Source organism: Camelus dromedarius, chromosome 1, assembly GCF_036321535.1.
Source record: "Camelus dromedarius isolate mCamDro1 chromosome 1, mCamDro1.pat, whole genome shotgun sequence".
NCBI lineage: Eukaryota > Metazoa > Chordata > Mammalia > Artiodactyla > Camelidae > Camelus > Camelus dromedarius.
Window position 1 is genome coordinate 93,452,448 of NC_087436.1, and position 479,746 is coordinate 93,932,193.

General features: G+C 40.6%; 2 protein-coding genes across 15 annotated transcripts; one reads left to right on the forward strand and one right to left on the reverse strand.

Moving 5' to 3' along the window:
- Positions 1-29,721: 29,721 nt before the first annotated feature.
- Positions 29,722-363,119, forward strand: APBB2 (amyloid beta precursor protein binding family B member 2). 14 transcript variants are annotated; one of them, XM_064487170.1, is made up of 21 exons: positions 29,722-29,917; positions 57,327-57,476; positions 80,221-80,288; positions 88,049-88,204; positions 98,217-98,293; positions 118,736-118,841; positions 147,679-147,795; positions 183,751-183,819; positions 196,170-196,982; positions 255,781-255,989; positions 264,436-264,498; positions 264,838-264,923; positions 265,015-265,075; positions 295,816-295,962; positions 297,483-297,610; positions 348,577-348,691; positions 351,235-351,322; positions 351,920-352,003; positions 353,664-353,779; positions 355,249-355,428; positions 359,209-363,119. In XM_064487170.1, the coding sequence occupies exons 8-21, from the start codon at positions 183,801-183,803 to the stop codon at positions 359,374-359,376; spliced, it is 2,277 nt and encodes a 758-aa protein (XP_064343240.1). In that variant the 5' UTR covers positions 29,722-29,917; positions 57,327-57,476; positions 80,221-80,288; positions 88,049-88,204; positions 98,217-98,293; positions 118,736-118,841; positions 147,679-147,795; positions 183,751-183,800; the 3' UTR covers positions 359,377-363,119. The 14 variants fall into 14 exon arrangements, with proteins under 14 accessions (XP_064343240.1, XP_064343244.1, XP_064343207.1 ...); XM_064487174.1 differs by lacking the exon at positions 98,217-98,293 and adding an exon at positions 119,749-119,827; XM_064487137.1 differs by lacking the exon at positions 98,217-98,293.
- On the reverse strand, positions 360,546-398,405 carry NSUN7 (NOP2/Sun RNA methyltransferase family member 7). The gene is made up of 12 exons (XM_031435556.2): positions 398,015-398,405; positions 397,065-397,468; positions 390,475-390,533; positions 389,964-390,094; positions 382,176-382,328; positions 381,665-381,848; positions 380,357-380,567; positions 376,756-376,899; positions 373,714-373,815; positions 372,035-372,152; positions 367,016-367,139; positions 360,546-366,508 (listed from the first exon to the last, which is right to left on the reverse strand). The coding sequence occupies exons 2-12, from the start codon at positions 397,375-397,377 to the stop codon at positions 365,870-365,872; spliced, it is 2,178 nt and encodes a 725-aa protein (XP_031291416.1). The 5' UTR covers positions 397,378-397,468; positions 398,015-398,405; the 3' UTR covers positions 360,546-365,869.
- Between the last annotated feature and the right edge of the window lie 81,341 nt (positions 398,406-479,746).

Genomic DNA, 479,746 nt, shown 5'->3' on the forward strand with positions numbered 1-479,746 from the left:
CATGGGACTGGTTGGTCTCCATAGGGAATGGCGCCATGTCAAGGGCTCGCCAGATCTTTCAGTGTGCTAACACCTCATGCTCATCTGACCTGATTAGCATAATATTGTCACTGTAATGGGCCAGTGTGATATCCTCTGGGATGTCCAGAAAGTCTAGACCTCTTTACACTATATTATGATGGAAGATGAGAAAGATAGCCCTAGGGATGAACCATAAGTGTGTATTGTTGCCAAATTGTATGTGAATGCAAACTGTTTCTGCCCTTCTTTTTGAAATGGAATAGAAAAAATACACATTTGTCGAATCAATTACTGCACACCATTTTGATTTGTTCCGGCAAAGATTCCACATCTAACAGGCAGCCATGGTAAAGCTGCTACTTGTGGGCTACAGTCATCTTCCAGGGTTCATCTTCCAGGATTCATCTACTTTGTGCAGGGGCTGGAGCAGTGAATTGGAGATATGATGGGGACCACCACGTCTGCAATCTTTGGATCCTGAGGGGTAGTACTAATCTCCACTACCCACCACTCCCAGGATATGATATTTTTTTGATTTACTATCTTGGCCAAGGAATGATGGTTTCAGTGCTCTTAGTCCACAGGCCAAGGACCCAGTGAGGGAGTTGCACTAACAGCCAAATATGTAAGTTCCTGTTTTACATTTGAGAATCAGAGAAATGGCCACTGGGTAGGTTTGCAAACCTAGTGGACCCACTGTAAGTCAGGCTGTGGCCAGATCTCCTTTTATTACTCTCACAGAGGCTGTGATGAGGTAGCAAGTCAATTCAGACCCTGTATCCAATAGTCCTTGAAATGCCTGGATATTATCTTTTCCCCAGTGTACATTTATGTGAGTAAATATCCACAGGTCCCCTTTGAGAGAGACTCAGGGTATTATTACCATGCATACTCACCACTATGCTGCAGGATCCTTATTCTTGGTGACTCAATCAATGAGTCCAGGTCCTAAAACACAGCAAGGAATGATAACTTCTTATTGGGAATTGTAACTTCTTTTAGTTTCATGGTCTCCTATCCTTGATTTCTTCTACTAATAAGTGGTATCCTGGTCAATCATACTCCCCCACTGCAGATTGGTAATTTTCTTCACCCTCCCCTAACCAAACCCTAAGTTCCAGGAACACTGAACTTTCATCATTCTTTAAAGATGCAATGAATTCCCCTGCAGGTTTCCAGATACCAAATATATTCTCAGTATTGGATAGCTATTCCTTGTCTCCTCCTAGTAAGTTTCTACTCTTCCTTGGAGACAGAGATAAAATATCTCCTCTGTGAAGCCCGTCCCTCATTCCCTTCCATGGTGCTCCTATAACCCTCTTTTATTCCTTGATCATGTATTTATTACACTGTGTGAGAATTACCTGCTTATGTGTGACGGCTAAGTGGCAAGGTCTGCCTTACTTCTCTTCCTATCCCTGCATCTTGGCATGCTTCAGTGCATGAGGTGGAGCTCGATAAATCTGTGCTAAATTAATGAAGCTTCCTTCTTAACCAGTTGTCTTCAAAGTGGCTGCGATTAGTGCAGGGCAGTGTAAGTGATCTTAACCAGCCCTTATTTGCATAATTAATCCTCTCGATTTTCTTCGTCTCACATGTTAATTTTATACTTGCATTTATTCCATGTTTTATAGATGTTACTTGGGAGTGAGATCTCTGCCATCCCTATTTCCACAAAGATTTCAAAATAAAATTTTACCTGGTATTTAAACAAGAAAAAATCCACACATAATGGATGTAATTCAACTCATGTTTGGAGAAAGGCCAAGATGTTGTCTGTAAATGTGTGAATGAGGAATGGGTTTGCCCAAAACTTCAGTTTAGGTGGCCAACAGGTCAAATGAAGGAGGTAGGACTGAAATTTGACTATAATTGATATGCACCTTGTATTCAAAAATAATCAATCTGAGAAAGCTTAGCCTAGCATAAACCCAGAAGCCCCAAGAGTGAGCGCTCCTAGCCCTGCGCATGCATACAACCCAACCCCTACACTGGAGTCCACCAGTGTGCAGGAGTTCTCCATTGCGCAGGGGTCCTACTCTGCCATCAGATACACACAGAAGCTGTCGGAACCTCAGGTGGTTAAGTGTTCACTTCACACCCTTCTCACCCCTTCTTCTGATTCCACTGGACCTAGGAAATGACCTTCTGGTTGTAATTTGGAATCTACCACACCATACTGGATGTGATAGTTGCAGATCTTACTATAAATTAAGTAATCTGTGAGCGTGGTGAATACAAAGTATTAACTGTAAAGTATTCTGACCAAACTAAGTCTCTGAGACTAAAAGCTAAAGCTCTGATCCAGTTTTGGCAGCCAGCCTGCCTCGGCCCTGGGAATCTTACCTCCTCCTGTACCTTCTCTCAAACCACTGCTTGTGTGATGGTTTCCTAAGCAGTGGTATCTCCTTCTCTGTGTTACTTCCTTTTTGGGTATCTATCTTGTCTCTTCTTTTAGATCAGTGTTCTTCCAGCATTTTTGGCTAGTGTGGACCATAAACAATGTAACCCCCTTCTGCATTTTTAAACTGACATGTAAAAAATTTTGTCTCACATTTAAATCAATGCAAAGAATATAATTTCTGGTGCATTAGATATATTGATAGAGTGTTATTCTTTTAAATATTTCCAACAGAATTAAATGCCACAGCAATCTGATACTCACTATCATGTATTTTTGAAATACTTAAGCCAGCTGTTCATTAATAGTCGGAAGTTTTACATTGTCCTTTTTTGCTCTTTATCTCTTATTTCCATTCCATTTATCCTGGAAAATTTTATCCTAATGTAACATATTTTTGTGCCTAACAGTATTTATTTATCATTTCTAGCATAAGTCTCTGAATATAGAAATTAAATTTTATTTTTATTTCTTATGCCTTAAGTCTTTAAATATTTTTTTATTGAAGTATAGTTGATGTACAATGTTGTGTTAATTTCTGGTATACAGCATAATGATTCAGTTATTCATATATATTCTTTTTTATATTCTTTTTCATTTTAGGCTATTACAAGATGCTGAATATAGTTCTCTGTGCTATACAGTAGGACCTTGTTGTTTATCTGTTTTATATATAGTAGTTTGTAGCTGCTAATCCCAAACTCCTAATTTATCCTTCTCCCTCCTTTCCTTTTTGGTAACCATAAGTTTGTGTTCTATGTCTGTAAGTCTATGAGTCTATTTCTGTTTTGTAAATAAATTCATTTGTATCATATTTTTATATTCCACATATAAATGACATCATGTGGTATTTGTCTTTCTCTGTCTGACTTAGTTCACTTAGTATGATAATCTCTAGGTCCATCCATGTTGCTGCAAATGGCATTACTTCATTCTCTTTTATGGCTGAGTAACATATATATATATATACTACATATATATATATATACACACACTACATATATATATATAAAACAACTTTTTTATTCAACCATCTGTTGATGGATATTTAGGTTGCTTCCATGTCTTGGCTATTGTAAATAGTGCTGCTGTGAACATTGGAGTGCATGTATCTTTTTGAATTAGAGTTTTCTCTGGATATATGCCCAGGAGTGGGATTGCTGGATCATATGGTAAATCTATTTTTAGTTTTTTAAGGAGTTTCCATACAGTTTTCCATAACAGCTGCATTAAATAACATTCCCACCAACAGTGTAGGAGGACTCCCTTTTCTCCACATCCTCTCCAACTTTTATCATTTGTAGACTTTATAATATTGGCCATTCTAACTGGTGTGAGGTAATACGTCCTTGTAGTTTTGATTTGCATTTCTCTAATAGCAATATCGAGCATCTTTTTCATGTGCCTATTGGCTATCTGTATGTCTTCATTGGAAAAATATCTATTTAGGTCTTCTGTCCATTTTTTGATTGGGTTATTTGTTTGTTTTTTGTTGTTGTTATAGAGTTGTACGAGCTGTTTGTATATTCTGGAAATTAAGCCCTTGTCAGTCACATCATTTGCACATATTTTCTCCTATGCCATGGGCTGTCTTTCTGTTTTGCTAATGGTTTCCTTTGCTGTGCAAAAGCTTATAAGTTTAATTAGGTCCCATTTGTTAATTTTTGCTTTTATTTCTACTGCCTTGGTGGACTGACCTAGGAAAACATTGCTGCAATTTATGTTAGAGAATATTTTGCCTATGTTCTCTTCTAGATTTATGGAGTCCTATCTTATGTTTAAGTCTTTAAGCCATTTTGAGTTTATTTTAGTGTACGGTGTGAGGAAGTAGTCTAACGTCATTGATTTACATGCAGCTGTCCAGATTTCCCAACACCACTTGCTGAAGAGACTCTTTTCTCCATTGTGTATTCTTGCCTCCTTTGTCAAGGATTAATTGACCGTAGGTATATGGGTTTATTTCTGGCCTCTCTGTTCTGTTCCATTGATCCATATGTCTGTTTTTGTGCCAATACCACACTGTTTTGATTACTGTCTAAGTCTTTAAATATTTTAGAATATCTTCTAGTTTGAGTTACTATTGTTACCAGCAGATTATTAATCAAAGTATCATAAATGTTACAAATTTTATGGATAATTATTAAACATAAAAAGTAAAAAAAAAGTTTGATGCATATCTCAATGGGATGAATGAGGCTATATTTTTAAAAAATTAGTTTATGTATTTGCAGATGAATAAAGGTACTACTATTTCTAGGAGGCTTAATCATATTAAATATAAATCTTCTACTATTGAGACAGGGCTTAACGTCAATTTCATTCCTGTTTTTCACTGTTACAGACATAGCTCAGAGAAACCTTGTTCACATAAAAAGGACAGATAGAAGTGGAAGGAATTTTGTTGTATCAATACCACTACATCTTTTGCACTTCATCTAGGTTATATGCCAAAATCATCTAAAAATTATGTTCAGTCATCTATTAGCTGATGACTTCATTCCTTCTACCTTCAATTTTGTTAATGGCAAAAAATCAGAATCACAGGACTTGTACAGCAACACAGCCTTTGTGGTCTATAGCTACCGCAGCACTGCTGGCAGCATGTTGAACTGCACCTTTGCTTAGTTTTACACATGAGGCACCACACCAGAGTTAAGAGCCAGGTTGGGACAGAGACGTGCCTTTCTTCTGTAAAGAAGATGAAGAGTGACCGTGAAAGGGAGGACGGAGGACCAGCCTGACACAGACACCTTCCCAGGCAGGCTTTTAGGAGAGCTCTTTCCCTTGTTGAAGCGGTTGTGAGGATTAGGGAATGAAAGCTCCTGTGCTCATCACAGAGCTTCTTAGCTACTTTGTGTACAGAATCTGGTAAAACAACTTACCTACTTGGATTTTCTTTTCTTTTTTTTACCTTTTCGGCTAATTTTCCCTAATTTCTGTGTTTTCTCCAGTCTAAAAGAATTGGACATATCTGGAGATAATTATAACCAGCTAGGGAGACATTTAGTAGCTTGAGGTTATAGAGGCTTTTTCTGTGTGTTTAACAAATGTAATTATCTGACATTACTTTTAAAGAACATTCAACTGGTTCATGTAGTGGGACATCTGTTGTTTCTGCCTACTCAGCATTCATTCCCCTTTTATTAACAAAACAGCCCTTTTAGGGGGAGGGGAAGGGCACCCTCACTAGTTCTCAGCCGTTTGCTTTGGTGTGGCTGGACTCCCTCACTCCCCTAATGTTTCTGGCTTTAATATGAGCAGGAGTCTCAGTCTAGGCTCTCAATTCCAGGACTTTGGCCAGAGCTGGTGGAATTACTGGCCAGGAGAGTGCAGTCTGGAGCTGCTGGAGGCCACGATGGAGAAAGGCTTTAGGGAAGAGTGATTCAACCCAGACAGAAATAGGGAGGCAGGATATATAGCTGGAGGTGATAATATCCTCTGAATCCGCTGGTCCCAGTCACCACCAGCCTACACCTGGACTCTCTAGCTATACGTGTCAGTGCAGTCTTTCTTTTGCCCCAGTCTGCTCTGGCCCTATAACTCAAAGTACCCTGACTAATATGGTGTGTAGTCATCTTTAATAAGATTCTTTCTACTCCCCAACACTAATGAAGAAGTGGAGATTATTTTGTAAATATAGATTACTGTATGAGGTATGTGTCTATGTTCTCAAATGCAGGTAAAAAAAGCTTGCTTTCTTTCTTTCTTTCTTTATTTCTTTATTTATTTATTTATTTATTTATTTATTTTCAGTGTACTTACTTAAATTTTTTTTTAATTGTGGTAAAATACATATAATATGAAATTTTCCTTCTTACCCATTTTAAATTGCATAGTTCCGTGGCATTAAGTACATTCACATTGTGTGCACCCATCACCACTCTCGATCTCTAGAACTCTTTTCATCTTGCAAAACTGAAACTGAAAATATAACTCCTTATTTCCCCCTCCCCCCAGCCCCTGGCAGCAGCTTCAGTTGTACTGTAGATATAGAAGACTGCGTGAGGCTAATACCTGAGGGAAATTGTCCTCTAAAATGTGAGACATTTATTGTGCCTCTCTTGTTACTGCAAATGACATTTGGGGGATCCATTTATCAGATTTGCTGTTCGTTCTACACATTGTTGCTAAATTAATACTGAAATAAAATGGAAGTAAAGTAACTCTGAACCTAGGGAGATTTTGTTTTTCTTTTTAGTTTGTCGTCAATGACAATTCCACAGAAAAGGACGGTAACATTTCACAAGAACTTTTTAGACTTTATTTTGTCCTTGATACCTTTGACAATCTCTAAAGTGTAGAGATATTAGTTTATCTTAGCAGAAATTTTTCAGTAGATGTTTATTTATCTATAAATGTCTTTATTTGGAGTGGACGGGTGTATTGGTTTCCTAGGGCTGCCGTAATGAGACACCACAAACTAGATGGCTCCAAACAACAGGAATTTATTCCCTCACAGTTCTGGAAGGTGGGAATCCAAAATCAAGGTGCCAGCAGAGTTGGTTCATTCTGAGGGCTCTGAGGGACAGTCTGTTCTGTGCTCCTCTCCTCATTTGTGTAGACGGGCAGCAATTCCTGGCGTCCTGGGCTTGTGGCTGCAGCTCTCTGATCTTTGTCATGCGTATTTGTTTTCCACTTTGTTGTTTTTTAAACGGTGAAAACAGGAGCCAATGTGTTTGTTTTCTGATGACCATAATCCAAAAGAAACTTTACCACTCTAACGTATTTAATACTTAGTGTTGGTTTTCTTCACTCAATGTAAGCTCTGCTGTCTTTGGGTGGTTTATGTTCCAGGTCAACTGACACAGGGCAGGAGACTCTTAAATGCTAACGAGCTCTCTTTCAGGAACAAGGATGGCTTCAGTTCCAGGGATGCAACAGGCCAGTTTATGAACAGCAAATGCTAGCTGTAGGTACCTTTGGAAAATACCTTATAAACTAGTAATGGAGTCCAATAAAACATTTTCTGCACTAAGGTTTCGTAGATGTCACAATTCTTTTTTTTTTTTTTTTAACATTTTTTATTGATTTATAATCATTTTACAATGTTGTGTCAAATTCCAGTGTTCAGCACAATTTTTCAGTTATTCATGGACATATACACACTCATTGTCACATTTTTTTCTCTGTGAGTTATCATAACATTTTGTGTATATTTCCCTGTGCTATACAGTGTAGTCTATTTTACAATTTTGAAATCCCAGTCTATCCCTTCCCACCCTCCACCCCCCTGGTAACCACAAGTCTGTATTCTCTGTCTGTGAGTCTATTTCTGTCCTTTATTTACGCTTTGTTTTTGTTTGTTTGTTTTTGTTTTTTAGATTCCACATATGAGCGATCTCATATGGTATTTTTCTTTCTCTTTCTGGCTTACTTCACTTAGAATGACATTCTCCAGGAGCATCCATGTTGCTGCAAATGGCATTATGTTGTCGGTTTTTATGGCTGAGTAGTATTCCATTGTATAAATATACCACCTCTTCTTTATCCAGTCACCTGTTGATGGACATTTAGGCTGTTTCCATGTCTTGGCTATTGTGAATAGTGCTGCTATGAACATTGGGGTGCAGGTGTCATCCTGAAGTAGATTTCCTTCTGGATACAAGCCCAGGAGTGGGATTCCTGGGTCATACGGTAAGTCTATTCCTAGTCTTTTGAGGAATCTCCACACTGTTTTCCATAGTGGCTGCACCAAACTGCATTCCCACCAGCAGTGTAGGAGGGTTCCCCTTTCTCCACAGCCTCTCCAGCATTTGTCATTTGTGGATTTTTGAATGACGGCCATTCTGACTGGTGTGAGGTGATACCTGATTGTAGTTTTGATTTGCATTTCTCTGATAATTAGTGATATTGAGCATTTTTTCATGTGCTTTTTGATCATTTGTATGTCTTCCTTGGAGAATTGCTTGTTTAGATCTTCTGCCCATTTTTGGATTGGGTTGTTTATTTTTTTCTTATTAAGTTGTATGAGCTGCTTATATATTCTGGAGATCAAGCCTTTGTCGGTTTCACTTGCAAAAATTTTCTCCCATTCCGTAGGTTTTCTTCTTGTTTTACTTCTGGTTTCCTTTGCTGTGCAGAAGCTTGTAAGTTTCATTAGGTCCCATTTGTTTATTCTTGCTTTTATTTCTTCTAGGAGAAAATTTTTTAAATGTATGTCAGATAGTGTTTTGCCTATGTTTTCCTCTAGGAGGTTTATTGTATCTTGTCTTATGTTTAAGTCTTTAATCCATTTTGAGTTGATTTTTGTATATGGTGTAAGGGAGTGTTCTAGCTTCATTGTTTTACATGCTGCTGTCCAGTTTTCCCAACACCATTTGCTGAAGAGACTGTCTTTATTCCAATGTATATTCTTGCCTCCTTTGTCAAAGATGAGTTGACCAAAAGTTTGTGGGTTCATTTCTGGGCTCTCTATTCTGTTCCATTGGTCTATATGTCTGTTTTGGTACCAATACCATGCTGTCTTGATGACTGTAGCTCTATAGTATTGTCTGAAGTCTGGGAGAGTTATTCCTCCAGCCTCTTTCTTTCTCTTCATTAATGCTTTGGCAATTCTAGGTCTTTGATGGTTCCATATGAATTTTATTATGATTTTTTCTAGTTCTGTGAAATATGTCCTGGGTAACTGGATAGGGATTGCATTAAATCTGTAGATTGCCTTGGGCAGTGTGACCATTTTAACAATATTGATTCTTCCAATCCAAGAGCATGGAATATCTTTCCATTTTTTAAAGTCTTTAATTTCCTTCATCAATGGTTTATAGTTTTCTGTGTATAATTCTTTCACCTCCTTGGTTAGATTTATTCCCAGATATTTTATTACTTTGGGTGCTATTTTAAAGGGGATTGTTTCTTTACTTTCTTCTTCTGTTGATTTATCGTTAGTGTAAAGAAATGCAACTGATTTTTGAACGTTAATTTTGTAACCTGCTACCTTGCTGAATTCTTCAATCAGCTCTAGTAGCTTTTGTGTGGACCTTTTAGGGTTTTCTATATATAGTAACATGTCATCAGCATATAATGACACTTTTACCTATTCTTTTCCAATTTGGATCCCTTTTATTTCTTTCTCTTGCCTGACTGCGGTGGCTAGGACTTCCAGGACTATGTTGAATAGGAGTGGTGATAGTGGGCATCCTTGTCTTGTGCCAGATTTTAGTGGGAAGATTTTGAGTTTTTCACTGTTGAGTACTATGCTGGCTCTAGGTTTGTCATATATAGCTTTTATTATGTTGAGATATGTTCCTTCTATACCCACTTTGGCGAGAGTTTTTATCATAAATGGGTGTTGAATTTTATCAAATGCTTTTTCTGCATCGATTGAGATGATCATGTGGTTTTTGTCCTTTCTCTTGTTGATGTGATGTATTACACTGATTGATTTGCGTATGTTGAACCAGCCTTGTGTCCCTGGTATGAACCCCACTTGGTCATGATGTATAATCTTTTTTATGTGTTGTTGGATTCTATTTGCTAAAATTTTGGTGAGGATTTTGGCGTCTATGTTCATCAGTGATATTGGCCTATAATTTTCTTTTTTTGTAGTGTCTTTGCCTGGTTTTGGTATCAGGGTGATGGTGGCTTCATAGAATGAGTTTGGGAGTATTCCCTCCTTTTCAATCGTCTGGAAGAGTTTGAGAAGGACTGGTATGAGTTCTTCTTTGTATGTTTGGTAGAATTCCCCGGTGAAGCCGTCCGGTCCTGGACTTTTATTTGTAGGGAGGTTTTTAATTGCTATTTCTATTTCCTTTCTAGTGATTGGATTGTTCAAGTGTTCAGATTCTTCTTGATTCAGTTTTGGTGGACAGTATGTTTCCAGAAACTTGTCCATCTCCTCTAGGTTATCCAGTTTGGTTCCATATAGTTTTTCATAATATTCTCGTATGATATTCTGTATTTCTATTTTGTTTGTTGTAATTTCTCCATTTTCCTTTCTTATTTTGCTAATTTGTGCTCTCTCTTTTTTCTTCTTTGTGAGTTTGGCCAGAGGTTTGTCGATTTTATTTACTTTTTCAAAAAACCAGCTTTTGGTTTGGTTGATTTTTTCTATGGTCTTGTTAATCTCTATTGTATTTAATTCCCCTCTGATCTTTATTATTTCCTTCCTTCTGCTGCTTTTTGGGGCTTTTTGTTCTTCTTTTTCTAATTCATTCAGGTGGTGGGTTAAATTGTTTATTTGAGATTGTTCTTCTTTTTTGAGGAAGGCCTGTATCGCAATAAACTTCCCTCTTAGCACTGCCTTTGCTGTGTCCCATAGGTTTTGAGTGGTTGTGCTTTCATTATCATTTGTCTCAAGGTATTTTTTAATTTCAGCTTTGATTCCCTCATTGATCCATTGTTTTTTCAATAACATATTGTTTAATCTCCATGCTTTCCTTTTTTTCTCCTTTGTTTCTCTGTTGTTGATTTCCAGTTTCATGGCATTGTGGTCAGTAAAGATGCTTGAGATAATTTCTATCTTCTTAAAATTGTTGAGGTTTCTTTTGTGCCCAAGTACATGATCGATCCTGGAAAATGTTCCATGTGCACTTGAAAAGAATGTATATCCTATTTTTGGGGGGTGTAATGCTCTGAAAATATCCAGCAAATCTAGTTTTTCTATTGTAGTATTTAATTTCTCTGTTGCCTTGTTTATTTTCTGTGTGGAAGATCTGTCTAGTGATGTTAATGCAGTGTTAAAATCTCCAACTATGATTGTATTCCCATCAATATCCCCCTTTATCTCTGTTAGTAATTCTTGTATGTACTTAGGTGCTCCTATATTGGGTGCATATATATTAACGAGTGTAATATCCTCATCTTGTATCACTCTTTTAATCATTATAAAATGTCCTTCTTTATCTTTCTTTATGGCCTTTGTTTTAAAGTCTATTTTGTCTGAAATCAGTACTGCAACACCTGCTTTTTTGGCTTTTCCATTTGCATGGAATATCCTTTTCCATCCTTTCACCCTCAATCTATATGTGTCCTTCTCCCTAAAGTGGGTCTCTTGTATGCAGCATATTGAAGGTTCTTGCTTTATTATCCAGTCTGCCACTCTGTGTCTTTTGACTGGAGCATTTAGTCCATTAACATTTACAGTAATTAATGATAGATGTGTGTTTATTGCCATTTTGAACTTATCTTTGCAGTTTAATTGGTATATCCTCTTTGTTCCTTTCTTCTTCCTTTTGTGGTTTGGTAATTTTCCTTTGTATTATCATGGATTTTATTTAATTTTTGTGACTCCTTTGTAAATTTTTGGCTTGTGGTTACCCTTTTTTGTAAACCTATCAACCCATTACTATAACTGTTTTTATTAAACTGATAGTAACATGATCTCAAACCCATCCTACTGTTAAAAAAATTTAAAAAAGAAAGAAAAAATATTCTATATTTCCCTGCCTCCCTCTCCCACTCTCAGTGATTTGTATGTCTTCTTTTATAATTTCATGTTTACTTTATTTGTAATTCATGAGTTATCACCTTTCCAGTTGTGCGTTTCTCATTTCTGTAGCATCCTGCTGCTTTTCTATTTAGAATAGCCCTTTCAATATTTCTTTTAGCATGGGCTTAGTGTTGCTAAACTCCTGCAGCTTTTTTTTGTCTGTGAAACTCTTTATTTCTCCTTCTATCCTCAAGGATAGCCTTGCTGGATAAAGGACCCTAGGCTGCATCTTTTTTTCATCCAGGGCTTTGAATATATCTTGCCACTCCCTTCTGGCCTGTAGTGTTTGTGTAGAGAAATCAGCTGAGAGCCTTATGGGGGTTCCCTTGTAACTTACTCTTTGCTTTTCTCTTGCTGCCTTTAGAATCATTTCTTTATCCTTGACTCTGGCCATCTTGATTATGATATGTCTTGGTGTGGGTCTATTTGGGTTCTTCCTGTTTGGGACCCTCTGAGCTTCCTGTACTTGGATATCTGATTCCTTCTTTAAGTTTGGGAAGTTTTCAGTCATGATTTCTTCAAAAACCTTTTCAATCCCCTTTGATCTTTCTTCTCCTTCTGGGACCCCTATTATGTGAAGATTGGGATGCTTTATATTATCCCATAGGTCCCTTATGCTATTTTCATTATTTTTTATTTGCTTCTCTTGTAGTTCTTCTGAATGGGTGCTTTCTATTGCCCTGTCTTCTAGATCACTAATTCGTTCCTCTGCATTATCTAGTCGGCTTTGCACAGCTATTAGATCATTCCTCATCTCTGTCAATGAGTTTAGCCATTCTACTTGGCTCTTCTTTATAGCTTCAATTTCACTTTTGACATATTTTATATCTCTAAACACTATCTCTTTTAATTCCTTCAGCAATTCGATCACTCCTTTTTTGAAATCTTGATCTAGTAGGCTATCGATGTCTATTTCGTTGATCTTTCTTTCAGGGGATTTCTCTTGTTCTTTTAATTGGGAAAGGTTTTTCTGCTTCTTCATCTTGCTCATACCTCTTTGGCACTGTGGTTTATGGAGTATCAGTTGTTTATTTTGGTCCTTAAGGATTTTATCTATCTGATGCCTATTTAGGAATAGAACTTAGGAAAAAAAGAAAAAAAAAATAAGAGAGAGAGAAAAAATTTTAAAAGAAGGGAGAAAGAGGGTTTGAAAACAGTGTATAATGAATAATAGAAGAGCGAGTTGAAGCAGAGTATTAATCAGGTTGAGACGTCCTTTTAAAACCTTTACAAAAAAGGGGGGGGGAGATGAATAGATGTATTTGAAACCTGTGTCTAATCAATAGCAGGACATCAAAACCCAAGAGAAATAGAAATGAATTAGGAAGTAAAGATTAAGAGAGTAATAGAAAATAGAACAGGTAAAAACAGATTTAAAAAAAAAGGGGGGGTGGGGTGGGTTTGTCGGTGTTCTCCTGGAGTCTGTGTGCTTTTAATGTGAAGTCTTTCTGTCTTCGTCCTGTTTTGGAAGCTCAGCTTGCTGTTTTCAGAGGCCCTCCGTTGGCGCCCTCTTCTGTGCTGCTCCCAGCACCTGTTGGCAAGCAGATCGCGCCTCCTAACACTGGGTCAGGTGCAGCTCTCCTCTGCTGTGGGTGGGTGGGTCACTGCCCCTCCGGATGCCGCAGTCAGATGTTGCAGACTGGTCGGGTAGGAAGGCGGGTCGTGCCCCCTCCCAGCACCTCGGTCAGGGGCTGTGTTCCTGCCCGAAAGGCGGGGGGGGGGGGGGCACTCTCCCTCTACCTGCGCCGCCGGTAGTTTCGCTCTCTGTGCGGCTGCGCGCTCCGCCCTGGTCGGCGCTCTGCAGGTGGGATCGGGGAAGACCGAGGGACAGCCCTGTCCCTGCTCCGAGCCAAAACCCAGCTCCTTGTTTGTCTTTGTGGAGCAAGTTCTCTGAGGGACCAGGATGGAAGGATCCTATCTGCCCCGGGCTACAGGCCAGTCTCAGTCTGGTCTTTGAGGCTGCTAAGCCCTTCGGTGCGGATGCAGGTTTCGCCCCCGCCCCCGCCTGAGTGCTAAGCGCGGAGGATATGGCGGCTGTGCCTGAGCCCCGCCTCTCTTCCCCCGAAAACTTTCCGCGGGTTTTCAGAGATGGGGGTGTGCACCCTTCCCCCGAGAGCACATCAACCTTGCTGTTTTATGGAGGGCCCAGGTTGTTCTGCCCTGTGCACCCACAGCCACGGCGCGCAGCCCCTTGCGTTCCCCCGGGGCTGCCTCCGTGCAGCCACTTCCGTCCTCCGCCCGGCTTGTGCAGCCTGGCCCTGCCCGTCGCTGCCGGCCCGCATCTCAGGCTGGGTGTCGGGGGGACGCTCTGTTCCCGTTTAACTTAGTTCTGTTAGTCAAGGGCTGCTCTGTACAGATCCGAGCCTCGGAGGCTCCTCCTCCGTCCCGCTGGCCTCTCAGTTGGAGAGGGGAGACCCAGCGAGCGAGCGCCAGTCCTCCTTTGCCGCTCCCTCCCCGTGGGACCCGTCCCGCGCTGCTTTGCCTTTTGTTCTTTCTTTTTTCCTTCTCTCCTACCAGATTTTTGGCGTCTTTATCTTTTGAAGAGGGCGATGTTCTGTCGGAGTTCCACAGGTGCTCTGGTTGGCTGAGTGGGTCTGTAAATGTGGGTCTTGGTGTATTTGTGGGAGAGGGTGACCTGCGAGCGTCCTTCTACTCCGCCATCTTCTCCCAGATGTCACAATTCTTAAAAAGAAGATTTTGAAACTGTGCATAATCATCCCAGAACAGATGGATTATCCTGGAGTGACAAACAACTCCCAAATCTCAGTGGCTTTAAATGGCAGTGGTTTCCTAGCTGCTCATATTTCATGTCCAAAGAAGGTCAAGGGGAGGCTCTGCGCACTGTATTCCTTCAAGGATCCAGGCTGAAGGAGATACCACTTGAACAGGAGCAAAAGGTATATTGGTTCTTAAAGTTTCCACTTGGTACTGACACACATCATTTCCACTCATATTTCACTGGACAAAGCAAGCCGTATGGCCATGCTTGATTTAAAAGGAGGATGGGAAATGCAGTTCCACCATGTTCCCAGGAAGAGGATAACTGAATATTTGTGGACAGGTCTAATGTCCATCATACCCTGAGTGGCAGGTAGGTAGCTAGAAGCAAAAGCAATTCTGGCTATTGAAAACATTCCAACTTAGTACCATAGAAGAGGGACTCCAATGGCAGTTAGACTTCTGAGATGGGTAGCAGGTTTTCAAACGTCTTTCTTCCACTTCACTATTCTCTTGCCAGATTATCTGCTCTCTGATATTTTATGTTCACTTTTCCTGTAAGAACTATGTGGTCATTTGGACAACTAGGTACTAGAAAGAAAGAAAATTTCTTCTATTTCAATATTCTTTTAAAATAACTTCCAAACAATTATAGTTGCTAGTGAGTTCTCTGATCTAGATTCTATCTTCACTTTTGATCTCTCTCCACCCCAATCTGGGACTTTTAATTTTTTTTCAGTAACCTCTGGCCAAAGAATTGCATAGAACTCAGTTCTGCCACTCATTCATGTACATTTAGATGAATTACTTAACTTACATCTCCAAGGCTCAACTGCTTTTCCTATGGGGTCAAATAATAATTGTTCTTACCCCCTAGGGTATTCTGAGTATTAAATGAGAAGACATTTGTAAATGCTACCTAACATGGATATTAGCTAAATCTTACAAAATGCTTCTTAGATGCCAGCCCCTTAGTGATCCATGTATTGTGACCCACTTAATTTTCATAACAACTCTATGAGGTGAATATTATTATTACCTCCATTTTACAGATGAGGAAACTGAGGCACCGAGAGTTTAAGAACTTGCCCAGAGGAACATAACCAGTAAGTGGTGGGTCAGAAAGGCAACAGCAGTCAGTCTGTGCCAAAGACCATGCTCTTAACATGTGTGCAGTGGAGTGCCTGGGACATAGTAAGTGCTCGGAACATTTCACTTATTTTTATTTTATTAATAGTATTATCATCATTTATTTAAAATGAAGCCCTATAGTTTTCTCATGGAAAAATTTAAAACCTCTTCTTTCATGAAAAAATGTGACATTTGATAAAAAGTTGTGAATTCTTTTAATATTATTTACACAGAAATGAAAAATAAACCCTAGGAGACACCATGGCATCAGTCTGTCCTGGTCTGTCCTGGTCTGTCTTGTGCCGTCTCTCTCACCCTCCCCTTATCTTGGGTCACTTGCTCTAGGGGATTCCAGCCAAATTGTGAAGACACTCAGGCTGCTCATAGGAGGAGGAACTGAGGTGTCTGGCTAACAGCCAGTTAGAAACTGAGGATTGCCTAAAATCACATGAGCAAGTGTGGGTGAAGATTTTCCCTCGTCCAGCCTTCAGATGACTGCAGTCCCAGCTAACAGCTTGACTGTAATCTCATGAGAGACCTTGAGAGACTCCAGCTAAGATGCTTCCAGATGTTTGCCCCATAGAAATGGTGAGACAATAAATGTTTGTGCTTCTCAGCTGTAAGGAGTAATTTATTATACAGCAATTCGTAACTAAAACTGATATTGGTACCTGGAAATGAGGTGCTGCTATAATAAAAACCTAAAATGTGGGAGCGGCTTTTTTAAAAAATTATTTTAAGTCCTTTGCCTTTCTATATAAATTTTAAAATTTACTTTTCAACTCCTTTGCACAAGTACGCAAGGATTTTGGCTGGGATTGCATTGACTCTACAGAACAACATAGGGGCCATTGCCACCTTACTAATATTGATTCCTCCAATCCACAAACATTTAATTAGGTTTTTTTTTAAACATTTCATTTAATTAGGTTTTCTTTAAGATTTCTCAGCAATATTTTGGAGATTTAGGTATAAAGCTTTTACACATCTTTCATTTTTATTCCTGATATTTTTATGCTATTATGTTTTTAAAATTTTCTGTCATTACTAGTAAATAGAAATACAATGTTTTGATGCTATCTTAATTAAAACAACTGTTTTAGTTGTTCATTGCTTGTAAATAGAAATTGAGTTTTTGTGTGTGCGAGTGTTGGCCTTGTACCCTGTGACCTTTTTACATTTCCTTTTTGGTTCTGATAGGTTTATTATAGATTCAGTTGGATTATCTATATAAAACATCATGTAACATTTGCAAATAAAGGCAGTTTTACTTCTTTCTTTCTAATCTGAATTCTTTTAACATGTTTAACACACACACACACACACACACTTGTACAACAGTATGTGTATGTGTAGTTGGATGCAATTTGCTAAAGTTTTTTTGAGATTTTACATCTACATTCTCTGTATTTCTCTTTCCTTATCAGTGTTTGTCTGGTATCAGGGTGATTCTGGCTTCAATAAAATGAGGAAATTTTTCCTCCTTTTCTATTTTATGAAAAAGTTTATTTAGAAGTTTTATTATTTCTTCTTTTAAAGTTTCATAAAATTCACTTGTGGCTTGAACTTTTCAATTTCTGTAATGTACATAGCACTCTTCAAGTTTTCTTTCCCCTCTTGGGTCACTTTTGGCAATTTTTGTTTTTTAAGGAATTTGTGCATTTCACCCAGGACATCAGATTTATTAGGATAAAGTTAATATTGTTTTATTAACGTGGTATTGGTAATTTGTAAATTTTATTTTTCCTTTATCAGTCTAACTAGAGGCTTCCCAATTTTATTGGTTTGTTTTAAGGAACCAGCATTTATTTTCATTGATTTTTTTTCTATTATTTTTTCTAGTATTTAATACTCTGTTATTTCCTTTGTACTACTTACTTTGGGCTTAATTTCCTCTTTTTTTGTTTGTTTGTTTTATTTTGTTTAGCATGAAAGTTTAGACTATTGATTTGAGTCCTTTCCTTTTAAAAAATGTATTTAATGCTATAAACATTCCTCTAAACACTTAGCTACATTCCACAAATTTTGATATTTTGTATTTGCATTCAAACAGTTTTCTAATTTTCCCTGAGATTTCTCCTTTGACTAATGGATTACTTAGGAGTGCATTGTTTAATTTTCAAGTATTTGGGGATTTTCCAGATATCATTCTATTATTGATTTCTAGTTTAATTCTGTTATGAGCAGAGAAAAATCTTAGAATGATTTCATTTTTTTCCTGTGTACCTGAAACAATTGTGTATTCTGCTGTTGTTAGCCAGAATGTTCTATAAATGTCAATTAAGTCAAGTTGGTGGCTGGAGTATTCAGATCTTCTATATCCTTGTTGTTTTTTTAATCTGCTGTTTTATTCACTACTGAGAGTGGAATGTTGAAGACTCCATGTATAATTTGTGTATTTGCACTTCTATCAGTTTTTGCTTTGTGTGTTTTTGACCTCTGATTTTTAGGTGCACACACATCAAGATTGTTGTGAGTTATTGATGAATCAATCCATTTTTCATTATATAATGTCTGTCTTTAACTCTAGTAATTTTCCTTGTTCTGAAGCCTACTTTATCTGATACAAATACAACTAGTCCAGCTTCTTTTGATGTTATGGACTGAATTATGCCCCTACTCTCCAAATTTATATGTTAAAGCAGAAACCTCTCCTACTTCAAACTGTGACTGTATTTGGAGATAGGGTCTCTATAGAGGTAATTAAAGTTAAATGGAGTCATGTGGATGGGCCCTAATCTAATGTGACTGGTGTCCTTAAAAGAAAAGGAAGAGACACTAGGCAGGTACTTGCTCAGAGGAAAGGTCATGTGAGGACCCAGGGAGAAGGAAGTGATCTGCAAGCCACAGAGAGAGACCTCACGAGAAATCAGTCCTGCCAGCACTTTGATCTTGGGCTTCCAGTCTCCAGCACGGTGAGGAAAATAAACTTCTGTTGTTTAAGTCACCCAGGCTGTTATATTTTGTTATGGCAGCCCTAGCAAAATAATAACATTTGATTGTATTTTCATCATATATTTTTCCTGATCTTTTAATTTATCTATATAATTATATTTAAATTGCTTTCTTGTAGATAGCATATAATTGAGGCTTCTATCTTTATAGCTAATCTGAGAATCATAGTCTTTTAATTAGAGGGTTTAGACTATTTACATTTAATGTAATTATTAATATGTCTGGATAGGTCCACAATTTTACTATTTTTCTGTTTGTTTCCTATGTTTTGCTCTTTTCTTCTTCCTTTCCTGTATTCTTTTGCATTATTTAAATACTTTCAGTATTCTATTTTACCTTATGTATTGCATTTTTTAGCTATGTTTCTCTCTCTTTTAGTGGTTGCTCTAGGGACTCTAGTGTGTTTAGACTGCTCTATTAAATGTAAGCAATCCAAATATACTGGTTAAAGGAGAGAAATCTGTTTATTTTTTTTCTTTGTGACTTTCCTTGTAAATCTGACATTAATTTAAATGAGGCATTGCCATCTTAAACCTCATTGGAATTGAGGCTGATAATCCTAACTACACTGGATTTATACAAACATCAGTCATTTTGACAAAGGCAATGTGCTTGACTGACTTTCTTCATATCATTGACTTTTTTGAAGATCCGATCCAGTAAAAATTAACTGAGAACAATAGACTTCTGTACAGGAATTTTGTCTCAGCCAAAGTAGCAGCGGATTTAGGACAATATACAGAGTAAAGTCCTCTTACTAATACTATTCTCAAGCTTGAAAAGTTATGTGGGTTTTGATGGGCTCAGAGTTTAGTAGATGTAGAGATTATTTGTTAAATTAAAGATTTTTAAATAAATGGAAAAATATAATACACTTATGTGATTATTCAATAGAGCAAAAATGTCAGTTCTCCTCAAATTAATCTAATACAAATTAAAATTCTAAACATATTTATCAAAGTGATATATTTATTATAAATTTTGTAAGGAAGAGATATTGTGAGTGAAGGTCTAAGGTAGTCAATAAAGCAGAAGAAAAAATAGAGGCCCATCTACCAGATATCAAGGTATATTGCAAAGGTATATAAATGAAAATAGTGCAATATTAGCACAAGAATAGAAATATCAATTAGTGGAAGGGAATAGAGAACCTAGGAACAGGCCAGTGAGAGGTTGGTATTTGACAGAAGTGGCATTATAGACAAGAAGGACTGTTCAACACATGGCATTAAAACAGTTGGCTTTCTACTTGTAAAAGTATGCTCATATCTCATACCACATTAGAAAACAAATTAAAGATTTAAATATAAAAACAAAATAAAATATACAAAACTTGAAATCTTCAGAAAATAATAGCGGAAAATATCTTTATGATCTAGGGATTAAAAAGTATTAATCAAGACTATTTTTTTCAATCATATTTTTATTCACAGAAAAGCAATAACATTTATCAAAGTATGTAGATAGCTCTGCTTTGAAAATCACTATAAATGTAAGGAGAAACAGGTATACCTCCTGTTTCACTTAGTGTTTTCTCTTCTTTTCTTAAGCAAAATGTTCCCTAAGAAAATTAAAAGGCATGACGCAAATTTTTTTCTAGTGTATATCTAATTTAGCTCTTTTCTTACAATAAATAACATGTATATGATGATATGGCCCCCTATCTCCTCAGAACTATTACCTGATTCAATAATACAAAATTTGACATCATTTCAATGGAACCTAAATGTTTTTCTCTCAGTCATAACTTTCTAGACAGGGTAAGAATCTAGAATGAAAAGGTAAAAACTGCTAGAATATTTAGAATATTTGCCTGCTCCAACTCTCCTGTTTTGGGAGTGCAGCCTATTCCTTCATTTCTTGGGATTTTTCCCCAAGACTACTACTAGCGCACAATGAAAGAAAACATATTGGAATTTATCATGTTTACCAATGCTGTGACTTTGATTTTTCCCCCCTTTTTATTGAAATATAGCTGACATACAATATTATGTTAGCTTTAGGTATCTGTAACTTTGCCTTTTAACTTTCATAATCTAAATAACAATAATTTCTTGCAAAGTCACTGTCTTGGAAACCATATTCATGAGAAATCATAACTCATTTCATTAAAATAAAAACCGAAAATTCATCCTCAAAGAAAACTCTTCTAAGAATAGCATTTCAGAGATTCAAAGAAATTAGAGGTGGAAAAACCAATTAGAGCTAATCTACCAGCTTGTCAGAAAGGATTCCTTTCTACAAAATATATTCTAGTTCTTTGTCCAGGTTAATATTTAATGTCTCAAGGGATGGTGCATTTATTATATCCCTTTGAAGTCTTTCCTTTTATTTAATTGACTTTACCAAGAATCTTTTTTTTTTCTGATATCTAACCTCCATGTTCATTATTAATTCTGTGCTATTGCTTTTAATCACACTTCTTTTTCCTATACTGATGCCTCTTCTTCTCCCAAATTCTACTTTTTCACTCATATATTTGTAAGGGGCTAGGCTTCATTTAGCTGAATGACATAAGTTTATTTATAATAATAATCTCTTAAATCAAAGAGCTCTTTAGATCTTTTTCTCCATTTTCCCTTTCTGTCCGTCTGTCTCTCTCTCTGCCACTCTCCCCTGCCTCATTCCCTTCCTTTCTCTCTTTCTTCCTTCCTTCCTTTACTTACTTTATTTCTGTGGACCTTGCAATGAGGTGCTTAAAAGTGGAAGTTACTTGGCAGGAACAAGTAGAGAAAGGAGATGATTCATTCTTTGCTTGACAAGGAGACGATCAATTCCTTTGCCAATTAGCAATATAGTTCTTGTCTCTCTGGTATGAGTGAAGCATTTTTCTCTTGTTAATGATTTCTGTTTCTTTTATAACCTCTTTGGTCTTTCAACATTCTTTATTTCAGACTTCCCCTTTCTATTTAATTATGTTTATATGAATTTAAAATTGGATGGTATTTTTGTTGTACGCTTTGAACATGAAAGTGATGGTCTTCCTCCATTTACAATATTTAAATTCTTGCCCTTATCTGTGCAGATAATTAAGGGAGACATCAGGTACACTGGTACTCAGGACTCAAATTTCTACTCTCTGAAGATAAGCAAAACAAGGATTTTAAAGAGGTGAGAGGATATCATACAACTAGGGAGGAAGACTGCCCTGACCATAAGAACATAAATTTTTTGTAGCCAGAGCCAGTTCAATAAAATGTCAGTGTCTGCAGTAACAACTCTTGGTAACCTGGGGGAAATGCAGAGACAAAGAATGTGATGAACTTTATTGTATGCTTTCGTGCTTGTAAATTGCGTTTCTATGAATCCCTGAAAAGAATCCATGCATTATCATTGTTTAAGAACCAAGGAATAAGTATTTATAAAATTTACTAAAAATTTTTAATAGTTAAAATTTATAGAGAAATTTAATTAGCTTTCTCTTCTTACTAGGAAGCTGTCAGGGTTTAAAAAAAAAAAACATGGTGGAATTCCCTAGAAAAAGGATCTTTCACAGAGTCATAACATCTCATTAGGTAAGAACCTAAGCTCTGAATCGAGACTGCCTTGCTCAAATTCTGCCTCTGTCTTTTAATAGCTGTGTGACCTTGGAAAAGTAACTCAACTCCTCTGTGCCTGTTTCCTGTTTTAAAATGGTGATACAGCCCAAGGAAAAATTGAGTTATATGTTGAGAATAAATTGAGTTAAAATTGTAAAGTGCTTAGTACAGTACATTAATAAAAACGAATTTTCCCTTTCTCTTTGTTCATTCATTAAACAGATATTATCAAGTGTCTTTTGTGTGATAAAGCTGAAAATAGGGGTTCACAATATAGCATTAAAGAATGATACATTTAACTGCACATATGGGGGGCTACAAAAACATATACTCTGAAATCAAAAAGTGAGCAATTAATTGTTGTTACCGAACCAAACTTGGGGCTGCTCACCCACTAAACAAAAAGCCAGTTTACTGACTTTGGATTGTGGTGAAGGAAAGCATAGTGTTTATTTGCAGGGCACCAAGCAAGGAGTAGCCGTGGCTTATGCTTTAAGACCTGAACTCCACGATGCCTTTCAGGTTGGGGTTTTTAAAGGCAATGTTTGAGGTGAGGGCTGCAGGGTGCATTGGTTGATGAGGTAACAGGGTGAGGTTCTAGGAATCTTAATCGTGAACCTTCTGGTTCCAACCATTCTGGGGTCTACATGCTTGTGGACAGCATCCTCCACCTGGGTGGGGATGTGTCTTAGTTCCTGCAGAACAACTTAAAGATTGTCAGATTGTAATGTGTATCCCTTGAGGAGGAACTAGGTTGTCATTGCTAAATTATTGTCATTACTTTTCTTGTTTTAACTGCTTTTCCTTTGTTTCTGCATTCCTTCACTTCCCTAATCAGTAACTGCTTCTTCCTGCTCTTTGGAACAAGGAAGGCCTAGGAGACTAAAGACTTTTTCTACAAGCAAGAAATGGGGGATACAGAGGGGCTTTTGTATCTAAGAGGGCCCCACTGGGTCCTGCTTGGTTTCATAGCCTGTGCAGTAGATTCAAGAAGCAATTTTGGCCTTTGAAGAGTGACTATGATTTTGAAAAGTGGACAAGGTGAAGGAGGTTGGAGTGGGTCAACATGTGAAGCAGGGAGTATATTCCAGGCAAAGTGAACAGCATAAGCAAAGGCACAAAAATACGGAAGTACATATTTGCCAGTGAGTGATCAAGTATGAGTAAAGCATCACAGGGTGGAAGAGTCGGGGAGGGGTAAAGACCCTCTTTCCATTTTTGGTGAATTCCTCTATTGTATGAGTTTGGCTTGTGGGAGAGCCCCACTTCCCAACAGGGAATCTGAAGGGAGGCAAACATTCCGTCTCTTTGCCTTCTAGTTGCTGAGGGATGGGCATGTGACCTTGGGTAGTTCCACCTGTGAACTTGAATAGGGAGAATGTGATGCTAAGTTGCAAAGGTCCAGGAATAGTGGCCACAGCAAGCGGCCCAGTGGAGTGAGGCCAATGGCAACACAGTGTGCCATAGTCTGGTCTGTGTTGTTTGCTGCCAGTCTTCTATAGATCTGGATCCTTTTCTGAACCAAGTCTCCATCTATATGTTGATGCAGTGGGTTACTTGACAACCCTCCTGTAATATCTTTCTGGATAAATTAACTAGAGAGGGAGGGTTCGCTTTGTTTGCAACCAAGAAGTGTCTCAAACAATACAGAATTTCATCTTTTTCATTTGTTATCATTGTTTCCTAAATTTTGTTCAATGATTATCAATTACTTCTGTAATAAAACCTTTTTTAACTTAATGTAAAGTTAAATATAAATGTGAACTGTAAAATTTTTTCAATTATAATGTAAAAAAAGCCACATAGAGACAAAAAGATAAAATAGATAAATACTAACCATAACAGTAATAATTTTAAGGCACTATATGTTGAATGCTTACCTCTGAGACAGGCAAATTATTATGAGCTTTATGTGCATTATCTCAGTATATACTGTCAACAGTACAAAGTTGTACATGCTATGATTATCAGCTTTTTCAGATGAGGAAAGTGAGGTTGGGAGAGGGTAAGTCACTTTCCCAAAACCACCAGTGGGATTGTGGTGCAACCAGTATTTAAACCCAGGTAGCCCAAATACAGCATCTACACTCTTTAATCTGTGGCATCACGGATGAGCTAGTCACCACATTTTCCTAGGGGAGTTGACTAAGCTTTTATAGAGGATGTAATAAGAAAGAATACAAAGGATTTTGCCAGGTAAAGAAGACATGAAAGGGTCAGTTCAGCCTGAGAAGGGTGTGTGCAAGGGCAGAGACAAGAAAGGACATTACCTGTTCCAGGAATGCTTCAGGAAGCATTGGTTTTTGGTGCAGGGGGTGTAGTGGTGGGGGTGTGGAGGTGGGGGGAGGGGTAGCCGAAAAGGAGATTGGTGGTAGAGTCCAAATGTAGGTTTGAAATGGAACGGGTGTTGGGGGTGGTTCTGTGAGTCCTTAGGTTTAGTAGTTTTTATTATCCTTAAGCAACTGGAAGTCATCAATGCTTTTAATGAGAGGAGTGACATCATCGGCATCTTTTTTTAGAAGGATCACTGGCAGAAGGAAGGAAGTGCTTGCACTTTGAGTGATGAGTGTCACTGAGGTCAGTTAGCAGGATACTGAAATAGTGCATGAGAAGCCAGTGAGGACAGTGGGAGTGGAACAGAGGGGAGGGCCCAGATTTGAGAAACATCCCCAAGATGGAAGCTACAGAGCTTGATGACTAATTTGATGAGGGTGTTTGAAGAGGAAGGAAGAAATGCAGATAACTGAGATTTCTAGTTTGGCAACCTGAGTAATTGGTGATGTCAATAACTGAAATAGGAATAGAAGGAAGGAAAGCTCTGTGAGGCTTACCAGATGATTTACATGTGTTATTTCACTTAACCCTAAACAAACTGATGATAAAAAGATTAAGATGTTCATTTTCTAGATAAGAAAATCAAGGTTCAGTGAAGTTGAGTAACTTGCCCAAGGTCACAGAAATGGTAAATAAAAGAGCTGGGATTGAGATAAGATCTTACTGCAAAGCCCGTATCTTTCCATGATAGTATTCAACATAATAGTTTTAATTTGGAAAAATAAGACTCAAGCTCAGGGAAAAACTAGACAGAGCTAGAAACATGGTTCCTCTCAGAGGAGGAATGGTGAAGTATGAGGAGAGATTAAAGTCTTGACACTGTTGGGATAAAGGATGAGAGCAGCACTGTCCAATAACATTTTCTGTAGTGTTGGAAGTATTTTATACTTGCACTGTCCAGGACTGCAGCCATTAGCCCATGTAGCTGTTGAACACTTGGGGCTAATGTGACTGAGGAACTGAAATTTTAATTCTAGTTTTAATTAATATAAATTAAATAACCATATGTGGCTAGTGCCATGTTGGATACCATATTGGATAGTTTAGGACTAGAGGAACCAGCTAGACATGGAGACAGTCCATCAGAGGGGAGGCCTTGTTGGCACCCCCCATCCCCAAGTCACTAGGTATTTGATTATCTGCCTTATATCTGTGGGTAAGATTGGTCTAAGTTTGGGGACTATAATTCATTACTTAGGAACAAGTTCTTTCCTACTGTAGACAACAAAGTAATCTTATGAGGTCCTATCTTTGGAAGGAGAGTAAGTACAATACCTTTTTTATGTGAGACAAAAATCGCAATCCTTTTCTCTGTATTTACATTTTTCTGTATAAAATGTTATTTAAGAGTTCAAGCTCCAGGCAAACACCATGGTTCAAATCCCAGTTCTGCCACTGAATGGGTTTGTGGTGCCTTGAGTTAGTGACTCCACATTCTCAAACTTCACTTCTATTACCTAATAACATAGGGATAACAATAGTACCTAACTCATACGGTAATTGTGAGATTAAGTTAAATAACCTATGTAAAACCCTTAGCCAGTGTCTGGCACAGGCTGAGCACTCAATAAAGGTTAGCTAGTCTGTAACTAGTACCTGATTGTGATGAATTTGTACTTTACACCTCGGCATTTTGACATTCATTTGACTCTATTTTTGTTTAAGTAAAGGTATTATCCAGATCTCTAAATGTCAGAACATTCCAAAAGAGAAATACACATTCATCAAGATAAAAAAGTAGATAGGGTTCTGAAAAGTTCTTATTGTAGGTATGAGTTTTGCAGTTATTTTTGTATCTCACTTTGATTTCCATTTTGTTAAAGTATTTTTAACCAGTACAGTGGCAGATCATAATCCTAGCATTTTGTTGTGATCATTAAAATTCCCTTGGTTTAACCTCGAACAGTTCATACACCACATGATCAAGCGAAAACACTAGACGCTCTAAATGTTGACTTAAAAGATTTCTTCATGTCTGGAATTTCTGAAGAATTCCATTCCACTGTAATTGAAATATTTAATGTCTTGCCTCTGGTTATCTTAGAAATAGCTGGATAGATTGTATAGTGGTTGGATACATCAAGGACTATTTAAAGACCAATGATTTCAGAAGTAGGCATAAGTAATAGGATCTCTTTTTGTTGCCCCCATTTTGTACTTTGTAATCTTTGGACTGAAGAAATAAAAACAGCATTGTAATACAGTCTTCCACTTTGTATAGTGTTTGTGCAAATAACAAATATATTTTTTCATTAGACTGAGATGTCAAATCCGTATTCAAGGGTCAGTTCTGCTGATTGGTCTGTTAAGTAAGGAAAAGTTACAGAGAGGTCCTCTGTAACATCTAAGAGTTGATCCAGACTTGATTCTAGAATGATCTAAGTATCCTTTCAACTAAAATTCCTAGAATCTGCCTTTTCTTTCCCTCTTTGGTCCTAAAGGACTTACAGAGTTAATTTTTGCTTCCATGCTTTTTATAAACATTCTTTTGGAATATTTCATTTCCTTGGAAAACAATTCATGGGTGAGTCAGCATGGAAAGAAAAAAAATCCACTCACAATAGATATCAAAATTGCATGAGGTGGTGAAACGAGAAATGACTTTCTTTGTAAACTGAAATGAGGTATAGAGAAACCAATTACTTATTTATAAAATGAGTGCTTGGTGGAACGCTTTATGTAGCAGAGATAACGTGCTGTTACAAATGAAGCAAGACGGGGGGAGGTGGGGGGCGCAACACGGGAAGGGGTGGCATCAGGGAGTCTTCCCCACACTGCCTTAAAACGGCTACTACTATAAACGTCCCTTTCCGTAAGGAAGAAAGAAGCTGTGTCTCGGGAGGAGGACGAAGGAGGAAGCAAGAAAGCAAAGGAAGGTTAAAAGCTCCCCCACCCGAGCCCATCCTTTCTGGAAATACATAATTAAGGGAATTTCCTCCTGCAGCCATGGAACATTCGCTGGCCGTTTCCACGTCACTATTAGGGCAGCCAAGGATTTCGCTTTTTCTGGCGGTGACTTCCCGACTCTTCCTGCGGGTTCCCAGTGGGATGCCGAACGTCGCCCTCCGCCCCGGGCGAAGCCGGGCGGCGAGGAGGCTCGGAAGCCAGGCGGAGGCCGCAGCGGCCGGGGGAGGGCGCAGAAGCGCTTCCTGCGTGAGCGCGGCCGCCGGGCCCGTTTCCGGAAGGCTGATTGCATCAGGTGTGGAGCCGGGCGCCTCCTCGGCCCAACCTGGCGGCCACTGCGCCTGCGCGCGTCGCCCCGCCCCGCCCCGCCAGCCGAGGACTCCACCGCGGGTTTTCCTCCGGGTCCAGAGGAGACCCAGCCGGGAGGGAAGGGCGCTGTTTACCGCCCCGGGACCCTAAGAGCGGGGGTGGCCAGGCCGGACTTCTGGGGAGACCCGAGGAGCTGTGGGGTCCGAGGGAATAGAGTACCTGCGGAAAGAGGACCTGCCTGAAAGGCTGGTGGCCGGTCCCGTCCTTCTTGCTGAGGGATGGGGTAGTCTTGAGCTAATTTCCTCGCCTCTGTTGGCGGTAAGGACATAGGCTAGAACTAGAAGGCTTTTAAATTCAGAGTGCATTTTCCAAAAGTGGATTAAACTGCGGCCTCCGACTGTATGTGGTACACGGGCTCCATAGGTGGATCTTGGGGTGCAGAGACAGCCCCAAGGATGAGCACTTTCGTGTATTTATAGGGATATCTCAGTGGCAATATTGTTTTTGTGTTGCCGGAAGGAGCGATATGAAGAGCGATATGACAGTTGGCCTCCAGATGGGTCTGAGGGAAATTGCTCACGGGAGCGGTTTTGGAGTGCAAATGCAGAAACCCCTCCTTCTATGAGGCATCTTCCCCCAACACTCCTTCCAACCCTACTCGAGTCTGCGTCAGGGTCCCATTGTACACCCTTTTATATACACTTAGTAGATTTCCCTCCTGGCGCTTTTCATGTTTGAAATGACATTTTTGAGTGATTGTTTAGTGGATGTCTGCTCCACCTCGTTGGACTAAGCTCTGTGAAGGCAGGGGTCTGGGCTTTTTTATTCACTGTTACCCCTAGGCTAACTATAAGACTTTGTGGGTCCTCAATAAATTTATGATGTTTGAAGGAAAAAAGTAACACCGGCCCCAACCTCATAGAGTACTCTCATGAAGAATAGAGACGGGCGAGGTGTGAGTTTGCTGTTTGGAGAAGGAGTGTATTCTGGAGGTTTGGGGAAGAGGATGAGTGAGGAGGAGCCATTACTTTGCAGTTACTATAAATTTACTTTTAGCATAATCCTCCTGAAGGACATCCTAGGTGTGGCTGTGTGCATATGTAGAACAGTGATTCTCGAAGGTGTAGTTCCCAGACCAGCATCACCAGCATCACCTGGGAAGTTGGATGTACAGATGCTTGGGCCACACCACAGACCTTCTCGTTCAGAGACTCTGGGAGTGGGACCCAGGAATCCGTGTTTACAGAAACCCTCTGGACGATTCTGACGCAGGTTCAAGTTCCAAAACCACTGCATTGGTGAAGAACAACCCTAAGGATGCTTTGGGGATGTCATTCCCAGGATCTGGGGCAGAGCACTGATTACTACTTACTGAGTATTCTCTTATCAGGACCTTGCTTGTCTGTTTAAATTTGAGTTACAGTTAAATGTTCCTGGAGGTGAAAAGGAAATGATGCCTTTCCTTTCCTGCAGGTGTGTTTCTCCCTTGAGGTGATCTTGCTGTGATTTTTAAATCAAGGAATGGTGTGTGTGTGTGATTTGCCTGGGCTTCTAGATAGGGAGGCAGAAGAAAGGACAACTCGCCTACAAGTTGCAGCTCGGTAGGCGTGGGCAGTTCTCATCTGAGGACATTTTCCCATTATAAGGGAGTGCAGACGTGTGGGAGAAAAGACTAGCCAGAGATAAGGTTACCCAACTGCCTTTTGGTGCAGACAGACGCCGGGCCACATGGAGGGGATGCCGGGCTGCATCGCGTTGGGGCTCAGCTCCCTGGCCCGCGTTGCCTCCCTGTCATCTTCTCAGATGAGGGAACCTTAGTCCGAGAGGCTCCGAAGCCTCTGCCTGCAGGGGTCGCACTAGGAGCGCGGCCCGCCCCCTCCTCCCCTGCTCCCGCCCCCGGCCCCGCCTTTCTCGGGATCGGCCCCCGCCCGGTCGGGCCCCTCCAGCCTCTACGCGCAGCCGCCGCCAAAGCCTGGAGAAGTGGAATCTCGCCGGCGCCGCTCCCTGCGCGGGACTCGCGGAGCGGCACTGGGCATGCTCAGTCTCCGGAGCCCGTCCAGGTCTCAAGTAGGAAGCTCGTGCGCTGCACCCGCAGCTGATTCTGGCGCTCCTGGCTGGGCGAGACTGGAGCAGAGCTGACGGGCGCCGGAGCCGAGGCGGACGCCGCGCGCACCGCCGGTGAGCCCTGCTTTCTCCCTTGCTTTTGCCCTGGACCCCGGGGCTGCCCGGGAGTGCTGGTGAGAGACCCGGGCTGCGGCATCGGCATCGGCGAGTGGCTGCGCGTAGCACTGGCGGCTGCTCCTCTCCTCCCGGCCCCGAGGGCTGCGCGGCCACTGCCGCCCGCCCAGCCGCAGCCACAGCTGCAGCAGCTGCCACCGCATCTGCAGCGGGCATCCGCTGCGGAGTCCCGTGCGCCCCGCGCCCGCGCCGCAGGGCCGGTGGCACGGCGACTGCGGGCTCACTCCTTGACTCCATCCCTCCGGCTTCTCGGCGCCGTCTTTTCCTCGGCAGCCGGGGGTCGACAGGGCCTGGGGCTGGGGAGACAGGGTTGGAGGGGGTGCGCCGGGATAGGGGCTGCGGAAGGGAAAAGTGAGGGTGGGCGCCGCGGGGAAGAGCGCACACCCCCTTGCCCTGGCACCGGCCTCCGCTGTGCGGCTGGGGCGGTAGCGCGCTCTTGTCGGGGAGTTGAAGACCCGGCTGGCTTCTCGGGGGTTCAGAGCCTAGACGCCGCGAGATCAAACGGGGAAAAGTTCATTTCTCCCTCGGAGGCGGGGAGCGTTTTAACTAGAAAATGGCTGTGCGAAGGGGACCGAATCAGGGAAGCTGGTCTTGAAAGCCACTCTGCTGCCCGCCGGGCGGAATGGAGGGTTGAACGCTAGAAATGACATTTGTGCTAGGAAAACATTGCTGGACGGGGATAGGGAAGCGGGGTCCCATAGGAACAATGAAAGGTGATCTTGACGTAGGCGAAGGGATCTAGAACTGAGGGATCAGGGGCGAAAGGCCGAAAGAGCGTGGGGCTTGAATTAAAAAATTAATGAGAAATTGGAGAAATCAGATTTCGAGTTGTGGTCGTTTTGTAGTCAAGCTCTGCTCAGTTTAAGCCACGACTGTCACAGACTGTAGTGGATGGACTGAGTGGTTGGGGAGGGCCAGCATTAAGGTCAGTGTCCGAAGCTCAGACAAGACTGGACCCAGTTTTAAGAAGTCCCTCAGTCACCCGCTTTATGTTGCGCCTGATGACTTAGGTAAAATATTTAAAGGGTTGTCATAAAATGCTGCCAGCAGTGGTGTTTGAATTCCAAGAAATGAGGAAACTTTGTGAGGTTGGCCTTGGTTTGACATTTGTTTTAACATTTCACTGATTTAAAAAGCAAACAGTGGCTTTCCTGATCCATTGTTCTGGTTTTTGTCCCTTAAGTCTTTGACTACCCCCCCACCATGGTTTTAAAATCTTGTCCTCAAATGGCTATGACAATTAAGAATATCTGAATTCGTGTAGCAGACCTTTCAGGAAGGGGGATTTCTTTATGAACTTAGGTAGCCGCTTTGTTGTGTTTTTAGTTTGCTTGAAAGCAGTATTTACTCAGCAGTTGTTTATTGTAACTTGCAGAGTCCTGGAAATGGCACTGTTTTGAAAACAAGGCATTGGTGGAGAGGATGGGGAACCTCCACGCTGGGGGATATGCTGAGAACACAGGTGGCGGTAGAATACAATGGGCTTGTAGTTGGAACTCCAGGGAGAAAACAGATGCAAAATTTCTGTAGCTGTCCCTTGGTCGTGAACTTATTGGATGACCCCGAAAAATCATTCAGGGTCTTTATAAGCTGGGTTTGGTCTAGATGCTTGCTCAGAACTTTTGAGAAAGGACTCTAAAGTTGAGATCCTTTTCCAGGGAAGGTGTTTTTAACATACTTTCATTCTCTCTTCAAAAGGATACTTTTAATTAATAATTCACCTGCAAGGAGTCAGCACAGTCCCACTTTCTAAAACTTTTATAAAGTGGTAGTAGAAAACTCAGTGCGCTGAAGTGTAAAATACTGGCGTTTTATAGATAACTGGAGTAACCAGAATACTGACTGAAAAATTATTTAGGGAAAGACTACTAAATGGTGTAAGAATCCACATGTACAAAGACAGAATACTGTAAGCTGTTAACTCTTTTTTATGTCATGTTTCAACTTTTTAATGACTATTTTCTTTCCCTGCCAACAGAGAAACAAACATTGAATTCCACCCCCTTTTTCTTTTTTATTAATCATGAATCAATCAGGAATTAATACTTGAAAGGCTTACCATTATACTAAAACAGTGTTACGCTGATTACCCTGATTTCACAGTATCTAAATTTATCTTTTAAGAGAAATGGAATGTTGTGTTTCTATACCTTCTTCAGTTATGCTATTAAAATAGCCAATACCCTGCTGATATAACACCTGAAGTTTTCCAGGGGCATAGGACAGACTTTTAGGAGAGTATTGTAAGAAAGTATTACTAGTTATGGAGGTGATACTTATTTTTTTGTTCCATGTTAAGGAAACTAGCGTTTGTTCAATACTTACTGTGTGTCAAGTCTGATACTCAGCTTCTTACATATATTATCTTATGTGTCCGTATCTTTGACATAAATTTCAGCTTCCCAAGAAAAATCCCTCTGAGGAGGGGGGCAGTCCTCTGCTTGCACAGCAATAGAACTTGAAAGTTTCATCTCATATGAGACTAACTTCAACTGGTTTCATTATTATTCAGTAAACATTCGCTTCTAAAACATATTTGGTTTGTTATTTAGAATTAGATTTGATTGGAACAGCATGTCTCAAATGATTTGAATGTTTTTTAGAAGCTTCTGTGCAGACTTAAAAAACTGTTTTATGTTCATTTGTCTTCAGCAGTGTTGTACTACCAACAAATAAACTTAAGGAAGTTAAGCCCAGATTACCCATTTTAATTGTACGTATTAGTGCATATTCTGCGTGTTGACATGTGTTGATGGTGTTTCTTTTGGTTGAAATGTTTTGTCACAGGCAGAGGGACAGACTCTCCACTTTAGATAAAGAGTCAGGTGGGATTTGGTGGAAAGATCTCCAGCCAGGGACTCCCAAGACTTATTTCTGGGCCAGGGGTCATCTGCTACTTAAATTTACTCTGTAGCCTTGAGAAAGTCAGTCCACCTCTTTGGGTCTCAGTTTTCCCATCTGTAAAATGAAGGAGTTGCAGTAGAATGCACCCTCTGGGCTTCTGTTGGGCCTTCTTGTCTCAGTAAAAGGATCTGTGATGCAGCCATTTGAAAAGATGGGACTAAGTCTGGCCTGTCGTGCTTTGTGGAATACCTTTCCTTTTTGGCCAGTTCCTACATCCCTTTTAGTTTTTAATTTGTCAAAGAATGGTTGGCATAAAATTAACTCTGTGATGCTGCCAAGTTTAGGTAGGAGATAAGTTAATGCTTGATTTGGGTAAAGCTGTTTAGATACTTGAAACAGTTTTATAGCATCTTCTGAGGGGAGATTCTGCTCTTGGGCATTTAGATCATCTGAGAAAGAAGCTTCCTCTGGGGCTGCAGAGGAGTGTCCTGTGCCTTGGTTGCTAGGGCCCACCCACGTAAAATTTTGGCAAGCTTTTCCCCATGTCCGTGTGCTGTCTCTTCAGCTCTTGACCAGAAATGCAGCCCTTGGCCTCTGGAATAAAATTAACATTATTTCATGTTAGTGTCATTACTCTTTTGAGCAGGTGCCCATGGTTGGCTGCTGCTATAGCAGGAGTGATAGCTGTTGGAATGCACCTACGTGAACTTTTTTGGGGGTGCTGGGGCAAGCTATGATGATGGGGCAGAGAGCCAAGGAAACCTATCCTATTTGGTATTTGCAGTGTATTTTGCTTTTTTGTTTTTCTTTTTTGTATTTTGCTTTTAAGATGCTCACAAAACTCAGCCTCATTAACCTTTGAGGCAGGTGATGAGAAGCCAGAGTTATCAGCATTTAAATAAGTGATAATAAGTAGACAGTGAATCTACTGCTTCTGATCATAACCGGGCTCTGAGATTGCTGGGCCCCTGGTAGGAGTCGGGCAGTAACTCCCAACACCAGATGAGAGCTGGAAGAGAGGAGGCACACGGAGGGTGGAAGATCAAGTCATCACAATTTGACAAGAAGAAAGAAGCCCTGACGGGTTTGAAGGTATTAGAGGCCATTGCGTGTAGTTACAGGAGACATTTATTTTCTACACAATCTTATTTCCATAATATTTGAATCTTAGCTAGTCTTCTAAGCATTGAACAAATGCTCAGACAGGCATCATTTTTATAATCAGGAAAAAAGTGACAGTGTATCATTGATTGGTATATAAAATGTGCAGGTTCATATGGACAATGATGGAAACAATGAATGGTTTGGAATTACGGATTAGAGTTTTTCTTCATTGTTTGTTAATGATTTGATAGTGGTTATAAATAAAGCAAACCATTCTGTCCTTTGTCTCTTGGGGAAATCGTGCAAAATTTTGTCCGCTAGGTAATAATAGGTTTTTGAAGTGTAACTCGACTGGAAAGTATGCTTCAGGAATGCTTGGAGTGGGAGGAAGCGTGGTTTTTTTTTTTTTTTTTTTTTTTTTCCTTTTCAAGTTGACTAAAAAGAATGCACTTTTGGAAGTGAGCTAGGAGAAGTGTGCTTTTAGAAGGATGAGGTTGAGGAGAACCTGCAGAACTCCAGAGAGTGATGGGGAATGCTGTTGTTGAAAAAAGAAGGCTTGGCATTACTAGTGGTGTGGAATGTAGCATTTCCCAAATCGCTGCCCTATGAATCAGATCTCAGCTTCTACACAATTTATAAGTAACTGAGTGTCTAATACACGCACATCACAGTGCTAGGACTGCTGTCTGTTGGTGATGTTTCCTCCATCCTTATCCAAGTGATAATGATGACCATGTAGTGAATATTTCATAAGTGTGTTCCAATAAAAAGATGTGTTGTTTTCTCTGGGATTATACCATTCTGTTAGGGGGTAAGATTTCAGATATGAATTGATGGGAATATTTTTATTTGGCAGCTTAATGGTCCATGAAATTGATCAGTCTGGGAATCTGGGCCTGAGATGGAGAGAGCTCTACCCTCAGGATGAAGCTGAGTCGTGGAGACTGGGCCAGACTGGAGCTTGTGGGTGGGCTGATGGGGCCTCTGGGCCTTCCAGGAATGTCAAGTCACTGGAACAGACCCAAGGTCTCAGGAGCTGAGAAGCAGCTAATTTTGAAAGTGCTCTGGGAACCAGCAACTATTTTTGAATTATAGCCCAAGAATGACAAGGAAAGCATCAAGATGAAAGATGAGTTTCTGAGAGAGCAGAAAGGACAAGTGACTGAAATGTCAATTTTAGCAAGCAGGGCCTCAAAATGACAGATCTTGGTGTTTGTTTCATTGCGTGCAGGCCTCTTTCTGCCAAAATAGCACGCTTTAGCAATTCAGGGTTGGTGATTCTAGGAAATGCTGATGGAGTTAAAGCCACAGAACTAAGATTTGTGTTATAGCCAGTTTGGTTTGGACCTCTGCTGTATCATGCCCTCCAGGATGGGCCTTGATAAAGCACTAGAGGAAGTTTATGAATAATTTACTCATGGAATTCGTATTATTCACCTTTAGTCTGAGTTGCTGTTAGGGGGTGGGGGGTGAGTAAAACAAAACAAAACAAAACAAAACAAAACCAAAAACCCTGCAAATTATTTCTGGGTTTTAAAGAGTAGCTTAAGGAAATAGGTAGTAATGTATTTTCAGATAATACTTTAAATATCTGTGCTTAGTACTATTTGGATCTCATTGGTCATAATAATAATGTATGATTAATATTGTGGAACTCTTACTTTGTGCTAGAGCTTTGTAGCTTTTACCCTATTTAATTCTTACAAACCACTGTGGTGCTGTTCCCATTTTACAGATAAGGAAACTGAAGTCCTTTTCACTAAAGGCTACACAGTGAACACTGATGCTTGACCTGGAACTGTAATCAATACAGAGGAGTCCATGAGTTGTTGAGGAACTGACAGGGAGAAGTAACATATATTAATTAAGGGCAAGCTCTGCCTGCTGCTGTAGAGGGAACATTTCACTTAGTCTTTTGGGGTACCTCCTTTCTTCTCCTTTTATAGGTGAGGAAACTATGGTTCAGAAACATTAAAGGACTTGCCCAGGCTCTAAACAAAGCCTGTATTCTTCTTCTTCACATCACAGCATGAAACTTTCCTAAATTCAGCCTTTGGGGAAAAAGGTGAAATTTTCATCTTTCCTCCATTTTCAAAATGGACATTAATCTAAATCTGCATACTGAGTGGTGGAGCTGTTGCCTCTCGGTTATGGCTCCAATGTGCATTTCTTTCCTCTGAACACAAATTGAGTAGTAGGAAAATCCAGATATAATTTCTAAATATGTTTGAAACTAAGGGTGGCTGTGTTGAATCTTTCTGGGCAGATGCCAGTCTAGGATATTTCTGCTATAAATAAAATGCACCAGAATCTGATTGGTTGTCACATGCCAATCAGGAGGCAGCACTGGGGTGACAGAGGCCTCTGGTGACTGGAGAAAGTTGATGTGAGGATTTCAGAGCTTCTCCAGCAGCCCTGAGGCCGACTTGAGGCTTCTGGCTACTCGAGTGATGGGTCTGGAGTGAGGGTGGTGGGTGCCTCTTCCTGGGAGCATTCTGCATGCTCCTGGTTAATGGCTCTGTTCTTACCTTCTGATCTTCATTTGGTTTCCCAAGTAGACCTTTGTCCTGGGCAAGAGTCAGTCAGCACACCCGCCACACTGAGGATCTCGATTTGCTGGGCAGTACTGTGTGTCAGTGGAAGTTATGAATAAATAGAATTTCCTTAGCATGAGTTAGGTTTCTTGAGCTGATTCACTATTGGGTGAATGAATATAATTGGAATTTCTGAGCAGGGCTGAAGCATGGTCTGGACTCACAGTGAGCTTCAGAGGGGTATAGATACTTCAGGAAACACTGATTCAACCTCAGATTCTGACCAGAGGCTCTTATCCTCCCCGCTAACCAAGCTTTATTTATTGATAGCTTTTCCAGATCACTAGTGAAGACAGACATGCATTCAGTTGGGGTCGCCCAGAAAGCTTGGCTTCATTTGCCCATGCCTTTGTTCAGCAAATGGTTCCTGAGCAATGCTTTGTGCCAGGTACGGTGTGAAGTTCAGGAAGATGGAGAGGAGTGTACCAGAGCATCTTCATCAGGTGCTGCAGTAGGGGCACGCGGGTGAGGCTCTGAGGGGATGGAGAGTCGGGAGCCGTACAGAACAGGAGTGGTGGCAAAGGACTGCTGTAAGCCCCACTGCAGAAAACCCTTCAGCTGTCTCCTTTTCCATGTTTCTCTGACTCAGTGGAACTGGTGTAGCCTGCCATCCGACACCTAGGATTTGCTGCTGCTTCTAGAAAGGACCTAGAGATTTGGCCTTGAAATGTCTATGGCTGTGGTTCTCAGAGGGGGCAGTTTTGCCCCCCACCCCGGGAACACTTGGCAATACTCTCTGGAGACATTTTTGATTGCCATCATGGTGGCATCAAGTGGGTGGGGGCCAAGGATGCTGCTAACTCGTCCAAGCGCAGGACGGGCCTAGGGGGTACCTAGAGGTTCGGTGGTCACAAGCCAGACTCTCAGGATTCCAGTACTGCTCTGCAATTCCATAGCCACGTGGTCGTGGATGTCACAGTTACATTTGGGCAACAGAATTACACGGCCCAAGTTTCCTCACAGTGTGGTTGTTATGAGGATTTCATGGGTGAATGAATGATAAGGGCTCACAGCAAAACTTGGCATAAGGTAAGACCTTAACAGTTATTATTATTTTTAGTTTCAAGCAAAAACTTTAGCTTTTGACTCTGAAGAGCTGGAATTTAGTTTGGAGAATCCAGGATAGCCGAGCAAACCTGTGGCACCACCTCTCAGTTTGCTTTGCTGTAAGAATTGCGCATTGTTTTTGTTTCTCTGGTTCCTTTTTGTCCATGGCCTTTATTTCCCACTGTTTCCATCTCTTGATTCTAGGACTTTTGATAGCTTTGCCTTTCATCCTTTTTTTTCCCCCCAGGGATCCAAATTTATGCCTTTAATGAACCTTCCCCCTAGAGGACTGGGAAATATATTTATGATTTTCCTTAGCTCTGTCTATTTTGGGAATGGTGAGAAGACGGGAAGCAGGTCAGGGGAGACGTTGCATTACTTCCTGATCATCACAGCTCCCTTCTCTATAAAACTCCGTGCAGGGTTGAGAGGCAGGTGGTACTGCCTGCTGAGTAACTCTTCCCTCTGCGCCCACCAACTCCACCCCCAAGTTAGGTGCCTGCTGTTTCCAAAATACCCTGTAATTAGGTCACAACATTATCTGCCTGTTTGAAATCATTTCTAAAAATCAAAGCAAAGACTCTGACTGTCTCAGTGGGATTTGCAATGTCTCTGTCCTCTACTTAGGGGCTTTGCAGAGTTGTTCTGAAAACAAAAGGAAGCAAACTTGTTATCTCAATTAGGTGGCAGTCTCTAGGCAGTCTGTGGCCTAGAACTGTGTTGTATTTTCACTTGCAAATATGCTCAAACCATGATCCTTTCTGACTTTCGGCAAGGAGACGAGCTTGTGGACTCCACTCTACTCAACAGATCAGATTTACTTTTGAATTTTCATAACATGATTTACTTTTAAATGTTTTTTTTTTCATTTGGTGTTTTGAATGGTATTAGCAGACTAGAGAAAAATTAAATTCAGTTGATAATAGCTATCTAATTCTTTCCCCACGACACAGTCCTCTCTCCCCCGAATGAGAGCAGTGGCCTCTCCGTGGCCTCCTGGCTTGTCCAGCTCCATTCATTCAGTTTGGCTTCCCAGGCTCTGGGCGCTGTACCAAAGGATGTACGTGGAAACTGACCAGGACAGCCACTGCCTCTGCCTGCTCGACGCTGTCGGTCTGTAGGGAAAGACTGAAGCTAAACAACTAACTACGGTAAATGTGATGTGTACTACCGGAAGCATTCATTGCTTCCCAGACCAGCACCTGCCCTGGCTGGGTGTGGGGTGTGCGTCAGGCAAGGCTTCCCAGGAGAAGGGATGCTCAGTCTGTCCCACTGCACCCCTGGTGCCTCCGTCTCTACAGCTGCCTGGGACGCCCTGACTGCCAGCCATTTCTGATAGGGTGCCTCCACTTTCCTTCCCATCATATCGCCTCTCACCTAGGAGTCTGCAGCTCCTTCTTCGTGGCCTCTCCTTGTTCTCAACACTGCCTCCGAGGTGATCTTTTGAAATGTAGGGGTCTGGGCACGTCCCAACCCTCAGGGCTCCTTGCTGCCCTCTGGAGGAGCTCAGCTCCTTGGCGCTGCACCTGACCCCTTTCATGATCTGCTGAGCTCTCTGTCTTGTGCTGAGCTCCAGCCTCACTGTTCTTACAAGGTGCCAGGTTTTCTTGGGCCTTTTATCCTGTTCCCCTTGCCTGCAACCATTCTTACCATCTGCCTCTTCTTTACCTGCTTGACTTTTTTGCTCCTCCTTCAGGAAGTAGCTTAATCATCATCCACCTCAGTGTGTGTCAGGATGACCCGAGGGCTTATTAAAACACACATTGCTGGCCCCACCCCAGAGTTTCTGATCCCACAGGTCTTTGGTGTGGCCTGATGCAAGTTTGCACTTCTAACAACTTCCCAGGTGATTTTGATGCTGCTGGTCTGGGGACCTCACTTGGAAGACCACTGGGGTACATAGTCACCCGGGACAGGGTGACTGGCTCGTCTCGCTCCCCCAGTAGACTCCTTACGCCCACTTACAGCCCGCCTTTGTTGTCACACAGGGTTGTAACCATTTACTTCCCTGGCTCCCCTCCTCAGCTGCTAAGTTCTCGAGGGATATACTGTGACTTCCTGATCGTTGTGTTCCCAGTGCTTAGGAAGTCCTGGGTGCTTGATAAACATTTGTCAAAGAATGAGTATATGAATGGAAAAGAATTTTATCATTGGAGGCTTTGATAAATATGCCCCAGGATATTTTCAGCATCTAGTTTTCCTGAGAGTTTATCCCCGATTATGATGATGTTAATGGGTTGGTATGAGTTAATGTAAGAGCTGGTTAACTTTGTGGTTTTATGTTCAAATTCTAGAGAAGTCTAAGGGAGGGGCTCACTTTAAACCCATTATTGTTTCCGGAAGGACTCAGAAATACATAGTCTTCTTATAGTGGCTCAGTATGAAAATATGTGTCCACAGGAAATGCAGATGTCATTTAATTTAGCAACCACAGCATAAGCATGGCCTCTTTATTTGAAATAATAAATCATATTGAACCCAAATTAAATATAAACAGATGTGTAAGTAATCATTTCTCCAAACCAGAGGGAGGGATAGCCAGAATACCTCATTTACTTACTCATTCTGCAAAAGTTTATTAAGCTCTTACTATGTGCCAGTGGGCCCTGAGGGTATGGCACTGAGTACCACGCTCTGCTGTCTTCGTGCGAGAGGTTATGAAGAACATGGAGACGGGGATGTGATGCAAAGTGCCTAGCAGGTATTTGGTCCTAGTAGGTGACTACTGAGCTGTTTCCTGAGTGGCAGTAATTGGTGGCCATGTCGAGATCATGACATGGAGAGGAGCAATTTCAGGCCAAGAGAATGGTGCAGGGCCTCACTTCAAAGCATCTCTTTGAAGGCAGGGATAAAGTAGGAGTTTGCGATTCACAGATACACACTACTACATATAAAATAGATAACAGAGACCTACTGTATTACACAGGGAACCGTATTCAGTATCTTGTAATAACCTATGATGGAAAAAGAATACATGTATGTATGTATGTATAACTGAATCACTTTGCTGTGCACCTGAGACTAACACAACATTGTAGATCGACTATACTTCAATTAAAAAACAAGGATAGTCAAGGAATACATTAGAAAAAAATCTTTTCAAGGAGCCCTGATGTTCCTGTAGTCCCAAAAACTGGATTGATGTCGCCTTGTTATTGTGCCTGCTCTTCTAGGCCTCGGCTTCTAACCTTCCTCCCATGTCCTCGAAAGCACTGTTCCCCAAAGTGATTGGAAACTCAAGTGATTGGGAATACATTGTGAATAAAGGTTTCTGCCGTTAAATTCAGAAAGCTGCATCTACCCACTCTCCCCAGCAACATATTCAAGACGTCCTGCTGGAAAGAGGCTGATTAACTTCATTTAATCTAGCATTGGCCTGTGGGTCCATTTTGCTCAGTTTCTTCTGAACTAGTGTTTCTCCGTGCGCGCCGTGGACAGCCAACTGTAAAGGTCCTGCTTTGCGTGCACCTAGAAGAACAACTCACGTGAGGCAGACTGCTCTTTGTTCACCCCCCAGCAGCTTTCTCATCTTTGTAGAGGCCGTAGCATCTTTGGTGGGGACAGGATTTCTCATACTGGTTTTGCTCATGCCTCGTGCTCAGTTGAACAGTGCCACAACTTGAGGCCAGAGATCAATTGTGTTTAGAGCCCGAGAGGTCATTGCTCATTCAGTGCATTCAGGGGAGGAGCTGGCTATAATGCCCTCGAGACTCAAGCCATTTCTGCACTGCTTTTGCCTCAGTGAGTGAATGGAGAGTGGTTTTTGACCTGAATTGTTCAAATTATGACTGCATTCTGTCTTCTTTTGGGTATCTAAACAGTGCCTAGGAGGTCAGCTGACTCTAGGTGGAAGGCGGGAGAGAGGAGTGACCTGCTGGAGTGGCTGAGGGTGAGCATTAGGGACGAGAAAAATAAACCTGGGGGTCAGGCTTGGTTAACACTGGACTGGGGTTTTCCTGACATTTTAGACTCTGAATCCCAATGTAAAATACACACACACACACACACACACACACACACACACACACACACATACATTGGCTTTTAGATTTCCTTTGTGTTGAGATGTGTTTAGTTTTGGTTCTTCCTGAAGTCAGAGCAGGTGGGCTAGGTCTGTATCTTTGAAGAGTCTTATTCTCTGACCAGTCTGGTTCTTGTTTGGCACAGAGCCAGGAAAGGGTCTAGGTGGGGTGAGCTCACTGAAAATTTTCATTTGAGGAAGAGCCTGGGATGAGTCTTTTTGAGAGAATATTTATGTGGGTAGAATAATCAGAGTAAAAGGGTGTTTGGTTCAGTTGTCAGGGATGGGAAGAAGCTCCTCTCCTGTGCTGCTGATTTTTTGTGCTTGGGGCAGTTTCTAGAAAGTTGAAGCAGCACTTCACTAAACAGAGGGTTAAAAGAAGCTGCAGATGTAGATGGAACAGCCCCCTAAACCCTCCACCCAGGGAAGAGCCAGGAGTGGAGCACTGGGGAGAATTAGGGCTTGGAGTCCCTTGGGGGTTCCTTCTGGTTCTGGGAACTTACACTTTGAATTTGCAGTGATTAGTCTTTTTTGGTCCCCCTTGTCAGTGTCCTCTTTTCATGGCATCGGCACTTTCCCTGAATGAGACAGGAGATTTAACGTGAAAGCAGATAAGTTGGATACCACGAATGTGGTCAGGACTTCCATGTCTTCAACCGTCTATTACCTCGAAATTCAGGGGTGAAAGTCTCCGGCATTCGAATTAAATATATTCCCATGATTTGAGCAGAAAGTGTATGAGCAGCGGTGCAACAGAAGTAACGCTCCCCGCTCTTATTCATGAGACTATGCAACTGGGTCAGTGTCGTTTTCTAAAAATGTCTCTTTTTCCAGGACTTGGGGTTATTTGTGCTAAAATAAATAAAGGAAGTCTTGCATTCCATCAACTTATGTATAATGGTCTCCCGATCAAAGTCATCTCCTGCTGACTCGAGTTTTATTTTAGCTTAAATCATTTTCCTTTACTGGTATTAGATCCTGCTGTTATGTGTATATTTTACAAGCTCCAAGTAGAAACAAGAAACAAAAATAAGATGTGGCGTTTTATTGAATTTTATCTTTTCCACCCTTTTGTTCTGAGAACGTGTGGCTTACAAGAGAAGCCAATAAAAATAGACAACTGGGGAGAGTGTTGATTTTTGGCATTATTAGCTTTATTTCTTGTAAAGAAAATGGGATTTTCATTAGATGCTGTTGTGTGGTTTTCCACTGAGAATAGTGGGATGGATGGCCACAGTCATAGACGATATACATTTTTGCTTAACATTTAAATGATTGTTGTATGAATGTTTGTAAAGGTGTTACTTTCTGCAGCACCAACAATTCAACAGTGTGGTACCATTTTGCCGAAAAAAATTTCCTTGTATTAGAGTGAAACTTAAGGCAATTTAAACTTACTTCTATCATAGGAGAGCTCGGTGGATACAAGTTTTTTTTGGGGGGGTGGTTGGGGAGGTAATTAGGTTTATCTATCTATCTATCTATCTATCTATCTATCTATCTATCTATCTATCTATCATCTATTTATTTATTTATTTATTTATTTATTTTTTGGAGGAGGTGCTGGGGATTGAACCCAGGACCTCATGCATGCTAAGCATGCACTCCACCACTTGAGCTATACCCTCCCCCACTGGTGGATACTAGTTTTCATGAAAGCACATTTACTTTTCCTTAGTGTTGACCTTGAAAGTTAACTTCTGAAATACTTGCAGATATATCGTTTTGATAGATGGTTTAGCTAAAAGAAGAGGGTGCCCAACGTGCACTGCAGTTATAAAGTTTTGTTTGCATAAAGCAAAAGATGATGAGAGAATGGGTAGAAATGAACAAACATTTCATGGTGATGTTGTGGGTGACTTTGTTGGCTTTCTCTCTCTTCTTCCCCAGCCATCCTCAGTGTTTTTATATCCTTTTAGCAGTGAGAAAAAGGGAAAATCGTAATTCTTCTGTATTCATTTTTAATTCATCTAAAGGATATGCATTTCAGGGGTGTTTCTTCGAGGAGACTAACTGGGAACAGAGAGAACTGCTTGCTATGCTTAGTGACACAAGCCAGTCACCAAAGGGAAAGTATTGTATGAAGGTACTTAGCTGTGATGCCTGGAGAAGACAGAGTCATAGAGACAGAGAGTGGAAGGGTGGCTGCCAGGGTCTGGAGGGAAGAGGTGGTGGGGAGTTAGTGTTTAATGGGTCCAGAGTGTCAGGTGGGGAAGATGAAAAAGTTCTGGAGATGGATGGTGGTAATGGTTACACAACAGTGTGAATGAATTTAATTCCACATAACTATACACTTAAAAATGCCTAAAATGATAAATTTTGTTATGTATATCTTACCACAAAAAACCCAAAAGTTTAACAACAACAAAAATCAATAAATTAAAAAACAAAAAACAAAAAACAAAAAACAAAAAACAAAACCAGTCCTGGGTCTTCACCAGCCCAGGTACTGTGACTCAAGGAGTCTCGACTGATTGTCATTTGGAACCTGGAGGAGGAATTAATTTGCTTTGGATTGAAGCACCTCAGGGCCTGTCCTAACCTCTGTGCAATCTGCCACCGGGGCTGAGGCTCTAAGGGACGGGAGGGCAAGGACCCCAGGAGCTGGGGAAGGTGGAGGTGCCACTCACCTGAACCTGACCCTGAAAGCTTTCAAAAGCTTTCTTTAGTGTGGAACTAACACTGACCCAGATGCAAATTGTGAACTGGGTATGCTCTATGTGGGCCATGTTTTTGACTGTGTGTGTTACTGACTTCTACTTGGGGATGAAGTGATTTGGTAAAAATTAATCTTCATTGGGATGTCCTCAAAAACCGTGGCACCTTTCACATTTATACTGCTGAGTGTGCCCTTATAGCCAAATGACCAGGTGGCAGAACCCTTCTTTTGCTTGTCTGTGTTGTTCTAAAGAGAGCATAGACTTTAGATCTGGACAGAATCCACTTCCAATTTGGGCCCTGCCCTGGAATAGGTGGGTAAAAGCAGGTACCCTGCTGGAGCCACAGTTTCTCCATCTATAGAATATCTAGAATGAATGATACCTACCTGGGTGGGTGGGGGTTTTCTGTGATAATGTGAAAATGTGTGCTATAAAGTGAACAAGATACTTACTTTCTTGATTTCCTGTTGTAGAAATGATCAGTAGGTTGACCAGACATTCTAGATTAACTCCACATATTTTACTGTGCTATGGAAGATGGTCCTTGATCAAAAACTTACATACTATTTAGGATTAAAATATTTAAAAAGTTAATTCTTTAAAAAAAAAAAAGGCTGATGGGGAGACATTTGTTATTGGTAATAGGTTTTTAATGCTTTATATTCAACTCCATGGTCTTGGTGATATTTGTTACCTCACTCCTCCCCTTTTAGTGTCTTCAGAGAACGTGGTGGCAGTTCCTCAGTGTGTTTGATGCCTCATATTGTAGTTGGATAGGTTTGGAAGACCTACGGTTTGGGATTTGATCCTGGATCAGTGTCTTATCAGTAGAAGTGACCTACTTTTTCTCACCTGAAGGAGGACCTAGAGAAATGATAAGGCTTCATGTTTATTGAGCACTTACTGTGACACAACAGTCACTGTGATGAACGCGTTACATGGAATCACTGGGCGCCTCACCTGTATGAGATAACTGTTGCAGTTATCTGCAAAGACAGGTGGGGAAGCCAGGTTGTCCAAGGGCACCCAGCTCGAACAGGTGGTAGGCTGACGGTAGATTATGAGGACAGAACTTGGCTCGGTAAATGTGAATGCAGGTGCTTGAGTGCATACACACAACCTTAAATCAATATTTCCCTGAGACTACAAGAGCTACCGGATAGCAAAAGCAGGAATTTCCCAAGAAGAGAGAGTCTAAGGACCAACCAGCATGAGAAAGCTCATGTCAGAGACACCAACTGCATTGGTTGTAATTGTAGCTGCTTTGCATTTTTTTCTAACTGCTGTTTAAACAAAGACAATGTCTACACCCTGTAGGGTGATATATACTTTTAAAGGATGTAACTGGGATTGTGATTTTTTCTTTAGGAAAAAAAAAATCAGTTATTTCTCTAATCACTGAGCATTCTGTCCTGCGAATGCCCTCAGTGTAATTAGGAAGGATAAGCTCCAGCCGCCAGGGGTGAGCGACTGGCGGTCTCGAAATGTTCTGTAAATATATTAGTCTGAAAATTGCATTTTAATGTGGTGTACTAGCAAAATTGAATTTTACTTGCTAAATTATTCCCTGTTAATAGTGGTCTTTTCCTACAGGAAGTCTGTTACTTTATTTTAAAAATAGGTCATTTGTTTCTTCCAAAATAATTGAACCATCCTTTAGAATAAGCCGTTACTACTTCCATTTCTGTTTGAATCAAGACAATGATGGAATACAAGAAAGTAATGGAATTTCAGGTCCAGAATTTGATTTTGGGAATTACCATTTTCCCTACGAAATTTGCTTGGACTAGCTTTGGTATACTGTGCATCCTGACTTAAATGCTGTATTTTGATATTTAAAATGAGTTAAGGCAACTTTGTGGTCCTTTTTTGCCATCTAGGTGAGATGTATTCATGTAATTAGTTATCAATGATGTCATCTAAGAAAAACATTTCAAAGAATAATTGTTGAGTAGTGAGTTGGTTAATAATTACTTATGCTTGAAAATTTCCCTAAGTCTATTTAAAGGGCCAAATTCTGAATTAGCCTGTTTTGGAAATTTCTGGTTGTTTCCTTAGCACACAGAGAAAGTCAGGTTTCCAGTGTGTGGCAAATGTGTTTCACATGATTAACAGCTGAACAAAGCATAGTTGGTGTAGGGTGAACCCACAAGTCTGACGGAAGACTCTGGAAGGATAGGGAAGCTATCAATGGGAGAAACTTGAAACACATGTGTTTACTTGCATAGCTGTGTACTTCATTTACATGTTTCCTTGAGGGCTGATTTTTGTTAATAAAAATTTTCAGGCTGCATGTAATCTTAATCTGTTAGCTATAAACCCCAAAGAATCAAAAGAAATGGACACTTCTATTAATTTTAAAAGAAAATATCAAATGATTATAGGTCACTGTTATAGAATATTGTTGAATTACTGTTCATTGGTCAGAACTCGAAAGTATTGCCTTAATGGAAGAAATGGAGGTGTATGCTTAATTAAAAGAGTGGGAAGGTAAGCAGATTATAAGTATTTTATTTTGAATTTTTCTGGTATGCTGCTGGCTTCCATTCTAGGGAAATACATGCTTTTTTTAATGATAAACAAAGCTTCTCATTTACTTAAAATATGTTTATATTTTGATTGTGTTCTGTTTACCTTGTATGTAAAGAAACCCTTGAATCTCAAACATCTTACCACCACTCTGTATTCAGAGGAGTGATTTGAGAACAAGCAAATCTTGCACCAATCAAGAGGATTAACTAGTTAGAAAAACTGAGTCATTTTTCTGCATCTCTGGAGTCAGTTGCATATCAGGTATCTGTTACTGGTAGAATTGTGTCTCTCTCCACACACACACACACACACACGCGCACACACACCCCACCCCCAAAATACCTTAAAGTTCTAACCCCTGGTACTTGTGAATGTAACCTTATTTGAAAAATGGTCTTTAAAGATGTCATCAAGTTAAGATGAGGTTGTACTGGAGGAGGGTGGGACCTTACCATTGTAACTGGTATCCTTATAAGAAGAGAAATTTGGACACAGACACAGATAGGGAGAACACCATGTGAAGACAGATACACAGACAGAGAAGAAAGATGGCTCTGTGAAGATGAAGGCAGAGGTCAGAGTTACTCTGCTACAAACCATGGCCTCCCTGGGGCTACTAGAGGCTTGAAGAGGCTAGGAAGGACCCTATCCTGGATGCTTAGGCGGGAGCATGGTCCTTACAGCATCTTGGTATCAGAATTCAAGCCTCGGGAACTGTAAGAGTACATTTCTGTTGTGTTAAGCCACACAGTTTGTGTTTGTTACAGCAGCCACAGGAAATGTCAGGACTTTAGAGTCAGACTGCTCGACTTTGAATCCTGGCTTCACATTCTGATGTTGTGATCTTGAACCTCAAGTTATAAGGCGAGTTATTGAAACTCGTGGTGCCTCTGTTTCCTCATCTGTAAAATAGGGCTAAGAAGTACCGTCGCCATATTTCTCTTCCTCATATAGTCGTTTTGAAGATAAAGTATGTTTAATACTTTGAACAGTGCCTGGTACTATTACATGTTAAAAAAAAATCCATCATTTTAAAGCTATATAGAAATGATTTTTGGTCATTCAACAGTTATCGTTGAGCTTCCTTTTCAATGACAAGCCTCTTGCTTGACAGTGAGTTTTCAGGGTGAACCCTCATAGATCCTTCAGGTGATCATTCCCTCCAGTAGTGTGAAGAGGGAAGAAAAGTAGATTCCACGTGGCGTGTTTACGGGCAAGAACTGGGTCTGGCCTTTCCTCTGGACCTTGGAGAGTCCAGTAAAGAATCTATGTACTGGGAAGGCAATGAGTGTGGAGCCAAACTGCCTGGGGTCCACTTTTGGTTCTTAACTAGCTTTGACCTCGGGTAATGATAGAATCTTTAACATTCATTATACTTATATTTTTGTGACAATAATTACACTTTTGTTAATGGGGTTGTTATAGGACGATTAAGTGAATTAAAATACATAATGTGCCTAGAATAGTAAACACTTAATAAATGTTGTATTATAAGATAGATCCAGAAAGGTTTAACATTTATAAATTAATTCATTCTTTTGATATTTATTAAGTGTGGACAATTCAGATATGTATCAGATACAGTTTCCTTTCACATAGAATGAATAGGTAAATCAGGGAAGATTAATTATTTACATTTTAGTGAAATAGAATATGAACAAAGAAAATGGTGGTAGAAAATAGAGCATGATTAATTTTCAGTATATTAGAATATCAGGGAAGGTTTCCCAAAGATGGATTTTGGAGGCTAAATAGGAGTTTTCTAGACAGCAAAAGAAGGAAAGAATATTAGGTGAAATGGGAGTAGTATATCCAAAGTCTTACCACCGTGGCATGCACAGGAGATACACCCGGTGGTCACTCACAGTGGTATGAGAAGTATAGGTCCTAGAGCCAGGATTCAAGTTCTGCCACTTACTCTGTGTCACCTTAAGGTAATTTCTTGACCTCTCTATGCCTCTATATTTTCATCTTTTAAAAAGGGATAACAGACTTTGCAAGGATTAAATGGGTATATTAATTTGAAGTGCTTTGATCAGTACCTTCCAAAGTAAGTGTTTAAAAAGCATTGTCTTTAATTTATGATATTATTACTCTTGTATTTGCTAAGAGAAGACAAAAGTTGAGAAGGCTCACTTAACATTCTTAATTGAATTCAGTGATTCCTGTGGGCTTGGATAAATGCTACACCTTTGAGTCCATATACTCTCTGGAAAAAACAACTTTCACCATTTGAACATTGAAATTAGGAGGTTAAAAAAAATACATTGTTTAAACAAAGTGCATATTGTTAAAATAGAGGGAGAAAAATGATTAAAATAGGCCAGACATTGGCACAAAGCTTTGTGCAGATTGCTGATTAGGCAAAATAAAAAAAATAAACCAGCATGTTGAGCCAACATGGTTTTGTTTTTAAATCTGGTGAACCACCTGTATCTTTAAGCAGTAAATTTAAAGATGGTTTGGTTTGTCATTAATTGTCTCCAAATTATTCAGTGACATCAGTCTGTGTCCTGAACCAGTGTAAGTTTAAAAAAACCACCACCGGAACACAGCCTGTGGGTGGTGCCTCTCAGTTGGCAGGTGTTCAGGGGTGAAAGGAGGCGTGTGGCCTCGGGATTTCTCTGGCTACACTTCTCAGTGCAGTAATGGCAAATGCATGAGTGATTTCAGCTGTGGTCCAATCTGCTTTTATTTTTAGATTTTAAAGCCAGGGCAGGGTTGGGGGAGGTCATTTCCAATTGTGATTTTCTTTGATCATGAGAGTCAAGTGTATTCATTATGACAAGACTTAGGCAGAAAGAAAGTAAGAAGTAAACATTGCCAGAAATGTCAACATTTGAAGATAATAATTGTTAACATTTGGGGTAGAGCCTTCTAAACCTCCTCTTACTTGCAAAAAAAAAAAATTAGGCCTTTCTTGACTACATTGGACACAGGGCAGGCTGATAAGTGACACTTTTGGGGAGACGTTAGATTTGAAAATTCGGGACAGAAACAGCATACTGGTCATCATAGGATTGTTTTACACTAAGTTGTTTAAAAATGGTGAGAGTAAGTGGCTGAACAAAGGTGCATCTGTTTATTCATCTAGCATATTTATCGAGTGCAGTGAGGTGCTAAGGGTGCAGCGGTGAGCACAGCAGATAAAAACCTGAGCCTTTGTGGACTTGCATCCATGGTCAGGATTATAGACAGTAACTAAATAAAATAAGTCATCGACATGATCAGTTGTATAAGTACTGTGCAGAAAAACGAACCAGACCAGAGGGGTGGGAAGATAAGGGGAGGGGATGTGATTTTAAATGGGGGCAGTCAGGGAAGACTTTACAGAGAAGTCGTTTGAGTCAACACTTGAAAGAGGTGAGGGAGGATGGCCTGTACTGTGCATATTTGGGAAAGGAGTGTTCCAGGCATTGGTGTTCGAGGGGTGAGAGGATATGAGGGTGTGGTTGGAATGAGGTGAGAAAGGGTGGGTTGGATCAGATCAATAAAAAAGGTGGGGTGAAGGTGGTGAAACATCCTGGGGGGCTTCTTAGGCCATTGAAACAGGCTTGACTTTGATGCCAATTAAGGTGTGAAGCCACTGGAGGGTTCCCAGCCAAGGGTAGCTCTCTGACTTACATTACACAAGGGTTGTCTGGTAGCTGTGTGAGAATTGATTTCAGGAGTGCTGGGGGAACTCAGGGAAATCAGTCCAAAGACGGTTGTGGAAATCTGATGTGTGAGGTGGTGGAGAGTCGGACAAGGCTGGTAGCAGTGGAAGTGACTGGATTCTTGATGTATTTTCAGAGTGGAGCCAGTAGGATTTATTGATGGGTTGAATGTGAGGTGCCATCAAAAGGGAGGAGTTAAGGATGATTCCAAGGATTGCAGTCTGAGCAGCTGGAAGTCTGAGGCAGCTCTGAATGAGATGGAGAAGACTGTGATCCAGTGGAGCAGGTTTTGTTGGGGGAGTGTCATGTTTGTATCCCCCACTCCCCTGACAAGTTCATATGTTGGAAACCTTACCCTCTAATGTGATGCTGTTAGGAGGTGGGGCCTTGGGAGGTTTAGATAAGGTCACGAGGGTGGATCCCTCATGTGGGATTAGTGCCCTTATAAGGGTCACGAGAGAGTTTGCCAATCCTCTCTACTTTTCACCATGTGAAGATTTGAGAAGTTGGGAGTCTGCATCCTGAAAGAGGATTCTCACTAGACACCGAATCTGCTGGTGCCTTGATCTTGCACTTCCCAACCTCCAGAACTGTGAGAAATAAAATTCTGTTGTTTTTAAGCCTTCAGTCTATGGTATTTTGTTATAGCCACCCAAACGGATGAAGACAGGGTGGAACAGGAGTTCGGCTTTGAATATGATAATTTGGGGAGTTTAATAGACAGAGTCTGGAGATACAGGCCCAGCAGTTGGATCTAGGAGGCTGGAGCTCAGGGGAGAGGTCTGGGCTGGAGTTACAGGTTTGGGAGTGTGAGGATCATCCAGGGAGAGAGTGAAGAGGGAGAAGGTTTGCACTGATAGGTTAGGGTTGGAGAGATGAGGGGAAGCGGAAGCAAAGGAGACTGAGGAGTGGCCACTGATGGGGGAGTGTGGTGTCTTAGAGGCCAAGGGAAGATGTACTTCAAGGGAGAGGTGTGATCAGCTAGGTCAGATCTACAAGTAAATTGCATCTCTGTGTAAAAATGTAGTAATTATTGAAAACTCATGCTCGTTCATTAGATTTTGTCTTATTTACTTCTCTAGATATACAGAATTAGCTATAAATGCCCCATTCTTTCTTCCTGCTCCCTGTAGGTAGCATTGGCAATAGTTACTAATCTGGGTAACCTTTCCAGATGTGTGCATCTGTGTATATGTATCATGTTGATATCTGTGTATCTCTATCTGTAAATTTTTGTCTTAACAAAATATTTCAAATATACAAATTTTGCATTAAGTAGAGACTAATATGTTAGATCCTGATATACTTACTACCCATATTAAAGAAATGTGGCCATGGTTCTGGATGACTTAAAAATTTATCTTTACATCCTTATTATTACAGTTCTACTATTTTTATTTTTGTACCCACACATACACCTTCTCTTTTGTGTGCACACATGCGTGTCTTCTCTCTCTCTCTCCCTTCTCAAGCTCTTCCACCCTGCCCGAGACTGTGCTGTTTTTCAGACAGCTGCTGTGACAGCAGCATCGGTGGTCCTGTTCCCAGCTGGGTCCTGGGAGAGCTGCAGAAGTAATGATGCAGAAAACGGCAGCCTCTGCAAGGAACGTGTGAAGCTTGCTGATCAAAGTAGCCTTGGGGAGTCCCAGGTTTCCATTTGGGGAGCTCTGGGATGTCAGTGGGAGGATCGTCATTCCCGGGAAGGTCTGAGGCTTGGGTGTCCTTCCGTCTTTGCCCCAAATCCTAGCTCTGCCACTAACTCTGATCATGGACAAGTCACACCTCAGTTTTCTTCTACTGTGGACTGGAGATAACAGTTCCCACTTTAAAAGGCTGTGAGGTTTATAGGCGGTAACGTATATAAGTAAGATGCCTACGAGGGCCTGTCACATATTAGGTACCAGTTACATTCATTCTTTTCCGCAGGTCTTTTTCATCTTTTCACTGTTTTACTGCTAAGGTAATTGGTGGATGAAAAAAGGTTTGAAAGTATATTATTTAAGTAAATGTATTCTGGGTATCTAGAAAGAAATACTGAGGTGAAAGAATTTTAGTACATAAAATAGTTGAACTGAGACTAGAATTCTGCCAGGTTTTTTTGTTTTTGTTTTTGTTCTTCTTTAAATTCAGTTTCTTAGCCAGTAAGGTTTCAAGTTTCACTGTGAGCAGGTTCACTGTCAAGCTCACTTCCAGAGGTCTGGTGGTCTTCCAGAAAAGACCACCTGGTAATCTGGCCTCTCTTACCACGACTGTGCCCTACTTGTGCCATCCTCCTGCCTCAGGAAAGGATAACACTTCAGAAGATCCATCTCAGCATCCGATGGTGTGGTCTCCATGGTCAAAAACATCACTTGACTAGATGCCGCCAACTATGGTTTGTGAAAACTGTGGTTGGCTAAATGAAGGAGTTGAAAATGAACAAATGGGAAAAACAACTTCATTTATTTTGTCGTTGCTGACAAGTGATGAGTCCTGAAAATGTTCAGTGTTGGTCAAATATTCACTGTGATCCCTGGGCCGCTGCGCTGGAGAATGAGTCGGGACTGCCCAGTACAACAGAGGCATGGGAAGTGGTGTTCCCACCTGTAGTTCTCAGACTCCTCACCCCACCTGGTGAGGGGGTTGCATTGGTAATCTTGGCAATTCTTTGACACTTGGGTTTACTAGGGAGTGTTGGGGGGTGGGGAATAAATAAGTGAGTGCATAGAAATACACTTTAAAAATAATTTGGTAGTTATAGACATTTTCAGTGGACCCTAAGTTAAGCATTGAGTTAAGTAGAGTGTTGCTGATTGTTCATAACTGTGCTTTGATCATGTTAATCACACAGGCATTAGTAAGGGGAAGAGGAGGCTGTTCATTGGCCAGAGTGGACAAAGGAGGAAAATATTTGGGGTTTTCCATCCCCTAGTCCTTTGGTCCCATGAATGACATATTTTCACAGTCTGGTTCTGTCAGGGTGATGTTTGTGACGTCTTAGATGTGACCTGACTCCCTTGGGTCCCTGCTGAGCTCTTCCCCGGGGAGAGTTAAATTGACCCTGTTAGATCTTCATGCATCATCCACATAGGAAATGGTGGGCCAACTGCAGCTATTTCATAGCTGTCCTAGGGTCTCCTTCCCCCAGCCTTTTGCTGCTTCTGTCCGTTAGAAAGAGACCACCAGCTCCTTCTTCATTTCTCCTTAATCAGGAATGGGAGATTAGCTTTCATTGGCTTTCTTCTCAGATCTTAGAGAAGTCTTTTTGTCGGTTCAACTGCTTTCTCTTACTTAGGAGTTAAAGTTTAGTTAACTCCAGGAGTGAAGCCATATTTCAATGGCCAGGTACACAAGACTAGTTACAAAACTAGTATGCAATTGTCTCTGAGGTGTAATCTGTACAACAAAACATTGGAAACCAAAGCATAGTCAATAGCCAAACCTGATTATATAAAGGAGGACTTGTCTCCTTCTTTTCATGACTGATACTTGCTCTTCTTATCCCACTTCCAGATGAGATGATCACAGGCAGAACTGTAAGAAATAGCCCTTCTCAGGGAATTCTTTTGATACAATACATTTTCGAAAGCAAAAACACTGCAGTGAAATTGGGCTAAGCAATACATGAAGCTCTGGGACATTTTTATTTCTTCAAGGGTGATAATACTGGGGGATTAAGTCAACTTTTTAATGAAAAAATAATGACAGATATTGCATTGCATCTACTTGGATGGTTATAAAAGAAGATGGGACACTTGATCTTTAGCCATGAAGTTTTAAGGGAATGTTACTGAAAGTGTGTTGAATTATTCAAAACCAAGCACACATTTACTGCCCTGTGCTAGGGCAGTGTGTAAGGTGCTTAGGTGACAAAAATGAGTGAGCCTCCAGCCTGTCTCCCTGGGACTCACAGATAAGCAGTGTTAGCATACAGAGACCTGTTCCTCTAACACAGAAGAGGGGTCAGTACATTATTTCTGGGGGCTTGAGAGAAAGTCGGGGAGAGGGGGTGACTTACTATGTCAGGTCCATTGTTCTACATCTGAAGACTCTGAGCCGTGTTCAGACCATTTAGTTAACGACTTCCTCAGGAAAGCTCAACGGCATGTACGTTACACACGAGTGTACACAAGTGTGCACTTACTTGTACTGAGGACTTCAGTTTGTTCAGATGCTTTTATTGCTTGAATTTTGAAGTGAGCCTGTTTTGTATCACGTAGTTGTTTTGGGGAGGAAATTTGCTATCACTATAAAGCTCCAGGGCTAGGAGAATTTAATTTACTCATGAAATTCTAAACTTAAGGTATGGCTTCTATATAGGGATGTGCAGGATCTTAAGTGTACAGCTTGCTGAGTTTTTCCATATGTATGTGGAAGGGTAGCCATTAGCCAGCTCAAGACAGAGAGCATTTCCATCCTTCCTACAGCTTTCCTCTTGTCCCCTTCCGGAGAGTACCCCTCCCATCATACCTCTGTCACTATCCCTGAGTTTTCCCTGTTTTGAACTTCACGTCCGTGGAGTCATACAGGATGTGCTCTTTCATGTTGGTCGTCTTCTGCTCAGCCACCATGTTGTTATGAGTAGGAGTAGTTCATTCTTTTCTGCTGTGTGTAGCCATCCATTATGTGGATATACTTCCACTTGGCTACATTACTGTTAACACACATCTGGTTTCCTAGTTTTGGGCCATTGAGAATAATGGTGCCATGAACATTGCTGTGTATGCCATTGGTGGACATGTACCATGCATTTCTGCTAGGTGTATTCTCAGGCATGGCATTGCTGGGTTGTGAGGCGTACATATGTTGTCCAGCCTTAATGGAGCCTGTCAGAGTGGTTGTTCAGGTTTACATCCCTGCCAGCTACGTATGATGCCACCACTTTTTAACCCTGTTAGGACTTGCTGTGTTCCCCGCTGTAGTTAACAGCATCCCCACCCCCACAGGCACCAAAGCTGGAAACCTTCCTGTCTCTTTAAGATTCTTTTCTTTTGCCTTATCCAGGTAGGTCTTCAACAGGATTGGCCAGTCTTCTGATTGTCCCAGGAATCTGTTCTCTGTTTTCAGTCCTCAAATGAAGTGGAGAGCTGAGCCACAGCAGTGATAATAATGAAGGTCTCATTAGGACTGCGCAGAGTCTTCATTTTTTGCATAGTGCGACTGTTGGCATAGTAGTTCGGGATGGCACATTGTACTGTGTAACTTCTTGGATTCTGCTTAATGGCAAACGTTAAGGTAGCAGAGAACTGAAGCTCGAAGTTGCCAAGTGAGCATGCACACACAGCCCACAAAGTTAGGTGCATACCAGACGAATGAATAACATGCTAATTATTATCCTACCTTGGAGAGAGTCTGGTAGAATCGTAGCTGCAGGCATTACATAAGACCTAGCTTTTTAAGCTGGCAAAACAGTGATTACTGTTTTTAGTTCAATTTCTCCCCTTTAAAGAAAGGTAGTGTGCTCCTTGCTCCTCCTGGATGGTTTTATGTATTTTAATTAATGTTATCTTATTGTGTTTGTTCCCCGAGGATGCTTTAGTGAAAGATGTCATTTCAGAAGGCTGATGAAATTAGATAGGTCTGACTGGGAAGACTCTGTTATTCATATTTATGGTCATAAAATATTTCAGGTACATCTATGTTTGACATTTTCTGGCTATCAACACACAGTATTCTGAATCTATTTGTCTTAGAGTGGTTCAGACCAGTAAGTCAATAGTAGCTCTAGTTTAGGGGGTGATTTTGTTGTTTTTGGTGTTAAACATGTCTTTACATTTTTCCCTTAGAATCTCATCATACAATGATAAGTAAAGAAATGAAAGTGATTCTATAAACCAAGCACACACCACCCTCCCAGCTTTATTACTTTATAGTCAGACCTCACATATTCTTGATTGAATTGGCATGAGGTATGTGACCAGGTAAAAATCAGCTTTATTTGGGGCTGAACGAGTAGCCAACTATGGAGCTTGGAAAATATATTTAAAATCATTGGCCAGAGCTGAATGCAGTTAGTCTTGGAATAAAGTGAAAGGCAATTCTCTGAGAAAGAAAAGTCGTATTTTGAATGAGGCTTGAAATAAGACAGTCAATAAGGAGAAAGGCTGTACTAAAATAAACTATTTGTTGTGATCGGATGCTGAGCAGAGTTTCTCGTTAGTGGGTGTTAAGAATTAACATATAAGATGCCACAAAGCTATTGAACAGTAATTATACAGTATCTTTCCTACCTTAGTTTAGGGTCCTGAAACCCTCTTGGTGGTAGAACTTGAGGTTGCTAAATTTAAAATCCTAGAGGAAGGGAAGAGTCGGGAGTATCAAGATAGTAAGCGAATCTTAGGAACTTTGTACACATTGTTTAAAGTTTCTCTAAAACGAAACAGCAGTGTGGGCTTTAGAAACCTCATGCACAGTTTCACTGTAATAGTGTATTCTTCTTGATTTATGAGAATGACCATATTAAGAAGCTTTTGTTTTATCCAGGGGCTAGTCTCCTATCCAAATAGTTAGCCTTTCCTTCCTGCCCTCCTTCCTTTCCTTTCCTTTCCTTCATTTCTGTATTCCCATTCAGTCTTTTCTTGTTTTGTACCAGGTACTATTTTAGGCTTTGGGGATATAACAAAACAAAATCCCTGCCCTCAGTAAGATTACATTCCGGTTGTGGGGTTAGATTAAGTGTCTGAGGGTTGGGTTCTCTCGAAGCAGATGCTGAGATGGAGTTTGGGGAACACGATGTTTATTTGGGATCGACAGGGTGAGCAGAAGGGGGCGGAAGCAGGATTGGGCAGAGGAAGAAGTTGAACCGTGATGCAGATTTTACAGAGCTTCCACCAACATGCCAGAGTGCTTTGGAGCGAGCATGGATTACCTGGCAGAGGTTCCCGCACTGAGTGGTGACTTGACTCCTTTCAGGTGTGTTACCAGGTGCAGCTGCCTCGGAAGGGCGTGGCCTCCGGCAGGGCGTGGCCTCCGGCAGGAAGCTCTCCGCAGCTAAGGCCGACCTGGGGCGGGTCCACCTGCAGCTGCGCAGCAAGTCTTAGCAGTGGATCTGCTGGCCTAACAGTAAGTGTTTAATTATCTGGAGGTGACACAATGATGGGGAAAGATAAAGGTGGGTAGGGCAGTGGAGCGTGTCTAAGGGAGGAGAAGGTCTTAGGGAGGTATTTAAACAGATCTAACGGAATTGAAGGCCCCCGGGCAGCGCAGACTGGGCTGCGGGAAGAGCCAGAGCAAAGGCCCTGCGGAGGAGTGTGCCTGGCCTCTTGAGGGGATGATGGGGTGGGGGGCGGGCAGCGTGTGAGTCTGGGTACAGTCATGTGGGGCCTTTGGGCCACTGCAGGGAGTTCACCTTTTATTCTGCGTGAGGTGGTGTACTCTTTGCTAGGGCTCCCATAGCAGAGGACCCCAAACTGGGTGGCAAAACAGCAGAAATACATTGTGTCACAGTTCTGGATGTTATAAGCCTGTGGTCGGGGTATTGGTAGGGTTGGTTCTTTCTAATGGTTGTGAGAGAGACTCTGTTCCATCTCTCTCTCCTAGCTTTTGGTGCTTGGCGGGCAATATTTGGTGGTCATTGGCTTGCAGGTCTCAGCATTCATTTTCACATGGTGTTCTCCCTGTGTGTGTGTGTGTGTCCAAATTTCCCCTTCTTATAAGGACACCAGTCATACTGGATTAGGGCTCACCCTAATGACCTCATCTTTACTGACTACATCTGCAACGACCCCATTTCCAAATAAGGTCACATTCTGAGGTACTAGGGGTTAGGACTCCAACATATGAATTCTCGGGGGACACAGTTTGACCCATGACAGGTGGGAAGCCGTTAGAAGGTTTTGAACAGATTAATAATATAATCTGGTCGATGTTTTACAACAGACCATTCTGTTTTGTGGAGATTAGAATGCAGGGAGAGCCATTGCTGTAATCTAGGCGGGAGATGATGGTTGCTGTGCCAGGGCACTAGGGGTGGGCAGTAGTGAGTGGTCACGTTCCAGATAGAAGATAGAGCTGATTTCCTATTAGATTAGGGGTGTGTGTGTGTGTGTGTGTGTGTGTGAGTGAGAAAGAGAGAGAGAGAGAACATGAGAATGTATGCAAGGCACGAGCGAGCATGAATGCAGAGGCAAGGATGGCTCCTGAGCAGCTGGAAGAATGGATTTGCCATTTCCTGAGATGGGGCAAGGTTTTGGGAGGAGCTGGTTAGGAGGTAAAGTAGGAATCTGATTTAGGAATTTGGTTTTAGTACATCATGATACCTGTTAGACACTCATGTGGACATACTGAGCAGGCAAATTGGATATATGAGAAATTCTGAACTCCAGAGTTCAAATGTGAGAAGGGACCAGCTAAGAAAACCCAAGAAGGGGGAGTCAGTGAGGTAGGAAGTGAACCCAAAGAAGCGGGGTGGGGGGGGCAGTTCAGAAGGCATGTATGTAATGAATGTGTTTTAAGACAGAGTAATCATCCAGTAGAGTGAGGATTCAGTCTGACCACTGGCTTCAGCAACATGGAGGTCATTGGTGACTTTGACAAGAGCAGTTTGATAGAATGACAGGGATGTAAAAGCCTGATTGGAGTGAATCAATGGGAAGAGAGAAAGTAGAGACTACAGATGTAGGCAGCTCTTCATTGTATTACTAGCTTGCTGAGGGTGGGACCCATGTTTGTCCCAGAGAGGTAGAATAGCTAGATAGCTAGAGGTGGGAAACTTTTATATGACCTCGAATGGAGGTCAGGTGCGTCTCAGACTCCCTCCCCTTTTCTTTTACTGGGTAATTTAACTTTAAACCGGCCCAATAGTAACAACTTGATGCCAAAGTCTGTAATGTTAGCTCCCTCAGACAGGTTTTAGCTCCTTTCCTCCTAACAGGATAATATAGTAATACTGAGTTCTTGAGGGGTGAGTAAGGCAGTTGTTAGGGGTATATAGGATTAGTCATAAAGTTACAAGGGAAGAAAAATTCGACCTGAAAGGAAATTTATCTGGGATTCACTTGCTTGAATAAAGAAAATGAAGGAATTGTACATAATTAGCCCTCAGGATAATTTACATCCTAAAACAATATTAGTAGCATCTCCATTTCCTCCTTCCCATATCTTAAAATCAAGAGTTATGAGCAAAGTGTAATGAACAGACTTGAGTTTGATCTCCTGGCATTTTCCCAGTCTACCAAGGTGAGGGAGCGGAAGACCCAGAAGGGCAACTGAAAGAGTGGAGGGAAACAGAAGGGCCGTGGGTTGTGTCTGCATCCCTTCAGTGGCTCAGTGAGACCATCAGGAAAAGTGCTGTACACCTGTTGGGGATGAATACAGGTGAAACTTTCAGGGAGACCTGTACAATTTCAGAACCAAAAGAGATATTAAATGTTTTGTTTCTACGAGGCCGTATTAGGTCTGAATCTTTTAAATATAAATGATAGAATTCAATTTGATCACAGATGTCCTCCCTCCTTTGAAGGACACACCTATTCTGTTAACTCACAGAATTCACAAATGGGATTGTTTCTGTGAGATGAAAGGGATTTTTTTCTTTCAGGGATTTACTCCCTTCCACTGGTTCACAGAGAAAAAAAAAAAAAAAGGAAGTGGAATTAAACTGCACAATGGAAGATTTAATAAAAGGGAAGTTCTTCCTAATGAGGCTCCTTGAGGCTGGTTGTGGCTTCTCTGCAGGATTTTGGAATCACTGCCTCGTAGATGATCAAGGTGTGGGAAAGGCAGAGTGATCGGGAAAGGAGGGTGGGGAGGCCTTTCGGTCTGTTGAAAGGTAGAAGAAAACACCTGGGTGAGTTTCACTCTTACTTTTAGAGACCCTCCGGCAAGCAGACAAGCACAACCCCCCCATCCTGCAGGTTTATTTAGGCCTGTTTGAGACCCATGGGACCGCAGTGAAAGCAGTTGTGTTCCTGTAGGAGATGGTGAGGTGGAGGCAGATGTGCAGCTTTCTGCTGAGGGAAGTTCTTCACGGACCCAGACCTTGGCCCTGGAGGCCAATGATTTCTCAGGTTTTTGCCCATTCCACTCTTATTTTTTTGTTCTTGCAGCTTGCCTTTTTGTCTTATCTGAGATTGGCCTCTTAAATTCAGCAACGAAATTTAGGTGGGAAAGAAAGCGGAGTATCGTTTCTATTAAATCCTGTAATGAGTTAACATGTGGGACACTGTTTTGTATGCTTTTCCCCTGAGGCTGTAAAGTATTGTCATTTCCAAGATAAGGAAGCTTCCCAGGCTGCTGTCTTCCTTCTGAATTCACATATAATCTAGCATTGTTAACCCTTTGTAGCTCTTTTCCATGCCAGCGTATGTCTGCTAGGGGAAATTTTAAATAAAGCCAGCTGTGTTAAATATTCATAGAATTGATTTTCACTTGTTTAAAGTCTTTGGTGATTTATCTTTGGGGAGTGTTAATACGGCAGTAATTCTGCATTACATTTCTTGCACCAACATTTAATTGATACTATATTTCATGAGGATTATTGCAGGTTTATTGCTGCAGTATTTAGAGTTGTGGTCCTGTGCTAGTAATTCAGAGGAATAGGATTCCAGAATCTGTTGTTTCCATTTTAATTATGTGTGCTTTTGAGCCAACAAGTTTGAGAAGGGCCATTAACTATTTAACAGACCTGATGGACACAAGTCATTTTGGTGGGGTAGGCCTGGGAGTGCTCGCTTGTGGATGGTATTGTGTGGATCTCTTTTCAAAAAATAATGGTAGATACATTTGACCTATATTCTCTTTTAAAATGATATAAAAATTGATGAAGGCTTTATTATTTTGGTGGGTATTAGTGGTTGCTTTACTTCCTAATTAAGGTACCTGGGACATCTCAGGCTGTCTGAACGACAGCAATTATATTGCTTTTTTTTTTTTAAACTTTATTGCAGTATAATTTCTGTACAGTAAACTACACATATTTCAGATGCACAATTTGATGAATTTTGATAGATGTATACACTATGAAACCACTGCCACAATCAAGATACATAAAATTTCCATCACTCCCCAAAAGGTGCAAATTTCAAACTCCCAATTTATCCCTTCCCAATCCCTTTACCCCTGGTAACCATTAGTCTGTTCTCTATGTCTGTGAGTCTGTTTCTGTTTTGTAAATAAGTTCATTTGTGTCTTTTTTTTTTTTTAATATTCCACATATGAGTGATATCATATGGTATTTTTTTCTCTTTCTGGCTTACTTCACTTAGAATGATGATCTCCAGGTCTATCCATGTTGCTGCAAATGGCATTTTATTTTTTTATGGCTGAGTAGTATTCCATTGTGTATGTATGTATATATATGTATATATATGTGTGTGTGTGTATATATATATATATACACACACCACATCGTCTTTATCCAGTCACCTGTCGATGGACATTTAGGTTGTTTCTGTGTCTTGGCTACTGTAAATAGTGCTGCTGTGAACCTTGGGGTACATGTGCCTTTTCGAATTATATTTTTCTCTGGATGTATACCCAGGAGTGGGATTGCTGGATCATATGGTAAGTTTATTTTTAGCTTTTTAAGGAACCCCCATACTGTCCTCCATAGTGGCTTTATGTTGCTTTTTAAGGGAGGCTGATCTACATCGTTATTCTCTTCTAGAAACTTCAGTAGTTTTTCAAACCACTAAGACACCAGTATTCTAACTGTGTGGTTCTCATTGGAACCTCACACAGTATGACACTTAATAGGTGCTCACTATTACATTGAAAAAACAAATAAATGTCTATATGGTGAAAACCTTTTTGTTGAGTAAATACACAGCTGTTCACTCAGAACATAGAAGTGGCATATATATGACACAGTAGTGGGCCCTAAAGAAAGGAGGAGGGTTTGCCCGTCAATCCCAGTCCTTAATAAATATTTGTTTAATGAATGAGAAGCAAAAAAAGGTAGTGGGTAGTTCTAGGTGGGTAGAAGAGTAAAAAGTGCAGAGGCTGGGAAATCACGGCCAGGCCAAAGCCTTAGTATGCTGTATTGGGTTTAACTCAGGCAGGAGAATGTTCTGGAAGGAACCCCAGACTAGAAGTCAACACACTTTGGTTCTTTGCCACTTACTCAAAATATGATCTTGGGTAGCTGTGAATTTTTAGGCCTTGGTTTTCTCATTTGCTTTGCCTTTTCTGAAGGCTTACTGTGAGGCTCAGATGAGGAAATTTATACAAGTGTTTTGCAGACTGTGAAGGGTCACACCTGTGAGGTGTTTCTGTGAACCTTGATGGATGATGAGGGTTATTCATCCATCAAATACTTACTGAACACCTGCAGTAGGCCATGCCTGTGATAGTGGTGGGTTCAGTGCAGGCCTTACCTCCTGGGCTTTCGTTGTAGTGGTGAGAAAGGTATTAACCAAACAACCACTCAGGTATGTAATTACAAACTGTTATAAGTACCTCGAAGTACAGTGTGCTAGTGGCTCATTTAGTCCGGTTCTGGGGCTTGGGGGTTACCCTGTACTATGTGGAGTCATTAAGGTTTTTGTAGGGAGTGACTTAAACCCAACATTGCTTTTAGGAAGTTTAATCTAGTGGATAGGATGGATTGATGAAGGATTGGAGTCTGGGAAGATAGTTAAATGAAGCTACTGCCATCTATATCATTTATGTGTCCTAGGACATACGTATGTCCTTATATTCTTGGAATTATTTTAATATTTTAAGTGTTTAATGTTGATGCTTGTATGTGAGGTTTTCTAGGGTCTTGATGTTTATTTGGTTTTCATTTGGTATATTACTGAGCATTGATTTTTATTCAAACACGAAGTTACCATAAAATATTAGTGAACACTTACATAGGTTCTTCCATGTGCCAGAGACACTGCGCTTAGTGCCTTATACACAGTAACGTCTGTTAACTCTCAGCCACCACATGAGGTGCTGAGACCATGTTATCCTCATTTTACAGATGAGGAAGCTGAAACTTGCTCAAGGGTATACAGCTGGTAAGTGGGACTTGGCCCCAGGCCACATACTTCCAAGTGTATGTTCTTAATCACTTCATTATCACCTTTTCACTTAAAAAGAAAGAATTAATTTAACATTCTGTGAGAGAAGATAAAGATACCAGTAAAGCAACCTTTAAATAACCACTGTGAATCCCTTGTCTCTATATATTTCCGTCTTGTTTTTTTTTTTTAAAGTAAATTTTTGCTAATTACAAAATTAGGAAGAAAACCTATTTTAATGCAAAAATCTTTTACAAATTTATACTGTGGTTTTATTCATTTTGCCAGGAGGAATTATAAAAGTTTGGTAGTCCTTGACATTGCTTTCTGGGCTGCATGTCTCCCCATCTTTCCTTTCGTTTCATAATCAGAATAACTCAGCCAAGTGGATGAGCGTTCAGACCTGTCACTGTAGTAGATCTGATGTTTGCCTCTTGCCTTTCATTGCCCATAAGAACTTCAGTCAGTGTCATTTGTGTGTTTAGTTTCAGCACAACAGAATCTTAGTGTGAGTAGCACCTGTAGTGTGTGCATAGCTGACTCCCTGAGTTCACAGATGGGGACCCCCAAATTAAGGCAGACAGGGTCATGGTGCTGATTACTGCCTGAGCCAGAATTGGAGGGCAGGACGCATCAGCCTAGTGTCCCCCACAGCCTGGTTAGGCTTTGCATGTGCAGGGTAGCAGCATATGCCACCCCTAGCTTCAACTGTAGGAGTTCAGGACATGTCACCTCAGAATATGCCACTTTGATATGTTGATTATTTTGAGCTGTAAGCACTTGAAAAATAACAAATTCAGGAAGAGGCTTTGTTTGAACTCCCCTTATGTGCCTGAAGACAGGTCCCCCAGAAAGAACTCAGTTGTCATAGATCCCCACCCGGGAGTTTTATCAACCAGGGAAGATTGACTCCCATCAGGAGAGGAGACTAGGAGCCGACACCACCCCCACACAGACTTTGTTACAAACTGTCATGTCTCATTGGTTCTTCTAAGGGCCCATTCATCTTTCCTAAAAATCATTTACTTTCTGCTAAAAGGTAGACATCCGTTCCCTTCCCCTGCCCTATTATGATGGTATTTGAGTCTGAATTCTAAGCCACCTCTTTGAGTTACTCATTTTCCCCTGGGTGTCTTCCATGTATACAAGGTATACATGTTAATAAGCTTCTGTTGTTTTTTCTCTTGTTGATCTGTCTTTTATTACAAGGGTTTCAGCTAAGAACTCAGAAGGGTAGAGGGAAAGTTATTTTTTCCTCCCATACATGTTTCTGTGGTCCTTCTTTCTTTCTTTTTTAATATTATTTACATTCTATTTCATTTGTGTAATATAATTGACAGTGGAATTTTGTATAAATTCAGCCATGTCCCATTGCTTTGAAGTGAGGGTAGGACTATTCAAAGTGAGTTTGTGTTCAGATTATTTCAATTTAGGTAATACTTCAATCTTAAAATCTTTTTTTTCCTGTAATTTTAGTTTTTGTCAACCCAGAATGCTTTATTAACAGAGACTTCTGATGTTAATTTCCCTCATCACACTGTTGTAGTTTTCATTTGTTTTTCTTATTTTTCCTAACACTAAATAAAAACTTTAATCCTGAGCTGTGGGCCAAGATGGATATGCTACAAAAAGTCTGAATTCAGAATTAAACTAATGGGGGAGGGTATAGCTCATTGGTAGAGTGCACGCTTAGCATGCGCAAGGTCCTGGTTTAATCCCCAGTACCTCCATCATAAATAAATAAATAAATAAATAAACAAACAAACAAACCTTAATACCCCCCCCCCCAAATAAAGAAAAAATACAAACAGAATGAAACTAAACCATTGACTTTGAATTGGTTTGGTTTATGGCTCAAAACAATTTTTTGTACTGATAGTAAGAGAAAATGTTTTGTACTGTCTCATAAATGACTTTTTATAATTACTTTTTGATTCTGCATTTGTTCTTGACCTTCGGGAAAAAGTCCCCCGAGGACTCTGCTTTTGTTTGGTTAATGCTGTTAACTGCTAAAAAGCACATTCTCTGTAGGAATTGGGTGTGGATATGTTTCTAAAAAAGAGACATATGCTTTGCAGTTTCACAAATTGTTTCACTTTCTTATTATATGGTTAGAAGCTCTTTTTGGATTCCTTATGCTTTTTGTGATTGGTGTTAGTCTTTCTATAACAGGTCTTTTGTCCCTGTTTTATCATCTACCAGTTATATCTCAGTAAGAGAGCCAGGAGGCCAGAATCTCTTGAATATTCTGTGCAGAATTTTGTGTTTATAGGATAAGCTCTCTTATCTGGGATTATCATGACCAGCAGCTGCTCAGTTGAAGTGGAGAAGTATAAAAAAATGTTACTTTCTATCTTAAACATTTTATTTTAAAATCAAACATGGAAATGTACATCCACTTGCTAATTTCTGAGCCAGGGCCTGGTAAGTGTTTTCCATGATGTTTTTTGCACATAAACCGTAACCTGTGATGCCTGGTCTACCTGGTTTTCAGTTTGGGTTGCTTTAAAGGGTTATAGGAACTAAGTGTCGAATCCTTCTAGATTTTTCTGATTTGCCTCCCCATCCTTTGCCATTTCCTCTTCATCCCTAATATAATAGCAGTTATTTTAGTTTTTCTCTTTTATTAAGTTATTCCATAGTATTCAGATATTCAACTTGATTTTCATAGAAACATTTTTTTCTGAACTCATATTTTATGTGTTTATATATAATTTACTATGTGTTTATATACAATTAAATTAAATTGTGAGAATAACTGGCATAAATAGAAGTAAATACATCTAACCCTAGAGAAGGATACAGCTTCATTGGTGGGAGCAGATCACTGTTTATTAACCTGTGTCTGGTGAAGGTCTAGTCTTTTTATTTTCAATCTGTCATGGACCTGTACTTTTATTTAAAAAAGAAGAAGAAAAGAAATAAAAAAGACATGTAATATTGCAAGCCTTAATTTTTTTTTAACATTTTAGAAACAACATAAATAAAATTACATTTTCACTACCTATAAACAACAAATATAAGGAAAAAAATTACAAAATCTATACATGTTCTTTAAAAGCTTGCATATAGGCAGTTCACGTAAAGAATCACTATTACTCTTGTTAATTTGTTAACCCAGTTATAGCTAAAGAAAAACTTATGAGTAAAATGGAGATTATCCATATTAAATATCCTATGTGTAATTTTAACAAACTCTATGTATGTCAATGTCTAAGATTTTTGGTGTCACAAATGAACTTGCTTCTTGCTTGTTAACCTATCTACTCTAGGCTGGGTTAGTGACAGCTACTCCCAAGGTTAATGTTTAATGTATATCTAAACTGGTTATGGTTTTGTTTTAATAACACTCTTGGTAGAAGAACTGGCCTTGTAGAGGGATGTTGATGAGTACGGAAAAAGAGGAAGCAATTTCAGCAAGCTCAAGATCTTCTTTTTTTTTTTTTTTTTTTTTACTTTTCTCCAAAATGAAGCAAGTGATTCTCTAGTGTCAAAATTTACCTTCAGTTCTTCCTCAGTAGCCAATTCCAACTTGTCCTTTAAATTTATGGTCAAATTTAAATGATCTTTTGATGAAAAAAAAGAGAATTCAGATTTTAATGCATGTGCATTACAGTTGACAAAGTAACCTTAAACTATTGCTTGTGATCACCTGGTTCCATAGCCCTTAACCGGCAGGCAGCTGGTACCACATATGGCTCACCTCACAAGATGAACACTAACTACCAGAACTGGTCACTGAGATGAGTCTGCTGTTCATGCTCTTGGTTGTGACAGCCGTGTCTGATGGCTACCGATGTTTCTAAATGCTCACTCTCCATTTCCTGGACAGCTGGTAACAAATGGTTTGCAGGCTGGCATCTATATCTCTGGACCACACTTGGAGGAGCCCTGGGCCCAGGTAGCGTCTCCTACTAGTTGTGAGCTGCTGGTGTTCTGAAACATTAGTTATTATGCTCTATAGACGGAATGGGATGTGCTGGTTAATCTGGCAAGTTGGTTAAAGGGGAGATCAGTTAAGAGAGCTTCTTCTGTATAAACGTTTTTCCCTCTGGGAAGATTCTTAGCTTTCATGAGATTCAAAGTATCAGACGTATGTGTGTGCCATGAATCTGTTTATCGCATGACTGAACATAGGGCTCATGCTTTCATCTGAAGGACTTGTAGACATGCCACCTATGCTATTTTGATTGTTTTAAACGTAAGGCTCTTGAAAAGCAGCAAATGCAGTAAGAGGCTTTCTCCAAACTCCCCTTATCTACCTAAAGACAAATCCTTCAAAAGGAACTCAATTGTCATAAATCCCCTTCCGGGAAGTTTCAGCAGCCAGGGAAGATGCCTCTTCACGCATGCAAGCCACACCCAGACAGACTCCATAACAAACTGTCATATCTCCCATCTATTCTTCTAAGGGTCCATTCTTCTTTCTTAAAAATCATTTACTCTCCCCTGAGAGGCTGACATCCCTCCCTCCCCTTCCCGTATTAAGATGGTATATAAGCTCTCAAATCTCACTGCTTTTTTGGGAACTGTATTTTTCCTCTGATCTCCCTATGTGTATAATATTAAAAATTAATAAATTTGTATACCTTTTCTCCTGTTAATCTGCCTGTTCCCAGTTTATGTCATATTTATTATTAAATATGTATTTATTAAACCTAGGAGGGTAGAAGGAAAGTCTTTCCTCCCCTCCACATCTTTGCCTATCTTTGAATAACCGAGTGGGCTTTGCATGCAGCTGCTGGGTATTACTGCGTATAGTCTGATATGGAAAGTAGCCATTTCAGTGGAGACATTTTCTAGAGCCAAGTTCTTTAAAGTGTAGTTTTCCTCTAAGGAAACAACATGCTCTTGAATTCTCGTTTCTCTTCTGGTGAATGGGAATCTGTCCAGTTATCCCCTAGAAATCCCAGTGTTTGTTCCTTCTGTCCTTTACCTGAGTATATTGCTTGGGCCCAGGAGAATTTAGCTGTTATTATAGTGAAACATCTCTTGAAAAAATGATCACTTTGGGTGTTTCTATCCCCCATTTTTATCTTTTCATTCAACTACAATTGTAAATGATTTTAAATCCTCCTATGAACAAGGACTGCTTCGGGATAGCTGTGATTTATCCTACTTTTATTATAGTTGAGATGGAAGCAAGTTTTTTGTGTTTTTAAAGCAAACGAAATTTTGGCCATAGTTAAAACTCACTTTCATGAAAGTTATCAGTAGAGTCCTTGGTGTCTGAAAAGGGAGTGAGTGTCTTTGTAATAGTAATCACCAGGATTTTGAAAGAGAAGGCAACAATGAAGGCTGCAGAGGGGAGTGAGAATATACTGATGATGAGTGTAGATTTATCTCAGAGTGAAAAAAGGTGTAGTGTGTTAATTTTAGAAGCATTTCCTTTCTTCACATTATACCTTGCAATTTGATGTTTTTCAGTATCCTAAAATGAGCTGACTTGACAAAGTATCATTAAAAAAACGACAACTTGGCATCTTTTGCAAGGCTTTTTTTCCCACCACCAGAAAAACCAGTGGTAAATTTGAAACACATTTAGAGGAAAGGCATTTTGATGTAATTCTAATAGCTGTCACCTACTCAGTGCTTATGGTATCCACATGCTTGACACACTGTTCTTCATTTAATCCCTGAAAGAAGCCGAGGGCTTAGGCAGGATCATTTACCCCAGTGTCTGAAGTGCAGAGTCTGTGCTAGACATTGGCAAGTGGTGGTTTGCAAACTAGACTTCATCCCTGCCCTCTGGATGCTCCTCATCTAATCAGGAGAGACTTATAAATATATAATTAGAAATGGTGGTAGGTTCTAAGAGGAGAAACCATAGGGTGCTGTGAGAACACTCTGAAACAGGGCACTCACCTAGTCCTCAAGGCTGATAAGGGAAAGCCTTCCTGATTAAGTGATATTTAAGCTGAAAACTGAATAATATTGAGGAGTGGAAGTTAGCTAGGGTGAATGTGTGTGTGTGTGTGTGTGTGTGTGGTGTGTGTGTGTTGGGGTGAGGGGTGGGAGGACATTCTAGACAAAGAGCACAATTTGCAAATTTGCAGTGTGTCTTTGGAGTGACGATGAAGGCTGACTCAAGGACTGTCACATGCAAGGGGGAGGGGCCTTGAGGGTTGGAGCTGCAGATGGGGTACAGGACACGAGGCTACCACCAGAATTTTGGTCCTTATTTTAAGTGCAATGGAAAACTATGTAAGAGTTGTAGGTTGGGGAAAGATGTGGATAGAATTACTTTTCCCAAGGATCATTCTGGGCCACTGTGGGTGTAAGTCCTAAGGGAGCCTTATAAAAGGGCTATTCAGTTCAAACAGTCTGCTAAACCTTTGCTGAGTTGTGTATGATGAGTTTGGTTCTCAGCCCTTGGCTATTTTTGTCCTTTATAACCCTATTTATTCAACAGGATTCAAAGTTTGCTGTTGACACCTTCCTCTGCTTTACAAGGTGACTGTACCTCGAGTACATTCTTTTTGTTGGGAACTCTGCATCTTTGCAAGAAACTGTAAAACAGCAATAATCTTTGAGTGTTACAGGCTTGCAGAATGGTTGTCAGGCACCGCCCACAGGGCAGATAGCTCTTTATCACCATAGTCTGGAGGCTGGTTTTCAGCTTTGATAGACTGGAAAATCAGTTCTTTTCTCAGCACACCTATAAAGTATTGGACTCTAGATGTCAGGTTCTTGTCAACCCAAATCACAAGAGATTCATGTAAACTAAAATATCAGATGTTAATGTTAGAGTGAAGACTAGAGCTAGAAGTGGGTCTAGACCTGAGTTCTGGAGGGAAACCTACCCAAGAAGCCAAATGGGAATCTGATGTCATGCATTGGTCATATCCCCATGAGGGCCGTCTCCAGAGGAGACCAGATCCTGTAGTCCACTGGACGTTAATAGACATTGTGTTTGCTGTTTGGATTTCTTTTTGTGAGTTCAAACCCTTCCTTGTCTATTTAATATATTTTTTAAACATTTTTAACTTTGAAATAATTTAAGGTTTTCAAAAAGAATAGCAAAAAGTACAAAGAATTCCTTTACATTCTTCATCTTGATTTTCTAAATGTTAATATCTTACACAATCACTGTATAGTGATCAAAATCAGGGTATAAACATTGATTTAATACTGTAATGTAAGGACCTTATTTAAATTATGCCTGTTAATGTCCCATTAATGTTCTTTTTCTAGTCTAGGATCCAGTCCAGGATTACATGTTACATTCAGTGTCATAGTGCCTTAGTCATCTTAATACGGAACAGTGCTTCAGCCTTTCTTTGTCTTTCATAACCTTCACACTCTGAAGAGTACTGACCAGCTCTTTTGTAGAGTGCCCCTCAGCGTGGGTTTGTTCATTGTTTCCTCGTGACTGAATGAAGGTTATGCATTTTTGTTAAGAATATTATGGAAGTGATCTTGTGTGCTTCTCAGGACTTCACATTATTCCTCTTTGTTTTTAACTGTAAAATTTATTCAGTCTTCCTTCCAAGTGGATATGATAGAATTAACTAGCTCGAGTTTCTCAAAGTTGGGATAATGTTGACCCCTGAGACTATGTCTATGGGCACCACAGCTTGAGAAATGCTAAAGAGAGTTAAATGATCTCATTTTAAGTGATCTTGATACCAGCATGCTTACAAATGCCATTTAGAAATTCAGATTACTGGGCTGTAAGAAGGTTGGCATTTGACTGACCTAAAATATTCTTGTATTATTAATTTTTAGAAATATAAAAAAGTAGAAAAAAATAAAAAGTTTCTAAATCTTAGAGTCCTGGGGAAAATGTCTTTGGAGCCACAGTTAAGGAAGCTTTGGAGGAGGCTGTGACTCTCTCCTCCCTAACTGTCTCACTCCAGGGACTATGCCATCTTGTTAAGGGATCTGGGACTTCCCTGGCCTTGAACCGATTATGGGGGTGAGTACTTCCCCCATAACCTGCTCACCTCACCTATTATACATGGACTTTTGACTTAGAGAAACTTCATTCTGTTTTAGGATTGTTTGAGATTAGTGAAACTAAAGCTAAACTAAAACTAGTCAACATTTTTCTTAAAGTTCATTCTTCATTCTTTCTTTAATTCCTTCCATTTCTAGTTTTATCTTTATTTTTTTAAACCTCCAGTAATATTTTCTTTTCCACCCCCCCCCCATTCATTTTTGGCTTTTCACCCTGGTAAAATACTATAAAAATAAATCAGCTAAATTTTAGCATAAGTACAATGAAAGCCAGTGGTTGAAATGATTGTAACTTGGAAAATGTTAGATGGAGGCACTTTAGAAGAAGGATTTCACCGTATCACAGGCTGCTGCTTTGAAATAACTCGTGTTTCTTTCCCACCTCTAAATTGTCATTTTTCCAATTCTCCTTTTTGGAAGCTTCAGTATGCAAAGCTTTGACAACAGTTTAGGAAAATGAAATCACTCCCCACTGTGTGTGACATTTGCTTAAAGATAATTCATTTGGCTCAAAATTAGCAGTTGCTGAAATGGGTGACACAATGAAATGTTTGCATGGGTTCACTGTTTAAAGGAAGGAAACCCATCCAGGTGGCCATTTAATTGCAGGGCTGTGGAAGCCTTTATCCAGTTATACATCTTTGAATGGGTATTTTCTTCTTTAGTTTCATGCAGAGTTTTATGTAATGATTTGAATTCTCCGTACCTTTATCTTCACTGTGTCTTACCTCCATCTTGTCCTTGCTTCGGGTTGATAATCATTTTCCAGTATCAGGTGTAGAGTAGTTTCCATTGTAATGGCAGAAAATTCAGCTCAAACCGGCTTAGGCAACAGAGAGTATCCATTGGGTCACCTAACTGAAATGTAGAGGTGAGCCTCCGGCTTAGCTGTGGTTTGATAAAGGCTGTGATTTCACTGCTTAGATCTTTAGGCCAGTGCTTCTCCAGGCTATCTGAGGAAAAGAACTTGGAAAAAAAAAATCTAACCCAATGCAGATTAATACTTTCATAAAATAGGATACAAATACAAATGAATTACTAGAACAATGAAATTAAGTCCGTACTTTTAAAATTAAATTCAACAGATGTAAAATTTTTCTGCCAAGTTGCCATAAATGTTTCTAAACATGCTTGTTTCCGTCCTGACCTCACTGTAGACTGTTACAGGCTATTGAGAAACACTACTTTGGTACCGGTCTCTTCTGCCAGCTGCTTTTTTTTACTGTGGTTTTTCCTCCGGTTGGTAAAATGGCTGCCTGTAGCTTCCAGAACGATGTGTGTCCTTGTTCACAAGTAGGGAAAGAGTTTTCCAAACTGTTATTCAAAAGTGTTGAGCTTCATACTGCTTAGGTGAACTCAGAGCCCTTCACTGCGGTCTGGAGAATGCCCTTGGCTCCTCGTTTACGGTGTTTGTCCGTTCTTGAACCACTGACTGTTGGAAGGAAGAAAGGAACATGGGGATGGGGGCGAGCAGTCTCACTTAAACCATTTGTCTGCCATGCAGTCCTGGGGAGGCACCTGCAGTGCTGCAGTCCTGTTTTGTATTAATAAAAACACCTATAGTCACTTTTTATTTACATTTAGTATGTGGTGTAACAGAAAAATGTTTGGTCTTTGTCCCAGGTTCTTGGCACAGAGCTTCTAAAACCATTGGAATCCCTGAGTGATAAGAGTATCTTTTGTGTACTAATGAGATGACTCCTGCCTTGGGGCTGAGAAGGCATTGCTAAAGTAGCTTCAGGATTAGGGCTCATCACCAGAGACACCAAGTCAGGATTAAGTGGTTGGAGCTTTCAGCCTTACCCTGGGCTTGGGGTTGGGGAGTTTGGAGACTGAATTCAGTTACCAGTGGCCAATGATTTGATCAATCATGTTTAGGTAATGAAACCTGCATAAAACCTCCAAACAACTGGGTTGGTGAACACTGTGTGATGCCAGGAGGGTGGCACCCAGACAGGATGTGGAAGCTCTGTGCACCTCCGCCCCACACACCTTGCCCTGTGCAGCTCTTCTGTATGGCTGTTCCTGAGTTGTGTCCTTTGTGATAAACCCTTAATGGTAGATAAAGTGCTTTCCTGAGTTCTGTGAGCTGTTGTTCTAGTGAACCTAAGAGGGTGGGGGTTGTGGGAACCCCTGAATGTGGAGCTAAGTCAGACAGAAATACAGGTAACCTGGGGACCTGGTACCTGTGACTGGTGTCTGAAGTGGGATGGTTGTGTAGGACTGAACCCTTATACCTGTGGGTCGGATGCTCCCTCCAGGTAGTTGGTATCCAAACTGAATTGTAGGACACTCACTTGGTGTTGGAGGATCAGAGAACCGGATATAGTTCTGACAGCATTCCCGAGGGGCAGGTACTAATATGACCCTAGTGTACAGTGAGGAAGTAGGTAAGCAATTTGCCCAGTGTTACACAGCTAGAACCCGCACATCTGGGGTTCTTTGGATTCTAAATCTCAAACTGTCTTCCCCTACATGGGTGTGTTGCAGACATCTCAAATGGTCAAGTAAAATACAAAATACTTGATATTTTCATGAGGGAAGTATGTGAGATTTAATGGTTTAAGGAAATGGTTTATTATTCTGATGGGGGAACTTTTTTGAAAAAGGGACTGAAGGGAAAATGTATCCACTTAAAATCCTTTGTAAAATAAAACTCAAAAAGAAAAATGAAAATACAGAATTACGCCCAGAAGGTGAGTATTGTGTTAACCTTGATGTGTACTTAAACACCTGGATTTAATCTCGTTCTCTAAAAAAATTACACATGTTTTAAGGGATCGTTAGGAATATCCCTAAGTGAAAAGAATCAACCCCTAAGTTAGAACTTTCTCTTGGTTCTAAAAACATCTGGAGTTTACTCTCTGTGTTTACATTAAACCTTATAAATTATAGGTTTTTTTGGTTTGTTTTTTACAAGGAATTTATCCTCACAGAAAATATCTATTAAGCACTTGATTGGGTTTATGCTGTCTGGTACAAGGAGAAATTATTGTGTTCTCTAATTAGATAAAGGGAAATTATATGTCTTGAGATCATCTCTAAATCAAAGGAGGCTTCTCTTGTGCCCTGTGTCAGTGTCTTGGCAATTTGTAGCCCTAAAGTACTGATTATAATTTGTGTGTACATTCAAAATCGGTTGTGAATTCAGAGATTGAAGTTGTGACTTAAACACTTGCTTACATTTTATCGCTAGAAAGATATAAATACAGAGCCCTTTAGGACTTGACTTTAGAGTAAATTTTCTTCCTCCTTTGATCCCTGTCTTTGAAACATTAGAGAATATATTCAGTACACAGAGCAGGCAGGATTGCCCGGGAGCTGATGATCTCTGAAGCTGGGTAATGGGTGTTTGGGGCTCCATTCATTCTTTCTAGTTTTTTATGTGTTTGAAAGCTTCCATAATAAAAGGTATGAAATAAAACAACAGATAAGACATGAATCTTGTTTTTCAAGAATTGACACAAAACTGACATGTGGGAGGCTCAGGTTTCTGGTCTGGCTCACTCTCCAAGTCCCTGTATGACCTGGAGTCACCCATTCAATGCTTCTGGGCTTCCCAGACTCTCCTGAGTAAAGGAGTTCACTGGGTGGGTCCTCATTGCCTCTGGTCACCTGGAATGCTGCTCTTTTGAGAGAGACTTGGGGCCTGCGCTCAGGGAGAAAGAGTCTGGAATCAAGGAGCCATGTCTGTGAAGGTCCTGGTTTAACTTCATTGTGTATTTGCCAGATCCTCCTTCCAAACTTGTCGCCTCCTTTTCCCCAGGGAAACTGGCAGTATCCTGTAATATGCGTTGTCAGTTTGAGTTGATTGAATTTCAGGCAAAGAGCAAAGAGGCATCCTGTCATTAGCTGGGAAGTCTTAATCCCTGGAGCCACATCTGGAATCCGGTCACCTGGTGGCTGGTTGTTTCTGTGGCCATGCTCCACTTCCGAGGTCTGCTTTGGCATCCTCATTGATGACCAGGGTACAGTGTGGAGAGAGTTCTCCCTGTCTCTCTGGGTCCATCGAGTATTAAAGATCTTCGCCTCTGTTGGGAAGGGAAGGCTGGTAAGGCCCTAGCATTTGCAGGGAGGGGAGATGGAGGAAGCATGGTGTTACTCGGCTCTCTGACTAACTGCTTAAGCAGCAGGACTTCATCATTTCCTTTCTAAGGCCTGGTGAGCTCAGCCCTCGTCCTCCGATCCAGGCCAGCAGCACCTGGGAGGCCCCATCTGTTCCTTATGGCCAGCTTGCTCAGGGCCTGGGGTCCTTGTCTCCCAGTCGCCTGAGTCACCTCCCTCTACTGATGTTTCCTCATAAACAGCATTGTTTCTCCTGCGCCCACAAAGCAGCATCCTGTGGTTTCTTTTTTTTCCGTCTTCGCTCTTAGGCCTGTGGCTCTCCTCCTTCGTGTTGTTTCTTGATTGCCTTCGTGTTCTTTGGATGCTTCTATTTATTTCTGTTCATTAGGCTGAAAATAGGTTTACAAGCTTCTCTTATTTATTCCAGGGATGAGATTCCAGTTTATAGATTATCCACATCCCTTTGCTTTCTCTGCAGCTTTGAGTCACTTTACAGCTCATGGAAATTTTCTAAATGACAAGGAAAGTAATATCTCTATAAGACTTGGCAGATCACATAGCGATTTAATAGAGAAAATAACACACTAGACCTAGGAGTTGAGAAGGCCAAATTTTATCCTGGGTTTGAATTTCTGTTCACAAACTGGGGGTCTTTGGACAAGTTATTTTTACCTTTTCTTACTTCAGTTTTCTCATCTGAAAAAATGGAAATCCCTAGGGGTTGTCGGGAGGTGATGTGTTCTTGGTACTGATTAAATTTAACAAATATTAGCTAATATTACTGTGGTAATTGTGATCTTATTTAAGCTTCATAGTGTAGTAGTTTTTTTTTTAGGTATATTAAGTCATTTTCTCCACTTTTATCCATTTATTTCCATTAATTTATCTGTTCTTTCCTTTCGTCTAGAAAAAAAAGAGAAAGAGAGGGAGAAATTTAAGGCTAATACATTTCTGTTGTATAGATATAACATTAAGGCTTGGTGGGTTTGAGATTAGCCCTAACATCCTCTCCTGGAGGAGGAGGTGAGGGGGAATGGAGGAATCCTTTCTGCATCTTTAAACTCCACTCATTCTTGGTTCAGTACCACCTGAGAAGACCTGAGGGTGGGGTGGCATGTGTGTCTGGAGCTCCTCCCTCAGTCCAATTTCATTGTCCTTGATTTAGAACCATGTCTGGGGCTCCTGAGTGCAGGTGGTAGGCCAGGAGACAGTGTGGTGCAGTGGGCAGTCATCCCCGCTCTACTGCATAACCTTCTTGGCTCTGCCCCAGAACCTCTCTGCCCCTCAGTTTCCTCCCTTGTGTAGGAGCTGTGCCGTGAGATGATCTTGAGGAGCAGGACATTTATACAAAGGGCCTGACCTGCTGTAGATGCTCAACTCAGGTTCATTCCTTTTTTAGTTTAAAATATGTTTTGATTTGTGCAGTGGGAAGCTTCTGCTAAAGGAATTTCAGGCAGCAGCACACAGATTGCAGAGGCATTTTTGTGGGCATCGGTACCCTTGAAACACCCTGAACCATGCCCACCCTGCCAAGAAAGGCTGGTCTGGTGGAGTTGGGACTTGCTTTCAGTCAATGTGTCTTGCCTCCAGGTGGGCGTGAGAGCGACATCGCTTTGTCAAAATACACTTTCTGGGCTCTAAGCCAGACCTACTGCCCAGACATGTACCTTTTGGAAAAGCTTCCTAGGTGCTCCTGATGCCACCCTGGCTTAGAGCCACCGCTTTAGAAAAACCAGAGTGACTTTCTCGTGTGTCTAAAACACAATTCAATTTAAAGAACTTTAGTTTGGGCCTCGCCTCTTAGGGATTCAGCAGTCCTCTAATCTGTTAATGAGAATTGAGTGAATGCTTCGTGGTAATAACCGCTAACCAACAGTGCTTTTACATGTATCAGTCCATTCAGTTCTCTCAATAGCCCTGTGAGTTACGTGCTGTCATTATGTCCCTTCAACATGACATGTCCAAGGTCACACAGCTAGTATGGGATGAGGCCAGGTGTTGAGCCCAGGTGATCTGGTTTTGGAGTCAGTGCCCTTGTCCCTTGTGTGACCCTCTTCTCATAATCACAGTTAGAATAACCTTGGAAATGGGCTCGGAGTATGTAGCGCTTACCTGTGGGCCATGAATTTGCTAAGAACTAGCAGCTTCTTTCTCTACTGTGTTACTTCTTGGCACATCCTGGCTGGGTCCAGATATCAAGAGGACTCCTACTTGGAGCAGTTGTGTGTCCTGGCAGGTGGGGATGAGGGCAGTGGAGCAGATTTACAAGCCCGCCTCTTGCATTTGCTCCGTCCACACCCCTACTCATTATGCAAGGGTTAGCTTGCTCCAGGGGTGGCAATTTGGGGGTCATTTCTTTGGCTGCTTTCACTATAGCTAAAATGCTAGACTTAGCGCTTCAAGGGTGCCTGGTCCTTTGAGAAGGCCTGGGGGGAGCGGCTTTCATTTCGTCTGTACTCTGGGGTGGGGGGTGGGAGCAGAACACAGTTCCCAAGGGCTGTTGGGCTCGCAGCTTTAACAAGCCTGGTGCTAGTTTGGTGGTCATTTGAGGGGGGCTTTCTTGCGGGAGCTCTTGCAGCACGGAACAGACCGCTTCATGGTCTGGGAAATACTCGCTTTAGACCAGCTTGCCCAAACAGAACATTGTGGAGCCCTCAGGCAAATGCCTCAGGTGTGAAAGAACAATGAAAACAGCCACTCGCTGAGTGCTGGGCACTGTGCTGCGGTTCTTGAGCACACAGTCCCTAGTCCCCACATCCTTCCAGAAGGTAGGCGTCATGGCCCCTATTTTACAGAGGAGGAAGTGGACTCAAAGTTAAATGATGAGTCAGTCTCAAGGTCACTTATCAAGATAATAAGTGATGCAATCAGGATTGGAACCCATTTCTCTCAACCCCAGATCCTTTGAAGTTTCTTAATACTTTCCTAAAACTGTGCACTCAGCTAGCTTCACAGCAGACATTTATTTTCACAGAAAAGTTTTCTTTCCTAATGTAGCAGCAGGTTTTTCTTTTGGATAAAAGGAATAAAATAAACACTGCTAATATCCTGAAATGAGAAAAGTAAAAAGAAATGGATGGCTGGATGGATGTAGCTGAACTGGTGATGGGTTAGCGAGCACAGGGAGATTTCTTTTCCCTGTGCCCTCAGGAGCTCTGATAGTGTCCCCCACAATGTCTGTTGGAGATATTTAACCTCTTTTGTTAAAAATGATATGTTACAATATCTGGACTATGAAGTAGCGGTTTTTGTTTTTAGTTCCATTTAATTCCTGACTTCTTTACTTTTGGATTTTTTTTCCCAATTAATTGTATCTCCATTTCCTCCCCTTTTCTTTTCTCCCCACTCATCCTCTCTAGCGGGTTTTGCTTGCCAGTGTTACTCGGTTTAAGGTGGATAATGTATGTAATTTTATGAGTTCAGATTTCTTTGAAAAAGCCTGAGAAGAGTTAATAAAGCCATATCCATCAATATAGGAGCTATGAAAATATAGGATGAGCTTTCCAACAAATGTTATTATAGTACTTATGGTTCCATTTCCAATTCATCCATTACAGATGCCCTGAGGAAACAAACATAGGGGCAAAATAAGATGTGATCATATTAATTATTATTTCACTTCTGTGGTTAAATAGATTTCCAGCTCGAACTTGAGTTGGTTCTTAATTAAACAAATATTTCTCGAGAGCCTGAAATATGCCAAACCCTGTACTAGTCTGTGATTTCACCTGTTCTTTGGGTAATAGCGCCATTTCTGCTTTGAGCTGGTTTTTAGAATTCTTAGCAACCACTTTCAACATAGTTTACTAGGCCAGAGTTTAGGAATGTTATTTCATGAAAGCTACTTTTCCACATGCCTGAAGGGTAACACCATGTCTGTCTGTCTGTCTGTGTAGTGTGTCATTTGGATTCTCTCTTACTTTCTTCCCTTCTCCATCTTACTTTCTTCCTTTCTCCATCTTACTTTCTTAACTAGGTAGAAATAGTACCAAGATTAGTTTCACTAAAAAAAAATTTGAATAGATCAGTGTCTCCCATTCAGACCATCAGTGTTATAATACTTCTTGTTAAGAATGCGTGTTTGTGTCCCCTGCCCCAGATCTGAATCTGAGAGTTACTGAATTCGAGTTACACGTGGTTACTGTGTTATTTTTAAACTATCAGTAGAATGTTCTATTTTTCTCTTTGAATAAAAAGGTAATCTCATTCTCTCCCACCTGGAGTTAATGTATTCTGATTAAGAAACAAAAATGAAAACAGCAACAAAAAAATACTTCCAAATAAAGATCCTGGAATTAGAGTTCAGAATTTGAGAAACTTCGTTAGATTTTTATTGAAACACGAGCTGTTTCATACACTGTGGATGTCCTCAAATTATAACAAACAAAACATCAAATTACTTGACTTACAAAAAAAGTTTAATGATGACCAAAGGCATCGATTTCAGGTCCTAGTTCAAATATTTACGATTTAAAATGAATCAGATAACTCATAGACTTGGATTGAGTGGCAGGACTGGGTAGAACTGGTTTCTGCCCAGCAGCCATGTGACCCTCAGTAAGCCTTTTCAACATCCTGGGCCCCAGTGTGCTCCTCTGTCCAGTAACAGGTTTCATGGATATGCTGTGACCTCTCTTCTGGCTCTGATTAAGTTAGACTCTGGGAAAAGAAAGACAAGATGTTGACACATGGGTCAGTAGTTTAGAAGGAGAAAGTTTTTTCTCAGTAGGGGGACTTTAAAAATGAAATATCTGAAGGTTGAAGGAACCACAGTCCATCAATCCATAAAGAATAAGTTAACAAGACATGATTGGGAATTTCTCATACTCTTTCAGAACAACAATGCTGTGCTCACCCAAATTCCCGGTTGTTGAAACCCAACCAGGAAAGGGACTTCCTTAAGGTAAGGCCTAGCCTTTGCTTAACATATTTCGTTTGCTTTACTGTTGCCAAGTACATTTGTGCCAGTTTACAAATTCTAGTGGAAGTGGGTGATGGTAGGACCTGAGCAGAGCAGTGTGTCTGCATATTAGAAACACGTTTCTTATCTGTTGGAAAATGCCACTGTTGGAGGAAAGAAAGCATGCTGCCTTAAAGGATTAATCGGTATTGAGCTGATTCAAACGGCTGGAGAACTCGGGGAGAAACTGGAGTTGAGTAAATGATTTCTCGCTGGTGCTGTTGTGTCCATTTCTCTCTGTTCATTTATGGAGACAATGATAAATGTATCAAAGTTGGCGAAGTATAGAAAGACCAGTGTTCCTTGAATCTCAGTAATTTATGGACCTCTTTATTTAAAGGAAAAAAATCCTCACAAATTCCCAGTACTGACATAAATATTTTTATTATGGACTAGCTTAAATATGCCTGAACATAAAACTAGGCATAAACTCCTTATGCTTCCAGCTCTTATATAACTGTAAAACAATGACAAATTTATAGAGTAAACTCAAGCAAAACCAATAACATCCAAATTACCATTAATTTATCACAGCAGATAATTTTTTTTGGACCAAAACCTCTCCTTGGAGATGTGATTGTGGTTCTTTTGAAGCCAGCGTCCTGGTTCTTTTGAGGTCTGTGTGAAACTAGTTCTTCCACTTTCCTGTATTCAAACCTTCCTTCATATAAAGCACTTTTATATGCATAACAGGGATGCATGGTTTTGGTTTTAATTTAGCTTCATTTACTTTTCTTCCTTGTCCTTGAATTGAATTGAATTGAAATTATCCTGTTAGGTGCCATGATGATTAGAAACATAAAAGCAAACCCACTTTTGGTCAAGCAAGAAGTTGGGCCTTGTGCCTCGTTGTTCTGGGGTAGTGGAGGAAAGGGGGAAGGGTCATTGGTCCTTGCTCTACTGGGTTTCAGATTTGGGTGAGAGTGCATGATGACATCCAGAAAAACAAAGGGAGAAAAGTCGGTTTTGAGAGAAGACAATTAGTTTGAGGTTTAGGTCTCTTGCAGTGCAGTGGACTGGATACTCAGACACACTTCCCTACTAAAGCATTGGAATCTGGATAAAACATTTTTTTTTATGCACTTCTGGGATCATAGGGACTAAGACATCTCCAAAGTCTCAACCAACCATCACTTGGTGAGGTTAAACCAAAGCTGGGAGCTTTCTGTGTAAACAGACACAGAAGACGGGTTGCCCGAGGGCAATAGTTGATACCACAGATGTGGTTGGAGACTAAGCCTTGGGTGACTGGCAGTGTTAGAAGAGCCTACATTCCATTAGGACCTGTGAAAGAAGCTCTTTACAGTTCATGTAAGATGCCATTGTTTTTGTAAGAGCCACCATTATAGTATCAAAATTTTTGACAATGTTTTTCTTAAAATCTTATACACATACTATTTTTTTTATAAGATACATCCTGTGTGAAAATGTGAAGAAGTGTGCCTCTTAGAATGGATGCACTATGGGGTTAGAACATCAATGAACGAGAAGTTGTAATCCAATACCTTGGACACAGAACAGTCAGAGAGGTCTGGCCTGAAGAGAAGGCATTGTGCATACTTAACATATGGTGTATCTCAGTAAATGTTTGGTGAATGAATGGGTGATGTACTGGGTGGGGAGATGGGAGTCATCAGACTATCCTGGTAGCTGGGCTTAGCACATGGTTGAAGTCACCCAGAAAGTTTGTATGAAGTGTGAGGAGAGACGGGATAAAACCTTTGTGAACACCGGTGTTATCCTAGTGGTCATGTAGAAAGGAGCCGAAGAAGGAGCTGGGGAAAGAACTTTCCAAGAGGTGGGGAAGAACCAGAAAGAACTCAGGCGACCAGAGAACAAAGGGTGAGGAGGTGAGATGTTGCAAGGACTCTGTCAAGATAAGGCACACATATTTTGAGTAAGCCTCAGCCTGCCCTATGTGATAGGAGAAGCACTGAAAATCACAAAGGCGTCAGTGATCATTTCTGCCAGGACATCACAGGAGGCTACCTGAGGAAGGTAAATTTGGGCTGGGCCTCAAAGGGTGAATAATTGGCACATCAGAGTAGTAGGGTTGGGCAGTCTAGGAAGATGGAATGACACTAACAGAAGCATAACATTGTGAGAAGGTGTGAAGCCCTTGGCAGTAATTCCTATTGAGCCTGGCTTCACCGTGTCCAGCTTTTTTCCAGGTAAATGTCTTGTGTTGGTGAAGGAGTCTATGTTCACTGAGATCAGAATTGTACTTTACTGATCTTTAGTTGGAATGGAAGGTGATTAAAATTACTGCTGACTTGACCAGATACCTCCCGAATACTCTGAATAGACCACACTTTATATACGATTTTCATGACATTATCTCAAATCACACAATTTATTACTGAATTTTGGGATTTAAGCTCTATATTAATGCCTGTGGTATATTATTAAGATGATTAGTCATATGACATCCTCAGACTAGAGAGTAGGAAACAGACTTGCTGAAGTTCACCCGATCAGAGTGCTAAGAAAATACAGGGCAGATAAGACTTGGGCAAAAATCCCAAGTTCCTGACTTAAAAGCTGTGTGACACCAGTCAAGTTATTTGACCTCTTCATGCCGCAAGTTTCCCTATTCAAAAATAGATGTAATAATAGTTCCTACTTTAGGATGGATGTGAGGATTAGTGGAGAGCACTTAGCAAAACAGTTACTCATTATTATAATAAAAACATTCCAATACTTCTTTTCAATAAGGAAATACAGTGAATCGGTGGTTCCCAGCCATGGGAACGATGTGCATCAGGATCGTGGGGCCATTTAAGAAAATACAGATTAGTGGACACTACCCCAGCTCTAGTGCATCGGAGCACCTGGGCTTTGGAGTTTGTATTTTTGAAGGAATGCCAGGTTTAGGAACCCTCGCTCTTGGGCTGAGTAGCATTTTGGTCCGTTTTTCACCTGGGCATTTCCTTTCTTCCTTGCTGTGCTGTATTTTGAACATGAGCTCTTGATAGTGTGGAGTATGCGAGCTTTCAGGTTTTTACTCCTGGAGATCACTCCTGCACCTTTCTTCCTTTCTCTTTTCCCCCTTTTCCTCATCCCCTTCCCTTCCATCCCATACTGAATTTTTAGACAGTTTGGTTGACTGTATTCTGGATAACCTAGTTCTCAGGCCCCAACCCCCACCCCTTTTAAAATAGATTTTTAAAAGCTTTGTGAAGGCAGACATTTGGCATGTTAAAATTGAACTTCAGTTTAGTTTCTAAAATAAATAATTCAACTTTTTTTTTATCCTTAAAAAAAATGTCTGCAGGAAATGCTTCTAAAATAACTGATATTCCCCTTGTTAACTGATGTTGTGTTTGGATGGATTCCAACATAAGTTCTTTTTCCTTGGGGTGGGGGGAAAGATGTGGGTGGGGGCCGTCTTCTCCATGCCAGAACACACAGAGATTGTAATCCCTCATACCTAAGAGTGCCTTTCATATGATGGTATACTGCCATATATTTGGTTTCATTGGTTGACAGTCTCATGATGTTGGCTTATACTATCACCCCCATGTTACAAATGATGGAACAAAGGTTAATGAGCATAAATTAGTTACCCCAGAAAGCCTCGGGTGGTAAATAACAGAGCCCGGACCACAACCTCTGAATCCACTGATTTCTTTGTCTCTTGTTCTTTCCAGAACAGCCTTAAAACATTAGTAAGCATAAATTCCCTTTCTTCCCCTGCAGCTGTTGAAACCCTCTTTACTTGAGAACATGACAGGGGACGTTACAATCGAAATCTTTTCCAAATAGTCATCATGTTTCCACAGCCTATGTTGGGTGCTTGTTTAGGTTGTTCATAATAGATTCTTTTTAGTTGCGGGTGATGAGTAATTAAAAAAAAATCCTCATTATTTCAAACAATTTATACTCTCCTCTCCCAAACATTTTAAGATGTGAATTTATCAATACTCTGAAATTAAGTTTTCAAAATCAAATTTCCAACACCACGAGAGGAATGTTCTCTGATGTATTCTTGTCTGGTCCTCCTGATCATTTTGAGAGAGAAATTTCAGAAGTATTGATTTGGTTTGGCTAATATTTCTGGAGTCAGGCTCAAGAAAGGGAAACTTTACCTGTGACTTTAAAATAGGGGGAAAAAAATGCTGGCCACACCTTTAAGATTCTCAGATGGTGGCAGTATCTGAGGGCACATTGTACCGAAGGCATTCACTGACACTAAAAACCAAACAACACACAGCCAAGGTTCCAAGTAAGAAAGGACTTCAAAAATCAATGAATCTGATCTAATTCTAATTTCTGTTTAGTCTCTGTTGAGAAAGATAATTTGGTGACTGTAGCAAGATTGTGCCCAATTTGATTAGCAGGTCAGAGTTCATTCTACCAGATTGCTCAGTTTAAACTCACTGTCATTACCTTACAAATGCCTTTAAAGAGTTACTTGAATAATACTCACCAGCCAGCTCTGATTTCATTGTGAGCTAGTGACAAGAATCTGATTCCTTTTGCCCTCTGTGGACATTAGCCTCTAGCATTAGATTTGAGGCACAGAAAGGAATGAATAAACTTTCAGTATTGTCTTTCCTCCAGGGTCCAGCCATGGAAGTAGATGGTGGGGATTTTAGGAATGGTTTGGGGTGGAAAAAACACGTTTTCTCCTTTCATTGGGTGCCTGACTCCTGAGTCGAGGCGGGACAGAGCCATTGTGTTTGTCCTGGCAATCCTAAAGTGAGGTCACATCATCCCTTGTTGCAGCTTCACACTTCGTGCCTTTGTGGTCCTGCTTCCTGCTCGAGAGGCAAAGGCAGGTGAGAAGGGAGCTCAGTGAAGGCTTTTCCGGGAGCGTGTCTGAGTTTGTGGCTGCCATCTGTCCTCTTCACTCCCTTGCTCTTAAGGCTGCTGTCGTTCTCTGGGACTCTCAGGCTTCTGACTGGTGTGGTGTGCGCGCTGTAGGTAGATGCTGAGAAAGAAGTGGAGGTGAGCAGGGTTTCCCATGCATCATTTAGAGGAAAAGAGCAAAATGCTGCTTACCCCTAGGGTTGCATCAGGCATAAGATATGAAGCAGTAGGATTATTTTATTTTAGTTCTTAGTGATGCTTTTTTTTGTTTTGTTTTAAACAGTGTTGTATTGAAGTATAATTGACCTATGTTTGTTCCAGGTGCTATTATTGCATATTACAAAATGATCCCTGCTCTGTTTTCTAAATTTTTGAAATCACTAATGTCTCTTCCCTAATACTTCAGTCGTATTGAGAGGAAGAGGCCCAGATGTGATGCCACGGATCACATGCTCCAGCACTGGGGTGAGCACACATCCCTCTTGTCTCTTGCAGGTGGCTCACAGGTGGAGGTCTAGCTTTCTCTTGTTGAAAACCTCTTGTCCTGCTTTGAGCAGTGGGTCTGTGCTGTTATCAACAGGGCAAGTGCTAGGACCAGAAAGCTTTCGGTGTGACAGGCAGTTTCTGTTCAGGACACCTGCTGCCTGAGCACACTGCCACCATTGTTTCTCTGACAGAACGTGTTCTGGGCAGAGCCACGTCTATTTTCGCCAGCCTTTGAGTCTCCGCTTTTTCTCCTGCATGCATTTCATTTTTGATGGAATACACTTCTGTCTTGTTCTACTGGTTTTGCTGATAAGAATTTAACATGTGCTTGTGGTTCATACAAACTTGTATTTCGGGGAGTGCATGCTGAGCTGTTGTAGTGGTGGAAAGAGCACTTGGTCACAGTGGAGCCAGGCTCTCTGGACTCTCATCCCTGCCTCACCAGCTGTGTGGCTTTGGGAGAGAGACATTTCATTTCTCTGGTGACAGTGTCCTCATTTATAAACTGAGGAGGTTGGGCTTCTTAGAGTGATGGATTGCCAAGTACCCCAGCGTTAATATTCCACCATTGTGTTTTGTGTTTTCTGAGATGCCAAGAGTATCAGAAATGGAGTGTGACAGTGTTCACTGAGGGCTGTGCTCCTGTAAAAATGTAAGTGACACCAGGAGGTGCTCTTTTAAATTAAGTGACAGCTGTATGGCATGGCCAGTGGTAAGAGAAGTTTGGATGCGTTAGTTAAGGGAGGGGAATGACAGTGATTTTCTTGTCTCTTTGTGGCAAGTTTTCAAAATAATAAGTAAAGATTTTTTGTTTTTAGGAAATCACTTCTTGTTCAGCCCTGGAAGTGTTATTGGACACTTGGGTTTTGAACTTCTAAGTTAAGGATTACGGAATACAGATAAATGAAGATTTTAAAATTTTACCTCTTATTCTCTTATTCAGATAAGAGGAAACCCGCTGATCAGGCTAATATAGATATGCCAATTCTGATTTGTATTCCCATACTGTTTAATAATAAAAACCTTGCTTAAAAATATTCTAACTCTGCAAACAATACATATTAATTTTAGAAAACTTGGAAAACACTAAGACATTAATACATAAATTTCTAATTCCATAACCCAGAAATAGCTATTTTTGTTCATACTTGGTGTCTTTAGATTATATGCACTCAGTTTGTAGAACAAAACTGGGATTATACCACACATGTGTAATTTGATATCTTGCTTTTTCCCTGCTATGTTCCTTTTGAAATGATTTTTGGGACAGAGTTTCTAAATGAAGGTGACGTTTAATGTAATACGCTTGGCACACTTGTGACAGGGTCTGCTTTGATGTACAGAAATAGAATTGTGGACCCAGTATCAGAACATAACATAGATCTCATTCCTTCTTGAGTAGGCTTTCAATATTTGGTATATATCGATGTTGTCATAACTCTTACTATAATTAACAAAGACTTCTTCTTCACCCATTAGTTCTTAATTGTTCACTAATTGCTTTTATAAGATTCCCTCATTTGAGTTTTCTGTTTCCGAATTGCTGGCTGCAATATCAGTGAGCCTATGTTATTTTAGCACTGTTTTTCTGGATGCTTTGACTCTTACTAAAGCATAGTAGCTAGTGTGGGCTAGGCCACAGGTTTGGCATGAAGTAGGTTAGTTAAGTGATTCCTTTTGCCCGGATATATTATACATTTGATAACATTTATGACTTGCTTGAATATTGGTTTTGTATATCATTCTTCTCTATTAGGAAATGAAAGATGATTAGCTTCCCCTTTAGATTACGCAACCTATAAATTTTTCTGTTACACCACTCACTTTGCATTGAAAATACATTCTAAATCCTGAACCACACTGGAATTTTTTTATGACCTTTCCCTTATGTGTCTTTTGGTGGTGCCTTTGAAGTCCTGAAATGTTTTTATATTTGATAGAGATTAAATCTGGGTTTCATTTTACTTTTTTAAACATATTGAGCAAGTTAATTTTCTGTTCGAGTTCCTAAGGGGAATGATTCCAGCCCTCTGTGTCCCAAGAATTCAGACTGAGCCTTGCCAGGACATTCCTGTGGTTTTCCACAGGGCAGATCAGGGTGTTCATGAAACTTTAGTTGTAGCTCATGCTTTCTGTGGTTAATTAAAACATCTGGCTTTTAAATTTTCCACAAACAGAGCCTAACTGTTTGGTCAAACCTTTTCAGTAATAGTTAAATACCTCAACCCTCCCCTCAGAATAGCCCAAGCTTGTCTTTGGGACACCTTATAAACCGTTGTCTCTGTTCACTAATGATGTTAAATGTTTGGCAGACAGTAGGGTTATCCTGCCAAACATACAATCTTGAGAGAGAGAGAGTTTGTGAGTGTGAACCCGTCTAATGGCTCCCGGCCTTTCCCCTCCAGGTTGGAGCTGCACTGAGTGAGCTGTTGCCGTCCGGGGCCAAGCATGCTGTGGTTGGACCTGCCCAGCCGTGGAACAGAAATGTTTGCTGGATGGAAAATCCATAAAAGAAAGCTCCTGTGAAAGCCTGAGACAGACAGTGACTTAAGCAAAATCAGGTTGGTGTAAGATAAGAGAGGCTGGATAAAATGGATTGGGTCAGATGGGGAAAGTTGTTTGGTTCATTCCATAAAGCGATTTTGAGACAACCTCAAATAATCATTCCCGGTTACATGGGAGATTCCTAGTGTCGTACAGGTGGCAAATGGATCCAGGTGAGCTTGTGTGTACAGTGTATGGTTGTCTTCTTTTCTTTCTCTTCCTTCTCCCTCTCCTCTGTCCCATTCTCTCTGAGAAAAGAGAGGAAGGTCTTAAGCTTAACAAATGTATAAGAAGCCACAGCCAGAGGTCACCCATAGCAGCCTCCATGATCTTGGCTTGATTTTGGAGACAAAGCCATGTCCTTGAGAAAGCTTGGACCTGTACTGGTACTTTTCAGAGACTTGCCCTCATTTCTGTTTCACACTGTGAAGGGTGGATTTTGGAGCCCTGCCTTTTTTGTTGTCTTTTTTTTTTTGCAGGGGTTGGGGATGCTTCTGTCTGTGCTCCTTTGGTGTGCTTGGCAAGTTTCTATTTACTCTTATCTACCCCCAACAAAAGCTAGCCATACATTCATTTTCAGCAATATGTGCACTTGCCATTAAGATACTCATACAGGACAAATGAGAAGAAATGTCCTAAAAATAATAGGAATATAACTAAATGCAAAATAGCCTCACTGTGGACCAGGAGAAGGAAACTGTATTAACCACACATGAAAGAGAAAGAATATCATACTGGGATGGGCACTGCAAACACTTTCTACTGGATATTGGTAACTCAGAATGACATCATAAGCAGTGAATAAATACTAGAAAGGAGTGAGCCGGCAGTCTTGAAAGCCTGGAAAGCAGTGAATGTCTGTTGGCTTTGCCCACCCAGCATCCTTTTCCTCCTGCTTTCAGTAAATCTCCCAGACTTCCCCTGGGCACCTGTCACCCTTGCTTTGTTCTCAGCCCGTGTCGTTAGAGGAGGTGACTGCGCTGCCTCTGTCTTGGGCACGTGACATCAGCCTGGCTAGTCAGGATCCCAGGGCTCTGTTACTGAGGTATTTTCACTGAATCGGTTGCAAAGAGGTTTTTCCTTTCTGTGAGTCTGTTAAGCTGGAGATGCTGTGACCCTCTTTGTACCATGTAGGGAGAGCCTTTCTGAGAACGAAGTCAATACAGAGAGAAAATCAGAGCAGGGAGATAGATGGAAGCAAAGAGATGGGGGTGAGGGGGACACATGGACACATATACCTGCCCTTCACCCAAAACTTACAGCCCCAGATTCAGCAGCCCTTAGAGCCAGGAACTAGTCTCACTTTCCTGGCAGGTGAGCCACTTGGTTTGAATTAGATGTCCATCACTTACATCCAGAAACACCCCGATTGGTAATGCCTTTCAGGTGTGAGGTCTTAGCATGCTATGACTGTGGTACAGTCCCAGTCCTCAGGGGCTCACGGTGTAGGGGATAGGCCCGATCAGTACTGGGCCAGCTGATCTGCAGTGTGAAAAATACATCTCTAGAGGTAAGCGCCAGGTTCTGCGGGAGTAGAAGAGATGTTGAGTTCTGCTGGTGGGGGAGAGATGAGCAGAGAGAGCTGCTATTTGACGGGAGAAACAGGATTTAATCTTCAGGAACGTTTTTAGAAGTCTATTTAATTCAGTTACTTGCTTTTTGAGTCTGAAAGAAAGGGAGGCTTTCCAGAGCCTATAGTTAATTGCAGATAAGGAAGATAATTTCAGAGCTTCACCAGTAGTAGATCTTGGTATTTACTGTAAACACAATTGTTTCAGGAGCAGCCAAATGAGAGGTTATCAAAAAGTTGTCCAGAGTTTATTTTAACACCACAGGGGAACAGCTGCTCTTCTCACCAGAACATCAGCTGGCTTTCTGGTGTGAGCAGAATTCTGAGTGCGTCATGAGCTTTAAAGATTTGTTTCTTCTTCTTAATGTTAGGCTTTAGGATTATTATTATATATTTTTTTTTATAATTGACATTGTTTGACTTTGGAAGAATTCATAGTCTTTATTTTGGGGAAGCAGTTTTAGGTTACAGGAAAACTGAGCAGAAAGTAGAATTTCCATAGCCCCCTCACCCTCAGGTTTCCTGTTATGAACGTCTTGCATTCGTGGGGTATATTTGTTACAGCTGATTAGCCAATATTGATATATTACTACTAACTAAAGCCTCTAGTCTACACCAGGATTCAGTCTTTGTGTTGTACATGGTATGGGCCTTTTGAACCAGCCTTCTGACAGGGATTGTGTTGAATCTCCAGATCAGTTTGAGAAATATTGCTGTCTTGCCAACATTAAGAATTCTGATCCATGAACATGGGATGTGTTTCCATTGATTTAGGTCTTTAATTTCTTCCAGCAGTGTTTTGTTGTCCTCAGAGAACAGAGCTTACACTAATTGGTTAAATCTATTCTTGTGTATTTTTTTCCTTCTTGATTCTTTTATAAATGGAATCATTTTTACAATTTCACTTTCAGAGTAGTCATTGCCAGTGTACAGAGGTGCAACTTTTTGTTTGTTTGTTTGTTTTTTGAGGGGGGTAATTAGGTTGTGTTTATTTATTTATTAAATGGAGGTACTGGGGATTGAACCCAGGACCTTGTGCTTGCGAGGCATGCACTCTGCCACTGAGCTGTACCTTTCCCACCCCCCACCCCTGAGATACAACTTTTTTTTTTTTTTTGGTATATTGCTCTTGTTTTCTTCTACCTTGTTGGACTTGTTTACCAGTCCTGATAGTTTTTTTACTGTGTATATGAATTCCTTAGGATTGTCTGTATACCAGATTATGTCATCTGTGACTAGAGAGAGTTTTATTTCTTGCCCAGTATGGATGTTATTAGCATTATTTTTTACAGTGATTTGAAAACTTTACTGTGATACGAGAAATACAAAGTAGCATGTTATGGTGCTTCTAATAAAATCATCCTATTATGTAGATTTTTGAAAAGGATAAAAGATAGTATTTATGAAATTTTATCCCCTCGTAATTGAGCTAGATATTCAGTCAGTGAGCTTCTTAGCCGTTCCTGTGTCTTTTTGGGGGGATAAACCTATTCAAACTCTGCATATTTTTATATTGGGTTGTTTGTCTGTAAGTCCCTTATTGGATATATGATTTGCACATATTTTCTCCCAGTCTCTGGCTTGTCTTTGTGCTTTCTTAATGGTGTCTTTTGAAGCGCAAACATTTTTAATTGTGGTAAAGTTAAATTTATCGGGTTTTTTTTCTTCCAAAGTTCCTGATTTTTGATGTTTTCAAATATCTTTGCCTAACCAAAAATTGCTAAGATTTTCTTGTATATTTCTTTCTGAGACTTCCGTTGTTTTAGCCCTTACATTTAGGTCTATGATCCGTTTTGAGTTAAGTTTTGTGTATGATATGAGGTTCAGGTATATGTTCAATTTCTTTTTTCTCTTTTCTTCTTTTTTTTCTATTTTTTTTCAAACATATGACTATCCAGTTGTCCCATTTGCTGAAAAGGTTATCCTTTACCTATTGACTTATTTTGGCATCTTTGTAGAAAATTAATTGGCCATAAATGTAAGGGTCTTTTTCTGTACTCTTCGGTTCTATTCCTTATGTCAGTACCATGCTTCACTTAGATCTTTGCAATGCAGGGTTTTTTTTTTTTTTTAAATGTAAACGGTTTGTTCAGGAAATGGACTTATGCTGCATTATAGCTCTTTTTAATTTTATTATACTACTGTACCTTTGCTGCTCTCCCCCTCCATTCTTGTTTGAGTCACTCTGTTAAAAGTATTAGTCTCTGGGTATTTCTCTTTGGGATAACGATGGAAATCTGAAAGTGGTAGGAGAGAATGCAAATCAATCTAGATGCATTTTCTGGGTTACCATGTACCTTACTTTAAGTCAAAAAAGTACTCTGTTTTTCATAAAAGTGGTAAGCATTTTTATGCACATTACCATTTGAATAAAAAAGATTAAATTTTTTTTCATTACCTCTGTCTTAATTATTACCACTAACTACTGACTGAAGGATTTACACGTTTGGTATATTATTTCAAGAATTTTCTTTAATGGTTACATGAATTGGGTCTTTTATACAGAAAAAGATAAATCTCACAGGTTATTTTACTAAGTGGAAAAATCTATGAATTAAAGTGTCTTGGGTTTTGGATTATAGTATGGTTTTATGTTTTATGGAAATTGGACATTTTTTGTAATATTAAAATCCTAGCTGCATTTTTATATTTGCCTGTGCTGTTTTTGTCTTTTTGTTGGTGTGGTTCTCAATGGACTGTTGTGCAGACATTAAAATAATTAGAAACATGAAGACTGCAAATTTATATCTCTTCTTTAGTTATAACTTTGTAAAAATTATGAATGCATAAAGATTAAAAAGGAAAAAATAGTCGTGCTTTATTGTGATGTTCGGAGTCTAGTTGGCCATTTTCTTTTATTTTGTTTTTTAGTAAAGTTATCCTTTTGTTTGGGGAACTACTTTTATTTGTAATGTAAAAAAACATAAATTTAGTGTTGGCGAAATTCAGAGACAATTCTCTTCCATACAGCTAAAAAGCTGACTTCTGCCCTTGGACTTGAATCAGGTAATGAAATGACGCGATTAGATTTAGAACATGTTTTCTGCAGTTCCATTAGTAGGTCAAGCCATGCCTCCCAGTTCCCGGAGGGCTCAGTTCTCCAGGATGGCTTATCTGCTTCCTGCTCTTTCTTTGTAATCTTCTCATTTCCACCTGGGTAGACCAGCTTGATGGAACTGACGTGCTTGTTACCTGGCCTTTGCTTTCCTTGCACTCCTTTTGCTGATAATGTCACTTCAGAAAAATGCATCCATGGGGCAACATGGCATACTCTTATTTTCCTTTAAAAGAACAGTAGGTAAGCTTTCGTGTCTTCCTCTAGGATCCTGGAAGTGCACATCATGAGTTGTTGTTTTTTTTTTTTTTTAACCCAGTCACTCCTTTCAATCTTTTCTTTCTCTTTGGTGCCCTTTTAAAAATCTTTGTGACCTATTTGCAGAATGATGAATGACCCTATGTGGAGTGTTGTATGATTCTCTGGGAGGATATGGTCCTGTTGGTCTTAGTTTGCTTCAGCTCCGTAAGACAAATGTGGCTGGGTGAGAGTAGCTTCTTGACTGCCCTTTACTTTGAACAGAGAGCCCTGTGCTGACTGAAGTTAGGGGTTTGGAATGATTGAGCCACTGCAGTTTGAGCTGTGGTACAATTACATTTGTGAGGGCTGCAGCCTATTTATAATCATTTGGGTGCAGATGAAGCAAAATCAGATCAACTTAGCACATTCGGTGAGCCCACTGCAAGAACAGAGTGTGTCTGCAACTTGCTTCCATTAGAAGAAACCACATTCTTGTGTAAACCTCTAATGAGGATGTTTATGATAAATATACATATTAATAGAGTTTGGAATATTACACCTTTTGATTTTTTGCCTGTCTTTATTTTTTTTATATTAAATGCTCTGTGAGGTATTGGGTTTCCTTTAAAAGCCTTCAAAGGTACTATACTCAAGTGACATACAGTCATTGTTTATTTTTGTGTAATTACTGATAGAAGAACAAGCGTAGTTTCTCAGTCCCATAGTCGCCTGTAGTGAATAAAACATTTGATTTGATTATACTGTCCGAATAAGATCTATATGCATGACATGATAACTGTTCAGAACTTCTGAAATTTCCAAGTAGATTATTATCTGCTCAAATAAGAATTGATCTTCAGTTCCCTTTATAAACAAAAATGGTCTATTGGATATTTTTGCATAGACAGTATCCAGGCCAGTAATTTGTTTAGAAAATGAATAGCAACATCAGTCTAGCTTACATTGTGAAATGGCTCTGTGCAATTTGCTAGTGTGCCCTTTGTAAGAGTTAAAGAAAATACTTTTTCCTGCATTCCTTCTGCTGCTGAGGCCCTTTGAGGGCAGATCTTAGCATCTCGGTGACTACTTCATGCTTGGTTTCACAAGGGTGATTTTCCTGAAGATTCTAGGTTGCAGATAGTTTGTGAGTGCTGTGGCTCTTTCTGATGTCTGGTTAAAGCATGACGGTGGCAGTGCCTAGGAAAGGAAGTGGGTAATTAGTGACTTTACCAAAGACGTATCTCAGAAATAAGAAGTCGGGAGTTCCAACCATGACTTTAGGTCCTCGATGATTCTAAAATTGGATTAGAAATGACCACTGATCTCCAGGAGACATTCATTTATGAGTGATAAGAGATGCTGAATTAATTTTCTAGGTCAGTGCAATTTAGTTAAATTCCAAATGAGCTTGTTAACGGTATTAGGGAAGTCTACTGTGGTAGTTGCTAGAGGGAATAAAATGAAATATCCGGGGGGAGAGATAGTCAGAATACAAGCCCTCCTGGGAGAGCTAACATTTTATTGAGCTTGTCGGGGTGCTAAGGACTTAAGCACTTCCTCAGCGTTTGATGGGATCGGGGAGGGGTGGGGAGAATCCTCAGAGCAGTCCTATGAACGACTTATTAGTTGTTTATATTACAGACGAAGAAGCTCAGGAGCTGAGAGATCAAATGGTTTTATCTAAGTCTCACATCTACTAATTTAAATCTGAATCTAAACTTTTTTCTCAAACTTCTTGGTATAATTGTATCAATAAAGCACAGCCTGTAAAGTGGTTGGCCTGTAGGAAGGTCTCTATGCCTCTCTTTGTGTATCTTTCATTGTTATTGTAACTAATGAGATAATAGAGGCCAGAAGTACTACATGAATAGGATGCCTTGGAATCTCCAAGCAGAGAGTGGTTAATATGGACGTAGATTAATCTGGAGAAGTGGCATTTTGTTATTTTATTTTATTTTATTTTTTCCCTTTTTCAGTTTTATTAGGTTTTTGATAAGTAAGTAGGAGGTAGGAGGTTGTCCGTGGATGGGGGTTTTCAAGCTTTTTTACCTGAGGAAAATACCTAATCAGATCCCCAGAGGCAGAAAGAAAAATGCACGGCATATTTAGGAGTCTGTCCAAGATTTTATAGCCAAAGTATGTGGCCCAGCCATGCACTCCATCAACTTGCTGTGAGTTTCCTGGAGGTATCTGGTTGCTGAGGGAATCAGACACCCCCAAGCAGCTACTTAGAGAAGGAAGGTAGAAGGTAAGCCTTGGACTTTCCCAACTGTCCTCCACCCTTACTCTGTACTCCCTATTTGAGGAGCTTCGAGCTTCTGTGCACTGCCTGCCATGGGAGCCCTGAAGCATTTGACAGTGGGAGGGACCAAGGTGTTCATCCCCAGGATGGTTTGAGACTCCCGTCTATCTACTGCTTTTCTAGTACTTTCACCTGGTAGTATTCGTAGTTAAGTACTGCTGTGGTCTGAATGAATGTCCCCCACCCCACCCCCTAATTCAGATGGTGGAAATCTTAACCCCCAAAGATGATGGTCTGAGGAGGTGGTGACTTTGGGAGGTGCTTAAGTAATGAGGGTGGAGCTCTCATGAATGGGATTACGGCCTTATAAAAGAGCCTCCAGCCGTGTGAGGACATAGCGAGGACGAGGACACCGGCGATGAACCAGGTGTTCACCAAAAGGTGACTGTGCCGGCACCTCGGTCTCGATGTCCAGCCTCCAGAACTGTGAGAAGCCAGTTTCTGTTGTTGATAAGCCACCTGGCCCGTGGTGTTTTGTAACAGCATCCCGAATGAACAAGGGTAAATACCCAGCAGATGATCATCTCCCCACTCTTTTCCTGCAGTTGTCTTAGACAAGGAATGTAGAAAACAGTAAAAGGTCAGCTGCAGAGAGCCCTTTGCAAAGCTGTGATTGCCGGTCTCCAGCTTTGCTATGTGACGCTTCTGGTCTGGTTCAGAGTCTGTATTGTCTGGAAGAGCTTGACCTGGTCTGCAGTGGGCTGGCGGGCTGGCTGCCTGGCAGTTTTCTGGGGCAGTTTGAGACAAAGCAGGTCAGTTGTGATCCTTATATTACATGTAGAAAAAGGACTCCTGTCTGAGATGGAATTATCTTAAAGTAGATGCCACTGGAGAGCTATTTGGCAGTATATTTCAGAATTTAAAATCATCAGCAGTTTCATAAATTGATTCACTTAAAACTATGCCAAGATATTTGTACAAGTTATAGCATATTTGTAAAGAATGAAGGAGCTCTATATGTGTGCTGATTTGGAATTACATTATTTATACATACACACATATACACTTATATGTGCATGTATATGTATAAAATGAAAAAGTGTTTTGCAGAATCATGTGACTACCATTCCCTTTTGTATAAAATTTTTTAAAGATACATATGCTGGTATATATACTTTTTTCCCATAAGAAGATATGAACTGTTACTACAGTGAAAAATTTTTATTTTTCTTTTCTGTATTTGAGTTTTCTAACCATGTTCATTCATTTTCTTTCCTTTTAAATAAGAATCAAGAGCTTTCTGGGCAGTGTATGATCATGGACCATTTTACTTCATCATGTTTTAATGCAGTTTATAAAACCCTACTAAATATTTCTAAAAACACTGCAAATTTTTTTCTCCTGTTCATTTGTCAGTCTTTCTTGCCTCTTTGCATGCTGAGGAAGTAGGTAATTTTTATGAGAAGAGTGGTAAAGTATGTGCTAAGCCAGCAAACGTTCCCTTGAAAGCTTATTAGATAAAACTGAGTGGAGAAAGAGAAAGGAGAAAGACAGGTATTTACCAAATGTGATTTAAAGGACAAAGAATCCCATCTTACTGAAGTGTGTCTGAAAGTGTACCCTTATGCTCAGTTTGTTTACTTTAAATATGAGCTTTGGACTGAACTGTATTTGCTTTTCAGACCACAAGGCTGGAGGTGGCCATGAAAGTCTCCAAAATCTGATTGCTAATCAGGAAAGCTGTTTGCTAAGAAAGGCCTGCCTGTTTGGACTAGAAGTAATGACTGATGCACAGATAAAGCCAGTGTGCTTTTAAATATCTTCTGACTTCTGTGTCCAGATTGTGCTTTTCTCTTAATTAAAACCCCTTGACACGAGTCATAGGTCAAAGGACATGACTCCCTTTCACTCTTGCAGTAACAGCAACTGCTTAGCTCTTGCTGGGCTTCTCTGGAAACTGCTGTCTTTGTTTCTTCGTGGTTTGCTTTACCTCCTTTGGTCTTAGTTCAAATGCTTAAATTTAAGAATAGGAAGATGACATTTTGTCTTTAGAATGGTGAGCAGTTGTGATCTGGAGAATAAGCCCATTGTAGCATCCCTTATCTGTACATGTTTCATTTTTCTTTTTTTAAAATCAACAAAGCCATATAATTTTTCTAGTTTCAAAAGAATTTTAGTAATTTTTTCCCCCTAAATTGGTTTGGTACATAGCTCATTACTCATCAGTAATATTTATTTTTGCCTTGTCTTCCTTCCTTTCTGTGTAGCTTCTGTACTGGTATCTGACCCTCTTATACTTAGTCATGGCAAGAATTATAAGCTCCGTATTTTGAGGTATTTGAAGCCACAGAGTAGGGATTGTAATCTATTAGGGACGTTAAAGAGACAGTTTTCAAAATACATATATGTGTATATATTGGTGTATGTACGTATATAATTAATTACTTAGATTTATAATATAGTAAAGTCTGAAACATGTCTGTCACTCTGTATCATGAGTGAGAAAAACTGATATTACCGTCAATAAATAATCAGTTCCCAAAAGAACTTGATACTTTAAAAATTCATGATAACCAGTGTCTACTATGGGGCTTGCAAACTCAAATGCCTTCCAGGACCTAACAGAAAGGTAAAGAAGTGAACTGGGGCATGAAGGGGGAAAAATGGCACAGTTACCGCTCGGCTGTTCAGGAATGACGGCCAGTGTTGCCTGATCTTCTAGTATTTCAAGAGAAGACAGAAATTTTTACTTTTATGTGACTTCTCCTAGTTTTCAAGTGTTGGCAGTACATTTAAAATTATTCGAATATTGTTCTCTTGGATTCTTCCCTGTGATGTTCTTTGTCAGCAAGTGTTACGATTGCTTCCTGTAGAGTAGGTGACATGAGGCCTGAAAGTGTATGTTATGGCTCTCCTTTCTAGGGACACACAGTCTGGTTGGACCAGTGTGAGGTGGAACGGTCGGGATGTGTGGGAAAGGCCACAGGAACCCTGAGGAGGTAGGCATCCATCTGTGTGAGCCAGACCACCCTGGGAAGACATCCTCAGGGAGGTGAGATCTGCAGTGAACCTTAAAGGACATAAGGGCCTTAAGATGTAGTGCAATGGAGAGAAGGTGAGAGGGCGATGGGGATCAAGGTAGGGCAATGGGAAGGTGTTTGAGGTGTCGGGGCAGGGCTGGGCACCCTGGGAGACGTGCCAAAGTGGAGCGCTTTGGAGCAAGGCTGTGCCCTGAGGAGAGATCCACTGTGAGCAGGTGGCGCTGTGATGGGGGCAGCATTCTGTTACTGAGTTGGATGAGCTGTTTATATATTCTGGAAATTAAGCCCTTGTCAGTCCTGTCGTTTGCAGATATTTTCTCCCATTCTGTAGGTTTTCTCCTTGTTTTGTTGGTGGTTTCCTTTGCTGTGCAAAAGCTTGTAAGTTTAAGTCCCATTTGTTTATTTTGGCTTTCATTTCTGTTGCCTGGGTAGACTGCCCTAGGAGAACATTGTTAGGATTTATGTCAGAGAATGTCTTGCCTATGCTTTCTTTTAGGAGGTTTATACTGTCTTGTCTTATGTTTAAGTCTTTAAGCCCTTTTGAGTTTATGTTTGTGTATGGTGTGAGGGAGTGTGCTAACTTCATTGATTTACAGGAAGCTGTCCAGCTTTCCCAGCACCACTTGTTGAAGAGACTGTCTTTTCTCCATTGTATATTCTTGCCTTCATTGTCTAAGATTAATTGACCATATGTGTGTGGGTTTATTTCTGAGCTCAAAGTGTATGGACGTAGTACAGTGTGTCAAGAATTCTGTGCACACACGAGTAATTGTCGGATGCAAAGATGAGCAGATCACTGTTCCTGCTTCATAGGTTTCACATTCTAGAGAGAATGTGATGTAAATTGAGAAGAAAAATGACCAGGATTATGGTGGTGGGAATGGAGAGACTGGAAGAGCCTGGGGAGGGATTCCCAGTGTGGGATTGGTAAGATTTGGTGAATGATGAGGAGTGCAGGGTAGGGAGTAGGGTCATCTGATTGGGCTGATGGCTGGGGCTCGTGGGGCCTGTGTGCTGCTAAGATTTTCTGTATCAGAAAAGGCAGGTGGAAGAGGCAGGGTTGGAAATAGTCACCAGAGACCCCAGGAGGGATGTGATGGAGAATGAAAATAGCTCGTAAAAATAGCTGGTAAGTTTTGCCTTTGGGAAGTTAGGAGGCTAGAGATTCCAGTGCCCAAGTCAGGGAAGTTGGGAGGGGAAATGTGTTTGCAGGACGGTAGGGAAAGTGATGTGTGTATCTTACCAGACTGTCAGTTCCACGAGGGCAGGGATTTTGTTTGTTTAATGATGTGTCTCTAGCACCTTGCCTGTGCCTGCCACATGGTACAATCTCAGTACATGTTTATGGGAGTAATGAATAACGTAGTCAATTTGGAGGATGTAAGTGGTTACGAGGTCATAAATTGTTAAAGGCTTAAATTGAGATTAAACTCATTTAATATTGGTTTTAGTATTTCTTTTAAAAAGGGCTTTGCTGATCACTTAGATATAGGACTTTATATATGATATTGCTGGTCACACACCTGGTTTGAATAGAAGTCTTTTTTTTAATTGAAGTGTAATCCGATTTAGAATATTCTGTTAGTTGCTGGAGTACAGCATGGTGATTCAGTTACACACACATACACATATTCTTTTTCATATTCTTTTTCATTGTAGTTAATACAGGATATTGAATATAGTTCCCTGTGCTACACAGTAGGACCTTGTTGTCATCTGCTTTATGTATAGTTGTTAGTATCTGCAAATCCCAAACTCCCAATTTGTATCCCCCCACTTTCCCCACTGGTAACCATAAGTTTGTTTTGAATAGAAGTCTTGATTTCAGTATGGTTGTGTGTTTTATTGAAATATAGTTTTTAAAAAATATTATATTAGTTTCAGGTGTATAATACTCAGTATTATTTTTTAAACCCGTTTTGATATCCGGAGCAGGCAGTACCCATTAACACAGCAGTAAGTAATCCTGCATTCAAAGACATGAATGTCTACATGAAAAGGCACACAGGAAATAAGTGAGAATGTGTTTTTTCACACTTGTCTTCCATTATGATAAATGTCAAGTGAATATCCTGATTTTCCCTTGTGTGGGATCTTTGTTACAGAACAAATTGCTTATTTAAAAAAATGTGGGCTGACAGCTGGTGCTTAGAAATCTTTTGAGTGGATCCCCATCCCCAAAGACTTTTCTTTATGATTGGATTTGGTATATAACAAAGTAATTTTATAAAGGCAGTGAAAATGGTATATTGCTTTTTATTTGTTATCAAAATCATAATGGTGTTGGGACATTGTTGAATATAATGTCCTTTCATTCTAAAAGAAAGGTATTTAACTTTCAGAATAGTGCAAAGTGAGTGATTGGTTTATTTTCTAGCCTCTGGCACTGCTGAGTATAAACAGAAACAGAGTGTTGCCATGGCCATGGTCCCAGCAGGTTAAAGGGCTGAATTGTGTCCCCTTAAAACTCGTATGTCGAAGCCCTAACACTCAGTGCCTTGGAATGTGACTATATTTGGAGATAGGGTCTTTAAAGAGGTGTTAACTTTTAAGTTAAAATGAGGTCATTAAAGTGGCTTTAATCTGGTATGACTGGTGCTCTTACAAGACAAGGAAATTTGCGCACAGACATGTATAGCGGAAAGACCATGTCAGGACCCCGCAGGAAGGCGGCATCTGCAAGCTGGGGAGAGACACCTCAGAGTGAAACAACTCTGTCAACACCTTGACACTGACGCCTCCGTCTTGGGCTCATGGGTCTCTGCTGTGTAAGCCACACGGTCTGTGGTCGCTTCTTAGGGCGGCCCGTGCAAATTCATACAAACAGAAGCCAGGGTGGCTCAGGGAAACTTCTTCCCAGTGGCTTTCTCCATCACCTGGCTTTAGCATCCCAGGCCCCCTGAATGTCTGGAGGAGGGTGATTCCCCGGTGCCCTGGGTATCCCTGTTTGAAGGCTGGCAGGATTGCCAGGCAGCAGCAGTGATGATTCCTTGGTATCTTCATTCACTGGTGATGATTTTTGTCTGCGGCTGCGTGCCTTGTCAGCATTTCTATTTCCCTCAAACTCAATTAAGAGTGTGAGATGAAGCGGAGGCCCTTATCTCACAACTTTCCATATTTAATGTCTCAACTTTCATTGATGTGTATAGTCCAAGCTCAGAACAGAATGGAGGAGATGCCTGGCAAGACAGGGCGGCTTTGTGGACGGCTGTCTTTGGTGTGAATTGGACCGTGTGTGTGAGATATCAGGGTTTCAAGCCAAGTCTGCTTTCTCAGGAGACTGTCTCTGGCATCTTGAAATTTAAGTAAAGCTTAATTTAATCCCTGGTTTTCACAGTAAATCTGTAGGCTGTGTTACTTACGGTAGAAGTTGGAAAACCATGGACTTCCTTTGGCCTGCTTATTTGAATTTGATTTACTGGGAAATTCAAGCAGTAGAGCACCAGAGGTGTTTCAAAAAAACTTTCAAACGTTTCATTTCATGTTCTAGTAGATCTGCTTTCTCAGTGGGCAGGACAAGTGGAGTCTGTAATTAATTAGATTATAATAAATTGTGGTTTTGTTCCATGTCTCCTAGGCTTAGAGAACATGGAGGGCGTGAATGTTGGAACTTTTCTCTTGGATTCTGTTTGATCGAGTTTCTGGGACACCCAGCATCAGGATGTTGAGAGTGTCCGGAGACCTATAGTGAAGTGTTTCTGTTCTCTGCTGTGTGTCCAGCGTCAAATAAGTGTGTGTGATGTTAATGCACCTCTTGCCTGTGTTTGGTTGACTTTCCTGAGTGATACCATGAAGGGTGCTTCTTCAGATTCCTTATTTTCAGGTATTGCTATTGTGTAAGAGAGATGAGACTATCATCATAATTGAGAGAAAGTTACAATCTTCTGCTTTACATTATGAAATAAAATGTTGAGGCTGTGCCATCTCCCAGCCTGGTTTTTCCAGCAGATTTCTGTGGCTCATGGGGACAGATGACCCTGAGTTCCAGCAGCACCTGCAATCAAAATAGTTCTCATTCCAAGGCCCATAAACAGGGTGTGTTTGAAAGTACTTGAAAGCAAAGTGTAAGCAACACAGTGTACATTTAATCATAAAACATTGTCCTGGAATCCGCTGTGCTGCAAAGCCTGGGAAGCTACCCTCCCCGCTATCCTGATGTTTTATTACAGTTCCCCTTGCTGTAAAGGAAGGAAGACTAGACTGAAATTTCTTCACTAGGTTGGAAAAAGCTAAAATACCTGGGTGAGGAAAAAAATGATAACAGAGCTTATGTCTGAAGATGACCAAAGTCTGGCTGGGGAGACAGTCCTGGAAGAGTGAATTAGTAATGTTTATTTACCTAAATAAACTGTTTATCCAGCTTATTATTCTTTAACAAAAGCAGTTATTCCATGCTTAATTAATTATGGACTGTCCGACAGATTCATGGACCAGAATGTATTTCATCCAAGAAAAAAAAACACACTTAGAAAGGATTTAAATCAGGGGTCAGAAAACTGCAGCTCAGAGGCAGAATCTAGCCTACTGCCTGTTTTTATATGGCTCACCAACCTAGAATGGTTTCCACATTTTTAAATGATTGAAAAAAAATTAAAAGAATAGTAATATTTTGTGACACTTGAAAACTATACGTATTGCAGTGTCCACCAGTAAAGCTTTGTTGGAACACAGCTACACGCATTCACTGCTGTATCGTGTCTGGCGGTTCCTGTCCTGCAGCAGCAGGGCTGAGTGGTTGTGACAGAGGTTCTATGATCTGCAGAGTGTAAGTTACTTACTCTCTGGTGCTTGACATAAAATCTTTGCCTCCTGGTTTAAACAGTCTTTTACATTTATTCATTTTAAAATTATCATTCACTGTCTACTCTGCAGCTTTTGATGTGCAGTATGGAAAATCCTTGGGTAGGATGGCAGGTTATTCCATGAACTCATCATTTAATTTACAGAATCCCTTTCTATAGCATCTCTAAAGATGGCCACTGAACATCTTCTTGATCACTGGAAATTTAGCTTCAGTTATTAAGAATGCAGGCCGGCAGTTCTTTTTATTTTTCCCCTGACCAAATCATTTATTCAGCAAAGATTTAGTGAGTGCTGACTGTATGCCTTCCACTGTTCTAGGCAGTGGAGATGAGGGATGTCCCTAACAGATGAGGTCCCTGCTCTTGGGACCGTGCATTCTTGTGGGAGGAGGTGGGCCATAAACAAATAACTATAACATATTTTGGGGCAATAAGCACTATGAAGAAAAATTAAGGGGAGGGAGAGAGCTAGAGACAAGAGAGGGCTGCTTAAGAGATGGTGGTGGGCAAAGGCTGCCTGGAGCAGTTACAGTTGAGCAGGACTCAGTCGTGCGAAGACCCAGGAGGTGGCATTTCAGGTGAAGGAAACTGCAGGAGCAAAGGCCCTCAGGTGGGAGTGAACTTGGCATGTTTGAGAAACAGCAAAGATGCCCCTGAGGCTAGAGCGGAGCAAACACAGAGAAGAGTGATGCAGAATGAAGCCAAAATATATGGGAGTGGAGTGAGAGACAGGTTGCATAGGGTACTGCAGGGCAGAAAAAGGACCTAAAATACTCATTTCTGAGAGAATGACAGGGTTTTGAGCAGAGATGACTTGATCTGACTTACATTTTTAAAAGGATTCCATCGAACTAAGAAGCTTCTCCACAGCAAAGGAAACCGTCAACAAAATGAAAAGGCATCCCACTGAATGGGAGGAAATATTTGCAAATCATATATCGGGTGGTAGGGGCTTGGCTGCCACAAGCCCCAGGGCAAGGCAGCATCCCAGGTAGCTCCCCTACACCCTGTCCAAGGTCCGGGTTTGAATAAGCCACCCGTTTTCTGATCAGACTCGGTTGATCACAGACCTAAAACCCTTGAAATCTCACCTAACAAGACAGTGCCCTGTCGTTGCTATTGTTTTGATCCCACTTTTATGGCTGCCTCACATCAGTTGTGTCAAAGAAGAGTCACCCTACAATACTTCAGGACCTTTTAAAGCTAGCTGTTTCAGCTGGGGTACTGACATGGTTTTGGTTTTTGTTGTTGTTGTTTAACCCACAAAATGCCACCATCTGCAATAAACTACACAGAAGGGGAAATATAGCTCCTTCCTTCTGCTCTCCTGTGGACCTTCCCTATTGATCAAACCCAGCCAGGAGCCAGAGGGTAAGGGAGCCTGTGTTTTTGTTTTTACTGAAGTTTGATTGATTTACAGTACTGTATTAGTTCTAGGTGTGTAGCAAAATGATTCAGTGATTCAGATTATTTGCCATTATAGGTTATTACAAGATACTGAATATTGTTCCCTGCATACTACAGTAAACCCTTGTTGCTTATCTATTTTATATATAGTTGTGTGTCTGTTAATCCCAAACTCCTAATTCATCCCTCCCCCCACTCCCCTTTCTCCTTTGGTAACCATGAGTTTGTTTTCTATGTCTGTGAGTCTGTTTCTGTTTTGTAAATGGATTCATTTGTATTATTTTTTAGATACCATGTATAAGTGATATCATATAATATTTGTCTTTCTCTGACTTAGTATAGTATTCTTTGAGTCCACCCATGTTGCTACAACTGGCAATATTCTTTTTATGGCTGAGTAATATTCCATTCTATGTTTGTATATATGTATATATATCACATTTTCTTAAGTCAATTATCTATTGATGGACACTTGGATTGTTTCCATGTCTTGGCTGTTGTAAATAGTGCTGGATGAACATTGGGGTGCATGTATCTTTTCTAATTAGGGTTTTAGTCTTTTCCAGATGTATGCCCAGGAGTGGGATTGCTGGATCATAGGGTAGCTCTATTTTCAGTTTTTTAAAAAACCGCCATACTGTTCTCCATAGTGGCCACACCAGTTTACATTCCCACCAGCAGTGTAGGAGGGCTCCCTTTTCTCCACAGCCTCTGCAGCATTGATTATTTGTGATGATAGCCATTCTGACTGGTGTGAAGTGATAATACCTCATTGTGGGTTTGATTTGCACTTCTCTGATAATTAATGGTGTTGAGCATCTTTTCGTGTGTCTCTTGGCCATCTGTATGTCTTCTTTGGAGAAATGTCTATTTAGGTCTTCTGCCCATTTTTTGATTGGATTGTTTGCTTCTTTGATATTGAGTTGTATTATGTGTTTGCATAGTTTGGATGTTAACTTCTTGTTGGTCACATTGTAAATATTTTCTCTGAGTCTGTAGGTTGTCTTTTTTGTTTTGTTGGTAGTTTCCTTTGTAGTGCAAAAGCTTTTGATTAGATTCCATTTGTTTATTTTTGCTTTTATTTATTTTGCCTTGGGAGACTGATCTAAGAAAATACTGCTACAATTTATGTCTGAAAATGTTTTGTCTATATTCTCTTCTAGGAGTTTCATGGTGTCGTGTCTTATATTTAGATCTTTAAACCATTTTGAGTTTATTTTTGTGTAAGGTCTGAGGGAATGTTCTAATTGCATTGATTTACATGTGGCTGTCCAGCTTTCCCAACACTGCTTGCTGAAGAGACTGTCTTTTCTTCATTGTATATTCTTGCTTCCTTTGTCAAAGATTAATTGACCATAGGTATATGGGTTTATTTCTGGGCTCTCCATTCTGTTCCGTTGATCTATATATCTGTTTTTGTGCCAATACCAGACCGTTTTGATTACTGAAATTCTGTAGTATTGTCTGAAGTCTGGGAGGGTTAAGCCTCCAGCTTTGTTCTTTTTCCTCAGGATTGCTTTGAGGGAGCCTGTTGTTAAATGGGTCAGCTTCCTGGAGCAAAGAATGGAGTGGAAAAGTGGAGCGGTGAGTGGAATCCTAGATCTTAGGAGACACCTATGACACTTGGGAGTTCCAGCTCTCTGTTGCTTGCCCTCCCTGACCCTAACCCCACCCGCAGACCCACCACAGATGAGCACACATGCATGTATACACACACCCGCCCCTCTCTAAGTTCCCTCTGGTATTCTGAGATCACTTTTCTCATGATTGCAGAGGAGCAGTCCTGCAACATATGCCATTGGATACACAAGGAAGGGTTTGGATAGCCCCACACAATCCGTCTTTCATTCCTGACAGATTCAAAGCACATGTGTAACCAATGGTAGAATTGAACATTTTATTATTTTTAAAAAAGTCTCTTGTGTAGTTGGACATGGGAGAAAAAATACAGTGAGACTGAAATTTAAAACCTTGGTGAACTATATTCAGTTTTGGTTATTCTGGTTAAAAACAAACAAAGCAACCATTGATTTTTAGCCTCTTTGATCCAAATGGTTTTAGTTTTCCACTGTTGGACATATTAAAACTTTGAAGACACAGAAGTACCATTCAGTAAACTGCTTCTCTCAACAACTTCTGCGGTGTCCTGGTGCACTGGAAACCGCTGGTTTCCTTTCAAGGCAGGAGCAGTGAACTCTGAATCAGTCACTCTCTGTGTGAAGTCAGGAGCTTTATATTTCATACCAGGGAGCAGAGAAAAATTTGTTTTTTTAATAATTTGATATTTTAAAAATATTTGACTTTTCATCTGGCTTAGATTCTGAGAATCCAGTGTTCTAGTAACAGAATGGTCAACCTGGCCAACAAGTCTATGGAAGGAGGAATATGGACAAGCTGATTTTAGGTGTTATTTTGGAGAAAGCGGTTCCTATAAAAGGAACTCAAGCTATATTGATGGTGAAACTCATTTTCCTCTCCCTTTTTTCTGGAATCTGGATGAAAACCAAGACCTGTGACATGTTCTCTGAATGTTTTTGGCACCCTAGTTGGAGGCCTAGCTGAGGACTCATGGGGAAAACAAAACTCTCTCTTTTCTATTTATGTTGTAAAACTTAAACATGGTTTATGTTGCTTTAAGTTCAGGGGAAAAAAGTCGTCTTGAACTTCATGTTAGTTTTTGAGCCCCAGAACAGGGTCTGTTTTGTTTCACGGCTTTTGCCTGTGAGTAGGCTTTGCAGAGCAGCATCATTCGTGTGGTCCTGGGGCCTTGGGTTGGGGAGCCCCCGCTGTGTGAGGCGTTGTATTAACGTGTGGCAGCTGAAGCTGTGTGAAGCCATGCTCTCCTCCTGAGTTGCTTCCTATAATTCTTCTCAGGAGATTGGAGACAGGAACAGACACAAGGCCTACAGAAAAAGAGCACCTCCAGAAACCGAGGGGAGTCCTGTCTGTGTGACTGGAGAGAGCAAAAACGCAGCTGGCTTTGAGCCAGGCCTTGAAGGGTCCGCAGTGGCACAAAGTCACGCAGTGGTGTGTTTGAATGAGTTCTGATTTCAATTGTAAGCCTCAGTTTTCCTCATCTATAAAATGACAATGGTATCTTTACTGCCCGTATCACAGTACTTTTAAGAGACTAACTTGCAAAATGCACCACAAGCAGTGAATTATTCTCAATGCTGTTACTTATTATCCTGGCTAATATTATCAAATGGTGTCTGTTAAGTATTTACATTTCTTTGACGGTCTGTGTCCTTCCTGGCTCATCTTGTAGTTTTCCAGGAGTTCGATCTAAAAAAAGAGTTACTGTTACTCATGGTGATTTATTAGGCTAACTCCACACAGAAGGGTTTTTATGTGTGGAAGTGTAGCTGATCTCACAGATGCAGTGGAGAGAGTCATTTATTAAAGTGGAGAGAAGTCCCTGCACGGTATCTGGAAAGCAGAGTTCCTTTCTTTAGGGAAGAGTCAAACATAGGGTGGTTGAGTATGTGAATGTGTAGATGCCTAAAGCTCTGGGTTTGTGATGGCTGTAGAGCTTGGGACTTGGAACTCTGTGATTTTTTTAAGGAAAAAAAAAACCCAACACTTAAAAAAAAAAATTGAACTTCATAGAGTCTTTCTGAGACTTACTTGAGTTGACTTAGAGAAGTGGAGATGTGGTAATTTCCTTCCGGGGTGTGTTGATTAAAACATGATGAATTAACCAGGATAACCTGGAGCCGGAAGCTTCTTAGTGTTGCCTGAGGGGAAGGATATACGTGCATGAGATTAGGTTTAAAAAACTTGTGCTACACATTCAGCTGTAGAGCCTAGTTAGAATTCATTCCCCAAATGGGCCGAGTTCAAACGTTTCATCGCCATGCCTTTTGCTAAAATGACTGGGCCACTCTTCTTTGGAATTGGTGTTACAGGTAGTTTATGAGCCAGTCAGGAAAACTGACTCATGGTCACACTTTTTTCTTTTTTTAAAATAGACTTTTTTTTTTTAAAGAACAGTTTTAGATTTACAGAAAGATTGAGAAGATAGTCCAGAGTGCTCATAAACTCTCACCCAGTTTTCCCCTATTATTAACGTCTTACAATAATATGGTACGTTTGTTACAATTAAAGGACCAATACTGATACATTATTATTAACTAAAGTCCATAGTTTGTTCAGATTTCCTTAGTTTTTACCTAGGTCAGAAACTACCCTTTTCACTTACTACTTTACCCCATCACATTGGGCAGTTGTTTTCTGATAATAGTGGCTTTTCAACAGTTATTGATGGAGTGAATAAATGAACAAGATGCTCTGCCTGCCCTTAGATTGTTAAAATGTAGTAAGAAAGGATCAGGCCACCTTGCAAATGACACTCACACTAGTGCTATAGAGTTTGGAAGCAGAAGCGCTATGTTTGCATGAATCCTGGTACTGCTATTTACGACCCTTGTGATTGGGCAAGTCATCCGACCTCTCAAAGCCTGCTTCCTCACCAGTGAAGAGAGGGTAATGGCAGTGCCCACCTCAGTAGGGGAGGCATGAAATGAGTGAAGGCAAGAAGCCCTGCGAGGGACCAGGGCCCCACACGTGGGAAGCGCTCAGTAAATGTCAGCTGCAGTTTTTACCCCGTGGGGTAGAAGGTGGTAAGTGTCAGGAGAGGTACAGTGTGTCATGGGGAGTCAGAAGAGGGGAGGTGCATGACCTCCCTCTTTGGGGAGGAGGTTAGGAAAGTCCTCCTAGAGAAGGTGGCATTTGAGATTGACCTAAAAGAATGTCAGCTTTCACCAGAGAGGTGATGACTGGACAGAGGAAATACCAGGTTGAGAAAATATCATACACAAAGGTATGGAGGTGGGAAGGCTTGATGAGAGAACGTTTTCAGGAGGAAAGAAATTATCTACGTAGATGGACTGTGTTCTAATATAGCAAGACAGTAGGACAAGGGCCGTAAAACTACAGGGTCATAGATGTTTTTTACCTCATATAATTTTAAACCTTAAATTCTGAAAGTTTTCACATACAGAAAAAAGAAAGGATATTGTAATGAACATCCATAGAGCCCCATCTGATTTGAATAATTATTAACATTTTTTCCTATTTACTTCATCTGTATAAATTTACATATTATTTTTTGCTGAAGCATTTGAAAATAAATTTTAGACGTCATGGCACTTTACCCCTAACTACTTTAGCATCCACCTCCAAGAAATGAAGAAGCTGCCCCATTAAATGCAATACTATCACCATGCCCAACAAAAGTAACAATAGTCCCTAAATATCATTTATTATCAGCCCATAATCATATTTCCCAAATACTTAGTCCTCTAAGTCTTTAGCATTAAAAAAATTTTTTTTAACCAGAATCCAAGCAAATGACCATGTATTGCATTTTATTTGATTGTCATGCCTTTTAAGTCTCTTTAAATCTAAAATTCCAATTAAGATGTTAAGACTTCTAGGTTTTGGAGTACAGAGATTATGGTTCTTTCCCCCTCCCCCACCCCATCTACATCCATATAATTCAAAATAAAAACAGTATTGAATCTGAATAAGATAAATGTAAGCAAGTCTGTGTAGATTCAGATTTTTTTCTCCCATCAGGATGATGACTGATGCTAGTTTTGAAATTTCAGCCGATCGCATTTAGCACCTCAGCATACAGTTGCCTTGAGTGGTCAAGCTCTAGACTCACAGAATTCAGTCAAGATACAGGGACTCACTGTTTTCAGTTGAGCTGAATGTCTGGCATGTCTGAAACTTCACAGACAAGAAGCCACATCCTTAGTAATACTGTGTAGACACGCAGAAGAAATTTTTAGTCCTGTTGGATATATAAGCCTTCCAGATTCTGAATTCCAGTCCTTCCAGGTCATTTCATGGTGAGTTTCACAATATTTCTTCAAGGCAAAAAGTCACTTAGTACTGTGGGTTAGAAAACAGAGGATGCAGAACCTTGCTTGTCCTACTTCAACCAGGAACACTCTGGTCACGCCATTGGCTGGTTGGGCGCCTCTTTGTTGTTGGCCCTTCTTGAGTCACAGACATCTGTGGCCAGGCAAGTGTCTGGAGTTGCTGCAGGTACGGGAGTGGGCATGAGATGCCCACCTGCCAGGGCTGCAACTTCTACAATTCACAGGATAAGCCTGGCATCACTTGGAACTCCAGAGAAGAGGAGTCAGGTATTTGGGGAGTGCTTTCCTGCAAACACACTCCCTCTAATTGCCTTTTCCTAATGATCTCGCCTTGTTATGCTTTGGAAGGGGGCTCCTCTGAGGCTCATTTCTTTCCACCTCGCTTGCAGGTGCACAGTGAGTGGTGCTTTAATTTCTTCTACTTAGCCTTGTTGGGGGACCCAGCCCACCCCGCCTCTGCTCAGAGAAAGGCATTTCCACCTCCGTTTCAACTTTCATGCAGTTGTATTGACTCACTTGGAAGAGGTTCAGCGTCACTCCTTGTTTTTTCTTCTGTCCTTAATTTGGTTTGCCTTGTATTGTCTTCCAACTGAATGGATTCCTTCTCTTTCTTTTAAGGGAAAGGAACCTGAGAAAAACAATGCTTGTGGTGGTGACTGCTTGTTAAGGGTAATTACTGTTTTATGTTAATCTACATGTTAAGATGAGCAGACAGGGAATTGCTAAATTCACCATCTTGTTATTTCCCAAGTCTGGTCCTTTTAAGTATACGTGTTGCTTAAATAAAGATATAGCCATGCAGCGTAGAAATGTCCAAATGTACAGTTTTTTTATGCATGTGTACGTATAGCATTTAAAATTTTAATTTCCATCAGCAAGAATCATTATCGAATACTTGGAAATTATAGAAAAGCAGAAAGAAGAAACCCAGAGATAAGTAGCATTAACACTCTGTGGATTCACATCTGGCCATTTAGTCTACGTGTTATATCTCTGTAAATGGGCACAGTTTCGCTCATGCTGTCCAGGATGTTTTGTTACTCAAAAGTGTGGTCCATACATCAGCAGCACTGATGTCTCTTGGGAGCTTATTAGAAATGCGGAAACTCGGGCTCCACCGCAAACATTCTGAATCATGATTTGTAGTGAATGATATTACATATACGTTAAAATTTGGAAGCACTTCTCCAGAACACAGTACCCCCAGGGCAGCAGGTGAAGCAGGTAGGACCCAAAGGCCAAGACTCTCCGTTTCTCTCCATTTCCCATCTGTCACTCTTTCTTAAAATAATTTCCTCGCTATGTGATAAAGATAAAAATAAGGGCAATTTTTTAGTGAGACATAGCAGCCCTGATGAGGAACCCAACTGTCTCATGCATAAACATTTCATTCAGTGAACATTCATTAAGTGCCTACTGTGTTCCAGGCACATATGCGGCAGGCCCGGACCCTGCAGTGAAGACTTGCATATTCTGCAGTGGAAGCATGCAGAGGGCAAGGAGGAGGGGGTGGTTGGTTCTGCAAGGATGGGGGGCTGGAAGTCAGAAAGGAAAAATGGTCTCTGGGCTGAGTCTTGAAACATAATTCTGTGAACATGAGTTATGAGTAGTACTTGGTTCTGGAGAGAGCACGAAGTTGGATAAAATGGATCCGTTCCTTCAGGGATTCTGTGCTTGATTTAAGGACAGAGGACAGTGTTTAAAATGATAAATACAATCTGAAGCCCGTTGGTGTTAGGGTAGAACCAGATCAGGGTCTTAATATCAGCTTTACAACTCTGTGACCTCACTTGTCTGAGTATCCATTTCTTCTGTAGATGAAAATGAAATAAACTACTTCAGAGAATTAGTGATTTTTAAATAAGGTAACATTGCAAAGCACTTGCCTACAGTGGGTGCAAATTCAGTGCTGTGTGGCAAAGATATTTAAAAAGTGCCAAGTGAGTGCTGTAGACAGAAATATTGAGAAGAAACAGAAAGAAGAGAGGCTGTTTCTACCTGGACTATGAGAGCCCTCATGGCCAATATGGCCTTGAAGATGTGGACGAGGAAGAGACGGTGGAAAGAGTGGGCCAGTGGGAACCGAAGTGAAAGACAAAGCTGCACTTTTGAGACTACGTAGACCAAGAAAAGAGGTAACAGAAACAAGGGATCAGGTTTGGAGGAGGAGAACGCTGTTTCAGACACTCAGTTTGAAGCAGTTGCCAAGAGCTTCAGGTCTGGGATGCAGGTTTGCCTACATGGATCGTTATTCAGATGCACCCTGCTACCCCTCACCCCCCGCCCCTGCAACTTGGTCAGGGGCAGGCATGAAATCGAATGCTCAGCTTTCCTGGTCACCGTGTTTGGTCAGTGTAAATCTTGCAGAGGGACCCTTTTGGCTCACTGGAAGTGTCCACATCTACCCCGGATTTCTTACCCAGATGGAAGACAAGGCAGAAGGTTTTAAACCTTGAGGCTTCCGTCTTCTTCGAAATGTGTGGAGGAGAACTGAACTTCTGTTGCTAGTTTTTATGCATTGTTATCCTTTTCCTTGGGTTTTTTTTTTTTTCTCAATCTTCTTCCCCCCAACTAATGACAGAAGAGAAATGAATTGGATAAAAGTTTTTTGAAAAATGGACAAAATGGTGTATCACCCAGTGGTCCATATTTGTATTTGTGTCAGTTTCCTTTCAACCATGAGCTCCTTTATATGGAATAGACACAGCCTGCAAGTAACCACAGTTACTGGCTTTTATAGGGTACGGCCAGCCCACCATATAAAATACTAACATTTTGCCAAATTTGTTTTATCTGTCTCTCTGTTTCTGTCTCTCTTTGTCTCTGAGTATGCAAACTTTAAAGCATTTTTGCTGAACCGTTTGAGTTAGTTGTAGAGATCATGACCCTTTACCCAGAATACTTTACCATGTATCTCCCAAGCACAAGAATATTCTCCCCTTAACCCAAAATACCTATTCAAATTTCCCCAGTTATTCCCATAATGTCTTTTATAACCCCTCTCCTCATCCACAATTCATCAACAGTCATTCATTGCATTTGTCTCCTTTCCTTTAATCCAGAACAGTCACCCTGGTTTTGTTTTATTTTTGTCATTCATGGCACTGATATCTTGGAAAATTCCAAGACAGTTGCCTTGTAGAAAGCACCATAATCTGGCTTTGTTAGATTGTTACTTTATGAGGAGATACAGTTTAAGCCTTTTGACAAACACACTACATAGTGGTTGTGGAGACATGTGATGTTCGATTATCCTATAATTGATTATGCCAACCATCACTTGGGTAAGGTGGTCTGCCAGAACTCTCCATTATAAAGATACCTTTCCCCCTCAGTAAGTGGTAAGTAATCAGCGGGGTGATACTCTGAGACTGTGTGAGTATCCTGTTCCACAGCATCCCTTTCCCTAATGGTTTTAGCAGCCATTAATGACTGTCGACTGAATCAATCATTGCCTTGGTGGTTGCAAAGTGGGATTTTCTATTTCTGCTCTTCCTTTAGTGTTTATTAGGTGGCTTTCTTTGCAAAGAAGAATGTTCCACTATCCCCCTTCTCATGAGTATCTATGGATTTATGGTTCCTTTTTTAATTCAGTGTGTTCTAATTCATCGATATCATTCTTTCTGTTGTTTGAACTGTCCCACATTTGGCCAGAGGGAGACCCTTCAAGGCAGCTCCTATGTTCTTTTGTCATGTCTGCGTTAATATTTTAGCACTTCTTCGCTCTCTGGCATAGCAAAATGTTCTGGGCTTATCTTGTACTTTCCTGAAGCCCAGGCTGGACCCAAACACTTCTCCTATGAGCTAAGGTATTTAGAAAACAAGATCTGGGTACTCAAGCTTTCCTTTACAAATGCATATAATCCAGAGGAAGTTTAAAGTCATTAATCATTTGTTAAAGATCCCCCATCCCCCAGCTTCTGCTAAAGTATTCCCATGAAGTAGTTGGGAGTTTAGAAGTTGGAAGGAAATGACCACTGAGAGAAAGAGGCCATCAAAAGTGAAGGTCATTGGGCTTTAGATTCAAGGCGGCACAGTGATGCAAAAAGGGGAAGGAGACAGTGCCAAAGACCAGTTTAGATTATGCTGGAATTCTGCCCACGGAGTGACTGGAGAGCCTGAGAAAATAATTTCTACTTGTTTTCCAGGTAGACTCTGAAAATTGCTTGCCCTTTTTAATATCTGGTAATACTAAGAGAATATATTCCCCCGAGCTACACATATGCTAATTCTTAGAGCAATTTAAGAAATATAGTTTCCGTACTGAGAATTTCTAAGTGCTCTGTATTTTCAGAGTCAGTGTGAAGTATGTATAGATGGATGTATATTTCAGCATGTTGTCCTTTAAAAATTAAAATTCATAGTTTTTATTTTGAACAGTCGTAATTGAAAATAGTATCTGAATTTACTTGCTGATTGTATTTGGTTGCAAATTATTAAAGGTAAATGTGTGCAGCGTTTTAGGCTGCAACTTGTGAGACACAGAAGCCAAGAATTTCAAGGTTATTTTCCAAAGTAATCAATATGCATTTAATAAAATGATAGGGTCTCTGTTCTTGAACAGACTGATTTTTCTGGAATGCAGTATCTCCTCTGTGATCTCTTTTTGTATATAATAGCATAATTAAAAGGTTCATTTGCCTTTTCTATTCTTTAAAACAAAACAAACAAGACATGAAGCCAGTAGCTTTGTTTCCATTTGATAGGGAACTTATGAAAATGCTTAAAAATACAAAAGCAAATTTGAAACAGAAGGGTTTTGTTTTTGTTTGTTTTTCATTGAAGTCAGCATTTTTGAAAGTAAGAAAAAAAAACCAAAAAACAAAAAATAGAGACCAGTACATCTGTACTTTGTACAGCAGGAATATGGTTGTTATTCAGATGTATACGCTGAATGTTACAGATGCTTTGTAATTTTGTGAAACAACCCCCCCCACACACACACGTACACAATCACTGATTTTTAATCCTCAGTGTATTCATGAGAGTGGAGAGCCGTATTACAGCAATTGCTCTACATCAAATCGTTACTGAATATTTAGTGTGCCAGTAAGGTTACACTGAAAATGGAAAGGGATCCATCATTTGAATGTACTGCTGGCAAGCACAGGTAAGTGATCTCAGGTGTGTGGTGGCCAGGTTGTTCCAAATTGGCCTTGACTCCTGAGTGTTCTCACCATTCAGTTCTTAGGTGATGTCACTGTGTGGGGTTAAACTAAGCAGACTTATGACTAAGGAGTCACCATTTTTGGCAAATGGATTATTTTCAAAGCCCAGTTCTATGGTTATTGGGAAAATTTTAATATAACTGAGTTCTTTTGGAGGTTGTAAAGATCAGTCTCTCTTTTCTTGCTTTCTGTTTAAAACTCCCAGAGAGAGGCACTCATCCCCCCACCCAAATCCATCGCTCTTTGTATTTCTTTAATCTCAATCTTGTTTGAAAGGAGCTTTATCCAGAGCACAATTTCTTCATTCATAACTAAATTTCTTTCAGGCATTAAAACAGCTTATATGCAATTATATAATTAAAAATCCTCCTTCATCTGGATTTACTAAATCCATGACTGTTTTAGCCAGTACAAGCAAACTATATTTTGGCCTCTGTAATGGATTTATATACTTTGAACATCTCTGTTGGGACTGTATATGTCCTTGAATTGTGAGGTAGCAAATACCTTCAGGGATTCAGTCATGTGACTGGATCTCTTAATACTTGCGGAGGGAGCATCTGGTGTCCTTGTTCTTGGACTAGTGTTCATTCTACTGACTGGATTCACATGTGAAATTAACATGTGCATAAAAAGAGGTTTGTCCCACCAAATGCCTTAATCCTATTTTTATGTAGAATATTGTTATTTTTAGTTGTGAAAGTAGATGTAAGCACTGTGGAAAATATGAGTATCACAGGAAAATGCAAAGAAAGTAAAAATTATTTGACCCTAATTCTATAATCTCTAATTAGCAAGTATACAAATGTTGACTTTTTCTTTCATTCCAGTCATTTTTCCAGGTACAGATAACTTTTAAACAAAATTGGAATTGTGTTGAACATATCATCTTATAGTCTGCATTTCCAGTGAACACTGCTTAAAAGCATTTTCTCATTTTATGAAATATCTTACAGATTAAAAAAAAACCCTGTTTATCCATTGCTAAAGATTTATATTTTTTAATTGCTTGAAGTGTTATTACCTATAATAGAAAACTTCTTTGTACATATCTTTATGCATATCTTGGACCTTTTTTTAGGATGAATTCAATCTTTTAAAAATTTATTGGTTTCAAGGAATGACAAGTAATTTATTCAGTTTGTCCTTTTCAGCAAGTCCAGTTAAGCCCTCTTGTCTGCAAGAATCTATCTTTATAACACGATCATGTTGGTCTGTCCAGAGTGGTGCAGTAACACCTCATTTATTTAACACCTTTAGGGAACTTCTCATAAATAAATTTTTCACATAACTGAAACTGACCCTTAGAAGTGTCTCTATTAGGTTATTGTAAACCCAATATGTGAGTGAAGATCTTTTTTAAATGGTATTACATATGTTACTATCCTCTTTAATATAATACAAATATATGAAAATCATAATTTAACCCCTCTGGTTTAAATCACAAGCATCCTTATAAACACTGTTTATAAGGTTATTGTGTCTGTTCTGCTAAAATGCAGTATGTGTGTTTCTAAAAACCACCATGCTATGCAAAATCATGCCGTAAAACCCACAGTAATTCTGGGGAAAATGATCGGGGACGTAATGCTCAACACCTTTATCAGTGACAGGTTAAAAAATAAAGCTAGGAACCGAATCAAAACTGGAGCACAATTTTACACATATTAGTTGGTTAAGAAATAAAGAAATGTGTAATAGCTATGGCACTTTACCTTTAAGTCCGGATGTTTGCCTGTGGACTGAGGCCTTGGAAGGGTTGCAGCTTCTGAGTCACTGTGAAGTGTTGGAAGGAGGGTTACCTGAGATCAGAGGGAAAGTTGGGGCACCCAGTGTGGAGGGGCGGGACTCAGCACACTGAGGGGAACCGAGATCGCTGGCAGATACTTGAGGGTGGGCTTTGGGCATTCTCTGTGTCCTCAGGCAGCTGGGTTCCGCCCTGCGCAATCTTCTGTTATTACCTAGTGTTTCTTGCAATGAAATCATGCCTAAACAAATGTGAAATTCGAGTTGTGCTCAAGTTCTCCCTACTCTATCAATCTTGGAACACACACAGTGATATTGGAGCTCTGAGTGTGCTGTGTGGTACCATGGTGATTCTAGGGGATATTCTGCTTGTCTCTGTCCTAAATGGAGTTAATAGATGTGAGAGCACCTAGAAAAGAATCTGGCATAATAGTCAACACTGTGTAACAGCAATAGTAACAATGTAATAGTAACTGTAACCTAGAACAGTGACAATGACTGTAGGAATAAATGATGCATACTGATGTCTGTGAGATTCTGCCTGCCTTTTGTAGCAGTGCTTCCTGCCTCCTCCTAATCAATCTATTTCTTAGTCTCTTATGGCTTTTAAATAATTGTATCATACTTCTTAGAATTACATCTAATGTGAGGCCCAGAATGGGAGAGCCTGATAGGTGCACAAACATTAGGTTATGGTTTACCTGTGGCGTCTGCTACACCTACTTAAACTCTTTTATCTTATGAATGAGTTATTACCTATATATTCATTCTCAGGATTGTTGGGGAAGTAACTTATGTTTTTAGTGAGATTATCATCAGGTAGAATTTTTGGATTTTCAGTTTTATTAGAAAAAAGTTAACACGACTGTCTTCTCATTACCACTTGCAAAAGTGAAGTGTGCTTAAATGGATACGTCTGAAGGGCATTTAAAAGTTGTTGATGGATCTCATTAAGTTGTTATTGTTCACTTCTATTTACAACTGCTTCTGTGTTTGTGAGATGAGCTCATCTTTGGAAAGTGGGGCAGGCAAGTGTGATTTCCGAAGACCTTTCCTCCCAAGTCGCAGTATAATTAGAAGTCCAAACCCTCCCTCAGTTGCCTTTTATGACTCCCTGAGAAGGGCATTTTTACCATGAACGGTTGCCAAGAAACCTTGTTGGTTCCTACTTTAGTAACTTTAATAAGATGACAGATCAAAACACCATCTAGATTTAGCAAGTCTTGTTAGTATTATTCTGCAAGAAAAGTAGCTAACATAGTTCATCATGTGGATATTCCGGTGAAATCTGTATTTTAATTATGTGGAGACTGGATAGCAATGGGGTGTTTTGGTTTTTAATTTCTGACTTTGAATTTTAACTTTTCGTGTCTACACAATTTCTAGATATATTTGGGCTGCCTGACCTCACTGAGTGATTGCTATTAATTAACAAGACTTTGTGGGAAAAGGGAACTTGCCTTCTGAGCTTTGTACCAAAGACCTGGGAAAAGTAAGTACTTTCTAACTTGCTTTTTAAAAATTCTGTTATGCTTCTCTCAGAAAGTTAACAGTGGGTCTGTGGCTTTTTTACTTTCTTTTTTTCCATGGCTTTGTAAGTTTCATATGCTCTTATGGACTTAAAAACGTGGGAAGGGGCTCAGGAGACCTTTAAAAAAAACCTTTCAAGAGATTAGCATGACTTTCAACATTGTTCCACTTCTTTGGGGTTTCATCAACTGAGTCCTCAAGGTTGTGATAAAACCTTTTATCAGGTATTCAGTAGATGAATTAAACTTTAAAGGTAAGACAGTTCAATATGGTATGACTGGAAAATGAGTCTAGTTTTCTGAGCTTCAGGTGTTTTAGACTTTTATATAAGCTCTTTGGTTCTGAATTTAGAATAAGAATGAAATCCATTTGGTTCTTTCCTTGCCTGGAAAGGAAAACAGAATGTGGAATCACTTGTTCAGTAAGTCCCTCATGTAGCTTGGTGTTGGAAGAATTGATACAGCTGTTAGTTTTATTGTTTTATAACTTTTTTGAGATATTCTTTAGTTAGTTGAATTGAGACACCTGTATGAATGGCTTGACTATCTTGTAGAAAAAATTACTTTGGGCCATAAAGTTCAGTTTTATTCCCTGAGCTTTTTGAAAAGGTAAAATAGGACTTAAAAATAATTAAGTCAATCTACTTTTTTGTACATACTACTTGGAAATATGAGTGGCCCATAAAAATGTGAGCAAAACAGTATACACACACGCAGTCTCACACGTGCTCACTCACACATCTCTTTTCTGGTATCTTCCACAAATAATATCATTGACAATAGGAAGTTTGCTCATTAAATTACTAGATAGTTTCCTAAACTTTGTACTCCTTGTGTATTAACAGCTCTTCTACATTTCTGTCTGTACAGATGAGCTAGGTGAAACATTTCTAAAACAATGCAAGACAGAAAAGAACTTTGCTCTAGAAGTTCCATAGAAGCATTAAACGTAAGATCAGATTTTGTTGTTATATTGTTTGTAGTGTTAATTTATTTGTAAGTAAATTGTGTATTACTTGGAAGCAATTTTAATTTAGTTAAAGGTCTTTAATTATGAAGCTGTTTGGAAGTTAAATAAGATATTTATGCTGAAAATATATTATGTACACACACACAGAGTATACACACGTCACAAAAACAACCCCTGAGGGTCATCAAGTCTCTCCTAAAATATAAATGCATTGAAAGCAAGGACTTTGAAAATTGTCTTCGAAAACATTTTTTTTGTTACAGTGAAATATTTCCAATAGTGAAATACGTTTGTTAATGGAATTTAAAAAAATGATAGCAGTATATTTAGTTGGATTTTTTTTAGCCTTGTATTCACATATTAAGCTTAAAATAAAGGAAATCTTATGTGGTGTAGTTATTATTCCATCCTGGAAGGATATTTGAAAGAGGATTATGTTGGAAGTCACCCATCTGTCCACAGAAGTGGGACGAAAGAGCAAAAGATTAATTCTCTGGGCTTTAGGATCCAGATATTTGCAGTGGTATTTAGATTGGAAATATAACTTAGCCCCAGAAAGTAAGCTACTTAAACTACCTTTCAAATAATTTAGCAGTTTAAAGTTTAAATAATTTAAAGTTTAATATAGTCTCTGGTGAAATATTTTCCTTCCATTACACCAAAATATTCCCTTTGTGGAATTGCTGTAAAAGTTACCTTTCTGTTTTGTGGAAGCAGGGCATCTGTAGGGCTTTCGATCACCCTAATAAGCTAAAAACAGCCCCTGTGTTACCAGAGGGAGCATGGCAGAAAGATCCGTGCTTACTAAAACTGATGTCATGAAAATTTATATGCACAGAAGGATGTATACAATTGACCTTTAAGTTAAAAAAAAAAGGCAGTTATAATGCATAGAAATGCTCCACATAAATCTAGTCCTGAAGAACTAGCTATGTGGAAGTAAATGTTAAGGGAGAAGGCGGGGTTGGGGGAGAAGAAAGGAAGTTCTTTCTGAAATTTAGAAAAGTCATGAGAGAATGTTCTGACACTACTTTGAGAACTGTAAGGGGTACTTAAATGAGTTGGTCATTTCTTTTGGGGGAGGTAAGCACACAGTTTTAGGGAAAATTCAGAACCCTACCACACTTCCTTTTAACTCTCTTTTGTCCTGTACTTTTATTTTTTTCTTAATCACAGATATGTTTTCAAAGTCTTCCTTATTTCAAGTATTTTATTATTGAGGTAGACTTCTGGAAACTTGAGTCTATAAGACTGACAAAATGTAGACGCACTTTTGAAAAACTAGCCATGGAATATTTTAAAAGAAGTAGAAATAGCTTCTATTGATTGTTCTGTTTAATACACGTATGTGCTGATATATGTTAATACTACAAGAGTAGTATGTGCTGCAAATTAGTATCCTTCCTTTTCCACTGCACAATAAATAATGAATTCCTATGCCAATAAATATCTACAATACCATTTTTAGTGATAGAGGAACAATTTGATCTTAGATTCTTGTTTAATTTAAGTCGATCCTGGCTTTCAGTTAGAAGGGAGTATAAATATGTGAACTATATGGTGTGGGTTTTTCATCTGCAAATAGGGTAGGCTAGGCTTCGTCTTCTACGGTCTCTGCAGTGTTTACTGTAACCAGACATGTTCTGAATAGGAGGCTTTTGGGACTAGATATGTGTTCGAAATGGAAAATGTCACTGTTTGACAGGTGCCGTGTATAAAGCGTTGTGTCTTCTTTGGTCCCCTTGTTGTATTACCAGAGCGCAGGTGACATGTTCCTCCTGTATAGCTGTCTTCATCAATATTTCTGTGCCTAAGGAAGGAGTCTACGTACATTTCCCTCCCTCCCAAGAAGCTCTAAATATCTCAGATGAAGATATGGGTACAGAAGGAACATTTCCTAGACTTTGTAATATAATTATTGGAGCAGATTGAAATCCAGATTAATTAGAGATGCAAAATGTATTATAGACCTTTGCATGCCTTCTCAATTTTAGGTTCATTTATTAAGCCAACATCTTTTGCACAACTACTGTGTGCCAGGCCTTGTGTTAGGAGCTCATTATTCAAAGATGAATGAGATGTGCCCTTGCTTTCAAGGAATTTAATTTGAGTTTCAAAATCAGATTCAAATAACATTTATTCAGTATCTAACATGCGACAAGCAGTGGGCTGGATATTCTTAAATGAGGTGTTTGACCACTAACATTCAGTAATGGTATTTATTGACCCATCTCTTCCAAAATAAATCATGAATAGAATTTTCTAATCTTTAAGTTTTTTTCTTCCATTATATTTTCCTAAACTTTGGTACCTGCTACTACTTGTTGAGTTAAATTAGCAAATGAAAAAAAAAGTTAATAAATAACAAGCATTGAATTGATAAACTTAGAACAATGATTTTAAAAACATGTATGTATATATTTATACACACATACGTGTGCACACACACATATATTTGGGAACCTGTATGCATGTAATGTAGTCATAATTTCTCCTAGTAGAATAGTTATTGGTTCATGTGATACAATTAAGTACACCAAGATTTCTTGGTATTCTGCCCTTAGATTGGCTCCCCTGTCTGAACAAGTGTGGAAGTCATAGCAGTGAGTCTCTAGATTGTCACAGTAATTCTTAGGATAAGGATTATTGAAACCCAGTGGGGGAAGTAACTTGCTCACATTCACACAGCTAGAAAATGTTTGAGTTAGGATTCCAACTCCAATCCATCCAACTGGACAGCCCGTGCGATGTCCATCTGACTTCTGTGAGCTCTGGAGGAAGCTAGACCCACAAATGCCATGGGCCTGCTGACGAAGGGGCAGTCATTTCCTGAGGAACCATGACATGTGTTCACTGCACTGAAGAGCCGACATTGAAATAAGTCTGGAGGGCTGTGTTAGAAGACAGGAAAGGGGAGAGTAGTGGGGCTGAAGGGAAAGCACGTGCCAAGGCACAGAGGAATGGAGGCTCACGGCATGTTCAGAGAGTGGCCAGAATTCTGCTGTGACGGGTGGGGGCATGTTGAGAGCGGAGCAGGCTCTGAGACTGAAAAGACTTGGTGCCAGAGTGGTGAGGCCTACGTGTGCCACCCCGGAGACTTGTTTTTTTTTTTTAAAAGCAATATATAGCTGTTAGAGTTTTAAGGTAGAAGAAATTTCATAATTAGATAGAAGTTTTATGAGGATCACTTGGGGGGCAGTGTGGATTATGGACTGAAAAAGAGAATACTGGAGACTGGAGATCCAGGGTGGCTGTGTGAGGTTGTGTGGGTTGTTCACTGCACAAGGGTATGTGTGAGTGTTGGGTAGTGGGGACTGATAACTATCCAACATGTTACTCACAAGCTGTATGCTGTTGGGGCTGGGCCTACCTAGAGAGGGCACTGTTAAAAATTTGTACCATAAGATGCTCCTACATGCCTTTTAATTGCTTATAAGATAATAGGAAAGATTAGACAAAGAAATAACCGTGTACTCTAGGGCCTAAAAGAGGTGGGTATGGTGTTCTGTTTACTAACTGTATGACGCTGGGCATGTTTCCCATCTTCTCAAAGTCCATTTCCTCATCTTTAAAGGGGAGTTGGTAGTAGGATCTAGTAGGGCCCTGGACAGAGCAGTTAAGGGACATTGGTCAGAGAAGTACCTAGACGTGGGGGGTGGAGAAATAAGACGTCTCAGACTGGAAGCCACTGCTAGCAGTTGTGTGCTGGGAACTGCATTAAGAATCTTAGGCATCTTATTTAGTCCTATATCAGTTCTGAGAGGTAGATGTTATCTCCTTATCGAACAGATTTTGCAACTGAGGCCTAAGGAGGTGAAATAATTTGTCTAATGTCACACAGCTTGGGAGTGGTGAGGTCAAGACTTGAACCTAGGTCTACATGAGTCCCATGTATATGCTCTTAACCACTGTGCTTAGAAGTAATCATTTGTATGTGTCGAACTCCCTTAATACTCTACTTGAATCTCTCTGTAACATATTCTAATTTTATCTTTTATTGTTCTTAACTTGAATTGAGTAATAGTTGTTCACAGAATGTTCAGTTTAATAGATTGTAAGGTCTTGAGGCCTGGGATCCAGGCTCTCACTTTTTTTTCTTTGTCTTTCATAAGTCTTTGCTCAATAAAATGGGCATTGATAAGATGAATAATCTCTAAGATGTTTTCTGTCTCCTAAAATTCAGTATTTTAAAATTATATATGTGAAGCTTCTGTAGCAGTTATTGTCAAGTGGAACTTAAAAGGGGGTCATTGGATTTTAGTTTAATATTTAGTTTTTTTTTTGTGTTTATATTATAGTTTGCTATCTAGATCGATCCTGAAGTTTCAGGAAATTCCTGATTGCTGTTTTGTCTGAAAAATAATTTGTGACTTGCCATCCAAAACTGAAGCCAAGGCTGCAGTGTGCTGCTTTTCTGCCCTGTCGGGGGCTGTAGAGCTGTGCTTGCTGCTTCATTGCTATGGCAGGTATAAAACTATCTTAAATGATATTTTTGAGTCCATAAAAAGTACTACACTATCATTCAGGCAAGTAAGGACTTCAGTTTGTAAAAATATGTGGAACCCTTGTGCTGATGGTCATTCCTGTTTGGTCCTGGCTGGACTCAGATTTAGACAAGACACAGAAGTGCCTTCCTGGTTCAGAGCAGATTATCGGAGGCCCTTGGGGTCAGGCTGCCTGGATTTGCAGCTTAGTTTGCTTGTGAACTCTGTGACTGTTGGCAAGAAGGCATCTGTCAAATGAGGATGGATAAGAAAAAAGATTGTGATGGTAGATGCGTGTGCCTGGCTGATTGGGAATTTAGGGTAAAAACATCTGTATCCAAAGGGGGCCACTTTTGCTCAGATACTCTTTGAAGGAGGCCAGAATTGTGAGCTTGTAGAACTGAATTTGACGGTTCAGTATTATAGCCCGTGTTTATCCCAGGATGACCCTTTGCAGTTTTTAAACCAGAGTTCATCTTCTTTTGTAATGTCTACTGTTACTTTCGTGCACCCTGAGGAGGCCGTTTGGGCTTTGCTTCCCGTTCTGTGTGCCGGAGGAGAGGAGGAAATGATGGCTTTTAAGAAAACGGAAAATGTTATTTGAGATCAGCACTGCCTCTGGGCTTTGAAAAACTCTGGGGTTTCTTTCATCTTCCAGGAGAGTAAGCACAGGTGAGCTGCGGGGAAGGAAAGCAAACCCTGGGGAAGTTTCCTAGCTTGTCTGTGCCGCAGTTACTGGAAAAGAAGAAGGTGAGGGCCCAGAAATAGCTCTCGTGGCCTCAGGAGAGGGCAGGTTCAGGTGTGCTGGAAACAGAGCCTAGGGAGCTGCTCCTTCCCGTGGCTGCTGCTCAGGCCGGAGAAGTGGGGAAGCAGCAGAAGGGAACTCAGACCTCGGCTCTGCTGCAGAAACTGACATCTGCCTGGCCGTCACAGGCACGCGTTTCATAAATTTAAAGTTGCACAAAGATATGTGATGTTATTCCCTTTTGAAGTTTTTATCTTAGATTGCTGGAAGAGCAAGCAGGTTGGATAAAAGAGCTCGTCAACCTCAGTCTTACTCTTGTGGTTTTTGACTGCTTAGTTTTGCACTTTGAAGTAAGGGCAGGCATGGCCTGTACATTCTTGACGGTGAAAAGCAGGAGCTATCAATAAATGCTGAATTTAAAAACCGTTTCCTGGGTTACCTTCCCCAGCTTGTGACCCCTGCAAGAAACCTTCGGTCTGCTGTAAGCTGGTAATCCCTCAATACATGGTGATGGTGGTGGGAAAGATGAAATTAGGTTGCACACCTTTCCTTTTTACTTGTGGACTAATTGTTGTTTTCCTGCATTTAAGAGCAGATGTTAAACTCTTCCTTTGATGTTCCGTAGCAGACAGACTCCAGTTGTGTGTTACAACTCTTGATGCATATCTATTGTTAAATGACAAATTACACTTTGATGGTTACACTTTGATGTGGAGCCACAGAACAGAATGGCAATTTATTCTTTCATCCAGCACATATTTATTGGGTTCCTGCCTGGCCCTTTACATAAATTGTTTCCAAATCTCACAAATACCACAGAAACCTTGCACACTTGATAGTGCTATCTCTCTTCTATAGATAAGAAAAATAAGGCACAGAGAATGATTAGAAAACTCGTTCGTGGTTACATTGCTATTTAGTGGCTGGTATTTGATCCAGGGTTTTGGGCTGACTTCAAAGCTGTTACTGTCAGGGGGAAAGGAAGGAGTGGGCTGCCTTTTGAGGGGAGATAATCAACACAGCAAAGATCCTGAGGCATTGGAATCAAGAAAAAAAGTCGCTAACCACGAGCCCCTTGTTCATTCATTTACTCAGTACGTACTTATTAGGCGTCTATTTTGTGCTAGGCACTCTGCAAGGTGCTGGAAATGCAGCGGTGGGCAAGACATAATCCTCCATCATCGTCAAGGAGGAAATTGGGCTATAAGAAAGAGCGTTTGTCCCCTCACCCCTGCCCTGCCCCGCGAAGCTGCAGTGTCTTGGTTGGGCGAATGGGAGCTTTTATAAGGTTTTAAGATGCAGAAACTTCGACGCCTTAAACAAAAGTTGCTCAGTTTATTCTTATTTTATTTCAGTGTATATACTGAACTATCTACAAATCAGCAGGGAGGTGGCTTCACTGGGAACCTTGGCCACTGTCCTCCTTGATTAGTTTGCTTAGAAATGGAGGTTGGAGTGAAACTGTGTTGTTTTAAAAAGTGTGGCAAGCAAAAATCTGAACAGTTACGTGGCAAGGACTGCATTTAATTCAGTGTGGGAACCCCCATTTTATGTAGGAGGACTCAGCACAGTGCCTGGTATGTATGTAGCAAGTGCCCAGTAACTCTAGTTTATTGGCTCAGAGATGGGACATAAAATAAGGAAGAGAGGGGAAAGGAAGCTCTTGGGGGGTGGGGGGTTGGGGGTGGGATAAGTTAAGGTAGTATCAAGGAGGACTGTGAGAGTAGCAATAAAATAAACTGTTAAGTAAGCAAGGAGAGCACATGATGTACGACAGACTTGACTCATATGTATGGACTGTTAATATCCAAGGTGGGGAGGAGCTGTGCTTAGGGAACCTGGAAATGCCACTGGGTGTGGGTGCTTGAGCTTTCTTTTGATCTTTTATCTGGACTTTTCTGACTTTCTGTTCTCACATGACCCACTGTGTCCCCCTTTCCCACTGTGAGCTTTATTTTGCTTTTTTGAGGCTTTCAGCTTTTAAGTGTAGCATTTGATTCCTTAATAAGTAGGGTGGCCATACGTGTCAGTTTTCTGGGACAATCTTGGCTATGCCTGTTGCCTGTTATTATTTTTAATAATGCCCCCTTTAAATATCAAGTATTTTGTTTTTGTTTTGTTTTTAAAAAATAATTGTTTATTTACTGAACCTGGGGCAGATTAGATACACAACAAATTTTTAATTTACATCTTTTAATTCAATTCTGAAGTATTCTCTCTCTCTCTCACACACACACACACACACACACACACACAAATTGGCATGCAACACTTGTCCTAAGGTAAAACACAGTCACTTTAACCTGTTGCAAGTATTTTCACCCAAGGTTGAAAAATTGTTTGTCCTGAACACGAAAACCAGTAACAAATTTAAATAGCCATCCTACTAATAAGGAAATCTGATGTCATTCTACATCTTAAAAAAAAAGAAATCTTTGAAGCATTCAGACTACTTTGATAAATTAACTTAATGTGGATGTAGTACCAGAAAAATTACATATTAGACTAGTGTCTGGATCTCTTATAATAAGTAGAAAGAAGAGAAAAGAATCAGATGTAGCAAGAAATAAGCCAATTTCAACAGAAAGAACTTTAATTACAACTAGTGGCTGGCAGAGCCCTGTGCGAAAGGGCATTTAAAGGTTGTCCTGATGGTGGGTAGTGTTTGGGGCCTCTAGCATCCTTTGAGAAAATCTGGTCATGATCATCAGCTTTTGTTTAGAGTTTCATTGTTGCCACAGCAGTGCTGATTTAATTCAGATGCATTTTCATTTGTTTTCTAAGTAGAAAGTAAAGGAAATAATTTCTTACCAGAGAGGTTTTTGTCAGAGGTTTAAATAAATGACTGAAGGAGAAATTGTTAAATTCAAGTTTTTTCACTAAATCTTCTGTTCAATTGTGTCTTTTTTGGAAAACGGTAGTAATATTTTAATCAAATGAGTCATTCACATAGGGGCTGCCAGTGCGTTAATAGAATATGTGTGGGGGGTTTTCTCTTAATAAATAGGGGTAAATTGGCTTTATAGTTCATATGCATGGATTTGAGGACACAGACTAGTGTTTTGTCATACAGATATATGTAAAAGCTTTTTAGGTATTCAGATAACGCTTGACAATAATTGCAGTACGAGAGTTGGGTAGGATTAAAATGATACTTATTAGGACCAATCTTTTCTGTATTAATATTCTGTGAAATAGTGATATATTTACCTTCCAGTCCCAGAAGTTCTTGTTCCCTGCACTGTCTTTCATCAGAGGCTAGATTTCCAGAGCAGAGGGACTATACAATTCTAAAATTCTTTTTGTTTTGGAATTAAATTCTGGTTCTGCCTTAGGCAATCTATGGGTGGATTCTTTCTCTGAACCTCAATTTTCTAGCCTAGAAAGTGGGAATAGTAATATGTATTGCTTAGTGTTTATTATTAGGGTATGTATTCATTGCTGAATCTGGGATAAGTGCTAAGTGTATAACACAAAGGTTGGTGTTCTCCCAGGCTTAGGGGTCAATAGCAGAAACTGAGATGGAGAGACATGTGTTACTGTTGGGAGGGTGAGACTCAAAATAGTTGACAGCCAAATTCCAGCCAGTCAGAATGGGTGCTGATGTAAACCTTCTGCACGATCATCACAGTGCTCACCCACTGAATGTCATCCTGTGTTATTGGTATCAAGAAATCTGTGTTTAACCTGGGGTGATGTGCAAGGAAACCCATTGCATCTCCTAGTTATAAATTAATGCCTCCTCTTCTGTGCTGATCAGGAAAGCACACCATCTTTGTATGATAAGGTGAGCCTAGCTTACATGCCTGGATTCCTGTCCCTGAGGTTCCCTGTTTCTTTGGGGACTGTGCTAATCAGTGCTGCCAGCACTGTGGTAGCTCTTTGGGACTCTGCTTTCCCACTTTCCACTCCATCCCTAGCCTGAAAACATGTTCTTAACTCTCCACAGTAGATAAAAGTCAGATTTATGACTTTTAACAAAACACCGAGAATCTCTTAAAATTGGCTCCTAGATATGGCAGGCCAAGACCCATTCTCATCAGGCTCAACCCCCTCCCCCAGAAGTGACTGTCAGTATGTTTAGATGTAGAGGCCAGGCATCAAAGAGATTAAGGCCCTAGTAGAAGAGGGAAGGTTTCCCTCTTCCTTCTGCCAGATCTTTCCTTGCTAGTTCCCATTTCTTACCTCTGGCTCTGCCTCTTCCAGAATAATTGGGAAGTCCACCTCTCACAGGGCAGACCCTAACCCCTTTCCCCAGGGACAAGAGGACAATAACCACAGCTATCAGAATCAGTACAGAGGCTTCCATGTAATCCTAGGACATTCCTTTCCTAAGGCAGGCGTGAGTTTGTTTAGTCATACTGGGTATATACTGATGTGGTAAGAATCTTCAAGAAATTGTTTTGTTATCATCTTGTACCTGTTAGAATGACTGTCATCAAAAATACAAGAGATAAAAAATCTTGGCGAGGATATAGAGAAAAGGGGCTCTTGGGCGCTATTGGTGGGATTATAGAATTGTGCAGCCACCATGGAAAACAGTATGGAGGGTCTTCAAAAAATTAAAAATTAAAAATAGAACTACTATAAGATCCAGCAATTCTACTTGTGGGTAAACATCTGAAGGTGATGAAATCACTGTTTAGAAGGGATATTTGCATCCCATGTTCATTGCAGCATTATTTACAATAGCCAAGACATGAAAGTGTCCATCAACAGCTGAATGGATAAAGAAACTGTGGTATATATATCCAAGGGACTATTATTTGGCCATCAAAAGGAAGCAAATCCTGCAATTTGCGACAACATGGATGGACCTTGAAGGCATTACGTTAAGTGAAATAAGTCAGACAGAGAAAGACAAATACCGTACGATCTCATTTAATATGTAGAATCTAAAAAATCCCAAACTTAGAGAAACGGAAAACAAATTGGTGGTTGTCTGAGGTGAGGGGTTTAGGGGTGGGAAGATGTAGTCAGAAGATACAAACTTCCAGTTATAAGATAAATAAGTTCTGGGATATAGTGTGCAGCATGTGACTATAGTTAACAATACTATATTGTATATTTGAAAGTGGCTAAGAAAATAGATCTTTAAAATTCTCATTACAAGAAAAAAATTTTTAGCTATGGCATGGTGATGGTTGTTAACTAACCTTATTGTGGTGATCATTTTGTTATATATATGTATTTCAAATCAGATATTGCACACCTTAAAGTAACACAATGTTATATATCAATTATAGCTCAGTAAAACTGGAAAGAAAAAGAAATCATTTTGTGTGGAGACTTTTTCTGCCAAAAGACTGATGTTGTTCTCTCAACCTTAAGCTCAGGAGTTTGATTAGGGAAGATGGAGGAGTACCAGAAACCTAGATTCTAGTCCAGGTTTTGCTAACTGCAAGTTATATGACCTTGAGCGACATAGGCACCTTTTCCTGGGGTCCTCATTTTCTTATCCATAAAATGATTTTCACATGTAATTTGATTTTAAAGGTCCTTGTCAATCAGAAATTCTGTTGTGTCTATAATAACTCCTGAAAGTACAGAGTCCAGTTTTTAAACAGATTGAGCCTCTCTGTATCTGATGATGGTCTTTACCTGTCTTGATACTGCCCTGGTTTGTGACTGTTGCTGGAGACCCAGGCATCTGTTGCTGGACTATTCCTCCCATTATCTGATATTATACTATTCTGCTGATAAGCTTTTCAGGTGCAATGGTAGGCAGGCTCACCAAATCTCGCCTGTGATTATCCCATGCAAAAAGTTGTGAATTTAGTCCATTGTCAGTCTGAATGGTAGTGATGATGCCACCCTATTTTAAATGTTGGATCCTCTGTGTATCTGAATGGTAGCTTCCAGTTTACTGTGTTCAATATATTAGTTCACAGGTTAATTATTTAATTATTATTGATTTTTTTTGATAACTTGGAGTGATTCACCCTTAAAATTTATTAAAAGAGAATATTATGTAGATTTCACTTTCTGCAAAAAATTCATTGGCGTTTTAATAAGGATACCATTGAATCTTCATCACTTTGGGCAGTACTGACATCCTAACAATATTAAGTCTTTCAGTATATGAACGCAGGATGTCCTTCCATTTATTTGACTCTTCTTGAATTTCTTTCACTTTCTTTTTGTAATTTTAAGTGTATTAAGCCTTTTGCCTTCTTGGATAAGTTTATTCCTAAATATTTTATTCTTTTTTGATACTGTTACAAATAGGATTGTCTTTAATTTTCATTTTGGATTGTTCATTGTTAGTGTATAGAAATACAACTGATTTTGTGTGTTGATTTTATATCCTGTAACTTTGCTGAATTTGCTTATTAGTTCTACCTTTGTGTGTGTGTGTGTGTGTGTGTGTGTGTGTGTGTGTGGAATCTTTAGTGTTTGTTACATCTGTGATGGGTTTTCATGTCATCTGTGAACAGAGATCATTTTACTTCTTCTTTTCCAATTTGGATGCTTTTTATTTCTTTTTCTTATCTAATTGCTCTGGCTAGAGCTTCCAGTACTGTATTGAACAGAAGTGGCAAGAGTGGGCATTCTTGTCTTGTTCTGGATCTTAATGGAAAAGCTTTCAGCCTTTTACCATTGAGTATGTTGTTCGCTGTGGGCCCTTCATATAAGGCCTTTGTTTTATTGAAGTCATTTCCTTCTGTTCCTAATTTGTTGAGTGTTTTTACATGAAAGGGTGTTGAATTTTGCCAGATTTTTTTCTGCATCAATTGAGATGATCATGTGTTTCTTTCCTTAATTTTTAATGTGTTGTATTATATTGATTGATTTTCATATGTTGAACCATCCTTGTATTCCAGCAATAAATCCCACTTTTAATATTCTGTTTAATTTAATATTCTGCTAATATTTTGTTGAGGATTTTTCCATCAATATTCATAAGGGATAATGTTCTGTAGTTTTTGGTGTAGTGCTGGATTCATAGGATGAGTTTGGAAGTGTTCCCCCCTCTTTAATTTTTTTAGAAGGCTTGAGAAGAATTGATGTTAGTTAATTCTTCTTTAAATGTTTGATGGAATTTACCAGTGAAGCCATCTGGTCCTAGACTTTTCTTATCTAAGATTACTGATCAATGTTGTTATTAGTTAGAGGTCTGATTTGCTTTCTTCATAATGCCATCTTGGTGTTTTTAGAAATGTGCTCATTTCATCTAGGTTATCAAATTTGTTGGCATACAGTTGTTCACAGTACTCTTTTATAATCTTTTGTATTTCTGTAAAATTGATAGTGTTCTCTTTTTCATTTCCGATTTTAGTTATATGAATATTCTTTTTTTTTTTCTTAGTCTAACTAAAGGTTTGTCAGTTTTGTTGGTCTTTTTAAAGAGCCAACTCTTGGTTTTGTTGATTTTCCTCAGAAGTTGGCTTTTATGACTTTTACTTACAAGTCATTCTTATACTAAGCAAATTGGTATTTGTATCAGTTTAATATTAGACTTCTGTATTTTATTTTTGTCATTTGGCAATGAATGAGACCCCTTTGCCTTACCCTTGTATGAAGAGTTTAAATAATCAGTGCTTTTAAAATAATGAATTTTTTTACAATGACTTTTCTTCTTCTTAGGTGATATTTTTGTCTCACTGCCTATTATAATTTGCTCTTATAATTTGTTGCACTGTTGTGGTTATTCTCTCAGGGATAGTTAAGGTAGCGTTCCATGATTTGGTTTCCAACTGGGAAATTCTTTATATTTTCGTCATGCTAAACTGCTGAAAGTTTAGGTGAGATTAATTAATTTTCATAATTATTTTACATAAATAAAAGCCAATTTTTTTTTTGTAAAAGTAGGTGAACTTAGGGAGGAAAGCTTAGAGGACTAGTAGGTGGAAAATTACACATTTTAGTTGTTTTTGTGAACCATGATGTTTCACTCACTGATGTGGACTTACTGCCTCTTCCCACTTTACTCCCCCATGCAAAAATTTTGATGTTACCAAAATTCAATCAGTGGCCCTCTCAGTAATTAATATAAACCAATAAGAAGTTTCAGCATTACTTTCAAGGGATTACCATTCAAAGCAATTCATTTCACAGCTCCCACTCCCTACCCTCCACTCTTTTCCCCCTGCAATAGAAGCTAAAAATGTCCAGGCCTGTTGGCCTACTTTTATTACTTCTTGATAATCCATTTACTCAATCTATTTGGACCAGATGTATTTAATCTAAGAGGCATTATGAATACTTGCCTTCTGTTGTGTGATGTCCTTGTTTTTTTCATCATCCCAATCCTTATATAAAACCACTTGTGAATCAAATAATTTATTTTGTGAAGTAATTTCTATCAATTCCCCCATAGATTTGTTAGTTTCTTATTATCTAATTGCTTTTATTTTACCAATAAAGTAGTTTCTTATACAGTTTCTTTATTCTGTTTATTCTTTATTCTGTTTCATTGATTGTAAGACATCTTTTAACATTTTTGAAATTTGGTGTATCTTGCATTGCTGACATTTTACGACTATTATTGGCAGCACCTTTGTTTTTATTCTTGGTACATAAAATAGTGGTATATCTTCCAATAGCACTTGGATTTGATGAAATAAGTTACTATTAATAATCATTGTAACAATTACTGTTAGACACATAATGTTGAAGTGCTTCTTTTACAAGGATCTGTAAATGGCAGTATAACAGTTTTACCAAAGGATCTATAAATGACAATATAAAGATCAAGTTTTACAGAAAGTTTAGGGTGGAAAATCACTTATAAGCTCCATATCTATGGACTTAAACAAGTATTTTGTATATTTCATTTCAGTCTTCTTTTACATATGTGTATGTTTTTATTTGGTTGTAGTTATAGTATACATCTTATTTTAATTCTTATTTTTTATTACTGTTAAATCTTAATTTCCCTTTGTTGCAGGACTTCATATTTGTCATATTTAGTAGTTCCACAGTCTATCCAGTGGTTGACCATAATAAAACAGTACATTCCCCGGCTGTTAAAAATTCAGAATATTGCCATTTTCCTATGATGAATAATGCTTAGTGAATACCTCTCTTGCATATTTTTTGATTATTAATTTTGACCATTTTCTTAATGAAGTATAACTTTGTAGAAGCCTCCTGAACTTTGTTTTATTATCAAGAATCAATCTTTTTATTTAGATAAGTGACCAAATAGCCACTAGTGTAGTGTGATTCGTTCGTTCATTCATCGTCAACAATATACTGGAGTCTTATGTGTTCAGTAATGCCAAGAGCTGAGTATTACAAGTTCAGTGGGGCACACCTCTGACCTCTAGTATCTCATAGTCCAGTGGGAGACAGAGACTGTCAAAAATAAATACAGCCATAAGATGAGTGATGTTGGAAAGATATGATTAAGTTTCCTAGTTGCATGTAATTGACTTTGACAGCACTTTTGATTGGTATCCTTTGTAATATAAGAGATGTGAACATATTCTTGTCACATACAAATTTTAAAAAGCGTGTGTAATAGGCTTAATCATATGACAGAAAATGGTCCCATTTGACCTATCCAACCTATTTTCCTTCAGGACTAAATCTTTTTGGGAGGTCTCTGAGCCAGTGTTCATCCAGTGTTCCGTGTGTCATGTTTCCCCAATATGGGACGTTCCCTGTAGCCAGTCAGTGTGCCACATGCCTCATTCCCAGTACAGAATGCTGCGTTTGTAGTAAATGTTGAAGGATTGGTGTTCATTTGACTTGCTTTCAGTTACTTCTTTTTCAAGTGAGCAGTAATACTTCACCATTTTATACTTTCCTTAGAGCTTCATTGGCTATCAGTTTACATTGTGTGATATTGGTGAAATCAGTGCCATTTTAATTATACTTTGTTGTATTCGTTTAGTCAAAAATTTTTAGATTAAGGTGTTTGAGAGATTATATGATTTAATAGAGATTCTTAAAAGTTAAAAAAGAAATCTGCTACTTATGATGATAGGAAGCAGAACCTACACAGGATGAAATAAAACTCCTCAGTGTAAATTTCTAGACAATCTCTGAAGCCATTGGAGAGGGGGGTAAAACAAAGAAATATTTCTGTATATCTAAATATTAATTCAGGCTTTGGACACAATGAGTCTATTTTGGAAACAGCTATTTAGGGTTTCACCATTTTGAAATTCATTAGCAAGCTAGAATTTGCCTTTTGTATGCTTGTGTACCAGAAACTGATGCTTATTTTAAAATTCTCGAAAAAGTAGTCTTGGGAAAGCTTTTGAGTCTGATTTCTTGGAATCACCCCCCTCCCGTTCATTTCTGAAACCTGCGTAGCAGAATTGTACTTTGTTCTCTACAGAGTTTTGGTGATTTGATTGTGTATTTACTTTAATACACATATTGCTGTGCAGAATCAATGTCCATTGTAATCCTCAAATGAAATTGGGCGGGGGAAGGGATCTGGGATTGACTGAGATGAATTTTTCCCAGCTTTTTAAAACACTGTGTGAACACAGTATAATTCACTTGGACAACTCTGGAATGAAACTCTTGTTTTAGGGGCCATTAAATATTTCATGGGAGCTGACTGCACAGGAGAAGAATATATGGTAAAGATGCTTTGGCAGTTGATAGAATTTGAAGTAGCATTTACATCACCAACTGAAATACAATTAATTTTTTTCCAAGGTGATTTATAGCCTGACTTCTGTGACTGAGGGATTGATCTCTTGGCAAGTCTTTATGAAATAACACTTCAGGAGAGGAAATTACACGCATGCATCAGCCTTTGCATTTATTTTGTTTATTTTGTAAGTCGTCTTTACAGGGTGTGTATAATCTTGTTCTGTCCAACTAACAAAAACTGTAGCTGTACTTTGTTGTGAAAGACTTCCTCAGTTTCGAGAAACAATGAGCACCTCAGAAAGAAGCTTGCTTTCTTTGTGTCTACATTTCTATTAATGTCATTCCTGCATTTGACTCTTTTATGAAGCCCTTTTGGTCCCATCAACAGTTTGTTCTAAGCTATCTATCTTAACTTCTAGCTTTGTCTGCAAATGTGTGGGTTAGCCTGAGACATATGCAGATAAATTGCCCAGGGTTAAGCTTTCTCAGTCTTGGAACTAAATATGCTGCAGTAGGCTGAGCTGATGGATGCAGCTTTGCAGCAATATTGATGTTTCTGCAGTTGAATATAAATCTTTGAGTGCCTTGGTTTGCATTTTCATATTTGTGTGCAGTTCTTGACCACTGGCTTCCAAATGGCTTCATCTCTCAGAAAGCTCTGTGTTAAGTAGAAAGACAAAGAAAATTGTTCTTTCTCACCCACTGCTCCCCTGCCCACTCAAAACAACAAGAATCGTGAGCATGAGGCTTTTGCCAAACGTAAGTAATGACAACTCTCAATTCATAAACAGATTACATTCTCATGGCTTGTCATAAAGTCAGTTAGTGGTTTTGAACTTGGAATGTGTTTTCTAACGGGAGACAACAATTCAAATAATAGATAAGCCTATTGAAACTTCTTTAACCCATAACATTCCAGCAGTATAGTTTCACTTGTACCTTAAAACCCAATCTTCCTACATGCTTCCCTGTGAAAAATGTCCTTGTTTCTGCTTTGATGTCATAAAACACATAAACATTTCATTCTTAACTTCGGTAGGCAGCTGCCTATCTCTATGTGTCTATCCTGGAGCAGTATATCAGGCAGTTCTTAGACAGAAGCAATGGGGACTAGCTGAATGGTGTAAGCAGAGAAGTAATTTATAGAGAAGATATTGGGTAGTTTCTCAAAATCCTAGAAGTTGGAAAAAGAGAAGGAGCAATTAGAAACTACACAGCCAGATTCATAGCCAAGATCATATGCCGTGATTAGTTCTATGCAGGGTGAACTCTGTCACTTAACACTGGACCATGGTAGTTCACACTGACCACGCCACTGGGACCAGACACTTGCTACCAGCTCTGTCACCTCAGCCTTTGCTGCTTCCAGGCACTAGCTATTACCCACTATCGTTTCCTCCTGCCTCTGCCTCTGCCTGTTTGTGTCTCCAGCTCTGGATGCAGGGCTGACCAAGACTAAGTCATGTGCCCATGCCTTAGCTGCCGTGGAGTCTGGGAAGGTGAGTGTCTGGCCATTTTTGCCTCTGTGTTGAAAGATGTGGCTCTCATCAACACTCATGAGAAATTTCCCAAATATAGGAAGAAGGTACGGAGGCTGAATCTTTTCCGTCCTTCCGCCTTCTACATGGGTAAATCTTCACTATAAGAAACCAAAATTAGGGCTCTGGTAGACGGGGAGTGGCCAACATGTTTATCTATTTGACGCTGTAGTTAATGACCCTGTGATAACAAAGGTGGCTGATTCCCCTTGTGCACTGGTATCCATTGACCCTTCCACCACGTGTTAACTAAACCTGGAGGTGTCCCCTGACGATTTAGGTATATTTGACCTCTCACAATGTGTTCCTTATCACTTTAAGATAAAATGCATTAAATTAAATTTTAACGATTTGATTAACTAGGAGGAGCAGATTAAGATTTGTCTTTTTTTTAGATTTATAGTATATTATCAGTCTGTCTTAGATGGTTAGGTAGTTTATATTTTATTGATCAATTTCTACCCTTTTAAAAATACATTTTTTATTCACAATGATACATATGTATAGCTTAAAAATTCCTGCCTGCTTATTTGCATTGTCATTTCCCATTTCTACTATCAATTCAGTTAGCTCTTCTCATTATTTACTTCCATGTAGCTAATTAATACCTTTCTATTGATATTTCTTGAATTTTTTTTTTCATTTTTTGATACTCAGTATTGAATTTCTATTAAGGAAGGTAAGGGGTTAGCTCTCTTTTGTAATCCCTCGCTTACATACCTTCCTTTCTCTCTCCAAGATAGTTATGTCTCCATTTGTTTCCACTGTAAATATTTTTCATAGCTGAGTTATGCAGTGTACTGCAATTTTATTTCCTTTCTTTTTCAGCATATTAAAGAATTCTATTTTTTTTTTTGGCTTCCTATTCTATTTATGTACTACTTATCCTCAAATTCTCAAGTGAGGTCAAACACAATGGCTTATCTCTCAGTTCTTTGGTGTGTGTGTGTGTGTGTGAGTGTGTGATGTTTTTCTGGGAGCCTTCTGCTTGCCTACTCCCTCCTGGACTGTTGACTCCTGTGGCCTCACGCACAGCTGTTGACCTGGAATTTTCCTTTACTAGCATGTTGGGAGTTCTTGATTGACCTATTTACTGAATAGCATCTCTCCTGCTTTTGTCTCTCTTCTGGTGGAGGCACATTGCGCAGTTGCTTCTTGAGAAGGAAGAGTGTATATGATGTAATTTTTTTGAGATCTGGCAGGTGTGAAAATGCCACTTAGTCTCTCCTCACATATGACTGATACAGGATTTAAAGTTGGAAATTATTTTCCCTGAGAGTTTTGGAGTCCTTCCTTCATTTTCTTCCACTTCTAATTTTGTTATTGAATTGTTGGATGCTTTTCTGATTCTGGTTAATTATATGTGGCTTTTTTTTGGCGGTTGGGGGTAAGCTTTTAGAGTCTTTCATTTTTAATCCCCTAATGTTCTGAGGTTTCATCATAATGTGCCTTGGTGCATAACTTTTTTCACTCATTGTGAAGGTCTTTGTGGGAGGTGGTGGAGAATGATTTTCTCCCTACTGTTTTCTGTATCTCTTTTCTGGGACTCTTATTTGTCAGATGCTGAAACTTCTGTATTATTCCTCCAATTTATTGTTTAAAAAAAAGTTTCCTGATTGCTAGCCTGCTATTTTTTTGTTCTACCCCTGGGGAACATTTATCTCTACCATCTTCTAACCTTTCTATGGATTAAAAAAGTTGTGTGTGTGTGTGTGAGGGGGTAATTAGGTTTTTATTTATTTGTAACAGAGGTACTGGGAATTGAGCCCATGACCTCATGCGTGCTAAGCATGTACTCTACCACTGAGCTATACCCTCTCCCACCTATGGATTTTTAATTTCTATGATCATAATATTAACTTCTAGAAATTCTTTCTTGTTCTCAAATATTTCTATTTTATAGCATCCTATTCTTTTTTTGCTTTATAGATGCAGATATCTTTTCATAATGTGTATATGAAGTTTTTTCCTGCTCCCAGCATTAACTCTGGTTTCTCCTAGAGACCCTGTCTGTCCTGTAGCCTCTTCATCACATGTCTGCTGATCATTTGCTATCCACTTGTATTTATGTGGAGGCACTGGAAGCTCTCTGTGCAGAGCAAGTTGACAGGCTTTCTCTCTTCTCAACTGGTGACCTTACCATAGGGTGATTTTCTGTATTTCAGAAGCGCCCTTTCTCCCTAGTTATGGTAACTTTAGATCTCTTTTCTTGGGCTGGTTAGAAGCCCAGCAAAGGAAGGGGCTGTGGGTCCCTCCATTCAGAGGGTACACTTTGACTCAGTCCTTTTTTTCGAAATGGTACCTCCACCCAGTCACTACTCCTAGTGTCCCTGAGTACAGACCTTCTCAGGTGGAAGGAGAGACAGTTGACAAGCTTCATGGCTGGGGAAGGGTCTGGAGGTTTACTTCTTAAAACGTCTTGCAAGCAGTTCTCCAGTTTTCAGTGCCACCTCCATGCCACCCTCTCCATCCACCCCCACTGGATGTCACTGTGCCTGAACTTGTACTTTCCTGCATTTCTGTGCCCCATATTGGCTTGTTTCTTCCAGACAGTTCTGCCTGCAGGCATTTAAGTTTTCTCTGTCTCTGCTTTGAAAACTCACTCATTATTAGCCCATCTGCTTTCCATTTTCCATAAATTTTTTCCATCAGTTTTCTCCTCTTCCATTTTCTTTCTTCTTGTGAGTTTATCTCTGCCTTTTGTTTAGTGTCATTTAGTGAAGTTTGGAGGGAATGCAGTTAAGCACATGATTGTAATCTACCACATGATCCTGAAAAGTCCCTATTCATGAACTTTTGAAACTTAGTCTTTCAATTTGGATACATGGTTGTCTGGTCCATTAAAAAAGTTTATTTGGTTACTCTTGGTTGGATGCTGTTTACTGTACTTTACAGTTTCATTCAAGGATTGTTACTCTCACTGTCAAAATGAACTAGGTGTCACCCTTTCTTAATTTGAGTACATAATAGGAAAAAGTCTCAGTTATTTCTTAGGTATAAATTCCAAGTCTGACCTCAAACACAGTCACAAGAATAACATACAATTTACACCATTAGAAAGAAATGACTTCCATCCCCTGGGGTTTTCCACGGTCATAATCCCAGTTGGGCCAATCTTTCTTAGATTCCCAAGTAATTTGACTTGAGTTGTGTCCAAGATGGGAAAACATTCTTTTCTCAGAACCATTTTACACAGCCGTCACAGTTGTATTCTTCAGGACACTGAGTTTCCATGAGACATCTCTGTAGATTATATAGAAGAATGTCAGACCATGTCCTCCATTCCTAGGATAAAAATCACTCAGCATATCTCTTGCAAAATGCAGAAGATTTTGTAATGTGCCAAAGGCTTACATTATTGAACATGTAAATGCCACAGCAGAATCAGGACCAAATATGATCTCTCTTTCAACTTTTTCCTTAAATTCTATTAGTACTCCAATTTTAACATTAAAATTGCTTTTAAAAATAATGTTTCATATGTTGTTAAAGTATGTCAAGAATTACTATAAAATTGCTATGGGCCATATTCAGCCATCGTGGAGCAAAAAGGAAGCCAATTCAAATTTTACAAGTTTTTATGACGTGTAGAATTTGAATGAATACAGGGGAGTCTGATCTGATTCCTAGTTTGGAGTTTATAGAATCCTTTTAAAAAATGTTTACCTTCACATGGTAGAATTAATATTTTTGTCTCAGACATCCTGTGTTATTTGTTGATAAATCAAGATTGAGAGTATGTGGAGGTTCTGAGAGGAAACATTTCTGTTTGAAAGTTCCTGTTTTCATCATGATAGGTAAAGAGTGCCAGGCATCTGTTTTGTGCTGAAGCTTACTAGAAGTGTCGCTGCCTCTGAGCAACAAGCGGGGAGTACTTCTGTCCTTAAAACCGAAAATAGATGCTCTTTCTCATTATCATAACTCAAAAGATCATCTTTTTTAATGAGATGGGTGCATCCCTTGTGGCTTTCACTGATTTAATGATCAGATTATTTAATGCAGAGCTTGGAGAAAAATAGGTCTGGTGAGATAGATAATGGAATTTTTACTGAAAGCTGAAACAGCCTCAACTTTGTTTTTTTCTTTTTCCTTCTGTAAATCTGTTTACTTCTTTCTTTTATTTTTTTGTTTACTATTTTTGATGATTCTTAAAGAGATTTTTCTGTCTTATTTTAACATATTAATACATTTACATGCTTATCACTGTATTTTAACTTCAAAAGATCATCACCACGGGAGAAAAAAAATTATTTGCAAGACAAACTGGATGTGTCAGGATTTAGGTATACTATGTATAGTCTAACTTGCTTTAGACAACTCTGCAAAGTATTGTGTATCAATGTGTTTACAGTTGGAGGGAGAAAAATTGCTTCTTTGCTGATTTTAGGAAGTTCTGTCTGTGTTTTGGAAAGTGCAAGAGAAAATAAAGAAAGTAGAAGTCATTTAAGGGAAATAAGATAATGTGTATGGAAGTGTCTTGTAAACTGCAAAATAACATAAAGATGTTAGTTACTATTGTTGCATGGATTTAACTTAAAGTGAGAAAGCAAAGATTCAATAAAGAAAAATGAGAAAAAGAGACAAGAAACCGTTTGAATAAGAAAAAGTTAAGGAAGAAACAAAGTGGGAATATAATGGCGGGATTTTAGCATTCTAGTTTTTTTAACCTGAAAATGCAGTAATACTTGTACCTCCTATTTAAACAGTTAAGCTAAAAACAATTTTATTTATTAACTAAAAGGGAAGCTGTCAAAAATAATTGCAAAGAGGATTTTATCACATGAGGTGGTGAGAGTTGGATAGAAACCACGAAGCGGATGACTTTCTCAGCTCTAAATAAAGATCTGTGTGTCATAGGGGTTTATGTACCATGTTTCCACTTAGTTAAGTTTTAATTTACATTTGTTGCTATTGTCCGAGCCTTTCATTTGTTCTTCTTCATACATTTGCAAAGTAGGTATCATTAACCCATTTTACAGATGGGCATGGTGGGCTAATGGACTCACAGCCACTTACTTACGCAGTGACAAAGCCCTCCCTTCTCTGGGCTGTGAGTTTATGCCCACGTTTCCAGAGATACTTCACATCAGAGCAGTTGATTCTATTGTGTTCCTGGATATTCAGCTTATTGAATTTCTCTAAAAGAAGTCCTTGTTAAATAACCGTGGTCACTTATAAGTAACACCCCAGGGCATGTTTTAGATTTGGCTGTATTTGTGCTAGATGACTTAATACTGTGTCCATTCTATAAGAACCAAGGAATAAACAAAAAAGACACCCCGACTGCTCCAGTATGGGTTCAGAGTCTGTGTACTGTGTCTTTCAGACCTTATCTGGAGCTTGGTATTTTAAGTTTTAGTTCTTTTATGTTTTTAAATTTTATTTGGTTTCCAAAATCATAGCTGAGCTTGAAAAAAGGAAAGGTTGATACTCTGACGGCAGTGAGACTCAACTTTTAACAGAAAAGGAGAGAAGGTAACCAAACTATGAAAGGTGGGCAAAATATCTCCCAAAACAAAGCAGTCAGCAGCCTTTGAGGGGAGGAGCAAGCAGCTCGCTGTGCCTCAAAAGGTTATCTTGCCACTGGGTTTTCTAGGCAGGGTCAGTCTGGGTACCAGCCGCACACACATAGAGCCAGTCTTACACGCTCTCCCTCTATTCTATCCATTTTCCACTCCATCTTTCACTCAGATCCTGACTCTACTTGGCTCTTGACCTGGCTCTGTGACTCAGGTTTCACCTTTGGCTCTCCAAAGTGTATTTATATCTGTGTTTTTCTTGGTGTTTGAATTTCAGCAGTCTCTTCGTTTTGATTTTGATTGTCCTGTTGCTCTGGCAGGATTCCCACCAAGTTCTCTTCATGGTGGTAGAAACTCAACATCTGCCTCATATCCCCTGGGCCAGCTTGTTTTCCTCAGAACTTGTGTTCTTAGGTTCCAGCAGAACAAGATAATTGATACTTATATTGACTATCCATGTCTCCAGAGATTAATCATATTCTGGATTCTCTGAGAAGGCATTACCTTTTAGAAAAAAAAATGCAGGATAGTTGAAATTAAACCCATTTTATTACTTAAATGGATCATCCTTCAACTATAATGAAAATCTTCATCATCCTCAATGTCTTACTCCTTGAGGTTTCTAAAAAAGCAGAAAATACACGATACTATAACTGCAAAGTGTGCAGAGAGTCATAGTTTAATAAGTTATAGAATATATTATTTAGAGCATAAACCACCTTTTTTTAGTAGCACAGACCAGCTTTCATACCAGAAAAGATGTTACATTAAACAAAGCCCTTTAAATTTTTTTTTGTTTACAAATTTATCTTTTGTGTCAATAGTAGCAAATACTTAAGTAGAGATAGTATGTTATCATAAAACAATTAGAAAGGGAGATGGTGGAACAAGTGGCTGTTGACATAAAATGTTTATTTTGGAGAGAATTCTTAGCATTTTTGCTCCGTATCAGCATAATAAGAATTTGGAGGAGAGGAGGGAAGCATTAATGTATTTGTTGAGGATTAATGTCCTTGTGGAGCATTTGTGTTAGTGAATATATTATGGATAGTACCAGAGATATAGTAATTAAAAAGTTGCACACTAAACACTTTACGCACCAGCATAAATATTCCTTTCCTCCCCTTGGTGGCTTGCATTCAAGTGAATAGCATACTGTTTATCTTGCTCTCTTAGCTTCTTAATCAAGAGTAGAAAAAAGTGTGGTGGTCTCAAAGATTTGTTTCCTCCTCAGGATATTGCTGTTCAGATGGGTAGAAAGAGATTTTATGTTTCAGGACCAAGTTATTTTTTAAGAGTTTAGAAAAATGTCACACAGTACATGCTAATAAACCAAACAGCAACAACCCACTATTCCTCACTTTTGGAAACTTTATCATTAAAGTTGTTTCCAGACAACACTACAATGTGCTTCTTGTAAAATGTGTTCAGTGTGATTGGTGATACCTCACAGATAATGTTCTATAAAAGAAGTGAAATGATGAATGGTATAAATACATGTTAGGATCAGAATTTTTAAGGAAGTGAGACTTGATTATCTCAATAGGATCTCCTGTGCCAGTGGTTTGGAGCTGAGCAGATTGCTGTGTGGTGAGTGGCTGGGAGGAGAGGCCCCATGCTGTTAAAGTAATGATGTTCTGTCCTTCACACTGAAGGATGACAAAGAAGGCAGACAGATATAAAGGGGCAATTTCTGTTTCTTTGTATGCCCAGAATGTTCACACCTACTTATTTTCCCATTTAAGAGGCATCATGTTTTTCGTAATTTCATGATTTTTGAATTTTCTTAGTTGACACACACTATTTATTTATGAATTCATAAAGACTTTTTTCTGTGAAGAGGAAAGTAAATGTAATTGAATGTGATTTGCAGCTTGGCTGTGAGTCAGCGTGGAAAAGGAAGGAATAGAAAGACTAATTCTGTTCTCACCATTTAATTGGCCTCTTTACCTCCTGGTTATGAGGACTCTTCACTTATGTATTGCTTTATTGATTTATTCCATATTTATAGACTGCCTGCTTCATCTCCCATGCCCCCGGAATACAAAGATGAATGGCCCAGTCAGTAGGCATCTGATGGCTCTGGAACCACCTCAGTCCTGGCTGACTTCAGTGGTGATAATGTGTTTATCTAGAATTCTAAAATGCTGTCATCTTCCAGAGATGGCCTGGAGATGTTCACGTGAATAGACAAAACCTGCAGCCACCTCAGAGTTCGTGAGATCACAGAGGCTGCCTGGAGAACATAAAATCGACTTTTCAAGGTGTTTTTCATCATGTTAGTTTTTCTCGTGGACCTTGCTACTTTGGGTATTATTGGAGTGCCTTCCAAAAACTAGATCACTCCACCCACTTCCAGATTCACCAAAACCTGAGGTGGAAGAGTGGGGCGGAGAGTGAGTGGAGATGCCATCCTTGCTGTCTGAAGGGGCATCACGCCAGGAAGTCTCAGGCAAACGTTATGGCCGGCTCCACTCTCCTCCTTTTCTTGCCTTTAAGATGACTGACTCCTCATTTTCATTAGGTTAGTCATGCTAGAAGGGGTCTTTGAATTGAAGCATCTTAAGAAGCCTTGTAGGATAGTGGGTAGTGGTTTCATTTAATGACGTGATGTGTAAACCTTTGGAAGGGTGGGCACCTGAGACCAAGGATCATTTTAAGAACATTCTTCTGAATCTCGTGCTTCTGCGGTATTCTTTGGTGCTAATAAGTTCTACTGTGGGCGTGTGTACCTTCCAGATGCCCCTTTCCTGTGTGTTTATTTACCTTAAAACAAGGTTAGACTACTTTCATTGTAGACAGTAGCATGATGGAAACCAAGATTTTCAGGATCGCTGTCATCAAACCTTTTGCACGTCAGCTCCTTCTCAGTGAAGAGCCCTGGCAGCTGTTTTACCTGCAATATTGATGTCGTTTGCTCTGTTGTCGCCAGCATCCCAATTTTCACCTGCAAACTTACTATAACAAGATTGATCTTTATTCTTCTAATCCTGATTTTCTTCTAATATCAGATGGTTATAGGGATCTTACTCCATCCTCACCTCCTCCCTCTTTTACTCTCAACCTTTCTCTACTGACTCCATCCTATCCGTATGGACTTCCATTAGCACTTATCCCTTCTAACATCTGGTCATTCTCCTTCCTCTTCTCTTTCACTTGTCCCATTATTTCTGCCTCCACCACTTTAGTGAAGCCACCTTCAATCAAGGTGGCCAGTGACTGTTTACGTGTCCAATCCAAAGGTAGACTTTTCATTTCTTTGTTCATCTCATTGGCTGCCATGGTACCTCTCTGCCTTTCTTCCTTGGTGTTTTAAGACCTTTTTCCTCTGTCTGTTCTATCATTGTTCATGTTCCCTAGGGCTCTGCTTTTGGCAGTGACCCTCTAATCTTCTGACTCTACCCATATTCCTTCAGGAATATCACCCACTAATCTAATTTCTGCTGCTTTCCATGTCATGACCATTTGCTTTTATGTTTTGCTCAGGTTTCTTCCCCAGACTTCACACTCAGGACCATCTGGGTGTCCCCACCTGAATCTTCTACCTCTCAATTTCTAATGCATCAAACTAAACCCCTTGACTTCCTTATTAAAACTTGTCTGTTCACCAGTGTTCTGTACCTCAGTTGTCACTGCCATCTACCCACATGTCAGTTACCATGTTGTTCTGCTTTTAGTGTCTGGATGTGTCCCAAGTACTAATTCTTGTCTCCTTTTCCCTTCCCCACCTCCTTCCACTGCCCTGATCTTCACCCTTCCTCTCCTTCCTAACGGCCAAACTGGCCTAACTGGTCTCCCTGCCTCTACTCTGCCCTCTTTGAGTCCACCCAGAGAGAGTAACGGATCCGAAACCCAGTAAACCCAGTAAATCTGTAACCAGTCTGAAGCTCTTGAATACGTGTACAAGATTACAGTCTGGCTCCAGGCTTCTTTCCTGGCCTTACCCTGGAGAGTCCAGCAAAACTGAATGACACCGTGCACTTTCTTCCTTCTTCCTTTTCCATTATCTTGTCTCCCATTCCCAGCTTGGCTGAGTCCTACTCAGCCTGAGGACATGCCCACCATCCCTTTTGCTTGGAAGTCTTCTCTGACTTCTCCATTTCTGGGCTGCTTGCCATGAATCTCAGTCATTGCACTCATCCTACTGCCCTTTGGGGTCAGTTTTGTGTATTTCTTGGTCCCACTAGACTTTGCTTTCTTTAAAGACAGAGACAATGTCTTACTCGTCTTTGTAGCTCCAGTGCCGAGCACAGTACTTCGCATATAGTAGGTGTTAAATGTTTTTTTTTTTTAAATGAAAACTTAATAAGGACAGTGAGTCAATTTGATGTCTACAAAAATGGGCAAAGATAATTTATGCCTCGTAGTTACGTTTAGGAGGGGGCACAAAGAGGGTTTCTAGGATGCTGATAGTGTTCTGGGTTTTAGTCTGGTGTGTTTAGTTTAGGAAAATTCACTGTCCACACATGGTATGTGTACTTTTCTATATTTATGTTATACCTCATTGAAAAGTTAAACAAAATCAATTTGATGTCTTCTCTACCCAACACCAAGAATTTCATTTTTCCTTTCAAGCTTTTAGAGTTTTTATAAGATGTTAGTTCAGATGTCACCACAGAGAACCAGGCTAGTGCTTTTCCTTAGTTAAGGAAGAGTGAGATGGCAGAGCATCAGCAAAGTACGGGTGGGGTTGTCTGGTCTTCGAAAGAGGGTCAGTGGGGCCAGCCCTGATGGGTGGACTTGCAGTGACCTGCGCTTCTGTCACATTTAGTGCAGGGGCCACATGCTAATCATCAGCCAAGCTCTGTGCCTGCCGGCAGTGACAGGGAGACTTCATCTCTGATGTGACTATGAATAATTCATAAACCTGGTTATCTGGAAATTTGTGGTCATCATTATCATTTTAATGAAAAATGCAATCATTATCCCGAATCTGTTTTATTTCTCCTTTTTTTTTTTTTTTTTTTTTGTCTCCCCTCCACTACAGCTTAACCATCTCAGTCTTTCCTGAGTACTTGGAAACTGCTGGGGCCCCTGCTAATGTGCTGACTGGTCACTATGGGCAGACGGTACCCGGAGGCTCACTGTCATCCGGGCAGCTCATGTACGTATGGGATTTATCTCTTTCTTTTTTCCCTTTAATTTCCATCATAGAGCATTGCAGGGTACAGAACTGGTGAAGGCTTATAAGATATACATGAGAGTGTTTAGAAATGCAGGAGAATGGATTGCTCTAGGGTGAGGTTTTAATATTGAATGACGAGAAATGTTATCTAAATTTGGATTTTTATAATCCAGTGGCCCTGGAAGACCAGAAGTGTATATCAACCATCTCCCTTTTCTGTTTCAGTGCATCTACTCACACACTATATAACGTTTGAAACAATAGCGATGCCACAAATTAGAAACATTTCCCAGTGATTTGTTAAAATTCTCTTGATCTAAAAAAATTCTTGGACCCAGAAGAGAGGTCCTCAGGGCACGTCATTGTCAAATACGTGTCGGGGAGGGTGTCCCCGACTCTTACTGGTTAACGTTCTCCAACAGAGGAAACTGGTTCCCTCAATGGTGACTTTCTATGTATCACAACAGTTAAGTTTTCCCAGTAATGGTCTTTGGGGAATGGCTACAAACGCAGCCTTCTTCTATTCGTCTCTACCCTGGTTAACTTAGGAGAAAGATGGTTATTGCCCATTTAATGATCTCTTTTACTTCTGTAGAGGATAGTCTGTCTCAAACGTTAATTTTTGCTCCCTTTAGTCTTTCAGCCTTGGGCCAGCTGTTTAGATGTTTACTTGCTTTCGTTGCTTCCCTTTGGACCCTTGGGATTTTTGGCTTCAAATCAGGGGCGTGTTTGGGGCAGTTCCTCAGAGTGCCTCTGCTCCCCTTTCCTTTCTGCGGTTAGGTTTACTTAAATTCACCCGTAAGTCCCATTTCCTTGTACATTTCCAGTTTTTCCTTCTTAGAAAAGAGAACCACCCTCAAACCCTCCCACAGACAATGGCTTCTAAAATAAGCCAGGTGCTTAGAAGCAGCCCCAGAAGGGAGAGCTGACAAGAGTGTTCAGAAGGACCGCCAGTGTTAGAGCCGGCGGGGGTGGGATCTGCGGCTTTTGCTCACATGCTGTAGTGTCCCCCAAGGGTATTACGGTATTACTCAAAAACTGGCAGTTTTCATCTATTTCATCCCATAAAACAGAGGTTGGCAAAGGATGGCCCATGGGCCGAATTCAGCCCATGCCTGTTCTTGTAGGAGCAAACAGTAGTTTTCATATTTCTAACTGGTTACCTACATAATCTGTTTTGCCTCTTGGTTCTCAGAGCCTCAAATATCTGCAGCCTGGCATGTTAAGAAAAAAAATCGGCCCATTTCTGCTGTAGAAGAAAGTTGGAAGGCAGGTTTTACCATTAAACCATATGAAATAGTTAATATTTGACTGTTTTTGACCTACAAGAATGCTGGTTGCTTATGGTGCAATCTAATATATTCTGAGGAAATTCTTTCAAAATGGTTAAAATATTAAAGTTTGTGTTCTTGGAGTGAAAGGAGTACATTTCCTTGGAAAATTCACAGATGTGGTCCTGCTCATTTTTAACCACCGTGGTGAACGATTCATCGTCTGTCTCCTCTCCAGAGCTTTCTAAAGCGCTCTGAGCTGCAAAGCCTTGTGCTATCACGTTGTTGAGAGGAAGCACTTCTTTTTCACTTGACTTAATTCTTACTAAGAGTCTCTAGGAGAAAACTGTCTTCTTGTCTTACCCTTCCTGGGGGCTAGAAACGAGCTAGCCATCCCCAGAACAGAGATGGCTGCTGTCACTATGCCAGGGCCTCTGCTGAGTGGGTCACTCGGGCCTTTTTCTGGCGGCAAGGAGGGTGAGTGGCTGCCCTGTCCGGTGGGCCTGTGCAGTGGTCCCTCGGCCTGCAGCGTGTCTGCATAATGCATTGCTTGAACGTCCTTCCCTGCACCTGGAACGTGGTTCACCCCCTCTGTGCTTTCCGTCTCTTTCCAGTATTGCTGATCACCTTATCCAGAGCATCAACACCATCATTTATTTTATGCGGTTTGTTTTCTGTTCTCCCTGCCTCCCCTTCATACTTCCCTTTTCCTGGTTATTAAATAAGATTTGCTCGTTGAAACCTCCAGCTGACATTCTTTTGTGGCCACTCTCAGTGGTAGGAAACATTAACCTCAACTGCTCTGTCTCCTGTCACCTAAAGCCAGAAACCTTAGATGACCGGGGCCTCCAGGCCAGACTAGGTCTGAATAGGAAGTTCAGACATGAATAGTTCCCTGGAGAAAGGGAACTATTTCACGGGAAAAGCGTTCTCTGGAGTTTATGATTTTGTCATTAAGTGTGATCAGAACCCTCAGTCTTGAGTTGGAAGTACATACTGCTCTGAATTGTTTTTGAAGCTTGCATGGCAAATGGGATTTTCTGGATTTTCTTTCTTTATGTTTTGGGACCATTGTTCTGCCTTTCAAGGCTGTCTTTTTTCAGGACAGGATGCTGTTCTTTGGTGAAATGTGGAGTAGCATCCAATTGAGCACCAAAATACGAAGTCAGTAAGGGGGAGGGTATAGCTCAGTGGTAGAGCACATGCTCAGCACGCATGCAGTCCTGGGTTCAATTCCCAGTACATCCTTTAAAAAAAAAAAAGTCAATAGCTAGAGCTGACCTCTCCTGACTTCATACAGATCTTTGTGCTTGCGCTAAGACTAGGGTTAAACTACCCTGGAAATTGCTAGTAAGACTGCATCCGTATTTATTTTTGTTTGCACTTAGTAGTTCCCTTGTGCGAGTGCAGCTGCTGTTGTAACCCCGGCCGTCAGGGTCTGGACTGTTGGAATAATCTCCTGCCCTCTGGCCTGAAGTCTCTCTCCCTGCAAGTTTGACTTGTGTGTAGTGGTCAAATGAATCTCACAGAAGCGCAGCTCTGAGCATATGATTTCCCTGCTGAGAATGTTCAGTGCATCCCCACTAGTCCAGAAGGTCACCCTGACGTTTAGTCCTCCACATTTTCTTTCACGGCTCTTTATCAGACCCCTGACTACTGATAGGTTAATGATCCTGCCTGTTGTTGGTAGTAGCCTCACTCTCAGTAGGTGTCCTATCCTTGCCCAGGCATCCGCTCCTGCGGAGACACACCCTTTGCCTTTGAGTCACTGCGCGGTGCTCTGCTCGTGCTGTGCCCTCTCTGGAACGTGGCTCCACCAAAGGATGTGGACAACCTGCTGAAACCCTCCCCTGGCTTTAGGGTGCATCAGAGTTGCCGTCTTTCCCAGAAAGCTTCCCTGGATTCTCAGCAGGAAGCCCATGTTCCTGTAGCTCTTAGTCTCCCTCCTGAAGCTTGTGTCTCAAATTCCTCGTTGTGTCTTGGCGTGTGCGTGCATGTGTATGTGTGTGTGTACTCTGTCTGAACTTTGACACTAAGCTCTGTTTCGTTTTCCTCCTCTCCTCTGTGTGTGAGGACAGTGCTTCATCAGTGGTAGAAGCTCAAATGTTTGTGGAATCCCTTCGGGCTTGGGGGGGACTGGATAATAACTGTTCTCAGGAAGCCCCTGTAAGGCATTTCTCAGAGCACTTGGCAGGGCCTTTGCAGGCCAAGGCCAAGGCCGAGAGGGCGTAATCAAGGCCTGTGGGGCCGACCACGCGCTGGGCCCCACACTGCTCGCCTGTCCCTGGCTCTCCTACCTTCCCGCCCGCTCAGAGGGTGGGCATTTCCTTCCTTTCTTAAGAAATTGCCATTTAGAAAGTTTACTCAGTAACAGGCGCACATGAGTATTTCTTTTGGCCTTCCCTCCTTGACTTCCCCTGGTCTCAGTGATGGAAGACGGTTTTGTTGGTGGTTCTACAGCATGCCTCTCACTGTGTCCTGAATTTACCAGAAGTTCTTCACTGCAGACTGGACAGACTTTGGAAAGACTTTGGAAGATTTGTCTCACCATCCCCATTTCACAGATGAGAAAACTGAGGCTTGAAACAACAAAGTAACTTGTCAGAGCAAAGTTGTGGTTTGAGCCTAAGTTTATCTGCCTTCTATCTGTGTTCTTTCCTCCCACAGCCTTTCAAATGACCTAGTGATCACTTGAGTGACAACTTGTTTAGATGTCATCCACTCTCCTGTTCTCCACATCATAGCTTTTAGTAATACGTTCTTAATGGCCTAAAAGATTTGAGCATCAAAGGATGCTGACGTCCTATGTCGTCTTTTATCCATTATTTAAACCTGGTAACTATAGGTACCATGAAGTGTTCTACACATTAAGAGATAACTGTTTTTTCAGTATTACATTATCTTTTATAAAATTCAATTCTGTGATTAGTGCTGTGTGACACATATTTAAAAAATACCCATGATTGTTTTTGGCTTAAGTAGCAAACTGTAATAAAATACCTTTATTGCACTATCTCGAAAAATATTTCTAAATAAAAAATCTTGAACAACTCAATAAAATATTTTATTATTGAGAGAAATCTGGAAGGTCATGTTAATCCAGACAGTGAGAAAAATGCAAATCTAACGATGTTTGTAAAGAAAGTCCAAGTGACAGCCTAAGAAGAATAAGGAAGAATAAAGAAAAAAGTGAGTTTATAAGAAACAGCCTGTCATGTTAAAACTTCTGTAACATTTTCCTGTCAATATCTATTTTTAATTGCAATATTAAGCTCTAAGAACATTGATTTAAATCTGTATTTGTTTGTCTAGCTGATTAACAAAGCCTCGGGTTTGTGTTTCTGGGACTTGTTTGTCTTTATTGGTTTCTAGAACTACCTCTGGATATTTATAAATTTTTTTGTTCAAAAAAAAAAAGATAACTGTTTTTAACACTGTTTAATGCTTTTCTATACTTGCAATATTGTCTCTTAGTAAATTTATTTGTTCTGTTTATTTACAGAAATAGGATAATGTTATACATTGTATTTACTCAACAAAGTGTCATAAATATCTTTGTAGAACCAGTAGCAACTCAAAAGTAGCTGCAGCCTGTGGTGGACTGATTTATGCGGCATTCCAGAGGGCAGCAGTGAGGCAGGTGAATGCAGGGAGGCTGATTCCCCTTGGTATGAGGAGGAAATTTTTATCGTGCTTCAAAGATGCTGGCCAGGACACATTGAATTGATTTTCTCCATCCATTAACAGATCTCAGCTCTCAGTCTGAAAAACACTGGCCTAGAGGTTGTGAAATACTGGAGGGTGTGCCTGGGCAGAACTGGAGTTTCCAGAAGTCGGAGGTGGTTTCTGAACTCAGCTGGGTTTGAGGAAACACTGGGAATTTGAGTTAAGCCCAGGAGCCTGAGACCAGTGCCCAAGCTCACGTACATCCAAGTGGGTCTCACTGCCCAGAACAGTCAGGCTGTGATGTGGCATCCCGGGAGAGGGGCTTTTTGCTCTGGGTTTAATTGGTTTTCCTCGTGTGGGAGGAAGTCCTGCAGTATTGTCCAGATGCGGTGATCACACAGAGGAGACCCTGGGGAGTCTCACCATTGTAGTAATAAGATTCCATGAATGAAATGTGGATGTAGGAGTTGGGGAAGGTTAAAGGGAACAAGATTTTAAAAATACACTGATAAGCTGTTTTCTGTCCAAGAAAAAAAAAAAGGATCCATACATTTTAGAAAATGTAAATATGAAAAAGCACAAGGAAAAGAAACCATCCTTAACGTTTTGCATGTCTTTGTAATCTGTGTGTGTCTATGCAAGTGTCTCTACTTTTATGTTAAGCATTATTGTGATCATCATCTCATTTTATGACCTACTTTTTGTCACATAATTCATGGAAATTTCTGATATTAAGTATTCTAGTATGTGATTTTTAATGGTCTTATACGTTATTACATTGCTTGGATGTATCATAATTAACAATCACCCACTGTTGAACATTTAGGTTATTTCCAGTCTAGATTAATCATTGCTCATAATTCTTTTTTTCTCCTTAAAAATATGTATAGATGTGAAGTTGCTCCGTTGAAGGGTTGCTTGCACATTTTAAAGACATTGCTATACACGTCCAAATTACTCTCTGGAGAAGTTTTATGTACTTCCATTCTATCATTCTTGTGTGAGGGCTTTAGAAAAAAACACTTTCCAATATGATAGATGAAATAGGCTAGATCTTCATTGTTGTAGTATGCACTTTCTTACTTTTTCTTAATATTGGGGCTTAATTAAAATAATTAATTTGGTTTATTTAAACTAAAAAAACACACACAGAGTTTTTTTTTTTAAATCTGTTCAGAAGCTGAAAATCAGCCACATTAAATATGTGTAATGCAGTATAAAAAAAGTTAATTTGACTTGTGTTGATAATGTGGCTTGTTTTAATTATATGTAGTTTGTATTCTGATTCTTTAAAGTCTGATTCTTTAAATTGATAAGTTTGCCAGGTTTCTTATATGACAGTAGCTTGGGAATTTAATTAAAATATAAGACCAAGTCCTTGGACTTAGAACTCAGGATTTAAACATGGGCAGCCTTGTGGGAGAATCCCCAAACTGGGAGATGGGAGGGTGTGGATTCTGCCTGGCCCTGCCACTCCTGGCTGACAGCATAGACAAGTCATCAGAACCAACTGAGCTTCACTTCTGACTTCTATAAATTGGGGAGTTGGACTGGATGATGTTAAGACAACCTCTAGTTCAAAAATTCTACAGTATTTGCTTTCCAGAAAAAGAACTGCAAGTGAGACTTGGCTCTAGGGAGAACCAAGTCAAATGCAGAGCAAATATATTCAAAACATAAAACTCAAAAAATTAATGAATAGTAAAGTAGTGTTTGATCTTCGATTTTAACTGCTTAAAATATCTGCAAATAGGCCAAGACAAAGAGCATTGAAATGAGAGTGATCAGAGCCAAGTAAATAAAGGTAATCCGCTTTACTACATAACTGCAGTGACAACAACACAAGTGCTTTTTTGCATGATAGTGTTTTGGTTTATTTAGTTAGTTTAGACAGGTGTGTTTGTACCTGTTTTCTGGTGTAATTGTGTAAATGATTCTGATAGAGTTCTGAGAACCATATAATGTAATTAGGTACAGGACCTACATGTATTAAATGCTCAATACATACATACATATTATATATATATAAAATACATAAAACATATGTAAATGAATGAATAAATGAACGCTTACTTGAAAACTTAACTCAGCATTGATGGGGAGTAGGGGGTATTCCTCGCACGTTGCACTTTCTCTAACGCACATGGTTCTACTGCTCTAGTTGTGTTCAGGGTAGCCTCTCTCTGAACATGATAGGCCCTCTTATCTGCAGCCACCTGACTTCATCAGCCCTTTCACCCAAGTCTCCTTAGTGTTCTCCTCTGCAAGCTGGGAAGCAGTTCTTTCTAATGCCCTGCTGTGTTTTGGTGTCAGTTTCCTTTATTTCTGTCAAGGCTGAATTATGAACTACTCCTATTCTTCTACTTACCTCCTGTATTAGTTTCCTGTTGCTGCTGTAATGAATTACTGCTAAGTTGTTGACTTAAAACAACACAAACTTACTCTCTTAACAATTTTGGAAGCGAGAAGTCTGAAAGGAGCCTTAGGGGGTTACCTAGGTGTAACCAAGGTGTCGTCAGGGCTGGTTCCTCTTGAAGGCTCTAGGGGAGAATCTGTATTCCTGACTTTTTCAGCTTTCAGTGACTGCCTTGTGGCCCCTTTCTCCACCTTCAAAGTGGATCACTCCCATCTCTGCTCACATCGCCTTCTCCTCTTTTGCAGTCAGATCTGCCTCTGCTTCCTCTTGCAAAGACAATTGTGATTGCATTTAGGATCCACCCAGAACATCTGGCACCTCTCCCCATCTCAAGATTTCAACCTGATTATAGCTGCAGAGTTTGTTTTTTGCCCATATAAGGTAGCATCCACAGTTTCCAAGAATTAGGATGGAGATATCTTTTGAGGGGAGGGGATGACATTTTTCAGCCTACCACAACTCCCTTCTCTCTTTCCATCCTGAACTTTTTCCTTTTCTATTTACTACCAACTATTTGCTGTTATAGGAACACACACACACACACACACATGCACACACACAGCAGTTATTGCATTTATCTAGAGAAATGTTAGATTCCTCTCAAAGCAGAGAAACAACTTCATGTCTCAATTGCTATGCCAGATACTCTAACCCAAAGGGTAGGGCTGCTTATTACCTAATAGAGCTAGGAGGCAAGGTATAAAACAGAGGAAAATATAAAGAAGCCCCAAATTCCAATCACTGTTTTGTTGACAATCTCCAACATCTATTAGAACAAACCCTGCTTATTAGCTGAATCATAGTTTCTACCCAAACTATCTTTCAATTCATGAATTCCCTCTTTGGCTATATCTAATCTGTCTCTGAACTTACCCATGAGGATTTTTGCCCCACCCTGACCCCAAGTGAGATGTAATTCACACACTATAAAATCCCCCCTTTTAAAGTTTAAAATTCAGCAGCATTTAGTATATTCATGAAGGTGTACAGCCATCATCACTGTCTCATTCTAGAATGTTTTTCTTACCCTGGAAAGAAGCCCTGTACCCATCATTAACTGTCACTCCACATTGTTGCCCTTCCTTCTAGGAAACCATGACTCTACTTTCTGTCTCTATTAATTTGCCTATTCTGGACACTTCATATGACTGGAATCACATAATATATAGTTGGCCCTCTGTATCCCCAGGTTCCACATCCATGATTCAACAAACTGCTGATTGAAAATATTTGGAAAAAACTTTCCAGAAAGTTCCAAAAAGCAAAACTTGAATTTGCCACATGCTGGCAAGCATTTTCATAGCATTTACATTACATTAAGTATTAGGAGTAATCTAGGGATGATTTAAAGTAAACAGGGTATGGGTATGGGTATCCACTAAGGGTCCTGGAACCAATCCCCTGTGGATACCAAGGGATGACTATATGGCCTTTTGTCACTTAATATAATGTTTTCAAGGTTCATTTATGTTATAGTACTTACCAGTACTTGATTTTTAAAAAATTAACGTATAGTTGATTTACAATGTTGTGCTAATTTCAGGTCTACATCAAAGTGATTCAGTTATACATACATGTTTATGTCTATTCTTTTCCAGATTCTTTTCCATTATAGGTTATTACAAAATATTGAATATAATTCCCTGTGCTATGCAGTAGGTCCTAGTTGTTTATCTATTTTATAATGTATATCTGTTAATCCCAAACTCCTAATTTATCCTCCCTCCCCCAGCTTTCCCCTTTGAGTACTTCATTCTTTTCTATTGCTGTATAATGTTCCATTATGTAGATATGCCACATTTGGTTTATACATTCATCAGTTTATGGACATTTGAGTTGTTTCCACTTTTTGCTATTATGAATAATATTGCTATGAACAATCATGTACAAGTTTTTGGGTGAACAAATGCTTTCATTTCTCTTGAGAGTGTGTGTGTACATTTATATATATATGTATGATTTATACGCATATATGAGTGGAATTGCTGGGTTGTAAGGTAGCTATGTCTTTAACTTTCTGAGGAGCTGCCAGTGTTTTACAAAGTAGCTGAACCCTTTTACAACCCCACCAGTAATTATATGAGGCTTCCAGTTTCTTGACATCCTTAGCAAACTTATTATTGTCAATCTCTTGGATTATAGCTATCCTAGTGGGTGAGAAGTGGTATCTTACTGTGGGTTTGATTTACACTTACCTAATGACTAATGTTGCTGAACATCTTTTCAAATCCCTTGTTCATTTTTAAATTGGGTTATTTACCTTTTTTTCCTTAAATTGTAAGAATTCTTTCTATATTTTGAATACTACACCCATAACAGATTTATGAATTTTTGGCCTATTCTATGGATTGTATTTTTCTTTCTTAATAGTGTCCTTCAAAGCACAAAAGTTTTATACTTTGAAGAAGTCCAATTTATCTGGGTTTTTTTTTTTTTTGTAATTTTGATGTCATATCTAAGAAACCATTGCCTAATCCAAGATGTTGAAGATTTACTCCTATTAAAAACATTTTTTTCTTTGTTTGCTTGTTTGTTTTTAATGGAGGTACTGGGGATTGAACCCAGGACCTTGTGCATGCTAAACACATAGTCTACCACTGAGCTATACCTTCCCCCCAACTCCTGTTTTTTTCCTAAGAATTTTATGGGTTTAGTGCTTACCTTAGGTGTTTGATTAATGTTGGTGTGTGGTCTAACTTTATTCTCTTGCATGTGCATATCCACTTGTACCAACACTGTTTGTCAAAAGGCTGTTCTCTCTCATGTTAGGATGGGCTTTTCATGTTCTACAGTGAAACCAGATGGGTTTTGATAGGGATTGTGTTTAATCTTTAGATTATTTTGGGAAGTTGTGTCATGTTAATAGTCTTCCAAGTCTGTGTACATGGATAGCTTTCCATTTATTCAGGTCTCCTTTAATTTCTTTCAATGATGTTTTGTAGTTTTAGTGTACAAGTCTTGCACTTCTCTGTCAAATTTATTCCTAAATATTTTATTCTTTTTCATGCTATTATAAATGGAATTTTTATTGATTTCATTTTCAGATTGTTGCTGATGCATGGAAATAGAACTGATTTCTCTCTCTCTCTCTCGATAGAACAATGTATCTAAGGATATATATATATAGAGAGAGAGAGATCTTGTTTCCTTTCCCCTCCTTCTCACACTCTTGGAATTCTAGTAGATTTTTCAAATTCACCTACTGTCCTTCCATATTATCCCATTTTTACTTTATCAGTTGTTTAAATATATTTTTAAAGTCCTTTCAGACTGTTGCACTATTTTTAGCTCTGGGGGTGCAGATTTTGCCATTTGCATTAGCTATTTCTTATGGCGGGTTTTTTTTTTTCTTGTTTGGTCTCAAACTTTGACTCCGAGGGCCTCTTCGGTGGGGGCTGCTGAACATGGGAGTTCCATGTGACTAGGACTGTGGGAACCCAGAGGAGTTTCTCATTTGCCTCAGTCAGTATCCATGGGTCTCACTGCTTTGGGACCAGTGTTTGTGTTATTTTCTTGGCCTGCGGCCCTGACACTCCATGGAGATTAGGTAGTTGGATACTATACCTCCATGTGGGAGCAGTCTTAGAATTTTGATTTCCTGTTGGTGAGGTTTAAAAAGTTTGTTTTTATTTATTTATTTTTACCCCATCCCCAAATAAAAGCTTCCTTGCAAAGCCTGGGGATGGGGGGCATGAATGTTTTCGACGTCTTGTTTTACTGAAGGGGCAGCCCTGTATGACTGCCAGCATTGAGCTCATAGGTCAGCTCTAGCTGGCCAGCTTTGTGGGCCCTGTGATCTGTTCGTCCCTTTCTTCCCTGTGGGTCATCAGTCTTAGCCCCTAGATATTAAGGCTCTGTCATGTTCTATAAGCCTTTAAGTCTTCAAAATGTCACCTTTCTTCACTGACTTTGATTTCCGTCTTCAGTTCTGCCCAGGGATTTATTTCTCATGGTTTTGACTTTTTTTTGTATTCAAAAAGTTGTTAGTTAGTTACATCTTTTTCAGTTTTTCCATGTATTTGAAACAGGCAGCCTTCCTTTGTCATTTTGGCTCATTGTTATCGACTGGAAACTTTACCCCTGCAGTCTGATTAAAGGATTTTTAAAACCTTGGAATCCCCAGATTGCGATCCCTGATTTCCTCAGAACTTTAAACATAAATGAGTGTTAAGTGAATGGTAGTTCAGTGGATGGGTGTTCTGCAGATCCTTTTACTGGGTTGCCTCGTACCTGATTAACCACAGTTGTGTAGGGCAGTGAGGTGCAATCTCTTCGATGTTCACCTCATTCCTTGTAGAACACCGCTTGCTGCGTGTGTCTCAGAATCAGTAGGTTAGTTCTAGATTTTTACGTGGCGTGTGAACCCAAGCTGTGTATTTTTAGGTGTTAATAAATATGGAGCTTATTTCATGCCCTAGGAAATAAGGTTCTATCTTGATATTAACAGTAATAAAAAGAAGGTTACTTCTATATATTCTTCTGTCTCTGGAGACAGAAATTAAAGTTCAGTAGTCCCAATTAAAATCCCTTCTTTGTAAATTTTTGCTTTTTTTAAAAAAATCTTACCTATAATCTGCTGCTTCTGAGCTAGAGATTGGAAATATTGTTTTGTTGTGATTAAAAAAAAAAAAACCAAACTCCTTTTCACATGGATGCTCTGGATCTGCAGGAACAGAAAGGGAGAGCAGAACTAAGAAGCCTGTGTCAGAGCTTCAAGAGTAGGGATCAACATTCTGGAAAGGCGCCTGCCTGGTGTCTGTATTGCTTGTGGAATGAGCCTCTGGAAAGAGTCTTGTCTCTTGTCATAGACTAGCTTTCTGGCTCCAGGGGAGCCTGTTTGTCGAGTGTGGTGACTCCCTGCAGACCTCACACCCAGCATTCTTGGGATAACTGTAGGGTGTTCTGAGCAGCCTTTTCCCCACACTCATGTGAAGAGGATTGCGATGGTGGGGCTGGGTTAGCCTTCAATATATGCAGACAGGCTTTGACTCAGGGAGAGATGAGAAGGATGTGTTGTCCTCAGGGAGGTGGCCACACACTTGCTGCTAATGGAGTAACTGGGAAGAACTGCCCCTGCCATTGGGAGCTTAAGACCCCTCTTCTGGGAGTAGCCTCTGGAAAGGAAGAGTCAACTTTATGGGACAGTTTTGAAACCAAAGCAAATAGAGTTACTTTTCCAGTTTTCCTGGACACTTGCTCCGGTGTACAAACCTGAAATTGTACTCAGGGGAAGTGAACTCTGATGACTTGAATGAAGACCACAGAAACCCTTGCACAATGAAACCCATAGAATTCTGAAAAAAGGGACTTGGTATGTTTCAGAGTTGCAAGATATGTCATTTTATTGTACCTTCTTTTTTGAGTATGAGTCTGTGTGTGTGTGTGTGTGTGTGTGTATAGAGTTTATAGAAATAGGAAATAGCAACCTTGCACTATTGAATATTCTGTTGAGAATGTTTTGTTAAAGATGCATCTGGACTTTTTAGTTATTCTCTTTCTTTCAGTTTTAAGGAAGATACTTAAATCCATGGGATTAAATTTGATTTGTCCTTTGAATTCTTTCCGAGGAGTGTCCAATTATGGGAAAAGTGGATCCTCATCTCGTCGGGTGTAAGAACATTCCTCAAAGAGCTTAAGTTGCATATTGCTTATTTGGAACTTGATGCCAATAAATCCACCCTGACTTGGCTAAATCATGCATGCCTGCTACCATCATATCCTTGTGACTGGGGCTTGGTCAAGGGTAAAGACGATTTGCTGAACATCAGGAGAGAGAAGCTTTTTGTTTTTTGAAATCACTGTTCCTCACACGGAAGGGTCCAGTCTAAGTAAATCTTGAAAGAGGCACCCCTTTTTTCTGGTTGAGGAACACCGTAGAGTTAAGGCCGGAGGGGTGACCAGAGCCAATAGATGGATTGATATTGTACCTGCTATACTGGTAATGCTTTGCTGGCTTCTCTGGAGGATTGAGAAGAGTTACATATTGTCCTCAAAGAGTGTATGTTTTCCTATGTAGACATGACCAAAGGTAGTAACTGCATCAGTTAGCATCAAATTATATGACATAGCAGTTTAGAGGAGAGGAAGGCCAGTAAAGACATATGTGATCAGTGAAATTCAAGGACTGAAAAAACAAATTTAGAGAGCATCTTCATCCAATAGGACACAAAGGTCTGGGAATGAGTTTGATTCTGATTACGTGGTTGGCAGAGCGGCTATGGGATTGCCGGTGCCTTGGGTGGTATTGGAAGGGCACGTGAAATGGGATGTCGTGGAGGGACCTGATGAAGTAGGGTCACATGGGAAATGTCCAAGGGAGTGCATATCCTGATGAGAACAAAGCGTGTTCAAAATAGGACCTATTTATATTATTAATGACTAACACTTGCATAGCCAGACACTGTTCTAAGTACTTCATGTGCATTTTTTTTAATGCTGCCAGCAATTCTCTGTGACAGGTGCTTCTCTCGCCACTCAGTTATAGATGAGGACACTGAGGCACAGAGGAGATAGGTAACTTACTTAAGGCTGTGCAGTAAGTGGTGTAGTTGGGATTTGAAGCCAGGCTGTCTGGCTCCAGGGTGTGTGCTCCTAACTACTGTGCTGCTTGCTTCAGTCAACATGAGAAGAGTAGGAAGGGGTTTCAGGCAAGAGAAGTTGTTGGGGGAGAGGAAGTTCCCAGATCAGGATTGCAGGGGGCAGGTCCCAGGAATGCGGTGTCTATTTGGTGGCCACACTGAAGTGTTGGTGATACAGAGGGGAGTTAGTGGTTCACTCCATCAAGCCCGTCCTGGAAGCAGGGTGGCAGAACTAACTGTCTGGCTTCTGTGTGCTGGGCCCTGGGAATAGAGCAGCGAATAAGGTAGGTAAGGTCGCTGCTCCCTTGGAACTTGCATCCATTCTGGTGATGGAGACAAACCACAGGAAAGATACTCAGCAAGGAAGATGATTATGGGCTGTGGTATGTGCTGTGGAGGAATAAGTTCTGTGATGGAGAGTTACTGAGCAGGGCTCACGTGACACAGGGTGACATAGAGAAGATGTCTCTGAAGAGCTGATGTTTGATCTGTGATCTAAAGGATGGAAAAAGCCCAGCCACGTGAAGAATTGAGGAAAGCTCATCCCAGGCTGTGGGAATAAGGACAGTTCAAGGGATGAAAAGGAGGCCAGGGTAGCCTCAGCATAACGGGCTTGGTGGGGCTTGGTGGGGCTTGGTGGGGCTTGGTGGGGCTTGGTGGGAGGTGAGGTTAGAGAAGGAGGTGGGGCTAAATCAGACCTGAGGGCCTTGGTAAGGAGTTTAGATCGTTCCCTGAGAGTGGTGAGAAGCCACTGAACGATATGTAGGTGGGTGGCATGGTCCCATGGAAGACCCAGGGTGCTAAATAGATACACTTGTTTGAGCAGGCAGGGGCAGGGAGGAGGCTGAGAGCAGAGGGGAAGCAAGATGGGGAAAGAACATTTTGGATGTTTCTACCCCATCTGGTATCTTGAAATTTTGAATCGCAGCTAACGTGGCCTTTCTGCCTGAGGAAAGATGAGCCTCATGCCATCTAAAGCTTCTTAGAACTCAGGTTGTAATGAGAACTCACAGTGGTAAGACTTGATATCCACCTTTTAGCCATTTAACCGTCAATTTATACCTATTTATATGTAGAGAGAAAAATCAAAGCATATGACCCTAAAGATGAAACATTTTTTGTTTATTTGCTTTTTATAGACATTGGAATTTATCAAGTATCACTTTATATGTGTATGTATATGATGTGAGGAGCAGAAGACACCTTGGAAATACTGTAATTAATTATCTTCTCTATTTAATGAATGACTTATTTCCAAGATAGAGACTCAAAATGGAGACACAATTAATTGTTAATCACTCAGTACCCATATCCTGCTCCATTTTTGCTGATAGAACTTGGATTTAATTCAGGGTGGCATGGCAATCTGCCTCAGACAGTAGGTTGTAATGGTCTAAGCCAACACGCAGGTCCTGACCCATGTCTTTGGAGCATTCCTTATGGCTAGTGTGGCCATGTTGCCTAGCCCTGGCTGGTGAGATCTGAGAATAAGTCCACTGCGGTGGCGGTAGAGTTTCTGAGAAAGCATTTATTGTCCTGATAAAACCTGAGAAATGAGTCTGTCAGTGCCCTTCATTGCTTTCTCCTACTTTCTGCCTTGAATGCTGATGAGATGTATGAGTGCCCAGCAGCCCTCATGGCACCATGAGGTGACAAGCAGAAAGGAAAAGCCAAGAGCATCATGGAGATACCTTCCCTGACATTGTTCCTGTCAAACCAACACGAGCAGCCCTGAGCCTTCCCACTCGTTCCTATTTGTTGAGTCCACTGTTTGTTCTGGTTTCTGAGATTGAGAGGTGAGTGCAATGCTAACTGAGACAAATTCGAAGAGCCGGCGTTACGAGCCTTGTCCTGTGTGCTGCGATGGCCTTCTAAATGTTCCTTGGTATTCGGTATGACCTTTAACCTGTGTGAAAACAGTTTCTGAAAAGGAAATTCTAACTTGTATTAAAAGTTGTTCACAGTTGAAAGTGATGAGTTGTGGACTTAGAAATATAATTTTCGAAATAAATGAACTCGTCTGTGTGAACCTGCTGTAGCAAGTACCGTGGAGCCATACTTCATGGCCAGTATCTTTCTTATGGCCTTTTTTATGATAGCCTTAGTCAGTGTTCTGGTGAACTACATTGTGTATATTTATGGCTTTATAGGAAACTGTAACAGTACCAAAGGTAATGGCATAAATAGTCTGACTTCTTAAAAATGTGAAGCTCCAACAGACTTTATTGGATTTCAGGGTAATGGTATTATTAAATTTTCTGCTTCTTTTCAAACTTTTTTTATGGCTGAGTTCCACCCTGGCAGTTTTGAGAAATTTGGGGGATGGTTCTGTATTTCTTTGGAAAAAAAAATTATCCTGGAATTCTCGATTGCTGAATTGAGGGAGAGGGGAAATAATTTGGATTTTTTTTTTTTTTAACTATCTTGGCTTTGGGTGTAGCACTCAGTACATTGTTTTCTATGTGGAAAGTAGAAATGGCTCTGTGGTAAGCACTATGGGGATAATATAAGGTATAAAATAAAATTGTCTTTTTTTTTAAATTGAGCTATAGTCAGTTTACAATGTTGTGTCAAATTCCAGTGTAGAGCACAATTTTTCAGTCATACATGAGCATACATACATTCATTGTCACATTCTTTTTCACTATGAGCTACCACAAGATCTTGTATATATTTCCCTGTGCTATACAGTATAATCTTGTTTATCTGTTCTATGTATGCCTGTCAGTATCTACAAATTTTGAACTCACAATCTGTCCCTTCCCACCCCTCTCCCCCTGGCAACCACAAGTTTGTATTCTATGTCTATGAGTCTGTTTCTGTTTTGTATTTATGTTCATTTGTCCCTTTCTCCCTTTCTCCCTTCCTCCTTCCCTCCCTCCCTCCCTCCCTTCCTCCCTCTCTCTCTCTCTCTCTCTTTCTTTCTTTCTTTCTTTCTTTCTTTCTTGATTCCATATATGAGCGATCTCATATGGTATTTTTCTTTCTCTTTCTGGCTTACTTCACTTAGAATGACATTCTCCAGGGACATCCATGTTGCTGCAAATGATGTTATGTTGTCGTTTCTATGGCTGAATAGTATTCCACTGTATAAATATACCACATCTTCTTTATCCAGTCACCTGTTGATGGCCATTTAGGCTGTTTCCATGTCTTGGCTATTGTAAATAGTGCTGCTATGAACATTGGGGTGCAGGTGTCTTTTTGAAGTAGGGTTCCTTCTGGATATATTTCCAGGAGTGGGATTATTGGATCATATGGTAAGTCTGTTCCTAGTCTTTTGAGGAATCTCCATACTGTTTTCCACAGTGGCTGCACCAAACTGCATCCCACCAGCAGTGTAGGAGGGTTCCCTTTTCTCTACAACCTCTCCAGCATTTGTCATTTGTGGATTTTTGAATGATGGCCATTCTGACTGGTGTGAGGTGATACCTCACCAGTGGTGGTTTTGATTTGCATTTCTCTGATAATTAGTGATATTGAGCATTTTTTTCATGTGCCTATTGATCATTTAAGCTGTTAGGAAAAAAAGGCACTGTAAGTCACAGGATCATCAAATTATAAAGAGAAAGGAATTTTAGACATCATCTAGTAACATCTCACTTTTTTCATAACCATAGAACTTGAGACCTAGAACAATTAGTCATTCATTAAAATATAAAAATACATGTGGTTACCCTATGCACCCTCTTCTTTAATGAAAGATTTTTCCAAAGGAACAAGGAAACATTGTTTATATAACTCAAGGGCCCTCACAAGAAAGCTTTATAAGCCATCTGTTCTGACTGCTTCATTTTACAAATAGGAAACTGAAGCCCAGAGAGGACAAAGGTTATTTCTTTGATGTGGGCCAGAAAGTAGCTCTTGAGCAGGTAAAGTCAGCACCAAAAAACCTAGACACGTTAACATCTTCAGTGCTGTCCACTGGAATCCAGATGGCAGATGGATGACCTTGGGCAGGTCAGTATTTGAGCTCATCCTTGAACACTGGTTTGGCAGGCACTGGCAGGAGGCAGGTATCCCAGGCAGAGCCACTGGTAGGAGCCTGGGAGTAGGCAGTTTCAGACAGTTCAGGAGAGAGTGCAGAGCCTAGTCTGGTGCCCCTTTGGGATCAGGTGGTAGAGGAAGGGCTTATGTCCATAGAGATTAGGGACAAGTTCAGGTCTGTTTGGGCCAGTGCATGGAGGGCCTTGAAAGCCCATCAGTGGAGTAGGGATTTTATTTGGCAGCCAACAGGGTGCTCTTGAAAGAACAATGATGACGATGACAGCTAACATGCAGCACTGACTGCACTACCACCGCCACCATTCTAAGTGTCTCATGTGTGCTCACCTGTTTAATTTCCATGACAAGTCTTTCTCTGATACAGGTATTCTCACCTCATTTTACAGTTGAGGGAACAGGCACAGAGAGGTTAGATGACTTAGCTGAGAAGACATAGGAAGTTATGGAGACAGGATTCAAACCCAGGTCTGGCCCTAGAGTCCCACTTTCAATGGTCCAGAGTGTGGCATGGAGGTGATGAAGGTGATGGGTTCTCTTAGGAAACTGAATCTGTAGGAGGGTGCAGGAGGATGGGAGTGAGGGCAGAAGGGCAATCAGGAGGTGATTAAAGACCTCCAGGAGAGTAATAAGAGCTTGGCCTAAGTGACGGCCGTGGAAGTGAAGGGAGAATACAGATGGGTTAGTGGTGCCAGGTCCCCAATTGCATATGGGGACCGGGAAGGGACACAGTCAGGAATAACTGAGACGTCACTTGAATGCCTGCCTAACTGGATTAGGGAAGTTTGATGGGAAGGTGGTGATTTATTTTGACAGAGCCCTCTTTTTTCACTAGCTTTTAATCTGAGAAAGCTATCTGGGAAAAAGATCCACGCAAGTGCGTCCTAACAGATTTCTGAGTTGGTGGACCCTTTCCAGCTCATCTGTCTTGGCGTGGTGTTGGGCCACAGTAGATCTGAACAATTTTTTTTTAAGACATTTTGTGGCTTTCACAATTCTAAGACCGCTGTCCTCTTGCCAGCTTAAGAATACTGAGTGTGAGAGCAGGAGAGGTGGTGGGTGTGGTTCTGCATCTGGGAGTCGCCTTTGTTTCAGCTTCCCTGGCTGTGACTCTTGCCTTCCGCTTCCTCCTGCCCGCCCTTGGGTTTGGACAAGGAGGGCTGATTGTGGCTGGAGATAGAGGAGGATGTGGTGTTCCTTTGTGAGTGGACATCCTGTGTTGAGAGGAACGCCCTCTTCCGATGGCCTCCGCCTGCCCGCGGGTCAGGGCTGAGAGCAGTGTTCTTCTCTCCTGCTGCCTCTTAGAAAGGCAATCTTGGCTGGGCAGGTCTTCCCTGAGACCTCTAACTGCAGGTCCAGATCAAGGCCCAAGAAGGGACAGCAACTGTTGCAAGATTGGTAGCTGATACCTTGTGGGAAAAAAAATCTTGAAGCAGATGAGAGAACTTGGAAATGACTACTTGGGTTTATGTTTCATTGCCATCCTGCAGTCTGGGGTGTTTCCTTCTCCCTCTCCTCTTCTTCCTCTCCTCCCTCCCTCTCTTCCTTCTCCCATCCTTCCTTCCATCATTTCTTTTTCCTCTGTCCCTCTTTTTTTTTCCCCTCCTTAATCAGCAAAGTTGTTAATTGTGCAGGGTCAGTAAATGTAGTTGCACACATTTTTGTCTTTGATTTTGATTTTCCGTCTTGATTTCTAAGGAAAAGTAACAAGGCAAGTCTCATAAGCATTGGTTGCATGTGGAATTTGTACAGCTCACACTGTTCTAGGTGGGGCTACATGGGGAAGATGAAGGGACTAGAAGACTGGGCCAGCCCCATCCTCAAGCCCCTTAAAAGCCATTGGAAAGACAGTGTGCACATACGGCTTCGAATTCTGGTCCAGTCCCTAGCAGAAGGTCCATGCATGAGTTCTCTTGTCTGTCATCAGTGAGATGAAGGAGGTGATATTTGCTTCGGTGGGGTGTTGTGACACACAGATGAGACAGCATGTCTGGAAGAATACTGAGCACTTATCTGCCTGTTATGATCTAATTAACAATTTCTGTACCTTAGGATGATCCCAGAAATACTAGAGGGAAAAAGGGGGAATCGGAATAGTGTGTTAAATTGCTTTATGCCTTGTAACCATGTTATTATTATTTAAATTAAAATTATTGTTAAAATAATACCCTTTTTATTTTTGAAGATGAGAACTGAAGTTCAGAGAGGTTGAAAACAAAATAGTATCACCACCTGCTGGATGTGTGACTGGGGCAATTAATCAGTATCTGACTTTCTGTTACCTCATCTATAAAATGGGAATAGTAGTAATTCCTTCCTCATAGGGTGGTTATCAGGATTGAAATGGTTTATGTATAAAGCCTTGAGGCAACACCCGGCAAACAGTTGATGTGATAGAAGTATTAGAAATTACTCCTATTCAGACAATTTCCAAACCTCTTTGAAGCCACTATATGGTGGAATCAGGATTGATTCATATGCATTATGTGTTGAAATGGGAGTTAACTGCAGTTTTTGAGATGTAGAGTGGATTTGGTTTTCAAGGAGAAGGATTGGGAGAAGTCCAAAGTGGGGAGGGGAAAGGATTTCAGGAACGTGGGGAGACTGGGAGAGCTGCAGAGATAATTAGGAGGCAGATCAGAGGGAAGGTTCTGTGTTGCTCTTGTTAGGCGGCTGAAGAGAAGCCCTTTCCTGACTGCCTGGTTGTGACCCTCACCTTCTCCTGGAAACAGTAGGTGATGGATTGCTAAGCTCTGCACATGGATCTTTGGAGTGGCTGTTTCATCACCTCCTCCCTCTTTCCACTCCCTGGAAGAGGCAGTTGAGTAGAATATAAACTAAGTATTCTTCAATCAGTAGACCAAGTTTGAAGCCTGGGCCCTGCAAGTTAACAGCTGCCTGATGTTTCGCAAGTTTCTTAGCCTCACTCTCGCTGCTCTGTGTCCTGCTTGTGAAACGAGGAACGTAATGGTGCCCACATCCCTGGGCTTATGAGACCTAAGAAAGCTTGTGCACACCGTATATACTTAGCTTTCAACAGTTGTTCGTTAGTAAATGTTATCCAGGGCTTAATATTATCCCTTGAGCTTTGGTTAGAAAATTAGGCTCTGTAGGCAAGCTGTACGTGGTGACATTTGGGGCAGAGCTTGTTTGGACGAATCTCAGCTGAATCATAGAAGACCCTTGACTCTTATCACTGCCTCTGTCTGATACGGAATCTTGAGTTGCTTTTGAGGTATATCTTTATCTGCCCCTCTTTTCCCTCAAGAAAGTGTCTTAGAGCTCAGAGGAGAACAGAAATGGACAGAGTCCCTTTCTTCTCTTGGGTTCAGAATACTTGAGCCCTCATTTCCGTTCCTCCAGTTTTTAATTCACCACACACAGCACGACGGGAGTTTTGTATCTATTAATGAAACAAAATTCCATTGTAAACTAATAATTTTGCACTTGTAGTCTTTGTTAGGGATTTTTCTCATTACCTCCTTTGTTCTCACTACCAAGATAGAATAGGGGAAGCATAATGGGTTTCTCAAAGAAAAATTAACAGGGGAACTAGATTACTCAGAATCACACATGTCACATCCCATGTGTCCTGACTCCCTGTTCCAGTGCTGTTTTCACGAGACCGTAGTCCCCCCGTCCTTCCCTCCTGACTCTGTAACAGGGCCGGGCGGGGTGTTCCACGCTGTTGAGGGGGCGGTTACCCTCAGGATGCCCCACCGCCTTCTGATGCAGGCGTTACCAAATGACCTGTATCAGCTCCTTGGGGAAACTTGAAATCCTTTCTTAAAAACTCATGCCGTCTACTTCAGATGAAATCATTTTCCTTGGCCAATTTAACAAGATCCTTGGTCTTTCATTTCCTTTAATTATCTTGTTTAAAAAAAAGAAAGAACTGGAGAAGACCATCTGCTTTATGAGGCAGTTCATCTCTTGTGTTTTCTCTAATAGATATATGAAGGCCCAGTTAAGCAAATTAAGGCTTCATCTCATTCTTGTTTGGGATTGTTGTGCTTGGTGCTTTGCTGTCACTGCCATCGGCATTTCTCGGGTATATATTTGGGATGTCTTGGACTGTAGATTTATGGGAAGATGTTATCTTTGTTGCAGGCGCTGTGAGCCATTTCCCATATAGTGCCAAATGATCACAACAGGGTTCTTTGCTTTTTTAATCCCTTCCTCTCACCACAAGAAGTCCTATTAACATGTTTTCTGAGCTGCAGAGTAAAATCTGTCAAATATAGCATGGAAAGCAGATGGGTGGTGACTATCTTCCTTTTCACAAACTAAACGCATCTCCTTTAGTAAAACTTAGCCTTAGCCCAGTTTTAACTTTTGCTTTCAGTATGAAAATGCTTCATACTCATTATAAAAATTTACACAAATCAGCAACATGTGAGACATGAGAAGACACTTTTCTAAATCCTGCCACGCAGAGATTGCTGCTGTTAACATTTTGATGAATTTGTCTATTCATTCCTTTATGAACTGTTTATTCACTTTGCCAGTGTTCTGTACTTGCATGAAAGTTTATAAAGGTACAGAACACTAACAAGATTAAATCCCACACAGACTTAGTATTAAAAAGAAAAAAAGGAACACAGTAATATCCTTATAGACAATGAAAACATGCCAAAAGGAGATGCTTAAAAAAATAAAGCTGTAATATATTATTTCAAAAGAAACTAAAAGAGAATATTAAAGAATTATACGAGACATGAAAGAGCAGCACACGTCTGAGACAAGGTGACAGAACAATTAGAAGTTTTTAAAAAGTCATTTTAGAAATTCTAAGTTAGATGGAACACAAAATCAAATAATTACCACAAACACTGCCTTAAGAGAACTAGAGGGTGAAAAGGAGAAAAAAGTTAAAAACGGAAAGGAAATGAAGAAAGAAACTTTGGGAAAAGGTGACAAATATTGAAAATATGAAAAGAAGATGGAATATACCATGATAGGAAAAGAAAACCAAAGCAAGGAAACAGTACAAATACTATATTTCCAGAAAATTTTCCTGGAAAGAAAAAAGATTTGAAACTACATTTTTAAGTGGACAAATTTTATATTTTAGTATATTAACCTAGAACAACTAATGCCAAGATATTCCAGTAAAATTACTGGATAAAAAAGAAAAAGGGGAGAAGGGGAAGGAGAAGGATCCTCCTTTGGACCTCTAGACAAAAAGAAAAACAGCAACAAAAGAATTAGATTGTTCTCAGACTTTCTGACAGAAATTCTTTATGTCAGAGGAAAATGGAATAACATATTTAAAGTCCTCAAAGAAAAGAAAATGTGAGCCTCTACTTTTTATGTCTTAGCAAAATTGATCCAGAATATAAAGAACACCAACTATTATTAACATGCAAGAAGTGAGAGGAGGAAATATTGTTCCTATGAACTCTTCCTAAGGAATCTTCTAACGAGTGAGCTTTAAACTACAAAAACAGCTGGAGAGATCAAAGATGAGCCTGGATATCTCAAGATAATAGCTTGCAAGGGAGCGATCAAAGACTGTCAAAAGGACTCAGGAGCCAACTTGAAGAGGCTTCTACTGGCATGGGACAATTAGAGCTTCAAAAATAAGAATTGCAAATATATTTAAATCCATGAGGGTTGATGATAAGAAAAAAAAATTACTGATTACCTGAGATTAATGGAAAACCAATTTCATTGTCTTGAATGTAGTCAGGAAGGGACCAAATGTTTATCCTGCCTTTCTTACATGAACTGATCACTGGTTAACCAAGTAGTAGATGAAGGGAGGTACCTCCTAAAATTTTTTCCACTCAGTCAATGAAATGAAATGAGAGAATTAGATGATCATTATTTTGCAACTTCAGTTGATTTAATGGATCCAAGCACTGAGCGACAATGCCTTCTAACATTACAAACTGATGAAAACCAGATATCATATGCTTCCTGATGAAAGATCACACCACCAAATGGATTGAATCTACGTTTTTTCAAGCTTCTGAATCCAGCTGCCAATTTGCAGGAAATTTGGCGAGTAGAGGAACGTGTCCACCTGCACCGTGAATATGCAGGCAGTGAAATTCATACTGTGGAAACTCCATAGCTCAGATGGTCTAGATTCTTTAAGGATTAAACTGTAAGATAAAGAAAAGGATGAAGGGGGACATAGAGTAAGTGTAACTTAAAATATATATCACGTTTTTAAAAATAGATAAGCATTAACTGTATTGACCAGGGTTGTACACTTGGGTAATGATATTATAAAGAAACATAAGGAAGTAAATCCTGTAGGTTTAAGGCAGTTTGTTTACTTTCAGGGGAAAGGAGGGCATTCATAGAGGGCATTCTGAGATGCTCTGGGTGGTAGTTATAACAGTGTTTTCTTTATAATAATTAATAAGCTATTTGTTTTGTGTGATTTCCTAAATTTTATTTTACCATAAAAATATTTTAAAATGTATGAATGACACTATGCATACTGCCTTTATTCCAACTTTTTATTATGATTTTCAAACATACAGAAAAGTTTGGAAGCACTGTGTATGAAATGCCAATATACTCATCATATTGTTTTATTGCTGGTTTTTCATTCAATATTTAGTAGAGATTTTTTTTTGTAACTAAATGTAGGAACATCCTCACTTTTAAATGATGCATAGTATTCCATTGTATAAATGTGATACTTCATTTAAATCATTTTCCTGTTTGTTGATGGACATTTAACTTGTTCCCAGTAGAAATAGTGGTGCTCATATGTCCTTATGACAAATTCCTAAAATTTAGTGTCACAGAGTATTCTGATATGCAAAGTGTAAATGGATGTGTGCTGTGAATGAACAATTGTGGAGACAAAGTTGCAGTCTATATTGATCAAGACAGCCCTGTGTGACTGAGGGAGGACATAAATCTCCAAGAAAGAACTTGATTCCTGGAAGCAGGATCCTCACATAGCATCATATCTCTCCTGGATCAATTCAGGTTTAATCCCAATGGCTCTTCTGTTATCCCATTTTGGTTGTTGTGGGTATGGTTAGTATAATTATTTATCTGTTGCCACAGTAATACTGTGTAATGATGAACCACCCAAAAATTTAGTAGCTTAAACGACAGCCATTAGTTTCTATGGGATGGCTGAGTGATTCTTACTGTCTCTGCTGGGCTCACTCATGTGCTTACAGTCAGCCGCAGGTATAGCGTGCAGATCTTTGCAGGGCTCTCCCACATGTCTGACGGTTGGCTGGCTTAGGCTGGTTTAAGTGGCTTTGGCCAGGAGGACTCAGCTATTCTACCCAAGTCTCCAACATCCTTCCAGCAGGCCAGCCTGGGCATGCTCTTGTGGCAGCAGAGTGGTACAGATCATATCTTTTTCAGGGCGCTGGAAATGGGCCATGCTTTTTGAGCTTCTCTACCATCCCATTTGCTAACCTCCTGTTGACCAAAGCAAGTGGCATAGCTAGGCCAGTGTCAGTGAGAAGGGACTCAATGCAAAGTTAGAGCAGAAGGCAAGCATACAGAGTGGTTGATGGAGTTCATTCTCCGCAGCTATCCAGAAGCATGTTTTAAACTGGCACGTCTTAGAAGCATTAACCATTGCTGTTATTTCTAAACTGCAAATACTGTGCCTTTGAAATATGAAAAATGGGAATCAAGTATATTTGTGGAGGAAGCATAAAGCTTTTGCTTCATTTAAAAAGTTTCTTGGTACACCAGAAATTGACACATTGTAATTGTACTTCAATTGAAAAAAAAAGTTTTTTGTTAAGAGTTATAAAGTTAACTCATAAATGGAAAAAAATCTATATTTATTGTTTTGTCTTGAAAAATTTATTTCTGTTCTAGTTGTTTTTTTCCCCTGGGATATATTTCAGGAAACAGATTTTTCCATGTCTGTGCTTGTTTTTCTTTGTTCTTGGAGTTGGTTTTGAAATCTAGCTTTGAGAACATTGAATGAAGTAAAACAAAAAGCTAGAATCACAAATCAACCTCTTTTAAGTGTTTTTGCTTAAGATACAGACTTTAGAGATAGGATTAGTCCCTACACCTTTATTGCTGCAAATTTTTTGCCTCTGTTTTAAGTTGTAGAAGTGGTAACTTTAGGCTCTTCCGGAACAGTGATTCTTAACAATAGATACGCCGCATCCAGGTATGTGGATGGCAGGAAATTGTTACTAGTAATTATATCTAAAAATTTTTCTATTTATTTATTTTTTAAATGTTTTAGAATTTTTATACAATTTTTAAAAGTTATGTTCTACTTACAGTTATTACAAAATATTGGCTGTGTTCCCCGTGTTGTACAGTACATCCTTGAGCCTATCTCATACCCAGTAGTTTGTGCCTCCCCCTCCTCCACCCCTATATTGTCCTTCCCCTCCATTGGTCACCACTAGTTTGTTCTTTACATCTGTGAGTTTGCTTCTTTTTTGTTGCATTCATCAGTTTGTTGTATTTTTTAGATTCCATATAAAGTGATATCATACAGTACTTGTCTTTCTGTCTGACTTCTTTCACTTAACATAATGCCCTCCAAGTCCATCTCTGTTGTTGCAGGTGGCAAAATTTTATTCTTTTTTATGGCTCAGTAGTATTCCATTGTGTATAGATACCACATCTTCTTTATCCATTCATGTGTTGATGGACACGTAAGTTGCTACCATATCTTGGCAATTGTAAATAATGCTGCTATGCATATTGGGGTGCATGTATCTTTTCTAATTAGGGGAGGGGTTTGGATATGTACCCAGGAGTGGAATTGCTGAGTCATGGTATTTCTATTTTTAGTTTTTTAAGAAACCTCCATACAGTTTTCCACAGTGGCCAAACCAGTTTACATTCTACCAGCAGTGAAGGGGGACTCCCTTTTCTCTGCATTCTCACCAACATTTGTTATTTGTGTTCTTTTTGATGATAGCCATTCTGACCTGTGTGAGGTAATATCTCATTGTGTTTTTGATTTGCATTTCCCTGATAATTTTATGATGTTGAGCATCTTTTCATGTGCCTATTGACTACCTGTATTTCCTCTTTGGAAAAGTGTCTTTTCAGTTCTTCTGCCCATTTTTTAATCAGGTTTTTTTTTTTTTTGATGTTGAGTTATATGAGCTGTTTATATATGTTGGCTATTAATCCCTTATCAGTCATATCATTTGCAGATATTTTTCTCCCATTCAGTAGGTTATCTTTTCATTTTTTTTGATGGTTTCCTTTGCTATGCAGAAGCTTTTAACTTTAGTTAGGTCCCAATTGTTTACTTTTGCTTTTATTTTATTTACTTTAGAAGACAGATCCTCCAAAATATTGCTGTGATTTATGTCAAAGAGTGTTCTGTATTTTCCTCTAGGAATTTTATAGTATCCAAGTTTACATTTAGGTCTTTAATCTATTTTGAGTTTATTTTTGTATGTCTTGTTAGAGAATGTTCTAATTTCATTCTTTTACATGTAGCTGTCCAGTTTTCCCAGCACTATTTGTTGAAGAGATTGTCTTTTCTCCACTATATATTCTTGTCTCCTGTGTCATTAGATTAATGGACTACACGTGCTTGGGTTTATTTCTGGGCTCTCTGTCCTGTTCCATTGATCTGTGTGTCTCTGTTTGTGCCAGTATCATGCTGTTTTGATTATTGTAGCTTTGTAATATAGTGTGAAGCCAGGGAGCATGATTCCTCCAACTCTGTTCGTTCTTAAGATTGTTTTGGCAGTGATTCTTAACAGCAGATATGTAGCACCCAGGTATGTGGATGTCAAGAAATTGTTACTAGTAATTATATCTAAAAAATTTTTTTAATCAAGTTTATTCTCATAGAGTATTATATGTCATACCTCTCTACTCTCTTCTCTACAGAAAAACAAAATACTGGAATAAAAATTTGCATGTACATACACTTAGTAAATACTCTTTATTATGTGTGCATTATAAAATTGCACACACTTTAATTGTTTAATGGAAAGCATTACACTAAGTCAACTTAAAAGATTTTTCAAAGTAAGTTTGAGTGTTGTCGAATTTTACATCATTTTCTGATTTTAGAACCTACCCGCAGATTGAGAAACAGTTTTACACACTTCTTTTTATTTTTTTTTTATTTTTATTTTTGGGGTTTTTTTAGGGGGTGGTAAGTAGGTTTATTTATTTTTTTAATAGAGGTACTGGGGATTGAACCCAGGATCTCGTGCATGCTAGACATACACTCTACTACTGAGCTATACCCTCCCTTACACACAGTTATTCTTAATTGTACTCTATTTTGCTCTTTTGAGCTGTAAGGAAAAAGAGGACTCAGGTTTTGCTTGCCAGCAGCTGAGAGTCCTCTTTGTCTTTTGTTTGTTTGCTTTCTGAGAGTCTGTTTGTTTGTTTGTTTGTTTGTTTCCTGAGAGTGCCCTTTGTTTTCAGTTTACCTGGATGTCAGGATGTTGGACATAAACTTCAGAAGAATAATAATGTGGCAAGAATTATCTTGCAGAATTAGTTAATTCTGGTGATTTGAGTCAACTTCAAGAGAAAGCATCTTGAGTCTTGAGGCTCATCATGGTCATGATCCTGGTCTTTGGAAGCAAATAGATGTGGATCCTGATACCAGCCAGCTCTGTCCCTTGCCTCTCCTGTGACCTGGGACCAGTTACCTAACCCTCCATGCCTCGGTTTCTCCATCAGTAAAATTGATGTAATAGTATTCCCTTTCTCGTAAGATTGTTAGAAGTGGTAAATGAGAAAGAACCCTTATAAAGTACCCACTTAGCACAATGCCTGGCACGTAGTAAAGCGCTCGGTAAGTGTTACGTAGTGTTGTTATTGAAAGGAACCCTGAGCGTCTGATGCAGCTCCTCCATTGTATAGATCTGGAAACAGAGGTGAAATTCTTCAGGAAAAAAATGATTAAAACCTTTAAGATTGAATCAGTATGAATTTGGAGATAGGTCTAACCCTGGAATGCAATGCCTACTTTAAAAGTATTTATCAACTAATAAAACCTGTAGATTTTCAACATCAAGGGTAAGAGGACTGGTTTTTGACAGGTTTTACCTGTACTTGGCAGATTACAGAAATGATTTCAGTAATGGCAGAAAGAAGCTTTCCATTGTAATTACAGTTCTTAGCTCCATTCTTGGACTCAGCTTATTATTTGTGAACATTTTTACAAGAGGGCAAGACAGGGCAAGGAGAGAAGACAAGAGGATGTGGGCCACCAGAGTTTCCTGAGTACTTTGATGGATGTGCAAAGATTTCCAAGACACTTTGCTTTTCTTCAGAAAGCTTACAACCTCATTGAGAAAGAAGATCATATGTGTAAGAAAAAAATAAATAATACTAACAATAGTAAAAGCAGTGAGCATTTATTGAATGTTTAGTATCTGCCAGACATTAGGCAAAATGAGCAAGCAACCTATATCTCTCCTTTGATCCTCATAGTAACTGTCAGATTGGTGGTAACTGCAGTTTGCAGTTGAATAACATATGCCTTCAGACATTAAGTATTGGTTCAGGATTGTGTAGGACTTAAGTGTTGAATGAGTTAAGAAGAGGAAGAGAGAACTCTGGACTGAGGTTCTAATTTTCAAAGTGAGGCGATGTCTAGAGCACCCCTAGGCCCGCTATTTGTATTTTTGAGGTGGAGAGGGGGGTGATAAATGTCTGGCAGTACCCAGGACAACCCTGTACAATAAAGAACGTCTTCACTCTGCAGAGCTTACACATTTCCTACCCAGTATACATGTAGGTGAACACCATGCTTGTGATGACCTGAGCCTAGAAGTTCTAGCAAAGTATTTTTTTATGGCCTTAAGATACACTATGTATTCTAGAAGTGGGAATTCCTTCTAACTGAAAGATAATTGTATTTAATGTTTTTTGGAAATTTCATAGAATTGTTCAACATTTTGAAATTGATGTTATTAACAGGTATGCAAATCACATCTGGGTTGACAGCACAGCACACGCTTCTGTCAGTTTGCATTCAGAGCTGTCACACTCACCATGATTCTTCCCAGAGAAGCAAGCATCTGATGGCTGTTTCTTATGACCACAAGTGTAGCCAGGCCCCGAGAATTTGCCTACTGACACGTCTCTCTCCCCTTTCATTTCTGTTGTTCTGGAATTTAAGTGGGTACGTGGGTTATATTATGTATGAATTTCACTTCAAGATAGTCAAGAGGACATTATAAAATACTCATTATAGCCAGAGAGTGTTATTGCAAGGATCGTGTTGGATTAGAGTTTTCAGGAAGGTGGTTGTTTGAATGAAGGTAATGAAAGATTTGAGTAAATGAGAGGTTCTAGAATCAGTTGGGTATTAGATTGTCAATGGCTGAAAGAGCTTTATCCTGAAGGTCTTTGTATAGAAAGGGATTGTGAACGGAGTGGTGTTTATGTGGCGCTGTGGAGCTGGGATGGATCTGGGAGATGTCAGAGGATTGGACTGAGGCCAGGGCAGGAGGTATGGAACTGTGGGAAGTTCTGAGGGTCTGAAGTGGGAGCAGACAGGACAGAGAGCTGGCTAAATTGAGAGGAATTTGTCAGATTTTTTTGGACTGTGTTTGGGGAAGACAGGGAAAGTGAAATTCTTTGTCTGACTTTTATTTTATATCTTTTGTTTCTCTTTGGCATCATTTAAAAGTACATAGGAAGTTCTCATCAGAAGAAAAAAGTTTTGTAATTACGTATGGCAGTAGTTGTTAACTGGACTTAGTGTGGTGATCATTTTATAATATGTACAAATACTAAATCATTACACTATATGCCTAAAAATATAATTTTATGTCAATTATACCTCAGTAAAAAAATAAAAATAAGGCAGTCCTTTCTTCAAGGTATTTACCCTCTATAGGGAAAAAAGATAAAAATAAAAATTTAATGTTGTATGTTAGTATAATAATAGATGTATGTAGAAAGTTTAGTGGTAGAATGATAGTGATTAAACAAGTTGGTAATTCAAAGAAAATTTTTATCAAGGATGCAATACTTGAGCTGGATCTGAGTGGATGAACACTTGTTGAGTTTTCATTTATTCCTTGAAAAAAGAGGAGTTACATATGACTTTAGCTTAATGAGGAATAATTTCTCATCCTTATAGCCAAGGGAGGGATCAGGTGATGAGAACAGGAGAAAATACCAGTTTTGTACAGGGTTGCTGAAAGTTGGCTGTGAACGTCCAGGGAAGATGGTGGTGGTGTTGGGCAGTGCACCCCCTGCACACAGCTCTCTCCTCCTTCAGATGGTAACTTGCTCTTACCTGTCCTGGGGTCTGCATTATCCCTTGGGATTTTCCTACCCTGGCACTTTTTTTTTTTTTAATTAGTCCCTTAATTATGTCCTCAAAATATTTGATTTGATTGTCCCATCTGTTTCCTATTTGAAGCCTGTTGGGTACAGTGTGTGATTACACACTGAAAAAAAGGTAAAAGACACAAAAAAAGAAGGGAAAAATTCTTTTTATTCTAAATCTACAATATCACAAATAAAAAGAAAAGTCAAGCAAATGGAACAGGTAAGGGCATGATTGTAGTGAGATAATTTACTGTAGCATCCTTGGTCGAGGGCATCATGTTGACAAAAATAAAGACATTGGGGATTGGATTGTTGTAATAAAAAATTGAATTAAGATATATGTATATAATTTTGAATTTATATGTTTATGTCCAATGGCAGGGGGGAAATATGTAGCATCTTACACTGAAACAAAATACAAGTGGGCACTTAATTTACTTGTTCGCTTCTTTGTTTACTAGTGCTTTTGTGATTTCTGCTGCTCTCCTGTGGTCCTGTTGGACATTTTTTGAGCTCCAGTGGCATTGTCACAAGGCACATAAGCATTATGAATTTTCTTTAGTGGGACACATGAAAACGTTGCTGGAAGGGAAACCTGTTGCTAGATTGTTTTGCTTATTTTATTTTTCACTTTGAAATAACTACATATTTTTTTTTTCAATGGAGGTACTGGGGATTGAACCCAAGAACTTGTGCATGCTAAGCAGGTACTCTACCACTGAGCTATAGCCAAACCCCCACCCCCTCCTCAACTATATTCTTAATATGAAGCTTGTGGTGGTCTACTGTGAGTCTTGGGTGTCTTTGAAACTCACTGTGATTTTTGTGGAAACAAAGGCACTTGCTGGTAAACCTTTAGCTTTACAGCTGAGCGACCATTTCTGCCTATATTTGCTTTTTATGGGAGAAGTAGATAACATTTTGAATAGGGTAAAGTTTCAGAACCCATCTGCATTTCCTAAATCAGTGCTCCTCCAATAGAAATATAATTTGAGCCACATACATAATTTGAAATTTTCTAGTAACCACATTTAAAAAAAATGAGTGAAAATAATTTTAACAGTGTTTTATTTAACTCATTAAATTCAAAGTGTTATCATTTCAATGTGTAACATTTTAAAATTATTGAGATATTTTACATTTTATTTCATGCAAAGTCTCCAAAATCAGCATATGTTTTAACACTAAACTCAGATGCAGAATTTTCATTGGAAACACTTGATCTTTATTTAGATTTCGTAAAACTTATGGTTGAAAAAGTAGATTTACCTACCCAAGAAGTTCCAAACTTACTTAAATGTTTCTCCAAAAGAGTCAAGTATCAGTTTATAAATTTATATTTAAATTAATTACAGTGGACCCTTGAACAATATGGGGATTAAGTTCCTACACATCCTGGGGTTCAGCCAGCCACGGATAATGCAGTACTTAAGTATTCACTGTTGAAAAATATCCAAGTATAAGTGGATCAGCACAGTTCAGGCCTACATTGTTTAAGGGTCAAATGTATAGTGAAATAACGTTTAAAATTCAGTGCCTCAGTTGCCTTCCAAGTGTTAGTAGCTCCATGTTGTTTCTCATGGCTACCAGCTATAGATTATTCTTAAAACCATACTTGAGTGCTTTTGTATTTTCTTGGGTTATTATTTATGTAGGACTTATTCACGCCACATAGTCCTCAGAAACTGTTTTACAACATTAGTTTATACATCAGGGATGTCAGTGCCTAGGGAGAAATAGTTCTGCATATTTGTGCTTCATTCCTAGGGCTTAGGAGTGCCTTGCACATAGTAGGTGTTAAATAACTGTTTACCCATTTAAATCCTATTTAGTCCACTAAAAGTCCATCAACAAATGACTGGATAAAGAAGCTGTGGTATATTTACACAATTGAATACTACTCAGCCATAAAAATAATAAAATAATGCCACTTGAAGCAACATGAGTTGGACCTGAAAAATGCCATTCTAAATGAAGTAAGCCAGAAAGAGAAAGAAAAATACCATATGATATCACCTATATGTGGAATCTTAAAAAAAAAAAAAGACAAACAAACTTACTTACAAAACAGAAACAGACTCACAGACATAGAAAACAAAGCTATGGTTATCAGAGGGGGAAGGGGGTGGGAAGGGGTAAGTTGGAAGTTCAAGATTTGCAGATACTAAGATATAAAAAACAGATAAACACTAAGTTCATACTGTATAGCACAGGGAGCTATATTCAGTATCTTATAGTAACTTATGGTGAAAGAGAATATGAAAATGAATGTATGTTCCTATATGACTGAAGCATTGTGCTGTACACCAGAAATTGATGCAAACATTGTAAACTGACTACACTTCAATAAAATTTATATATCCTATTTAGTCCTCAAATTGAGGTATAAATTTCACTTTCTCAGGAGAGTGTTTCCTGACTCTCCAGTCTATCACATGTTCCTTCATTTTATTTTCTCATAGAACTGAATTTCTTTCCTCCAGAATATAAGTACTTTCTTACAAACTGATTTCAGTAATTTTGTGATTAATCTCCCTGACTTCTCTATAAGTTCCACAAGAGGGAAGATTGTGTTTTTATTCACTGAAGTGTTTCCTTCTCTCAGCCTAGTTCATGCACATATGGATTAAACATTGGTCAGATAGTAATAGCACAGGGCCATTTAAAATGTGAAGTGATTTAGCAGAAAGCCGAGTCCTTAACTTTATAGAGCTTAGAGTCTGTTTCATATTGGGGAAAATCCTTATTTTAAGGATTATACACACTAAAAGGATGCAGATTTTTATTATTATTGTTATTGCTCAAGCCTTTTCAAAATACTCCTGTAAATAAGCCTTTTATTAGCTTTCTTTCTACTTTGTTGGTAGTCATTTTCTTTAAATAGCTATCAACTCACATTTGTCTCTGCTTATAAATGAAGTTGTACTAAAGACAAAAAATAAAAAGGAAAAGTGAGTTGTGAAATCTTTCTAAGGAGCTGAAAAGATACAGGGCAGAAGCAAAGGTGCATTGAGGAAGCATCTCTTGCTGTTTCAGGGCAATTTAAAATAAGCCCACCCTTTTAATTATACCAGAGTAATGAGCCTTATCCTTAATATGTGAAAATATAATTTAAAAATGTGTGGTGGGCCAGTAGACCAGTTGTCAGGTGATTACCTGAATCATAAAGTTGGAAGTAATGCCCATTAAAGGTTACTAGTTTGGAAAGGTTAGATTAGAATTTAGTCTGCAAATATGAAGTTTCTCAACTTGAATAATGCTTTAGAAAACCACTAACATTTGACTTTTTTTTAACATCTCATAGAAATGTAGTAAGCATACAGAAATGTGCACATCAGGGTACATCTTAATGAATTTTCATATCTGGATCAGGAAAGTGTGTTACCATCACAACATCCCAAAGGCTACTGTCTTGCTTCTCCCCTTTCCTACCCTCCAGAGCAAACCACTATCTGGACATAGATATGTTTTTCCTGTTTTTGTACTTTATATAAATGGAATCATGCGGTATTGGCATTTGAATTAATATAATAATTATTCTAAGTGACAGTCCTGATAGCAGCTCACTGAAAACAAGGTCTGTTTTCAGTTTCCTTATGATGTATCTAATTTGGTAAACTGACAGTTTACCATTGTTACCTAGTTCCTTGTTATTGCATTAAGACATTTTTTGTGTAAATGCATGTACGTGTGTGTATGCATACACACACATATAATATATGCTTTTAAGAATGTTACACACATTTGATCATGCATATTATTCACCTCTTTGGGATGTGTCTTAAAGCCCTTTTCGTATCAGCTCATGAGGATTCGGTTCATTTTTCCTAATGGCAGCACGCTACTCCATCATATGACTGTATTGTAGTTTAATGAACTGATTATTCACTGATGAACAGTTAGGTTGTTATTGATCTTTTGCTTTTAGAACAATAGAGTCCATGCAAGTTTATCTATAAAATAAATTCTCAGGAAAGGAATTGCTAAGCAATAGGGTCCATGCATTTTAAATTTGCTCATATATTTCTAAATGGCCCTCCAGAGAGTTTTGCCAGTTTTTACTCCCACCAGCAGCATTTGAAAATTCCCTATTTCTGATGTCCTTGCTTTAGATTATGTATTACCAGCCTTACAGTCAGCTATGGGAAAACCAGTAAATCGTCATTATTTAAATTTGCATTTTCTTCAGTTTTGAATGATGTTAGTTGTTCATGTTTATTAGACATTTGTATTTCTCTTAGGACTTGTTTCTGTCCTTTGCCCATTTTCCTATAGTTTTTTTTTTTATAGTTGTCTTAATAATTTCAAAGAATTCTTTCTATATAAAGGAAACTTACTCTTTTATGTTACCTATGGTGTGAATTTTTTTTTCAGTTTGTTATTTGTCTTTGTTGTGTTTATAGCCATTTCCCCCCCCTAAACAGAAGGTTTAATATGTGGTGAGATTTACCAGTTTTTTCTTTATTGGCTTCTGAATTGTGTGTTCTTAATGAAAAAAAAGCATTGGAAACTTGAGATAGATAACTTAAACCTGGCATGGAAAAAAATCTCAAGAGATGTTTGTGGGAAATGTGTTTAAGCAGGAATTTGAATTTCAGTCAAGTGATTCGATCAAGTATACATAAACAAAAATTTGAACATTATCTGCCAAGATTTGTTTAATATTTTAGCAGCTTTTAGAAGAACTTCCAATGCTCTGCTTTTTTCCTTTCATGCTTTGTTGTTTGGAGTTTTAATTTCTTCAAATGATCCCTCTTTTCAGATTTCAGATTATAACCTATATCCTGCACCACTGCTGACGTCCAGTGATCCATGTCAGAAGTACTTCCAGGTCAGATACACTTTCATATTTTTCAATGCAGTATAATAGTCGACTATTAAAACTTTAACAAATATACGCTAGATAATTATTTTGATGTTAAACTTATGATTTGCTGCAATGACATGTTTTTGTTTTTCATTGTTCCTCACTGATGTAGTAGAAAGGTAGATCTTTAAAATAAGATAGAAGAATTAATTGAGCTTAACTCTATTCATGTAATAATTGCATGACTCTGCTAATATCATAATGTGAAAATATTTTAGTTGACCATAACAGAAAATTAAAACTATGTCATAGTTTGCCCTTTTAGCATTACATGTTATAGCCTGTGAACTGTTAAATGTGAACAAAGGAGGTGAGGCTGGTGAGGCTCCAGAAACAGCATCTTGGCCATGGTGGGGTTTGTCTAGAATAGAGCTCCGAATTCAGTATTCTCCCTGGATCTAATGCTGATTAATTTCAGGCCTTATGAAAACCAACTTAATTGTGTTGTATATGTCCCTTTCTTTGCGTCATGATGGATGCTAGTCTACATACAACGTGGTGTAGGATTTAATTCTTAGTCTTCTAATAATATAATAAGGAAAAAGCAATTGTGATGACATTTTGAATTAAACATAATATAGGACTGTAAGTGACAGGTAGCTCTGGGTAGACTCTGTATTTGTTAGGACGCATACCACTCAGGAAATTCTGAGTTTTTAAATAAGTAGGTTTAAACCATGGGCAAATAGATATTAATATCTCTAAATTCTAAAATTAAACTTCATGAGTATGTCCAAGTCCTTTCCCCCTTTTTATAACACTGCATGTTACATCTCAACAGAGAACTAAAATAAAACATAATAAAATAAACACTAAGCTCAGTAGACATAGATGAGTGACAGGAAATAACCTTTTTATTAAAAACGTTACAAACCTAAGTTCACACAGGAAAATTAGGAACTTAAAGGCAATTCTTAGAGGCAAATTTAGGGGCAGGGAGTAGATTTTCTTTGTAAATATATATTTGAATAAATATGTTAACTTTGCAAAATCAAAGCAAATACATATGTGCTCTAAAAATATATTTTAAGTGTTTAGAATAATTCCTTTTAGGAATTCCTTAGCATTTAAAGTCTTTTATTACATTGTGAGATAGTTTCAGTATGGAAAAATTGTAAGAATAAAGCTGGCAAATGCATAAATAATGTGGTTTCCTCTAAATAGAGGTGAACTAATCAAATAACTTCTAGAAATTTCTTGTTGACACTACATTTTGTTTTACCAGTTATTCTTTTTTCCTGTTGTTACTCAATTGGCTTTATTTGTTGGTTATATAAGAGATAATGAAACCATTATCCAGCTTGGTTTTTAATGACTGCTCCTACTATCATGCGTTGGTATAGGATGGAACACATTTTACAAGGAACGCAGTATTCTTATTTCAGTAGAGTGTCATTCCAGCCATGCTTTACCTGAAAATCCAGTGAAGGAGAGTCTGGACCAATAACTGGGATAAGATTTGCTTTCAATCCCATTTTCCAATGCTCAGGAGCTCTGACTGCAGGGCGCTTTTTAAAAAACAGACATACCAGAGTATATAACCTTATATGCCTGGAAAATTCCTGTTGAACCTTCAAGATTCAACACAGGAATCCCTTCCGAGTAGGTCTCAGCCTGTGACATAGTTGAGTAATTACCCTATTTCAAGGACTCTGCCAGTTTTATCTTTTTTCTCTTTTGGAGTTGACTTGAGGCCAGCTTGTCAGATATTCAAGAAAATTTGTATCGTTACTTTGACTTTACCTACTCTTTTTTCACCTAAAGCAGCTTGATTACTGACCATATTCATCAAACTTGGCCATAAAACTCTAGAGCCATATTTTTTCAAAATACTGTCATCTTCAGAAGACACCATTTAGAAGAAGATGAAATGATGAAAACAGCTTAGAAACTGAACAAAGAACATACCCTTAGGATAAGCACATTATATCCCCAGGTGACTACCTCTGCCAGGTGTGACGTTGCAATGCCAGATTTTCCCCCATCTGGAGTGCCTTTTTTCTTCCTTTTCCACTGGTGGACTCCTCCCTACCTGTCCTTCAGGACCCAGCTCAGCTGTTCCTTTTGTGGGACCCTTCCCTGAACCTCTCTCCTCATCCCTAATACCTTCTTCTCATAAGGCCCTCTGCCTACTTTAACCATTGGGAGTTTGGTTAATAATTTTTTCTTGCACTGCCCTGTATAATTGAGTTTTTAAAGAAAAGCATTTGGTACATCTTTCTTGGCTTTCCTCAGACCCACTTGGGATGTTGAACAGAGTGAGCCCTCAGGCAGTTTAGTTGAATGGGGCATGGGAAACCCTTAGGTGGGTTAGACCTAGCAGCTGAAATCACCCCTTTGTCTTAGAACCCGGGGAAGTTACCCTGTGAACCAGCTGTGTGAGATTGTTCTCCAGGTTTAAAAACTTCTGAGGTTCTAATCCTGGGATCACTCTAACCCAGGGACCAAAGCTGACTCCTTAATAACCTTTGGCTCCTTTGTTCATAGAGAAGTTCTTATCATTTTTGTCACATTGAAAGTTTACTTTCATGAATAATTTCAGGAAACCAGCTTTATTTTGCCTCTCCTTCCTAAAAGAAAAAAAAACTGAGTTTATTTCATTTCCTTAATACTTTGAGGTCAAGTTCAAAAGGCAACATTCCTTGGAGTAGAAGTTTTGCTGTTAACGCCTAAGTGGAAATAAAATTGTATAGCAGAAGAATAAAAATGAAGAAAGCGTGAAGTCTCATTTAAGAGCGACGCCGACACGGGGCTTCCCTGGGCCCATGTGTCAGTTTCTAGTTTGGTTAGCATGCCACGGGAGCAGAGTGGGAGCGGCAGGTCACTGAAGAGAGGGGTTTGCTGTCACTACTGGCAAGCTTTGTCTTTGACAGAAGGCTAGGAGTCTCAGAGAAGAGAAACAGGGAGGGCAGGTTTAAGTATCGGCTCCAGAACGGGTTTGTATTAGGTTGTCATCTGAGTTAGGGGGGACAGCTCAGCGCAGGGACCCTTATGACCCAGGGTTTGAGGAAAGCTTTGTTAGCCATGGCATTAAAATGACCCTGGCTTGCCTAATTTTGTTTAGGCTTCATAAGAAATAGGCTGTGTATTATATTAACTGAAGCTCGTTTAGTTGCTGAAAAATCTATTGACTTCAATACCCTGGAGGTCCCAGTGCCTCGTTTCAGGCATGACTTGTTCCTGGGATCCCGTGTCACCAGAGCCTGCTCCCTTTCTCTCTGTCTCCTGGCTTGGCTTGCCCATTTGTTAGGTTTTCCCTGTGCAGGTGTTTCTTCATGGTGACACCTTAAAGCTCTAAGCTTATGTCTTCTAGTTCAAGAAAAAGAGAAAACACTTTTTTTCTGATCATTCTGGCAAAGGTCTTAGAATTGGTCACATGCTTTCCCTTGAACCAGTCACCGTAGCCATGGAAATTTGCTGCTCTGATTGGCTGGGCCTGGACCGTGGACCTCATGAATAAGGGGTAGAATCATCTCTGCCTAAGCTCAAGGGCTGAATCCCCAGAGTGTCAGCTTTGGGAGAGCAGGTATTTTAATTGTGTCCGCTTTGTTCACTGCTGTACTCTCACCAGTGAGAACTGTATCTGTCACATAGTACTGCACAGAAAACTGTCTGTCAGATGAATGAATGAGTATGGAGGAAGGCTGATTCTCAAGAAAAAGTGTGGGGGTTTTACCAGAAAAGTAGGAAATACATGCCAGGCCATGACAAATGTTGTCCTTCGTGCATGCAGGAGGGTGACGGCAGCAGTAATCTGAGCTCTTGTCACACTCTTAGCTCTGAACATATATGGAGCTCTGAAATAGGAATTGATCCTCCTGAATTGATGCTGGATTTTTGTAATTTATGCTCAAAATAGCATGATGAATAGATGTGGAAGTGATGGCAAAGTCACGGGTCCCGTCACCTTCCAGACATCCAGGCACAGAACCACCTTTGTATTGACAACTGGCCTTCAGAGCTCCTGGCGTTTGCTTACTCGTTCCTCATTCGTTTTACTTATTTTGTGCACTGTTATGTGCTTGGCCTTGAGCAATTGGCACATAGTAGATGCTCAAAAAATACTTAGTTAATGAATGAGTGGATGATTAATGAACCATACATTTATTGAGTGCTCTTAATAGCGAGGCTTTGTAAAAGGAACTGAAAATTCTGGGAATATAAAAATGGAGGGGAAGTGTAAATCAAAATGAAATCACCCTCGTTTGGATAGCTATATAAAAAAAGAGACAATAACAAATGTTGACAAGAATGTGAAGAGATTAGAATCTTCATGCATTGCTAGTGGGAATGTAAAATGGTACAACTGCTTTGTAAAACAGTTTGGCAGTTCCTCAAAAGGATATATATATGTGTGTGTATATACATGTATATATATGTATAGATGTGTGTGTGTGTGTATATATATATAGTAAATATGTATATACATCTGTATAATCACAAAATTATAATCAGCAGTTCCAATCTTGAGTATACATCCAAGAGAATTAAAAACATATGTCCACACAAAAACTTGCACACAAATATTCACAGCAGCACTATTCATAATAGCTGAAAAGTATAAACAACCTAAATGTCCATTAAGTGATGAAGAGATCAACACAATGTGGTATGTCCATACAGTAGAATATGATCTGACCGTAAAAAGGAATGAAGTACTGATGCACACTGCAACATGGCCGAACCTTCAAGATCCACACCAACTGGAGGAAGCTAATCGCAAAGACCACATGCTGTATGAGACTGTTTTATGGAATGTCCAGAAGGGGCCAGCCCATAAAGACAGGAAGTAGGTTAGTGGGCTAAAGAGTACAGGATTTCCTTCCAGGTTGATGAAAGTGCTCTGCAATTAGGTTGTAGTGATGGGTGCACAATTCTGTGCATATGCTAAACACCCCCAAATTGTACTTTTAAAAGGTGTACTTTATGGTATGTGAATTATATTTCAATAAAACTGTCTTAGAAAGTGAAGAAAACAGTCACTTCCCTCAGGGAGCTTGCAGTGGAGAAGTGGAGACAGATACCTCAGTTGATATTATAGTGTAGTAAGTACAGAAGTCCTGATGTGAACTGCATGGTACATACCTAGCACAGAGGATGGGAAGCCACCACTGTGTACAGGAATCAGAGAAGTCCTCAGGGAGGATATGATGCTTGAGCTGGGTTTTGAAGGATTTATAGGAGTTTTCAGGCAGGAAATAGGGCAAGGGTAGAGGAGATGAGGGCCTTCCTGGGCAGAGGACACAGACTCTATGTGCAGAGGCAAAGAGTTGTGAAGAGGCTTGGCATCCTCAGGGAAGCTGACTGTGGCTGGTACCATGGTGGGAGGGCAGGTGCAGTGACAGGAGGTGTGATTGGAAGGGTAGACTGAGGCTAGCATGAGCAGAGAATTTGAAGGGCCTTGTGTACTGAGCTGAGTTTGGACAACAGAGAGTGAGCAGATGTTTTTAAATGAGAACTACACAATCCGTTTGTTTTTGGAATTGCACAGGGCAAACTGTCAGGGTAGGCTGCAGTTTGGGAGAGCCATTATGCTTGGGAGACTTAAAGTGGTGAGGGCCTGAAAGCAGGCATGGAGAAGGAGAGAAGGAAGGACTCAATTTATTGGAGAAACATTTTCTAGTAGAATTGACAGAATTCAGTAGGATAAGAAACTCATGAAGCACTACTCCCAGGTTCCTAGGCAGGGAATCAGTTAACATCCAGCCCGCGTGTAGGTGGACTTAACTTCCTCTCTCCCCCCAGTTTAGAGGGAGGATCAGACCAAGTGGTCTTTGATCTAGAACTACAATAAAATCATGTGAAGCAAAGAAAAATGGAACTGGCTTAAATGCACCCACTTTTGATTAGAGTCTCAATAGAGTTTCTTTCATTCTGTATCCTTTCATTTCTGTATTTATAGAGCATTCATTTTTCATCGTAATTTGTTACATTTGTATAGTTGTGATGTTGCTGTTTCCCATGCTACTGAATTCTCTTCTGCTTCGTATTATTAATGATGGAGACGGCAAACCAGGAGGAGGTAAGGGACAGAGGAGGGTCCAGAACTGGATGGGGGAGCACCTCTGCAGTGTGCATGGCCCCTCTGCTGGGCCTCCAGTTTTCTTCAGACCAAAGCATGGAGAGCTTTGCACTGATGGGATAATAGCTGCTGAGAAATCACGTTTGGCAGAGGGGTACACCAATCTACTCTGGGTCAAAGAAAAAAACAAGAGAGAGGCTGACTCTAAATAGTCTTTTCTTCTTTAGGGAGTTATGACAGAATTGAGCTGGAATTTTCTTGAGCTGAGACCGAGGAGCAAAATAAATTGGTCTAGACAGTGTATTGAAGGGTTTTACTTTAACTCTTGCCCAGATGCTACGTGCACAGGGTGAAAGCTGAGGTAACTGACCACTGATCACCTTTTCCCATTTCTGAGGGCATCAGTCTTTTCAAGGAAAGGGAAAATGAATTTGCTGTTGACTATTTAGGCAATAATGGTGGTTTCCTTTCAATCTTTAATAAGGAACTCAAAAATTCTACATAGACTTTTGTGGTAAACCTTTCTTGAGATGTTAATGAAACACTTATCTTTCTCACTTTATTCGATAGTTTATTCTATGAACATTATTGAGGGCCTACCACGTACTAGTCCGCTGTGCTGGTTGCTGGTGGTCACAACTTAGTGGGAAACTCAAATAGGTTAAAAATACAACAGTGTGAGATATGCTGTTATGTTTATGCAGAAGTGAAGATAGATTTATGAAGTGGCTGGTACCATGGTGGGAGGGCAGGTGCAGTGACAGGAGGTATGATTGGAAGGGTAGACTGAGGTTATGAAGGTTGGGTGTGTAGAAGGAGGGAACCCTGGAGTCTGCCTGGGGTGGGGGTGGAGGGTCAAGGGAAGGCTTCCCAAAGAGGTGACATCTACTCTGAATCTTAAAGGAGAAGTAGAAATTTGCCAGGAAGGAGAGAGGGATGCTAAGAACGTGTGCACATGTTAGACACGCGTGACCAGAGTATTCCAAGAGCCTCTGAAATCACACTTCACGTAAATATCATCATATTCTTCCAAATTCCTCTCTTCCTTATTGCAATGCTTCTCAGCCTTGGCCACACACTGGAATCACCCAAAGGACATTTTAATACCCTGACTGGGACCAATCTAACACTAGTTGAATCAGAATTTGGAAGTGTCTTTGGGGGCAGGGCCTAGGCTTCTGTACTTTCTAAAAGCTCCCCAAGGTACGCATGCAGCTAGGGTTGAAAACAATTTCTTGTTCCTGTCACACCTGTGCGCTCCCTTTCAGAGACCTCTGACCCTGTGGCCTTTCCTTTCCCCCAGCCAGAGGAGGAACCCCCCAACCCTCCTTCCGGCTCCGTCTCCTGCCCTCTCCGGGCCGATCCCGAAGTGCCTTCCTCACTGTTCCTACCCGTACACCTGCTACCTGGATCATGTCCCACTCTGTGCCCATTCCTTTTTTTTTTTTTAAATTTTCATTGCGAAAGTTGTCCTTTCATTATCTTGATAGTTTCTTTTGCTGAGCAAAAGCTTTTTTTGATGCATTCTCACTTGTTTATTTTTGCTTTTGGTGTCAAATGCGTAATATCATTGCCAAGACCTGTGTCAAGAAGCTTACCTGCTGTGTTTTTTGTTTGTTTGTGTTTTTTTTTTTTCGGAGGTTTATGATTTCATGTCTTACCTTCAAGTCTTTAATTCATTTTCAGTTAATTTTTGTGTGTAGTGTGAGGTAATGGTCCAGTTTTATTCTTTCGCATGTAGCTGTCCACTTTTCCCAACACCATTTATTGAAGAGATTGTCATTTCCTTGTTGTATATTCTTGGCTCCTTTGTTATAAATTAATTGATCATATATATGTGGGCTTTTTTTTTGGGCTCTCTATTCTGTTCCATCGATCTATGTGTCTGTTTTTATGCCATCAAGCTTCAATTTTTTTTTTTTAAGTCACTAACTCTGTGTTTCTCCTTTGTCATTCTTTCTAAATTTTGTCCCTCTCCTCACGTTCCTGTAGACTGCTCTTCCCCTTGGGGAAGACTTTATCTTCAAAGAGAAAGTGGAAGCTACCACTTTTATTTTTCCTTGGTTTTGTGTCAGTACAGTGACGAATGTGCCTGTCCCCATCCTTACTTCCTGTCCTCCCTTCTCACGTCTTGGGCAAGGCTGACTCTTCCACATCTGCTGTGGTCCTTCCTCTCTCCATATCATCAGGTCTCTCTCTCTTTTGTGTTTTTGTTTCCCCTGCTCTGTTGGCCTCTGCTTTCCCCCTCTCTGTTGGCCTCTGCTTTTCCAGCCTATAAAAAATAAAACATGGCTTGGACTTTCACTTTAGAAAACAAAAATTCCTTCCCGTAACCTCAGATCTTCCTCCAGGGGCTCTTCTCTCCCAATGTCCTTTTCATAGTAAAGTTCCTTAAGGGTCCCTCTCTGCCCACCTCTGCCATCCTCCCGAAGCTGTTGGAACAGAAGCCACCTCTGTCCTTGTAATCACTCAGTGCACTTGACTCTGTTCAGTCCTTGCCTCTAAGTCCAGGTGGCTGATGGAGACCTCATCTTATGCCCTGGTCAAGAGATGAATGACCAGAGCTGGTACTATAGCAGTGAAAGAGGAAGGCTTTCTTTCCAAGTCTCTCATGCGCACCTCCTCCTCTCCCTGCTGTCTTGACTGGACTATTGCAGTAGTCTTGCAGCTGGTCTCCATGCCTGGGCTTTGCTCTCCTTTGGTCAACAGCAGAGTCGGGCTCTAACAGCAGATAGAAGAGCATGAAGATGGAGCCAGCCTTCCTCTCTCATTAGGGAGACACCCTCTACCTACCTTATTCTGCCCTTTCCCTGACAACCACTGATGCTTTAGTTGCCTAATTTACATTGCCTGTATTGCCTTTTATCAGAATCATCTCCTTCTTGGAGAATATGTTGGAGGAAAGATGCCCTTTCCCCCCACCACATAAAGGGATACAGCACACACATTCAGCCTCAGGTTCATTCTTCATGCTGCTGTTGAAGTGCTTGGTCTTCTCTACCTCAGGGTCAAGTCCATAGTCTTGGAGCAGGTCTTACTGTCCTCTCTGCCCCGTCCCTCCCCCACCTCTCTTCGCCACCTCTCCTCTCATGTCTTGATGTGCTCAGACTCCCCAGATGGTAATCCACCCTCCCTCACCTCCAGGTCCTCTCCAGCCTGACGTGGGAAGACCAGTTACTCCTTTGCACCTCGCGCGCCCCCACCCTGGTTGACTTCTGTCACTTTATTGCACGTCTGAGGCTGAAAGCACTTAGCTGTCGGGGCCGTGTGTCTCGGTTTCCGCGCAGTGACGGCTAGAGGTGTGGCGGTTGGAGACAGTGTGCGAGGCAGGTGGGAGCTGTAAGGTGATGATAAGCCCTAACCTGTACTGAGCTCCTGCGATACGCCAGGCACTAGGTTCAGTGCTTGACAGCTGCCTCTCTTAGTCCTCAGCAAAGCTCAGTGAAGTGTGCATACTATGATTATCCTCATTTCATGGTAAAGAAATGAGGAGTTTAAGTAACTTGTCTGTTATATCAAGGAGTTTGGATGTAGGCTTTTTTGACTCTAAGGAAAATAGCTAAATATAAGAAGGTTTAAAGAGACATAAGATTTTCTTCCCTTTAAAAAAGAACCACATACCTCCTTCCTCTTAAGTGTGGGGATCCTTTTTTTCAAAACTGAACCTCTCCAGACCCAGTGTCTGTATCACTTGTTAGTCTGCTTACTCTCCGTGTGGCTCTGCATCGAGACCATTTCTGTGGCTCAGAGCAAATAGCTGGTTAATTTGGGGGCACAGGCAGACAGCCTCTTGCTCTGTCACTTGAATCAAAAGGCTGAGGGTTGCTCACATTTATAGTTATGCACTGTGCTAACCTCTTAGCAGGCATTTCTCATTTTAATCCTCCTAACAGCGGTACTCCTGTTATCCCACTTTTCAGACAAGGAGACTCGGGGGCTGGTGTCCTACATCACTCAGCTAGGGAGCAGCACGGACAGGACTTGCGCCTTGTCTTTCTGACCTAAGTTCTGTGCTCTTATCCTGGTGGGCACTGCCTCCCCGCTTTCAGGGCCTTCCTTCGTCTTTCTAGGAATTTGCTAACCTCTGCCTGCTTCATGGCCTTTTTGAGCCCAAAGAACTGCCTGGTGGATGTATGAACTCCTGGAGACGACTGTGTACTTCAGATACATGAGACCATCATTTAATATCTCAAGACACACTCAGATTGTGTTCAGGCTTTGATCTGTAAAACAGCATATACAGAGCTATTTTGTATGGGTGGTCCTGTTGTTCTAACTTCACTCTCCCAAACCTCCCCTTTATGATTTCTGGGAAGCAGAATAGTTACATAGGGAATAGGAAGGTGGTGGGATCCAAAAGGCTGTTGAAGACATGATTCAGAGTTTTCATCTGTCACAGTCAGGATATAAAAGCTACTTAAATATTAAATCACCTAGAAATTTTGATGGTATTCTTTCTGAAAATGTTATGGTTATAAACAAAGTAAATAAAAATTTCTCCCTAAAACATTGCTAGAATATAGTACCTAACATCATAAAACAGCCTCACAGAAATTTTTTGCCACGCCTTCTAAAAAGCCAGCAGGTTGCCAACTTTCTTATAATGATATCACTCTAAATATCCAAGAGTCTGAATACAGTTCTCTCCTGTGTGCCTGTGTTATGGATATAGGTCTCAGGGAAAACATCTCGTGGGGTCAGGGCAGACTCTTTTCACATCAGATGCTGCTCTTGAGTGAGGCTGAATTATACATTGAAGCATGTTTTCTGTAAAATGGTGGTAGTAGCCAAACAGTATGAAGTTTTTTAAAAAAATTTAGTCGTCAGAGTATTATTTAAAACAGAGAAACACACTAGATTTTTAATGAAGCCCAAGTGCTGAGGTAGATGCTGGGTAGGCAGGAATCCTTATAAATAATAATTCTAAAGAATGGGGTCCAAGGTCTAACCACTTTGGGTTACAGCCCTTAATTATCTCTGTGGAGCACCTGGTCATTCTGTGGTCAGTATGGACATTGCCTGGCATTTTAGGATGTTGCCTAGCCTCCCAGAAGCACACAGACTCCAGGATGAGTGAGTGACTCTTTCCTAAAATAGCCCATCCTGAGTATTTCATGATAGAAGGGGACACCTCTAAGCTCCCGGACAGGAGACCATTCTTACCTTCCTCCTCTGTGGAGGTCCCTGTTTTGCCTGGTGGAGGAAGAGGAAGTTGTCACTATACAATTTTAGGAATGTTAGGAGCTGTGCTTTGGGTCCATCTAGTGCTGGTTTAAAGAGCCCAGGGAGGTTTCTCTGGAGGGCGCAGGATCAGACAAGAAAGAAGTCATTCTTCATAGACTGAGAAATCTGAAACCTCAGGAATTCTTGCTGATGAATTTTATTCCCATCTAGTCTGACAAACCTTTCTTTCTTCCTCGCAAGAGACACATAGGATAGATCACTGATGGTGTGAACGATATATGAGGTAAATGCGACTGTCAGATAGTTTCCTAGGAGTCCTGCAGGGGCACGTGGTGACTGCAAACAGCTGAGTCTGTGTTTTAATTCAGTGGAATATATTCAGACTGCTTTGGGGGCCTCTAACACATCTGTAGCCAAGGGCTCAATGCTACATTATTAGTAATAGTTTTACCCACACCTCTGTGTTCCTGAGCAATTAAGTAAGCCATTTCTCCCAAGTTTCTGTTTAGTACAAACACCAAGCCCAGGTCAGAAATGTTCGCAAAGACATTATCAAACTCTAACGGAGGTTTGATTTTTCTTGGCATCAGAACAGTTTCTAGATGTGGTTGAGAAAAATTACCTTGGATGTCTGGTGCATCATAGAACAGTGACCTTTCAGGTTAATTAAGGAAGCTGTCGCCCAGAGGGCTTTTGAGCAACTACTTTGTTGCCTGAGGGAACGACAGGATAGAAATGTGGTGTGGATGTTTAGAAAGGGGATGATTTCCAAGGCTGTGGAGAATGAAGACCAGCTGCTGGAAGAAAATGCTTTTATATGAATTCAAAAGAGAGTTTTTTTTATTCCAAGTAAAATTTTGGACCCTTGGACCTGTTAGCTTTTGTATAAATTGGCTTTTGTGTATCCACGTTAAGCCTTTTATTTGCTCCTGTTTAATGGGTTAGCAAATGGTGATAAGAAAGAGGAAAATGGGTCAGTTTTACAAGAACTGCAACAGAAACATTAGTTCTTTCCATTTTCTGTATAAAAATGTTCACTCTGTATGCTAAGTAGTTTAATCACAGCAGGCATCTAATGACTAGTTTTCTTTCTTTTTTTTTTTTCCAGCTGACTCAGGTGTAGACACTTTGGCAGTGTTTATGGCCAGCAGCGGAACCACAGACATCACGAATCGGAACAGCCCGGCCACACCACCAAATACCCTTAATCTCCGTTCTTCCCACAATGAACTGTTGAACGCTGAAATAAAACACACAGAAACCAAGAACAGCACACCCCCCAAATGCAGGAAGAAATATGCACTGACTAACATCCAGGCGGCAATGGGCCTCTCGGATCCAGCTGCACAGCCCCTGCTGGGAAATGGCTCTGCCAACATCAAGCTGGTGAAAAATGGGGAGAACCAGCTCCGGAAGGCAGCCGAACAGGGGCAGCAGGACCCCAACAAGAACGTCAGCCCCACCGCGGTCAACGTAACTTCCGAGAAGTTAGAAGGGAAGGAGCCCCAACCGCCCGACTCCTTGGGCTGTGAAATTTTGCCCTCCCAACCCAGGAGAACCAAGAGCTTCCTGAATTACTATGCAGACCTGGAAACCTCAACCAGGGAACTCGAGCAGAACTTGGGCAACCAACACGGGATTGCGGAGGAGAAGACCCCGCCAGGCCAGGGCCAGGCCTCCACCGTCACTGGGAATGGCGATTTGCTGCTGCAGAAACCAAGCAAACCCCAGTTCAGCCCTGAGGACGGCCAGATCGCCACAGTGTCTTCCAGCCCGGAGACCAAGAAGGATCATCCTAAAACGGGGGCCAAAACCGATTGCGCACTACACCGGATCCAGAACCTGGCACCAAGTGATGAGGAATCCAGCTGGACCACCCTGTCCCAAGACAGCGCTTCCCCCAGTTCACCAGACGAAACAGGTACCCCGGGAGAGGTGTAACCTAAGGCGGCGCTTTCTTTTGGTGTTTTCTCTTATTGATGCAATTAGTCTCTAGACTGACTGCCCACTCCCTGCCCCCCCCCAAATTTCATTTGCAGGTAGAGAAGAACATGGGCCTCTTAGGGTAAAATTGGGCAATTTGTGTGGGAAATATCATTAGATTCCTCAAAGGTTTCATTTTGATTCATACATAAGTTGTTTGTTCTGGGAAGCATTTTTGAAAAAGAAGTCCCTGGGGTTAAGTCCAATGAAACATCATCTATTTAGAAGTTATGCTGCCAGTGGTTAGGTGAACTATTTCTACACACTGTCTAGAAATACTGGATTTTGTTAAGCAAAGTAATAAAAGAAAGTTGCTGGGGGCAGGATGTAACCTGAAAGAGAGCACTAATTTGAAGTTCTCTGAGAAAGTTATTTAGGTTTAAACTAATGAAAAGTTAAAAGTTTTAAAAATTGAAAGTCTATTCATTAAAGACATTTCCCTTTTGACCTTTACTGGGGAGCATTTTATTACCCTTGTTCAAGGGGTATTTGAAAGTGAGAAAATGGTGTTTCTTTTAAAATATATACAGAAGTTTTGGATTTTAACTACTCTAGTCAAGACTAGTCTTGACTTTTGTCTATGTTTGTAACATCTTTGGATTTTTCAGTGGAGTGAAAATTGTGACAGAAATGAGCAGGGTCCTAAAATTCAGCTACTATTAACCTCATCATCTCATGGCTCCCATTATACTGATTATAAGATTAAAAGATGTGGAAAAGTGTATAGTGTCTGAAATCACTGTAAGTAAGCACTCACAAAGGCTGATTTCTTTAACCTAACCCTGCGCCGAGTGGGTCCCAGGGCTGTTAATGGGATGCAGGTGTAACAGATGGAATCGCCAGGGAAGGAAATGACATTTTCCAAACCTATAAGGCAGAGAAATTATAAGGACTATAGATACGGAAAAGAGAAGGAGAAAGTAAGACATTACCTTGTTTAAAAAAACAAGAAGAAGAAAAGAAGTGTTTTTCAAGTGCCCTTTAAAATCGCCGTACTGTAAATGATAGATTTCGTCAGCCTCCTGTAGTTCGATGTGGCAGTAAGGGAGGCTGAAATGAGCCCATTTTCATCTCGTAAATGTCTGGACCTGCACATTATTGGAATCGTAATTATGTTTGGTAATGTCATTGAGTTCACAACTCTCTATTACTTTTTACATTTAGAGAATCCATACCCTGTAGCTGATGGACACGATCACCTGCTAGTGTTTGACTCTGTATTAAGGACTCCCTGAGTGTGTCACTCACACCCCAGTCTACCTCCTGTTTTCTGCACCCCCTCCAGGCTGTGCCCGCCTTCCTGCTGCTCTTCCAGGCCCTGTGCTTCCTCTTGTAGCTACATTTTAAGTTTTACTGAAAGGTTTTAAATAAAGGAAAGTCTCTCCTGCTCCTCACTCTACTTCCCTTTTTTCCAGTGATGATTACTACTTTTTTTTTTTTCCCAGTATTTTGTTTTCCCAGAAACTGTTTTAGGTGTATACTCACATTCATAATGAATTTTAAAATTTACCCAAATTTTATAATGATATTTTTAAAGAGTGCTTGTCTTTTAGAGATACATGCTGAAATATAGTAGCATAATATCTAACAGACTATAATATAATACATACAAATATAAATAATACTGTGTATGGGATAGGCTGGTCCTTGTTAAAGGTGGATACCTAGGGCTTATTATTCTGCAGTCTCTAATTTCGTATGTTTAAAATTTTCCACAATTAAAATTAAAGCAAGAAAGAATGACTCACATTACATTGTTTTTATGAATGCTTTCCGTTTTCCACTGAAGTATGTATTTTGTAGAGTGGTCCATATCAGGATATAGTATTTTTCTACCTTGGGCTTTTTAAGTATTAGGCATGCTGTTCAACCCTCTGCAAGCACCATGATTGAGTTAATGATTCCCTGGCTGCTGAGTGTTATAGGGTATTTCTGTCCATGGCCCATTCACTTACTCAGTGCTGGTGTCAGCAGGGGCCAGCGGAGAGCCACAAGTGAAACCGACCTGTGCTCTCGCTCCATCCACTGCCACTCTCTCCAGGGAATCTTTGCAGGGTCCCTTCGGCTCACCACTCACTTTCTCAGCTTCTGGGTGTTACTTTCCGCTGGGTTTCTCTACAGAGCCCATTCCAGTGCTTGGCATCTGGTATGGACTGGATTAGAGTTTTCTGACATGTTGAGAGGATACATTCATGTTTGATTCTTAAGGTCGGTGTTGAAGACCTTTGAATTTTAAAGTAAGGATGACAGTATGGTGATGGCCCTTAATGGGTTACTAAGAATAGACGTTTTGAATCAGATATACTTGGAAGAATGTGTGAGCCATGACCCAGCTCTCTCAAGCTGTGAAGTTGGGTTTTTTAAAAATGCTAGAAGCCAAACCTTCAAAATGGTCACTTTGGGATCTCTACCTATTTGACCATAATACAGTGTCTCAAAATATTAATGTTAATAATATTTGGGAATTCTTTCACAATTTCCTCAGAGCCAGTTGAGAACGCCTACTGAAAAAACACCTCTTTACTTCATGATCACACTTCAGAGTTTCAGGTAGTGACCACTACACAGATTAACGAGTGAAGTAAAATAATTGAGTATTCAACATTGGTTTTTCTTTTGATTTCATCTTTCCAGTGAAACATACTGTTAGTGTTTACAATGATCAGATCAATTTAAATTAAACATTATGTTTCCCTTCTAATGGTGAAATCAGTGTTTATTATAAAGTCTTATATAGTATATGCATGTTTATATATATAAAATAAACACAAATACTAACTGTTGAAAGAAAGAAAGACATAAGAGCAAATATTTTCTAAGATACTAGTATGCAGTGCCATGGTACACATATAAGAAGTGTATATATTTGCTTCCTCACAGTGTTAAGCAAATACTCACCACAGTGATGTATGTTTTATGACTAAATCATGACACAGTTGTCTCTGGATTTTAGACTGTGCTTTGGGGAGCCTAGAAAAATAGAACAGACTCATTTCTATCTTAGGGACATCCTTTCCAAGTTAGAATGCTATTTAAAAAATAAAATGCACCATCTAACCCAGAGATTGACCACTTTCTATTTCCCTTTCTTACTGAATTGCCTGCTCCAACATGTTAGTAACTTTTTTTTGTACAGTCATGTGTACAGTATGTTCCTCCTCTTTTCTGCCTATGTCGCCTGTCCTTTGAGAAACAAGAGGTTATTAGAAGGGAGAAAAAAAAAAACACCAGTGAAATTACTGAGTTTCATAGGAATATAGAAAAGTTCAAAAGAATGCCTTGACCTTGATTCTAAAAGAAAGGGTGGCATCATTTCGGTAGTTGGAAGTGGGGACTTTTAGTCTGTTCAGGTTTTGCCAGAAATGCAGTTCCCTCGGTGGCCCCAGGTGAGCAGGATGGCTCAGGTGAGCATAGGTTGGGCAGATTGTGTGTAGTCTCCCCATTAATCACCTGGTGTTTTATGTTTGCTTCATAAAAACTTTTGAAAGACGCATTTTGGTGCTACCTGGGTACAGGTTTCAGTACCTAATTTATACCAACAGGTAACTTAGGTTTCATTTGAGGCTTCATAAAATTGAAGATACAGAGTATGAAACTGGGTGGGTCTTGTGGAATAGCCATTTCAAAATTAGGTTCAGTACTAAAGTGCACAAAGGCAGCATATACACAGAGAAAACCAAATCTGGATGGTGTGGCAGTGGGCCTAATGCTTCATTAACTTACCATCAAAAGCACAGGCTCTGGACTCAACTTCCTGCCTTCAAATCTCAGCTCTGTTCTATGTGGGCAGTTCACATAGTCTCTCACCTGTAAGATAGGGGTGCTAGTAGGGTTTTAGCATACATCTATTGTGAACATTAAGTGAGAGCATCTCTGAGGCACTCTTAGAACAGTGGCTGGCATATAGCAAGGGTTTAATCAGTATTAGTGCCTATTATTTGTGATCTTAATTATAAGTACAGCCATGGGACATGAAAGTTTATCTCTCTCTTAATTATAAATTGCCTATATTTTGCAGTCTGATTTTAGTTAAGACTTTCTGTATCCTGAGGGCAAGGATTGGTTTGTCTTCATCTTTGTGTTGTCAGTTCCTGAAATGAAGCAGGTGAACTTAGTAAATAAATAATGATTAATTGAATAAAAATGGAGGTCATCTACAAATCCCCAAATGGTCCTGATGTATTAAGTAAATCATCTGATGTTAAGTTTTAACCAATGTCTGATTTTGGGTACATATTATGTAACTTACTTGATGATGTGGCCCCATATTAGGGGGATGCTGATTAACCAGTGATTGAGGAAGTCACAGTGAGATTCTGTGTGCCAAATATTGTTTGTGGTACTTTTCTCGCAGTCAGGCGGCCATGCTTGGACTTGAACCAAGGTCTTCGGACACAGCATCCTGTGGTTTTCCACCGTGTCATAGTTCTGAGACCTAGGCTTGTGTCACCAGTGGCTGAGTACATCAGACTTCATCCACCTCAACTAGATATGTGTGGTAGATATCTTGATAATCTGGAAAATGAAAAATTATATTTTAGAGGATCTTTCCATTCCCTAAAGCAGTTGAATTTTAGCTCAAATGTTAGCTCCTCTGTGAAACCTTTCTAGACACTCTGAACTATTGAAAGTTCTTTTTCTGTACCTCACGAAAGTATTTCCAAGTCTCTGTTAGCACATTCCTCTCAGCAGTTTGTAACCTAACTGGAAAGTTTTCATTTAGACTTGGAGTTCCATGAAAGCAGAAGCTAAGTCTTCATTATGTGTTGATGTGAAGTTCTTCACAGAGCAGGTGACACATAGTAACAGACTCCATAAATGTTATATGTTTGCTGGTTGGACAAATGTTACATGGTTGCTGGACCACAATCCTGCATGCCCTGTGAGGTCTGCTCCAGCAGTACACCTATAGAGGCAGAAAAAGTATGCACAGCTTATGTAAAGTAATTGTTCAGAACACCTAGATAGGGTGATTCTTATTTATATTCTAAGCTTGGGAGGGATGAAGAATTTGGGCCAGTAATTCAGTCTACCACAAACATTCCTTGTCTTTGAATCTATAGGTCTACGAGTCAGAAAAGCCAGGGTCAAGGGAAGGGACCATTTTGGTTTCACTTGCCCTCATGCTTTGCCTTGCATTGTGAGTTGACCCGTGTTACTCAAGAGGTTGAATCCTTTGATGTCTTAAATTGGTTTCCAGTCTTGAGGCAAGCAAAAGTGGAACTCTTTTTTGCAAGCTAGATAGCTGGTGAGGGCAAAAGCCAAGGCACAAACCTAATTATGTCAACACAGTTAGCAACACTAATTATTTCTGGCCTTAGCTAGCTTGAGAGTGTTAGAGCTTTGGATAAATCTGTGTTATTAACACTTTTAGAAACTTCTTCTAAATGTTCATTTTGTGTCAAATGGTTTTTGGTAATTTCAACCATAAATTACTTTTAAAAGCTACCATCTCTTAAAAAAAAAAATCCAGGATATAGGAAAGGCCCAGTGTTCAGCTGGATTGTCCTGTTGAATTAATTTTAATCTTTTAAACACCCTTTAGTGATTCACTAGCCTCCCTGTCTTGTCCCCTCAGTTGAGAGTTCTGTGATGTGACAGGAGGAATTCAAGAAGACAGATGTGAGATGTTTCCAAAATAGCTCGGACACACTGTGTTCTAGGGTAGGTGACGTGCTTTCCAGATTAGACTTAGTACCTTGGGGGTAAGATGTATAAAAAGATGTTTTTATCTCACCCCACGAACCTAAGGAAGAAAATGATTTTGCTCAATTAATTATTTTTGAAGGTTCAGGACAAAAAATATATTTAATTGAATGATCAAGGTAGTTTGGTTGCCTTCCATTCATTATACAGTATTATACTAGGTACCTCAGGGAACAAGAAGAATACAACGAAATGAGGGGCAACAAAAGTCTAACAGTCTAGTAGTGAACACAAGACAGGCCGTGTGATCAAGATGGAACCAGGAAGGAGCTATGAGACCCCGGATTGCTGTGGGGCAGAGGGCGCTCAGAGGAGGGAGCGACTGTAATGGACTGAGATGTGGAAGTTCAGGCACTGAAGTTATCTGTGCTGGAAATTGAATCGACTTTCAACAGATGAAGATCTGGGGAGATCATTGCCCCTCAGAGCTGTTACAAAGTAAGGAATCCTTTTCCTTTTTTTTTTTTTTTAAATTATTCACTAAAGAAGTGTAATTCATGATTTCTACTCCCCCTCCACCCCGTGTTTATGTCTACTTTCCTGGTATTTTGAAAATAAAAATTTTAGTTCCCAGTTTGGCAAGTTGTTTAGCTCGTGGGAGAGAGTAGTGTGGACAGCGGAAGTGACTGGTTGGGGTCCTCTAGTAGTCCTGCGTGAGGGCACGTCACCTCTCAGATTGTGACTCGGTGAGGTCCTAGAGACAGTAACACTACGTCCACTTTCAGAAATTTTCTGGTCAAATTTCTTCATGAGTGTTCTGCCCTGACCCATTGTCCTCATGAAAGACTCTTAAGTTAAATACATAGAGAGATTTATGGTTTTAAAAGCCAAGAGGCTATAGAAACATCCAGGTAGTCAGCAAGCTTGGATTTATCTAAATCTATGGAGAATTGAAATGGATCTGTAACTTTACCATGATTTTCACTGAGCCGTGTTATCCATGGAAGTTAACAACCATTCACGTGTTTGTAGATTTGTTCACCATTGCTTTCTTTTAATTCATCCATTCATTTTTTTACTCAAATATACATGTACACACCAATCACTTTTTTTAAAGTCTACTCAGTGGATGGTGCTAGGTGCCTGAGACATAGAAATAAATTAGAACTGGTCTGTGACCTCAGATAACTCACATGTAGTTTCCTGTCTCCATGGATGAAGCCCCCACCGCATGTGGTTGCCTTCTAAAATGTGTGCCTAGGTTCTTTGTTCACGTTCACATGTCTTGCCTCAGGAAGTACAAGCAGGTAACACCCCCCGCCACAGCCTGGGCAGCATAAGTTTCCAAACAAAGAAGAGAAGATGTTTAGATGTTTTAATAGTTTCTCAGGGCTGCTGCCACAAATTACCGTACATTTGGTAGCTTAAAACAACAGAAATTTATTCTCTCACAGTTCTGGAGGCTGGAAGTTTGAAATCAAGGTGTCAGCAGGGTCATGCCCCTTCTGAAGCTCTTTCCTTGCCCTTTCCAGACTTCTGGCGGGTGCTGGCAACACTTGGCATTCCTTGGCTTGTAGTTGCATCACTGTGATCTCTCCCTGAGTCTTCCCATGGCCTTAGAAGGACACCAGTCATTGGATTTAGGGCCCACGCTAATCCAGGATGGCCTCAGCCTAACTGATTATATCTGCAGAGGGCGTATTTCCAAATAAGATCACATCCTGAGGTTCTCAGTAAATATGAATATTAGGAGAATAGTATTCAACCCAGTACAGATACCTTCCCAGATAATTCCTTAATATACGCGACACAGAGGAGCTGTGAAAGGATATTTGCAGGAATTATTGTGTTCAAATTTTTCAAGAAGAAAAGTTAATACTTGCTGATATGGTCAGAATTGATAAGTGAACAGAACAGGCTGCAGAGGACCTCAAGATAGTTTGGGGCTGCATTCATCCAGATTCTTCAGTGAAGAAACTTAATTGTGGACCTGATGCTGGTGAATCTGAAACCATAAACCCAACTGAGATTGCGGCTAAGTGTGGAAAGGGCAGGAAAGCATGATAAAGACATAGTAAAGCTTCACATTGAGCAGTTTGGCTCAGTTCTGAACAGGGTAGTTCAGGGAACTTGGTGATATGGAAATGGTGTTAGCCTTTGGATTAAAGCTTAAGAACAGACAGGCAGGGATATCAGTAATAGGCATGCTTTCTTACCTCTGTTGAAGAGACATTGCTTACTAAACGTACAGGATTTTCTGAGGAGCTATGTAGAATATATTAAAGCATATACATACATGACCCTATCTTTAGGGCAATGCGAAGGCAGCATGATGCCGTGGAAGTTTCTGAAATCACAAACGGGCCTGCTGGGGAGTGCACAGGAAACCTGCAGACAGGGTTTGTCTAGCAGATGATGTTTTGAATTAGCCCAATGCTTAGAAATTGGGAGCTTTTACATAAAAATATGAGTTTCTTGTTTCTATTGTAAATCCAGAAATCTCACAACACTGGGCTCAAATGCCATAGAGGCCCCAGTCAGTGGCAGCCCTTCGAATGGGTCCTGTCTCCTGGAGCTCAAGACACTGGGCCTGTGATCGAGGCTCTGTCAGTGGACTCAGCCATCATACATACACGCAACTATTATAGTGGAAAGAACTAGGCTAGTGTTGGTCTTGCCTGGGACAGCTGCGTGCAGCTCTAATGCTATGGTAGCAGCACGCCTGCATCTACAGCCTTCTTCTAATCATAGTCATCCTAGTCTCAGTCCCATGCCTTCTGGTAGATTTATAAAGTGTGACATGAACTGTTAAGCAAAACATGCTCGAAATTTCCAAAGACATCTTTAGATGACTTCTCAGAGTTCTCCATCTGTTAATCTGGTTAGAGGAGGGAAAACATTAGCTTTTCAAAAGCTAGGATGTGGGTGGTTCATAAATTTTGTGCTTCAGGTCTGGCTCCGTTAATATACCCGGTTTGCTTTCATAAATGTGAAGGTAGTTACTAGTTACCCTTATAATTTATATATTGTGTTTCCCTTTCAGATCCCTTCGGTGCAAAATAGTGAAATAAAAACTTCCTATTCAGGACAAAAATGTGAAAATGAATATAGGAATGTATATCCATGACAGGGACATTGTGCTGTACACCAGAGATAGACACGTTGTAATTGACTGAAGTTCAATTAAAAAAAAAAAAAAGCTTCCTATTCAGACAGATTTGGCTAGAAAATTGAATCATCTAACTATTAGAAAATCATATGTGGTCAGCATTCCATGTGTAAGGGTCAGAAAGTAAGAGGATCAGGTGACTCCAACTCTAAAACATTGTTGTGAGTGTCTAAGAGGGGAGATGATACTGTTACATGAGCTTTCCCTTTTTTTTTTTTTTTTTTTGTCCTCCATAGATTTACTCTGAATATGATTGAGTTTAATCTTTGCAAGGATTCTTCCTTGTTAGGTGATTTATCTTTCTTCTTCAGTGTAATTTGAAGAAATCTTCATTTAGAGCTGCGCTGAGTTGGTGCATTGAGGATATTATAAAAGTAGGTCTCCAGCGTATAAATGGCTTGTTTAGGAAGCTGATTTTGGTCTGTTATTTGTTTGTTACCAGGACTCTTTTCTATACACATTACGGTAGTATGTATATGCGATGGTTAGGTATTCAGGATGGCTGGCCCTTGACAGCCTTAGTCCCTAATCGACATGTAGGGTAGTGTTAATAGAGCTGTGGAACTCTTCTCAGAATGTTCTAGACGAAAAGGTGGTTACAGTTCCATGTGGCGTTGTCAGAAAGTGAGAGAATGGAGATGACTCCCAACTGTTGGGAAAGGACTCTTGGGAGGTGGAGCAAAGGAAGTTCAAGGGCTGAGGGTGCTGAGGTACTGGTGATGGAAGATCTTCAAGAATGCATCTCTGTAAGGAGCTAACTCCTCAGTTCCCACTTCTCTTTTCTGTTTCTTCTCCAGGCATGTCTCCTTTGGGGGACCTTTCACCAACATTTCCTTTCATCCTTTGCTCACTATGGACAAGGACGGCGTTTCATGACCTCTTGCCCTTCCCTTCTTTCCCCAGAATAGGCCTTGCTTCTTACAGGATTCCCAAGTGGCTGTCACCTTCCAATTGACGTCTTGTCCTTCTGTCTCCTGTTTATGTTTCTTCCATGTGCTGTGGAGTAAAAGCCCTGAGTCAGAGAATGGACTCTATGTATAATATATCAGAGAGAAGCGTTTTCACCTCAGGAGTGTAGTTCAGTGTAGTTAAGGATTATTAGACTGGTAAAATCTAGACTGTTTATTTTTAGGACACTTTTTAGTAAGGATAATAGGTTAACTGCAGTCTGCTCACATATTTTCAATTGGTGAATGTCTACTGAGCTCCTGATGTGTGTAAGGAACTGAGCTAGTTCTCTGGGTGATTCCAAGATTGAGGCATAGTCTTTCCTTCAAGGGACTCACAGGCTCCTTCCTCAAGAGTCTTTTAAATCTCTCTCTTACAGCGTTTACCACTTTCAGGGTTTTAGAGCCAGATCTGACTCATCCCAGTTCCATCACTTTCTTAACCTCTGAGCCCCAAATTTCTTATCTCTAAAGTTGGAAATAACAATAAAATTGTTACCTAAAGCCCCTGGCACAATACCTGGCCCACAGAAAGCATTTTTTGAAATGTTAATTATCATTATAATTTTTGTCTTATCGTTGCTGTGAGATTGAAGCCTTCTTTAGGGTATAATATAAGCTGTTTTGCCTTTGTGAGTGTTGTCTTTAATCCCCAGAAATGAGTCCATATAATGAGTACTCATGTTGGAGTGAATGATGAGCGTAATAAGTAAGTTGTATTATTTACACTAGCAGTCCAGCAAATTAAAGGCAATAGTTTACCTCCAAGAAGTTCACAATCATTAGAAGGATGCATAAATCTTCTGCTTCTCAAATGTTACTGTACAGGAAAATCTCCTGGAGATCTTGTTGAAATGCAGATTCTGATTCAGTAGGTCTGGGCTGGGGCCTGAGATTCTGCATTGAAAATTTAAAAAACAATTTTTTTTTTTTAGTTGTGGAGATTCTGCATTTTTAGCAGGCTCTCAGGTGATGTTGATACGTAGCTCTGGTGCTTGGCCACACTTTGGGCGGGCACGCTGGACTGGAAGCTGCAGGAGGAAGCGGTCTAGTCTGTTTTATTCACTGCTATATCCTGAGATATATACACAGAATAAACAGTGCCCAGGATACGCTTGTGTTAGAAAAATGATGTGGAATGAATACATTTACCTCAGAACCTAAGTAGTTGATACTGGGTAGATTTTTGCTAAATATGTAGAACAGATAAGGGTCATAAAATTCCAGATAAGGTATTTCTTGACCTGGAGGGCCCTTGTGATGCAGGAAGAGGACAGACTTGAAAGACAAATAGAGTTTGGAGAAGTAAAGAAGTAATGGGCACACAGTAAAAAGAAGAAATCAAAAGAAGTGCTGGCTCTCAGGCACTGTTCTCAAACTTCTTGATCTGGGGGACCTCTTTACACTTCAGAAACTATTGAGAACCCCAGAGCTTTGTGGTTTGTATGGATGGTATCTATCAGTATGTATTGTATTAAAAATTAAAACAGATCTGTAAAGTCACTCACTAAAAAAAATAAGAAACTGAACAGTATGCTGTATACCAGAAATTGATACAACATTGTAAACTGACTATACTACAATTAAAAAAAAAACAACTACATAATAAAAAAAAATCAAATGGGATTATCCCTAAAGAAAGGCATATATAAACTACAGAATGCATTTTATTATGCAGTATTAATCATCAAAAAGATTGATAAGTCATGTTATAAAATGCAAACAAAAAAATAAGAAACCCATTAATGTTAACAAAATAGGATGTTTTATGAAACACAGCCCTTTTTTTCCCCCAAAGCCAGTAACAGTTTATGAGAAACATGATATTTTGTTTATCTGAAAATCTAATGTATGGCTTAATTAAAGGCATCTGGATTCTCTCGTCAGCTTCTACCTTCAGTGTATATCAGTAAATTGTTTTGGTTGAAGTAGATGAGGAAAATCCTGCCAGCCTCTTACACATATATAGGTGGAAATAGCCTTTTCAGGCAATTGTGGAGGTTTTTTTTTTGATGTTATACCAAAACTTGATAATTGGTAGTTCCTTAAAGGTTAGTTACAATGTAGAATCTGAAACCACAGTAGTAAACTTTTTTTGCACTCTGTTATATTAAAATCTATTGGTCTGTCGTATATAATTTTGTAACATCATGCAGTCGTGATTTGGAAAATGTTGGTTCAATGAGTTATGAAGATCTTCCAAATGTTGACATATTTCATTATACAATATGAAAACATTACATTTGTTAATCTCACCACCCATTGCACAGAAGAGTCATTAATTATTAGGAAGCTATCAAGCTCTCAGTAGTGAATACAAGTTTTCCAAAATTCTAATTTTTGCTTCAAAGCTCACATTTTATCATTGGCAACAAATACCATCAGTTGTTTTCCTTGAAGTGACAGGCTCACCTCATTCGTTTTTGAGAAAATGTCTACCTGATACCCAAATGTGAGTAACCATAGTTGGTCTGTCATTCTGTCAAGTAAAAAGCGTGCCATGTGCTTTTCCTGGAAACAGCAGACTTCTGTCTGCAGCAGAAATGCTTTCTGCATACTTACATGAAAAAGGCATATACAAGGGCTGAGATTTAATAAAATAATTTTTACTGCTTCAACAAGGACGTTCTTATGCAAAACTGCTGTTGCTTTTAGTAGGAATATGTAATATTGAGTAATACAATGATTACTGGTATGGTTTGTGCCATTGTCTTGCTTCGTGCTGAGATACCAGCAATTTTATCCATATTTTGCGCCTATCAGTTAAATGTCAACATGGTGAAAAAAGCTGTAAATATCATCTCAGTATTATGAAAATAATTTCGACCTCAGAGACCTCCTGAAATCCTTTCTGGGAACTTTTGTGCTCCGTGTGAGTTAATGCTTCCAGCAGTTTTGTTGGAGAGGAGAGTCTATGAAGAATAATTGTGAGCGAGGTCAGATAGGTGGAGGCCAGACTGGAAGATGCTAATGCTTAATTGTGAACTTGCTTTTGTTAGTGAGAAATGATTGATGATTATGAGAAAAGGAGTGCTGTTTGCAAGGTGGAGTTTGAAAAGGGAATATCTGACATTGGTGCCTAGAATATGTTGGCAGGAGAGTTTCACAGTAATTCACTTGAGATCATGAGGACTGGAGACTAGTAGCTTTAAAAATAGAGCAGAGATGGAAGAAAGGAATCTCTGGGATTTAGTGATTGATTGGATATAGGTGGTGAGGGAGAGGGTAGAATCAAAAATGTCAGATTTTCAGTCTGAAGACTACGAAAATGATGGTTTTCAGAGACAGTGAGATTGGGAGAAGGAATTAGTTTTTGGAGAAGGATGTTTCTGATTTTAGATGTATGAGTTTGTGACACTGTGGGAAGAGCCGGGAGTAATGCCCTGAAGTTAGAGTTGTGGCTCTGCTTGGCCACAGTTCTTCCACTATGTCTGAGACTTTTATATGTTCTTTCGGTGTGTTGTTGTAACATGTGATGGGATAAGGATGGAGTGGGCACTTAAGCAGGTAGTATGAGGGGGCTGCCTCCAGAAAACACACTGGAATAGTTGCAGTGGTTTGAACCAGTCTGCTCTTTTTTCCCATTTTAAATATTGAACTTGATTTAGCCTTACTTCTACAATAATGCTAGACAGTGATTGAGCTATTGAACGCAGAGATGACACGTTCCATTTCTCTTCTTTTTCCTTCTCTACAGTAAAGTGAAGGGGCCACGTGTAGAAAGGCTGGCACACTTTCTCCTCACAAGTTGACATCGAAGGTCTCTGCCAGGAAAGACACCGAGCAAATTTACCAAGTGACGTTTGTGACCTTGGCCAAGGCTCTAGCTGACAGGCTCTAAAACCAGGCTCTAACAGCACATCTGTCTCTTAGGGATGGACTCATTCATCAAGTTCATGAGATTGAAGCACTACAGCAAAAATGTCAGTTTATTAATTGCTGCTGAGAATGATCATTCTTTTGGGCACTGAATTTCTTGACGTTACACAATCAGTGTGCACTTTCAGTGCAAGTGTATTATTTCCCAATTAGAAATAATTATCGTATGACCTGATTTGCCCTAAACTACTTGACTGGGTATTCTTCCTCTCTAGACAACCATATGGAAACCTAGGCATAAGCGGGAGGTTGCTTGGCAAACATGGTCTTCGCCATCAGGGAATCTGATGAATCTCAAGTTTAAATGGTATCAAACCAGAAGAGCCTGATGTGTCTGGGATGATGCTGCCAGGGACCTAGAATCCTTGAATTGGCTAAGGTTCTCTCTTCTTTGGAATTTGAGCTTATGATCTGCTTTTTCTAGGCTGCCTGGGTTTCTGACTGACACAATCTTTCTTAAGATGTAGTAATATTTTCTACTGAGTTCGAGATAAGTTATTCCAACCACTATGATGTGTTTTGTTTTGTTTTGTTTAACCTACACAGAACACTTCTGACACCAAATGTGTAGATTTTCCATACCAAGCAATTCTCAAATTCTCTGCAGATACCAACTGGGCATCCTACAGTTTAATTCAGTTCTGACACTTGACTACCCAGCATTAGCACAGACCCTGCAGGGTAAGGGCTTAGTCCCATAAGGCTACCTCCCACTTCAGATGCTAATCACCAGTAATGGGTCCCCAGGTTACCACCATTCTGTCCTACTTGCTACAGATTGGGAGTTCCCATGACCCTCTCAGACTGGGAGTTCGCATGACACTCTCTTCAGGTTTGATAATTGACTATAGTGGCTCTCCGAATTCAGGGAAACTTACGTTTACCAGTTTATTATAAAGGATATTATAAAGGATACAGATGAACAGCCAAGTAAAGAGATACATACTGTGAGGTTCAAAAGGGTCCCAGGTATAGGAGTTTCTGTCCCTGTGGGGTTGGGGCACACCACCCCCCAAGCATGCGGATATGTTCACCAACCTGCAAACTCTCCAACCCTCTTCGTTGAGGCTCTTTATGGAGGTTCTCTTACCCACCCCCTGGTGGGGGGAGGGCTGGTTGATTAAATCATTGGCCGCTGGTGATTAGCTCAATCTGCAAGTCACAATATCACTCTTATAGTATGTTTGGGAGCCTTCCTATCTCATTCTCATCCCGTTTCTTGGCTTTGAACCATCAGCTGAGTCAACTGTTGTACCGTAACTCCAAGAATAGTCTCATTTCCTTCATTTTCAAGTCTTGGAGGCAATCTTATCGCAGTCTGTTAAGTCACTGTTTCCTTCAGGTTTGGCCTCTGGTCTACCTGCATCAAAACCTCCTAGGCAGGTCTTACAGCGTAGGTGCCTGGGCCCTGCCTGCGCCTTACAGAATCAGACCTGGTAGGTGGGTCTCAGGAACCTGCATGCTCTTCAGGGGATTCCTCTGCCCACGGGGCTTGAGAAGCGCAGCCCCCGTCCTGACACAGGTCTGCTCTGGTCCGGGCTTGCCCTTGTGTTAAAGTGCCGTGTTCCTTTGAGAGTCAATACAATCTGGGCAAAATTTAACAAGAGTTATAATTCTAATGAAAAACATGTGTAAAAACACACTCCATTTTGAAAAACAATGCTTTGTTTTATTTTTGGTCGAAGCAGGAAGCCTTCTTAATTGCTGTAGACTCCAGAAATCAAACCCCTGGAAGCCTTTTCTCTGGTTCTTGACCCTAAAATGGGATCTGCGGCATAAGCTTTGATGGGACATAACGACTGAGTATTTGAAATCCCAGCTCTGTCTTTACTTAGTGAATGATCGTGGCTGAGTCACATCACACATTTCCCCCTCTCTAAGATGGGGTTAATAGTAGTACCTGCCTCATGGGTGGTTGTGAGGATCAAATGAACACTTAGCATAGTGCTGGATGTGCCGGGCAAGAGGTACTAGGGTTGTGTACACAACCAGAATGCTTTCAGATAAGCAGTGGAGTAGACTGAAATGTGCAGACAAGGGTGGAGTCCTTGCAAATGGAAGGCTGGCCTGCTTTCCATCAGGCCCTACAGAGTTCGGTTTGTAGGTCACTGCCCACGGGGATCAGCCTTAATTGGAAGGCAGGGAGGCTGGGTGGGTCCTGAGGGTGGTGTGTCCTCCGAGTCTGGGCATCAGGGAGTCTAGGTGCTCTTGACGCTCCTAGCCACGTGCCAGGCTTATTTGCAGAGATTCCCAGTGTTTCTCCTCAGCTGTTGACCAAGCTTCCAAGTATCTGTCTGCTCTTTTCCTCACTACATATTTATAAGGCATCCAAGAATACTGTCCAGGAGATATCTGAAATGTTTAATTGTGTCAGAAGCAGAGTCTGTAGCTGCTAAAACGAACTGAAAAGCTGTGTTGCTAACCAGTCAAATGACTTACCATAGTTTTCATTCTCAAAAAGTTGTTCTGAGTGTTGGCTGCAGACAGTGTTAGCAAAGATGCTTTATTTTTAGACTCTTTTGCCTTAATTGACAGTTTTCACTCCATTATTCTCAATATGAATTTATGGTATGTGTGTGTGAGAGAGAGAAAGACCAAGGTAGGCAGAGAGACAGGAGAAAGCAAGTGTTCTCCTGGTTGTAAAGCTCTTGTCACTGGTAGGATTTATAACTTAATAGTTCAGACTGTCCTGAACATTCTCATAAAAGATTCTTAAAGAGAAACCTCAGCCCACCTCAGGAAAGAGTCAGATGAGTAAAATCCTCAGCTAAAATATCCTCTATTTTTCTGCGGATTCTAAAAGAAACCTAGAAAACCAGGGGGTGAGGTAAGTTAGGGAAGGAGAATTTTCAAAGCTGTAAGTTAAAAAGCGTTGTCTGTTTTGGCACATGGGGTTAAAAAGTCTAGCGCTTGTCTGCACTTTTTGCTGCTTTTCTGTGCTTGTTTGCCAAAAACGAACAAACAAAATCCTCTTGCTCCAAACTCAGAAACCAAGAAGCAGGAAAAAATGGCTATAGTTAGAACTCTATGTGTATTTTTTTCTGTGTTCTTTTGCATGTGTTTTTAAAAAAATAAACAGGATCATTTAGTGTAAGTTATTCTGGCTCACCATAATTTCAACTGGAGTGTTTTAAAGGTTATATTCTTACTCTTAAGAAAAGAACAAGTTAATGTCAAAAGGGATATGAACGTTTTAAACTGCATGACATTCTCCAGGGGACTTTTTGTCAATACCGGGAAGCAAAATAAGAAATTTAAAAATCAAAACCTAATTTAAAATGACCAAAAATCTGTGTAGTCAGCAGACTAAATCTTCCACCCACCACTCACTACTCAGAAGTCTGCCTGCTTTTTTCTCTTTTCCTCCACTTGCCTCTATAAGAGCATATAAATCCTTTTAAAATCTTTATGAGCTGAATCTCAGCCTTTGCTTTCCTTGGCAGAAGTGGAAGAGAAGAATGCCATATACAGTTTAGAGTAATGTGGCGAAACGTAGTTTTTAAATGATGGATGTAGTTTGGGATGAAATGAATCACTGTTTCACCTGTATTACTTTGCCCACATGAATGCACCTGGACCCACCATGCGTTTCCTGTATGATGGCATATTTGGTCTGGGTTCCATTGAGGTAAAACATTTCCCTCAAGAGTGTGTCATAGTTCTGTCAAGAGCCTTCTGGAAGTCTGGAGGGTTTGGAATGGGAGGCTGATGAAATGCTGAGCAGTTTGCTGAGTTGGGGTTTTTTTTTTTTTTTTTTTTTTTTTGATATAAAATGTGGTTATGGCACAAGTGCTTTCATGAGAGATGATCAACTTTGGATGAGTATCACCGCTTGTTCCTGGCACTTTTGTAAGAAGAACGCTTTTTCTCGGGTTAGATACCTGATACAGCGGCAATGTTCCCGTGATGCCGGGCAACAAACTAGCCATCATCTGTCAGTTTTAGCTTAAGTGTTATTTTATAAAAGAGTTTTTACAGTTGGATAAATACATGTGTATTTACTGGATCATGATGAAAAAATGTATTTCTTACTCTCACCGCATTCTAGGCATCCTGGAAAAAGAGTGGTATTTGGAGTCAGATATATCCATCTAGGCTTCAAATCCCAGATCTGCTTCATTGCACTGTGTCCCTGGGCAAGTCACTAAGTGTCTTTAAGCCTCAGTTTCTTCTCTTTAAAATTGAGTCATATCATCTACTCATAAAATTCCTGTGATGGCTGAATGAGCTAATAATATGTGGAAAGTGTCTGTGCCATCATATGTGCAAAGTATGTATATAAGTATGTGTGTCAAGTAGATTCCTGGCACATGGAAGGAGTCAGTAGTCTTTCCCTGTTTTCACGTATTTGGTTTCCTAAAAAACTTAGTGATGCTGTTGGTGATTCCTTTAATTTGGTGTTAACATTATTATTTTAGAGCCAGCAGAATGGAACTTGCACTAAAATGTATACTTTATGGATCTGAATCCTAGTGCTTGCTTTGCCAAATGAATGTGTTATATTGGTCGAGTTGCCTTTGTTCTGCAAGCTCCTCCTCCCTTGCTTGCCCTCCCCCGTCCCAGTCTGTAAACTTTCTCTGTATAATGATGACGTGTTTCAGGCTTGCCTTCTAAGATGGCTTTAGGATCCACATTTCTTTCTAGGATATCTAGTATTTTGAAGACTTTTTTCGTTGTCCATCCTGATCATACATATATGTGTTTATAAATCCCAGGCATTTGCAACACACCTGTGTAATAGGTAGATAAGATAACAAGTATAAATAGAAGATATCCTTTCTTCATAATCCCAGTGGGCTATCTTGCACTACTCCCATTAAAACTGTGATCAAATACACATAACACAAAATTTGCCATCGTAACGATTTTTAAGCATACTGTTCACTTATATTAAGTACATTCATATTGTTATGCGACTGTCACTACCTCCCATCCATAGAACTCTTTTCATCTTGCAAAACTGAAACTATATCCATTAAGTAGTAACTCTCCTATCTCCCCTCCCCCCAGCCCCTCACAACCACTGTTCTACTTTCTGTTTCTATGATTTTGACTTCTCTGGGTACCTCATATAACTGGAAACATACAGGGTTTGTCTTTTTGTGGCTAGCTTATTTTACTTAGCATAATGTCCTCAAGGTTGAATCATGTGTAGCAAGTGTCAGAACGGCCTTCCTTTTGAAGGCTGAATAATGTTCCATCGTATATGTATGCCACATTTTGCTTACCCATTCATCTATTAATGGGCACTTGGGTTGCTTCCACATTGTACCACCCCCGCTATTGGTGTAGCACGTGGGCCAAAGACCTATAGTATATAAGCATATGATGGGTAAAGAAAAATGTGTGGGGTTTTCCTGGGTAAGGATTCAACCCTGTGATTCTCACTCTGACTGTACGTTAAAATCTCTTAGAGAGCTTTACCAAATTATCTCTGCCGGGGTGTTCCCACCACGACTCTGATTTGACTGGTATGTGATGGGGACAGTATTTATTTAAAGCTCTGGTATCAGTATTTTTTAAAGCTCTCCAGATCATCCCACTGTGCAGCCAGTGTTGAGAATCACTGATTAACCTTTCAGAAATTCACTCTTTTCATTTACAAAACGCCATTGACAATACTCACGTTATGGGAGTGATAATTGCCACCTTTTTGTGAATGCCTACTGTGTGTTAGTCTCTATCCAAGCCTGAGGGAATTTAACCTTCACCATAGTCCTGCTGGGGAGATGCCACCCCTCCCTCCCTTCCTCCTTCCCTTCCTCTTTTCCTCCCTCTGGGGCTCAGAAAACTGTAAGAATCATGACTATAGTTACATAGCTAAGCAACCAGTAAGATCAGGAGTCACACCAAGGTTTGTCTCTTCAGAGTGCCTTCCCCTCCCCTCCCCTCCCGCCCTCCCCTCCCCTCCTTCCTGAAAATGTGACTGAAAGCCAGATGTGTGAACAGGGAACAGTAAGGGGAAAGGATTCTGTTTCCGGAGCCCTAATAAGATTCTCAGGTTCATCTTTTGAACCTCTTCTTTGATGACTGACATAGTTTTAGCATTTTATATATGTTCTTTCATTTTCTTCTTTTCTTTCCCACTTGAACAGACAATCCACTGAAGATCTCTTTGAGGCCTGGATTTGCTCTTCCTGAAAAGCCCATGATTGTTATCTTTGTTGCCATTGGATTAGAAAGTCTGGCTGCATGATATCTAATCCGTGAATGCGGCGTCTGTGACAGCATCCCCTGGAGCAAACACACCCCCCTTTAGCTGAGGCTCTCGTGACACAGCAATCACTCTGAAGTGCAGTGTAGCAGAGACCAGGATGCAGGGGGAGGTTTTATAATGTCTGTGTGATGCATGCACATCTGTAAGTCACTCTGAATTTTTTATTAGAGTAATTAGAGGATAAATAAACAAACAAGCACATTAGCAAACAAAGTAAATATGTAGCTAGTTTGAAAAACTGACATACTTGGAATGGCTTTGGGAAAAAAATGTACTTTCTAGTCGACTCAAGGGAAATTAAAAACTCTTGCATTTTATTGATTTCCACTAAGCTCATCTGCACATTGTTTTTATGAAAGCTAAGCAATGAAGGAAAAGCCATAATTTTTGGAAGCATAGATTTTAGATGCAGAGAGTTGGTTTTGCTTCCAGGAAATGAACCCTTTCTGCAGAGAAATGTCCACTTCTGGAAGGCATTTTTCATGTCCGTTCTTGTGTGCATCCATGAGTAGGCGAAGGGAGAAAGCATCTTGTTTGGGCTGAGTGTGGCCTTTTTTCTGCCTCAGAGCCCTGAAAAGTGTAGGAAGGGGCAAGGCATCGTGGGATAGCTGCCTCCTTTGAGAGTCCAAGCAGGTAATAATGATCACCTGCCTGTCAATCCCATGCATCAGTAACTGAAATAGAGGAGGAGGCTGCATTATCAACCTCCTCTCTTTTCTGCATTCCACCGAAAAACCACTTGTTTCTCACCCACTGTATAAACACTGAAAAATCCAGGAAGACTTAGGACAGCAGAAGAAAACTTTATTTATTTATTTGGCATTCACTGCAGTAATATTGTGTGTGTACCCTGGCCTGGCATTTGTAAACAAAAGGGTGGGTTTTTGGGAGGCATTAAGCTTTAATCATTTGCATTTAAGTAGAGTGGGTATCAAAATAAGGGCTTTCAGCACAAGTGCAATGGGAATGACACACTTGGGTCAAGTCTGGTTCTGCAGCTCTTGGGATTGTGTGTGCAGCTATAATACGGCTTTGAAATTCTTGTCAAAATTGGCTTTGAATCATCCTTGGGGCACATTCACTTAGTCATGGTGACCATTTGTTTCTCGCCCACTGTATGAACAATCTGTTCGCATCCATTATCTCATTCAGTTCACAAAATATTCCTGGATATGATTATTTCCATTTTTCAGACATGGAAACTGTGGTTTAGTGAGATTGACTTTTTCTGATGAATGCTAGTATTTGGATGTAAAATCTCATTTTAATGTGAAGGAAGGCCGCAGAATCTTGGAATTTGAAGGTACTTTAGATTTTATGCACTCTAATTCCCTTCCGTTTCATCCTAGAGGGATGGTCAGTAAGCACATGCTTAGGATAAATCCACTAGGTTCTTGGAGAGATGCTCACAGAATCATTGTTGGTAAGGAGTTCTAGGGGCAGTCACGAACATGGGGATATATACCTACATGCCAGAGTTCTTCAGCTTTCTCCATTTTGTTATCCCCAGCCAGAAACACCATGGAAGATTTCATGCCCTAGTTATCAATTGTACACACAGGGATGAGGTTCAACCTTTCATTTTGAGACATGATGGCTATCTAATTTTAAATATATTTCCAAGAATGAGTCATTGGATTGGGATGTCAAATCTAAAAAAAAAAGTCTTATGAAATATTAAATAGACCTTCTTCTCCCTTAGGGTACAAATCATTACCTAAAGAGAACAAAGAACATTAAAATAAATAGCTGGTTCAGTGTAATTTGTAATCAAGCCATCGGAGCTTCCTGCTGATTATTTTATAACTTTAGATTAAGAAATTTGCTGAACTGAAGGAGAAAACAACTTTTTACAATTATGTTGCCAAGTTCTGAAGTATGTTTTATGCCTGTCAAATTCCAAATCGGCCTTTTAAACTTTGACAGCAAATCAAATGTTTGTGTAATGAAAAGGATAATTTTTTTTATTCTTCTGACACATATACTTGATATATTATTGTTTAACATTAAGCTTTTCAAGTCAGTGTATTGGGAAGCTGTGGAAAAGAGTTAAAATTTTCACCTAATAATTCTCTCAGTAGTAGTCTCTTAACACTCATTTAATTTTACTCCTACACTGTGCAAAAAAAGTTTTCTTGGTCACTTTGGCTGATGTGATTTTTGGCTTTGCTTTAAATTATTGATTATGGTTAAAAGGGGGAGGGACTTGCTGATGAGAACAGCACTCTCTTTAATAGCTTTTCACAGAAATCAGTTTATACATTCCTGGCTTGCTCGTGTGAAGTATTGAAGGTTAAGAACCTTGGGAAGAATTGTGTGTTCTAAATTTGTCTTTATAATTTTTTGTCGTATCCTCCCTTTTTTCCCCCTCCATGTTTATGCAGACAATTTGCAGTGAAGATCTTCCTTTTATGCTTGTAAGAGGGGTGTGTATATGAGAACTTTTGCTCTTTAAGTGGCTACTTAGTATCAATCACGGGTGATGGAGAAATACAGTAGATTCATGGTCCAAATGCCCTGTTTCTTGCTCTCGTGTCTTGAAGGGAGTAAGTCAGATCATGCATGAGTGTCTTTCAAGCTGGAAGCAGCGCAGTGGTGAATGCACCTTTCCTAGCTGCCTTGTTCCCAGCCCATCCAGACAAGGAGGCATTGATGCTCTTTGCATGTGGAGCTTCAACAATGTGATGCGCAGGCAAAGGTGCATGGAAGAGGTGATTTCATTCTTCCATACAAAATCTGATTCTGCTTGGGCTAATTCACTAAACTCTTATTGGCACACAAAACTGTTTGCTTTGCTTGGAATGAGGAGAATTTAGAGGCATGTGAAGGAGGATAGGAAATTACTGAGAAATGTAGCTCAAAAACCTAAAGGATGCTGGTAGCAGATCAGCTGAGAGTGGGTTCCGCTCTCACAGTGAGAGGTTATAAGTAATTTCTTATTACCTACAGTGTTTCATTGGTTAAAGCTTGCTTCTGCAATGCTCTGGAACTTAATTTTTAGCCTACTGTTTTGTTAGGCTGGTGAGGGGATCATAAAGAGAAGAAATGGGCAATTTTGAATTGATGGAGTAACTTGAAAACAGTGGTCTCAAATTAAAGTTCTTGGCTTTCTGATAGTCCGAGTGGTGGGATTTGAAAATTGTGATCCATGAAACTTGAAGGTTTTCAAGGAGAATTAGAATCTGTTACAAAACTTCTTTTTTTCTCCCTCCTGTATCACTGATTTCTTCTCTGAGATAGCCTACTAAATCATCCAAGTAGGAAAAGTCTGTACTCAGGATGATATGAATCAGCAAGTTCATCCCAGCCCAATGCTAATTTCGTGTAAGACAAAGTAACGTTTTACTACCGTGAAATATAAACTGGATCTGAAGGATTCTGAGTCTTACCAGTGATGCTTTTCTCACACAGTTTGATATACATCTACAAGTGCTCCTTTGTTCAACTTCCCAGAAATTACTGATATTCATCATTTTACCCAATTTCACTCTAACTCAAATTAATTTATCTTGGGGCATTATCTCTTTATTGTTGTAATACTTAAGAGATTTTGTGTGGTTAAACTGTTGCATATTGAAAAAATATTACTATAGTTTCAGAATATCGAGTAAATCTGTCTTTAATAGTGACTGAAATTGCTGTGATTTTTATCTTCTCCTTTATTACAGTTTGTAGATTAGTCAATATATTGAATGTGAAGTTTAATATAACTAAAGCGGATTTTACAAGATAATGAAATCAATACGAACCTGAAAAGACCTGTCCTGGTCATAGGTTCTTCCCCATGGACATTGCTGACTGACAGGTGTATACGTAGGTCCTGCAGGCCTTTATGTTGCCTCCTGAAAAGTTCTGCTTATCTCCTAAGATGAAGCTCGCTGAAATAGACCTTAGTTAACTCAACAAAACATAGCTTACCAACTATGAGTTGTTTAATTATTGTTAAAAATAATTAACTTAAGCAGATAGTTTGAAATTTCAATAGTTTATTGACTGCATAAATCAATGCATGTTCATTGAAGCCTAGGTTAGAAAACATAGATGGGCATAAGCTTGCAATTTAACGTCTCCTCTAACTCTGCTACCCACAGGTAAGGACTGTTACGTATTTTATGAATATCTTTTCAGATTTTGTTCTGTGGCACTCTGTCTTTTCATATGTTTATTTATCTAGTTTTTTCCTCCTTTTTAAAAAAGTTTAAGTATGATTGATTTACAATGTTGTGTCAGTTTCTGGTGTACAGCATAGTGATTCAGTTATACATAATATATGTGTATATGTATCTTTCATTATGGGTTATTACAAGATATTGAATGTAGCTCCTTGTGCTATACAGTAGGACCTTGTTATTTATCTATTTTATATATAGTAGTTTGTTATCTATTAATCCCAAATTCCTAATTTATCCCTCCCTGACCTCTTCTTTGGTAACCATAAGTTTGTTTTCATGTCTTCAAGTCCATTTCTGTTTTGTAAATAAGTTCAGTTGTGTTTTTTTTTTATATTCCACATATACATGATATCATGTGATATTTGTCTTTCTCTGTCTGACTTACTTCACTTAATATGATAACCTCTAGGTCCATTCATATTGCTGCAAATGGCATTATTTCATTCTTTTTTATGGCTGAGTAGTATTTCATTGTGTGTGTGTGTGTGTGAATATAGATAGATATATATCTCGCAACTTCTTTATCCAATTATCTGTCAATGGACTTTTAGATTGCTTCCATGTCTTGGCTATTGTAAATAGTGCTGCTGTGAACATTGGGATTGCATGCATCTTTTCAGATTAGAGTTTTCTCTGGATATATACCCAGGAGTGGGATTGCTGGATCATATGGTAACTTTGTTTTTAGTTTTTTAAGCAATCGCTATACTGCTTTCCATTTTTCCTGTTTAATAAAAATGAAATTGCTGGATGTTTACTTGGCAACTTGCCCTTTTTATTTATGTTACATTAAATATTAGATGCATTGATAACTTTTCATGTCAGCAAATATACTTTTACTATATGATTTTTAATGGCTGTCCAGTAATGCCAGAATTTAATTACTTTCATCATTGGATTTTTAGGTTGATCTTTTTCTACCACTCATTCACTTGACAAATGTTAACTGACTTTCTAGCTTGAGTCAGCAGTAGAATAGATCCAAAGCACTCATGGGTCCTGCCTCATGGAACTGATAGCTCCACAGAGGAGAATTAATTACTAGTCATGAAAAGTGCTATGAGGAGAAAGTTCTGGTAGCCCTGAGAGTGTAAAGCCAAGGGAAGGGATGACCTTGGGGTTCCAGGAGGGCCTCCCTGAGGAGGTGATGTTGACAGTAGGGTCTAAAGATTAGGAAAGAGTTACCTGTGTCCACAGGTGGAGGTAGGGATGAGTGGGCACAGAGGAGCATGAGCAACATCCCTGGGGCAGACGGAGGATGGCAAGCTTGAGTTGCTGCAAGGTGACCATCCGGTGTGGCTCCAACCTAGGGAACAAGGGGTCACTGGTGCCAGGTGAGGTTGGAGAGGTGGGCAGGGGCTATATTATTGAGTACTTTGGTCTCTATTAGCAAGACACTGGGAATCCAGGTGATATCAACCACATGAGGGTGACTTCAGATTTGTGTTTAGAGAAAATAAGTGACTGTGATGTGAAAGATTAGCAGGAGTTCTTAACCTTTATTATAATATTAACCTCTTTGTCTGTCTGATGAAGCTCAGGGACATGTTATAAGAATAACGTTTTCAAATCTATAAAGTAAAACAAATGGGGTTTCAAAGGAGACCAATTGTATTGAAATACAGTTGTCAAAATATTAAACACACATATGTGAGGTAGTGGCATACGTGCTTCTTAACACATTAAATAGTAAGATTTAGTGGGGAGTCTAATAGCTCCCTACTAATGAAAGTAGTGATGACCGTTAACGCCGTATCTAACAACTGTCGTGTGATATCAAAGTACCTGATTCCTGTTGGTGGCAAAGTCTCAGCAGTATTTGGAGTATGGTATTTTCCTAATACTAAACTAATATGGTTTGTTGCTGACATTCATGATTGACTGAAATGCTGAATTTGAGTCTGAGATTAATGAACAGAAAGATGTAATACTTCCCCCATCCAAGCTCTTGGGCCACCTGAATTCTATCCATAGACTCCTTGGGAGTCCATGGACCCTGGGTAAGAACCTCTGGAAGGAAGACGAGAGTAAAAGCTGCAAGCCAATTAGGAGGCAGTTGCAGTATCTCAGGTGAGAGATTGTTTTAGCTCGAAGAAGGTCACAGTCAAAATGGAAGAAGGGAAGGAGAGGGATGGAAAAGAGTTACAGTAACTATTCTAGGGTAAGACTTAGGGGTGCAAGGAAGAGGGATCTGTCTGGAGGAGCCCTAAGTATGTGGCTTCCATAACTGCATAACTGGGTGGTTGAGATAGGAGTGATGGAAGCCAGAGGACCAGGCCTTGACATGGTAAGTTTAAAGTATCCAAATGACCAAGCCTCCTGTGCAGCCGGTGTTGTCGGGAACTCGGGAAGGGTCTGCAGTGGGGGTGTAAGTGTGAGAGGGATGTTCCTAGACATAAGACTGGAGCCCTGGGCACTGAGGAGGTTGCCTAGAAATTGAACCAAGTATACAGCGAACCAGGAATCAGCCTTCAACACTGAAGGCCCACGTGGTGGGGCGCGAGGATATCGGGGAGGCTGAGAGGAGGGAGGGGCAGCAGATCAGCCAGCCGTGACAGGCGGGAAGGTGTGGTTTCCTGGAAGCCGTTTTAGAAAGAGTGTTGAAAGACCTAAAGAAGGGAAATGAAATGAGAATTGAAAAATATGTTTTGAATTTACCAGCAAGGGGTTATTAATGACTAGGTGAGAGTAATTTTGGAGATGTGCTATGAGTGGAGTGCAGTTTGATGTAGCGATAAATGTGTGTGGGAGGTCAGAACTTGGAGAAAGCCAGGGTAGGTGATTCAGGTTCCAAAGGATTCAGAGAGTTCCGAAGTCTAGGCTTGTACGTCAAAATTCCCTCTTATACCCATTCCCCATTCCACCTTCTCTCTTCCCCAGCGAGAAGCTGTGTGGGTGTGTATGTGTGTGTATGTGAGAGAGACAGACAGACAGACAGACAGAGAGAAACAGGGAGACAGAGAGAAACAGGGAGACAGAAGGGCTGGGGCGGGTGGGGGAGAGCTATCAATGTGGCTTATTGGCTTCATTTTATATAAATAGGATGGTCTGTAAGTGTTCTTCTCCCCCGCACACCCTCGGATACCTGACATGCATCAGGGCTACTGCTACTAACAGCTAACACTTTATGGTTCTTATTCTATGCCAGGCAGGGTTCTAAGCACTTTACTTATAAACCTCCATGAACCCTATAAGAAGACTACTATTATTATTTGCATTTTACATGATCAGGAAATTGAGTCCCAGAGAGGTTACAGAATTTCCCTAAGGTCATATAGCGAGAACCTTAAACAGGGAAACAGTGCTCCCTGGACCACTGTTTGTCACAGCCTTGTTCATAGTAGTAAACCTTGTAAGAGGCTCTGTCAATTGAATGGTGGAGCTGGGACTAGAATACAGGAAGCCTAGTTCAGGATTCCAAGTGCGGTACAGAGACCTCCTCATTCTACTGCATCATCACCTCAAATTTAGGTACAGTCCATTTATTTTATTGTTTCTTATCGCCAGGCTTTAGGGACTTTTTTCTTATTTTCCTCATAACAAACTAGCCGTCTGTGAATGGCCTTATGCATCTCATGAATATGTGCAAGTGTTTTTCTATAGGAGTTGTTCGGATAAAGAATTTTTGACAGATACCACTGCCAAGAAAGTTTGCTATTGTAAACAAAGCTGTGACAAACAGTGGGTTCGTGAATCTGTTTCCTTGTGTATGGGTCTCAGTGAGAATATTAAATATAGTATTCCTCAAGAGGATATAGTCTTTTTTAAAAACCTATTAAAATGTATTTTATTATTAATTTCTTACACTCCCCATAATATGAATACTGCAGTATGTCAGCATCTTTACTGGAAGCTACTCTTCCTATCAAAAAAATAAAGAAACAGCAGCTGCACACTAAATTCTCAGCTTCCTCTGGGCTTATCTGCCTCTGCTAGCTGTCATTTCACCTCTTGAGGCCCTAGAGGACTGCACGGTACAGAACTCATCCCTCTTCAGTGAACTGAATGACAGGCTGGCCTGGACTGTTTCTGCAGAGCAAGGTGCCCTTGTGAGGGGGATGTCCGGGAATGCTACCTCCCTGATCCTCACCTGTTGCTCAGCCCTTGGCTTCCTTGGTTCATCTGGCCAGCAACCACATACCCTCTTTTAGAACCCTTAAGTCCATACTTTTTTACCTAGTCAACTTTTGTCCTCCATTTTCTCAGAAATTAGGTCCTTTAAGATCCCTGAAAGGAAGAAAGACAGTTGTGAACTCTCTCAAAGTTACCTGAACTTTTATAAGACAGCACAAATGCTGAAGGTCTTGAATTGAGCCGACTTCCCAGGAGGTCGGCACCCTGTGGGTTCATGCTTGACCGAGGTCCTAGGATGACCGAGAAAGGCTGCTTGCGTGTCTGTGATTTACGCAGCCATGGGCTTTTCAGCCTCACCCTGCAATCCCTTGCCCTGGTCGTTGTGCACTGCTGCCTTCTTTTGCCTCCAAGGATCAAGACCAGGTTACAAATCTGTGGAACAGCCCACCCCCAGCATTTTAACCAGATGGTTGCTGAGCCAGGGTTTTCTTTGGGTCATTTCATTAACTGGGGCATTCACCAGCAGTGCTGCGAATAAGAATGCATTTTTTTCTTCTCTCACAAGAGACTTCATGATTCAGGGATCAAAAAAAAATCAGCGTAAACAGGACTCTGGATTTAGGGATTTGGACTTGCAGTGACATTGTACTAAGTCAGCTTTAGCCGTTTTGTTTATTACTGAGACAAATAATACTTACCTACCTCCTGGAATGGTAGGGGAGAGAGTATCTGTGAAATGTTTGCTAGTCCCTGATGTTTTACACTTAAATTATAGAAATGTGTGTTTCATTCTTTTTTCCAGAAACAGTACTCTTTGTAGCATCGGTGGGATGGTAGATTCCTGAAAGAATGTGTTCTACATCATCTTTGCTTTAGTATCAGCTCTTAGGGGAGAGCAAACAATGTAATGGTTAAGAGCAAGGGCTGGGGAACAGGACGGCCTGGGTTTGAATCCCAGCACCACCATGACTCTGTGACTTCAGGCAGGCTGCTTAGCCTCCCTGGGCCTCATTTTCCTGGTCCATGAAATGGGAAATTTTGCAAATTAAATGTACACAAAGTGCTTACAACAGTGTCTGGTTCATAAGTGCTCAATAATGTCAGCCACTGTTATTATAAATGTGGGTAATGTGTCTCCCTTGTCTGCTTCCATCCTGACCCTCCCTCAGCCCATGGAGTGGATCCGGCTAGGAAGGCGTGACATGGGGCAGTTCCAGCTCCCTCGAGAGAGCAAAGTGTACAAAGCCAGGTGTGTGTCAGGGATCTGTCACCTGTTTGCTGCTTGTATACTTGCTGCATTTAAGTGGGAGGACTTTTGGGACTTTATTTCATCTCTGGGGAAGTAGAGGACACCTGCAATGGTCTGTGTCCTGGTAGGAGTCCAGGCGGGAAGGAACTCTGCCCATGTGGTTTTGCTCCCTCTTTGTATTTGTTTATGTGAGTTATTGAAGTTCATTCTGGGGGATGGGGAGAGTGGCTTTGCTTTTTTCTCCATTGAATTGATCCCTTGTGTGTATATTTAGATTTAATTATTAAAAATTAAGATTTATTTTTAAGCGATGGATAAGGAATCATCAATATGCATCGTTTTTGTGACCCTTCCTTTACTTCATGATCAAAGAAATACTCACATTTGAACACTTGCAGGGGAAGATATGGGGTGTTTTTAATTCACTGAATAGATGAATATGTCCTTATCTTAGGGGAGAAGGGGGGTTGCTATAATCAGAAAACTGATCAGTCTCATCTGAAGAGAAGGATGGCTAAAATGCAGTCTCAAACATGTTCCTGCTTAATTCTGGTTATCAAGCAGGAGGTTTTTATTTAGTGAGAACAGTTACTGTAGATAGGTGGATTTAGTTTGCTAGGGCTGCCGTAACAGAATACCACAGACTGGGTGGCTTAAACAGCAGAAATTAATTTTCTCACAGTTCTGCAGTCTGGGAGTCCAAGGTCAAGATGGCGGTAGGGTTGGTCTCCTCTGAGGCCTCTCTCCTTGGCTGTGAATAGCCACCGTCTTGCTTCCTTCTCACAGTCTTTTCCCCCTTACACGCATCTCTGGTGTCCCTCCTTTTCGTATAAGGACACCAGTCCTGTTGGACGAGGGCCCAACCTAATAACACCCTCATGTAACCCTAATTGCCTCTTGAAAGGCCCCACCTCCAAATGTAGTCACATTCTAAGGACCTGGGAGTTAGGATTTCAACCTGATGTTGAAGTGATACCCTAACAAAGGGATACATTTTAGCCTGCAACAATAGCTGTTTGTTGGGAATTGAGTGAAACTGAGGGTTATTTTAAGGCAGATTCTACTTTGCTCTGCACATAAGAGAGGCACAGTCCCAAACAAGAGCATGTCTGCTTCAGTGGAAGAGCTACGGGGCTGCACCTGGAGAGAGCAGGGACAGCCTGCGCGTGTCATCACGGGACCCTCGCTGTCTACAGGGAGCAGAGACCGCGCCTGCAACCAGAATGGACAGTCGTTGTGTGAAGCTGGTCAGTGGTTGTGAACTGATGTTCAATGAAGAACCTTCCTCGCAAGCCGTAGCAGTGACATCTCAGTGCACTGTCAAGTCTCGCACAAGCCATAAAATGCTAGCTAATCACGGAGCTTGGTGAAATGGAATTTTCTTTTCCCCTATGTGTTTACATATTTCTGTCACTACAAAGTCATTTTATCTTCAATGCTTAATTATCTCTACTAATGAGGGAGAATGTTAGTGTGGAAAATGCAGACACTTTCGCTTTTCCAGCTTCCTGATCTGTGTTAGTAAATTTTACATTCTCAATTCTACTTCTAGCTCTCTTTCTTGCTAACCATGTCTCTATAAACAAGTTGCTTAGCCTCATGCTCCTCATCCATTGAAAGGATGGGGTTAGCCAAGTTAGACTGTTGGTTTGCAAAGTTAGTGTGCAAAAGACTCCATGTGTTAAAGTGCACATACCCTGGGCTCCTCTTCACAGAGATTCCAGTTCAGTAGGGTCTTAAGTGGGGCCCAGCAATCTCCACTGTTGGCAGGTATCCCAGCGTGAATCTGACACAGGGGGTCCTCCCATCCCACTTCAAGAACCTGAGATTTCTCCTAGTCATGAGAAGAGACTGGGAGCTGAAAGAGACGTGAGAAAAAGCCTGAGCTTGGGAAATAGTAAGTTTTGGATACTTCTTACTGCTTTTTTTGGACCTTATCCCCAAAGCTACACAGTTTAAATTTTATTATATGCCCATATGCAGCTATCAAGCTATGAGACCATAAACACTGTCTGCTGTTTGCATAAAATGGAGAAAGGATCTAAATTTAGGGCTGTAATTTTTGTTTTTGATAGTGTCCCAAACTTTCCCCTCTGTGGTATTGCATATCTTTAAGCTAAAAGGTCAAACCTCTATTGAACACTCATTGGTTCTATTCTGACCCTTCATGGACCATATGTGGACATTCTTTCTCTTATCTCATGCCCACAATAGAATGGCCACCACTCTCTCAGGCCAGGGTTGGAGAAGAGTAAATGAATCCAAAATGGATGCAGAAGAAAAAATCATGAAGAGGCAGAGAGTGCTTGCCAGGTCACTGTGGGCTGGAGAAGACTGAGAAAGGTCCAGCTGGTGGGAAGATGGAGGAACAACACCTTGTTTTGTTTCCCAAAAATCTAGGTTTCCTTTGTCAGTTTTCTTTGCTGAATAACAAATGCCCACAAACATCCATAGTTTCTGTGCACCTGGATTATGAGTACAAGTTAGCTGGGTCCTCTGCTAAGAGCCTCACAGGCTGAAGTCAAGGTATCAGCCAGGGCTGTAGTCTTATCTGAGGCTCAAGGTCCTCTTCCAAGCTCACTGTTGTTGGCAGAGTTCATTTCCTTGTAGTTGTGTGACCAACATCCTTATTTGCCTGCTAGCTCTTGGCCAGGATCACCCTCAGCTCTAGAGGCTGTCCTTGCCATATAGTCCTCTCCTTTTACACATGGCGGCTCACTTCTTCAAGGCCAGTCTGCTGCTGCTTACCTTTTTAAGGGCTCACCTAGTTAGGCAGGACTCATCTAGGATCATCTCCCTTTCAAATAGCTCGAAGTTAACTGATGAGGGATCTTAATAAAATCTGCAAAATTCTTCACCGTGCAAGGTAATGTAATCACAGAGGTGATAAGCCATCCTATTCCTAGGCTTGTCCACTCTCAGGAGAGGACTGTTCAGAGCATGCATATCAGGAGGCAGGAACCTTGGAACTGTCTTAGAATTCTGCCTACCACACATCCAATGATTGTTTATTGTATATTGGGCACCAAATCGTGACTGTTAGTTGGCTAGAAACTATGAAAGGATTAATTTCTAGGAATCTCTAATTAAGTGTACAAATTCTAATCTGCAACTTTTTAAGAAATGTTGTTAAGCAGAATAAAGGATCTGGCCTTTCCTGTCAGAATTTAAAATCAGAGAGTGCTGGAAAACCCCAGAGCTCGTCCAGTTACCTGCATTCCTCGTGCAGATGAGAAGCGACTCAGTGGGAACGACTTCCAGGATCAGGGCTGAGAGGAAGACTGGGAGTCTGCTGGCCCTTTCTGCAGCTTCTTTTGCTATGTGTCTCTAATTTTTTCTAAAAGATGAGCCTCAAGTACTCTTATTAATCAGGAACTCATTGACTTTATTGAATAGTTTTTCTTGTTTCCCAATATTGTCTTGAATTGGAACGTTTTTCTTCTAATGTGTTTATGAATTAGTTACTAAATGAGTTGGAATCTTGGATAAAATGAGCTTTTGGTTGTTTGTTTGTATTTGTATAATCTTCATAATTTTCTTGATGACTTACAGTCCAGGAATCGTAGACCCGAGGGTGGGGAAAGGAACAAGAGAAAGCTTTCATGATTCAACTACCTCACCAAAAAAGCCTTATTTTGTGTGGTAGATAATTGGATTGACATTCATTAAGTAATTTTCCATGCCCCCCCTACCCTGATTCAGTGATATTTGCTAGTTAAAAAAAAATACCTATGTAAGTATGAAGATGATTGAATATTTTCTCCATTTCTTCTTCTAGAATTAGATCTTACCATTGACAAGGCAGTGTTTTTCTATAGCAGTTTGTATTCAAGCTTCCTCTTCAAATCACGCATCGCGAAGTGACCTCACAGGTGAATAGACTTACCCTTAGATTGAAAAGTGACTGTTACCAAATAAGAAGGTAATTTTTGTCCCAGCATGGAGACTGTGGATGTGTCAAGTAGGAGCAGAATGTCCTTAGCTAGCATGCATGGCTGAATAGTGTGCGGCTTAGCCCAGCGTCACAGTTGCCTGATTTGGGGTGAAACAATGGACCAGTTGCCAGTTTGGGGCTGAGCACACGTCTTTGGCAGTTGTCAAGGCATATTTGTGGGCGAAGTCCCTCAAACTGAGGAAACAATGCAGCCATCGCTTGCATCTTCTTATATTATCAGCGCTTGGTTATGAGTGCAAACAAGGGCGTCTCTTACCTTCATGTGAGAATGGTTGAACCATTTTGCCACTGCCTCTGCCATGAAACCTCTTACCATCGGCCGCATCACTGTATCACATCCTCCCGGGCCCTGGAACGTGGGGTTTGTGTTTTACCTGCCAGTTGATAGGAAACTCAATTGTGCATTAGTTCTGAGACTTGTTGAATCTCCATTGGAGAGAAGGTTCCTTGTGGTCAGGGACAGCGTCTCCAGTGTCTTCCTGGCTATCATCTTTATATCTATCACATATGGTAGTAATTCCTAGTCTGTGAGCCTCAGACCTCTGGGAAAAAGGAGATATTTCACAGTCTGTATATCTGCATGTGCACCCAGCGTTTTATATGTGTGACTCTTTTTCAAATGTATTTATATACTGTTGAGACAAACATAACACAAGTTTTTTTTAAAGATAACACTGACTTATTATAGTTTGGGTCTTTTCCCAGTCATTACTTATGAAGAATACAGTAAAAGACACCCTCAAGCTTGCATTTTGAAAGCCACTGTCCCTCAGCATTTAGCAAGTGTGTTGCATTTTGAGATATTTGGAATATTTCCCTATCTCAAGGCATCTGGTATGTTTTCTTCTGTGATATATGTTAAGAAAATGGACAGGGCTTCTCCTTTGTAGCACTAGTAACTTTTTCAGTTCTTTAATTCTTTGAATGAATATCTGATTAATATTCATCCCCACCCTTAGACTAGAAGCTCCTGATCCCTAGACTGCATCTGTCTATGGCCCACTGCCTAGTAGAGTGACCCCCACATGGTAGGTTCAGTACATATGTTAGTAGTCAAAGGCTTTGTGATTACGACTGGTAAGTGGTTTTAGGACCACTCTTTAATATGTAGACACTTCTTCTTTTTAGGATTTGAGACTTCCTATAGTAATTAATGTGATCCCCAAAAGTCTACAGTCTCTGAATCAGAGGATTTAGAGAAATATCTTAGCTAGTTTTAATGTTAAAGCAAAATGTCTGCCACCTGGTGTCAGATTAAGAATTAGCATCTTGGCTAATTCTTTCACCCAGTGAGTTCTATTAATGTACCATTTAGTTGTTACAGTAAATTATACATTTCACATAAAATTAAAATAAGCACCAGTATGAAATTGCTCCTAATTTGCTACTATGAAGCTAGAATTTGTGGATTTGTATTCAACATTGTTGGGTTTTTCTAGATCTAAAAAGTAATTTGGAATTAAAGTCTAGTTTTAGTAAACTTTCTATATACTGTTAACTCTGTAGCACTGAGTTTTATAGAGGAGAGAAATAATAACTGTCTTATGTGAAACAAAAATAACCTTAAACATTATTAATATTTTATGAGTTTGCATCAATCTTATTACTGCTGATAGTTTTCCTAATAATTTTGGCTAAAAAGGAGGGATAAAAACTTCATTTAAACAAACAAACAAACAAAAAAACCTTTGAGTAACTTAAATTTACTGATTTGGATTAAATGAGAAAGCAGGTATTCATGAGATTCCTTAGAATTAGATTCAGTCCAAGTCATGGGTTAAGAAATAAGAAAAGAGTTTTGTAAAGAATGAGGTTTACGTAGGGGAAAGTACTTACTGCATTCAAATCCATACTTACCTGAAAGCTGTTTATATGCACTGTCCAGGAGGCATTGTGGTGTGCTGTACTCCCTTCTAGGCCAATCCTGAGACAGTCTCTTCAATAAGTGGTGCTGGGAAAACTGGACAGCTACCTGTAGAAGACTGAAATTAGAACATTCTCTAACACAATGTACAAAAATAAACTCAAAATGGATTAAAGACCTAAATGTAAGACCAGATACTATAAAACTCCTAGAGGAAAACACAGGCAGAATACTCACAGAATAAATCTTAAGTGCTCAAAGAGCATATCAGATGGCAGTGGTAGTGTTGAGTGTCTCTCATTGTAGCAGGTGATATTTGGGGTAATGGCCTTGAGTCACCAAAAAGAAGTAAAGGTATGCTTGGGCACTTGAAGAAAGCAGAGAAATGTGCAGTGAGCACGAGGCCCCTCAGCATTTGTATGCAGTCGTTTTGGCTCCTTGGAATGTATGTTCCTTGAAGGCAGTGACTGTATCTTATTCATACCTGTTTGAGAATTTATCTCGGAGTCCAGCCCAGAGCAGGGAGTTGTTCAGTATGTTCCCTGATTGTGTTAGATTAAAGAGAATTACTTCTCTAGACTGATCTTCATGAAGATACTGGAATTAGAAAATTACATGTGCAGGCAAACTGTAAGTTCGGCATTCCTCCTTACAATTCCATAACAGAGAGGAAATAATGAGGCAGCTTCTGTTCTTTTAGACTCTATTAACATGAGATTTTAAATTATAATAAAACTGCAAATCTTTTTTTAATAGCTGTACATCCCATTCATTTACCGATTTACCGATTTGTTGGGTCTGTTCAAGCACACATTTATTGCACCTTCTGTGTACTTGGCTCTGGGCTAGATCCTGTGGGGCAGATGGGTGAGGATTGCTTCCTGCCCTCAAACAATTATGGATACGGAAGGTGTCGCTAATACGTTAGCTATTGTTATGGGTTGAATTGTGTTCTCCAAAAAGATAAGTTGAAATCCTAACACTTTGTACCTTTGGGAGTAGGGTCATTGCAAATGTCATCAAATTAAGATGAGGTCATTAGGGACGACTGCCACCCTTATAGGAGGAGGGAAATTTGGACACAGGCACACAGGGAGAACACCACGTGAAGATGGAGATACACAGACGCAGAAGGAAGGTGGCCGTGTGAAGATGGAAGCAAATGTTGGAGTGATGCTGCTGCAAACCAGGGAGCATCTGGGCCGGTTAGAAGCTGAATGAGCCAGAGAAGGATCCTCCCCTAGAGTCTTGGGAGCATGGCTCCCTCAACACGTTGATTTTAGATTTCCAGGCTCCGGGACTGTGAAACAAATTTCTGTTGTTATAAACCACCCAGTTTGTGGTACTTTGTTACAGCAGCCCCAAGAAAGGACTGCAACTAATAATACATTTCTGTATGAATCAGGGTTCCAGGGGGACATAGATGATCACTCCAATGGGGTCACCAAGGAGAGTTCAAAGAAGGTGCTGTGTATAGAGGTTTGGGCAAGATTAAGAATTTCCAAGGGGTGAGGAAGCCTTCTGGTGTTGGCAATAGTAGGTTCCCATCAGCATGCCAAGCAGATCTAGATTTTGTTTTGTCTTGTTTGGGATTGGGGGTGGGGGATTAGGTTTATTTATTTATTTTTAATGGAGCGACTGGGAGTTGAACCCAGGATCTTGTGCGTGCTAAGCATACACTCTACCACTGAGCTATACCCTCCCCGCCAGGCAGAGCTAGATTTGCAGCTGTGAGTGTAAGAGAGGGCTGGTCTGACTGTGCTCTTGCAGAGAGGGAGCTGGGGAATTCGCACTCAGACCTCTTTTTCTTCCTGTCCCTCCTATCGCCTGCTTCTCACTGGCCAAGCCTGCCAAGGGTTTCTACCGTCCAGGGCAGGGTAGAAAGGGTGGAGAGTAGATCTATCAGGGGAACTGGAGAGTATCTCACACATTTATAAGGGGTACGTGTCATTCAGAGGTATCTATTATCTGTGAGAAGGTAAGAATCTAATGCCTAAGATAGTGTTATACATACCACTGGTTCTCAGTAAATACTGTGATTGCTGTTATAGGTCACCCAGAATTGTTTATTTTGGAGTACAAGATTTAAGGTGGTGGGATTCATCCAACAAATTCTTATTAAGCACCTACTGTAGTGCTGGATACGAGATAGCCCTGGGGATAAGCATTGAGCAAGTGAGACTGTCCTTACCCTCAAAGAATTTATAGTCTAGTGGCAGCAGCTGTATTAACAAGGGTTAAAACTCCCTTAGAACTCTACTTTCCTCATAATACTCAGTATAATTTGAAATTACAAACTAAATGCCACTCTATCCCTGTAGATTGCAAGCTCCGTGAGGCCACTGATGGGGCCTCTCATGTTTACTGTCAGGTCCCAGTGCCTGGCTCCTGGCAAATATTCACTGAATGAATTGATGAATGAATGAATGCCTCATATTTGCCAGAGAGGAAAAACTTTTTCTCTGCCCTCTCAGATTCAATGCTTGGGGTCTGCAAATTAAACTGACATAAGCCACATTAGCAAGAGAGAAAAGATTTAATTATGTAATTAATGAGAAGTCACAAAGAAATGTGACTCAAGGAGGCTGTTAGAATTTGGGGCTTATATACAGTCTTAATAGAGGATGGGGACAGGCAGAGGACACTTGTGGGAGAAAAGCTGACTTAGGAGCGGGGAGAAAGGGCACTCTGGAAAAACAAATGATTTTTGAAAGAGAAGTGGCTCTTAGGAGAATACGTAGGTGATGTGATAGTTTGATGACAGCCTGTTTGGGCATGGATTTCTCATCTCCCAAAAGAGATTAGAGTTGCTCTGAGGGAAGGGGTTTATGACAACTGAGTTCTTTTGGGAGATCTGCTTCTAGGCAGATCAGGGATTTCAAGAATTCAAATACCTTCAGCTCAAAATAATTTCTGTGCCACCTTGGCTTATTCTAGACTCTGTAATTTCACTATATAAGTTTCTGAAAATTAGTAGGTGGCTTAAAATATATAAAATTGGACAAAATAAATGTATTAAGGAATATTTGAAAGGATTGTTTGAATGAATCCTTTACAAAACAAGCATGCTAAAACAAAGGAGTCTACACTTTATCCTTTTTTCTGCATTAATTTTTTTTATTGATTTATAATCATTTTACAATACACTTTACCTATTTTATAACTCTAGATTTCATTTTTGGAAGTTTTATTTTTTTTGTTGAGCGGACTTTTGTTCATTTTAAAGATTGAAACCAAGTATTGTCTTTTTGTTTTCTTCGGTCACTGTTCTGGTTCAGACTGTTTGGACTGATTGGTCCATAAGAATATATACACTGAAGTTAAATTAAAGCTTGAATATGAGTATGAAAAGATTTGTTATACAGTATAGCCTTTTCACAGCTAAGGCAGTGATTTAAATCTAAACCAAGAATTGGAGGTGGCATGGTAGAGCTCCCGCCTAGCATGCACCAGGTCCTGTGTTCAATCCCCAGTACCTCCTTTAAATAAACAAATAAACCAGTTACACCCACCCACATGCAGACACACACCCTCGCATGTGCGCGCGCGCGCACACACACACACACACACACACACACACACACACAAAGAATTGAGGGAATGTTACCTGAAAATCTGCTTTTGCCTCTTGGTGGGTGTTGAGCCAAAAGACACAACCAAGCCAAAGAACTGGAGAAGGAAGGATTTATCTGTGGCAAGTAAGAATACCAGGGATCTTTCTCAAAGCAGTGTCTCTCCAGACAGCAAAATTGGGGAAGTTTTAAACTAAAGGAATAGTGCATATTCATGAGGGGCCTTGAGCAGAGGAGAACTCAGCATAGAATTGGGGCAAAGGTTGACAGAGCCCAGACTTTAGTGGACTGAAGTCATGAGGGTCAGAAAAGGTCAACACCGTCATTCCATCCTCCACCCAAGCGGGGGCTTTAGTTCCTGCAGAGCTCAAAGGTATGTATCAGATTGTTATGTATTTGCCATGAGGAGAAACTAGGACTCTGTTTTATGGTGAGCTATTGTTTCTTGACTGCTTTTCCTTTGTTCCTGCATCGCCTCACTTTCCTTAAGAGCATTAATTACTGAGACCTGTTCAAGGGCAAGCATTGTGGTCAGGCTTAGATCACAAAATGGCTTAGGCCAAAAATGGCTTTTCTTATGTCAAGAAAGCCATCCCTGGTTCTCTTTCTCCGGGGACCCCCTACCCTATCCGCTTATACCTTTACTAATTTTAATGCAAAATATCTGCCACCTGGTGTCAGATTAAGAACCAGAAGCTATCAAAGGGAAGTTATGTGATAGACTTTCTTTCCCAGCTATTAACAAATTTCTGGCATTAAAATTAGGAATTTTAACCCCTTTAGGCCTCCAAAGTACCACTGCTAAACAGAAACCAGCACTCTTTGATGACCATATAAGGGAAACGTTTCTAGGAAAAATGTTATAGAATCCTTGAGCAGCTATGCTATCTAATAGCCTCAGGATGAGGAAATTTAAAGAGAATGAAAAGTGGCTGACTTAACCATTTTTCCACAGAGAGTGTCTGCTATTTCTGCATAAAGATGTATAATGTTATCCCTAGAGATTCTCACCCCAATTATTGCATCCTTTATTTGAATGAGTAGGTAGAGGACCTAGTTCTTATAGTTGTCAGTGGTATAATATGCTCTCTTAGCATAAGAGTAATTGAAGAAATTACTTGTAAAAAAAATTAATGAAGGAAACCAAAGATAAGAGAAGGCAGGTTCAAAAAGCCACTGGTCTGTTTCTCAATATGTAGTTTGAATTTTAGAATTAGAATGTTTCCTTCCTCCTAGAATTTAAGTCTCCTAAAGAAGAATTGTGCTAATAGCTCCCCTTTGTTAGGTCTTGCTGGAGTTTCTCTGTCAATAGAAATATACTGAGCAATAAGAAGACGTTTCATAGCCTCGATGTAGAAATTACTCTCACAAAAACTGGCTTGAGGGTTTACCCCTGTGAGGAACTAGTCAGTTACAGAACCATAGAGAATTCTTAGAAAACAGAGGGGCAAATGTATATTTACTATCTATGAGAGAGGAAGCCCTCCTGTGTTTGGCAGGGACAATCTTTTATTTGTACTGGACTTAAGGAAAAATGTTCCTTAAAATCAGGAAAGTTCCAGGAAAACCAGGGCAGTTGGTTACCCTCGCTAGACTGCCCTGCTCATTGCAGGCTGGTTAGCATCCCTGGCTCCCAGCCACCAGTGGTGAGAACCCCACCCATTGTGAGAACCCCAAACATCCCCAGACATTTCTGAATGCCACCTAGGGGTAGGAACCACTCTAGTCCATAGTATTGGGGCACTCTGGTCCTCTTGTTGAGGCCATTACTGAAGTAAGGTGGATGCGGGAGTTTACCTTCAGTCTTCAAACAAACAAAAATCCAAATGCAATTAGTTTAAATGCCTCTGGCACAAAGAAGGAGGAGGTGGGGAGAGATGGCAATGTTAATCAAAAATCCAATACATGTTAAAAAATAAGAAAATCGATCCTGTTTATAAACTTACAGTCAATGTTTCATCATTTATGGTTCTTATTCACAAATAATTACTGGGTCTCACAGAATTTTCAAATTAATATATATAGTCATGCAAGATATCCAACATTTAGGTAATTTGAAAGCATAGAAGAGATAATGGACCTCCATTTCTCTCTCCCCCTCCACCCCCATCCTGTCTCCTTGGAATCAAAGAATCAGTTCCTAATGAGAGTACCTCCTTCAGAACGGATGAGACAGATAGGTGGCCTCTGACTTAGGAAGGCTAAGGATAATATCGTATGTGTAAGGGCAGGATATATTTTGAAAAATTCCTCACTAATTATAGGGCTGGTATGTCGAACTTCTGTTCATGTTATTATATGTAAAAAATACAGATGCTACAGCATGATTATTGACTTAGAAAGCCCAGCCTGGTTCTATTATGTAAAGGAATTTAAAGAGATTTTGTTGGGTAACCTTGGTTGAAATACATTTTCTTACATTTCAGAATTGGTCAGTATATTCTTTATTTAACCTGACTGATCCTTGTCCTCTCCTTTTAAACATAAGCTTGTTCACAGAGATACAGCCAGAAGTCATGTTGTCATGACAACAGTTACACGCTGGGAAGAAAGACTCTTTTCAAATGGCCAGTGACTGCTTTTTTAATCACTGATTTATATTGATAGCAAAATTAAATAGGGATGGAGAATTTGTAATTATATGTTATTTTGGCTCAGTATTTTCATTTCTGTCACTGATGTGTCGTTTTTAACCACACATTATAATACATGAACTTTACACTAATACACGCAGTACCATCTCATCTGTTTTCTCTCTTGTCAATAACGTAATTCTCAAAACATATGGAGTCTCCTGCTCAAAACTTTCGGTAGCATTTTGTTGCCTGTGGAATAAATTCTATGGTTGTGTAGGGGGCCCCATGGAAGGTAGCAATGTTCTGTCTCAACAGCATCCGTCAGGGACCTCACACAGCTGTGGTCCTTGACTCTGGTCTTCAGGAGCCGAGGGAGAGGGGGGTCTCACACAGGGAACTATAGTACTGATGTCAATTGAAAGAAAGTATACAGTGTAAGAGCTGTGAGCTGAATTTTATTCAGGGTCTTACTGAATAATAGCCCAAGAGACAGCCTCTCAGATAGCTCTAAGGAGATGAGGGCAGCCAGTGTGTATATGTACGGTTTTGGCCAGGGGACATGTACAGCCCAGCATCCATCTCAGTAAAAGGTCACTGCTAGTCATAAGGATCAGGTTTCTCAGTAAGTGATTTTAGTGCTTTTCTATGTATGGGGAGATGAAAGAATCTAGGTTCATTAATTTTTTTTTCCCTGAGATATCTCTAACCATCTAAAGGGCCTATTTTTCCAAAACAGTGCCATATCCTGTTTTCCATCCTGAAATCCTTTCAGGGTGTACTGTTTCGGTCAGTGGCTGCAGTGGCTAATGACTTGATCCTTGTAGAAGTCGATGGTGGGCAACATTCTTTGTTTGTATACTGAGTAGAAAATTGCCCTAAATAATGTGGGTATTGATGAAATGTGGAGACATTGCTGAGTATTTGGCACTTTTTCATCGTGTTCTCAAGTAATCTCAAGAAAATAAGTTATCTAACTCTGTTCTTCTCCAAACCTCTCAGTCTGCTGCTCCAGAAGCACTGACTTCTGGTTAATTTGATGGGTAATCGTTGACCCTCTGTTATGTGCTAAACATCGCACTCAGTGCTAGGGACACAAGGGTGAAAATGCAAGACTTGTGCCATAAAGGAGCCTAGAGGCCGTTAGTAGGTGGCTGGATGCAGGAAGAATAGTCCACAAGGACCACGTGTGTCAGAGAGAGAACAAGCAAGGGGCGGGAAATTACTGAATACTGTGGGGCCAACTGGCATCCTTCAAAGTCCAAGGACCTCCATTCCTGGGCTCTCAGATGTCTGCCTTCGATCCCTCCACAGATAAAGTACATTCTTTACTGGGCATGTTTCCCCTAACAAACTAATAGCCCTCAGTAATGCCTAATCTCACCGTAGCTCAGGCTGTTTTGTTTCAGCCATGCCTCCGCCTTATCAGAGTCATGAATCCCACTGCCCTTCACGGATCCTAAACTTCTTACCTCACCTACAGCCAATCAAAAACTTGTGCACGAGCTGATCACACAGCCCCCAACACATTGCGTTCACCAACTCCTCCCCCCAGTAATAGACCCTGCACTTTCATCCTGGGCTCACACAGGCACCGCCTGTCTGTGTGGCCCGCCGTTGACTGGGCAGTGCAACCCAACAGGCTTTCTTTCTATTCTCATCCTTTGCCTTTGGTAAATTCTTCTACCACCCACAGACCAGCCTGCCATGTTCCCCGTCAAATACGTAATCTCTAAATTGTTACTGCCAAGGTCATTTTGATTTTAAAAGCGCCACCCAAGAGTGGATGCTTAAATCATATATTTGTGTAACTGTGTTGATAAATCATATCAGGGTTTTCCAGCTATATCTCATTATTTTAAATCATGGCTTCAGAATGAGTTGTAGTAGAATTTTTCTTTTCCTTTAGTCTAGTTTCAAGGGCTGGGCTTGCATTTCTGAAGAGCAGCATTATTCCTAAAGAAGTTTTACAGTGAGAGCAAGGCAAGGTTGTGAGCAGTGCAAAACTGTTGGCAAGTCCTGACTTAGAATTTTAAAATTTAATCCTGAACCACTTCTAATATCCTTCCAGTCATGGGGCCACAGTATGTTTTTTTCAGGATCTTCCAATTTGAGTCTCCAAAGGAATTTTTATCGAAAGGATCCCTTGTTGTACCCCTGGCCTCCTGGAAGCCTCCAGATCAGTGCCATCCATTAGAAATAAAATGTGACTGCTGTGTATAAAATAGATAAACAACAAGGACCTACTGTATAGCACAGGGAACTATACTCAATTTCTTGTAATAACATATATTGGAAAAGAATCTGAAAGATTATATATGTTTTTATAACTGAATCCCTTTTCTGTTCACCTGAAACTAACATTGTAAATCAACTACACTTCATTAAAAAATGAAATTTAAATTAAAAAAATACAATGTGAGCCACATATGTAATATTGACTATTCTAATAGCCACATTAAAATAAGTTTTTAGAAGGTGAAATTAATTTTAATCATGTATCTTATTTTTAACCCAATATATCTAAAATACTATCATTTTGACATATAATCCATATACAAATTATTAATAAAATATTTGTATTCTTTTTACCGTAGTGAATTTTAAAAATTCAGTGTGTGTGTCACACTGGCACCACATCTCCACTCAGACTAACCACGCTTCATGTGCTCAGTAGCCCCAGGTGGCTAATAGCTACCACATTGGACATCACAGTTCTGGAACTTTGGGCTTCTTAGAGCCCTGGGCTGCCTCAGTAACTACCTAAACAGTGGCTGTTATCTTTGGTGGTTTTTCAAAGTTAGTGTTTTTATTATTAAGGAAAATATGTAACTGTAAAAAAAAAAAGTGAGTTTGATTTGGACCTCAGTTGCGGAAGTTAAGTTAATCATAGATCACAATTCATGATGCGTTTGCATCACTGGTCCATATAAAACATCTTGTTTTATGTTATCCTGTCTTATTCCGTTACCCCACTCCCGGTCTCTCCACCCATGGGCAGCCATCCTAATGTGTAGAATATGTAACTTTTTGTTCAAAAGTATACTTGCAGTGTACATTGTTGTTTTGTGTGTGTGTGTGTGTGTGTGTGTGTGTATGTTCTTAATTTATTTAAAGAGTATTTTTTTCCCCATGTGATGTGTTTTAAAGATCTATCCATGAAGCTGGGCAGATTTTTAACGCACTGTTTCTATCTGCTGCATGGCACACTGTGGTGTTTTACTTTTCCCCTTGTGGAACGGAGGACTCCCAAGGTGTCCTGAGCACTGCAGATAACCTCGCAGGGAACACTCTGGCTCGTATCCGCCAGTGGAGCTGTATTCGGAGGTGTGTGAGCACTACACTTAGTATTGCTGGGTCCTAGGCTGTACATTATTTACTTGTTTTGGAGAAAAAATGGTATCTTTATCTCGTTTCTATTGATGAATACACTTTTATATAATTTTGTTCAGTGAAAAATAACAGCGTTGTAGTTGTTGGTTGAATTAGCTCCTTTTAACCGGTAGATAGAATCAAATTATAGTTTGTTTTGTTTTGTTTTTTAGGAGTCGCTAACCAATTCAATTCTTGTAGATATCTTTCTCAGACAGACCCAATGGCCATGGAAGAGGTCAGCTTTCCCAGAGTGACCAGTTGGAATCTGGGCCAAGTGCTAGTGTAGCCTTTATTCACAGAAGGAAAATGTGCAATTCTTGCTCCATCAGCAGATAGAATATATTTTTTAAATGAGGTAGTCATTAGAGCAGAAAGTGGAAGAAAAAAAGTTATTACCCTTAAAGATAAAGGTTCATGGAAAGTGTATGCTGAAAATGCGCACTTGCTTTTTATAAGTAATTTATATTGTTTGTTTCTCCAAGAGAATTAAAAACAAAAGCAGAAACACACAATGTTTTCTTTCAGTCAACTCCTTTCTGTTCCTGGCTCCATGGTTAGGTACTTTCCACTGTAATATTTTCTAAGGGTAAGGGTTTGGGGAGTGGGGTGGGGGCGGTAAGTTCTCTCAGTTCATTCATCAAAGCACGTCTGTGACACAGGAAGACACACAAGTTTGTTTCTATAAGGAAGGAAGCACAAACAACTGTCTAGGGTGAAGTTCTCCACATAGTCATACACTTGTCCCTACTGGTTTCTGCCTATTTGCGTGCAACAGGGAAGACTTTGACATGGCATCTGATTCATTCACTTCAAAAGAGTGTTACTTCTGAGATCTAAGGATCATTTTTTTGTGATGAGCAGAGTCTTCTCTCAAAAGGGCTTTAGGTTATAGTAATTTCTTCCAGAAAGCAATTGGAAGAGTTGAGGAGGAAGATACTTAGAGCATACCAGAATTCAAGAACAGAGAGACCATCATTTGCAAATGGACAGTAATTACAGTAGATCTGGAAAGAAGGAAATGGAGCTAACCCAGAACAAATACTTTGTATGAATCAGACTTTTCACAAGGGAGAGGCTTGGATTTTGAGATGGAGGGGGGGAACTATTTCTGTAGCATAATAAGTGTGGACTCCTTCCCAGACACCCTGCAGATAAGAAATCTCTAATGCCTCAAGAACATTTTTCTAGTAGGAAAAAGGTTTTAACATACTGCCTGGGATTCGAGGCTTGATGGGTTAACCAGTACATTTGTGGGTGAATAAAAACTAGCAAAGTGTGATTCTACTTTCTTTTTGCATGTTATAGCAAAGTAGAACTCACCTGGGACCCAGGAGGCAGGCAGTTTAGTGGTACATGCCACACGCCCATTTTCCCTTCCCTCCCTCCCTCCTTCCTCTTTCCTCTTTTGCTGTCCTGTAGCTCTCATTTATAGAGGTATCACCTAGGCATCCTCTACAGTTTCAGAGAATGAGATGTGAAAACAGGGAGTCACTCCCAGCTACATCCACTTACCTTCAGAAAACTTACATTGCACATCTGTGTGTGACATGTTTGTGGTATGTTGGTTGATTAAAATAAAAAGAAGAACAAACCTGAGTCTTGGCTTTAAGGAACTACAGTCTGTTTGATTTGTGATGAATAACATCTCTATGACACTGTTTCTGAACTTTTTGTTACTGAGAACCCACAGCTTAAACACCAAACAGTTCCATATCCTAATCTTTAAAGAAAGGAAGTCCTTCTAAACTTTGAACACTAATTTATTGTTTGAGATTTTTGAGAATAATTCTTCTGTTTACTTGTCCTTTCCTGGAATTTTGGCTCAATTACCTAATAGTGTCTTATGCTAGATTCTATTTTGAGAAGCATAAAAAAATGACACTTTCTACACGTGCATCCCTGGCAGATGGGATCCACAAATACCCCTGCCTCTTTTCTGCCAGTAGGTGCAGCATCTTTGAAAACCTCAGAGCTCTGCATTTCACTCTTTCATTGCTGGAGAAGAAAGACCAAGCTTTTGCGCAGGTGTGCATCAGCTAATTGGTTTTGCCATTTTGTTTTCCCTGGAAGAATCTGTGCTTTTCTCTCCTGACCTAGGAGTCGGGGAGGAGGATGGTATAGATCAAAAAATCAAAAGCTTTGAATCAAATGAATGGCTGGATGTCATGGTTGGTTGAATCCCGACAGATTCCTTTTTTTGAAGTTTGTGAAAAATTAGGCCCAACACAATATCTGCATTTGGTATTTTGTATTTTTTTACAGTAATTGGAGATGAGATTAAGGTGCTTGACTTGGTGGGTGGTGAAAATGAATGAATGATAACCAATGAAGTCATATTCCAACAATATGCTGTTTTGGAAAGTGTTGGAGGAGTTGGGAGTCAGAAGCCTGGGCTTCTCGACTCAGCTTTATAATTCAGATCCCTGTAGTTTGGTATTGAATATAGGGTTGCAAAGCTAATCTATTAAAAGCTGTTTCTTTCCCAGTTACTGGGTCTGGAATTCAGTTTCCTGCCATTAGATGAATGAGTTAGGATCAACTTCAATGGCTAGGAACACAGGACTCTAAAATAACAGTGGTTTATTACAGTAGAAATTTATTTCCCTTTCACATGGAAGCTGGCAATAGCAGTCCACTGATATGGTGGCTCTGTTCCACAAAGACCTCAGGAACCCAAATTCCTTGGCCTTACTACTCCTGCATCCCTAGGGTATAGTGTGTGTACTCATGGTCCAAGAAGACTTGTCTGTCCCACACAGCAAGAAAAAAAATGTGCCTACCAGCTATTTTATAAGGAAGGTTCTTAGAAGCTTCCATACAATCCTTATACTTACATCCCAATAGTCAGAATGTTACCTGCATTGCCACACCTAGCTGCAAGGGAGGCTGGGAAATGTATTCTGTATTCTGCATGGCCATGTGTCCAATAAAAAGGAAGAAGACACTGGATATTGATGAACACCTTGCAATGTCTCCTATCTTTTTTATGAGCCCCTAGCACAGGCTTCTCATAGACAAAAGGAAAAGTACAGAATGGTTTTCCTGGTAAACTTTATTATTCAGGGGGAAAAAAAAAGTTTACACATAATTACCTATCGTACAACATGATTACAATTTAGAGCAAGATTACAGTATAAAACCACCTAGATGCAGTGTGAAGCCTTCATCAGTCACCGCCTTCTACCTCCAGGGCCGTTTACCGCAGGCTAAGTTCCTCTTAGATTTGGTGCTTAGGAAGAAGTTTCCTTTTTTGATAAACTTCTTTTATCAGATGACTAAAACTTTGTACATTTTAGGGGCAAGAAATTAAATTTCTTCTCAACTCCATGGCTCTATTTTCTTGTATTATTTTATTGGTTCAAATACATTTATATCTTTTATATAAGCTGCTTCAAATTCTCTTTTAATTTAGGTGTCAAATAAATATCTCAGAGGAGTAATAAAAAATAGCTTTTACCCTGATCCTTATAAGTGTGTTTTTCAAAGTTAATCTCAGAAAAATATTTCTCTCTGAACTCCTCCACCCCATTTATAGTCTAAAAATCCTATCTTACATTTTGCATCAAATATTAAAGCTTATCCACTAACCACTCTGGCAGTCCGAACAAATTACTTCAGTTATGCTGATTTTTTTATGGACACTTAACCTTTAAGAATGCACTTAACAAAAAGAATGGTCCCCAAAGAAAAACACACTGAGATTCCTCCACAGGCGATGATAACCAGTTTCCCAACCTTGATCAAGTTATGTAACATTGCTGAAACCTGTTTCTTCGCCTGCAAAATGGAAATATCTCCTATACCTGTGTTGTAAGATCTCAGATGTGACTGAACTAGTTACAGCACTTTGAAAATTGTGTAGTGCTCTAGAGGTACAGGCTCCTGTTCTTGTATCAGAAACAAATATATACACTTTAATCTATGGGAGTATAGTTCTACGTGCTCCCACACAGAGATTTTGATTCTAGAGAAGATGGCACCTACTTCAACCTGCCCTTTTAATGTGCTGGTAAAAGGCCTAATTGTAATTTGTCGTCAAATACTTTGTCGATTTCCTAGACTCTCAACAACCATCTTTTGTCTAATACTTAACTTAGGTGGGAAGTCAAGTCCTGGCACACCACCACTGAGAATAATAATGACCTTGAAGTTGGTTGAGGCAACCCCCAAAATAGCTTCCACTTTGTCATCATTGCTGCTGTGTCCTAGCCTGAGGAGGACCGCAGCTCTAAGAGAAAAGTGTATTGAAGACCCTGCCAAAACAGTGGGAGAGAAAATTGGCTCTATTTAATATACTCTCAAACCTGTCTACTTTGAAAGAGTATGGTGTGGATAGTAATCATATGTGTCTAATTGTATGGAAGCCAAAGAAGGATTCATGCCTGAGGTGGTATTTTTGTCTTCTCTTCTCTAAATGCTCACTGTGAAATAACAATCAGATGAGGAAGATGTGTGATTGGGTTGACTGCAGGTACGGCAGCTGGACCCGTTCTCTGAATAATGTTGTGCAGTTACCCTTTCCTGAATCTCTGTGTGATCATAGATCTTCCTGTTACACTGTGTTTAGGCACTAAATACTTAAACTGGAAAGCAGAGAATATTGGGGCTGACTTGTTGATCTTACAGCCACATCTGAATAATCCTTTCTGGTTTTGAATAGGATGTACTGCTGCCATTCAGTAGGTGAGTGGCACAGTCAGACTACTGCAGGGAGAAGTAATAAACCTGCCTGGCAATTTTATATACATATGTTGTGATCTTTACTTTTTTTAACTGAAGTGTAAGTTGATTTACAATGTTGTGTTCATTTCTGTGATCTTTACTCCTTCAAATCACCAGGTTGCTGATTGCAAGAGCATGCCCACCTGTGCCCCTTCTCCATTTTTTATTATGATTATGGCTTTTGAATTTCAGAGATTTGTTGGTTCCAACAAAGGTGTTTCCCAGCACTTCTTAGAAAAACAAAATTGAAGTTATAGAAATGGCCTGTAGCTTTCTTAAAGTAAAATATGAATGTCCATTCTAGTTTTAAGGTTTTATTTTTACTTTTTTTTTGGCAGATTGACACTTAAGCCTGTGGCTTCTAAGTAGTGGATTGTAAATTTTGCTACTTTGTACTTTGTGCACATTATAAGGAAATAGTGTTCTTAGGTAATATTTCATATCATCTTAAGATTTTAATATCTCCTTTCGTGACTTGTAAGAAAAGCCAGGTTTTATTGTGTGTTTCAAATGAGACCTTCTGATGATATTTAAAACATAGCCAGGTCATAGGAGTAGCTTCAATTAAATGTATGTAAGGGGATGGGTGGATAGATGGATATTTACAGTAGATACCAATTTTCCCTCTAGATAATTTTTATCCACTTACATCTCACACTCTTTAGTTTTCAGATTTGTCTTTGCAGAGTCTCTGTGACTTTGTGTTTTGATTTTGGTTAACAGTCTGTGAACAGAGAGGCATAATCCGTTTATTTTCCACCATCATCTTGTCGGTTCCTATGTACATATTTTCCTGAGGACATGACTTATAGAGCAGAAGCAGTCTCAAAAGAAGGATGTCTTAAATAATAAAGCAGACTTAATAAGTGTTTTGTTCTGATTTCATTTCTGCTACTTTAATTGTTCAGCTCTAAGACATAAAGTAGCCACTTACTGATTAAAGAGAGGCCACCTACTCAAACCAGGGTGTTCTCATGTGATACATTGTTTCTGAACTGACATGTGAGTGGCTAATTTTATCATCTAGTTTTTTTTTTATTTCATCTAGTTTTTTTATTTTTAATTTTTTTTATAAGTCTAATACCTAATACCTCTTTGCGAAGACTGCCCTATCTCCAGGAAGTATCATTTAGTTTTCTTGATCTTAATAAAAACTACCTTTTTTGTAAAAATATGTTTAGCTTAGAAATCTTAGTTTTTCAATGAGATGCACTGTGGTTGATGCCATTTAAAAATATTTTGTATTACAGCGCATTTTTCCCCAAAGCCACATTAGAATGAAGTAATTAATAGCAAATAATAAAAGACATTTACTGAGTGATTTTTATGTGCCTGGCTTTGCACTGGGCACTCAGTTCCATATCAACTGTATGGTGTAGGAGCTGTCATCAATTCTGTCACCGTCAGCAGACAGGCCATTCATTAGAAATTGAGCTGTTTGTCTGAGGTCACACAGCTCGCCAGCATTGGAGCTGAGATTCAAGGCCGTCGGCTCACTCCAGAGCTCCTGTCTGTGATGGCCCTGGAACAAATTCAGCGCAGTAAGCTCAGCAAAGACTATGTCCCCGGTGAATTTAAATTAAGAAATATTGTGTTGATCTTATGCCAAAATACTTGATAAAAATACACAAAGTGTGTAGTATGACGAGGCCCAAATCTAAGAACCATTTAAGTAGTGAGTTCTTGGAATATTTAGTCAAGAATCTTTAACAGAAAAATCCTTATCTATAAATAAATCCCTATTTCAAGGTCACTTAAAAAATCTTAATTTTTTTTAAAAGGAAAATATAGGGGAAGGTGTTAGGAAATTGTTAAGAGTTTTGTTACAACTGTAAAAAGAATGCAACCACAGGAAAGGTCAGCTGAGTACAGTGTGTAATTTTTCTGAGGCTGTGACAGACACTTCAGGGTCTCAAATAGGCCCTGCAAATAAATATGAAGAAATAGCAGAGGCCCTGAAACTTATTTTGGTGAGCTTTCCTCCCCTCTGTCTGGCAGGCGGTGGGTCAGGATTCTGAGAGCTCACAGGTTTTGGACATTTGGGGCTCATTCCCTTGTTTCTGTAGTCATTGTTTTTGCCAGTTCCCTTGGCTAAGGACGGTTTCACACTAGGTTCTGAGCAGCCTCCGTGTGCTGCCTGGAGCCCTTAGCAAACCTGTAAAAAATGGTCTGGACCTGGGGTCCTGGCTTCATGCTCTTGTCTTGAGAAGCTGATGACAAAGCTGAAGGGAATGAAGAGCCTTCTTGCTGTCTGTCTTCTAACAGTGAAGTTCTGGGTCCAGAAAAGGTAAAGGGACCAGGAGGTGAGTTAGAGAAGAAGAGAGGCAACAGAAGCAGATCACCAGTGCTCACAGAAAGTGTTTTAAAGCTAGTCTTAAAGCGTTTTAAATTCAGCTAGTTTGGATTAAGGCGTCTGCCTCCCTCAGGAATAATACTGCTCAAAAGAGTAGCCAGCAGCAGCTGCAGCTAAGACTTCGGAAGAGGTTTTTCTTCTTGAAGAATGGGAGCATTGTGCAGATTCCTCTTCTGATTTTGAAAACACAGACCTCACAAGAGCTTCAAGAGTTTTCCCTTGCAGAGGGGGTGAATCCTGAGCCCTTGTGGCCCTAAATCTTATCCGAGACCACTCACCTCTCATTCAGGTGACTTCCTGTTGTAATGACATGACAGGCTCTTTCCTACCACTTGGCCTCTGCACATGCTGTTCCAGGAATGCTGTTCCCTTGTCTCTTCCCAAAGGCAGCCCCTTCTAGTTCAAGGTGACATTGCTTCTGCCTCAGACCAGCCTATCCAAATAGCCCACCGCCTCCCCAGACACAATTGATCCCACCACCTAAAATGCCTCTTTTATTCATTACTGTGTTCTCAGCTTCTAAAATGGTACTTGGCACTCATAGGAGGCCCTCAGTACTAAAGAATGGATGAGTAAGTGGATGAATGATTGAATATAATTCACATTTTTTATTCTGCAGAGCCAATAGTTAGATGGTGTCTGGTGGGAAAGAATGATGACCTTTTCTGTTTCCCTAGGCCAGTGGTTCTTAAAAGTATGGTCCTAAAACCAGCAGCATGAAATCAGCAACACCTGGGAACTGTTTGTTAGAAATGCAGCTTCTCAGGCCCCACCCCAGACCAACTGAGTCAGAAGCTCTGGGGGTGGTGCCCAGCGATTTGTGTTCTAGCAGGTTCTGCAGGTGACTGTGACGCTTGAGAACCACAGCCCCGGGGAAGTGGGGTGGGTCACGGATGCAGGGTCCAAGTCTATCTGATGACCTCTGCACCCCAAGCCCTAGAACAACGCCTGGCACAGAGTAGACAGGAAATATTTGTTGAATGAGCTGATCTGTGTCCTCTTCCCCGCAGCTCCTCGTCCCGTGCCTCGCACACGGAAGGCACTGGGCGCACAAAAGTCGGGGAAGGAGCGAGTGCCGTTTGGAGTACCAGAGGGAGACCTTTTGTGCTCTGCACTGCAGACGCAGACGTTGCCAAATTTAGAATCGCAGCTCAGCCATTCCTCCTTCCTGTGGCCTCCAGAGCAGGAAGGGAATTTCCAGCTGCTGTTAGATGCTGATTTGTTTTCATTTGACGCTTTGGTTCCTGCAAGTGAGCGCAGGGGAGAGGGTGATTGGAGGCAGGCTTCCCTCATGCAGACCCCACCCGGGAGGAGAGCAGAGTGAACTTGCAGGGGTGCAGCCAGGCCAGTGGCACTGGGCCTGAGGCGCTGGAAGGGGCGGGTCCTTGCTGCTCACAGATGGTCTCCTTGTTCCTCCGCCAAGTATTGCTCTTGGCCCAAGAGGCTCCCAGCATAAGAGGGACTTTCTGGGGCTCTCAGCCTTGCTATTTTTACACTCTGACTTCCAGGCCCTGCTTCCAGAACAAAACTGCAAACAACGAAGGGCCACAGAGCCACTTAGAAAGGATACCTATAGCTTTCTGCTCCTCCTGCTGATCCGTGTCCCCTCTCCCCACCGTGACAGCGGCTTTGGTAGGATGATCATAAAGCTCCTTAAGTGTGAGATTCTATAGGGAAGGGAGGAGGGAGAATTAGGTACATCTTAGTCTCCTCAGTGTGCCTGGGGGTAGAATTTGATCCTCAGGCTTCTAATCGGAGGGGCTGCAGGTATGTGGACCCACTGCAGTGGCTGCCTGGGTTACTGGATGCAGATTTAGGGAGGGAGGCACAGAAAGAAGGACCCTGTGCAAAGCCCACATTGGAAGTGTCCTTGCATTGATGTACCCAGATAGAGCTCAGGGTGAATCTTGGTGCCCACACCTACCAGCTTTCCACCTTGGTTAGGTCAACTGGCTGGTCTCATCGCCTCAGACTTGAAGCCATTGTGTTCTTTCTTTTGTTTCTACCCTTATTTATTCACCTTCTAAATTCCCCCAAACTGTCCATACTGATTTTCCTCAGGTCTCTGAAAAAGTAACACCCATTTCTACGTAGGGATATAGTTTACTCCCTTGGCTTTAAACCAAATGGCTGTCCTCTCCGAGCCTGAGAAACGGAATGACACTAGTATGTCCTTCACAGGGCAGCAGTGGCCACTCCACGAGCTCCTGCGATAAAGAAGCAATAAGGACAAAAAACTGGCCACCAAACTGGCTGGGTGTACGCTGTTGAGTTTTCTGTACATAAAAGTAATTTTAAAATTCTTCAAAAACTAACTAAATAAAAAAGAAACAATAAGGAGCTAGGTAATTCAGCCCACAGTCAGCGCCAGCATCCCTGTTACTTTTACTGTTACCACCAGTATCATTGTTACCCTCCTGAGAAACACATGGCTGCATTAATGGAACCTGGGTGTGAGCCTTGAAAGGCCCAGATTCTTGTCCCGACTTGTTAATATTTCCTCCCCACCCCTTGCCTTCTGGCTGGGATTGATGTGAGCCGCTGATGTGGTGGTGGATGTGAAGACATGCTATACTTTTTTTTTTTCCCTGATGAAGGCCCCAGACCCACAGTGGGGGGAAAAACTCAAGAATCATTACAGATACAACTGTATTCATTTGGGGATGTCTTGTGTTTGAGAGAAACCTCAGAAACCTTTAGCAAATGTGCTTCAAAATAGACGATAGGAGACATCTTTATTTTAAAAATTATGAAATATTTATTTTTTTACTTCCACATTCATGGAGAGACAGACAGACATAACATACACTTGGAGAAAGAGAAGGCTTCTGTGAAACAGAGGCACGGGATTCAGGGCATGGTGCTTGACTGGAAGAAGCCCAGCAAGGCATGTAGAATCTGGTCTTGTCTGGCCTCCTCAGGTTCTTGGAGTCCAGCCCTGCTCAGGGAGTCTGGTTGACCTTCTTCTCCAGGGACAGAGTCACCGTCAGATTAGCTTCTTTTATCCTCATTCTTTCAGCCATGGTGATCAGTTACTCCCATACGTTCTGTAGTGAGCATTTTCCTTTGGACGTATGACAATATTTTCTTTTGGGTGGCTTTAGTGACCTTAATATATCATTATATTTTTGGCTTTGGAGACCTGTAATATGTAGTAATAATGATAATAGCAAAAGCAGTGACAGTGAACATTTGTGTAGTGAACATGCCTGTTACATGCCAGCCTTTATTCTGAGTGTTGTACACACTCCTCAGCCAGGTAGTTACTGTTTTGATCCCTCTTTTACCGATAAGCATCTGAAGCCCAAAGAGGCTGAGTAACTTGTTCAAGGCCATTTACTTAGTGAGTGGCTCAGTCAAGATGGGACGGCCCCGCACAGAGTTGACCCTCCCGGTTTCTGTGCCCGGCTGCATGATGCCATCTCTAGCATCTTTGCTGACTCCCCTCATTTCTACTCTCACTGGACTATTCAAACATCTTCTGCAGCCTTTCTGCAGATTTCTCCGCTTTAACTCTTCTGTAACCCCACAGTTGGTCTGAGTTCCAGTCCTTAGGTTGGGCGACTCTGAGATGGAATACTGTGGTTTGCTTTACGCTCTCCAGTGCCGAATGGAACCGCCCCAGGTTACTGTGGCAAAGTGACTCACCCAGAAAGAAAGGAGTTCTGCGGTGTGGAATATCAGGCTATTCCCGCTGAAATCTCAGAACACCATGTTGTGATTTCAGGACACTGAGCAGATCTGACAAGGAGGGGTGCATGATAGACACTCAGTTTGAGAAAACTGCTGAGAATCAGGAGGACAGTGAAACTGCCAGCCCCCCTTTCCTTTCCGTAGCCTCAGCTCCGACGTTTCCAGCAAAGCTTCCCTAAGTAATTTTCTGAGGATCAAAGGGAGTTGGAACTTTCTCCTCTAATCACCTGGTGTTGACAGAGTTCCCTGAGCGTGTCACAGTCTGCATGTCCTCCTTCATGCCTTGTCCGCTCTGGTCCCCATTTGAGGGCAACCATTTTAAGCTGCTCTGCAACATTTTGAACAATCCCTATGGCAGAAGCAGCTTCTTGGCGTTTAGATGTCTTGGTCCTGCTATGCTCTTGCCTTAGCTATGGTTCCAAATCGTTATTTTAAGCAAAATTTTAAAAACAAAAAACAACGGATCTCTGTTTTCAAGGAGAATCATACACACAAGATCAATATTTAAAACAGGTAAAAGTAGTACCACTATGGATAAGAGGCTCTGGATGGGCCTGGAATTCCACCTGTCTTTGTCCCCAATTTGAAAACATTTGAAAACCACTGACCTGTTGAGTAAAGTCCAGGGTACTTATTACGTACACTTAAATAGTGTGCACATAGTTTCATTTAGGAAAAGAAAGCAAATTGGGGCTATAAAGATGAAACAAAATGAAGTGTAATGACACTGAGACACCTCAGAAGGCATATTTCTTACTATTCCATGGAACCTATCAATAAAAAAAAAAGAAACAAAATCTCAACTCCAGCCCAGGATCCTTTGGAATTTATCATATTATATTAGTGTTTCTTTTTGTCCATAAGAACATTCACATACACCTACAGGGGAAATAGACACTGCTCTTAACTAGAAGCTAGTATTCCTGGGTGTGGTGAGGTTGCTCTGTTTTATGAAACTGCACAGAGCTGATTTCTTCAGAATTCCTCTTTCACTGAGTGCCAAGTTTAATTGTCATCATTCAGGACTTCATTCGCTTATTTCTTCCTCCTCTTTGTCTGTTCTTCCTTCCTATCTTCTTTTCTTGCACCTACGTTATCTGTCTGTCCATCCAGATCTACCATCTGTCCACCATTCACCCAGCTCACTGTTACTGAATACCTGCCATGCTTGGTGTTGGGACTGTGATGGTGAACAAGACAGACATGATGTCTGCTCGCGCTCACGAGGCTTACGTCCCTTACAACCCGTGTAGGGTGCTGTGGAAGGGATTCTACAAGTGATTCTGAACGGTTAATAATATTGTAGATGTGCCCACCTCACTTCCTCCATCATCATCATCATCATCAATTTCTAGCAATGGAATAACCCCCCTTTTAATTTTTATTCCAACAAAATCTCAGCAGAAACTAGAATATAAACCAAATATAAGTGACTGTCTGGGTTTGGTTGAAGGCAGAACAACCCAGCTCCTGCCATGCAGCCCAAGGCCCGTCTCAACCACTTCAGACAGCTGACCTCAAAGGCTGCTGACCGTGGTCTCTGCCCTCGGTCTGCCGTGATTTCCTGTCCTCATGGTGGGATGTGCTCTTCATGTAGGCTAATGTCCCAGCTGTAGAGGCAACTGGAATAAATGTGTCAATTCAGGCCCTCAGGCCTTAAAAAGCACAGAAGTGGTAACGAGCAGCCTCTTTACATGCTTTTCGTTTCTTGCCCAAGCTCATGGTCTGTGAGCCACTGGAACAGGACAAGGGAACACCCTTGGTAGGGTTCTCTCCAGCTTAATCCTGAGAACTGTGTATTTTGCCTTTTTTACCCCAGTGGAAATACTGAAAACAAAATAACAGCAGGAACAACCCTCAGCCCCTAAAAAGGAGAGGGGACAGAGGAGTATATTCACGTGTTTGTTTCAAGTTGTTTCTGAAAATTTTGGGTATCTTGAAATTATTTAATCATGCTTAATCTCCTCTTGGGGGAGGGGAAATTTCCATCATAATTTGAGGCAAGTGGCAGTTTTGCTTCTGGCAGATTTAAATGAGAAAAGTGAATGCTGGGATGCCAAACGACCGCATGAATGCACATCTGTGCCCATAGTCTTAATCAACTTCTTTGTTTGGTTTCTTTTTTTCTTGCTGCGGCTGTAATAGCCTTGGTGACGCCTGCCCATGTGATGCAGTGACATTTGCACAGAGCAAGATCCACATACTTTCTCATGTGAATTGCTGTAAGGGCTCCAGCCTCTGGTGAATGACCACATAGAAAAGGGCCTAATCTTTAGAATTAAGTGATCCCCAGATTTAAAGCACAAGTTTACCAAATTTTCCTACCACAGGTATGTCGATGCAGCTGTCTGAGTCCTCCATTCTGCCTCCCTCTCTATGGATTTCTTACTTTCTCTTCTCTCTCCTCTTGTCTCTAGCATTTTAACCCATTTCATATTCAATCAAAGAAGACCCAAAATGAGATTTTTTTTAAAGCAAATAGTTATCCAGTAAACTAATAAAATATTGATATAGACCAGGGATGGCTGAAATTGCCCAGCAGATGTATTTTATTTGCACCCCTCACACAGTGCTTAAAAAAAATTATTTTTTTAATTTAAATGCCTTTGGATTTTGCATGTGCTTACCAGTTTGCCACAGTCCCCACCATTCTCTTCTGTATTCCACACCTACCTTCCTTCATGTATTTTCATCATTGGCCTGTTTCTAGAGTCTTGAATTCCAAGACTTTTCAACCTGCTTTTCTTGGAAATCTTCTGTGTGCAATTTAGAATTCTAGAGTATTACAAAAGACATGACTACTTTGTAGATGTTTATTGTCAAGTGGGAGGGAATCCAGTACTCACTTATAGAAAGCAGTTAAAAAAAATCAGAGTTGTACCCATTGTGGGAATGGTATATGATACCAACCAGTAAATCTTACTAATTTACAAAGGAATACAGTAGATTTTGTGTGTAATCTTACAAATACTTGATTCTGACTAAGGGATCTTAGCCTATTCATAGGGTTCTTGGAGCTGTAAGATGACTTGATAGTGGGTCCTTTATATCCATATTCTCAGGTGTCAACCTTCCAGTTCTTCCCTTGTTTCTTTCCACATTGTCCCTCTTACCGTACTTTGTACCTGTAGGGTGACTCGAGTTCTCATTTGGGCTGTGGACACATCTGCCTACAAAATTCTCTTGATGTTTGGTACTGAAATTGGAAGACTGTAATTGTTTTCTCTTTTAATAAAACCCTCTCTCTTTTTTTTCCTTTTGTTTTCCATTTTCCAGTAGATGTATGGAGTGATCACTCCTTTCAGACCGATCCGGATTTGCCACCTGGCTGGAAAAGAGTCAATGACATTGCTGGGACCTACTACTGGCACATACCAACAGGGACGACTCAGTGGGAACGCCCTGTCTCCATCCCAGCAGACCTTCAGGGTTCTAGGAAAGGGTCACTTAGTTCTGTAACGCCGTCTCCCACCCCGGAGAACGAGGTAAAATGGAGTATCTTTTTAATGGCTTAGTAGAGTGGATGTAACTTGTGATTTCTCTTTAGACTCATTGCTTCTGCCCCAACAGGTCATCAAGGTAAGCTTTTTGATTATCATGCATGTTGCATTTGAAACCTCCAAAATGCTTCCTCTTAGTGAATAGTGTTAATACCACCTTTCAGGGATGTTTTCATTTTTTAATGGCTTTTGGTCTCTTGAAGTACCCTTTCAGGTACAGAAAGTAAGAGAGGCTGATTAATGAGAAGTGGTTAAGATTCCCTGGGGCTCCCTGGGGCACTACTTTCCTCTGTGGGTGCCACTGCACGGTGCTGGTTCCATAAAATATTTACACACAGAAGAACGTCTCTTGGCCAGGCGTGTTATAATTACTGCATATCTTATTAATATTCTTGAGCTCATTTGATTGCATGGAGAGACTATCTGCAGAATAACCCTTGAGAGCCCTTAAATACTTAATTTCTAATTTTAAAAAATCTGTTTATTTAGCAGAAGTGAGATTATTTTAGAAATAATGAGCAGCATACATTTGTGCTATCCCTGAGGAAGAAATCTGATGTTTAAACAAAGAATTTTGAGGTATTAAAATTTTTCATCATGGTACTTATTAATAGAGATTCCTGCAGCAAACCTTTGTGAATCCTGATAACAAAATATTCAAGAGAATTACAGTTGGGAAAGGTCACGGTTAAGTAATGGCTTTTTTGGAGAAAAGAGATTTGATCCCTGACACACAGGCATTTCTGCCCTTTTCTGGTCATGCTGTTTTCTTCTTTAAGCAACTCATTTTCTTTTTCTGGGAGGACATGGTAGGAGTTTGAACTGTATCTCTTACCCCAAAGCTTCTCTACATGTTTGTAGCCATTATTGCCCTTCCTGTCTTTAAAAGTAGACAGCACCTTCGATTAATTGACTTGCTCTTCTCTGGGAGGCAGGAAGACCTACATTCCAGCCACATCCTTGTTGTTCCTGAGCTTTGGCATCTCACCCTGCCTGGGCCTCAAATCCTCCATCTTTCAAGTGATGGGTTGGGGCTGGCTTTACCCCCATTGACAGACCAGGGCCTTGGTTTGTTGGTACTTGGCCCTGATGATCAGACATGCGCTTCAGTTCCACTGAACTACACAGGACTTTGCTTATCACTGGGCAATTTTGATAACTCCCTATTAATATAATATTCCTACTCCTTGAGGAAATCCCTTCCACTCATTTATTCACCTTGTGTTAGGTGTGCTGGAGGCTAAAAGTGAACAACACAGCCCTGCTCCTCGTGGAGCTTAGTGTTAAGTGCAGACCTCTTCCATCCCGGCCCAGTTGCCTCTTGGCATTTCTCCCTGGACCGCAGAGTGGTCTCCCGGTAGCCGAGCTGGCCAGGAAGCCCCTGTGCTCTCCTCAGTAAGGCCCAGAGATCCTCTCTCTTCCTCACCTGTACAGCTTGGCTCCTGGCGTCTCTGTTGGAATCCTTCTCTGTTCCAGAGCTTCATCCCCCTATTGCACCCCTTTACCGTCTTCACCCCCAGGAGTGCCCTACGACCAGAGAATGCCAGGGTGGAAGGGAGCATCGGGTACCAGTGTCCATCCCTCACAGACAGGGAGTCCGAGGCACAGAGGCCAGCGTCTGGCAGCCACACTGCGTCTAGAACTCACAGTTCCCGCATCCTCCTGAATTCTAGGCCAGAGTTCTTCTCACTCAGCTCCGCTGGCTTTGGGATCTCAGTCTGCCTGTTTTCTTTTTGTCCAGAGATGAGGAGATCTGAGATACTATTTCTGTTCAGTGAACTTCTTATCTCTTGTATGTGGAAGAAATGAAGTTCATCTCAAAGCCCACCTCTTGAGGCTGAGGTGTGGGTGGGGTAACATCCAAAGAAGGCATCCCTGGGCTTTGATTAACATGGTAGGCTTTTGTTTTATGTTTTATGCAAGAAGTCTTGGGAAGAACACAGCACAGGTGGGCTGCTGCCCTGCGGGGAATCAGGTAGCAGAGCCCGCTTCAAATCCCTGAGCCTTCCCCTGATGCCCATCATCGCCTGTTCGGCCCCCATCTGTGCCTGCGTCCACCCCCTCCCACTCACTGCCCAGGCCCCATTCCCAGGCTCAGACTGTGTCCCACCACCCACCCGTCCCACTTCCTCTCCTGGAGTTCAGTGTCTCCCTCACACATCTCCACCGCTCAGCCTCCCAGCAGGCCCTTCATGCCTTACTGTGGCTTTCAGGGTATTTTCGTAAATGTCACTTCCCATGCTCCCTTCAAGACTCCTCATGTGGCAGGGAGGACAGCTGTTATATTTCCCATTTAGGAGAAGAGGTGACTGGGCTCAGTGCGTTGAGTCAGCACGCACGTGGTGTCGGGTGGGCGTGCATCCAGGGCTCCAGCTCCGGCTCCTGCCCTCTGCCCCCACACTGGCTGACTTTGCACCTTGTGTTGTTCCGTTCCCCTGTTGTGTTGCTAACTGAGCCGTTGTGCTGGACACAGCCTCATCTCTCCAAGAACCTTGTTAACGGATGTGTCATTTTTGGAGTTTCAGAGCGAGAGTGACTCCTATCCAAGCACTTTAATAAACCAGTGGGTTCCTCAGATCAACCTTTCAGTTATTTGCTTCCCTGTACATAAGGCCATACACTAAGTCAAAGAACTAAGCGGATTTAAAAGGAAATAAGTTAAAATTATAGGAGCAGCGGGATGGGCAGGTGGGTAGAGAGGAGAGGAAAGAGAGAGGTGGGGCTTGAAAGACAGCCTGCCGCATTCCCGGTCGTGCAGGTGCTGACACAGGTATTAAAGCAGAGGCACTAAGGGTAACGGAGTGCCTACAGGGCCAGCTTCATGCCTTCCCTCCTTACTCATAAAACCCTGTGCGCCTGTGCGAAAGTTCTCATTCCCATCTTGCATTTGATGACACTGAGACACAGAGTGTCCCTGGGAGTCGAGCTTGAATGGAGGTCTGCTGACCCCCACCCCTAGCCCAAGCTTCACTACGTGTGTATTGGGGGCTTGGAGGGCCTCCAGTCTCTTCATCTCACTCCAGGGGAGGGCTGTGTCATACTCAGAGCCTTCTACAAAATGACTTCTCTTAATAACCTTGTCTCAAGTGCTAATAACAGTTGAAGAGAAATGATTATTAATCTGATGCCATTTCTCTGATCCCTGAACAGAATATATTTCGACTAGTTTGGAAACATGAGAGAAAGCAAAACGTTAAGGGCGAGAATAAACTTGTAATATGTCGTGTAAACGCATATTTTGTTTAGCCTTATCCTGAGCTGGCTTTAAAAAAAAAAATCAAATAAAAAAGTGCCAAATCTGTTGACTCAGCTGCACAAAAGTTTGAGACTGCAGGCTTCCTTACAGTTTGAAGATTTTATATCGCACATTCCAAAGTTCACCAGGGAAGTGTTAAGCACGACGCGTGATGTTTCCTCTGTGTACGCCAGCAGTATTTTTGAAAGTTTATAAACTGGCCGGGAAGCATTTGCTGCTAAAATTTGGCACGTGATGGTCTCCCCCAGCCCATCAATTTGTTCCAAATTATTTGGACGTTGAATTTTAGAGAGAAGAGGGAGCTACACAAAATGTTTTAATGGATAACTGTTGGCTCATAGACAAGTCTTACTTGGAATTTTTCCAGCTGAAGGCGTTTCCAGGTTCCTTAAGAGAGTTTGGGTGTCGGAGTGGGGAGTGGGTCAAAGCAAGGGAGGGTCTTTTTCTCAGGACTGTGGTCTCTTCTTGATCACGGTTTACTCTGTTCTTGCTGCATTGTTCCTAGAGTCTGGGAGGGAGGGACCTGAGCAGCTCTCTCCTTAGGAGGGGCAAAATCCCATGGATTACATTAGATTCTGTGGATTTTCATATACATGTAGAGATAAGATGACAGCATAAAGGGACCCATCTGTCATCAATTTTCTGAATTTCTTGACCTAATCAAGTAATCATGACATTTTAGAGCTGGCAAGAACCTTTGAGAAGCCTTTCTGTACTGATCATTGACCATTGATCATTGAATGGTATTTCTCAGCCCATGAGCCAAGGACTGTGGCCAGGATGACTTCTGAGGCTTGTAGAACATGCTGATTCCTTGGTCCCACCCCAGGCCACTGAGCTAGACTCTCTAAGGGTGGGGCCTGGGAATCTGCCTTTATTGTCATAAGCCTTGCAGGTGATTCTGTGTTGAGTTAGTACAAGAGCTGGCCTTCTAGTGAGTGTAGTCTCCCTGTAATTTATATGCCACCTTTTCTTAAATTCTTTGGCCTCATCCTAGCATCTCCTGGGAATTACTATTCTCGCCCCTCTGCTTTGAAAGCCCGTCAGTCTTTATTCCATAGAATCTCTTTGTAGTATTCTTACTTGTAGCATACCAGTCTCCCTCCTGGGTGGGGCAGGACCTGTCCCCCTCATCTTGTGTCCTCAGCACCTGGCGCAGTGCCTGGTATGTGGCGAAGTTCATTAAATGTTTGCTGAATGAAGGACTAGACCAGCTTCGTAGCTGAGGGAGCTCTGAGTTGACTTGGTGTAGCAGCAGAGCCGGCACAGGGCCCCAGGGCCCCGGATTCTCCTCTAGGTTACAGTTTCTAAGTCGTACTGCTGCTCACAGAGACCGATTTAATCGCACAAACATTTGTCAGTCTGTTTTCTAGTTAGTTTTTTTTTTTAATTTCTCTGAATTGTGTTTGATTGATAAACCGTAACTCTGTCCTGATCGTGTTGCAGCCAACAAAACACAGAAAGCAATTTTAAAAGAAGGAAGAAATACACATACATATGAGTTCAGTGCTCATTAACACTGGCCTCTTCCTTGGAATTCCAGAATTCCAGGTGCTCTGCCATTTATCATCACGGCCACACATTCCAAGGCTTAAGTCTGGACAAAAGAGGATTAAGAAGCATAATTCATAACCCTTTTGTTGTCCGTAGGCCCTCAAACTTTTTATGCTTACGAATGCCCTTGTTTGTTTTCTCCTTGGAAAGAGCAGCGGATGAGGACCCTGCCATTCCCGGGACCCCCTCGGGCTTCCAGTCCCTGGGCTGCGTTCTTGACCTCACTCAGTCCACGCTCAGGGAAGCCTTCTTAGCCCTGTCTGATATATCAGGAAGTGAGTTCACAGAGCAGATGAGCACAGAGGCAGGATTTGAACCCGAGCCTCCCCGCGGGCTGTTAGCTTGAGAACCTCGGAGGAGCCCACAGAGGTGATGTGATCACAGCTTCCGTCGACACCCCTGAGGAATGTTCCTGGGCTTCCTCTCTGCCCAGCTCTCAGCACATTCAATCGTCCACTCTTGCTCTCCAGTTTGCATTTTGGTACCACTTCTTAGAGACTCCCTTGCGCCTCTAGGGACCTTCTCACCCCCTCAGACCCCATCCTCCAAAGAACACCCTGTTGGCATTGTCAAAGGAGCAACTCTAGTATTAGCTTTGTTCCAGCAGAAGGACAGTACGTCGTTTTTGTTTGATTTGTGGAATTGCTTTCCAAGATCCCAGAAGAGAAATATGGAAGAAGACAACTCAGTAGTCAAGGTCATAGAGTCAGATTCCCTTTGTGGGTCCACCCGTGTGATCATGGAGGGTGCCGTGCTCCAGGCTGGGTCTGTCCCCAGTGTCTCTGAGGAGCTGAGGCTCCAGGGCTCTCCCGGACCTGAGCGCGATCACTGCCATCGGGGTAAGGGGTGCTGCAGCCCGGCCAAGGTCAAGACAGGCACCAGCTGTCAGTCTGACACCAGCAGCCCTCGACTGTGCAAGGCTTCAGCTGCGCTGCCTGAGAGATTCCCACTCGGGGGGTTGTTGCTCATGGAAGATGCGCTCTGTGCTTCCTTTACTGCCCTTTCTCTCTCTCTGTCTGTCTTCTCTGAGGCACGTTGCTCCACCTGCCTTCTCCCCTTTTATTGTCTTCCTTTTGTCTCTTTGTTCATTGCTCACTCCCGCCAAGCAGACTACAGACTTTCTGTAGAACCAAAGCATCTCTGTTGGTTTCTTTTTTTAAAAAAAGTTATTAGCTAAAATGTTGTATTCTCTTTTCTTAAATTAAAAAAAAAACAGAGATGAAGAGAATATATTGTTCTTAAAATTTAAAACAAATAGTTCTTGTCCTTGATTGCCCTTGATTTTTAAAAAGAAAAATTATGGTCATTCATATGGAGGAGAAAGTTCTTCATCCCTGATGTCAAGGAAAATTTTAAATATAGGAGGGAGAAAAAGGTCTTTGGCCTGGTCAGAGCATGTAATGCTAGTTTCCCTTTTTCCTTGCTCGAGTTTTATGCTAAAGGAGTTTTATGCTAAAGGGTTTCCTTAGGAATACTCTTGTTACGTTAAAGTTTCGCAAAATCACTGCATAGGGCGCTTTGTTTATTTAAATCTGTAACGTGATTGTTGGAGGTTTGCCAGCTGACCCATGTCTCCATAGAGTGAGAGCCTAGGTTCTTAGAAATGTAATCAGTGGTGACTTCACAGGGACCTCTATGTCCAAAGAGTAAATACATAAAAAAAATTAAAACACACACATACAGAGAAGTGTTTCATTAAATGCCAAAACCTTTTCTGAATATTCGTTTTAAAAAAGGCTTTTCTTTCCCTCTCTGTAATCCCAACACAGTGTCTTTTGGGTAGCTGTTCTGATTTCAGATTCCTTTTGTCAAACATGCACACTTTTAAAAAAATTTCTCCGTGAGAACACAATTGTCTTGAGTCTTCCTAATTCAGATTACATTTTCAAAGTAAAACCTAAACGAAAACCAAGTATCGCTCACGTGTTAACAGTGATGACAGTTTGGGGCCAAGCAGGCTTGTTTTCTTTTTCAAGAAGAAATTTTAGCTTAAAATTTGATTGTGTACTTGGTGTTTCAGGTCCTTAGCATGAGCGCTTATTAATCCCCCTACGATGATGACTCTAAACCTTTTTTGGTCACTGGCCCTCCTGAAAATATGAGAAGAGCTGGGGACCATCTCCCCAGGAAGAGACACGCACACACACAAAGCCCACACCCGTTTCACGGGGCTCACAGGCCCCTCAGCCGACAGGTTAGGTTCTCCGGTGATACTGATTTTCTCCGCAGTGAAAACTGAACACTGCGTTTGGGCTTTGAGGAGAGAGGTGAGGGGCTGGGCAGCTTTCCTGCTCTTGTGCACAGTAAAAGAGACTGAAAAAAAATAATAAACACAGTGGTCTAAATTCTATTTTCTTTGGAAAAAACTGCAGGTTGGGTCCCGACTCCAAAAAGGAAAGCAGCAGTGGCACCAACTGTGCAGTAGTGACAGTGGGTCCAAATTTGCAGTGACTCTGCCCACAGAGGGTCCTACAGAGCCAAAGAAACCCATGTTTCAGCACCTGGGACATTTGAACTTAGCTGCCTCTGCTTTGAGGGCCTTTACAACTGTCTTAGTTGTGTGCAGAGGTTATGGGTCAGTACTCCCTTCTCATTTTCAAAGAATTTTACTTGAAAAGTTCCTTAGTTCAAAAGTTTCCCTTGTTGATCATCCAAGCAAAGAGATTAGCCTGACAAATCAGTGGGACAGAATCATAGGATGTGGCTGAGTGTTTTATTAGTATCATTTATTTCCCCAAATGTCACATGAATAATATTTGAATATTCGGTCAATATAATGGAAAGAAAAAAAATGTTTCCATGTTGTCCCAGGTGAAGAGAGGGAGGGAGTTTAGATTCAGAAGTCTAGTGCAAGAGGTCTCCCAGCGAGGCACGGAGTCGTGCTTTGCTCTGTAACCATGTTTAGAAGAACATTTTGGTGATCGAATATTAATCTGTGAGGATGCTTGGGTGGCAAGGAAGTAAAGCATTTTATGAACGAGAGGAATTTACATTTGATTGTCGAGAGCTATTTTTTATTTAATTAAGTCTCGGCAAGATGTCGAGGTCCGACTGGGTTCTTTACCCTCTTTCTCCTTCATTGTCCTTTTCTCTTATAAGTGAAAAAAATTTGGCCCCCAGTTTTTTTATACCCTTCACCACAGACGTTCTCTAGTTTCCAACCAGCACGTGAACAAGCATCATCCCTAGTTCCATCTCCACCTCAATGGGAATTCCATTCTTTTTGGTTAATGGAAGAGAAAATGTTCCTATGGAATTAGGTATGCTGGGCATTTAACACATGGACACGTACTATATGCTTTAAGTCCACATTTAGAAAGTAACTTCACTGTCTGGTAATAACGTTCAGCCATTTGTTTTGGTAAGTAATTAAAGGGCCCTCTCTTTCCTCCTGCCCTAGTCCTCAGTGATAATCTAGGTCTAGGAAGAGGGAGCCCGCACGTTGCCGTTAGCGTGAACTTGTTCCCTAACCCATCCTGTGAATATCAATGCTAACAACAGTGTCTTGTGTGTGTTTTTTTCTTTTTTCCTTTCCTTTCCTATCCTTTTATTATTTTCTTTCTTTTTTTTTTTTTTTTAAATCAATGTGCTTTTTTCCTATGTGAATAATTGTATGTCTAGAAACAGCCATGGAGTGATTTTGCTGTTCTGAATGGGGGAAAGATTAATAGTGACATTTGGAAGGCAAGTATATTGTTGGATTCTAGCACATTTACTATTTGGTCCTTTTTGCATGGCTGTGGCTGCATCTCCTTCTTTGTGAATACCATGCGTCCTGCAGGGACGGAGTGACGGGGCTTCTGGCTCGGGCTGTGGGGCTCACACATGTCACCTGTTTTGATGTCTCCCATTGTGAATGACTTCAGTGCACCGAGCCAGCATCAGCAGCCCACGCATGCCTTTTTCTGCCTAAGCTCACATACACTCTGCCTCGTGCCGGGAGGACTGCTCTCCCCTTTGATATTTGAGCCCATGTAATGGGCCCTCCCCCTTTGTACATTAACAGGGTCTCTTTTCCTCTAGGATTTGCATGCAGCCACAGTCAACCCGGACCCCAGTTTAAAAGAATTTGAAGGAGCAACACTACGCTATGCGTCCTTGAAACTCAGGTAGGACATTGGAAGGACCTGCCGTAACGTGTGGCTTTGTGCAGCTGGAGTTTGCAGAATTCTAAGTCCAATTTTCTGTTTTTCTTTCTAGAAATGCCCCACATGCTGACGACGATGATTCTTGTAGTATCAACAGTGACCCAGAAGCCAAGGTTTGTAAGAAATTTGCTTTCAGTGACCAGGTTATGTTCTTGCATTAAAATAATGACTTTGGATGACAGCCCTGTTTTTACAAACCATCAACCCAGAGCCGCTTAATAAGGAATTACCCCTTAGTCCTCTCTTGTTGCTAATCTCCCCAGCACTTAAAGTAAATTTCTCAGCCAAGTTAGGTTTGGGAAGATTTCTGTAATCATCACAGCTCTGCCTGTCTCTCACTACGTCAGATCTTTGTAGTGTGGTAAGTTGAAATTATTGTTCGAGGTGGGCTTCAGAAGCCTTTGAAGATAAGCCAGGCTCTGCCTTGCAAGGCTGAGGGAGGGGTGGTTGAACAGGTGGTCCAGACCCCTCACTCCCACCTCCTCCAGGGCAGCCTCACACCTGTGCAAAGTGGAAGCTCCTTGCCATCCGTGTTATAAACACAGGCCTGTTTTCTGATGGAAAGTGAGAGTGGCTTTTGCTCTGGACTTCTGGTGGGGAAGCAGCAGGGCCAGCGTGACGGGTGTGCGGCCAGTACAGGCGCACAGAGCCCCGCGCTGAGAATCGGGTCCCGGCGTTAACGCTGTGCTGTTGCTCTCTGGATGTTCTTAACAATTTTATCTTTGACTTTGTGTTCTGTGAGTGAAGTCCAGTGGGGCATGGAGTGTGCTCAGGGGTTGGAGCCTTGGCTTGTGCACAGTCCTGTCACCTCACCACCTCCCCAGGGTGTCTGTTCCCCTGCTCCTTGGCACCTCAGGCCCTGCCAATCTCCCCGTCCCTGCCCTGACCCAGCAATGAGTGTTGCCTTCCACCCTTCTAGGGGCCCAGGTGCTGGCCTGGGGAGAGTTGGTGGCAGGCACACAAACTCCATGGTGTCTTGGGAAGGGGCAGAGTGGTGGCCTGCCCCGCTTGGCTACTGTACAGCGCTGTGTTCAGTGGGTGACTCAGTGGGGCCTTGTGCACTCCCAGTCCAGGTCCCTAGTGTGTCCTGGCACAGGTGTTACAGTACACTCGAGGGTCCCCCGTTTGCTGTGGGCTGGGGGAGTGGGTCCGGGGAAAGTGAGGGGGATTCCTGGCTCAGTCTCTCCACCCCTGGCCAGGGCATGGTGTGTCGGCCCAGCAGGTGATGGCCTGTGAGGGTGGGCAGCCTGTGACGGCCCGCGCTCACCCTACAAGTAACCCCACGCCCGAGGTAGCACGACATTAAATAACAAACAGAAAGCACCGTGAGAAGCTGAGAGAGTGCAGAAGGGAGGAAAAACTTCATGTCTGAATACTTTTTACAACTTTTACTCCTCACCTCGGCCCCCGCCTTTTGAACAGGGGGCCCAGCATTTTCATTTTGCATGTTTCATTTTCATTTGCGATTTATGTAGCTGGACCTAGATGCTTTTCTGGATCCCAAAGCAGTTCTGTGTCTATGAGTAAGACAGCAAACAGGTTCCTGGAGCAGTGGTTAAGTGGGGAGTACTGTGCAGGTTCAAAACCTCGGCTCCTTGGCTGGAAGCTGCCATCTCGCCATGGGTTCTGCAGGAATCCGGGGCTGCTGCTAGTCTCCTCGGCTTCATTCTGAGCACAGCTTGAGCGGGTGACGAGCCAGCGATGTTCTAAACAAGTTCCTGGGCTGCTGCTGACACGCTGGCCTTTAAAGATAAATTTTACGGCAGGAAAAGGAAGGGATGCAGTAAAACAGGAAGGCAGGCTGTGAATAATCGGCTTTGCTACCAGGTGTTTTACAAGGGCTACCAGCAAAGGCTGCAGGAGGAGGGGTGAGTAGCCCCGCCGTCCTTCTCCACCTGTAAGGGCTGAGTGCGCACGCGTCTGTAAAGCCCAGTGTGGAACTGACGGGTGATGCCTGGCGTGGAGATGGAATTGGGGGCAGGAAGAGGAGGCCTGGTTGAGCTGTCACCTAAGATGGCACTTTCTCTCTTTTCCTCCCAGTTGTCTTGCTTACTGAACTCTTGATCTGCCACTGTTCTGTTACCAGCCTGTCTGTTCCAGCACCTGTTAGGAACTTGTTCCTGTTAATAAGGAAGCTCAGCTTTCTCCTAAGTTACTGAAGTTGTACTTAGTTCTAAACAAAAAAGCACATGTATTGTATTATGTCTTTTATATCCTACTTTGGTCCATAAAAGATCTGAGGAGACGTATAAGAAAGAACAAATACTTTCTTTAAAAGGCACAGTAAGTGTAAGGGAATAAGCAGTGCATCTGTCTGTACTGGGACAGTAGACTGAGTTAGGACTGAGTGGACTGGGGGAAAGGGACAAACATAGCTTTTTAGATCACAGGACTCATCACAGTTACGAAAACCAACCTTTGGGTTTATTTTTGTGCCTCCTGGTGATTATTTACATTGAGAATTCTTACGGTGAATGGCACAAATCCCCGTAAAGGTATCTTCAGATCTTAAAAGGACTTACCCAAACCACATGTGCTTTTTACTACCCTCGCCCCACCCTAGATTCTGAAGGTCCCCCATGCTACGGAAAGTCACTGTCACCCTTGAGGAGCCCACGTCTGTCGGGAGGGGAAAGGACTTCAGGACCCTGCTTTTTGTGAATCACTCTGTGCGTAAGGCAAAAGCATCTCAGTTCCTCGTGGGACGTAACGGTTTTGCTAGTGCCCCATTATAAAATCACGATAATAATGAGTATTTATGGAGTGCTAACTTTTTGCCAAGCATGCTCCTAAAGACTTCATTGCTGTTGACCTTTATCCTCATGAAAATTCAGGGGGCTGAGTATCATTATCTCCATACTGCAGATGAGGAAACTGAGGCATGGAGACTTCAACACTTCAACACTTCTCTAGTTAAACAGTAGAGTCAGGATTTGAATCTAGGCTGTTTGGCTCCAGAGCCTCTGCTCATTAGACTGTCCAAAGAAAAGTCTCACTTGGAGCTTCGTTAAAGGACTGCCATCCAATAATGTGATCAGCGTCCTCAACAGTACTCTAAGTATATATAGATACATAGAAACTTGGATTTTGCCAGCTGGCATTTCATAGCATTATTTACTGGAAGCAAAGGACAAACCCATTTCAAGTAAAGTGGTGGAGGACTGTGACAATGTGGACCAGCTTTCTGGTCTGGCTTGAGGCAGAGATGAACTCTGGACTCTAGGAGTGGAGTGGATGGGCCGCAGGTTTTTTCAGACCATCCCTCAGTGGTGTAATTTCCACCAGGCTTACAATAACAGCTGGGTCAGAGCAGGAGGAGGTTGGGGCTGGAGTGGAGCTCATCCGTGTGGCTGGTGATCAGCAGAGCCGCACGGTATAGGTGCTCCACGCAGAGGGCATCCCTTTGAGGAATTTGAGGCGTCTCACTGTGCTTCTCTGGATGCAGGGTGTCTCCTCCCACCCCTCCAATGGAAGAGAGCCAAGGGAAACCCTGCAGGAAAGGCCAGGATGATCCTGCCAAATGATAGCTGTTTCAAAATCCAGCGACACTAAACGAATTATGTTTTACAAATTTGGAGGAAGTCCATTGGTTTAGAGCTGACTTGGATGAGGCCACTTTGGAGGGGTGCCCCATCACCACCGCCCTCTGGCCCCTCCCATCTACCCCCTTAGTCACTCCTCACCTGTTAAATGCTGCCTGGGGCACCCAAAGAGGGAGAACAGGCAAGATCTAGATTCCCAGATGTGCAAGCTTCACACAGATCTAAGGAGCTAAAGGTTATCTTTAGTTAACCCTTTCCATTCTGTTATTTTGCGAAGGACCTGGGAACTGAGTGCCACCCATACAAGCAGAGATATCCTTTTTTTAGGAAAGTAATATTTAGTTTCATGTACGATGGAATTCTAAATATTGTCCCTGAGGAATGATTATTAGAAAGATTGTTATGGAAAATGTCTTCCTTGCTCCCTAAATGAAACTTACATGCTGAACAGATGAAAGTCATCTTTTAGACTCTCAGGATGTGGATACAGGAATCCTCTATGGACACTCTGAGTCGGAGCATCTTGATTATCAGTCATTCAGTGAAACATCTAAGTAGACGCATAAATGAGCAAAGAGCAAGATATTTTTATAATTCTGACAGTGTTTTTTGAGCCTGCCTAATTTTTATACAGTAAATATTTTTTATTTGATTGCAGTATGTACATTTGAGTTTGTACATAATGCTGAGAGCTCTTTAACTTTTTATTTTAAAATAATTATAGATTTATAGAAAAGTCACAAAGATTGAATTCCCACATACCCTTCACCTATCTTTCAGTTATAATGTCTTCATAATCGTGGACAAATATCCAAATTAAGAAGTTAGTGTTGATACCATATTATTAACTACTAAAACAGGCTTCATTCACATTTTTCCACTGATGTCCTTTTTCTGTTCCAGAACCCAACCTAGGATACTACATTGCATATACTGAACTCTTTAAAAAGTTGTTTTACGTGTTCCTTTCCACAATGCTCAGATTTGCCATTCTTCATTCCATTATAGTAGTCCACTTAATTAATAGCACCATAATCTGTCTAGACACCCAGTGACCATAGGAACAATTTCTGGTACTGCAGAGCAGAGCTACAACTTCATAAAAGTAGATGGCTTTTTTTTTTCTTTTAAATTATTGCTTTGGTACAGGTTGCTAAAACTGGAATTACCAGGTCAAGGGCTATCGGCTTATGGCTTCTGTCACTTATTGCAAAATTGCTTTCCAGAAGGGCTCCGGCTGTACATAATTCCGTCAGTAATATCCTAGGGCACACCTTTGTCCCCTGCCCACTGCTCTCTAGGCTTTTTCATTCTTGTTCATTCACCTTAGTTTTATTGCATGTGAGCTACTACCTCCTACTTTAAAACATTCTCCTCTTAAATTATCATCAAGACAGGACATTTGGTGTGTTAGTTACAAAACCCTGTGTTTATTATGAAACTCTGTGTTTCTATCCTTTCTGGGCTGGTTTCTTCCTCTTTATTTTCCTATGCATTTTTAAAATAAAAATTTTATTTTGGAATAATGTTAGATTTACAGAAAAGTTGCAAAGATAGCACAGAGAGTTCCTGTATACCTGTTACCCGTTAGACTCTTACTATGCTTCTCCCAGGGTCCTGTCTTACATAACCACAGTGCCTTTGTCAAAACTGAAAAATTAACAGTGCTACGAAACTGTTAACACTTTATTCTGATTTTACCAGTTGTTCTTCCAGGTCCTTTTTCTGTTCCAGGATCTAATTCAGGACACCCAATTGTGTTTAGTCCCTCTGCATCTTTTAATTCAAAACAAAATATTTTTCTAAGTAATTTTTTTCTCTTTGTCTATTTTATGTCACTTTTCCACGTGAAAATGTTTTTAAAATGTACATCCAAACCTTTTGTAGATCATTGCCATGTGTGCTTTACTTGTCAAGAAGGCAGTTTCTTGTCACGGGTGGGCACTTCCAAATTCCTAGGATTTTGCAGTCTGCCCTCTGCACTCATTCTTAACATCCTAACTCAGCTCTTTAAAACTTTCCTTTCCTCATGGCATGTGGCTTATTGCTGGCCAAATGCTTGATTTGAATGATAAACACTACAATAAAAGCCAGTTATAATTAAATTGCGGAAAACATAATGCTTTGATAAATATGTACTAATTCCTAAGAGTTCTTTCCTTTGTGTCACTGTGCTCCAACTTCCGTAAAGGAGGCGTTCTGCCATCTTGTGGACAATATTAAAATTACATCTTTAAAGAAATGGGTATTTCATTTGGAATCATTGAATTGCTTATAGCTAGAGGTGACATTAAAGATGACTAATAGGCCTCCTTTACAGGTGAAAAAGTGACTCTCAGAAAAATCTGACTATACAGCTTTCCTAGGGCCACACAATTAGTGGTGGAGGTGTTATTCAAAGGTGGATCTCCTGGATCACTGACCACCCACCCCATCCTCCTGTCTTCTCTGAGTGCATAACAAATCATTTTGAGGATATTTGTGAGGAGAAGTAATTAGAACTGCTTTTAGAACACTGTTCTTTGAAACCCACCATAAAGGAATGGGGCAAGGAAGATTATATTGTCCCAAAGCATTAAATTCTCTGGATTGCAGCTTCCTCCTCTGTAAAATGAATGTGCTGTCATCTCAGAAGTTACTTCTGGTTCTGAGAAATTTTCAGATCTGAAATGAAAGTAATAGTCCTGATCTGTGGCATCTGGAGATGAAATAGTTCAGTCTCATCTGCCTCCAAATCTGGAGAAGGAAAGAAAGAGTAGTTGGAGGCAGGGCTGGAGAGAGAGAGCTGGCTCCCTTTCCTAAACACACACTCTGCCTGTGCCCTGCACTGCCAGGCACTTACATGCAGTTTTCCTGCAAAAACAAGGCACTGTGGTTATTTCTGCCATATTACAGATAAGAAATTGGTGCTTTGAGCAGGTTAAATAATTCATTTTATCACCCAGCCAGTAGCTGGTGGAACAGGGACTCGAACTTAGGTGTATTTGGCTTCAAAGTGTAAGATAGTTCATGCCCACCCCCTCCCAGCGATCACTTCCCTGTGCTTTATGGTCACTGGCTGCCGGGGGAGTGGGGGGCGGCTTAGGGTGGAGGGAACAGAGATGCTGGAGGTGGGCAGGGTGAGGGGACTGGAGAGTCACTGCTTGAGGACAGACTCCCCCTTGCTTTCCACCATCCCCCAGACTCACGTGGTCCAGTCCTTCCCAGTGCTTTGGGACTTTCCTGCCCTTGTTGGGAAATTCAGATTCCATTGTTCTGGAGCCGGACAAGGTCCTGCAATTCTGTTAAGCTCTCTGGAGCTGCTGATGCTGCTGGTCTGTACATAGCAGGCTGAGCAGCAACAGTAAAAAGTTTGAAACCCGATAAATAGGGCATCGTTTCCATGCATGCTCTGCGGGAAAGGAGACACAGCCTTTCTACACAGTACCTCCCAGTTCTGTTATGGCCACTTGCAATCAGTTCTCAGCTGCTTCGGGATTTTCTTCCCAGGCACTGTTTTTGTGAAAGCTTTGCTTGTCTCCTTAATCTTCTGTTGTAACCTGACCCCAGGTGGAGAGAAAAGGGGAGGGGATGATGCAAATCAGTTGTCAGTAGGTTTGGTGGAGGAGCTTTCTGGAATGAATGGTCAATGAATCTGACATTCTAACATTCTTCTGTAAGCTTTATATATTTATCTGTGCCCTCCCTGGGTTCCTATTAGCATAGATTTTCCCGAAGTAATTATATTAGTGGCTACTGACTAGATTAACACTAATAAATAAACAGGAAGGGGTAGGAAGTATCTTTTCTCATTCAGATTTATTTCTGGTCTGTGTAGCAAATTCATTATCATTACTTAGCATTTATATGGGATTTTATGTCTGCATGTCGTACTTATAATTGATTTTTCTTCACATGGCACAGGTTTTTTTTTTTCTTTCAGAAATACTGATGTGTGTGAGAAGTTTGGATTTGATTTCTGTTGTCGATTTATTAATTGAGACAAAAACGTTTATTGACTGTTTAATGTTAAAGGAGAAGCTATGTGTTTCAATGGCTAAGAGTGTGGACTCTGGGCCCAGACTGCCTTGGTTCAAAGCCAGTCTCTACTACTTACTTAGCTGGGTGACCTTGGGCAAGTAACTTAGCCTCTCTGTGCCTCAGTTTCCTCATCTGTAGAGTGGGTATAATAGTACCTACCCCACATGGCTACTGTAAACATTAAGGGAGTTGATGTATACATAAGATACATGTCAAGTGCAGAGAACCATCCTTGTCATACTTTGTGCATTGGCCATATGACTATTCTGTTACCAGGAGGAATGGCTATGTCCCCTGCCTTTAGGGGGCAGACAACAAACAGGCAAATTCAATGCATTGTTCGAAGTGCTGAGTTATCCTGTCATGAATGGATGCTGTGCCAGGGACATCTTCCCTGGCTGGGAGTGAGGGGTGGTTTATGTGGTTTTCCAGAAGGATATAATCCCTAAACTGAGTATACTTGCACTGCAGCAGGATTTAGTGATTCTCTCCCAAAATGTAAATGTAAGTGCAGAAGATTAAAAAATAATTTTATATGTAATTTTATGTTTGTTTTCAGCAAATGCTTTTAGGAACAGATCTATTAAGATGAGGCCCATACATATTTGTCCAGTACTGTAGATAACATTGTTTCTGTTGTCTATTCCTATGTACACATGTAATAAACTGTGCCAAAACTCGGTAGTTTAAAACAGCCATTTATTTCGCTCATGAAATAAATGTTGTGGGTTGAGGAATCTGGGGAGGGTTCAGTGGTGCAGTTCCTTTATGGTCCACATGGGGGCAGCCGGGGGCAGGCAGGGCTGGAGGATCCACTTCCAAGATGGCTTCCTCACTCACGTGCCCACTGGCTCAGTGTTCCTTGGCCTCTGTCTTCACGTGGCGTCTCATCCTCCAGGGCCTCTCCGTGTAGCTTGGGGGTTCTCACAGTGGTGATCTCTAGGTAGGCAGGTGTACTTCTCACATGGTGTCTGATTTCCAAGAAGCAGGAAGCTGAAGCCACCAGATGCGACAAGGCTGTCCCTGGAGGTGGCACCACACCACGTCCACCAGTTGTGTTGATGCGCGCAGTCACTGCCCAGACCCAGGGTGGAGACAGGACTTCACCGCTGGAGGGAGAGCGTCAAGGGCACACGGCAGAGAGCTTGTAGGACGGGGGGGTCTTTATTGCTTCTATCTTTGGGGCACACAGTCTATGACAGATGTCATTCCCACATTTCAGTCATTCAGCGAAAATGTCCTGAGTGAAGGGCATGACTGTCAACACAGTTGAATCAAGAAACCAAAGCACAGAGCCAGTGACGGACAGACTAAGTCCCGGCAGAATGAGGTTCATCCTCTCACACATGGCTTTTAGGCTGACATTCGCAAAGAGAAGTTCAGGACCATCTCATTCAAGCTTTAGGAGAGGTGGGGGAGCAGAGAGGCAGTCACACAGCTGGGCTGGGATGAGAAGGACTCAGGCCAGGCTCCTGACCCTCGTCCAGAATGGTTTTCTACTGAGTAGAGCGACACTCACTGCCTCTTGGACACCGAGCCGTGGGCCTTCGATACTCGTTTTGTCTCTCGGCCCAGAGGACAGCTTTTGTGTTTCTAAAACTGTTTTCCTCCCTTTATTTGCCAACATGGCCACGGCCTGATGCTGTGTTGCTGGCAGGACCACGGCTCCCTTTCCTTTATTAACTTCTGGTCACTACACTTGCCTGAATGAGCAGTCGAGGAATTGGCAGCCAGGCCAGCCCCCGGGTTTTGAAAGGCGCTGTTGAAACGAGCTGCATTGTTGTCCGACCGTTGGCAGCTGTACCGTGTGGCTGGCCGATGCCTGGCAGGGCTGATTCAGGAGGGGCGGACCTCCCTCTCCCCCCGAAGGAGGGCAGCAGGAGACGGGTGGGGTGATGGGTGGCGGCCAGCGGTAGGGGTGGAGACGGTTGTCCTGAGAGTGCAGGGGAGTGGCAGGTGCATGAACCCTGCCCCTGGGATCCTGGCAGAGGATTCCAGGCCATGGCAGTGTGGTTTCACCAGCCCTGGGGCACGCCACCTTGTTAATAAGTGAAGATGGTCCCAGATCTGAAGAGCCTTAGGCAGGAGCGGCAGCGTTGCCTTCATCCGGCAGGGCTGGGTCCTCCAGGAAGAGGCTCTGGTGTCCTGAAGCTGCCGTTCCAAGGCTGCCTGGAGGACGGCCAGCACATACCAGTCCTCCTTCTCTTGATGCTGGTGCAGTATTGAGGTAGTCCTGTGAATATTTCTTATTTATTTGCAGTTACTAAACTTGATAGAGAAATGATGGTTCTTCCCATGGGACTGTTAGCATAATTCAGACCCTGAGCCATTTTAGGTCAGCCACACTGTCCCCTCACTCCTACGACTCCTATGTAAAATCTCATCAAAGTGTGAAGCCACAAAGATCAGAGCCTGAGTTCTTCCTCTGCTCCAGGCTCTGCTGCTTCCAAGGAAAACATTTCAGTCATCAGGCTTGCCCGTTTTCAGTCTCTAAACTGACACGAGGAGTGACTGCTCTCAGCGAGCATCTGCAACCAAGTCATCTGTCCATCCGTCCTGCGTATGTGTGCAACATGGCTTAAATTCAACCAGACCGGGGAGGGGAGCAAAAGAAAATAATACAGCAGAGAAAATGGTGATCTCACTTAAGAATGACAGTTACCATGTTACTGGGATTGAAGGAGGAGACAACTTGCAGCTGTCTGTGGAATTTCAGTTGCCTCCTGTTGAAGGAGACATTTTAGATAACCCATAAATAATTTAAATTGACAATCTAAGTGTCCATCAACAGGTGGGTGGATAAAGAAGATGTGATATGTATATACAAAGGAATATGACTCTGCCACAAGAAAGAAATCTTGGCATTTGTGACAACATGGATGGATCTTGAGGGTGTTATGCTAAATGAGATAAGTCAGACAAAGACAAATAACGTATGATTTCTCTTATATGTGGAATCTAAAAAAGCCCAACTCAGGAATGGAGGTTACCAGGGGCCGGGGAATGGGGGAAACTGGGAGATGTTAAGGGTATACACCTGCAACTAGTAGGTAAATACATCGTGGAGACCTGCATGGTGTAGTGATTATGGTCAACAGTGCTGTGCTGTGAACGTCAAAGTTGCCGAGACTAGACCTTGATTGTTCCACCACAAGAAAGAAATGATTTTGTGGTGTGATAGAGGTGTTAACGAACGCTATGGTGGTGGTCATACTGCAGTAGATAAATGTGTCAAATCAGCAACGTTGTACACCCTAGACTTACACCATGTTATTTACCAACTATATCTCAATTTTTTAATTAACTAATTTCAAAAATGACTCAGTCGGGCACTGCTGGGTGCTTTACTTGCAGCAGCAGGTCATCTGATTCTCAGAACAACCCTGCGAGGGAGGGGATGTTACCATTCCCATTTTACAGATGAGGAAATTGAGATTCAAAGAACCCAAGTCTCTTTTCTAAAATCACCAACCTGTTATATGGAGGAACTGAAATTTGAGCATGAAGCAGACTCTAAAGCCTGTGTTCTGACAATAAAATCACAATGATGATTGCTAACAGCCCTTGAGCATTTCGTAGTTTGGGGCACAGGCACCACAGGGTGGCTTGGGGCCCTTGTCGGTAAGCTCTGTTTCTGTCTTTCAGGCTCATTGGCGCCTCTGTAAAAGGCAATCGGCAGACACCCACTGCTGCCACCACTGTCCTGCTTTCCCACAAGCCCTGTGAGCTTTGTTCTCTTATTTCTCCCATTTTTAGTTGAAACTTAGGTGACCTGCCCACAGTTCCACAGCTGATAAATGGCAGAGCTGAGATTTGAACCCAGGCAGCCTGGGTTCAGAGACCAAGCGCTTAATCTCTGGGCTGTCTCATCTGAAGACATGCAACTGTGTTAAAGATTGAGAGGAAATAAAATACGGCTTTTCGTGCGTGTGCGTGTATGTGTGTGTGTGTGTGTGTATGTGTTAGTGGACAATAGAGGAAAAACAAGCCAGAGTCTTCATCCCTAAGGCAGGGCCGTGTTCCAAGGGGAAAGGGTATGAAGTAGGAGCTGGAAAGGCTAGATTCTGGCCCCAGTACCGTGGGTGATGAGCTGTGTGACTTTATTAACCGCTCTGAACATCACTTTTCTCTTCTGTAAAACGGATGGCGTTAATGTGTGGTCTGGGAAACGCACAGTATTATTGTGAGGACACAGTAAGATGCGATAGATAGAAATGCTTTGCTGTACAGCCCTAACTAAACATAACGCCTGATTTTGGTCTTTCAAAAGTTTCTTTAAAACATTCTGATGTATTCGTTCTCAGGAGTCCCATCAGTCATGATGAGTTACCCGTTTTTGCTGCTGTGTGGATCGAGCCCGCTGCAGGCGGTGTGGGGTGCAGCCCTGTCCCAGGGGTGCCGTCCACCCTACCCCTTTCTCTCTATTCAGTAAGTCTGGGAATCATTTCAGCAGCGGCATATTACAATGTGTCATAGCTCAAGTTAAGCAGCAGTGCTTTTTTCCTAGACTTCAGAAAAAAATTAAAATGGGAAATGTCTGGCAACACACTGGTGATTAATGAAAATGCAGATAATACCAGCTTATATAAGTTATATGAGGAGTTTTAATCTAATTTTCAGAAAGCATTAGTGATGATATGAAGAAAGAGTTTTAATCTAATTTTTGGAAAGGAGATAGTGATGGTCTGTGTCAATGCGGCTGAGTGTTTTTTGGCCTCATGTTATAGACAAAACCGTGAAACGATTTTTTTGACTGGTTGCGATGTTTGTGTGCGTGTGTGTGTGTGTGAGAGAGATTTCTTATTTCACACAGAACATATTACTCTCCCCTTTTTCTGTATGTTAAGGCACGTTTATGTTAAGCCTTCATCAGTTCAGAATTCCTTGGCGGCCCAGCCGGAATGGCAGTGAAGCACTTGAGTTCAGTAAAGCAAGCCTTCTCTTCCTAGTGCTTGCCTACAAGCCCAGGCCAGGCTCAGCCCCAGAGTTCTGGCTAAAAAGATTTGGGCTTCAGCCACCAGGGGCTTTATACTAGCCTTTAAAAAAAAAAAAAAACAAAAACAAAACAAACAAAAAAAAAAACTTATTCCAAAGTTCTGTGTGCATATTATTGGCATTGAGGTTGCCCCCCTTTTACAGGAAATGAGATTCCTCCTTCCTTGGTTGGCCACTTCTCCCCAGTGTTTGCAGTGATTTTAAAGATTACAAAGATTGCTCAAAAGTGGGGGATTGCAACAAATTCTGGCCTCCTGCTGTTAACAGCATTAAAATACTTACTGTCCACAAGATAAGGCTGTTGATAATGTAGCATCTATAAAACATTTTACCAAAACTCTTTTTTTAAAAAAACTTATTAAAAAGTTAACATGAGTTGTGAGGGGCGGAATTTGACACAGGAAGCTGAGAAATCTTTGCAGACCCCTCTGGAAGATTTAAGTCTGCTGAGGTGAGCATGTGCCCGCGCTAACTGTATGCTAGCGGGACGGTGATGTGCGAGGTGGTGCTGGCCCCGTTCCCACCAGGGGAAGCTGTGTAGAGTTAAGGCAATGTGGTTTCGCCAGCCCTGGGGCACGCCACCTTGTTAATAAGTGAAGATATTCTCGAGACAGAAAAATACATTTTATTTTGTGTCCTCTTTTATGTACTTAAATAGGACTGCCATCTTCTTCTTCAAGATGTAAAGACTCTTCCCAAAGCAGTTTGAAAAACGGGATGGTTGAGGGTCTCCTATATTGTCATGGAATAAGTGTCCCAGAGGTTGCATTTTGCATGCAGAATCGGAACCTAGATACAGAATAAACTTCGTGCCTCTAGTCTGGTCATCTCTGTTGAAAGAGGAAGGTCCCTGGGGACAATTAACTCATCATCCAGATTTTTAAGCTTTGCCCCAGGGGTAAAGAGCCCACAGCCCCCTTGTTTTAACATCTTTTTTCCTTAAGAAGTTCACCGTCAGCACTTTCCGTTTCTCCTTGCCGTTCCAGAGCCCCCGCCTCTTGCTTGATACTCTGTGTAGAAGGACAACTTCGGGCTGCATTTTCCCCACATTTATTCGAATACTTCACAATAATCTTATTGTTCTCTGCGAAAATTAATCGAGACGTTCTCTGTCTTTCTTTATAAATCACAGGATTCATATCGCTTTGGTTAGTTTTGGTGATTTTTCTCAGGATACCTTGCGTCTTCTCATTAGAGGAAAAGCGAACTAACAGGTGCTAAGTGCTGATGATGTAAGTGGCAGTTACTCAGGCAATGTGGGAGGAGGAGGAAAAAGCACACATGAGGGGTCTGTGGCCTCCAGTGGCTACTGGGGGAGGTCGCAAGGGGTAGTGGAAGGGGTACGGTGTTGAGAGTCAGGAGACCCCATGGCTCACCTGTACCTGCCGCTCACGGGCCGGGAGACCCTGGGCAGGTCACTGCCCTCCCGATGGGCTGCATCAGTCAAGCAAAGGCGACAAGCAGAGCTTTGAGTTCAGCTCTGAAAGCAAGTCTCAGAAGCTAATGGGGAAAGCGGCATTAATTCAAAGAATAGCAGAGCATGAAAGAGATGAGAGGCTGAGTTTCTCCAGCAGGAGTCCAGGAAGAGGGGAGATAAGTTTGGAAATGTGGCTTCTCCTTGCCCTTGGACCAGCAGTCTCTGGCCCAAATAGATAGACCCCATCCCAGGTCCTTTCAGGGGCAGAGTTGCTGTTGTCCTGCAAGCAGCAGTAATGAGCAGCACTGCTCTGGCTTCTGCCGGGAAGCCTGCCTGCAGGAGCCAGGCTGTGTACCCTAAATAATGCAGAGTTCTCCCTCCCTCCCTCCCCTGCCTCCTCCCAGCACGAACTCCTCTCCACCCCTGTCTTCGAGTCAGGCCTCCCGCAAAGCTTGCCTCCACTGACTGCTTCCTTCCTTCCTTCCTTCCTACCATCTCAAGGCTCTGTGACAGGATCTGATCTGCAGTCGCTTCTCCTCGTGGAATTCTGGGAACCCCTGGCCTTGCAGCGTTCTCTGGGCCCCTCCTTCTCCATGGTTCTTTTGTGTGATCACCGGGGTTGATCTTAGAGTAGTTTCCAGGTAACAGAGCTCCTGGGCTCCGTGTTCCCTTGTGTGCACACACAGGGTAAAACCTGAGTACGTTTGAGACACAGGTGTGTCATCTGTCTGTGACGAGGGGTCACACAGAGGCTCTTCAATCTGTTTGTCTTCAGGTGGAGCCAAATACGTCTAATCCTCAGACATGTTGTCATCTCTGGGAGCAGGTTTTTAGCCTTTATTCTAGTCTCCTGAAAATGTCCTCCTGGGGGGAAGGTATAGCTCAGTGGTAGAGTGTGTGCTTAGCATACACAGGGTCCTTGGGTTCAATCCCCAGCACCTCCATTTAAGTAAATAAATAACCTAATTACCTCCCCCCAAAATTAAAAAAAATAATAATAAATACATTTTTAAAAGAATGATACTATTTAAAAAGTCCTCCTTTTCTTAACCTTTTTTATTGATTTATAATCATTTTACAATGTTGTGTCAAATTCCAGTGTAGAGCACAATTTTTCAGTTATACATGAATACATACATATTCATTATCACATTTTTTTCTCTGTGAGCTACTATAGTATCTTGTGTATATATTCCCTGTGAAAAGTCCTCCTTTATAATATCTCAGTTCTGTGTGCATACATTCCCACCCTGTGAATTCAGTGTATCTAATTTAAAGCCAATTCTTTAAAACAACTACGTAACATTTTCTTCTTGAATTGCCATAAACATCTTGGAAGAGCGTCTGTTCATACTCACTTCCTTTTTGTGTTACACAGCGAGTCCAGTTGGTTGGGGACCATGTCAGTAAGTGGCGGTGGCTAAGGGAACCCCTTCAGGACAGCCTTCCGCTCCCGCTCCTCCCCCTGCAGGGTAGGTGCTCGTTCTTGGCGGCAGCGGCTCTGAGCAGCGGCTCGGGACTCGGGTTCACTCGTCTGTGGAGTGAGGCGCTCGGGTTCTAGGTCCTCGGAGCCCTTGTGCCCTGGGTCCTGTGTCCTGAGTGTGCCGTGCAGACTTCTAGGAGCCATCTTCAGAGCGAGATCGTGAGTGCTCCCTCAGGGCTGCTCAGTCAGCAGCCGTGCTGTCAGTTGAGGTCTTCGGAGGTCTTCGTAGGTCTTCGCACTTTTTGAGTTCACTGCATCATCTCAGACACTTAAGTTGCAGGGGTTTTTGTTTCGTGGTGAGCAGTACAATAAAACCTTTCTGATAAGCCAGCAGTAGGAACTCCTGTCAGTCCCAGTGATGGTAACGGTAGTAGCTTTTACCAGGCACCAAATAGGTTCAAAGCCTGCTCCACTTGTGTGAGCTCGTTCAGCCCTCACAGCTCTCAGATTCTGTGCTCAGGGGTGGAGGTGACTGCAGACCAGGCGCCTGCCTTCATGTAATCTGTGTTCCAGTGTGACGAGAGGGAGCACAGCAAAACACAGAAGTGGAATACATGTACATCAGGTGAAAATATTTGCTATGGAGAAAAATTAAGTAGGGAAGAGAGCTAGGCAGCGCCCAGAAGGAATACAGGTTTAAATAGTCTTGGAAGGCCTTTCGAGAAGGTGACATTGAGTAAGATGTGAGGGAGGGAACTAGGGAGATGAGGAGACAAGCCCAAGGTAAGCCCATGCCTGGGGGAGGAGGGGTTTGCCTGGGGGCCAGTGACAAGAACCCAGGGCTTCGTGGTTCCTGGTCCCACCTACACCTGATGATACCAGGATCCAGAAAGCTTAGAGTGACCAAGTCCTGCGCCCCTCCATCCTTGCTCTAGGAGGGAGGGCAGGTATAATTGATTCCTGCTACGATAGTGGGTCTATAAAGTTCTTTAAAAGCACTGCCAACATTGAATTAGCAAATACTGAAATACAGCATTCCTAGCGAACATTCAGGGTTAGGTTCCTGCCAGCCTCTGGTCACATTTCCGTCAGCCTGTCGATACATAACCTTATTTTATGTGTGTTTGTGTTTAAAGACACCTCATTTGATAGATATTGATTAATATGTATGATTCATTAACCTTGTGCTCACAGCCAGCAGCACAGTGGCTCACACCTGGACAGAGCTTATCTAACACACAGATTTTCCCCGTGAAGCACATCACAGCCTTCTTGTGCTTGGGAACATGAGACAGTAAGCACTTCAGCACTACCCCCTGGGCCATTTTAAACAGCAAAATCACCAAGAGAAAGTACAAAGATCCAAAATGAGAGATGCTAAATAGACGATGGGAAGGACACTTGTTTGCAGCAAGAGAGGTTGTGTGGGCTGTGCAGCCTCAGCTGGGACGTGCACGTCACGCGGCTTAGGTTTTTTTGCCACTCTTTGCATGCCTGTGAGAGAGCACAGAAGCGCCACGTGTATTCATCTGCAGGTTGCAGATAAATTTTGGTGAGTAGGTAAATGTGCAGATACGGAATCTGCAAATAATGAGGATCAGCTGTGTTTGCACTTGAGCTGCTCAAAGGAAGAATTTGTTCAAGACCCAAGTAGCATCATTATTAGTGAGGTCATCTACTGGGCACATGTTAGAAGAGGATCAGATTCTGAATTGCCTCAGGTACAGCCTGTAGAGTATTTGGCTAAGTGTTAAGAATGATACTCTGTTCAGGTTTTGCGTTTTCCATGTCACCACTAGACTCATTAGGAGTCGAGATTGGATCTGTAACCTCCCGGTCTGCCCAGTGTCCCAGCCCCAACTGTCCCCCGGTCCCTGGTCCCCAGCCCCCAGCCGGGAGGGTGCAGCCTGTCTCTTGACCGCAGGCCCTCTCTGCTCCTTTCTTTGGATCAGTGTCTCCTCTTAGAGCCCACGTGGCCGCCTTGCTTTCCCCGGCGAGATGAAATCTCCAGCTTTCCGTGCAGCACTTGGGTATCCATTATGGTTTCACTCTATGCTTACTCCGCAAATAACATTTCTCAACTTTACGATGGCAGAAATACAATCTACAGTGTGAATCAGCCATGTGGACCATACAGCTTGTCTCTCAGTCTTTTCCAAGACGTCCGTGGGGGAAAACTAAAATACCATTCACACTTCCAGGGGGTACGGATCGCTGTTCCCAGCAGTGGAGACATCTGCTGCTTGTCGGCAGGAGCAGACGCGGGATCCTGCCAGCCTAGCTGCCTGGCCTGGCTGCGCATGGGCCCTTCCTCAGGCTCTGAGGGTGTGGGCCGGGAAGCAGACGTCTCCTGCCACGGACTAAGCTTTTGCTGGCATTCGAGTTGTCTCCAGCAGCAGAAGTTCCTTCTGTGTAACGTGTTCACTGTCCCACCAGGAGAAGTTTCTGTGGTTACTGTCAGAGCATGACTCTTGGGGATGCTCCATGGTGACTCTGAGCTCTCCTGGTTCTCAGGCGGTAGCGATTTGGGGCTGTCTGGTGGGGGGGGGGCTAGGATGGGGTGTTTGGCTAGTGGGCTTTGACAGACGCCCTCGTTGGACATGTCAGGCATCAGGTTTAAGAAGTGTCTCTTCTGCTCCGTCCCTTTGGAAGAAAGCCACCATTTCACCCTATATAAGAAATCATTGTTTATGGAAGCTTTTGAATTTTTGAACAGTTGAACAAAATGCTGAGTTCTGTACTTGTCCGGCATTGCTTAGATGCGTGCAGGAATCGTCCAGATCAGGCTCACCGAAGGTCAGCAGGCCTGCTCAGTGTCCAGGGGATCCCATCTAATGAGCTGGCCCCCACAGCACAAGCATCTCAGTGATCTTTAGCTCAGAGTCAGGGTTGGTCTGGAGGGACAGCATGCTAATAAGTCATCTGGACCCCACGGGCACCCAGACAGGCCTGGCTCTGCTGGGGCTCAGCTCCAGGGCAGGACTCTTGAGCCCAGGGTGTCAGTCAGGAACCACCTGGAAGCTGAGCTGGAAGGACTGCAGACATGGAAGGGGCTCCGGATGTTCCTCAGTCTGTGTGTCCCAGGACCCTTGGATGTGGGCTCCCGTATACAGGGCTGTGTCAGGGCCCCACCTGCTAGTGAAGACATAGTGAGGACGGGGCTCCTGATAAGCTGATAAGAACTAGACTGGACACTGGGCAGGGCTTAGCCCTCCAGAAGGACTGGCCCTCTGGTCTTACACTGGAGGCCCCTGGAGGCACATGGTACTTGACCTGAGCGCCCATTACTGGCTAAATGGATGTTTTTATATGACTTTTATATCACTAGGCATGGCCTAGATCAGGAATTGTTGATAATTTAGAGCTAACATCATAAAACACTGAACACTCATCTCATACCATTCTAAGCACATCAGATGGACAATATCATTCATGGCCCCTGACGTTCCTGAGGACATACATCCTACCATTGTCTCCGTTTTACGGGTTAGAAAGCTGCATCACTCAGGCATTAAGTAGGGAGCTGGGATTCAAACCTGGGTACTTTGGCTTCAGAGTCCAGGCTGTATACGTTTTACGGCAGCAGAAATGTCTGTGCCGGGCTCTGCCAGCGCACGCACCCCCTGAGTCCTCACCGGCACCTACGGAGTTCTCCCTCCAAGGATGCAGAAACTAAGGACAGTCATGTTGCCGAGGGCACAGCCAGAGAGTGGTGGTCCAGGACTCCCGGTCAGATCTGGTCCTCTCTTGCCACCGCACCTCTGTCTGTCTCCATTTCTTTCTTCCTTTCTTCCTTCCTTCCTTCCTTCCTTTCTTTTGGTGGAGGGAGGTAATTAGGTTATTTAGTTATTCTTGGAGGAGGTACTGGGGATTGAACCCAGGGCCTTATGCATGCTAAGCATGTGCTCTGCCACTAAGCTATATACACCCTGCCCCAACTCCCCACCAGCTTGAGTGTCTTCATTTGACACGTGCTTATTGGGCACATAGCGTGTGCCAGACTGTCTTTCGGGAGGTAGGCGTTCAGAGGTCCACAGAACAGGCCTGTTCTCAAGGTGCCTCCTTTGGATTGAGCTTCCCCACTTATGGAACAGTGGGATCACGACGAGCCAGGGAGCCAGGCGACGCACAGCCATGTCACTTTGCTGCACTTCATGGAGCTGGTTCCCTCTTCTGTAAAAGCAAGACAACGGTCCGCCTGGAAGACCAAGCCTCGGATCAGGTTCTCGCTGCTGTGTATCGACTGTGACCTTGGGCGGTTCAGCTCAGCGCTCCAGACCTCCAGTTCTCACACATAAAGTAAACAAGGAGCCCCGGCTTGGCCGGGCGGAGAGAACACGTTGGGCCACGTGCTCTAAATCATGAAGCATTTGGAAAGTGATCTGTCAATGTCAGTGCCGCCCCGCCTTCCCCGGCAGGTCCAGACTCTTAATTCTGTGTGCAAATGATACAGCACAGAGTCAGCACTGGAGAAATGGTCACTGCTGGAAGGAGGATGACGATTAGATGCGGAGATGCCTGATGCACTGTACCTCCGAGGTTATGTTTAGACACGCGCACGTCTCATTTGCTCTGTGACCTGTGGAAACGTTGGGCTAAGTCTCTTGGTTGAACCCACCTCTGCCCAACTTTTCCATTGATAGAAATAGGCCTCATAATGCCAGCCTGGTTCCTGGGCAGGAAGTGACTAATACAGTCAGCTGTGTGTGTGTTAGATCACAGCCCGGAGGCCTGTCTCTTGCACTCCCGATGGATGAATCTCTGAGGGTTCTGCTGTGAAGATGTTGACGCGGGCTCGCCTCTGTGCTCCACAGCCTGCAGTGGGCTGGTGGTTAAAGCTGGAGTGGCTCTCCTCCAGAGGACAAATCCTCTTGTTAGCCAACCTGAGCATCTGGCCAGACTTACATTCCTCTCTGTAAATGAATCAATTGGCATGCTAGTGTTTATTTTTTTTTAAGTGTGTGTAAATCCCTCATCATGTAGTAGATGAGCAACCGTAACTGTGGGCATTGCCACGGGACACCGGCCTTACTTTAACTGAAGAGAGCCTTTCACATGAGAGAAAGAGCGGGAGCCCCAGAGGCCTCAGCCCCACACTGGGCTGCCCCTGGGCCCCTCCCACAGGGTGTCCCTGAGTCTCACAGCCCCAGGTCTCCCCAGAACGTGGTGGGAACGGTGGTGCTGTGACCTGGACGGATGAGAACACAGGTACCAGGCAGCCGATTACATTTTATTTCCTCTGCCTCCACAGAGACTCCTTACCTCCAAGGATCTGTTACTAGGAGTTGGGGGTTGGGAGGGAGAAGGGAGGGAGGGAGGAAGGGAGAAGGGTGATAGTGCCCCCTGGTGGACAGTGTGCACAAGAGCATCCGGACGACCTCGGGGCTAATTAGTGCCTCATGGTGGGAGCTCTGGGTAGACCTGAGAGGTCTCAGGGCCAGCCTGAAGCAGTAAGTCTAAACCTGAGGGGGGTTTTGGAGTACTCATTTCATGTTCAGCAGATATTTCCTTCTCAGTGTGTTCCTGCCCTTGAATTCTCTGGGGCTTCTTTAGAGCTGGACCAGGCCTCCCGATGTGGCGTCAGCCTGGTGTGGCAGTTGAGCACTCAGGACTGTGGTGAGGGCGTGCACACATGTGCGTGCAGGTGGGCCCTCTCTGAGGTCCGGGTGTGGATGAGCCACACCCCGTGGGGAGGGCGTGCACACACGTGCGTGCAGACAGACCCTCTCTGAGGTCCAGGTGTGGGTGAGCCAAACCCCGAGCCCAGCCTTAGAAGAACCTGCACTGTGGCCGCTCCTAGGAGGCAGCGTGGCGTGGTGACAGGAATTTGTTAGCACGTAAACTTGGGTTTGAGTGCCAACTCTGTCGTATGCTAGCTGGTTACCTTAAGTTTATACACCACTGCGTTAATCTATTAATAGTGTTAATCTGCTCGGGCTCCCACCACAAAATACCACACAGACTGGGTGGCTTGAACAACAGGAGTTTATTTTCTCCCAGCTCTGAAGGCTAGATGTCCAACATCACGGTGGCAGCAGGTGTGGTTTCTCCCAAAGCCTCTTCTCCTTGGCTTGCAGGTGCCACCTTCTCACGGTGCCCTCATTTGACCTCTTCTCTGTGTGCTCACATTCCTGGCATCTCTTCCTCTTTTTATAAGGACACGGTCCTCCTGGATTAGGCCCACTTTATGACCTCTTTTAACCTTAATTACCTCTTTAAAGGCACTCTGTCCAAAATGCAGTCACACTGGGGGTGAGCACTTCAATATATGAATTCTGAGGGGACACAGTTCAGTCCATAGCAACCACCCTGTGCCTCAGTTTCTTCATCAGTAGAATAGGAATAATAATAATATCTATCTCATATGTTGCCATGTGAATTAAGTTGATTAAATATGTAAGACAAAGTATCTGGCATATATATGTATATATATACACACACACATACATACATACACATGCGTGTGCACGCACACAGGTCTCTGCCCCTCGTTCCTGGCACAGCGCTCCTAAAACCCATGTAATTTCCTGAGTAGTAAGAGCACTAGGAGCATCTTTTGTTCTGATGATTGGTCTTTGGCCCCCATTCCTGACACAGAGTTCCTAAATCCTTTGGAATTTCCTGGATGATAGCAGTGTCTTTTGTCCTAAGGGATGACTTGTGGTGGCTCCTGGATGGGAACTGGTCACTAGAAAAAATCAAGCCGTGATTAGAAGCTTGGAATTTTCAGCCTGCCCTCATTCCCCAGAGAGGGGAGAGGAGCTCAAAATGGAGTTAATGGTCGATCGTGCCTACGTGATGAAGCCTCCATAGAAACCACTAAAGTACGGGGCTCAGAGAGCTTCCAAGCTGGTGAACACTTGGAGGTGCTGGGAGGGTGGCAGGCTCGGAGGGAGCTTGGAAGCTCCACACCCTTTCCCACATCCCGTGTCCTCTTCTGTCTGGATGTTCCTGAGTTATATCCTTTTATAATAAACCGGTAATCTAGTGAGTGAACTTTCCCTGAGTTTTGTGACCCACTCCAGCAAATTAATCAAACCTGAGGAGGGGTCATGGGAGCCTCCTGTTTATAGCTGGCTGGTCAGAAGTGCAGATCACAGCCTGGACTTGCAACTGGCATCTAAAGTGAGGGTGGGGTGGGCAAGCAGCCTTGTGGGTCTCAGTCCTTAACCTGAAAGACTGGACTCTCTCTCCAAGTAGATAGTGTCAGAATTTGAGTTAAATTCTAGCACACCCAGCTGGTGTTGCAGGGAGTTGCTTGGTGTGGGGACCTCCCCTCAATTTAGTGACCAGAGGTGTCAGAAGTGAAGTTCTGTGTGAGTAGTCAAGGAGACGTGGATTTTTCCCACTCAGTATGTAACACACACACACACTCGTAGCAAAGCTGTGTGTGACACTCCTGTCCGCCACCTCAGTCTCCCCCGCCCCAACCCCTCCTCACCACCATGTTCACAGTGTTAGGATTAAGTATGACGACCTCACTGTCCCAGCGTCGGATTTGCCAGAAAGTTTTACGAAACCTTAAACTTGACAGGCTTCCTTTAGGAATCAGCTTCCTCTTCTCAAAAATGGGTGGAATGCCTCGCTCACTTGATTGGGAAAATTTAAATGGAGTTAGATAGCTAATAAAGAGCCTCTGGCATAGGAGCGCAATAAATGGAAATTCCCTCTCCCCTCATTCTCAGCCTGAAATCCCCTCACTGAAGCCCTGGTGAGAATATTGCTTTTAAGATAATAATAAATACTTAGGCATATGGATGTCAGGATTTCATTGCTGTGCAAAAATCACATCTTAAATTAAAAGCAAGTTGTGTTGGTGTCATGATTTCAGTGCTGCTCAAATGTGTATCTTGGAAATCAAAATCTAGTGCAGTGTATGTACCACCCCCAACTTGAGGGACAGGCTGAGCCCAGGCTGCAGCCCCACTGCTCTGCCCAGGTGGACTGGCTCATCTACCAAAGAGCTCACTCAGTGAGGAGCAATGAGGGGATTTTTGCTTCCTCTGAATAAGAGTAAGGAAGCAAAGACACCCCGGCGACAGTGAAATATTTAAAGTCCGTGTGGAATCAGAGCTCAGTCCGCCCCTGTGTGTGCTTCGCAGCACATCAAACCTCAGTTCCTGTAAATCTCGAAATGATGGCTTTTCTTGATGTGGTGGAGCGGTGAGTCAGCAAGCACTTTTCATAAAGCAGAGGGAACAACTGTGGAGTAGTCATCGCGGGCAGGGGCTGACTTGGGGCCTGGCACAGAGTGGGGGAAGTCAAGACGCAGACTTCGGGAGAATCTTTACGTTTTCATTTAAAGATTTAAAGTCCCTGAAGCTTTCAGTCCCAGAAGCCTGCTTGGCTCCACGTTGTGCGTGAGCGAGGACCGAAGGCGCTACTTCTTAGCTGCCTTCATCTTTTCCCTTCTTATGTTTGATAACTTAGTGTATGCTCTGAGAGGTTCCCAAATGCAGGGAATGTGGCTGGTGTTCCTGCCTTCGGACTTTTGCAGGTTTCCAGAGTGTTTAATAGGGACGGAGCCTATCATTTACTAGAGACAGAGGTGACCCTGGCTGGGAACCACCCTCCATGAACCGACCAGCCAGCAGTGGGCCAAGCAGGCAGGCAAGGAGGTGGATGTTGTAGATGATATTTCAATTATAGATCAGCCCTTGGTGCCTGGCACGCCAGAAGCACTGCATGGACGTTATTTTACTGTCCTCTTTGTAGCAGAAGCTGTCAGCATAGGCTGTTAGCATAGGATGTGTTTTTCCAGTAGGGTGATCTTGTTCTGAAAAATAGGGCAGAGGGAGAGTAAAGTAAATGGCATGAGCGGGTCCAGCACCCCAAAGGGCCAGGTGTCTTGTTTTCTGCCCAAATGCTCACCACGTTGCAGACAGTCTGGGGAGAAACATCAGGAACAGCTAAACTGCTCACTGGGGTCAGCGTAGAATACCGTCTGGGTCCTCCCTGGCTGCCGAGGTCATTGCTGTGCTGAATAATTAATCAGGCTGATTCCTTGCTTCAGCCAGATGGAGGATGGAGAACTGGGTCACGCTCCACTCCAGAGTCCCCAGGTACCTCTCCGGGAGAGCCCACTAAGATGCTGGATTTGGAAAGCATCTCTGTGTTTCAGAGAAAAGCAATAGCAAACAAAACCTAATTTTATTTCAAACTGTGTCCATAACAACAACGATCTATGTGTAATGATCACAGACTCTGATTTGCTAAAGACTTCCCTATTACGGAAGCCATGCCCAAGGAAGATATTTTGAACCTTGAAAAACCTATGCATTTTTAGAACAGACTCCGAAAGTCATTTGAGGTCACAGCCCTTTGTTTACTGGCTGCCTTATTTCTTGGCAAAGTCTGGATGGTCAGACAATTGGGCTGTGGGCAGAAATCGGGTCCATGCTGCCTCTGATGCTTGCAGTACCTGGGAAACGGGAGGGCAGAGGGCTGTTCCAAATTCTTAGGATGATGTCCCAGGATGTAGGCTATCACATGTGATGTACATACCCTAAATGGTTACATTATTCTGACAACCAGTATGAATTTTTTGCGGGGGAGGAGAGAGATAATTAGGTTCATGTATTTAATTATGTATTTAAAGTAGGTACTGGGGACTGAGCCCAGGACCTCATGCATGCCAAGCATGTGCTCTGCCACTTGCGCTATACCCTCCCTGCCTCTGGCCACCAGGATGAAATTTAAAAACATGCTCTCATGCTCACATGTGGGCTGTGCAATTATTCAAAAGGTCCTTCCTCAGAGTCACATACAGCAAGATTATGTGTCTTTTTTTCCCACCTGACCCCAAAAGCAAGAGATAAAAAGTCTTCGCAGAGCAGCTCTGCGTAGTGCAGGCCGCAGCAGGATCACCATGCTCTCAGAATCCAGGTGAGACGGGCTTGAATCCCAGCCTCATATCCTCTGGAAGTCCCTGCTCTTCCCCAAAGTTCTGCCCGCTCCCTGGGCTTACGTTTGCCTTGTGTCGACTCCCTGTTCCCCATTCTGAGGCCTTGGCCAGTACTTCTCCGCTCGCTGCCAAGTGCCTCCCCAGGGAGGAGTGTACCTTCCTCTTTTCCCGTCCCATTGTAACGGACTCCTGCCGTTACAGAGCATCGAGGGTCACGTTGAGGGACTCGCATTGCATCAAAAACAGATACTGGTTTTCAAAACTGGCTGTTGAATTTCCCTCGTCTTTCTCAGCTGTTCAGGTCTGCCTGCCACTTCAGAGGTTGTGCTTCCCCAGAGGCTGTGCGGCCCTTTCTCCTGCCCCCTGTTTTCCTTTCGCTGCTTCTGCTCGCCCCTGAACTCCCTATCAGTTCTTATGGAGAGCCATTTAACCACCTTCCCCATCCACTGCTCAGAAAAGAACTGTGGTATCAGCTAGTCAGCTTTTCCCCTTAATTGATGTCTTGATGAGTGAGTACTCCCGTATCCAAACTCCTGAGGATTCTTTTAAAGTATTTTATATTCCCAGAGCCTTTGGAAAGCTTTGGATCCTCTTTCCATACTATGCAAATACATGCATAATTTTGGGTATATTTTCAGGATATTTAGAACCTCCTGAAGCCTATCCATGGATCTCCAAGGTCCGTGGACTCTTAGGTGGGCTGATAAGAAGGACGCAGCCTGAAGACAGAGCATCCGTCCTCACCAGGCCCCAGGGCCTCTCCTCACCCCCAGCCACCCACGATGTTTGATCATTAGCTGGAGAAACAAAACAGGATTGACTGGCTGACTGTTGGTGGTGTTCCCCAATCCAGACACTTATGACAGAGATCAGAGACCTTGCGAAAATAGTAACCACCTTTTCCTGACTGTCCTCCAGGTCAGTGACTTGAAAACCTGGGCCCTGAATCAGTGTGCTCGTGCTCCCCCGCCCACATCCCACTGTGCCTCACTCGTGGTTCATGTCAGTGGAGCTGTGTGACCTCTGGTGTCACAGACAAATGAATACGCCCTTCCAGCTTTTTGAAATACTACTCAGAGCTGAGCGTTTGGACTGTCTGGTTCATTGCTGTGCCTCCAGAACCTAGCATATAGCAGGTGTCGGTAAATCTTTGTTAAATGAATGAACCCACCCATCCTACAAGGCTCGGCTCAGTGCCACACCCTTCAGGAAGCTGTCCATAGCTCCCTTTCTCCGAGTGAAAAGACTGCTCCTTGCTGGAGCCACTAGCACATCTGTGTGCCTCTGTGTCCCCTTATTTCTCGTTGCTGTGTCATAGATTCCCGCTTTGTGTCTTCTCCGTGTCAGGCTCATTTCTGTCTCCAGGAACGAATAGGTGCTCAATAAATGTTTGTTGACATGAATACACAGGTGTTATTGTGCTGTAGGGTAAGTAGGCTTGAATGGTAAGCAAGTCTATAAATGCATGTTCAGCAGGGTTACATTTATAGTGCTAGACTGGATTGTAGCTTTTCTCTGTGACCTTTCTTAGTTTCTTAATATCTATAGTTTAGTGTTGCCATAAATTCTGGTGTCATTTCCTTTTTGTCCTCATCCCTCAGTGGTTACACAGAGCACTGGCCGTGTCTGGGCACCTAAATGCCCGTGGTAACTCGTGGTGGCAAACTCTGCCCGGTTAATCCTCACAGCACATGACAGACTGTTGTGAGGCAGATATTTTTAATGTCCATATTTTACAGATGAGGAAACTGAGGTACAGAGAAGTTAACTAACTTGCCCTGGATCACAAATAGTAAGTGGCAGTCCTGGGATTTGAACCCAGATTTTCCTTTCAGGACCGATCGTAGGAATAGCGTGACTTTGAGTAAGGAAGGGGTCATTCTGTCTACAGCAGTGGTCCCCAAGGTGTGGTCCCCGGGCCTGCAATTTCAGCATCACCTGGGAGACTGTTAGGCATGCAGATTTGGAGGCCCTGCCCAGACCTGCTGAATCAGAAACTATGGGAATGGTGTCCAGTTTTCTGTGTTTTAACAAAGCTCTCTGGGTGTTTTAGCTTTGTCTGAGATCCATTAAACTGGAGGAATCTTTAAAATCCACACATAGAAAAAAGTTAAAATTTATCAAAATAGCATAATAAATGTTTATTGAGTTATTATTTGCCAGGCGCTATGCTAAACATTTTAACCTGCGTCATCTCAGTCCCAATGACAGTGCTGTGAAGTGCAGGGTAAGAACATTATTCCCATTTTACAGATGAAGAAACGGACCCTTAGAGACCTGAAGTGACTTCCCCAAAGTCATAAGCTAGTAGGTAGCGAACTCGTGATTTGAACTGAAATCCATCTGATGCACAGTCCGTACCCTGAACCATTTGTTACTCATTTTTGCACTTTCGGAAAAGAGCTGTTGAAGAATAAGCATCAAAGTGTAAATGTTGACTTTTTTTTTTCAAAACTTGAAAAAAATATTTTAAAAGGCAGATTGATTAAATATTTGATTACATATTTTCATTGAATACTTTGAGTTCCTCCCATTCTCTGGCGTGAGTGTTCATTCCCAGAGCTATTCTGCTTGGTGTTATTTCCCCAATTTAAGGAAAAGTAATGGTGGTCATAAACCTTCCTGGCCGCACGGGGGCAGCACCAAATAGCACAGGTTACTCTATGCCACTTGGTTCTTTGACAGAAAATGGATCTCACTCTTGGTCAAGCTCGATTCTCCCCCCACCTCCCCTACCGCCTTCATACACCTGTTTCCTCTTTCTTTGGCCACAGGGACTGGTGGTGAAGCTTTTCAGATCAGAAACTAAATTACAACAGTAGAATTACATACGGAAATTTGCATAAATTCATTATATCGGGAGGGCTCTTGTTTCCTTTTTATCAGCATGAGGAAACAGTACACTTAATGTGCTGTCGTGGAGTTAGCCATTGGCATTTCTCCGCCGACAGAAATACCATTGATTTTACTGAGCTTGTTTAGATTGAAACCCAGGTGCTCTTGGACTCAAGGGACAAAAAGCAACCAGTATTCTTTTTCACCTTCCTTATTGTTAATAAATTCATTTAGTATTTACAGGCTGTAGGGTTCTGTGGTAGGCAGTTAGAGAAAGTGGGGGGATGTGTCCCTGGCTTCTAGTTTTAGGGCGTAGGACCACCCCACAGTAATACTGGTGTCTTTGGGCTCACCCACCCCCCAGGGTCACCAGGATGCCATACTGACAGCAGCTTCTGCTGATCCTGAACCCACCTGGTTCCACCTGGTTTCCACTTGGGCATTTCTCAGTATCCCATCCAAGCCTTGGTTTCCATGCCAGAAATTATTATGCAAATGAGGACACTTTTGAGAGTAAAAGGAGCTGCTTTTAATACTTTTGCCAGAACAGCAAACATAAACCAGAACCATCCAATGGACAATTGGAACACGGGGTCACGCTAATGACAAATCTCCTTTCATTCCCCACTTTGACGACTCCAGTTAAGATGTACATGGCACCGTATTTGTTGGCTCTTTCACGTGGCAAATGTTCATTGAGTGTTTTCTAGGTGCTAGGTTCTCTACTTGTGTTATATTGTTTTATCCTCATGAGAACCCTCTGAGGTAACTGTTAACTGTTATTTCCATTTTTGCAAATTAAAAAAAAAAATTAAGACTTTGTTAGTTACTTGGCCAAGATCACAGTACCTGTAAGTCAGGGCTAAGACTTTAATTTAGGCTGTCCCTGCTCTTGGGCTGCATACACTCAAACTGTATTGACATCACTGGCTGTGTTCTTGAGCCTGGCCCCATCGGATGCTGTTCCCCCAAGGAGGTCACAGACGTATGGTAGGGTCGTTAAGAGAGGTCAGACCCAGAGGTCAGACTGCTTGGGTTTGAATCCTGGGTCCACCACTTATCAACCTTGTGCTTCACTCACTTTCGTTATCTATAAAATGGGTACAGTAACTTAGTATTGAGCTCTTAGGATTGAGGTGAGAAGTAAATGAATTCATGCCTTTGGACATTTGAACAATGCCTTCTTGTCTGTATCAGATGGTACAGATGTGCTGTGATTATTTTCTGCTTTCCAGGGGGGTCAGGATAGAATAAATGTTCTCAAATAAAGGGAGTTTGCTGGTATGGAGGAAAACCTCCACATATTTGGTGAAGGTGGAAAAGTTGAATTTTCCCATTATAAGATGGGTAACACGATCAAAATTGCAGGTCAAGGTAGGTTGTGGCATGGTGATTTTACCCACTAGGGACTATGCTGGGAACCAGCAAGGAAGGGAGATTCCTTAGCTGCACGGTGCCCCCTGGAGGGAGCAGAAAATGAGTGCTTCTGGGCGGAGGCCTGTGCGGTTGTGCTGTGCTGTGCACCGGTGGCATTTCTGACATGTCCCCCCGGAGGAGCAGTTTGGTCACAGGGCTAAGGGAGCAGAACTGCAGAGGGGGCAGCCGTTGTACCTGTGGACATCCTCTTCCCTTTGAGCAGCTTCTCTGCAGCAGATGCACACGCGCAGTTGAAATGTGAGGGTGTCTCCCAGGACCTTTCCCCGGGATGCAGGGTCCTGCCTAGCTTCTGCAGTTGCTGCAGGGATGACCCTCTCTTCATGGCTTATTTGTAAAGGGCATCATGTGCCCGTCGGCGCACGGGAGCTGCTCCGCTCCAGGCAGTTACCGAGGTTCTGTTGTTCCCCCCAGGATGGGAGGATCCACGTTCTGTTAGCATAACTAGGTTGTCTTTGGTATTTTGGTAGTTCCCCCCCCCCCCAGAAGGTGTGATTAGCAATTCAGGAAGGAGGCACCTAGTCTGGGTGTGGGGGCTGAGATGTGGAAGGTTGAATTAGGTTGAATGTGGTCACTTTGGGACCGTTTGCTGCATTTCTTCACTTTTTATGAAGTTCACTTGTGGAAACTTTAGAAGATGCTATTTGAGACCCAGCCTCCTGGCTCCACAGAAGTGTGGCACCTTGTCTGCCTCTCCTGTCCTGGGGAAGGTGATCTCTTCAATTGATGTGCAGCCTTGGGGAGGCCCCAGACCACAGGTTGCGATGAGAGACCCCACTTCCAGGCACCTGGCAGCCCTGGAGATTAACAGCTAGGCAGATGTGGTTGCCAGATCGCCCTCTCATGTCCCATGAATTTCTTTGTACAATTTTGGATTTTTTCACTTGTTACAATACGCATATGATACTTAATTTTTTTAAAAAAAATGAATACTTGAACTTTTAAAAGGAGGATAAGGAGCATGATCTCAACTCAGTATCTCTAAATGACAAAAGAATGAATGGAACATGTGTGCTAAGGTATCTCACAGGTTGGTCCACTCTGCAGGCTTTTCAGGATTTGGTGCTAATGACAAGCTCCGAGACCAATTCTCATGAAAGCACGTTTTTAATAGCAAAAAATAGCCACAATTTCATTTTCCAACAATCGAGGGCTAATTACTAAATTAGATGATTGGACATTTTGTAGTAATTGAGGGCACAGTCAGCACACTTTGTAGAGGGTTTTAGTGTAAGTTGACCGGTGGCCAAGACTAACCTCCTGTTCTCTGGCTTTTCTCCTAGTGTTTTGCTGTGCGCTCTCTGGGGTGGGTGGAGATGGCAGAGGAGGACCTCGCCCCTGGCAAGAGTAGCGTTGCCGTCAACAACTGCATCAGGCAGCTTTCCTACTGCAAAAATGACATCCGAGACACAGTCGGCATCTGGGGAGAGGTAAGTAACGGGTGGGAATAATTCACGGCAGACTGTTCACAGAGTTCCGTGAGACGTGGTACTGGGGGCACTGAAGGTGTGGGGGGTGCACTTTCCTGTGAAGGCAGGCAGTGTAGGCGCGGAGCACCTGTGATGACCTGTGGTCCCGGGGAGGACGGGGCCCTGGGAAAGGGCATTTCTCAGTGCCTCAGTGACAGAGTCTACCCTGGTATCCCAAGTCCCCAGGGAGCCACGGACGGACTTCAGGGCCCAGAAACCCCCTAGGCCTCCATGCAGAGTTGGGTCTGCCAGTCTCCAGAAGCTGCCTTCTGGGAGGAAGACCCACGCCTCCCCCTTTCTTCTTTATTTACAGTCTGAAAATCCATGTCGTTCCTGAGTTATGGAACTGATAACTATATAGTCTTTCTCACTGGGAACAAAGTAATTCCCCTTTGAAATGTTAGTTGAGATTGTTTCAGAGAGGAAAGTAATGAGTAAAAGTTCCAAACTTGCTATAAGAATCACATGAAATCAGCAGGCAAGCCTTTACAGTGGTCAGCTAGGAGTTGCTGAGTGCTCATGGGAAAACGGAAAGGGCGCATATGGGAAGACATAAGCGTGCTCAATCAACTCAGCAGAAGCCACGATGCATTTTCACTCAGGGAGACTCCACACTCAGCCAGCCGTTCTCACTTCAGATCACCAGCTGGAAACTGTCACTGGTTCTGTCCAATAACACGAAGTTTGTCGGTGGAGTTAACTGATGAACATGGCCCCTCTTGTCTTTGTGAAGACCAGTTGTGGTTTGTGAGCTGAATCAATCCTAAGGAAATTCATCACCCAGCTCAGTGAGGGGGCACTTGACCTCGCTATGGGTCATATCCTACCAAGCAAGTTTAATGTATCAGGTGATGTCAGTCAAAACAAAGCCTTTCAGAGTCTGTTAGCCAGGAAAACAGCTGCCTGGCAAAGGGGTGGGGTCATCAGGTGACAGTTGCGTTGGGGGCCATGCCCCAGTGAGTCTGAGATGCCGTAAAGTCATGTGAACATTAGCTGTTGTAGTACCGAGAAGTGTCACAAAGCCGAGAAGAGACAGACATTGTGAGCCTGGGAAGGCCGTGCAGGGGCTGCCTGGTAGGTCTGGCCAGAGCGGAAGGAGTAGGGAGAGAGGGGTTATGAGAGGATGACAGATTTGGAGTTAGTAAGAGACCAGATTCTCCAGGGAACCCGCCATTAGCCTTTTTCCTTAGAGTTAAGATTCAAAGTGTAAATAATTAAAAATAAGAGCCCAATAGAAAGCAGGCTAGGGACACATTTCAGAGGCTCTGGAGGAGAGAGAAATTGAGCACGTGAGGGGAAGATGAAAGATTTATGAGTATTTTAATCAGGAGGGGCTGTTGTTCTCTTAGGAAAACAAGTTACAGACCCCAGGGGTGGCTTTTTAATGGTTGAAATGACGTCCCGGTATAGCCAGGAACATCCTGAGGACGAGGACATGTAGCTTTGTGAAGAAGGTAACCTGTCTTCTCGTCGCACCCCAGGGGAAGGACATGTACCTGGTCCTGGAGAACGACACGTTGAGCCTGGTGGACCCCATGGACCGCAGCGTGCTCCACGCACAGCCCATCGTGAGCATCCGTGTGTGGGGCGTGGGCCGCGACAACGGCCGGTGAGTGCCCCAGGCTGGCGCCGTCCTGTGTCACGTCATCAGGTGCCCCAGTTTTAGCTTTGCCCCCAGGTGTGGCCTCGCTACTACTGCAGCCATTGAATATGAACCTTGACAGTACACTCTCTGCAGAAATGTAAAAAATTAAAGCACATCTCTGTACCCTGCCTCATAAACCCTCCAAGCTACTTCCGTGCCTGGTTTCTGTACCTCGGACCTTTTGTCAGCTCTGGATCCTGCCGCTGGTTCTGCATCTTTTCTCTCCCTGCTCATCCTCATTCACCTGAGTTCCCAATCACCCAAGTTCCCTGAACTCCCACCTTTCTTTTTTTCCCCTCTTCTCTGCAATCTGTTTTAAAGTTGAGTCTCAGCCATTTCAGATGCCCTGGTGTTGATATTTTCTTCGTAGAGGGCCAGTTGGAAGGGAGAGGTTGCACAGCCTTTAATCACAAGCTTTAGATCATGATGCTCGGGAACTTCTGGGGTTTGGAGTTGACTGAAGTTTTTTAACATTTGAAATGTCTAGTCATACCAAAATTCCATTCAAGTGTGTGTTTTTCTGAAATTCTACAGAACATTTATTTCCAGCAAATGCTTCTTACTTAGATGTGTTGTGAATTTTTTTGTTCTCCAGAATGACTGGAAACAAGGAAGTTCTGAGTTTTAAGTACATATTCTAACTAATAAAGTGGTAGTTATCACAGACATCATACTCAGGTACCATTATTAAATAATTGGGCTACATGAAATGCATTTAACTCTTGAATTGTAGTTAATCTTTAGCAATTCTCAAGGTACCAAGGATCTCCTAGCATTTAGGGGCGAGCTATAGCATTATTTATTGCTTTGTTGAAAATGCACAAGAGCACTGCAGAAGCTGGTGAAAATCTCAGACGACAGAGAGATGGCTCTCCTGGGCGTTCTGGTTTATTGGGTTGTGTGGTCCTCCAGGGAGCTCTGCTTTAGCTTCCCAAGGCTGAGCAGTAGCACATTTGACAGTCTTTTGATTCAGTTCCAAGTCCTAAGCCTGAAAGGAAAATGGTTAAGCATTCATCAAAGAACAAGCATGTTTGCTGTGACCACACGTGAGAAATGTCTGCAAAAGAGAGAGCTGAAGTGTCCTCTGATGGTTGATTGGATAAACCTTCCTGGGAGCACAGTTGTGTCTTTGAGCTTCTGTAACAGTGATGAACAGTGACAGCTGGACCAGGTGCTTTGGGGGGAATGGGTGGGTCAATTATTCGTACACACCTGTCACTCACTTGAAGTTGATACGTTGGCATGAATTGATTAATTTTATGAGGAAAATACCTGATGATGTTTGTGCATCATTAAAAACATTTAGCCTTGATGGAAGAGTATAAGATGCCTGATCCTTCTCTGCTTCCTGTCCTCTAAGTTTGTTTTTAAGGCGGGAGCAAAGGTGAAGATCATTATATACATGTACAACTGGATGGAGGTTGTGTTTTCTTAAGATTAGCTTTTGAGAGAATTTTATTGATAAGGTTTTCAGTTCACCCCAACTCTTTATAAGGCCAAATGTTACATGTTCGGGGAGAAAAAAAAAATGATTCAAACTCCAGTTGATAAAATTATTCAAGCCCCGAGCCTCAGTTTCTCTTATCTGTGAAGTGGGGATGATAATAAGGATCACAAAGCGTATGTACATCTGTGCCTGTATGTGGGTATAGTAGTTGCAACAGTGATGGAGGACATGGAAGATGCTTAATGAATGTTAGCTCTTAATTTGTTAAGGCAGCATCCACTGTCAGTTACAGCTAAGTACATGACTTCCTTTCAAAGACAGGGAGGGGTAAGGGAGGGGTAAAGAAGGTGTCAGACCTCAGAGAGGTTTCAAGGACAGTTTATCATTTGGTAACAGAGAGTGAGAGACTGTTCCAGATACTGTAAGTTCAGTTGTCCTACAAAGCAGAGAGAGCCCCCCCACCAACCTTCTGTTCCCCCAGTGACATCAGTGTAAATTAGGGTTACATTGCCTTGGCTGTGTTTTTGAAATCTGGGCTGGATTACTCATGTTTTTTAAAATCACTTCTTATTCTTACTCAATGTTAGCAGATAAATGTAATTTAGAAATACACTCAGGGTTCCGCATCAGCTGTCAGGATCTCAGAAAGCTCCTAAAGTGGTTGGGGGCCCTTGAACTGGATTGCTTTTGGAAGCAGTAAATAAAAAAGTACGTTTGTCAGTGAAAGGTTCTATATCTCCCTATTGGTCCTCTGAGTTTTCATTCTTTGCAAGAAGGGGCCTTTGTATTCCTGCTATTTTTTTTCAATACTTCCTTTTGCTTTTGATTCTTTTTTTTTTACAGCAATTTACAAGAGCAAATTCAATTTGTAATGCTGCAAAGGAAAGGGGTTTTACACTTTGCATGAATAAAACATAAAAGTGTTTCATTTTGCTTGCGAAAATGAGCCCATTTCGCATTCTCTTTTGTAACTTCCCTTGCTGAGAAAATGGAATCTCTTAGGGGATTTCTTGATGTGGTTAAAATGAATATGAGAAGTATGTATACCAGAGGCTTGAAGGGCGCAGTCTGTCTTGAAATTCAGAGTGCTTCACTGAGCCGTGTAATTTCAGAATTTATAAAGTTATTTCGGGTTTAGCATTTTCTTAAGGCTTTCAAGTGGATTTGCTTTGCTCTCAAGAAATTCCTTATGGATAAGTTTACTCTGAGAGGAGGCGATCCAGCTGGGGTGCCCCCTCCCCACTGCTCCCCCAGGTTGATTTGCAGAAACCTTTTATTATGAGTGGCTAAGGAGTCACCGTCACATCCGATGTTGGTTCTTTGTGGGGCGTTGGTGGTTGCAGGACTGGGCTGAAGTTTTTGTCTTGTTCCTTGGAGTAACGCCTGCCTTTTTTAGGGCTTTTCTTGGAGCCCATTTGCATTACTGCCAGGCAAGGGGAGGGCTACCTCCCTCTCTCTTGGCTATTCTGTACTTTGGCTCTTTTTGATCACAGTGAGATAAATGTCAAGGCTCCCAGAGATGGGGATTGGTGAAAGGGGTTTCATGAGCCTTGTATTTCCTATCCAGGGTGGCTGCAGGGAACGTCCAGCTTGACCTGCTGTGCTTCCGTCCTCATGTGTGAGAATGGCCTGGGTTATAGAGCTGGCATTTGCCCCCAGGGACTGGGGCAAATGACCACAGTGCCACCTCTCACCTTGTCTCTAAGGAACTGCAGGCTGCTGCTCCAAGGATGGGGGACTTCAAGACAACTTCAGGGGCCCTGCCAATCTGGCCACAGCTCTCCTGTTTACTCATTCGACCCTGGGAAGCAGCACTGTCCTTATTCTTTTAAGGAGGTAGCAACAGCAAGCAGACACAACGTCTGAACAAAGGAGACTTTAAACAGACACTTTCCTTGCCTCTTGTGGCAGATATGGGAAGGGGCACACGGGTCCTTCTGTCCGTTGCCAGCAGGCACTACAGTCCGCTCATCCCACCTGTTTCCCAAGAGAAAGGAAAGTGGGTGGATGGTATAGTCACAGGGTTTCAGACCTGCTAAGTGGCATTTTCCAGGTCAGTGTACCATGGAGCACTTATCAGGTCAGATGTTCATAGACTTTCCTTGAGAGTAAAAGAAAAAAAGGGTTCTAGGGTCAGCTGGGAGAGTGGGTTAAACCCAGGGCAACAGGCCCCTCTGCTCTGGACCCTCCCGGAACTTCTCCTGTGCTGATGTGTGCTGCAACCCTTCTCCTCACGGAAATGCAGTCGCATGGAACACACTGTGGGAAATGGTGCTCTGGTCAGCAAACCCATTAAATTAGTGGCAACACTAGGTTGCTGTTTTTGCCTTTAAATTGGAATTACTTTTAGTAAATAACCACTATAAGTGAAGCTGGCTTCTAATAAGGAAGATAAAACTCCTTCGTAATTGGTAGCAGCCGTCATAGCCACTGTGCTCCAGTGCTTTTTTCAGCTGAAGTATTGGTGATTTACAATGTTGTGTTTTTAAAAAACACTTTACTGTGCAGGTTAAATGTTGAACCTGTGATAGTGTTTGTGCTTAGAGCTTATAAAGCAAAACTTCTCTGAGAAGGTGTTTTATGCATCTCTTTTTTGTTTTTGATGAGCAGTTTTTAATAAAATCTTACCATATAATAGATTATTTATAAATTTCCAAATGTTGATCTTTGACTTAACTGTTTTATCTGGTTAAGATCTCAGGGAACTTTTATCCAAATAATACATTGTCTCAAGTACCCTGAATATTTTTTTCACCTCTTCTCTTGGGATATTCCCAACTGGCTTTATTCACATAGTCCCTGGTTAAGTTGTTGCAGAAGTTTATTTCCACACATAGTTCATGTTCCCATTTCCCTACTAGTGTTGTTTTGTTGTTTTGTTTTGATTTCTTTTGGAAAACAGTGCTTAATTTTGGGACAGATGAGGGTGGGATATGCATGGAACATCCTGATTGCAGCACAAAGGTTAATTAGTTATAGGCTTTTAAATGTAAAATGTGGTTTAGTAACCAGTCTCTTTCAACTTCTTTATTTTTTTTCAGGATTTTATTTTATTAATTTTTCTTTTATTTATTTATTTATTGAAGTATAGTTGTTTTAAAATACTGTGTTAATTTCTGGTGTACAGCACAGTGATTCAGTTATACATAAATATATATTCCTTTTCCAGTTACACACATACACACAAACAACTTCTTTATCCACAACTTCTTTATCAACAACTTCTTAATTTAGGTTTCATGTCTTGGCTATTGTAAATAGTGCTGCTGTGGACACTAGGATGCATGTATCTTTTCGAATTAGAGTTCCCTCTGGATACAGGGGGATTGCTGGATCATATGGTAAGTCTATTTTTAGTTTTTTAAAGAATCTCCATACTGTTCTCCATAATAGCTGCACCAAACTACATTCCCACCAACAGTGTAGGAGGGCTGCCTTCTCTCCACACCCTCTCCAACATTTATCATGGGCTTTTTAACGATGGCCATTCTGACTAGTGTAGAGGAGAAACCTCACTGTAGTTTTGATTTGCATTTCTCTGATATTTAGCGATATTGAGCATTTTTTCATGTGCTTATTGGCCCTTTGTATGTTTTCACTGGAGAAATATTTGTTTAGATCTTGTTTAGGTCATATCGTTAATATTTTCTCCCACTCCATAGGTTGTCTTTTTGTTTTATTTGTAGTTTCCTTTATTGTGCAAAAGCTTTAAGTTAATTAGGTTCCATTTGTCTGGTTTTGCTTTTATTTCTGTTGCCTGTGTAGACCGCCCTAGGAGAACATTGCTGAGACTTGTGTCAGAGAATGTTTTGCCTATGTTCTCTTCCAGGAGTCAACCTCTTTATTTTCGAGATTAACTGAGGACAGAAGGGTGTAATTTACCTTAGGTGACCCGTCTAGTTGTAACAAGGCAAAGACAGCCTCCTGGAATTAACCTCTGTCCAAATAGGAGCTCCTCTGTTAATTCTGACAAGAGATAACGGATGGTCTAAAATAATCTGGGGTCAGCAGAGGGGCTGAGAACTCTACACTCTAAGGCCTGGTCCCTTTCCTTAAGAAGATAAAGCCACAGGTGTGAATTAAAAGCAGAGATTGAAAACTATAGCCCCAAGCTAAAAATGTTTTTTCCATCTTTAGTGGGTTGTTTAAAAAAAAAAAAAAAGAAAAGGAAAAAAGTAACACAGGACCCAAAGTGGAGGACCCCATATGGCCTGGTTCTTTACAGAAAGAACGTTATGAATAGTGATGCATTGAGAGTATAATCGGGCAATCATTGTGGGTTCTGTGGGAAGTCGTTGGGAAAAAGGCAAGTCCCTTTTGACTGTCTCTCCCCTTTCCTACCTGTGTCTCAGTTCTGCCAATGTTACCCAGGGTGCCTGTAAGCATTGCTCAGCCCTGCTGCTGTTCCTAGAGCACGGGCCAGGCTGCTACACCAAGTCCTCAAAAGTCCATGGGCTAAAATCCTGGAGATGAGTCCTCCCGCAGGAGTCTGCAGCAAGCTGTGCCATCAGGGGAGTGGGGGTGAGGTGGAGGGGGCTCTGTGTTAGCCGGACTCAGAAGCCTTCTAGGTGTCTCTTCTGCCGTCCCTCCAGAGTCTTCCTCGTCTGACCGGCCAAGGGACTTCTCTCTAAGTTGAAGGCAACCTGGAGCTTGCACATATCACATTATGCCCACATTCTGGTCACATCCTGTTGGCCACATGCAGCTGCAAGGGATTCTGGGAAATGGGCCAACAATTACCAAATGGGCCAACTATCAAAAGAGAAGAGGTGAAACCACTAGAACTCAGACACAGTCTGAAAACGAATCACCTCAGTGTTTCCAGCCTGTGACCTATTGCTTCCTAGGCCAGTTATTAAGCTGCTGTCCCTCAGCTCTGAGCTCCCCCTTCTCTGCTCTGCTTTGTGAGGCTGGAGCTGGGACTCTGCCAAACACATTTCTGCTTCTCTAGTTGGCTGACTGTTAGGCTCCAACTAGAAGGGGCTGCCAGGCTGGAGGAGGAAGGAGGGACTTGCTTCCTGTGTCTGTGAGCTTCATCCTAGAAAAGCTTCCTCTTGCTGCATCAGTTTTGAGCCCACCTTCCAGTCTTCCCAACACTCACAGAAATGCAGGACCATTTATCACACCCTTTCTTCATAGCCACCCGCACCACTGGCTGGTGGGCCCTCTTTAAAGGTCTGGGTCCCTGGCCCTTGGGGCCCCTGCCTTAAGTCTGGAGGCACCATCTAGCAGCACCCTCCTCAGTGTCAGAGGTTTTGCTCCCCGGGGCTTCTCCAAGCTTTTATGCTTTAATAATTCCAACCTCTGCCCTTTGTTCTCTCAACCCTCCCGGTCACAGCCCGGTCTTAACAGCTGCTGCCTCCATGATACCTTCTTCCTGTTCCCTTTTGAGTTTTGTAGTTACAGCTCTTTATGTGATCTCTCTGTTCCAGTCACTGGTGTGGTTCCTGTCTCCTGCCTGTCCTCTCCCGGGGGACCTCTACACTGGGTTAGCACTGACTAAAGGGGACAGCGTGGAGGGCGTGTCTGCTGTGAGGGGGGCACTGGAGAGAGCGGCTTTTTTTGAACAAGCCAGTGAGGGTGGCTATTCTGTCTGTTCAGCCACCGCACACTGTGGGTGACACCACAGCCCTTGTGCCAGGGAGACGTCCTTTCTAAAGTAGTGGGGGCTGTCAGTGATAGAGGCAGTTCTGTTTTAGGTGACAGGGACTTAGAAATAGTGAGCCTCTTGGTTTTTGAGCTAATCTGAAAGTCATCTCTATTTCCCCTTTGCCACGGTTTCTTTTCCTCGGAGTGATGGAGGGAGGCGGGGCCTCACAGGGAGGACGGAGAGCTTCCTGATGATGTCTTGTCAGAGGGTCCTCTGAGCCAGGCGGCAGTGAAAGATTGATGGAATTCCAAGATCTCCTGATAAAAGTTTAATCTAGGGTATATATTGTCTTGCCTCAGGGAGAAAAGTCTTTGGGGAGAGAACAGTAATTCTCTCCCTACACTCCAAAATTATCTTAACCTCAAGAGTTAATTTCTTTTTAATAGAGACACCTGAGAAGCAGGGGCATCAGGATTTAGTTGGCCATTCTGCTGACTTACATTGTAGTTTCGCTGTATCTCTTTGGAAGTAGCATCCTTGTCTTCTGTTAATCATGCTGGGATGCTTGCTAATATTTTCAATTTAGAATAACCTTTAAGGAAAGACATTGAAAGTCATTATCCAAGAAAAGTGTTTCTCAGAGGAATATGTTGAAGGCATTTTCAAGCAGATCCTTCCTGGTGGTGCTGTCCCTGTTGGTGGGTACATAAAAACAACAGTTTCTTCTGAGGAACATGTCGTATGTTTTGGTAACTGGTTCAGTGCATAATCCAGTGTTTCTCATAAGCCTGTTTCAGCACCAGCTGGTGAAGTGTGGGAGCTTCAGGTTGTCATGTCAAGAGAAGCAAAAAACTTTGATGATGATCCCTGAGCAGCTTCCACTTGTGCTCCCCCTGAATCCCACGCCAGATGACGACTGGCCCTTTCTGGATGCAGCCTGGGGGTGCTCCGTCATGCTGGGCTCCAGTGGGTCTCATCAGTCTGGAAAGTCCCATGATCTTTGGGAGCACTTGGAGCATTCCGAAACCAGAGGGGAGAGTAGTGTTGGTGGAGGAGTAGCCCCACAACCCGTGCAAACACAGATTAGTGTCTTAGAGCGCAGGAAAAGTCGTAACCCTTGAAACCCAGAGCATCACTTGGTCGCTGGCCTGTTGTAATTCCACAAATGATTAAGTGTTTGATAAATCGCTAAAAGCCTTATGTTGTTGCAGGCAAATGGGCCACTGCTTTCATACACAAATTGTCACCTTGAACTCTTTCACTTAAATGTAATCGCCTGAGGTTTTTGGCTTCATGATGAATCCAATGATTGAGTCAGTTCCTGTGATTCATTTCTACTCACCGAGTGCTTCTAAAGAACTCCTAAGTATAAATTTATTGGAAATGAAGCCAGAAAAATCTAAGTCTCAGTCTTTAGCCCAGTGGAACCAAGTGTTTCTGAGGGCACTGAAACTCGGTCCCAGGAGACTCAGTAGGGAGTGACAGCCTATGGGATAGGTTTGCAGGAATTTTACATACAGCAACGGTAGAGGCACCAGTATCGTTTTTTTGATTACCAAATTTGTGAAATAGATACTTAGTTCAGATTGAAAGTGTCCAGTTCTCTCTGGCCCGAGCCCCTCAGCAGCCCTCCCACCCCCTCTGCCTTTGGACAGAACTGGAATGGGGCTCGGGGCAAGGGTAAGAGGGCACCAGTCATTCCTAGATCTATAAGCTTCTGTCTGAACTCCAGTGAACTGAGCTGCCTCATGAAAGAAGCTTTGCTCCTTGCTGCAAACCTTGAGGCCACAGATAGTTGTGTGTGTTGCACCTACTCACTTACTTACGGCCGGGTCACCTTTGCTCTTAGTCCCCTGTGGTTAATGGCTCTGCATAGTTAACAACTTGGGGATCCTTCCAGCCCCCACATGCAGGCAGTGGTCAGGCCCTAGTGATTCTGCCTCCTTAGTACTTAGGTCAGAGCATAAGCTTCATAAAATTAGAAACAGGCTCTGATACATGCAGTTGGAAATAAGCAAGGCTAGGAACAATTCAGATATCCCTCACCAGGTGAACAGATAAATTTGGGTACAGCCATACGACAGATATCCACTCAGCAATAAAAGGGAGTCAACTACTGACACACTGGTCCCTCGGTATCCACAGGGGAATGGTTCCAGGGCCCCCTCGGATACCAGAATCCACAGATGCTCAAGTTTCTTACGTAAAATGGCACAGTATGGTTGGCCCTTCCTGTCTGCGGATGTGAAACCCACGGATACAGAGGGCCAACTGTACACGGCAACGTGGCTGAATCTTCAAAGAACTGAGTTGACTGAAGCAAGCCAGACCAAAAAAAAGTACACGCTGTGTGATTTCATTTATGTAAAATTCTAGAAGAAGCAAGGTTAGCTAATCTATAGGAATGGAAAGCAGATTGGTGGTTACCTGAGGATGGACAGACAGCAGGGGTTATGACGAGCAAGAGGAGTCTTTGGGGGTTACAGGCATATTTACTATCTTGATTGTGGGGACAGTTTCACAAGTGTATACACATCAGAACTTACCAGATCGTGTGTATTCAACTTATGCGGTCTATTGTATGTCATTTTCCCTCAATAAGTCTGTTTAAACTGTGATTTTTAAAATGTGTCAAAGATTTATTTGACATAAATAACTTCTGATGGAGGAAACCAGCAGGATATCAAAGTCAATTCAAAGGAATATAGGAAATACTGAGACTCTTCCAGAACTGTAATCAAGCACCGGGAAGCACGTGTGCTTTCAAGAATCACGAAGACCCTCCAGCAGGAAGAATTAAACACACACATACAGAGCCCTCTTCCTGAGTACATCCTAGTCAAATGGCTGAAACCAAAGGCTTAAAGAAAATCTTAACAACAGCCAGCAGAAAAGAGAAAATGTTAAAATAGATACAAAACTGGTTAATGTTTTACTGGCAATAAATTCGTCACCTTTGGGGTTATCACTCATTTTCTTCCTCTCTCTCTCAGTAGAAAGTTGCAGAAATTATTTGCAGTTTTATTAATCTTCTGCAAATTAACAACTGACTTCACAGAGTCTGAATCATAATCTAGTAAAAAGGAAGTCAGGCAAAGACACTTTTCCCTAGAGCTGGGCTGGGCTGGTACACTGGCCGCTAGTCATGGGTGGCTTTTGAGCCCTTGAAATGTGGCTGGTCTGAATTGAGGTGTTCGGTGAAGTGTAAAATGTAAGGATGTGAAGTATCTCATGACAATATTTTATACTGATCACATGTTGAGTGATAATATGGGTATTAAGTTAAGTAAAATGTATTATTAAAATTAATTTCACTTCTTTTTCCCTTTTTTTCCTAATGTGACTACCAGAACATTTAAAATTACCTATGTGGCTTGTGTTGTGTTCCTGTTGGATAATGCAACAACACTAAGAACTGAGCAATCCTTAGGGAGGGCCTGTTAAATATTGCTCCCCAATAACACTGAAAAAGCACACAGCCCTCCTTTTGCTTTATTTGCAAGTTGGGGCTAATTTTTCTTACCACTTCTTGCGCCTGTCTCTCCGCCCCAAATCCTAACCCCCATCCTTCTCTCTACATCCCCTGCTGCTTCCCTCCAAATAACCCACCAACTGAAACCCAAGTAATCTTTCTGACAGGTAGAGACATGTTGTTCCTTGCTGCTTACAGGATGGAGTCCAGACTCCATGATCTGGGTCATCTCACCCCTGCCTGCCGCTCCAGCTGCCCCTCCCCACCACTCCAGCTGCCCCTCCCCGGGCTCCCCCACCTCCCATCCAGTGTGGCGGCCAAGTGCATGGGCCCAGCTGCACTGAAATGTGCCCTCCCCCTGCACTCGCCTTGCTCTGGGCTGCCCTTTCCTGCCTGCTCATTTGCTGAAGCCTCCTCATGACACGTATGGAAGCTTACATCCCAGCACCTCTGAAAGAAGCTTGATTAACTTGATGATTGTGTGTGTATTTACCCACATGAGAATAAATTTTGCAAGGACAGTTACTAGATTTTTATAAAATTGTGGTATGAACCCCCACATTCTTTATAGTCATCTGTTTTTCTGTATCACTGGCTTTCAAACTCTTTGTCTTAACTCATAAGAAATATAGTTTATGGCATGATCTAGTTCTCCCCCCCACCCCCGTTTCCTTTACACACACAAAAATTTCATACAACAGTACTTACCTTCACGATGTACTCTGTTCTTTGGTTTTTTTCTTTGCTACACTCTGTTCTATGTATTTAACTTTTAATGTGCTGTTTGTTACTACTAATTGATTATAGTTTGAATAATACTGATCTTGGTTAATTTTTCCAAAGTCTTTGAACTGAATACTACCAGCTTAATAACTGACATTTAAATTTAAAAAGATTCCATGGACAAATAATTTGGGGAGACTTCCTCCTCTCAGGGAGCTCTAAATACACAGCTTAGCTGCTGAAGGCTCTGCGCCGTCCTGCACTGAACACTTTGTGAGTGTGTAACACATTATTTGCTTCCTAGCAGTGAACTGCACAGGATCAGTGTCTGTGGGGCCCGGCAGATTAGAGAACACTGAAGTACACTGATCTAGGGGTCCTGGATGATGACTCTGTATCACATTCTGTTATCACAAATCTCTAGTTTTAGATTTTCATTTGCCTAGCACTGAGAAGTGTGGTATTCTCACAAGCATAGCTGTCAGTGCAGTCAGTGAATTCTGTCTTAAAGAATTTGGTTTATGGTGAAAATTTCGGTTTGTCATGTTCCCCTTTTTGCCAGGAAGTTTCGAGTTAAATCAAATCCTCAGTTGCAGTAATAAGATTAGACTGAACCATACGTGGATCAAAAATGGTTGAGTGTGGTTCCAATTAATATTTAGCCTAACTGATTTATAGAAACGTTTCTTGTTTCAATTTGGTTTTAAAGTTTACTTTTCTAATTTAAGAGCGTGATAGAATGTGTGCCTTTCATTGTAAATCACTTAATTCTTTGGGGAAGCAAATGGGATATAAATTTTAATAAACAGACGGAGTCCAGCATTACATCTGGACTGTACCATTAACCAACAGGGTGTTTAAAATACAGATTTTTTTTCTGACATGCATTCTGCAGCAAGGAATATTTTCAGGGTTCTCATCCCTGTAAAAAATCCCTGGGTGGCTTAAAAAAAAAAAGCAAAGTTAAAAATATATCTCTGCAGACAATTAATATTTATTGACCAATCCAAATGACATTTGTGGCTTTCTACATGAATTAAATAACAGTGTCACAGAAACCACCCAGCCCTCAAGGTTCTTTCTTGCCAGACTCGTTTTCTCCACCACCAAGGATCTTATTAGAAAGATAAGCAGCAATTACTACAAGCATTATGTCTAATGGACGGTGTGGAATTTCTTATTATATTTCCCCTACAAGTTCAGTGGCCTAGGGTAATTTGTGCCTCTTTATTGCCTAGAGGAAATATTTTGATTTATCTCTCTGTAGCTTCTAGCTTAAGAGTTGCTTTGTGTTTTCTATTGACATAGGAGAAACTCTAGAAGATATTTATTAAGAAAGATAAAACCTAATCCTGTTCATTAAATTCACTAAGTCAAGGGTTGAAATAGAAGGGAGGGAATTTTTTTTAAGTGAAAGATAATGTTTTAATATGTCTGCACTGAATGAATTATAGAGTACTTCTTTTTTAGAAAAAAAAAAGAGAAGATGTATATATCTTAAGTCTTTAAATCTTGGGTCACTTTTAATCATAATGTTGTTAATCATTCTCTAAGGCCTTGAAACCATGCTATTAGAACAGATTACACCAAAGAAATATGTTAATCAGGGCAGAAGGAGAATAGAAATGGCTGTCATCATCCAGAAGGAACACCATCTTTTTTTTTTTTAACTTTATAATTTAACCATAATTGTACCTGTATATTTTCAAATGATCTGTCAAGTTGGCTTCCTTTGTGCCCAAGGCCACCTCGTCCTTATTCCTACCTTGAGGTGTCGAGCTGTGGGATCTCTTTTCTCCCTCCTGCTTCTTCTGTTGTAAGGTGCCATCAACCTCTCCAGAAATGTATTAGACACCTGTGTATTAAGTCCCCAATATGCATCAGCCACTATGCTTGGCACCAAGGATACAGCTATGAACAAGAACTTCAAGCTTCCTGCGTTCATAGGAGGTACCGAGTGGCATAGTAATAGTAAATAAATGAGTTGTTAAGTCTCATAACTTTGTAATATAACTAGCAAGCCCTATGCAAGTGTTACATGACATTGTTGTCTTTATGGCTTAGCCCAGGTCCCACCTCTTTTGTTAGCTTTTCTATCACCATTTGTATCAGCCAGCACTGGCTAGGTTATGCTTCAGTAACAGCTAAAAGACTCAGCAGCTTAAAACAGCTCTCTTTCTACTAAATGTCTGTGGCAGGTTGGCTGAAGGCACTGCTCCTTGTCATATTGTCCTCATTCTGTGTCCAAGGTGGATGATATAGTTACATTTAGACTAGATTATTGCCAGCCAAGGTAGCAGGAGGAAAGATGCACTGACTTTTTTTTTAATTGAAGTGTTGCAATGATTTACACCATTGTGTTAGTTTCTGGTGTACTGAATCTGGTGATTCATTTTATATATATGTGTGTGTGTGTGTGTGTGTGTGTATTCCTTTTCATATTCTTTTCTGTTATAGTTTATTGCAGGATGTTGAGTATAGTTCCCTGTGCTATACAGTAGGACTTTATTGTTTATCTTTTCTACATATAGTAGATTGTACCTGCTAATCCCAAACTCCTAATATGTCCCTGCCCCTTCCTTCCCCTCTGTTTCCCCTTTGATAACTATAAGTTTGTTTTCTGTTATCTGTGCATCTGTTTCTGTTTTGTAAGTAAGTTCATTTGTACCATATTTTAGATTCCACATATAAGTGATACTCTATGGTATTTGTCTTTGTCTGTCTAACTTACTTAGTATGATCATCACTAGGTCCATCCATGTTGCTACAAATGACATTCTTTTTCGTGGCTGAGTAGTATTCCGTTGTATATATGTACCACTTCTTCATCCAGTCATCTGTTGATGGACATTTAAGTTGCTTCCATGTCTTGGTTATTATAAGTAGTAGGATGCACTAACTCTTAAAACTTCTGCCTAGAAACAACACTTACACTTTTACGCACATTTTATTGTGAGTTGCATGACCAAGCCTGGCTTCATGGGGTGAGGAGATAACTCCCCTGGGAAGGGGACTGAGTATTCCCACCACTGCAGTGCCCTGTGATCTCTTTTATCTCTGTAGTCGTGTAGATCTTACTGGCACTTCATCTTTTCAACCTTAATGTTGTTACTTAATGTTTTAGATGTGTATGTCTCCCCAGTCAGACTGCAAATTCCTTGATGGCCATCACCATGTTTTCTGCTCCCTTGTATGTAACTCAGCATGATATTGTTCTTATATTAGGTGCTTAAAAATGCTTCTAATTGTATGAAGGAGAGAATGAAGGGAGAATAATTAGAATTTTTTCCATGCTTTATATCCAGTGCTTTATAATTTGCTCAAGGTCTGTGTACACTGTCTCCTTTAATCTTTTCAGGAACTGGAGGACATATTTTTATGCCTTTTACAGATCAGGAAAGTGAGACCCAGAACTTTCACATGACTTGCTCAGTGTTACTCACACAAAAAAATGATTGAGCTATGTCTGAAACCATGAATGCTAAATCCTAGACCAGTGCGTTTTCTGTTCTGTTATTCATGTGAATACCCCATTTGTTTACTTGTGCTGAGGATCACACAGGGGAAGGGAGAAGGAAGCTTCAGAAAAAGAGTTGAAGACCTCTGCCCAGGATGGGATAAGTCTCCTGGTATTTGGGTCCCAGCAAAGCTGAGAGGAGAGGGCACACAGCAAACCTCCCAGCTTGAATTCAGCAGGTCAGTGTGTTAGTTGTCTGGCTGCCGTAACAAACAATCACAAACTTGCTGGCTTAAAAACAACAGAAATGTGTTCTCTCATAGTCTGGAGGCCCACAGTTCAACATCAGTTTCACTGGGCCAAAATCAAGGTGTTGGAGGGGCCTCACTCCCTCCAGAAGTCCTGAGGGAGACTCCGTTCCTTGCCTCTTCCAGCTTCTGGTTGCTCCTGAAATTCATTGGCTGTGGCTATCACTCCAGTCTCTGCATCCTGTTTACACAGCCTTGTCTTCTATGTGTGTGATCTCCGTCTGCCTCTCCCTTACAGGGTCATGTGTGATTAGACTGAGAACCCACTGGGATAATCCAGGAAAATATCCCCATGTCAAGATCATCAACTTAATCTTATCTACAAAGACCCTTTTTCCTTATTAGGGAACATTTACAGATTCCAGAGATGAGGACCTAATACCTTTGGGACCATTATTCAACCTACTATGGTTAGGATGGTGGGAACCCCCTCTGCAACCCCTGCTCTGCCCCTTCGTCTTCCTCCCCCAGCTCTCTCTCCCCTCTGGGTGGTACAGATTAGATGGTGTCTTGGAAGGCTCTTTGGAGTCTGACATAACCGCCAGTGGATTCCTGGGTCAGCCTCTCCTTGGCTGTGTGACTATGGGCAAGTTGCTCACTCTGAGCCTCCCATGCAGAGATGGAGGCTTTAAAACCTATGTGCAGCTTGGTATGAGATGACAACTGAGAGAGGGCCTGGCATGGGCACCTGGACCCCAGCGGGCACCTGCCCAGAGCCCCACCCCTCCCACTGCACTGTCCCTCACTCAGGCCCTTCCTCTGCACCCACAGGGGTGGGCGCAGTAGGCTGGGAGGCAGAGGATGCCTAGAGCACCTCCTCCCACTTACTTTTCTCAGCGAAGTTAAAAACACATCATGTTTATTAAATAATTAATCATCCTTTCCTAGAAGGGCTATTTCATTTCACGGGTGAGCAGTTTATTGCCAGAGAACTATGTCTTCCTCCAAGATGATGTATAACATGATTTGGTGTCTACATTTTTAGACACTTGAATGTTTTTTTCTCTCTTCCAGTTAAACTGGAAGGTAGGGTGGTGCCTATTCATTTGTACTGTGTTCCTTTCAAGAGACACATGTGCATAGCGGGGTGACCTCGTATTTTTCCATTTCTAAAGTAGTATGTAGAACTTGCTATGTTCGTGCACATGCATTCCAGTAAATTTTAGTATTTACTAAATCCTGAGTATTTAGTAATAAATACCATAGGTAATAAACCTTCACAGCATTAAGCCTATGAAGAAAAATAAGCAGTTATATAATTGGCAAAGAAATGAATGCAGATATAACAAAAGAAATATCAAAGCCAAAGCCGTTTTTTTCCCTTCAGGTGTTTTTGTGGTTTCACATACTTCATTGTCTGCCTTCAGAACCTAAAATTCTGGTCTAGTTTGTTTCTAAAGCAGTCCCTTCGGACATTTGCCTTACTTTTAGGAAATGGTTATCCTAATGCTAGGTTAGTGAGTAGCGGTTACTCGCCACCTCGGCCCTAGTGACACTAGGGGCCTAAAGTGCCAGGTGGAGAAGAGTCAGGAGACCAAACCCAGACTTGGAGAGGGGTTCTGTGATCTATTAGCCATGTCTGCCATAGTCACAGCGTGACTATTGAACAAGTAATTATTGGAATATACTTCATCTATGCTCTTACACAGTTAGCTTGTCCCAGAGTCATCAGCTAACAGTAACTGTTACAGAGGAAAGATAAAATCTTGAAGAAAAAAGAAAGGGGGGAGAGGATCAAATATTGAATCTCTTAGTACTTACCCATCATATCTGAAATTTGGTAATTTCTTGGTAAATACCTGTTGAAGGAAAAAAAAAAAAGGAAGAGAATTGTTTGAGTACTGTGACCATGCATTGCAATGGGAAAACTTGTTTTCAGGACCTGATTGTGAATCAGGAGGGCTCTGAGCCAGTAGTGGCTCCTGGCACGGAGTGGTTTACAGCGTTCAGAATGACCAAGAACACCCCGTACGTTTGTCTGTGGGTAAACAGCACAAATGCAGTGTTGGAATATGAAATCTTTAAAACATTTGCATTGTCCAACAGCAGACACATAGTGCTTGCAACAATGTGGCCTTTTGTTTTTGTTTGCCACACCGCTGGAAGGAATAAAATGGATTTTTTAGGTTTGAACCCCAGCCCTGCCGTTTACCATTTATGTGTTCTTGGGCAAGTTACATAACCCTCTCAGTTCCTCTGTGTCCTTATCAGATAATAACATTGCCTACCGCCTAGGAGTCAGTGGTTTGGTGTAAGAGGTGAGAACAGTGTCTGGCACACACACATGGTGAGAGCACTGGTCCTTTTGCCCTCAGTTCCATCCCTGTCCTCTCCTGCTGGCCTCTGATCCTGTGGGCTGTGTTTCCAGGCTCCGCCTGAGTTCAGCCACTGGGAAGCAGTCAAGGCTGGAGGAAGGAGAAGCCATGGTTCATTCTTCCCCCCTGTTTGCCTCCTGGCTATGTCTCCTGGTGGCTCCAACTGCCTCTGCATAGGCCACCAGGGCTGTGGCTCCAATGGGTAGCCTTGACCCTTGGGCCCTGGTTCTTCCACCTCCTCCCTTGGGCCCTTCAGCTTCCACCTTTGCAAATCACTAAGTGCCTGACCCCAAAAGCAATCACTGGCTGTCAGGATGGCTGTTCCTCAGCACATGTCAAGTAGACACATCTTCCAATACGTGGAAGTCCAAAAAGGAAGGGGGTCCTTAGACAATACATACATTGTAAATTCAGACTAATTAGAATCAAAGATACCAGCCTATCCAAAGGCTGGCAGAAGGAGAGATTTAGTGAAAAGGGTTTTGTGCTGGAGACTGTCGCCCACCAGGTGTGGGATCCTGGTTAATTCACTTCGCCTCCTGAGTCTCAGTTTCCTTCAGAGTTTCCTCTGAAGTATATGAGACAATGACGACCGTAGCAACAATCATAAAAATGACACCAGTAAATGTTTACACAGTCCATCAGTCAGGGCACAATGAGGAAAACAGAAACTGCTCTAAATATCTGAAAAGGAGGGAACTTAATGGAACATGGGTGATGGAAAAGTTGAAAAGCAAACAGGAGACCCCGTACCTTTCTTTTCCAGCCAGTCTCAGAGTGTAGTGTCTTGATTACAAATTCCAGAGGGAAGAGGCTCACACCCGGCATGGACCGGGCGCCCATCCTGGTCTAACTGACCGGCCAGGTTCACTTCACACGAGATGTTAGCTGGGGGCCTGCTGCCGCCTCATAGGCCAGGGTGTTTGTGGTAACTCCCAGAAAAGGGCGTCACAGGTATGCGGCACAGAGCTCGTTTCAAGATTTCTAACAGCCTAATTTCTACTCATAGGAAGAGCAACTGCCGTATCTGTGTGCCCACCATCTGCCAGACGTGGTACTAGCCACTTTATATCTGCTTTGTTTTGTTTTGTTTTTTTTTAATTTTAATTCTTATGACAGCCTTAGGAGGAAGGTTTTATTATTCACATTTTACAGATGAGGAGAGGACAAGGGGAAGATTATGTATGTGTACAGTACAGGCTGCACAGGCCAACTCAGATGTTAAAGGTCTTTGCTTCTGGAGGGAATTAAAATACATCAACCCGGAGCAGCGACACTGGTTAGCTAATGCTGATCAGAAGTTATGATTAGTGGCTAAGGATACCTTGATTAACAGAGAAGAGTGGCATGGGGACAAATCAAAGTAGCTTGTTATCTGTACAAGAAATATATTTTAAAATAAGAAGTCCTTGGTGGTTAATATAATAAAATGGCTTCTTGGTGGCTAAAAGGACCAATGTGGTCCACCTGTCACTCTTTAAAAATAAGGAATGGTGCTTGAGGTAAGTAATTTAGCTCCTTTGTGGGAGTTCCTTCAACTTCTAAGATGATTCAGAGTTTGGAATTACTGATTCAGCCTTCTGACTATATCAAGAATGTTTAAATACACATTTTTGCACTCAGTTAATAAGTCAGGAATTCATTTAAATTTCTCATCAGTGCACTCAGAAGTCATGAAAGGAGACTTTGAGCTGTGAGCATTTGCTTCTCTCCTCCTGGTTCATCCTAGCACATCTCACGCGTCATAGTTTTCCAAAATTCTAAAAACAGGATTACTTACTGTTAAAATTGGTCATTAGATTGTTATGTTCTTAAAGAGAAATCGTAAACTTGCCTAAATGATGTAGACTCCCCTCTTTTCCTCAAAACATTTTCTACATGAGTGGAGACAGTGGAATCTATGGCCAAGTAGCCAGTGATGCTCAAACTGGAGCACTCGCCAGAATCAGCGGGAGGTCTTTATCAACCCCTAAACAGCCGAGTGTCCCACCCTCGAAAGTTGCTGATTCAGTAGGTCTGGGGTAAGGCCTGAGAAGTTGCATTTCGAACAAGTTCCCAAGTGAAGCACACTTTATCTGTGGACCATCCTTGGAAAACTGCTGCTCTAGGCTGAAGAGAGAATTTGCTGAGAACAGGCATGAATGCTTTCAGTCTTGTAGCTTTAAGAGAAAACGATGGGGGTGGCAGATTTAAGTAATTAGTCTGCTCAGTGAGAAGGAGCCACTCTTTGCTAGGAACTCAGTTTACAATATATGAGTTTCCTTTTTTAATGGGGGAAGATAATACACAGAGGAGGATTCACCATTGTGATAATGAAGCATAAAATTTAGGGCCCCTTCCAAGGCCCTGGAGAGGGGGCCTAGCAATGAGTTCACACGTGTTTTGTAAAATTTGCAAAAGGAAGGTATTTTTGTATTCTTTTTCTTAAAGAGGTCTCCAGAAGTTGTCTAAGCTTTATGTCCCATAAAACCTGAATTAACTCTCTGATAATTAATGAATTAGCATAATTAATGAATACATATGAAAGGAATACTGTTTGTAACAAACAGCAGTTTTTTTGTAGGTTAAGCAATCTCTAATAAAAGTGTCAGAAATAAGGGTGAGTGGAGACATCATCTCAGAGGACAAGAGCCTCATATGTGAACTTCGTGTGGAACTTACTTTAATTGAATGAGTTCAGTGGAGCATTCAAGCAGATGAAACTACAAGTTAATCATAGCTTGCCTGCTAAGTGATCAGCTTGCTGTGTGTGCAGTATTTTATATTTTTAATTTTGGATTTTATTTATTTAATTTTATTTGTGATGAGAGCAGAAGATTTGGAGAATGAGATGGGTTCAAATTCTGGCTTCACCTCCAATAAATAAATACAGTCATTCTCTCTGAGCCTATTTTGTCTGTTGCGAGGTGGGGTTTGGTATTAATAATAATTGCTGACTTATCAGGGCTAATGGGGTGCTGTAATAAAATGATAGGTAATGAATAAATGCTTGTTCGTATCTGAAGATATAAAATGCTACACAAATGCTAGTAATTAGTAGCTATACAATGCAATACAGATAGTACACTAATAGTTCATATTAATTGAATGACTGCAGGGCTGTTTTCACTAGATCGAGTCAGCAAGCGTTTTCTATAAAAGGCCAGACTATAAATATTTTTGGCTTTATGGATCATTCTTTCTCTGTCTTAACTACTCACCTGTGCCACGGTTAGGCAAAAGCAGCCATAGACAAGATATACATGAATGGGTGTGGCTGTGTTCCAGTAAAGCTTTTTATATATATGTATATGTATGTATGTGTATATATGTATGTATATATATGTACATACATATATATAAACAAGTGCAGCGATGCTAGATGATATACCAAAGTTGACCCAGAATGCAACAGTCCTTTAAAATTAGAAACTTTCAGTTGAGCATGAGGATAAAAGGAAATATTAGCAATTGTAAATGATGTTTTTGTTTAAACTCAACATTGAAGGATCAAAATGCTGACACATTTTATCTGCTTTACTTTCCATAGTCCCATGATGTAGCTGATACCTCCTTGGGGGATGAGCAAAGTGGGGAGAAGGAGGGAGTCAAGGTTAAGAACAGTTAGGGGTCAGAATACCATCTTGTTTCTCTGTAAGCTTCCTGGCTCTGGATGTGGTGATAACAGGGTGAGCTCCTGCTTAAACTCTCCTCTGGGATTCAGACTCAACAGCAAGCTTCTAAGAATGGAGTTTTTTGACCACCAGGAAATTAGTTGGTTCTATTTTTTGATCTCCTGATTACCTTTTTTGAAGATCACTGATATGCCCAGGCCTGTGAACACTGGATAAGTGAAACAAACCAAAGGAGTTGTAGGAAGCCCATTAAAAGACAGTTGTCTATACATATTAAAAGGGAAATTAATCATGAACCATGAATAAAGTTGCTATAAACATTCATATACAGGTTTTTGTGAGAAGATAAATTTTCATTTCTTTTGGGTAAATACCTAGGAGTGGGATTGCTGGGTTGCATGGTAATGGTATGCTTAACTTTATAAGAAACTGCCAAACTGCTTTGTTGAAGTAGCTGTACCATTTTGCATCCCCATCAGCAGTATAAGAGAGTTCCAGTTTCTCAGTATCCCCACCAGCACTTGGGATTGCCAAGTTTTTGTTTGTTTCTTTGTGAGTTTCTGTTGTTATTTTAGCATTCTAAAACGTGTGAAGTGGTAACTCGTTGTTTTAATCTGCATTTTCCTAATGAGTAATGATATTGAGCATCTTTTGCATACTTATGAAAACCGTATGTCTTCTTTGGTGAAGTGTCTGTCTAAATTTTTTGCCCATTTCAAAAATTGGATTATTTATTTTCTTACTGTTATCCTTATGCATAATTGCCCCAAACAGGAAACAACACAAATCTCTTATCAACTGGTAAATGAATAAACAACTATGGTATATCCATACATGAAATTCTCAACAATAAAAAAGGAGTGAACAACTGATGTACTCAACAATTATGCTAAGTCCAGCATCACCCTAATACCAAAACCAGAAAAAGTTATCACTAAAGAAGAAAGTTACAGGGCAAATCACTTATAAACATAGATGTAAAAATCCTCAACAAAATATTAGCAAACCAAATTCAACAGTATATTAAAAAGATCATATACCATGAGCAAGAGGGATTTATTCCAGGAATACAAGGATGGTTAAATACCTGCAAGTCAATCTGTGATGCTCCACATGAACAAACAGAAGAATAAAAATTATACAATCATCTCAACCAATACAGAAAAAGCTTTTGACAAAATTCAACATCCATTTATGATTTTTTTAAAACCTCTCAATATAGTGAGTATAGAGAGAACATACCTCAGCGTAATAAAGGCTACAAATGACAGGCCCACAGCTGACATCAGTGAAAAGCTGAAAGCATTTCCTCTAAGATCATAAACAAGACAGGATGCCCACTCTCGCCACTTTTTTTCAACATAATATTAGAACTCCTAACCATAGCAATGAGACAAGAAAAAGAAATAAAAGTAATCCATGTTGAAAGGAAGAAGTAAAACTGTAGCTGTTTCCAGATGACATGATACTATATGTTAAAAATCCTAAAGACGCCATTAAGAAACTACTAGAACTCGTCAGTGAATTCAATGAAGTTGCAAGATACAAAATTAGTATACAGAAATCTGTTGTGTTTCTATACACAATAACATACTATCAGAAAGAGGAAATTAAGAAAACAATCCTCTTTCTAATTGCATCAAAAAGAATAAAATACCTAGGAATAAACTTGACTAACGAGGTAAAAGAACTGTACTCAGAAAACTATAAGACACTGAGGAAGAAAACTGAAGATGACACAAGCAGATGGAAAGATATATGATGTTCATGGATTGGAAAAGCTAATATTGTTAAAATGACCATACTTCCCAAGGCAATCTACAGATTCAGTGCAATCCATATCAAAATACAAATGGCATTTTTCACAGGAATAGAACAAATAATTCTAAAATATGTACGGAAACACAAAAAATCTCAAATAGCCAGAACAATCTTGAGGAAGAAGAACAAAGCTGGAGATAACACACTCCCTGATTTCAAACTATACTACAAAGCTACAGTAATAAAAACATTTCTGGCACAAAAACAGACAGATCAATGGAACAGAATAGAGAGCACAGAAATGAACACTTATATGAGCAATTAACTTGTGACAAAGGAGGCAAGAATATACAATTAAGGAAAGACAGCCTCTTCTGTAAACAGTGTTGGGAAAACTGAACAGCTACTTGCAAAAGAATCATACTGAACTATTGTCTCACACCACATACAAAAATAAATTCAAAATGGATTAAGGACTTAAATGTAAGACTTTAAACCGTAAGACTTCTGGAAGAAAGATAGGCAATAAGCTCTTTGACATCCATCTTAGTAATAGTCTTTTGGATACGTCTTCTCAGGCCAGGGAAACAAAAGCAAAAATAAATAAATGGGACTATATCAAACTAAAAAGCTTTTGCACAGTGAAGGAAACTATCAACAAAATGAAAAGGCTATCTGGTGAATGGGAGAAGACATTTGCAAATGATATATCAGATAAGGGGTTAATATCCAAAATATACAAAGAATTTATACAACTCAACATCAAAAAAGCAACCCATTTAAAAAATGGGCAGAGATTCTGAATAGACATTTTCCCAAAGACGTACAGATGGACAACAGGCACATGAAAAGGTGCTCAACATCACTGATCATCAGGGAAATGCAAATCAAAACCACAGTAAGATATCACTTCACACCTGCCAGAATGGCTAACAGAAAACACACACACACACACACACACACACACACACACACACACACACAGAACTAACATATGGTACAGCAGTTGCACTCCTGGATATTATCCAAAGAAAATGAAAACACTAATTAGAAAAGAGAAATAAACCCCTATGTTTATTGAAGCATTATTTATAGTAGTTAAGATATAAAAGCAACCTAAGTGCCCATATCAATAGGTGAATGGATAAAGAAGATGTAGAACATATAAATACATACAATGCAATAGTAGTCATAAAAAAGAATGAAATCTTACCATCTGCGACCTGTACCTAGAGGGTATGATGCTAAGTGAGATAAGTCAGACAGAGAAAGACAAATACTGTATGATTTTACTTACATATGGAATCTAAAAAGCAAAACAAATGAACAAACATAATAAACAGAGTTACAGATACAGAGAACAAACAGGCGGTTGCCAGAGGAGAAAGGGGCCAGGAGAGGAAAGAAATAGGTGAGGGAGAGTGAAAGGTACAAACTTCCATTTGCAAAATAAATGTCACAAGTATGAAATACACTGTGTAGGAAATACAGTCAATAACTAAGTAATACCTTTGTATGGTGACGTACCATAACTAGACTTACGGTGATCATTTTGCAAGATACAGAAATATCAAATCACTATGTTGTATAACAGGAACTAACAGTGTTGTAGTCAGTTATACTTCAAAACAAACAAACTCATAGAAAGAGAGATCAGATTTGTGGTACCAGACGTGAGGGAGTCAGGAGGGAAACTGATGAAGACAGTCAAAAGGTACAAACTTCAAGTTATAAATAAGTACTAGGGATATAATGTACAACATGATCATTATAATTAGCACTGCTGTGTGTCATATGTGAAAGTTGTTAAGAGAATTAATCCTGAGTTCACATTACAAGAAAAAAAATTTTTTCTATCTCTTTAATTTTGTATCTATATGAGGTGATGAATAGTCACTAAACTTAATGTGATAATCATTTCATGATGCATGTAATCAAATCATTATGCTATACACCTTAAACTTATACAGTACTGTATGTCAGTTATATCTTAATAAAACTGGAAGAAAAAAGGCTGGGCCTTATAATAAAATTTAGCCATTCTAAAAAAAACTTACGCTAAGTGAAAGGAGCAAGATTCAAAAGCTATGTATGATATGATTTCCACTTGTATGACATTTGGGAAAAGACAAAATTACACAGATAGAAACCAGACCAGTGGTGGGCTCAAGGTGAAGGGAAATAAAATTTATTTCAAGAACTTCTCTTGGCTTCACTCTACTGACCTGTACCCTCTTACCTCTGCCCCCACCTTCCCAACTGTGGGATTTAGTATCAATTTAAGGTTGAGTTTCTAATGCAGAAACACAAACATGATTTTTCCCTAATTTTAATCTTGGAAATTGCCAGAAAGCAGGCATTTCCCTTGGCCTTCCAGTTTCTCTCCTGAGTGAGCATGAAGACAGCCTGGCTGTGTCTTCATCCTCATGCTCTCTGTGCCCTTGTACTGCCTTGCAGTTCTGTGTCCCAGAAGAGAGCAAGTCATGGGGCTGAGCAGGGAGATGGCTGAGCAGATGCATTTTAAGAATTGAGTGCTATGCTGGTTCTATTAGGATCCTGAATCATCGAGGGTAACGACTGATTTGTGCTCACCTCCCACCACCTAGCAGTGGGGGACGTGAGAACTCTCCGGCGAGCTGGGGGAAGAAGGGGTACATCGGGTCTCTTTATAGTACATTGAGTGCCAGGGAGTTGCCCACTGTCTTCGGTCTGGTGGGAGGTTCTGTCTGCTGAATATTGCATAAAGAAAATGAGCTGCGCTCCCTACCGAGGCCTTGGAAATGTCTTCCACTTACAAAGATTTTTGTTGTGCACTTTTATTATAAATAGCCTTTGCATTTTATAGAGCAGAACAGGAAGACTCCAGGCCATTGAGCAGGAGAATTTTTTCCCCCTAAAATTTTCATTAGAGCTGAGTTAAAAGAGATACTATAGTAAAACCTGGAGGTCTTTTAGAATAAAGGTCTCACCTTTATGTGAGTGCAAGCAAAGCTGCTGCTGTATCCGATGTTTTGTGGGGCAGTGGAGGTTTTCTTTTACAAATGCATATTATGGATTCCTCCAAGAGCAGCCATCAAGTACACATTCTTTAAAAATAAGTTGAGAAGGATTGCTCTTGGTCCACAATTCCCTGGCTTTCATTCCCCAGGTTCATTGTAGGTCTGAGCTTTCATCCTTTTTTGCTGTTTATTTGTCATTGTGGTCATTGTTTGGCTAATTTACATGTGAGTTCTTGCCACTCAGAGTGGAGTCTTTGGACTAGAGCATCAGCGTCACTCAGGAGCTTCTCAGAAATGCAGGCCCCACCCCAAACCTACTGAATCAGAATCAGCATTTTCACAGCTCCTCAGCAGTGTATTTGCACATTGAAGTTTGAAAGGCACTGATCTAGGTTAAGGTCCTCCCCAGACATCCCACCTGCTCTGTTGATAACCTTGTGAGGATCATGTGTGACCCTCCGAAATGCACCCCTGGTGAATTTGCTTGCTGTCCACGTCGGTGAGAGTGGGTACATGCCACTTCACTACAAATAAACGGAACTCAGTAAGTGCTCGGTGCTGACCTGGGCACGAGAGACACAAACCTGAAACCAGCATGACTGAGCTCCCAGGAGCTCAGTCTAGCGGGGACACAGAATGAGTTACAGCATCACATTGTCCATTGTCTTTGTGTCTCTTGACTTCCTTCACCCACACAGTGTTCCAATCCCCTACTCTTGAAAAAGTTTCTCAATGTACAGCCCATGGGCCACCTGCCTCTGAATCCTTTGGGTGCCTAAGAGCAAGGGGTCACTCCAGACCCTGTGAGTCATACTTTTCGAGTGAGCCCAGGCATCTTCATTTCAACAATTCTTATGCACATTGTAATGTGAGAACCACTGACTGAGGTGCTGCTTTGATATCCTTGGTGATTATGCGTTGTGATATGAAGGGATATTTAAATACAGTCTCAAATGTCCAGGGAGTCATTTGGAGCTTTCCTCATACTAAACTCAGGGAAGAGTTCCACGTGGACCCCAAGTTCAAAGCTGCTTTTATCTTTGGGTGACGCGATGTAAGGATCTTTGTGGATGGTATTTAAGGATTGTTCAAATCCATATTTATATGTTTTCTAGCTGCATGGTGTCTAGGAGGAAATTAAAATGCCTTGTTCTATAATGAGTTAACAGTCTGAACGTTGTTATGACAATCCCGTGACTTTTTTGTTTAATGTTGATACTCATCTAATCAAACAAATTGAAATTGGATTATAGCTGTTGCACATTATAGCAGTTATTATCCAGTTTAAATGCAGGTCTGAAGGAAATAAAATTGATTTTTCTATGCTACTTGCAGACACCATAACTTATTGGTGTGCTCTTTGAATTTTCAATTAGGTTTGTACAGAGGAGAGTAAGATTAATGGTTGGATTTTTTTAAATTTTCTTAATGTATTATGTAAATAAACTGTAATATTTCATTCTAATTAGGGAGTCAGATGACTTTTAAAAGTTTGGTGATCTGCTTCCATATTTTTATTTAAGGCATGTCAGGTTTTTAATATGGATACTAATTTTGAGGAACATTTTTATTTTTAGAAAGGAAAAAAGAAAATAATAGAGTAGAACACCATTATAAACTCAGTTACTACAGTAATAGCTACTTTATTTTTCAGGGAATGAGCTGAAATATGCACCATAATTTCAGATAACTGAACCTATCCTTCAATAAACCAAACCCTTTTTTAAAAATTGCCTTCATTCTACAAACACCTTTTGTATACCTGCTCTGGGTAAGCACCATGCCCAATGCTAGGGATTCAGAGTTGATCTAACATAAGTCCTTCACAAAAATAGACATTTCGGTACCACTGATTGCTCTTAAGGAAGAGAGAGGTCAGAAAACACAGAGGCAAGAATGGTGGGCCCTGGGGAATAGGGAGAGGCTTCAGGGAAGAGGTGACTTTTGATCTGGACCTTGACTCCAAAGTAGGAGTTGGCAAAATGGACATTTATGCCTTAAATTATAAAGGCATTACATGCCAATTACATGCTCATTTTAAAAGTACCCATAAAAATATTGATTTATTAAATTTGATTACTATTAAAGGTATTTAGCACTTACTGTGTGTCAGGGAATGTGCTTGCTGCTGAACATACAGTGGGGAACAAAATCACTCTTAGATTTCATAATCTGCTGCAAGGATTCACAGGAAATCACTGCAAGTTATATACTCACAGTTATGGGGTTTGCTTTGCTTTGTTTTGTTGGTTTTTTTTTTTTTTTTAACAGCCAAAGGATACAGATTAAACTTAGCCAAGAGAAGAGGTACATAGGGCAGAGTCCTGGAGAGATCCATACACAGAGCTTCTATGGTCCTCTCCCCGTGGAGTCTGGACCGCATAGCTTTCCCAGCACTGATATGTGACAGTGCGCATAGAGTGTCTCCAACCAGGGAAGCCCATCCAAGCCTTGGTGTCCAGAATTTTTATTGGGGCTCCATCACATAGACATGGCTGACCACCCTCCTGGCTGAGCTCCTTCAGAGGTGGAATTGATGCTGAATGACCCAAAGCCCCTACCCTAAATCACATTGTTAGATTGTCTGGTGTGACCCAAGACCCCCAGGAAAACAAAAACACTCACATCAGGTGTGACATTCCATGCCCTTACGGATTTCCTCCCAGAAGCCAAGGGCAAAGGCAAGACCTCTCTTTGGCCAAAGCTGAATTCTTTACAGGAACAAAACCAGACACTACTATAAGTTTATAAAACTCACCATAAAGTGAAGAAGATGAGGACTATGCAGAAAGAGTCCAGATGCTTAGGGTTGTGAGGTGGGCAGTTCTGTCAGTGGGGAAGTTTTTCCCAAGGCAGTGGCCTGGAACCTGAAGGATGAGAGAGATTAGCCCAGTGAGTGGTGCAGTGAAGAGCATTCCAGGAGGAGGAGGCAGTTGGTGCAAAGGCCTTGAGTTGGGAAGTAGCTGAATGTGGTCCAGAAATTGGGAGGAGATGAGACTGGAGCAGACAGAAAAAGGAGGGATGTGGTTGCAGCATTAACTAGAGAGAAAATAGGGACCAGATCCCAGGTGGCCTCAGACACCCTGCGAATGATTATAGACTTTGTCTTCAATCAGTGGGATACCATTGTAGAGGTTTAAAGCAGGATCGTGGATGCTTGGATTTGTGATTTATTTTTAAAAGGGTCACTTGTGTGGCTGCTGTGAGAATAGCCAGTTGGGTACAAGAGTAAACACTCAGAGACTGTTAGAAGACTACTGTGACCATCCCGATGGGAGAAGATGGTGGCTGGAGCTAGGTGGTAGCAGGGGAGCAGGCGAGAGGGGGCACGTTTGGAGAGCAGTAGGAGGTAGAGTTGGCAGGTCTTGTCAGGCATGACTTTCCTGCCAGCAGACCCTTGGCTGTGGGCATCTGGCAGCCCCATCTGATTTGTTGCTTCCACTTGGCTATAGGCAGAGACTCAGATAACCAGACTACTAGAAATTACGTGTAAGGAAGGAAGGGCAGCCTTTGAAGGAGTGACAGGTGCAATCCTGGGAAGTCGGTTCATGTCTCCAGAGTTGGTAATACCTATTCTGACTGCTGAACCCCAAGACTCAAACCCACTCTCACTTCTAGTTGAAGGTGTCTGCCAAACAATTGTGGTTGCCAAGCACTTCACTGTAAACAACTCTTCTAAATAACTGAGGTATTACCGGTCATAGATTAAGTACACCATGAATTAAATCACGCCTCCCTCGAAAGACAATCGTTAACCAGAAAAGCCCAATATGGAGTTGTCAGCACAGAGCCTGGCACTTAGGAGGAGCTTAATAAATGTTGAATGAGTGAGATATTTAAGCCTCTTTTAAAACAGGAACATTAAAAAGAGCTTCCAGGACACCTGTGGTGTGTTTTACTAAACCCAGACAAGGCCTTTTAGTAGTTACCTAGTCCCTTGATTTTGCATGTGTATTTTGTATTTTCTGTTCCTTCCTCTATGAAAGGAGTGTACTGAACTTCGATTTTGGCAGAAAACATGTCTGATGTCCCCTGCCTGTTTCATTTTGTAATCACTCAATCATATTAACTTATTCTTGCCCAGAAACAATTAGAAATAGGAAATACTTTCAGTATACACAGGATATAGTCAGTAAGAGACTGGATTTTACTTTCAAAACTATTGTGGCCAGTGGCTGGCCAGCACTCTTGTTTGAAATGCTGTCACTTAGCTAGCGGGACGCTCTTGTGCTTCCATGTATATGGTGGGGCAGGGGACGGGCTCTTAGCTAGAGATGACAACGTTGTGGTGCCAGTGTCATCTTGGCTAAGTCAGCAGTAAATAAAAGGTGACTTAAGAGAGACGGGGATGGGGAAGGTGTGGAAGAGTGAGCCAGTATTAAGTGTTCCGTGTAAATTGGTAGGGAATCTGTAAAAAATACATTTCAGCTTAGTTCAAAACTTGATGCCTGACTGAGCAAGCTACAGTTTGTTTCTGCTTTGTTGTGGTATCGGGGAGGCGTTCTGGCTGTGGGTTGCAGTACGCCCCCTCTCTCACCCCATCTCCCTGGCACAGATCAGGCAGGTCGTGTGAGAAACCAGAACCCCAGGCCAGGGATGTTAACTTTTTAGAGGTTCATTGGGATTAGAATGAATTTTCCAGGTCCTGGGAGTCCAAAAAGGGAAATATTAGTCCTAGAATGGGAGTATGCTGGGATGGGGGTACTCCGCCCCTCTCTACAGGTTCTGAGGCCGGTCCCGGTGGCTGGGAGCACCTGGCGGGGGCACCTGGCGGGCGGCGGGCGGGGCGGCGGCCCACGTGCCTCCCCGGCAGCCAATGGACGGCGGCGGGCGGGCCGGGCGCGGGGAGGCGCGGATTGCACCCGCTTCAACTTGAGACGGAAGGGACGCACCGCTGCTGGTGTGAGCGACTCCTCCGGGGTGGCTGGTGCCCGCACTCCGGCCTCGGCCCCGAGCGCGAGCGGCATCCTCACCCAGGGCCGCCCGGAGGCCGAGGTGAGGGACGTGGGGAGGAGGCGGCGCGCCTTTGTCTGCAGGTGCGCGCGGAGGTAACCAGCGGGGTCGGCGGCCGAGCTCGCGCCCGGGGGGCCCGTGGGACAAAGGCTGCGCCCTCCCTTCCTCAGAGTCCGCGCTTAGCTGGGGGCGGCCAGGAGGGCTGAGGAGGGGTCTTTCGATTTTGCTGGAGGGAAGGGTGAGGATTGTATGAAATGCGGGGAAGGTAGAGGAGTCTTTTGATCCAGTTTACCAGCGTGGCAGGAAGCTGTTCAGTGGATGGTCTGCGCTGGTCATTTCTGTTGAGCCCAGTGTTATGATTGAGTCAGTGAGTGCATTCATCGCACGTGCCCTATGATGAATCCCCATGTATGTCTTTTTGTCGGTATTAGGAGTGAAAAATATCGCAGGATTTGGTAATTGATTTTTGAATTAAAAGCAGTATGTTTGGTGTAGAAAGACTGCAGTTCCAAAAATTTTGGTTATAGGACAACAACATTGGTGTGACTTCCATTTGAGAAAATGTCTCAAATTCTCAAAATGTAGAAAAGCAGCCAACTTATCACGTGCTTGCTCTTGGCCCTGAAGTAGGTTTTTGTTTTGTTTTTTAAGAAAAATATGATTTAAATATTGCACACAACACTTGACTGGATCTTCAGGCTATCCGTGTCTTTTCTATCTATTATCTGTTTTCCTGTACCAATACTGTATCTGAGCACGTCTATTGATTCCCTAGTTAATATGTTAGCTGTGAATCTTCATTACTGTGTTGGGTAGGAGGAGGCGGGGGAGGAGGAAATCCTATTAGTCTTTTCTTTCTTTTTATAACATCAGCTGCAGCCTGGCTTTGACTTGTGTCATGAATGGTGGATTTCGCCTGCTTTCCTCGTGTTCTCTTTCCAGTTTTCTTAGACCATTGAGTGATCAGTCCTTCCTCCAACCTTACTTTGACACAAAAACAGTTTTTAAGTTTTCTCCCTAAAGTTCAGATCTTTGCTACTGCTTTTGAGTTATTATTTGCTTTATGAAGCTTTTCAGGACAAAGGTGTCCTGAGGCCTTTCCCAAGAAGTTAGAAGCATAATGTATTGTGAGAACAGCCCTAAATCTGTATTTGTAAATTTCACCTATAATTTTGGAAGTTATCTGTGGCTGTGTTGTCCAAAGTGAAATTTGCATAAAAAGTGTAATAGGGGAAAGACTTTCCACAAGGCATCAGGCATTATTGTCAAAGAAGCTGCTGTTGCTCTTGGCTCAGAGTGAAGGTGTGGGGTATGTGCTGGTCTGGTCAGGAACCTCACCCTTCTGAGAGCTGCTGGTTTGTTTATGAGTTTTTCTGTCATTCTAGCAAGTCCTGGCTTTTGAGCAATGGGGATAGTTTATTTAACAAGCATTTATTGAACACTGCTGTGTGCTTGGCGTTGGCACTAATGATGAAGTGGTAAATACAAGTAACTTCTTGCTTTCTTAGAGCTCACACTGTGCTGGCATAGGGCCCATTTCAGGTCTTCTGAACGGGAGCATTCCTGGGAAGCAGTGCGGATGACCCTGAGCTGAGCCAAGAGGGTGTGGCTGCTGGCTGCTGCCCTGGAGGTCAGCTGCACCCAGGGCTGTAGGTACCAGACCAGCGGGGCACTGCGCTGGGCTCAGTCTTCTCGAATCTGCTTGCCTTGATCATGGATACCTCTCAGAGGAGTCTGGGACTGCAAGGAGGGCCAGAAGCTGAGTTCTAAAAGAGCTTGAACAGTGGCATTGTTTTTTGGATTCCGGTCTGTTTCAAAAACTATCATTCCTGCCATCTCCTAGGCTCATCTCCATGGCTTTCATCTTGAATAGCCCCTCAGGGAAATGAATTTCATTCTCTTCCACCGACTGAGCAAAACTTTACATCTGTCCCCAGTCTCCCAGGTGTCAAGAGGTGACCTCTAGGTTGAGAGACCTGGAACACAGTTGGAAAACCCCTGTTGTGCACTCTCTACTTCTCATGGATTGGGGGTAGTCAACTGATGATGTGTCATTTCTTACTTGTTGGGTTTTCAGACTTTTCCACAAATCCCTAGGGTCACGTGAAAACATACTAAATAGTAGTGTAATTTGTTCTTTTCAAGTGCTCGAATGTAACATTTTAAAGAAAGTTTTAGCCCTTTGAATTCCTCTATACTTAACATAGTACCTGGCATAGGATGCTCTCCATAAATAATTGAATTGTTGGATGGGCAGATGAATGAGTGTAGGTGAAATATTTCATTTTCTGTTTTTAGGGTTTAACTATGATTATCACGTTACTTGGCATTTATAGTCTACAGATTAATTTTCTGTTCAGCAGATGTAGAACATCTGTGTGTCAGGCATCTCGTGAGGTACATGCAGGAATGAGACAGGGTTCAGAGAGGCAGGAGATAAACTGGAAAACTGATTCAGGAAGCAGGATACGATAGATTATGATAAATCCTGTGAGGTCAACAGCACCATGCAGCAGAGAGAGTACCTCTGGGGAAAGGGGACACCAAGAGGCGGCCAATCCTAGGAGGTGTCATTTGAGCTGAGCTTGAAGGCTGAGGAGAAGCCAGGAGGAACAGGGAAGGTCGGGGGATGAGGGGTGCTCAGCATGTTCAAGGATGCAAGGCAAAGGCCAGCGTGGCTGGAGCTGGGAGCAAGGAGGCCAATGATGTGTGCTGGGGTGGAAGAGGAAGTTGGGGACCGGGGTGGTGGAGGGAAACGAGATCATGCAGGGCTTTTGGTTATGGTGGAAGGTTCAGGTTTTCTTTTTAATTCCGTGAGAAGTCTCTGAAGGGTGGTAACCAGAGGCGTGCCATGATCTAAGTTATTTCATAAAGCAAGATCTTAGTGAATGCTGTTAAGGGACATTGATGTCGGGAGCTGAGGTGGAAACTGGGGGACCAGTTAGCAAGTCCTGGTCCAGAAAAGATCAAGTAGTGGCAGAGGGGATGAGGGGAAGTTGATTGTGGAGATTGAACTGGAAGGGTTGACTGTAGAAGATTCAGAAGGGGTCATTATCTAGGACCATACCTGGGTTTTTAGATTCATTGTTTATTTCTGTTGGAAATACATATTAATAAAAAGAATGTATAAAGACAGTTAAGCAGTGGAGCAACTCACTTTCCATGTGTGTTTTACCAAGACCTTGACTTAGTTTTGTTTTATCCTCCAGTGAACTGCTGTGCATTTGGCCATCTTTCCGGGATGTTTTCACCCTTCAGTGCCCTGACTGTCCTTCTCAACTGTTATCAGACCTTTGAGCATTTTCTGTGTTCTGTCATAAAAATAAAGGATCAAAGTAAGAAAGAAGACAGGTTTAAGCTTTAATCCACATGGAGTTACTCTACCTTTGCTTCCAGATTTATAAGAAACCATTGATAACTGCATTTGAAGTTGTTTATTTCAGAGACAACATCCAGCATCGTTCCAACAACTGGTAGTCTGTTGTAAATAAAACTTGTTCCATATCTATTTCAAATCAGAAAGAGTAAAATTCCTTAGTAACTTTGCAGGAAATTCACTGTGCATTTTGCAAGCTAGAAAAGCCATGTCCTTGTATCTAACAAGTAGAGAAATGAAATATTTGGTCTCTGATGGGATTTTTTGGCCCCACCTTCTAGCCTCAGATTTGTAAACATGAAAGCTTACAATGTCTTTGCCAGTCAACTTTGGTTTTGAAACCAACTTTGGTTTGGGCTTGCAAAAAAACAAAAATAGAAACACAAGTAGAAAATATCCCTTCTGCAGTCAGAATTTTAGGCAGACGAGAAGGGGCAGAAGTCACTGGGGCTGCCATCCCCTGTGACCTGGAAGCCTGGAGTGGTTACTCTAGAACATGTAAGCATGTCTGGGGATGAATAAATTATGACAGTTGAAATAATTATGATAGAGGAGAAGCAGCTGCAGAGAGCATGGTTGACAATTCGGGCTGATTTGGCCTGATTCTGTCATGTCAAAGCATGCATCTGTTTGCCAGGTTACATGAAAATGCTGTTTTCAAGGAGTCTAATGTGTTTTGCTTTTTATTGCCACCCCCCCTCCAAAAAAGAAAAGAAAAGAAAAACATTCTAAGAAGAGTCATAGTCTGCTAGTGACTCTTTTAAAATAAAACGGCTAGCATAGAGATCCATGTTGATCTGACCCAGGCTGGGCATCCGTGTAAGATTTTAGTTGAGCAAAAGATATTTTCATTCTAAAGCAGCTGCAAACTGGAAGAGCTCTTACTCTTGCATCTGGGTGGAATAGCTTCCAGCTGGCCCTGGAGTTTGTCGCCTGTAACAAGGATTATTCCACCACCTCCGCCAGTCGCATGGGTTTAATGCACGCTTGGTTTACTGCTCTGCTGGTACCATCTTGAAATTTGTAATAATTTTTCATGTAGGCCTTGCATTTTCATTTTGCTCTGGGCTCCACATGTTTTTCAGCTGGTCCTAATCTCAGTGTCTGTCCGTGTTGTATGTTGCACCCTTGAATCACGTTGTCACTAGAGTGGGGTTCCACACTTTTTCTGTAAAAGGCCAGATGTTCAGTATTTGGGGCTCTGTGGTCTCTGTTGCGGCTCTCAGCGCTGTCGTGGTAGCACAGAAGCAGCCGCAGGCACCAGCACGTGAAGGGGTGCGGCCGTGTTCCTGAGACGCTCTATTTGTTAAAACAGGCAGCGGGCGGATGGACTGCGATCCTGGGGCCATCATTTGCCACCCCTGAGTTACAGGACTTGAGTGGAAACCACAGTGACCAGTAAAACAGAGACCTTGTCCTTTGGAAGGAAGAAGGCTCAGACACCTTTGGGCAGCTTTATGGTTTCCCGAAAACTGGTCTCCAGAGAGTGTTCCTGACGAAAGTCAGGCTGTTAGGGGTACTTCGGTGGCAGGCCATTATTCGAACATCCCCAAGCCCACGCTTGAGCTTCTTCAAGATGGCATGTTAATTCTGTTTGTCGAATATGAAGACATATAGACAATAAAAGATAAACTCAGACAGGAAAAACATGCTACTACCATGATAGAATTGCGGTTTTGTTTTGTACAGATTTATCATATTTGATGGAAAAGAAAAAAAGATGCTGGAATAAGAAGGCTAGCTGTGTGTAAAGAGTAGCCTTACTGAATGGGAAAGATGTGTCTTTCAAACTGAATCAAGAAGTTAACCCCTGCGGAGGTAGCGTAGCCCCTCTGGGGGTGCAGGGGTGCTCTGTGCTGCCTTATATTTAGCCCAGCTCTCCATACTTCCTCTGCCTCTGTATGCATGGAAATGTGTTGTCTGGGGTCTTTTCTCTAAATGATAAAAGTTTATTTCTCTTAGAGTACAAATATAAAGAAAATTATCTGGGGAGTCGGTATATCTTGATAGAAATCAATATACAAGGGAAATTTATATATTGATTTCTTCAGGAGCAGAGGAGCCGTTTTTCATTTAGACAGATCCTATGAAGAAGGAATCTAGTTAGGGGTTCTGGAAACGTTGTTTCTGCTAGAGATGATCAGAGTATAGATTTGCTTTGCTTTCAAATCAAGTCACAAGAGATTAATAATCTTCTCAGAACTCGCCTCCTGTCCATTCAGATAAAATATGTTTTATTAACGTTGTTTCAGATGACATGAAAACAAAATGTGAACTAAAGTCATTTTTAAAGTGCCGACTGTGATAAACAATAACAAGAGAAAAAGAAACCCAGCTACCTGCCTGTTACTAACAGTGCTGTTCCCTTACCAAGATGATCAGTCAGGAGGAGCGGGGAGTCCTTTTTTACATCACATAGTTTTTATTCAGAAATATTTATTGATTACCTACTATGTGCCAGACAGTGCTGGGTGAACACTTACCCACAGTGGGGAGTGAACAAGGCAGAAATGTTCCTGATCACATGGATTTTCCTTTTTTGTTGGGGAGAAGGAAGGACAGACAGCAAACAAATAAGCAGGCTGGTTTTAGATGCCTTGAGTGTTGGCAGTGACTGGGTGGTCCGGAAGGGTCTTTTGGAGGTGATGATGGCAAGGAGGAGTCCTTCATGGGCGATCTGGGGGACTAAGCATCCAGACAGCAGAAACAGTGAGCACAGAGGCTCCAAGGCAGAAACAGGTGTGCGTGTTTGTGAACAGAGTGGAGCCTAGCAGGTGTGGGTGAGGCAGGAAGTGAGGTCAGAGAGAGAGATGGACGGCGGGGCAGGTCATAAGCAGGAGAGCAACAGCATAAGCAGCTGCTGTGTGAAGGATGAACTCCTCGGCCTTTGCCCTGGAAAGTTATCTAGATCAAGCACAGCACTTCGTTTTTGGCACTTCATCCCATCTTGCTGTGGTGGAACCAAAGACCCGACACAGACAGAGACAGGAGCTGAGAAGGGAGGAGAGCCTGTCCGCTGGGAGGGAGGCAGTGCCAGGTGCCCCCAGAACACAGCAAAGACAAGTCCGGCCAGGCCAGCCTGTCTTCCTTTTGTGGATCCACCACTTTCTGGCGGTGGAGATTTTGAGCAAGTTCAATGCCCTGAACTTTAGATTCACATTTATAAAGTGAGAGTCATGAGGCTCCCCTGCAGGGTTACTGTGTGGCTTGGCATTAATGTGCACCAAGAACAGAGCCTGGCTGGGTGGCAGATTGAATAAAATAGGAACCGCTACTGTTGTTTTGTTATTAGCGCTCAGTCATCCTCGTGTTGACGTCTATGGTTGTGTGGCCATTATTGAGTTTACAGAGTATCAGAAATACTTGTGTCTACATATAAGTTCCCAAAATTCAAATGAAGGCCAAATGTCTTGGCTTTTTGTGCTAATCTACACTAGTATTCCTTCTGTCTGCACAACGGAATGGGGATTGGCTATATAGGGAGAGCCCTAAAGCCTCTTGAAAATTTAGAAACGGATTTAAGAATGTGCCTTGCCCACATGAGGCCTCCGTGAGGCTGGGTGCATGGAGCTGAAGGGACTTCACCCACAGGCTTGCTGTGGTTTTCCCTCGGACCTGCCAGTGGCTGGTGAGCTCACGGCCCTTCTTCGCATGGAAACCACTTTCCCAGCGTGCGGAGCTGTCATCTTCCCTCCTCTGTCTTTGAACGTTCACTTGTTCGTATACCTTGTCAGATGGGGCCTTCTGAGTATCAAGTGTTTTGTTTCGGTTTTACCATCTCTGCTTTCAGGAAGGAAGCCAGCCCATGGTTTCACAATTCAGGAATATTTTACATAATTTATCCTTTGATTGTACCCTGAACTTTATACCCTGAAACCGTAACAAGGCATAAGTTAACTCTCACTTGAAAACTAAATGTAAATTGTGTGTGCATATTCTCTTTCTGCTCAGCTATTCAGAGAAGCAAGGTTTTTTTTTCTTTTTCTTTTTTTTAAACTGTAATACAGCGCAGATGAAAGCAGACTCTCGTTAATTCTTGCTATCTTCAAAGATGGACTTTCAAAAAATCCTCATTTCCTGTTGCTCTCAAATATCCTTTTTCCCTCATTAGTAAGCTGGCTGGTAACTCTTGTGTCTTCTCTCCCAGTGGCATGAGAAAGTCCTTTGTTTAGAAAAATGTGCCTTGAATTTCAATAACCTTAAACCACTTTAGGTCCTCAGTTTCACACTTACTCCATTTGGAACTCCAGCTCCTATGTCTAACAGTTAATAGGTTTCGTCGTGCCAGCGGGGGGCTGTGGGAAGAGGCTGCAGGAGCAATGAGGTGGGAAGGGAACTCACTTTGCAAAGTCAGGTGCACTTGTCAGAGTAGGGGTTTTCTGTCTCCGTTTGGTCCTGGGAAGGACAGGCCCTTCCCCTAAGCTGAATTTTCTGAAATTCACTGGACACCAGACGGTAATTGGCATAAACTCAGAATTCAGTTCAGAAGTTTTTCACCTACAGGGTGTCTGTGAATGAGTTTCAGGGATTATTGGACTTTCTCCTCCACCCCTTGAGATGGTGTATAAAGTTGGGTGTCTGTGCACATCTCTTCCTGGAGTGTTTTCATCAGAGTCCAAAAGGCTCCCTGACCCTGAACAGGTTAGAAACATCTTCTCGGCAGACCTCCCTTTTCGCACCCTCAGATGGTTACCACACTGCTGATCGTACACATCAGGTCCACACTGAATACACCTCTGCTGTGAGTCTCACAGAGATTCATGGACGTGATCCTCACAGCACCCTTAGGAGGTGAGTACCAGTGTCGCTCCCATTTCACAGTTGAGGAAGCTGGAGAACAGAGGGCCTAAGGGCCTTGAGACAGGGCAAACAGTGAAGAAATGTCACAGACCAAAGAACTTGAAGCTGCGGAAAAAGATGAACCGTAAGGTTCAGGAGTTGGTGTGAGAGTTTTCATGATGTGAAGTTTTATGTTTTTACTTCATTGCCATGTGGATAATGCCGGTCTGTGTTGGTGCTCGGAAGGGTTAAAAGACTCTCAGTGACGAAAGACAAGCATCGAAAAGTAGCACAAAGCAGAGAGTTCTGCAAAAATGGAGTGAGAAGTACCCTGGCAAGTCTTTGCTTTATGTGCTCAGTTTGTGAAAAGTAGATGGTGTGCATTGCATAAGAAGTAGGTGGCTGTGCTGGGGAATTGGACATGCGTCCTCTTCCAAAAAGCTGGACTAGACATTGTCATTCTAGTATGCTTTTTTTTTTTTTTTTGAGGAATTTCCTATTCATTTGGATGCAGTTACGTACGCCAAGTAGTTGTTATTTCAGGCTTATCTTAATGAAAACATTGCCAATTACCCCTCCATTCATTTTCCCAATTAACAGCTTCCAAGAGCATGCTGACCAGGCAGCCTTGGGGCCTGCAGCTGGTATGGAATTAATCGAGGGGTTGGAGTCTTCCGACTGGCATCGTGAACAGTGAGAAGGGAGTAAGCTTGTGCCTGACTCTAAATTTAGCTCTCCCCACCCTCAGAATGGCGTGGCCTTTGCCGAAGCCCAGCTTCGGGCTGCTGTTTTTTCCCCCTGCACATTACAAGGTGTTGGATTGGTTGAACAGCTGTCACTGTGACTCTTCTGCATTTTTTGAATGACATTTCAAAAATCACTCTGAAGTCCCTACTCATGGCTGGTTTTTACTTCAACACTTAAATCAAGCAGTGTCTATTAACTCCAAAGAATTAACCTTGTTAAAAGTTCACAGTGTTATTTTCTGAGTACTGCCTTCAGGAAAAAAACATAGTAGTATTGCACTGTATTGTATTCTATGTATTGATGTTATTTTCTTAAGTGAATCACTAGTAATAGGTCTGATTTAAAATATCCAAGGCTCCAATAATAAACACAAAAGAAACAAATGGTATCCTCCAATGTCTAGGTTTAAGTTTACTTAAATATACTACGTGTGCTAGGTATGGCCTTTTTAGTAAGAATTAAAAATTAAAATCATCTGGCATAAATCAAAAACTAATCAAAGAAATGCTGCCCGTTCGTCTTTGTAGTAAGAGTCAAAGCACTTGAATCCTTTTCTGATAAAAATCTGAGCATTGGGAGATTCCTAGAGCAAATGATCTGAGATGAAAAACCCAGGACTCAGGTGAAGTGATTTGCAGAGTGTTTGCTCAAACTGAGACTAGAATCCAGGACTTTGGATCCTTTACTGATAATCTAAATTGCCTCCAAAGACTGGCTTTTTACTAGTGGGGCACTGCAGAGGGACAGGTGCCAGAGGTGACCTCATGCTATGAAAAGTGGTACCCAGCAAATCTGAGGGGAGGGCCACAGACACTCCCCCAAGTGCCCTCCCTTCCATGGGAGACATTTCATCTCACGCTCTGCCCAGCATGACCCAGCTGACATGACACCATCAAGTGACCTGGTGATGATCGCTACAGTGATGCAGTCTGTTGCACTTTGTGACACACCAGACGTTCTCTGCACACACCGTCTCACTTAATTTAGTTCCTATAATTACCCTGAGCTGGAGTCCTTGTCCCTTTTTTCCTGACAAGGAAGCAGGTTCTGAGGGGCACACCATCCCACACGGTGTGCCTGGCACAGAGAGGGAGCCCAGGGGAAAGAGAGAGTCAGTAGTAGACCCAAAAGGGCACGGCCACCAACAGGATTTGAACACAGCTCTGCCTGCTCAACCAAAGGGCCTTGCTTGGGAACTTTCAGCCACCTTCTCCCCCTAAAAAAGTTCACAGGCCACAGAGAGGGAGGGGGGTTCCCCTGTTCATCTGAAACCCCAGTTGCAAACCCTTTGCCCCATCTTGAACACCAGTGCATAGCAACCTGCTGGCTCATTTGGGAGATAAGCATGAGGTGGTTCTGCAGGGCTGTGAGGAAGCATGAGGTCCCCATTCTCAGAAGACCAGAACTAGAGTCCCGCAGGCCTACAGTGAAATGCTGGCTTCACCGGGTACCGCTGTGTGACCTTGGTTAAATCCCTCAGTCTCTCTGAGCTTGTTTCCGTTTCTATCAGTGAGAACAGTAGTATTTACCTTATCAGGTTGCTGTTTTGGCGACACAGAACCAGAATTCAGGAAACAGTAGTTAGTAGTCGCTGGGAGTGACTGTGGTGGTCACATACACTGCCGCGTGGTCACCTCTGCCTTGGGGCATGCGTATCACAGTGGTTTCCCTCAAGTATTGAGGTAGATACTGACATATTTGTATTACAGAAGTCATGTGTGCTTATTGTTTAATATTCAAATAAACATATTAAATACAATCTTCTGTAATCCCCCCTCCAGATAAGAGGTGACGCTTTGGATGTTAAATTGTTCCAGATTTTTTACCATGCATTTATTAAAATACACACTTAAACTTTTATGTTGGTTTTCCTCTAAGACCATACATCTTCAGCTTAGGTCGTTTGCTTCCCCCCATTTAATAATCTGTCACGGCCGCTGTTCTGTATGAGGAGGGACAGCTCCGCCTTTCTGCCCAGTGACTGCAGATCGCTGGGGCTGCTGGCTCTTCACTCTGATTTCAGCTCTCATCTCCGCGGGGCTCTGCTGGCCGCTCTGTGACCCAGGCCACAGGGCGCCTAACAGAGCGGGCTTCTGCCTTTCCTCCTTGTGTTGGTGCTCCCACCTCCTCAGCCTGGCACAAGTAATGCATGCCTGAGGCTTTGTCCTTGGGCCCCTTCACATGGGCTGTGCTGAGACCAGAAGCCGGTGGGGAGCACCTTGGCTCGGGAGGTTTGGTGACTTCATTAGCAGAGCAGCTCTGGGGATGGACTCAAAGCCTTTGGCCCCAAATCCCAGACTGCTTTCAGCTCCTCTCCAAGGAGGGCAAAGTCTGTGTCCTCCTCACCTTAATGCTCCCATTTACTGGCCCTGCCTCGTCCCACCTCTGCCTCTCTGTCTCTGCTCCCTCCTGCTCTGTTGCTCTCTCTCGATGCACTTCCATGAAAGTACCTGGATTATAAAGTTGTAGCTCTATGAATAGGATGTCAGAAGTGTTATAAAGCAGGTAAGGCTGTTTCCATATCATTGTTTCCAAATGTTTTTTTACTGGGAACAGGAGGAGTGGAAGACGAGGATAAGTACTCCGCCGGTGTTCACCGCAGTTTCCTGTATTTCACTGTGATATTTTAGGCTTGATTACCTCCCCCGGTTGATATGTTGCCTCTCTAAACTCAGCTGGCGTCTCTTGGCTTCATCGTAATGTGGCTCAAAATACACACTTCTGTGTGAGGGAGTTCAGCTAAAATAAGCACCGAAAGGCTATTAATTGCAGCAAAGTTGGGAAATAAGATGGGACGTCCGTGCTCAGAGTTGCTGTTATCGGGATGGTGTTATTTCCCAGATGCCGGCTGAATGCTAACGTGTTGTTTCTGCTCTGTTCCCTCATGCCTTCCCGGATTCAGAGAGAGGTAACCAACCGATGTTCACTTCTCCCCCTTCGTGCTGTCTTAAGTGTCTGGCAAAGCTCATGTGCTTTCTTCATGCCCTCTCTTCATGCCCTGTTGCCATCCTCAGAGCCATCGCTGTCTTTGTTGTGTTTAACATTTTCTCATCCTCATTGTTGTGTGTCTTGCACTTAAAACAGTGTGAAATTGCCTCTGGGTCCCCGATCCTCTGCTGCTTGACCCTGTCTGGGGCAGGTGATGGGCAGGGTGGTTAAGAGGAACAGGAACTTGGTCACTCGTGCTCACGGCTGGGCAGAGTCCAATCAGTGTGTTAGGTACTAGGCGTGATAGGAATAGGGTTCAAGTGTGAGGAGACCTTTCGTGCTTCTAGAAGAACTCATATTAGGACTTGCTTGTTATGACTTCTCTATAGTTTCCCAGGTAAGGTTGGCTCTAGGCCAGTAGCCAGAAGGACCAACTCACTTTCAATCTTGATTATTAGCCAAACTGTATGGAATTCCCCTCCCTTCCCACATCCAGAAGAACGTAACCACAGAAAGGCCATGACTCTGAAATGGAAGACGTTTATTCCTCAGGTGTGTGTGTTTCCTGTGCTCAGAACCTCAGCCTGACCATTTGGTTGATTGGGGGCTTTTAAGTTCCGTGATTCCACAGCTCTGTCACTTAATAAAAAGCTCCATTTCTGATGGAAGGAGACAGTTTTGGAATTTTTCTCCTTGGGAGAATGACTGTGATTACTGCTCTTTGTGCCAGAGTCCGTCTCAGGTGACCCTCCGGCTGGGGCTGAGCTCCGACTGGTGGCCGCCTTTCTCCCGAGGATGAGCTGCCGTCACGACTTGGTGGCCGGAGGGGACGGAGACCGTAGGCTGGATGGGCAACAGTACTGAGGTCGGCCTTCCACAGGGTGTGATTAGGAGAATTTGGGAGCATGACTGACTTTTTAATTGCTTTTGAGGAGGCTCTGGCCCCAGAGGTAGGGGAAGGTTCTGGAGGATGAAGACTGTGGGTTTGAACGTGAGCTTCTTCATGTAAAGTAACCACAAGGCTTGTCGGAGCCAGTGGTGAGGGTGTTTTCAGATATTTGCTGGTTCCACCCTCTGTGTTTATTCAGGTCTCACAGGGAGCCAGCTGCTCTGAATATTAACAGCAAGACTGTTCTAGAGAGGACTACAAATTCTGGTTCGCCCAAGCCACCTGGATTATTTGCAGGTGGTAGAATTGGAAATCTGCCGTGTACACAGTCTGTACCTCTCATGAACGTGCCTGGTGAAGGATTCCCTGCGGAGAATGTGTGTTTACCCAGGTGATGAGTTGCTCAAATGCCCCTATCAGAGTTTACAAACTTAGCCTCTTTTAAGCTTGCAAAGAAGGGAAAAGAAAGATGAGTTTACCAAACTAGAGCCTGAGCTTTGGGAAATTAGTGATGCCTGTGTGTGGTGCATGTGCCACTGGGTAAGATTAAAAAAACTAAAGTCATGTGCGTGCCCATGTGTGTGTGCATAGCCTTCTGGATAAGCCATTTAGGAAGAGGACATTTCTCAACTCCCTCCCCCCACTTTCTTCCTACCCCTCCTCCCCAACAGGATTTTTCCAAGTGCAATTAGAAGATAAGGGCAGTCAGGCAAAGACGAGCAGGCAGTCTTGAAAATAGGACCCTTCCATGTAGGCCCTGTGCAGGCAAGACAAAGAAGAGAGATGGCCCTTTATCGAGAAGGGGCTAGAAATGGAATGTTTGGATCAAATCTCTTTGATGCTCTTTTGTCCGTCCTTGCAGGTGGGACCTGTCCTCTGAGGTGGTAATGACTCTGTTCGCTTATCGCTTCTACAGAAGGATAAGCTGGGAGGAAAGGGTCTTCAGGTACATTTCAGCAAGTCTTCTTATATTCATATCAGTGCAAAGATTTATGAAAACATCCCTTGTGGTTGAGGAGACCGTATTTCAAAGTGGGCTTTTTCTTTGACTTCTTTTCCCTGGTTTATAATAACAGCTAACATTAATCAATGGCCTATCATGTGCCAGCCTTCAAATATTCCCCGCATCAAACATGTATTTGCTCAGAGCAAATGCAGGTTATGTAAAAGATGTTACCAAATTGTGGAGAGACTGAATGGAGGGACTCTAGCAGAAGAGGGGAGAGAGCCACTGCCAGACACATCCGGGTTGTCACGTGGCTGACAAGGGTGGCTCGTTCTGGGCTGCTCCGGAAAGTGGAGCCTGATCCCATAGGCAAAAGTTGCAGGGAGGCAAGTTTCCATTCATCATTAAGAAAAGATATATTTTGATTCACAGGGAGCGTTCCAGCAAGGGAGGAGGCTGCTCCATTAAGTAAATGAGAGTTTGTACGACTGAGAGAGTCTGGGCACCCCTGTCTGGGTTGCTGTGGAAGGAGGGACTTTGAAATGTTAGCCTGCGTGACTGCTAAGAGGCCTGTAGATGCCTCTTAAATTCCTTTTGAGGAGGGATATACACATAAATTTCATTTATCTGAGAGTTGCTGCAGGGGAGGCAGGGGGAGATTTAGGGAAAGGGTGAGCCGTTCTGTCTTGGCCACTTGTTAATAGAACATGTTTGAATAAAGACTCGTTTATTCATTCATTCCAGCAAGATGGATTAACCCCCTGCAGGGCAATTAAAATGCTGTTCAGCTGAGAACAATAACAGCAAATCTTTTGTTCTTTTTCTTTGCCATTAAGAAATTTGAGGCTGTCATGTAAGATGTCTTAGCACTGACATTTTTCCCTGGCAGAACTTGAGGCCTGTCCTCTGGGGGAATAATTACTGGGGAGAACAGCAAAAGGAGAGGAACAAAAAGAGTTAGAAATGCAAAGGCTCAGCCAGCAAATGGTGAAAGGTAGTTGATCCCTGGTCCTCACTTCTGTTACAGTTTAAGGAAGAGACACAGCTATAAATGTTGCACGTACTGGTTTATAAAGGGAGTACAGGGATCCCCCAACTGCACAAAATAAATGGGGTGGCACCTCTTTTAGCAAATGGCTTCTCACTCGGGGAGTAAGCAGAGGACAAAAATGGTCCTTGCTGCTCAGTGTCAGACAGAATGTCTCCAACTGATGGGCATCTAGAATAATCTGTTGGAAAAGACAGTGCCTGTTCTGACTGGACCTTGTGGGACATCTGGGCCAGCTCTGTGGTCTTATAGATGCCCACGCCAAGGTGCTGTAGGAGGCATGACCATGGGGTGCCTGGTCCATGGCGTGCCTGATCCATGGCGTGGGGTGGCGTGGAAGCCCATCCCAACCTGGCTCAGCTCTGAGATCCAACACTTGCCAGGGAGCTGCAGCCCAAGTACCACTGGCAGCTCTGAGGAGAGAAGTGGGGGCAGAGAGCCACTGAGGCTCCCCAAGGAAGGCTCCTGAAATGCCCTCATCATGATGTCAGAGACCCTGCGGGCCCTGCCTGGCTGGGTGACCCCCCTAACCCCGCGCCCAGATCCCCACACGGGGCACTGGGCTGGTCTGACAGCTTTGGTTTGTACTTTCTGTCAGGAATACTGTCGCTGTGGAGGATGGTTATTAAGGCAATTTCTTGTCCCTCTCAGTATACAGGAAAAGCTCTAGAAAGCATTAAATTACTCTTACAAATGGGCATAAGATCTTTCAGGATGATTGGAAAAAAGTCTGAAAGGCTGAGTTGGGCCACGTCTGGGTTACCGTGAAGCTAGATGATGGGACACTGTTGTTCACTGGAGGTCCTCTCTCTCCTCTCATGGATGTTTGAGAAGTTCTGGAATGAGAGGTATAAGAAGGGGGAGCAGGGAGGCAGGTGCACTGTGCTCCTGTAACTCCTGCACCCCGCAGTCTCCTGAAACTGAGACCCAAACTCCATTCTCCAGTGAGGCCCAGGTCCCTGCACACCTCCATGTCACTGAGACCCAGTGACCTGTCTCCCGCCACCCAGCCCCTGCAGCCATGGGGACCTCTCCTGAAATCCCTTCATTTGATGTTTTGGAACCAGCCTCTCCTGGGCTTTCTTTCTCAGGGTCCAGGCCTTGTTTTGTCTCTTCTCATTCTCCACACTCTCATCTGCTCCCCTGACTGCAGCTGCCCCCTCAAGCCGGGGTCTCCAGCCCAGACCATAGGACTGGGCTCAGGGACTGAGTGTCTACCTGCTTGGTGGGCGTGGCCACCAGGTGCCCCCCAAGCACCTCACACCCATCATCCAGCCTGGAGCTAATCCGCTTCCTCCACCAAATCACTCCCCCACCTTCCCCCAGTGTGAGAGCGCTTAGTTGTCCAAGCGGGGACCCCACAGCTACTCTGGATTCTCCCTCTCATCTCCCACACCCCCCTCAACCCTGCCAGTCTGCCTCCACCCCCCCGACTCCCCCCCCCCCCCCGTCTTCATGGATGCTCATGGAGCCTTCCCTGTTCCTCTTCTCTCACCCCAACCATAGCAGCAGCCCCGGGGCCTCCTTCCTTTGTCCCACTTTGTTCTACCAGAAGGAACTTTTCAAAACACTTGTCAGATAGGGTTACGTGTCACATTACAGACTCGATGATTCAGAGTAAGGCCCAGGCTCTTGGCAGGACAGGAGTACAACCTCCCTGCAGCCATGGCCCCTCACCCTAGTGCCGGAAGTCATGCACAGGACTGGAGTTCTTCCGAATCCTCTGTGGGCTTGCTTACCTCCGTGCCTTTGCTCATGCGCATGTGAGCGTGCTTTGAGCCATCGCTGCCCTCTCACCCTGCTGAGGTCCTTATCCTTACTGACGCAGCTCAGACCTCACTGAGCAGCTCTGTCATTGGACAGCGGGCTTCCTAGGCTGGAGCCTCGTCTGTTTGTGTTTGCTTCCCTGTTGCCTGGGGCATAATAGTGGCTCAGAAGGTATTTGTGGAAGTGAATTGAATATTTTTTTAAAGTATAAGTCTTTATACCGAATCATAATTTGACTAGTATCGTAATACTGGCAGCGGTGTTACTTTCATATTGCTTCTGTAACAAATTAACCACAAACTTAGTGGCTTAAAGCCACGCAAATTTATTCTCTTACAGTTCTGGAGGTCAGAAATCTAAAATGGGTCTTTCAGGCTAAGACCATTGTGTCAGCAGGGCTGTGTTCCTCCTAGAGACACCAACAGAAAACCCCTTTCCTTGCCTTTTCCAGCCTTTAGGTGCTGCCTGCCTTCCTTTCACCTCTAGGGAAAGTGCCTCCTCCCTTCCCTTGTAGTTGTGTTGGGCCTTCCCAGATAATCCAGGACAATAGCCCCACCTCGAGATCCTTCACTTCATCCCATCCGCAAAGCCCCTTTTGCCCTTTAAGGTAACCTATTAACAGCTTCTGGGAATTAAGACAGGGACGTCTTGGGAGGGTCATCATTCTGTCTACCAAAGCAGCCTTATTCAGAAACCAGGTGCTGAGAAGCCAGGCTTTTAAAATAACCGGTTTGGACTCCATTCTGAGTAATAATGAGAGTAGCTAAGCCACATATTTCACTGCACACAAAGGAAGTTGTCTGGCTTGTCTGTGCTCCAGATCGGAAAGAGAGGTCTGAAAAATCCCCATGTTCGGGACTTCCCGCTGTTTTAGGGTGACTTGGGGTCTGTTTCATGGGAATAAACGTGCACATCTCCTGACCCCCACAGTGAGGAGGAGGAACTTGTGTTCTCCTGGGAGGTTAGTTACCAGACTCTCAGCTATTAGGGACCAGACTCTCAGCTATTAGATTTCTGCCTCCCTGATCTGTCAGCCTGGTACCTGGGAGGGAACAGGAAAAGACAAAACTGTAGGGAAAACAAAAGTGTCAGAACCTCCCGAACAGGCCCTGCGGCTACTGCGCTGCCCCTGTGGGAAGACGTGGATTCTAGATGGTCTCCTCAGGCATTAATCACTTTCTCCTGAGCCAGAAGGAAAATGAAGATTGATAAGAGTAATCTTAAAAAATTACTCCTAAGGGGTTGCATCTGAAAGAACAGAGGGCACAGAGCTGAAGTTTGATGGGAGTGATCCATCGCTTTTTGATCAGGGCCTGTTTGGTCCTCCCCGACGGTGTCTTCGCACTTGCTGCACTTGGAGACCAGCCAGCAGTCTCGGGGAGCAGGGTGGATCTTGGAGGCTTACATTATAGAACATCAGAGCCAGAAAGGGACCTTGGAAATCATGTTGCATGACTTAGAGATGAGGTCCAACTCCATGCCCGAGGTGGTATAGCTCAGTGGAATCAGAAATGGGACTAGAGATTGGGTTGCCCGAATCCTGATCCATTGCCCTCTCAGGGAGGACAGTTGCAGGTGGGAACATTACAGGAACTACTTAAGGTAGGGCATCACTGGCTCTAATCCACTGTGGTACAGAACGCAGATCCTGTCGGCATTTAGACACCAGCAAGGTGCTGGGGGCCGGCTTTTGGGCTGGACGGTACCGAGTAGATGGGTTAGTGAGCTCCAGAAGGGCAGGGGGGCCAGGGTCGCCAGGTGGGAAGACCCCCCTTTCTGGATCAGAGGGGAGAGCTCCTTGGTTGGAGGAAGGATGCTGGAAGAGTTGGTGGGACCAGTTTTGGAACTCCAGAAATGCAGACAAAAGTTTTTAGATTTTCCATGGGTGACCACAGGAACTTCAAAGAGATTTGACCTCAGAAAAATGGCAACTGAATGTGGAATTTTTAAAGAAGAGAGTTGTGTGTGACAAGACACTGTGTGTATTACTTTGGGACCCACCCAGGAAAGAAAAGTAGCCAGAAGGAGGGGGACCACAGCAGGACTTCCCTTGAGCATGGTCTCCAAAAGTGATGCCCTCTCTTCACTTCCTTTTTAAGTAATGTGCTGTCTTGGTCGGGCTGAGACTAGGATGGAAGGGCCTCAGGAGCACAGCGTGGAGCGAGGCCGTGCGCCACCTCTGAGCACAGGCTGACTTTCTAGATGGGCGGTGGGGGTGCCGCAGGGCCCGTGTGTGAGAGGAAGGGGCACTCGGTACCAGCTGTGGCCAGGCCCCGGCTGGGTCCTGGGGATGAAGAAGGCACAGATCATCTTCACGGAGCTCCGAGGGGAGTGGGGAAGACAGCGCATAAGCAGACGCTCACGGTACCCAGGGCTGAGCGCCATGTGTCCCAGGGGCGCGGCGGCTCCGAGAAGGCACTCGCCCAGCCTCAGGTGAGGCTGAGACCGTGGCCCGGGCGTGGAGACGGCGGGGCGAACGCAAGAACCCACTTAGGATGCTTGAGTGGTAGCAGCGCTGGCAAGGACGGGGTGGCTTCAAGACATTTTCAAGAGGTCAAGCAGGCCGAACACGGGGTTTGGGTACGGAGTGTGGGGCATGAGGAAGGCCCCGGGTCCTGGCATGGACGACGCCAACTGAGAGAGAACGGGAGGACACAGGGGAGGGCGGAGGCAAGCAGACTTGAGGGCAGTTGTGCACGGTTGGAGGTTCAAGGGCCTGTGGGCAGCCAGATAAAGATACCCCTGGCCTGGAGTCACCGCAGGGCTCCCTGGGGCAGGCAACAGGGAGGGCTTTTCTGGCCAGACCTTCACGATGGCCGGTTGCCTCCAGCAAGTAGACCCCTCTGCCTTCCCAAAGAAGCCAAGTCTGTCTTGGGGAAAATCTGTCACAGTCTGTGAGAACACTGCCAGCTCCTACATTAAGGGAAGTAATACATTCATCTGTGATTATATCTACAGACAAGGATCCTGGCTTAGCACCACACACAAAGAAATCACTGTGATCCACTACCAGATGGGTAAATCTGGGCATTTATTTTTCATAAACACTTTGAACCGCTGTCCTCAATACTAAGAGTGAGAAATCTAGTTGTATGGCATGGTTCTTCTGAAGCCAGGTAACGTCACCGGCGATATCCTTTCATCAGTAAAGCGATGCTGAAATCAGTAAAGCACCAGCTGCATGCTCACCGCCGCGTCTGAGCTGACGATACAGGTGTCAGGCTGCTGCCGTCGCCCCAGGCCCTGGAGTAAGAGAGGTGTCGCGCAGAATCAAGTGCCTTTGACAGGACTTCAGCCTGTGGTGTCTCTGTGTTGCTGTGATCGCCCGTCTACTTTCTCAGCAGCTGCAGCTCTGATCCGCTCTCCGGCCACCTGTTTACACATCAGAGCCTATTGTTCTGCTTCTGCTGCACCCCCATGTTTGCCACAGTCTCACTCATACAAATTCATGCTCCTCTCGAGCCTGTGTTCTGTTTTGTGGTCATAATATTTATAATCATAATATTTGTTATTACTCTGGATAGAAGTGTCCTATAAAATTCGGTTTTCATTAAGCATTGTTCATTAAGATCCCAGGAGCTCAACAAACATAATTTGGGGGACATCCTAGTTATTTTGCTCAGAAATGAATTCCTAATATCCATAAAACTGTTCCTCTGTTTGAGGTAGCTGTTGACACTTATTTTTTTAACCATCGCATTCTCTGTTTACCTCTGACATGCTGGCTCCTAGCTCAGTTAACATTCACAACCAGAATGTGTGTTGCGTAAGGTTCTTTATCCTAATGTACCGATACATTTTGTTTGCACAGAGATTTTGCTTATGTAGCAAGAGACAGAGACACAAGAATTTTGAAATGTCATGTATTTCGATGTGACACACCAGCAAAAGCCATCGCCACGAGTCTCCACGAAATCTGTTCCAAGGTAAGGTGGGTCAGGGCACTGTGGCCCGCCCCTCTCTTTTTTCTCACTGCTCCAGCAGGGAAGGGATGTGGTAGGGGTGGATAGCCTGGCACGTTGACCTGCAAATGGAGCTCAGGGAGAAGCAGGCAGACTGTCAAGTTCAGCCAGTGTTGTTAATACTCTTGAATGGTGCTCCACCTACAAAAGGAGGACAGCCTTGGTCCCTTCCGCAGTCCGGGGTGTATAATAGGTGGACAGAAGGGTGGCAGGTGTGCTGGTGGAGACGCACCATGTACAGCAAGCCCCTCCGGGAAACGTGAAGGGAGTTGGCAGATTTCCGAGGGACAGGGCCCCCTGATCTGAGAGGGAACACGGACAGAAGGAAGGGAGGTCCCCTTCCTTCTGGGGGGTCTGTGGAAATGCAGGCAGCTAGGGGTGGTCATGAACACACACTGACTTCATGAGAACACACCGCAGCTCATGAGCACTCTGGCCAGTGGTGAGGCAGGGCTGTGGTCACTGTCACTGGCTCACGATGGTAAGGGTCCCACTTCATTAACCAGAGTCGCAGCCTCAGAAGGAGAACTGACAGTCGGGTGTCGCAGCCCAGTCTCCCTCCCTCCCTCGCTCCTTCCCTCCAGCGCAGCATCCCCGCACCTCTGCGGGCCCTTCACTGACCTCCACCCACAGGTCTGGTACTTTTCAGGAGCCTGCTCTGGGACCAAGTAGCTCTGGCTCTCGTGGAGGCCTTTCTTGTGTGGACCTGAAACCTTCCCCTCTAGAACCTCCACGTGGTTACTGGAGACGTGTGGTCTGTGGCAGTGAGAGAGATTCTTTGTCTCTGCCGGCAGCTCTTGGACTGGAGGGCATGTGGAGCCGCACTGGGCCTGGTTCACATGGCGCTGGATGGGTGTTTGCCGCTGAGCCTTCCTCCTCCCGGCTTCCTCCTTTCTCCAGCATGCCCACCCTGCCTCCTCAGCTGCTGTCGGGTCCCAGGGTTACCAGGCCCCTAAGCGTCCTCTTCCAGGCACACCCTGCTTGCTTTCCCATGCGTGACCCAGTGTTCCAGAACAGACCATGGCCACTCTGACCTTTGACCTCCAAGGATCCATTCTTAGTGACCACGTTACCGGCTGGCTTGGGTTCCAGGAGTGGTGGCCAGGCCTCCAGGACACTGTCCCCAGCCTCCCTCAGCCAGGCCTTTCCAGTCCCCAGGTGTACTCACTGACCTGAGCAAGGGGTTCATGTCACCCGTGCTGCATGTCACCGTCATGCCTTCAGGCTGGCACCCTTACACGGCCTCACTCCCACAAGTCCTCGAGCTGCCAGGCCCAGCCTGGTCTCGGAGAAGCAGGAGTGAAGTTCCTGAGGGAGGGGAAGGGATGAGAGCTGTCCCCAGTCCCCAGAGAAACAGCACAGCGGTCTGCTGCTCTGACCGTGTGACTGGGCCCTGTGGGGTGGTTGCCGGTCCAGAGAGCCTGTGTCACCGCAGCCCGATGCACCTTCCTCACGTGCATGCCGCGCTCCCCGGTTTCATTTCCTCATCCATTCACGTAGCAAATGTAATTGAATGCCGTGCATGCACCAGGCCCTGTTCTGAGGAGACAGCAGAGGCTAAAACAGAAGATCCTGGCCCTTGTGGAGCTTGTCCTCCAGTGTGAAGCCCTTAGAGCTCGGCCTGGCCCAGAGCACAAGTCTCCTGCTGTCAGCAGCCCTACTGCCCGCCGTCCCAGGCGCACATCTGGAGACGGCGGAGTGGAGCTCTGGGGGGAAGTGACTTTGTTCCACCTGGGTGGGAAGGTGGGGCCGGGAATGAGGATGTGAGCTGCTTTGGGGGTCAGTGAAGGTGGATTCTTTCAGTCTTCAAAGCCACAATGCTGTGAACAGGGGTGAAAAGCGATGGCTCTCAAGTCAAGGAGATGTTAGCAGCCCCAACAGAGGAGAGTTTGAAAGAGGGCTGACAGATTTAAACAATTTGACAATAACAACGACACTGGCAGCTAACACTTCGGAGTGTTCATACTTACTCTCAGGACCGACACAGTGTTACTAGGGACAGAAGTACCATCCCCATGTGCGGTGGAGGAAGTGAACCAGGGCAGGTGACTTGCCCAAGGCCACACAGCTAGTAAGTGGCAGATGTGGGATTTGAACCCATGTACTCTGTCCCCAGAGCCCTGAAGAGAGTACCCAAGAGTCACCATCTGGAAGCAGTAGGGGATGTCCGTTGCCCTGGGTTCCACTGACTGCTGTGGGCCAGGGGCTCTGTATACGACTAGGGGTATTTTGGGGGTTGTTTCAGTAGAGGTGGGAGCCTGGTAAATGGAAGAATAAATTCTAAATAATTAGGAGACTGTTAGTTACTCTGAGGTACATTCACTATTATCCCCAGAGAAAATGGGCACAGCTTTTGAAATATACAGCTCAGAGATACGTGGGTGGGAGGTCAGGCAACAGACCAGAGCCCATTCAACTTGGAAGTGAAGTCGGCACAGACACCAGCTGGACCAGCTGAAGACCGGAGTCTGTAGCCATGAGCCACAGCTGCGTTTTCTCTTTGTCAGATTATGGCCGAACGGAAGAATGCCAAAGCCCTGGCCGGCAGCTCCTTACATGAAAGGACCAACGTGAACCTTGACGTTCCCCTGCAAGGTAGGTGGGTCAGGAAGCCGAGGGTCTCAGATGGATCCCTGGCGTTTCTGGTCTCCCTAAATCCCTCGTGCCGAGCCTGCACTCGGCCCTCCGTGCATGGCTTAGAGCTGATCTTGTGTCAACAGGGTTCAGCATGAGGGGACAGGATGCGTTTTGTTGTTGTTGGACAAGATTAAAGAAAAGTATCTTTAGTGGTTTTGATACTCAGGTATAGCCTGTGGTAAGGACCAGTTGGTTTAAAAATACATGGGCTGATATTTTGGGGAGCTCGGTAAAGTTACTCGTCCTGTCTCTGCGCTCTTTGTGATTACATCTTCTCAGGGTATCAACTATACCTAATAAATAGGACATCCAAAGCTGCGACCTAGCATACATCCAAGGGACAGTCACATCTCAACACATAAATTCTAGTTCTGCTTTCAAATGCTTTCCTACCTAGAAATGAAAAGTGAACGGGACTTTGATTGACAGAGCCCCAGTGTCTGGTGGAAGAAATGCTGTTCTTATAGAATGATTGCCACATTTATCTCTAGAAACACAGGACATTATGTGTATATCAGAACCATTAAGAAAGATGTGTCGCTTTGTTCCCTGTAGTAGATTTTCCAACACCAAAGACTGAGCTGGTCCAGAAGTTCCACGTGCAGTACTTGGGCATGCTGCCTGTAGACAAACCAGTCGGTATGTGTCTTCATTATTTGTCTTTACGCTTCGCAAGTTTTGGGTAGTGCGTGGGAGGTGTTCATCCTCCCATCGGGGTGGGGTCTGCTGTTTTACTCCCTTGCTTTGTCTTGAATCAGACCCTCACGCTGTCACCAGCCAGAGCGCACAAACAGTGCCAAACAGGGGAACAGTATAGGACAGGCTGAGTTACTCTGATGTGTGATCCCAGAACACAGGGACTCGAACAAAGCAGACCTGGGTTTCTTATTCACCCAGCAGTCCAGAGATGTGCAATTCAGGCTGTGGAAGGGCTTTGCCGTCCTGAACCGGGGCTTCCGTTCAGGGGGCACCTGCTTCCATCCTTGTCACGTGGTGTGTGGGGATAAGGGGCTGAGGGAGCCCCTGTGCTTTTCTCTTAAGATGGGACCCAGAAGCAGCAGCACATGCAGTGGTCAGCTCACATCCCAGGAGCAGAATTTAGTTGCTTATGCATACTAAGCTGACAGGAGGCTGGGAGATGTAGCCATTTCCTGGGTGGAAAAGGCTGTGGAGAAATCAGAACCTTCGTGCACTGCTGGGCGTAGGTAAAACGGCACAGCTGCCTTGGGAAACAGTCTGGCAGTTCCTCTAAAGTTAAATATAGGGTTACCGTTTGACCCAGCAGTTCTCCTGGGCTTATACCCAAGTGGAATGAAAACATCTGTTCCCACCAAACCTCGTACACGGAAGTTCACAGCAGCAGCATCCGTAATAGTCAGGAAGTGGGAATAACCCACATGGCCATCAGCTGACAAATGGACAAATCAAATGCACTTCCATGCAGGGGCACTTTAACTGGCAATAAAAAGGAACGAAGTGTTAGACATGCTGCAACATGGCTGAACCTTGAAAACGATATGCCAAATGAAAGAGAAAGAGCCAGTTGCAGAGGCTGTATGATTCCATTTATGTGAAATGTCCAGAGACAGGGCTGGGGGCTGGGGGCTGGGAGGAAATGGAGGGGGACTCCTGGAAGGCATGGGGTTTCTTTTTGGATTGATGAAAATGTTCTAAAACTGATTGTGGTGATGGGGGCACAACTCTGAACATACTAAAAACCACTGAATTTTGCACTTTGAATGAGTAAGTTGTATGGTGTGTGAATTATATCTCAATAAAGTTGTTATCCCACCTCTCCCCCGCCAGAAATGGCTTGTGGGAACACCCAGCCAAAGGGCCCCGCTGAACAGCGCAGACTGCTCCTGTCCGGGGGCCATCCAGACTGGGCCTTACTTAACTGACAGAGTACAGTGAAGGATGATCAGGGGATCTGGCAGATGCTGGCTTCTGTTGGGTCCCCCTTTTGAAGCTTCTTTGCTTAGAAAAAGTTAGCATTTGAGTACTCGGGGCTAGGGGATCTTTGTTGGGGGGAGAGAGAGAGCGAGGGAGAGATGTTCCAGTTAGGACGTGGCATGCTACGTCTCTGGAGGTTCTCATGAGCCTTCTTTCTGTTGAAAAAGCTGGCATTTCTTTTTTTTTTTTTTTTTTTTTGAGCAATGAAATGCTCAAGTAAAATGTCTTGTCTGGGACTACGAATAAAAGACCAGTCTGGACATAGCTGTCACTGGGTGATTTGGGCCCACATCTGAGAGTCAGAAATAGCTTTAGGACCTTTTTCAGTTGTCCCTTCCATCCACAGGAATGGATACCCTGAACAGTGCCATAGAAAGTCTCATGACCTCGTCCAGCAAGGAGGACTGGCCGTCGGTGCACATGAACGTGGCCGATGCTACTGTGACTGTCATCAGTGAGACGGTAAGGAGGGTGGCAGATGCAGTTGGTCTTTCTGGGTTACAGTGAGATTTTGGATACAGTAATCTTCCATGAAACTTAGGCATGTGCCAAGGCTTGACCTCTGGGGAGCTGTGCTTGCTTGTGATTAAAATAGCCTATGTGCAAAAAACAAAAACTCCTCCCTTTGTGTCTGTATCTCTGCACACCTCAGAGGCTTCTAGTCCATTGCTCCTCATTCTTCCTTCCTGCTGTGCCCAGGAGATTGATGTCATTTGCTAGAAGTGACACTGCGATTCTAACAGTAACTCATTAATGGGGCTTGGTTTTCTGGCCACTCTCCAGGCTCCAGTATTGACTGGGCTGTGTTGTCTGGGGTTGGGGCACAGGAGACGCTTCTCTCATGGAAGGTCCTATGGTAGCAGGGGCCACGGGTCATCTGGAGAGAAGCCAGCATTAGCCTCAACCCAAATTATCCCAATTTTGTGGTTGAGGAAATTGAGGCACAGAGAGGTTAAGTAACTGCCCGTGGTCACACAGCTAGAAGTAGCAGGGTCAGTTTTCCATCCTGCTTCGGTGAAGCACCTGTCATGATAAGACCATAAATCCTTGGCCTGCTCTTGCTTCTATCCATGAGCAGCTCACCTTCTAGCCCAGTTCAGTTTCTAAAAAGGAGTAAGCTGCTCACTGGCCCTGCCTGCCTGCCTCTCCAGCCTGCCACGTGGGATTTTCTTCGAGTCTGCAAACATGTGGTGCCTTTTCCTACCTCAGCACTCTGCCAGGGTTGCTTCTTCTGTGCTCTGCCCCTTTACATAAGTCAAGGTGTTAATGAGCCAAAAGTTACCATTCTGGATGTATTTACTAATTCAAAAATTGCACATGGCTGCTGCGAAGGATGTGGTGTTCATAAGAATGACTTCCAGACACTTCTTCACACATCATTATTTGGATACCAGTTTGTGAAAGGGGGGTTAAAAGGGGATTTGACAGCTTTTTGTTTTACACAGTTTTAGGTAGAAACGTGATTCAATGTGCTGTTTGCTCTGGGGAAAGACACGGATGGAAAGAGCCCATGGCTCCTTTTCTCTTGGTGCTCTGGGGTTTCCAGTGGGTTTGCCTGGGAGAATGGGTTCTGAGCCACTGGATGGGCAGGATATATAGTTTACATGACATTGCTTCTACCCCGGTGATCCCACGGGCTTGAGTGCAGCAGTCAGAGAAGGGATCGCACACACCATTTGCAGTGTAGTTCAGAGCGAGATTAAATGCCAGCATGCGGCACCCACAGCAGCAGTGGCGTCCCCAGACGCATTCAGAAACTAACCTTTCTAGAAAAATGCTACTCCTTTCTAAATTCAGTCTGGCTATGTATTTTTTTTTAATACCACTTCCTGTCTGCAGCCACACTAAGCAGATGCTGACTTAGGTCCGACTGTGCCTGTGGCTGTTGCCCGGCTTCCCGGAGTGCGGGCTCTCACCAGCGTCTCTTGCAGAATGAAGAGGAAATCCTAGTAGAGTGTCGGGTGCGGTTCCTGTCCTTCATGGGAGTCGGGAAGGATGTGCACACGTTTGCCTTCATCATGGACACTGGGAACCAACACTTTGAGTGCCACGTTTTCTGGTGCGAGCCTAATGCCGGGAACGTGTCCGAGGCGGTGCAGGCCGCCTGCATGGTGAGTGGCCCTGCGCGAGGGCCTGGCCCGCGTGCCCTGGGCTTTTGTCTAACATGCTGTCAATTGGAGCAGGGTCACTAACTTAAAAGTAGCAAAGCCTAAGCTCTAAAGTAATGCTTAGCTGTGCAACAGGGCTGTGGTAAGAACTGCGTTCACAGGTACAACGTAAACCAAGTAGGTAAGAACACCCTCATCCTGTGGGCAGAATCAATGACAAACACTTTGCCGTCTCAGGAGGCCAGGACACCCGAAGGAAGCAGGACCGGATGGGGCCAAGTGCTTCTGTGCAGACTCCAGTAGCACTGAAAACGATAATCTTCAAAACCACAAATTTGAGGATTCCCAATTCTTGACCCCTAATTTCAATATGTGATCAGGAAATGCTGGTCATGCGTGAGTTTTTTGCTCTTTGGAACCAACTCAGTACTTTTAAAAAAATTCAGTGTATTGAATGATTTTTATTTCAGATAGTTGGTTTAAGTGCATTGTTCTTACATACTTGGTTTACTTTATGTCTGTGAATGCAGTTCTTACCACAGCCCGGTTAGGCAGACCTCTTTTATTTATGAGGAAACAGAAGCTCCGGAAAAGGACGGGCCCCAGGGCAGGGCTGGTAAGGGATAGAGCCTGCGTTCATCCCCAGGTCTCCAGGCAACAAAGCCAGGGCCCTTTGGGCCACGTATATGATTTCAAACAAAAACACCTCATCAGTCATTCTGCAACTGTCCCTTGAGCTCCTATTATTCTGGGTACTGGCAGAGTTCTAGTAAGGAGGGAGCTGTATAAATGCAGGCATCCAGACCTGGGCTGCATGGTGTATTCTAGCAATAGCAGGTGTAGTTGGAGGCGAGGCCCATGTCATGTAGGGCCTGTGACCTCACGCCAAGGTGTTATCTTCAGCAAAGATTGTTTAAGCAGAAGAGTGAATAGACCAAGTTAGGTTTCAAAAGCATACTCTTTTTTAAAAAAAAATGGAGAAAACAAAGCAGAGAAGGGTTGAAAAGACAAGGCTGAAGTGGGGAGACAGGCCAGAAGGCCAGTTTACTGCTCCAGGGGAGAGCTGCGTCTGAACCAGGAGTGGCAGTGGGAAGAAACAGGAGCAGGTGATGGAGGCACCTGGCTAGGGGTGAGGAGTGCTGGATTTGAAGCACCTGCACTTCAGTTAATTCACTCCACTGTTTATGGGCCAGACTCTGGGAAGTTCAAGTGGGACTAAGACATGGTCCTTGCCTTACAGAGTTTGGGTATATGGAGGAAACACGTTAAACCCAATTTCTGTTATGGCATAGAAAGTACTCTCAGTGAAAGTGTAAGACTGCAGTGGATGGAGGAGTAACTGGGAGGAAAGGGGCCCTGAAAATAGATCACACACCAGGCCTGAGGTGAAGGAGTGGCTTGAGGCACACCCTTGGGGCCCTTGCTCGTTTGTTTGGGGACCGGGGAGAGTCACACAATTTTGAGGCTGAGGGAGGAGAACCAGTGAAGCTGGATTGGAATGGGGGTCACATTTACAGTTGGTCCAAGGTCCTGATGGTAGATGAAGAGCCTGGGGTTGGGCTTAGCCTGCTGATTGGTTAGTGACTTTGAGACTGGACAGAAGATGCCGTGCGTTCAGGAACAGGTGGAGTTAAGGGCAGTCTCTGTTTCGTCACAGACAGTACGTTGCTAGGTTAAGAAAGAGGGGGGAAGGATGAGCTGGATGGCAGAGGCAGAGGTGGGGGACAAGAAGAGAGCCAATTGGCTTTTATCTTAAAAGCCATCTTTGAACTGGAGATGGGAAAAGCGGGGAGAGAAGCCCTGTGCTGTGCATTTATTACCTGACTTCATTCTCACCCAAGTCCCTTGTTAGAGCAGTTTCCCCTCGGGTACCATGGGGCCAGGGCTCTGACGCAAATCCACCTGTGTAAAAGGACCAGGGCTGGGTGGAGGGGAGCTGGGTGGGAGAGTCAAGGTGAACCTCCTGACCACGCACAGGAGGTTGAGATGGGATGAAAGGACTGTGCGAAGAAAATAGAAAGCGGGAGAGTCTGGCCAAGCAAAAGTGGATGATGACTGTTTAGGTATTTCATGAAATGGAGAAGGATCAGAACAGATGGTTTTAGTCATAAAATGAATGGCTTTCAGCCTTAATTATACATTTTAAATGCTGAGGACAATTAAATAATTAGCTTTATTACTGGTTACAGTTTGTTCTCATTCCCAGACTCATCTCCTCTCCTAGAAACAGTTTTTACTCGCTTGCTTACTATTTTTATTATATCACAGCAACCAGCTGAAATGACTCAGCCAGTCCAGTGTCAGGCATACTGATAAAATCAAACCTTTCTTTACACTCTGCAGCCAGCATTTCTAGCTCAGCGGCTTTCCTCTTGATTCAAATCTGCATGAGTCTCCATCTGAAATATCTATGTATGAATTTAATATAATCTGAAATAATCTCTAGTGTTAACACATTCTTTTGAGTCTACTTAATTTTTAGGCATATTTTGCAGCTGTGTGGTATAGGCCCAGCTGAAAATATTTTGATGAAATTTAGAGTGAGACAGGGGTCCTCTTAATGAAATAATTTATCAGGCACAATTTTGATTCACTGGATGTAACTTAACCAACAGTAGAAACTCCCAGTTCAGCGTACCACATTGCCATGCCTGTCCATTTATCAGTCTGTGCTTTGGAAGTTTGTAGTTTGGTTGTGACGCAGACCCAGCAATGTATTTTACACACAGGAGACAAACTGGTCGATTTTTCATACAATTGGGTTGAAAGGGGCTAATTTTGTGGCCTGTGGGCTATGACAGAGCATTGTGACAGTCTTGCTGTAGGATAGTTTCTACTTCTCGGAGGAACATCAGTGTGTTTCACAGTTGTTTTAAGGAACTCATTCGTATTTAAGTAGGTTTTTAAAAATCAGCCATGGAATTATTTTAAAGTGCTTGGATTAGGGAAAAATGTTTGGTACATATTACCCTTTTAACCTAGTTTTGAAGAATTACTTATCTTTTCATTGATACAAAAGCAGGTGATTGGGTCATTATGTTTCTGAAGGGCAGAAACTGTCCGTGGCACCAGTGCTAATGGATTTTTAAAAATTAATCCATTAAAACTTAGACTTGTAAATAAAATGTATCTTGAAATCTCAATACATAGTTTTTTTAAAATTAAAGCAGGAAATAGAAAAGGAAACATTTATGAATGCCTTCTGTGTTGGTAGGCCTATGTTAGGCATTCTGCAAGTGTTCCTTAATCCTAACACTCTTAAGGTCCCCGTTCTTCAACCATTTTACAAATGAAGAAACTGAGGCTCAGAGAGGTGTAATAACTTGCCCAGCGTCATATAGTTCCCAAGTGGTAGAGCCTAGATTCAAATTCTGCCCTTTCTACCATGCTGTCTCTCAATCAGCTGTGAGCACATACTTTATGTACTTGTCTCTGAGGAAAGATTTAATTAATAATATCTCTCCCAATCCTTTGTCTTTTCCTTATTAGCTCTTTGACTATGAAGTATATTAATCGCAGTCTATCAATATAGAGAACAAGCAGAGGGTGGAAATGGATGGGAGAAAAAGATAGCAAAAGCCAAAACAGCTTTGTCGAGCATAACGGTCTTTTAAGAGAATTTAAAATACTCCACATTAAGAAAAAAAAATAGTAAACTCTTTTCAATTCATGTTTAGGAGCCAGTTCATTAACCTTTGGGAGTAAATATACTGGTGATGAATTAAAATCACGTTAAACAAGAAGGGATATTAACGACCATAAAACTGTTCTGCCTTATTTCAGTTACGATACCAGAAGTGCTTGGTAGCCAGGCCACCTTCACAGAAAGTCCGACCGCCTCCTCCGCCAGCAGACTCAGTGACCAGAAGAGTCACAACCAATGTAAAACGGGGGGTCTTGTCCCTCATTGACACTTTGAAACAGAAACGCCCTGTCACAGAAACGCCATAGCTGCATATGTGAAAGGATGCTGTGATATCTACTGGAGATTGAACAGCTACACTAAAGAGGAGGAACTGATCTCCGGCCTTCCGTTCAGTTGCTGATGCTTTGTCTTTGGAGAATTTATCCTTAACCAAACAGTGTTAGACAAGCATGTTCTCTCGTCTTGCCACCATCGTGTGATATGAAAAGAAGCATGAATAATTTTTTTTGCTGTCAGTAAGTTACATCATGAGCAGTGGAAGGTCTTTCTGATTGTAAATATCGTGACCGTCACATAACTCCACACGCACACGGGGAAGGATGTGGCCACGCCCCTCCCAGTGAACTGATGCTGAGTGCTTGGAGTGAATGATGCCTGAGTTATTAGATTCACTGTCTTCTTGACTGGATCTGTCACAAGCAACTTTTAAGTCCTACAGCACTTTGCCTTGTTTTCAACATTGGAGTAGACACTGCATAACAGAAACCATTGAATTGCTGTAAAAATAGGATGACGAATTTTTGTTTTAGTTTTTCATAAAATTGAAACTTTGGTTGACAAAATTGGCTGTTGGCATCAGTATACAAACCAACTGGCAGCTTTCCTTGACAAGCTCTTTGACACATGGACACCACCATTTCATGTCTACAGCTGTTTGTGGGATGTTGGAAAAAAACAAAAGTGAAGCTTCAAAATTGAAAAACTAAATTTCAGAAATTAAAATCAAACAAAAATAGCCTTTCTTTTCAGATGCTTTTCAAACTGATTATTAACAAAAAGAAAGAGATTGACAAAATCATAATGCATTTTGGGTGGGACCTATTTCAAACTTCTGCCTTATATTGTACAATGCAGCTAGAGAATTATAGTTCACTATGGCCATTCTCTACATAAAGAACATTAAAATGAAATAGTCCTCATAAGCCTTTCATCCTTAGTTTGATAATTAGCCGATATGCAATTTGGAGTTGAGGAAATGTCATTTATATTTTAGACCTCCACCACCACGTTATGTTGTTTCCCACCTCCTAAATAAATGTTCTGCTAGAATTCTGCTTCTAGCTTAATCTTACCCGAATGCTTTTTGCCCAGAAAGCTGTCTGTCCATCATGTATTGTCCATGGCAACAAATTACACAAAATTGAACCTTTCTGAATTTATGTATTTAATATTAAAATTTGTTGGACTCTAGATATATTTTTAAATTTATATTGTTTCCATTTATTTTCAAGATTAAAAAATTTCATATTGGAGCAAAATATACACGGGAACAATGGACTATTTAACAAGTCTCCCCCAAATAGCACTCTCCTGCTTCTCTATCTATAGATGAGAAACTTAGCTGTAAAGATACACTTGTTGACACTTGTTTTAAAAAGAAGTTGCTAAGCTCAAAGCATTAGTTCTATTTACTTTTCAATGATGAAATTATCATTTATAACATCCAGTTATAACAGTAACACTTTGTTTATCTACTGTTGTGTACTTGTGAAATGGTTTCTACATTCTTATCATCACAGTTGAGCCTTATACAGTAGAGAAGATACTAAACATATTTGAGAAATAAAAAATATTATGAATTACCAAGAGGTTCAATCACTTAGCCTAAGATCTCACAGAAGTTCGTGAGAAAACCAGGACTAGGACCCATGCTTCTCAACTCCCAGTTTTAAATCACACTGCTTCCACACCAGTCAGGAGGAATCTTTGCAGAATTACTCTGGGCATATCCAATTAATTATTGTCGGGCAATCTTAGGACTCCCTGTATAAGTGGGAAATATGTCCAAATTACTCACGCAGGTATTCATTATAAAACCATTGCCCTCTCTCAGTCCAGGAGTGTTTTCCTACAGTGTGCCTCAAATGTGTTGTAAAGGACAGGATTCTACGTGCATTACAGCCTGTCCAGCCCACGAGATTGTCCAGAGATGATGGTCCTGTGGTAGAGAGACTCCTAACTCCTGATACTTAGCCACCAGAGAACATGATGGAATGAGCAGGTGGCCTCCCACCTCTGTTGCCTCTCAGAATTCTGGAATTGTTTGCTAGCACCCTTGTGTTCTGACAAAAAAGATGCCACTCTAGAAATGAATTATACTTCTCACCAGCCTACATACTGTTCTTCTGAAGTAACCAATGATACCATGAGAAATTACTGCATTAAGAAAATCCTTACTTTGCCCTTTGAAAAGCTGTTCAACATTCAGTCGTCATGATCTTTCATCTTGCTCTCCACAGTGAAACATTTTAGTGTGATAAGCTTCAAAATTCTGAACAAGTGATCCATTTTTGTATTGGGAATCTCTACCAGAACCCCATTCATTTTTTTAAGGCATACATTTGTTTTCAGGATCAAGAATACTGAGCTAGCTTTAAGTAGCAAACTGATTTATATATGCAATTATAGGATGCATTAAGATGAATGATAGCCTTTACGTATTGAAAACTTTACTGCAGATATTTTGTTTTAAAAATAGCTTTGCATACTAAAGGCAATTAATTTTGTAAAATTAATTATGTTAAACCGTATGTTCAGACACTTTCTGCCATGGCCAAAAAGTATGTATGAAAGTATGTGTGTATTTTCTGTGAAAGGATGCCAGTGTTTTACCTGATGATATTGTAGTGACACTTCGGTTATCTATGCATTCTTTGTATCTGTGATTTGGTAAACAGGCAGCCATGTTCACTATGCCTTGTATGTCTTATCATTTTTTTAATTAACCTGTTAAATACAGCTTAAAATATTTTATTTTATTTATTCTATTTTTTACTGAAATATACTGCATAATTGTGTTAATGTATTATCTTTACTGGATATTACCTGACAATGTATCCAGGTCTCAGTAATCTCAGTGAACTATACATTGCCTAAAAGGTGGTTTTGTAATGATTTGTAGTCACATTTTTATTGGAATATGTAGACGAAAAGGCCAAATACTTAAAGTTCCTTTTATTTTTTAAAAGCAGCTAGGTAGACGCAGACTTGCCACCTCATCTACGTGCTCCTTGGCCACATCAAGGGCAATAGCCAACATGCCTATGGCTAAACACTTTACTTTGCAAACTTAAAGCACTGCTTGGTGCTTAGTTTTTATATCCTTCACAACACGTGTAAGCTCATCTAAGAGACAGACACATGTCCACATGCCCTTTGTTTCCACCTGGATATAGATCACCAATAGCTAACAAGGACCATTGTTTTTGTTTGTGTCTGTCTTACTGCATGAAGGGCCATCAGACCCATTTCCATTAAAATAAGTTTTTGGTGATAAACTGTTGGCACTGCTACTTTTTTTAAAAATTCCACTTTATGATTTTATGACAAACATTTGTACAATGATTGATTCTACACTAGGTCATTTACCAGAAGCACTAAATCCTTCCTCCTTTTCTTATATGATACACTTATTTCATAAGCATTGCAACACAAATTCAAGATTTCATAAGCAATGTGAGAAACATTTCCCTTACTGATATGAGCACAACCTAACTAGTAAAACCATTAGTTCTCTAGTTTGCCAGGCATAGTTAACCCAATACACAGCTACCATGTGTGTTAGGCAGCCAGTCACACGAAGTTTAATTTATTTCAACTTCAGGGAGAAGATATGCTCCCCCTTTATCAGCCAGTGCACTCCCTGCCATCCAGAGCAGCTCGTTTATCCCAAAAGAACATCTGGTTTTGCTCTCTGCCCCTTTTGCTAGTGACCACTTTTACACATTTAAATGTAACATGTTGTGAGAATAAAATTAGCTGCATAAAACGTTTGGCTCATTTATCTGACATCTCAGTCATACGTATCCAGAAATAGAAATAAAAGTTTAGTGTCTCCACACCAGTCATTTTATTTTCAAATTATTCTTGCCTCAAATTAAAAATCATTTTAGTAAGTAAGGTTCTGCTTTGACTAGTTATTGCATAGCACCACCTGGTAAGAACTAGAAACAAACTTTAAATTTTGAATAATACATCACACTGCCCTTACTTGGTACTCAGGAAGGACAGCTGGCATTGTGGACGTAGAGGCCTATTCAGTCACCAACTTGACACTTGTACAAGTACTTTTTCTAATAGGAAGATAGTCTGTCTTTCCTTTAAGAACCTGGTATCAAAGAATGAAAGAGTTGTACAGGGATTAAATCCAAATGAAAGGTAACTAGAAAAACAAATCAGTTGAATCTGGTTTAGTTTAACTGTTAGCCATATGGAAGAAGACAAATAGAATTCAAGTTATGTACCCATTTTCTGTTCTTCTTGCATTTCCCCCAGTAATTTATCTATTTTACTCTATCAAAGGCAGTTACTCTCAAGGAAAAAAATTTCATTTGGTTTCAGGTATTATATAATGGTAACTAATTATAGATAAAAGTCTGAATTTGCTATTGGAGTACCTAAATACCAGTAATTTCATTATTTTAGAATTTTGCAGCACTTTAAAAAGCTCAAGAAAGAAAAATAGCGCAATCAATATTCTCCATTAGAATCCTTGCATATTGTTTTTATCCAAAGTATTTTCCCTTTTACTCTACCAAAGTATGTAAATAATCGATCACGCCCTTCTTAGAAGAGTCTCAAAGAAGAAAACTGTAGGCTTAATGAATGAGTGGTTTAATTCAAAATCTCCATATACTTATAAAGAGAAAAATAATTTACTGACAAGATTCATGTTATAAGATACTAAAAATAAGTGTTTAAAGTTATGACATGACTTAAATCACATGCTGCTATAGAAATCAGAAAAATATCCTGAACTATTTCATAACAGTAATTAGTTTCTTTATAACTGATTACAGAAAATAAAAATCTCAGACCTGCTACTTTTGGACAATGGAATACTCTTCAGCCTGGGGTAGAGGGAAGACAGCAGGAAATGGACAAAAGATTCCTGAGATAAAATACCAGCTCTTTACTGAACGAAGTTCAGTTAAGCTGCACTGGCCTCCCGGAGACATGAGATACTCCAGGTCAGAGAGGGGGAATAAGAAAAAAAGTACTATAATTTTTAGAGCAAAGATTATACAGTTTCTGATTTTTGAAATCAGTAAATAAGCTGAGCATTTAAAACATTTCTGTGTTTTTTAAGACTCATAATTAATATGAGAATTCTTTTGGGATTTAGAAATAAGAAGTCTGGTTCAATTATAAAAAGTCATGTTTCCTTTCTTCACTGACACATTTTACTGATAAATGTAAATCTTCAGTTAAAAAAATGTATTACTACTAAAACAAAGTTCACCATTTTTTATCCTTCAAGTGAGAAAATTATAGAATGTTAGAGCTGAAATAGACCTAAATATTCATCTTGAAGAGGATAAAATCCTATTAAAATCATGCCACCTGAAATTTATGAATTTACATAACACTATTCAACATAAAAGGTTCTGAAAACAGAACTTTAAATTCAAAGTTTATGAATGTGTCTATGAACATTTCTTCAAACAATAAAACTTATAGTTGTAACTTTTTAATGTTAATTTCTGTTGCCATGATGAAAAAGAGCCAATAGACCCAGAAATGATAATCATAACCAATTCTTGAAGGCAACTGATAATACAGTCAAGATGAATTGACTTAATATAATTAAAATAGTGCTACATATATTTTAATTGCACATCAGAAATGATTTACCCAAGTTTAATTACTGTGTGCCATTTGAAATGACCATTTCACCTGATCTTTGAATAGAATCAGAAATTTGTAAAGATTTCTTCAAAAACAGGTGTGTCACTTGTATTCAACAGTTTTGCCTCTTCCTCAGAATTACTATTTAGATGGAGGTTTGCTTACAGTCACTTTTTTTACAACAGTATTTGGCATAAACAGAAGGAAGCACTTACGTTCAATCTGCCCTGGATCCTGGAAGCTCTTCCAATGAGAAACAGTCTTCACTCTGTGAAGAGACATTTGAACTACCCACACCTGGAAACTTGGCACTTCCTGTTCTTCCTACTCAGACTCAACCTCAGTCACATCACAAAAGCTCATAATATCCCCTGTTTAAAGAATATTTTGATGTTTAAGGGAAAAAAGTCAACCTTAATAGTGTTGAAATGTTAAACTACAGCTGACTAGATACGGAAGGGCACTGAAGTCAGTGTGAGAGCACCTTTTCCGTATCTATGCTTTCTAATAAACTGCCTCACAAATTAATTTCTAAAAGGGTATGTTATAAGGCACAGTGTTTCCCTTCAGGAAAACTTGTTGCTGCTTTCTTTTAAAACTAGTGTCTTAAGTCCCGACTGAAAATTAACAAGAGTGAGACACGGAGTCTACAGAAGGACAGTCTAAAGCAGACCAGCACCCAGCTGTTGAAATCTCTGAATTCTGCTTTGCTTAATTCACATACATTATTCTCATTTGTCTTAATTCTCTTGAAGGTAATAATCAGATTTAGAAGATACTAAGTGACCAAAAGAATGAGTACTTTGTGTAGGGATATCTAACCTTCAGAGAAATATCAGACTTTGAAAAAAAATTCAACTACTCTTGACCCCTGTAAAACACACAGGACAGTCAAAGCCATGGTCGAGGACGTCTGGGTAGAGAGGAAGGTAAGTTATCTTTAGGCTTTTCCCCACTTCTGGGTACTGATGGTGTGGAAAGATAGCCAGGCATGACAGTCTTGGGCCCAACCCAACGACAGTAAAACTGTTGAGTTGGTACATGAGACCTGATCCCTTGGGAACTTGAAAATGGCAACATTACTGGAGGCAAAACAATCTCTATGGGTTTCAGTGCAATCATTCTATCTTCTGGGCGAGGTCTCACAAAGTTTGTCAGCCGTTCATAGGGTCTGGCGGGAGGTGTGTTCTTCATAAACGTAGGCGCTAAAGGATTGGTGGTGGGTTTGTTGGTTTTTCTGACCTGTGGAGAAGAACCCACTTGATTTGTATTTTTCTGTGGAAGAGACGTTTTTGTCGTTAATGCCTCTGACCGATTAGCATTTGCATTAGTTTCTCGACTCAGGAACTCAGCAATTTTCATTTGGACGCTGTTATTATCAGCAGTGGGAGCTTTTGGCAGTGGTGTTTTTGATTTTTTCTTCTTCTTTTCCCGTTTTGAAGGTTTACCCAACTCAATCCCATCCAGTAGACCCTTTGCTGCAGCGCGGGCCAAAACATCTTTCACAGACACTGTCTCAGATGGGTCCCGCTATAATTAAAGAAGCAGTTACAAAGTGTCAGAGTTAACTATTACTGTGTATATTATAAATATTTATCAGTGTTTCAGTAAAAATAGAAGAGTATCTTTATTATACTAAAAGAAATGTTTTTAGGCCTTAGTCTCTCTCTTTCTATATATATATACACACATATATATATATATCTCCCCCATAATATATCCCATAAGCCTCAGGAAATGACTTTCTTAGTACTTAAACTGCCCCATTTGTGAACCTGATAGGAAAAAAAATTATAGAGCTTATTTGTTATCCACAGATAAACTAGGTGCTTAGAGAGGTGGGAAAGACAGTGGGCAAGGGAAGAACACTCAGGCGAAGAATAAAAACAAAGACAGCGATTTTTGTCACACAGTAATAATTTTCCTGCCTTTTAGCTATTTATGAAATAAGCACACCATTTTTCTTAGGTTCCTCTTATGAGGCTTTGTTGTTTCTTAATTCCTAAGTATGACATGGATTCGTATTTTTTTCCTTACCTCCCTTGTTAGAACAGAAAGAAAACAACCATTGGTAATTTCAGATGGTTCCATTCTGAAAAATTTGTCAGTGGACAAATGTATTTCCTTCAAGGAGCACAGTGGAAGAACAGGAGGACTAAGCCTGCAACAGATAACAGCAAACAAGTAATAGTTAGAATAGCTTATTTGCCAATCAAGGGAGACAGTAAGCTGCAACAAATTTTCTTTTATTATGTTTTACCAATTGTTTAAACAAAAATTCCAAATAAGAATAAAATGTCGAAGTAGTACAATACTATTGTAAATTAAAAGCTCTATATTTCATGTTGCTAATAATTTATTACACTTCCCAAGTTTTCCATCTTTAAACCACTATGCCAAGGATAGCAACCTTTCAATATATTAAAAACTCTTCCCCAAGTCACTAATGTGTTAAAAAAAAAAAAAGGGGGCTTCCATTATCAAAACAGGTAAATACATATAGTAATCACAAAGGTATAATCCAAAAATTCTGTTATTTCCTCATGTCAAAATACAAAAAGTATAACTTCCTTCTTTTGGTTACTTTTTGCACAATTACAATATAAAAATACTCCTATGACTACATTATTCTTCTCAATCACTTTGTGAATACTAACAGATGAGTTAGGAAGTATTCAAAGTATATAACATACTTCAATAAAAAATCAAATAAATTAAAAATAAAAAAAAAGAAAGTACGTAACAAAGACTTTGTGTCAGAAATATAAAAATCTCTAATCACTAATATGTTTAAAATAAAATTTTAGTTTTTATATTTAATATTTCTCATTCAACAGTAAAGGGTTCATTCATAAATAATAAATAATTCTTATATTCCCATGCTTTTAAAATTAAAACATTAAATCAATAAATACTTTTCCATATAAATTAAAATATCAGGAACTCTTATTAAATTTGTATATTATATTCTGAAATTTAACACTATTTAAAATTTATATTTATTCACTCATTATTTGCCAACTATGTGCAAAGCACATAAATATTAATTCTCTTATATAGTTTACAATTTGGTTGGAAAAACTGTTATATAATAATATAAAGAAGACGAAATAAGAATGCTGAGCCAAGTAGAGACAAAATTATGTAGGAGTACAGAATAAGGTGCAGGTAACTCTGGCAATGGGAGATAGAAAATATGAAGACTTCACAGAGGAAGTAGTATCAGTGCTGTGTCTTGAAAAATAAGTAGGTATCCAATAAGGCAAAGAAGGGTGATTTCTAGACAGAAAGAAGAATATGAACAAAAGCGCAAGTGTTGTGAAGATCTATGTTCAGGGAACGGCAAGCATTTCCATGTGGCTGAGGCAGAGAATGAGGCAGGGGATGCAGAGGTCACTTAGGATGCAGGTAGACACACTTGACCTCAAATGACATGCCAAAGAGTGGTAAATAGTGGTGCTTAATAAAATGTTTATGCTGAACTAAGCTGAAATATAATAGCTGTGCAGGTTCTAAAGGCAAGAGAGCTAATCACTCTGCTTACCAACCTTATAACTAACAAACTGAATTTCTGAGGCTTGTTCATATATGTTCTCTACACAAATAGAAATCATCAAAAAAACTATTCACTTATATATGAGGTAAAGAATACATTCTGAAAATAATTATTTCTTACTAATGTGGAACATAATTAGTTTCAGAATATAAATATGAATGTTGGGATTTTTGTCAATTTGATACATTTCTAGCACCTAGAAGAGTGCCTGGTATATAGTAGGTATTCAACAAATATTTATTTAATAGACTATGATATATTCTATCTACATACATGCTATCTTTTCTAATGATAATAATAATCCACAATCAATACTGGTTAAGTTAACTTACAGAAATTGACTCTGCATTAAAAAAGTATTTCCAAACCCCAACTTATAGCTCATTTCTTTGAATAATAAGTTAATATTCAAGTCTCACTCATAACTGACTTAGAGAATGACACTGGGGATTTTTTTGAGTTGGTGATATTTAAAGAGATTTTTGGATTCACAGTTGATCCTGGAATGGGTGAAGACTTGAAGATGTTGGAATGAGATGAGTGTATTCTGCACATGAAACAGACATATTAGGGGGTCAGACACATGGACGTTCTCTGAGATATCTAACATGCTAGGCCACAAAACAAGCCTGGGTAAATTTAAGACAACTGAAATCATATCAAGTATCTTTTCCAACCACAATGCTGAGACTAGAAATCAACTATTAAGAAAAAACTGTGAAGAACACAAACATGTGGAGATTAAACAATATGCTACTAAACACCCAGGATGTTACTGAAGAAATCGAAAAGGAAATCAAAAGAATACCTAAAGACAAGTGAGAGTGAAAACACAGTGATCCAAAACCTATGGGAAGCAGCAAAAGCAGTTCTAAGAGGGAAGTTTATAGCAATACAAGCTTACCTTAGGAAGCAAGAAAAATCTTGAACAACCTAACCTTACACCTAAAGCAACTAGAGAAAGAAGAACAAACAAAACCCAAAGTTAGTAGAAGGAAAAAAATCATAAAGGTTAGAACAAAAATAAATGAAATAGAGATTAAAAAAAATAGAAAACATCAATGAAACAAAAAGCTGGCTGTCTGGAAAGATAAGCAAATCTGATAAACCTTAAGCCAGACTCATCAAGAAAAAAAGAGAGAGCCCAAATCAATAAAATAAGAAATGAAAAAGGAGAAGTCACAACCAACACGACAGAAATACAAAGGATCATCAGAGATTACTACGAACATCTATATGCTAATAAAATGGACAACCTGAAGAAATGGACAAATTCTTAGAAAGCCACAGTCTCCCAAGACAAAACCAGGAAGAAATAGAAAGCATGAACAGGCCAATTACCAGTACTGAAATTGAATCAGTAATTTTAAATCTCAAAAAAAAAACGAAAGTTCAGGGCCAGATGGCTTCACCAAATATTTAGAGAAGAGTTAACTCCTATCCTTCTGAAACTATTCCAAAAAAATTGCAGAGGAACAAAAACTTCTGAACTCATTCCATGAGGCCACCATCACCCTGATACCAAAACCAAACAAAGATATCACAAAAAAAGAAAATTAGAGGCCAATATCACTGATGAACATAGATGCAAAATCCTCAACAAAATACTAGGAAACTGACTCCAACAATGCATTAAAAGGATCATACACCATGGTCAAGGCACATGAAAAAATGCTCAATATAGTTAATTCTCAGAGAAATTCAAATCAAACTACAATGAGATATCACCTCACACCAGTCAGAATGGCCATCATTAAAAAGTCCACAAACAATAAATGCTGGAGAGGGTGAGGAGAAAAGGGAACCCTCCTACGGTATTGGTGGGAATGTAGTTTGGTGCAGCCAGTATGGAAAACAGTATGGAGATTCCCTTAAAAACTAAAAATAGATTTACCATATGATCCAGCAATCCCACTCCTGAGAATATAGCTGGAGGAAGCTCTAATTTGAAAAGATACATGCACCCTAATGTTCATAGCAGCACTACTTACAACGGCCAAGACATGGAAACAACCTAAGTGCCCACTGAAAGATGACTTGCTTGAGATGAGGTAGAGTATATATACAATGGAATATTATTCAGCCATAAAAAGAATGAAATATTGCCATATGCAGCAACATGAATGGACCTAGAAAATACTATACTTAGTGAAGTAAGTAAGAGAAAAACAAATACTATATGATATATGTGGAATCTAAAAAATAATACAAATGAATCTATATACAAAACAGAAACAGACTCACAGACATAGAAAAACAAACTCATGGTTACCAAAGGGGAAAGAGGGTGGGGAGGTATGAATCAGGAATATGGGATTAATTAAAATAGATAAGCAACAAAGATTTACTGTATAGCACAGGGAACTATATTCAATACCTTGTAACAACCTATAATGGAAAATAATCTGAAAAAAATACATACATAACTGAATCACTTTGCTATATATCTGAAACTAATATGATATTATAAATCAATTATAATTCAAGTAAAAAATTAGCAATAAAGAAAAAATCCAATGAAATAAAATACTATGATGTTCCTCTATTTCTGCCATATTACATTCTTAGAAACTTTATCCCTGGGGGACAAATCAAGCCATCCACACTGATGAATTTGGTTATATTACCTGCAATAATTCTCTTTGCCACTAGATGGGATTTAGCTAACTGTGTTGAGAAGCTCGCAGAAATAAGGTTGGCTGTTAGCTACTAAAGATAGTAACTAAATAAGGAAGTGAAGAAAGAAGGGAAATATAAGTGTGATTAACATGTCCAACTTGTGAATCCACAAAGAAAAAAATGTAAGATTAAAAAGAGGGAGAAAACTATATACACATTAAGATCCTACTATAAGAATTACAGGAATAGTTCAGCTCAAGAGAAATAAGTCAAAAATAGGAGGAGACATTTTTATCTAAGAATATGTGATGCCAGTCTGCTGGCATCACATATTCCTAGACTTACTCCTTATCTTGATGTCCACAGTTCAGATGAAGTATTACTGTTCTTCTTCCTGCCCTTAGTTTATGACAATATTTTACCAAGAAGCTATTATAGTTATTTGGGCTATTTTATCTCAGTCCCTGTGGGTGCCAAAAGCTAAAAGGGTCTAAGAAACATATGTTTTCAGATAATAAGCATCCAATTTTCTCTCTACTTTCTAAGGCTATTTTATACTCTTATTTTTCTTCTACTGAAGCATAGATGTATCTAAAACTCAGGGTGTAAAGTTTAGACTCAATTTATCCAGAAATCAATCAAGTCAAAGCCCAAATGCGTTTAGCCTTATTTAACAATAACAAGAATCTTTTAGTGTACAAGAGAATGCTCCTGCCAAGTCATTGTAAAGACTAAAGAATCTAAAGTTTTAAGAAGTTAAGCTATTTGGTCATATTAAAGTCTAACAAAAAGGAAGTGAAATGTCTTCTCCTTCTAACTTAGAAATCATAACTTTCAAAAATATTTGGTCGAGTTGTTTAGAAGAATCTTTCCTTTCTTACCTATAAGGTTGTACTTTAATCCCATGGTCTTGAAATTCCAGTGCTTTCTTAACAACAGCTTCATTTTCTTCTGGATAAACTGAGCATGTGCAGTAAACAATTGCTTGAGCTCTAGTAACTATATTTAAAGAAGACGGAATTAATATAATAACCCCATTAACAATCCTAAACAAATCTGCTATGCTTGCAAACACCGGTTTATACTAATACCACATGGTTTTGATAGGAATGATTTCTATAGATGCTTGCTTGGCTCCCCTTTAAAGCATGGGTTGCTTAGTAATGCAGCCTGTGCGAATAATTAAAATAAATCTAACTGGATTGTATGGAAATTGAAAATCCAATCCATGTGACCAATCTAATTACAAACACAAACAAATAAATTCTACAGATTACCATAAACTTGATACTTTCAGCCATTCTTCCACAAGCCATAACTAGTTAAAAAGGACTCTAGAAACACACAAGACTTAGATGAGAATCCCAATTCTGTTACTGCTTCATGAACCTAGGAAAATTAATTAAACTCTCCAACTCTTCAACTGTAAAATGAAGTAATATTACTACCTGCAACTGACCCACTTACTCATACTTACCAAACACCTACTATGTGCTAGGCACTGTTCTAGCCATTTGGGATACACAGACCAAAAAAAAAAAAAAAAAAAAAAAAAAAGCCCCAGGGGCTTATTTTCTGTTTCATTGACATGATAAGATATAAACAGGAAAATTACATAGTATTAGAAGGTGAAAAAAAGCTATGAAGAAGAACAAAGCAGATATGGAGGACAGTTAGTTTCCAAAGGCGGTACTATAATTTTAAATAGATTAATCAGAGAAAGAATTTTTAAAATGTATTATCTGCCAACTTCCTAACCTTCCAACCAACTCATTTCATAGATCATATACATACTATAATATTCAAATTAATGTTTATTAGTAGCATCAATCAAAAGAGTAGACCACCTCTGTGTTTTCTGTTTTGCCTTATTTCTATTTCATGTATGCTATATCTTTAGGTATTAGATTACCTATATCCTATACTTACCCTCGAGACTTTGAAAGTCAGGATTTATCTGCACTCATATCCCTAACATCCAGCCTAATGCCTGACTCACAGTAGGCATTTGATAAACATGCACTGAACTGATAAATGTTTATGTAATTTCTCAGAGAATTCTAGATTTCCATACCCATGTGTGGAAGAGCAGTGACACCCAAAATCTAAATGGTAGGCTACAGATAGGCTTTATCTGTAATTGCATCTCTCTATTTTCTTTTTAGTACTAAGAGAAATAAGAGTTTGATTAAAATTTGGATTGTAGAAGAGTTGTTAGGGGCAGGTACAATGACAATTGAAAAATTATATCAAGTAAGAAAACAAAGAAAAGAAATAGAGAAAATGAAACTGTCCAACAATAAATGTACATAATTATTTCACTTCAGCATTAAGAAACTGTTCATTGTTCTTGCTAACCTCTTAAAAATGATAGTAAAGCATATAGTTTTAAGACTTAAATTGGTAAAAAACAAATTGACAGTTGAAGGCACTAAGACTGAGTGTTCCGGAAAATTCACTCATGGTTCACACATCATTGCCCAATTATAATAGATAAATTAAGTATTAATGTTTCTCAGATTTACAACATATTTTCAGGTTGCACTGATAACAAACTTACATTTCATTGCATGTGTTAGCTGTTCATACTGCTGTTGAGCAAGAACATGAAGTTTATCTTCTGATGTGCCTCCTTGGGAGAAATCTTTAAGTAAACCTGTATCTAAAAGCAAATAAATGCTTTTAAATATATCACTATTAGATGTTTTTCATATATTGCTATTGTCACATTATTTAATTTTTAAATATTTTCCCTACTAATGAGAGTTTTCATGGAAAATATTTATAAAACTGAATAGTATTATAAAAATGCTGACTTAAATTTTTTAAAAATGAATTGATAAAGGTAATTTTGCTTGGTTTCAATATTAGTTTTCCTTTTTTCTCCAGGTTCTCATGAGATAGTTGTCCAATTAGCCAAAATTAAGTCATTTAGGTACAGAAGTAGAATGCAGTCCGTCTGGAGACTACTAGAGGGAAAAAAGATTTATTTTCCAAGGTAGAAACTGATGGGCTATAGTCAGATCTGAGTAAGAAAGAACACAAAAGGATACAGTTAAAAACATTAACTTACTAAAAGAAATTTTGGAAGAAAAAACTTCAGGGAAGCAAACGTGCATCCTCATAATAGATCAAGAAACAACAGATCAAGAAATTTGTACAGTAATTTTTTTAAATTTCGAAAACTATTTTTAACATATTTCTTCATAATATTAACTAAGATACCAAATACTACTTTATGTAGATTATTTTATTCAGCAATCCTGTGAAGCATTATCATCCCTTTTAACACTGAGAGAACTATTCAAGCATACACACATTAAACAGCTTGTCTAAGGTTACATAGCTACTAGTTTAGAGCCAGGTTCTAGCTCAGAAATCTGACCAGAGTCCAAACTTCTAACCTCTGTTTTATTCTCCTCTCAGTAACTTCCTGGAATGTGGGAGCCAATTATTTATACCATATATTTGACTGTTTCCCATCCAAGTTATATCACTAAAGGTTAATTAAACTCCATTTCTTCCCGATTTAGTTTTACACTTCACATTTTTCTAAATCTATTCACTACTTTTTAAAGGACTATTTATACATTATTATACTCTAAAACTGTATCAGTTTGCCTTTTTCATTCCATTTAAAAATAAGTCCAAGTTGTTAGCAAAGACCAACTTCATATATTCCTCAAACATGATTTTTATGATAAGCATTCTAAAAATGGTTGTAATATTTTTCAATGTTAAAGTGGTTTTCAAATTAATTCATGATTTTTCATGGATCTAAGTCTTTTAGTTTCATCCCCACTAGATCTATGACTAGTATTTCTATAACCACTAGGTCAACAGTTCCTTATTTGCTCTGGCATTACCTCCTCAGAGCAGTTTCCTTCAAAATCCTCCTTTTTTTCTGGGCATGCCAAAGACCACCTCTAGGCTTATCCTCACCCCTTCACCAAGGTTTTCAAAATATTACCACTATCTAGGAGGCATTTTACTCTCTCTCCTTCTGTCATTTGTAGTTCCCTTTGGGCTCTTGCCCCCAGCCTCTCGGTTATTTTTACCCATGGTTTATTGTATTCTGCATTTCTGCTGCAAGATGCCCAGGAAAAGGCCAGAGTCTCCTGCTTCTCGTCACTGCAATGCTTACTGCAGCTGCAGCTATTTCTTCCCTTGTTCTTTCAAAAGTCTACTCATTCTTCTTTGATCATTTCCCAAAGTTAGTGTAGGAATTTTCTCCATCTACCATTCTCCCATCTGAGTTGGTTATTCTTCTGTTTAACTCTCTTAGAAAGAAATTTCTTGTAGCAAGACAGAATTCCACATGGATCAGTGTGCAAGCTCAGTTAAAAGTTGTGCGGTATATGGAATTCTTTGCATGGTGTAGAGCGGAATGTGCTAACTAATCTGAATTTGAATCCCAGCTTCCCCATTTTCTAGCTACATAACCTCAGGCAACTTGCTAAATTTCTCTGAACCTTGGGGTTTTCCCCCCTTTATAAAATAGATAATAAAATAATACTATACTTACAAAGTTATTGTGAATATTAAGTTACAGTGCATGAACACTGCCTAGAGTACGGACTGGGACATAGTTTTACTCAATAAATACTAGTTTCTTTCTCTCAATTTCTTTCTCTCCATTTTTAATTGTCTTTGCTAGAAATAGGAAACAGCTACTCAGCATATTCTGAATGCTAGTGGAATATCTTCTTCATCCAATAGTCTAGTTAACCTTAACTATACCTTTCAACATAAACAAAGGATCATAGTAAGAATCAGTTTTGGTTAATATACTGTGATTAAGAACATGGGGCAGAGCCAGAGCAGTTGTGTTTGAATCCAGGCTCTGAAACTTAACTAGTCAAAAGACTCTGGGAGGCTTCAACCTCTCTGAGCCTCAGATTCTGTATCTATAAAAGAGAAATAATAAGAGTAGCCACTTCATTCAGTTACTGTGAGGATTAGATGAAATAATCCAAGCAGAGTGCTCAGTTCAGTGCCTTACATGTGAGTGCTCAAAAAATGTTAATGTTAAACGGTATTAAAGAAGCAAATAAAATATTCCCAGAATTAATATTTAATCTGAGGTATTCATATGATAAAACATACATACTAGGGGTGAAAGAAGTCTTGAATTTCAAATAGTCTGATTATGATCTAATTGGGATCACCTTAGAGTACAGGCAGGTCTAAATCTGAATCCTAGCTCTGTTACTAACTAGTTACGTGATCTTACAAAAATGAGTGACTCTTTCTGAGTCTCAATTTTTTCATCTATAAAATGCTGATGAATTTTAATGCCCATATCTTGAGCTCTGGTCTATACCAGAATAGCATACAAGCCAGCATCTGTTCAGATTGCCTACATCACTCCAATTATTAAACATTTTTAATATCTCCCCTGCCCATACCTCACAGAATTGGTGTAAAGATTAAATGAGGTAATGTATGTAAAATACTTTATTAACATAGTAAGTGTTTTATATAGGGTAGCTATTCATTAATCAGATGTATCTGATATGTCATTTTAATGATTTTAAACAATTTTATTTTAAAAACATTAACAAATTTCAATAATTTAGAACTTAAAAATTAAAACAAGTACCTTCATGCTCGTTTAAAATGAATTCTACTGGATTACTAATACCCAGTCCTGAACAACGAGGTAGCAGCAGAATAACTTTAACTTTCTGTAATCTATGATCCTTTGATTCAAGGTTAATAAATGTCTCATGAAGTATTTCAATATCTGGGAGGAAAAACACAGAAAATTAATGTAAAAATATTAATTAAAAATCTTAATGCAGTATGTAATTATACCTATTTATCTTAATTCAGTTTAAATCCTTAACTGCACAAAGTCATTTTAATGTAGTCAGAAAAGAGGGCTATTCTTCTCTGATAATATCCCAAGGTTAATACATGAATTCTCTTAAGAGTTCTTTCTCCTTCACTTCAGACAACAATTTTGAATTTTAATAAATATCTTCTACATAAAATATAATTTAAAGTTCCCATTCTGAACTTCAGATTCTATTTAACGCAAGATGATATAGTGGAGGGAAATAGGTTTTGGAGGCAGAAATACCCAAGTCTGACTCCCAACTTCACTATTTACTATCTGTGTGGCTTAATTTCTCTAAGCCTCCATTTCCTTATTTATAAAATAGGATAATAATGCCTACACTTCCTCTAATTGTAGTAAAGATTGAGATAAGGTAGTTAGGCTTAGCATGGTGCCCAGTATATAGTAAATGCTCAGTATTGGTTATTTCTCTTTCTCATTTTTTATCCCTGTTTACATTCTATTTTCCCCAGGAAAAAAAAATAGGTATTTTTAGTAGCATGTATGAGGCACAATCTAAAGTCCCTTAGGGACCTTATAATTTAGTTTAAGAGTCTGCCCTCCCTCGGGTTATAACAATCTGCGACCCTATTTTGAGGCCATCCCTCCACTTCTGCAATGGATCCCATTCCCCTCACCGGCTGAGGAGTCACTCTGGAAACTGCCCTACCCAACCCTTTTCTCTTGTCTGATCAACTTTTCCCTCTTTCTAGTCTGTCTCTTGTGAAACAAATCTTTTTCAATCAAGTGGGCCCCTTCCTTTCCCCCTTATTTTTAACTTTTATTGGAAAAGTTCAAACATACACAAAAATAGACATAATATGTAATAAATTCTCAAGTACCCATTATGGCGCTTCAACAGAGAGCCATTCATGCCCATATACTGCACCCATTTCCACTCCTCCACATTATTTTGAATCTGTAAAATATTTCACCATATATCTCTGAAAGATAGGAACTTAAAAAATACAACCACATACATTTAAAAAAGTAATTTTTTATTATCATCAAATAATAATGACATCCCGTCATGGCTCAAATTTTCCAAGTTTCACACATGTCAAAATTTTTTTTACAGTTTGTTTGAATCAGGATTTAGATAAGGTATATCATTGCAATTGGCTGACATCTTATTTTAAATTTCTTTTTATTGATAGGTACCTTTTCCACTTTTTCTTATCATTTATTTCTTAATGAAGTATGCTTATTTGTACTACTAGAGTTTTCCAGAGTCTGGATTTTGCTAATTGCTTTCCCAGAGTGTAGTTTAACATGTTCCTGTCTTCTGTGCTTCCTATAAATTAGTAGTTGGATCTTTAGAGCCTAAATAATTCAGGGTTTATGTGTGTGTGTCACAAAACTACTTCACAAGTGGCGTCATATTCATCCATTAAATTGCCTTTATGGTAACTAGTCATATTCTAATTCTGTCTTCCCTTTTTTATTTGCCAGCGGGAATATTTCTAAAAGAAGAAACTTCTCTTCCTCTACTGCTTGGTTACCCAGTGGCTCCTACTCTCTCTTTAACTAGGTAAAAATTCAAAGGGCTAATAAACCTGAAGTGAAATGCTAGATCATAGGGCATGTATATTTTCAATTTTAGAGATTAATGCTGGTTTTCCAAAGTCACTGTACAACATGTACAGTCCTACCAGCAGTGTTTGAGCATTCCCAATGCTCCCTACCTTGCCAGGACGTTGTACTGCCATCTCTTCAATTTTAATCATTGTGGATATGTGGTATGTTGTGGTAAGTTGTGATTTTAATTGCATTTCCCTGACTAGTAATGGAGTGAGGCACTTTTACATAAGGTTTTTTGGCCTTTATATATTCTCTTTCGTAAAAAGCTCAGTCTTGTCTCTTTTATATTTTTCAGTTGGGCTGTCTTTTTTCATATGAAGATTTGTTTAATAGTCTCTGACTTCAGTTGTTTCTTTTGAAAAGTTAATTCTTAGTTTTATTGTTATTTCATTGAAGGTAACATGTATTATCTCCCTGGCTGCTCTTTGTTTTTGGTTTTCAGCAGTTATGCTATGATGTGCTTACTATGTTTTTTATGCATTTACTCTTACTGGAGTTCATAGGGCTTCTTGAATCTGTGGTCTTCATCCATTTTGAAAAATTCCCGGCCTGAGTTTCACATATTGTGTCTTCTCAATTCCTTTTCTCCTCTCTTTCTGGGTTCCCAATAACAACATAACATGAGATCACTGGATCACTGAGTCTCACGTGTCCTTTAGTATCTCTTCTATATTATTCATCCTTTTGTCTCCCGATGGATAGCTTCTTATGACTTGTCAGTTTACTTATTCTTCTTTAGCTCTAATCTACTGTTAAATCTATTTTTTAATTTCATATATTGTAGTTTTCAGTTCTAGAATTTTCTTTTGACATTTTATTACAGTTTCCAGTTCTCTGCTAAAATTCTACTTGTCATTTAGTCTCTTTAGCACATTAATCAGTTATTTTAAAATCCGCATCTGATACCTCCAGTACATGGATCTTCTGTGAGTTTGCTTCTATTGCAGTGCTTTTCTCTTTATTTCACTCATATCTTTCTTCTTTTTTGTGTGATTATTTTTTTATTGAGTGCCACACTGCATTTGAAAAAACTTTAGGAGGTAATATGAAATCTGGGATGTTATTACTTTCTTTCAGAGAGAATCTGTTTTTGCCTCTGCTAGGCAGGTAAGCCTGGGCACTAACAGTCCCAGAACACCTTAAGCCACCTGGGAATTGAGATGATTGGAATCTGAGTTTCGATTCATCAGAGGGCTGATCACTACCGAGAGTATATACTCTTCCGCGCTCCAAGTGAAATTCTGAGTATTTACAAGTCTACCTCTCCATGTTAAGCCCTAAATTCTACTTATTGTCCCTCTGACCCTGTGAATCTATTGAAAGTTTTAGTTTTTTAGCCTCACTGAACCTATAATAAAATGTTATTTTTTTGTCACAGCATGATCCAATGGAAAAATTTTTTTTTGAATAAGAAGCCTAAGGGACTCAGCATCCGGTCCTAGACATTATCTCTGTCCCTTAAGCATGCCTGTGATTGTGTTATTATTTATTAAAACATGATAACTTCTGCTACTTACTTTAATTGTTGTCTGAACATCGAATTATAGTAGCTAAATATCAAGCAATATACCAAAGTGCCAATACATTTATTAATTTAAACTGCAGTTGTTTACTAATATTAAGAAACAAGAACAGCCTGATATAATATGAATTAGTGAGGATTTTAGGAGTATAGTTCATGTATAGAGTTTTACATTACAGAGATAACATATGCAAGTGTTTTTTAACATTCTAAATCTTACAGAACATAAACACCAAAGAAAAAAACATTTGTACATACTTTTACATCCCATTTTTGTGAAAAGGTTCTTCAGGTCAGGATCCTTAGCTTGTGATTGTACTCCACACACAAATATTTTTGAGGTATTATTATTTGTTAAGACTGACATATGGGCAACAGTGTACCACGAACCTGTATTGACCATTAAGATATCATCATCCATGTTTAATAAAGCCTTTACAGAATGGACAGCGAGACTTCGAGATTTGTCCTACAAGATAATGGTATGATTAGGATTTCAAAGGGTTTGACGAGAAGCACGTACTGACTTTTTACCTTGAGTTAAAAAAAAGTATTAGATACCTAAACCATCTGAGTTTAAAACATCTTAATATAAAGTTAACAAAGATAAATGATATAAACTGATTTAAAACAACACCCTAACTTTGTTAAGCCTAAATTATGACTATTATTATTTATCTTCTATACAGTGATAAAGCAAAAATCCCCAAAGTGTGATTAATAGATTATTGATGTCCTGCCTTAGTTCCCATTCTTAAGCCTTTGTGAAAATGCAATCTGCTAATGCCATTTTTCCTTTCCCATTACATTATCATCTAAATTGCTGCTAGTTCACAGAAATGAAAAGATGGTTTATAAGCTTAATAAAAGGGGACTACACAGACATTGATCTCTGCTCAACAGGCTGTGACTACAAAATAAGGCCAAGAGACTCTGCCCAAGAATGTGGGTGCAGTGAAGGGATGAACCTTAGAAGACTAAAGTGAATCTGAGGCAAGGATTGGAATCTAAACACATAAAAACTAACTTAACCTAATTTCTATGACCTTTTATTTTTCATTCTACTGAAACCACATTCTACCTCACATTCTCTTCCTGCACTGATAGCCATTACACACATCTTACAAATCAAAGCTTTAAGACAATAGTAAAGAGATACAGGGAAAGTATTATACATCGCATTGTCAAATGTAGGATGGCACTAGCATGTTCCCCAGAAATGGAAGGAAGAAAAGGAATCATTGTACCTTCGCCTGAATTCTCCCTTGGCAAAAATATAGCCTTTCAGCTGCAGGCAATAAAAGTTCCCCCATCTATGGAGTCTAGGAAGGAGAATATGTTTTTTTACCATATGGCCACTTCACATGGGGAAAGGATGCCAAAGTATTACAGGAACACTGATTGTAGGGGCATTAATTTTTATTTCAGGTGAAAATTAGGCCTTATAAACCTCCTTGATAACTTATATAAAATATAACTCACTTGTTAAGTTTTATTTTTAAGTGGAGGAATTCTTTGGGTAAGTAAGATTACTGAGAATCACAATGAAAGTAAATGTTAGTTTACCTGAAATATAAGTTTATAATCTTTGAAAAGATCTGTATTTAGAAGATCACTTTTAAGATGAGATGGAAAAATTAATACATCATAGCAATGTTGATCCACAGCAAAGACTTTGTCATCAATATGCAATATAGATTCGACTTTATTATAGCCTTTTTTCTTCAAACTATGATAAACTTCTTCAGGGCTGTAAATATACAACATTAGGTTGTAATTACAAATATAATACATTAAAATGTATTTAACATTAACATCTTCTCCCTACAATAAATTAAAATATCACTGTATATATTGCATCTAATGGAACTTATAATTTTAGTCAAAAGTAAGTTAAAAAATAGAGACAAAAAATATATTTATGTAATTAATCTGGTAATCTGGTGATAAGATCCTGAACTAAACTATGATTCTCCAATCACTCCCCCACCCATTAAAAAGGTAATATTTCTTATCACATTATTTTGAAAGACAAGTGACTTAAAATATAAATAAAGAATCTGATTAAAACTCTTACCTGATTTTACAAGTATTTATCCAAGCATAAAGCGGCAAAGTAGAGGCCCTTAGTTCCTGGTTCCTAATGGTTTCTGGAAGAATGTGGTAAATTGAAAGGGCATCATGTTTGATCCGACATCTTGCCAATGCCGCAGCCAATTTTGTCTTAAAACTAGAGAGAGAAAAGCCATTCTTGGTGACTACTGCATTGAAGAAAAGACTATCAATTTTCCACTAGAAACATTAACAAATTAGATTTAGAATTTTAACAAATACTTTTATAATTCTATTTCAAAATTTTCAAGTCTAAAATAAAAATTTGCCATATTTAAAAATAGAAATCCAATAATCCTGCTTCTTTTTTCCAGTTTTTGCTACCACTGTATAGTTGTATTATCTCCTCAGATATTTATAGCAATTGCTGGTTGAGAAAAAATTTTATGCAGTGAAAGAGGTGTAGGATTTCGAGTCAGACAAATTTTGAGTGAAATTCAGGCTCTGTCACTTACTAGCTGTGTGACCTCAGGTATGGTACTGAATCTCTCATCAGCCTCAGTTTTCTCATTTGTAAAGTGTGATCGACGTACCTTGCTATTAATGTGGTGATTACCACGTGTGTAAAATACTTAGCACAGTGCCTGGCACATGGCAGGCACTCAATATAGGCCAGTTATTATTATCAGAGGTGGCAACAGTACAGTCTAGATAAGATTAAGGAACTTATAAGAATCTGTATCAAGTCCTTCCCAGTTCTGATTATTCCATGTCTCAAAGTCCCAAATAACAGAAAAGAAAAACAAGAACTGGATAGCATAATATGAAGACTCAATGATTTTTTTTAATCTCATAACCTAAATTTTTAATAAATAAGAATACAGAACTTAGTCTTGATCCATATTCACAGCATTTTCACAATAGGAATTTAATTGAATAATAAACCTCAAGGATAACCTTGAATGAGAAATGACGAAAAGATGCCACAAAAAAAGTCAAGTACCTCGAGAGTGGTGTGTGTGGCTGCAGAAAGCTTAATAAAATAGACAGAGATAGGGATGGGGATGGGGGAAAGGTGAGGGAGAGGGAGGATGAGAACACAGGGGCACCTGGGAAAGATAGGGAAGAGTCACCAAACACTAAGCCTTCTAGGGCTATAATAGAATTAGATTTGTGTAGTGCTATGTCCTAATGTCACAGAGCTACATTAAAAACAATTATATATCAGTCAGATCATTTGCAAATATTTTCTCCCATCCAGTGGACTGTCTTTTAGTTTTATTAATGGTTTCCTTTGCTGTGCAAAAGCTTTTTAAGTTTAATTAGGTCCCATTTATTTTTGCTTTTGTTTCCTTTGCTTTAGGAGACATATCCAAAAAAATATTGCTACAATTTATGTCAAAGAGTGTTCTGCCTATGTTTTCTTCTAGGAGTTTTATGGTTTCCAGTCTTACATTTAGGTCTTTAATCCATTTTGAGTTTATTTTTGTATATGATGTTACAGAATGTTCTAATTTCATTCTTTTACACGCAGCTGTCCAGTTTTCCCAGAACCACTTATTGAAGAGACTGTCTTTTCTCCATGTATATTCTTGCCTCCTTTGTCAGGGGTTAATATCCAAAATATATAAACAGCTCATACAACTCAACATCAAAAAAACAAACAACTTGATTAAAAAATGGGCAGAGGAATTGAATAGACATTTCTCCAAAGAGGACAAACAGATGGTCATCAGGTACATGAAAAGATGCTCAACATCGCTAATCATCAGGGAAACACAAATCAAAACCACAATGAGATATTACCTCACATCTGTCAAATGGCTATCATCAAAAAGAATACAAATAATAAATGTTGGCAAGGATATGGAGGAAAGGGAGCCTCCTACACTGTTGGTGAGAATGTAAATTGGTGCAGCCCCTGTGGAAAATAGTATGGAGATTCCTCAAAAAACTAAAAATGGAACCACGATGTGATCCAGGGATTACACTCCTGGGTAACATTAAAAACAAAAACAAAAAAACACTCATTCAAAAAGATACATGCACCTCAATGTTCACAGTAGCATTACTTATAACTGCCAAGATATGGAAGCAACCTAAGTGTCTATCAACAGATGAACGGATAAAGTTGTGGTATATATATATGTATGCTATACACACACACACACACACACACACACACACAATGGAATACTACTCAGCCATAGAAAAGAATTAATATCTTGCAATTGCAACAACATGGATGGACCTGGAGGGTATTATGCTAAGTGAGATAAGTCAGACAGAAAGGCAAATACTGTATGATATCACTTATATGTGGAATCTAAAAACTACAACGTGGCGGGGATACAGCTCAAGTGGTAGAGGGCATGCTTAGCATGCATGAGGTCCTGGGTTAAACCTTCAATACCTCCATTAAAAATAATAATAATAAATAAATAGACCTTATTACCTACTTCCCCCAAAAAACTTAAAAAAAATACAACAAATGAATGAATATAATAAAAAAATAGGAACAGACTCACAGATTTAAAGAACAAACTAGTGGTTACCGGGGGTAGAGGGAATGGGGAGGAGCAATACAAGGGTAGGGGATTAAGAAGTGCAGACTATTACAACAGCATAAAATAAGCTACAAGGATGTATTGTACAATGCAAGAAATACAGCCAATATTTTATAATAACTATAAATGGAGTAAAACCTTTAAAAATTGTGAATCACTACATTGTACATCTGTAACTTATGTAATACTGTATTGTACATCAAGTTCAACTTAAAAATAGCAAATGAAAAATAAATTTTTAAAAATTAATTATATAATACATTAATGCACATCAAAGAATAACTAATAGAAAGTGGGTGAGTTACTTTTCTATATTACGCACTGAGATGTTTCTGAGAACAGACTATTTTTGATTAATCAATCCTTTCAAGTACCTACATAGTTTGAATTTACCATAACAAATGCTATTGATTGAATTATTGAATCATTAAATGAGTTATAAAGCCAGAAAATATTTATGTTGTGTATAGGCAAGGAGTACAGGGAGAAATAATTTTCTAAATCCCAGATTACAAACATTTTGGACTATAGATTTTAATACAATTTAATCATACAAAAAGTAATGTAAAGTATATAGAGAGTTATAAAGATTTTTATGTAAACATACAATATCAGATTGAGGACAAAGACCAAATCCAAATGCAATTAGGATAACAAGACACTTTACTTCTGTAAATTAAATACCCTATGATTACTAAAAGAACTTCTTCCATAGCTGTAAGACAGACTGCAATGATGAAAATGAAGCAAAAATAGCCTTTCCCAACATCCTTGATCAAGAAGTCCATCTCCTGCTACCATGTGAATGTTATGACACAGAGTTGCTTAATTATCTCTTTCAACCATACAGCCAGAGCTTTCTTTCTATATGTTCAATTGTAGTTATATGACTCCTAAGCTTAAATCTTAAATGAACCCATTAGCTACAGGCCAGAATCTAAATTCTTTATCATGATACACAAGGATATTGATAATTTAACCTGAACCAACTCTCCCTTCCTCAGTTCCCCCATCACTCTCACCCATAAATCTATCTCTAATCACACACTGAGCTATTTGCCACTCCTGCTAACATGCCACATCCACTCTCCTCTCTCTGTACTTTGGTTTTCCTCTGTCTCTCCAGCTAGTATGGTTTGAATTCTGCAATCAGATTACCTGGGTTCAAATTCTGATTCCACTAATTAGTAGCTATGTAATTTTACATAAGTTATTTAGTTCCTCTAAGCTGTAGGAACCAGGAATTAGTACCTAATTTACAGAAAGACTGTGAAGATATTTTTGAAAATGTATTCAAAGTTAAGCTATACAAGAAATGGTAATAATTAATATGCTTATTCTTTTCCTACTAACCAAGTACTGTGATAAGACCTGGGCTATAAAGATTAAAAGATGGCTTCTTCCCTTAAGTAATTTATAATTTGGTCATAAAACAGACATATAAACAAACAATTATAGCTCAACATGATGAATGTTATAAGATACATAAAGAAGAGAGTAAATGTATTGGAAGAAGAAGATTCAACCCAAAGAAACTTCTGAGAGAAGGAGAAACATGAACTATTAAAAGAGGAACGAGAATTTTCTAGACCACAAGAGGAGAGAAGACAGACAGAGGACAGAGCACTATAAATGGAGATGTTAAACAGCAAAGCATATTTACAGAGCACAGGGTGGTAAGAAGTCCAGGGCTCAAATCACAAAATATCTCTATTTATATATCATGCATAGGAAGTGAGATTTTTTTTTCTGCAGGAAATGGAAGATCGTTCAAGGATAGAGAAATATTAATTAATATATGAACAAATATTTGCATTCTTCCAATATTCCAGGCACTGTTTTAGGTTCCAGAAACAAAGAGGTTAGCAAGTTAGATGCTGTTCTGGACATCAAAAAGTATAAAGTCTGGTAGGAGGAGACAAACCAATTATTTTAAAATGTCCTAAGTACTAATGACAAGGGAAGGTAAAATGCTATGTTGGCACAAGGGAGGGGCACTGCTATGGGAGTTAAGGTAAGTTTCCCAGGAGTTACATTTAAGCCAAGCCATAAAGGTAGAAACGGGAGTTAGCCAGGAGTAAGGGAAAGATGTAAGAAGAGCTGTCCAGCGTTCCAAGTAGAAGGAGAATCATATATGAAAGTATCTGCCAATTCTGAAATATGTGCCTGAGAAGCTGAGAAGTATGCAGAGCTCACAACAATTTATGAGACAAGGGGAACAAAAAGGGAAATCTGGGGCATGCCAAATTTATGGCAGGGGGGCTCCAATAAAGTTCCCAGGCTTTGGACTAGGTAACCAAAAGACAACCCCAGTAAAGTAGAAAGCAAACTGGTCTTTGTGAGGACTGAAGCCCAGCTTCCAATCATCAATCCCTGATTAGACCAGGTCACCCGGGCTTGTTAGTGCCACAGGTGCAGCTCCTGCCTGCCAGTAGTAATGTATATGCTGTTTCTAAAGGAAGATAACATCCTGCAAATGTCCCAAGAAACTTTATATCTATAAATAATGGCAAAAAAAACCACATTATTCTCAATGTTTCCAGTTATAGTAGAAACCTACTGGTTTATATTCTAAGCATCATTTCCTTTCTGGGAATAGACTCCCCCTCTTCTGAAAAATGTTCCTTTTCCTCCCTCTGTTTATCTAACTTCCTTGGGAAGTGTCCCTAACTTTAATTATGGGGAATGAGAGATTTGGGAAAGACAAGAAAAAGGATATATCCAAGCAAATAGGATTTATCCCCAAAATCCATGGTTGGTTTAACATTCATAAGTCATTCAATGTAAATTACCTTACCACATTATTAGAATAAAGAAGAAAAAAATGATCATTTCAGAGGATTATTCCAAAACTCTGATCTCTGTTTTCTTAACTTAGCAAGACTACAATTTTCCTCTTCCTGCAATGCAGTTGGAAATTATCTCTAGGTGTAAAGCAGAACTATTCCAGGGCTTACCTCATTTGTTTTCATTCACTCAAGGATCAAGTTTCAGTGCTGCTTCTTGCCTAATGTCCAAAATTTTTGCCTAATATATTTCGTCCAGTTTTCTGATTGTTTACAGAAAGAAGGTAAGTCTGATCCAAGATACTCTCTCATGACCATATAATTACATTTTAAAAATATCACTCTATCTGCCATGTGGAACAGATGTGGGAAAGTAAGAGTTATAGGCAGGGAAATCAATGAGGAAGCTATAGCAGTGGTCCAAGTGACAGATTACAGTGGCTTGGATTTGCACAGTAGTAGTGAGAATGGAAACAAGTAGACACATTCAGCATGTTTTCCAATTGGAGTTACAGGACTTGATGTATTAGGTACGGTATGGGGACCAGGGAGGCTAGGAAAGAAGAATCAAAAATGAAACCTAGGTAGCTGGTGGTGCCTTAATTATAATGTGGAAGACTTTAGGGTGAATAGTTTTGGATGGTTTGGGAGGATGGACTACCAAGTTTTTCCTCTCTTGCTTCCTCTCTAGTCTTTCACTGCCCATTCGCTATTTTGCCTTACCAAAGCCCAACAAACTATTTGGCAGAATCAGATTCTTGGGCTAGTGTGAGGCATGGGGAGTGAGAAAGGAAGAGCTATGGAGTCCTTTTATTTAACCTAATCATAAAGTATTGAGTTCTTAAAAACCTTGCATATGTCAGAATGATAGTAAGTGTCATCTTGGGTTACATCGTTGAAGTCATGAACAAATGGAGAAGAAGATACCAGCTGGTGTATAGAGTGAGAAAACACAAGGAACTCTGGTAGAGACAACAACAACAAAGATCAAATACAATTTTCATTAGGAGAAAATCATTCTCACTCAATTTCTTGCTAAATAATTACTTTTTCTATTACCTCTTAAAATTAGTCTTTATCCCCTTTATCCCCTCAGAGAAACATAATAAAGTATACTTCAAGCTTACAATGACTCTACTTCCCTGGAGACAACAGTGCCCAGTCCCAAGCCCCAGCACATCTACAGAGGTTGGCTTCCGACATTCTGAGTTCAGAATTCCACTCTATTGGCTACAGGAGATTGGCCCAAGAGAATGTACCTGATCCATATGGAGTCAATCAAATTCCCAGGGGGTTAGAACTGCGGTACAGAGATAACAAAATAAGTTAGTCTAAGTGATGGAACTAACATACAATTTTAACAAGTAAGCTCAGGAAATGGGGTACAACAGTAGGGCTTTCTCCATGCAGACTAGAAAAGCAGAGAAGGCAGATCTGCAGAGAAAAAGAGAATGAAGCAGATACTAAGAAAGAAGCAGAATGAAAAAGATAAACAAAGAAGCAGAGATAGTCCTGACATCTTTCCATTTCCTGATTTCATCCTCTTCTGGAGTCTTTATGTTGCATGAGACATCCCAGTATCTTTACAGGGACATTTTCCATTTTCGCTCAGGCTAACTGAAGATAGCTTCTGCTATTTGAAAGCTAAGACTCTTGATTAAAACCCTCTGGTGTTATCTTTAAACATGTATTTTCTCAGCATTATTTCTTAAACATGGATTTTCTCAGTGTCATCTTTATTTAAGTATACTGTGCTACTATTCTCTGCAATTCAATCACTAAACACACACATTTTTCATATAGCATATTATAAATTGAGTATAGTATGAATTGGATATAACACAACTCATTAATTTGGGAATAAGATCTACATTATATGAACCTCTATTGGTTTGGGTAGAGGAAAAACTATTGCATTGACAAAAATGTAACCAGCTATGTGTAGGCGGTGACATGGTGTCTATCATGGGGAAAGGGAAAAATCTGGGGAATCAGGAACCTTAGGGCAGTAACATCTTCTGGTTCCTCTGGCCTCCTGAGCCATGGCCTTTACTTGCCATATTTCCTACCCACCTTGCTAGCATTCTCAGCTAAAAATCTGCTGTTGATGAAACCACAGACTGGTCTTTTTTACTTGGTTAAAGCCCTGTGGCTTTCCTGGCTGTTTCAAGTAAAGTGTAATTTATATATGTAATAAATATTATTGGGAATTTTTCAAGATTTTCCAAATACTTACAAGTTGGATCTTGCAATTCAAGCTTTCAAAAACAACTTGATTTTAAGCAGAATATTTAGCCTGTTCAAGACTATTTGTGAAGGCACTCAAGAAACTTACAAGCTTTTATATCTTTACTCTATAAAATTTTAACACTTATCTACACATTATATTGCATACAAATTCATCAATAAAAATACCAATAACAATTGCACAGAAAACATCCTTTTCACCTTTACCATTACCTGTTAAGAAGGTTCTCTACTTCTAAAACTTCCGCTATGGACTCTTCATTATCAGAAAGGAGACGACCTTGAAATTTTCTATCTTGGAAATCATACAGCATCACAATGATAAGACTGTTCAAATGATCTGGCTACCAAAGGGAAACACAAATAAAGAAAGGTATACAAACAATATCTAATAGCAATATTTTCCATTCCATTATTTTTCATAAAAGAGCAGGAATATGACTATTTTTAATGCCTATTTGAAATGGGAGACAGAAAAGGACTTCAAAATAGAAAAAAATTTAGTGAAAAAAAATAAACGTTTCAAAAAAAATAATTGGGGGGATGTTTTTCAAAATGAAAGGAGTAGGTTCTATGTTAGAAACCTCAGAGTAGGAAAAAGTTAAGGATTTATTTTGAAGAGGACTCAGCATTAAGCAAACTAGTTATTTAAATCTGAAGGCTTTTTAATACTTTCTAAATAACAACCATGAGACAGCTAATTATATGAAAGTTGTTTACTTACTATTGTGGTACTTGGGAAGATATAGCTGTCTATTAATATACTTTCTAAAATATCTTGATCTGTAAGACAAGGAAAATGTCTGTTATTGAAAATATCAAAGCTGAAATGGAATCAAAATACACTTCAGACAATAGCATAAAATACTTAAACCACCAAACATACAGAGAAAAAGTTATACCTATCCTTCTCAAACTATTCCAAAAAACTGAAGAGAAGAAAACACTCCCAAATTCATTCTCTGAAGCCACCCTCACCCTGATACCAAAAACAAAGACACTACCAAGAAGGAAAATTACAGGCCAATACCTTTGATAAATACAGATGCAAAAATCCTTAACAAAATACCAGCAGAACAAATCCAACAATACATAAAAAGATCATACAGAATGATCATGTTGAATTCATTTCCAGGGTTGCAAGGATGGTTCAACATATACAAATCAGTGTGATACACCGCATCAACAAAAGGCCAAAAAACACATGATCATCTCAATAGATGCAGAAAAAGCATTTGACAAAATTCAACATTTACGAAAAAACTCTCACCAAAGTAGGTATAGAAAGAACACATACCAACATAATAAAAGCTATTTATGACAAGCCCACAGCCAACATAATATTCAATGGTGAAAGGCAGAAAGCCCTCTCACTTAAATTCAGGAACATGACAAGGATACTTACTCTCACCACTTCTATTCAACAGAATATTGGAAGTCCTAGTCACAACAATCAGATGAGAAAAAGAAATAAAAGGTATCCAAACTGGAGGAAAAGAGGTAAAATTGTCATATTTGCAGATGACATGATATGCTATATAGAGAGCCCTAAAGTCTTCACACAAGAACTATTAGAATTAACAAATGAATTCAGCAAGGTAGTAAGATACAAGATTAATAAACACAAATCTGTTGCATTACTTTATACTAGCAATGAAATATCAGAAAGGGAAAAATAAAAAAGCAATCCTGTTTAAAATTTCATCAAAAAATAAAATACCTAGGAATACATTTAACCAAGGAGGTGAAAAATCTATATAATGAAAACTATAAAACATTGATAAAGGAAACTGAAGATGATTCAAAAAAATGGAATCCTGGATTAGAAAAATTAATACTATAAAAACGGCCATACTACACAAAGCAATCTATGGATTTAAAGCAATCCCTACCAAAATATCCATGATATTTTTCCCAAAACTAGAACAAATAATCCTGAAGTTTTCATGGAACCACAAAGGAGCCAAAATTGCCAAAGCAATCCTAAGGAAAAAGAACAAAGCTGAAAGCATAACCCTTCTAGACTTTAGACTATACTGTAAAATTACAGTAATCAAAAGTGTGGTATTGGCACAAAAACAGATATATAAATCAACAGAACAGAATAGAAAGCCTATTAATAAACCCAAGCAAATATGGTCAATTAATCTATGACAAAGGAAGCAAGACTATACAATGGAGAAAGGACAGTCTCTTCAATAACTGGGAAAACTGGACAGCTACATGTAAAAGAATGAAATTAGAATATTCCCTAGCACTGTTTACAAAAACAAACTCAAAATGGATTAAAAACCTAACTATAAGACATGACACCATAAAACTCCTAGAAGAGAACACAGGCAAAATATTCTTAGACATAAATCGTAGTGTTATTTTCTTAGATCAGTCTCCCAAGGCAAAAGAAATAAAAGCAAAAATAAAGAAATGAGACCTAACCAAACTTATTAAAAGGTTTTGCACAGCAAAGGAAACCATCAGCAAAACAAAAAGACGATCTATGGAATGGGAGAAAACATTTGCAAATGATGCAACAGACAAGGGATTAATATTTAATTATACAAACAGTTTATACAACTCAATATCAAAAAAAAAAAAAACCTAACCAAAAAAAGGGCATAAGATCTAAATACACATTTCTCCAAAGAAGACATATAAAATAGCCAACAGGTACACAAAAAGATGCTCAACATTGCTAATTATTAGACAAACGCAAATTGAAACCACAATGAGGTATCACCTCACACCAGTCAGAATGGCTGTCCTCAAAAAGTCCACAAATGATAAGGGCTGGAGAGGGTGTGGAGAAAAGGGAATCCTCCTACACTGTTGGTGGGAATGTAAATTGGTATAGCCACTATGGAAAATAGTTGGAAATTCCTTAAAAAACCAAAAACAGACTTACCATATGATCCAGCAATCCTACTCCGGGGTGTATATCCGGAAAAGACAGAAACTCTCATTTGAAAGATACATGCACTCCAGTGTCACAGAAGCACTATTTATAGCCAAGACATGGAAACAACCCAAGTGCCCATCAACAGACAACTGACTTAAGAAGATATTTTAAATATATATATACACACATACACACAATGAAATATTACTCAGCCATAAAAAAGAATGAAATACTGCCATTTGCAGCAACATGGATGGACACAGAGAATATTATATTTAGTGAAACTACACAAAGACAGACAAATACTATATGATATCACTTATATATGGACTCTAAAAAAATAATACAAATGAATCTATATACAAAACAGAAACAGACTCACAGACAGAAAACAAACTTATGGTTATCAAAGGGAAGAAGAGAGAGGCAAATCAGGAATATGGGATTAACAGATACAAACTTCCACATATGAAACAGATAAGCAACAAGGATTTACTGTATAGCACAGGAATTATATTCAATATCTTGTCATAACCTATTATGGAATGTAATCCAAAAAAAATAACTGAATCACTTTGCTGAACACTTGAAACTAATACAATATTGTAAATCAACCATACTTCAATTAAAAAAAAATGCCAAGGCCCTCTTATAAATATAGGTACATGGTGTTTTTTTTAATCTGTGGCAAGAGGGAAACTTGACAACATTATTTTAAGTCTTTCCAGGAAAACTAGTAAGAATGGCACCAACATTTTTGAAAGAATATTTGTGAGAAGTAGGTAACAGGCCAGAGAACCAGGCATTACCAAAACAATGTGAAGAAAAAAAAAAAAACAATGTGGAACCACAAAAAAACTAGAATTAGGGTTGCTATTCTACCACACTTTCAACTAGATGAAATACTTTTTATCCTTCTTCCTGCTTGGTTCCACAGGTACTTCATATAATCTCTTCTTGAGCTTCTCTCAACTTTTCCTTCTGCAAAATGAGGATCTTCCATCTAAAGGACTTGTGTATCAAATGACATAAATAGTTTTGTGAATTACAAAGAGCTGTGCAAATATAAGCTATTACTCTCATTCAAGAGAATTGCTTTAACCACCTAGGTGATAGCTAGAGCTTAAGAGGTTATTGATTTGGATCATTTTCCTGATGAATCACTGTGGAATCAAGGATTAACTAAGCAGGCCTGGTAGCCAAACCCTGCCCATTGCAAAGAAATGTTTGGCCCTTGACAGGCTGCTGGGAGAGAACTTCTAAGCCCTTGGAATACCTTGCTAATCAAACTACCTTTGTTTACCTGGGGCCTTGGGCCACACAATATAAGCTTGACTTCTAGATTGAGTAAGGTCATCCATGAGGGTGCTCCTTGCCTATATGACTAACACCCCCAATAAAAATCCTGGACAAGGCCTGGGTAAGCTTTTCAAGTTGGCAGTATTTCATTCATGTCACACATTGTTGCTGGGAAAATTAAGCACTGTCCATAAGCCTCCATTGGGAAAGAGCAACAGGAAGCTTGTACTTGTTCTCTCCTGGACCTATGCACCTTTTTGTGGGTGCTAATCTTAATCTTTATCCATTCATTGCAATAAACTGTAACCATGAGTATAACAGCTTTGCTGAGTTCTACGAATTCTCCTAGTGAATCACTGAACCTAAGGGTGGTCTTGGGGACCCCTGACTACAATGACTAATTCCCAAAGCCATAACCAGACCATAATTAAGCATTTACTAGGTTTTTCACTGACAGGTTACACGATTATGAAATGACCAGGAGATTTCATCAATTACTGTTAACATCTAGTGGTTGGAGAAAGAATTAAGCCAGAAATAAGATCAACAATTTCAGGAACATAAATTTCCTCAATTTTTTTCTTAATGTGTTGTTCAGTTTATTTTTTAAGAAAACATTTCACCAGTTTTTTCTGTTTTAGCTATCCAGAGATTCTTTGAAAATATAAATCAGTTGCTAGTACTCTACTTCTCTGACAGAAGTCAAACTAATAGAAATAGGTTGCTCTTCATTACCTTCCTTAACAGGAAATTGACCTTTCGGTTATTTAGTAAAGTGGGACTAGTGGTTGCCATTTCAAAAAAAACATTACACTGAGCCCTTTAAACCTTTAAAAGGTTAATCAAATAAACATACTCTCTGCTTCGAAAGACCTCATACACAAAGTACATCAACAAAGGAGCAAATAATAAAACTGCAAAACATAAAACACAACCAAACAAATACACTTAACATTTGTAAAATTAAGAGATTTTCTCTTTTTTTTCCTTCTCTTTGTACTTCCTCAAAAAGATATAGTAATACGATCTAATTATTTGTTCATAAATTCACCAATAAAAGAGACCATTACCCAAGCTCTTTTTAGTTTGCGCATTAACCTTTTCAGCCTTACTGCTCCTATAAAACCTTAGAGAAGAAATCCTGAGTTTTCTTTCCTGAACCATGATTCCCTGAACCTATACTATATAAGCCAGATATGAGTTTATAAAATATTACATGTGAAAGTATTGATAGAACATTGATAATACAAAAGATAAAAGTGAAATGCATAAGAGCCTCCATTAGTTTAAAGCAAAATATCAGGCTCTTAATTATCTTGGAAACCCACTACATTTAGAAATTCTGGTTTTATTACAGTTGAAAACTCAGAAATTATTCAGACGATAATTTAAAGCAAGATATTATTGTTGTTAAGAAGAAAGCAGTATGTGTACCAAGTAAACAACCAAAGCCATCTCATCTTAGAATCTGAACTTATAAAAATAAACATTTCAAGGAAAAGCAGGTTTATAAAGGCCTATGACAGTAATTTATCTAAATGGGATTTTCTGTGTCATTAAAAAGATGTCAAGACCCTTCCATAAAACAGAAAGATTGAGAGAAAAAGATAATCTTCTATACACACCACTATAGCATGACCATCTAGTTAATGTACTAATTGTCGAAAGAACAATTGCAGACTTTTATTATTGACTTCTAAAGGTAAGATTCAATATTCTATCAGGAAAAAACTGTCTATAATAGTTTTGGCATTAACATTAAATATCAAGTAATCAACACAGATGCCCAGTTGCACTTCATTGTTGCAAGGAGAAAATGTTAAAATGTTCTTTTGACTCATGATTTAAAGTTTAACGCTTTGGTTGGTCTTTAAAACTCCATTTTAAAAAGGAGGTTGAAGGAAGAGATGAAATAGAATCTAGATGATTAAACTGGAAAGGGGAAAAATGGGTCAGACAGACTTAAAAAGAAAAAAAAAATCACAAGCAGAAAACAAAGAAATGAAACCCAGAGGGAAGTTGCCTCTTAACATTGTACGACTTTTCTCTATGGTGACAAATTCCTGGCTTCAGAGTTGAGCTACGTCATCTCTGCAGACAACCAAAAACATGCATTCATATCTAAGTAATTAATGTTACATTTTAATTCAACTAAACAATTGTTAACTGCTTCTGTGCAAGAATGTACAAGGCCCAGAAAGTACTAATACTCAGGAAATACATGCAAATTGTGCTGCCCTTTCAAGGTGTCTCTTTAGGAAGCTCATCATTTCAGCCATGCTGCTAATACTTCAAACACTTCTGAAACTTCTTTTGGAACAATACTCAGTCAGTATACAAACCAATATAAACCTTATAGTTTTTATCATAATGTATAGCTAGTACAAAACCAGCAGTCTCCAGGCCCTTTAACTGCTCTCATAGGAACATTATTTGGTTCTATACTAGAGTCAACTCCATACTCAGAAGCTGATAATTGGCCATCATTGAAGAAATCTGAAACATTACACCTCAAACCCCGGAGGCAATTAGGAAGGGAACTTCTACAAAAGTTTAAAGTAATAACTTTACAAGTTTCCAAAATTAAAGCAAATGGCCATGAGTGGGATCATCTGATTTGGGGCTGATTTAATTTTGATATTCATTTTTAATATAATGCACCTTTCTTCTTTTTCCATCTCTGTTCCTCTCCCCCCACCCTCTTACTGATTTTTATATTTATATTTATAAAAGTTCATATACTAAAATACAACAATGTTAACACAGAGAATGGAAAGAAATACCCAAGGAAAGGGAAACTGTAACTATTTGGAATGGATTCTTGTTCTTCCTGCTAATGGAGTTGTTTGCTTGTTCAATTTAATGACTGTGCATTATACCCATCTAAGGACAAGCCACGGTGCTAGGCACGGGAAATCTGCAGTGAAAAACAGTTCCGGCCTGGAAGGGCTTGTTTCGCTGGAACTCTCCTAATGCCTTAACATTTGCAACTGACCAGAGATATTCATAAGCCTAAAAACAAAGCCTGGCATGTATTGGGGGGGTGGGGGGCAGGATGCACTCCACAAATTCTCTCCTTATTTCCTTACTGCTGATCTTTTAAAATTGGTACTACTCACATTTCAGGGCACTGAACGCCAGCTCGTAGGACAAACGCTGAAAGGATTCATCCTCAAACTCGGTCGAGTACGGCAGGGGTTCATTCCCATACTTTATTAAGACTTTCCCTGGTGACTTTTCGACTCGAATACCCTGAAAGATGTTCGCTGCCATAACGTAAACGGAGTCCGGATAGCCAGTTTTTTCGGGTAAACCAGCTGCGTTTTTCCCGCTGGATGCTGTGCCACCTGACAGCTCCAGGGAAGAGAGCTGGGAGGGATCCTCGGTAGCTTTTTCTTCCGAAAACTCCAGTTCACTTGCGGAGTCAAGCATGTTTGCCCCTTGACTGTCGTAGGTAACTCAAGCTTAAATTACAATTCAGATGTTCCAGAAAATGGTTTTCCTTGTACCTTAAGCATCGTCTCTGTGAACAGAAAAGGTTATCTCGGTAAATCACTGTATCTGCAGGACCACACTTGGTGGCCCTCCTCGTGCCTCCTTAAAGACTAGGAGGTGGCATTTACTAGCCGATCCCGAGCATCGCACACTTCTAGCTGGACAAGCCCCAACTACACCTCCACACACTCACAAAGGGAGAGAGGTGGAGTCGGCTGGTGAATCGCCTCCGAAGCCACGAGAGACGAGGTCAGTTTAAGGGCAGGGCTCCCCAATGAGCCGCGAGGGGGGCCCCTCGGGCGCTCCTTTCGCTGCCTCCCGGGAGTCCTCCCTTACCCCAGAGGGCGGATGTTCCGCGGGGCTTTGGGGACAGAGACGCGGCAGTCGCTGAACTTCGGGCACCTGTGGCTGGTGTCTGAGACAGCGCCCTCGGGAGTCCCGGGACGGCGGGGCTGCGGTGGCGGCCCGCGCAGGCGGTTTAGTTCAAATAAGCCTCTCCCACCCGCCGGGGTCGGGGCAGGGGGGTCGCGACCCCGGCGCTCGCTTCGCTCGGGTTCCCAGAGGGAGGACTTGCCTCAGGGCTTCGCCCGGCCACCCGCGGTCGCCCTTGAAGGAAGCGGCGGCGGAGCAGGGTGGAGCGCGGGGCTGTTGGGCCCGCCGGCTCCCTCCTCAGAAAGGTAGGCCTCCCCCGCCTCTCGCAGTCCGTCAGCCAAATACCCGGGTCTCCATGGCAACCAGGAGCAGTGGAGGGGCGGGGTAGCGGGGAATGCCGCCTGAGGGCAATTCCCGCGGGATTTGGCCGAAGTGTACTTTCTGTCAGCTTTTTCTCCTTTCTTCACTGGGACACGTGTGCCAGCCCCTCCTCGGGTCCAAGGGCCCTTGCACAGTTGGCCCCTGCCGTCCTGAGGGTTCTCGACTTCCTCAGAATCACAGGTGGCCCCACTTCCCCCAATATATCTCCTATGGCCTCCTTGAAAGCAAGAATTTTTTTATTGCCGACAACACCCAGCTTAGCGGGTTTAGCTGAGGCACAGGAAATTTAAAACAGACGAGCGTAGAGCTACTGAAGAAAAGGAAGAGTTGAACCGACTTTATTTCCACGCTTTTTAGAAAAGTGGATAACACGTTAAACAGGCTCTTCAGAGCAAGTTGTGTAAAGGTCTTGCCCAAGTTAAGACCGCTTCCCTCCTTTCCAGGAGTTGCCTGCGAAGAAAGTTGTTGCTGAAATGGGCCTACAAACGATCAAATTCACCCCACCCCCCAAGTTATGAGGTGGAACTGGGAATATGTATAAACCTCCCCAAAGGGTTTCAACATGACTGCTTTAATTTTTGAGAGCCCTGGAGTGAAGTCTGCATCCTAATGCATCAAAGAAAAATCAGCTGAGCTCATTTTTCAAGGTAGTGGAAAAATACTTTCTTAATTTCTAGAATAAAACCAAGTGACAGATTTAAATTTTCCTGTTGCGTTTATGTGCATTTTAAGCACTTCATTGATAGCCTTTTAACCTGTTTTGTTATCTTTAAAGTGCGTGTTTTAAAACTAAAAAGGAAAAGATTGCCTTTTTTCCTCTATGATATACCATTCGTATTTCTACTTTGAAACTTCTCCAGATTTCAATAGATCTGGTAGTCTAATGATTTTTAATGCCAGTCGGAATATCTAGAGCCTTTTTATATAGGCTGGAATTTTTCTTGCATTAAAATTCAACAAGCTAATGCAAATGTGAATACGTAAAGGTCATGAAATGAAATGTAACATGTATGTACTAAACATTTCTTGCCTGGTTCAGAAGAGTCTTTTGTAAAATAGAAATGGATTGTGGAACTTGACAAATTATGTTTCAAGTTTTAATTTTTAAAAAATCATTAAATCATTTAAAAAATCAATAAAATAGATCTAATATCCATTTAAAAGAAAAAAAAAAAAAACTACTAGATATTTGGTCTCCATTTTCTCCACAAGGCAAAAAACCGAAGACTGAAAGTTGAGTGAAGTTCTTCTTTTTCGAAAAGGATCAAAGTCCCAAGAAAATCTTAGAAATGCAAGCCCCAATCTCAGCAAAAATCTTGCTAAATATACCTTAAGAGTTAAATAACCCTAGAGAACCTATTGGCTACTGGTTAGGAATCTCAGATTTTGTCCAACTACTTTGTAGAAGTGGTCCAATCTGGAAAAAAACAATTTACATATACACTAAGATCAGTTATGGACACTCAGGGATTCTGAATTGTGTTCTCCAGTCCTTCCTCAATATGTTAAACAGGAAGGGATAAACTTTGGCATTTGATAGACATATCTGTGTAACTGTAGGCAAGTCCTTAATATCCATCCCTCAGGCTCAGTTTCTGGATCTGTGAGGTGGAGTTAGTAATGCCTACGTTTGAGGTTGTTTGTGAGGCTTTAATGGGATGATGTGTGTCAAGAAGAGTGTCTGGAAAGTAGTAGCTTAATAATTGTTCATTCCTCCTTTCTACCTCCAGAAGTTTTATTTATGAAGCAGCTTCTTAAATCTTTTGATCCTACAAGGTATGAGATTACAGAGAAAGCTAATCTGCTGAACTAGCATCTGAAAGACATTTACTGGAGTCCATGTACTTGGCTTGTTTATAAATACTTAATAGATATTTTTGAGGTAGACTAGTATAGTTCTGTGGTTTTCAGCTTTCAAGCACCTGAAACCCTTGTTAAAAATGCAAATTCCTGGAGCCCATCCCTAGAGATTCTGACTTTATCTGTAGTGGAACCCAGGAGTTTGCAGTTTTAGTAGGTAACCCAGGTGATTTTGATGCAGTCAGCCAAAACACCACAGAACTGGAAGAATTCTGGTATGATTCAAAGACTACTGGTTCTAATTCCACCTCTGTCCCTGACTTAGAAAAGTCCTCTAGCCTCTCTGGATTCTGTTCCCTCTCGTACAAAGCAGGTTAATTATCCCAGCTTATTTTGCATGTGAGTTGTGAGACTCATCTTCTTTTCACTCTCCAGCATACCTACCATGCAATATCATCTTGTCTACCAGAAAAAGTCCATACCTTTCAGCAAGGCAGGCAGGGTCTTCTGTGATCTGGCCCTTGTTGGCCTTTTCAGCTTCATTGTTTGGCATCCTAAAGTCATTCCTTAAACAACTTCCATATCTTTACACATGCTATCCCCTCAGTCTTGAAAGCGCTTCCCTTTTTGCCCACCTGGTGAACTCCTATTCAATCTTTGAAACTCAGTGCAAGCATCACCTTTTATAAAACCTTCCTTGTGCTTGAATTAGGATGTAAATTTAGCCTTTGCAACAGAGACTCAAAATAACCACTGGCTTCAGTAAAACAGAAGTTTCTCATATAAAGTCCTGTTGGCGTAGTAGCTCTCTTCCTTGTCAGGGACTTGTCAGGCACCCAGACTCCTATTTTAGGCTGCACCTGAAGCATTTGCCCTTGTCAGCTTAGTCCAAGATGGTTTACCACTATGTCCATTTCCAGCCAGTGGTTAGGGGAATAAAGAGGAAAGGAAGGACTCACCTGTTCCTTTCAAGGACATGACCTGAAAGGTGCACACATAACTTTTGCTTACATTTCATTGGCCAGAACTTAAGTCACATGATGTACCTAGAGCAAAAAGGGTTGGTAAATGTGTCCAGCTAAAAGTCAAGGGAACTACTGCTAGAGAAGAATGGAAGAATGGATATTGGGGAGCTATTAGTGGCAATCTACTACAAACCTCTACCCCCTGACCCCATCACCCACCAATTCACTCACTTCCATTATTCTCAATGTCAAGTGTTCCCTACTCTATGTTCCATAACATTTTGTGCATCATATATGCAGTCATTCATTAATTTAACAGGTATATATTAAATTCTTACCATGTACCTTGCACTGTGCTCAGCCCTGGAGGTTAAAAAAAAAATGAATGTACAGAAATGATCATGGACCTTACCCTCAAGAAATTAATGGAATGGATACACTTGTACTTTAGCACCCTTCAATTTTTATTATAAATATTTATGTACATCTCTGTATTCTCTCTCCTTTTGCCATCTTTCTACTCATACAATCTGAACAATACACACACTCTAAAATAGTTTTATTATATTTTTTAAATTTTATTATAAACCATATCTTTTTATTTCCAGGTGCTTTTTATTCCCAGAAAGAGCCAAATATCACTCTTTCACATACACACACATGCACAGAAGATTATAAATGTGAAGGTGTCTTAGGGGTCATGGTGTATTTTATTATGCATCACACAGCACAGAATACAGTCTGCTGGAAAATGTGAGGTAAAAGCTAGCTATAAACTTGAAAATATTATCTTTTAACATATAATTAGAGGAGCTCTTGGGTTTTTTTTTTTTTTTTTTTTTATGATAGATCAATGTAAGTGACAACTCACTGTGTTAAAAACAAGATTTGTTGAGTCTCTTTCCCCAAAGTAAAGCTCAGGCAAACAGTTGTGGGTTAGTAAATTCATGGTTACTATTTACTCTAATCATGTGTATAACCCTGCCTCCTTGCCTCTTACTCCTGGTTTATGGGCTCATTGTGGACTTAAAGTATTGGCTGGGAGAGCCAGAAGGAAGCATATCAAATCTCAGTGAGCACTGTACAAAAGTAACCGTAGAGATAGGTGTGTGGATTCAACTGTTATGAAAGCGAGTAGGAAAAAATATAGTCTTTGTTTAAGTTGCACCCTGTAATATGATCAGAACATTAAATCAGAGATGGTGTAGAAAATTAAAAGTTAGTTACCTGGAGCTCTCTGCCAAAGTAAGTAAAAGGAGAGATTCTCCTTCCCCAGAGGGTAGAGTATTTGAAATATTTTTAAATTAACATTCCTTGCATTTGACTAGAGTAGCTCCTGTATTGTTAGCCAGGTGGGTATTCAAAACACATTTGCTTACTTGCTTCAGTTTGATCTGGACACACAAAACTGTTCAGTTCTACTGAATTTTGTCATTATAGGATTGTAAAAAGTGTATGAAACAAGGAATTTTAACTCGTGTTCTAAACATCATGATGCAATTTTTCATTATTGCTACTTAGAAATAATACAGTTTTCTTTACAACAGCTCTTTTTTTTAATAGACTATTTTTTTTTTAGAGCAATTTCAAGTTTACAGCAGAACTGAGCAGAAAATAGAGAGTTCCTACATAGCCCTCCCCACCCACACATACACATTCCCCTACCTTAAACATCCCTCATCAGTGTGGCGTATCTAGTACAAGCAATGAACCAACCTGGGCACATTATTATCAACCGAAGTCCATAGTCTACATTAGGGTTCATTCTTGATGTTGTACATTCTACAGGCTTTGACAAATGCATAATGACATGTAGCCACCACTATAGTATCATACAGAGTAATTTCATTGCCCTAAACCCTTGTGCTCCATCTATTCATCCCTCCCTCCCTCTCTCTCCCCAAACCCCTGGAAACCATGATCTTTTTATTGTTTCTGTAGCTGTGCATTTTCCAGAATATCATTTGGTTGGACTCATAGTTTGTAGCCTTTTCAGACTGGCTTCTTTCATTTAGTAATATGTCTTATAAGTTTCTTCCATGTCTTTCATGGCTTGATAGCTCTTCTTCTTTTTCACTGCACATATATTTTTTAATTTACATATATGTACTGTTCATTGTTTCTGAGAATGTTTAGAGCTTTAGCTTTTTTAACTTATATCGTTATCAAAGGAATAAAACCAACCACAAAATAAAAATTAATTCAAAAACGTACATACACCTTGCTATTAACAGCAACATTATTTATAATCGCCAAGATATGGAAGCATCCTAAGTGCACATCAGTAGTTGAATAGATAATGAAGATGCAGCATACATATATGTAATGGAATACAACTCACTCATAAGAAAGATACTTTGCCATTTGCAGCCCTTCATTCACTTTTTTTTTCACTGCAAAAACCAGAATTTTATAAACGGCATAAACATTTGCATTACATCAAAAACAACAAAATACCTAGAAATAAACTTAACCAAGGAGGCTACCTATACTCCGAAAGCTGAAATGACACAAAGAAATGGAAAGATTTCTCGTGCTCTTGGATTGGAAGAATCAACATTATCAAAATGGCCACACTACCCAAAGCAATCCACAGATCCAACACAACCTCTGTCAAAATACTCAAGACATTCCTCATAGAACTAGAACAAACAATTCCAAAATTTGTAAGGAACCACAAAAGACCCCGAACAGCCAAAGCAATCTTTTGTAGGTCTTTGTTTTTTTCTCTTTCTTCTTTTTGTTATCTTTTCTTATGGTTTGATGACTAGAGAAGGTGCTTTAACATTTGTTGTAAAGCTGGTTTGGTGGTGCCGAAATGTTTTAGCTTTTGTTTATCTGTGAAGCTTTTGATTTCTCCATCAAATCTGAACAAGAGCCTTGCTGGATAGAGTATTCTTGGTTGTAAGTTTTCACCTTTCATCACTTTAAATATATCGTGCAACTCCCTTCTGGCCTGTAGAGTTTCTGCTGAAAAATCAGCTGATAACCTTATGGGAGTTCCCTTGTATGTTATTTGTTGCTTTTCTCTTGCTAATTTTAATATTTTCTTCTTGTCTTTAATTTTTGTCAATTTGATGACTATGTGCCTTGCTGAGTTCCTCTTTGGGTTGATCTTGTGTGGTACTCTCTGCGCTTCTTGGACTTGGGTAACTGTTTCCTTTCCCAAATTGGGGAACTTTTCAGTGAGTATCTCTCCAAAAATTTTCTCAGGTCCTTTCTCTCTCTTTTCTCTTTCTGGGACCCCTATAATGCAAATATTAGAGTGCTTCATGTTGTCCCAGGGTTCTTTTAAACTAACCTTTCCTTTTTCTTCTTTTTTCTGTTTTCTGTTCTGCCATAGTGATTTCTGCTAATCTGTCTTCCAGCTCACTGATCTGTTCTTCTGCCTCATTTAGTCTATTCTTGGTTCCTTCTAGTGTGTTATTCATTTCAGTAATTTTATTCTTTAACTCTGTTTGGGTATTCTTTATATTTTCCAACTCTTTGCTAAAGACTTTGCTCTGTGCATCTGTACTCCTCTTGAGTTCTTTGAACATCTTCACCATCATTACTTTAAACTCTTTCTCAGATAAATTGCTTATCTCCTTATCAATTATTTCTTCTTCTGGGATTTTATCTTGTGCTTTGGCCTGGGAGATATCCCTTTGCTGCCTCATATCATCTATCTTTCTGTATATTTGTGGATTCCTTCCATAGGCTTTGGAATTGTTGTTTTCTTATTTCTAGTATCTGCTCCTGGTGGATGAGGCTGGACTAGAGGCTTATGTAGGGTTCCTGGCAGGAGGAGCTGGTGCCTGCCCTCTGCTGGGTGAAGATTGGTCCTGGACCTTTGGTGGGTAGGACCCGTCTAGAGGCCTTTGTGGCTTGGGAAGTCTGCTGTTGGGTGGGGCTGTGTTCCCACTCGGTATGTTGTTTGGCCTGAGGCTTCCCTAAAAGCTGTTGAGTGGGGCTAGGTCTTGGTGCTAATGATCCAATCAAGATGTCAGCCTCCAGTAAAGCTCATGTAGATGGACACTCCCAGAATGTCCGCCACCAGCTTTTATGTTCCCTGGGTGAGCCGCAGCCATCCCCTACGTTCCCAGAAGACCCTCCACATCCAGCAGGCAGGCCTGGCCCAGGTTCCTATGAAATCACTGCCTCTGCCCTTGGACCTGGCGCACATGAGATTCTGTGTACACTTCCCAAACGAATGGAGTCTCTGTTTCCTCCTGTCCCATGGGGCTCCCAGCATCAAACCCTGCTGGCCTTCAAAACCGGATGTCCTGGGGTCTCCTCTTTCCAATGCCAGAACCTGAGCTGGGGAGCCTGACATGGGGCTTAGAGGTCTCACTCCTGTGGGAGGGCCTCTGTGACTTAACAAATCTTCAGCTCGTGGGTTGCCCACCCGAGGGGTATGGGGCCCAATTATATCGGGAGCACGCCCCTCGTACCGTCCTGCTGTGGTTCCCTCTTTATGTTTCCAGTTGCAGAAGATATTTTTTGCCAGGTTCCAGTCTTTTCTTCGGTGGTTGGTTGGCATTCAGTTGTGGTTTTGTTGTAGTCAGGAGGAGAGGCGAGCTTGTGGTCCTACCACTCAGCCATCTAGACCGGAAATCTTTACAATTCTTTTCCTTATTCTTTTTTATTTGGTAAAGCTATCTAGTGTCCCATTGTAGACCTAAGCTATACCCAACTTGGAACTTTGGGACAGTAAGGCAGGCATCAGGAACCCTTTTTGTCTGGGGGTCCTCAGGGCCTTATGGGTAAGGTAAGATGTATTTGGAGACTGATAGATACTGAAATATTCTATTCCAGAGAATGGATAGATACCCACAAAGGCAAGAAACGCACCCTGAGATAAATGAACATCATCCTCTGATGCTGGGTGGGAGTTGGTGTGAAGGAATACTTTGTTTAGGGTAGCATTACTCAAGTGTTTTCTTGCCTAGACCTTGTGGAAACTTGTCCCAAACAACTTGAAAAGGAGATAGTAAGTTAACAGTGCAAAGATCCCTTTGGGAAAATCAAAATATGATTATGCGTTTTTTAACTCAAGACCATCAAAGATTAGCCAAAAGGACCATAGCCACTTGCAGAGTGGGGAAAAACATCTTTAATTTGGAAGCATCAGAAGACTGGGATGAAGCAAAAAGTCTTGAAGGGTGGGGCAAGTGGAAAGGAATACAAGTCCAGAGAAAGCAGTTCAAAGAAAGCACCATTAGGAATATCACTCTGAGATTTAGAAGCCAAAATAGACAACAGCAACTAAGGACCAGTCTGAGTTACCTAAGATGCAAAGGGAAAAGAGGCTTCTAGAGACATTATCCCAGCCTTTTGTGGCCCAAGAGAAACAAGAGTTATAAGAGACAAACTGTTGTAATAGATTGCACCAACACAGTAGTTTCCCAGAGTTGATCATTCAGGCATCACGTTCATGAGTTATTTTTCTACATCCATACACTACCATTTATGTTACCTACTCAATATTTTATTTTAATGCAGAATCATGGTTTTACTTAAATAGAAAACTGTAAATCAAAAGTCATCATTTTCCATAAATGAAAATAACCACAACAAAAGCAAAATAACACCATTAAATTCTAGCTAGAGAAGGTTGTACCAAAGCTCCAGCTTGAAGTTGACTGTTCTTCGTTAAAAGGGAGATGGGCCATGTTAGAGAGGTGTTAAACACCAGTATAAAAATAAGACTTTTCTCCTTGACGAAAGGAGTGAAAGAGAATTGGATAAAGCAGATTCCTCATTGTGTATTTAATTGTTATTTAACACTAGGTTGGCATACCATCTTGTATACCTTTGATGGTGCTGGCCCCACACCTGGGGAAACACCATATTAAGATATTTGACTTCAATAATTAGTTAGAGAAACAATGCTTCTTCTGAAACAAGAGGGAAAAAATATAAGAAGTTCAGAACTGGAAAAAAAAATTAAAAGGATCTCATGTCACAGATGAATTCAGTCCACTTACATGGAACAGTTGTGAGAACTTTGAAACTAAAAAGAGTCAAAAGACCTGGTTTTTAGTCCTAATGGCATGAATTATTTGCATAACCCAGTTACTATTTGTTTCTTGATATGTTCAAGTCTGTGATTTATTTACTAAGAAAAAAGTGGAGAAGGATTTGAAGAGACTGAGAAATATTGGCAATTTATAGGGGAAAGATATTTATTTATTTTAATATTTACTTAACAATATATACTTAACATATCCATTTAAAAGTTTATCAAAAGAAGGCAGAAATGGAGGAGTAAAAGAACAGAGAAATAAGACATACAGAAAACAAATAGAAATATTGTTGATATAAATCCTACCTAATCTGTAATTACATTAAATGTAAGTGGATTAAATGCTCCAATTAAAAAGCAGAGGTTAGTAGAATGGATTTGAAAATCCAACTATAAGCTGGCTACAAGAGACATATTTAGATTCAAAGACATAAATGGATTGAAAGTGAAAGGATGGAAAACTACAGCCTTGCAAACCAGAACCAAAAGAGAGTTTGAATGGCTATATTATTATCTAACAAAATAGACTTTAAGACAACATTTGTTTCTGAAATACTGTTTTCTTAGAAAATAAATTATAGACCTGAACATAGTGAGACATTTTGGCATTGGCAAAGGGTTAATAAAATGGTGGCATATCTAAAAATTCTATTGAATCGATGATTTCACTGGGAGCACTGTGTGTGCATTTTGGGTCAAAACAAAGCTCATGTCTCAATGTTAGAATATCCTAGCAAATCAGATGGCATGAAAGAGGTAAAGGTTTATATAATTTTTATGGAGATCCTTGCCCTAATGCTCAGGATACATAATTTAAGTAGGTATGATATTCCTTTGTGAAATGTCAGTCACTTTATAGTGAAATTATACATGTTGCCTCAGCATTTAAATGCTTGAGCAAACATAAAAGAAAAAATATTAAAAAACAAACTTTTTTTCATTTTAAATCTAAAGGATTACGAAGAGGCATATGAAATGATAGGAAGGAGTATTTTATGTTTTAATATAAATAAAAAACTCTCATTCCTCCCTCATACTAACCCAACCACATCAGACCAATCAAACAAACACTCAAAATAAGAAAAACCCTGAAACAATAATGACTTCTCACTAGGTTTGACTATACTATCTTATTCTAAACTTAGATTTGGGGGGCCACCTGCTGGTAAATTGATGAGTTGTCTATAATTTTTTTTTGAATGAATGTTCAGCTAGGGTTGCCAGATAATTTGCACGATGCTTGGTTAAATTTGAATTTCAGATAAACAGCAAGTAATTTTTTAGCGTAAGTATGTGAAGACAGTACTTGCTCCATATACCAATGCTACCTTGTTTTAAATTTACAGTTATACTCTTTCAAGTGACTTAGAAAAGGTTTTCTTAAAATCCAGGTAGTATGATTATTTAGGAATATATTCATTGCTATACTCATATGCTCTAGCATGAAATGTTTGTCTTTATCTATTGCATTTATATCCACTCCTTATCATTTTTTACTTGCGTTCTTCTTCCTAGTCTGTGTATTTCTCTCCTGTTGCTACAGTCTGATATTTAAGGAATCTGGGTCAATTACAATTGATGAATGAAAAGCCAAAAGGGAATTCATTTCATTCTCTGTAGGCTCATTGCAGATTCTACTTATCTTTAAAAAAAAGTGAAAGGGATATACATGTATATTTTATTTTTGACCTTTAAAATTTTTAATTTATGTTTTGAATTGGTCATATATTCACATGGTTTTAAATTTTTTAAATATACAAGAGAATATTCAATGAAAAGTCTCTCATCTCATCTTTGACACAGAGACAACCAATAGGCTTTATATGATCTTTAGTCATCTTAAGGAAAGACATTATTTTAAAGTGAGAGGAGACAATAAGATTGTCTGAGGGGGAAATAAAAGTACTGTAGATGACAAAAGACATTTCTTTTCTCATATACTATAGTTTTCAATTGAATGGATCAATTTTATTTTGCCTGTGGAGCAAATAACAAGATGTATTCTCAAGTCTTGGTTGCATATGAATGATTGCATAATCCAATTCATTAAAAACCTTCATTATAAAATATCACAAGATGGAGATATTGCTCCATGAAAGTGGCACTGAAAGAGGGTGAATGAAAAAATCTTTTGTCTCCTTTTGGACATTTGAAAACTATCTTTCTTGTCTTCAGTCATTTGAGATAGTAGGAAACATTCGAAGGGCCTGTGTTCAAATCCCTTTTGAACACAGGTTAGTCTCTTTCTGCCTGTAATTCTGAATTAAATTAATCTCTTAAGAGCCTTAAGATCATCTGTAAATTCAGGCGTTGCACTTGTTACAAAGATTACATTAAAAAATAAATTTGAAATGGTGATGCCTTCCGACCAAAGCCACCAAGAATAAACCTACAGTTGAACAAGTTGGGTTTATCACTCATTGTACTGTCATTGTAAGGGAATGGGGAAGAGGAGGGTCTCTCAGTAAGAGGGTGTTAAAGAAAGGGCCTATTTTAGGATTTGGGCTGTGGTTGGGTGATTTATGGGAGGGTCCAGGAAGCAGGGTTGACCCTGGATTGAGTGCTGTTAGAATGCAGGGACAATTAATGACTGTGTATCTCAATATTTATTTATAGGGACGGTAGAGTGAGGTTAAATTCTAAAGGTAAAGGAATGGTACTGAATCCTATTAGCTGAAAACGGAGCCATTTGGGATTTTGTGGGTTGTACAGTGACTTTGTTTTTGTCCATGCCTAGACAAAATTATTAAGTGGTCTTGTTTTGTCTCACTTTCTCATGGCCCCAGAGTGACCTTGACTAATTCTGATGTTCTGTGAGATTGTTTATGTCCAACAGGAGAATAACTTGACCTAGCTGTGAGCTCCAGGCCAGCTTCTGAGCACACTCCAGCCTAGCTATAAGTTTAAAGTCAATTGCTGGATGTCAGGGGTTGCTTTTTTTCTTTCTTAGAAAGCACTGGCACTTAGTTGAAGCTCAATAAAACTTGGTTAGATCTGGATTGTATTAGAATTACTTGATGATGTATTGTTCTCCATCACTGGACAATGAACTTCTAGTGGACAGAGGTCATGTTTCATTCAGCCTTTTGCTCTCTCTCACATGGAGCAGGTGCTTAATACTACTGACAAGAAATGTCTTCATAGCTTTGCTCTTGGTACCTCTGCTTCTCTCTCCCTCCCTTCTATGTCCTCCTTCCCTTTTCTCTTAATCAGCTGTAGTAAACAAGAACGTATGAGGTTGATAAAGCCATGATTCTGTAGCGCAATCAGAATGATACTGCTTTAAGGAAGTCAGCCAAAATAGATACGTCACTTTCTATTCTCCCAAGTGTTTAAGGGGGTCCAAGTACAAGTACATAGTAGCTCTTATTTTAAATCTTGACTATTTAAAAAAAATTGTAATAAATAATCTTCACTATTTAAAATTCTCTTGCGCCCAAAAACTCTTAAGATCCTCCCATCTTCCTTCACCACAACTTCACATACTCCCCTCACTCTTCTCCTCTCTGCTTTGCACAGGGCCACACAACACACTCTGAAGGACCTGCTGCGTTTCTTAGGCTCTGGTTGGTTTTCTCTGGTTCTGTTTTCTTCTCAAAGAGTTGAGGTGGTGTGGGTGAGTTTTCATTACCTGTAATTGTGGACTAGATTTTTCAAATTAGCGTTCCTATAGAAAACAACAAAAAAATTTCTGGAAAAATATGAAAACGCCAATTAGATGCTTCAAAGATCTGACAAAATAGCAAGAAATAAAAAGGCTAAGAACCCAGAAAGGTGATCAGGGTACAGAATCTGCTTTTGTTCTGAGGGCATTTGTTCATTCTAGCAAATTTGAACCTTCATAGAGATGGCCTTTACAGGTGAGAAGGTCAGAAATGAAAGCACAGTATCTGCAGAAATGCAGTCTAGTAAGAGACCTTCCCCACAGCTGGGAGCCCAAAGAGCTACACCCTTAGGGTCAGGCTGAACCAGAAGTAAACAAGACATCAGTCAGACCTTCTGTGTGAGTTTGGGAATCTCATGTCTAGGACCTGTTGATTTCATACTGGTTGTGCCCAAAGGGAACTGGCAAAAATAAATGCACATCTTCTTTGGAGGAAAGAACCCTTCATCCAGGTCTCAAATTATTCCTACAAATAATATTTCAAGTACAATGGGCAGCACATCAAGAAAATGAAAGACACAAACAATGTACTGTAACAACAATGAAAAACCTTACCCATTCGAGTCTTAAAGAAATTAAAGTTTTAAAAAAGTAAGACCTCGTTATTTTGCGTAAGAAATGAAGTAAGCAGAGGGAGGTGGATATTGCTCTGTGGTAGAGTACATGCTTAGCATGCAAAAGGTCCTGGGTTCAATCCCCAGTACCCCAACTAAGTTTTTTTTTAAATAATAAAGTAAGTAAGTAAGCAAGCAAGCAAGCAAGTAGAGCTGAATGGCAGCAGATACGAAAAAGCTTCAGGGCTAAACCTTGGCTGCAATGTTATTAATAGTGATGCGTAGCTGAGAAAGAGGTGCTTAAGTGGAAATTGATTGTTCAGAGCAAAGTAGCTGTAGACCGAGGGAGTAAAAGCTCCCCTCCACTAGAAGCCAGTCAGATACAGACATCACATTTTAAAAGGATAATAACATAAACAAACTGAAACACTTCCAAAGGGTAATTGCATTGTTGAAGGGTGAGGAGTCTGAAAACTGACTGCTGAGAAATGGCTAAAAGATCTGAGGATTATTAATCTCCTGGAGCAGTCATTTTCAAATTCTTAAAGGAAAGAAGCATCTGATTTGTTCTGAATTGTTTCATTTGGCAAATAAACATAATGATGACAACTAGCACTTATTAACCACTTATTATGTACAAGGCACTACTAAACACTTTTACAGAAGTATTTATCATCAAACCTGACAATAAACCTGTGAGTTAAGCACTTTTATTACTAGACATAAAGTTTGGTAACTAGCCTGAGGTCATATAGATAGTAAGTTTTAGAGCTGGGATTCAGACCCAAGGAATCTAATTCTGAAATGTATACACTTAACCACTGGGCTGTGTTGTTACACTGACTGTTCATTCTACCCTTTTAATTCTCATGCCAACCTTACGAGATAGGTACCCCAATTTCTCCCATTTTAGAGATAAAGAAACTGATATTTGGAAAAGTACTTTCCCACGGTCACAAAGCAATTTTTTTCTCTTTTCTTTTTTAAGCAGCTTTGTTGTGGTAAAGTTGATACACAATAAACTGCACATATTTGAAGTGTATAATTTGATAAGTTGTGACTTATGGGTTTCTCTGAGAAAATCATTTAGCACAATCAGTATAATAAACTTATCCATCACCCCCAGAAGTTTCCTTGTGATCCTTAGGAATCCCTCCCTCTTCCGCCTCCTTGCCCTCCCTCAGCCCCAGGCAACTATTGATCTGCTTTCTGTCCCTGTAGATTAGTTTGCATTTTTCAGAACTTTATATAAATGGAATCTAACAATGGCTGAGCTATATTAGAGCCTGAAGCAAAAGGAAAAATCAGTCATACCAACTCTTCCTTTTTTTTAAAATTTTTGTTACTTCATTCAAGAATATTTTGCATTAAGTTTTATTTTTTAAAATAGTACATTAAAATATCATTTATCTTGATTACTGAGTTTCTTGGTACCTCCTTAAATTTTGAGCCAAACATAAGTGCCTCACTAGAATCACTTTATTTACCTTAGTCCTGACCCTGGATTTATATCCTTTTTTTTTCCTTTTTGACTGTTAATACGATAAATTATATTGACTGATTTTCAAATTTTTGACCACTCTTGTATTCTGCAAATAAATCCCACTTGCTTATGATGCATTATTCTTTTTTTATATATTAATGGATTCAATTTATGAAAATTTTGTTCTCAATTCTTGTTCCTATGCTCATGGGGGATATTGGTTTGTAATTTTCTTTGTCATAATGTTTTTCTCTAGTTTTTGGTATCAGAGTAACACTGTTCTCATAGAATTAGTTAAGAAGTATTCAATCCTCTTCAGTTTTTTAGAAGAATTTGCATAGAATTGGTATAATTTCTTATTTAAATGTTTAGCGGTGTACATCAATGGAGACATCTGGACCTAGAGTCTTTCTGTGAAAACCTTTTTTCATGACAGATTCCATCCTTTAAAAGATAATAGGGCTATTCAGGTTATCAGTTTCTTCCTGAGTGAACTTTTTTGGTTTGTGTCTTTGAAAAAAGTTATCAATTTCATCTAAATTGTTAAATTTATTAGAATAAAGTTAATATTCTCTTTATCATTTACTAGCTATAATACTTGTAGTGATGTCACCTCTCTCATTTCTGATGCTGGTAATTTGTATCTTCTCTCTTTTTTTCCTGTTTAATTTGATGAGATGTTTATCAATTTTATTGATCTTCTCAAAGGACTATCTTCTGGTTCCGTGGATTTCTTTCTTTTCTTTTCTTTTTTTTCTATTTCCTTGATTTCCACTCTGATCTTTATTATTTTCTTTCTTCTGCTTACTTTGGAATGAAATTTTTGGAGGCCTTGAAAGAGGTAAATATATTTTGCTAATGGGAAGAAATTGAATCATTTGGGTCCAGAAGGCAGACTGTGGTACCCAGCCTTCAAGATGGCCTTTAAAGATCCTTGCCTCTTGGTTTTTATGTCCTTGTAATAGTTCTCTGTCACATTGTATCAAGAGAGCTGTGAACCACATATGTGGAAGAAGTGATGCTATGTAACTTTCAAGGCTGGGTTAAGAACTACGTGACTTTTGCCTCACTCTTTTCCCTTTTTCACTGTCTCTGGGGGAAGCCAGCTGCCATGCTGTAAGGGCACTTACCAGTGCAGCAACCCAGAAAGAACTGAGGCCTCTGGCCAATAGCCGGAAAAAAATGAGGCCTCCTACCAATAGCGCCTGAGTGATATTTGAAGGGGATCTTTCAGCCCCAGAGAAGGCTTCAGTGATTGGAGCCCTTGTCACAACTTATGACGTCATGACAGACGCTGAGTCAGAACCACTGAGCTAAGCTTCTCTGGCATTCCTGATCCAAAGAAACTGCGAGATAATAAATGCTTGTTATTACAGATAATTATTATGGAGCAATAGATTGCTAATACACTTATCTTTGTTCCTCTGTACATAATTGTCTTTTTTCTTTTCAGCGTTTTCTCGTTATCCTTGGTTATTTATCCCTGGTGTAGTTTTCTTCATATGTCTTGTGCTGGAAGTCATTGAACCTATTGTATCTGTGGATTTATAGTTTTCATCAAACATGGAAATTTTTCAGCCATTGTTTCTCCAAGTACGTTTTATTCTCTAATCTCTCCTTTCTTTCAGTGATTCCAATTGTACATACTTTAGCTACTTGAAGTTTTTCTGTAAGTTCACTGATGCTCTTTTTTCGTCCCAGTTTTTCTCTCTGTGTTTAATTTTGAATATTTTCCTATTATAATGCTTTTACATTCCTCATAATGTCTAATTTGCCATTAATTTCAAGTGTATTTTTTAAATCTCAGGCATTTAAATTTCATCTCTAGAATTTCAATGTAGATATCAAAATATACCTTCCATTCTCTACTTAACCTGTTCAGTCTTTTCTCCAGTTTCTTGAACGTATGTTCCAATGTCCTTGTCTACTAATTATATCACCTGTGTCATTTTTAGGTTAGTTTTGATCTATTTATGTCCTCAGTATGGATTGTATTTTTCTGCTTCTTTGAATGCTTAGTAATTTTTTATTTGATACAAGACATTGTAAAATTTACCTTGTTGAGAGCTGAATAATTTCATAATTTTATAAATATTATAAGGAACTTGACTGAGTTATTCTGGAACTCAGTTAAGTTTATTGGAAACAGATCCTTTCAGCTCTAACTCTTAAGTTTATTTATCCAGGATCACAGCAGCATTTAGTCTAGGAATAATTTTTCCCCACCACTGAGACAAGACTCCTCCAGTATAATGTAAATTATGAAATTTTCTACTCTGGCTGTTAGGAACAGGGGCTATTTCTGGCCCTTAGTGAGCTCCAAGGACTGTTTACTCTTCCCTCTAATCCCTGCAGGTGGTTCTTTCCCTGACTCTGGGTAATTTCCTCACACACATTTATCGATCGGCACTCAACCAAAAACTAAAGGGGACCCTCTGCAGACCTCCAGAGTTGCCTCTCTGTGCTGCTCTCTCTGATCCTGGACTCTGCTCTGTTAATTCTGTGCCATCATTTGTTTCCCAGCTCTCAGAGATCAATGTCCTTGGTTGCCTAATGTCAATATCTTGAAGGCTGTTTTTTCCTACATTATGTTCAGTTGTTCAGTTGCTTCAGGTGGGAGAGTAAGTCAGGTCCTTGTTACTTCATCTTGACTAGAAACAGAAGCTGTCTTTAAAAAAAAAAAAGCATCGTGTTCTAAATCATTAGGTTACAGCACCTCAAACAACAAGAACAAACAAACAAACAAATAAACAAACATTAAGATAGTACCTGTCTTAGTTCAGGTGCTATAACAAAGTACCATAGACTAGATGGTCTATAAATGGAAATTTCTTTCTCAGAGGCTGGAAGTCTGAGATGAGGGTGCCAGCATGATCAGGTTCTGCTGGCTGCCCTTATCTGGGTGGCAGACTACTGACTTCCTGTTGTGCCCTCACGTGGTAGGGAAGAGAACCAAGTGAGCTAGTTCTCTAGCCTCTTCTTGCACAGGCACTTAATTACATTCATGAGGGCTCCACTGTCATGACCTAGGTATCTCCTGAAGTTGCCTCCTACAAATATTATTACATTGGGGGTCACATTTCACAATACAGATTTTTGGAGGACACAAACTTTCAGTCCATAACAACACTAAAAGCATATTTTGACTCAATATAGAGAATGCCTTACTGTAATCACAATTATACAAAAATGGAATGGTTTTCTTTTTTTTTTTTAACATTTTTTATTGATTTATAATCATTTTACAATGTTGTGTCAAATTCCAGTGTTCAGCACAATTTTTCAGTCATTCATGGACATATACACACTCATTGTCACATTTTTTTCTCTGTGAGTTATCATAACATTTTGTGTATATTTCCCTGTGCTATACAGTGTAATCTTGTTTATTATTCTACAATTTTGAAATCCCAGTCTATCCCTTCCCACCCTGCACCCCCCTGGTAACCACAAGTCTGTATTCTCTGTCTGTGAGTCTATTTCTGTCCTTTATTTACACTTTGTTTTTGTTTGTTTGTTTGTTTTTGTTTTTGTTTTTTAGATTCCACATATGAGTGATCTCCTATGGTATTTTTCTTTCTCTTTCTGTCTTACTTCACTTAGAATGACATTCTCCAGGAGCATCCATGTTGCTGCAAATGGCATTATGTTGTCGGTTTTTATGGCTGAGTAGTATTCCATTGTATAAATATACCACCTCTTCTTTATCCAGTCACCTGTTGATGGACATTTAGGCTGTTTCCATGTTTTGGCTATTGTAAATAGTGCTGCTATGAACATTGGGGTGCAGGTGTCATCCTGAAGTAGATTTCCTTCTGGATACAAGCCCAGGAGTGGGATTCCTGGGTCATACGGTAAGTCTATTCCTAGTCTTTTGAGGAATCTCCACACTGTTTTCCATAGTGGCTGCACCAAACTGCATTCCCACCAGCAGTGTAGGAGGGTTCCCCTTTCTCCACAGCCTCTCCAGCATTTGTCATTTGTGGATTTTTGAATGACGGCCATTCTGACTGGTGTGAGGTGATACCTCATTGTAGTTTTGATTTGCATTTCTCTGATAATTAGTGATATTGAACATTTTTTCATGTGCTTTTTGATCATTTGTATGTCTTCCTTGGAGAATTGTTTGTTTAGGTCTTCTGCCCATTTTTGGATTGGGTTGTTTATTTTTTTCTTATTGAGTCGTATGAGCTGCTTATATATTCTGGAGATCAAGCCTTTGTTGGTTTCACTTGCAAAAATTTTCTCCCATTCCGTAGGTTTTCTTCTTGTTTTACTTCTGGTTTCCTTTGCTGTGCAGAAGCTTGTAAGTTTCATTAGGTCCCATTTGTTTATTCTTGCTTTTATTTCTTCTAGGAGAAAATTTTTGAAATGTATGTCAGATAATGTTTTGCCTATGTTTTCCTCTAGGAGGTTGATTGTATCTTGTCTTATGTTTAAGTCTTTAATCCATTTTGAGTTGATTTTTGTATATGGTGTAAGGGAGTGTTCTAGCTTCATTGTTTTACATGCTGCTGTCCAGTTTTCCCAACACTATTTGCTGAAGAGACTGTCTTTGTTCCATTGTATATTCTTGCCTCCTTTGTCGAAGATGAGTTGACCAAAAGTTTGTGGGTTCATTTCTGGGCTCTCTATTCTGTTCCATTGGTCTATATGTCTGTTTTGGTACCAATACCATGCTGTCTTGATGACTGTAGCTCTATAGTATTGTCTGAAGTCTGGGAGAGTTATTCCTCCAGCCTCTTTCTTTCTCTTCAGTAATGCTTTGGCAATTCTAGGTCTTTGATGGTTCCATATAAATTTTATTATGATTTGTTCTAGTTCTGTGAAATATGTCCTGGGTAATTGGATAGGGATTGCATTAAATCTGTAGATTGCCTTGGGCAGTGTGACCATTTTAACAATATTGATTATTCCAATCCAAGAGCATGGAATATCTTTCCATTTTTTAAAGTCTTCTTTAATTTCCTTCATCAATGGTTTATAGTTTTCTGTGTATAATTCTTTCACCTCCTTGGTTAGATTTATTCCCAGATATTTTATTACTTTGGGTGCTATTTTAAAGGGGATTGTTTCTTTACTTTCTTCTTCTGTTGATTTATCGTTAGTGTAAAGAAATGCAACTGATTTTTGAACGTTAATTTTGTAACCTGCTACCTTGCTGAATTCTTCAATCAGCTCTAGTAGCTTTTGTGTGGACCTTTTAGGGTTTTCTATATATAGTAACATGTCATCAGCATATAATGACACTTTTACCTCTTCTTTTCCAATTTGGGTCCCTTTTATTTCTTTCTCTTGCCTGACTGCTGTGGCTAGGACTTCCAGGACTATGTTGAATAGGAGTGGTGATAGTGGGCATCCTTGTCTTGTGCCAGATTTTAGTGGGAAGCTTTTGAGTTTTTCACCGTTGAGTACTATGCTGGCTGTAGGTTTGTCATATATAGCTTTTATTATGTTGAGATATGTTCCCTCTATACCCACTTTGGCGAGAGTTTTTATCATAAATGGGTGTTGAATTTTATCAGATGCTTTTTCTGCATCGATTGAGATGATCATGTGGTTTTTGTCCTTTCTCTTGTTGATGTGATGTATTACACTGATTGATTTGCGTATGTTGAACCAGCCTTGTGTCCCTGGGATGAACCCCACTTGGTCATGATGTATAATCTTTTTTATGTGTTGTTGGATTCTATTTGCTAAAATTTTGGTGAGGATTTTGGCGTCTATGTTCATCAGTGATATTGGCCTATAATTCTCTTTTTTTGTAGTGTCTTTGCCTGGTTTTGGTATCAGGGTGATGGTGGCTTCATAGAATGAGTTTGGGAGTATTCCCTCCTTTTCAATCGTCTGGAAGAGTTTGAGAAGGACTGGTATGAGTTCTTCTTTGTATGTTTGGTAGAATTCCCCGGTGAAGCCGTCCAGTCCTGGACTTTTATTTGTAGGGAGGTTTTTAATTGCTATTTCTATTTCCTTTCTAGTGATCGGATTGTTCAAGTGTTCAGATTCTTCTTGATTCAGTTTTGGTGGACAGTATGTTTCCAGAAACTTGTCCATCTCCTCTAGGTTATCCAGTTTGGTTCCATATAGTTTTTCATAATATTCTTGTATGATATTCTGTATTTCTATTTTGTTTGTTGTAATTTCTCCATTTTCCTTTCTTATTTTGCTAATTTGTGCTCTCTTTTTTCTTCTTTGTAAGTTTGGCCAGAGGTTTGTCGATTTTATTTACTTTTTCAAAAAACCAGCTTTTGGTTTGGTTGATTTTTTCTATGGTCTTGTTAATCTCTATTGTATTTAATTCCTCTCTGACCTTTATTATTTCCTTCCTTCTGCTGCTTTTTGGGGCTTTTTGTTCTTCTTTTTCTAATTCATTCAGGTGGTGGGTTAAATTGTTTATTTGAGATTGTTCTTCTTTTTTGAGGAAGGCCTGTATCGCTATAAACTTCCCTCTTAGCACTGCCTTTGCTGTGTCCCATAGGTTTTGAGTGGTTGTTGGAATGGTTTTCCTTGTAAACTATTGTATTTCCTGTTACTGCAGATGTTAGCAGAGGTTATAGGAATTGTCTGGATGTTGTAGGATCAGCAAACCACAGCACACAAGCCAAATCTGTCTCACCACCTGTTTCTGACACAAAGCCATACACATTTTTTACCATATTCTGTATGGTGCTTTCATGCTACAGTGGCATAATGGAGCAGTTGTGACAGAGACCGTGCCCTTTAAAGCCTAAAATATTTACTATCTGGCCCTTTACAGAAAAAAAATTGACAAACTCTGTTTTAAAGCATCAGATATGGCTGAGGTGTCAAAATGACTCTTTGATCCCTTCCCAACTTGAGATTCAATGAGTCTGTGAAAACAGGGAATAAGTTTTGTTATCTAATGAGAATTTTGTATCTTCCTCTATCACATATCTGTGTTTATTTTAATATAGTATTCTCCTTCCCACTTCAATTCTTTGGGTAAAGATAATCCTCCCCGCGTACTCCTGTACGTGTCCTTTAGTTTTGCGTTTTTCCTCTCCGCTACCATGTCCTCCTTGTGATGCAGTACCAACTCCTACTACTTAATCTACTCTCCTTTTTTTTTTCTTTCCCCTTTCCCTCCCCTCTGTCTCTTCTCCCTTTCTCTTCTTTCCCCCTGTCTTTCCCCCTACTTCTCTTTGCCGTCCTTCTCCTCCCTCTCTGTCTGCTCTTTTATTCAAAAATTATTTATAAACACCATACAAGGCAGTATTTTAAACCTTGGGGCTATAGCAGTAATAGGATAGTCTCTGCCATCACAAAACTTATATTGGTACCCCGATTTGAAAAGTACAGCCATTGTATGTTCCCAGATCACAAACAAGTGATTGTCACCAAAAAGGGTTTCAGAGAATCCAAAGAAAGATATGCTCACCAGCTTTCACAATGTGAGAAAACTGAGTGATCATTCCCCAGTAACTCAGGCTGGCTTTCACAGCCATGTCAACTGGCTGTTAATCTAAAGTGGGCAAACATCCTGATGACAAACATTTTTAATCTTCAACTAGAATGAGAGTGAGAAAAGATGGGGCACCACTGTCCCCAAAGAACAACTGCAGTGCCACATGTGATTGTGTGTACGTGCCATATCAAAGTGCCCTCACCTCTAATTGCTGAAAGAGATTTTCTTTTGAGGATGAAAGGTACAGTTACTGAACAGGCATTTGACAACATGAAGTAAATTATGTTTCAGGAGCCACCAATGCCCCACAGCCAATCTTCCTAATTTTATTGAAAATTGAAAATAGCTTCTGCTTCAGTCTCCATACAAAACATCTACACTCTAATTTTCCATTAATTAATTTTTTAAAACAAAGTCTTCTTTGGGAGAATGTACTTTATTATTTTCTTTCTTTGTTTCTTTCTTTCTTTGTTTCTTTCTTTCTTTCTTCCTTTCTTTTCTTTCTTTCTTTCTTTCTTTCTTTCTTTCTTTCTTTCTTTCTTTCTTTCTTTCTTTCTTTCTTTCTTTCTTTCTTTTTTTCTTTCTTTTTGCTGTTAGGAACTTGAATTTAATAGAGGAGTAGTATAAATTATTATTCTGGAAAATAAGCAATGCTAGTTATGGAAAATTCTGTAACTGCGATCCATTTAACCTAATAATTTAACAGTGTATTTAACAGTGTTTTTATCTCTAAATTGAGCTTTGTGTTCTGGCTGTTAAATTCTAGCTTACAGAAAACTTCTAAAATGGAATTGCTACAAAGCTCTCCAGTTGTTTCAAACACAGGGACCTACTGTTTGGCAAACCTGCTTGACTTTATTTCTTTGTTCTCTTCTTGAATCCTGCTGCTGTCTGTTCTATTTCTCTGGGTATGCAGTTTATAGTTAAAATGCTTTCAAATTGAAACGTATGTTCAGGAAAGGTATTAAATAAGTCTGATGAGTAACTACCTTGACATTACATTGCTTCAAATAAACTTTCTAACGTCAGCTACTTAATAAGAAAATAGCTCTAATCTTACTTATTACTACTTTCTACTTTATTTGAACAAAACAACTTAAAAATTTACTATGTTTCTGAAAACATATCATATTATAGGTTTATCAAAATTCCTCTTACCTGCTGAAAATATTACAGATAGATTATCTACAGATAAATGTTAAGCAAATGAGGGGGGAGGCTAAAAGCTCAGTGGTAGAGCACCTGCTTTAGCACGCAAGAGGTCATGGGTTCAATCCCCAGTATCTCCATTAAAAAAAAAAGTTTAAGCAAATGCTATGAAAATTTACTGAGTTGAATGTAACATACAAGGGAAATTTATGTTGTATTTTTACTTATTACCCTCAAGACAGGAAAATTTCTGATTAACTTTGTTAAGTTGAACTGTATTTGCTGTCAGTTCTTATTTAATAAGTTTGATTACTTGAAAATTGTCATTTTCCACTACTTAAATCTATAATCTTTTGTCATACTTCTGTATACATGATGGTAGGTAATGTGTATAATTACACATGAAAAAATTTAAATATTAGTGTAGGCACCATATATAAAAAATGGATAAAATGGACTTCATCAAAAGTTTAAATATATATATTATCAAAAGTAAAAACTTTAATGATATAAAGGACACTGTCAAGAAAATGAAAAGACAACCCACAGAATGGGGGAAAATATTTTCAAATCATATATTGATAAAGAACTTGTATCCAGAAATTATAAAGAACTTTTGTAACTCAATGATAAAAAAAAGTCAAATATCCCAATTAAAAAAATAGGCATAGGATCTGAATAGACATTTCTCCAAAGAAAACACACAAACAGCTAATAAACACATGAAAAGATGCTCAACACTGTTAGTCATTATGGGAATGCAAATCAAGACCACAATGAGATACCACTTCACACCTACTAGGATGATTATAATAAATAATAATAAGGAAAATAACAAGTGTTGGTGAGAACATAGAGAAATTGGAACCCTTTACATTGCTGGTGGGAATGAAAATGGTGCAGTTGCTTTGGAAAACAGATTGGTAGTTCCTCAAGAACTAAAACACTAAAAAAAATTACCTAAAAAAAAAGATATTGTTTTGGTTGTATCACTTAAATTATGGCTTAAACTATATTGAAATAAAGCCATAACATACCTCCCCCCCAAAAAACCCTAAAACATAAAATTATCATTTTACTCAGCAATTTCATTCCTATATTTATATACCCAAGAAAACTGAAAAAAAAAAAAAAAAAAAAAAAGGTGTCCAAACAAAAACTTGTATATAAATGTCCATGGCAGCACTATTCACAATAGCCAAAAAGTGGAAACAATCCAAATGTTCATCAGTAGATGAACAAATAAACAAAATGTGTCTATCTATACAATGAAATATTATTCAACCTATAAAAAAGAATCAAGGACTGATACTTAATACAACATGGATGAAATTTGCAAACATTATCCTAAGGGAGAACAATCAGACACAAAGGCCACCCATTGTATGATTCCATTTATATGAAATGTTCAGAATAGGAAAATCCATAGAAACAAAAAATAGACTAGTGGTTGCCTGGGGTTGGGGGGAAGGAAGAATTAAGAGTGACTGTTAATGGATACGGGGTTTCTTTCTGGGGTGATTAAAATGTTCTGGAATTAGTGACAGTGATTGTACAACTTTGTTTCACCAAACCCCACTGAATTGTACACTTCAGAAAGTTGAATTTTAAGCAGTTGAATTATATCTTAAGGAAAAAGTTGTATGAGGAAAAAAATGCTAGTGTATAGCTCAAACCCACATAGACTGTGCAAATAAATTAATTTTGTCTGATTCAAAAACAAAGGTGACATCAGAGTAATTCTTTATAATGATGTTTACATTGTATATATATAAAATATTAAGTATTAAGGTATAATTTGTTTACCAAACTCATGTTAACCTGGGGAAAAAATAAATTAGCAATTTATGAAAATTAGAAGGAAAGAGGCAGTTGGTGGTTCCAACAAAATATTTTCCACTTGATAATAATTTTCATAACCATATTAACAACTATTTATTAAACCTTTACCATTTGTAAGAGAATATAGTGTGCATTTTGATAGATTATCTGCTATAAGACCAGCACTGTTCTAGGCTCCATGGGGCTTGAGTGAGAATGGAATGACAGTCCTTGCTTGAAATCTGGTTCAGAAAGCAGGACTAAAGTAGCTGAAGCAGTTAGGGAGCAAGTGTATATATTTTAGGGCTGAATGCTATGTAAAGATTCCTAGAATTGCAATGCTGAATGTTCCTTAGTTCCTCAAACTTCTCTTTTTGCAGGTCCTAACTTCAGGAAATAAGTGCTGTAGAATTCTGAAAAGGGGCAAACACATCAATCCATTCAATAGATATTCAGTGAACTCACTATGTGCCAGACATCAATAAATGAAATTATTACAAAAATGAAAATAAGACACAATTTAACTGTGTGCATCTAGCATTATGGGAAGGAAATAAGAGAGATTTTAATAATCTTATCAGATAGTCTTTTTCATTGTTGAACTTCTCCAGTTCAGTCCTACCTGTGATATCATACTAATAATCAGAATGAAGAAGCAATGAAATCTGTGGTTAGGAAACACAAGTGTTTCTCAAGGGACCCATGTATTCACATACATATATATTTTAATTTTTCTGTTGTCAAAGAGATTTTCATATTGGATGCAATAAACATTTAAAGCAGAATTTAATGCTATTTTCAGGGTAGATAACATGAGATTAAGCTACCATTTAACTCTACCATTAATTTTTTTTTCCCCCCAGAAAGAACATAATGAATTCTGGATTCTGTCGTCAGAAATCGACAAGGTCCTCACTTTTAGTTACTAGCTGTGTAAACTTGGGCAAGTCACTTAATCTCTCAGCTTCAATTTTCTCATGTGTAAAAGGTAGGTAACAATATTTCCTACCTTGTTCAGTTGCCCGGAGTTCAAGGGTAATGTAAATAATGGTCTTGGCATTGTATCTGATACTTCATAGTCTTCAATTAGTATTAACTATGATATTGAGGGGGAGAGGTTAATTAACCTGCCTTTTTCTCCAATTACAATTCACAAAGCAGCCTTGGAGTTTTTGGAAATGGTGGATGTATTTTTCCCCTACAATAATGTCTGTTATATTTTTAGTATTACTTTTCATTACATATTTCTGAAAATAAAAACTAAAGTCTACAAAAAGTCTTAATTAAAAGGCAGGCTTGAGTGGGAACAATAAAACATTCTATGTACAACAAGTTTTAAAAAGGCTAACTTGCAGGGACCCAAGTTCCTTGAGATCAGAGCGGAAAAAACTCCTGTTTAAGGAACAGAGAGGATCCCAGGCAGAAGGCAGGGACCTGAGGAGCCAGCCGTGGCAGAACAGGGGTTTCTTTGAAGCATAATAAGAGGTTTTTCTTCTGGCAACAGACACCAACAGTTGTGAAATTGGAAATTCTATAAATTTATCCCCCACCCCCCCAAAAAAATGTAGATGAGAAACTGAGCAATGCATGCTTTATTAAAAACTGCAGGTCATCTTATGGACTGCGTCCTTGACTGAGTAGGCATCCTTTCAGAGTTAGGAAAAATAAGACACAAGAGTGTTTTTGCTGTGAGTCAGTAACTTAGTACTTTTATTTTAAAAGTTAGTAGTAGGTCCAGGCTCAACAATTCTCACTGTGAGCTTGCTGAGGGAGATGAATTCCAAAGAGACAGAAAGTAGATTAGTGTTTGCCAGGATCTGGGGGTAGGAAGTGGATGGGGAGTGACTGTTAATGGATGTGGGGTATCATGATTAAAATCAATGGGGTGAAGAGAATAGACATGGTTCCTGCCCTCATGGAGATTAGTATCTATGAGGGAGACAGACAAGCAAAACAATCATTGCAGGACAGTATGTTAAATTCAATAGAGGAAGAAGTGAAGGGAGCCAGGTCAGTAGCATTTATGCAGGAAGTAACTTCTAAGCTTAACTAGGAGTTAGTCAGTGGAAGACAGATGAGAGGCAGCAGAAAATAAATCATGGTGTTCCTGACAAAATAGACAGTATATTTAGAGGCCCAGCGATGAAACTGCACATGGCATGTTTAGGGATCTGAAAAAAATCAGATCAGCAGGAACAGGATGGGAAGCAGGGAGAGACCCCAGATGGGAGTCAGGCTACACAGGGGCTCATAGGTCACATCAGGGAGTTTGAACTCTATCCCCAAAACAATGGAGACCCATCAAAATGTTTTAAGGAGGCAAGTGACATGATCTGATTTGAGTTTTTGAGAGATCACTGCAGAATGGAGGATGAATGTGGGCAAGCAAGCCTGGAAACAGGGAGACTAGTTAGGAGGGATAATCTTGGTGAGAGATAGTGTGACTGAACCAGGGTGGTGGCACTGAGGATGCTGAGAAGTAAACAGAAGGAAGAGAAATTTTGGCAGTTGAATCAGCAGGACTTTGTGATTAATTGGAAGAGATGTTAGGAGGCAAGGACGATTCCATTTGGCAACCTGGGGCCATTCCCTGAGCTGAGAGCACAGAGAGGGAAGAGATTTGGTGAGATTTTAGTTTTAGAAATGTTAGGCTTGAGGTGCCTCTGAAGATATCCACATGAATGTGCCCGGTGGATAATCATGGGCAGTGGCTCAGAAGACTGGCCTGGAGCCACGGACCAGTGAGTCTAGAGATGGTAGTGGAAGCCATGGAAAGAGATGAGATCCTGGGACAGCAGAATGAGAAGAGAAGGGGTCTCAGGGTAGAATCACGAGGAACACCAACAAGTAAGAAAAGAACTGAGGGGAAGAGCCTGCAAAGGAGACAGAAGCCTAGAGGAAGGAAGAGAATCAGAGGGTCATAGTGTCACATAAGGCAAAGAAAGGAAGACGTGGTCAGATGTGTCAAATGCTAAAGAAAAGTCAGTAGGAGAAGGCCTGAGAATTCTCTGTTGAATTTAGTAACAAGAAAGTTGTTGGTTAACTTTGGGATTTCAGTGGAAAACCAGATTTTATTAAGTGAGTTATCTGAAGATAAGGTGGTAGAAACAATCCTTTGAAGAAATGGGTCTGTGACAGAGCTGGAGAGAAATGTAGAATCAAATGAAGTTTTCTTCAAATAAGCAAACAAAAAGGGCACAAGGGAGTTAGCTAGGTTTAAATGATAGAAGGAGTTAGCCAATAAAGAGGGGGAAGTTGAAGATCTAAGACAGAAGGGTTTTAATGATAGAAAGAGCTATTACACAAGGCAGGAGGCATTTACTTCAGATAGGAGGAGAATAGGAGGGACTTCTCCTCCCTTGTAACAGAGAGGGAAGGAGAGGATGTTTTTGGATGCATTTAAGTTTCTGGGCTTCACGCAGCTTGTGCTAGAGCCAGCCCCTACTAGCTCACGGGAGCCAGTTGTTAAATTTTCAGAAATTTTGAGATCTGGTTAGATTATGTTAATAGCTTGAATCAGCCACAGTGGGAATATTTACACCATGGAAACTGGCAAACACTAGAAATTAGAACTCCCCCACATCCCGCTCCCCAGATTGCCAGTTACTAGGCATTTGCCAGCATACCTTTGGAGGGTAGGAAAGTGAAAGAGCGCCTATCTGAATAGCACTGTCTTCTCTGATGGGTAAGAAAGCAGACTGCATGCTCACGTCAGAGGTTTGAGGAAACTGAAAGAGAGCTTGAATCCTGCGACGTGTGGCAGACAGTGAGAGCCACTTAGGAAAATACAGAATGACTACCAGGCTGTATTGAGGGGCCAACTGAGGTTAGAGACCGTTAGTTTCTAGTGGAATCAGTCCATGCAGTTGTATGATTTCTCCTGCAAGCTCTGCAGCCTGGGGGTCTCTGTGGAGAAGGGAATAGGTGGTTTGATCCAGAGTCAGTCTTTTGCCTGGCAGTTGTGATGGAAGAACTAAATGGAGAAAGAATAACAAAGCTGTTCACAGGAAGTAGCTGCAGTAATGGGCCATGGACCCCAAACCGCAAAGGGACAGAGGTGAAAATAGGAAGTGATAAGTAAGGAGTAGATGGAGGGGCCCTGTCTTCCTGGTGTCACATGCTTTGAGTCCTCTTGCTATCCTGGTCTCATCTTTGCAATTTGGCCCTCCCATTTGGCAATGCCACTTTTAGAATGTGACATCCAGATCCAAGACCCTCAACTTACATGATGCTCTAGCTTCATCTGACCATCAAATACTGCATTATTGTTCTTATCTGAGGCATCGTACTATAAAGATTGCAATGCCCAAGAGCTTAGCAGCGTTATTAACCACACAGGATAAATGCGCTGAAGCAGGGTTCAGCAGATTTTTAACATTTTAGTGGGAATGATCTGATATTTGAAAATCTTTGTTCATCATTTTGATGCACATTACCAGTGAATAATCACTGATATCCTGTAGTATACACAATCACTCTAGATCAACAATAGTGCATATAATTTTCATGAGGATACTATTTTGCATATTATCAGAACATACAAATATTAAGTAACATGGGGGAACTTCAGAGAGCTAATGTAAAAATCTCAAAATGGCCTTCAAGTAAGCTTATTTTCTTAGAGCCATTTAATTTGTTTATGGGGTATGATCAGAAGCTGACTTAATGATGGGACAATTAACTGGCAGTATCACAAGAAAGAACAAATCTGCTCTTACAAGACAAGACTCAGGGGCACAGAAACTATTACTTTATTTATTTTTAAAGGAACTATTACTTTAATTTCAAATGACAATGAATTTTTATAGCTGATCCTTGCTTATAGCTGCCAAAACATTCTAAAGAGTATAACTGTCAGAAATGTGTGTACGTGGTAGACTACATTCCCCATGTCACCTTTCCCTGAGATTAAGTAAACTGAATGTAGTGCCAATGTCTAATTTCTCAATATTTATGTATATATATGTGTTACAGGAATTTTCCTTCTGAATTAAAAATGTCATTTCAGTGAGATAACTGAATTGATGGTACTCTTGTGTTTCAGTTCATCATGATTAGTGCCAGGTTCAATAAATGTAATTCATTTTCACTCACCGCCCTGAGATTAGTTGGATGTCATGGCTTTGAAATAGCTAGATTCCCTGGGGCTACGGGTGTAAATCTTGCCCATAACTTAACGTTCTTTCTTATGAGATAAGTGAGAGTGAATGGCACACAGTTTTCATACTGAGGAGGGCACTTCCTTCTCCATCAAAGTGATTAATTACATCCCTGCATTTCTTACTTGGGTAGCTGACCTCTCAAAAACATAGCAAACAAAGCTATTGATTTTAGTTCCTTCACAGTAGAATTTTTTTCTTACTTTTTTTTTCCTTAATCATTTGTCTTTGCTAACTTTGGGGTATTTGAATATGTAGTAAGAGGAAGAAGTATCCGGGAGAGCAGGAAGTGTGCAGATGGTTTTCTTTCTTGTGTCGCTCTTCACACTGGCCAGCAAGGGGAGTTATAGGAACAATTTCAGGTGTTTGAGCCGAGGCATTTGTGAGCATACTTCTCACAGCTGAGTATCAGTCATGGCGTCTCTTACACTGGACTTTCTGCATAGATCAGCTAGTATTTTACTGTTGTGTAGCAGTGTAGTTTTCCTTTCGTTTCATAGTTGCTGACCAAAAATCAGTTGTGAACTTCAAGGTAAAAAATCTACAGGAATAGTGGAACACTGGAAATGAAGTGAGCTTATATGCCCAGGTGGCATAAAAATCTAATTGTAGCCAGGAGCAGTCCAAGCCCCCTTAATGCGAGTAAGACAGCATTCAGCTGGCTTCAATAAAAAGAGACTTAAATGGAAGGGAGGTGGCCTTGAGGAGCACCGCCTCGGCTGCCAGGACTGAGAAGGCCATTGTTCTAAGTTCTCCTGGGGCTCATGGAGATTGACAAGGCACCTGCTGCCTTCCAGAGCCAGCCTTTCAGGTTAGCCCTGAAAACACCCAAGGCTGGGACACTCCCCTGGCCTCTGGTCCCAGCCATCCAGGTGCCAGAGATTCAAGGATGTGGGGAGAAGGTGCGGGAAGAGCCCTCAGGAGGGATCTGGAGAGACTGTTTCCACTCCACAAGCAACCCAGAACAGCTCTCTCCCCTTTAAATCACACTTAATGCCACTTAGCTCCATCCAACTTTCTGTGGTCCTCTGTGAAGTCCCTCTGCTAGTAACATTTAGTCTCTAACCACTTTCACCAATAATGGTTCACTTCATTCTCATAGTTTGGGACCAGGATCAATGATTATGTACCCTACTTTGTACCTTGATACTGCTTCCCCAACCCCCATCCTGGCTGCACAAAGTAATATTTTGCTTTTAATGGTATATAGACTAAAAATCAGTAATCAACTGGTTTCCTCTATGTGAAAGTCAAATTGTGATTTCAATTATTTTAAAGATACATTTTGAATAAATTACGATCCTATGCTTTGCTTATGAACAGACTGAATTGTATGAAGAAGAGAATCTGGTCCTGAGAGTAGAAGTAGATTTGAGTTCTGACTGTGCCATTTAAGAGCTATATAATCATGTCGTATCACATAATGTGGGGGGACTTAAGTATTCTCACTACAAAAATGGGGAGGGTGGACAAACTGAGTGGACAAGATTCCAGACATGAGAGGCAGGCAGAGCAGGGTTTTAATCCCGGCTATTTCATGTATTAGCTAGATGACTTTAAGCAAGTGATTATTAGCATTATTTTAAGTCTTTAATGAGATCATGTACATGAAAGCCTTAGCATCATTCTTAGAATATAATGACTCAATAAAGAACAGCTATGATAATAACCATGATAATGATCATAAGTATTAAGATCCATTAGGGCTTTTTTTTTTTTAACTCTAGAATGCAATGACTTCATTCTGAAATGTGACCAATTGCTCTGAATGCATCTGTTCATTTGATCTTATGCTTCTTCAGAGACTTTGTTAAGAAATAGACTGAAATTATAGAGAACTTTGCAAAGTGTTTAGATTTTGTTATATAGTACTACAGGAAGGTATTCAGCAAACAATGTCATTATAGGCATTGTGATAAATGCAGTCAATGGCTGATTTCTTTTTTCTTTCTGTCATAGTGTAATGCCTACTAGAAATTCTGTAAAGATTAAAATTTGTTTTTGCTAGTAGCACTATGAGTGAAACAAGAGAGGGGTTAGCTCTTTTCAATTTTAGAACTGACTTAAAATTTTCTTTTCATTTGCAAGTTTTGAAAATGTTCTCTTTATAGTGTTCAAGCTTCATTTAAAATTATTCTCAGATAATAACAATTATGGGAAATGAGCTGTGTTCACCAGCTCTGCAACTAGGATGGCAAATAGATATAATCTATTAAATAAGTATCTGTTGAATGCCCATTACTTGCCAGGCACTGCTCTAGGTGTTGGGATATAGCAGTGAATAAACAGACCAAAGTCCTACACTCGTGAAACTAACCTCCTACTGAGGTTTATTTTCTGTTGAGGTGCCAACTCTAATAGAAGGCCCGCCTGTCAGGCTCTGGCAATAAGAATCAGGAGACCATACCAGGGGTGAGGTGTGGGAGAGTCCAGGACTGTGCTGTATTTACCATCCTCACTGAAGAGCAGTGCTGTCCAATCAGGCAGCCACTTGCTACATGTGGCTATTGAGCACTTGAACTGTGGCTAGTCCAAACTGAGATATACTTTAAATAAAAAAATACACACTAGATTTCAAAGACTTAGCAAGAAAACAAGAGAGGAAAATATCTCATTAATAATTTCATATTGATGGCATATTGAAATAAAGCAACATTGTAGATAGATTAAACATTATTAAAGTTAATTTCATATTTATATTTTTTAAAAATGTGGCCACTAGAACATTTTGATATTATACATGCAGCTTATTATATTTCTGCATGACAGTGCTGATAGAGTGTTATGTCCTGACTTGAGTCCACATAATACCACAAACTTTTTAACCAGCACAGGCAGGAGGCAACGCTATGAAAAAGTGAAATGTGTTGGCTTCTCCTTTTACTTGCCCTTCTTTTAGTTGCTGCCTGATGCCTCAGTCTTCTGTCTGGAACTCCATCTCTCAGACACCTTTCATGGAGCTATTTCCAGGCAGTTTTCCATGCTTCAGAACTGTCCCACCCTATCAGAACTTTACTGTTCAGAGTCCTTTTCGTGTGAGATATTTAGCTTTCTAAGATGCTAATAGTTTCTGATAGTTTAGCATATCATCCTACAGTATGTGTCCATTAAATGCATATACCCTATAATAAAATGCCTTAGCTGAGAGAAGTCAATCTCAGTAGCTGTGATTTTGTGCCTAATAATAGAGCTGGAGCACTTTTTCTTCCTGGCACAGAAGCACAGAGACTATAATCCCACCTTGTCCACCACTGTCCGTTGTGATCAAGACCAGCCAAGTCCTCCTTACACATCCTCCCTCTCTAGTATATGGACACCATTTCACAGCTCACAAAGTGCTTTTGCAGGTTTCTCATTTTAGCTTTCCATCATTTTCATGAAATAGGTAAGGATGGACTTATTCGTTGATTTAAATACAAGATTTTAAAAAATGAAACCAGGAGGCTATAGGTCTTCTGGCTGTTGAGGTCTATGGAGGAGGTGTCCCAGATGATCCATGGGGATGTGGAGAATAATGGAAAAGGAAAGTGAAAATGTCCTAAAGGTCTTAGCTGTGGGATGGAGGAGAGTCAAGGTGGGGGTGCGGGAAACAGTAGGGCTGGATTAGAACATTACAGTGGAAGTTATACGGCATCTCAGGGGGTAACTTATTTACAAATAATACTAAGGACATATGTTCTGCTGTAGAGGACAGGAAGAGGCATAGAATGGGGGAATAAGGGTATAATAGAAAGCATATTAACTTGTTGAAATGAGCAAACATAGAGAAAAAGGAAAAGAGAAAACCAAAATCTAAATTAAACTGATCAATATTACGTAAGGTAAAACATTAGATGTGATGAGCTGAATGTACCCATTAAAAAGCTGAAACTGCCAGATCTGGTGAAAAAACAAAATTCAGCCGTATGGTAGCTACAAGGAATATGCCTAACAAAGTATCAAAGAAAGCATATGTAAAGAAAAAGAAAACAGGCTAGTAACATGAATATCAGACAGATGAAATTAAGATTGAAAGCACCAAACAAGATGAAGAACATTATGTAAGCACAGAAAATTAGGTAAAGAAATTTGCAAAATTTTATATTTATTTATAAAGATAAAGGAAGTAAACATTTATCATGGACTTAATCATCAGTAGAAAATAAAACTAAACATTAAAAGAACAAAGAATCTATTTTAAGAAATCAGCAATGAGAAAAGGGGAAACAAAATAGCCAGAGAAATAAGGAAAAGGTATTAAGGCTAAAAGCCAAAACCAATTAAATAAGAAACAAAAATGATAGCGAGGACAAATAAATCTGGTTCTTTGAAACAATTAATGAAATAACCGCCCCCACCTCTTCCCTCCCCACACACTGCAAGGGGCAGAAAGAGGCAAAATGAAGAAAGAGGAAGAAGTCACACACCCAGATACAGAAGAGATTAAAGGAATAGTTACAGAGATTACTTCATGCAATTTTATGGCTGCAGTTTGAAATTTTAGAAGAAATTAAAGATACATGCACCCCACAACAAACTAGTGAGTATAACAGAAAAAAAACCAGACTCACAAATGTAGAGAAGGAACTAGTAGTTACCAGTGGGGAGGGGGAAGGAGGAGGGGTAAGACGGAGGTGGGAGGATTAAGAGGTACAAACTATCAGGTATAAAATAAACTACAAGGGTGTATTGTACATGAGGAATATAGCCAATATTTTATAATAACTATAAATGGAGTATAACCTTTAAACATTTGTGAATCACTATATTGTATACCTGTAACATATAATACTGTACATTAACTACACTTTAATTTAAAAATATATTATAAAATAAATACATAAATAAATAAAAAATGGTTTAAAAAAAGATACATGCACCCCGTTGTTCACAGCAGCACTATTTACAATAGCCAAGACATGGAAACAACCTAAATGTCCATCAATAGATGACTAGATAAAGAAGTTGTGATATATTTATACAATGGAATACAACTCAGCCGTAAAAAATAATAAAATAATGCCATTTGCAGCAACATGGATGGACCTGGAGACTGTCATTCTAAGTGAAGCAAGCCAGAAAGAGAAAGAAAAATACTGTATAATATCACTTATATTTGGAATCTAAGAAAAGAAGAAATGTACTTATTTACAAATAGAAATAGACTCACAGACATAGAAAACAAATCTTTGGTCACCAGAGGGGGAAGTGGGTAGGAAGGTATAATCTGGGAGTTTGAGATCTGCAGATACTAGCTAATATATACAAAATAGATAAACAACAAGTTCATACTGTATAGCACAGGGAACTATATCCAATATCTTATAGTAACTTATGGTGAAAAAGAATGTGAAAACAAATATATTCATGTTCATGTATGACTGAAGCATTATGCTGTACACCAGAAATTGACACAACATTGTAAACTGACTATACTTCAATAAAAAAAAAATAAAAAAGGAGAAGAAATTAATGATTTTCTGGTAAAAAAAAAATAAGCAAGTAAAATTAACCCCCAAAGAAGTAGACAATGTGAACAGACCAATTATTATAGAAGAGATTGAAAAGATAACTTGAAGTCTTCTATCAGAAAAGGGCACCGAAGCCGTATGGCTTCCCTGCTATATCTGACTTTAAAAAAAAGAGATAATTATCAAATTGTTTACCATTCCAGACGAAACTCTCCTAATTCATTGTATAAAATGTCAAACTTTAATACCCAAAACTGAAAAATATAGTATAATAACATAAGTACAGACCAATCTCATTTATGAATGTAGATGCAAAAATTCAAAATCTGACTGTGTAGCAAAAGAATAATATACTATGGCTAAACAGGATTTATTCCAGAACATAAAAATGGTTCATTCTCAAAAATCTATTACATCAATAAAGAAGAAAAATATAAGCATATCAATAAATGCTAAGAACGTAGCCAATGGAACTCAGCAGCCATTCCTGATAAAATCTCTTAGAAAAATAACAGTAGAAGGAAACCATTTAACTATGGTTAGTAATGGCAAGCAAATATGCAATGGCAAAACTCAGCAAGCAAATATGCAATGGCAAATCACAAAAAACATTTCAATAAAAAATTAGGATGGCTTCCATCACCAGTATTATTTACATTGCCTTATATGTTTTGACAAGCAAAGAAATGAAAATAACTGTCACCTATCTTGGAGAAAATGAAGAAGGACCTCCACTATACACTAATATAAAATACATTCCTGGAAGATTAAAAACTTAAAGGTAAAAATATAACTCAATGAAGATATCACACAAAGAAATCTAGGTTATTATATATTCAATTTAAAGGGTGAGGTAATATCTCTGACCATGACTGAAAAATTCTGAAACTCTAAAAGAAAAGACATATATACTTCACTATATAAAAATGGCTGTCCTTGTATGACAAAAGATATAAACAAAGCAATAAACAAACAATGGACTTGGAAACATACTTTTATCCTTTGGTTTTTTCCTAGATGCATTATTTACACATTTAGAGGGGAAAAGGCTATTTTGTCTGTGGAAATCATATCTGATAAGAGCTAGAGAATCTCTGAAGAAAAAGAAAGCATATGCACATACAGTATCAGGGTCTGCTTAATCCTACTCATTCACACTACGTGTGGTCCATGTGTCCTCAATTAAGAATTCCTCAATAACAACAACAAAACAAATCACTGCATTAAAAACGGGCTAAAACTTGAATAGATATTTCTCCAAAGAAGATACAGAAATGGCCAAAAGCATATAAAAAAAATACTCAGCTTCTCTAATTATCAGGAAAATGCGAATTAAAACCACAATGAAATATCACCTCACACCCGTTAGAATGGGTACTATTTAAAAAAAAGAAAGAAAAGAACATGTTTTGGTGAGGATGTGGAAAATCTGGAACGCTTTTGCGCTGTGGTGGAACTCTTAACTTGATGTAGCTGCTGTGGAAAGCAGTATGCCAAATTCTCAAAAATTTAAAAATAGCTTTATATGATCCAGCAATTCCACTTCTTGGCATATACCAAAAGAATTAAAAGTAGGATCTCAAAGAAATTATTAATGCATCCATGTTTATAGCAGCATTATTCACTGTAGCCAGGAGGTGGAAGCAACCCAAGAGTCTCTCAACAAATGAATGGATAAACAAAATGTGGTAAATACATATTATTCAGCCTTAAAAAGGAAATTCTGACACATGCTACAACATGGATGAACCTTGAAGATATTATGCTAAGTTAAATAAGCCAATCACAAAAAGACAAATATTTATATGAGGTATTTACAGTATCAAATTAATAGAAACAGGAAATAGAATGGTGGTTTCAGGGAACTAGGGAGAAGGGGAAATGCGAAGTAGTTGTTTAAAGGGAATAGAGATTCAATGTTGCAAGATGAAAAAGTTCTGGTGATTGATTGCACAACAATGTGAATATACTGAACATTACCAAACTACGTATTTTTAAATGGTTAAGATGGTAAATTTTATGTTATGTGTATTTTATCACAATTACCAAAAAAACCCCTCTGCCTTACACATTTTCTACACATATAATTTTAACTACTATAAGCATATACAAATGATCTCCAGATTTGTAAACCCCAGTACAAACCTCTGCCCTTTTGTGCTGATTTATAGCTCTGATTGCATGCTGGTCTTCTTTTACTGGGTTATACCCCACTGGCTTTTCAAACCCAGCATGCCCAAAATTGTTTTACCCATAAACTTGGTCCTCCTCCTATTTCCTATTGTATCCCTATGAGTGAATGAATGCACCTTGGATTTTTTTCATAGGACTCTAATAATCTGTCTCATATTTAGATAATGGGTCATTTGAGTCATGTTATTTTTTGTAACAGTTTTATTGATATGTAATTCACCTACCATACAGTTCACTCATTTAAAATACACAATTCATAGCTTTTAGTGTAGTCATAGAGTTGTGCAACATTAACTATAATCAATTTTAGAATCATTTCATCACCTTCCTCCAAAAATCCTGTACTTTTTAGCTTTCTTTCCCAGCTCTAAGCAACCACTAATCTACTTGCTGTCTTGGTAGAAGTGTCTATTTTGGACATTTCTGGTAAATGGAATCATATAATATGTGCTCTTTTGTAAGTATTTTCTTTCACTTAGCATAATGTTTTCAAGGTTCACCCGTGCTGTAGCATATATTAGTACTTTGTTACTTTTTCTGGGTAAATAATATTGCATTTGTATGGACAAATCACATTTTCTTTGTCCCTTCATTAGTCAATGAACATTTGGGTTGTTTCTAGTTTTAGGCTATTATGAATAATGCTGCTATGAACATTCGTATCCACGTTTTTGTGTGGTTTTTCACAGTGGCTGCACCATCTTACATTTCCACCAGCAATGTACGTGGATTTAGTTTCTGTACATCCTCGTCAACACTTGTTATTTTCCATTTTTCTGTTTGTTTTGTTTTGTTTTTATTCTCTCCATCTTAGTGGGTATGAACTGGTATCTCATTGTGATTTTGATTTGAATTTCCTTAGTGACTAAGAGTATTGAGCATCTTTTCAAGTGCTTATTGGCCATTTGTATACTTTCTTTGGAGAAATGTCCTTTTGGCAAATGTCCAGATCTTTGTCCATTTTTAAGTTGGGTTTTTTGGTCTTATTATTGAGTTCTTAATGAATTCTACATACAAGTCCCTTATCAGTTATACGGCTGGAAAATATTTTCTTCCATTCTTTGGGTTGTCTTTTGGCTCTCTTGATAGTGTCTTTTGCATCACTAATGTTTTAACTTCTGATGATGTATATTTAAACTTTTGATGAAGCCCAGTTTATTTTTTCTTTTGTTGCTTGTGCTTTTGGTGTCATATCTAAGAAATTTACCTAATCTAAGGTCACACATTTATTCCTGTATTTTCTTCTAAGAGCATTATAGTTTTGACTCTTGCATTTAGGTCTTTGATCCACTTTGCGTTTTATATATGGTTTGATGCAGGTGTCAATTTCACTTTTTTGCATGTGGATACCTAGTTGTCCCAGAACTATTTTTTAAGAAGAGACTGTCCTTTCCTGTTGAATGATCTTGATACCTTTGTCAAAACCAATTGACCATAAATATATGAGTTTATTTCTGGACTCTCAATTCTATTCCATTGATCTATATATTTATCTTATGCCAGTACCACAATATCTTAAAACTGTTGCTTTGTAATAAATTTTGAAATTGAGAAACATGAGTCCTCCTCGTTTTTTTAAAAGATTATTCTAAGAGGTGGAGGGTATAGCTCAAGTGATAGAGTTCATACTTAGTATGCATGAGGTCCTGGATTCAATCCCTGGTACCTCCTCTAAAAATGAATAAATAAGCCTAATTACCTCCCCCCTCAAAAAAGATTATTTTAGCTATCCTAGGTCCTCTGAGTTTACATATAAATTTTAGGATAATCTTATCAATTTCCACAAAGAAATAGCATAGGAGTTTTACAAGGATTATGTTGAATCTGTAAATCAGTTTGGAGAGCATTGTCATTTAACAGTATTAAGTCTTTTGATCATGAACATGGGATTTCTTTCCTTTTTTAATCTTCTTTAATTTCTTTCAACAATATTTGGTGGTTTTCAGAGTGTAAGTTTTGTACTTCTTTTGTTAAAATATTCCTAAGTGTTTCATTCTTTTTGATGCTGTTATAAATGGAATAATTTCTTAATTTCATTGTAGATCGTACATCACAATTTTCATATATTGATCCCATATCCTGCAACCTTGATGTACTTATTCATCACATTGTATTTTGTTTACGTACGTTTAAATCAGAAAATTATAAACCAAAAGAGTTTAAAATGGTTGAAATTATTGAGGTAGAGGGCATAGAAAAATCAATTTCCAATTAATTCTACACTTTATTTTATGAGTGTGGCTTTCACACCAAATTTTATTTCTGCTACTTTTTACAGGAAAATTCATTGTTTTTTCCATTAATTAACTGAAAGCGAGAGAATATAGAGATAATACTAAAAAGCAAAATGCAATTAGTAATATTTATTTTATCACAATTTCAAATGAAATTAAGAGTTTTATACTTAACTAACAAATTTACTTATCTAACAAGCAGTTTCTCAATGATTTGGTTTGTCAGGAACCTTGTAGATATCTGGTAACTTGTTTGCTTATGATCTGGATAGCTATAGATAAAATTCAGATTGCCCCAGTCTAAATGTCAAGGTTTATATCAAGCACAACTTTTTATAGTTTCTTTAACTTTTTAAATTAGGCAAGATGTTATTTTCAAAGAACAAGGCCCCAGTTTACATCAGTACCTTAAAAAAATGAAGCTTTGTTTCAGTGGGCGATAATTATTGTGAAAGCATTTTTTGATGTGAGCACATTTTTCTGGATTTGCACTTTGCTTTAGAACACAGCACAGTCTTCATCTCCCTAAAGGTCCCTGAAAATTATTAAAATCATTTACACATTCTTTGCAGCATTATAACACACTTATATATAAAGGTCACTCTGCTAGCAGCACTAACTGTTCTTGATCCCTTATAAAAGTAGTAGTATGTTATAGTTTCACGTTACTGTTTCTTTTGACTGGTATATTGTAGTACTCTCTTTAAATCAGGACTATGAGTGACTTCACTCATTAATGGAGGGTTTTGAGCTTATTTTGATAAAAGATTCACTGTCTACTGTTTACATTTAGGACTTAAAAGTCCCTCTTGCTTATATTTTCATTGTATGAAGATAGTGACTTAATTGATGTTGTTAATGCTGCTATTATTTCTGGCAATAATAGCAGTTATCTTTACCACTCTGTTTTGTCTCTGCTAATAAGATACATTTCTAAAAACTAATGTTAAAAGTGACTCCAAGATTGTAGTCCTCAGGACTTCTACTTTGGCCCAATCTTAATCACCGAAAGCTAGGCTTTTCTAGAACATCATCTGTTGACCTCTGTTGACCATCTGACATCTGCTGAATTATGTAAGTTCATCAAAAAAGTATTTGGCTAGGGTATAAAGGGCTTTTTTCCACAATAAAGGAACTGAAAGCAAAATCGTTGATGGTATTAAATCAGTAAGATGTGTCCTATTTTTTCCTAAATTTTCAGGGATATTTTGCAGTAAATTATATGAACAATTGTCTTTGTGTGGCATGTCTTTCTTTTAGAAAGGGGTTTATTCTGAGGGTGCTTTCTAATGCTTTGAAACACCAGTACACACTTAGAACTCACAGCAACAGATAATGGGAGATGGAGTGGGTAGGAATAATCTTTCACTGGGTAACTAGGACTGAGATTTGCAAATAAAGTGGTTGGAAAAGAAGGAGTATCTCCAGCAGCCTAAGTGTCCTAAGTGATGGATAAAGATGTTGTGTGTGCATATGTATATATATACACACACACAATAGAATATTACTCAATAAAGAATGAAATCTTGCCATTTGGAACAATATGGATGGATCTAAAGGATATTATGCTTATTGGAATAAGTCAAACGGAGAAAGACAAATACCACATGATTTCACTTACACATGGAATCTGAAAAACAAAACAAACAAACATAACAAAACAGAAACAGACTCATAGATATAGAAAACAAACTGGTGATTGCCAGGGAAGAAGGGAGGGAGGGGGATGAGTGAAATAGGTACAGGGGATTAAGATGTACAGACTTCCAGTTATAAAATAGGTCACAGGGATGTAATGTACAGCATTGAGAATATACTCAATAATAATGTAATAATTTTGTATGATGATGGATTGTAACTAGATTTATGTGGTGATCATTTTATAGTGTATAAAAACATCAAATCACTATGTTGTACACCTGAAACTAATATAATCTTATAAGTCAAATATACTTCAATAAGGATTAAAATTAAAAAATAAAGAGAAAGGGCATCTCCAGCCTGGAAATTTTTTTGTCAGGCAGTGACTGAGTCTTTAACTCTCTTAGTTGGGTTTTTGTTTTCAAACCTCTCAGGAATTATTAGCCTGGGGTCCATCAGTAGAATTTAGGGTGATCTTGGATGAAAAAATTAAATTTTTATTTACACTAAACTCTGAATAAAAGTTAGCATTTCCTTTAACAATGAATGTAGGCAACATATGATGCGAGTATTAGCGATAGCTGTGGCTTTCCACTGAAAGAAATCACAGACGTTTTCATATCACATTACAGTTGTTGCAGATATCTTAGAAATATTGTTTAAGCTAATTCAAATTTATGATAATTAGAACCCCGATCTTGTTATTCAATGTGTTAGTAAGGAAGAACATACATTATCATATAAAAATTGATAACAGTATTTCAATATATTTTATTTTTTAACATGTATTTCATTTAATTCATTTAAAAACATTACTCTTAGAACAAGTAAAGAACTCAGCAAGTGTAGGCTTAGGTACAGTGGGACTTGCAAGGGGTTCTAGGGAGGGGGCTGCCTCTGTGTGGTCACTGAACACGCCCCATCCGTTTGCTCCCTGTGTCTGAAAGGAACTCTGCCAGTTTCAGTATCCGCCAGGAGACCGGGTCCTGGCTAGCTCCAGTCCAGAAGCTGATCTTGACAGGAGAAGTCCTTGTGTTGACCTGTGGCCAACTTGAAAACATACATGAAAATGCATCTCCTCAGGATCTGCTAAAACTAGATTCAAACTGAGGGTGGTCCTTTGGCCAACCTTGGATCATCTTGATTTCAGATTTTCACCCTTGAACCAAGCCCTGGGGTTGTAAGATGAGCCAGGACCTGCTGAATGGGGTCCCTCTGCCACCACTGCATTTATGACTTAATTTGCCACTAAACACCTTGGAGAAAGTATTGATAGTAGCCACCCCAAACCATCAATCAGAAGTGGGAGAAACATAATGATGAAGGCATGAGTTTCACAAGCAGTCATTTTAGTGTTTAGACTAGGAGTACTGAAAAGACAAAATGATAATTTGTTCAAGGAAAAGTCAACCATCTAACACTGTGGTTTAGTTAAATCAACACATTTCAGTTATAGGTGTTTACCGCACATTTAAAGTGATCTTGCAAGTAAAAAGTTCGGCTTACCATGCATAAATACCTCTAGGTCCATCTGGTATTTCTAGTTTTTCATGTTTGTAGAATGAGAATGAAAAGGGAAGAAGTTGCCTTGTTTTCACTCACCTTAAACAGTAATACTGTGTGTAACAAACAGAATTTGCTGTGCAGCTGGAATTGCCCTTCTGCTTGCTTGTTTACCTAAATTTTTAGTCTTGGAGATATTGGGTAAAGAAAGAGTCTTAAAAATAGAAGCCCTGGGTTCTAATCCTGATACTCCCCTTGCTAAAATTAATTATGTTCTTGTACAAGTCCCTGTATTTTCTGTGACATAGGGATCGTGGGAAGAAATGAAAAAGGTGGGAGAGAGAGAAAATCAGTGTGAAGTTTTTTGCATTTGTTGGAAAGTTGAACAAACATGTTATTATAAAATATTTTTAAGATTTCTGCTAGTTATAGTGTGCCTGGCAAATAGCAAGTGAAGTTTTATTGATTTGAATTTGTTTGACGTTAGTATTGCTCCTTATGTTTCAAAGCACTTTGTAATAAATAACGAACTAATCAGGTAACTTATTAGTGGTTTTTATACTTTTTGTTGATTGTCATATAAAGAGCAAGGTGGTAGTAGACTGTAGCTAAAATTTGTCAATGTGGAGACTCCTCTGAAAGAGGAGATAAGAGAATTTACTATAATACATTCAGGTGTAGAATATCGTCTGGAACATGGTAACTCTTCAGTAAATATTGAATGATAAAAGAGAAGAGCCCAAACATCACATCTTCAAAGTAATGCTATATTAATTGTATATAGATTATACATAAATTTTCATTAGTGGAGAAGATTGGAGCCAATCTTTCTTTTAAATCCACTAATTCTAGGTTGGGACAATAAATACTGTAATTTAAGAATTTAACCTATTGCTTTTCTCTCCCATAACCCTTTAGCTTATTATTATTTGCAGAGTTTGCAGTTAATAACAGTGTACAATTTTGTGGCAGAGGAAAGGAAACATTACTAATAGAAAGAATGCATTGTATTTTTGCCATTGTATTATAGATAAGGCATGTGGAGCAGTAATGGCAGACATTCTGACCTTGCTTTAATTAAGAATGTTTCATAGCAGCTGACTCCTGGCTTTAAAATACCCCTTCCCCACACATAATTAAATTATCTCCTTGTGGCTTTCATTATTTTCATTTCTTTATGTTAAGTTACAGCCCAGTAAGCTGAGTAAGCAGAAAAAAATAGACCATAGTCCTGGTTCTTCCATATTCTTAAATAAGTTTCTTCATTTCTCTAGGTTTTGATTTCATGCTCTTGAGTAGGGGTTGGCGAAATATGAATCACAAGCCAAATCCAGCCTATCACCTATTTTTATACAGCCCACGAGCTAAGAGTAGTTTTTATGTTTACAAACAGTTGAAAAAAAATCAAAAGGAGAATAATATTTCATGGCATACAAAATTATGTAAAATTCAAATTTCAGAGTCCGTAAATAAGGTGTTATTGGCACATAGCCAGGCTAATTTGTTTATGTGTTTTCTATAGCTGCTTTCACACTAACAGTGGCAGAATTGAGTAGCTGTGACAAAGACTGGCTGGCTCTCAAAACGTATACTTACTAACTGGCCCTTTACAGGAAAAAGTTTGCTGATCTTGCTTTAGGCTGTGTAATGGATGAAAGAATTTTATTAAACTATATGAAATGAAAATATAGGTAGGCTTTTCAATAAATAAAAACAATTTTAGATATTTCTAAGTGGATTGAAGGATAATCTTTAAAATGAATTTGGTAAGATAAAAGAATATTCTGAATGAAAAGCTAAGCTGCTTTTGCATCAAAAATGTCCTGGCTGCTTCCTCCAAGTAATCTTTCAGTTTTTTTCTTAAACTGATGTTTTAATATTCTGGTTTTATTCAGAATTTAACCATAAAAATCAAAGAAAGATCAGTCAGAGTTAATTCCGCCTGATAGGTAGTCAGAATGAAATTCTTGAGTGGGTGAGACCGAGGTTTTAGTTTTGGTCCCACCACTTATTACCCAAGAAATATGGTAGTTAACATCTTTCAACCTCAGTTTTCCCATCTGTAAAGTGGCAATAACCACATTTAGCTCTAGGGCCAGACTAGACATGAGGGCACCACAGGTATTAATTTGGTGCCTTCACTTCAAGCCAACATTCTTTATTTATTTACTAATTGTTAATGGGAGTGAAAAGAAACTAATTTCCTACTGACAAAAATAAATTGCCCCATTTTTTGATGTTCAAAATAAGGGATTTCTTACATTAAGGGATTTGGAATCACCTTTCACTTTGCAGCTTTTTCCATCACTGACAACTATGTCTGCCATCAAGGATTATGCTAATTTACATGGGTATATTTATTAAATATCATTCAAAATACACTTTAAAGGTCTTTTTTTCTTCTTTCTATACTTGCAAAACATTTCCTATCTTGTCTTTGTGTGTCTGTGTGCTCATACACATGTGTTTTGTATGTAATTTTTTATACATATATATTCCTTTTCATATTTTTTCATTATAGGCTATTACAAGGTATTGAATATAGTTCTCTGTGCTATACAGTAGGACCTTGTTGTTTATCTATTTTATATTTGTTAGTTAGTATCTGCAAATCCTGAACTTCCACTTTATCCCTTCACTCTCTCCTTTCCCTTGGCAACCATAAGTTTGTTTTCTATGTCTGTGAGTCTATTTCTGTTTTGTAAATAAGTTCATTTGTGTCATTCTTTTAGATTCCACATATAAGTGATATAATATGGTATTTTTCTTTCTCTTTCTGGCTTATTTCTCTTAGTATGTCTATCTCCAGGTCCATCCATGTTGCTACAATGGCATTGTTTTTATTTTTTATGGCTGAATAGTATTCCATTATGTAAATATACCACAACTTCTTTACTCAATCATCTTTTGATGGACATTTAGGTTGCTTTCATGTTTTGGCTATTGTAAATAGTACTGCTATGAACATTGGGGTACATGTATCCTTTTGAATTAGAATTTCCTCCAGATATATATGTATATAATTTTCTAAAGCAGTTTTATAGCTTGGATGACAAAGGATAAATTGATCTTCCTCAGTAAGCAATGCTATAACCATGCATTGTTTGGTTCCAGTTTTGAATGTCCCCTGGCTCTCTAGCCCTCAGAGTTTGTGCTCTGTGGTACCTGAAATTGTGAGTGCTCCAAATTCTGAAAAGACATAGATCCATAATTACAAGAATTGTCTTTTATTTTCATTAGAAGTCCCTAAAATCTGATGGGGTTGGGACCAATTTACATTTTGCCTGTTGATTAAGAATTTGAATATGGAAACCTGAGTTAATGGGCATTACATTTCTGATTTATTACAGTGATATTGAAAAGTAACCTTCCTGAGCTGACTCATGGTTTAATCCAATAAGGAATACATAAAGATTAGAGAGAGAGAGAGAAACATATATATACACATGTTTATCTATTATTTATGGTACTCTCTTATCACACTGCTTGGCACAAAGTAAGCCCTGAAAGTAAGGCATTTGATATAATTATTGCCACCCTGCTACGGATATCTCCTTAGAAATGGAAGCTGTATCAAAACACTATGAGATGTGAAGGGTAGGCTCTAGAACAACAGTGTCCAACAGAACTTTCTGTAATGATAAAAATGTTCAGTACCTACTGTGGTAGCCACTAGCCACATGTGAACTGAGGAATGGATTTTTTTTTTTTTTTAATTTCAAGTAACTTAAAATTTAAAGTCACATATGTGGCTGGAGTACCATATTAAACAGCATGACTCAAGAATTTTAAAAGATATCAACAAAGAATTAAACAAAATAATATAGCTCTGGTAATACAGGAAGAGTAAGTCTTTCAGACTGCTAATAAGATACCAAAATGGGGAAATCTGTAATAGGTAAAGAGTCACGTTAAACTTTGTGACAAACAGCCTTTATTTAACAAGATTTTTCATGTAACTGATCATACTGCAATGATGAGGGAAGGTGAATTAGAATGGTAACATCTAGGAAAGGCATTCTAAAATATAATCATGTAATTTATTACTATCACATATATTTACTTCAAAATATATTCACAAAATTTTAAATAATACCGAATGGAATTTCAGGATTGGTGAAATCTAAGCTTTCTTCCAAGACAGAAATAACTCCAAACAGTGGATTCACTGATAACTTCATTTTATGTGCCAGGTTTGATTGATGAGTTATCTAATTCAACAAATTTCTAGAACCCTTAGACTCAGGGTGTGCAAGGATGAGCCAAACAGACACAGGAGAGAACATGTCAGGAAGTAGAAATGACCTGGGAGAAAGCCTTGTGCTAGAAAGGACTGAAATAAATGCAATGTGGCTGGAGTAGAGACAGACAGATGGAGGGGAGTACAAAAGGAGGGAGGTGAACAAGGGCTAAATCTTACAGAAACTTTTAGGCCAGAGGATGGAGTTTGAACTTTCTCCAATGAGCAAGTAAAAGCCATTTGAAAACTTTTAAGTTGGGGGTTGAAAAGAGATGATGACAAGATCAGACTATTTTAAAGATTCTGCTGATTGGAAAGAAAACAAATGGATGGACGCCTGTCTAAGGAGAAGCATGGGAACCAATCTGGGAAATATGAGGGCAATTGAGTAATACACAAGGTCTTTCAAGAATAAAGTACATCTTTACCTTGTTTCATGGCACAGCCACAAGATGTTTTCCAACACAGCAGCCAGAAGGATACTTTAAAAAGTCAGATCCTATCATTTCCTTGCTCAAAACCCGCCAGTGGACCCTCATCTCACTCAGGCCTAATACTGCCCTATAGGGCCCTATGTGATCTGAGCCCCACAATCTCTCTGACCTCATGTCCTATAATTTTTTTCCCCTCATGCCACTCCAACTCCACTGGTCTCCTAGCTGTTCCTTAAACATGTCAAGCCCTCTCCATAGCACAGACTTTGTCCTTGCTGTCCTTTCTGCCTGGAATTTTCTTCCCATCAGATATCCCCATGGCTTCTTCCCTCATTTCTTCAAATCTCTGTTTAATGTCCTTATCAGTAGGCTGCACCTTATCAGCCCTAACCCCATATGTAAGACAGTACTTCCTGCCTCCCAAGAGTCCATTTCTTCTTATCCTGTTCTCCACAGCTAATGTACTATTTATTTACTTGCTTGCTGTTCCTCTCCCCACTAAAATGTAAGCTCTGTAAGGGCAGGGACTTTGATTTGTGTCCCATATCTTCAGCAGTGTAGGTATACAATAATCATTTGTCAAGTGAACAGATGAATGAATGAATGAGGGATAGATTTGATGACCTCTCCAACTTCTTCCCCAGCTCACTGACTGTAGTTTGGAGAACCACAACCAGCATGTCATGTTCTGCTACTTTGTATAGAAACTTCCTGCCATGACTGCCTTCCCGACTCCCCTACCTTGTGGAAAGTTCAAGAATTGTGGCCAATCTTTCCCATCTTCTACTTCTTTCTCCAGCTCAGTTATCTACAAGGAACTATGCCAACCCTTCACCCAGGACCAACCCTTTCCAGTGCCAACTACCTTCTTGCCGACTCTTGTGCTTTACCAGAGGATGAGGGAGCAGATCAAGATGGCTGGGAGCCATGAGGGCTGGATTAGGGGGAGCCTTTGGTGACTGCAGCCCAATTGTAGAGTTTTGGAACTCCTCCAAGGACACACACAGGGCAGCTGCTGCCAGACCATAAAATGTTTCCCATACCCCGCCTAGAATCCATACTGGCCATGCAATGCATAGACCTCCAGTCTTATGAAAGAGTGCTTCTAAGCTGGTTGTAACACAGATGTGCTACATGTGTTGAACTCACCTGATGGGCTATTTGTTGGCTTTAGATTTTAGAGGAGGAACCAAACAAACGGGATTTTTAGTCTGTCTCAAAAGCACCAGTAATTTTTTAAAAATTGTATTTCATGGAAGTACAAAGTAGAGAAAAGAACCTAAATTAGGACTCAGAAATCTGAATTTCAATTCCAACTTGTGACTTGGTGTGTCCCGTAGCCTTGGGTGAGTAACTAAAACTCTGCTGGCTATAGGTTCCCATCTGTCAATAGGAATAACTATTCCTGCTCTGCCCGACCTCTCAGGGATGTTTTAGGGATCATGAGACAATAATGGGTGCACATTTGGTGAACTATACAATACTCTTCATACACAGAGATTTTTGTGAACAGAAACATATTGGTGGCATCACTCAAATGCCTGACAAAATGAAAGTGTGATCTCTCTTCATCCAGTAATGAAAGAATAGTTCAACAGAGGTGAGGAAAGGAATCTTGATGCATTTTTGGACTTTGCATTTCCATGGAAACCACTACCACTTGTCTGTAGAGAGATATTCAATTACAGATGCATTTTTACGGCATAGACAAACTGCTTCTAGTTATTAAGTTCTCTTAACCAAAAAAAAAAAAAAAAAAGATGGATTCACATAGTCATGGTGACTAGTTGAAATTATAGCTCTCAAAAGGAATTTACTTTTTAATGAATGATTGCTTTCACTGCATATATATGTGTGTATGTGTGTGTGTGTATACATGTGTATGTGTATATATATGCTTATTTTAAATAAGTGTGTATCCAGAATGCTTTAAAAATATACTCCACATATTGTAACCTAAGCAAATAGTTTAATTAAGATTGACATGCAAAGTGCAATGTTATGAAAGAAAATGTCATCATCTTTGTTGAAGAGTATGAAAGAGGCTCTAACCTAGTGTTCATCAGTCATTTGCAAGCATGAGGTTACAGTGTAAATCTAGAGAAGTGGTGAGACTGGTCTACTGTTTCTGGAAGAAAGAGTAGGTAGGCATAGGTGAAATCCCAAATAAAAACCCTACAACAAATAGAATTAAGTGCTGTATATGTCTCTTCCCACACATTAGAAAGACTTGAGACTTACCAAAGAGAAAAATCTAAAATTGCCTTGGGTGGTTGATTCTGAGGGTTAGGCAAGCCTCCTATACTGCGTAACCCTAACATGAGGTCCCAATGTTCAGTTTCCAAAGGGTTATCATCCAGCATGGGACTGAACCATGGCCCTGGCATCTTCATACATGCATTTCATTACTCAGTAGTTCCTCTGCAAGATTAGGGTAAGGAAGAGGGTGGGATCCCACCTGCAATGTAGGCTTGGTTACAGCTGTTCCTTGGTGACAGAAAGAGTAAAACTAAACCGCTGAAATAAGGTCTTGAGTTTATCTGTGAATTTCAAGTGTCTGTGATAGTCCCATCTGCATGGCATGGAACTCCAGTGGGCCTCACTGAAACTGGCACGTTTGCAAGGATTTCTGAGCAAAGAAATGGAAGTTTGGGTTTCTCCCATTTTACTGGTTACTGTTTGCTCTGGTTGGGAGGGAACTAGTATGTATCTGGTGGTTCTGCCTGTGTCACTTGAGTTCATCATTCTATCCTCTCTGGAGCTGAAAACCTCACTCTTCAGAACCACCCCTTGAATCCCGGTTGTTCATATGTTTGGCAGCCTGTGGATCCCATTGTCTTCCACTTGTTTTAATCATGTAACACGTGAAGCTTGTGAAATGGAATATCCACATTATATAAATTGCAATAATCAGCTCTTGACAGATTTCTACAAAATGTATGTCGGTAACTTCCTTCAATGTCCTGAGACATTTTACAAAGAATCATTGTCAACGTTTCAGAGAGAAAGAAAAATGAGATAGTTATCTATACTATTTCTCCATTCTAGTATTGCATGTGCCTGGAAGCCAACCAGATTTATAACAGAGTTTAAAAGGTCAGCCAGAATGTACTGAATATATAGTAGAGGCTAAGATTAACTTTCCTTTGGTTTACTGAGATAAATTGGGGTTGGGTTAATCTGGGGGGAGGAAGGAGTCACTGGTCTAATAATATAATTCATTGCCCTTTAATAAATCTTTTCTTACTTTCCCCTTCAATTTGTGCCCTTCTGTGCTTTTTATCATATCCAGAGAGTTAGGTAATATTCAGGTCTATTAAATGGCATCTTGTTTGAATATGTTCTTAAAAAAGTTACTGTGAAAAAAATTAGTCATCAAATCGCACACATTTCTCTATACCATGAGAAAATATAAATGATGCAATTCAAACAATTCCTTTATACGTTCTCTAAATTGAACAAAGATGTGGAGTTCCCCAATGAGAATGAATTTACTTATATCAGTCCCAAACAGCAACACTTTGCTTGAAATTCAAGTGGACGAGGATGTTTTCTGTTTGATGAAAACCAGCTTCTCCTCTTAAGTTGCAAACAAACCTGCTAAGTTCCCATGTCCCATGAGTTTCCCTGGAAATGCTCCAGATTCAGCCCAGTGTGGCCAGAAGCGTGGGCTTCTGGGACACTTTGGGGACCACATCTATGGCTGAAAGAGCTCTTCCGAGCTCTCTACACCTGTCTCCCCGCTGATAGTGGCCGGAGCAGAGCCATTATTGCTGAGGCTCTACAACTCTTAAAAAAAAAAAAAAAAAGCCTCTTGGCAATATCCAGGCTCTCCCTCTTCTGCTGTGCTCCTCTCTTTCTTAACGTCCAGGAGCTGCCAGTGGTCACTGGCCCGACTCCCTCCCTCTGCTTGGGCTCCAGGGTTGAAATTTTGCCATCAAGGAGCTCATATTTCCTCAGCCCAGGGTAAAGAGTCACCATGATCCTGTTTTTAACTCCTGAGGAATTCTAACTACCTTCTTATATACATGGCTTAATTATAGGGATAAATTTTATATGTGATTGAGGTGCCATGACTTCACCATCATACTTTGAACATAGACAGTTACAGTTTATTATTTAATTCGTGAGAATAAAACTATTTAAGTTTCATGATTATAGACATATGGACCTGGGTGGGGTGCGCAGGTTAAGTCCCTTGCCTCAAACCCGTAATGGACATTAGCTGTCTTTCGAAGATGGTGTTTATTTGTCTATCCCTATCGATCTCAGTAAGAACTATAAACAAATAAAAAACTGGACACATTTTTTAAGAAGAGAGACTGGTTCTTCCTCTGCATTCTTTATCCCAGGACCTCTCCTTGGGAAAAGGAGGAAGCAGTAACGTAAATCTTACCAGCATTCCTTCTCTTGGTGCGAGACTTACCTTAAAGACAGTTTAGTCTGATCGCTGTATTCTACAGATGGGGGAAGGGAAAAATCTCAAGGAGTTGTAGGTGTTTGATAGAGAAGTGAGAGAGAAACCTCAGACTCCCTATGTCTAACCCAGTGCTCTCAGCATCGTGTCACCATGTCTCTGAGTTATTAAATCACTTTGGGCACATGGGCAAAACTTTACATGCAACATTTTCAGTTGTTTTGTACTGATTTCTAGAGTATTGTCCTCATGGTAAAATCTGTCTTTTCTACTGTTTGCCCAAAGCCAGTACAGATAGACAGGCCATACTGCCCCAAAGACTGTAGAATACTTCTGCGCTTTGAGGAAGGCTGTGGCCAGGAGAGAAGTTGGGTAGGGCAGTGGTTTTCAAGTCCTCTCACCACTGTAAGAAATACACTTCATTTTGTGACCCAAATCCCACGTAACATGACTATGAAGATGCAAGTATATGTATAAAATATAACTAAAATAAATTCCACAGAAAAATACTCACCCTTACTATTTCAATGAATTCTGCTCTAGTGATTAAAAAATGTATGTAGTTTGTGACCCACTGAATGGGACATGAGTCTGTGGCTTTACTCAGTGGGGATGTACCTGGCTTTCCTCCTCATGCTATTCCTGCCCAAAATACAACCAAGCATATTTATTTCTTAATATGGATCCAGCCATTCCCTATAAAACATCTCATTGGGAGCCATCTTGGTTGGTACTCAGCATGATCAAAGGACTTTCCAGTGGGCATGTCCTTGGGTGTGTCCTAGGAGAACAGTTGCTCTTTGAGGATTGAGCTTGTGTATCCTCTTTCAAGTGGCTGAATTGTCTTTTGGGTCCCCTCCTCATCTTCCTTCCCAAAAAAGGAATCATCAATAAATGGTTGCAGACCAATGTGCTCTACTCAGTGCTGTGACCTTGAGCAAGTCACTTAAACCCTTTGATCTTCAATCCCCTGATCTATAAAATGAAAAAAGGAATTCCACCTCACAAGGCTGTTATGAAAGGTGAAAAATGTATTAAATGAGAAACTTCCTTCTCAACTTTAAAGTAAATGTTAGATATAATTATAATTTTACCTGTAACACTGTAGGCCGTGACACATTATAATTAAATATACAATGACAAAGCGAACTGAATCTCTGGGAAGGTTCCTGATGCTTCTACAACTCTCTGGTATTTGATAAACTAACAAATACATTAATATATTATAAAAGCAGATTATTAAAGCTATTAGTATCTATATAAAGTTATATGTTGCTACCTAACAAACTGCCTTAAACTTACTGACTTAAATTCAAAGAGAAAGAAAGTAGAACAGTGGTTATCAGGGGCTGGGAAGAAGGAGGAATGGAGAGTTAGTGTTTAATGTGGACAGAGTCTCAGTTTGAGATTATGAAAAGTTCTGGAGATGGATGGTGGTGATGGTTGCACAACAGTGTTAATGTACTTAATGCCACAGAACTCTGTACTCTTAAAAATGGTTAAAATGGTAAATTTTCTGTTATGCATATTTCACAATAGTAAAGAAACACTTAGTGACGTAAAACCACAACCCTTTTAAAGTCAGGATTTGGGGCAATGCTCAGCAGGTTTGGCTCGTCTTTGCCCTCTGTGGTGTCTCCTGGGACAGTTCAATGGCTTCACTGACCACTTTGATGCTGGCTCTTAGCTGAGGTGCCTCTGTTCTCCACATGGCTCTCAACCTCCAAGCCTTCTCTCTACATGTGGCCTCTCTCTACAGCTGGACAGCCAGGACTTCTTTACAAGGCAGTTGGGCTCTGAGACAGAAAGCAGAAGCTCCAGATCTCTTAAGGGCTTGAAGTCCCAGAAAGTTGCTTCCCCTGTACGCGAGCCATTATGCAGGCACAGATTCAATGTGGAAGGGGCCTGCCTGTGGGCGTGAATTCAGGGAGGCACGGTTTGTGGAGGGGCATTTTGCAACCCCACAGAAGCTGGCATCTCGTAATCCATGCCACTTTGGTAACATCTCTCCATGCTCTGCTTCTTGAATTCTGTTCCAGTGCAGGATCTACAAATTAGCAGTGCAAAGTGTGGTTAGGAGGATCAACTTTTGCAGGAGCCTTCAAATGTTGGCTCTATTGTTTGTTGGTTGTGTGACCTTTGGCAAGTTATTCACCATCTCTGTGTCTCAGTTTTCTTATCTATAAAATGGGGATGGCAGTAGTATTTATCTCATTGTGTTGTTAGTCCTGAATGAGTGAATCTGAGTAGAAAACCTAACACTGCCTGGCAGAAAGTAAGAACTATATAAGCATTTGCTATTATTGTTATTGTTGTTTTTGTCTTGTTTATTATAAAACAAATAAGGGTGATATGGTGGGAAAGGGGATATTTAGGGCTAACTAAAGGAGAAAGCCTGGAAACTTGCTTAAGTCCATGGGACCTCCCTGCCTCACAGAGTTCTCACTTGCATCTACATCCCTCACTGATATTTAAACCTCTTTTCTTTTGTTCTGCCCACAGGAGACATGGCAAACAGCTGATCAACATCTCCTCATAATAATCCCCTGAACACCTGAAGACAGCTGTGAGAGCTTAAAGATTTGCTGAGGCTAATCTGAACACAGGTAATTGAGTTGATGATATGTTCAAATGCACATAAACCTACACCTGGACACAGTTGCTGGGTTACTAATGGGCACCCCACAATTCTCTACACCCCCTTGGGAGCCGGAGTGGTAGGTCTGGTCTTCCCTGAATGCAGTCAGGGAGTAAGCCTCCTCTTTCTGAGTAGACCTGAACAGTGCAGGCAGAGGCTGAGAGGTGCCATGGGTTTGGAACTCTGCTGTTCAAAAGAAGAGCTAAACCCAGGAACAGATAATGTTGAGCAGTTAATTAGCACCTACTGTTTATATCAGTGAGTTCTTGCTGAGCTCACCAATGCCTAATCCAATAGGCACTTTTCAGTCCTCAGCTTCCTGGACAGCCCTCTCACAGTTCTCATCCTCTCTCATTTTGGAGTGAGGCAGGACATTGTGGCTTTTTTCAAGTATTGCAACCAGAATGCCTGGATTCTAGTCCAGGCTCTCCCACTTACCAGCTGCATGACCTTGTGCAAGTTACTTGGCTGGTCAGTTTCAACTTTGTCCTGATCTTCATCTATAAATGGGATTCATAGTAGTTCTATATTATCGGGTTGCTGGAAATATTTTTTTAAAAAATTTTCTTAGCACAGTGGGGAGACATAGTAAGAATTCAAAATATTAAAAAAAAAACTTCTCCATTGACTTTTGGGACAGTGGCTCTTTTTCTGCCTGTTAGCCCACTCCTTCTTAGTCCTCGTTTGCCAACCCTCTTCTTTTACTCATCCATGAAAAATCAGCAGTTCCCCCAAGGTTCTCTCTTTGATCCTCTACTCTTCTCATTTTGAATAACCTCCGTATGACTCATGCCCTTGGTCTCAATTACTATCTATACACTGATGCCTTACAAACCTTTATCTCTAGGCTACCTTTTCATTGAAGAGTATCTCCATCTGGATAGTCCAAGGCTCCTTAAATTAAAAATGTCTAAAACCAGGACATCCACCCCTGGCTATGATGGAATAGAAACTGATACCAGACTAGCCAACCTACCATTTTTTAAAAATCACTAAACAAAGCAAAATATTTGAGTCAACTATTTCAGGCAGCACAAGTCTGTGATCCCTAAGAGAAGAGAAATTCAAGAGGTGAGGTCCACAATAATCACTCTGGCTCATTATCTGGGGGCTATGTCCAACCAAGAAGGAGTGAGCTAGGAAACCAATTGAGCTGAGCAGGCAGAGATTGGAGTTTATGGCAGTTGAGCAGCTATAATGTACAAGTTAGGACACTGAGAGGAGGGAGTTTGCAGAGGGAGGGCTCCAAAAATCTTGTGTGGATCCCCTGTGGGTGCTTGGCTAAAAGCTGGTTTGCACATGTGTAAGGTAAGACTATCCAAGGATTACCAGATACCAGCTCCTGTGGGGTTGAAAGCTGAGCAGGGATATTAGAGTTCAAGCTATGATGGGGGTCATTGGAGTTTTGGCTCAGCCTGAGTGAAAAGCCACATTAACACTTTGTTAATAACACCTCAGGCATCCAGCTGGGACACCAGAAAGAACACATCTTAAAAGTAAGGACCATGTTCTAAAGCAGATAGTTCTCAGATAGTTGTCCCCAGGCCAGTAGCATTAGCATCACCTGGAAACTGGTTAGATGTACAATTGGAAATGCAAATTCTAAAGTCCCATTTGAATCTCAATCAGGGACTTGAAGGATGGAGCTCAGAAATTTGTGCTTTTAACAAATTCTTCGGATGATTCTGATGCATGCTGACCTTCGAGAACCACTGCCCTAGAGGAAGACCTGCACTAGAACTGCCCTAACAATACCTTATGCAAACCTTGACAAGAGCACAGGGGAAACAGTGTGAAGGCTGAGCATGTTGAGGCAGAGGGCTTGGGAAGATAGCTTGGATTATGCCACAGTTACAAACATCCTTCAAATCTCAGTGACCTACAACTGCAACTCACACTGCAGGCCCGCTGGAATTCAATGGGGGCTCTGCTGTCTGTTCTTGCTCCTTAACCCAGGCTAAAGGAGCAGCCACTGCGTGGAATATTGCCAGATGCCATGACAGAGGGAAATAAAGAGCCTGATAAATTTTGTTCTAGTTTTTAGTTTCTAGTTCTAGTTCTCAAAGCTTCCTCCATCTCTTTGGCTGAATTAGGTCACACAGCCCCATCCAACTTCAGAAGCAGGTCAGAAATGTGCAGTTTTACTTTATGTTCAGAACAGGATGTGGTAGTAATTAGTGCTGGTGTCTAAGTATTTCTGGTTCCCCTTTTGGGTTCATGGTAGGATTGCACTGCTCTGCCCCCCTGGAGTTGGCTGGGGCCATGTGACTCTTGGGCAGCAACTTTGAGAGCATATACACAGTGAACCACACTCCCTTCCTGTTGCTGGAAAGACAATCCCCTCACTGCTGTGAGGTACGTATTGAGATGAAGTCTCCATTATTCTGGATTCCTATGTGACTATGAGGAGCATTGCTCCCCGGCCAACCTGCGTGGGACATGTGGTAATAGCAAAGAATAATTTTGGTGGTTTTAAGTCACTGAGATTTTGTAACTGTTTCTTGTCACAGCATAACCTAACCTGTCCTGACTAATATACTCCCTTATAGAGTCATCGTGAGGATTAAACAAGATAATTTATGTCAAGGGCTTAGTACATGGTTAGCACTCAATATATGTTAGTAATGCTCATTCTTGCTGGAACCCTTGCACTAACCTTCTAACCACTGGTGTCTGACCCTGCCCCATTTACTCCATCCACTCCACTGCCACTAGAGTGATCTTCCTAAAATGCTAATCTGATTATCCCCCTTACTTGAAATCCTTCGGTCTCTCCTGACTTTGATAAAGCTTCTAAATTCTCCAGCAGGGGTCCAGACCTTCCATGGCCTGGACCCTGCCTGCCACTCCAGCCTCATTCCCCACTAATCTCCCAAAGGTCCCTAGGATCTGGCCACATCAGGCAACCCATTCTTTTCTTGCTCTTCTTACATTTATACCATTGCAAATGCTGTTCCTTCTGCCCAGAGAACCCTTCCTTCTCTTGCCCACCAAGCAAACTGCTTATCATTCCTTAAAGACAGCTCAAATATCACCTCCTCTATGAATCTACTCTGATGCACTCAGTAAGAGTTATTCAGTAATACGGTTGTCACATTAAGTGGTAGGGTAACAGAATAAGTAGAGGTGATAGCTATTTTTGACATTTGAACTATGTGAGATACTTTATAAAGACAATATTTTTGATAAAATGAACCATGAATAGATAAAATGCCTCAGGAATATATGTCTAATTAGTATTCTATGGATGCACTTTCTTTTACAAATTGTGGTATTAATAGCCTTGAACATCTGCAGTCACTTTTCTGGAAGGATTGCTGTCCTTTCTATGGCAGATATTTTCTATTCCTTTAATCTGCAGCTTCCCTGTAAGTTCTTTATTGTCCCTCTTGCTAAGAATAGTAGCCTTTTTCTGCTGTGTTTTCAGAACCTTTAACCTCCACTTCCACCATAAAATTCATAACCATTACCCAAACAGTACTGCCTGAGACTTTTCCAACAAAACTTTCTCTTGGTGAGTCTGTGACTTGATTTCTGTGAATTGTAATAAATTCCAGAATTCTTATATTGCCTATTATTATCAAACTAGCACAGTTTTACAAGATTAAGTTAGTCCAATGGCAAAATTTCTAAATAAGAGAACTCTAAAAACCTAAGAAATATATTCTCAAAGATTTGTAAAGAGAAGCTAGAGCAGAGGTTGAGGTGAGGAGGGCATACAATAATTAGTAAGAAAAGGAATCTTGAAACGTGGGTGTAAATCAACCTGCATACAGCCTTGTGGTAGAGTACGGGGATCCAGAATGACTTGGAGCAGGTATTCACGTAGGAACCTGTCTCTGCAGGTTAGGTCTTCAGAAAAAAGGAAATACGGCTAGTGAAGATATAAGTGTGGCTCCCAGTTATTAATGAAAGGGTGACTCAGAACTTTAACAGCTCTGAGAAAAAATTGGGGCACCACCCACCTGGGCTAGTCTTTAGACCTGGGAGTTGGGGTAACTGCACTTAGCAGAGGGGAGGAAATAGAAGAGCAGAAACTCAGGTTTGGGAAGGGAAAAGGACACTCCAGAAATACTTACCTCTTCTCCTACACCAAGGACAGAGGTGTTTTGACCCCCAAAGACAAAAAATAGCATCAGCCATGGTGGGTGATTTCAAAAAAGAAATGTAAATTCCCCAAAAGAAAGAGTTGGAGCAATAGCTCAACCATGTCAGCATTGATGGGGAAACATGTCAAGTGATGTTTGCGCTGATGTTTTCGGTTTAAATAATCTGTGGAATTATCGAAGGGCCCATCCAGTGTTTAGTGTATTGTGTCTCTAAGAAAACATACTCTCAGTTGAAAATGAGGCTGGAGTACAGGCTATTTTTCATTTGTGGCAGCTTGTATCCAGGTAGCCACCTCTTTCAAATGCATAATACCTTTAGCAGAATCTGACTAGTCACACAGTGCAGAGGGACTGGCAAATTAAACATTTAATGGTCATGAACAGAAATGTCCATTTTTATTTTTATAAAGATACTAACTGCATAGTTACAAGGAATAACAAAAGGAATGTAGTTACTGAAGTCAGTTCTTTCCTGGATTGGGTCTGAAACATTCTGAACATATGGATTGTTTGCTGTTGGTAATGAAATGTGCTGTAGAGGCAGGCCACATCAGGTCATGTAACAAAATTAAATCTGATGAGCAAGGAGTTGCCAACATTGGTCAATCCAGATTGATAATGTAGTTGTTGGTCTTTCATTTCCTAAACTTATTTCAGGTAATAGAGCAGGGGACCTGATCACTCTTTGTTATTTCAGATGAAAATGAATGAACAAAAAAAGAAGTGATGGGCTCTGTGGAATTATTTGCTGGGATTAAGTTAGATGGGTTTCAGAGATGGAGACATCTCTGCTTCCTGTGGTAACTTGAAAAGCATTCCAAATATTACCCTGGTCAAGACATACATTTCCCTTAGTGTCTTTGCATTTTCAAGTTAAAATCTAACTTTTTTCCAATTTTAGAAAAAGATGAAAGGCCATCTTCATTTTGAGTGATATTACCTGAAAACAGCAATTTTTCCTAAATGGCAAAGAATCCCCCAATTATTTCAAAGAATGTCTGAAACACCAAAAGCTGGAACCACTGGATTAGCTCGGAATTCAGGAGTCCTCTGTGACAGAGAACTAGATCAAGTTTTTTGTTTTTTTTTTTTTTCAAGACCAGAGATTAAGGAAGTCCATCTTCAAAATATACTTGAAAAGCCTTCAGAGCATGCCAGTGTAGGAAGCCAGCAAACTGGTGCGACTGAGGATTAACATCTATACAGGATGGTTGGTTAATAATGCTCCTGAAGTCAGAGAGTATTTGTTCCTCTGACTCATGTGGGTCAACCAGAGGGCAGGATATGGGTAGGGTGGGGGAGGGGTGGTAGCCTGTAGCCGTTAATACTGTATTCTAAAATTATTATTGATTTTATATACTTTTAATGATAATGTAGAATTTATCTTAAAATTTCAAATAATCTTAAAGCAAGAGGGGAGATTTTTATATTGATTAAATAGATGCATTGATTAAAGTGTACCACATGTTGCATAAGGACCATTGAGGTCCCTCATTTAGACTCCTTTTTGCAAAGAGTTCAAGGCAGGCCTTTCAAATAGATTCATCATGATTCACAATACTTACAGTCATTTAAACTACAATCTCAAGAGAAATGATAAAATCAAAATCTTCCTATCTAACCACTAGTGACTCTCAACTTTTACTCTATGAGAATGTCTGCCCTTTCTTCAAAGTATCTACCTTTGTTAATAGTAAAAGAGACGTAGCTAACATCCCAGTGGTCCTTTTCCACAAGAAGGGGAAGTCTGCTTTCAAAGTACCAACAACTTCTACCACCACACACTGTCACTGTGTTCAAAAGGAAGAGTATAGTCAGAGCAAGCTTCCAGAATATGTAGTTCCTCATAGAGCATGTTCAACTGGACCACTGTGGACCACAGACCCTTTCAAGTACATTTCATAGCCCCACAATGACTTATCTGAAGCCTCCACTCAAAGCTTACTCTGGATGGAAGGGTCTGATTGAGACAGTAAAATTGTACAAGTGTGCCTCCAAGCATCTCCACTCAAAGCTTCCACTGAGCCATGTAGTTGGTCTGGTTAGATCACCAGGCTTTGGACAGGTATCATGACTTCCTGCTTTAAATGCATGCCCATCAAGCTTTTAGGTATCATTGCCATTACATCACAAAGAAGCCTTTACACTGTCAGAAAGTTCTAGATAAATGGTTCCCAACCTTCTTCTTTATTAGAATCTTCTTACTAACAACAACACATTGTTACTTTATTTGGAGTTTTAGTATTTATTGAGTGAGAAAACTACATAACTGCAAAAAAAAATTACTATCAACCTAAAATTGAGAATTAACTTGTTAATCAACATTATCTATAGGTATTTTTTAAAAAATAATAGCTATACCTGAAACATAGTCAATCTTCAGGCAAGATTTGAACACTTGTTTTACCTAAGGCTCTTACAGTTGCAAATAACAGAAAAAAACTCTCCCCAAAATAGATTAAAAGGCTCCAAGGAAGAGATGAACACCAAGCCTTGGGAAGGGTCATAGTCAAGAGCAGTTCATGGCTTCATTCTGTCTGCCTAGTGGACAAGAGTGAACTCATCCCAGAGAATTACATCCTCCCATGAGGAAAGATATTAAGAAATACACTCAAATCCTATAATTTTTTCCTGAAGATCACACAGTATTAGTTGGCTAGGGCTGCCATAACAAAATTCCATAGTCTGAGTCGCTTAAACAACAGAATTTTTTTTCCTCACAGTTCTGGAAGGTGGAAGTTCAAGATCTAGGTGCTGGCAGGCTTCTCCTAAGGCCTCTCACCATGGCTTGCAGATTTCCACCTTCTCACTGTGTGCTTACATGGTATTTTCTCCATGTGCACATCTCTAGTGTCTCTTCCCCTTCTTGTAAGAACATTAGTCATATTGGATTAGGGTCACCCTTATAATCTCATTTAACCTTAATTGCTTCTTTAAAGGTCCTATCTCCAAATACAGTCACATTGGAAGGGTAGGGCTTCAACATACGAATTTTGAAGGAACACAATTTAGTCTATAATAGACACCATATCTATCTGGTTTTTTCTCTGTAGGACATATAAATTGCCATTGGCCAAAAGCACAAGAATTCTTCCCAGGCTAGTTACCTTATAAAGTAGGTAGGATTATACAGTTTTGATAACTCAGAGTTGAACACCAAAGAAGCACTGACTCAGGAACGTCACACTTCACAGGAACACCTCCTGGCAGATGTAAGTACTGCTACTTCTCTAGCTGCTCATTTTGCGGTTCCAATCAGCAAGGAGTCCCATGATTAGCATATCAAGGCTGCTGTATAGAATTTTTTAAATATCTGTGGAATTATAGAATATATCCAAGACCAAATGGAGGGAATCCATTCACCTCTTTTTTGACATCCAAATTAGGGAAAAGCAAGGAAACACTATACACACGGCTCATTACAACCAAATTATTTCTTTAAATGAAATAATACCAGTCCTCATAGGTTTGAATGCCATTGTCATGGGAAAAAATGAGAAAAGTAGGGAAGAGTTATGTGTTATTTAGTGAAAACTGGAATTTGAACAAAATCTTATTTGAAACATAAGGAAAGAAAAAACATTGAGACTTAAGACTTTTCTCAAACTTCCAACCAACTTGGACTGAGTCAAAACAAATACAGTTGACCTGTGAATAACTCAGGGACTGGGGCGCCAAACTTCCACACAGGTGAAAATCTGTGTGTAATTTATAGTTGGCCCTCTGGATTCTGGCTCCTGGTTCCTCCCTATGCAGTGTTCTTCCATATCTGTGGTCCAGCATCCATGGGATTCAATCAACCTCAGATAGTATAAGTACTATACTATTTACTTTTGAAAAAAATCTTCTACAAGTTGGCTGCACATTTCACACCTGTGTTTGTTGTTCAAGGGTCAATTGTATATGAACTCTCAGATCAAAGACAAAAAACTGAAAGGCCTTTACCAAACAAGGCTAAGCCACAAAAAGATCTAAACTACAGCTATATATAATTCCAATATGAAAGAACTATAATTCAAACCTTATTATTTTTAAAAAATGTGAATTTTCATTTGGGCTTATCATTTCTGTCCCCTCTAATTATGTGCCAAAATAAACAGAATTGTCCATATTCTGGTACATAAAATCACTTTTATGATGTTGCCTTACCTGCTGTTAATTATCACATGAATAATATCATAAAATATAACATTAATAGAAATTAGTAGTTTTAAGTCTTAGTCCAAGGAAGAAAACCTCTTTCACTAGTTAAATGCACCTACAAGCACCGGCCCCTCCTCGGCACAAGCACTGCTGGTTCTCAGCAAGGAACAGTCAGTCCCAGAGGTGCCTGGGTATTATTGAACGCAGATAGGTAATTACCGACTCTCGCATTTTCCTGGTTGACTCTGCACACTGTTGATTGGTGTGCTCAGGCAATTTGATGTTTTCTCTGCACTGGTTTCTGAACACAAAGAGCTCTGTTGTGCCTGTTGAGAGCCATCTTAGAAATAAAAGAACCCAAAGTCCATGTTCCAAATTAGCAAGTTCTGTGCCACATGAACCTTAGGGGATCTACATTAAGCAGGCAAGGCAAAAGGTATCTTGTTTGCAATTATAAGATCTTTTTTATCGTAGCTGAATCTCTGTCCTCATCAAGTCTTTGCAGTCTTGCATTGACAGCTAATGGGACAGAAGCCAGGTTTAGTTAGCCTTTGCCTTAAAGGATCCTGATTTCTAGGTCCATTTGTCTGTGCAATCATGACTAATGAAAAAAAACCCACCTCTATTTATTTCTGCTGCTATACTTGCTAGTAAATATGGATGACCATATTGACACCAGAGGGTCAAAGGCAGGCTGAAAGTCTCTGGCAAAGGTAAGAAGTTTAGAATGAGAAACAATTTTGGTGTAAGAGTGGGAAAACAGGCACTTATATGTGGTAGAGGAAGTGCACTATGTGATGACGTGAGTGTGAACTATAGCCTTGATCATCTGTAACATAGTCAACCCAAATAACCGTATCTTGAAATTAATTCATACCTCCATCCCACTCCCCTTTTATTTTTCCTGAGTCTTAAAATGTGCAGAAGCCATTTCTTCCCCATTTTAAGGTGGCAGGACTTGAGTCAATCCCCAGAGTTCAGTTGGAATCTGTACTATAAAAGCCTGAGCTCAAAGTCCTGTGTCGATGAACTCCACCAAATTACATGGGAAGGAAGAGGAAGAGAAATCTTTGCCAGAATTATTTGATAAGAGAGAGTTAAGTCATATGCTCAGAAGGAAAAGGGGGAACTCAATCTTTTCCTTATTAAATTAGGTCAAATAGAACTTCCAAATCAAATCATCCAATCAATGCTCCAATTAAAATAGAGATCACTTATGTGTGAATTACTGTTTTAACACCCATGAATATGAAAAAGATAGTAAGTATTTACCATAGACAATTTACCATAGAGTTGTCTTATACTTGACTCAATGAGTAGCTCATATACTTATCTGCTCCCTGCACCACAGGGTCCTTATCCGTAAAAGTGGCTAAATGATTGTCTACAATTTTATGCATATAAATTACTTCTAGTTTTCAAGGAAGAAGATTTCAAGTCTGGTGATTATTTTATGTCATATGACATAGATGACCTTAAGAAAGGAAGATTGTCTGGGTAGGTCTGGTCTAAATACTTGAGCCCTGAGAAACAGCCCTTAAATGGCTGAGAGCAGAAGTCAGATATACTCCGTGTGGGACTTGGTTTGAAGGATGGAGAGGCCACTGGAGAAAGAATGCAGGCAGCCTTAAAGAGCTGAGAGAGGCCCTCAGCTGACAGCCAGCAAGGAAACAGGGACCTCAAACCTACCACTGCCAGGAACTGAACTCTGCCAAGAACACGAATGCCCTTGGAAGAGGACCCTGAGCTCTAGGTGAGAACGCAGCTGATTGATACACTAACTTCAGCCTTCTGAGACAGAGCAGAGAACCCAGTTATACTACCTTGAGCTTCTGACCTACAGAATTGTGAAATAGGACATGGGCGTTGTTCCAGTCCTCTAGACATGTGCGAATTTGTTATGCAGCAGGAAAAAACTGATACAGCATTAGTATCTCCCTTTTTCATGGAAGAGGAAACTGCAACTCAAAAAAGTTAAGTAAATTGGTTAAAACTGTCTCGTGATTGTGGTGAGGGCAGGATCTGATTGAGGCCTGACTTCCCAGCCAGTTCACCTTTCTCAGTCGCTGCTACACCACCTACCGTGGGGGTGCAGGCGGACCTTCCACCCTCTGCTAGGTAATGTGTTCACCAGCCAGGAGCCATGGAGGCAAAAGGAATAAGGCTCTCCAACTGAGGAAAGGGTGACTCAGATTCTTATTTTTAGAAACCAACGTGAAACTACTAGCTGAACAATAGCTTGGATTTTTACAGTGATCTGGACCCATGGGAGTGGCCCTCACTGTCTGCTCTGTTAAGATGTATTAGTTGGTGTCTTTCTTAGGCTACAAGCACTAGTGGTTGATTTCCAAATAAGTGGAGCTGAATGAATTTAGACAGATTAACATTCTAACAGCAAGAAATGGGAAGAAAAGCAAATCCTGTGGTGCTTGTTAACGTATTGAAACACACTCAATAAAACCCCTCTCCCCAAGGCCTAGCTTTATGAATATTCACCTTATAAAGAAAGGTCAGTTTAAAAAGGGGGAGTTTTAAAGAGCAATTACCACCAGGATCTGACCCCATCTTTAAAAGTCTTTAAAGATGACTCCTGGGCTTCTGATTATAATAACTAGGTAGTTAATTTTGCCAACTGAGACTACCTCTGTGACCTTTCTTCCTCCTTCCTGTTTGCTCCTTTCCAGCCACAGGGCCCTGGGGCATTCCTTAGAATGTGCCAAGCCCTGTGCTGCCTTGGGACCTTTGCTCTGCTGTTCCGTATGGCCTGGAACATTCTTCCTCTAGTTCCTGCCCTTAATTCACTCAGATCACCATTCCACTGGCATCATACTCAAGTGTCTTTCCCTGATCATCTTGCTTAAGGCAGTCGCACTCCCTGCCTGTCACTCTCTCCTTGCTCTGCTTTATTTTTCTTCATAGCACTTTGGCCACCTGATACTTCTCACACATAAAAATATATCTGTTATCACCTGTCTCCCACACTAGAATGTAAGCTCCAGAAAGGTGGAGAGGATTTCTTTGTTTTATTCGTTGCTGTATCCCAGTGTCCAAAATGGTTCATGGCATGTAGCAGAGACTCAAATCTTAATCGAATGAATTAATGAACCAGGAACAAAAGCATTACATGTGTTTAAATAATTTTTGTTGCTTTTGTTTGTTTGTTTAAATAATTTGTCACTCTTGAGGAATCTCTGCAACTGCTTTGTTTTCTCTCTCTCTTTTTTTTTTAAAGCATTTGCTAACCTGTTCAATACGGAAACGATACTTGATTGCATGGTTGTACAAAGTCCAGAACAAAAAAACAAGATTAAGAACTAGAGACAAAAAAAAAAAAAAAAAAAAAAAAAGAACTAGAGACAGACTAAGGATGAAATTCTTCCTTGCCTTTCAATAGTCATATGACCTTAGAAAAGTCATTTGTTTCTCTTGGCTTCAGACATCTTATCTTTTAAATGGAGACAGTGATAGAGTCCCTTTTTTTTCATTTTTTTAATTGAAGTATAAGTGAGGTACAATATTGTATAAGTTACAGATGTACAACATAGTGATTCACAATTTTTAAAGGTTGTATTTCACATATAGTTACTACAAAATACTGAACATATTCCCCGTGTTATAACATGCAAATGATAGAGTCTTATTTGAAGGGCCAAAGCAAATGGGATATGGAGGTTGCTTCCTACACTAAGAGCCTTTGAAATTAGAATTCAGTTGGTAGGGAATCAGGGAGTATCAGTCTTAGCCTTCCCAATGTTAAACGTAAACTGAGTATGTAACTCTGGGCAAGTCCTTTAACCTCTAGGCCTTCAAAGAAACCAACATTTTTTTGAGGTCCCCTTGAAATGAGGTCCAGTCACTAGCAGGGGTGGGAGTGGGGGAGGGGCAGGGTCAACCAGATGTTGTGGTGTTTGCAAGACCTTGATCTCTGTCCCTACAGGGCATTGGTCTACCTGTTGTTTGGTGGGGGTGAGCTCAAGACTAAAACGTTGGTTCAGTAAATATTTTCTGAGCACTTGCCATGTGCTGTGTGCTAGAGGATATCACAGTGAACATTGCAGATAAGGTTCCTGCCCTCTTACATTCTAATTGTAGGAAACAGATGATAAATGGGTAAATTATAAATGAATCAAGACAAATAATAAGTTCTAGGAAGGAAGCAGAAGAATGATATAATAGAGAATGGCACATAGGAACTATTGGGCTAATTTGGATCAGGGAAGCATTTAAACTGAGCTTTAAAGGATGAGAAAAATATAGCCACAGGAAGAACATTTCAGGCAAGGGGAAGGCAGGCATACCATCATGGTCTTGAGAATGGAAAGAGATGTTCTAGGACCTGACAAAGGCCAGTGTGCAAAGGGTGTAGTGACTGAGGGGGCAGTGGCATGAGATGAGGCCATGAGGCAGGCAGGAGCCACTTTATGTGAGTGAGGCCTCACGGCCATGACTTAAGGTGACCAGTCACCCCTATTTGCCCAGAACTGAAGAGCTTCCTGGGAAGCAGGACTTTTAGTGCTTAAATCAGGAAAGTCCTGGGCAAGATGGGATGAGTTGGTCACCCTCACCATGGTAGAGGGTCGTACTTTACCTTGTCTGCAACAGGAAGTCACTGAAGAGTTTTAAGTAGGGAAATGTGTCCTGATTTCTCTTTTCAGAGGTCACTCTAGGCTTCTGTGTGGCAAATACATCAGAAAGGAGTGAAAGATGGAAAAGGAGGAGGCCAATTAGCCAATTCTTACAATCCTTTGTGCAAGAGAGGGTGGTGGGTTGAAATAGACTGGTGGCATTGAAGATGGAGAGATGTGGATGGATACAAGGTACATTTTGGAGGTAGAATGAACAGGACTTGGGAATGTATGTTTGTGAAGGAAAAGTCTTTAAAGATGACTCCTGGGCTTCTGATTGTAATAACTAGATAATTAATTTTGCCAACAGAGGGAAATCTGAGAAGGACCAGATGTGGAAGTTGGGGGATGGTGGGGACGGAGGTATATAGAGTTCCACTGGGAAGAAAATGTGATACTTGGAGTGAAGGCACTCTTATTGTTAATGTTCAAAGTATTTTGTAAGCAGTAGCTAATTAGTTCTCATAACAGTTTTTCTGAGTTGTTAATTACCTGAGCCCCATTTTACAGGCTCTGGAGAAGAGCAAGTGTCTGTAATTTGCCTAAGGCTAGAGTAAATTATAGAACTTAACAGCAGCACCAATTAATTCCTGGTAGTCCTATGCTCTGCCAGTCTTTCTTAAAAGAGTAGCTCTTTTGGTTAGGATGAGTAAATCAAATGCTATTTTGAAAGAGTAAGTCATGGATTTTGAGGTTAATAGACCCAGAGTCAAGTTTGACTTTGCCCCTTATTACTGATGTGATATGGACACATATATAATAACAATACCTTCGAGCCTTCAGTTTCCAATAAAATAATACTTATAGAATCAAATACTGAACATGTTCTCATTTCTACTGTATCCTCTGCCTAGAAACATTTTTTCCCCCAGAAAACCAACTGTCATCATATTGGAGAGAACGTCTCTGATCATCCTGCAATAAATTAGCAGCACCCCCACCCTTTAGCCTCATTTGATTTCTCTTTATAGCACTTTTTACCACCTGACCTATTATATATCCATTTCCATAAGATCAGGGATTTTGTCTACTTTGTTTCCTGTTGTGTCTAGAATGCTGCCTGGCACAAAACTGCTCAGTATTTGTTGAATGAATGAATAAGTTAAATGAAAATTTGTATATACTAAAACCCTCTGCACGATGTCTGCCATGATAGGAACTCAATAATAGTTATCCAAATACAAATTGAGAAACATACTCAATTTTATATATTCCTTGTCTAAGAAACTATTTTAATGGTATTTCTTTGTATATTATATTAAGGATAAGTCTTTAGCTATTTCTTGAAAAGTTATTTACCAATTTCGTGCTTCATTTGATCCACATAAGGAAAGACAGTCTTTGCTGTTCCATGGTAACTTGAATCGTCATTTTGTGGATTACAGTTATGTGGTTATGAGAACAAATCAGTTAATGCAGTGACTCACAAACAGTATGTGCATGAACAAACAAAACTGACCAAAGGTTCGAAAGTATGCTACCACCACTTAGACAGGGATGAAAATTTTATTTTTAAACAATTGAGATGAAAATCGAGTTATAGATGCTTTGTCATCTCCCAGACCGCCCAGGGAGGAAAGCTACAAATAATTTTTCCTCTGTAAAAGTACTCAGCTTCTCAGTAGTAATTTTATTATAAAACATTCTTTTTTGATGTTATTCCCAAATAAAATTTGTATCTTTATTTTTTTTTTTAGATTCCACATATAAGTGACATCATGTGATATTTGTCTTTCTCTGTGTGACTTACTTCACTTAATATGATAATCTCTAGGTCCATACGTGTTGCTCCAAATGGCATTATTTCATTTTTTATGGCTACGTAGTACTCCATTATATGTATATATACCACTACTTTCTCCAGTCATCTGTCAATGGACATTTAGGTTGTTTCCATGTCTTGGCTATTGTAAATAGTGCTGCTGTGAACACTGGGATGCATGTGTCTTTTCAAATTAGAGTTCCCTCCAGATATATACCCAGGAGTGGGATTGCTGGATCACATGGTAAGTCTATTTTTAGTTTTTTAAGGAACCAAAACATTCATTCTTAATTTCTCTATTTTAGTAGTATGGGCCTTACCATTCTTACTACTTTCTTTCTTTTAACCTCATCTTTAAATAGTTGCTCAAATGCCACCATAGAGGTGAGGCCTGTTCTGACCACTCCCCCTCCTGCCCCCAGTACTTCTGGTCTCCCTTATGCTGCTCTAGTTTTTCAAACCACAGCACTTGCCACCTTAAAGCCATTATATAGTTTACCTACTTACTATGTTTATTGTCTGTATGTTCCGAATTAAAATGTAAACTTCATGAAGGCAGGAATTTTTATCTATTTTGTTCACTTACATCTGCCCAAGGCCCAGAACATACTCTGTCACATCATAGATGAATGATAAAACCAAGCAAAATTATAAGGTTGTTGAAGGTTAGGGAGCCGAGATGGAAACTGCAGTACCTGGTCTCAAGTCACACCAGACAGTTGTAGTAGCATAATCCCAGCATGATGCCAGTGTGACTTCCAACCATGACATCAGCCAAGGATGTCACTGTCTCTTCTGCTTCTCCCCTAAACCCCCCAAGCATTCGTATCTACCTGGTCACCAGCCCCTGGTTCAGTTATTTTCCTGGCCACTTCTATTTTATTAACTGTCTCTTCCCCATCTTCCTGATTTTCTATCTTCCCTCCTTCATTAAGAATAAAGAAATGAATGAAACATCAATTGATGAATCACTCAACAGATGTTTGCTATTTACAACTAACGTTTACTGAGTATCTGCTATTTATTTAGCACCAGCAGGCATACAGTATATCCTAGTGGTTGAACCAGCAACTTTGGGGTTGGACAGTCTTCGGTTAAATCCTGGCTTTGCCTATTACTAGCTTGCTGACTAGGGACGGTCGCTTAACTCCAGTTTCCCCATGTGTGAAATGGAGGTAATAATGACATGTGCCTCAGAGGCTGTTCTGAAGAATCAGTGAGAGTGTGAGTATGAAATACTGAGAAGATTGCCAGACACAAATTAGGTGATCCATAAACATTAGCCCTTAAGATTAGTTCTTACCTAGTGCTCTGTGGGGAATAGGCTATATATCCAAGACTTGATCCTTGTCTCCATAGACCATCCCAACGCATAAGTAAATTAGAAGACAATCTAGGGCTGGATATATGACCTGGTACTCATTTTTGTGGCTTAGAGTGTAAATAGGTATAGCGGTGTTATAGAGAGTGAAAAGGGAAAAAGAGAAAATGCCAGAAATACGGATTTGTAGCATATTTAAGAGGCAGAAAATATATATTATTAGATTTGTGGTATATTAAAAAATTATATAAATAGTATATTTTAAAAATATATATTAAATTCATAGTATTAGAGGAAGAAAATTGTATGACTCGCAAGTGTTCTTAGCCATTTGAGGTGCAATGCACTGCAGTGGCCAAGAACTTCGGTAGCCTAGAACCACACTGTAGGTTCAAATCCCAGCTCTGCACTTAATTAGCTGTGTGATGTTGGTCAAGACATTTAGTCTCTCTGTCTATCTTTCCTCATCTGTAAAAGGGAGGCGATAATAATAGTGAATATATTGCAGGATTGTTATGAGAATTAAATTAGCATATGCAAAGTACTGAGAAAAGTGCCTAGCATATGGCAAGTACCCAAGTGTTAGCTACTATAACCCCACATTTACTTTTTCTTTATCTCAAGCCTTCACTAGAGAATAGTTTAAAATGCCATAATTAGACTCTTCCATTACTTCTAATATATAATACGTGTATACTTAACTTGAGTTACCTATAATATGTTGGTTGCAAACATAGCAAAACAAAAGAAAAAGCACAATCCTCCTTAAGAGTAGTCTTAATGCAATGATGTTAGGTTAGCATCCTGCCGACTCCTGGGAGGACCAGTTCTTGAATTCTGAAAATGAACTATACTGTGTGTGAAGATGAAATGGGCTTGATTGTGTGTTAAAGGGGAGACCTATTTGATTGCTTCATATGCCCAAAGTATCAAGCTCTGATATTTTGCATTTACAGCACTACTCTTCCTCCATATGGATTTCTAGGCTCTTTCATTGGCTTAATATTTTTCCATGCAGGAATTACTCTTTAATGACTGTACATGGCACATATCTACAACATAGGCCTCGTTATTTTTTTCTTGTCTCACACGTTCATTACAGTGTAAATTTTCCTTTATACATGTCATTTTAAGTTTACAGTATTGTTCCATTTGTCTATTACTCCATGATAAAGCCTACTCAGATGATCACTGCATAGAAGTAACCGAAGCAATTTTTCATTTGAGCTGCTGCTCAAATTGTATTTTAAAGTAGTTCTGTCTCTTTTACTTCAAATAATATAGTACATCAAGATGTTGGGTAACATGAGATGTTGGGTAATAAAATCTTTCATAGAACAGGATGCAAAATAAAGCACTGTTACAGAGGCTCTGGCATGCCAAAAAAAAAAAAATCTTCCTTTATTCTGAGGTTAATAACAATGTTTTATATCCTGGGAAATAGATGTGTATCTTTGCAGTGGAGAAACCTTAACCAAGTAATCAAGGTTAATGTCACTACTAATCAAAGCTATCGACATCCTGTTCCGGGGGAGGGTGTGGCTCAGCAGTAGAGAGCATGCCTAGCATGCAAGAGGTCCTGGGTTCAATTCCCAGTACCTCCATTAAAATAAATAAGTAAACCTAATTACTGCCCGCCCCCCTCCCTGCGCCCGGAAAAATAAATAAATAAATAGAAACAAACAAATAAACCCCTCCTGTTCCCCCTGAAATGATGCACCAAGGACACATCACTTCTATGGTACTCCTGCCAAAAAGGCAATCTTCAATTTAATCACAAATAAATGTCAGAAGAACCTAAACTGCGAGACATGAGCTGATGCTCATCAATAATGTCAAGGTCAGGAAAGAAAAGCAAAGACTGAGCAACTGCTGCAGACTGGAGGCTACTATGAAGACACAACAGCTAAATGCACTGTAGGAGCTTGTGTTGGATCCTGGGCTTTAGTGGAAAACTGGTGAAATTCAAGTAAGGTTTACAGATTAGTTCACAGACTAGTTTCTGTGTTAACCTTCTGGCTTTAATAATTGTACTAGTGAAAGATGAACGATGTAGCTGGTGTTAGCTGGGTAAAGGGGTCATCATGAACTCTCTACTATTTTTGTAAGTTTTCTGTTTAAATGTACAATTATTTAAAAATAAAAAGTTAAACAAACAAACAAACAAGAACTCTCTGTGTCTGACTTTAAAGTCCTGACTCTTAACCACTAGAATGCACTTTGAATTCTAGGTCCAAGCTACAGAAGGACTGTTTGATGATTGGCATCTGAATTTGCATTGCAAGACACCTGCCTGGTGTCTCAGAGCTAGGTCATGTGTCTAAGGTACCTGGAAATAAGTAAATAAGATTAAGTAACAGTTTGCCTTCAATTAACTTTCAATCCAAAAATAATTACAAAGCATGTCAGGGTTCAAATAATACCTGGCATTTATATGACACTTACTATGAACCAGGTACTTCTCTAAGCGTGTTACAAATTTTAACATATTTAATCCTCACATCAACCCTGTAAGGGTAGGGAGCATTATTTGTCCCTTTTCTACAGATGATGAAACAGACACAGATCTTACTTGCCCAAAGTCACAAAAGTGATAAATGGGAAAGGCAAGATTCAGATCCAAGCAGTCTGGCTCTAGTGATGGATATGTGCTTATCCAAGACTCTACACTGCCCTCCACATAACCTCCAGGTTTTGTGTTATTGGAAATTTTATTTTGAATTACCTATGGCTTGGGGAGCACCAGGGTTGGTCAACGTTTAGGGTCTTGAGGCCTGGACGTCTGTGTCCAGTCATGACCTGGTACACAGCTCAAAACCATCCTGCAGTGTCCTGGATCTACAGAAAAGGCAATGAAACCTCGGCCAGATTGGCTCACTTGTCTAGCTTTGCCCCGGAAACCTGGAGAGAAAACATTCCCTTCCCAAACCGAGGGCTCAGTTCTCTATCTTGGTGGTGGGTTTTATTTTCTCTACACAAACACAGAATCAAATTTCTGCTACGTAATCAATGAGTTTGCAAAGCAAGGATTCCATCACCCTTTGATAGTATCATAACTGAACACGTGAACCAACAGACTCCTAAAACTACTGGTGAATCAATTCAACTAGAAAAACTGGAAGTATGCTAACTGGCATAGCTGGGCCAGAGTGGGTGGAGGAAGGCTAAATTTCTATTCATGAAGTCTGATTCATTTAGAAAAAGAAAAAGTCACATGCCATCAGATTGGGATTTGTGTTCACTGCACTGAGGAGAAGTGCAGAGCCTTCACACTCTCAGGGGTGACTAAGCCATTATTTCACTGGGAACACAAAGAACTATTGCTTTGCATACCCCTCACTGTAATTAGCTCTTGCAGGCAGGGGATGAAGAATCAAACATGAGAGTTCCTTGGCTGTGGGCCAAATATACAGAATTATTTATTTTATTTTGGTTAAGGAAACAGGATAAGAGGGTCATGTCTCATAGCCTGTTACTTCATGGCCCCTGATCTACATGCAATGGGATGATAATTATGCACTCTTCTGTCTGAGAGTAATAGGACAGTCCTTCCAAGAGACCCATATTGTACATGCTGGTTTGAGCCAGTCATGCACTGGTAAATGTTTAACAACCAGCTTTGGGAGAGGTTGAAGGCTGATTTGTTGTGTTTGCTGATTTCTACGGTGTAAATAATCCTACCCTGGTTGATTTCGGACTGCTAATCTGGTATCACTGAACGAGGAGTTGGGAAGAAATGGATGCTCAGTAGCCACCGTTACTTACTCCTTCCATCATTCAAATGCAGTTGATGTAAATCACCTTAAGAAGAGAGATAATACAAAATACAATGAAATAATGTTTTAAGTTTTTCCTATGTTGCTTTAAATGGAATTTATTTAACTGTAAGTTTGCAATTTAATTTTAATAATGGCTATGTTTAACGACTGGCTCACCAGCTGTGAGAGCCAGAACAAGGCAGCTCCAGCACTGCTGGTTTGAGACCCGTGGCGGGGGCCGCTGTGTGGCATGGGCACAGAAGAACTCAAATAGATTGGTCACTTCAAAATTTGATCCTGCCCCTTGTCATCCAGACTTCTATTTTCTCATTCTGTGAGACAAGTCATTCTAGCATGTCTTGCCTCACGTTGCTCACCAATAGAACAGAGAGTAGACCATTCCTATTCCTGGTGATAGATTCTGTAGGTTATCTAAGCCAAGCCTCTGATTTTACAAAAGAGGGAAGGAAGTCTAAGAAGAGTCAAATAATGGTAATAATAATAGCTGACATTGATTAAACTCCTACTGTATGCCAGCGGCTGTACTTGGTACATCATGGGTCACCAAAAAGCAGCTCCTCCTCTTGACTTCGTGTTATCATCACCCAAGCTGCCTCCCATTTATTCTTTGAGAGTAAGGACTAGATTTATCATTTTTGTATGCTCTGCCGTAAGTTGCACAGAACCTTAAATCTAACAGGTGCACAATAAATGTTGACTGAATTATACCGAGATATTTAGGCTCCAGATACAAATATGCTGCTTGAAGTCTTGGAAAACACTACCCCAGTATTCCCTGTCATTGCCAAAAAGGCTTTTAGAACTTTTTGGGGGGAGTAATAAAATATACATATTATAAAATGTACCACTTTAGCCATTTTTAAATGTATGATTCAGTGGCATCAGTTATGTTCACAGTATTGTGCAACCATTACCACCATCCATTTTAGAACTATTTTTAAAAGACATGCACAATAGTCACTACTTTTTTGTTTGTTGTTTATTGAATAAGTAACATATGTATATGACAAAAATATAAACAGTCTGTTAGGATTTATAGGAAAAAGAAAGTCTTCTCATTCCAGACGCTGTAACCACCCATTTCTTCTCTCCAAGGCAACCAGTAATCATTTCTACACATCTTTGTATTTGATGAGGACATGAATACTAGAGCTAGCTGGCCTGGGTTTAAATGCTGGCTCAACCCCTGACCAGCTGTGTGACCTTGAGCAAATTACTTAACCTCTCTGTGTCTCTGTAAGATAGGGATAATAATAGGTACCTATCTCCTAGGGTTGTTGTAAAGATTCATGAGTTTATTTGTATAAAGTGCTTAGAATTGTGCACATAGGAAATACTATCTACTTCCTGTGAAGAATTCTCTGGGATTACTGTCTTCCCAAAGATCTTAGTGCCTATGTGAGTGATATGCAACTATACACGTGTCACAAGCAGTGTGGGAGCACTGAAGGGCAAGGGATGGGATGAGGCAGCATCACATGCTGGGCGAACACCGTATGGAAAATAGGAGATAGGTGACCTTCCTGTGCTGCTGACAAGTTTGGGGGCCATCAGACTTCACCTCTCTGGGCCTTTGTTTTCTCATCTGTGAAATGAAAACATTTGACTGGATAAATTCTAAGGTCCTTTTCCCATTTAACATTCTGTATCTGTCTCTAACAGTTTTGAGAGGAGCCAGGACTTTTTAAAGGAACTGAAGAAACTGAATTAGTAGATAGGGAGGAGGGCTCCTCAGACAGGCATTGATACTTCAGTGGGATCAAGACTCCCAGGTCACACGTGCCACCTGCTTGAGTCATCTGGTTTCCCACATCCTCTTTTTAAAGGAGCTACGCGCTGCTCCTCTGTGCTAAGATTCAATTTCAAGTTAATGTGGTCCAGCTCTAAAAGGCCAGAGGGAGTCTTTGTTAGCCTTGATGACTCATAGGGACAGTGTGCCCCTTATTTTACTGACTACAATCCAGGTTTACCATGCTAATAGGTTATTGGGCCTTTCGCTTGATTTTTTTTAAAAGGTAAAATTTACCAGCTGGTAATCTCTGGTTATTTTCTGATCGGCTTGGCCAGATGGTACTTTCGGTGATAAAACTGTAGAGCACAAAGAGGTTTCGCTATGTTCTATATCTTCTCTGCACTGTTTCTCACATATCAACATATCTGATCCTGCAGACTTTTTCCCTGAACCCAGAAGTATAGACGTTCAATGATGAAAACTGATGAGGGAAGCTCCCAGAGTCGAGTTAGCCTGGAGTCATCCTCTAGTCACTGTCTGATTAGACATTCAAATAAAACTATACATGCATCTGTTTGGATACTCACTTTGAGTATGAACATTTAAAACTTCACCGTTACTGTTGCTGTTACCGCTGTGTTATCATTACTGTTGTAGTGACAATGAATATTGTATAGAATACTTCTATATTGCCATTCACACTGTATCTTTTCAAATATCAACTTGTTTGATCTATGTTATTATCCTTTGGGGAACTGTAGGAGGGTAGATGAGAGAATAAGCTTCAGAGTCCTACCAAACTGGGTTTGAATCCCAGCTCTGCTCTTAGATTTCGTTAGTCTCAATGTCTTTATCTGTAAGATCAGGGTAATAACAGCTAATTCCTATAGTTGCGGGGGAGGTGGGGCGGAGGTGGGGGTGGATTTGGAGACCTAATACAAAGAGCCTATCTCAGCGCTTGGCTCATAAAGCACCCAATAAATGGTAGCTATTACTACTATTGTTAGAATTATTCTCCTTTTTGACATGCGGAAGTTGAGGCTCAAAGAAATGAAGAGGTTTACTCCGGTGTTGTTTATAACATAGGTGTTAAAGCTGTGTGATTCAAATGTAGGACTTTGGGATTCAGAACTTGTCTATGTTCTTTCCACAGTGTGACTGTTGCCACCCAAAAGAACTGTTTTAGTACACTAGAAGTGCCTAGCTTTGTTATTCAAGTAGTTAAAAAGATATTTGTTGTTTTTTAAAGTTTTATTTGCTGTTTGGCTTTTTTCTTTTTACCTCTTACATAGTTTCTCTCTCTCTCTCTCATTTAATAGCACCCAGATTAGGAAGTTTGAAATGAAGAGCAATAAAAATACACCGTGAATTGATTTCTGACTCATCTTATAGCCAGCCAGCTCCAAATTACATTCAAGTGCTTAACTCTTTGGAAGTCTCCAAACATTCCCTTAGATCTTTGGAGCTGGAAGTCCTCTTCCGTGTCGTTGACACAGACCCTTCACGAAAGCAGAGGAAAGGACAGAGGCACAGTTAGCACAGGAAGTTCAGCTACTGAAGGAGCCAGCGCTGGAACCCGCACGTCCAGGGTTCCAGTCCAGGTTTCTTTCTTCTTCTCTTTGATCTTCAAAGAGAGTTCTCCCTCCTCCCTTTTACTAAAACTAATGTATATTAGCTTCATAATTGTATGTGATGGATTCCATGATCAGTTTAAATATCAGCTGGTTACACAGTTGTGATATTAGAGACATTTCAGTCGTAAGACTAGTACGGCTTCTTTGGAAATCATGCTGTCAAGATGGGAGCCTCCTCCCAATGTTTTTGTTCTGGTCTTAAGGCGGTAACAAGAAGCTTTCTCGTGACATACCTAAGCCTTCCTGCTTTGGGCAGAATCGAAAGTAGGGCAGTACTCGCCAATCCCGTGGTATTTCAGTGTCTCCCTATGGTCACAGCCAATATTAGGAGGTATGAAAATTTAAATCCTATGCTTGCAGCCTCCCTCCCTTCCTTCCTTCCTTCCTTCCTTCCTTCCTTCCTAAGCCAAGTACACTGCTAAACACAAATTTGGAGATTTTCCAAAATTTAGGCCTCTTTTTTTCTTTTTTTAAAAAGTTAGGCCTTTTTAAATTTGATCTTCTAGAAGATCCTTTCCCCCTTCTTTCTCCCACAGTCACAGTGCCTACCTCACAATACCCCCAAAGGCAGTGAATTTACAAATGCACAGAGGAGAAAAATCATATGTGCACAAGTTTTGAGTTATGATCCCTGACTATGTTGAGCACGTGACCTAAATCAAACAATGATGGTCATCTTGTGTTTTGAACTGGGTATGAATTATTTTCAAACTCTTCTTGTCATTTAAACCTAAATTTCATTCCTAGCTGGGACACCTTGGACAAATCATTTGACCTCTCTGGGCTTCTATTTTTTCCTTGTCAATGTCTATGATAATAGCTCAAAGGGCTAATAGAAGAAATAATTAAGTGCTATCTGCCCAGCACATGGCAGCCCTTAAAAAATGCTAGTATTCCTTCTTTCCTTGCCACCTTAGTGCCTTGACTGTCCCTCTTCAAATCCTCCTTGGTTCTTTCCTGATTTCCACTAATAACACGGTGGAGCTCAGGGCCATTTTCCTGTGCCAGTTCCCATTTCTGACACTGCAGCCTGTTTAGTTCATTTCCATTTCTGCTCAGCAGGGAGGACCATGGCTGTGGAATTTGTGTTTCAATTTGTTTGTCTGAGGTCTAACATTGTGGGGCATCAGCCTGTACCTTCAGTCGGATCCCTGCTGGTCCTGATTCTTCACAGGAGGACAGGTCTTCCTTGGCAGTGAGATTTTTAAAATAACACCGCAAGCAAAGCACAGAAATTCAGCTGTAATCAGCCTTCCCTAAAGACCAGCTGCCTGCTCAAATGAAAGTCTTGGATTCCTCTCCAGGATTACATCTCCTTTTGGGCTATTTACTCAGCCCGCAGTTTACTACAGAGCTGGGTTTCACCCTGTGATAAAAACTACAAAGATAGCAGCTTTCTTAAAGACTGATGGCATCTTTGAGTTGCCTGGGGCTTATCTGCAGCAATTTTCTTATAGCCACTCCACCAGCCCTCAGGCCTTTGGCCACTTTTCACACCCTTGGAATTTACTCTGTGGATTCCTAAGGGTCTAGGCAAATCTTTTTGGAGACTTACTGTGAACTGAAAGGACCCCCTTCTTTGCAGTAAGATCACAATTACAGTCAGTCCCGCGGGAGGGGCAAGGAGAGGATTCCTGACCTCTCAAGACAAGTAAGAATTCCCCTTGGCCCAGAAGTGCAGGGTCAGGAACATGGCTTCAAGCTCCCTCCTGTGTGTGCAGGGATTATGGCCAGGACACATATTCACATATTCTTTCATCAAATATTTATTGGGCATCTACTCCATACAGGACACTCTGCTAGGGCCTGGACTGACAGATGAGTGAGTCATAGTTCCTAGTGGGCAAAGGCCAATATGCCTACATGTAATCACAATGCTGTGTGACGCACATAAGAGAGATCTGTGTAAAGGGCCAAGGATCTCAGGGGAAGGAGACCCTCACGCTGCATGGTGGAGTGTGGTGGATGAAAATGACATCACAGAGGAGGTGATCGTCCAACAGAGCTTTAAGAATGAGGAGCTCCAATGACTGGAGACGAGTGGCTTAAGGGCAAAAGTGGAGGAGAAAGGAGAGACTGGTTTGGATCCCTGCAGAAGTGGATTGAGAGACAAGGACTTGAATGCCATAGTTAATCTGGGGGATGACCCCAGGAAAGAGCAGGAGAGTGGGGAATTCAACAGGAATGGAAAAGCTGGTGTGTTAGCAAGACAGTTGGCATTGTGAATAACTGGAGCTCAGCCTCTTTGGGCAGCTCTGGGAGTCAGTGCAGCATAAAGCATGTCTCAGAGTTATGCCCACGGAAGGGCAAAGAAGCTGGAGTAAGAAGAGGAGTTGCTTCCAGGGACACTTCTGGCTTGCTCTGCCTAGGGTGCTCCCCCAGCCAAAGAAAAGCCACAGAAAGAGAAATGCAGATGTTTGCAGCAGTTTTTGGTGTGGACAGATACATGTGGCCTGATGTGAGTGAGGCCCCTATAGCATGAGACAAGAAAGGCACTGAGACATGGAAAGAGCACCATGAATTACGGACTATTAGTGAAGCGATAAGAAATAAAAGTGAAAAAGAAGGTGGGAGTCAAATTGGATTCCTGGCTAAGGGGTTGAGTTTTTATTGAATAGGGGATAGGGGTCACTGAGGGGTCTGGGCAGGAGAGTGCCATGGTCAGGTGAGCCAAGTGCCATAGAAGTGGGACAGGTTGTGAGACGGAAAGGTGAAGCAACACCCAGACACCACTGCCGGATGGACACATCGGCAGTGCTAACAGAGACGAGTTAATCATTCCTTCTTCTGTCCTCCCAGGCAAAGCAAGACCCTTATGACATTATAATAGTTGTACATTATATATGCCATTATAATAGTCTGTACCCAACCAGACTATCAGTAGATGGGCTATGATTTCAAGCACCAGCCTGAGCCCAACACCTAGTGCAGGGTCTAGCACATTTCGGGGACTCAGACAGTATCTGATTAAATGGATGACCATGTTGGTTTATCCTCATAGCCCTACCCAGAGCTCTTCACTGCTTATTGCAGGATTATCCTTGATCCCAAAGGGCACTAGATTATTGTGTGCATGTGTTTTGAATGTGGACTGCAAAGGCCTTGCTGACAGGATGCGTGAAAGTAGTTTGGATCTCCTCTATAGGCCCAGAGCTGGTCACAGAAGATGCTTCCTTCCCCTTGTGCTGCTCCAGCAATGCCTCAGTGGAACTGTGCCTAATTGTCACTTCCAGGGAAGACATTTTGTCACAGTCCTAATGTCATCATTGGAGGCTGGACTTTCCCTCTGCCCTTGGCCAACTAAGTGGCCTAGCCCCCTCTTTCTGCCTGAATCGGACAGTAGTTGCTTCTGGTTGCCAACCAGAGAAAGAGGTCTATCATTGTCATTCAACAAGGGGATAGTTTTCTGAAGTGGCTGTGTGACCTTTTCAGAAAATCCCCATGGAAAGGGGAAATATCCTGATGGTAAACAAGAGGAAAATAGAAACAATTTAATAGCCAACTCATTTCTGGAATGGGGCTCCACACCCAGTGAATCTGACCCAGATCTCAAGAGAGTTAATAGGATTCTACCACCATGGGATCCAAAAAGAACCTCAAGAGGTCATTCAATCCCTACTGAAGGCACAACCAAACTGAATTCATTAAACAGCTATACTTCAAATGTTTT

What these genes read in the sequence shown, in the direction of transcription:
- APBB2 (XM_064487170.1), top strand. An exon ending in TATGCGTCCTTGAAACTCAG is followed by an intron (nt 264,924 to 265,014) that starts GTAGGACATTGG and finishes TTTTCTTTCTAG; the next exon opens with AAATGCCCCACATGCTGACG. An exon ending in CCTTGACGTTCCCCTGCAAG is followed by an intron (nt 351,323 to 351,919) that starts GTAGGTGGGTCA and finishes TGTTCCCTGTAG; the next exon opens with TAGATTTTCCAACACCAAAG.
- NSUN7 (XM_031435556.2), bottom strand. Translation starts at nt 397,377, where the DNA reads ATGCTTGACTCCGCAAGTGAACTGGAGTTTTCGGAAGAAAAAGCTACC. An exon ending in CATTTTAAACGAGCATGAAG is followed by an intron (nt 373,816 to 376,755) that starts GTACTTGTTTTA and finishes ATTTGCTTTTAG; the next exon opens with ATACAGGTTTACTTAAAGAT. An exon ending in TTTCTGTTCTAACAAGGGAG is followed by an intron (nt 366,509 to 367,015) that starts GTAAGGAAAAAA and finishes CTTTAATTATAG; the next exon opens with CGGGACCCATCTGAGACAGT.